Below are 576,716 nucleotides of genomic sequence, written 5' to 3' on the forward strand. Positions count from 1 at the left end.
ATGTTCTGTCCCTATAGATCTAGAATCCATAACCTGTAATGTTGTTGTTCTCCAAAAATGCATCCAGACCCCTTTTAAATTATTTTTCCGAGTTAACCATGACCACCTCCTCAGGCAGATAATTCCACAGTCTCACTGCTCTTACAGTAAAGAACCCCCATCTGTGCTGGTGTAGAAACCTTCTTTCCTCTAGACATAGAGGGTGCCCCCTTGTTATAGATGCAGTCCTGGGTATAAATAGATCATGAGAGAGATCTCTGTACTGTCCCCTGATATATTTATACATAGTTATTAGGTCTCCCCTAAGCCTTCTTTTTTTCTAAACTAAATAACCCCAATTCTGATAATCTTTCTGGGTAATATTTCCTGTATTACTCTCGTTGCCGTTCTTTGAACCCTCTTCAGCTCCACTATATCTTTCTTGTACACTGGTGCCCAGTACTGTACACAGAATTCTATGTGTGGTCTGACTAGTGATTTGTGCAGCGGTAGAATTATTTCCTTGTCGTGGGCATCTATGCCCCTATTGATGCACCCCATGATTTTATTTGCCTTGGCAGCAGCTGCCCGACACTGGCCACTACAGATAAATTTACTATTAACTAAGACCAAGTCCTTTACCTCGTCAGTCATCCCAAGTGTTCTCCCATTTAATATATAATCCCAGCCCAGATTTTTCCTCCCCATGTGCAGTAACTTACATTTATCAGTGTTGAACCTCATCTGCCACTTCCCAGCCCAAATCTCCAACCTATCCAGATCCATTTGTAACCGTGCACTGTCCTCTATTGTGTTTACCACTTTACAGAGTTTAGTATCATCTGCAAAGATTGCTATTTTACTATTCAACCCCTCTACAAGGTCATTAATGAATATATTAAATAGGACAGGACCCAAGACGGACCCCAGTGGTCCCCACTAGTAACAGTCACCCAATCAGAATAAATACCATTAATAACCACCCTCTGTTTCCTATGATTGAGCCAGTTACTTACCCACTTACACACATTTTCTGCCAGTCCAAGCATTCTCATTTAATGCACTAATCATTTATGTAACACCATATCTCCGCTCACCTCCTCATAAAAGCTGATCAGGTTAGTTTGACAGGAAAGATTGACCACCCCCCCCCCCCCCCCCCCCCAATGTCGGAGATCGCCGCAATTCGCCGATCAATTTAGATGGGCGATTTGCAGCGATATCGGGTCCCCGGGTCCCTCACAATCGTCATGATTCGTCAGCCGTTACTGGCCAACAAATCAGGACTCCTGCTGTGGGGGTGTCCCTAACGGCACCCGCTCTGCCCCTACTCCGGAAGCAGATAGCGGGTGCCGGGAGTATGTACCTGGAGTGGGGGGGGCCCTCGGAGCGGAGGTGGCGCTGGCAGGCAAGATCCAGCAGAGCAGCAGGGAGTTGTTCATATGCAACAGCAGAAAGCGCTACAACTCCCAGCATGCCCTTTGGTAGTTTGTGCATGCTGGGCGTTGTAGTTATGCAACAGCTGGAGTCAAGTTTTTTTTTATGAAAAAGTGTGCTTCCAGCAATTGCATAACTATAACCCCCAGCATGTACAAACTACCAAAGGGCATTCTGGGAGTTGCAGTAGTGTGCCTCCAGCTGTTGCATAACTACAAGTCCCAGCATGCATTTTGGCTGTAAGTGCATGCTGAGAGTTGTTTTGCAACAGCTGGAGGCACACTGGTTGCAAAACACTGAGTTTGTTACTTAACACAGTGTTTTGCAACCAGTATGCCTCCAGCTGTTGCAATACTACATCTCCTAGCATGTACGGTCTATCAGTGCATGCTGGGATTTGTAGTTTGCAACAGCTGGAGGCACACAGGTAACAAACTCAACTCTGTTTCGCAACCAAACTCAGTGTTTCGCAACCAGTGTGCCTCCAACTGTTGCAAACTACAACTCCCAGCATGCACTGATAGACCGTATATGCTGGGAGTTGTAGTTTTGCAACAGCTGGAGGCATACTCTTTGCAAAACAAACTCTGTGTTTGGCAACCAGTGTGCCTCCAGCTGTTTCATAACTACAACCCCCAGCATGCACAGACAGCCAAAGGGCATGCTGGGGGTTGTAGTTTTGCAACAGCTCCCCACCGCCCACCACCCCCCCACCCCCCACCAATGTGAATGTATACGGGTGGGGGTTTACCGTGAGTTTCTCACTGCAAGTTTGTGATGTGGCAAATTTTCCGCTGCAGCTCAAACTCCCAGCTGGAAACTCTCTGTAAACCCCCTTCCATGTGAATGTACCCTAAAAACACTACACAAAATAAAAAGTACAACACTACATATAGTATGCCATGTGTTTTTTTTTGTTTTTGTTTTTTTTTGCTGTTATGGCACCATAGGGGCTTCCTACATGCGACATGCCCCCCAAAAACCAGTTCCACAAAATTCACTCTACAAAATCTTATTGTTGCTCCTTCTCTTCTGAGCCTTCTAGTGCACCCACAGAGCACTTTACGTACATGTATGGGGTATTTCTTTACTCAATAGAAATTGGGTTACACATTTTGGGGGGCTTTTTCTCCTTTTACCCCTTGTAAAAATTCAAAAACTTGGTCTACAAGAACATGTTAGTGTAAAAAATTTAGATTTTTAATTTTCACCTTCACTTTGCTGCTATTCCTGTGAAACACCTAAAGGGTTAAAACACTTTCTGAATGTCATTTTGTATACTTTGAGGGGTGCAGTTTTTATAATGTGGTCATTTATGGGATATTTCTAATATGAAGGCCCTTCAAATCCACTTCAAAACTGAACTGGCCTCTGAAAAATTCTGATTTTGAAAATATTGTGAAAGCCCTCTGATGTCTTCCAAAAGTCAAAACATGTCAACTCTGTGATGCAAACATAAAGTAGACATATTGTATATGTGAATCACATATCATTTATTTGGTAATTCTATTTTCCTTACAAGCAGAGCACTTCATAGTTAGAAAAATGCTAATTTTTAAAATTTTTCATTAAATTTGGGAATTTTTCACCAAGAAATGATGCAAGTATTGACAAAAATTTACCACTATGTTAAAGTAGAATATGTCACGAAAAAACAGTCTCGGAATCAAATTCATACGTAAAAGCATCCCAGAGTTATTAATGCTTAAATTGACAGTGGTCAGATGTGCAAAAAATGCTCTGGTTCTGAAAACACACTCAGCTCACACAGAAACCTTGGCAACTGATGAGAAACATCAGAAACCAGCATTTTGTTTTGGAAGAGGTCATAGCAATTAAATAGCATTGAGGCCTCAATGTGAACAACAGAATAGTCATCTGGTAATATTGTAAATTCTAAAAATCCTTTTCAAAAGAATAACCTAATGAGTTTTTTTTTTATATATATTTATTTTCCAACTGCTTATATCTGCACGCTTTATATAAATGTATTTTTCTACCCCTGTGCCTGCTGAGTAAGTGGTGTGATATGAGATTGTGCTGCACACTCTGAGCCCGGCATGTCTGATTCTACCTGCATACAAGTTTTATACCCTTGCAGTTCCATTACAACTTGCCTTACACTCCCCTCTGGTTTCCCCTGATCAAGCACTGACACTCCAGACTGCCTGGTGGAACAACATCCCTGTACACTAAGCATAGAAGGCTACCACCAATCACTTGCTTTACAAGTCAGTGTACCTGCACTGTGGATGTGACCACAAAGGCCAGAGATTTGGCTGCAGCATCCCATGCTGAGTGTACAGGGACATTGCTTCTGCTTGTACCTGGTCCATCCCCAACAGAGTATGTTTTTTAGTTTCTGGCCTGCCTGCCTGCCTGCCTCTAGGCAATTTTGTAAAGAGAGACAGAAAATGCCTTAAAGTCCTTTAGTAAAACATTTGAGTTGAAGGTAAATCACACTGTAGTGAGCTTCACTCCCTGTCTGGTCAGCCGGCCCTTTCGACTGATGCACTTGATTATAGTCTATGGAGCACATTAGTCTGATGGCAGGCAGGCTATAACTCCTGACTGCAGCTGGTGTCAGGAATGAGACCCAGTGTGCTCTAAACTTTCTACATGTCTGGACAAAATGTTATACTAAATGACAGTAACACTATAGATTTAAGAATATGATGATGAAAGTTTAATGTAGTAGACAAGTAGGTCTCAGAAGTAATATGGCTGTCTGTCTGAAATGCTTTGGTCTTAAAGAGCAACTGTGGTGCAAGACTTTAATATATTGCTGTGCCCGGGCATCAAAAATAAACTTTAACATACCTTCCTACGTGCCCCCGTCGGTCCGGTACCAGCCTCACGGTCCAGCGGTGTGAACCTCATTCAACTTCCTGGGGACGGAGACGTCACAGAGCCGTTGGCGTATCACCGGCCGCAGCGATGTCCCGCCTCGGCCGGTGATAGGCTGAGCGCACTGTCATGTAAGAAGCCGGCCAGAGCTCCTTACATGACAGTGCACTCAGCCTATCACCGGCCGGGGCGGGACATCGCTGCGGCCGGTGATACGCCGATGGCTCTGTGACGTCTCTATCCCCAGGAAGTTGAATGAGGTTCGCACCGCTGGACTGTGAGGCTGGTACCGGACCAACGGAGGAAGGTATATTAAAGTTTATTTTGTTTATTTTTGCAGCCCGGGCACAGCAATATATAAAAGTCTTGCACTACAGTTGTCTTTTAAGCAAAATAGTGCTGTGTGGAGGTGGCCTAAGAAAAATCTTAACATCTTAATTATGTCCATCTATCCACTCCATATTCTCCCAGATATATAACCCCTTAAAAGAAAACTGTCTATTTTCTCCCACACTATCCACTGGTACTGGTGGATAGTGCGGGAGATGCTAATTAAAACGAGCCCTACCTTGCCCGGATACGCCCGGCCGTTTGCCCGCAAATGTAGTTTTATTCTATGTGTATATCTTGCTGTAACTGGCACGGGCAGGGCTCATGCAGCTTACCTGGCACAGAGACTGGTGGATAGTGCGGGAGACACTGAATAAAACGAGCCTTACCTTGCCCGGATCTGCCCGGCCGTTCGCCCGCAATTGCACTTTAATTCTATGTGTACATCTTGCTGTAACTGGCACGGGCAGGGCTTCTGCAGCTTAACTGGCACTGACGTCAGCGCCGCTTATGAATATTCATCCCCCCTCCCTCCAGTTAGGAGCGGTGAAGAGGAGGGAGAGCTGGAGGGAGGGGGGATGAATAATCATAAGCGGCGCTGACGTCAGTGCCAGTTAAGCTGCAGAAGCCCAGCCCGTGCCAGTTACAGCAAGATGTACACATAGAATAAAACTACAATTGCGGGCGAACGGCCGGGCGGATCCGGGCAAGATAGTGCGGGAGACACTGATTAAAACGAGCCCTATCTTGCCCGGATCCGCCCGGCCGTTCGCCCGCAATTGTAGTTTTATTCTATGTGTACATCTTGCTGTAACTGGCACGGGCTGGGCTTCTGCAGCTTAACTGGCACTGACGTCAGCGCCGCTTATGAATATTCATCCCCCCTCCCTCCAGTTAGGAGCGGTGAAGAGGAGGGAGAGCTGGAGGGAGGGGGGATGAATAATCATAAGCGGCGCTGACGTCAGTGCCAGTTAAGCTGCAGAAGCCCAGCCCGTGCCAGTTACAGCAAGATGTACACATAGAATAAAACTACAATTGCGGGCGAACGGCCGGGCGGATCCGGGCAAGATAGGGCTCGTTTTAATCAGTGTCTCCCGCACTATCCACCAGTCCCTGTGGATAGGACGGGAGAAAATATCTGACAGTTTTCCTTTAAGGACGCATGGATTTTTTAAATATTTTTTCAATTTTCGTTTTTTTCTTTCATGCCTTCTTATAATCATAAAGCTTTCAATTTTCTACCTATAGATACAGATGAGACTTGTTTGTTGCACCACCAAATGTACTTTGTAATGACATCACTTATTTTACCACCAGTAAAGCAAAAAAATATATATTTTTTGGGGAAAATTTTAAAATAAATTTGCCAGTTTGCATCTTGGGGCTTCCGTTTCTACTTGGTGCTCTCTTAAGTAAAAATTACGCATTATTTTTACAGCATTCTGTAGGTCCATACAGTTAAAAGGATACCCAATTTGTATAGGTTTTAGTTTTTTTAACTACTATTTAAAATAATGTAACTTTTTGCACAATAATTAGTATACTTTGTTAAGTTGTCCTCTTGACCCCTATACTGCTCTCATTTTTCCGTATATATAGGGCGGTGTGAGGGCTAATTTTATGTGCCATGATCTGTTTTTATTGGTACTATTTTTGTTTTTAACCTGTTCAGGACGCCGGGCGTATGCATACGCCCTGCATCCCGAGTCCTTAAGGACGTGGGGCGTATGCATACGCCCGTGGGAATTCCGGTCCCTGCCCCGCTAGCCGGTTGGAGACCGGACCGAACCGAAATGCCTGCTGAAATCATTCAGCAGGCACCCCGGCACATCGCCCCCCCCCCCCCCCCCCCCCCCCCAATGTCAGCGATCGCAGGAAATCACATGTCAATTCAGCCCCGATCATCTTGAGGGCTAGGAGTGAGGTCCCAGAGCTGCGCTCTCCTCCTATCCCCTGTCATTGGTCAGAACTGATTCTGACCAATGGCAGAGCAGGACAGTGGGTTGCCATGGCAACCCCCTGTTCTGCCCACCCCTGGATGTCGGAAGAAGATGGAGGCCGGTGCCTGCAGGAGAAGACGCCTGGAGATCCCCGATCGTCGCTGGAGCCTGCTGGATCCTGGGTCAGGTAGGAAAACTACAGTGGGGGGGGGGGGGATTGAAAGTGAAAGTAAAGTGATCTTTACTGTTGCAACCACTAGGAAGGCCAAACTCCCAAGGCCAAAGGCTGTTTTGCACCATCTCGCGGGTCACAGTTTGGAGACCACTGTTACAGTGCTGCCCAAACGGTAGCCCTCCAGATGTTGCCAAACTACAACTCTCAGCATGCCTGGACTGCCCAGGCATGCTGGGAGTTGTAGTTCTGTAACATCTGTCCCTTGAGATTTAGCAATTTTCATGAATTTTTTGAAAATTTCTGCTCTACTTTGAAGCCCTCTAATTTTTTCAAAAAGCAAAAATATGTCCATTTTATGATGCCAACATAAAGTGGACATATTGTATTTGTGAATAAAAATAAAATTTATTATGAATATCCATTTTCCTTACAAGTAGAGAGCTTCAAATTTAGAAAAATGCTACATTTTGGGATTTTTCACCAAAAAAGGATGCAAGTAATGCCGAAAATTTAGCACCAAAATAAAGTAGAATATGTCAAAAAATTCTCAGAATCAGAATATTCGGTAAAAGCGTTTTCGCGTTATTAATTCGTAAAGTGACGGTGTTCATAATTGCGAAAAAGTGCTCAGTCCTTAAGGTGAAAAAGGGCTGCGTCCTTAAGGGGTTAAAAGGAACTGAATTGTACGTTTTCTTATGGGTGCCTTTCGTAGTCTAGCCTCTCCCCTTGACCTGTCTCGAAGGGTGACCCAAACATTAGCTCCAGCCAGTTTAGCTCATAGGATCACCAAGGCATGCATGCTCCCTCACCTCATCAAGGTGAAGGTACCAAGAGGAGGATGCTAAGAGGATCACATGTTTGCTTCTAGCCAACCAGGGCTCCCGCCCTGCCTCTCCCAAGTCTACTAGACAGGGTGGAGTTAGTTCAGTATAGAGCAGTCAGGGAGAAAGTTGTGAGAAGAGTAGAGGTTACCATTAGACCTCTGCTGTGGACCTGTACCTCACCACATGAGGTCAGGCCTAAGAAAATTCCAGTTGCTGCACTGAATTGTTCCAGAGCTACAGCACCCTTCACAGGATCCAGCCAACCAGGACATCTGTTCAAGTCAGAAGCAAGTGTGCCGTGGGGAGAAGTGCCAAGAGAACCTAAAGACCCCATTAGCCAGGAAAAGGATTGCAGGAGAAAAAAAGTCTTGAGCAACTCCGGTTCATAAATCTACAGTTTCCACCTAGCTCTGGGGAGAGTAGAGTCAATGTTTGTCAGCTCCCAAGCCAGTACAGGCTACACAATATTCAGCAAGCAACAAGCTACTTAATCAGCAAGGACTAAAAGTCCCATAGTGCCCTGGAGCAACTGTGATACCTGCAGCGAACTTTGCACTACTGTTTGAACTGTTTCAATATATTTTTGCAAGTTCCTGAGTAAAAATTAGTAGTTTCCGTAACCCTGCATTTGCAGTCATTATTACCCCAGCACTTGGCCCATAGGAGAGACCGTTGCTGTCTTTCAATGGCAGGGCATGTAGTGGGAATTGTGACACCAAATTTCCTTCTGCTAAGGGCAAAATGTTTTTGAGGTTGTCATAGAAGCATTTCTAGCAGTTTGCGATCTATCACTAAGAGGTGCACTGCCCAGAAGTAGCCTCTGAGAGCCTTTTTATAGGACAGCAGGGAAAGCACTTTGTGGCAAGACCCAGTGCAATAATTTACAATATAAATTATACATTTTATATACAAATATAAATTTTGCAGTAATCCAACATTTCTATGTAGGTGCACTATTTTTTTTTTGTCAATGAGTGTACCATAATAAATTTATGAGACCCTGCTTGCATGTGGCTAGCTAGATTATTTATAGTTTTAAAGCGTTACTATCGTGCAGATCCCCACCAGTTTTTTTTAATGATAGTAACACTTTAATTTTAAGGCAGCATATTTGTTCAGGACAGCATGTTAAAGCAATGTTCACCTCTGGATTCAGCCATTATTTATAGGTAGGTTCAACTTCAAATGCAGACGCACATCTGCAACCGTTCCACTGGTAATGCATATAAATGGGCTGCTTTATTCTCCATTTACATGCTCCGGAAAATATCTGTGCATAATAATATGTGAGCTGCAGATTATGTAATTCGTAGAATGTTCATTATTGATGCACATTCCACACTGAAAAGCTGTGAATTAACTCCATTGAACTTCAATGGAGCTAATCTGCATCAGAAATCCGATTTCAGCTGTAAATTTCGACTGCTGATTAATTCCTAAATCCACGTCAAATTTACCTAGCTCGACCATGGGTACATACCATGAAGCACTTCTTGATGACAATATCAGCAGTTATAAATGAGATTTTACTTGTTTAAGCCAATATTTCTACCTGTAATGCCAATTTCACACACAAGCATGATGCATGTGCATTTCTGCTCTGGTATTATAGCTGAATATTTTGGTCAGTTATCAGGTCTGTTAACCTGAACTCAGGGGCGTAGCTAGAGATCACAGGGCCCCGGTGCGAAAAATTGTCCTGGGCCCCCCTACGACCCGCTTCTCCAATCCCTGACAACCCCCTTACCCGGCCTAGGCTGTACAAAGATATTAATGACTTACAGGCAGGGCCTAACTGGGACCAAAAAGGTTTGGGGATTTTAAAATAAGCAGCTCATTTTTATGGTGGAGGTCCTTGGTTCAAGGGGCTGTCCAGCTGTTGCAAAGCTACAACTTTGTCTGGAGAGCCATAGATTGGGTCAGACAGAATACACAATATCAGTGACCTGAGTGACGTCTTCTTCTCTGTTGTCTTTTCTTTTCTTCCTCATCTTGTCCGGTCACCAGGTCTTTTTCCAGCTACATCTTCCGCAGAGTCTGACACCTGCACATCATTGGTTCCTCACATTGATAGGAGATGCTCATCCTCTATATAAAAACATTAATCATTATAATCCTGCCAAATATTGTGCCCCCTGAAAATAATACTGCCAGAAACTGTACCCCCTGAATATAATATTGCCACACCCTGTACCCCCTGAATATAACCCTGCCATCCACTGTGCACTTGAATATAATACTGCCACACACTGTACCCTCTAAATATATTGTCACACACTATACTGTCACACACTGTACCCCATGAATATAATACTGCCACATGCTGTACCTTCAAAACATAACCCTGCTATACGCTGTACCCTCTGAATATAACCCTGCCACCCACTGTGCACTTGAATATAATACTGCCACACACTGTACCCTCTAAATATATTGTCACACACTATACTGTCACACACTGTACCCCATGAATATAATACTGCCACATGCTGTCCCCTCAAAACATAACCCTGCTATATGCTGTACCCTCTGAATATAACCCTGCCACATACTGTGCCCATAATAATTATACTGTCACACAGTGTTTTTTCTCAGTTCAGCTAAATCCCACCACTGCACTGTCCTCCTCCAGGCTGCTCTTCTCATACCACCACTCTTATCCTCCTCATGAGGCCTCCTCATCAACCCAATGCACCCCCCATCCTCTGTCTCCTCATCACTCCATCCTTGTCCCCCCCCCATACCCTATCCTCAGTCTCATCATTCAATCCACCCCCGCACCCCATCAATGTTCTCCTCATCATTCCATCCCACCCCTAAAAGATACCCGCAGCTAAGTGGAGCTCATGGAACCCCAGCAACGTGATTGAGGGTCCCCTTACTTGCCTTCTTCCACTAGATCGCCGATTCAATTATATAGTATTATACAGTACATGCAATCTGATGATTGCATATGAAAATGGGGACTTAAAAATTGTAAAAAATATATAAAAAAGCTTCTAAAATTATATAATTAAAACCCTCCCCTAGTAAAAAAAAAAAAAAAAATCCCCCTCATTTTCTCATTTTACTAAAACAAATATATATATATTTTTAATCACATCATATATTGGAATTTTTTTTTATAAAAAGCGATCAAAAAGTCCCATCAAAACAAATAGTGTACCAGTAAAAAGGACAGATCATGGTGCAAAAAATGAGCCCTCTCCCCTGTATACGAGAAAATACAAAAAAATTCTTAGGGGTCAGAAAATGACTGTTTTATGCGTACCAATTTCTAGTTACCATATATACTCGAGTATAAGCCGAGTTTTTCAGCACAATTTTTCACCCCCCTCGGCTTATACTCGAGTTAACTCTCCGCCCTCAGTGGTCTTCAACCTGCGGACCTCCAGATGTTTCAAAACTACAACTCCCAGCAAGCCTGGGCAGCCTTCGACATCATCCAGCCCCCCCCCCCCTTTCACCCCCTTTAGTTCTGTACTCACCTCCGCTCGGCGGGACGTTAGGGTGTGCTGGTCCGGGCCAGGAAGAGGATCACGGCGGAGGCCGGAGCCAGTTACTGAAGGCCCCGGGGGAGCGGAGGAAAGTATGTACATCTTTATTTTTTTTACTGCCGGCAGTATGGGGGACAATTTTTATGTTCTGGAGTTCTCCTTTAAGCTCAAAATGGCTTCTCCTGTAGTGTGATGACGGAAGACATTTTTGGGCGAACCGTTTTATGAAGGAGGCTTACTTGGCTCTGCAACTTTATAATCACATGATTATTTTGTCTGTATTCTTGTGCACTGGCATATATAGGGGTGCAATTTACATCCCCCATTAGCCTCCACTGTTTATTCCGTTCTATCTGAGCTGTCCGGGCATGCTGAGAGTTGTAGTTTTGCAACAACTGGAGACACTCAGAGGTAAGTTAGAATAGTGTTATTTACGCTGTGGCTCATTAGCTTTTGCAAAACTACTACTCCCAGCATTCCCCTGCAGCAGGAGGCTTTGTAAATGTTGCAGTTTTACCACTCTCAGCAAGACTACAAGTCCCAGCATATTATAAAAGCTGTAGACTCTCCAGCTGTTGCAAAACTACTATTCCCAGTATTCCCTGACAGCAGCAGGTTCTGTAGTTGCTGCAAAAACTACAACTCCCATCATGCCCTATCGGGCAAAACTCCAAGCTCCGCATGCCCTGATAGACCTAGGCTTCTCTAACTTGGTGTTATTCAGAAAAGCAGAAAAGAACAACTCCACTTCAGCAGCTGATAATTATTGGAAGGATTAAGATTTTTTAATAGAAGTAATTTACAAATCTGTTTAACTTTCTGGAGCCAATTGATCTAAAAAAAAAAAAAAAGTATTTTTTTCTCCTGGAATACCCCTTTAACCCCTTAAGGACTCAGGGTTTTTCCGTTTTTGCACTTTCGTTTTTTCCTCCTTATCTTTTAAAAATCATAACCCTTTCAATTTTCCACCTAAAAATCCATATTATGGCTTATTTTTTGCGTCGCCAATTCTACTTTGCAGTGACATTAGTCATTTTACCCAAAAATGCACGGCGAAACGGAAAAAAAAAATCATTGTGCGACAAAATCGAAGAAAAAACGCCATTTTGTAACTCCGTTTCTACGCAGTGCATATATCGGTAAAAATTAACCCGTATCATTATTCTGTAGGTCCATACGGTTAAAATGATACCCTACTTATATAGGTTTGATTTTGTCGCACTTCTGGAAAAAATCATAACTACATGCAGGAAAATTTATACGTTTTAAAATGTCATCTTCTGACCCCTATAACTTTTTATTTTTCCATGTACAGGGCGGTATGAGGACTCATTTTTTGCGCCGTGATCTGAAGTTTTTATCGGTATGATTTTTGTTTTGATCAGACTTTTTGATCACTTTTTATTCATTTTTTAATGGTATAAAAAGTGACCAAAATACGCTTTTTTGGACTTTGGAATTTTTTTGCGCGTACGCCATTGACCGTACGGTTTAATTAATGATATATTTTTATAGTTCGGACATTTACGCACGCGGCGATACCACATATGTTTATTTATTTATTTTTTTACACTGTTTAATTTTTTTTATGGGAAAAGGGGGGTGATTCAAACTTTTATTAGGGAAGGGGTTAAATTACCTTTATTAACACTTTTTTTTTACTTTTTTTTTTGCAGTGTTATAGGTCCCATAGGGACCTATAACACAGCATACACTGATCTTTTACACAGATCACAGGCGTGTATTAACACGCCTGTGATCAGTGTTATCGGTGCTTGACTGCTCCTGCCTGGATCTCAGGCATGGAGCAGTCATTCGTCGATCGGACACCGAGGAGGCAGGTAAGGGCCCTCCCGGTGTCCGGTCAGTTGTTCGGGACGCCGCGATTTCACCGCGGCGGTCCCGAACAGCCCGACTGAGCAGCCGGGTCACTTTTGCTTTAGAAGCGGCGGACAGCTTTGACCGCCGCTTCTAAAGGGTTAATACCGCACATCGGCGATGTGTGGTATTAGCCGCGGGTCCCGGCCGTTGATGAGCGCCGGGACCGACGCGATATGATGCGAGATCCCGCTTCATATCGCGGGAGCCGGTGCAGGATGTAAATATACGTCCTGCGTCGTTAAGGGATTAAGGACCAGGCCCATTTTGGCCTTAAGGACCAGAGCGTTTTTTTGCACATCTGACCACTGTCATTTTATGTATTAATAACTGTGGGATGCTTTTACCTTTCATTCTGATTCCGAGATAGTTTTTTCGTGACATTCTACTTTATAGTAGTGGTAAAATTTTGACGATACTTGCATCATTTCTTGGTGAAAAATTCCAAAATTTGATGAAAAAATTGCATTTTTTTTAATTTTGAAGCTCTCTGCTTATCAGTAAAATAGACATTCCAAATAAATTATATATTGATTCACATATACAATATGTCTATTTTATATTTCCATCATAAAGTTGACATGTTTTTACTTTTGGAAGACATCAGAGGGCTTCAAAGTACAGCAGCAATTTTCCAATTTTTCACAACATTTTCAAAATCTGAATTTTTCAGGGACCAGTTCAGGTTTGAAGTGGATTTGAAGGGCCTTCATATTAGAAATACCCCACAAATGACCCCATTATAAAAACTGCACCCCTCAAAGTATTCAAAATGACATTCAGTAAGTTAACCCTTTAGGTATTTCACAGGAATAGCAGCTAAGTGAAGGAGAAAATTCAAAATTTTCATTTTCTACACTCGCTTGTTCTTGTAAACCCAATTTTTGAATTTTTACAAGGGGTAAAAGGAGATAAATCTTCCTAAAAGTTGTAACCCCATTTCTCTCTAGTAAGGAAATACCTCATATGTGGATGTAAAGTGTTCGGTGGGCGCAGTAGAGGACTCAGAAGGGAAGGAGCGACAATGGAATTTTGGAGAGCGAGTTTTGCTGAAATGGTTTTTGGGGGGCAAGTCACATTTAGGAAGCCCCTATGGTGCCAGGACAGCAAAAAAAATACCCACATGGCATACTATTTTGGAAACTACACCCCTCAAGGAACGTAACAAGTGAGCCTTAACACCCCACAGGTGTTTGAAGACTTTTCGTTAAAATTGGATTGTAAATGAATTATTTTTCCCCAAATTTTACATTTTTACAAGGGATAATAGTAGAAAATGACCCCCAAAATTTGTAACCCCATCTCTTCTGAATATGGAAATACCCCATGTGTGGATGTCAAATGCACTGCGGGCGCACTATTATGCTCAGAAGAGAAGGAGTCACATTTGGTTTTTGGAAAGCAAATTTAGCTGAAATGGTTTTTGGTGGGCATGTCCCATTTAGAAAGCCCCTATGGTGCCAGGACAGCAAAATAAAAACCTCACATGGCATACTATTTTGGAAACTACAACCCTCAAGGAACGTAACAAGGGGTACAGTGAGCCTTAACACCCCCACAGGTGTTTGACAACTTTTCGTTAAAGTTGGATGTGTAAATGAAATTTAATTTTTCACTAAAATGCTGCTTTTCCCCAAAATTTTACATTACAGTATGGAAATACCCCATGTGTGGACATCAAGTGCTCTGCTAGCGCACTACAATGCTCAGAAGAGAAGGAGCGCCATTGAGCTTTCGGAGAGTGAATTTATTTGGAATGGAAGTCAGGGGCCATGTGCGTTTACAAAGCCCCCCGTGGTGCCAGAACAGTGGACCCCCCCCCCCCACATGTGACCCAATTTTGGTAACTACATCCCTCACAGAATTTAATAAAGGGTGCAGTGAGCATTTACACACCACTGGCGTTTGACAGATCTTTGGAACAGTGGGCTGTGCAAATGAAAAATGAAATTTTTCATTTTCACAGAACACTGTTCCAAAAATCTGTCAGACACCTGTGGGGCGTAAATGCTCACTGTACACCTTATTACATTACGTGAGTGGTGTAGTTTCCAAAATGGGGTCACATGTGGCCCCCCCACATGTGACCCCATTTTGGAAACTACACCCCTCACGTCCATTGTTCTGGCATTATGGGGGCTTTGTAAACACACATGGCCTTCAATTACGGAAACATTCTCTCTCCAAAATCCCAATGGCGCTCCCTCTCTTCTGAGCATTGTAGTGCACCCGCAGAGCACTTTACATCCACATATGGGGTATTTTCTTACTCAGGAAAAAAGCCCCCAAAAATTTGTAACCCCATTTCTTCTGGCGAACATATAACATTTTGATCCCTTTTTACACTTTATTATTACAAGGTGGCATGAACAAATGAACAGCAATTATGGCATAGCTCTATTATCTTATTATTTTGTAGTTTAGGTTTTCTACAGCCACACCTTGCTAGTACCAGGTTGGAATTCCTATTGCCTTAATTTTTTGTGGTATACTTTCTACAAGGTTCTGGAAACACTCCTCCTTTGGTCCATATGGGCATCACAGCATGCCACATTTGCAGCAGACCAAAATGTTGTGTTTTGTAAAGTTACTTTTAATTGACATTTGACTGCAGTGTTTACTATCATAAAAAATAAATAAGATAAAGTGAAAAGAAATAACGCAGCAAAATTCTTTGTGTTAATCTTGCCTTAGTCCCTATTAAGATTAGTGTAACACAGCAGTTTTTTGCATTGGTCTTGTGGCTACATGTCGCTAATGCCTCTAGCTAAAAGTATCAAAGATCTATGATGCTTTTACTTCGAATCTTTAGATTCTCAGTTAGATCGGGGCTTCTGGCTTGGCTGTATTATGATAGTTTGAAACCAGCCTTATAGAGTAGATCATTTTTTTTATTGATCTAGGCCATCAATATCTGAACACTAGGGTCCCACACTGTTGGCAATAAGCTCTTTTCCAGACTTGTAGCACTCACATTAAGAAGAGATGGACAGAAACAGCTCATTGTGTAGTGATTGTGCTGCGTAACTGCAGCTTAGGTCTCTTTTAAATGGGCACTGTCAGATATAAAAACTTTTTATATGTTGTACATCTTGGCAAAACAATAGTTTTTCTAATTATCTACATATCTACACTAATGAGTCCCACAGCAGCAGCAGCTTGTCCAAGGGTCATGGACAAGAGGCAGGAGGAACATAGCTTGCAACAACACTGCTGTAACAAACTGTTGCAAAAGTACAACTCTAAGCATGCCTGGACAACCAAAAGATGTCTTTGTATGCTGGGAGTTGTAGTTTTGCAAAAGCTGTAGGCACACAGCTGAAGGCAACACTGCTGTTAAAAAGAGTTATCCAAACATTGTAACTCCAACTATTCAAAAACTACAAGTCCAATAATTACAGGACTACCAAAGAATGGCATGAATGACATAGGAGCATATAGAACAGATAGAAAATGTATGCATTAAAAACTACTGTACTTTTAGCACTAAACCATCCATCTTTGTTGAAGGGACCTTCTGCATTCCGGTGGGGAGGGTGAGCCGATCCGGGCCATCCATCTTCATCTGGAGACCCTCTTCTCCGGTCTGGGCCGGCCCCGGACTAGTGACGCTGCATTGACGACGACGCAGATGTCTGCTGCGCACGGACGTCCCTGCGTGGTGGCATCAATGCAGCGTCACTTGTCCAGGGCCGGCCCAGAGCAGAGAGGAGGGTCTAGCGGTGAAGATGGATGCCCCAGAAAAAACCTGTGTGGAAACAGCCTAAGGAAGATTTATCAAAACTAGTGCAAGGCAAAACGGAAGTAGCTGCTTGGATTGGTCATTTTACTCCACCTTTCCATTGTACCTGTTGTGATAAATTTCCTTGCCTTGTTACATATATTGTAACACTTCAATAAAACACATTGATTTATTAATTTCTTAATCTAACGTAATTTGCTACTTTATCATTTAGCCTGAAGTCTAAGCCTGAATCCAAACATTAGGTAAAAATAATTTAAATTGCAAGACGAATTTTTATGTTTGTAGTATATTATTAGTACTCATTATAACCAGCACATTATTAGAAAAAAAACTACAAGTAATCCCGTTATTAGAGAATTATGGCCTTCAGAAATGTGTGCAAACAGGAAGAATGATATGCATACTAAATAGGTCATCTGGATTTTCTGCTGATAAATTCTTCATCCATTAACAGTAAGTAATGATACGCGTATCATATTTTTTCAGTTTTTAATAAACACCCGAAAGAATTAAATGACAACAATGTTTGAGATGTAAAATATATTTGTGTAAGTTTAATTAAACTAATTCTGTAAGTCATCTGAAGAATTCTATGAACTAATGGAAATTGGTTAATAGAACATCACTATTGCATCTTAGATATTGGCCTGCTGCCAAGGGTTTAGTAAAGTCACAATGTTTTTTTAAAGCACAACCCAGCATGCCATATAAATTTAAGCACATTTTTTTTTTTTAAATGCAAAGATGAGCAAGAAAGCAAAGAAGATCATGCAAGATTCTCAAAGGAAAATGAATAGATGGACAATAAAAGAACGTCAGAGAGACTTGTGTTTGATCTAAAGGCTGGCAAGAGGATATCTGGCACCGCCGAACAAAGATTCGGCTGTCACAACTTTCAACCTGGTCTGCTGCTAAAGGGCTTCAGATTATAAAGCTCTCATTTCATGCCATACAGACTAACAGTGAATTGGCTTCATGGATCAAACTATTGTTGACTTCACCATCCCCCACATTAGCCCTCACACTTTTTCAAGAGGTCATTGATAGTGAATGGAAGAATACTTAGCCTTAAAGGGGTACTCCGCCCCTAGACATCTTATCCCCTATCCAAAGGTTGCGGGGGTCCCGCCCCTCCCATAGACTTGCATTGAGGGGGCGGAGCGGTGACATCACAATACTTCGTCCCCTGAATTGCCCGTCATCAGCCACAGAGCGATCCTCGCTCTGTGCAGCTGAGAAATGGGGGTGCTGAAGGAGAGATCGCGGGGGCCCCCAGTGGTGGGACCCCTGCGATCAGACATCTTATTCCCTATATTTTGGATAGGGGATAAGATGTCTAGGGGCATAGTACCCCTTTAAACTTCAAACTGCATCTGCGTCAAATATTTTATGTATACACCAGGAAAGGTTTATACAGTAAAAAGAAGTACACCCTCTTTGAATTATATGGTATTACATATCAGGATATAATAAAAAAAGGAACCTTAGAAGGTTTTAAAAGAAGGTAAATACAACCTCAGAAACAAAACATAACAAATTAAAAAAATTAAGCTAAAATGGAAAAGCCATGTGTGAAAAACTAAATCCATCCCATGAATCATTAACATGTGAAAGCATCTTTGGCAGCAACAATTTGAAATTATAATTTTCTGTATAAATGTATCAGTCTCTCACATCATTCTAGAGGAATTTTGGCCCTCTCTTTTACATACAATGTTGGTTGAAATTCACAGGTTAATATAAGAAAAATAATACAACCTGCAACTTGCAAGATAGAATTTCAACTCCCTTTTGGAGCTCCACTTAACTCCTCAAAATCAGCACTGTTCAATCATACATATGCGGGGGAAAATGAGAATGTCACAGTTCATGTATAGCACCCCATTCACGGATCTGTAGATATTCCGTTTCTTTTATTCTTTAGTGATATAACAGTTTTCTTAAATAGTAGGTACAGACATAGCATGCTGCAGTCTTTGCTTCCGTCTGACTCTCCCAGCCATGGACCCAACGGCGTTTTGGGGGCAGACCCCCTTAGTCATGCGTACCAGGTGTGGGAGGTGAGATGGTTACATACCTGACTAATAGCCTTCAGTTCACACATAGTAAATTACCTTAACAAAATGCATGAAATTACAATACATTATATGCAGTAATAAAATGAGAAGGCTAAAAAGGTATTATAAATAGCACTTAAAACAACATATTTCATTAAATTGGTACTCCGGTACCACAGCTTTATGGGTATCTAGCGTGTTTGTAGCGAGTTTAGCACTTTTGTAATTCACGTGTTATACATCTGTCAAGAGCATACATGTTTTTAACTGACCTCTTTTCTGTGACAGAAGTTCAGTCGTTTTTCTGGTTTCTTTTGACTGTCTTCCACGCCTGCGGCCATGTTTGTTCACTGTTGTGGACAAGATGTCAGTGCTGCAGGCATTACTGGTTTTTTTTTTCTCCTGCAATGGTTTCGTCCCTTTTCCAGCCCCCGTAATGAATATGCATTAAATTGTTGCGGGAGGACATATGTTTCCTCCCGCTTTTCAGCCAGTCCTGCTCCTGGCTCACAGTGTACATGCGGCTGACATGTAACCCCTTCCCCGCCATGGGGACCGTGCGCCAGTGGGAGGAATCAGGAGAATTTGCTATCATGATTCCCCCCCACGGGCGCACGATCCCCATGGCGGGGGAATTTGGAACATGTTAGCTGCAGCGCTATCATGATTCCCCCTGCGGGCGCACTGTAAGCTTCTCACCCTGCAGTCCCCACATGAGGGAATGAATTGTCAGCCACAGCCCGCTGTCCCCACATCGGGGAACTAATCATATGTTACCCGCTGGCGCTGCTCTGCTTCCTTCCCTCCCCCCCCCTCCCCAAAAGCGATTTCCCTGCATCGGGGAAAGGGTTAACTGTGACCCGCAGCGCTGCACATTCTCCTCACGTTGGGGAATGAATGATTTGTGAGCCACAGGCGCAGGGCTTCTGTTCTCTTCTGATAGGAGAACAGAAGCTGTCACCACCCTCTGCAAGCGCTGAAAGTCAGTGAGCCGTGGGCGCTGCAAAGCAGGAAGCCGGTGTGAGTCGTGGGCGCTGCAGAGCGTTTGGGGGGGGGGGCAGGGAGCTGCGGGGTGAGAAGTATACTAATGAGAAGGGCTGGGAAAGGGCGTGCTAGAAGGAAAAAAAAAAAGGCCGGCCACAAACAGGGCTGGGCATCAATGCAAAACAAGTTGGGCAAGGCACTGAAAGAGGAGACAGGCTACAAAGCATGCTGGGAGCTGTAGTTTCTAAAACAAAGGCAAAATGGAAATAGATGCTACACTACATGGACACACAAACAAAGAGCAAGCATGAGACCAGAGATGACAAGAAAACTCACCTGCAAGGGTAAGTAAAAACACTGGCCACCGGAGTACCCCTTTAAGCCCCATTGCGACAAAAACTATTAAGCTCACTAATCCAAAAGCTCTCCCGTGGCAAAAGGCACCTTCTGTTTAAACTCTCATTCACAGCTCCTGTCTAAGAATTAACCATTTCAAGTCCATCACTAAATACCTAGCTTCACGGAAATGTTTGGCCACAGTTGTCTCACCATAAGTTGTCGCAGTACCAGCATCCGACTTCAAAAATCTCCTTATTACCAATTTGTGTTCGGTTAGTCTGGTTCTTATCGGACAAGATGTCTGGCTGACATAAACCAGTCCACATGGACAGTTAAGCAGGTAAATCCCATTACTCGTAGAGCACGGTAAAAATTTTGTAACCTTTAGATGGATTGGAAACATATATATCCCCTCTCAATAATGCTGGAACATTGGTTGCAATTCATGAAAATGTGCCCTTGCGTTTTGTAGCAAGGAACATCTGATTGACCTTTATATATATATATATATATATATATATATATATATATGAAGATGGGATAATCTTGAAATAAATTACCATACTTGAAAATGGCTGGGTGAGCCAGCTGAAACGTTGCCTACACGTCTTTGGAATAAATCACATTTTTTTTGCTGACACCTGGTGTGCCACTGTTTATTTAATTTTTCTGTGTTTGGAGGGGTCCCCAACCTAGACCCGACACAGTAGGCACCCGAGCACTTTTTCTTACCCTGGAGTGCTGCTTTCCTGCTCTATCTATATATATATATATATATATATATATATATATATATATATATATATATATGAAGATGGGATAATCTTGAAATAAATTACCATACTTTTTATCTGATCCCAAAATATGGCAATTCCGTAAAATAACCTGTTTGATCAGATCTGCTCTTTTATCTTAAAGGGGTATTCCAGGAATTTTTTTTTTTATTTGACTATGCTACAGGGGCTGTAAAGTTTAGTTCATAATACAGTGTCTGTACCTGTGTGTGAAGGTTTTCTCACAATTCTGTTATTTTCACCCCATTATTTATTTTTAACAGCATACAAAATGACTGTTGTCTCAGATTGTTCCCAGGTTGCATTGCGGCCTAGACCTGACTCACCCGTCAGATGATGACAGGGAGCCTGTCTGCTTCAATGGGTGGAGGGATCACTTAGTGGGAGAGAGATCAATCTGCAAGTAATGCAACAGCTGTAGGCACCCTTTTTTTCCCAACTGTAATTTTGTAAGTTTTTCATAGACATAAATTCAAAAACAAAGAAAACAAGTGAGCAATGTCACAAGGGCTGGAGTCCAATACTATCGTTAAAATACAACGATATCACAGTGGCCGGAGCCCAATAACAATTATCAGAACAGAGGTTGTAGAAAATAAGCAAAATGTAAGGCCCAGGCAGGCTATTAAAGTCATGGAAGAACTGGAGATGGCCTCCTGTACAAAACTATGAGACTTCTAAAATCGCAACTGATAAAAGTAAGTGGCCCATATAAGTGGGCTGCCACGCACCACCAAACACAGACAACAACACAATAAGATCCACAGACAAGGGACTGGGGGGGGGGGGTGAAGTGAGGACAAACAACGGTACACAAAGACAAACACAGAACAGCCACAGAAGGTAAAAGAGAGAAGAGGGAGAAAGAAAGGGAAAGGAGAGGGAAGGGAAAAAAGAGAGGAAGACTCAAGGCGGTGGCCTATCAGTAAAACAATCCCAGGGCTCCCAGACCAAAAGGAATAAGGGGATGGAATTGTTGAGAGAGGCAGTCAGGAATTCCAAGGAATGAATCTCTCGGACAAGGGCTAAAAATTCTGACTCGGGGGTGGGGGTGGGGAGAGCCTTCTTCCAATACTTGGCAACAAGGGTTATGGCGGCTTTGCGGCTAGAACAATATTTTGGAAGAGCTTAAAGGGCTTCTTAGATGAGGAGGGGTTAGAAAGATGGAGAAGATAAATAAGAGGGTCTAGAGGAACAAATAAACCCAATACTTCATACAGCAGTCTCTGTACTCTCTTCCAGTAGTCCGTTAAGAGGGGGCATGACCAAAATATATGGAACACTGTGCCCAGTCCCACCCCACAACGCCAACACTGAGGTGGAAAAGCCTATTCAATAGTTCTGGAGTATGATACCAGCCCATAATCAATTTAGTTTTCCTTGTAGGCTGTACAAATCGAAGCCTTAGAGGCCCTCTCCGAAAAAGCCTGCCACTGTGGAAGGGCAATAGTGGTGTAGAGCCTCCTCCCAGCGACCTATATATCGATGCGTCGGCCGGGCTACCCCAGGAGGCTGGAGAAGAAAGGAGTAGATATCAGAGAGAAGACCCCTCGCCTGAGGCCCACCACAGCATAATCGTTCAAATCCAGTAGGCAAGGAAACTACTGTTGAGCCATGCATAGAAGACATGTAATGTCGCAGCTGCAGGTAGTGAAAGCGCTCAGATGAGGGGAGGTCCCAACGAGTCATCAGTTGTTCAAAGGGCAGGAGAGAATGTGAGAGAGGGTCAACTACATCAGCCCAGCAGAAAAGGCCCCTAGATCCCCACTCCCACACCATAGCAGAAGACATACCAGAAGGAAAGTCAGGATGGTAAAGGAAGGAGCGCAGAGGGGAAGAAGGGGAAAATAGTTGGAATTTCACAGAGCAATGCCCCCAAACATATTTAGAGAATGCCATGGTGTCCAGTAAAGGGGAAGAAGAGACAGTAGAGGCCAGGGGAGACCAGAGGAGGGTTTTGGGATGCATGGGAGCCAACCAAAGCTTTTTCAGCTCCATCCAATGACTGTACGCATGGTAAGAGGACCATGCTGCAAGATGGTGCAAATGGGCAACCCAAAAGTATTTAATCATGTCCGGGACCGCCAGACCCCCTCCAAGCCCTACTAGCCATCATAACGGACATAGGGAGTCGATGCCTCTTCCCGTCCCAGATAAAACAAAAAATGGCCAACTGAAAAGAACAGAGAGCAAACAGGCACACGGGTCGGCAACGTCTCGAGAAAAAAAAGAGTTTTGGAAGGATCATAATTTTTACCTCCACAATAAGCCCAAATAAGGAGATGTATTGTGAACGCCATTTCTCCAGGAGGGCTCGAAGTTCCCAAAAAAGTGGAAGATAGTTGGTAGAGTAAAGAGAAGAATAGTGAAAAGTAATGTGGACCCCCAAGTATTTAAGAGCAGAAGAGAACCATTTAAAGGAATAGTTGGAGCGCAAGAGAGTGGAAAGAGATGTAGGATGATTAAGAGGGAGTCCTTCTGATTTAGAGAGATTCACCTTTATAGCCAGAAACCACACCATAGTCATGGAGAACCCTATACAGATTAGGGAAAGAAAGTAAAGGATGGGAGAGGGTGAGAAGAACATCATCAGCGAACAAGCAAATCTTAAACTCCCTGTCATGTAAGGAAATGCCAGTGATGTCCGGGTCCCTCCAAATCATTGCGGCTAAAGGCTCAATGCATAGGGCAAAAACCAAGGGGGACAGTGGACAGCCCTGACGAGCGCTGTTCAGCAGAGAGAAAGTGGGAGAGGGAGCATGAGGAAGCTTAAGAGATGCAGTAGGGGGAGGAGTAAAGACCCCGCAGAGCAGTTAAGAAATTGCCCGTGATACCAAATTTCTGAAGAGTGGCAAAAAGAAAAGGCCACCCCAGTCTATCAAATGCCTTTTCGGCATCCAAGCTAAGGATTAGCGCCTGCTCGGACCTCCGATTGACCAAGTCAACGAGATCTACTACCCTCCTGGTGTTGTCACCGCCTTGGGGGCAGGGGGTAAACCCAACCTGATCCTTATGGATAAGAAATGGCAGGAAGGAACAGAGTCTAACTGCCAACACCTTAGAAAACAATTTCAGATCCGAGTTAAGAAGGGCAATAGGCCGATAACTGGAGCAATAATGCAGATCCTTACCGGGTTTAGGTATCAAGGTAATCAGGGAGTGCACAAAGGACTGCGGGATCACCTCCCCCCCATGAAAGAATTGAAAAGAGGGACACGCTTTGGTACAAGAATAGAGAAAAAAGTCTTATAGTACATAAAGCCATCAGGGCCTGGGGAGCGACCAGCAGGCAGGGATTTGAGAACCTCTAAGAGTTCCTCCCCAGTGATAGATGCATTGAGAGCTTCCCGATCAACCCTAAGAAGGCAGGCAGGCCACATCTGGAGAGATAAGAGTCGATGACTGCTGCTCGCTCTGCCGGGTCAGACGGAAGCTGAGAAGGAAGGGAGTAAAGATTTGTGTAATAGTCAACAAAGAGGCGAGAAATATCAGCAGGATGATAATAGAGGACACCAGAAGAATCTTTCAAAGCAGGGGGGGGGGGGATTTAGCCACCGCTCGGTCACTCAGGCGGGTGGCCAACATAGTGTGTGCTTTATTACCGTTTTCATAAAAACGTTGCTTGGCGAACAACAATTGCAGCTCGACCATATGAAGAGCCAGGTCACCTAACTGTGCCCGAGCAGCCATCAAGCGCCGCAGAGTCGGCATAGAAGGAGAAGATAGCAAGAGAGCTTCCAGACGAGCAACCTCCATCCGGAGTTCCTGGGAGCGAGTCAGGGCGTCTAGCTTGAGTCTCGATCCCGGAGCAATACTGTGTCCCCGCACCACAGACTTGTGAGCTTCCCAGAGGACAGCCAGATACTGAACCCTCATTAGTGGCAAAATACTCAGTGAGACACCTCAGTATCGACTCCCGGGAAGGCAATGATTTAAGGAGGGAATCATTTAGCCCTGTCTGAGCCTTTGTGGCTTGGGTGAGCAGGAGGCAGAGGAGCGAGCAGACAGAGGGTCCAGCGGGGTGGATAGGGGGGCACTGATGGGGGGGAGGTATGCCCATCACGTGGAAGATGCCCAGAGGAGTGCAGCCCAGTTCCCAGGGCAGGAGAACCCAGTGAGAGGGAGGCTGAACAGCGGGGAATAGCTGCAGGAGACAGGGGGCTTGAGTGGGGAGCTGGCAGGCCCCCTCACTAGTGAGACCCAGGATGGAGCGTCTGGACCCCGAGGAGGAGAGGGAGGAGAAGAGGCCACTTTTGGGGGCAAAGCAAGCAGACAGTCCCCAGCTGTAACAGCCGGAGAATCAGAGGGCTCACTCACCGCCGGGTCATGGAGCTGGGAAGCAGGAGGGTGAGCAGCCAGCACAGCAATGAGGGATGGAGGCTCCAGGTGATGCGCGGCAGCGCTACACGGGGACAGCGGAGTCAGAGGTCCAGATGGAGCCGGAGCAGCGGAGGCAGGCGGCAGCAGAGGGGATGAGGTCCCGGATATCCCCAGCGGCAGCAAGGAGCAAGCAGGAAGGACACCTGTGAACTGTGAGGTACAGCCTCCGGAGCGGGAGTGCAGGCCCTGCGCAGGTCCCGTAATGGTGGGCAGAGGGGAAGGTGTCAGGGCTGGAGGCAGCTGCAGATACCGCAGGATGCCTCTGGGAGCCTCAGAAGGTAGCTGGGCAGTAGCAGGAGCCATGCCCCCCTACTTCGTGGTATTTTACTTACTTTTTCATGTTCCATATATATTTTCTTTGCACTATACCCCTTCTTGATAAACTTAGTAGCCAAATTGATGAGAATTTTTTTGATATTCAATATCAGTGCTAGCTATCCTACGGTCTCTAATAAACTGACTCGTAGGGAGTCCTTTAAAAGTAGATGGGGAAAACTATTTTTATCTAACATGTTAACATCGGTAGGTTTTGAAAAAAACGTGATTACAAAACCTGTTTCTTCTTTACGTATTTGTACATCCAAATAGTTTATCACTGTTTTATCATAAGGGAAAATTTTATGGTCTCATGCTTCGCTTTGAGAACAGACACAAATTTAAGTAATGATGTTTCATCACCTTTCCATACCATAAACACATAGTCCACGTAGCGAAGCCACGTGAACAGTGTGTTATGTGGATCCGAGAAAATATAATGGTCTTCAAACCACGACATAAAAATGTTAGCAACACTTGGGGCGACTGCCAACTCCGTATGTCTGCAAAAAATATTGCTGATCAAATCTAAAATAATTTTTAGTAAACACAAATCCAATAAGCCCATAAGAAAGGATATTTTAAGATTATCCAAAGTTGCATTAGTAGATAGTAATTCACGTATACAATTTATACCTTGCACATGTGGTACATTCGTGAACAAGCTCTGACCGTCCAATGTACAAAGATAATTCACATCCTGACTAGGGATTTTCTCCAAATGATTCAAAAAATCTGTGGTGACAGTCAAACACCAGGGAAGTTTACGTATAAGGGGTTGCAAGTAACTATCCACAAGGATCGTAAGAGGCTGCAACAGGAAACCTGATGCAGAAACAATTGGGTGATCCTTGTGGATTTTTGGAAGTAGATAGAGAACAGGGACTCTAGAATATTCAACCAACAGACTTTTAGCTACTTTATCTGAAATGAGATTGAGATTCATGGTCATTCATTTATGTACAGCTCTCTTGACGGAGCATTGTAATTAGATTGAGGTCTGGATTTTGACTGTGCAAGCACAACTCTCAGTTGCAACTCTTTTCCCTCAGCCTTTCTGTTTTATTTTGCTGTTGTTCTTGGGATCATTCTCCTGCTGCACAAATCACCACTTTGTTCATGTCTTTCAAAAGGGCATTGTTCCAGAAGTATTGTTTTGTTCAGATGCAACTTTGCAATCTTAAAGGGGTAGACAGGGAAGGGTTACGTTAAAAAAAAAAATTTTGCTCTCTTACCTTTTACGTTCCCATGCCGCTGCTGCTATAGTGGAGCTACTCTCCCCGCAGCAATGTCCGATCTCAGCTGCTGAATGGCTGAGCAGGCACATGATATCATGTCCCCAGAACCAAAAGCGAGGAGTAGAGTTTTGTTAAAGTAGCAGTGGCACAGAAACAACAAAGGAAAGAGAGTCTTTTTTTTTGTTTTGTTTTTACTTAATCTCTCCCTGACTAGTTTTTAAAAAGAAGTTAATCACCGGACAACTCTTTTCAGCAATACTGCCCTGTTCTTTTTAGAAAGAAGAGGCTTTCTTCTGGCAACCCTTTTAAACAAGCCATACTTGTTTAGCCTTTTCTAATTTTACATTTATGAATTTGCACATTAAAAGGGGTACTCCGGCGCTTAGACATCTTATCCCCTATCCAAAGGATAGGGGATAAGATGCCTGATAGCAGGGGTCCTGCCGCTTGGGACCCCCGTGATCTTGCACGCCGCACCCGATTAAAATCAGTTCCCGGAGCGTGTTTGCTCCGGGTCTGATTACTGCCGATCACGGGGCCGTAGCGTTGTGACGTTAAGGCTCCGCCCCGTGTGACATCATGCTCCGCCCCCTCAATGCAAGCCTATGGGAGGGGGCGTGACAGCTGTGACATCACACGGGGCAGAGCCTTGACGTCACAACGCTCCGGCCCCGTGATCGGCAGTAATCAGACCCGGAGCAAACACGCTCCGGGGACTGATTTTAACGGAGTGTGGTGTGCAAGATCACGGGGGCCCCAGCGGCGGGACCCCCGCAATCAGGCATCTTAGCGCCGGAGTACCCCTTTAAGACCAAAGACCTATAGAGTCGGAGATGTAGCTCTTGAGTTTAGTACAATTTCTCTGAGCATTGCATGTTCTGACCTTGGTGTAAATTTTCCTGGGATGTCACCATTTGACATGGTTATCATCAACTGTCTTGAATGATTTCTACTTAGAAATCTTTCTCACTGTGTCATGTGGAATGCTCCAGACCAACAAATTGCCAAAACTTCTGCTTTTATAGAAGTAGTTGCACTTACTGATGATCAATTAATTAAAGTCATTTTATTGTCAGCACCTGACTGCCTTTTACCCTATTAATGTCTACGGGAGAGGTAAGGATGTGCTTATTTTTTATTTTTTTTTACACACTACTTCTGCATTTTTTCTAGTGTTAGGCCATGTTTTCATGGCCGAAAAAGGGGCAGAAGGGCTGCCTTGAAAATACAGGTGGACAGTCCGCACATTTGCCTGATGTGGCGGCATTAGGACTGCTCAGAAATGCTCCATCTTCATAGACGACAATGCATTTCCGAGCAGAATCCGCAGAAACAGTGAATGATTCAATGTTTCTGTGGGTGCCTGAATCAGGATTTCTGCCGTGTGCACAGTGCAGCAGAACCTCATTGAAATCAATGGGACTCTGCAAAAGCAGAATTTCAGAGTAGAATATTGCAGCGGAATTCTACTTGTAATTCCGCCATGTGAACATAGCCTTAAAGGGGATCTGTCATCAGTGTCACTGATTAAAATGATTCTTACCACGGGCAGATCTGTGGCCCTTTCGCCTGTTATCCTCCTTATTTGGTTGATGATAATCAGCAGGCTTGATGCATGGTTTGTACTTTAGGAGAACGCTAACATCATATCTGCTGCTTTCTCAAGCTTGGAGTGAGGAAGCTCAGTCGTAGCGTCAGCTTGCTCCTGTAGCACCACCCCTGCACCAAGCTTGCTGATTATCATCAACGGAATTAGAAGGATCACAGGAGAAAAGGGCCACGAATCATGTATTACAAGAAAGTAAGTATCACAAGACTTTATGAGGGACATTTACCACTGTATGCTTTAAAAGAGACATATGTCTGCACCTTTTTTCTGGGGGGTTTATATTTGGAGTCTTTAAAGGGGTATTCCATGAAAAAAAATACATTTTTTTCATATCAACTGGCACCAGAAGGTTAAACAGATTTGTAAATTACTTCTATTAAAAAATCTTAATCCTTCCAGTAATAATCAGCTGCTGAAGTTGAGTTGTTCTTTTCTGTCTGACAACAGTGCTCTCTGCTGACACCTCTGTCTGTCTCAGGAACTGTCCAGAGTAGGAGAGGTTTGCTATGGGGATTTGCTCCTACTCTGGACAGTTCCTGAGACAGACAGAGGTGTCAGCAGAGAGCGCTGTTGTCAGACAGAAAAGAACAAATCAACTTCAGCAGCTGATAAGTACTGGAAGGATTAAGATTTTTTAATAGAAGTAATTTACAAATCAGTTTAACTTTCTGGAGCCAGTTTTTTTTTTTTTTTTTTTCATGGAATACCCCTTTAACTCTAACAGAAGGCTAAATTATGTGTATATGGATCCTTAGTGATTTGTGCAGTGAAAGATTTGTTACCATGTATAAGTTTAGCCAATCATCTGACCTAAACACAGCAGTGGTGTCAATCCTGTCCAGACAGTTAAGATACAGTACAACACATTCAGTCCTCCCCTGTTTCCACTTTTTCTCTTCTTTTATGAGCATATAAGTTAGGAACAATTCAGTTTGCTTAATAGGCTTTTAAGTCCATAAGGGATTTGTACAACCTTTTAGAGTGATATACAGTGGTCCCTCAAGTTACAACATTAATCGGTTCCGGGACGACCATTGTATGTTGAAACCATTGTATGTTGAGTCCATAACTCTATGGAAACCTGGTAATTGGTTCTAAAGGCACCAAAATGTCATCCAAAAATAGGAGAAAGTGAGAATTAAAGAAAAATAAGTAGATAACTAATATAAATAAAGCAAATCCTTACATATAAAAGTAAGAAAGATCTGCTGGGAGCTGTAAATCACTGTCTATGTCAGTGTTTCCCAAGCAGTGAGCCTCCAGCTATTGCAAAACTACAACTCCCAGTTTTGCAACAGCTGGGGGCACCCTGCTTGGGAAGCACTGGTCTATGTAGAGGACAGGAGCTACACAAAGTGTCCCAAAAAGTAACATGGAGCCGCCCTCGCCTGGTGTCCAAAGGAGCAGCTAACCCTGGTACAGGTGAAGAGTACAGAACATGTAATACCTCCCTGTACTGTAGGGGGCGCTACCAGACACCAGTCAGTGCATACGCTTCAGTAATACAGGGGTTTTACCAGTGAATGCCCATTCTGATTGGTCAATTCATTGACACGTTTCACAGATCTGGACTGTCCGTACATTGTATGTTGAGTCTGGTTTCAAGTTACAATGGTCCAGAGAAGACTATTGTATGTTGAAACTATTGTATGTTGAGGCCATTGTAAGTTGAGGGATCACTGTACTTCATTCAAGCTCGTGTATTTCTAGTCCAGATTCAAGGAATCTGTTTCAGTTTGAAGTTTTCATGCTGCGGAGATCTGAGATGCTACTGTATCTCACCCATAGTATTGCATTGAGAGTGGCCAACATCAGACCCAAGGACCCATCAAAGACCTACCTGATCAAAAGAAAAGGAAAAATATATTTCAGGAACAAACTAAATGGAAAATGAAGTAAGCACAAGGATATTTTAATAAAAATGTAATTCATCTGCTACAACACTGACAAGGGTACAGCTTCCAACAACCAGCCCGGGGTAATAAAAATCAAAAATAAACAAACCCCAAAACATAAGTCTTCAAATGATAAAAAAATATATGTTTTTTGCTTGCGCAACCTATCAATGTCTGGTAGGAGCCCACTGTGAGCTATGCCAATTGCTATAACTAAGTACCTGCAACACTAGCAAAGTGCATTGACCCCTTACCTCCCGTTGGTCTTGCTGGAGGCATCATGGTAGGCCTTAAAGTGAATCTATCTACGACAAGAGCTGGCTGCAGACACCATTAGATAGCTATAAAAGAAAAAACTGTATCTTTGCTGGGTATGATGGTGGTTTCCAGGGTTATAAAATTACCAGTGTCACCAAGTGTCAATGTGGCGGAGCTTAGCTGCTCAAGTACCACAGCATGCCCACACTTACCCATACCTCCCAGCCAGTCCTTGACAAACGTACAGGGCTTTGTGCATCAGTTGGGGGTGGGAGAGAAAGGCAATTTAGGTTGTGTGCCTGGCTGTGGCCCTGTTGACCCTGCGACCTTGACTCTGCTGAGAAACAAAAAGTAGATTTTATAACTTTGGCAACCACCATCAGCTCCAGGACAGGTACAGTTTGCTTTTATATCTTAAAGGGATTATCCAGCATAAGGTGATTTTAGTACATACCTGGCAGGCAGTAATGGACATGCTTAGGAAGGATCTGCACTTGTCTTGGGGCTAAATGGCTATGTTGTGAGATTACCATAACACTGTGGTTAGCTTTTTGTGAACTTGTATTTCCTGTTTAACTTTTCTTTTTTTGACTACAAATCCCACAATTCTATTTTCCTCCTTCCCACACATCAGTCACCCCACCCATTGAAACAAAAATGAGCTGCATCAATTCAAAGACCTGTGGTTTTCAATCAGGGTGCCTACAGTTGTTGCATTAGTTGCAGATTGATCCCTCCCTCCATTGAAGCAGACAGGCTCCCTGTCATCAGCTGACTAGTGAGTCTGGGAAAATCACATAATAATTGTGAGAAAACCGTCACACACAGGTACAGACAGTTATGAACTACACTAACTTTACAGCCCCTGTACTATAGTCAAATAAAAAAAATCCCGGAATACCCCTTTAAAAATTATCCAAAAACAGCTAACAGATTTTCTTTAGCTCAGTTTCATACAGTGGAAAAAAAAATCAGTGCAGTATTTATTTTTCCTTGTGGATTATTGTCCATAATCAACAGAAAAACATTCTGATCAGAAATCTGTATGTTAGATAAAATATGCCGCAGATTTTACTGCTGTGTGAACCAAGCCTTTAAGGGGATTTCAATTAACTTCTACAGTGAAAAAAGACACCTCATGTCAAGAGATCGTTGACTTACAGAGCTTTAACCCCTTTAGGACCTGTCCATTTTTTTTTTGAGGTTTGGTTTTTTCCTCCTTGCCTTCTAATAGACGCAACTCTTTTTTTTCCCATCTAAACACCAGTATGAGGGCTTGTTTTTTGCGTCTTTTGCGTTTTTTGTTCTTACTTTATAATTACATCACTTATTTGATTTACTTCCAAATGTACAGTGAAACAAATAATATTTTTGTAGGGCAAAATTGAAAAAAAAACACCATTTTGCAAATTTGGGGGCTTCCGTTTCTACTTAGTGGACCTTTCAGTAAAAATGACACATTGGCCCTGATTTACTATTGTAAACCTGACATGTTTTGTCGGGTTGTGCATTAGAAATTCTGTCTGTGCCAGAATTGAAAAAAACCTGACTAACGCTCCATTTTACTGAGAAAACCCCAAAAAGGGGAGTGATGACCGGGAAGGGGGCGTTTCCCTGACATTTTCACAAAAACCCAACATATTTACTAAGGTTTCCACAGAAAATGTAGTGGATGTGAGCTGAGAAAAACCCGACAGATCAGAGCATGTGTAAAAAAAAAAAAATAATTTAATTAAATTAAAAAAGCAAAATGTAGGGAAACCTTAGTAAATACAGTGGAAAAAAAAACTGTAGTTGAGTTAAAACCCACAAAGAAAACTACATGATACTCTTAGTAAATCAGGGCTATTATCTTTATTCTGTAGGTCAATATGATTAAAATGATACCCAATTTATATAAGTTTTGATTTATTTTACTACTTTTAAAAAAAATGCTAACTTTTTGTATGAAAATTAGTATGCTTAACCCCTTAAGGTCTGAGCCCTTTTTCACCTCAAAGGGGTACTCCCATTGAAATTTTTTTTTTTTTAAATCAACTGGTGCCGGAAAGTTAAACAGATTTGTAAATTACTTCTATTAAAAAATCTTAATTCTTCCAGTTTTTTTTAGGGGCTGTATACTACAGAGGAAATGCTTTATTTTTTAGATTTCTCTGATGTCATGACCACAGTGCTCTCTGCTGACCTCTGCTGTCCATTTTAGGAACTGTCAAGAGCAGCATATGTTTGATATGGGGATTTTCTCCTGCTCTGGACAGTTCCTAAAATGGACAGCAGAGGTCAGCAGAGAAATCCAAAAAGAAAAACATTTCCTCTGTAGTATATAGCCGCTAAAAAGTACTGGAAGGATTAAGATTTTTTAATAGAAGTAATTTACAAATCTGTTTTACTTTCAGGCACCAGTTGACCCTTTAGACGCGCGCTATTAACCCTTTAGACGCGACATTCAAAGTGAAAGTATGCCGGTTAGCTCAGTGGGCTGTTCGGGATAGTTGCGGTGAAATCGCGGCATCCCGAACAGCTTACAGGACAGCAGGAGGGTCCCTACCTGCCTCCTCACTGTCCGATCGCCAAATGACTGCTCAGTGCCAGAGATCCAGGCATGAGCAGTCAAGCGGCAGAATCATCGATCACTGGTTTCTTATGAGAAACCAGTGATCAATGTAAAAGATCAGTGTGTGCAGTGTTATAGGTCCCTATGGGAGCTATAACACTGCAACAAAAAAAAAGTGGGAAAAAAGTGAATAAAGATCATTTAACACCTCCCCTATTAAAAGTTTGAATCACCGCCCTTTTCCCATAAAAAAAAACACAGTGTAAATAAAAATAAACATATATGGTATCGCCGCGTGCGGAAATGTCCGAATTATAAAAATATATTGTTAATTAAACCGCACGGTCAATGGCGTACGCGCAAAAAAATTCCAAAGTCAAAAATAGTGCATTTTTGGTCACTTTTTATATCATGAAAAAATGAATCAATGATCAATAAGTCCTATCAATGCAAAAATGGTACGGCTAAATACTTCAGATCACGGCGCAAAAAATTAGCCCTCATACTGCCCCATACGCGGAAAAATAAAAAAGTTATAGGGGTCAGAAATGACAAATTTAAACGGATTAATTTTCCTGCATGAAGTTATGATTTTTTCCAGAAGTACGACAAAATCAAACCTATATAAGTAGGGTATCATTTTAATCGTATGCACCTACAGAATAAAGATAAGGTGTCATGTTTACCGAAAAATGTACTACGTAGAAACGGAAGCCCCCAAAAGTTACAAAATGGCGTTTTTTTCAATTTCTAATTGCAAAAAACAAAAATGCAAAAACGGAAAAAAAAAACAGTCCTTAAGGGGTTAAGGACTGAGCCCTTTTTTGCAATTCTGAACACTGTCAATCTATATATTAATAACTCTGGGATGCCCCCCCAAATTTGTAACCCCATTTTTTCTGAGTATGGAAATACCCCATGTGTGGACGTCAAGTGCTCTGCTGGCGCACTACAATGCTCAGAAGAGGAGGAATCACATTTGGCTTTTGGAAAGCAAATTTTACTGAAATGGTTTTTGGGGGGCATGTCGCATTTAGGAAGCCCCTATGGTGCCAGAAAAGCAAAAAAAAAAAAAAACACATGGCATACTATTTTGGAAACAACACCCCTCAAGGAACGTAAAAAGGGGTACAGTGAGCCTTAACATCCCACAGGCGTTTGACAACTTTTCGTTAAAGTCAGATGTGTAAATGAAAAAAAAATTTTTTTCACTAAAATTATGTTTTTCCTCCCAAACTTCAAATTTTTACAAGGAGTAATAGGAGAAAATGCCCCCCAAAATTTGTAACCCCATCTCTTCTAAGTATGAAAATACCCCATGTGTGGACGTCAAGTGCTCTGCTGGCGCACTACAATGCTCAGAAGAGAAGGAGTCACATTTGGCTTTTGGAAAGCAAATTTAGCTGAAATGGTTTTTGGGGGGCATGTCGCATTTAGGAAGCCCCTATGGTGCAAGAACAGTGGACCCCCCACATGTGACCCCATTTTGGAAACTACACCCCTCACAGTATTTAATAAGGGGTGCAGAGAGCAATTACACCCCACTGGCGTTTGACAGATCTTTGGAACAGTGGGCTGTGCAAATGAAAAATTAAATATGGGGTATTTCCGTACTCAGGAGAAATTGCGTTACAAATTTTGGGGGTCCTTTTTTCATTTTACCTCTTGTGAAAATAAAAAGTATGGGGCAACACCAGCATGTTAGTTTAAAATTTTTTATTTTTTTTTACACTAACAGGCTGGTGTAGACCCCAACTTTTCCTTTTCATAAGGGGTAAAAGGAGAAAAAGCCCCCCAAAATTTGTAACGCAATTGCTCCCGAGTACGGAAATACCCCATATGTGGCCCTAAACTGTTTCCCTGAAATGAGACAGGGCTCCGAAGTGAGAGCGCCATGCGCATTTGAGGACTATATTAGGTATTGCATAGGAGTGGACATAGGGGTATTCTACTCCAGTGATTCCCAAACAGGGTGCCTCCAGCTGTTGCTAAACTCCCAGCATGCCTGGACCTTCAGTGGCTGTCTGGAAATGCTGGGAGTTGTTGTTTTGCAACAGCTGAAGGCTCCGTTTTGGAAACACTGCCGTACGATACGTTTTTCATTTTTATATTGGTGGGGACAGTGTAAGGGTGTGTATATGTAGTGTTTTATACTTTATTTTTTTGTTAGTGTAGTGTAGTGTTTTTAGGGTACATTCGCACTGGCGCGGTTTACGGTGAGTTTTCCGCTAGGAGTTTGAGCTGTGGCGGAAATTTGCTGCAGATCAAACTTGAAGCAGGAAACTCACTATAAAACCGCCAGTGTGAATGTTCCCTGTAGTTTTGGGGGTTGTGGTTTTGCAAGTTTTAGAGGGCCACGGTTTAGAAACCACTGCACAGTGATCTCCAAACTGTGGCCCTGCAGATGTTGCAAAACTACAAATCCCAGCATGCCCAGACAGAAAACTGCTGTGTGGGCATGCTGGGAGTTTTAGTTTTGCAAGATCTAGAAGGCCACAGTTTAGAGACCACTGCACAGTGATCTCCAAACATTAGCCCTCCAGCTGTTGTAAAACTACAAATCCCAGCATGCCCAAACAGCTGTCTGTAACAAGAAAAAAGCAAAGTTGGGCCGTTGGTGGCCCTGGTCCTAATGGAAAGAAAGCTCTGTAGACCCTTCTCAGTGTCTAAAACGTGGTTTTATTAGCACAGAAAGCAACGCGTTTCTGGTCCGAACTGGACCCTTCGTCTGGCAGTGTGCATACAACATAGTGAACAGATGCGGTTAAAATACATTCCTTACGCAACCATAAAGGTTACGTTCATTTTGTAATTCACAAACATGGTTTACGCAAGTAGCGTGGGTAAGTAGAACATCTGCAGCTGGAACCTGGTGCCGTACGAGTGCATTCCTGTATCTGCACTAGACGGCCGGGAAGTCAGCAACTTGCAAGGAACTGTGAGGTAAGGGCAATATTATGCAGGTATGTGCAGGGATTGCCTTACTGGGAAACAATATCGGCTGGAGAGCGATATCCTTCTTTATTACTGTGGCCGAGGGAACAAGGCTGATTGGGTAAGCGGAGCTGGAGATGCTCCTGATAGGTCAGGGGGCGGAGACCTATGTTCCGTGCGTATCACTCTGACTTCGGAGCTGTCCGATCCCTTAGCGCTATGGAGCGGTGGCAGAGTTAAGAAGGGGCGGACCTAAAAAGGTGCTGTACCAATACGGGTGAGTCTGCTATCGCACAGCGGGGCGATATGCAGCGGTAGCAGAGTTAAAAAGGGGCGGACCTGTATTAGAAGCGGGGCGATATGCAGCGGGGCGATATGCAGCGGTATTAGAAGCGGGGCGATATACAGCGGGACGATATGCAGCGGTAGCAGAGTTGAAAAGGGGCGGACCTGTATTAGAAGAACTGACACAGAAAAGGGGCAGACCTGTATTAGAAGAACTGACACAGATTTGGGTAGGAGGGTAGTGTGACCGGCTAGATGTGCTGTGAGGCACCTTGCTAGGTAGACAAGGGGTAAAATCACAGATAAGGAGCTATACATGAATAAACTGTGTATGGCATGCAGCAGCCGTATGAAGTATGTGGTGTGGTAGAGATGGGGACGATTTTTTAGCCCCTATTGGGAATAAATCCTATTATTGCCAGGGATAGGGGAGGGTGGGAATGGTAGTGTCCCAGGTATACCCAGGTATGCCGTATGTAGGGCTGTTGGCATATAATACAGTATGTACAGTATACCGTGTGAAGTATGTAGGACTGTCAGTATTTGGTGTGGCATACTGGTGATGTATGAAAGTTGGAATTGAAGGAGCAGGCAGTATTTTAAAACATTTAGTGTGTGGTATAGATATTATACAAGGATAGTTTCAGAGACTTCGTTGAGTCATGTAGGCTGGAGAGATCCACACTTGAAAATCCAGAAGACCTCTAGTCTCTTCAGTATTTCAAATCTATTCGAACGGAATTTAGGAACATGATCAACAGGTGTAACACTGAAAGGTTTAGCAATCCCTTTGTGGGCCAAGGCACAGTGCCTGGAAAGTCCATGTAAAAGGAATCCTGTCCTTATATTAAATCTGTGCTTATTGATCCTGCTGCGCAACTTTTGAGTAGTCCGTCCAATGTACTGCAGGCCGCAACAGCATTTAATCAGGTAGATGACAAATTCAGACTCACAGGTAAGATGGTATTTTATCTGGAGGATTTCGTCCGAGGTTTTTGAGCGGAATTCTTGACGGTTATGCATAATTTCAGCACAGCATAGACATCTGGTTTTTCCGCATCTGAAACTCCCTGGTTTTCCTTTTTGAGCTGGTCTTGGTTGTAGTTGTCTGAGCTGGCTTGGAGCAAGGGGGTTTTTAATAGTGGGGACCCTAAGGAACGTGACTCCTGGATGTTCAGGTAGATTTTCACAGAGAAGTTTGTCGCTCTCAAGGATGTGCCAGTGTTGTTGGAGAATTTTCTTGATCTGAATTGAGGATGAACTGTAGGTGGTGATGAAGTTGGGAACTCAGTTCATCCTCAATTCAGATCAAGAAAATTCTCCAACAACACTGGCACATCCTTGAGAGCGACAAACTTCTCTGTGAAAATCTACCTGAACATCCAGGAGTCACGTTCCTTAATGCCCCCACTATTAAAAACCTCCTTGCTCCAAGCCAGCTCAGACAAATACAACCAAGACCAGCTCAAAAAGGAAAACCAGGGAGTTTCAGATGCGGAAAAACCAGATGTCTATGCTGTGCTGAAATTATGCATAACCGTCAAGAATTCCGCTCAAAAACCTCGGGACGAAATCCTCCAGATAAAATACCATCTTACCTGTGAGTCTGAATTTGTCATCTACCTGATTAAATGCTGTTGCGGCCTGCAGTACATTGGGCGGACTACTCAAAAGTTGCGCAGCAGGATCAATAAGCACAGATTTAATATAAGGACAGGATTCCTTTTACATGGACTTTCCAGGCACTGTGCCTTGGCCCACAAAGGGACTGCTAAACCTTTCAGTGTTACACCTGGTGATCATGTTCCTAAATTCCGTTCGAATAGATTTGAAATACTGAAGAGACTAGAGGTCTTCTGGATTTTCAAGTGTGGATCTCTCCAGCCTACTGGACTCAACAAAGTCTCTGAAACTATCCTTGTATAATATCTATACCACACACTAAATGTTTTAAAATACTGCCTGCTCCTTCAATTCCAACTTTCATACATCACCAGTATGCCACACCAAATACTGACAGTCCTACATACTTCACACGGTATACTGTACATACTGTATTATATGCCAACAGCCCTACATACGGCATACCTGGGTATACCTGGGACACTACCATTCCCACCCTCCCCTATCCCTGGCAATAATAGAATTTCTTCCCAATAGGGGCTAAAAAATCGTCCCTATCTCTACCACACCACATACTTCATACGGCTGCTGCATACCATACACAGTATATTCATGTATAGCTCCTTATCTGTGATTTTACCCCTTGTCCACCTAGCAAGGTGCCTCACAGCACATCTAGCCGGTGACACTACCCTCCTACCCAAATCTGTGTCAGTTCTTCCAATACAGGTCCGCCCCTTTTCTGTGTCAGTTCTTCTAATACAGGTCCGCCCCTTTTCTGTGTCAGTTCTTCTAATACAGGTCCGCCCCTTTTCAACTCTGCTACCACTGCATATCGTCCCGCTGTATATCATCCTGCTTCTAATACCGCTGCATATCGCCCCGCTGCATATCGCCCCGCTTCTAATACAGGTCCGCCCCTTTTCAACTCTGCTACCGCTGCATATCGCCCCACTGTGCGATAGCAGACTCACCCGTATTGGTACAGCACCTTTTTAGGTCCGCCCCTTCTTAACTCTACCACCGGTCCATAGCGCTAAGGGATCGGACAGCTCCGAAGTCAGAGTGATACGCACGGAACATAGGTCTCCACCCCCTGACCTATCAGAAACATCTCCAGCTCCGCTTACCCAATCAGCCTTGTTCCCTCGGCCGCAGTAATAAAGAAGGATATCGCTCTCCGGCCGATATTTTCCCAGTAAGGCAATCCCTGCACATACCTGCATCATATTGCCCCTACCTCACAGTCCCTTGCAAGTTGCTGACTTCCCGGCCGTCTAGTGCAGATACAGGAATGCACTCGTACGGCACCGGGTTCCAGCTGCAGATGTTCTACTTACCTACGCTACTTGCGTAAACCATGTTTGTGAATTACCAAATGAACGTAACCTTTATGGTTGCGTAAGGATTGTATTTTAACCGCATCTGTTCACTATGTTGTATGCACACTGCCAGACGAAGGGTCCAGTTCGGACCAGAAACGCGTTGCTTTCTGTGCTAATAAAACCACGTTTTAGACACTGAGAAGGGTCTACAGAGCTTTCATTCCATCAGGACCAGCGCCACCAATGGCCCAACTTTGCTTTTTTCTTGTTACTTACACTGCTGGGACATCACCTTTCCTCCAGAGGACCGTGGCTGCAGACCTGAGACGTCATCTAAGGCTATCATAGATGTTGTGCTCTCAGCACAACGAAAATAGGTGAGTGCTACAACTTAACCTGTCTTCATCTCACCTATAAACATCCTTCACTAGGGGCGCATATCCCTGTTTTTTTCTTCTATCTTTTCCAAACAGCTGTCTGGGCATGCTGGGAGTTGTAGTTTTGCAACATCTGGAGGGCTACAGTTTGGAGACCACTGTATAGTGGTCTCCAAACTGTAGCCCTCCAGATGTTGCTAGGCAACTCACCGGCTTCTGCACCAGGGAGCCAGCCGTACGTCATCTCCGCCTCCTGCTGATCAGCGCCCGCTGCCGATGGTAAGTAACCTCCGGCGTCGGTCTCCGTTGGTCCCCCATTTCTGCCCCTACTACTGTGGGTGGGCAGATTGGGGGAACTGAACTTTAACCCCCCGCTCCCGATCTGCTATTGGTCGGTCGTTTCTGACCGACCATTAGCAGGGATAGGAGGGGTGGCGCCATCTCTCTCCTATCCCTTCAGGGGGATCGTGGGTGTCTTGGACACCCCCGATCCCCCTTATTTTCCTGGTCACCGGAGACCCGTATGACCCGGAATCACCGCAGATCTGATTTGCGGAGATCTCCAACATGGGAGGGGGGGGATTCTCAGGACCCCCCTTGGCGATGTGTCGGGATGCCTGCTGAATGATTTCAGCAGGCATCCCGATTTTTTCCCCGACCCGCTAGTGGTGGGGACCGAAATTCCCACGGGCGTACCCATACGGGCGTTCCCGGGATATGCTTGCCGTCCACCTCTGACCCCTATAACTTTTTTTTATTTTTCTCATATAGGGATGTGTAGGGCTAATTTTTTGTGCTGTGATCTTTAGTTTTTATCGGGAGCATTTTTATTTTGATGGCACCATTTGATCGCATTTTATTCACTTTTTTTCTACTATATGAAGTGACTATAAATACGCATTTCTGTACTTTGGATTTTTTTTACGCTTGCGCCTTTGACCGTGCAGTTTAATTAACATTGTATTTTAATAGTTTGGACATTTACGCACGAGGTGATACCACACATGTTTAGGTTTTATTTCTTTACATTTTTCTATTTGAAAAATGGGAAAAGGGGGGGTGATTTAAACTTTTATTAGGGATGGGATTAATGCATATTTATTAATTTATTTTACTTTGTTGTTACATTTTTTTTAGATTTAGATTAATTAGATTGCATACACTGATCAATGCTTCTCCATAGGAGAGCATTGATCACTGTTATCGGTGCTCTATTGCTTCAGCCTGGCATAGCTGACTGAAAGCCTGGAGCACCGATCGGACAACAGGGAAGAAGGTAAGAGACCTCCCGCCGTCCTCTCAGTTTATCGGGATGCTGCGGTTTTGCTGCGGCAGTCCCGATCAGCCCACTGAGCTAACCGGGAACAGGATTAACCGCTTTTAGACGCCGCAATCAACTTTGATTGTTGCATCTAAAGGGTTAATGTCAGACATTAGCCCGATCGGCGATGTCCGGCATTAGCCGTGGGTCCTAGTTGCTGATAGCTACCGGGACCAACCGGGTATGATGCGCACTCAGCTGCTGAGCCCAGGTCATACAGTGGACGTAAATATATATTTGCGGGAAGGGGTTTAAAATGTATGTATATGTTGAAAAGGATGTCAGTTCACTTGTGCCTGGAAATTTGATAATAGTTCGTATTTTTTTTATTTTATTTTATTGAAGTGTGTCCTTTCTCATACTTGGAAAAAAATGTTCCAAACTGTTAGCATCAAATCAATAACCACTTATTTTGGATTATGAATGTCTTAAAATCTTCTGAACTTGATTCTGAGGTTTTAACAAGAGTAAATCAAAGTCTTTGTTCACTATTCTGTGCTGCAGTATTTATTGTATGCAGGTCACAGGGTAGATTAGAGTTATTTTATGAGTATGTTTATACCGACAATCCAGTGGTCGCCTTAGATTTTATGTAGTATTTTTTTATACTTTGGACAAATTTTAGACACAGACTAGAAGTTCAATGGGACTAATCTCTGTCTTTCATTATTGACTTACATTGCTGAGTGATGCCCTTGGAATCAGTGACGTACCGCTCATTACTGCATATTTGAAATGCACACTCAAAACATTTGGACCACAATTTACAGTGTGAACGTGTTCCCATTTATAACAACACGTGCTCATTAAAAGTATTGTTCATCACTCACTTTGATGTGTGGTGCATGCCATAATGAGTGTTAAAAATTCAGCGTGGGCTTGTGAAATATGTGGGGAAAAAAACAGACAAGAACTCAGAAGACGTGTGCCGTTACTCTGGCGGTGCAGAGGTTAATGATAGCAGCAATATGAAAACTGCTCACCTGGGGGTGTTATGCTCAGAGCACAACACCTACTGAAGCTTGTATACCCAATGTTAGGGTGTAGTGTTGGGGTGCAGCCTGGATCGCGCCCGTCTCTGTAGAAGTCAGGAACGGTCGAGAAAGTCACAAATGAGCTGCAAACTGCAGTGAAAATGATTGATCCTCTTGGCGCTCACCTGATGGATGTATAAAAACCAATACGGACAAAGGAAAATGAAATAAATAAACTCCTTTATTCAGCGCTATGGACTACACGTTTCGAGGGGTGGGACCCCCTCTTCGTCAGGTCCTCTTCGAGGACCTGACGAAGAGGGGGTCCCACCCCTCGAAACGCGTAGTCCATAGCGCTGACTAAAGGATTTTATTTATTTCATTTTCCTTTGTCCGTATCATTTTTTATACATCCATCGGGTGAGCGCCAAGAGGATCAATCGTTTTCCCTGCAGTTTGAAGCTCCAATTGTGAAAAATTCTGTGTGAACATACCCTTACCTTTTGTTTGCTAAACAAGAGCACCTTTAGGCTGTGTTCACACATGAGCTCACGGTTATTTCTAATTTTCACAATCAGTTTAAGCATAAGATAAATATTTATACTAAATATTGTTTTTTTGCTGATAGATACATTATACTGTTTAAATAACCCTCCAAAATTCCACAGGATCCTATATTCCTCCGCATATCAGGTCAGTCTATTGATAGATGAACGTAACTACATTGTATATTGAATAAAGCTGGGCTCAAACACTGTACAATGTCCTACGTTTCCTAGAAGCAGGAGCAGTGTTTTTTTTTATATGTGAGTCATATTTCTACGTAAATGGCAAATTGTAGTATTTACTCACCAAGGCCTTTTAATGATACTGAAATGTTTTCTGATACCCATAATGTGGGGGGAGGTTTTCACTGCTTGTCCCAAGAGATAAATATTTCAGCTGTATGGAAATAATACATTCTGCTTCAAGTAGTGAGTGGTGAGATAATACTGTGTGAGACGGTCACAAATGTAACTTTGCTAGATGAAAAAAAACTATTTGCAAAATTGGATGCATTTTAACCATTCTGAATTGTTATGCCATTCACTGGTATATCTGCATAATTTGTTATCCTCTAGAGACTTAGTTCAAGAGTAAGAACTATACAGTTTATATAGAATCAGAAAACCATCTAAATGTTACTTTGCCATACATTTAATGGCAGTCTATTTTGACTAGTGGTGTAGTATTGTACATCTTTACAGCCTAAAGGGGCATTGTAGGGGGTATTCCTACCAATAACATTTATCACCTACCCACAAAGTACATGATAAATATACTGTATGATTTCTGAATCTTCCACCAGTCAGTAGTATGAGGGTCTTTAAAGGGGTACTCCACTGGAAAAAATTTTTTTTTAATCAAATGGTGCCAGAAAGTTAAACAAATTTGTAAATTACTTCTATTAAAAAAATCTTCATCCATACAGTACTTATCAGCTGCTGTATGCTCCACAGGAAGTTCTTTTCTTTTTGGAGTTCCTTTCTGTCTGACCACAGTGCTCTCTGCTGACACCTCTGTCCATCTCAGGAACTGTCCAGAGTAGGAACAAATCCCCACAGCAAACGTATACTGCTCTGGACAGCTCCTAAAACCACCAATAAAGGAAGGAGAAGATCGGAGGCTGAGATCACGCTGTTGCAGACAAGTTCCAGGATACTAGTAGGTGTCTTAAATTCTTTTATTCACAGACACCTACTAGTATCCTGGAACTTGTCTGCAACAGCGCGATCTCAGCATCCGATCTTCTCCTTCCTTTATTGTCTCTTACACGCCGGTGGATCCAGCGTGGAAAGCCGCAGAAGTTGCTATATTAAGCGTACATCAGCGTTGTGCCTGGAATATGCACAACCCCACCAGGTGAGTGCGTTCCTCACTCAACCAAATAATCCGACCTGGTCTGGAAGATCCCACACAGAAGCGCTCTGTTGCTTTTTATAAAACCACCAATGTAAGGTCCAATTAATGGATAGAGTTAACCCTTACCAGAGGCGGTTGTATGAGCTCACACACAACAATGGTCAGCGTGAGTGAGTGATAAAGCCGGTCTGCAGCCTCCCCGACCATAGAAACAATACACGGTAAAGACTTCAGGGAAGCGGTGGGTTTCAACGGCACTGACCAGGAGTGGACACATCAAGTGAGTAAAAGGAAGTTTTATTGGAACATTGCAATGCGTTTCACCGCGCTTGCGCAGCTTCATCAGGCATGGCCTGATGCCTGATGAAGTCGCACAAGCGCGGTGAAACACGTTGCATTGTTCCAATAAAACTTCGTATCACCTATAAAGTAATATAACAAAGAGTGTGTTGCTGAAGCTACCCACTGGGAAAATCTAACACCGACAACAAAAGCATCAGCAACAGGGATGTATGAAACATAGCAAAAGTTTATTTATTAAAGATTACATAAAATATTCATCATGACAAATAAAAAGCACAGTGTACACAGCGGGAAGAGAAGGCAGGGACATACAGGCTCAAGTGGAAGGTAGTAGATGTAAAGGAAACTGACAAACGTTGCATGGGCAAGTGACTCAGTGAAGAAATACAGACAATGCAGTATAGCTAAATAAACTGAATGCGGGTGCAACAACAGTCAGAGAGAGGGACAAGCATATATTACCACAACAGAGCCATGTATTTACCTGCACCTACCCCAATGCACGTTTCACGCCAATGGTGTATATTAAAGGAGTCCCAAGGGGGTCCCAGATGAGTTTTATAGCTAGAGGTCAAATAAAAAGACGGAGTTCAGTCAATAATATCCCAGATTTCCACGAGTAAAATTAATTATATCTATTATAACCAACTAAGATTAATACATTTCTTTGTAAATGCTCTTCAAAGAAAGGTGTAGAAAAATGCTTCACTTACACCTACAATGATAACTGCCTGCCAATATGTCTATAGCAGCAATTTTCCAAATTTTCACAAAAGATTTCAAATCATTTTTTTTCAGTTAAGTTTGAAGTGGATTTGAGGGGCCATTCTGTGAGAAATAGCCCATAAATTACCCCTTTATAGAAACTGCACCCCTCAAATTATTCAAATTGACATTCAGAAAGTTTGTTAACACTTTAGGTGTTTCACAGGAATATCAGCAAAGAAGAGGAGAAAAATCCAATTCTCCATTTTTACACTAACGTGTTCTTGTGGCCCCATTTTTTTTTGTATTTTTACAAGGGGTAACAGGAGAAACAGCCTCCTAAAATGTGTAACTCAATTTCTCTCGAGTATGGCAATACTTCATATGTGGATATAAAGTATTCTGCGGGTGCACAACATTGCTCAGGAGGGAAGGAGCAACTTTGCGATTTTGGAGAGAATTTTGCTGTAATGGTTTTTGGGGGGCATTCATATTAAGGTAACTCCCATGGTACCAGAACAACAAAAAAATACCCACATGGCATACTGTTTGGGAAACTACACCCGTCAAGGAACATAACAAGGGGTATATTAAGCCTTAACACCTTACAGGTGTTTGACCACTGTTTGTTATAACTGTTATACTGTTTGACGTGAAAATGAAAAATTTGATTTTCAAACTAACAATCCCCCAAAATGTTGTAGCCCAACTTCTCCCGAATAAGGAAATACCCCATATGTGAACGTAAATAGCTCTGTGAGCGCACTACAGGTCTCAGAAGAGAAGGAGAACTATTTGGCTTTTCAGGAGAGAATTTGGCTGGAATTGTAGTTGGTGGACATGTGCATTTTAAAAGCCCCATGGTGGCAGAACAGAGGATCTCCCTCAAGTGTGCCATCTTTTTTAAACTACACCCCTCAAGGAACGTAACAAGGGGTACAGTGAGTATTTACAGCTCATAGGTTTTTGGGACAGTGGCCTGTAAAAATGAAAAATTAGATTTTTCCACAAAAATTTTATTTACAACTCACAGGTTTTTTTTTTAACAGTGGGCTGTAAAACTGAAACATTTATAACACTAAATTGATAATGTTAGACAAAATGTATCATTTTTAATTAGGATTATAGGAGAAAAAGCCCCCAAAGTTTTGAGCGCAATTTCTCCCAAGTAAGGAAATACCACATATGTAGATGTGACATGCTGTGCGGGTGCACGACAGGGCTAAGGATTGAGAGAGCACAGAGCACCTTTGAGGCCCAAGGTGGTGATTTGCCCAGCAATGGCAGAGGTTCTGACCTAAAATCTCCATAAAAAATAACGGCAAGTGACTTCAAATTTGAGAATACACTCCTCAAGGAACATAACAAGGGGTACAGTGAGTATTTACAGCTCATAGGTTTTTGGGACAGTGGCCTGTAAAAATTATAAATTAGATTTTTCCACTAAAATGCTGGTGTTACTAAAATTGTTGCTAATTCATAAGGGCTAATAGAAGAAAAGGCCACAAAATTTTAAGACCAATTTCTCTGAAGTAAAAAAATATCCCATATGCGGATGTAACCAGCTGTGTGGGCAAATAACTGGGCTCAAGACTCATAGAGCTATGTTCACATTTGAGGCCTTTGACATTTCAGTAGCTGACGGGTACATACATTCAGAGGAAAATAAAAAAAAAGAAACCCCACATGTGACACCATTACAGAAAGTACATCTTATGAGGAATATGTATAGGACATTTGGAATGGACAAATGTTTCTTATATTTATTTAACCGTCAAACAAGGAAGCTTTATTGAGCAATAAAAAAGGTAGCATACAATAACAGCATAAAGAACAGAAACATTCGATCCGAAGACCAACGGAAATCAAAAACAGTCAGGTCACAATTTAGTCACGTAGAAAACAAAGATCCCTTACATGTTTGCAGTGCATCATAAAGTGTTCCATGGCCAGCAGAGGATACGTATGTAAATGATGAGACATGGAAATTGTAAATAGAATGCACTCTCCCCCCACCCTTCCATGTGCAATTGTCGCTGATAGCGCACACTGGTCGAAGGCATGAGCGCCAATAGGAGCGCAAACTACAACCAGCCCTATCTTTAATGTTTGTGCTCACAACTATTGTAACAGAACCTTGTGCGGTGGAAGGGCCCATTACGGGCCAGAAACGCGTTGTATGTGCTACTAATAAATGCTAAATTATTTTACCATTAAGAGCTTAGTCTCTTTTAACTTATTTGGTCCAGCGCCTCAGAAAATATCAGTTTTTCATTCTTTGCACATATTTATTTTCCAGGAATGGAAGTGTAGTTTGGGGAAAAGGAAAATTGCAATTTTCCAACTGGTATGTTATCTCTGTACTCAGTATGATCACCCAGAGCATATGCAAAAGTTAAATTTGTGTTCTATACAAACCCTATGCCCCCGGATGATTGGGGCAAGTGTCACACTGAGTGGTGGTGTTCTTCCGTATTCCTCTCCTGTGACACTCTCTGCATTTTTTCTGGGATCGTCCCTTCTTTCCAGTGTGGGGGACCTCACCAGGAAAGTTTTGGCCTGAGACGTTCCGGAAGTGCTTGGGGCCGCTACCCCTGATCGGCAAAAATCAGGGCCTTTATGAGCACCTCCTGGAACTTGAGAAATCTCCCTGTGTTGCTAGCGCTCCGGTATAGTAGAAATGCATTGTACATGGCAACCTGGACCATGTAAATCGCTACTTTTTTGTACCATGCCCGTGTTTTCACATGGCATTATATGGCTTGAGGACTTGATCAGAGAGATCAACTCCCCTCATATACTGATTGTAGTCCACAATACAATCAAGCTTGAGGACCAGTGCCGCAGTACCTCGCTCAGGGACAGGGGTCCTAACGTTACCATGAATTGTGATGAGCATATGGACATCCCTCTTGTCCTTATACCTGACCAGCAACAGGTTAAAGGCACAGGTTTCACCCCTGGGGATTAGTGTCTGGAGGGGATAGGCCATGAGGCCTCTCTGATTTTTCTGAACGGTCCCACAAGCGGACCTTGATCTGGGGCGAGGGATGGGAACAGAGAGATACTAGTATAAAAGTTATCCATGTAAAGGTGGTAACCCTTATCTAGTAGTGGGTGCAAAAGGTCCCACACAAGTTTCCCGCTGACACCCAGAATGGGGAGACATCTCGACCCTCATATACTCTAAACCTGTATGTGTACCCTGAGGTATTCTCACAGAGTTTATAGAGTTTTTCGCCATACCTGGCCCGCTTAGATGGGATATATTGATGGAAAATGAGTCTCTCCTTAAAACTGATAAGAGACTCATCAACAGAGAGTAGGCTGTAGGCCTCCAAAAACTTGGCCCCAAAGTGATCTATGACTGTCCGTATCTTGTACAGGCAGTCATAGGCACAATCACCTTGAAGGGGACATGCTGCATTATCATTGAAAATGAAGGCATTTCCATATGGCATTAAAAAGTTCCCGTGCCATGGCCATACTGTAGAGTGGGGTCTGGTAGAGGATGTCCCCACTCCAGTACAGCCTGACACTGTTTTTTTTTGACTAGGCCCATATGCAGCACGAGGCCCCAAAATGTCCTCATTTCGGCTGCATTGACTGCGTGCCATTCATTGGGCCTAGCCAAAACATAGCATCCAAGTTCGTCTGCTTCACCATAAGATTGACAAAGTCATCATTGAAATAATAATGGAAAAAGTCTATTTCAGTGAACCCGCCCAACAAACCCAGGAATCACAGGCTCAAAGTTCTCTGGGTTAGTCCAGACAGGTTCACCGGTAAAGGGTACCGGTGGACTTGCCTGGTGGGCCGGCATACTAGTACTGGTGGCAGGATCGCTAATGCTAGCATGGGGCACAGGAACAGTTGCACGGGGGGTACGTGGTCCCAGATGGCCGCGTCTCCACCGACTTGGGGGCTTATCATCACTAGATGATGAGGAGAGCGAGGAAGAGGCCAGGAAAGTAGGGTCTTCCTCTCCCTCACTGGCGCTTTCATTGTCGGAGGCAAGTAAGGCATATACCTCCTCCACTGAAAATGCCCTGCAAGCCATTGCCTAACACTTATGGGAAGGGGGGGGGGTGTATGTGTGTGTTTTACTTTGTGTATATGTGTGTGGGGGATCTACGTTATATCGAACTACCCTAACCCTAACAAAGAAAAAAAAGGGAAAATATGCTGATCAGTTCTAAATTATTGTCAGCGGTCAGGCGCACACAGGGGTACAGTCCATCCACACAGCATGGACCTGCTGCTGGTGGTACAGATCACAAATTCCCCAAAAAGGTGCTAAAAAATTTATGAAAAAACTAAACAAAATGCTATATCCCCGAAAAAGAGCTGCACACCAAAAAAACTGGTGTGGTGGAAGATTCCCTAACCGTGGCCGGACGCTCTTTAAAGGTTAGAGGGTCCGGCCGCAGTTAGCAAATAAAACAGAGAAAATAAAGGCTTACACCCCAAAAAAAGGATGGGGGTAAGCTGAAGTGCCCCTATAAGGACTGGGGCACGCAAAAAATGCCCTCAAACTGCGAGATAAACATTTTTTTTTTTTTTTTTTTTTACCACAGAAGCTGTCCCTGCCTGAAAAAAACTAGCCCTGACAGGACAAGAGAATAGGGGGCTACAGGGGGGCTCCTATATGGCAGACTGAGGGGGATCTGAAAATATCTCACAGTCTCTGCTCTGCTAGACATCTGGCTTGCTTTTCTCAATAGGTCTTGGTTATCTACTCTGTTTTCTGCCCAAAGAGATTTGATAGAAAATGTGGCTTCTCTTTTGTGACATTAGCTTCTTAGAATTTTAAAAGAAAGACCACCTGTTTTTTTCCTTCACAGATGCAATTGTTTTTGTTAGAATATTTTATAGTGTTTTTGGTTACCAGGATTCTTGTACCATGTGGCATACTCTCTTGAGCTACTATTTGCTTTTTAAATCCTTTCAAATCCTTGAAAGCAAATGCTATGGACACCTTTGAAAGGCATTTTTTTTATTCTTGTTTTGTACTGTATATTTTCTGCATAGGTCTTTATTGAAAACTTTGCTTACTTTTCCTTTCACAGCTTTTACAGCATGCTTCGTGTGCTGTGTTTTCTCTCTATACTTGTACACAGTCCATATCCAGTCCAGTTATCTTTTATTAGGAATGATTTCAGGTAACTATACGGTATATAGTAGCATTTAATTGATATTATGTTTTTCAATTTTTTTTGTTTGTTTGTTTTTTCCCCATTACAATTTAGAGGATATAAATTCATAGTATATGTCGAGATACTGTAAGTGTGGTGATATATAACATTATCTGCACCCCAATTGACAATCTCAATGCCTCAAGAGTTAAAGGGTTATTCCGCTCCCCAGCGTCCGGAACATTGAGTTCCTGAACACTGTGTGTGGGCTTCCGTGTTCACGCCCTCGTGACATCACGGTCTGCCCCCTCAAAGTCTATGGGAAGGGGGCGCGACGGCCGTCACGCCCCCTCCCATAGACTTGCATTGAGGGGGCGGGAAATAACGTCACATGACGGGGCGTGACGTCACAAGGGGGCGGGCGTGAGCACGGAAGCCTGCACACAGCCTTCAGGAACTCAATGTTCCGGACGCTGGGGAGTGGAGTAACCCTTTAAACATTTGGAGTCAATTTTCTCCTACCGTTTGACAACCGCCCTCCAGCAGCAGATTGCACAGTCACATTTGCCAGAATGTATTAAAGGGCCCTTTTGCCAACTTACATGTACATGAGAATGTGATAGGGGTTATAAATATCAATCTTGCACCCTGGAGGTATTTATTTGCTTCTGAACATAGCATTTTCTTACAGAATGACCCAGTGAGCATTAGTTTTGCAGTATGGTTTTTGAACATGTGAAATGGACTTCTACACTGAAACCGTGAAGAAGCTGTGCAGCCGAAAACCACGTTGCAAACTGTGCCAACTAAAGTAAAACTGCATGTGGTTCATTGACGCACACTGCTACTACATTTTTGGGCAGCCTATTTATTAAGCTATTTTCAGAACTTGATTTATACTTGATTTTATTTATTTTAGATTGTATTTTTGTATTGCTTATAATGTTATACAGGTGAGGTCTGGTTGATATGCAGATGTTCCTATGCTTTATTGCAGATGTAAAGTGATTTCATTGCATCTTGGTTTCTGACCATTAATTCACGAAAGCTAAAGGGGTTATCTAGAACTAGAAATACAGAGCTGTGTTCATTAAAAAAAGCACCACACCTGTCCTCAGGTTGTGTGAGGTATTGCAACTCCTTTCAATTGAAGTGAATAGAGCCGAGTTGTAATACCACACACAACCTCAGGACAGGTGTGGTGCTGTTTTTGAAAGAAATTAGCCTTTTTTATTCAGGATATTCCATTTAAAACCTGAAATTCTTTTTTTTTATTCAGGATATTCCATTTAAAACCTGAAAAGTTTTTCCCCTTTTCTGTCAATCTATACTGCTGGGGGACATGCTCTTGACTGAATAAGTCTTCATTAGTCTCCACCTCTGGTAGGTGACAGTATAGTATATTCTTACTTCTACTGTAGAAAGGTTCTTCCTTGCTTTGTTGCAGTGCTACTATAAATATTATGATCCTTCTCTGACAAGCAGGGCAGAAAGCTACTGTATTTCTATTGGCCATTCTACAGTATGATTATGCAGAGAATTGGCTTTGGGGAGAGGAACATGTATTTCTTCTAGTATTCAGCTCATCAGTGGGCATGCACATTAAAAAACCCTTTAACCCCTTTCTGACTCATAATGTACATTCATGGCAGGGGAGGACTGACCGGACAGTCAGATCAGACGTGGTCCGAGGGCCCGGTTGGGTAAAGGGCCTGCTGTTGCCACTACTACTGGGGATCCAGGAAACTTGTCCCGTATCCCCAGGCAGACAGTGCTGGTACACGCACATACAGGAGAAGGCGTCCCCTCTGTAGGAGCCTCATCTGTGGCCTACACAGAGGAGACGTGACCTCTGCCCCCACGCAGCATGCAGTGCAGATGCCGATGACGTCACTCATCAGTGCCTGCACTGTGGTGAAAGGAAGACGCGGGCCCCTGTTGCGCTCCTGAGGAGAAGATCGTTGTATGGGACATCAGGTGAGCATAATTGTTTTTTCAACCTGGGAAGGGGGAAAACTCTGCTGTCTACACCTACTGGGGGGCTCTAACTCTGCTGCCTACAGCTACTAGAAAGGTGGGGGGGGGCGGGGACTGGGGGAAAAACTCTGCTGCCTGCACCTACTTGGGGGGGGGGGGGGAGATCCTGCTACCTAAACCTACTGTGGGGGGGGGACCCAGCTGACTACACCTACTGTGGGGGAACTCTGCTGCCTACACCTACTGTGGGGGGACTCTGCTGTCAACACCTACTGTGGGGGGACCCTGCTGCCTACACCTACTGTGGGGAGGGACCCTGCTGCCTACACCTAATGTGAGGGACTATCTACTATGTTCCTGCCTAGCTAATATGGGGACAAACTACCAAACTAATAGGAGGGCTACCTACTGCCTACATAGGGGGTTTTCATACAGGGGGCCGCTATCTGGGGAATTTACCTATAGGTGGCATGACTACCTACCTGGGGGACATTAATTACCTGGGGGCATGATCTACTAGGGGCCACTACCTCCTGGGGACATTACCTACCTGTAACTTCCGTAAGCAACACCTTATTTTCTGTCCGCTAACACAAAATACTCTGATAGTACCCCTCCCGTGACTAGACTCTGGATCCGCCACTGGGTGGAGGGGGGTGCTGACTACCTACTTGGCTAACTCCCTGGCTACCTAACTTTATACCTGGATGTTTAAATACTTACCTACATACCTGGCTATCTAACTACCTACATACCTGGCTACCTAACAACCTACCTACATATCTTGCTACCTACCTACATACCTGGCTACCTAACTATGTACATACCTGGCCTTCATACATGGCTGCCTAACTAGCTAGCAACCTACCTACCTGGCTAGTCACCTACCTACATATCTGGCTGCCTGATCTACCTACCTAGTTAACTATTTACCTGGCTATTTACTTACATGCCCTTTTACTGTGCAGGACTCCAAGGAGGGCATTATTACAGTTTGTGGGCCTATAGATGGGAAGTTTGTGTAGAGGAGGGGAGGGCACTGAAAAAATGCAGAGCCTACCATGTTTCTCCTGCAGATAATAAGAGATCGACATGGCTTTATTGATCTGGACAGAGAAGAAAAGGAAAGAGGATGCAGCCAATCAGAAAATATGTCATTGTGAGTCCCTTGATGTAAGTGTAATCACTTATATGGTATACAGATCCTGTGTACAGCTGATATCTACCGCTATATTGTCCTGTAAATAATCACTTATATAGTATACAGATCCTGTATACTATACTAGTCTGTGTATAGTGGTTTTATTTAGTACAGTATGACGATATTATCAAGTTATTGTGTGGTGGTATATATTTACTCCTTGTATACTGGTATTATTGGTCATGGAAAATTATTTTACCTACCTTAAAAGGTTTCTTATATATATATATATATATATATATATATATATATATATATATAATGTAGTTTATTTTGTGTGGAGGGCTGGTGGAGGGATTTGAGTATAAAGGGGCAGAAGTGTGACCAGCAGCAGAGCATTGCAGGGGGCCCTTGCTTTTTTTGGTCCGGGGCCCTGAGTGTTGTCAGTCCGCCCCTGGTTGGATGTGGGAGTATGGCAAGCACTCAAGTGCCAAGCCTGCTTCATACCTGACAGGTGCCGACTGCTATCTGAAGCTGCTGTTAAAAATTAAAATTTACGCTAAAGTGGTACTGGCAACAAAAACAATTTGCGGAGCAAAAAATGAGTGATAATCTTTTTTACAGTAAAATAAAACATAAATTATCCAAATTTAGCGTAATTAAAGTTGTACTGACCATAGAATAAATGTAGCATGTCAGTTTTATTGTACAGTGAACTGTTTTAATTTGTCCTTCAAATAAGAATTTTTGGGCTTTGTAAAACATTACACGGTAAACTAAAGGGTGCCAGTAAAACATACAAATTGTTCTGCAAGACATAAGCTCTAATACAACTTAGAAGGTAAGGAGGAAGAGAATGTAAGGCAAAAATCAAAATTCCATCGGGTGGGCCTGGAAGGGGTTACACACCAGATGGCACCATACCAAGAAAAGATAACTCTTAACTGAATAATTTTTTAGCAGCATGTATATGACAAACATTATTAATTTTGTATGATCTATGTGATGAATATGATATTGAAAGAGAACCTGTGGCCAACCCCAATAAAATTAAGATTTTACTGTAATAGCTTTTTACAGACATACCCTTCAGTTCCTGAGATATAAAGTATAGGTGGTATAATCCCACCATCCATCAACTGATATTAACTCCCATTATTAAAATTAAGTTTACACCCATCTGACTGATTCCCTGAATTGTTAGACAAATTATAAACCCACACATCTTGGGAACAGAAGGGAGTATGTGTGTGATCAGGGTTCCCTCAACCATTTAGTTATAATGAAATCTCATTTCCGGGGGGTGGCCAAAGTTCCTCATTAAAGGGTTGGTCTAGGCTCAGGCTGGAGTAAAAATAATAAAAAGTCGGACTAGTGAATTGATGCTTTGTGTGTGTCAAAACTATAGAGGGAAATCCTGCTCAAACAGGACTTGGCACCATTGGGATGGATGCAGCTGGGATTCTGCATGTGCAGGAGTGCCCCTGGGCAGGGCCAGGCACCAGAAGAGGGAGTAAAAAGGGGACGCCGGGAGGGGATCTAATCTCCTCTGGTGCAGGCAGTGTTAATGAATATGAGAGTAAATTAATCCTTTACGTCCATATATATGTCACTCCCCCAGCTCCTGTAGCCCCGCCTGCCCTGTACCCTGAACCACCCCTGTATTTTAAAGTTTATCACAGGTGAAATCTCAGGCACCTGCAGTAACATGGCACAAACATTAAAACGGAGAGATTACTGCAGGTGTGCAAAATTTTGTTTAGGCCTGTAAGTTATGTCAAACCACAGGGGAAGCTCAGCGTACAGGGCAGGCATAAATACAGGAGCTGGGGGACTGACACTTTACCAGTCCTCCTGCCCCAGAACACATAAAGGATTAAGTTACTGTCTTAGCTATTAACTGCCGGTGTGAGGTGGTTTTTTGCGCCCCCGTACATTTCTCCGAACATTTCCGAAGCTAGAGCTGGGGCAAGGGGAGGAAGGAGGTACACGCCCCCTCCCTGAGCTCGGCTGGACGCAGATCTCCACGGCACGCCCCCTCCCTGAGGACATAGATCTCCACGGCAGGTCCCCTCCCTCATCTCCCCGAGCTGAGGACATAGAGCAGTGCCCCCAATGAGCTCTATGTGTAAAGGGGTCTTTAGCCCATGCAGTATGTCCTCCTTCAGCCTGTACAGTATGTCCCCTTTTGCCCATGCAGTATGTCCCCCTTTAGCCCGTGCAGTATGTCCCCCTTTAGCCCGTGCAGTATGTCCCCCTTTAGCCCGTACAGTATGTTCTCCTTTAGCCCGTGCAGTATGTCCCCCTTTACACATAGAGCTCATTGGGAGCACTGCTCTATGTCCTCAGGGAGGAGAGATGAGGGAGGGACCTGCCGTGGAGATTTACGTCCTCAGGGAGGGGAGATGAGGGAGGGACCTGCCGTGGAGATTTACATCCTCAGGGAGGGGGCGTGCCGTAGAGATCTGCGTCCAGCCGAGCAGCCGAGCTCAGGGAGGGGAGATGAGGGAGGGGGCGTGAACCTTCTCTCTCCCCTTGCTCTGCCCTCCCCCAGTTCTAGCTTCGGAAATGTTCGGAGAGCTGGGGGAGGAGCGGACGCATGGATCTATGGGGGCGCAAAAAACCACCTCACACCGGCATTGGAGGAGATGACCAGTGAGGGACTGGAGCATCAGGAGTACACAGAGGAGGGGTGTGACAGGTAAGTATTATGTTTTTTTTTTTCATATATGTGGACAGTATTGTTGACCTAATCACTATATTAGGACAGTATGGTTGTCATAACCACTTTATAAGGCAGTGATGGGGTGGGCTCTATGAGGGGCATAACATTTAGATGTGGTAGCCCTAAAAATTTTATGGGGCTCTATGATGGGCCTTACTACTATATTTGGTAGTGTGAAAGGCCTATATAGGGGTCCTTACTACTATGTTGGGCAATATAATTCAGATGGAGAGCTTGTTTAAGAGGTGTAAATGGTACTGGAGTGAGGATCCTAAAATGTTATTCTGGAAGATTCTGCAGAGATGACAGTCTGGGGCTGGATGGAGAAGAAAGGGAAAGTGAATAACTCCTATCACAGAAGAGAGTCACTGGATGTTACAGTAATGTAATATGGTCTGTGTTTATATGGTCTGTAATGACTGTGAAGTGCTGGCACCTATAGTACCTTTATAAGGTCATTGTATGGGGATGAGGAGGAATATTGATCTGTATATTTATTGGATCTTTTATAATTAAATGGGCACTGTCAGATCCAAAAGCTTTTTATATGTTTTACTGATTAAAATGAAAGGCCTTTTGTAATATGGTTGTTAAAATTTTTTATTTATTTATTTATTTTATATTTATTTATTTTATTTTTAAGAAAATGGCCCCTTAAAATCCCACCACTAGGGGTCCCCCTACCTACTGGGACACTGTCCAGTCCTGCGGTAGCATTAGTTTGTCCATGAGTCATGGACAAGAGAGTAGTCATGGACAAGGCTGCATGAGCAGACACACCAATCACCTCCCACCATCACAATGAAGGGACACGCCCACTACCCCTGAGAGGATTTCTAACAATGTGAGCTAATGAAAAGAGATATTTTTATAATGAATATAAGTGATAGATGCATAAAAATTAGATGTACATTGTCAGGATTAGGTGCTGAGTAACATGTTAATTCTTTTTTTTTTTTTTTTTTGTGGGATCTGACAGGTACGCTTTAATAGTAAGAACTGTATGGTAGTATTATCCAGTCACTATGTGGTGTAATGATAGTGGTCATCGTGTAGTGATAATACGTTTCCTTTGTGTATTGGTCAGTTACAGTACAGTGGTAATGTATATAATGTTATTTGGTAACTATATGACTGATATATTTAGATATACAGTAATATCATGCATAGAAAATTGTCATTGACATATGTAAACATATATATGAAATTTTTTGTCATCTAACCTATTATTGCTGTCATGTAGTAAATGACCATGTATGGAAAAAACTATAGTGAAGAGGAGCTAAAGGGGTTGTGCGCTGCCCTGCAGTTCGGAGCTCCACTCACAGCGTCCGGAAGTTCATTACTCCGAATGCTGTGTGCGGGCTTCCGTGTTCGCGGCCGGCGGGCGTGACATCACGCCCGGCCCCTTCGTGACGTCTCGCCCGCCCCCTCGTGACGTCTCGCCCGCCCCCTCGTGACGTCTCGCCTGCCCCCTCAACGAAAGTATATGGGAAGGGGGCGCGACCGCTGTCACGCCCCCTTACCATAGACTTTGGTAGAGGGGGCGGGCGTGACATCACGAGGGGGCGGGCGAGACGTCACGAAGGGGCCGGGCGTGACGTCACGCCTGCCGGCCGCGAACACGGAAGCCCGCACACAGCGTTCGGAGTAATGAACTTCCGGACGCTGTGAGCGGAGCTTCGAACTGCAGGGCAGCGCGCAACCCCTTTAAGAAAAATTTATAGAGAAGAGGAGTTAAGTTAGCCATGCCCACTCCCCAGTCATCCATGACCCTAAGATTGGCTCTCTGCATGAGGGAATTCATTTTTGTTAATTTGTTCATTTATATGCCAGCCTAAGCCTGAATGCAAACAATTTATTTTGCTGTTTAACCCTTTTAATAGAAAGCAGCCCATTTAAAATCATAAGAATACCAGTATATGTATTGGATTATACATCTGGCCTAAATCACACAATGTAAGAATTGTATATTGTGCTCCACATGCCCCTTTCCTTGAAGAATACATTCTTAGTCTGCTTCAAAACTAATGCAAATGGAAGTGGTAAAAATGCAGAGTATGAATCAGAGTGCATGTCTGTTCACTAATGTTGCAAATCTTTCCACTGTGGAACGTAAAAATAAAAGCTCGACAAAATGGTCTAATCCATAGAAAACGGTAGTAGAATGCTGTGATTATTACTTTCTGTGATCATTTTCACACTGGAATAAATGATTCTCATGAGCATCAGATTCAGATTTCAGCTGCAGATCCACATAACAGGTGGTCTTTAAAGGAATAAGTATAACACTTTATGTATTTATCCCCATCAGCCTTACATTGGGAACAAGGAATGGCTATAAAGAGTAATGAGTATGGTAATGGTTTTGTTTTCTTTTAAGTGACTATTGAATTATTTAAAAGGAATGTAACAAGTGGCGTCCGTATGGGAGGATGTCCTGATTACAGCTTGCTCAGGGTGCTTATGTATGACTTGACAAATGAAGAAAGTCATCCCGGTGAGGAACAGGATGATTGCCGGGACTGTGCACCCCGGGCTATTCATTTATCTCCCGGACCTGCTCGGCAGAACTGAAAACTATACGACTGAACAGAAGGTAAACGCACACATGCATTTTATCCCGTCTGTCTCTGTCGCTGTATTTGGAAAGTTCTCATACAATACAAGGCGAATTCTGTATACTGAGAATTCTGGAACATACCTCCATGAGCACCTATAAAATCAGAAGCAGATGGGGTCCTGTCAGCGGCTTGTAGTTTGAGATATTACTTCATGGAGGAAAAAAAAGTATATTTCTATGTATAGAACACCCACAAGTGCTCAGGTTTGTACATACTGCAGTCACTCACCTCAAGCCCTGATGATAGGGCTTGCAATGTAAAGGGGAACTCTGGTACTTAACTTCTTATCCCCATTGGGGATAAGTGTCTGATCCCAGGGCGTCCAACCACTGGGACCCCCACAATCTCCTGCCTGGCACCATATGGTCTGAAGATTTTTGTTTAGTACACCGGCTCTTCTCGTGCATGGAGGGGCAGTGGTCGACGAGCCCCCTCTATGCACTATAGAACTTGTACACGAGCCTTGTACTCATGTATCTCCGGCTTTCTCATAGTGATGCATGGAGGGGACGGTGGTTGATCCGTGCAAGAGGAGAGCCAGGGCACCGGGCTGGAGAATGCGAGGGTGCCAAACAGTCAGATCCCCCTTTTATCAAACACTTATCTCCTATCCTTAAAAAGTTAAAGGGGTACTCCGGTGGATTTTTTCATTTTATTTTTAATCAACTGATTCCAGAAAATTAAACAGATTTGTAAATTACTTCTATTAAAAATCTTTACCCTTCCAGTATCTTATTAGCGGCTGTATGATACAGAGGAAATTCTTTTTATTAATTAATTTTTTTTTTTTGGCTTGTTCACAGTGCTCTCTGCTGACACATGATGCACCATATCAAGAACTGTCCAGAGCAGGAAAAAATCCCCATAACAAACTTATGCTGCTCTGGACAGTTCCTGACACAGACAGAGGTGTCAGCAGAGAGCGCTGTGGACAAGACAAGAAAGACAAGACAAGAAAGAAATTCAAAAAGAAAAGAATTTCCTCTGTAGTATGCAGCTGCTAAAAGGTATTGGACAGGTAAAGATTTTTTAATAGAAGTAATTGAAAAACCGGTTTAATTTTCTGGCATCAGTTTATTTAAAAAAAAAAAAAGTTTTCCACCGGAGTACCCCTTTAACTGTTGGAGTTTCCCTTTAACTTCCCAGTCATCGACATACACTCTAGAGAAGTGTTTTTTCCAACTAGCATGCCTCCAGCTGTTGGCAACTTTATGGAATTACCGCCCCTGTAATGCTGCAAACTCAGGTCCATAGGTTTCTGTGGAGATCTAATTTCCGCTTCATGAATCTACAGGGAGGAGGCGACATATATTGTTAATGGGATCAGTGGACACCATTCACTTCTTTAATAAAAAGGAGTCTCCTAGTGACTTCTTTCGGGATGTATGCGCTGTTTTAAAAGCACAAAAGTCCCATCATGAGTCCGCTTAAAAAAGCGCATACGTCCTGAACGGAGTCACAAGGGGGTGAATACATTCGGCCATAGAAGAAAATGGGGTCTGCTCCTGTTAACAGTGTATGTTGGCATCCTGTTTTCGGTGGAGTGCCAATGGATATGATTAACGGCAGCAGGAACTTAGTCGCCCAGATTTTGTCGGGTTATGTGGCAGAATTTGGTGCATTGCGCCACAAATTGTGTCTGTGTCAGAATTTGCATAGAAAAATTTAAAATCCCAACCAACTCTCCATTTTACTCAGAAAACCAGAAAAATGGCATGGTCATCGGAAATGGGTGTGCCCCTGATATTTTCAAAAAATCACAACATATTTACTAAGGTTTCCACAAAAATTGTTGTGGATTTGAGCTTTGGAAAACCCCACAGCTTAAAGCATGTGTAAAAAAAGAGCAAAATGTAGGGAAATATTAGTAAATACTGTGAAAAAATACTTGTAGGGAATAAAAACTCACAAAAAACTACACTCCACTCTTAGTAAATCAGGGCCAGTGTGTTCATGCCCTTAAAGGGGTACTCCACTACCCTAGCGTCCAGAACATGGGTGTGGGCTGCGGGGGTCATGATGTCATGGCCACACCCCTCGTGATGTCACACAACGCCCCCTCAGTGCAAGTCTATGGAAGGGGGCGTGGCAGTGGGGATAAGTGTCTGATCGCAGGGCGTCCAACCACTGGGACCCCCACAATCTCCTACCTGGCACCACATGGTCTGAAGATTTTTGTTTAGTACACCGGCTCTTCTCGTGCATGGAGGGGCAGTGGTCGACGAGCCCCCTCTATGCACTATAGAACTTGTACACGAGCCTTGTACTCATGTATCTCCGGCTTTCTCATAGTGATGCATGGAGGGGACGGTGGTTGATCCGTGCAAGAGGAGAGCCAGGGCACCGGGCTGGAGAATGCGAGGGTGCCAAACAGTCAGATCCCCCTTTTATCAAACACTTATCTCCTATCCTTAAAAAGTTAAAGGGGTACTCCGGTGGATTTTTTCATTTTATTTTTAATCAACTGATTCCAGAAAATTAAACAGATTTGTAAATTACTTCTATTAAAAATCTTTACCCTTCCAGTATCTTATTAGCGGCTGTATGATACAGAGGAAATTCTTTTTATTAATTAAATTTTTTTTTTTTGGCTTGTTCACAGTGCTCTCTGCTGACACATGATGCACCATATCAGGAACTGTCCAGAGCAGGAAAAAATCCCCATAACAAACTTATGCTGCTCTGGACAGTTCCTGACACAGACAGAGGTGTCAGCAGAGAGCACTGTGGACAAGACAAGAAAGACAAGACAAGAAAGAAATTCAAAAAGAAAATAATTTCCTCTGTAGTATGCAGCTGCTAAAAGGTATTGGACAGGTAAAGATTTTTTAATAGAAGTAATTGAAAAACCGGTTTAATTTTCTGGCATCAGTTTATTTAAAAAAAAAAAAAAAGTTTTCCACCGGAGTACCCCTTTAACTGTTGGAGTTTCCCTTTAACTTCCCAGTCATCGACATACACTCTAGAGAAGTGTTTTTTCCAACTAGCATGCCTCCAGCTGTTGGCAACTTTATGGAATTACCGCCCCTGTAATGCTGCAAACTCAGGTCCATAGGTTTCTGTGGAGATCTAATTTCCGCTTCATGAATCTACAGGGAGGAGGCGACATATATTGTTAATGGGATCAGTGGACACCATTCACTTCTATGATAAAAAGGAGTCTCCTAGTGACTTCTTTCGGGATGTATGCGCTGTTTTAAAAGCACAAAAGTCCCATCATGAGTCCGCTTAAAAAAGGGCATACGTCCTGAACGGAGTCACAAGGGGGTGAATACATTCGGCCATAGAAGAAAATGGGGTCTGCTCCTGTTAACAGTGTATGTTGGCATCCTGTTTTCGGTGGAGTGCCAATGGATATGATTAACGGCAGCAGGAACTTAGTCGCCCAGATTTTGTCGGGTTATGTGGCAGAATTTGGTGCATTGCGCCACAAATTGTGTCTGTGTCAGAATTTGCATAAAAAAATTTAAAATCCCAACCAACTCTCCATTTTACTCAGAAAACCAGAAAAATGGCATGGTCATCGGAAATGGGTGTGCCCCTGATATTTTCAAAAAATCACAACATATTTACTAAGGTTTCCACAAAAATTGTTGTGGATTTGAGCTTTGGAAAACCCCACAGCTTAAAGCATGTGTAAAAAAAGAGCAAAATGTAGGGAAATATTAGTAAATACTGTGAAAAAATACTTGTAGGGAATAAAAACTCACAAAAAACTACACTCCACTCTTAGTAAATCAGGGCCAGTGTGTTCATGCCCTTAAAGGGGTACTCCACTACCCTAGCGTCCAGAACATGGGTGTGGGCTGCGGGGGTCATGATGTCATGGCCACACCCCTCGTGATGTCACACAACGCCCCCTCAGTGCAAGTCTATGGAAGGGGGCGTGGCAGTGGGGATAAGTGTCTGATCGCAGGGCGTCCAACCACTGGGACCCCCACAATCTCCTACCTGGCACCACATGGTCTGAAGATTTTTGTTTAGTACACCGGCTCTTCTCGTGCATGGAGGGGCAGTGGTCGACGAGCCCCCTCTATGCACTATAGAACTTGTACACGAGCCTTGTACTCTTGTATCTCCGGCTTTCTCATAGTGATGCATGGAGGGGGCGGTGGTTGATCCGTACAAGAGGAGAGCCAGGGCACCGGGCTGGAGAATGCGAGGGTGCCAAACAGTCAGACCCTCCTTTTTTCAAACACTTATCTCCTATCCTTAAAAAGTTAAAGGGGTACTCCGGTGGAATTATTATTATTTTTTTTAAATCAACTGATTTTTTTAAATCAACAGATTTGTAAATTACTTCTATTAAAAATCTTTACCCTTCCAGTATCTTATAAGCGGCTGTATGATACAGAGGAAATTCTTTTTATTTATTTTTTTATTTATTTTTTGGCTTGTCCACAGTGCTCTCTGCTGACACATGATGCACCATTTCAGGAACTATCCAGAGCAGGAAAAAATCCCCATAACAAACCTATGCTGCTCTGGACAGTTCCTGACACAGGCAGAGGTGTCAGCAGAGAGCACTGTGGACAAGACAAAAAAGACAAGACAAGAAAGAAATTCAAAAAGAAAAGAATTTCCTCTGTAGTATGCAGCTGCTAAAAGGTATTGGACGGGTAAAGATTTTTTTAATAGAAGTAATTGAAAAACCGGTTTAATTTTCTGGCATCAGTTTATTAAAAAAAAAAAAAAGTTTTCCACCGGAGTACCCCTTTAACTGTTGGAGTTTCCCTTTAACTTCCCAGTCATCGACATACACTCTAGAGAAGTGTTTTTTCCAACTAGCATGCCTCCAGCTGTTGGCAACTTTATGGAATTACCGCCCCTGTAATGCTGCAAACTCAGGTCCATAGGTTTCTGTGGAGATCTAATTTCCGCTTCATGAATCCACAGGGAGGAGGCGACATATATTGTTAATGGGATCAGTGGACACCATTTACTTCTATGATAAAAAGGAGTCTCGTAGTGACTCCTTTCAGGATGCATGCGCTGTTTTAAAAGCACAAAAGTCCCATCATGAGTCCGCTTAAAAAAGCGCATACGTCCTGAACGGAGTCACTAGGGGGTGAATACATTCGGCCATAGAAGAAAATGGGGTCTGCTCCTGTTAACAGTGTATGTTGGCATCCTGTTTTCGGTGGAGTGCCAATGGATATGATTAACGGCAGCAGGAACTTAGTCGCCCAGATTTTGTCGGGTTGTGTGGCAGAATTTGGCGCATTGCGCCACAAATTGTGTCTGTGTCAGAATTTGCATAAAAAATTTTTAAATCCCAACCAACTCTCCATTTTACTCAGAAAACCAGAAAAATGGCATGGTTATCGGAAATGGGTGTGCCCCTGATATTTTCAAAAAATCACAACATAATTACTAAGGTTTCCACAAAAATTGTTTTGGATTTGAGCTTTGGCAAACCCCACAGCTTAAAGCATGTGTAAAAAAAGAGCAAAATGTAGGGAAATATTAGTAAATACTGTGAAAAAATACTTGTAGGGAATAAAAACTCACAAAAAAAACTACACTCCACTCTTAGTAAATCAGGGCCAGTGTGTTCATGCCCTTAAAGGGGTACTCCACTACCCTAGCGTCCAGAACATTTTGTTCCGAACACTGGGTGTGGGCTGCGGGGGTCGTGATGTCATGGCCACACCCCTCGTGATGTCACGCAACGCCCCCTCAGTGCAAGTCTATGGAAGGGGGCGTGGCAGTAGCCACGCCCCCTTCCATAGACTTGCACTGAGGGGGCGTATGCCAATCCATACATTCAAATGCATGCTGGGGTCAACCGAGTGTGTAGGGAAATATTAGTAAATACTGTGAAAAAATACTTGTAGGGAATAAAAGCTCACAAAAAAACTACACTCTACTCTTAGTAAATCAGGGCCAGTGTGTTCTGGCTGACTGCTATCTCTGCCAATCCATACATTCAAATGCATGCTGGGGTCAACCAAGTGTGTCTTGTATTCTGAATGGTAAAAGAGGAGAAAGCTGCTGCCAGACCCCACTGGTGGTGGAATTATTTTTCGCAAAACAAAAAATTGGGTACATTAAAAAACAACACACCTGACTCTTCTCTGCTGTCAAGGTCAGGAGGCCCTGTGAACATTAGACGCTTGGTGAATTTGGCTGACTTATGTGTATGGCTTTAGAAGAGACTTTACTACCACGTGGCTGTTACCCTTTACTTTCATGGCTGTCATTTTTCTATAATTGCTTTGCAACAAAAATGGTCATTTCTCAAGCTTTTTTTATCACTCCGTGCGAATTCCATAGCACACCGAGGCTTTTTTCTTACCTGACTGTAGCAATTGAGTTTTCAAGGTTGAAAGAGAGCCAAAGTGATATCTAACCATGTCCCTCAATGCTGTAAAATGGTAAATCTGTGTGACTTATTATGACAATAGAAAAGTCTTCAGAGTTTGATTGCTCGGTTCTGCATTTCTGACAATTGTGCAAAAAGAAAAGCAAGGCTTGGCAGCCAAGTCATTTCCAGTTCTTTGTGTCTCAGTGGGAATGGGAATCTGCTTGTGTGTGTTTTAGCTTCTTAGAGCCTGGAGGGATGTATATAATATCAGATGAACTGGCACGCTGCCCGCTGTTACTGCAACAGGTTCCTCTCTACTTTAAGGCTAGCTAGGGAATGTCTTGCACATGTAAGAATTCTTTCTTTGCAAAGTGTAGAAAGTACAAACATTATACATGTTAAGTAGGAAGTACAAACGTTCAGCAAAAAGTTTCATAAACTTAGTTTCTTAAAGATAAAAAAAAAATCTCTAGACGCAACACAAAAATAGTATATCACAGACAAAGCTAGGTACATCACATGAATGCTTTGGAGAACACTCACAGGCTCCTCAGGTTTGTACACACTGCAGTCACTCACCTAAAGCCCTACTGATAGGGATCACAATTTTAAGGGGAACTTAAAGGGGTACTCTGGTGGAAACATTTTTTTCTAATCAACTGGTGCTAGAAAGTTGAACAGATTTGCAATTGACTTCTATTAAAAAATCTTAATGCTTCCAGTACTTATCAGATGCTGTATGCTCCACAGGAAGTTGAGTTGATCTTTTCAGTCTGACCACAGTGCTCTCTGCTGACACTCTTTGTTATTATAAAAGTACAAAACTTATACAAAAACACAAAACAAGCTTAACCAGCTATAACATAAATAAGAAATACACTGGTACCAAAAACCCTGCCTAACCGGCCAGCCCAGCTTTCCAAAAACCTAAAATATGCCAACCCACCTAACCGAACCAAACAACACACTCACACGCATACCAAAAATGAACATAAAAATAGCACAACTTGGCTTATCAAAATATGAAAATAAAATTAAGCACTACCTGACTACAACTCAAAACCATCCACACTAGGGGAAACACAACGAGAAAACAAAACAGAGAATATAAAACACACACCACTACAAAAAAAAAAAAAAAAAAGCACAACTTGGCTTAGCAAATTATAAACATACATTTTTTTTGTAGCACTACCTGGCTACAAAAAAAAAAAAAATTAAAAATAAATAATTTAAATAAAATACTACACCAAATTGTTACGCCGAGCGCTCCGGGTCCCCGCTCCTCCCCGGAGCGCTCGCTTCTCTCTCGCTACCGCAGCGCTCCGGGCAGCTCCACTGACCCGGTGCGCTGCGATACCGTCTCCAGCCGGGATGCGATTCGCGATGCGGGTAGCGCCCGCTCGCGATGCGCATCCCGGCTCCCGTACCTGACTCGCTCTCCGTCTGTCCTGTCCCGGCGCGCGCGGCCCCGCTCCCTAGGGCGCGCGCGCGCCGGGTCTCTGCGATTTAAAGGGCCACTGCGCCGCTGATTGGCGCAGTGGTTCCAATTAGTGTGTTCACCTGTGCACTCCCTATTTATACCTCACTTCCCCTTCACTCCCTCGCCGGATCTTGTTGCCATTGTGCCAGTGAAAGCGTTTCCTTGTGTGTTCCTAGCCTGTGTTCCAGACCTCCTGCCGTTGCCCCCGACTACGATCCTTGCTGCCTGCCCCGACCTTCTGCTACGTCCGACCTTGCTTCTGTCTACTCCCTTGTACCGCGCCTATCTTCAGCAGTCAGAGAGGTTGAGCCGTTGCTAGTGGATACGACCTGGTCACTACCGCCGCAGCAAGACCATCCCGCTTTGCGGCGGGCTCTGGTGAAAACCAGTAGTGACTTAGAACCGATCCACTAGCACGGTCCACGCCAATCCCTCTCTGGCACAGAGGATCCACTACCTGCCAGCCGGCATCGTGACAGTAGATCCGGCCATGGATCCCGCTGAAGTTCCTCTGCCAGTTGTCGCCTACCTCACCACGGTGGTCGCCCAGCAGTCACAACAGATAGCGCAACAAGGCCAACAGCTGTCTCAACTGACCGTGATGCTACAGCAGCTACTACCACAGCTTCAGCAATCATCTCCTCCGCCAGCTCCTGCACCTCCTCCGCAGCGAGTGGCCGCTTCTGGTCTACGACTATCCTTGCCGGATAAATTTGATGGGGACTCTAAATTCTGCCGTGGCTTTCTTTCCCAATGTTCCCTGCACTTGGAGATGATGTCGGACCAGTTCCCTACTGAAAGGTCTAAGGTGGCTTTCGTAGTCAGCCTTCTGTCTGGAAAAGCTCTGTCATGGGCCACACCGCTCTGGGACCGCAATGACCCCGTCACTGCCTCTATACACTCCTTCTTCTCAGAAATTCGAAGTGTCTTTGAGGAACCTGCCCGAGCCTCTTCTGCTGAGACTGCCCTGTTGAACCTGGTCCAGGGTAATTCTTCCGTTGGCGAGTACGCCGTACAATTCCGTACTCTTGCTTCAGAATTATCCTGGAATAATGAGGCCCTCTGCGCGACCTTTAAAAAAGGCCTATCCAGCAACATTAAAGATGTTCTGGCCGCACGAGAAATCCCTGCTAACCTACATGAACTCATCCATCTTGCCACTCGCATTGACATGCGTTTTTCCGAAAGGCGTCAGGAGCTCCGCCAGGATATGGACTTTGTTCGCACAAGACGTTTTTTCTCCCCGGCTCCTCTCTCCTCTGGTCCCCTGCAATCCGTTCCTGTGCCTCCCGCCGTGGAGGCTATGCAGGTCGACCGGTCTCGCCTGACACCTCAAGAGAGGACACGACGCCGCATGGAGAATCTCTGTCTGTACTGTGCCAGTACCGAACACTTCCTGAAGAATTGTCCTATCCGTCCTCCCCGCCTGGAAAGACGTACGCTGACTCCGCACAAAGGTGAGACAGTCCTTGATGTCTACTCTGCTTCTCCACGTCTTACTGTGCCTGTGCGGATATCTGCCTCTGCCTTCTCCTTCTCTACTATGGCCTTCTTGGATTCCGGATCTGCAGGAAATTTTATTTTGGCCTCTCCCGTCAACAGGTTCAACATCCCAGTGACCAGTCTCGCCAGACCCCTCTACATCAATTGTGTAAACAATGAAAGATTGGATTGTACCATACGTTTCCGCACGGAGCCCCTTCTAATGTGCATCGGACCTCATCACGAGAAGATTGAATTTTTGGTCCTCCCCAATTGCACTTCCGAAATCCTCCTTGGACTACCCTGGCTTCAACTCCATTCCCCAACCCTGGATTTGTCCACTGGGGAGATCAAGAGTTGGGGGCCCTCTTGTTTCAAGGACTGCCTAAAACCGGTTCCCAGTACCCCTTGCCGTGACTCTGTGGTTCCCCCTGTAACCGGTCTCCCTAAGGCCTATATGGACTTTGCGGATGTTTTTTGCAAAAAACAAGCTGAGACTCTACCTCCTCACAGGCCTTATGATTGTCCTATTGACCTCCTCCCGGGCACTACTCCACCCCGGGGCAGAATCTATCCTCTGTCCGCCCCAGAGACTCTTGCTATGTCGGAGTACATCCAGGAAAATTTAAAAAAAGGCTTTATCCGTAAATCCTCCTCTCCTGCCGGAGCCGGATTTTTCTTTGTGTCCAAAAAAGATGGCTCTCTACGCCCTTGCATTGACTACCGCGGTCTTAATAAAATCACGATAAAGAACCGCTACCCCCTACCCCTCATCTCTGAACTCTTTGATCGCCTCCAAGGTGCCCACATCTTTACCAAACTGGACTTAAGAGGTGCTTATAATCTCATCCGCATCAGAGAGGGGGATGAATGGAAAACGGCATTTAACACTAGAGATGGACACTTTGAGTATCTGGTCATGCCCTTTGGCCTGTGCAACGCCCCTGCCGTCTTCCAAGACTTTGTTAATGAAATTTTTCGTGATCTCCTATATTCCTGTGTTGTGGTTTATCTGGACGATATTCTGATTTTTTCTGCCAATCTAGAAGAACACCGCCAGCATGTCCGTATGGTTCTTCAGAGACTTCGTGACAATCAACTTTATGCCAAGATAGAGAAATGTCTGTTTGAATGCCAATCTCTTCCTTTCCTAGGATACTTGGTCTCTGGCCAGGGACTACAAATGGATCCAGACAAACTCTCTGCCGTCTTAGATTGGCCACGCCCCTCCGGACTCCGTGCTATCCAACGTTTTTTGGGGTTCGCCAATTATTACAGGCAATTTATTCCACATTTTTCTACCGTTGTGGCCCCTATCGTGACTTTAACCCAAAAAAATGCCAATCCCAAGTCTTGGCCTCCTCAAGCGGAAGACGCCTTTAAACGGCTCAAGTCTGCCTTTTCTTCGGCTCCCGTGCTCTCCAGACCTGACCCATCTAAACCCTTCCTATTGGAGGTTGATGCCTCCTCTGTAGGAGCTGGAGCGGTCCTTCTACAAAAAAATTCTTCCGGGCATGCTGTTACTTGTGGGTTTTTTTCTAGGACCTTCTCTCCGGCGGAGAGGAACTACTCCATCGGGGATCGAGAGCTTCTAGCCATTAAATTAGCACTTGAGGAATGGAGGCATCTGCTGGAGGGATCAAGATTTCCTGTTATTATTTACACCGATCACAAGAACCTCTCCTATCTCCAGTCTGCCCAACGGCTGAATCCTCGCCAGGCCAGGTGGTCTCTGTTCTTTGCCCGATTTAATTTTGAAATTCACTTTCGGCCTGCCGATAAGAACATTAGGGCCGATGCTCTCTCTCGTTCCTCGGATGCCTCGGAAGTTGAACTCTCTCCGCAACACATCATTCCTCCTGACTGCCTGATCTCCACTTCTCCAGCCTCCATCAGGCAAACTCCTCCAGGAAAGACCTTCGTCTCTCCACGCCAACGCCTCGGAATCCTCAAATGGGGTCACTCCTCCCATCTCGCAGGTCATACAGGCATCAAGAAATCTGTGCAACTCATCTCTCGCTTCTATTGGTGGCCGACTCTGGAGACGGATGTCGTGGACTTTGTGCGAGCCTGCACTGTCTGTGCTCGGGATAAGACTCCTCGCCAGAAGCCCGCTGGTTTTCTTCATCCTCTGCCTGTCCCCGAACAGCCTTGGTCTCTGATTGGTATGGATTTTATTACAGACCTACCCCCATCCCGTGGCAACACTGTTGTTTGGGTGGTCGTTGATCGATTCTCCAAGATGGCACATTTCATCCCTCTTCCTGGTCTTCCTTCAGCGCCTCAGTTGGCTAAACAATTTTTTGTACACATTTTTCGTCTTCACGGGTTGCCCACACAAATAGTCTCGGATAGAGGCGTCCAATTCGTGTCAAAATTCTGGAGGGCTCTCTGTAAACAACTCAAGATTAAATTAAACTTTTCTTCTGCATATCATCCTCAATCCAATGGACAAGTAGAAAGAATTAACCAGGTCTTGGGTGATTATTTACGACATTTTGTTTCCTCCCGCCAGGATGATTGGGCAGATCTTCTACCTTGGGCCGAATTCTCGTATAACTTTAGAGTCTCTGAATCTTCCTCCAAATCCCCATTTTTCGTGGTGTACGGCCGTCACCCTCTTCCCCCCCTCCCTACTCCCTTGCCCTCTGGTTTGCCCGCTGTAGATGAAGTGACTCGTGATCTTTCCACCATATGGAAAGAGACCCAAGTTTCTCTTTTACAGGCTTCATCTCGCATGAAAAAGTTTGCCGATAAGAAAAGAAGAGCTCCCCCCATTTTTGCTCCCGGAGACAAGGTATGGCTCTCCGCTAAATATGTCCGCTTTCGTGTCCCCAGTTACAAACTGGGTCCACGCTATCTTGGTCCCTTCAAAGTCTTGTGCCAAATTAATCCTGTCTCTTACAAACTTCTTCTTCCTCCTTCTCTCCGTATTCCTAATGCCTTTCATGTCTCTCTTCTTAAACCACTCATCATCAACCGTTTCTCTCCCAAATTAGTTTCTCCCACTCCTGTCTCCGGTTCTTCTGACGTCTTCTCAGTGAAAGAGATACTGGCCTCCAAGACGGTCAGAGGAAAAAAGTTCTTTTTGGTGGATTGGGAGGGCTGTGGACCTGAAGAGAGATCCTGGGAACCTGAGGACAACATCCTAGACAAAAGTCTGCTCCTCAGGTTCTCAGGCTCTAAGAAGAGGGGGAGACCCAAGGGGGGGGGTACTGTTACGCCGAGCGCTCCGGGTCCCCGCTCCTCCCCGGAGCGCTCGCTTCTCTCTCGCTACCGCAGCGCTCCGGGCAGCTCCACTGACCCGGTGTGCTGCGATACCGTCTCCAGCCGGGATGCGATTCGCGATGCGGGTAGCGCCCGCTCGCGATGCGCATCCCGGCTCCCGTACCTGACTCGCTCTCCGTCTGTCCTGTCCCGGCGCGCGCGGCCCCGCTCCCTAGGGCGCGCGCGCGCCGGGTCTCTGCGATTTAAAGGGCCACTGCGCCGCTGATTGGCGCAGTGGTTCCAATTAGTGTGTTCACCTGTGCACTCCCTATTTATACCTCACTTCCCCTTCACTCCCTCGCCGGATCTTGTTGCCATTGTGCCAGTGAAAGCGTTTCCTTGTGTGTTCCTAGCCTGTGTTCCAGACCTCCTGCCGTTGCCCCCGACTACGATCCTTGCTGCCTGCCCCGACCTTCTGCTACGTCCGACCTTGCTTCTGTCTACTCCCTTGTACCGCGCCTATCTTCAGCAGTCAGAGAGGTTGAGCCGTTGCTAGTGGATACGACCTGGTCACTACCGCCGCAGCAAGACCATCCCGCTTTGCGGCGGGCTCTGGTGAAAACCAGTAGTGACTTAGAACCGATCCACTAGCACGGTCCACGCCAATCCCTCTCTGGCACAGAGGATCCACTACCTGCCAGCCGGCATCGTGACACAAATAAACTTAAATAAAGCAAATAAACCACGTAACAACATAATTACTGGTCCGACTGCCATAACTACTGTAATGCTATAATATAAAATCAATATATAATATACATGAACATAATAATATAGTATTTAAATATATACACTACGGAAAACCTACAAAAACTATAGAAAACCCTACCAAAATCCCTACACTAAAGCTGTACCCTCTCCCACACCACCCCTCCTGCACATGGGTCAGAGTCCTTAATGTTCGTATACAAAGTCCTGTCCCTAACTGACCCATGTCAGGTCCCCAAAAGAAAAGCAAAACACCACCACCCACAAATACACCCTCCCCACATAGTACTCCTCCCAAACAACTTACACACAAACTTATACATACTAACATATACACACTGAACCAAAACCACCTTAGGCCCAAGTTTGGTCGCCTGTAAGCCCTTCATACCATATCAGCTCAAAACAAAACAAAAAGCTAGTGTGCACATGCATTAACCCAGGAAGAAGGATGGCAGACTTGATACATCAAAATAATTTTAAACTCTTTCCCTAACTCCCCCCTACAATTTTCCCTAATTTTATCCCTCCATTAAAACTGACCCTGCTCTCACCCTATCACTATCCCTTTAACACTGCCCCTAACCAAAATAAAGTTACTCTACCAAAAGGTCTAGTACCTAGGGCACATCAAAAGAGAAACCTCTCCATAGGAGAGAAGCCCTACTGGTACCAAGACTGCCATACTCCAAAGACCTGATCTTCCCGAGGTCACTGGTGATATTCCTACAGACCTCCACCTCGGAGAGGATTTTCTGTTGGGTCGACAATAAACACTGTGCGTTCCACGTGTAGTACCTAACCACTAAGCTAACGAAGAATAAAGTGCCCCGGTCTCGGCCACCCAGGTTCCTAAATGCCCCATAAGCCCAATCCGGGTAGGTTAGGCCGGCAAGTTGACTCCAGCCGATGGAAGCGCCCACCCGTTGTAGACCCCTATATTAAAGGGACAATGAAGCAAAAAGTGGTCCATGCTTTCCAGCGTGTCCCCACACTCTTCTCGGGGACATCCCCGATCATCAGAGTTCCTACACTTCAAATTGTCCCTTACACATAGCTTCCCCTGAAAGCAGTGCCAGGCCAAGTCCCAAAACTTCTGGGGGATCCTTTTCATGTTTAAAAGATACAACCCCACCCTCAGATCCCGACCTGGGCAGTCCCTGAGCGCCAGTGGCTTCTGAAAGTGGGTCAACAGAACCCGTTTGTCAAGGAACTGCCTTGACTGGGTCCTGATCTCCCACACTCCCAGACCCCACCGACATATCGCCTTCAGAGTTGGGGTAGCGTAAGCCGGAAGATATCCATAGGGTGTACGGAGGTCCTTCACTCGCCCTCCTCTCTCCCATTCCTGGAAGAAAGGCCGAAACCCTTCCCTGCAGGAGAGTACCCATGGAGGAGCCCTCTCTTTCAGGAGGTTAGCGATGTTAGCTTTCAAGAAGGTGTTCATTAAGAACACCACAGGGATTATCCATAGATAAGCCCCCTAGTCTCCTTGTGCGGTACGTAACCTCCCTCTTGACTAGGTTCATCCTGTTCCCCCATAACAGTTGGAAAAACAGGCTGTAGATCCTAGTAAAGTAAGCCTCTGGCAAGATACATACACTGCCCAGATAGATAAACAAGGGGAGCAGGTACGATTTGATCAGGTGTACCCTTTCCCTGAGGGTCATAGACCAACCCTTCCACTGGTCCACCTTCTGAGAGGCATCCTGGAGCTTACCATCCCAGTTTTTGGTAGGGTAATCATCCTTGCCGAATGTGATGCCTAAGACTTTTGCTGATTCTTGGGGCCCTGGAAGGGTGTCAAGGGAGATCAAACGTGGGATCCCCCCCTCCCAGCCAGAGACTCTCACACTTATCCCGGTTGATCTTTGAACCGGATGCCTCAGAGTAGAGGTCCACCTCCGACATCACCACATCGACCTCCTCTCTCTCTCTCTCTCTCTCTCTCTCTCTCTCTCTCTCTCTCGGAGACGAAAATATTGACATCGTCAGCGTACGCCACCACTCTCTGGGTGACATCCAGCTCCGCCAGACTCATCCCGACTCCCGCCAACAGCCCACAATCTACCCTCCAGACGAAGGGATCGATTGTGAACACGTATAAAAGCGGGACAACCCTGACGGACTCCGGACCCCACCTCAAAAGAGCGGCCAGACCACCCGTTCACCAGCGGGAAACTGTGTGCCCCTGCATACAACATCTTAAGCCAATTAACAAAAGTACTCGGTAAGCCATATCTCTGGAGGACGGACCAGAGGTACTCGTGGTTCACCCGATCAAACACTTTGGTCTGATCCAGGGACAGCAAGTACCCCTTCCAGAAACCTGCACTGCCTCCCTGACACTAAGAACAGAGCAGTGCTGAGCCCCTGAAAGGAGCCGGGGTGCAAATTTCACCAGCTGATTAAACAGTATGTTGGCCAGAAGCTTCCTGTCCGTATTGAGAAGAGCTATGGACCTCCAATTCTCAATACGGCTAGGATCTTTACCCTTTGACAGAAGAATCAGGGCTGACCTCCTCATTGACTTCGGCAGACTGCCCGAGGAGAGACACTCATTGAATACCTCAGTCAAGAGGGGAGCTAAAGACTCCTTAAAGGTCCTGTGGCACTCGGATGTTAAGCCATCCGGACCTGGCAACTTCTTAGGGGCAAGCCCCTCGATTGCCAGTCTCACTTCCTCTTCCCTGATTTCTTCTGCCAAAACATCAAGAGAGGGGTCTACCCCTGGCTCAGGAATGGTTTCAGCCAGGAAAGCCGACATCTTGTCTCGATCCAGATCCTTCCTCCCCAAGAGGTGCAAGTAGAAGGATCTGACGACCTCCAAGATCCCTGATCTGGACCTATTCAGAGATACTGTACTATCAATAAGTCCTGAAATGACTTTACTACTCACTGACATCTTACAGTTTCTGCTAAGGGTCGGGCGAGCGGTACTTCCCAAAATCCCTCTCAAAAACCAAAGATGCGTGCCTATCGTACTTGTGGTGTCCCGGTACCGCATCTTATACGGTACCTATGTATGTGTGGGTCCCCATAGCCAGAGACCTTAGGATGTAGGGATCCCTGTTGTGTAGCCTACCCCTTGTCGCGTCTATTCCAACTAATAGCCTACTAATTTATGTAAGGGTGATGTAAATATAGTAATATATGTAAATAAATGGTTAATTACCGGTTCCACAGCGTTGCAGGACCTGCGGGTCACGTGACTAGGTAAACTCTATAGTATTCTGCTTAAGGACCTTTGGAGGCCCGGTGACGTATGCAGTCCCATTACTCTGTGTAATGGTGAATGATAGATGTTCGGACCAATCGGATTCACCCCGCCCTCTGCCCATATAAGGGAGCGGCGGCCATGTTTTCTCCCTCTTGTTCCTGGGCTGTCAAACGAGAAGGATCTGCGCAGCAACTATCGCAGTGAGTTAGGCCCGAGCCTTGCGGCGGCGGCTGAGTAATTCAGAATAGAGAGTGTATCAATCCCTAGACACTCTGCAGCATCACCGGACCTAATATAACCCCTAAATCCGGACGGATCTGCAAATACATAGTTACATAGTTAGTACGGTCCAAAAAAGACATATGTCCATCAAGTTCAACCAGGGAATTAAGGGGTAGGGGTGTGGCGCGATATTGGGGAAGGGATGGGATTTTATATTTCTTCATAAGCATTAATGTTATTTTGTTCCAGGAATGTATCTAATCCTGTTTTAAAGCTGTTAATTGTTCCTGTTGTGACCAGTTCCTGAGGTAGACCGTTCCATAAATTCACAGTCCTCACGGTAAAGAAGGCGTGTCGCCCCTTGAGACTAAACTTTTTCTTCTCCAGACGGAGGGAGTGCCCCCTCGTCCTTTGGGGGGGTTTAACCTGGAACAGTTTTTCTCCATATTTTTTTGTATGGGCCATTAATATACTTATATACGTTTATCATATCCCCCCTTAAACGTCTCTTCTCAAGACTAAACAATTGTAACTCCTTTAATCGCTCCTCATAGCTAAGATGATCCATGCCCCATATTAGTTTAGTCGCGCGTCTCTGCACCCTTTCCAACTCTGCAGTGTCCCTTTCATGGACAGGTGCACAAAACTGAACAGCATATTCCAGGTGAGGCCGTACCAATGCTTTATAAAGGGGGAGTATTATGTCCCTTTCCCTTGAGTCCATGCCTCTTTTGATACATGACAATATCCTGCCGGCTTTGGAAGCAGCAGCCTGACATTGCATGCTATTCTGTAGTCTGTGATCTACAAGTACACCCAGATCCTTCTCTACCAGTGACTCTGACAGTTTAATCCCCCCTAAGACATACGATGCATGCAGGTTATTAGTACCCAGATGCATAACTTTACATTTATCCACATTGAACCTCATTTGCCAAGTGGATGCCCAGACACTTAGTCTATCCAAGTCATCCTGTAACTTATGCACATCCTCTATAGACTGTACCGTGCTACAAAGCTTGGTGTCATCTGCAAAGATAGAAACAGAGCTGTTAATACCATCCTCTATATTATTGATAAATAAATTAAACAACAGCGGGCCCAGTACTGAACCTTGGGGTACACCACTAATAACCGGGGACCAATCAGAGTACGAATCATTGACCACCACTCTCTGGGTACGATCCATGAGCCAGTGTTCAATCCAGTTACAAACTAAAATTTCCAAACCCAAAGACCTTAACTTACCTGTCAGACGTCTATGAGGGACAGTATCAAATGCTTTAGCAAAATCCAGAAACACTATATCCACAGCCATTCCTCTGTCAAGGCTTCTACTCACCTCTTCATAAAAGCAAATTAGATTGGTTTGACAACTTCTATCCTTAGTAAACCCATGCTGGCTATCACTTATAATACTATTATCCCCTATGTATTCCTGTATGTAATCCCTTATAAGTCCTTCAAACAATTTACCCACAATGCATGTTAAACTTACCGGTCTATAGTTTCCTGGGGAAGACCTAGAGCCCTTTTTGAAGATTGGCACCACATTCGCCTTGCGCCAGTCCCTTGGCACAATACCAGACACCAGAGAATCTCTAAATATCATGAACAGGGGTACAGATATTACTGAACTTACCTCTCTAAGAACTCTTGGGTGCAATCCATCTGGCCCTGGAGATTTGCTTACATTTATATCACTTAACTTACCTTGTACCATCTCTACATTAAGCCAGTTCAGTACATTACATGATGTGTTACCAGCACTGACCTGGCCAATGTCAGCTCCTTTTTCCATAGTATACAGAACTAAAGAACCCATTCAGTAGCTCCGCCTTCTCTTTATCACCCGTGACAACCTCCCCATTATCATTCTTAAGGGGTCCTACATGCTCTGTCCTTGGTTTTTTTGCATTTATATATCTAAAAAAATATTTAGGATTAGTTTTGCTTTCTTTGGCCACCTGTCTCTCGTTTTGAATTTTTGCTGTTTTTATTACATTTTTACAGATTTTATTAAGCTCTTTGTACTGTTTAAATGTTATCGCTGACCCATCAGATTTGTATTTTTTGAAGGCTATTTTTTTGTTGTTTATTGCTCTTTTAACATCATTTGTCAGCCATGTAGGATTTAGTTTTAATCATTTATATTTGTTCCCATTTGGTATATATTTAGCTGTATAGTTATTTAGAGTTGATTTAAAGATGTCTCATTTACCTTCTGTATCAGTATTTGACAACACCTCCCCCCAGTCTATGTCCTGTAGTGCAGCCCTCAGCCCAGGGAAGTTTGCCTTTTTAAAGTTATATGTTTTTGCCTTCCCCGCCTGTCTTTGTTTTCTACATTTTAAGTCAAAAGTAACTATATTGTGGTCGCTATTACCAAGGTTTTCCCGCACAGTTACATTACCAACCAGCTCTGCGTTGTTGGAAATGATCAGATCCAACAAGGCATCACTTCTTGTTGGGTCCTCCACAAACTGGCCCATAAAATTATCCTGCAATAAATTTAGGAATTGTCGCCCCCTTGTAGTTTTAGCCAACCCCGGACCCCAATCTATATCTGGATAGTTAAAATCTCCCATTATTACCACTGTACCTGCCCGGACGGCCCTCTCTATTTGTTTATGAAGCCGAACTTCTATCTCTTCAGTGATATTAGGGGGTCTGTAGATTACCCCAAATATTATTTTTTCAGTATTTCCCTCCTTTTGTAATTCTACCCACAGTGATTCCACCTCCTCAGAATCATCACACACTATGGCATCGTTTACACTGACTTTCATACCACTTCTTACATACAGACAGACTCCACCACCTTTTCTGTTCATTCTATCCTTGCGAAACAATGTAAACCCCTGCAGATTGACAGCCCAGTCATGCGAGGAGTCCAGCCATGTCTCAGTGACCCCAACTATATCAATATGTTCCTCCAGTATCAAGGCCTCAAGCTCTCCCATTTTATTTGCTAGGCTTCTGGCATTTGTGAGCATACACTTTACATTTCCATCCTTTATGTTATTGGGGTTAATGGGATTCAAGGGTGTAAGTTTTATTTTCCTATGAAGCCTATTCCTATTAACTATTCTAACCCCTCCCTCCGCTTCACCCCCAGGTACATTTATAATTCCCACCTCTCTATCTACACTATCTTCCCCCTCTTTGCTGTAGGTTCCCTCCCCCCAAGTCCCTAGTTTAAACACTCCTCCACCCTTCTAGCCATCTTCTCCCCAAGCAAAGCTGCACCCTCCCCATTGAGGTGCAGCCCGTCCCTACGGTAGAGCCGGTAACCGACAGCGAAGTCAGCCCAGTTCTCCATGAACCCAAACCCTTCCTTCCTACACCAGCTTCTGAGCCACTTGTTTACCTCCCTGATCTCCCGCTGCCTCTCTGGTGTGGCTCGTGGTACTGGTAGTATTTCAGAAAATACTACCTTGGAGGTCCTTGCCTTAAGCTTGCGGCCTAAGTCCCTGAAATCATTTTTAAGGACACTCCACCTACCTCTTACTTTGTCATTGGTGCCAATATGTACCATGACTGCTGGGTCCTCTCCAGCCCCGCCCAGCAACCTGTCAACCCGATCCGCGATGTCCCGATCTCGTGCGCCAGGCAGACAACACACTGTTCGGCGATCCCGGTCTTTGTGACAGATTGCCCTGTCTGTCCCCCTAATAATTGAGTCCCCCACCACTAGTACCTGTCTGGCCTGCCCTGTACTCCTCCCTCCCTCCTTACTGGAGCAGAAACCCCCCTGGCGGTCAGAGGCGGTATCCTGCTGCAGTTCTGCTAGCTCTGTAATGGCATCCCCCTCATCTGCCAAGCGGGCAAACTTGTTGGGGTGTGCCAGTTCAGGACTAGCCTCCCTGACATTTTTCCCCTACCCCTCTTTCTAACTGTAACCCAGCTAACTGCCTGACTGTCCTGCAACTCCGTCCCACTGTCCTCCCCCACCTCTATTCCCGAGAGTGCCTGCTCAGTGAGCACGAGACTCCTCTCCATGTTGTTAATGCTTCTCATTGTTGCCATTCGCCCCTCTAGATGCAGGATCTGGGCTTCCAAACGGACAACTAGCACACATCTCGCACAACAATATGCACCCTCAAACTGTTGTTCAAGGATTGCATACATTGAACAGGATGTACATTGGACTGCATTTTCCAACATGGAGGCCATCTAGTTATGGGGATTTCACAAATGTATAGGAAAAAACAGACAGCCAAAATTACACTTAAAATTTTTTGTAGACCTTGTGGGTTCAGAAATTAACACTCACAGCGATCTCAACCTCCTGCTTTCAATCTCCTGTTTTTGTAACTCCTCTTTCACGCCCCCTCTTACACAGCAACACTCAGAAGAGCAAATATCTACCCTAAATTCAGAGACTTTCTAAATAGCTCAAGGTCCGCAACAACTGTCAGTCACTGAGCGATATAAGGACTGTTTGTACGAAACTGTTACTGTGCCTTGGATGTATCCCAAGCACTTAAGTAAAGTTGTTCAAGTTCAAGTTCAATCTCCTTGTGGATCTTCAGTCATTTCATGCACCTATCGTTACTATGAAGGGCGGCGATAGGCCGGAGCATTGCCTCAGCATACCAGCCATCAGCCTGGCGTCACGAACTATAGGGTTAACATTAACCCCTCATATACCGATACCATACCACCACTACCATACACCCCCCAAGGGCTACCACATACTGACACCTCATCAGCAAGGATTTAACTCTGGAGATATCCTCTCGGCTACCTCCAGCCGAGACGAGAAGCTCGAGTTGCCTCCTCAGACCTTGATACAAGCGGTACCTGTTCAGGGACCTGAGGCTCGAGAGCTGGCAGAAGAACCCCGCAACCCGCTTCTTGAATATCTCCCACCACTCTGACTTACTATTACATAGGTCCAGTAAAGGTACCTGACTCTGAAGAAAATCCCCAAAGGACTGTCTTACCTCCGCTTCCTCCAGGAGGGACAAATTCAGTTTCCAATAACCTTTACCCATCTCTGAAACATTCAAGGAAAAAGAAATCATACAGTGATCGGAGAATTCCACCTTAACCACGGACACTGCGGAAGAGACGGCTATCCTACAGACTGCGGAAGAGAGATCTATCCTACACCTGCGACTACCTTGATGATAGGTGAAACCCGCGTGGCCCGAGGGGCTCCGGATGTGGGCGTCCTCTAGGTGAGCTTCTCTAGCTATGCTAATCAGCGCCACACTATCGCAAGTCAGCAGACCATTGGAGCCTCTCCTATCTTGGGACCTCGTGACATTATTGAAGTCCCCTCCAAAGATCACTTGCCGACTCGTAAAAAGAAAGGGCTTTATCCTCATAAAGAGATCTTTACGGCCCCGCTAAGTTTGCGGGGCGTAGATGTTAATGAGCCGTAGCTCTTGTGCCTTCATGAAGACATCTAAGATCAGGCACCTCCCCATTTCTAATTCAATAACTCGTCGGCATTCAACAGGAGCAGTAAAGAGGACCACCACCCCACTATATGGCTCAGCCGCAAGAGACCAGTGGGAGGGACTGTGCCTCCACTCTATCCTGGCTTTTACCAGGGAGGCTAGATCTGACAACCTGATCTCCTGTAAAAAGAAAATGTCGGCTTCAACACGGCCGAGAAAATCAAATGCTGCGAATCTAGCCGTATCAGACTTTGTGCTGGCACAGTTAATAGATGCCAGCGTCAATGGGGTGAGTGCCGCCATACAGGGTGATTAAATTAGACGGCCTCACCCTTTACTTCTGTTTCCCCTTCTTCTTAGCCCCCTCATCCCCCAAAGAAGAAGAGAAGGCAGGACCGGTTTTGGACCTTTTCTTGGATTCTGATTGATCCATATGGTCCGCGTATGCGTCCGGCCCAGGTCTAGCCCTGCCCTCTGAGGAAGGTGCCTCAACAGGACAGGGCCCAGTTCCCCCCAGAGGCTCTTTCTCCCTAGGCACCTCGCCCTCACCTTCCACCTCCAAGGAGGGGGAGGAGATGGTATCAAGGACGAGGTACCGGTTTGACAGGTCAATCAGAGGGGGGGCAGCCAGGCTTCCACTTTGGACCTGGCCCGTAGTACAAGGAACAGAGGGCTCTGACCTCTTCTTTCTCCCTTTCCTTTTGCCCTTTTCTTTCTTTTTAGGCCTCTCCCCACTCTCCTCATCCACACTTTCATAGTGGGAGGAATCAGAAGGGTCGGCCATATTGCCTTCCTCCTTGCGCAGCCTCCTGATCTCCTCATCCAGCACGTTCTCCTCCAGGGCTTCAGTGGTTACAGGGCCAACTTCAGGAGCAGGGGCTGGAGCTACCCCTGTCACCTGGGCACTCTCTAGCTCCCTACTCCTTCTACGATTTTCATCCCGCCTTAGTTTGGCGGGGCCCTTTTTCCTCCTCACTAGCCCTGTTGCGCCCCCCATTCCTGCCCGTACCCTCCCCAGCCGAGGCAACTTCACAGCTTTCCTCAGCCAGAGCGGCCGCAGCACGGTCGAAGACGCTCGGACAACAGCTAAAAGGGTGCCCGAGGACACCACACAGGTGGCACCGGATCTGCCTGCAAGATGTGGCCAGATGACCCACCCCACCACACAAAGTACAGACCTGCACAGTACAGGCTGCGCTAAAGTGGGTGGGGCTGCCACACCTGTGACAGACCTTAGGCTGCCCCTGGTAGAAGACCTGGATCCTATAACGTCCAAGGAAGGTGGCTGATGGAATGTGGGCAACCGTACTCCCTGAACGCTTGAGTTTGGCAGAAAACGTCCAGGCCCCAGACCAGATCCCATGCTCATCAACGTTTTTCTTGGGCATATCCGTCACATCCCCATACTGTACGAGCCAGGTCATGATGTCATAACAAGAAAGCGACTCGTTACGGGTCAAAACGGTCACTTTCTTGATAGAGTTCTGACGGGAAATCGCCTTTACGGCAAAATCCCACCAGCCGGGCTCGTTCTTCGCCACTTCATAGTTCGACCAGAAGAGTTCAAGACCCTCTGGCCGAACAAAACTGACGTCAAACTCAGATGAACCGTAGGAGTGAATCAGGGCAAAGATGTCACTTGCCCTGAATTCCATTTGAAGGAGGAGCTCAACCACTTTAGCCCGAGGTGGACACGCATCCTTGCCCTCCAAATCAGGGTGTCGGAAGGGACCAGACAACCTCCCCATTGAGCTCTCGGGAAGCCCCCAAACCATGCCTCTCTATCCAGAAAGACAGGTCGACCTCACCCTTTCCCTCTACCTGGATCGACCAGGAGGCGCTGTTGCAAGTGACCTCCAGAGCCGGATGGAGACGGGGACCCCCCTGAACCCCCGGCAGTGACATTGGCATAGCTCCTAGGAGCATTCACTACCGGGGGGCAGCCAGACCAGACCCAGACCCAAACCCAGAACCACTAACACCACCATTCACACCACTACTCTCATCATCTTTATTTTCATTCATGCCACTACTACCACCAACATTCACTCCACTGACACTCCCACACACATTCCTCTTATCCACAACACTACTACACCCATCATTCTCACATCTTGCACTCTTATCCTGCCTTGTAGTGTTGCTGGTCTAAGATAGGTCTTCTGTGCTGGTCTAGCTGCTGGGGTCAGTGCTGATGGCTCCTCCTCCATGGCTGAAGTCTCCTCCTGAGTCTGGGGCTGCCCCACCGGGCGCACCCCAGCTCCTCCCACAGTGTCTGTGCTTAATTTGCCTGACCGTATGGGCTCTGCAGCTGATCCAGACACCCGGACACTCCCCCCTCACAGTGGAGTGCCCCGCAGTGCCCGTAGAACACACTGTACTCGGAGGACCGCCACCCAAGCACACAGATGCAACACTCTCTGCCACCGGCGCCCGGACACTCCCCCCCCCCTCACAAGGGAGTGCCCTGCAGCGCCGGTAGTGCCCACAGCACTCGGGGAACCGCCCCCCTAGCACACGGTGGCATAGCTCACCCTGGGGCGGTCCTGTAGTGCCAGAGCTGCCCACCCTGAGCCCATCCTGCCCCTCCCTACCGGCAGGATGGGTGGGCTTCCCATCTATTGCGTCCGCAGCCTTTCCTGGCACAGGGCGTCATAGCAACAGGGGCGCCGGGCGGCCGACACAGCTCGCACCAAGTATATATAATTTGTATTGCCCGACGCCCGGGATTTAGCCCTGCTTCGTGCAAGCAGCGCTAAATGCCGGTGTAATGAAGAAAACTGTGCCCTGTAGCAGAATGTGACCCTCTGCACAGGGACACAGTTATCTGCTTTACAGGCCGCTCCCTCTCATTACATTCCCACTACCCTCCCTCAACTGTGTCCCTATGCGGAGGGTCACATTCCTCTTCAGGGCACAGTTTTCTTCATTACTCCGGAAGGCTTCACTTACCCCGACCTCCTCAGCGTCTCCGGTTGGCTGGCGGCCCGAGTCTGAAGAGGGACGTCGCACATGTGACGTATCTCCGAAGACCCACACAGGACGTCAGTGACGTCAGGGCGCTGCTGGAGAGAAGAGAAGCGCAGTGCAGGTCAGGTAAGGTTGTCTATGTGTATGTGTGGGTGTCTGTGTGTGTGTGCATGTGTGGTTGTCTCTGTGTGTGTGTGTGTGTGCGCATGTGTGCTTATCTGTCTGGGTGTGTGTGCATGTGTGGTTGCCTGTGTGTGTGTGTGAGTCGGTGAGGGGAGGGGGAGGGGGGGGGAATGGGGGAACTACAATGCTACAGAATTTGGGGAACCTGCTACTACCTAATGTGGGGAAACTGCTTCTTCCTAATGTGGGGCTATACTGCACCTAATGTGGGTAGCTATACTGCCAACCTAATGTGGGGAACTATACTGCACCTAATGTGGGGAACTATACTGCACCTAATGTGGGGAGCTATACTTCACCTAATGTTGGGAACTATACTGCACCTAATGTGGGGGACTATACTGCACCTAATGTGGAGAACTATACTGGACCTAATGTGGGGGAGCTATACTGCACCTAATGTGGGGAGCTATACTGCACCTAATGTGGGGGAACACTATACTGCACCTAATGTGGGGAACTATACTGCACCTAATGTGGGGAACTATACTGCACCTAATGTGGGGAACTATACTGCACCTAATGTGGGGGAACATTATACTGCACCTAATGTGGGGGAGCTATACTGCACCTAATGTGGGGGACTATACTGCACCTAATGTGGTGAGCTATACTGCACCTAATGTGGGGAACTATACTGCACCTAATGTGGGGGAACATTATACTGCACCTAATGTGGGGGAGCTATACTGCACCTAATGTGGGGGACTATACTGCACCTAATGTGGTGAGCTATACTGCACCTAACGTGGGGAACTATACTGCACCTAATGTGGGGAGCTATACTGCACCTAATGTGGGGAACTATAATTCACCTCTAATGGGGAACTATACTGCACCTAATGTGGGGAACTATACTGCACGTAATGTGGAGAACTATACTGCACCTAATGTTGGGAAACATACTGCACCTAATGTGGGGGAACTGTACTGCACCTATTGTGGGGGAACAGTACTGCACCTAATGTGGAGGAACTATACTGCACCTAATGTGGGGGAACTGTACTGCACCTATTGTGGGGGAACTGTTCTGCACCTAATGTGGAGGAACTATACTGCACCTAATGTGGGGGAACTGTACTGCACCTATTGTGGAGAACTATACTGCACCTAATGTGGAGAACTATACTGCACCTAATGTGGAGAACTATACTGCACCTAATGTGGGGAACTATATGGCACCTAATGTGGGGGAACTATACTGCACCTAATGTGGGGAACTATATGGCACCTAATGTGGGGAACTATACTGCACCTAATGTGGGGAACTATACTACACCTAATGTGGGGGGCTATACTGCACCTAATGTGGGGAACTATACTGCACCTACTGTGGGGAACTATACTGCATCTGATTAAGGGGGACATGGGACTGATTAAGGGGGCAGGGGAATGATTAAATATAAAAAAAATATTTGTTACAAAGATTTCTTTCCTCTTTGTGTATGTTTATGGGGTAATAGGGGGGGGGGGGGGGGCGCCACAAGGTTAGCTCGCACAGGGGGCCTGAACACCTAAGGCCGGCCCTGCCCCAGCCTCACTCTCCACATCTTCCTCTTCGCTTTCACAAAGCGGCAGCGCCACCTGTGCCGACTCGATGTAACTGTCCTGAGTCCGGGTGTCACAGGGAGCAGGGACAGGCAATGCGTCCTTACCTTCCATAACCTTTACACTTTCCTCCAACTTCTCTTCCTCCTCCTTTAAACCATCACCACCATCCTCCCTTTCTTCACTGCTAATACTCTCCCCATCCTCCACCTCCATTTTCACCTTACCTGGGGATTTCATGGCAGCAAACCGCCTTCATTCTCCAATTTCTCTCTGAAGAGATCGCTTCCCTCCAGGATCTCTGCCCTCCTTTCCTCCAACTTCACAATTTCACTTTTCAGTGCCGTGACTCTTCTCTTCAGCTCAGGCCGGTTCTTTTTGGAACTCGTGTTTGCGAGATTCTGTGCCCCACGCAGGTCCTCTCTGGCCAGCCTGAGCTCTTTACCACACTGCTCATACTCCGCAAACCGCGCGGTCATGCGGGAGCAGTATGTCACACTTGATTCCTTGGGTCCTCTTTCAGCCCACAACTCCAAGCTTTTCCTCCTTGCCTTCCTTCCACCGCCGGATCTCTGGCTGGCACCCGTTGCCGGGGGAGCAGGGCCTGCATTACTGCCATATCTTGTGCCCCCGGACGGAAAGGCTGTTGCTGTTTGCTCTCCACCCCCCTCCAGCCTTGAAGAACGGGAGGTGGAGGCCAGGGATGCCATGCAGGGAGGCTCTCCCGAGGAGGTTGCCACACTCCTGGGGAGGCTGATGAAACACTTACTCTGGTCTGATGAATGTCTCTGGAGCACACAAAGAGACATACCCGAATGAGCTGCCACTGAACTGCTCTGGACTACAGGATGTGCTCTCTGCTGACACCTCTGTCCATGTCAGGAATTCTCCAGAGCAGGAGAGGTTTGCTATGGGGATTTGCTCCTACTCTGGAAAGTTCCTGATACGGACATATGTGTCAGCAGAGAGCACTGTGGTAAAATAGAAAAGAACAACTCAACTTCCTATGGAGCACACAGCAACTGATAAATCCTGGAAGCATTAAGATTTTTTAATAGAAGTAATTTACCAATCTGTTTAACTTTCTGGAACCAGTTGATTTGAAAAAAGTTATTTTCCACCAGAGTACCCCTTTAACTTCTTATAAGTGTCTGGTTGTAGAGGGTCCAACTGCTGGTACCCCCCTGTGATCCCCTGCCCCGCACCCTGGTCTTCTGAAGATTTTCTTTTAGTACACCAGCTCTCCTCATGCATGAAGCGGTGGTGGTGGACGCGCTCCTTCCATGCACTGTCTATAGGAGAGCCAGAGATACATGAGTGCTGTATCGCCGGCTCTCCAATAGAGATGCATTGAGGGGGCGTTTGTCGCTCTGTGCCTGGTGAGAGGATGTTCAGTACTAAAATGCCCTAGATGTCCACCTTCTCCATTGTTCACTGAAATGAGCAATCCAGTTTAGGGCTTGTTTACACTGCCATTTTGCTCCACTAAGACTCCATTGGTCAGTCCATTGGAAAGATAAGAGCTGAATGGAGAAAAAAAAATTCAATTTTTTTCTCCGCTCAACTGCTGTAAAATACCGGCCACCCGTTGGACCCCATTCAATTTACTGTGATCAGCCGAGACCTGGCCGTGTCAGGTCAGGGTGTGTTTGGCACAAAAAAAGATCCAAATGGACCCTGAACTGGTCAGAGCACAAGGACAGTGTGAACCTAGCCTTACTTTCAGCAGCCACTAGGAGGCACTGCATTCAGTCTTTTCATAATTTCATGAGTTTAGTTTATAATGGCCTCAAAGAGTTTTGATCCACTTACTCACCTCTATGACGTGGAACAGAACCCATGACACTGATGCTATAGGTGCTACATTAGTGTAGTAAATTAGGATATATTCACAGAAGGTATAAAGAAAATCTGCTGCTCACCTCTCCTCTCCTGACAGCATGCCATTTCATTCTAAAGTTTTATGCAAATTTCTTCTGTTTGGTTTTTGCCACACCTTGTATTCCAGCAAAGCAAAGGTTAACCTGTCATGTTCTTCTGACTTCATTCACCTGTCTCATATAACTCATCAGCTTCTGCTCTCTGTTCTTCCTTGAGTGTCTCTTCTGTTAGCCCAATGTTTTCCAACCAGGGTGCCTCCAGCTGTGGCAAAACAACTTTCACTGCTGGAAGTTGTAGTTTTGCATCAGTTTTGCATTACTGTCCAGATTTTTCTCCTATGAACTCTGCTTCAAGTCAACCTGTTCACAAACCCTGGTTGCCTTCTATATTTACCCAGCCTGTACCTGGATTCTGTCTCTGCCAAGCATTTTGGATTCCATGGATGGTTCTGTGTCCTCACCTGCCAGCTGTTCAGCACCAAACCAGCAGCAGCCAAGAAGATCCCTTCACCCCCTGTCCACGTTCCATCATTAACATCTGCTCCTGCTGTATGCACTCTTGCGCTGAAACTAATGTGATAGCCTGGGGGGTGTAGGGTATGGGGAGTGTAGCTGTGCAGTGATCAAAGGGTGCTTGTTAACGCTTGCTATTCGTGATGCCAGGGTGGGGGCTCCTCAATAAAGCTTTTCCTACCGCCACCCTTCCCAGGAACGATAGGGAGGTAGATGATAATGGGTTTGAGGTAGAAAATAATAGATTGTCCACAACCGGAGAGCTTCTGTAAACAATGATAACTTTTACTGAAGATTTTCTGTACACTTCATTAACATAAAAGTCTCTTAGCAGAACAACAGCTTTCCATTGGAGATTGACAATGGTTGGGACTTTAGCATTCAGAGTCTTTTAGTCTATTGCGCTGTTCCACTGGATTTAGGGGAATTAGTTGCGGTCCAGTAGTCACACTAGCATTAGCAGGAATTTAGATTTGAACTTACGATTTTGGTTCTGCTGAGGCCGTAGGTTTTGAGGCCTAGTGTGTCTTTGAAAGTTGAGTAGCACACCGTCCTGTTAGTCCGGCATCCACGAGGGGAGCAACCCAAGAGAGCGATAATTGGACGCAGCTCCCTTATATGGGCAGGGGCTGGACTAACGCTAATTGGTCCATACGGATGTCAATCACCATTACTGAGATTTGTGGGTAACACGTGACCCAAGGACCTCCTAAGGTCCTGCAACATACCATAGAGGTTACTAACATGGTCACATGACCGAAGGTCCTGCAACGCTGAACAAGGTAAGTACTATACATTCCTATGAAATATAGATATCATTTTTAAATATAGACATTAAAGTTAGACTTAAAGAGAGGCGACTAGGGGCTGTCCCACCTGAGGAACCCTACCTGAATGTAGTTACTCTGACTTGGGGGACCTCTACACTAGGTACTGTATGCAATACGGTACCGGGACACCACACTAATACTTGCAAACATTACAATGTCAGTTCACGTCTATATTCTTAGGATTGTTTTATTTACTTATTTATTTATTGCCTATAAGCGTTGTTTCTCTAGAATATTATTTTCAGTAGAGTTGCTAAATGAATTATTCAGTAAAACATACACTGCTCAAAAAAAAATAAAGGGAACACTTAAACAACGCAATGTAACTCCAAGTCAATCATACTTCTGTGAAATTACACTGTCCACTCAGGAAGCAACACTGATTGACAATCAATTTCACATGCTGTTGTGCAAATGGAACATACAACAGGTGGAAATTATAGGCAATTAGCAAGACACCCCCAATAAAGGAGTGGTTCTGCAGGTGGTGGTGACCACAGATCACTTCTCAGTTCTTATGCTTCCTGGCTGATGTTTTGGTCACTTTTGAATGCTGGTGGTGCTTTCACTCTAGTGGTAGCATGAGACGGAGTCTACAACCCACACAAGTGGCTCAGGTAGTGCAGCTCATCCAGGATGGCACATCAATGCGAGCTGTGGCAAGAAGGTTTGCTGTGTCTGTCAGTGTAGTGTCCAGATAATGGAGGCACTACCAGGAGACATGGGGGAGGCAGTAGGAAGGCAACAACCCAGCAGCAGGACCGCTACCTCCGCCTTTGTGCAAGGAGGAGCAGGAGAAGCACTGCCGTGCAAAATGACCTCCAGCAGGCCACAAATGTGCATGTGTCCAATCAAACGGTCAGAAACAGACTCCATGAGGGCGGTATGAGGGCCCAATGTCCACAGGTGGGGTTGTGCTTACAGCCCAATACCATGCAGGACGTTTGGCATTTGCCTTAGAACACCAAAATTGGCAAATTCACCACTGGTGCCCTGTGCTCTTCACAGATGAAAGCCTCCATGTGCTTGCCAGAGGTAGCCTGACTGCTATTAGGTACCGAGATGAGATCCTCAGACCCTTTGTGAAACCATATTCTGGTGCTGTTGGCCCTGGGTTCCTCCTAATGCAAGACAATGCTAGACCTCATGTAGCTGGAGTGTGTCAGCAATTCCTGCAAGAGGAAGGCATTAATACCATGGACTGGCCCACCCGTTCCCCAGACCTGAATCCGATTGAGCACATCTGGGACATCATGTCTTGCTCCACCCACCAACGCCACGTTGCACCACAGACTGTCCAGGAGTTGGCGGATGCTTTAGTCCAGGTCTGGGAGGACATCCCTCAGGAGCATGCCCAGGCCCAGGCATGTGGAGGCCACACACACTACTGAGCCTCATTTTGACTTGTTTCAAGGACATTACATCAAAAATGGATCAGCCTGTAGTGTGGTTTTCCACTTTGATTTTGAGTGTGACTCCATATCCAGACCTACATTGGTTGATAAATTTGATTTCCACTGATCATTTTTGTGTGATTTTGTTGTCAGCACATTCAACTATGTAAAGACAAAAGTATTTCATGCGATTAGTTCATTCATTCAGATCTAGGATGTGTTATCTTAGTGTTCCCTTTATATTCTTGAGCAGTGTATATTGATGGATGAAAATTAAGTTATCCTGGATATTGAATCGAATATTATAACCAGATGGGTAAAAATCTTATAAAATGCTTGACATATGCTTGACAAAAGTTTTGTCTTGGTTCAAACCCGACTTATCGACTCACGACTTGGGAGCCCTTTTCTTCCCAGTTCACTGCTCTCCTTAGACTTACCAAAGAATCTTTCTTCTGCAGCAAGATGGGGAGAAAAACACTATTTGACATGTCTATAAGTGGGCAGAGAGGAGTGCAAGATAGAAGATTAGGTAGCTCCATAATATAGTTCTTTATGACACCACACACACCAACTCAACTGCTTAATGCAATCACTCAGAAGGGACATGGCTTATGTAGCATCCTTTTTGGGACATCAACTGCATTGGATACTGCCCCAGTTTAGCCTGTGGCTCAACAACCCTTAATAGAAAGCCACGTTACATGTCTATGTGGGTAATGGAGGAACCCCCAACTACCTCACAGAACACAGCAGAGTAGCACTAAAGTTCTATCGGTTGTCCAGAGCTTGCCCCATTGCAAGCCTGCGGTTAGGTACAGGTGACAGCTAGCTCCTAACTCTCTGGTGTACCCTGGAAGCATGGCTGCCATGCAGCCTGACTTTCCACATTCATGAGTCCTGAACACAGTCCTTGCCTATAGCAGCAACTCAGTTGTCAGTGTCCCGCCCTTCTCAGAAGCCCCCTACCCTGGCAAGGTAGTCATACAAGAGTGACTGGGGGAGGGTGCAGTATCTTCAACAGCAATGCAGTCCTACAAGAGTGACCGGGGGAGGGTGCAGTATCTTCAACAGCAAGGCAGTCCTACAAGAGTGACCGGGGACGATGCAGTATCTTCAAAAGCATGGCAGTCCTGGCAAAGTCCTTTTTTGTAGATCTTTTCTTCCTGTGCCAACAGGGTAGCACCAAGAGTAACTCCTCCTTCAGCAGCCCCTCTTTTTTGACAAAAGAGCCAACCATCAGAATGTCCCTACATACACAAGATCAGCAGGTGGACAGATACCAAAGTACTCAGGGTACATGGGAAATCCATCCCTGATCATACCTATTTTTCATGCTCCACCTTCCATGCTTTGAAGTCCGCCCACATGTATGACCTAAGGGTCTATTCACCTGGCAAAATATCCGCCATGTGGCCTTTGTGGAACTGGTGCGGAATCCGCATGCGGAAATTCAGAAATGTGAATGGGAGTGCGGAATCCCATAGAAGTCTATTGGGCTTTAATTTGAGGCGGAATCCACATGCGGAGTCTGTGCAGATATTCTTCCATGTGAAAAGACCAAGAATGCTGTTGCAACCAAGGTGTGATGGGTCTAGATCTTTGTGACTAGACAGTGCTCAGAGCATCTTATTAGATCTGGATGTAACATCTTTGTATTGCTTATAGTATTACTACCCTTTTTTACACAGTTTGGTTTCTGTATAGGCCTTATATGTCATTTATTATTAAATCCTGTTGCAGGGATATCGCCTACATTATTCACATGTATTTTAAGGGTGCGTTCCCACACGGCGTATACGCAGCGTAATTTACGCTGCACAAAATTTACGGCAGCAGTGGGAAATACGCTGCGTATTCCTTGCTCACTATACACAGAACTTTCCGGCGGCAGCCCTATGTGTGCATTGAGTTTTGGAGGCGGAGCCGCGCGTCACAGTCACACCGACACACAGTGACGCCGGCACACAGCCCCACCTCTAAAACTCACTACACGCATAGGGCTGCTGCCGGAAAGCCCTGTGTGTATAGTGAGCAAGGAATACGCAGCGTATTTCCCGCTGCTGCCGTAAATTTTGCGCAGCGTGAAATACGCTGCGTATACGCCGTGTGGGAACACACCCTAAAGATGTATTACTTGAATTGTCTCTTTTTTTCTAATAAATTATGTAAACTTAATCCTAAATGCATTTTTTTTTAAATGACCCCTTAGTGTGAAGTAATATTATTCTTCCTACATAATGCTGAACTTATTTCCTTTTCAGCAAAAAACATGTTCTTTAAGCTTTACCCACTGTAACAAAATGGACTTGAGGGCCCAGAAAATTACTGTTTTATCTGATCAGCACAGTACCTTTTCATTTTAGACAATAGATATATAATGACATCCACAAATCTCCAAAAGATGAACCTACAAAATAGTTATTTTCCATGTATGGCCAAAAGTATATTGGATGGCATTGCTTCTGATATTATCACTCATCTCAGCTTTTTTTCTTGACAGTCTTACAAATACATTAGAAAATGCTGAATTATACATTATACTGTGTGTCATTACATTTTTATTTTATTTCATATCTTTTTGTACAGGTCTGTGCGAATGATTGACAGCTACTAAGGTTTACAGGCAGCAACACAGCAGCTGTCAGTCATAGGTAAGTTGGGGGGAGGAGAGTGATTTCTTCATGAATAAGGCAGGCTCATAACACTGAGTTTACTGTTTTATTTCTTAGCAACTATTAACTCCTTAAGGACACAAGGTGTACCTGTACGCCCTGAGTTTGCTCCCTTTCTATAACACAGGGCCCATGGCTAATAGCACGCAGCAATGAACGCAGTGCCGCACGCTATTAACCCTTTAGACGCGGCGTTCAAAGTTGATTGCCGCGTCTAAAGTGAAAGTAAAGTACTGCCGGTTAGCACAGTGGGCTGTTCGGGACCGCCTTGGCGAAATTGCGGCGTCCCAAACAGCTGGCAGAAACAAGGAGGGTCCCTACCTGCCTCCTGCGTCGCTGATCGCCGAATGACTGCTCAGTGCCTGAGATCCAGGCATTAACAGTCAAGCGGAAGAATCATCCATCAATGGTTTCCTATGAGAAACCATTGATCAATGTAAAAGATCAGTGTGTGCAGTGTCATAGCCCCCTACGGGAGCTATAACATTGCAAGAAAAAAAAAGTGGGAAAAAAAAGTTAATAAAGATCATTTAACCCCTTTTCATCCCCCTTTTCCGATTAAAAAAAAAGCTGTGTAAATTAAAATTAAACATATGTGGTATTGCCACATGCAGAAATGTCTGATTTATAAAAATATATTGTTAATTAAACCGCACGGTCAAAGGCGTACGCGCAAAAAAATTCCAAAGTTCAAAATAGCATATTTTTGGTCACTTTTTATATAATGAAAAAATAAATAAGAAGCGATAAAAAAGTCTTACAAAAAATTATACAACTAAAAACTTCAGATCACGGTGCAAAAAATGAGCCCTCATACTGCCCCGTATGCGGAAAATAAAAAAGTTATAGGGGTCAGAAGATGACCATTTTAAACGTATACATTTTCCTGCATGTAGTTATGATTTTTTCCAGAAGTATGACAAAATCAAACCTATATAAGTAGGGTACAATTTTAACCGTATGGACCTGAAAAATTAAGAGAAGGTGTAATTTTTACCGAAAATGTACTGCGTAGAAACGGAAGCCCCCAAAAGTTATTTAAAAAAATAATCTTACATTTTGTCGCAAAATGATTTTTTTTTTCGCAGTAGATGTTTGGGTAAAATTACTGATGTAATTACAAAGTAGAATTGTTGGTGCAAAAAATAAGTCATCGCATGGATTTTTAGGTGTAAAATTGAAAGAATTATAGGTAAGGAGGAAAAAACTAAAGTGCAAAAGTCCTTAAGGGGTTAAACAAATAATATTTAAATGTGCTATATGCTATAATAGTCTAGCAGGTTTGTTAGCATAATATGTTGCCCTCTAAACAGAACACAATTAGGGGGGGCATTTTTTTAAACTGGCTAATTTTGAGAAAGTGTAGACTTAGACAGGCAGTCTAAGATTGCGTCAAGGATTTTTTGACACATATTTTTGAAAATTTTACACCGATAATGTGTGCCACATTTCAGCAAAATGTGGTGCTAAATCCTAAATTTCTCATAACAAGTTCACTTTATAGATGTCTGATTTAGAAAAAAAAATGCAAATACTTAATTAGGAAATTCTATGCTAATTTAAGAAGGGCTCCCTAATTTTAAAGGGAATCTGTCATATAAAAAATTCTATGCCATCTGCAGTCGTCATTTTATAGGTGGAAAAAGTTTCAGGATTATTTGTGAGTTATTCATGTACATATCAGCCATTTTGGGCTTAGTAGTCATGTGGGCGGTCCTACTTATTGACAAATAAATGAGTATAACTTTAAATATAGAGAGAAATAACTATACAGAGCAGGACCGGCCACAAGTTATCCTGGAACTTTCCTTTGAATGGATGATCGGATCGCCCGCAGCTCTGCAGCGGGGATCCGATCATCCAGCATGGTGGCCGGAGGTCCCCTCACCTGGCTCCGGCTGTCTCCCGGGGTCTTCTGCTCTGGTCTGAGATCGAGCAGACCAGAGCAGAAGATCACCGATAATACTGATCAGTGCTATATCCTATACATAGCACTGAACAGTATTAGCTATCAAATCATTGCTATGAATAGTCCCCTATGGGGACATAAAAAGTGTAAAAAAAAAAGTAAAAAAAATTTAAAATAAAAAAGTAAAAAAATTTGAAAAATCCCCTTCGCCAATAAAAAAGTAAAACGTCCGTGTTTCCCATTTTACCCCCAAAAAAGCGTAAAAATATAATTAATACATATTTGGTATCGCTGCGTGCGTAAAAGTCTGAACTATTAAAATATATTGCTAATTATACTGTACGGGGAACGGCGTAAACGTAAAAAAATAAAAAAAAAAGTCCAAAATTGCTGCTTTTTTGTCACATTTTATTCCCAAAAAAAACTTAATAAAAAATTTATAAAAAGTAAAACCTAAGCTTGATAAAAACTACAGATCATTGCGCAAAAAATGAGCCCTCATACAGCCCCATATACAGAACAATGAGAAAGTTATAGGTGGTCAAAATAGGGAAATTTCAAACATGCTAATTTTGTTAAAATGGTTTGAGATTTTTTTTAAGCGGTGCAATTATAGAAAAGCATATAACATTGGTATAATTTTTATTGTATTGCCCCACAGGATAAAGAAGACATGTAATTTTTCACGGAAAGTGTACAGCGTGAAAACGAAACCTTCCAAAATTTGCTAAAATGCGTTTTTCTTTTCATTTTTCCCACATAAATAATATTTTTTTGTTGCGTCATACATTTTCTGGTTAAATAAGTGATGTAATTACAAAGTACAATTGGTGACGCAAAAAACAAGCCCTCATGTGGGTCTGTGGATGGAAATAAAAGAGAGTTATGATTTTTAGAAGGCGAGCAGGAAAAAAAGAAAATGCAAAAGTAAAATTGGTCTGGTCCTTAAGGCCAAAATGGGCCTGGTCCTTAAGGGGTTAAAAAAATGTGTATACTTTTGGGTGAAAAATGCTGTCTTGTGCCTGCAGCTATTTCCTGTGTGCACGGAGACAAAATACAGGAAGTGAGGACGGGACAAGCAGGGCTCTGTGCAGGCTCCTGGCATGTCAATCTACCTGCTGTGTGAGCCGGGGCATGTCACAGAGTCTAACTGTATAGATCCTTGCTTGTCCTCAGTGTACAGAGGCCTGAATGTCCTCAGTGTACAGATCTCTGCTTTTCCTAACTGCAGAGAGCCCTGCATATCCTCAGTGTACAGAGCCCTGCTTGTCCTCAATGCACAGAGCCCTGCTTGTCCTCAGTGTACAGAGCCCTGGTTGTCCTCAGTGTACAGAGCCCTGCTTGTCTTCAGTGTACAGAGCCCTGCTTGTCCTCAGTGCACAGAGCCCTGCTTGTCCTCAGTGTACAGAGCCCTGCTTGTCTTCAGTGTACAGAGCCCTGCTTGTCCTCAGTGCGCAGAGCCCTGCTTGTCCTCAGTGTACAGAGCCCTGCTTGTCCTCAGTGCACAGAGCCCTGCTTGTCCTCAGTGTACAGAGCCCTGCTTGTCCTCAGTGTACAGAGCCCTGCTTGTCCCCAGTGCGCAGAGCCCTGCTTGTCCTCAGTGTACAGAGCTCTGCTTGTCCTCAGTGCACAGAGCCCTGCTTGTCCTCAGTGTACAGAGCCCTGCTTGTCCTCAGTGCACAGAGCCCTGCTTGTCCTCAATGTATAGAGCCCTACTTATCTTCAGTGTACAGAGCCCTGCTTGTCCTCAGTGCGCAGAGCCCTGCTTGTCCTCAGTGTACAGAGCCCTGCTTGTCCTCAGTGCACAGAGCCCTGCTTGTCCTCAGTGTACAGAGCCCTGCTTGTCCTCAGTGCACAGAACCCTGCTTGTCCTCAGTGTATAGAGAGCCCTGCTTGTCTTCAGTGTACAGAGCCCTACTTGTCCTCAGTGCACAGAGCCCTGCTTGTCCTCAGTGTACAGAGCCCTACTTTTCCTCAGTGCACAGAGCCCTGCTTGTCCTCAGTGTACAGAGCCCTGCTTGTCCTCAGTGCACCGAGCCCTGCTTGTCCTCAGTGTACAGAGCCCTGCTTGTCCTCAGTGTACAGAGCCCTGCTTGTCCTCAGTGTACAGAGCCCTACTTGTCCTCGGTGCACAGAGCCCTGCTTGTCCTCAGTGTACAGAGCCTTGCTTGTTTGCCCACACTTCCTGTATTTTGTCTCTGCACACATAGGCAATAGCTGCACTCACAATACAACATTTTTTCACCCACAAATATACACATTTTTTAACCAATGTTTGTTATAGATAATAAATGATAGTGTCCGTTTAACAACAGGCAGTGGACAGCAGATTGCAGAACGGGGAAGCAACCAAGACTTGTTAAGAATCACATAGGTTACCACATAGAGGAAAATTGTTTAAAATGACATTTTACACGCTGCTTATTGGATGTAAAAAAAAATTAACAAAACATAAAAAATAGGATCACAACATGAAAAAGAACATGCATGGCGGGCCATGGATAGATCAAAGAGTCATATTGCAAATATAACTAGGGAGGGATCTTTTGGCAATAGAAAATGTGAACCTATTGTAAGAGACAGTTTACACAATGCTTTTTTTCTACAGCTTACAGCTCCAATTTAGAGGAGTTTGTAATGAGAAGAGACTTAGAAATGAAGAGCTTCTGCTGCTTTCCTACACACCAGCCTTTACATCCTTTAGTAAAATAATAAAATCATGTTTGCCTGCAGCTACCAATAGGGGATGTTAACTCCATACAGATTTAAACAGCTTTCATAAGTTCATTTTATAGTGGCTGCACTTTTTATATTTAGAGTTTCTACCCATTTAGTCATCTGAGAGATAATAAAGATTACGTTTAGCCTACTAAGTATTATGGTGGTAAAATGGAAGATACTAAATGAGAAATATAACTTTACCAGTCAGTACACATCCATATTCTTAGTAGTCTTGTATTTAATCTCTAAATGATAAGTCTTCATCTTGCAATTTTTTTTTGCCATAGACTATACTTTTTATATTAAAAAACATACTGATGGATGAAAACCAAGTTTTTTTTTATGATAAATAATCCATAACTTAACCCCTTAAGGACTGAGTGTTTTTCCATTTTTGCACTTTTGTTTTTTTTCTCCGTACCTTTTAAAAATCATAACCCTTTCAACTTTGCACCAAAAAATCCATATGATGGCTTATTTTTTTGCACCAAAAATTCTACTGTGTAATGACTCTGGTCATTTTATCCAAAAATCTACGTGGAACCGGGAAATAAAATCATAGTGCGACAAAATTGAAGAAAAAACGCCATTTTGTAAATATTGGCGGCTTCCGTTTCTACGCAGTGCATTTTCCGGTAAAAATTTACACCTTATCTTTATTCTGTAGGTCCATGCGGTTAAAATGATACCCTACTTATATAGGTTTGATTTTGTCGTACTTCTGGAAAAAATCATAACTACATGCAGGAATATTTATACGTTCAAAATTGTCATCTTCTGACCCCTATTAACTTTTTTATGTGTCCGCATACGGGGCGGTATGAGGGATGATTTTTTGTGCCATGATCTGTAGTTTTTAGCTGTACAATTTTTGCATTGATCGGACTTTTTAATCGCTTTTTATTCATTTTTTCATGATATAAAGGGTGACCAAAAATACGCTATTTTAGACTTTAGAATTTTCTTGCGCGTACGCCATTGACTGTGCGGTTTAATTAATGATATATTTTTATATTTCGGACATTTCTGTACGTGGCAAAACCACATATGTTTATTTTTATTTACACTGGGTTTTTTTTAAATGGGAAAAGAGGAGTGATTCAAACTTTTATGAGGGAAGGGGTTAAATGATCTTTATTAGCTTTTTATTTTTTTTTGCACTTTTTTTTTGCAATGTTATAGGGGGCTATAACGCTGCACTACTGATCTTTTACATTCATCTTTGTTATCCCGTAGGATAACATAGTTCAATGATTCTGCCGCTTGACTGCTCATGCCTGGATCTCCATCCTCACCTTACCTCAATCCTATTGAGAACCTTTAGAGCATCCTCAAGGGGACCCTCCTCGTGTCCTACAGCTGTTCAGGATGCCGCGGCGATACCGATCAGCCCCCTGAGCTAACCGGCAGCAGTTTAGTTTCACTTTAGACGTGGCGATCAACTTTGAACGCCGCGTATAAAGGGTTAATAGTGCGCGGCACTGATCGCGGTGCGGCACTGATCGCTATTAGCCATGAGTCTCGGCCATTGTTAGGGGCCGGACCCGACCTGCTATGGCACGGGGCCATGCCGTGATCCCTGCTTTATAGAAAGGGAGCAGACTCAGGGCGTACAGGTATGCCCTGCGTCGTTAAGGAGTTAAACATTTTAAATATAACTAGTGGTTAAAATGTTTTATCTAATCATATTCTTCAAACAACACCCTTTTGTATCTAAATGGATAGTCAACCCATCTGAAATCACTTAAAGGGGTATTTCTGAAAAAACTAAACTTGGTAACAGAAAGTTATACAGATTACTTCTATCTAAAAAAAATAACCTCAAGTGCAGAAAAGATTTGCTATGGGCATTTATCTACACAGGTTTTTTTTATTTTTTTTATTTTTTAAACTGCCACTGCAGTTTTTGAGCCAAAGTCAAATGTGGATCCATTAGAAAAGACAAGTATAAGTCCTTCCTTTATATTTCCCATTTCTTTTGAATACATTTCTGACTTTGGCTCAAAAACTTCAGTGGCAGTTTTTATAAAAACACCAGAAAAAAAAACCTTTGTGAAAACATAGCCTAATGTCTATAAAGCTTTACTCCAGTAGATGTCAGATATCACAACTATAAAGTCCTCCAAACAGAAATACAGTGTTTGGGAACCATCGGAGTGCTCAGGATAAATTACCATCACTGTTTTGCTGAAAGCAAGGGAAAACATAGGTGCATATTAAGAAAGGTCATCGTACATTCGTGCGAGATGATGTTTTTAGAGTGACAAAATGTTCTCCTTGCAAGGACAATGTTTTCGCTATTTTATAGCAGATAAGACTTTGCTTAAGAAAACATAGTTTATAAGCAGTAAATTTACTTACCTAAATTTGTTATTTCCTGGAGGGGGTTAATTAGCTCTCTGTATAGAAGGAAAAGTTAATTTGAAAAGATTTATTTTAGAATCTACCCACTATAAATAGGAACACAAAAAACTGATACGTTATCTATCATTAGAGAAACATTTTTGGATGGAGGTATATTTTGGTGCCTATGGACTTGGGGTTATGAAAACTTCTACTATACCTCTGTAGAGATTTCATCCTGCCTGAGGAAGGAATACATTGTTTTATGTATATTTTTGTCTCTAAATTTGTCACAGTTACTTTTTGGCAACTTTTTGGGGGGACTTATACACCCTTTTCCAAATTATTATGCAAATTATATTTAAGTGTCACAAAGATTGAATATTTTGTTTTTTAGTTTAACTCATGGATGGCATTGTGTCTCAGGGCTCTTTTGATCACTGAAAACAATCTCTGACACCTGAGATTGATAATTAGATTGCTAGGTGAGCTCAATTTAAGGAAAAACTACTAAAGGTGGATGTTCCACATTATTAAGCAGAGCACCATTTTCAATATGGGGAAGAAAAAGGACCTCTCTGCTACCGAAAAGAGTGAAATAGTTCAATGCCTTGGACGAGGTATGAAAACATTAGATATTTCATGAAAACTTAAGCGTGATCATCGCACTATTAAGAGATTTGTGTCTGATTCAGAGCACAGGTGGGTTTGTGCATATAAAGGCGCATTGAGGAAGATTTTTGCCAGATCCATCCATTGGATCAAGATAGAAGCTGCTAAAATACCATTACATAGCAGCAAACAGATATTTGAAGCTGCTGGTGCCTCTGGAGTCCCACAGACATGAAGGTGTAGAGTCCTCCAGAGTATTGCAACTGTGCATAAACCTTCTATTCAGCCACCACTAACCCATGCTCACAAGCAGAAAGCTGCATTGGGCAGAAAATGACATGGAGTCTAATTTTGAAAACAGTCCTGTTCACTGATGAGTGCTGGATGGTCCAGATGTATGGAGTAGTGGACGGTTGGTGGACGGCCACCCTGTTCCAACAAGGCTCCGATGTCCGCAAGGTGGTGGTGGAGTCATGTTTTGGGCCGGGGGAAGAGAGATGGTCGGCCCCTTGAAGGTGTAAAGATGACCTCTGCAAAATACGTGGAGTTTTTGACTGACCACTTTCTTCCCTGTACAGAAGGAAGAACTATGCATTCCTTAATAAAATCATCTTCATGCAAGACAATGCACCATCTCATGCTGCAAAGATTACCTCTGCATCAATGGCTGCTATGGGGTTAAAAGGAGAGAAAGTCATGGTGTGGCCTCCATCCTCACCTGACCTCAATCCTATTGAGAACCTTTAGAGCATCCTCAAGCAAAGGATCTATGTGGGTGGTAGGCAGTTTACATCCAAACAGCAGTTCTGGGAGGCTATTCTGACATCTTGCAAACAAATTCAAGTAGAAACTGTCCAAAAACTCACAAGTTCAATGGATGCAAGACATGTGAAGCTGCTATCAAATAAGGGGTCTTATGTTAAAATATTTAAAAAGTTGAAATGTTGTTAAAATTGATTGAAATAGCTTTTGATTTCAGTAAATATGCTGCAAACACAACAAATAACAATTTTCAGTTCTCTACAACCTATAAAGTGTTTTGAAACCTACTGGAGGAGATTTATCAAAACCTGTGCAGAGGAAAAGTTGCCCATAGCAACCAATCAGATTACTTCTTTCATTTTTAACAAGGCCACTGCAAAATGAAATAAGTGATCTGATTGGTTGCTATGCACAACTGAGCAACTTTTCCTTTGCACAGGTTTTGACAAATCTCCCCCACTTTGCGTAATAATTTGGAACAGTGCATTGTAAGTTTTTTATGTAAACAGAAATTACTGTAATAATTAGGAGGTTTGTTCAATAAAATTTTAATTGTACTCTTAATAGTTGATAACATGAGAATTATGCTGACTGTTATTTACATCAATTATTTAGGTAAATGAGAAAAATATAATTTGCATACTAATTTGGAACAGTGTGAAGTGGTGTAAATTAGACTATTTTCTCCTGATTGTTTAGGTATACCAAAATCTAGTTGTTTTACTGCAGTGGTCATGAATTTATCATGTACAACTTTTGTTGGAAAGTCGCAAAAAAGACGCAAAGTCCTGAACTTATCACAAATCTACATCGGCCCAGACCTGGCCTTTAAAACTGGCTGTGGAGAGCATTAGTAAAAAAGTTCCTGTAACATTCACGTTTCAGTAGACTGGAACACTGATGATAATGGATTCGCTGAACCTGTGTGGTAGATGACTCGAGTCTAAGGTGCCGCCGGTTTTCACCAGAGCCCGCTGCAAAATGAGATGGACTTGCTGTGGCAGGCGGCACCCAGATTGCTACCCCTGGCACGGCTCGACCACACAGGCAACTGAGGCGATTCGAGGCACAAGTGGGATAAGGCAACTCATGGTCAGGATAGCAGAAGGTCAGGGCGGGCGGCACAGTAGTGTAGTCAGGAACGTAGCAAGTGATCAGTAGGCAGGCGGCAAAGGAGCAAGGTCAGGAACGCTTTCTCTCAGGCACTAGGGCAACAAACATCCAGCAGAGAAGTATGGGAGGTGGAGGAATTTATCAATGAGCCACAGGTGTCACTTCACTAATGGTGGTACTGGCCCTTTAAATCTTTAAGCTCCTGTGCCCACGTGCCCTAGGGAATGGGGACACGCATGCTGGAGCAGAGAGGCAAAGGAGGGGGCAGGAGAAGCACCAGATGAGTGACGGGCTGGGATTTGCATGCGGGTGCGCCACGCAATGTGAGTCCCAGCCCCATCGGCAGCAGCAGGTAATGGGACCATGCGCTGACGGCCAGCATATCCCCCCCCCTTTGGTCTCCCCCCCTTTTACTATTCAGATTACTCCTGATAAGATCACGATTCAGGGTATTCTCCTCAGGCTCCCAAGATCTCTCCTTAGGACCGTAACCCTCCCAGTCGACCAGAATTTTTTTTTTTACCTCTCACGGTTTTAGTGGCAAGAATCTATTTAACTTTGTAGACGTCAGAAGAGCCAGAGAAAGGTGTGGGGACAAGATTCTTTTGAGAAAACTGGTTTATGACAAGAGGCTTGAGGAGAGACGGGGAAGGAATTGGGAATACGTAACGTAGCAGGTAGATGGAGTTTGTAGGAGACAGGATTAATTTTTGTAGAATCTGGAAGGGACCAAGGTAGTGAGGACCAAGCTTGCAACAGGGTATCTTGAAGCGGATGTACTTGGATGAAAGCCACACCATGTCACCAGGAGAGAAGGACGGAAAAGGTCTTCTACTCTTATCAGTTGGGCCTTCATGCGTGAAGAAGCCTGGGATAACGGGTCTGTTGCCAGATGGTGGAGAAGTCATGGACCAGCTCATCACCAGCAGGCACACCGGAGGAGACTGGGAGAGGAAGAGGAGAACGGAGATGGAGTCTGAAGACAACAAAAAAGGGAGACGACCTTGTAGACTCGGAATCCTTATGATTATATGAGAATTCAGTCCAGATTGATGTCCAGACGGTTACAAAGGGCTCGCCAGAACTTAGAGACAAACTGCACACCACGATCCAAAACTATATGCTGAGGAAGACCATGTTAACGAAAAGAAGAAGTACTTCAAAAAGAAGTACTTCGCCAGCTGTGGGGCAGAATGAAGACCTAGTAGAAGAATAAAATGAGCCATCTTGGAAAACCGATCTACATCGACACAGATGACACAGTGTTATTATGAGATGGTGGCAAATCGGTGATGAAATCCATGGCGATATGGGACCAGGGAGTCTCTGGAATGGGTAAAGGCTGTAAGAGTCCTGCAGGTCTCTGTCGAGGAGTTTTGTCACAGGCACAAGTTTCACAGGAACAAACAAAATCAGAAACATCACGTTCAAGATGGGGCCACCAGTAGTGTCGGGAGATTAGAAGTAGAGTCTTGCGTATGCCAGGATGACCTCCTGTCAAGGAAGAATTACCCCATTTCTGTATCTTGCGTCTCAATCTGGCAGGCACAAAGGATTTTCCCGGAGGAACTTGCTGAATTTCAGCAAGAGTGTCCGGAATCAAGCGTTCAGGAGGAATAATATGCCTAGGCGTGGAGTCCAAACCAATGACGTCAGAGGACCTGGAGAGAGCATCTGCCCTGATGTTCTTATCTGCCAGGCAGAAGTGGATGAAGAAGTTGAACCTAGAAAAGAACAGTGACCACCTTGCCTGGCGGGGGTTCAAACACAGAGCAGACTGAAGGTATAGAAGATTCTTATGGTCAGAGTAGATGCTGACTGGATGAAAAAAACCTCCAATAAATGTCACCATTCCTCCAAGGCTAGCTTGATAGCAAGGAGTTCACGATCTCCAATGGAGTAATTCCTCTCAGCAGGAAAGAAGGTCTTGGAGAAGAACCCACAAGTTACAGTCTTGCCCTTGGCGTTTTCTTGGAGTAAGAACAGCACCCGCTCCAATAGATGAGGCATAAACCTCCAAAGCAAAGGGCCTCTCCAGATCTGGTCTTGTAAGCACAGGAGCAGAGGCAAACACAGACTTTAAACGGGAGAAGGCCTCTTCAGCCTCTTGAGGCCACGACTTAGGATTAGAAGTCTTCTTAGTGAGAGCCACAATTGGAGCACCCAAGGACGATAAAATGAGGGAGTATATCCTTCCACGAGGAGGAGTGGCACCAGGCAAAAGATCAATAGGGGTAAGGGTGATATGGAGGCAGAGACTCAGCCTGTTTCTTGCATAATATGTCAGAGAAATCTTGGTAAGGTGGCAGCAGGCCAGGTAAAGGAAGAAGACGAGAAACAACATTAGGCTGAACTGGTTGGAGGCAAGGATTTTTTTGGAGGCAGTAATTCTTACTGCGTTGAACGATCCACTTGCATAGCCTCTTCGGCAAGAGACGCAGGAAACTGAAAAGGTGGACTTTGAAACATGGGTGCCAGGCGAGGATATCTCCGTGTTCAGGCTGGTTCCCTCTCTATGCGCAGTTCCTCCTGTCTCTCAGAAAATCGCACATCAATGCATGTGGCCACGTGGATAAGTTCAGTCAAAGAAGATGGAGGACCACATGCTGCGAGGGCATCTTTAATCCTGCTTGACAGTCCTTTTTTAAATGTGGCACACAAGGCCTCATCATTCCATGCAAGTTCTTAGGCTAGAGTGCGGAATTGGACCATGTAGTCACCAACAGAATATTTGACAGAGGCTAACCCCTTGACAGAGGTTCAGCAAAGCCGTCTCTGCAGAAGAGGCACCTGCGGGTTCCTCAATGACATTGCCAAATTCTGCCAAGAAAGCCAACAAATTGAAGGATACCGGATCACCACGGTCCTAAAGGGGTGTAGCCCAGGCCAGGGCTTTTACGGACAGTAGACTAATGACAAAGGCCACCTTTGCATGTTCTGTCGGAAACTGTTCAGACATGAGCTCCAAATGCATGGAGCACTGTGTGACGAAGCCTCTACATAACTTGGAATCACCTTCATATTTAGAAGGTAAAGGCAGACGTAGCTGGGAGCCAGAAGACACTGCAGGAACTGGTGGTGGGAGTGGGCCAGGTTGCGGTACCTGCTGCTGCTGTTGCTGCAAGGCCAATAGCTGTTACATCATAGCAGACAGTTGGGTACGTTGCTGCACCTGTCGTGCCAATTGCTGAGACTGACATACCACAATGAAGGGAAGATCACCAGGTAAGTGATGGCATGGTATTCGCATTCGGGCGTGTCCCGCAATGCAAATCCCAGCCCCGCCGGCGGCAGCAGGTAACGGGACATGCGCTTACGGCCAGCGTGTGCGACCGGAGCGCATAACGTAACAGTCCCACAAATTGTCACAACAAGTAAAAAAAAAAGTCAGAGCAGTGGTGAACTGCAGTGTTATCTTTAAAAAAAAAAAAAAAAAAGGTATTAGCACCATATTTATCACACACATGCTGTCTAGACATTTAATACATTTGGTGCCCCATTGCTAGCAAACAATTTAAAGTTGTAGAAAAATAGTTCACCTACATCACCCTTGATAAATAAGAAACCCAACTTTTGGCTTTGCAGAATTATGTTCCAGCTCTTAGGATAAGTATTTTGTGAATCACTTGCTTATTGGAGATAAGATCAAGAATCATGATTAGAGATGAGCGTTCCGAGCCCAAAAAATCTGGTCAGACACAAAACTTTGGGACCAAAGTAGCTCACCGAGCATTTGACATTTACCAGACTCTGTTCATGTGAGCCTGACAAAAGCTTTTAATGGCAGAAGGGATGAGGAACACATGGCATTTTGGCGCATGAATCAACAGAGGAAGTACTATGAACACTGAGGTGACATCAGGGTATCCCAGCGTACTTTGCAGCTATCAGCAAGATCATATGACCCCAGGTTATGTAATCATTGCTTTGCATTATGTGAAATTCAGCTCCCACTCCAATCAGTAGACAGCATCGGGTTGGGTTTAAGAGGCTGATAAAACCCAATTCACTGCACTGCGGCTGCCAATGTGGAGAGAAATCTAAGAGAATGCAGTGCACAGGAGCTACTGATCCAACAAAGCCTTCACAAATCCAATAGAAAGCAAGTTGTGCAAAGCATTGAGCAATGGGATGACCTCAGACAGTGACCTGTCACCTGTGTCCAGTTGGTGAACTACAAATCCCAGCAGTGTCACGGCAGAATAAAAGTAAGAAAAAGTATCACATTACAATACAAAGCAAGCTGAGCAAAGTATTGAACAGTGGACTGACCTGTATTTTAACATACATATGCATTAAAGAGTGAATGTGGAATAGGCATTTAAGGCCATGTTACATGTATTTTCTGTTTAATGAGACATATAGAATTTCTACCTGGATTTTAAATAAATACACATTAGATGCATTGAGAGTGAATGCTGAATAGGCATCAAAAGAATTGCCTGTATTTTCTGGGTATAATTACCGTATTTATCGGGGTATACCACGCACCGGCCTATAACACGCACTCTCATTTTACCAAGGATATTTGGGTAAAAAAAGTTTTTTATCCAAATATCCATGGTAAAAGGGGGGTGCGTGTGTGTGCATGTGTATACCCCCGATACACCCCCAGGAAAGGCAGAGGGAGAGAGGCCGTCGCTGCCCGCCTCTCTCCCCCTGCCTTTCCTGGGGTCTAGAGCCCTGCTGCCGCCGCTTCTCTCCCGCTGGCTATCGGCGCCGCTGCCCATTCTCTCCCCCTGACTATCGGTGCCGGCGCCCCATTGCCGGCGCCGATAGCCAGGGGGAGAGAAGCAGCGCCGGCAATGGGGCAGCGGCGCCGATAGCCAGGGGGAGAGAAGGGGCAGCGGCACCCATTGCCGGCGCCGCTGCCTCCACCCATCCCCGGTTGCATAATTACCTGTTGCCGGGGTCGGGTCCTCGCTGCTTCAGGCCTCCGGTGTGCGTCCCACGCGTCGTTGCTATGCACTGCACGGAGCGGCGCAATGATGAGTGATGTCTTTGCGCCGCACCATGCAGCGCATAGAAACGACGCAGGGGACGCACACCGGAGGCCTGAAGCAGCGCGGACCCGACCCCGGCAACAGGTAATTATGCAACCGGGGATGGGGGGAGGCAACGGGGCAGCGGCGCCGGCAATGGGGCGGCAGCACCGATAGTCAGGGGGAGAGTACGGGCAGCGGTGCCGATAGCCAGGGGGAGAGAAGGGCAGGCAGGGGCAGAGAAGCCGGCAGCGCTGGCAGTCTCTGCACCTGCAAAGCTGCTGTAGTTCATTGATTTAAAGCGCCCGCTTTAAATCATTCAACTGCAGCGGCTTATCGGAGTATAACACGCAGGTAGACTTTAGGCTAAAAATTTTAGCTAAAAAGTGCGTGTTATATGCCGATAAATACGGTAAACATATAGGGGGTATTAATGAAGCATTATACACTTGTTTGCTTGGGTAATTTTGTCACAATATTTTGGTGCAGTGTGTTTTTTGCACTTTTTTTTGCGCCTTTTCATATACGCTCATTCAAATTACCTCCATAAAAAAGTGGCATAGAAAACACACATTACAAAAATTAGTTGAAATTACTAATTAATATAAGAGATCACCTTGTTATTTGAAAATGGTTAGGATGAACATGTTTTTATTGATGCAAATGACACCATTTGTAATGTGTTTGTTTCACAATTTTCTAGTAGTTTATCAAGAAAACAGCTCATCAGAATCCCACCACTAGTCCTGCAGCAGCCTCAGGCTTGTCCGTGAGTCATGGACAAGAGATGACTCAAGGACAAGGTTGTATGAGCAGACACACCAATCACACACCCCTTCCACTGATAGGATCTTTAACCCTGTGAGCTAATGAAAAAATTTAAAATGCAATGCAAAATAAAGGACATTCACAATGAAATGAGCTGCTAAACTGCCTTGCAGTAACACACAATGAATGAACTTTGAAAGAGCTTCCTGGAACTTTCACCTGAAAGGTGGGTAAATTCACATATGACAGTCATTTCTGAAAGTGCACCAAATTTATAGACCAACTTGTGCCTTTTTGTAAATTTGGTGCAGTGAGTTAAAAAGCCACCCATGAAAAAGGAGTAAAAAAACACATACCACAGCCATTATTCGTTAATACCCCCATAGTATTTTTACCTTGGTTTAACATAAGTATGCATTAAAAGCATTGAGAGTAAATGTGGACCATGCATTTTAGGTTGTTTTTATTTATTTATTATTTTTCTGTTTTCTCTATTTGATTTTTTTTTTTTTACAATCTAAATAAATAACACAGAATGGATCAGCCAAGAGATCAAGATCAAAATAGCCAGATGATAATATATCAAGCCACATATACATCATATTAGTAAAGCTAAAATGTTTTTATATCAAGGCATCTACCTAGTATATTATCAAATCAAGTCACATCATTTAAGTATATTGGATACATTATCCATGATTCAGCGTATTCTTCCCACCATGCACCATACTCCTGTGTGCGTTTAGCATCCTTGCTTCCTCAGGGGGTATTAAATAATCTCTGCACACCATTTCTAATAGTAAATAGTAAACTAAATATGTTGAATGATAAAATAATAGCCAATCGGGCCACTTTCCACAATGCAGTTGCTGGGTCAGACTTGCTATGTAGGATCCCCCACTTCCTGCTATCAAGGGAAACAACATTCTGGCCATGTTCTTTGGATGGAATTCATTTCTGAATGGGATTTTCCAAAGCATGTCCTTCATAAGCTCTAATGTTAGTGTAAAGCAAGCCCTAAAGGGCCAAATAGAAGGACTGTAATGGCTTCCGCTTCTTTGTCTATGTTTTTTTTTTTACCCGAAAGATTGAAGATGTGGTTAAAATAAAGACAAATATGCTCCTTCAGTGGCTAGTGAGACAATCTACTGCTTTTAGATGAATCATCCTCTTGACCAAAGTCTGTACCTTTTAACATTCTTGGTTTCCTTGACATCCAACTCCAGAATGCTCGTCTGATGTACTATTTGTATAATCGAATAAACTCCAGAATGTTGCCTAACATGGGGCCAAATAATTCAGTAGGCTGAAAAAGTAGAGCACATGAATGATTTTTAATTGAACATCCTCTGTTGAATCTATAATGCTTTTTCTGTGGTAATAGAAAAGGCCAAGAATCTAAAGCAATCTTCAAAGAACTGGGGGTTAGTCTCATAGAAAATCTGCTTAAAGGGGTATTCTGGGCAAAAATATCTTATCCCCTATTTAAAGGATAGGGGATAAGATGTCTGATCGTGGAGGGCCGACCGCTGGGACCCCCAACCAAGAGTGATCTCCATGCAGCAGCCTGCATTTTATGCGTAGCTCAGTCTGAAGTTTTGAAAAACCGCCGGGCTTCTGAGATGGGGACGTGACGTCACGCCACGCCCCCTCCATTCATATCTATGGGAGGGGGCATTGCGGCCGTTACGCCCCCTCCCATAAAAATGAATGGAGGGGGTGTGGCGTGATGTCACATCCATGTCTCGGGAGCCCGGAGGTTTCCAAAACTTCAGACACAGCTACGCATAGAATGCGGGGTGATGCAGGGAGATCACGGAGGGTCCCAGCGGTGGCTCCCCCACGATCAGAAATCTTATCCCCTATCCTTTCGAAAGGAGATAAGATGTTTTTGCCCGATATACCCCTTTAAGTCTTAAAGTCTACCTGTCTTAAAAAAAAAATTGGCAGGTTACACAGACATTAGAAAGGCTTGATCGGTTAGGGTATCAGTGCTGAGCCTACCACCAATTATCAAAATAAGTTGGGAGAAGTGGTTAAAGGGTACTCCACCCCTAGACATCTTATCTAGGGATAAGCGGATAAGATGTATGATCGTGGGGGTCCAGCCGCTGGGAACCCCCGCAATCTTCCTGCTGCACCTGCCGTTCGTTAAGAGGGTCGGGTGCAGTGCCGGAGGCTCGTGATGTCCCGGCCACATCTCCTCAATGCAAGTCTATGGGAGGGAGTGTGATGGCAGTCACGACCCTCCCCCCCCCCCCCCCCCCATAGACTTGAATTGAGGGAGCATGGCTGTGACATCAAGACCCTCCACCCGCATCGCCAGTTATCCCACACGGAGCAAAGTTCGGTCGGATGTCTGGGGTGCCGCAGCCGAAATAGGGGATAAGATGTCTAGGGGCAGAGTACCCCTTTAAGCTCTTCACTTATATGAACTTTTTATATGACAGATACATTTTAAGAAGTAGAAAATTTTCTATAATGTCTTGATATACCATCTTCAAGGTCATGCAACAACTGGAGTAGCCAAACATCTCTGGTGAGAGAACATGGGCAAATGCCTGTGAATCGTAGATTTTATTTAGTAACAGCATAGCATTTTTAGTCTAGTTTTCTACACTCCACAATAGCATACATATATAAGAAGCACTTTCTATTCATTAAGTCTGTTCAGATTGCATGATGGGCGCCAAGACATCACTTTACAGTGTGGCAGGGCACATTACCTTTTTGAAAGAGGCCACTGCACAAAGGGTTGTATTTGGTTTGCCAAAATGTTCAGGTAGTTGGTACATGTCAAAGTATGCTGCATTAATCCTCATGAATGCCAGGACCCAAGGCTTCCAAGCAGAACGTTGCCAAGAGAATAACATTCCCTCTGTCGACTTGTCTTCTTCCTATAGTTCATCTGGTGTCATCCCTAGGTAAGCAAGGCACTCGGATCCTGCTGTCCACATGGTGATAAATAATTCATCAGATCAAGCCACTTTCTTCATTGTCCATGGCTTAAGCTCATATATCTATTGATGCTTTTTACAGTCAACAAGGTGTCAGCTTGGGGATTATGACCAGTCTGCAGCCCCAGACAAATGCCCTCTGTGTTCTGACGGCTATTTCTGGGTTACAGAGAGCCTCAATAGGGGTGTAGAACACTTTGCCCTGCTGTAACATGCAAAGGGTGTCTGCTGGGTTAGTGAAATAATACTGTTATTCAGTATGACATGCAGATCAGAGGTGTCACTATTAGAATCACTGTCACAGAGCGGAACAATGACAGTCTGGAGGTGGCATCATTATGAGGAGACCATATAGTGGCTTAATCACACAGCATGGAGGTGGCGGCTGCACCAGGAGACCACATGATGGCTGAATGACCAGCCTGGAATTTGTGGCAGCATGAGGAGAACATATGGTGGCTGAATGACACAGCCTGGAGGTGAAGGTAGCATGAGGAGACCATATAGTTGCTGAATGACACAGTGTGGAGGTGGCAGAAGCATGAGGAGACCATATAGCCTCAATAGGGGTGTAGAACACTTTGCCTTGTCCTAACATGCATAGGGAGTGTGCTGTGTTAGTGAAATAATACTGTTATTGAGTAGGACATCGCTGGATGTGGCAGCAAGAAGACCATAAGGCATCAAAATTTAAGAGAATAAAGAAAATTTTTATGCAATTTTTATTTTATTTTAATTTATTTAATAGTATCCATTCTGGTGAGCAACGAGCTGGCAGTATCTGCCAGGCGAGATACCACCTGTTCCAGCCCTTGCCTCTCAGTGCCCCCCTGACTGTGAAAGTGTGAATGTTTCAATTAATCAGCTATGGTTCATTGTTATCGCTCTATCGATTTTTTGAAATTTAAATGTAAGATTTAATAATAAAATGTGTGGTTACAAAAGACCAAATCCAACGGAGTCCCATCACATGGCGTCACACATGGCATACACGCAAAGTATTTTTGGTCACTTTTCATATCATGAAAAAATGAATAAAAAGCGATCAAAAAGTCCAATCAATGCAAAAATGATACTGCTAAAAACTTCAGATCACGGTGCAAAAAAATAGCCCTCATACCGCCCTGTACACGGAAAAATAAAAAAGTTATAGGGGTCAGAACATGACAATTTTAAACATATAAATTTTACTGCATGTAGTTATGTAGAAGTACGACAAGATCAAACCTATATAAGTAGAGTATTATTTAAATTGTATGGACCTACAGAATAATGAGAAGGTGTCATGTTTACCAAAAAATGTACTGTGTAGAAACGAAAGCCCCCAAAAATTACAAAATTGTGTTTTTTCTTCAATTTTGTCACACAATCATTTTTTTTCCGTTTTGCCTGGAGGAAAAAACGAAAGTGCAAAAATGGACAAGAATGGGGTTAAAAGAGGTGGTGACAGGATGCTGATAGGCTGCATCTTGCATGTGATTCAGGGTCATCCCGCCTACTCTTGCTCCCACGTTCCCAGGATTCCTTGCCCCATGTCCTCACATGTGGATCCGCCATTTTAGATGCCCTGGAGCCTGGACCACACTAAATGAAGTTTAACCCCTTAACCCCTTAACGACGCAGGACGTATATTTATGTCCTGCGCCGGCTCCCGCGATATGAAGCGGGATCGCACCGTGATCCCGCATCATATCGCGTCGGTCCGGCGCTAATCAACGGCCGGGACCCGCGGCTAATACCACACATCGCCGATCGCGGTGATGTGCGGTATTAACCCTTTAGAAGCGGCGGTCAAAGCTGACCGCCGCTTCTAAAGTGAAACTGAAAGTATCCCGGCTGCTCAGTCGGGCTGTTCGGGACCGCCGCGGTGAAATCGCGGCGTCCCGAACAGCTGATCGGACACCGGGAGGGCTCTTACCTGCCTCCTCGGTGTCCGATCGACGAATGACTGCTCCGTGCCTGAGATCCAGGCAGGAGCAGTCAAGCGCCGATAATGCTGATCACAGGCGTGTTAATACACGCCTGTGATCAGGATGAGAGATCAGTGTGTGCAGTGTTATAGGTCCCTATGGGACCTATAACACTGCAAAAAAAAAGTTTAAAAAAAGTGTTAATAAAGGTCATTTAACCCCTTCCCTAATAAAAGTTTGAATCACCCCCCTTTTCCCATAAAAAAAATAAAACAGTGTAAAAAAAAATAAAATAAACATATGTGGTATCGCCGCGTGCATAAATGTCCGAACTATAAAAATATATAATTAATTAAGCCGTATGGTCAATGGCGTATTTTGGTAACTTTTTATAACATTAAAAAATGAATAAAAAGTGATCAAAAAGTCAGATCAAAACAAAAATCATACCAATAAAAACTTCAGATCACGGCGCAAATTAGTCCTCATACCGCCCCGTGGAAAAATAAAAAAGTTATAGGGGTCAGAAGATGACATTTTTAAACGTATAAATTTTCCTGCATGTAGTTATGATTTTTGCCAGAAGTGCGACAAAATCAAACCTATATAAGTAGGGTATAATTTTAACCGTATGGACCTACAGAATAATGATAAGGTGTAATTTTTACAGAAATATGCACTGCGTAGAAACGGAAGCCCCCAAAAGTTACAAAATGGCTTTTTTTTTTATGATTTTGTCGCACAATGATTTTTTTTTCCGTTTCGCCGTGCATTTTTGGGTAAAATGACTAATGTCACTGCAAAGTAGAATTGCCGACGCAAAAAATAAGCCATAATATGGATTTTTAGGTGGAAAATTGAAAGGGTTATAATTTTTAAAAGGTAAGGAGGAAAAAACGAAAGTGCAAAAACGGAAAAACCCTGAGTCCTTAAGGGGTTAAGGACAATGGACGTACTCCTACGCCCCCGTTTCAGAGTCCTTAAGGACCGAGGACGTAGGAGTATGTCCTGTCCATTCCCGGTCCCCCGCCGCTAGCCGGAGGGGAGCCGGTGCCCGATGCCTGCTGAAATCGTTCAGCAGGCATCGCGGCATATCGCCCAGGGGGGTCATTATGCCCCCCCATGTCGGTGATGGCCGCAGATCGCTGGACAATTCAGTCCAGCGATCTGCGGCGATTCCGGGTCAATCGGGTCTCCAATGACCCGGTGACCCGGATTTACTGGCTGATCGGGGCCGTCAGAGACGGCCCCGAACAGCCAGAGCCTGCAGGGGTGAGGTGGCACTGGTGCCACCTCACGATCGCCCTGATTCGTCGGCCGGATTCCCGGCCGACCAATCAGGGCGCCTGCTGTGGGTGTCACTCCCGCACCCGCTCCGCCCCTCTTCCGGAGGACGTGAGCGGGTGCGGGACGTGCACCCCTGGTGCTGGGGACCCCGATCCCCGGCGTTAATGTTGGGATCGGGGCCCCAGGAGCGACGACGGCGGCGGCGGCGGGACTGACCTGTGCGGCGATCAAGCAGCAGCAGGAGATGAGTGACAGCCTCCTGCTGTTGCTTAGCAACAGCTCCCAGCATGCAAAAAGGGCATGCTGGGAGCTGTAGTTATGCAACAGGAGGAGGCAGACCACCACAACTCCCAGCATGCACTTATGGGCATGCTGGGACTTATGGTTTTGCAACAGCTGGAGGCACATTCTTTCTATGGAAAAGTGTACCTTCAGCTGTTGTGTAACTACAACTCCCAGCTTGCACAAACAGCTAAAGTGCATGCTGGGAGTTGTAGTGGTGCATCTGCTGGTTGCATAACTACAACTCCCAGCATGCCCATTGGCTGTCGGTGACTGCTGAGAGTTGTAGTTTTGCAACAGCTGAAGGCACACTGAGTTAAGTAGCAAACCAGTGTGTCTCCAGCTGTTGCATAACTACAATCCCCAGCATCCCCAGCCAAAGCAGTATGCCTCCCGCTGTTGAAAAACTACAACACCCAGCATGCCCTTCCGCTGTCCGTACATGCTTGGGGTTGTAGCTTTTGCAACAGCTGAAGGCACACTGGTTGCAAAACACTGAGTTTGTTGCCAAACTCGGTGTTTCACAACCAGTGTGCCTCCAGCTGTTGCAAAACTACAACTCCCAGCATGCACTGATAGACCGTACATGCTGGGAGTTGTAGTTTTGCAACAGCTGGATGTTCCCCCCCCCTCCCCAATGTGAATGTACAGGGTACACTCACATGGGCGGAGGATTACAGCCCCCCTCCCCTCCCCAATAAAAATGAAAAACGTCTGGTACGCCACTGTTTCCAAAACGGAGCCTCCAGCTGTTGCAAAACAACTACTCCCAGTATTACCAGACAGCCACTGACTGTCCAGGCATGCTGGGACTTTTACAACAGCTGGAGGCACCCTATTTGGGAATCACTGGCGTAGAATACCCCTATGTCCACCCCTATGCAAGTCCCTAATTCAGGCCTCAAATGCGCATGGCGCTCTCACTTTGGAGCCCTGTCGTATTTCAAGGCAACAGTTTAGGGCCACATATGGGGTATCGCCGTACTCGGGAGAAATTGTGTTACAAATTATGGGGGGTATTTTCTGCTATTACCCTTTTTAAAAATCTAAAATTTTTGGGAAACCACCATTTTAGGTAAAAAATTATTATTATTTTTTTACATATGCAAAAGTTGTGAATCACCTGTGGGGTATTAAGGTTCACATTACCCCTTGTTACGTTCCCCGAGGGGTCTAGTTTCCAAAATAGTATGCCATGTGGTTTTTTTTTTTGCTGTCCTGGCACCATAGGGGCTTCCTAAATGCGGCATGCCCCCAGAGCAAAATTTGCTTTCAAAAAGCCAAATGTGACTCCTTCTCTTCTGAGACCTGTAGTGCGCCAGCAGAGCACTTCTCACCCCCATATGGGGTGTTTTCTGAATCGGGAGAAATTGAGCTCAAAATTTTGGGGGGTATTTTCTGCTATTACCCTTTTTAAAAATGTAAAATTTTGGGAAACCAAGCATTTTAGGTAAAAAAAAAATGTTTTTTTTTACATATGCAAAAGTCGTGAAACACCTGTAGGGTATTAAGGTTCACTTTACCCCTTTTTACGTTCCCCGAGGGGTCTGGTTTCCAAAATGGTATGCCATGTGTTTTTTTTTGCGGTTCTGGCACCATAGGGGCTTCCTAAATGTGGCATGCCCCCAGAGCAAAATTTGCTTTCAAAAAGCCAAATGTGACTCCTTCTCTTCTGAGACCTGTAGTGCGCCAGCAGAACACTTCTCACCCCCATATGGGGTGTTTTCTGAATCAGGAGAAATTGAGCTCAAATTTTGGGGGGTATTTTCTGCTATTACCCTTTTTAAAAATGTAAAATTTTGGGAAACCAAGCATTTTAGGTAAAAAAAATGTTTTTTTTTACATATGCAAAAGTCGTGAAACACCTGTAGGGTATTAAGGTTCACTTTACCCCTTTTTACGTTCCCCGAGGGGTCTGGTTTCCAAAATGGTATGCCATGTGTTTTTTTTTTTGCGGTTCTGGCACCATAGGGGCTTCCTAAATGTGGCATGCCCCCAGAGCAAAATTTGCTTTCAAAAAGCCAAATGTGACTCCTTCTCTTCTGAGACCTGTAGTGCGCCAGCAGAGCACTTTTAACCCCCATATGGGGTGTTTTTTGAATCGGGAGAAATTGGGCTTCAAATTTTGGGGGTTATTTTCTGCTATTATCCTTTTTAAAAATGTAACATTTTTGGGAAACCAAGCATTTTAGGTAAAACATTTTTTTTCTTTACATATTAAAAAGTCGTGAATCACCTGTGGGGTATTAAGGTTCACTTTACCCCTTGTTACGTTCCCCGAGGGGTCTAGTTTCCAAAATGGTATGCCATGTGTTTTTTTTTGCTGTCCTGGCACCATAGGGGCTTCCTAAAGGTGACATGCCCCCCAAAAACCATTTGTCGCTCCTTCCCTTCTGAGCCCTCTACTGCGCCCGCCGAACAATTAACATAGACATATGAGGTATGTGCTTACTCGATAGAAATTGGGTTTCAAATACAAGTAAAAATTTTCTCCTTTTTACCCCTTGCAAAAATTCAAAAATTGGGTCTACAAGAACATGCGAGTGTAAAAAATGAAGATTGTGAATTTTCTCCTTCACTTTTCTGCTATTCCTGGGAAACACCTAAAGGGTTAATACACTTATTGAATGTCATTTTGAATACTTTGGGGGGTGTAGTTTTTATAATGGGGTCATTTATGGGGTATTTCTAATATGAAGACCCTTCAAATCCACTTCAAACCTGAACTGGTCCATGAAAAATAGCGAGTTTGAAAATTTTGTGAAAAATTTCCAAATTGCTGCTGAACTTTGAAGCCCTCTGGTGTCTTCCAAAAGTAAAAACTCATAAATTTTATGATGCAAACATAAAGTAGACATATTGTATATGTGAACCCAAAAATGTTTTATTTTGAATATCCATTTTCCTTACAAGCAGAGAGCTTCAAAGTTAGAAAAATGCAAAATTTTCATTTTTCTCATCAAATTTTGGGATTTTTCACCAAGAAAGGATGCAAGTTACCATAAAATTTTACCACTAAGTTAAAGTAGAATATGTCACGAAAAAAACAATCTCAGAATCAGAATGATAACTAAAAGCATTCCAGAGTTATTAATGTTTAAAGTGACAGTGGTCAGAATTGCAAAAAACGCTCTGGTCCTTAAGGTGTAAAATGACCTGGTCCTTAAGGGGTTAATCAAGCAATTCGCATGATAGAATCACGGCAATATTCGCATTCATTGCGAACCGAATTTTACCTGAAATTCGTAACAAATTCGGATTCGTCAGATTTGATTCGCTCATCCCTAATTATTTTATCACAGCCAGAATAAACATTTATAGCATTTTGTGCTAGTGTAGCTATTTGTAGACTTGGATGGGCTATTATTTGCTGCATATGTGCTTGAAAAGGCCTTAGGTGTCTATGATCCTGTTTCTTGCTCCACTAGTTCTCCTTCCTTCGATCACTTTTAATAGTCATCAATCTATAATGGAAGCACTTCGCTAGAGTTGGGCTTTTCGAAAGGCTCTAACTTTGATTTATTTTTTGGTAAAAAGATATGTGTAGGTTAAGATGGATAGAGAATGTCATCATTGAATGGAGGTGCAACATCAGTGCCATGAACCTGAAGAATAAAGGGACAGCCACAGTCCAGTCCACTAGTGGTGGAAGGGACAGCAACAAAGTTAAAGTTAAGTGACTGTTGCTGTGCAGGCCTGGCACCAATCCTTCATTCACATGAAGGATTGGTGCCAGGCCTGACAGTGCACCCAGAGGTGTAGCTTGTAGCTTCTGGGCCCCGATACAAAATCTGCAACAGGGCCTCATATGCCAATTATATTACTGGTCTGTAATGGGGCAGATGTGTTTTGGGCCCCTCTTGGGCACCAGGACCCTGGTGCGACTGCTACCTCTATAGCTACACCCCCGGGTGCACCTATACCCAAGATGATCAGTAAGCTGTGGTGTATCCTAGATGTATCTCATCACTTTTTATTATCATAAATACCCCTTTAATGTGGGACTATTTTATTATCATTAATTCAATATGAGAGTAATTATTTGAGTAGAGGTAAAAGCTTAGCACAACAATTGCAAGTACAGTATATAAACTGTTAAAGTGTATCTGTCAGATCCCACAAAAAAAAAAACTGTTATATGTTACTCAGTACCTGGTCATGTACGTGTAATTTTTATGTCTTTATCACCCATATTTCCAAAAGAAATTGCATATTAAAGCTGCTCAATGTCTTTTCCATCTTGTCAAAGGGAGGGGGCATGTCCATCTCTTGCCTGCACTGTGATGACTCCTCCCCCTTCCCCACCTTGCCTCCAGCTTTTGCAAAACTACAACTCCCAGCATGCTCAGAAATCCTTTGCCTGTCCAAGCATGTTTGGAGTTGTAGTTTAGCAACAGCTGGAGGCACAATTTTGGTAAAACTCTGTTACAGTTGTGCTGCTGCAGGCTGTGTTCCTCCTGCAGCCTTTCCAATCATCCATCTCATGTCCATGACCCTTGGACACGCTCATGCTGCTGTGGGACTCATCAGTGTCCCAAGGGGTATGGGGACCCCTAGTGGTGGGATTTTCAAAGGCAGTTTTCTTTAATAAAATGTGATTTTTTTTTTTAAAGAAGTATATTAGAAAAACTATTGTTTTGCCAAGATGTACAACATATAAAAAGTTTTTAGATCTGACAGCGCCCATTTAAGATACGGTCTTAGACCGCTGATGTATGGTAGGAGGATTACAATTTTACATTGGGCCAACTATGAGTATTTTTTCCAATCTGTGTTCCATAGACCATGTTAATACTGCTTTATAGAACAATTGTTTTGCAACCAAAGCATATGAGTGATCGTGGCAGTAGGATGTGTGATGGATGTGACATGCTCCCAGTAGTTTATACTGTTTGACACTGCATTCAGCTTATTCTTCCAGCAACTTTCTACTGGGTTTTTATTAGAAGCTGATGCTATAAAGTCACTGCTGTGACAACCTGCCCCGTGCAGTTACTGATTTCTATAGAACAGTATGTGACTAGAAATAACAGTGATTGCATGTCTTAGATAAAAAATACTCTATTTGTTTGAAACACTCCCTTTAGCCATAAAAGGGCTCCAGTTGTGACCTGCATGGCCATGGGGAATCGTTTGGAGGCCATTGATAGACCAATAGGCTGCTGTACGTGTTGTCTGAGGTCTAGGGCAACCACTAGGAAATTTAATTCTCTCTAGTTATTGTAGTATTTTTCTATTCATGCCGTTCCTTTATATACGCTTCAGGCCAGGTCACACTTGTTTAAGAGATATGTTTTAAGAAATGTAAAAAACGTGCAATTACTATGCCAATCCATATAGAAATAATTTCATAAAACAAGAAAATGGAATAAGTAAGATATATAACAGAACAATTCAAATCTAATTTGTTTTTTTATTTAGGAAATGGGTTACCTTCAGATGGCCATAACACATCTCCATATGGATGCTACAAATGATGTGCCAAGAACAGAATTTTATTCCATTAGAACACAACAGGTAACCCTTTCCTACAGTTCTTGCATGCGAAAGTTGTCTTTACTTTGAGTAGACACAATACTGTTCTTAGCAGAAAATATATGGCTCATGTCCAAAGATGTATTATGGCTGCCTGAATGTGTCAAATGTTAAAATGGACTACGCTGCTATTGAAAGGGGCAATCTAATTTTTTCAATCCTTTTTTTTAAATAGGTTATATATGAATAACCATCATATAAATCATCTATAGCTTACACCTGAATGCAATACTGAACACTTGAAAATGCCTAACATGGAAGGCATTGAACTAGGCCCCTTTTGTTGGTTCGTGCCATCACAACCTACTATTCTAAAGTTGCAATACCATCTCCAATACCAGACATAGCTGCCTGACAATGGTGGCGTTATTATTAATAGAGAGGAACCATGTTTTTTTGTTATTTAATAATACCCCTTCAAACACTAAAGAATATTAACCCCAGGGCTTTTTCCATTTTTCATTTTCAATTTTTCCTCCTTAACTTTAAAAAATCATAATTCTTAAAAATTTTCACCTAAAATTCTATATGATGGCTTATTTTTTGCGTCACTAATTCTACTTTGTAATGACATTAGTCATTTTACCCAAAAATCAACGGTGAAACGGGGAAAAAAATCAATGTGCGACAAAATTTATGAAAAAACACTATTTTGTAAGTTTTGGGGGCTTCCGTTTTTACGCAGTACATTTTGCAGCAAAAATTATACCTTATCTTTATTCTGTCCGTACAGTTAAAATGATACCCTACTTGTATAGGTTTGATTTTGTATCACTTCAGAAAAAAATCATGAATACATGCAGGAAAATTTATACGTATAAAATGGTCATCTTCTGACCCCTATAACTTTTTATTTTTCTGTGTTCAGGGCGCTATGAGGGCTCATTTTTTGCGCTGTCATCTGAAGTTTTTAGTGGTACCATTTTTGTTCTGATCAGACTTTTTGATCACTTTTTATTCACTTTTTTGTGGTATAAATAGTGATCAAAAATGCGCTATTTTGGACTTTGGAATTTTTTTGCGCGTATGCCATTGAATGAGCGGTTTAAAAAGCAGTATATTTTTATAATTCGGACAATTCTGCACATGGCGATACCACATATGTTTATTTTTATTATTATTTACACTGTTTTTTTTTTATTCTTGGAAATGCCGGGTAATTCAAACTTTAATTAGGGGAAGGGATAATTGAAAGGGTTAATGATTTTTTTACACTTTTCTTATACAATATTATAGCTCCTATAGGGGGCTATAACATTGCATTAACTGATCTTTTACACTGATTGATCCATCTCCATAGGAATGGTCAATCAGTGCTTTCGGCGATTGAATGCTCAAGCCTGGATCTGCAGGAGAAGGTAAGAAGACCTCCTCCTGTGCTACAGCTGTTCGGGATGCCGAGATTATACCGCAGCGATCCCAAACAGCTCCCTGAGCTAACCGGCAACTTTCACTTTCGTTTTTAGCCGTGCGGCTCAGCTTTGAGCGCGCGGCTAAAGGGTTAATAGCACGCGGCACAGCGATCTATTAGAGGCGGGTCTCAGCTTCACTATGACGCTGGGCCCACCGCGATATGATGCGGGGTTACCGTGTGACCCCGCGTTATATCCCAGGACCGGGACTCAGGACGTACCCATACTTCCTGGGTCCTTAAGAGGTTAATGCTTCCAGTTGTGCCTATATTCACACAGTGTTTTTTTAGGCATACTTAATTAGTATAAATGCATCTGCATTTTTAACATTAACGTGCTCTATGTAAGTCTGTGGAAAAGCATTTTTTACGGCCATGTAAATTGGTAAAGTAAAAAAAAAAAAAACGTACAAATGAATTTTGCATATTTTGGAAGGTTTCGTTTTCACCCTGTTCACTTTACAGTAAAAAGTATGTTTTCTTTATTCTGTGGGTTAATATGATTAAAATTATACCCATCTTTACATACTTTTCTATTATTGTACTGCTTTAAAAAAAAAAATATATATATATATATATATATATATATATATATATATATATATTTTACAAAATCAGTATGTGTAAAATGGCCCATTTTTAACCACCTCTAAATTTTTCATTTTTCTATATATGGGGCTGTATGAGGGCTCATTTTTTCTGCCTTGACCTGGAGTTTCTTTTAGTACACATTTGTGTATATCTGAGTTTTTAATAGCGTTTTATAAATTTTTTGGGACTGTGATGTGACCATAAAGCAGCAATTTTGGACTTCTTTTTATGTTTATGTCGTTCACCGTATGGGATCATTAACATTATATTTACACACGTGGACATGTACACATGCGGCAATACCAATTATGTTTAATAATTATACATTTTATGCTTTATTGAGTAAAATGGGGTAAAGGGGTGATTTAAATTTTTATTGGGGCAGGGCTTTTCACTTTTTTTACCTTTATTTTTAACTCTCTATCTTCCCATAGGGGACTATCTTTAGCAATCATTAGATTGCTACTTCTGTTATTTAAAGAATGCACTAAAAACTAATAATACAGTAATTATTGTACTGTGAATTGTTAAATAGGCACTGTCAGATTTAAAAAACTGATTTGTTTGTACATCTTGGAAAAACATTAAAAGGGTACTCTGCCCCTAGACATATTATTCCTTATCCGGAGGATAGATGATAACATGTCTGATCGCTGGGGGCCCGGCCACTAGGACCGCCACGATCTCCATGCTGACGTTATGGTCATGGAGGGTTGGGGTTTCCGTGATCGTGATGTCCCACCACGCCCCGTCCATTCATGCCTATGGGAGGGGGTGTGACAGCTAGTGTACAGCTGTCACGCCTCCTCCCATAGACATGAATGGAGGGAGCGTGGCGACTGTGATCGCCAGTCATCTGGCATGGAGCAGAGTTCACTCCTTGCACCATATGACTAGCGTGCTGTGGAGGTGATCATGGGTGTCCCCAGTGGCCAGACCCTTGCAATCAGACATAATAAGGGATAACATGTCTAGCGACAGAGTACCCCTTTAACCTTTCTAGTATACTTCAAAAGAAAACGTTTCTTTTTCATAGAATTCATGGCTTATAAAATCATGGCCTTGTCCAAGCTGAAGCACAGGCATGGAAAAAGTCCAGTAAGTGAGGGTGGGCTAGCACCCCTCTGTACTCTCTCCTGTCTGATAGGACTCCTCTGTGCTCTTTCCTGTCTGATAGGACTCCTCTGTGCTCTCTCTCCTGTCTGATAGTACTCATCTATGCTCTCTCCTTATTGATAGTAATCCTCTGTGCTCTCTCCTGTCTGATAGTACTCATCTGTGCTCTCTCCTGTCTGATAGGACTACTCCGTGCTCTCTCCCGTCTGATAACACTCCTCTGTGCTCCCTCCTGTCTGATAGTACTCCTCTGTGCTCTCTCCTGTCTGATAGCACTCCTCTGTGCTCTCTCCTGTCTGATAGTACTTATCTGTGCTCTCCTGTCTGATTGGACTCTTCTGTGCGCTCTCCTATCTGATAGTACTCATCTGTGCTTGCTCTTGTCTGATAGAACTCCTCTGTGCTCTCTCCTGTCTGATAGTACTCCTCTGTACTCTTTCCTGTCTGATAGCACTCCTCTGTGCTTTCTCCTGTCTGATAGGACTCCTCTGTGCTCTCTCCAGTCTGACAGGACTCCTCCGTGCTCTCTCCTGTCTGATAACTCTCCTCTGTGCTCTCTCCTGTCCGATAGCACTCCTCTGTGCTCTCTCCTGTCTGAGAGTACTCATCTGTGCTCTCTCCGGTCTGATAGCATTCCTCTGTACTCTCTCCTGTCTGATAGGACTCCTCTGTGTTCTCTCCTGTCTGATAGGACTCCTCCGTGCTCTCTCCTGTCTGATAACCCTCCTCTGTGCTTTCTCCTGTCTGATAGGGCTCCTCTGTGCTGTCTCCTGTCTGATAGGACTCCTCTATGCCCTCTCATGTCTGATAGTACTCCTCTGTGCTCTCTCTTGTCTGATAGTACTCCTCTGTGCTCTCTCCTGTCTGACAGGACTCTTCTGTGCTCTCTCCTATCTGATAGTACTCATCTGTGCTCTCTCCTGTCTGATAGAACTCCCCTGTGCTCTCTCCTGTCTGTTAGTACTCCTCTGTGCTCTCTCCTGTCTGATAGGACTCCTCTGGGCTCTCTCCTGTCTGATAGGACTCCTCTAGGCTCTCTCCTGTCTGATAACCCTGCTCTGTGCTCTCTCCTGTCTGATAGTACTTCTCTGTGCTCTCCTGTCTGATAGGACTCCTCTGTGCTCTCTCCTGTCTGATAGGACTCCTCTGTGCTGTCTCCTGTCTGATAGTACTCCTCTGTGCTCTCTCCTGTCTTATAGTACTCCTCTGTGCTCTCTCCTGTCTGATAGCACTCCTCTGTGCTCTCTCCTGTCTGATAGTACTCATCTGTGCTCTCTCCTGTCTGATAAGACTTCTCTGTGTTATCTCCTGTCTGATAGTACTCAACTGTGCTCTCTCCTGTCTGATAGTGCTCCTCTGTGCTCTCTCCTGTCTGATAGCGGTGCTGTGGTGGCGATCATGGGTGTCCCCAGTGGCCAGACCCTTGCAATCAGACATGTTATCCCATATCCTTTGGATAAGGGATAAGATGTCTAGCGACAGAGTACCCCTTTAACCTTTCTAGTATACATTATAAGAAAATGTTTCCTTTTTATAGAATTCATGGCTTATATAATCATGGCTTTGTCCAAGCTAAGGCACAGGCATGGAAAAAGTCCAGTAAGTGAGGGTGGGCTAGCACCCCTCTGTGCTCTCTCCTGTCTGATAGGACTCCTCTGTGCTCTTTCCTGTCTGATAGGACTTCTCTGTGCTCTCTCCTGTCTGATAGTACTCATCTGTGCTCTCTCCTTACTGATAGGACTCCTCTGTGCTCTCTCCTGTCTGATAGGACTCCTCATGCTCTCTCCCGTCTGATAGCACTCCTCTGTGCTCTCTCCTGTCTGATAGTACTCCTCCGTGCTCTCTCCTGTCTGATAGCACTCCTCTGTGCTCTCTCCTGTCTGATAGTACTTCCCTGTGCTCACCTGTCTGATAGGACTCTTCTGTGCTCTCTGATATCTGAGAGTACTCATCTGTGCTTGCTCCTGTCTGATAGAACTCCTCTGTGCTCTCTCCTGTCTGATAGTACTCCTCTGTGCTCTCTCCTGTCTGATAGTACTCCTCTGTGCTCTCCTGTTTGATAGGACTCCTCTGTGCTCTCTCCTGTCTGATAGGACTCCTCTGTACTCTGTCCTGTCTGATAGCACTCCTCTGTGCTCTCCTGTCTGATAGGACTCTTCTGTGCTCTCTCCTGTCTGATAACCCTCCTCTGTGCTCTCTCCTGTCTGATAGTACTCCTCTGTGCTGTCTCCTGTCTGATATGACTCCTCTATGCTCTCTCCTGTCTGATAGTACTCCTCTGTGCTCTCTCCCATCTGATAGCACTCCTCTGTGCTCTCTCCTGTCTTATAGCACTCCTCTGTGCTCTCTCCTGTCTGATAGTACTCCTCTGTGCTCTCTCCTGTCTGATAGTACTCCTCTGTGCTCTCCCCTGTGTGATAGGACTCCTCTGTGCTCTCTCCTGTCTGACAGGACTCCTCTGTGCTCTCTCTTGTCTGATAGTACTCCTCTGTGCTCTCTCCTGTCTGATAGTACTCCTCTGTGCTCTCTCCTGTCTTATAGGACTCCTCTGTGCTCTCTATTGTCTGATAGTACTCCTCTGTACTCTCTCCTGTCTGATAGTACTCCTCTGTGCTCTCTTCTGTCTGATAGCACTCCTCTGTGCTCTCTCCTGACTGATAGGATACCTGTGCTCTCTCCTGTCTGATGGTACTCACCTGTGCTCTCTCCTGTCTGATAGTACTCCTCTGTGTTCTCTCCTGTCTGATAGGACTCCTCTGTGCTCTCTCCTGTCTGATAGGACTCCTCTGTGCTCTCTCTTGTCTAAGAGGACTCCTCTGTGCTCTCTCCTGTCTGATAGGACTCCTCTGTGCTCTCTCCTGTCTGATAGCACTCCTCTGTGCTCTCTCCTGTCTGTTAACACTCCTCTGTGCTCTTTCCTGTCTGATAGCACTCCTCTGTGCTCTCTCCTGTCTGATAGGACTCCTCTGTGCTCTCTCCTGTCTGATAGGACTCCTCTGTGCTCTATATTGTCTGATAGGACTCCTCTGTGTTCTCTCCTGTCTGATAGGACTCCTCTGTACTCTATCCTGTCTGCTAGTAGTCCTCTGTGCTCTCTTCTGTCCGATATGACTCCTCTGTGCTCTCTATTGTCTGATAGGACTCCTCTGTGCTCTCTCGTCTGATAGGACAGCTCTGTGCTCTCTCCTGTCTGATAGGAATCCTCTGTGCTCTCTTATGTCTGATAGCACTCTTCTGTGCTCTCTCCTGTCTGATAGGACTCCTCTGTGATCTTTCCTGTCTGATAGGACTCCTCTGTGCTCTCTCCTGTCTGATAGGACTCCTCTGTGCCCTCTCCTGTCTGATAGGATGCCTCTAGCTCACCCTCACTTACTGGACTTTGAGAGAGATTTATCAAAACCTGTGCAGAGGAAAAGTTGCCCACAGCAACCAATCAGATCGCTTCTTACATTTTTAGCAAGGCCTCTGCAAAATGAAAGAAGCGACCTGATTGGTTACTATGGGCAACTGGGCAATTTTTCCTCTGCACAGGTTTTGATAAATCTCCCCCTTTATCCATGCCTGTGCTTCAGCTTGGACAAAGCAATGATTTTAGAAGTCATGATTTCTATAAAAAGGAAATAACATTTTCTTGAAGGATGAAGGATATTAGAAAGGTTAATGTTTTGCATAGATGTACAACATATAAAATGTTTTTGTATCCGACAGTGCCCATTTAAGCGTTTTTCCACTGAATTCCATGTAATTAAATTGGGGAAAAGAAATTCACCGTCACAAGTCACAAAAATTCACAGTGTGACACAAGGATTTTGAACGGTACTACAATGCCTTTGCTCATGGTCAGTGGGAGGAAATTAGCATTTAGACTATATCGTCGACTGATATAACTTTACAAAGTAGATCCATTGCAGAAAAAAAAAGTTTTTGCCGTAGTACCCCAGAGTATTTTAGTTGTGATCATTTCCATGTTCCGATATGAGACGTTGTTAGAAAAGCTGTGCCAATGCTCCAGTGATCCAGATTGCTACACCATATGGTTTTATGTTAGCTTGCACTGAAGGAGTTAATGAACCAAGGATATGCAGAACCTGAGAATTCCTGGAAGCAAAACACGGATCCTTCAGTAAGATTAAAGAGTGACAATTAATCGATACAGCTCAACAAATTAAATTGGATCTACAGCTGAATGTCCGAAAGGAGGGCACTGAAACGCTGCAGCCCTGACGCTGTGATTAATTAGAAAGGGAATGGGAAGATTTTAAAGGCCGTGAGAATTGGTTTACAAAACCCTGGAGCCAGTCGACAGTGTGACTAAAATACAATGTTCCGTTCTGTAACCGGCTTTGTTTATTCCAGGCAGGCTATGATTTCTGCTGGGTTGCATAATTTTTTGTTTACAGTCCAATTATTATGTCTCTGAAAAAAAAAAACTGTTATAGGAGCAAAACACCACAGCCGATAAGGAAAAAAAAAAAAAAAAACAACAAGTAGGGAGCAGAATTCTGAATTTGATATGAATTAAGAAGTATTATTTTTAACTAATTACATTGTACAACTTTTTTTAATTAAGTAAATGAAATGTTTCTCATTTTTTCAATTAAGTTATCCCCTAAGGCAGAAACAATTATAACTGTTTATTGGATTCTACTAAAGGTACGAGGAACATTGAACTACGAGAATCATTCATGATATAGTGGGGACGGATTTAAATGTGTGTTACAAGCAGTATGTTAATTCTCACAAATAAGCCAGTTTCAAAGGAAGATAATAAGTTGCATTTCTATGTCCATGTTACAGCCACCCAGGTAGACCCTGGGTCTAATGACAACTTTATGAAGATCTTTGATTCTACCGGTTCGGGTGATTAGACAGATGGATGAGCCTGGACCTTTATAATGCTTATGTTAAACAAGTGTTTTGTGGTTGTGGGGGGAGAAGTGGAGGAACATAGGAGGTGTTATAGAATATGAGTTTTAATAAATTTAATGAGTTTTAAGGGATATGCCAAAATGACTTAGGGTGCGTTCACACGGCCGTTTGCCCCCGTTTTTTTATCCCTGTTTCAGCTCAGTTTTTGCATATTGTAAACGGATTAAAAAAGGTTAAAAAAAAATCCCTTCCATGTCAATGGGATTTTTTTTACAATCCGTTTGCATCCGTGTGCACCCGTTTGCACTCAAAAAAAACGGAAGAAAACATGGACATAATAATTTTAAAATTGAAGTCTTTGGCAAATGGATGAACCTTTAATGTCATCCGTTTGCACCCGGGTTTAAAATATCAGTAATTACATCTGAGCATGCTCAGAAGAGGTGACATCAGCAGACTCCTACAGTGTTGTGGGACTACTACTACTCCCATCATGGAAACAAGTCTGTTCCATTATGCCACTAATTCCCCGGCTGCGGGAGTCTGCCGGTGGCTGCGGGGGACTACATTAGTGTTTGTACTACAACCCCCATCATGGATCAGACTCTGTTTCATGATGGGGGTAGTAGGATTGATCGCACCGGGTTTCACTTCTGAGACCCGATCCGATCAGAAGTTATTAAGCAGGGGAGCGGGCGGCATGGTCCGCAAACCTGCGATCACCGATGTACTATATTATTCTTTCATTTTTAAATACCCCGCAGGGAGCTCTGAATGGCCCATACTGAGGAGCCAATCAGGGCTCCCTGCAGGGATTTTTAAAATGGACAATGTATATCAAAAGCGCTTAGAGCCCTTCAGAGCTCCCCGCGGAGAATTTAAAAATGAAAGTAAAATACAGTACATCGGTGATCGCAGGGTTGCGGATCATGCCGCCCGCTCCCCTGCTTAATAACTTCTGATCGGATCGGGTCTCAGAAGTGAGACCCGGTGCAATGTTCCATGATGGGGGTAGTAGTACAAGCACTAATGTAGCCTCCCCAGCCGCCGGCAGACTCCTGCAGCCAGGAACTACTACTCCCACCATGGAAACAAGTCTGTTCCATGATGGGAGTAGTACTAGTCCTGGCTGCAGGAGTCTGTTGGTGGCTGATCTTTTCATTTAAAAAAAAAAAAAACGGTTACAAACTGTTCAAAACAGATACCCGTTTGATCAGCCGTTTCCATCCGTTTTTTTAAATCCGTTTTTTTTTTAAGTGGAACAAGGGCAAACGGCCGTTTGAACGCACGTTTAATGTTGAAAGGCAACAAAACTAAAAAGCTTCAAAACTATGAACAACCTAAAAATAAAAAAATAAAGAAACAATGGGGGATGGTGGGTATTTATCAACAGATTTTTGCGTAGAAAAGTTGTACAAAATTCTCTGTTACGGATAACTTTTGCTGAAATGATTTGAACTAAAAGAACTTTGATACTCACTTTTGGTTTTTCCCAGAAATGGTTGCTGATTTATAAAGGGTGACTTTTCTTTAAAAAGTTGCAAGCCCTCAATTTGTTGCATATCTACACCAGCCCAGACATGACTTACAAAACTGTCTGTGGAGAGCACTTCAAAAAAAGTTGCAATTTTTTTGCACAACAGGGTAAAAATTTGAAGAGGAATCATACAAAGTGGTGTTATGCCGTGCAATATTCACTGCAATCAATATTTACTGTTTTACTCTTCTTCTATTCTCTTAAGAGATTTAGATTATTAAACACTTTTTAACACCTTAAGGGCGCAGGGCGTACAGGTATGCCCTGATGTCCTGGTACTTAAAGACTCAGGGCATACCTGTACGTCCTGAGTCCCGTTACTGGGTTTTAAAGTGTTCTCACAAGCGGAGAACGCTTTAAACCCAGTGGGTCCCGACTGCTATCAGCAGCCAGGAACAAGGGTTAATGCTGGGCATCGCCGATTGGGCCAATGCCTGGCATAAACCCTTTAGCCGCGATCAAAGTTGATCGTAGCGTCTAAAGTAAAACTAGTCCCGGCAGCTCAGCGGAGCTGATCAGGACTATGGCAACAGAATCGTGATTTCCTGATCAGCTTACTGGACGACAGGAGGGTCCTCACCTGCCTCCTGGTCGTCCGATTGGCAATCTACTGCTCCAAGCCTGCTCAGCAGGCTAGAGCAGCAGAGCGCCGAGAACACTGATCAATGTTATGCAATGCATAGCATTGATCAGTGTATGCAATTAAAAGATTGCCCCCTGTGGGGGCTGAAAAAAAAAAAAGTTAAAAGTGTAAAAAAAAAAGCTAATAAATGTGAATAAGCCCCCCTGATAAAAGTTTGAATCACTCCCTTTTTCTATTTTTTTAATAAAATAATAAAAATAAATAATAATCATATGTGATACCACCACTTGCATAAATGTTCGGACTATTAAAATATAAAGTTAGCTAAACCGCACGGTCAATGTCGTACACGTAAAAAGATACCAAATTGTGCATTTTTGGTCACTTCATATACCATAAAAATATTATTAGAAAGCGATTAATAAGTCCCATCAGAATAAAAATGATACCGATAAAAACTACAGACCATGGCGCAAAAAATGAACCCTCAAATAGCCTATACACGGAAAAATAAAAAAGTTATAGGGGTCAGAAGATTTTAAACATACTGTTACACATTGCGCTCCGGCCATGAGCGCATTGTCTCCCCTGCTGCCGGCCGGGCTGGGATTCGCATCGCGGGACGCGCCTGCATGCAAATCTCAGCCCGTCACTTACCACAGTCCTCTGTTGCCTCCTCCACTGCCTTTCAGCTGAAATTTAAAGGACCAGTATGCCCATAATTATGTGCAACACCTGACACTACTCTATAAGTCCCTTCACCTCCCACTCTTGCAAAATAAGTAATGACATTACAAAGTACAATTGGTGACGCAAAAAACAAGCCCTTATATGGGCCTGTAGGTGCATAATTGAACGTGTTATGATTTTTAGAAGGTAAGGTGGAAAAAACGAAAGTACAAAAATAGTTTTGAGTCCTTAAGGTGAAAATGGTCTGAGTCCTTAAAGGGTCAAGCAACCATTAGATTGTTTATATAATCAATTAGATTGGCGTTCTAGCCAAGTTGCGGCAGGCACTGAAGACTAGTACAGGCCTCAGACTGCCCTGACAACTAATCATCATTCTGAAATTACACCTGATTGGATCATTACACACCAGGGAAGCATGCCAAAAATTTGTGATTTAAATAGTTAAATGACTGGAATTGGAGAGATCTTTGATTTCGGTCATTACCGGCGGGTGTCGGACGCCAGGTATGGGGCTGGCCCAGGTCACAAGAGTCATATTCTTGTCACCACTGTACCACCCTCCCCTGACAGCAGAAAGCAAAATTGCCCCTGCAGTTATGTTAGTATATACTTATGTATATCTATGTGATCATATAGGAAAGAAGTAATATGTTTAAACAGTTTTCAACAGTTTTCTTATAAACTTCTGAATATCTCTGGCTTGCTCCCAAGGACTGCAATAATCCAGCATGTGTGACCAGTGTCAATGGTAAAAAAGTTATTAAAAAGAAGTGATGCTATAAAGAAAAGCATTTGCCATTATTAACCAACCTGTAAAAGTGTAAAAAAACAACAAAAAACTAATTCACATTGGTTTTCAGGAATTCATCAGAAGAAAATTATTATTGTTGTACTGGACACTTTTATAATTAACAAAATATTTTAATATATTTTTGTAATGCATCAAGTATTTTTCATATGGAACATCTCTGTATAGACAAGGTGGCTTTGCATCAGGGTTCATAGGCATGCTTTTGTTGCTGCCCACTGACACTGAAAAGTTGAGTTCTCTGTCTATGAGGTTTAGCAGAAGATAACCGAAAGCAAAATAAAGGCATACAGGTATATGGAAAAATACATACAGAAATATTTCAAAATAATCACAATAACAGGCAGTTGCATTAACTGAGAACATCAGATACATAAATGATTATAGTTTATATCAGCTTATGATGTACGGCTGTAAGTATAAGAGGTGAAATCTATATGAAACTGCGTAAATAGAATAAATTACACAAAAATAGACTGGGCTACACAAAGTCATTATTATTGGTAAAAAAGAGTCATCATTTATCCATATTTTTTATGTCACATTCCTGATAACTATTAGCATATTATCTAGAGTGAAAACAGAAAAAAATATTTGTTTAGTCGTAGAATTATCTTTAAGTAGGGAATAGGAAATTATGGTTAGGGACAATTTTACTACTCACTGTGGGACCATGTCTGTAGGACAGCTGCTTTAGAGACCATTTACATAAGAATACTTTAAGAGCATGTTTCTTTGCCTACAGACTCCTGAGATTTTAATCCTGTACTGTGTATGGTTCATCTTTAGGACTTTCAAACAATGGCACAGTAAACTATTTTTGTATCATTATTTACACATTTCGTGGCATCTTACTTTATATGAGTTAAAAGATTGAAAATATATTTCAAAGTTGAAGTTTGAAAAGTGATTTAATAAGGTTTTAATAGTATATATATATATATATATATATATATATACATATATATAATTTTTTTTTAATATGGCTGACGGTGGTAAAACAAAAAAAGAAGTGATACTCACCTCCTCTGATCCTCTGCCACTACCATTCCGATGCTCAAGTCCCCGCTCATCACTTCTTCTTCCTGGTTGCTGTGATGCATTAACCCAATAGAAACTGCCTTGCTCAGCCAATCCTTGGCTGAGGTGGGTCACCAGGAAGCATTAGTGGTGAGTAGGAACCAGGAGCGGGAGAACTGAAGCTGCAGAGGGATAGGAGAAGGTGAGTAGGAGAGATAAAGCTCATCTTTGAGAACCTCCCTAGCAAAAAGGGATTTTCAAAGACAGAAAAAACACATTGATTAAAATGTTTTTTTTTTTTTTTTTTTTTATCACAATGTTATTGAACAACCAAATAAAACATTTTAACAGAATACAACAAACAGCGGTGTTGCACGTGGTTGTCTGTCATACAATTTTCTTCATAGTCCAAGGATGCAAAAGTAGCAATGGCACCCAGGCCCTGGTGACTTAAAGGGCCTAATGTTCACTTTTGTCCACGAAATAAAAAACTTGGATAGTGTTGTAAAATCATATGTATATAAGCCCATTTAGGTAAGTTGGGGTGTATCACAGAACTTATTATATTGTCAAACATTCCATTCATCTCAGTGGTGGACCACATTCTTCATACAATGGCATCCCGCTCTTTATAATTTTCATAGGCTTATTTTTTAGCCTACTTATAGGATACATGTTGCTGAGATTAGTCAGAAAGAAATTTCATCTAGTTTCATAATTCCATTTTATTAAATGTCATGGGATTCAGAAGCTTTTGTTTCATTCTTACATCTTTCTCTAATCAACTGTGTAAATAACAATCACAAATATATGACCACTTTTTAGGCACTTCTACATGGTGAAGAATTATTTGGCACTGCCATATGTTTGGCACGGTTTGGGTGCTATGTTTGCTACTGCTGACATTTAGCTGACACTGCTTTACAGGCACTAATATGTGGCTTGTGATACAAGACAATACTACATAACTGGCACTAATATATTTGCAGCATTGTTTTATGGGTACTCTTATGTGACTTACACTAATATGTGAGCAAATTTATGTACTGTTCACTTTTTTGGCAAACCCTGAAAGACAATATTATGTGGGGTATCACATGGCCCAACTACTGCATGCAGATACATTACTGTCCAAAAATTACATTATTGTGTTATGACCGGTTAGTGGGCATAACTGGTATGCTGGCAGATTGCCACCATGATATTCTGCTAGGAGACCCTATTTATTATATAGAGAAGTATTAGCTATTGGGTAAAAGTTTATATTGTAAAACATAAACATTTCAAATGAGCTCATCTCAACATGAGATTTGTTTACCCAATACTACAAAAGCACTTTGTTTGCAGAATGTTAATGGATAATGTAAATTGGCCATCCCTGTCTGGTAGGGAATCATTAGTCACATTTGCCCAGGGCACCATAGAGTCTAGATACTGCCATGGTCATAATTTTAGCAGTAAATACTACGCAGGAAGAATCATCTGTATAATATTTTATATTGTTTATAAGATAACTGCATTTGTTAAAGAAATCTGAATAACTAGGAATTAGATAATATTTAGCATGATCAGAGTATGATCATATAATAATACAGTCATAATTTATACTAATTTTCAAATAAAATAGCATACCTAGTAGTCAAAGCTTTAAAGGAGTTGTCCAGTGCTGAAAAACCTATCCCCCATCCTAAGGATAGGAGATAAGTTTCAGATCGCGGGGGGTCCGACCGCTGGGGCCCCCCCGCGATCTCCTGTACTGGCCCCGCTCGCTGGCCAGATAGCGGGTGTTGACCACCGCACGAAGCTATGCAGCACTGTACATCGCTATGGCAGACCCGGAGATTGCCGAAGACAGCGCTCCGGCTTTGCCATAGAGTTGTATTGAGGGGGAGTGTCAGCCACCACTTCGTGTGGTGGTCAACACTCCCCCTTCCCGCGGGCTGCCAGGGCCCTGTACCGAGCCCCAGTGGTCGAACCCGCCGCGATTTGAAACTTATCCTCTATACTTAGGATAGGGGATAAGTTTGTCAGTACTGGATATCTCCTATAAGTAATAGTAGATCAAAAAGTGGCAAAAAGGAACTTGCAACTTTTTCAATGCCAAAACTGTAAAAAGTGGAAAAAGCAGCTTAAAAACGAAATTATATTTGTTCTCAAAAGTATTTAAAATGTTTAGAAGTGGACTTTACTGCTGTAGATTTTTTCTACAAATACCTTGGGAACAACGTAAAGTTACAAGCCATTGGCATGAATGGATACGCTCTTGTGACTATACCTAAGATATGTAAGGAAATTTGTTAGGCTCCTTTCACCAAAAAAGTATGTGATCTGGAGAAAACATTATTTGCCCATGATGCTCTAGTCAGATAAAAGATCTGATATTTGGAAAAGATATATTAATGCTCTTCGTACCAATGGTATGGTCACTAAAGGATGGATTATAGCTAGTAGATGACCCAAAGCATTGATCACAGCACTGCTGGTGACATATTTTTTAGTGGAAAGGTTAGTCCCCGGATAGTTGTTTTCTTTTGGGAGACTATGACAAAAAACAAAAATTCTTTAATTGACTGCTACTATATTCGTCAGTACCTGTTAAACACCTTAAACTAGTCAATGCCTTGTCGATGTGGTCCTGTGATGTAGGCAAATATATAGCTAACCAAATATACATAGTGTTTATCTAGATAATAATGCATACCTTGTGCTCGAGGTGAAATATAAACAGTACTAAACACATCAATATTTGTGATTGCTATTAGTACTTACTTTACTTTACGAAATATATATCTGTTTATATTATATTAGTTTAGGCTTTGTGTGTTACAAAAGAACTGGGTTGTTTTGGAAATACCCAGGGAACATATTTTATGCAATATATTTATGATATGCTAAAGTGCAGTAAAGCCCAACTGGCGTACTACCCCTGTGTAATACAAATGCAATAAATAATGAGGTAATGGTTTATTTATTAAAAAATACCCCTACTTTACTGCCATAAATGTTGAGGTGTGTTATGTGATCTCATCACTACCCCAAATGGTCTACAATACTCTCGTAGACTGGACAGACTAAGCATCAATTGTTTCTTGGGTACCATACTATACTTTGTTTTGCATTTTCATTTAAGTTTGGCACTGAATGTATTGTTTTTAAATTAGATTTTACTGTAGCTAAACACTGGTCTATTTTTGTATATTTTTTCATAAAAGAATTCAATGGTAACAAAATATGGCTGGAAGTAACAGAGACTAGAAAGAAAGAAAAGATTGTCAGGCGGTCTGGTTTGGAATCGACGAAATGGAACCAACGTTTCCTCAGTGTCACACTAGAAAGTCTCAGCGTTCTGTTTGGTTAAACCTTGTCAAAAAATTGAAGCCACCCCCCTAGAGTAGGACAATATGTGATGCGGAGCTCAGTATGTGAAGTTTTGTTGCGTGTACACAGTTCAGTTGGGTCCAGCACAATGTAACACCTTTACATAAGGAGTATCCGTTTTTCATTAGTCAACAGGCTTGGACGTAGAGGCAGCCCCTTATATGTCTGGTATAGGCACAGCATGTCTATAGGGTTTGCTTCCCATGGCACTCTCGTTTTGAACACTGTGCTGGTTTCCACCAGTCCCCGTTGTGGCAGTGACAAATGTTACAATCATCCACTTTGACTTCGATCCCTGCTGGGATGATAGTGGTGCCTGCAAAGCAGTTAGGCCCTGGAAATGGAGGAAAAAAAAAATGAATTAAAACTGGGTCATATGGTCCAATTCATCTGAATTCAATACAGTAACTAATCTTACCTAAAACATAAGACTGTCCTATGAGGCACAATATTCATAGTCAAACAGAGAAATCTGATATCCTCATACTTGTAAGGTGGCAAGTGATCAGTGCAGAGACCCCAAACAATCAAAAAGTTTTGACACGTCTATGTGACATGTCAAAAGTTTTGTTTTAATGATAGAGTAACTTTAATAGTATTTTTGATGTATTGAAGGGGTTATCCAGGAAAAAACTTTTTTTATATATATATCAACTGGCTCCAGAAAGTTAAACAGATTTGTAAATTACTTCTATTAAAAAAAACTTAATTCTTTTAGTACTTATGAGCTTCTGAGGTTGAGTTGTTCTTTTCTGTCTAAGTGCACTCTGATGACACGTGTCTCGGGAACCACCCAGTTTAGAAGAGGTTTGCCATAGGGATTTTCTTCTAAACTAGGCAGTTCCCGAGACACGTGTCATCAGAGAGGACTTAGACAGAAAAGAACAACTCAACTTCAGAAGCTCATAAGTACTGAAAGGATTAAAAAAAATTAATAGAAGTAATTTACAAATCTGTTTAACTTTCTGGAGCCAGTTGATATATAAAAAAAAGTTTTTTCCTGGATAACCTCTTTAATTGTTTAAATCCGTGCAATAAGTAAGGAGGGAACCTAACCTTTGAGATTTCAGGTTATCTGCTGATCAGATAAATAGAAATTCAATTATCTAGAACAATGCTTTCCAAACAGTGTGCCTCCAACTGTTGCAAAACCACAACTCCCAGCATGCCTGGACAGTCTTTGGCTGGCCAGACATGCTGGGAGTTGTAGTTTTCCAACAGCTGGAGACACACTGGTTGGGAAACACTGAGCACTGAATAATGTCTCCTTAAAGGGGTACTCCGCTGCTCAGTGTTTGGAACAAACTGTTCCGAACGCTGATGTCACACCCTGCCCCCTCAATGCAAGTCTATGGGAGGGGGCGTGATGGCTGTCATGCCCCCTCCCATAGACTTGCATTGAGGGGGAGGGAAGTGACGTCATGATGGGGTGGGGCTATGACTTCACGAGCTCCCGGCGCCGGCTCCAGTGTTCGGAACAGTTTGTTCCAAACACTGAGCAGCGGATTACCCCTTTAACCTCTTTAGTGGCAATATGCTTTCCAATAGCAAAAGTTATCACCAAGTTATCAATATTAAGCTGCTTCCAGTAGAAACATGAATAATTTCACAACTACAGTAAATACTGTATAAAAAGCCTACACACCCTTTTAAAATGCCAGGTTCTTGTGATGTTAAAGAATGAGACAAAGATAAATTGTGTGAGAACTTTTTCTACCATTAATTGGACCCATAACGTGAACAAGTTAATTGAAAAACAAACTGAAATCTTTGAGGGGGGCAAGAAAAAATACATAACACACTATATCCTGATTGCATAAGTGTGCACACCCTCTTATAAGTGGGGGTGTGGCTGTGTTCAGAATTAACCAATCACATTCAAAAGCATGTTCTAAAGAAGTCATTACACATCTGCCATCATGTCAACTGACTCTGAATAATTACTAATAAAGTTCAGCTGTTCTAGTAGGATTTTGCTGACATTTTCTGAGCTGCATCTCTATGCAAAAAGCCACGGTCCACAGATAGCTTCTAAAGCAGGGCTCAAGTCCTGCAGGAACTCATGGGAACGGAGTTCCTGCACTTTTTCCACAGCAGGAACGCAGTTCCTATTAGCAGGAGTCCTGCAGGACCAGCCCTTAAAGGGGCACTCTGCCCCTAGACATCTTATCCCCTAACCACGGCTGTGATACCCCAGACATCCGGTGCATGGAGCGAGCTTTGCTCTGTGCCGAATGACTGGTGATGCGGGGCAGAGGCTCGTGATGTCACAGTAATGCCATCTCAATGCAAGTCTATGGGAGGGGGCATGACGGCCGTCACGACCCCTCTCATAGACTTCCATTCAGGGGCCATGACCGTGACATCATGAGCCTCTGGCACTGCACCCAATGCTCTAAACGAATGCCAGGTGCAGCATGGAGAACGTGGGGGTTCATAGCGTCAGGATCCCAGGGATCAGACATCTTATCCCCTATCCTTTGGATAGGGTATAAGATGTCTAGTACCCCTTGAAGTGGAAATTTTGGGTGAGTTACCACACTTTTTTTTTCCCCAGGACTTGACCCCTGTTCTAAAGCATCAAAGGGATCTCTTTGTTGTAAGATATCAGTCTGGAGATGGGTACAAAAGAATTTCCAAAGTAACACATATACCATAGAACACATTCTACTTTGTAATGACATCAGTAATTTTACATAAAAATCTGTTGCGACACAGAGAAAAAAATAATTGTGGCAAAATTGAAGAAAAAACACCATTTTGTAACTTTTGGGGCTTCCGTTTCTACACAGTAAATTTTTTGGTAAAAATTATACCTTCTCTTTATTCTGTAGGTCCATATGATTCAAATTATCCCCTACTTATATAGGTAAAATTTTGTCGTACTTCTGGAAAAAATTATAACTACATGCAGGAAAATTTATACATTTAAAATTGTCATCTTCTTACCCGTATGAGGGCTCATTTTTTTGTGCCGTGATCTGAAGTTTTTAGCGGTACCATTTTTGTATTGATGTGACTTTTTGATTGCTTTTTATAAATTTTTTCATGATATAAAAAGTGATCAAATATACGCTATTTTGGACTTTGGATTTTTTTTTGCGTGTAAGCCATTGACCGTGCTGTTTAATTAATGATATATTTTTATGATTCGGACATTCCGCACGCAGCAATACCACATATGTTTATTTTTATTTACACTGGGTTTTTTTAAATGGGAAAAGGGGGGTGATTCAAATTTTTATTAGGAAAGGGGTTAAAGGATCTATAGTAACTTTTTTTTAAACTTTTTTTTTTTCAGTGTTATAGCCCCCTCTAGTGGCTATAACACTGCACTAACTGATCTTTTACATTGATCAAAGGTATCTCATAGGATAACATTGATCGATGATTCTGCCGCTTGACTGCTCATGCCTGGATCTCCGGTACTGAGCAGTCATTCGACGATCGGCGACGCAGGTGGAAGGTAAGGACCCTCCTTGTGTCTACCAGCTGTTCGGGATGCCACGATTTTGCCGTGGTGGTCCAAAACAGCCCACTTTGCACTTTAGACGCGGCGATCAACTTTGAACGCCGCGTCTAAAGGGTTAATAGCATGCGGCACCTTGATCAGTGGCGAGCGATTAGCCACGGGTCCGGGCTGTTGTTAGAGGCCGGGCTCAGGGTGTACAGGTATGCCCTGAGACCTTAAGTGGTTAAAGGACATGTAGGAATTTCAGGCAAGCCCTGGCTGTGTGCTACATGTGACAATAATTTCCTGCATTCTTTATATGAATGCACCTATATGGGGTAGTGTGACAAGATGGAAGCCTTTTCTTACAGAGAAGATTATCCAAGCCAGGCTAAAGTTTGCAAAAACAAATATCAAGTTCCCCAAAAGAATGTGGGAAAATGTCTTACAGTTTGACGAAATCAACGTTGAACTTTTTTGCCACAATTCCAAAAGGTTTGTTTTGGCTCAAACACAACACTGCACATGACCCAAAGAACATCAAACCCAAAGTAAAGCATAGTGGGGCTGTTTTACTTCAGCTGGAACCAGGGCCCAAGTTTGGATTGAAGATATGATGAACAGTACCAAATACCAGGCAATTTTCACACAAAATCTTCAGGTGTCCTTTACAAAGCTGAAGATGAAGAGGACATTGACCTTTCAGCACAACAATGACCCAAAGCACACATCCATCCAGAAGAAGATTAACATGTTGGAATGGCCCAGCCAGAGACCAGACCTTTAAAGAGGTACTCCACCCCTAGACATCTTATCCCCTATCCAAGGGATAGGGGAAAAGATGTTTGATCGCGGGGGTCCTGCCGCTGGGGACCCCCCGTGATCTCGGCTGCAGTACCCCAGACATCCGGTGCATGGAGCAAACTTTGACTGGTGGTGCGGGGCGGATGCTCAACAATGTATTGGAGTGTGCACATGTATGCAACCAGCTTGTAGTGTGTTATTTTTTCATTTCCCCCACAATGATTTTAGTTTGTTTTGCAATTAAATTGTTCACGTTATAAGTCACATTAAAGGTGGAAAAAGTTCTGACATTATATATATATATATATATATATATATATATATATAGTTGTCTCATTCTTTAAGATCACAAGAACCTGTCATTTTACAAGGGTGTGTAGACTTTTTCTATCCACTGCACATTATAGCTCTCTGTATGCTACTTATTTGCAGTGAAGGTTTAAGCTTTGACAGTCCAATCCCTATAGGCACCATGGTTCAATAGAATTGACTGGCATATTCACAGAATGGAAGATGTGACAGAACTACAGAAGAGTGTCTTAAATGAAACAGTCTCTTTCCTCCATTTGCCTATTGAGAAAATATTTGATTCCAATTTTCAAGTATAATAATAGGAATAGAATCTGACTGGAGATTATAAGCCTCATCATGTTTTTGAACCACTATTAACTGTACATTTTTCGTATGTTTGTATGTGCATTTTATTACAGTGGATAATAAAATTAGATTTGAAATATGCCTTGTATTATGGGAATATACATTTACATAGTATATTATTAAACTGCTTTAGATGTACTGCAGCTCATTCTAATTCAAGAAAATAGGGCACAGACGATAGTCAAGAGTGCGTCTTTCTTCTAGTTTTATACAACTCATTTAAAGGGGTACTCTGGTGAAAAACAACTTTTTTCAAATAAATTGGTGCCAGAAAGTTAAACAGACTTGTAAATTACTTCTACTTCCAGTACTTATCAGCTGCTGTATACTAAAGAGGAAATTGTATAGTTATTTTCAGTCTGACCACCGTGCTCTCTGCTGACACCTCTGTCCATGTCAGGAACTGTCCAGAGCAGGAGAGGTTTGCTATGGGGATTTGCTCCTAATCTGGACAGTTCCTGACAAGGACAGAGGTGTCAGCAGAGAGCACTGTATTCAGACTGAAAAGAACTACTCCTCTGAAGCATAGAGCAGCTGTTAAGTACTGGAAGGGTTAAAGCGCAACTGTCATGAGTTTTAATCCCCATAAACCAGCCCCAGCTTGACAAAGTTGTTAGAAAGAACAGTTACATCATACCTTTTGCTGCTTTCTAGCAGCTTTAATGATGCTAAAAATGCTTTTAACGATAGTCAGTAACAGTCGGATAGGCGTGGCTATGCCCACAGCCGCCACGCCTATCCCCTGTATGTCAGTGCTGAGGATGCTGTGTGATTTGTCCACAGGTCCCAGCACTGAGAGCCCTTATTACTGTACTGCACTGTAGAAGAATAAACGGTGCCCGTTCATCTATGCACTCCGGTGATGCGGGCAGCCAGCACTTACAGCAAGCACTAGCTCTCCAGCACTGACATACAGGGGATAGGCGTGGCGGCTGCGGGCATAGCCACACCTATCCGACTTAGTATCGTTAAAAGCATTTTCTAGCATCATTAAAAGGAAGCAGCAACATTTATGATTTAACTCTTATTTCTAACAACTGGGGCTGGTTTATGGGGGTTAAAACCCATGACACTTTAAGATATTTTAATAGAAGTAATTTACAAATCTGTTTAACTTTCTGGCACAAGCTGATTTGAAAAAAACAACCTTTAACCAGTTGTCGTCTAAGGACTGAGACGGCAATCAATGTATGACGCGGGCTCCCAACTCGAACCCGTACCATACCGGCCGGCCCCCAGCTGATTCCTGTAGCTAGGGGCCGGCATTAATAGCCGACATGCGGCGAATGCCGCGGCCGGCTATTAACCCTTTAGATCGTTGCTGTCAAAGTTGACTTGCACCGTCTAAAGGGACATTTAAAGTGTTCCAGTAGGGTGGATCGCCCCCCGCAGCATGATCGTGCGCGGGGGGGGGGAGGGAGCATCCACTGCTGAGATATCCAGAGGGCTTACCTCATGTCCTGTGCTGGCCGCTGCGCTGTGAATGATAAAGCAGGCAGGACCAGGCTTTATCAATAGAGCACAGAGCACACAGATCAATGTGGTTCTATGAAACCACATTGATCTGCATGAGGAATCTAATGATTCCTCCTAAAAGTCCCCTACAGTGTAAAAAAAAAGGGTGAATAAATAGTTTAAAAAAACACCCATTAACCCTTTCCTTATTAAAAGTTTAAATCACCCCCCTTTTCCCAAATTCCATATAAAAATATGTAACCATAATAAAAATAAACATAAGCGGTATGTCCGAACTATAAAAATATGTAGTTATGATTTTTTCCAGAATTAAGACAAAATCAAAGCTAGAGTGGGGATCAAAAGTTTTGGCACCCCAGGGAATAATTTGTATTAATGTGTATAAAGAAGCCAAGGAAAGATGGAAAAATCTCCAAAAGTCATCAGATTACAGATTAGACATTCTTATAGTATGACAACAAAAGTTATATTTTATTTCCATCATTTACACTTTCAAAATAAAAGAAAACAAAAAAATGGCATCTGCAAAAGTTTGGGCACCCTGCAGAATTTATAGCATGCACTGACCCCTTTGCAAAGCTGAGACCTGCCAGTGTCATGGATTGTTCTCAATCATCATCTAGGAAGACCAGGTGATGTCAATCTCAAACGTTTTAAATGCCCAGACTCATCTGACCTTGCCCCAACAATCAGCACCATGGGTTCTTCTAAGCAGTTGTCTAGAAATCTGAAACTGACAATAGTTGACGCTCACAAAGCTGGAGAGGGCTATAAGAAGACAAAACGTTTTCAGATGTCAATATCCTCTGTTCGGAATGTAATTAAGAAATGGCAGTCATCAGGAACAGTGGAAGTTAAATCAAGCTAAACCAAGAAAAATATCAGACAGAACAGCTCGCAGGATTGTGAGAAAAACAATTCAAAACCCACGTTTGACTGCACAATCCCTCCAGAAAGATCTGGCAGACACTGGAGTTGTGGTACACTATTCCACTATAAAGAGATACTTGTACAAATATGGTGTTCATGGAAGAGTCATCAGAAGAAAACCTCTTCTACATCCTCACTACAAAAATCAGTGTTTGAACTTTGCAAATGAACATTTAGACAAGCTTGATGCATTTTGGAAACAAGTTCTGTGGACCGATGAGGTTAAAATTGAACGTTTTGGCCGGAATGAGCAAAGGTACGTTTGGAGAAGAAGGGGAACGGAATTTAATGAAAAGAACCTCTGTCCAACTGTTAAGCATGGGGGTGGATCAATCATGCTTTGGGGTTGTATTGCAGCCAGTGGCACAGGGAACATCTCACGAGTAGAAGGAAAAATGGATTCAATAAAATTTCAGCAAATTTTGGATGCTAACTTGATGCCATCTTTGAAAAAGCTGAAGTTAAAGAGAGGATTGCTTCTACAAATGGATAATGATCCCAAACACACCTCAAAATCCACGGGGGATTACATCAAGAGGTGTAAACTGAAGGTTCTGCCATGGCCTTCACAATCTCCTGACTTCAACATAATTGAAAATCTATGGATAGACCTTAAAAGGGCAGTGCGTGACAGACAGCCCAGAAATCTCAAAGAACTGGTAGACTTTTGTAAGGAAGAATGGGCAAAGATACCTCAAACAAGAATTGAAAGACTCTTGGCTGGCTACAAAAAGCATTTACAAGCTGTGATACTTGCCAAAGGGGGCAATACAAGATGTTAATTCTGCAGGGTGCCCAAATGCCATTTTTTGTTTTCTGTTATTTTGAAAGTGTAAATGATGGAAATAAAATCTAACTTTTGTAGCCATACTATAAGAATGTCTAACCTGTAATTTGATGCCTTTTGGAGATTTTTCCATCTTTCCTTGGCTTCTTTATGCACATTAATATACATTTTTACCTGGGGTGCCCAAACTTTTGATTCCCACTGTATATAACTAGGGAATCATTTTAATTGTATGGACCTACAGAATAAAAAGAAGGCGTCATTTTTACCGACAAATGTACTGCGTAGAAACGGAAGGCCCCAAAAGTTACAAAATGATATTTTTTTTCTTCAATTTTGTCGCACAATTATTATTTTTTTGTTTCGCCATAGATTTTTGGGTAAAATGACTGATGTCATTACAAAGTAGAATTGGTGGCGCAAAAAATAAGCCATTAAATGGATTGTTAGGTGCAAAATTGAAAGGGTTATGATTTTTAAAGGGTTAAGGCTTGTTTTTTGAGCTGAAATCTTTAGTTTTTATTATTACCCTTTTTGTTTTGATAGCACTTTTTATGGAAATCTGAAAAAAATGATAAAAAAATGATAAAAACTTTTTTATCATTATTATTTTAGTCATACTCTTTCATGAACCCCAAAATCATCCACATTCAAACAGCATAAGTAAGAAGTTTCAAACTCTTAATAAATTATGCACAACTGATGAAAGAGTTTGGTGACTGTACAGTATTTTGAGACAGCGTTTTTTTTTGTGTTTTTTTTTTACAAAAATCAAGGCTTTAAAGGGGTATTCCAGGAATTTTTATTTTCTATTTGATTATGCTACAGGGGCTGCAAAGTTAGTGTAGTTCATAATATAGTGTCTGTACCGGTCTGTGACGGCTGGTCTTGCATTTTTAACAGCATACGAAATTACTCCTGTCTCGGGTATTTCCCAGGATGCAGTGCGTCCGAGACCTGACATCACTAGTCAGGTGATGACAGGGAACCTGTCTGCTTCAATGGGTGGAACAGCTGGAGGCACCCTGATTAGAAAGCACTGACCTTTTTCCTTGAATTTAGTGTGTATATATATATATATATATATATATATATATATGTATAAATATGTGTTGGACGATAATGATTAAATATACACCTTGTATATTTAATTATTATGGTCCAACATATATTTAGTATCAATTTTAATATTGCCCTTACTGCATTGAGCATTAATCCAACCACTATGGCCACATCTCCATACAGTTCAATCATATATATATATATATATATATATATATATATATATACAGTAAATTCCCATTATCATTACATCCCCAAGTTAAGTGATTTACTTTCACCGCGTGTTACAGTACCCTTACTAACATCTTCCTGCAAGCGAATTGTTGTGCTTCTTGCAAGGAAACACTCGCATGTCCACGAATAATCATTTATTTTCACTGCGCGCACAGCGTCCCTAGTAACATATCTTCCCCACAGCCTGCCGTAACCTCCACTGACAGCGTCTGAGGAGTGCTTAGTCCATGCAGGGCACGGAAAGAAATCTTGGTACAAATTCACCTTCCCCTGCACGGCGCTAAGCGCCGTCGAGGCAGAAGACATAAACTCAAGCCCATACACATTGATGTACATTTATTTATTGGTATAACATCCAACCAATGAGCAGAATACTATGGACACTGTTTACATTGCACGTCATTGCTCTGCGTCTCTGACAGAAGCACTGACGTCAGACCAGTGCCAATTAATTATCTTTTAGCGCCCTTATGGCTTTATAAACACACTGTCTGCACTGCTTGTATATGCCATTTTTAACATTGAGAAAGAGGCTAGCAAAGGCCTTGAAATGCGTTAGTATGTATTGGCTATCTAATAAAAGTACTTTTCTTCTACATGTCACTAATTGTGATTTCATGAGATGGTTGCGCCGAGAACCCGTGGGATTTTATTTTCTTACTCCATTTTGATATCTCTACATTCGGCTGAGGACCCCTGACTGCCGAAACCCGGGTGGCTGCACCGACATTCTAATGCTGTTACTGGTGGTTGTGTCTGGCACACAACCACAAAAGGTGAGCAAGATTGCCCCTATTCCTTATCTATATGGATGGGCATCATTGCACTATCTAGACTACCATGAGACCATGAGAAGCTCTGCTTTGTTTTTTCAGACACATTCACGCAATGTACATCAGTCACAAACTTCAGGCAAATATACATTTACTTTAGGGACTGTAGCATTCTTATATCAGTCCACACCACTGTTAGTCACTAAAATGTCATATAACTAATGTTATTTCTTCCTGTCTTAATGTGCCCAGGGTACAGGGTATTCCTGTAACTAACCAAATGCACGTACAAAAGTAAGGTAACAGAATGTAAAACGTTATCCTGAGTAAAGTGTTCTAGGGGTAAGTGTGTAATGCCGATAGACCCTAGTAGCCAAGGCATTGGTCAGAAAGCCTCTGGCAACCCAATCCACAACCAGTGTCTAATAGCAAAAATAAACAGTGGTATAATGTCAAAGTGTATGTATAAGCATTGCCGTCACCATGCATACCAAGTCTAATAGGCTAATAGTCAGTCAAGTGTCAGTCATAGTCAGATATATCATAGTACTAATCAAATGTCGCAGTACTCATAAGGTGTGATGTCATAGTCATAATAGAATGTCAGATATAGTCCAGTGTCATAAAGTGTTTTAGTCTGTCAGAAATGTATAGTCAGCTATGTCTGTTATATGCATAGTCACTAATTGTGCATAGTCCCTAGTCATACCTACTAAAAAAAAAAAAGTAATGTCACAAGTATAAGTCATGTCATTATAGTCATAGGTATATTCATAAGATAATAAATCCTTTTTTTAAGCAAGTCCTAGAGTTATACTGTTCATCAGATTTGCAGAGCATGTATGGACATTATATACAGAGACTCTTATCACCAGTTCATTAGTTTAGTTTAGTCAGCCTGGAATTGGACGTTGTATGTAATGCTTCAGGACTGCATATGGCCCAGTGGCCATTTCGCTCCTCTCCCTAAGGGGACAGACGTCGAGGGCGCCTTATATTAAGTAAGGGGGTTTGTCGTGTCCCAGTACAGAACATGGTTCTGTACAGTTTCCTAGAGTCCCCTCAGGTAGAGTCCGTCAAGTCCACAGGGCTCTCCTGCAGGATCCCCCTAGGTCATTATTATGATTTCTATTGTACATTAATTCTGTATGTTTATTTCAGGTATTGTACAGTGAATATAAGCTATGTGCAAAGGTTATTCGGATGTTTAAACTGTATAGGACCTTCCTAAGGTCATGTGATAGGTGATCACCTGATACCCAGAGTTCCAGAGGCACAGGTAACCTCAGGCAACCAGCTACCAATGGGCTTTAGTCCAGCCGCCTGATATATAAAGGGCTGTAGTCTCCACACTAGCTCTTGGTTTCTGCTTTTTAGTTCCTGGACAGTAAGCAAACACCAGTCGTGTACATGTTCCGTCCAGTACAGCTAGGCCAAAGCCTACAAGTCTTTAGCCACATCTAATCTGTAAGTCTCATCCATGTTTGCAATTCAAGTCTCTACTGTCCCTACCAAAGTCATAACAGTAGCACAGTGGCCTGCATCATCATTATTACCACTACAAGTCCAAGCAAGCCTGAGAGGTTCCCTGTGTCCCGGTCACCCATGTGGAAGTCGGCTATCTGCCATACACGAAACAACCACATCGTGGGGTCACAAACACTAGGGGTTAACAACATCTTGCCCCAGGAGTTAATATCATCTTGCCCCACCACCTACACCGCTACACCCCGTGGTCCTGCCATACACCGTGGGTCACACACTACTTTCTGCATTCCCTCAAAGTATAAGACTATAAGACTGGGCAGAATCACATCAAAATCAATGGGGCTTGAATTTCAGCAGAATTTTGTGTTTAAATAAAGCACAAGATTATGTTAAAATTATTTTGCAATTCAATCTCAATATACAGTATAGGCCATTGTTAAGGTATGTCCTGGACTTACACTGAATAGCTTTGTGTACCTTTTTTTTTAGGTAACAGGCTGACAGTAACAGGGTATGTTAACCCAAGCTTTTCTGAATGGAATTTCTGCGGAATTGTGGAAAATACGCCATTTGAACATACCTTGATAATGTCAGCCTGTTGCCTAAAAAAGGTACACTAAGCTGTCCGGTATGAGTCCCTGTTAGGACATACCTTAAAGGCCTATACTGTATATGTACAATCAATAATCTATGGACATATTGACAAAAATAATAATAAAAACATTGATTGACTAATAAAATAAAATTATAAATATTTGGTACCCTGAAACTCAAATCATACAAATTAAACATAAATAATTGTAAAAAAAAAAACTCACCTCACTTAAAGAGGAACTGTCATTATGAAAAACTTTTTATATTTTGTAGTACTACTGATAAGATTATTTTTAAATATACATTTATTTTTAAAAAATTTAAATTTTACAAAAAAAAAAAAAAAAAATGAAAATAGCCACCACTAGGGGTCATCTGTCTTTATGCAGACAGACTACCCTGTATTTTGCAGCATACTGGATATCGGCAGTAAAGCATGTTGGTATCCAGTATAGGAGATCACCCTTGCCCCACTACAGCCTATAGCTGTTCCTAAACTACAACGCCCATGATGGAAGTTGTAGTTATACAACAGCTGGTGGTAAAATCTTTGTAAAACTCTGTTTTAGAGCTGTTTATTCTTCAGCTTTGTGCCTCCAGCTCTTGCACAACTACAGACAAAGGATGTGTGGGCATGCTGGGAGTTGTAGTTTTCCAACAGCTAAAGGCAACACTGCTCTAACACAGTGCTTTACAAACGCAACAGCTCCAGCTCTTGCAAAACTACAACTACCAGTATACTTGAACAGCCAAAGCTTTCTCTGACTCCTGAATAAAAAAGAAACTAACCAGACATTCAGGTGTCTGTGAAAGCTGAATGACATACATAGTGAAAGCTATGTTGATTAGCATCCAGCTTTACTAGGAACAGATAGAAAATGTATGCATAGAAACTACTGTGCAGTGATTTGCAGACTGCCAGGCTGCTCGCAGACTCGGAGCAGATGAGTCATCACAGTGAGGAAGAGAAGGACACACCCCCTCCAGAAGGAAGAACAAAAAGCAGGTGAGCAACATATAAAGGCTATTTGTAAGGGATATATAGGTCCTAGACACATAAAAATGATATGTACATGATCAGGATTAGGTACTGAGTAACATAACTTTTTTTTTTTTTTTGCACTGTGACAGGTACGCTTTAAAACCAAAACTGGCTCAAACATTAAAAGGTTAATAACTGTATGTCATTTTCTACACAGATCTTTATTCCTTACACGTGTAATTAGATCAACGATAATACATTCAGTTGCTCTTTTAGTAAGTAAATGCAGGGTTATTAGCCTTGTGAGGTTTTACTACTCTCCATATTTTCTCATAATAATGATTTTCTCAGACAAAAGTACTTATGGAACATTATAATCTACCAAATGGTGCACAGTCTAGGACTGCTGTGAATGGATAATAGACAGTATAAATCATCATGTGAGAGTATTCTGGTAGGGGGTGGTCGGGGCTACTTGTGGGAATGCAACTTGCCTCCTGGTTATTCTGTAAGATAATAGTTTGGAATCCAATGCGGGCACACTGGTATTGGCTGTCTGCTCTTACATACCATATAATGCATCATTCTCTTCCCGAGCCTGCCTGATGTATGGCAGCATGTCAGCTTTCTTCCAAAAATTTGCATATCTTCTCTTGTTTCATTTGTCAAATGGTAATACAGGTAGATTTCAGTATATCAGTGTTGCAATGTCTTAAATTGAAAGGTATATGAATCTTAAGAAAAAATAACACTGAAAAATGACATGTTAAGGCACTGTCATATTGTAATTTGTGCTAAAATGACTAAAGATGGCATGGGTAAAGGGAAAGGGAAAAATGGTCATCTGTATAGTTGGTTATCTGCCTTTTCTTTTTTTAAGCTTTCACTGGATTTTCTAAATGGCTTCATAACAATGTAAGATACTGTAAGTGATGATCTAATGTCCAGTACTAAAATCATGGCCGTAAATATTGGCACCCCTGAAATTTTTCAAGAAAAATATGTATTCCTCACATAAAAGGATTGCAGTAACACATAGTTACATAGTTACATAGTTAGTACAGTCGAAAAAAGACATATGTCCATCAAGTTCAACATGGGAATTAAGGGGTAGGGGTGTGGCGCGATATTGGGGAAGGGATGGGATTTTATATTTCTTCATAAGCATTAATGTTATTTTGCTATACACAGTTATTCCCTTTGTGTGTATTGGAACTAAATTAAAAAAGGGAGGTAAAAAAGCAAATTGGACATAATGTCACACCAAACTCCAAAAATGGGCTGGGCAAAATTATTGGCACCCTTAACTTAATATTTGGTTGCACACCCTTTGGAAAAAAATAACTGAAATCAGTCGCTTCCTATAACCATCAATAAGCTTCTTACACCTCTCAGCCGGAATGTTGGACCCACCTCCTTTGCAAACTGCACCAGGTCTCTTTTATTGGAAGGGCACCTTTTCCAAACAGCAATTATAAGATCTCTCCACAGGTGGTCAATGGGATTTAGATCTGGACTCATTGCTGGCCACTTCAGAACTCTCCAGTGCTTTGTTGCCATCAATTTCTGGGTGCTTTTTGACGTATGTTTGGAGTCATTGTCCTGCTGGAAGACCCAAGATCTCGGACACAAACCCAGCTTACTGACACTGGGCTGTACAGTGTGACCCAAAATTTGTTTGTAATCCTCAGATTTCATGATGCCTTGTACACATTCAAGGCACCAAGTGCAAGAGGCAACAAAACTGCCCCAAAATATAATTGAACCTCCACCATATTTCACTGTAGGTACTGTGTTCTTTTCTTTGTAGGCCTCATTCCATTTTCGGTAAACAGTAGAATGATGTGCTTTACCAAAAAAGCTCTATCTTGATCTCATCTGTCCACAAGACATTTTCCCAGAAGGATTTTGGCTTACTCAAGTTTATTTTGGCAAAATGTAGTCTTGCTTTTTTATGTCTCTGTGTCACCAGTGGGGTCCTCCTGGGTCTCCTGCCATAGCATTTCATTTCATTCAAATATCGACAGATAGTTTGCGTGGACACTGATGCTCCATGAGCCTGCAGGACAGCTTGAATATCTTTGGAACTAGTTTGGGGCTGCTTATCCACCATCCGGACTAACCTGCGTTGACACCTTTCATCAATCATTCTCTTCCCTCCACGCCCAGGGAGATTAGCTACAGGGCCATGGGTTGCAAACTTCTTGATAATGTTGCGCACTGTGGACAAAGGCAAATCTAGATCTCTGGAGATGGACTTGTAACCTTGAGATTATTGATATTTTTCCACAATTTTGGTTCTCAACTCCTCAGACAGTTCTCTTCTCCTCTTTCTGTTGTCCATGCTTAGTGTGGCACACACAGACACACAATGCAAAGACTAAGTGAACTTCTCTCCTTTTTATCTGCTTTCAGGTGTGATTTTAATATTGCCCACATCTGTTACTTGCTCCAGGTGAGTTGAAAGAAGCATTACATGCTTGAAACAATCTTATTTTTAACAATTTTGAAAGGGTTCCAATAATTTTGTCCAGCCCATTTTCGGAGTTTGGTGTGACATTATGTCCAATTTGCTTTTTTTCTTGAAAAATTTTAGGGGTGCCAACATTTACTGCCATGACTGTATATAGGCAGCTTGGGCTTCATCCTCACTTATTGAACTATGACCACTTTGATGGATTAATTAATTGAGGGACCTAAAGAAATACTGAGTGATAGCATTTACTTTAATGGGGCCAGTCTGAATTTCTGTATTTTGATGTGAGACTTGCTGTCAAAGGTATTGAACATACTCAAGCCAAGATGGAACTCACATGGCAAACACAAACAGAGGGCTCCCTTAGAAGAATTGTATATGGTCCCACATCTTATCACAGAGTGTCCCTTAATCATAATCTGACAGTAATTGTAAACCCTAAATGACACTGTGAAGGTATTTTAATAGTGAAACAGCAACAGGAATGGTAATCGCTTTCTCCAAGGTTCCTGTCGTATGTAGATGTGGTTTCAGGAAGTGCATATCCCATCAAGGGAAAGCTGAGTGGGATATGACAAATCCAGAAAATAGTTTAATTCCTGGGGAGTCTTAGCTTGCTAGGGACTTTTATAAGTCCTGCTATAGGACCTGTTTTTTTTTTTGTTTTTTTTTAATGAAAGGCAGGTTTGATAGAGGGACCTTTCATCCCTTTCCTGGGCCACTCCAGGATTTGACACAATCCCAGATCAGCACAGGTGTTAAAGACAGATAGTTACTGGGATTTAAAGATAGGTGAAAGTCAACAAAAGTCTATGAGCTGAGGCTGTGAGGAACCTCTGATAAGAGTTAAATTTCCTGAGCACACATTTACCTGAGTAACACATTTGTTGGGTGGCTGGTAGTAAGCCACCTGTATAGATAGGGAAGTTTGATCTGTGTAGTTAGCACTGGATAAGCAGGATTTTTTTTAATTTGTTGTGTCTGAAGCTAAAGGCTTTTTTTGTTACTGAAAATAAAAACAGTAGAAGCTCTGTTTAAACATTACTTCCATGTCCCTGTCTCTGACTGCTATTATGCGGCTGTTGAAATGTTTCTATGGAGTTAATCTACCACATACTAAATAATCTATTTATAGCATATCTCTATTTGTAGGTTTTACATTTCATTTAAGCCTATGCACCTGCGGGTGCTTGTCTGCCACTTATATCATACACTGTTGGCTGCTTGACTGATCTTTAGTTTTACCCCATTAAACGAAATATATGATCATGGCTGCAGCTTAAATGGGCACTATTTACAATGAAGTTTTCTATGTTTTATTTGTGTTTAAAAAAGGTGCCACTCGGTGTCTCCCTACTTGTCCAGAGCACATTTCCTTCCACCTCTTTTGCTCAGACATTGGACTGCTGCTGGCCTGGCAGAAGTCCAAAATCAGGAAATGCAGTCTCAAGTGCTGAGGGTGTGTGTGCAGCCTTAGCCAATCATAGCTCATCTCACACTGAAATTCTCTAAGCTGTGTGAAGCAGAGTGAGGGAGGAAGTTCTCCCCTGTATGGCTTCAGATGATGTCACACCTGCTGGGTAACGCCCCTTCCCAGTCTCTGAATCTGACTAAGACTGAGCAGAAAATACAGAGCAATATCAAGGTAGAAAACTAAAAAATTATTAAAATAAAGGCAGGCAGTGGTTTACCATGATGGGGGCAGTGAACTGGGAGGATTATAAAATTTAGCAAGATCATGAGAGGTAATCTTTAACTTGGATTTGATAATACAGGAGGTGGCTCTCAGACTACCTAAGAGGATGAAGTTTTGTCTCTCTTTCCCCATGCTTTACACTGCAGCTATGTCAGTTCACACTGGCTGCTCTGTATAAATTAAACCAACATCCCCAGGTGCATAGGCTTAAATGTAATATTAAACCTAAAAATGCAGATGTGCTTTACATAGATTTCATATTATGTACCAGATTAACTCAGTTAAATAACAACAAAATAGCAGTCAGAGACAGGGAAGTAACGTTTGACTAGAAAGGCAGTGCATGAAATCAGGGGCAAAACTTGAAGATGTTGGGCCTCGATGCAAAAAACTGTTACAGGGCCCATGCTTCATTTATAGCGCTTTTCTACTCCTATAGAAGTAAATGTATGGGCCCCTCAAGCTCATGGGCCCCGGTGTAACCGCACCTTCTGCACCCCCTATAGTTACGCCTCTGCATGGAATGCTGATCTGCATTATACCGAGGGGAGAATAATTATAAACCACTAAGCAAGCAACATAATAAAGAAAAAAAAGATGAGGTAATACACTGAGGGAAATGTCTTCGCAAGCAGAGATCCTGGGGTCTCTTTTGACCCCTTGACTTATGCAGCCCAGGTGCAATTGTACTGTCTATACCTATCATAGGTGAACTACTCTTCATAGTCTTCCAGCTAAGTTGTAAAGCATTGTAAAGCAATATAAAACATTGACTCGAAATTCCACTATGTTTTAAACGTGCATATGTGATGCCCAGTGCCCAGATCTGATCTGCAGGACTCAGTGCTGAACACGTGGCACTGTTATAAATTAATTTGGACTCTGATAATAGGATTGGCCATAAATGAGTCCGTTTAGTATTCATGCAGATATCACATTGCTCTGCAGCAATTTAAGTCTCACTTAATAGACTCTTTAAGGGTTACTGTTCCTATAATTGCATGATTTTCTAATTGACTCTCACAGTATTTTTTCACATCTTAGAAAAAAAAAAAAGACCATAGAGCTGGAACAGAGATTAATGAAGGAGAAACTAAAATGTGACCTAATCAGATTGAAGGAGAAGCAATTCTGTGCAGCCTATGTACAGGGGATGGTTTAAATAACTTTAAGGACTCTGGTGTATTGTGAATAGAGATATCAGGGCCACACACACATACCGACATTAATGGTTCGAAAATACATTTACACTGGCAATGGTGAGGATGCAGTCTTTTCGCTCATGAATAAAATACATTAAAAAAATGGGTATTTCCTTAACTGTCATCTCCCTGCTTCTACCCTTCAGGTTTAACACAGTCAAAGATATTGTAGTTCTATTCACATTGTCATGTAAAAAAATATTTGCCCCCTTCTAGATGTGTCAATACTTGTTACCCTGAGTAGTTTCAAGTCTTTAAAAAGCGCTGCCGCTAAGCCTATTGTCAGTCGAGGCAGAACATTGCTGCCGCTGGCAAATAAACTGGAAGGAATATGAATGATGCCTTGACCATTGGAACCAGGAAGAAGATGGAGCTGCGATACCGCGACACCAAGGAAGCGATGGCAGGTAAGTCCCGTTTGTTGCGGGCATAATTTCCGCAAATATTTGTTCATGAGACTTCTCCTTCAATAGACCAATCAGATAGGTAATGCTCTCGACTCTGACTCTGTCACACCGGTATGTACTGTACATCAGCTCATATAATTCAGACTTGGTCTAATTAGTCTGCTACAACTTTATTAAACTGCACCTTACATGCGCATACTCAAGACCACATAGATAGAAGCAGTTCCTGATCATAGCCATTTAATCCTATTAGATATTGGAACACGTAGAAGTAGATTGAAAATCAAAAGCACTCACCCACTGTAGTTATCTGTAACCTTTATTTCCTTCGGTGCATCTTTACAATTGCAGCGGGGAGGTGATGATGTACGGGCACAGGAGCTGCAATCAGTGCAACAGCTGTTTCATGCGTAACCACGCTCTTTCTCAAGCTTCAAAGCTTGATAAAGAGCGTGGTTATGCTTGAAACAGCTGTTGCGCTGATTACAGCTCCCCTGCCCGTACATGATCACCTCCCTGCTGCAATTGTAAAGATGCATCAAAGGAAATAAAGGTTACAGATAACTACAGTGGGTGAGTGCTTTTGATTTTCAATCTAATTCTATGTGTTATATTATGGAACTGCCCTAATCAGAGCACCACATGATAAGTAGAAAACGGTGTATGCATATGTACAGCCATCCAGTCCTAAAAGTGAACAGTCTAAATGTTGCTCTAATAGTGCCAGACTATATCTCCATTGTGGTCTATTAGATATTGGAGCTTACATCATAATGGGGACAGTCTGAGGCCTAAATAAGGTCTACACCTTGTTCTACCCAGTGGTCAAAGTCAGTGTGCATCAGTATTAGTAAACCAAGCTAGGAGTGGGTCAAACACGAATTAAATGCTGATACAAAATACTGAGCCAAATACTGCTGTGTTAAAGGAGACTAGCATGGAGGTCCCTTGAAAACTACCTTTTTTCTCAGCAGCAGGTTGTCTTAGATCAGCATGTTAGCTTTTACAAAGTGAAAATGTATATAAAATTGTGACAGCTTTATCTACATATCACACATTGCAAATAATGTATTCTAGCACCTAAGATGTGGAGTGCAGTATAACTCTGTATTGGGACTCTGTGGGAAGAATGAGGTGTAGTTACAGCATGCCGGCCATGTGCTGAATAAGGAAACAGGCAGAGGAGCAGACAGGAAGTGCAATCTCACTGATCGATCTTCTGCAACATCTCTGATTGGGTAATTGGCAGGAGTGCTGTGGAAGGGGAGTAGGCAGGGTTGGAGGACTATGATGAAGAGCTGAGGGAAAGCTTTGTGTTTAAAGAATTTGCTGAGAAACGGCTTATCCAGGAAGTACAAACAGAACTAAGACCCCAACAACAAATGGGTTTTTGGTGGTTTCAGATCTGGGGCAGACAAATATGCAATGCTAAATGCTTATGCAGCATGTTAATGTTTTTTTTTTTTTTTTAATCTGTCAAAGTACCCCTTTAAGTTTTGTATAATGTTATGCCTATTGTATCTGTCTGAATTCAAAACTGGGAGCAACAATTCCCCTTGCCTACAAAGTCTGACCCTTTTAGTCTGTACTTTAAGGTCTGATACTGTTATCAATATTTGGACAATATCAGATTGAGAAGGGAAAGAATGTTATGCCTACATGTAAGACGTTTCTAGAAAAGCTAATAGAGGAATGGCACAATGCAGAATTCCATGAAAAGATACTCCATCATTATTTCATTAGGGATACAATTACATATTAATACAGATATGTCAGGAGAGCTAGAAGGAATTCTTTAATCCCATAATGGAATGTGCCTAGACTGAGAAGTTTATGACAGTCGTGTGATGTTACTCAGTATTATTCCCATGTTAACCAATCATTTTCTGACAAGAAATGATAATTTCATGGCTTTGGTCTTTGTTCCTATGTCTGTATGATGATTGTTCTATTATGCCCCCAGTTGTTGTATTAGGACCAGCTCCACTAAAGTGGCACATATTACGTTATCTCTTGTAATGCATCAGTTTTGACATTAACAATGTACAGCCTATCAGTCCTGCCTTGTTAACCATATATTGCTTATATCAGATTCTTTATACTACCAGATAAAATTTCTCAGGTCTAGAGGAGAAACCTATCTATATAATTCATATTCCTTCCGTTCTCCCAGGATAACCGAGCACAGGTTATACAACACAAGACATTGCTTCTTTCTCTGGGATTAATAGGGAGCCAGCTATAAAAGCTGCTATAATTACATCAGGAAGCCTCCAGGGAGGGGACAGAATCGATCCTGGAATGGTCCCTGTGTGCTGCCCTCTAAACACTTTATATCTAGATTGGGTTTTTCTGATCTCCCAGGCAGGCAATGAGAGAAAGCAATGAAACAAAAATTGCAGGAGCCCTTAACAGTCACAGATTTATAGCCCTTCTGCACACTAAACTCCTCATTCTGTCTTCTAACTCTGTCTCTACGACAGCTGGCCGGCGAGCATTACCTGTGAGAATAAGGGAACTCCTTCAAGTAATAAGGTTAAAGCACCAGTTTCCTGGCTTCTTGTCACAGTTTATTGTCCTGCAGATCTGATAAATAACCTCTCGTCAGGAGCGGCCATTGATTATAAGTTGCAGTGAGAAACGGGAACTGACTGATAGCAAATATTTACTGGGTTCATATTAAAGCGGTACATCAAAAAATATAAAACAGTTCAACCTCTCAGCCGGGATTCAGATTAGTGCCCAGTCCTCTGCTGTAGGCTCCAGTCAAAGCGGGCATTTGTGGGCCTTCTGTATGGTGTTTCTCTTTTCATGGATCACATTATCTCATAATAAAGCTCTTAAAGGGGTGCTTCACTGGCCAGCGTTCTGAACATTTAGTTCCGAAGGCTGTGTGCGCGGTGAGGGGGTTGGCCACACCCCCCAATGTCACGTCACGCCCCCTCAATGCAAGTCTATGGGAGGGGCACCACGCCCCCTCCCATAGACTTGCATTGAGGGGGCGTGGCATCATGAGTGGATGTGGCCGCCCCGCAGCGTGCACATAGCGTTCGGAACTAAATGTTCAGAAAGCTGGCCAGTGGAGTACCCCTTTAAGAATCTCCATGTGGCTCTGTATTATATGTCTGTTTCAGAAGGCATTGAAATCAATCCAGATCTCTGTTGACACAGGATTGATTCGGTTTCAATGCCTTCTGAAATGGACATATAATGCACAGCCGCATTGAGAGTCTTAAGTGCTTCATTATTTATCAATACATTAATGGAAACTTATTTGAATGGTGATGATTTCTATGTACTTGAGACTGAGCCTGACCTACCTTCAATAACACCCGCACTGTATAGTAGTATGCATGGTTACAGTGTGAAATGTAAAATGTTATAATATATGAATATTTATTTAAATTCATTCATTAAAGACCCTTGAACAATATTTTACAATATAAGGCTGTTAAAGGGGTACTCCGGTGGTAAAGGTGTTTTTCCGTTTTTGACTTACCCTATTTGTTTTGTTTCATTTCTATTCTTGTTGTTCAGCTTAATCTATTTCCGTTCTTTGTTGTCTTTTTATCTCCCACTTTGTTTTCCTATCTTTGCTTCTATTTCCTGTTTCTTGCTGTGCTGAAAACTACAAATCCCAGCATGCCACATGCCTTGCTGGTTTGGGGCGGCTCCTTTATTTGTTTTTGTTTGTTTGTTCCGCCCTTTACCCACCCTACTATTTTCCCGGGTCGGCCTCCTTATACACAGCACACTAATATAAACAGCCTTGGTTGGGATACACTGTCATACACACACAAAAGGGACTACAACTCCCAGCATGTGTCATTCAGGAGTCTTCAGTCTGTGGTATAACAACAGCATGCTGCCTCTGTAGTCTCCTGGGGTTTGTAGTTCACCACACCTCTGTAGGGCATACACCAGTGTTTCCCAACCAGGGTGCCTCCAGGTGTTGTAAAACTACTACTACCAGCATACCCTGACAGCCTTTGGGCATGCTAGGAGTTGTAGTTTTGTAACAGCTGGAGGCACACTGGTTGGGAAACACTGGTGTAACATGATGTGTATGCTGAATAGGCTAGAACAGTGTTTCCCAACCAGTTTGCCTCCAGCTGTTGCAAATCTACAACTCCCAGCATGCCAAAAGTCTGTCAGGGCATGCTGGGAGTTGTAGTTTTGAACAGCTGGAGGCACACTGGTTTGTAAACATTAGCATACAGACACACACACACAACAGGGACTACAACTCCCAGCATGTGTCATTCAGGAGTCCCCCCTCCCCCTTCACATATAGGGGGAGATTTATCAAAACCTGTACAGAGGAAAACTTGCCCATAGCAACCAATCAGCTTGCTGCTTTCATTTTTATGAAGGCCTGTGAAAAATGAAAGAAGCAATCTGATTGGTTGCTATGGGCAACTGGGCAAGTTTTCCTCTGCACAGGTTTTGATAAATCTCCCCCATAGAGATCATTCCCAGTATGAGATTTATTCCCCTGCAGTCCATACATCCCCAGCCCGTGCACCTTCTCATCCTCCCCTTCAGATAACACTTATCTTCTCTGTGTTCCTTCTCCTGTGCAGACCTGCGTCCTTAGAATACAGAGCAGGGGGGAGGGGAGGTGAGGAGCTGTGTACTCAGATGGATGAGATGAGGGGGCGTGGATTATTTTTCTCATGCAGACAGAGAGAAAAAAAAAGCTGTGACATCTTGTCCACAACAAACTCAGAACTGTGGAGAACAGTAAAAGAAAACCCTCTGAACTACAGAACTTCCTGCCCAACAAACAGGTAAGAAAAACACACACATATAACACATGTATATTGCAAAAAAACTAAACTTACAAAGAAGATGCCATATAGTCAAAAAAATTAACCAACGGAGTACCCCTTTAAGTGTGTATGGAGCAGGCTCAGTACAATATTTTACAATATAAGGCTGTTAAGTGTGTATGGAGTAGGCTCAGTACAATATTTTACAATATAAGGCTGTTAAGTGTGTATGGAGCAGGCTCAGTACAATATTTTACAATATAAGGCTGTTAAGTGTGTATGGAGCAGGCTCAGTACAATATTTTACAATATAAGGCTGTTAAGTGTGTATGGAGCAGGCTCAGTACAATATTTTACAATATAAGGCTGTTAAGTGTGTATGGAGTAGGGTCAGTACCCGAGCTTTCAGCAGCTAAGGGCCAACACCAACATCAAATGATCTCTGATGCCAGCTATTTTAAATGTTTAGATATTTGTGGTCAAAACAGAAGCAATTAAACAGGGATACGCATGATACACATCAATGGTGTTCAAGGGAGTCAGATTGGCCATTTTCATGGCAGCCCAAGGCTTTATAAAGGACTCAGTGTGTGCTATGACAGACCTGCTCGATAGCATGCCATAGGCAGGCTATACTAGCAGATCACCGAAAAATCAATTAATAATAACATTGCAATGCCATAGTAAGTGAGCAATTGAATGATTGCTTATAGAAGTCCCCTAGGTGTTAAAAAAACTTAAATACTTAAAAAAAATTATCATAAACATTAAAAACATTCAAATTCAAATAAGAAAATGTAAAATAAAACCCATAACATAAACATATTCGGAATCACTGCATGCTTAAATGTCCAAAGTATTTAAACACAATGCTATGGAAACAGCAAGATGAATGGCGTAAACGTTTTTTAACCACATAACATCACACAAAAAATGGAAGGAAACGCAATCAAAAAGTCTGATCTAAGCCACAAAATGATGGTGCAAAAAAAAAATTAGCCCCCATAAAGCTTAGACAGAAAAGTAAAAAAGATACAGACATCAGAAAATAGCAAATGATATAATATTATTTCTTTATGTTTGCAATTGCTTTCTTTATGTTCTTTAACAATGGCCTTCAGGTAAAGGCATCATGTAACGCTGCTGGATGTGGATCCTCTAACCTATGTGGCAGATGAAACGGGCCATATCGGGGAGCGGAGTCTAAGGTGCCGCTGGTCTTCACCCAGGTCGCTACCCCCAATACATCTCGACCACAGAGGTAACTGGGCAAGACGGGGTACAGAAGAATGAGACAAAGGCGTAGTCAGACTTAGCAGAAGGTCAAGGCAGGCGGCAAAGGTGCATAGTCAAATAACACAGCGGAAGGGTCAATATACATAGGCAAGGCAAACAGACAGTTGGGAACGCTTAATCTCAGGCTAGGAGAACTGAAGAAATGGGAGAGAAGTGTGGGAGGTGAGGAACTTATAACTGAGCCATAGGTGTTACTTAATTATTGGGCTTACTGGCCCTTTAAATCTCCAAGCTCCGGCGTGCGAGCGCCCTAGGGGACTAGGACATGCACGCTGGAGCAGAGAGGCAGAGGAGGAGGCAGGAGAAGCATAAAGTGAGTGACGGGCTGGGATTCGCATGTGGGCGCGTCTCGCAATGCAAATCCCAGCCCCGCTGGCAGTAGAAGGAGACTGGGCCATAGCGGAGGCAGGTGAGAAGTGGGTTGCGATTCGCATGCGGGCGCGTCCTGTGATGCGAACCGCGGCCTGGACAGGAGAGCGAAGAGGTGAGCGCTCACGGTCAGAGTGCCAGACCGGAGCCCTCACGGTAACACATCATACTTTACAGGACATCTATACTGTGGCAATCTGAACAACATTGTAGGATGCCTTACTTCTAGAGGAGTACACCCTCACAGTATAGCTTACTTCTAGGGGAGTACAGGTTCCCGATATAGCTTAGTTCTAGGGGAGTACACCTTCACAGTATAGCTTACTTCTAGGGGAGTACAGGTTCCCGATATAGCTTAGTTCTAGGGGAGTACACCTTCACAGTATAGCTTACTTCTAGGGGAGTACACGGTACACCCTCACAGTATAGCTTACTTCTAGGGAAGTACACATTCACAGTATAGCTTAGGCTGGGTTCACACTACGTTTTTCAACTACGGTTCCCGCATACGTTTTCTATCAAAAACCGTATGGGAAAAAAACGGATGGAACAGTATGGGAAAAAATAAACCGTATGCGTTTTTAAACAGTATACTGTTTTTAAAAGTGCATACAGTTCCGTCCGTTTTTGAAAATTCTGTCCATTTTTAATGGGAGGGGTCTTTGGTGGGGACTTTAGGATGCAAATGTGCATGTGCAAAGAAAAAATGCATACGGTTTTGCCATATGGAACCGTATACATGTGCGTTTCCCATTGACGTCCATGTTAAAAAAAAGGTATGCGGTTGCAATACGGTTTTAAAACTGGAGTCAAAATCGTGGTTGAACACTGTTTGGAGTACTGTTTAAAAACCGTATTGCAAGCAAACCGTACTCAACCGTATGCATCAGGGTGCATACGGTTTGCAATGCTTTGCCTATGTATACGGCTTTCAATACCATTCCATACATTTTCACTAATGAAAACGTATGCGGGAACCGTAGTTAAAAAACGTAGTGTGAACCCAGCCTTCCTTCTAGGGAAGTACACTGTCATAGTATAGCTTACTTCTAAGGCTATGGTCACACTGAGGAATTCAAGAGGAATTCACGAGGAATAATTTCGGTCAGGAAATTGTAGCCTTCTGTCATTTTATCCATCAAGCAGTATTCAACCAGAATTCAAGTGGAATTTGAGTGGAATTTCCACACGGAAATGAAGAGGAATGAAGGAAGAGGCTATTTAATTCTACTTTTCTGAATTCAGCTTGAATTCCGCGTGAAAACAATGTCGGACAGAATTTTTTTTTTGCCATTGACTTCTATTGAATTCTGCTTGCGGGTTCCACTTGAAGAATGAACATGTTCTTTCTTCAAGCGGAACTGAATTCAGCGTCGGAATTCAGCGAGCAGAATTTACTCAGTGTGAACTGAGAAGCAGAAAATACATTGAAGTGAATGGAAAATCAATTGCTGAATAATTTCAAGCTGAAAAAGCTAGCAGAATTACTCAAGGAAATTCCTCTTGAATTCCTCAGTGTGAACATACCCTTAGGGAGTACATGTTCATGGTACAGCTTACTTCTAGGGGAGTACACCTTCACAGTATAGCTTACTTCTAGGGGAGTACACCTTCACAGTATAGCTTACTTCTAGGGGAGTACACCTTCATAGTATAGCTTACTTCTAGGGGAGTACACTTTCATAGTAGAGCTGACTTCTAGTGGAGTACACCTTCATAGCATAGCTTACTTCTGGGGGAGTACACCTTCACAGCATAGCTTACTTCTAGGGGAGTACACTTTCATAGTAGAGCTGACTTCTAGTGAAGTACGCCTTCATAGTATAGCTTACTTCTAGGGGAGTACACCTTCACAGTATAGCTTACTTCTAGGGGAGTACACCTTCATAGTATAGCTTACTTCTAGGGGAGTACACTTTCATAGTAGAGCTGAGTTCTAGTGGAGTACACCTTCATAGTATAGCTTACTTCTAGGGGAGTACACCTTCACAGTATAGCTTACTTCTAGGGGAGTACACCTTCATAGTATAGCTTACTTCTAGGGGAGTACACTTTCATAGTAGAGCTGAGTTCTAGTGGAGTACACCTTCATAGTATAGCTTATTTCTAGGGGAGTACACCTTCACAGTATAGCTTACTTATAGGGAGCTGGGGTCACATAAGTATGGACACTTATTAATTACATTTTTTTCTTATGTGAGTTTTATGGAATGTAATTTTACAAATTTGTACAAATATCAAAATTACTATGGTGTGATAAGAGAATTGCAGCACAACACAATTGTCACAACACAATATCACCTTGTAACTGGAGATGAAGTAAAAGTCTAAACATAACAGCCTTGACCAAGGTTTTATGCCCATTAAAGGGGTATTCCAGGCAAAACCTTTTTTTTTATATATATATATCAACTGGCTCTGGAAAGTTAAACAGATTTGTAAATTAATTCTATTAAAAAATCTTAATCCTTCCAATAGTTATTAGCTTCTGAAGTTTTCTGTCTAACTGCTCAATGATGAAGTCACGTCCCGGGAGCTGTGCATGATGGGAGAATATCCCCATAGGAACTGCACAGCTCCCGGGACGTGAGTCATCAAAGACAGAAAACAACAACTCAACTTCAGAAGCTAATAACTATTGGAGGGATTAAGATTTTTTAATAGAAGTAATTTACAAATCTGTTTAACTTTCCGGAGTCAGTTGATATATAAAAAAAAAGTTTTGGCCTGGAATACCCCTTTAAGTACCTCTGTTTAGTAGAAAAACCAACATCAGTCAAAGAAGCAGACAAGGGAAGAAGATGGAGGACAGGCACATAGAGAGGGGAGAGAAATAGAAAAAAAAAGCGAGGGAGGGAGGAAAAAAGATTTTAAAGACTTTGTGTCGAAAAGGATGAAGGTCCAGAAAAAGAACAGAGGAACAGACTCTTAGTCAGACAATTAGTCGAGCCAGTCAGCCAAGAGCCAATCTTTAAATGCAATGCAGTTACAGTCCATATTTGATAAAGGGCATCAATCTTTCCAGAACCATCTGCCGGCATGTTTTATTAATTCATGTTTTATTTACTTATCATCCAATGGTGCGTTCTTTAATAAAAACCCATGCACTCTATTCACCCTTCTCAATTGTTTTGCATAAGTTTGGTAACACATATTTGGTATGTCTTTTGATTCTTACATGTTATTCTATTTCCATGTGTGGTGGGACCTTGATCCAATGCAACACTATTTTTCAAAACAACAGACACTATTTATAAAAAGAACACAAACCTTGGTTTGACCCTATGGGACCCATTATAAGCTCATTGAGCTTAGTCAGTCAGAGCCTTGTAGCTTCCATCCAAAGAAGCAAAAATGAACATAGCCTTAATGGTCATTCAACATCTGCATATTTTTTCCTATTTATAATCTGCTATTAAATTGACATTACAAAATAAAAAGAATAAGATTACCAAAAAACAATAATCACAGCTATAAGTGTACATATGATGCAATGCAGTCAAAGATTGTATGTTCAACCTGTATATTTTTTTCTTTTACTCCCAAAGTCTCTGTAAATTTTAATATATAAGTAAACTGTGTGGTTTGGACCAATGACATGTCAGTTCCCTTCTCCTAACATGAGTTTCACACCTGATATAAGGCGGCCAGGAAACTGCAGTGTCAAGGAGTTTCCCAGACAAAAACCATTGATGGCCTATCTGTGGAAGCCTTGGCTCCATACATTGTAGTAGGGGCACTGGGTAGCTGTAGAGCAGTTTCCATTTGCTCTGTACATTGTTTACAGTGAGCCAAGACTTCCGGCTCCTGTAAACTGCTTATTCATGGCACTATGGCTGTGCTGATCTGCCAATGTGTACAATTTCTGACAGGCTTAGAAAGACAAAAAACTTTTTGGTCATTTAGGGTCTTAGAGTTCAGACCTCCACGATCGCTAGAACGAGCCAGGAGAAGTTCTCTGCTGAGTGCTTCTCTCCCTATTTTGCTGCAGGAGATGGATTCTATAGAGAGTCTATGGAGCCTATCTTCTGCAGTGAGGAGAAATGTAGAGAAAAATGAATAGCTGAGTGCATCTCTCCGCTGGTCTCTGGGGTCTGATGTTACTATGACGTGTCAAAAACTTTTTGACAGAGGAGTAACACCGTGTTTTACACCGTATAAGACACTTTTTCATCCCCAAAACTGGGGGGGGGGGGGGGGGGAGCTGGTGCGTCTTATACGGCGAATACACACCTATCGACGTCCGGGACCCGCGGCTAATACAGGATATCACCGATCGCGGTGATGCCCTGTATTAACCCTTCAGACGCGGTGATCAAAGCTGACCGCCGCGTCTGAAGCGAAAGTCGGGCTGTTCGGGACCGCAGCGGTGAAATCACAGCGTCCCGAACAGCTTACAGGACACCGGGAGGGACCTTACCTGCCTCCTCGGTGAGCGTAGATCCCGGGGAAGAAGACGTCCGTAGCATCTTGGACACCCCGGGGACGTGGCGACAGCAATGGACTAGACCCCTTGGGGAACGTAACAAGGGGTAAAGTGAACCTTAATACCCCACAGGTGTTTCACGACTTTTGCATATGTAAAAAAAAATATATTTTTTTTACACTAAAATGCTTGTTTTCCCCCAAATTTTACATTTTTACAAGGGATAATAGCAGAAAATACCCCCCAAAATTTGTAACCCCATCTCTTCTGAGTATGGAAATACCCAATAAGTGGACGTGAAGTGCACTGGGGGCGAACTACAATGCTCAGAAGCGAAGGAGCATCATTGAGCTTTTGGATAGAGAATTTGGCCATGTGCATTTCCAAAGCCCCCCGTGGTGCCAGAACAGTGGGGTGTAAATGCTCACTGTACCCCTTGTTACATTCCGTGAGGGGTGTAGTTTCCAAAATGGGGTCACATGTGGGTATTTATTGTTTTGCACTTATGTCAGAACCGCTGTAAAATCAGCCACCCCTGTGCAAATCACCAATTTAGACCTCACATTTACATGGTGCACTCTCCCTTCTGAGCCTTGTTGTGCGTCCCCAGAACACTTTGCGCCCACATATGGGGTATCTCCGTCCTCAGCAGAAATTGCGTTACAAATTTTGGAGGCTTTTTTTCTTTTACCGCTTGTGAAATTTTAAAGTATGGGGCAACACCAGTATGTTAGTGTACAAAAATGTTTTTTTTTTACACTAACATGCTGGTGTAGACCCCAACTTTACCTTTTCATAAGGGGTAAAAGGAGAAAAAGCCCCCCAAAATTTGTTAGGCAATTTCTCCCGAGTACGGCGATACCCCATATGTGGCCCTAAACAGTTGCCTTGAAATACGACAGGGCTCCAAAGTGAGAGCGCCATGCGCATTTGAAGCCTAAATTAGGGATTTGCATAGGGGTGGACATAGGGGTATTCTACACCAGTGATTCTCAAACAGGGTGCCTCCAGCTGTTGCTAAACTCCCAGCATGCTTGGACAGTCAATGGCTGTCCGGAAATGCTGGGAGTTTTTGTTTTGCAACAGCTGGAGGCTCCATTTTGGAAACACTGCTGTAGGATACGTTTTTCATTTTTATTGGGGGGGAAGGGGGGGTGATGGGGGGGGGGGGCAGTGTACGTGTGTATATGTAGTGTTTTACTCTTTATTTTATGTTAGTGTAGTGTTTTTAGGTTACATTAACACTGACGGCGGATTACACTGAGTCTCCTGCTAGGAGTTTGAGCTGCGGCTGCTGCAGCTCAAACTTGAAGCAGGGAACTCACTGTAATCCGCCGCCAGTGTGAATGTAACCTGTACATTCACATGGGAGGGGGGGGGGGAATCTACAACTCCCAGCATGCACTGACAGAACGTGCATGCTGGGAGTTGTAGTTTTGCAACAGCTGGAGGCACACTGGTTGGAAAATACTGAGTTAGGTAATAGAACCTATTACCTAACTCGGTATTTCCCCACCAGTGTGCCTCCAGCTGTTGCAGAACTACAACTCTCAGCATGTACTGATTGCCAAAAGGAATGCTGGGAGATGTAGTCTTGCAACAGCTGGAGGCACGCAAGTACAACTCACAGCATGCCGAGACAGCCATTTGCTGTTCCTGAATGCTGGGAGTTGTAGTTTTGCAAGATTTAGAGGGGTTCAGGCTGGAGATCACTGACAGTGGTCTCTAAACTGTGGCCCTCCAGATGTTGCAAAACTACAAATCTCAGCATGCTAAGACAGCAAACTGCTGTCTGGGCATGCTGGGAGTTGTAGTTTTGTAATATCTGGAGGGCTACAGTTTAGAGACCACTGTCAGTGATCTCCATCCTGAACCCCTCTAAATCTTGCAAAACTACAACTCCCAGCATGCCAACACAGCAAACAGCTGTCAAGGCATGGCGGGAGTTGTAGTTTTGCAACATCTGGAGGGCCACAGTTTAGAGACCACTCTCTAAACTGTCGCCCTGCAGATGTTGCTAGGCAACAGACTCCCGGACACGCGGCGCCATACTCACCTCCACCGCCGCCATGATCACAGCCTCCTGCCGGGTGAGTGACCGCCGCTGCCGCCGCTGCCACTACACGGTTCCCCCCGCTGTGCCCGGACACCGATGGGTGGGCATAGCGGGGGGGGGGGGAACCGAACTTTAACCCCCCCGCCCCCAGTCTGCTATTGGTTGGTCGCTCGGCCGATCAATAGCAGGGATAGGAGGGGTGGCAACCCTGCCACCTCACTCCTATCTCTTCAAGGGGGATCGAGGGTGTTTTGGACACCCTCTATCCCCCTTATTTTATCGCGGAGGCACCGTTGATGGGCAGGGGGAGAGCGCTCCCCCTGCAAACACCATAGATGCCGTGATCAGAACTGATCACGGCATCTATGGGGTTAATGCTGCCGGGACCGGCGCGATCGCGGCCCCAGCAGCTGCGGTGGGACTCCGGCTGTGATTGACAGCTGAGTCCCACCCGAGATCTCTTGCGCTGCCCGCGGCAGAGCAGGAGATCGCTTGGACATATGCATACGTCCATTTGCGTGAACGTGTAATTCACCTGGACGTATGCATACGTCCAATAGCGGGAAGGGGTTAAAATTGGGTGCATCTTATATGCCGGTGCGTCCTATAGGGCGAAAAATACGGTAATTTGTTTTTTCTGAATATTGTACATCTGAACCCAAAAAACATTATTATCCAGGTGCTTTGGGGTGTTACGAGGATGAGGAGAAAAAAGACCTATAAAACGGCGCTGCTGATTCACCACATCAGAGACAGAGATAGGGGTTCAGGAGCCACTTGGGATCCACTTTTATTGAGATTACGCGTTTCGAGGGGAGCCCACTCTTCTTCAGATCAGGGATACAAATGATACAAAGTAGCCAGTATATATACAAGGTTACAAACAGTGAAACTGGCGCTAAAACAGTCCCCTGGGAGTCCAAAGTGGGAATACTCTAAGGGTGCTGATCGGCGCTATTGCAGGCGCTGTAGCCCCCTACAGAATGTCCCACTGCGGCGCTTACTGTAACCAGGACGCGTTGCTATGCGCTCTGGTCACGTGGGGAAGCTGGGGACCAATCAAGAGATGGTAGATGTGGCTACACGCCGTTCCAGTGAAGCTATATGGGCGCCCAGTGAAGGTACTGTGGGCGGGGATAACTAATGTTCCGTGACAGCGATGTCAGTGAGTAAAAGCTGCTTAATAACAGCGATGTAGAAAACATGAACATGTATAAATCTAGATCGCGATGTCTGCTCAAGAAGGGGCTACTTCGAGATAGCAGTGTATGAGGGGGGAACATGAAACATGAAAGTTAAAAATATATATATAAAAGTATACATCGCTCTGAGACCGCAATGTGGGTACAACAGAGTGTATGCTCTATAAGGACAGTATGGGGATGTTGTATGTGAATGTAAAAACTCCTGGAGCCATAGTGGCACAATTAAGGAGCAGGGGCATGTACTAATGGTAATATAATGATAGGACAAATAGGGGAAGAAAGAAAACAGATGGATGGATACTAATCCATATAGACGTATGGGCAAAAAAACGGGATAGAGCAGGATATATGGACGACATGAATAAAGTATGTGAATACATAAATAAATACCGGCATATAAATATAAAAATATATTTATATAAAAAAATATATATATATAAAAATGACCACTAGAAGACTAATAGCATATAAGGGACATATAAAAAATACTTAAAAAATTTAAAGTATATGGACATTTCATACCTGACCTATAAAAGAAGGTAAAACCTGACAGTTAAAGGTTGTACATCAATTCAGTATTAATAATAATAATAGCAATAAAAATAATAATAATAATAATAGTAATGATGATATTAATAACAACAATGATAATAATAGTAAGCTCAGACATAAAAGGAGGCATATTGCGGTACCGTGGATGTGGACGACGACGAGGAATATGGTAGACATGGTCTCATAGAGAAAATCAAAGCGCGCTTTCAACAAGTTCATTAAGACCTGCTGGTATCAGGGTTTGTAATTTATAAATCCAAAAATGTTCTCTCTTTTTCAGCGTACCAAATCTGTGGGAGTGGTCTTTGGCAATGCTCTCAATGGGAGTAATAGTAATACAGTTAAAATCCTGATTATGTTTCTCCGTAAGGTGTCTAGAGACACTGTGTACTGCAAAACCATGCACCGGTGTTTATTGATCCGTTCACGCAGGCTCCGGATAGTGCGTCCCACATATTGTAATTTACAGGGGCACTCGAGAAGGGAGATTACATAGTTGGAGGCACAGTTCATGAATGATTTAATTTCAAAGCTCTCACCCGTTCTATTGGAGGAGAATGATTTGCAACGGTTTTTTATGTTGATTCAGCATTTACATCTTGACACTCCACAGGAAAAAGAGCCTAGGGTGGACAGAAAAGTGGTTTTAGTGGCTTCCCTTGTTTTAAGCCTACTGGGGGCGACTAAGTTCCGTAGGGTTCTAGCTCTCCTGAAGGTGACCGTGGGTTTAATGGGCAACAGGTCACTCAGGTGTGGATCTTTAAGAAAAATGGGCCAGTGCTTCTACAGGATTTCCTTCACTTCCTTGTGCTCCCTAGAAAAAGTGGTGATGAAGTTCCTCGACCAATCAAAACCATCAGACTGTTTCTCTTTATTCTTGGTGAGACACTCAGATTGAGAAAGGGTACTGGCACGTTCATATGCTGAAGTGATAATGGGTTTTGGATACTTTTTGGCTTTAAAGCGTGTTTTGAGGATTCTGCTTTGGACCTGGTAATCCTCAAGCGTGGTACAGTTGCGTCTAATACTCTTGAATTGCCCGTACGGTATATTCGTAACCCATTTTTTGTAGTGCGAGCTTGAGAAATCCAAGTAGCTGTTGCTGTCTACTTCTTTAAAGAAAGTGCGAGTGCATAAGGTGCCAGTATAGTTATGAAAAACTACTACGTCAAGGAACTCGGCATTGTTATTACAAACATTATGTGTGAAATGCAGACCCCAGGTATTGAGATTCAGATAATTTAAAAAGGCATCCAGCTCACTATGGGTTCCATTCCAAACAATAAAAATGTCATCTATATACCGCTTAAAAAATATACATTTGGGAAATAAATAGTGGGTATAGATGATCCGCTCTTCATACAGACCCAAGAATAGTTTTGCGAAACTAGGTGCGACTTTAGAACCCATTGCGGTCCCAGTGTGCTGAGAATAGATCTTTTTTTGGAACTCAAAATTGTTGTGAGTCAGGATAAAACGCAGAAGAATAAAATGATGCTGTGCAGATGGCATGTTGGGGTCGTTATGTAGAAAGTGAGGGACCGCCTCAATCCCTAGGTCATGGTCAATGACCGTGTATAAGGATGTTATGTCCATAGTAACTAAAAGGAAGTTCTCATCCCATTCCACATTCAGGATGGCTTTAATAAAATCGGTTGTGTCCTGTAAGTGGGAATCCAACTTGATAACATATTTTTGAAGTAGTATGTCCAGATAATGGGCCAGGTTGGAGGAAACAGAGTTTATGCCTGACACAATCGGGCATCCAGGGGGCTTGTTCAAGTTTTTATGAACCTTGGGTAGATGATAAAAAAGGGATAGAGCAGGTTCGGGAGTGCCCCTGTAAATTACAATATGTGGGATGCACTATCCGGAGCCTGCGTGAACGGATCAATAAACACCGGTGCAACACCACGCACGGTTTTGCTCTACACAGTGTCTCTAGACACCTTACGGAGAAACATAATCAGGATTTTAACTGTATTACTATTACTCCCATTGAGAGCATTGCCAAAGACCACTCCCAGAGATTTGGTACGCTGAAAAAGAGAGAACATTTTTGGATTTATAAATTACAAACCCTGATACCAGCAGGTCTTAATGAACTTGTTGAAAGTGCGCTTTGATTTTCTCTATGAGACCATGTCTACCATATTCCTCGTCATCATCCGAATCCACGGTACCTCAATATGCCTCCTTTTATGTCTGTGCTTACTATTATTATCATTGTTGTTATTAATATCATCATTACTATTATTATTATTATTTTTATTGCTATTATTATTATTATTAATACTGAATTGATGTACAACCTTTAACTGTCAGGTTTTACCTTCTTTTATAGGTCAGGTATGAAATGTCCATATACTTTACATTTTTTTTAGTATTTTTTATATGTCCCTTATATGCTTTTAGTCTTCTAGTGGTAATTTTTATATATATATATATATATATATATATATATATATATATATATATATATTTTTATATTTATATGCCGGTATTTATTTATGTATTCACATACTTTATTCATGTTGTCCATATATCCTGCTCTATCCCGTTTTTTTGCCCATACGTCTATATGGATACCTTAGTATCCATCCATCTGTTTTCTTTCTTCCCCTATTTGTCCTATCATTATATTACCATTAGTACATGCCCCTGCTCCTTAATTGTGCCACTATGGCTCCAGGAGTTTTTACAATCACATACAACATCCCCATACTGTCCTTATAGAGCATACACTCTGTTGTACCCACATTGCTGTCTCAGAGCGATGTATACTTTTATATATATATATATTTATATATATATTATTTTTTTTTTTCAACTTTCATGTTTCATGTTCCCCCCTCATACACTGCTATCTCGAAGTAGCCCCTTCTTGAGCAGACATCGCGATCTAGATTTATACATGTTCATGTTTTCTACATTGCTGTTATTAAGCAGCTTTTACTCACTGACATCGCTGTCACGGAACATTAGTTATCCCCGCCCACAGTACCTTCACTGGGCGCTCGAATAGTTTCACTGGAACGGCGTGTAGCCACGCCTACCATCTCTTGTTTGGTCCCCGGCCTCCCCACGTGACCAGAGCGCAAAGCAACGCGTCCTGGTTCCAGGAAGCGCCGCAGTGGGACATTCTGTAGGGGGCTACAGCGCCTGCAATAGTGCCGAACAGCACCCTTAGAGTATTCCCACTTTGGACTCAACCTAATCTAACCTTTATGTATGGGCATCCTATATTGTAACATTCATTTCATGTTTTGATGGTTGTTTCCCTATTCGCATTATTACTAAGTCTGTACTCTGACATGCACTGACCCTTGACCCTGGGCCACTCCCAGGGGACTGTTTTGGTGCCAGTTTCACTGTTTGTAACCTTGTATATATACTGGCTACTTTGTATCATTTGTATCCCTGATCTGAAGAAGAGGGGGCTCCCCTCGAAACGCGTAATGTCAATAAAGTGGATCCCAAGTGGCTCCTGAACCCCTATCTCTGTCTCTGATGTGGTGAATCAGCAGCGCCGTTTTATAGGTCTTTTTTCTCCTCATCCTCGCATCTCTATCAGGACCCTCTCTGAGTCCAGTAACCTGCGGCACAGCAGCTGACCTCCCATCCTGTACCCCCCTCCTGGGTGATGGGTGATGCGCCTCTATTTCTTTATACCAAGGTGAGCGGCCATCTGAAGGGGGCATTATATTGCCCCAGCTGCTGTATCCTATACCTACCTTTGTTTCCACTGGGGTAATACACGAGGCGCAGTATACGGTTGTCCCTTTTCTATCTTACTTTGGTGTGTTAGTATTTGTCTGCCCACTAAGGATTAACAATGTGCTGAGATTTTATATTCTGTACAGATCACTTTTCAGCAGTCTCGTCCATGGAGTACAGTGAAATAGAAGAGAGGAATGTGTTATTGACTCCTGTTTACAGGTTCTCATGGTCTATGTTTATTCCGTTACCTCAGATGGCTGCCCTCACAATTGTACACAGAAAAAAAATAAAAGCAGATGAGAAACAAAATACTAATTATCAGTATTTGGTTTTAACTACAAAAAAATATATATAGTGATACATTGCCTTTAAACAAACATGACATGTTGGCACGCATGGTTGTCATGGTGATTTTGTGCAAGACTTAAGTTTGGCTTTCAGGACATGTAAAATCTGTAAGGCAGACATATTAATATCTTATTTATTTTATAGCCTTAAGGCATATTCATGCCATATTTCTGGTTCATGTTACATCTGCATATTTCTTGACTAAAATAAGAGTAGATCCTATTGGAGGCTTGTATGAAAAACTTTCCTTTGGGAGCTCAAATTTTTGGCAAGAAATGGAAACATATTCATTAAAGAAACATATGGATAAAAAACACATAGATCTAGCACCTCAATGTGCTCCTGGGAATCATGCCCTCTGCAGATACTCAAACACGTAGTCTATACTATACCTCCATACTTATAAGTCACATCAATGCTTCTAGTGACAATATCTTCATAATAGATGCAACATGGTAGGATTTTACACATTAAATCAGAGGCATATGGAGGTACAGTAGGGCCCCATAGACTTAAATGGGTGGTGTATTTCAGCTTAATACAACAAGGTTATACCGCTCCAGGAGTATACACACTGTCTGTGTAGCTGGCTTAGCTGCACAAGGGGTCGGAGTGAAGGGGGGCCCATGGGCCTATGATCAGAATGCGACAATACGTATCACTCCTGTTTCAGAGGAGACATGCAGCACTTATAGTGTCCAGTAGGTAATCTGTCAGCCTCCTGTTATTATAATACACAACAGACCTGTGCGGGACCCAGCAGTACCTACAATACTTTTTGTGTTGAATTAACAAAAAGGACAAAACTCACCAGTTAATCCTGTTCTGGTACCTCTGCTAAATGTGTTGTATTTAGTCAGCCACCAATTGTGCAAGTTCTCCCACTTAAAAAGATGAGAGAGGCCTGTATTTTTCATCATAGGTATAGTTCAACTATGAGAAACATAATGAAAAAAAAAATCCATTAAATCACATTGTCTGATTTTTAAAGAATCTATTTGCAAATGATGGTGGAAAATAAGTATTTGGTCAGTAACAAAATTTCATCTCAATACTTTGTTATATACCCTTTGTTGGCAATGACAACATTTTCTGTAAGTCTTCACAAGGTTTTTACACTGTTGCTGGTATTTTGGCCCATTCCTCCATTCAGATCTCCTCTAGAGCAGTGATGTTTTGGGGCTGTCACGGGGCAACACAGACTTTCAACTCCCTTCAAAGGTTTTCTATGGGGTTGATATCTGCTGACTGGCTAGGCCACTCCAGGACCTTGAAATGCTTCTTACGAAGCCACTCCTTTGTTACCCAGGTGGTGTGTTTGGGATCATTGTCATGCTGAAAGACCCAGCCACGTTTTAGCTTCAATACCCATGCTGATGGAAGGAGGTTTTCACTCAAAATCTCACAATACATGGCCCCTTTTATTCTTTCCTTTACACGGATCAGTCGTCCTTGTCCCTTTGCAGAAAAACAGTCCCAAAGCAGGGTGTTTGCACCCCCATGCTTCACAGTGGGTATGGTGTTCTTTGGATGCAACTCAGCATTCTTTCTCCGCCAAACACGACGAGTTGAGTTTTTACCAAAAAGTTCTACTTAGGTTTTATCTGACCATATAACATTCTCCCAATCCTCTTTTCTCGATCATCCAAATGCTCTCTAGCAAACTTCAGATGGGCCCGGACATGTACCTGCTTAAGCAGGGGTACACATCTGGCTCTGCATGATTTGAGTCCCTGGCGGTGTAGTGTGTTACTGATGGTAGCCTTTGTTACTTTGGTCCCAGCTCTCTGCAGGTCATTCACTAGCCCCCCCCCCCCCCCCCCCGTATGGTTCTGGGATTTTTGCTCACCGTTCTTGTAATCATTTTGACACCACGGGGTGAGATCTTGCGTGGAGCCCCAGATTGAGGGAGTTATCAGTGGTCTTGTATGTCTTCCATTTTCTAATAATTGCTCCCACAGTTGATTTCTTCACACCAAGCTGCTTGCCTATTGCATATTCAGTCTTCCCAGCCTGGTGCAGGTCTACAATTTTGATTCTGGTGTCCTTTGACAGCTCTTTGGTCTTGGCCATAGTGGAGTTTGGAGTGTGACTGTTTGAGGTTGTGGATAGGTGTCAAACAAGTGCCATTAATACAGGAAACGAGTGGAGGACAGAGGGGACTCTTAAAGAAGAAGTTGCAGGCCTGTGAGAGCCAAAAATCTTGCTTGTTTGTAGATGACCAAATACTTTTTTCCCACCATAATTTGCAAATAAATTCTTTAAAAATCAGACATTGAGATTTTGTGGATTTTATTTTCATTATGTCTTTCATAGTTGAGGTATACCTATGATGAAAATTACAGGCCTCTCTCATCTTTTTAAGTGAGAAAACTTGCACAATTGGTGGCTGACTAAATACTTTTTTGTCCCACTGTGTGTATGAATAGAGTGTGTGTTCTATGTGTAAGTAGTGTATATGCGGGATCTGTTTTATGCATGACGGGTGTGTGTGCAGCATGTGTTTTATGTATGAATAGTGTGTGTTATATGTGAAAGTGGTGTGTATACAGCATCAGTTTTATGTACAAGTGGTTTGTGAGGAATATATTCAATATGTAAGTGCTGTGTATGCAGCATGTGCTTTATGTATGAGCGGTGTATGTGTGAGCAGCATGTGTTCTAAGTGAGTGGTATGTTTGTATTATGGAGCTTATATATGACTGATAGTGTTGAGCGGCATAGGCCATATTCGAATTCGCAAATATTCGCGAATATATGGACGAATATTCGTCATATATTCGCGTATATTCGCATATTCGTAATATTCACGTTTTATTTTCGCATAAGCGGAAAATTCGCGAATGCGAAAATTAACATATGTGAAAATTAGCATATACAAAATTAGCATAAACGAAAATTTGCATATACAAAAATTTGCATATGCAAATTTTCGCATATGCGAAAATTCGCACAGTAGTATTAGAGCCTTCTTTACACCACACAAGCTGGAAGCAGTACACATCACTGTGATGTGTACTGTGAAAAAATAAAAAAAATTAAAAAAAACCAATATTCGTAATTATGAATATATAGTGCTATATTCGCGAATATTCGCGAATTCGCGATATTCGCAAATAAAATTTGCATTGCGAATATTCGTGAGCAACACTAATGACTGATGGGAATTTTGAAGTCTTTTTGTAAGGAACCGAAGGGTTAACTTGCACTGAGAGTTTTTGTTTGGTCTTGTTGCTTTGGTTGCGCCTGTCTGCTGAGACTGGCCAGCTGACCTTGATTGAACACCTGGTCTGGACCTATTTAAAGGAGTACTCTGCTGTTAGACATCTTATACCCTATCGAAAGGATAGGGGATAAGATGTCCGATTGTGGGGGGGGGGGGGGGGCGCTGCTGGGGACCCCTGCAATCCCCCCTGCAGCAGCCTGGTATCTCAGCAGCCCGGAGCTAAGTTTTCTCTGAGGCTGATGATGGGCGGTGCAGTGGACGGGGCATCGTGACATCAGGGCACTGCCCCCTCAATACAAGTGTATAGGAGGGGGCGTGAAACCCCTTCCATAGACTTGCATTGAGGGGGGCGGACATGAGGTCACGAGGGGGCTGGGCTGTGACATCACAATGCTCCGTCCCCTGCACCACCCGTCATCAGCCTCGGAGAAAACTGGGCGGGCTGCTAAGATACCAGGCTGCTGCAGGGGGATCGTGGGGGTCACCAGCGGTGCCCCCTGCGATCAGATATTTTATCCCCTATCCTTTGTATGTTTGTCTCCTAGCTAGCTTTATACTGTATCTGTGATTTCTGGCATTTTGACCCTTTGGCTCTGCTCTTTGGCTCTCGTCTCTGGTATTCGCGTTTTTTGTACTTCGTGCTCTCCTGGTTTAGACTCTGCTCTCTGACTACATATTTTTGTGTGTGCGTATTTAGGTTTGTTTTCTGTTAGTTGAGTGCCTCCAGCCTTTCACAACCTTTTGTCTGTTTTGTAGTTTATTGTTTTGACCTTTTGACTGTCCCTCACTTATTTAGGAAGGGATTGTCACTATGGTTACAGACCTGTCATCTAGGGCAGGTACAGGGGAGTGGGCGAGAATAGTGTGCACTCCTTCCCTGTCCAGACGTGACACTTTTTTAATCAGCCTGTCACTGTTTATTTCTCCTAATTTGGCAACAAATTAATCAAAATAATGACAGCAGTTTGTTAAATTTGCTGCAAAATCAGGCGGCACACCCTATCAAAAAATTACAGTGTATAATGCCAGGTTTATTTATAGATTTGCATGTCTTTCTGTGGAGTCTACACAGTGGCAATGCACAAAAATTTTGAAATATTAAAAAAAATCTCAGATAATAAAGAAGGAACCACATCAATGTCAAGCACAAAAAACTATACATAAAACAGGACAAAAAACTGTGCAAATGCTTGATTTTCTGGCCACAGAAAAATTTGACTAAAAAGGTCACAAAAATGTAGTAGCAAAAGGTGAGTAGTATTAAAGGGGTACTCCACCCCTAGACATCTTATCCCAGCATTTCTAACAGTATGTTTAGAACGATGGGTTCCCGCGGCAGGAAATGTGATGTCACACCACACCGCCTCGTGACGTCATGCCACGCCCCCTCCATTAATGTCTATGGGAGTGGGAGTGACGGCGATGGGATCCCCTTAATTAGACATTTTATCTGCTATCCTTTGGAAAGGGGATAAGATATCTTGTGGTGGAGTACCCCTTTAAATGCAGAAAGGCCAAGACAAACTTCTTGCACAGTGTCAATGTCAGATGTGGCAATATCCACCAGAAGAAAATTCACGAAGGGACTAATTTTTCTCCTATCAATCCATCGGCCATTTGTCTTTAAGAAACCAGCTACAGAGCGTATACTGTAAAGATACAAAGGATTCAGCTGTCCTTCAAGGTCGGTGCATCCTACTGTACCTGCTAATTATACAAAAATAATTAAAACTAATTATTCATTGATGGCCAGACATTAAGTAGATTCTCCTTGCGCTGAGCATGTAAGTAATGGCTTTCCGTAAATGTGTGACTAAACTTTACAGTTGTGGACATTATTAATGCAGTAATTACAAGACCCTATTTACCTGATATAATCTTAATGCACAGACATGTAAATAATGTTCTTTCAATGGCTAATGCTAGAAACCTTAATACGACACTGGTTTATGCTATAAGTGTAGGTTCTGCTAATAACGTGCTCCGAGAATTACACATTTTATGCCATGCAAATGCTTGAAAATGCCTTTTTAATATACATCGAGGCCAAGCAACAATTTGCTTCCCTTTCCTTTGTAATTATCTAGTCTGCCATAACCAGGCATGTTTACTAGGGCTGTTTTAAGACAAGATTTTATTGCCTTTTGTTGATGAAATGATCATAACTATTGAGCAGAGAGCACTGTTGCCAGACAGAATACAACTCAACTTCGGCAGCTGATAATTATTGAAAGGATTAAGATTTTTTAATAGAAGTAATTTACAAATCTGTTCAACTTTCTGGAGCCAATTGATTATATATATATATATATATATATAATATATATATATATATATATATTTATATATATATATATATATGTATATATATATATATATATATATATATATATATATATATATAAAAGGTTTTTCCTGGAAAAACTTTTTTTTTTTAGATATCAACTGGCTCCAGAAAGTTAAACAGATTTGTAAATTGCTTCTATTAAAAATCTTATTCTTTCCAGTAGTTATCAGCTGCTGAAGTTGAGTTGTTCTTTTCTGCCTGACAACAGTGCTCTCTGCTGACACCTCTGCTTGTCTCAGGAACTGTCCAGAGTAGGAGCAAATCCCCATAGCAAACCTCTAATGCTTTGGAAAGTTCCTGAGACAAGCAGAGGTGTCAGCAGAGAGCACTATTGTCAGAAAGAAACAAACAACTCAACTTCAGCAACTGATAACTAATGGAATGATGAATATTTTTTAATAGAAGTAATTTACAAATCTATTTAACTTTCTGGAGACAGTTGATATAATTTCTTTTTCCTGAAATACCCCTTTAACCCAACCTATAGGGCCTATACTGGACCCTATTATTATATCTGACAGAAAAGCACTGTGTGTGGTCCCTATTTACTTGGTGCCATAGATTTCAGATGTATTATCTACTTGACACTATTAGGTTGTGGCTTTATTTTTTTTTACTTTTTTTGGGGGGGGGGGGGCTATATTTAGGACAACAATATTTCTGATGCTTGATTTTTATTTTGTGTTTATTTCTTAGGTGCAGCAATACAACAGGTACGATAATGGAACAGGTGGAGCAGCAATGTTCAAAGCGATTTAGGGTAGCAGGAGCGGGAGGTATAGATTGTAAAGATTGTAAAGCAAGGAGCTGAAGAAGTCTAGATAGCAAACTCTGCACAGATACGTTTTGGCTAGAAAAGAAAGAGGAAAGAAGGGAGAAAATGGAGACTAACCCTTTGAAGCAGGATCAAAGAAATATCTTGTAGGTTCCCCTTGTGCTGCCAAAACCTAGACTGCACAAGACCTCTTAAAGTGTCCTGTGGTATCTGGCACCAATGCATTAGCTGCAGATCCTATAAATCCTATAGATTGTGATTTGGAGACTGCTTGGATTGGACTTTTTTCCAGCACATCATCCAAACTTTCCATTTGATAAAAATCTGGGGAATATAGAGTCAACATTGAAAGCTTTGCCTGATCACATTATCATGATTTTAGAGGCCTCTGCCAATAAGGAGTTTTATTGATATAAAGGGGTGAACATAGCCTGAATCCAGTGGTGCAATGACTGCTGTGGCAGTAGATGTGGTTCTTGGTCTCTGTGGGGCCCAAGCTATCCACCCCAGCATGCAATGTCCTGATGCTGGCAAGTGTTAGGCCTGATAACTTAGGGTTCTAGTCTGATAAATTAGTTGTCTATTTTGGGGTACGACAATACAGTGACCCCCCCGACCTACGATGGCCCCGACATACGATCATTTCAACACACGATGGCCTCTCAGAGGCCATCGCATGCTGAAGGCAGCATCAACATTCGATGCTTTTGTATGTCGGGGCCATCGCATAAACGGCTATCCGGCAGCGCAGACTGCTTTAGCTGCCACAGTGCCCCGTGTGGTCCGCTGACAATCACTTACCTGCCTTCGGGCTCTGGCACGTCCTCTTCCGGATCCCCTGCATCGTCGGCGCTCTCCATCGTCGTCATCACGTCGCTGAGCACGCCGTCCCGTCATCCAATAGGAGCGGCGTGCATAGCGACGTGATGGCGGCGACTGAGAGCGAGGATCCCGGGGAAGCAGAGGCCTTGCCGGAGCGTCGGGGACACCCCGGGGACGTGGCGACAGCGATGGAAGGCGACATCCAGGGCAGTGGTGACGAGCGGTGATGGTCCGGAGCGGCGGGGACACGTGAGTATAACCTCCAATACCAGTGGTCTTCAACCTGCGGATCTCCAGATGTTGCAAAACTACAACTCCCAGCATGCCTGCATGCTGGGTGTTGTAGTTTTGCAACATCTGGAGGTCTGCAGGTTGTAGACCACTGTCCTATACTTTACATTGCACGGATGCCTCAACATATGAGGGTTTCAACAAACGATGGTCCATTTGGAACGGATTACCATCGTATGTTGAGGGACCACTGTATAGGTATCTGGTCTGGGGCCTGATAAATCAGGGATTAGGCTTCATAATTTAGGGGTCTGGTCTAAGATATAATGAAATGAGGGTTCTCTTCTAGCTTCTGAATGAGTTAAGGGGTATAATCTGGTAGTCTGGTCTGAGGTCTGGGAATTTCAGGAACTAGGGTCTGAATTAAAGGGGTACTCTGCCCTATACATCTTATCCCCTATCCAAAGGATAGGGGATAAGATGTTTGATCACGGGGGTCCCGCTGCTGGGGACCCCAGTAATCTCTCCTGCAGCCCCCCGAGTCATCACTGCACTGAGCTAAGTTTGCTCTGTGCGTGATGACTCACGATACAGGGGACACTCCCATAGGCTTGCATTGAGGGGGCGGAGCGTGACATCACATGGGGGGTGGAGCTGTGACATAACAATACTCCGGCTCCTGTATCGCGAACTTAGCTCCGTGCAGTGATGACTCGGGGGGCTGCAGGAAAGATTGCGGGAATCCCCAGCAGCGGGACCTCCGTGATCAGACATCTTATCCCCTATCCTTTGGACAGGGGATAAGATGTCTAGGGTGGAGTACCCCTTTAATTTAAGGATATAGGGGGAGATTTATCAAAACTTGTGTAGAGCAAAGGTTGTGCAGTTGCCCATGGCAACCAAATAGATTGCTTCGTTCATTTTTCACAAGTCTCTTTAAAAATTGAAGAAGCTATCTGGTTGCCATGGGCAACTGCACCACATCTTCTACACAGGTTTTGATGAATCTATCTCATAGTCTTTGCTACATTTTTCCTACAAAAATTTTTTTATGCAACTATGCAGTTAAGTTTGTCCTAACTTTGAGCTGGAAAATGTACATTATTTTCTAGTTACAGTGACCCCCCTGACCTAAGATGGCCCAGACATTACGATAATTTCAACATGCGATGGCCTTTTAGAGGCCATCGCATGTTGAAGGCAGCATCAACATACGATGCTTTTGTATGTCGGGGCCATCGCATAAACGGCTATCCAGCAGCGCAGACTGCTTCAGCTGCCGCCGGATAGCCGTTTACGGTGCCCTGTGTGCTGCGGTGACGATCACTCACCTGTCCTCGGGGCTCCGGAGTGTCCTCTTCGGGATCCCCTGCATCGTCGGCGCCTTCATCGTCATCACGTCGCCGCGCACGATGTCCCGTCATCCAATAGGAGCGGCGTGTGTAGTGACATGATGGCGGCAACAGAGAGCGAGGATCCCGGGGAAGCAGAGACGTCCGGAGCATCGGGGACACCCCGGGGACTCGGCGACATCGATGGAGGGTGACATCCAGGGCAGCGGTGACGAGCAGTGATGGTCCAGAGCGGCGGGGACAGGTGAGTATAACTTCTTATTCTTTCCATTGCACAGATCCCTAAACATACGATGGTTTCAACAAACAATGGTTCATTTGGAACAGATTACCATCGTATGTTGAGGGACCACTGTATTCTCCTGTCTGTCACTTTGCTAATGTAGGTTTTATGTTTTATGTGTCAAAGTAACATCCACATGAATGACAAGATCCAAGGTTTCCTAGCAGAACATATACAGTACTTAGCATCACATTGCCTCTGACAGCTTGCCTTCTTCCTGTAGTGCATCCTGGTGGCACCTCTTCTCTAGGCAAGCACTGCCATTGACTTTGCCATCCACATAATGTAAAAAAAGGATGCAGTAAACAAGGCCACCTTATTTCATTGCTTTAAGATCCAGTTCTAATACACAGTGTTGGACAGAGGTCAGCATGGACACATTGACCAGTTGCACACCTTTCTGTCATAGAAAGCACCATATTTCTGCTTGCAGCAGCTCTTTTGTGGGATTGGGGCACACAGGATGGCCTTTGCCCCCAGGTAAATTAATCTGCCTTGGGCACCAATGACCGTGACAGTCATTCTCTGGTTGCCCCTAGTTACACCCACTTTTGGTAAGTAGTAAGTCATAATCCCTGCACACTAGGAACATCAAGACCTGCTATTTTGGAAGTCTAGCTGTAACAATGTGGCCACTATCAAAGACTCTAAGATTCTTACACTGGTGTTTTTCACTTGCTGTCTAATATATCCCACACTTTGACAGATGCCATATCCCTGAGAGAATTACCTGTTCATGGTTTTAATGTTATAACTGATCAGAGGATATATATATATATATATATATATATATATATATATATATGTGATAAGTATACATCTTAGAGAGAGGCACCACTTGGTGCATGGATTCAAAGCCAAGCAAGAACACCCTACTTTGCACTGACGAGGAGCAAAATACTCTGAAACAGCGCTGCCTGCAGATGGGTCCTCTTCCCTTCTGGGCAGATGTCTGGTCTGGCATTTAATATATATGTTACAAAGCTGCAGTATATGAGTGAGCTGTGAAGCATATAGAGTGCTGCATTGGCAAAATGCATCCATTTGTGCTGCTGTATAGGAAGGGAAGCACATTTGTCAGGACAATGCTACAACACAATTGTACTCCACCTCCTCACTTCAAGGTCATTCTTCAGTCTCTGTAGTTTTTAGAACTGGCAGTGCTCGGTGGCTGATGCAGAGTATAAAAACCAGTGAGTGGCTCTGGGACATAACCGAGCTGCCTCCCATAGGGTTTGGTCTTGTACTATGCTGAGTCAGTGAAATCATAAAGGAAATTCTCCAGGAAGGAGGAGGCATAAGGTTTAATAAGAAATGAATTTGCAGCCGAGTGTTGCAGTGTCCTTGTATAATTCTCTATTCTGCTTCTCTCCGAAAGCAAAGGGTTCAGACACTCATACAGGTACGAGAGTGATATGAACAGTGGAATTTAAAGGGTGTCCCTAGTTTAGAAAACTCATGGTAAATACCCTGTTACTGAATTGAGATCTAATACATGAAGGTCCCTTGTTTTAGATCAGTATATGAGCATTACACAGGCAGAGCATTGATTTTATTGTAAAAAAAAAAGATCTTTATTATACTGCTCCAGGGGGACACAGCAGCAAACTCCCTGTGTGATTGTTCTAGGGTAAGTTTCCATAAAAAAAGACAAAACGGCCGCATGTCGTTTTTCCCTGGGAAAAATGCTGCGGCCAGATGTTAGCAGGGAGTCAATTGGGAAACGCAAAACGCCAAACCCACTTTCCGTTTTTGTGCTGCCTGGGTCCAAGAGTGAAATGCTGTCCCCCCCCTCTCCCCCAAAAAAAGCATCAGGTAGGTTGCAGTTCCCCCACATCAGGTAGCATAGTTCCCCCACATCAGGTAGCATAGTTCCCCCACATCAGGTAGCATAGTTTCCCCACATCAGGTAGCATAGTTTCCCCACATTAGGTTGCATAGATTCCCCACATTAGGTAGCATAGATTCCCCACATTAGGTAGCAGTTTCCCCACATTAGGTAGCATAGATTCCCCACATTAGGTAGCAGTTTCCCCACATTAGGTAGCAGTTTGCCCACATTAGGTAGCAGTTTGCCCACATTAGGTAGCAGTTTCCCCACATTAAGTAGCATAGTCCCCTTTCCCCAACACACAGACACACACAGACACACTCACCTGGCCTGCGCAGCGCTTCTCCTCTCTGGCGGCGACCTGATGAGTGATGTCACTGCGTGAGGTCTGCGGAAGGACGCCACTTGCGTGAGGTCCCTCGTCAGACCCGAGCGGGTCATATGCTCACTGTGTAAAAGCGGCAGCGCAGGGGCAGGGCCGTCCTGACCATGGGCCCAGGTGGCACACAAAAAAAGGGCAGCAAAGTGCCACCCCTGAAAAGTGCCGCCTGGGACCATGGTCCCACTGGGTCCCATGGTAGGGTCTGCCCTGAGAAGGAGTGATGCATAGCATCCCTACTTCCCTCCACAGCGTGCTGTGCTGGAAAATGTCCCTGCACAGATGTGCTTGCGGCTACAGAGCCTGGAGAACAGCTGATGCTGAGCAGCTGATATACATCGTATATCTACTGCCCAGTAAAAACTTACAGTGTACAGTATACACATTGCTGGCTCACTTAACCCCCTGCTGAGCTGTGCGCTATGTGCCAGCCCAGCAAGGAAAGATTTCACTTACACTGCTGGACAGTGTAGGTTAACCCTTTGGGGGGTATACACTATATACAGCTATCTATAGATAGCTGTATATAGTGTATACAGAACACAAGGTCCACTTACCTCCCTCGCTCCTGTCACAGCTGGGTCAGTGTAGCTCTGCCCCTAGTGATGACGTCATCAGGGGCTACAGACAGGAGGCAGAGTGGTAAGTCTGAGGCTCTATTTACATTCTACGTTTTGTATAATGTGAACAGACCCTTCTGCCACTGTCTTCCCAGACAGGGAGACTCCGGCTGTTGCTAAACTACAACTCCCAGCATGCCCAGACAGCCAAAGGCTTTTTGGACATGCTGGGAGTTGTAGTTTTGCAACAATTGGAGGCTCTCTGTTTGGGAAGACATTGCACTCTTTTCCCAGCGGAGAGCGCCAAAAATGTCCTAACCCATTTTTTTGTGTTTCTTTTTTCTTCTCATTTCAGATCCGTGTATGCACAGGATTACCACAGATTTGGTGGACTACTGTGGATGAACTGGATTTTTTTATTTTAAAAAAATGGTTAACGAGGGCTGTGGGAGAGTGTTTTTTAAAATAAAATAATTTTTCCAATGTGTTGTGTTTTTTTTATTTTTTATTGAATTTTTAGGCTTAGTAGTGGAAGCCGTCTTATTGACGGAATCCATTACTAAGCTGGGGCTTAGCATTAGCCCCAAAAACAGCTAGTGCTAACCCCAAATATTACCCCGGAACCCACCGCCAAAGGGGGTACCGGGAAGATCCGGTACTAACAGGTCCGGAGCGTCAAAAAAAGCGCTCCTGGGCCTAGGCAGTAACAGGCTGGGGTTATTTAGGCTGGAGAGGGCCAGTAACAATGGTCTTCACCCACCCTGGTAACGTCAGGCTGTTGCTGCTTGATTGGTATCTGGCTGAGAATAAAAATACAGGGAACCCTATGCGTTTTTTTCATAAATAAATAATAATTTTTAAAAAATGCATAGGTTTCCCTATTTTCTCACACCAACCAAGCAGCAACAGCCTGACATTACCAGGGTGGGCGAGGACCATTGTTACTGGCCCTCCCCAGCCTAATAATGCCAGCTTGTTACTGCCTAGACCCAGGAGTGCCAAATTTGACGCTTCAGGGCTGCTGGTACTGGCTACCGGGGTAATATTTGGGGGCTAGCACTAGCTGGTTTTGTGGCTAATGCTAAGCCCCGACTTAGTAATGGATTCCATCAATAAGACACTACTAAGCCTGAAAATTCAATAAAAAAAAGAAAACGACACATTGGAAATTTTTTTTATTTTATAAAGACACTCCCCTACAGCCCTCGTTAACCATTTTATTAAAAGGAAAAAATTCAGTTCATCTGCATTAGTCCACCGAATCTGCTGTAATCCTCTACATACACGGATCTGAAACAAGAAGAAAAAAGAAACACAAAAAATGGGTTAGGACATTTTTGGCGCTCTCCGCTGGGGAGAGCACCCACAGTACAATGTCTTCCCAAAGAGAGAGCCTCCAATTGTTGCAAAACTACAACTCCCAGCATGCCCAGACAGCCTTTGTAAACAGGTACCAACATAACAAAACATAGTAACTTACTAACGTAGTATACCGGGAAGCATTACAGAATCCTTGTCCGCCCGTCCATTTCATGCTTTATTCTACACGTCGGCACCCATGGGTAACACCCGTGTTATTTTGTAACACTAGCCTGCAAATTTGAGCTTACTGTGTATAGGACAAACCATTAATGTTTTTTATATATACTATCCGTCTGCCATCTGAATTTTGTACGGCAGACTGTACAATGCATAGCTGCCATATACTGTATATATCTGTTCATGCGAACACACACTGCACAAATCAGATATGCCTACTGGTAAACTGACGGCATGCCTTTACTCAGTGTTATGCTATGTTGCTATGGATTACTGCATTCTTGCTTAACTCAGTAATAGTGTGAACATCAATATCAGGTTTTACATCACACTTATGCAACCAGGTTCACCGGAACTGTCGCCACACACATCGAACCTGCTGCCCGGCACCTCTCAGGTACTCATGTGTTATTCTTTACTTACCTGTTGTGTATATAAACCATCACTGTTTTGTGTAACTCTGCCATGAGCTTGCCCTAAGCTCGGAATGTGTTGGCGTGCTGTTTTTAACGCACCTATTAGTTTTCTTTTTGTTTTCATGTTTTAGTGTGATTTAGTAAAAGCTATGTTTTAACAGTATTATGCCTGTGAGCTGGACACCCCCCTTTTTTCTGCTTGTACTATACGGGAAGTGGCTCGCACAGTCCGTGCTCCAGCTCTACTGTTGCCGAAGTCCTCCTAAATTTTGTCCATACTCGGCGGTGAGCTGAGAATTGTTTCTTCCTTTTCCTTTTATGCTTTAAGCATAACTAGGAGTATTGGCAGGGACACAATCCTGTATATTCCAAAGGCACATCTCTGCCACCCCTGCCATAAAATATAGATAATTTTTATCCATTGTACCATTTTATTTATACTTATATTTATCAATCTAACATGTTTATACAGTTTTTTACTACAACACACTTGGCTATGGGTATTGCAATATTACAAATATTTGCTTCTCTCTCTAAATTAAAGTACACTCCAGTGAAATTATAAATCTCATGTTGTCGTGCTCACTCAGCTTTCATTTCGCTATGTAATTCATTAGCTTAATCCTCCTCTTTCCTCAGCTCCCGCCGCACAGACACCTGTGCAGAACACTTCTGATAGTGTAAACCTCCAGTAGAGACAGTGCTCAGAGGCATCAGTATCCTGCAGCAAGCCTTATTATTAGAATCAATAGGAGTTTCGCAGCAGAGACACCCTGCTGGCCTGGGATGCCTATTAGACCGAGCACAGGGCTCTGTCTGCTGATGAATATTTCGAGTAAGTATCGGGATCTTGCAGAATGGATGTCTGTGCTCCTGGAGCTTGCCAAGGAGAAGGACTTGGTTAATCAACTATAATGCAAAGTGAAAGTTTATGGTAAGAGAAGGGATTAGTAACATTTTACAGCAGAATATATGACTCATTAATAAAGAGTCACAATACAGTGACCCCTGGATCAAAAACCTCCTCAATGTCAGTGCACTGGGTCCCATTATTGGGGCACAATGGCCTTTCTTAGGTGGCTCTTCGATTTACACATGCCTCACCAATGAACTCGAGCAGTTTGGTCATCTGACCAATCTGTTAATTCATGGCTCAGCATGAACCCCCATGGGGTGCATTGTTCTACCTTCTTCATAAGATACAAAGAAATCCCATTTCTTATCAATTAAGGAAACCTGACACACACAGCCCAGAGAACAAGAAATGCTTATGCATTGGGGATGATTCATCAAAAATGCATAAGGCAAAAATGCATAACTTGGGCAAAGGAAAAATTGACCAGCTGCCCATAACAACCAATGAGCCTACTTCTTTCATTTTTAAAAAGGCCTCTGAAAAATAAAAGAAGCCATCTGATTGGTTGCTTTGGGCAACTGGTCCACTTTTCCTCTGCACAGATTTTGGTAAATCTCCCCCATAGTAACCATGGATGTACAGTGTCAGATTATAACACCCTAGTACTGTAAAACCCCTTATAAACAGTGTCCATTGATACATAAGACTCTGTTCACACTAGTGCTACAAGCCTCTATGGTATCTATGCCATTTACTACAAGAATGTCACAAAATGCAGCTCTATTTTTTTCCATGTAAATTATATAAATCTTGCTGGAACCCTAACATTTCCTATTACATGACAAGAGGCTCAATAGCCACCGACTATGGGGCCCACGAGCTCCGTTACAGTCTCATGGCCCTTATACATAAAGATGTGTCTGACCTGTCCAGCCATATATCAATCGCCTAATCGCTAATGCCCAGATGTGCAGAAATGTTTTATTAAAATAGAGAAAGGTAAGATATGAATGGTATAAAGCTGCTATTTTTTTTTTTAGCTTAATTGCAATCCAGGATTAAACTAAGCATGTCTAGTTGCTTGGGATAACCAGTGTGGCTTTTATGTAGCACATTTCATGCACCCTTCGGCAAACTGTCATAATGGGACATCTGTGTGTGTCTACTGGCAAGGGACCCACTAATTTTAATGGTCTGGCTGTAGTAACACTGTGAAGCACACTGTGATTTGGGCCTGAGTAAATGCATGCGTACACTTGGAAATTACCAAAATGTAGTCACCTGTTGGCTATGTTCAGATGATTTTTCCCCCTTCGCCTTCTAAAAATCATAACTCTCTTATTTCCAACCACAGACCCATATGAACGCTTGTTTTTTGTACTGTTTTTTGTAATGAAATCACTCATTTTACTATATAAATGTATGGTAAACCAAAAAAATATTATTTGTGTGGGGAGATTGTAAAGAAAATCGCAATTCAAATAAAAAATCTCAAAATAAGTATATTTGAAATCACTCTTTTTTGACGACCTTTAACTTTCAAATTTTTCCATATACGAGGCTGTATGAGGGCTAATTTTTGCACCGTGATCTATCGTTTTTATCGGTACCACTATTGCACTTTTTAATGCAATTTTTTTTTTTAAATGTGATGTGACATTTACGCCGTTCACCATACGGGATCACTAATATTATATTTTGATAGTTCAGACATTTATGCCAAATATGTTTATTAATTTTTTTTTTTACGCCTTTTGAGATAAAATGGGAAAGAGGGGCCATTTAAATTATTTTGATTGGGGGAGGGGCTTGTTAACATTTTTTTTAAAAACTTTTTTTTTACACTTTTTTTGTCTCCATAGGGGACTATTTACAGCAATCCTTAGATTGCATATACTGAACAGTGATATACATATGCATAGCACTGATCAGTATTATCTGCGATCTACTTCTCTGGTCTGCTCAATGTCAGACCAGAGAAGAAGACCCCAGGATGACGGCCGAAGCAGGTAAAGGGATCTCCGTCCGCCTTATTGGATGATCGGTACCGGTCCGGTCATCCATTCACACACCTGAGCAGATGCAGTAATCTGTATTGATAACGGCATCTGAGGGGTTAATGGTGGACATGAGCATGATCGCTGATGTCCTACATTACCAGCGGGTCCCTGGCTGCTAATAGTATGATGCAAGCACCGCTCCAGTGCTTGTGTCATGTACAGGACGTAGATGTACGTCCTGGTGCATTAAGTACCAGCACACCAGACATACATTCACATCCTGTATCGTTAAGGGGTCAATGTTGCTGGGGCCTGCGCCTGTATGTTGGCATCCCATTTGGCGGTTCACTGATGTATACGTGGCAAGGTGGTAACGATTGTGGTGTAAACCCTGCCTAATCTGAAGGCAGATAAGTAGCCATTTCTTACTTTTAAATTATAAAAACTGTCTGGCCACTAGGGGTCCTGCCTGCATTCCTGTCCCCTGGCCAAGCATCCAGGAGCTCGGATAGGTAATGAAGTAAGACAATTTTATTTTTAGACAGAATTTTGATACTTTATTTTGAGGACAATTATATTTTAATGATATGAACTCACCATTTTTTATAGCAATGAATTTCAAGCACGCCAGGTCTGCAACTCCAATCTCCCTTATCTCTGTTTTACATGAGCAAAGCAAAACTGAAAGGAGGGGATTGAGAAGCAGCCTGCCATGATTGGCTGCCTGTTATATGTGTGCCCTCAAGTCCCAAAACAGAGGACACAGCCTGGGAGGGCAGAAGTATTCTCCGGAAGGGGTTTGGCTGACGTTGCGCCTGCCAGGGAACACCCCTTCCTATACTGTGGAGCTCAATAAAAGATAGTTAGAGCAAGGTAAAAAAAAAAAAATATATAATGAAAATAAAGGCAACGGGGGGGGGGGGGGGGGGGGTATTATAGTGTGGGGAATGACCAAGAAAGATTGACAGGTACTCTTTAACTGTGTCTTTTTCCATAGTACAAATATAGCTTGTGTTACATATCACACAGCTGTGTTGCTTCACTACGTAAGGAAGGACCTGCTTTGGTTGTCATACTTTCTTGACTCCTCTGAGTGGAGAAATTAAAAGTTAAAGACTAATTAATCCAGCAGAACATATAATTTCTATTTAACTGTTGTTGTTTTTCAGATAAAACAGAAAAATAAAAAAGCAATTAGTATTTGCCTTCCTTTATGGAGAGAAGATGGTAAGCTGAGAAAGGATTGGAATGTGAGCCCCGACCGATAGCTGTAAAATTAACGATGAGCAGAAATGTCATTTCATTACAAGTGAAATTAGATTTCACAAGTCAATGAGGGGGAAAGACTCCTTCCCTCCTATCTTCCAGTCTTCTAAATGTTGAATGAATTCCAGACTGCATCCAGTCATCTCTTATGTCATTTCGTTTCGTTTATCATTTCTCACCAAAGATCATTTACAGTCTTGTGTCCTTTGTAGCTAATTGTAATAGCATCTCGTGGATAAACTTTGATCTGTACACAAACATTCCTTTTGTAACCAAGCCAAATCCTGCTAAATATAAATGCAGGAGCGGTAACAGTCAATAGGTGCATTTAGTTCTGCAACTTGACTTTTTAGCAACAGAAGCCTGACTGTATCCATGCTAGAAAGCTTTAAGATTTACAGTATTCCAATTCCTTAACCCGTTAAAACTTATACACACTGCCAAGTTGTGAGTGCGTATGACGTTTTAATTGGAATGTTATAAAGGCGTATAAATCCTCTTGTGCGCCTCCACAAGCCTACAAATTCATGCGGAGACATTCAGAAGTTTTTTTCCCATCAGATTACATATGATTCTGACAAAAAAGTGTCATGATTCAGCAGATGATACATGTACAGAGCATTCTTCCTAAAAGTTATGTGGATAGCTCCATACATACAGCATCCGAGGAAGCCTTAATAACATCACAGGGAGGCTGTTGTATAGGCTCCATGCCTACATGCATGAGCCCTTAGGTTGCCATTACACAAGATAATCTGCCAAATATTTACATACAATCATTTTTCGATCAATAGCTATTTTCTAAAATACAGACATCAAGTTTAAGTACAAAGGCAAAATCATGAGGCGAAGATATTCTCGAGTATCCTATTTCATAACCAAATTTCAATGACAGATCAATGTCAAAGTAACCAAAAATTAATAAATGAAAAATCTAACAGATGGATTTGCAAAGAGAGAAGACCAAGAACCAGTGGTTATAGGGTCATAGTAAGGCAATCTCCTCAGGTGCTCTGCTGCAAGGGGAGCGCAGTGGCCAAGGCTGGACTGGCCCTGGCTGCTGTGCCCACCTGCGCGGGAGCAGGACGTCCGATTCCTGCTCCTACACATAATTCAAGGATGTAACGGGGGTGGGAATTCATATAAGAAGAGGTCCCCAGTTCATGGCCTGGTGCATGCTGCACTAGATTAGGGCATACAAACAAGGCGTATATAGATCAAATAATGAAAACTTTATCTTTATTGAGACAGAAATACAAAGAGACATACATTCAAAACATATTAAAAATACATAAAATACAGAGAGCACTACTGGTAAGAATGCACAAAAGGTGAGGGCTTACATATACCATTAGACTGTAAAATAGTCAAATCTAGGGGAGATGTAAGCAAAATCCCCAATTGTTGTAAAACCATAACAACAAGTAAATAGAAATGTGCATAAGAGCTGTAATAACAAGATATGCAGCAAAGTCTAGTGGTAAATAAGGAAAAAGGGGAAAAGAATAGCATCAATCATTAGCAAGTGGAAATATCTTGTAGCTTGTAAGCCTCCACCACCCAACGTATCGCTCCAATGGCTTCTTGGCTGATGAGTGACACCCCTGAGGAGTGGAGGGGGATCAAGTCAGACCTGCCACTTACACCAGAGCCTGCCAAAGCCGCACTGGGAGACACAAGCGAGCCAGATGGGAATAATATGGCACAGGGGGGGGGTCAAGGGGAAGGAGGATGAATGGGGAGGATAAAATGGCACAGTGGGTGATGAAAAGGGGGAGGATGAAATGACACAGGGGTGATAAAGTAGTGAGGGGGTTACCTACCTACTTACTAGGGGCTTTTAGCTTGTGGGGGTAGATTTACCTACCTATCTGCATACTGGGGGATTCTACCTAATTGGAGAAGAATACCTTAAAAACCTGCATGCATACTGTGGGCATCTAGCTGATGGGGGGAATCCCTACCTTTCTTCTGGGGCCATCTGCCTATTTGGGGGATTCCCAACCTACCCACTTGCTGGGAGCTTCTTCCTAAAAGAGATGGGGAATTACCTAGCTACCTGCTGGGTCTCTCTACCTAATAGGGGTGAAATTACCTACCTACTGGGGAAGACTACCCTACCCGGCAGCACACTTACATACTTCCTCCTACTATGAAGGGCACCAAAGAAGGCATTATTAGGGGCACTGAGGATAGGGAATGCACTGGAGAGGTTCAGGGCCTAATATGTTTATTGTCTGACAGATCTGCAAAGTCAAGTTATGACTGAAGAAGTCTTCACAGCAGTCTGAGCCAGATAAAGAAGAAAAGGAAATATAAAAACTCCAAGAAGAATCTCCGCCATTGAGCCACTGGATGTAACTGCACTGTAACCTTTTATACAGTTTGCAGCAACAGTGTAGATCTGGGATCACCACTATATGAGCACTGTATGAGAGATATTGGTCTCTGCATAGTAGTTTTTATTCAGTGTCAATATGGTAATATTATCCAGTCACTATGTAGTATAATGGTAGTGCTCATAGTGTGGCTGAATTATTTGTCTTTTGTATATTGGTGTTATTGGTGATATTGGTCTGCATATAGAAATGCGTATTAAGTATCATTATGGTAGTATTAACCAATCATTTTGTGGTAGTAATGGTAGTGATCATAGTGTGGCAGAATTATTTGTCTCTTGTATAGTGGTGTTGATGATATTGGTCTGTGTATAGTGGTTTTTTTTCATTCAGTATCTGCAAGTATTATAAGTATTATCCAATCACTATGTGGTAGTAAGGTTAGGTGTAGTGTAATTATTTATCCACTTGTAGTGATGTTATTGGGGATTCTGGTCTCTGTAGAGTGGTGTTATTGGAGATATTTGTACATCATTGGTATCATGGAATTTCATCCTGTGGATGTATTATTTTGAACCCCAACCCTTGATAAAACCCAGTGTGCACAGCAACATCATTCTCTTACATTTATTCTCTACTGTATAGGCTCCAAACATCTTATGTGCATATGTGAGAAACTGGGTCCGCCATCACTGCAGCACTCTAACAATCTGTGATTTTTGGCAAAATGGCCAGAAAAATTACTTTCCTTGGTTAAAAAAAAAATTAGGAAAGCCTGCCTGGAGAAAAACAAGATTCCCCAAAATGGAACTTTCTATTCTGAGGATCATGCCTGGATGAAACCAGGCACTGCTCATTACCTGCCCAATACAATTTGTTGTAGGGTTATTTTTCAGGGGCTGGGACAGGCAGACTGGTCAGGGTTGGAGGAAAGCTGAATGGACCAAAGTACAGAGTGCTAGGGAATTTATACTGGTCAAAGGTTCATCTTCCAACAAAACAATAGGGGAGATTTATCAAAACCTATCCAGAGGAAAAGTTACTTTTAACAAGGCCTCTGCAAAAACGATCTCATTGGTTGCTATGAGCAACTGGGAAATTTTTCCTCTGGACAGGTTTTGATAAATCTCCCCCATTTGTGCATGTGGAGATACCACATATGTTTATTTTTATTATGTTTATATATTTTTTTTATGCAATTTGGGAAAAGGGGGTTGATTTAAACTTTTAAAAAGGAAGGTTATTTATTTATTTTTTTTACACTTTATTAGGCCCCGTAGTGGACTTTTAGGAGGAATCATTAGCTTCCTCATACAGATCAATGGAGCTCCATAGAACTCCATTTATCTGTGTGCTCTGTGCTCATTTGGTTGAACCTGGTTCAGCCATGAGAAGAGCAATGGCAGCAATGGAAGGAGAGGTAAGCCCTCCGGCTACATCCACAGTGGATTGCCACCCCCCTGCAATTGCGCTGTGGTAGGGGGGTGATCCACCCCACTGGACCACCGGGGAGTCTTTTAAGGTCCCTCTAGATGCCGTTGTCAGCTTTGACAGAGGCGATCTAATGGGTTAAAAGCTGCCTGCGGCAATCGCAGCATGTTGACTATTAACTCTGGCCTCTAGCTATAGGAATCAGCTGGGGACCAGCCATGTATAGTCCCCGCTCGAGTCAGGAGCCCGCACCATACACTGGTTGCCGTCTCCTTAGACAGCAACCGGTTAAACGGCTATCCGGAGGCTGCTGAAGCTTTCAGCGCTGCCAGATAGCTGTTTTCACGATGGCCCAACACACAGCAGCATCATATGTTGATGCTGCCTTCAACATACAATGGGCTCTGAGAGGCCATCGTATGATGAAACTATCGTATGTCGGGGCCATCGTATGTTGGGGGACCACTGTGTGTATATATATGTATATATATATATATATATATATATATCATGGCTAAAATTAGGTACAACCTCAGGAACAACTACACACAAACATACTCCACAATATGGTCCTTAGAAGTTAAAATTAGGTACAATCTCAGGAACAACTACACACAAAGATACTCCACTGGTCCATTATTTATTTAGCAAAATGCAAAAGCAGTGTGGGAAAAAATCAAGTACACCTGGATGACTTTAACCCCTTAACAACAATGGACGTAAATATACGTCATGATGAAGTGGTACTTAACGCACCATGACGTACATTTACGCGCCGCTATGACTGCGAGCACCGGGCGGGTGCATGTGGCATGCACGGCAGGTCCCGGCAGCTATCCGCCATTAACCCATCAGATGCCGTGATCAATACATGAGCGAGCCAATCATCCAGCATGGCGACCGGAGGTCCCCTCACCTTGCTCCCGACGTCTCCCGGGGTCTTCTGCTCTGGTCTGAGATCGAGCAGAAGATCACCGATAATACTGATCAGTGCTATGTCCTATGCATACTGCATAGCACTGAACAGTATTAGCAATCAAACGATTGCTATAGATAGTCCCCTATCGGGACTATTAAAGTGTAAAAATGAAAGTAAAAAATTTTTTTAAAAAACTAAAAAAAAAATGTAAATGGGCACTGTCATGAAATAAAAAAATTGATATGTTGTAGTACTTAAGTACTACAACATATCTCTAATATAGTTTAATTAAAAAAAAGTGATTTTAAACCAATTTAAAATCACTTTTAAATTCGGCCACTAGGGGTCGCCCTCCTAGTGGCCGAATGCATTCGGCAGTGACGTCACTACAGAATTTCGTCTCATTTGAGCCTGGCAAATGAGTCGAAATTCCAGTCACTGCGGTGCTCGCTCCCGCCTGTCAATCAAACAGGCGAGAGCGAGCACAGTGAAATCCAGGGCTGCGCATTGGCTCCCTGGACTCACACACTGGCCGCCTCCCTGCTGCATATTCTCCCTGCAGCAGGGAGGAACATGGCTCTTACCTCTGCTTACAGCCCCGGCTCCAGTGGGGATACGCCGCCTCCTCACTGCTCCTTGCAGCTGTGTCCTGTCATTGCCGGGGGGGGCGCGTTATATGAAGCAACAAGTGTATGCCCGGCTTCCTGTCATGCTCCTACACTCTGGTAACTCTCTCTATGGTTCTGGAGGACTTTCAATCCTCCAGAAACATAGAGACAGTTTCCAGAGTGTACGGGCATGACAGGAAGCCGGGCATACACTTGTTGCTTCATATAAGGCGCTCCCCCCGGCAATGACAGGACACAGCTGCAAGGAGCAGTGAGGAGGCGGCGTATGGTCCGACACAGGTGAGGGGGAGGGGGGGCGATATTGGTCGGGGGCTGGGTGTCTTCCAACACAGGGTGCCTCCAGTTGTTTCCCCACTACAACTCCCAGCATGCCCTGACAGCAAATAGATGTCAGGGCATGCTGGGAGTTGTAGTGGGGAAACAGCTGGAGGCACCCTGTCAGGAGAACTATGGGCGGAACTCGGCCCCCAGCAGGCATCAGTGACGTGGTGCCTGCTGGGGAAGTCTGCCTGGTAGTGAGCACACTACCAGGCAGACAAAATGCCATTTTTAAGATAATAAAAAAAAAAATAATAAAGGCAGGGAGGGGGTTAGGGATAGATGGGCAATAGGCAGGGACAGAAAAAAAAAAAGAGGATGGTGGGAGCTACCCTTTAACCCCTTCAGGACGGAGCCCATTTTGGCCTTAAGGACCGGAGCGTTTTTTGCACATCTGACCACTGTCACTTTAAACATTAATAACTCTGGAATGCTTTTAGTTATCATTCTGATTCCGAGATTGTTTTTTCGTGACATATTCTACTTTAATATAGTGGTAAATTTTTGTCGATACTTGCATCCTTTCTTGGTGAAAAATCCGTAAATTTGATGAAAAATTAGAAAATTTTGCATTTTTCTAACTTTGAAGCTCTCTGCTTGTAAGGAAAATGGATATTACGAATACATTTTTTTTTGGTTCACATATGCAATATGTCTACTTTATGTTTGCATCATAAAATTGACGTGTTTTTACTTTTGGAAGACACCAGAGGGCTTCAACGGTCAGCAGCAATTTTCCGATTTTTCACAAAATTTTCAAACTCAGTATTTTTCAGGGACCAGTTCAGGTTTGAAGTGGATTTGAAGGGTCTTCATATTAGAAATACCCCATAAATGACCCCATTATAAAAACTACACCCCCCAAAGTATTCAAAATGACATTCAGTCAGCGTTTTAACCCTTTAGGTGTTTCACACGAATAGTAGCAAAGTGAAGGAGAAAATTCACAATCTTCATTTTTTACACTCACATGTTCTTGTAGACCCAATTTTTGAATTTTTACAAGGGGTAAAAGGACAACATTTTTACTTGTATTTGTAGACCAATTTCTCTCGAGTAAGGACATACCTCATATGTCTATGTAAAGTGTTCGGCGGGCGCAGTAGAGGGCTCAGAAGGGAAGGAGCGACAAGGGGATTTTGGAGAGTATGTTTTTCTGAAATGGTTTTTGGGGGGCATGTTACCTTTAGGAAGCCCTTATGGTGCCAGAACAGCAAAAAAAAAACACATGGCATACCATTTTGGAAACTAGACCCCTCGGGGAATGTAACATGGGATAAAGTGAACCTTAATACCCCACAGGTGTTTCACGACTTTTGCAAATGTAAAAAAAAAAAAAAAAAAAAAATTTACCTAAAATGCTTGTTTTCCCAAAAAAAATTTATTTTTAAAAAGGGTAATAGCAGAAAATACCCCTAAAAATTTGAAGCCCAATTTCTCCCGATTCAGAAAACACCACATATGGGGGTGAAAAGTGCTCTGCTGGCGCACTACAGGTCTCGGAAGAGAAGGAGTCACATTTGGCTTTTTGAACGCAAATTTTTCTCTGGGGGCATGCTGCATTTAGGAAGCCCCTATGGTGCCAGGACAGCAAAAAAAAACCCACATGGCATACCATTTTGGAAACTAGACCCCTCGGGGAACGTAACAAGGGGTTAAGTGAACCTTTATACCCCACAGGTGTTTCACGACTTTTGCATATGTAAAAAAAAAATTTTTTTTTAACCTAAAATGCTTGTTTTCCCAAAAATTTTACATTTTTAAAAAGGGTAAAAGCAGAAAATACCCCCCAACATTTGTAACACAATTTCTCCCGAGTACGGCGATACCCCATATGTGACCCTAAACTGTTGTCTTGAAATACGACAGGGCTCCAAAGTGAGAACGCCATGCGCATTTGAGGCCTAAATTAGGGACTTGCATAGGGGTGGACATAGGGGTATTCTACGCCAGTGATTCCCAAACAGGGTGCCTCCAGCTGTTGCAAAACTCCCAGCATGCCTGGACAGTCAACGGCTGTCCGACAATACTGGGAGTTGTTTTGCAACAGCTGGAGGCTCCGTTTTGGAAACAGTGGCGTACCAGACGTTTTTCATTTTTATTGGGGAGGGGAGGGGGGCTGTATAGGGGTATGTGTATACGTAGTGTTTTTTACTTTTTATTTTATTTTTTGTGTTAGTGTAGTGTAGTGTTTTTAGGGTACAGTCGCACGGGCAGGGGTTCACAGTAGTTTCTCGCTGGCAATTTGAGCTGCAGCAGAAAGTTTGCGGCAGCTCAAATTTGCAGCCAGATACTTACTGTAATCCTCCGCCCATGTGAGTGTACCCTGTACGTTCACATTGGGGGGGACATCCAGCTGTTGCATAACTACAACTCCCAGCATGCCCGTTCGCTGTCGGTGACTGCTGAGAGTTGCAGTTTTGCAACAACTGTAGGCACACTGGTTATGTATCACTGAGTTTGTGACCTAACTCAGTGTTTCACAACCAGTGTGCCTCCAGCTGTTGCAAAACTACAACTCCCAGCATGTACGGTGCATGGTGTACGGTGACTGCTGAGAGTTGTAGTTTGCAACAGCTGGAGGCACACCGGTCGTGAAACACTGAGTTAGGTAAAAAAAAACTCTGAGTTTCACAACCAGTGTGCCTTCAGCTGTTGCAAAACTACAACTCTCAGCAGTCACCGACAGCCAACGGGCATGCTGGGAGTTGTAGTTATGCAACCAGCAGATGCACCACTACAACTCCCAGCATGCACTTTAGCTGTTTGTGCAAGCTGGGAGTTGTAGTTATACAACAGCTGAAGGTACACTTTTCCATAGAAAGAATGTGCCTCCAGCTGTTGCAAAACCATAAGTCCCAGCATGCCCATAAGGGAATGCTGGGAGTTGTGGTGGTCTGCCTCCTGCTGTTGCATAACTACAGCTCCCAGCATGCCCTTTTTGCATGCTGGGAGCTGTTGCTAAGCAACAGCAGGAAGCTGTCACTCACCTCCAACGATCCAGACGCTGCAGGTCAGTCCCACCGCCACAGCTGCTCCTGGGGCCCCGATCCCAACAGGGGCGCCGGGGATCGGGGTCCCCAGCACCCGGGGTGCACGTCCCGCACCCGCTCACGTCCTCCAGAAGAGGGGCGGAGCGGGTGCGGGAGTGACACCCGCAGCAGGCGCCCTGATTGGTCGGCCGGTAATCCGGCCGACGAATCAGGGCGATCGTGAGGTGGCACCAGTGCCACCTCACCCCTGCAGGCTCTGGCTGTTCGGGCCGTCAGAGACGGCCCCGAACAGCCAGTAATTCCGGGTCATCGGGTCACTGGAGACCCGATTGACCCGGAATCGCCGCAGATCGCTGGACTGAATTGTCCAGCGATCTGCGGCGATCGCCGACATGGGGGGGCATAATGACCCCCCTGGGCGATATGCCGGGATGCCTGCTGAACGATTTCAGCAGGCATCCGGCTCCGGTCCCCAACCGGCTAGCGTTGGGGGCCGGAATTTCCACGGGCGTATGGATACGCCCTCGGTCCTTAAGGACTCGGGATGCAGGGCGTATCCATACGCCCTATGTCCTGAAGAGGGTAAAATCCCCTCCCCCAATAAAAATGTAAAATGTACTTTTTCCCCATTTTACGCCCATAAAGTGTAAAAAAAAAAAAATTAATACACAAATTTAGCATCACCGCGTGCGTAAATGTCCAAACTATTAAAATATAATGTTATTGATCCCGTACGGTGAACGGAGTGAACGTAAAAATAAAAAAAGTGGTAAATCAAATGTGGTATCAATAAAAAGTACAGATCATGGCGCAAAAAATGAGCCCTCATACCGCCGCTTATACGGAAAAATGAAAAAGTTATAGGTAGTCAAAATAAAAGGATTTTAAACATACTAATTTGGTTAAAAAGTTAGCAATTTTTTTAAGCGCAACATTAATAGAAAAGTATATAATCATGGGTATCATTTTAATGGTATTGACCCAAGGAATAAAGAACAAGTCATTTTTACTGTAAATTGTACGGTGTGAAAACGAAACCTTCCAAAATTTGCTAAATTGCGGTTTTCTTTTTAATTTCCCCACACAAATAATATTATTATATTTTTTTTGTTGCGCCATACATTTTATGGAAATTAGTGATTTCATTATGCAGGACAACTGGTCACGCAAAAAACAAGCCCTCATACTAGTCTGTGGATGAAAATATAAGAGAGTTACAATTTTTAGAATACGAGGAGGAAAAATCGAAAATGCAAAAATAAAATTTGCCTGGTCCTTAAGGTCAAAATGGGCTTGGTCCTTAACCCCTTAAGGACCAGGCCAATTTCCACTGTAGAACCAGAGCATTTTTTGAACATCTGACCACTTTCACTTTAAGCATTAATAACTTTGGGATGCTTTTACCTTTCATTCTGATTCCGACACTGTTTTTTCATGACATATTCTACTTTATGTTTGTGGTAAATTTTTGTCGATACTTGCATCATTTCATGGTGAAAAATTCAAAAATGTGATGAAAAAAATTGTAAATTTAGCATTTTTCTAACTTTGAAGCTCTCTGCTTGTAAGGAAAATGAATATTCCAAATACATTATATCTTGATTCACATATACAATATGTCTGCTTTATATTTGCATCATAAAGTTGACATTTTTTTACTTTTGGAAGACATCAGAGGGCTTCAAACTATAGCAGCAATTTCCCAATTTTTCACAAAATTTTCAAAAGCGGAATTTTTCAGGGACCAGTTTCACAGGAATAGCAGCAAAGTGAAGGAGAAAATTAAAAATCTAAAAATTTTTACACTCGCATGTTCTTGTAAACCCAGTTTTTGAATTTTTACAAGGGGTAAAAGGAGAGAAATCTTCCTAAAATTTGTAATCCAATTTCTCTTGAGTAAGGAAATACCTTATATGTGTATGTCAAGTGTTCAGCGGGCGCAGTAGAGGGCTCAGAAGGGAAGGAGCGACAGTGGGATTTTGGAGAGTGAGTTTTTCTGAAATAGTTTTTTGGGGGCATGTCCCATTTAGGAAGCCCCTATGGTGCCAGAACAGCAAAAAACAAAACAAAAAAAAACACATGGTCTACTATTTTGGAAACTACACCCCTCAAGGAACATAACAAGAGGTCCGCTGAGCCTTAACACCCCACAGGTGTTTGACGACTTTTTGTTAAAGTTGGATGTGTAAAGGATTTTTTTTTTTTTTTTTTTTTTTTTTACTAAAATGCTGGCTTTCCACCAAATTTTAAATTTTTACAAGGGGTAATAGGAGAAAATGCCCCCCCCCAATTTGTAACCCCATGTCTTCTGAGTATGAAAATACCTCATGTGTGGGCGTCAAGTGCACTGCGGGCGTACTACAATGCTCAGAAGAGAAGGAGTCACATTTGGCTTTTGGAAAGCACATTTTGCTGAAATGGATTTTGGGGTGCATGTCCCATTTAGGAAGCCCCTATGGTGCCAGAACAGCAAAGAAAAAAAAAAAAAACACATGGCCTACTATTTTGGAAACTACACCCCCCAAGGAACTTAACCAAGGGTCCGCTGTGCCTTAACACCCTACAGGTGTTTGATGACTTTGGATATGTAAATGTTTTTGTTTTTTTTTTCACTAAAATGCTGGTTTTTCCCCAAATTTAACATTTTTAAAAGGGGTAATAGTAGAAAATGCCCCCCAAAATGTGTAACCCAATCTCTTCTGAGTATGGAAATACCCCATGTATGGACGTCAAGTGCACTTTAGGTGCACTACAATGCTCAGAAGAGAAGGAGTCACATTTACAAATTTTGCTGCAATGGGGGGGGGGGGGGGGGGGGTCAGGTCATACTATTTCGGAAACTACATCCCTCAAGGAACATAACAAGGGGTACAGCGAGTCTTAACACCCCACAGGTGTTTGATAAATATTCATGAAGTGGGATGTGAAAATGAAAAATTTGATTTTTTTTACACTAAAATGCTGGGGTTACCCCAAATTTTTCCTTTTCACAAGAGGTAAAAGGAAAAAAATTTCACTGTAAGTTTGTAAATACATTTCTTTGGAGTAAGGACATACCTCAAGTCTGGGCGTAAACAGCTTGCACACTGGTCTCAGAGGAGCAGGTCGCATTCAGGGGCCTTGAGCTTCTGCGTTGGGGCCTATGGAGCCAGAACAGTGGGACCCCCCCTCAAGGGGCATTACATGGGGTAAATAACTGGGGTACGCTAAATAACTAAAATGGGATACAGTGGAACATAAAATAGTAAAACAGGTTATGTTCCCAGAATGATGACCCAGAGCATAGCCAAAACTAAAAAATATGCCCGCCCCAAACCCTGTGCTCTGAATCATCATTCTGGGAATGTGACGTGTGTGGCCGTCCCTAATCTGTTGCCTCAAATGCTCAGGTGGAGAGAGCGCTGCGCATTTGAGGCAACAAAAAAAAGTCCCCGATGATAGTGACTCAGTGACCCATGACCCAAAGAAAAAGATACCCCCAGAAGTCTTAACAGTTTTCTTTTTTTTTTTGATGAGTTTTTTTGGGCAATTTAGTGGTTCATGGTGTTAAAATTTGGAATGTACTCTGGACTTGGTACATTTAGGTCAAATTATGGAGTTTTTAATGCAGAGGCCCGGATGATCAGGGCAAGTGTCACACTGAGTGGTGGTATCCTTCCGTATCCCCCTCCTGTTACACACTCTGCATTTTTTCTGGGGTCGTCCCTTCTTTCCAGTGTGGGGGACTTCACCTGGAAAGTGTTGGCCTGGGATGATCCTGGCACCAATAACTCCAGTTTCTTGGGAAGTCTGGCCTGCTCTTTCCCGGTCGCCAAAGAAGGACCTTCAGGACTTCTTCTTGGAACTGGAGGAATGTCCCTGTGTTGCCAGCGTACTGGGACAGTACAAAAGCGTTGTACATGGCATCCTGTACCAAGTAGACCGTAACTTTTTTTGTACCATACCCTTGTTTTCCGCATGGCCATGTATGGCTTGAGGACTGGATCAGAGAGATCAACTCCCCCCATATACCGATTGTAGTCCAGAATACAATCGGGCTTGAGGACCGGTGTTGTGGTACCTCGCACAGGGACAGGTGACCTGCCGTTACCATGAATAGTGGTCAGCTTTATGACATCCCTCTTATCCTTATACCTGACCAGCAACAGGTTTTCATTGGAAAGGGCACGGGACTCATCCTTGGGCATAGGTGTCTGCAGAAAATTTAGAGGGAGGCCTCTCTGGTTTTTCCGCACGGTCCCACAAGCAGACGTGGATCTGGCGGCAAGGGATGTGAACTGTGCTGGTATAAAAGTTGTCCACGTACACGTGGTAACCCTGGTAACCCGTGGTAACGGGAATCTCGTCCCTCATACATTCTAAACTTGAGAGTGTACCCGGAGGTACTCTCACAAAGTTTATAGAGCTTCACGCCCGCTTCAAAGGGAATATACTGGCGTAAGATGAGTCTCCCCTTAGAACTGATAAGAGACTCATTGACTGAGAGCTCCCTGAGGGGTACGTAGGCCTCCAAAAATTTGGCCCCAAAATGATCGATGACCGGCCGCACTTTGTAAAGCCGGTCATAGGTGGGATCACTTAGGGGTGGACATGCCTCATTATCTGCATAATGGAGGCATTTCCGAATGGCCTCGAACCGCCTCCGTGCCATGACCATACTGTAAAGCAGGGTCTGGTAGAAGATGTTCCCGCTCCAGTACGGCTTGACACTTGGTTTTTTGACCAGGCCCATATGCAGCAAGAGGCCCCAAAATGTCCTCATTTCTGCTCCATTAATGGCGCACCATTCATTGGGCCTGGCCAAAACAGAATCTGGGTGGTGGGGCGATGAACTGCCTGGCGTACAGATTTGTCTGCTCCACCATGTGATTGACAAAACTGTCACTGAAACAATAACTGAAATAGTCAATTTCAGTGAATCCAGAATTGTCAATCCGGATTCTGGAGTCGCCAACAAACTCCAGAACCCGTGGCTGATAACCCTCTGGGGGTCTCCAGACAGGTTCACCGAAAGAGGGCTCCGGTAAACTTGTCTGGGGGGTCGGACTCCTAGTAAGTGCGCATCACCACTCGCACTATTGTCCGGCCACTGGGCCACTATCACGGGGGGTGCGTTGCCTCGCCTGTCGGCATCTCCGCCGCCGTACAGAAGACTCATCATCATCACTAGATGATGAGGAGGACGATGAAGAACACAGGAATGTAGGATCTTCATCATCCTCACTGACAGATTCGGAGTCAGAGGCAAGAAAAGCGTATGCCTCCGCTGCCGAAAATGCCTGGCGAGCCATCGCCTTTTTTCTACGGTGGTGGGGGGGGGGGGGGTTTGTTGGCGGGGGTGGTCTGTGTGTATGTGTGTGGGGGGGGGGTGAGTATGTAGTGTGTGTGATTGGTGTAACTGTATGTGGGAAAAAAAGCGATGCGGCCCCCCCAAAAAAATGGGGGGGCCAAATGCAGCACCCTGAACCCCTGATAGGGCCCGTGTCACACTAAAAAAACTTGTGGCGGACCCTCTAGGTCCTATTAGGGGGTCAGGGGGGGAGGAAAAAATGTTAAACTTTTTTTTACACTTTTTTTTTTACTTTACTGGTTAACCCTACCTGTCCATGGGGCTGTACTCTCTCCCTGCTCTAAGGGGGGTCTTCCTCTGTGAGGGGCTCCGATCTTCACAGAGGGGGGGTCCCTGGCTCCTTCTCGCAGCTCTGCCCGCTGAATGAACTCAGAGGGCAAGCAGAGCCGCGAGAAGGGGCCGTTAACCCCTCCCCTGCTGGCTGTTATTGGCCGGAAAATCCTGTCCGGCCAATAGCAGCGATCCTGGGGGGTGACGAAATCGCCACCTCCCCATACATACATCAATATCAGCAGTCACGCCGGTCCGGTCCCCGCCCGGCGCGTGGCAAGGACCAAAATTCTCACGGGCGTACAAGTACGCCCTTGGTCCTTAAGTACCAGGAAGCAAAGGCATACCTGTATGCCCTTGGTCCTTAACCCCTTAAGGACTCAGGGTTTTTCAGTTTTTCAAACTGAAACTTTTAAAAATCATAACCCTTTAAATTTTCCACCTAAAAATCCATATTATGGCTTATTTTTTGCGTCACCAATTCTACTTTGCAGTGACATTAGTCATTTTACCCAAAAATTCACGGCGAAATGGAAAAAAAATCATTGTGCGACAAATTCGAAGAGAAAACGCTATTTTGTAACTTTTGGGGGCTTCTGTTTCTACGCAGTGCATATTTCGGTAAAAATGACACCTTATAATTATTCTGTAGGTCCATACGGTTAAAATGATACCCTACTTATATAGGTTTGATTTTGTCGTACTTCTGGAAAAAATCATAACTACATGCAGGAAAATGTATACATTTAAAAATGTCATCTTCTGACCCCTATAACTTTTTTATTTTTCCACGTACAGGGTGGTATGCGGACTCATTTGATCTGAAGTTTTTATCGGTACCATTTTTGTTTTGATCCGACTTTTTGATCACTTTTTATTCATTTTTTAATGGTATAAAAAGTGACCAAAAATACGCTTTTTTGGACTTACGCCATTGACCGTGCGGTTAAATTAATGATATATTTTTTATAGTTCGGACATTTACGCACGTGGCGATACCACATATGTTTATATTTTTTTATTTACACTGTTTTATTTTTTTTATGGGAAAAGGGGGGTGATTCAAACTTTTATTAGGGAAGGGGTTAAATGACCTTTATTAACACTTTTTTTTTGCAGTGTTATAGGTCCCATAGGGACCTATAACACTGCACACACTGATCTCTAATGCTGATCACTGGCGTGTATTAAAACACCTGTGATCAGTGTTATCGGCGCTTGACTGCTCCTGCCTGGATCACAGGCACGGAGCAGTCATTTATCGATCGGACACCGAGGAGGCAGGTAAGGGCCCTCCTGGTGTCCTGTAAGCTGTTTGGGTCGCCGCGATTTCACCGTGGCGGTCCCGAACAGCCAGACTGACTAGCCGGGATACTTTCACTTTCACTTTAGTAGCGGCGGTCAGCTTTGACCACCGCTTCTAAAGGGTTAATACCGCACATTGCTGTGATCGGTGATGTGTGGTATTAGCCGCGGGTCCCGGCCGTTGATGAGCGCCAGGACCGACGCGATGTGATGCGGGGTCGCAGCAAGTAAATATACGTCCTGCGTTGTTAAGGGGTTAAAGGGGTATTCCATTTTTTTTTTTTTTATATTAACTGGATCCAGAAAGTTAAACAGATTTGTAAATGACTTCTATTAAAAAATCTTAATCCTTTCAACAATTATGAGCTGCTGAAGTTGAGTTGTTGTTTTCTGTCTGGCAACAGTGCTCTCTGCTGACATCTCTGCTTGTCTCGGGAACTGCACAGAGTAGAAGAGGTTTGCTATGGGGATTTGCTTCTAAACTGGGCAGTTCCCAAGACACGTGTCATCCGAGAGCACTTAGACAGAAAAGAACAACTCAACTTCAGTAGCTCATTAGTACTGAAAGAATTAAGATTTTTTAATAGAAGTAATTTACAAATCTGTTTAACTTTCTAGAGTCAGTTGATATATAAAAAAAAGTTTTTTCCTGGATAACCCTTTTAAATAACAGCCAGGTACTGCTAATAACATTCTCTTGACCAAATAATCATCACCAAGCTTGACCCCCTTTATAAAAACAAAACATTTGGCAGCTTTGTCTTTTTGGAACATTCAGGCATGTGTACACTCCATGCCATGGAGGCAAAACATCAGCAATGATCATAGAGCAGAAACTGTTGCTTCCCATCAATCTGGAAAGGCTTAAAAGGTAATTTCCAAACATTCTACAGTGCAAAAGATTATAAACAAGTGGAAAACATTCAAAACAGTTGACAATCCTCCTAGGAGTGGATGTCCCAGCAAAGTCAGACAAGCAATGCTCATAGAGATTTCAAAGAACCCAGAAGCTACATATCAGGCTCTACATGCCTCAGTTAGCATGTTTTATGTTCACGCTTATCGCATTACAATTAGAGAAAGACTGAACAAACATGGCTTGTTTAGAAGGGTTGCCTGGAGAAAGCCTTTTCTTTCTTAAAAGAATACAGCAGTATGGCTAAAGTTTGCAGAGTTGCATCTAAACAGACCATATTGACTTCTAGAACAATGTCCTTTGGGGAGACAAGGTGTTTGACCATAATGAACAGCATCACATGTGGCTATACACAGCATCAGTACAAACACTTCATGATACCTATCAAGCACGGTGTTGGCAGGGTGATAATTTGGGCTTGTTTTGCAGCCAAAGGACATGGATACCTTGCAGTATCGACACTGAAACAACAATAGTCAACACATATAATGAAAACTAAGGTCGATAACTGAGAACACTCATAAAGGGAATAATAAGAATGAACCATATCTTCATCTAGTCTGAAAATAAGTTTATTGAAAATTTACTCTGTATACCCTAGCACTTAATATATGTGAAGAAAATCATACTAAGTGTCTCCTTACTTATCTAAAATTGAATATTGTTGTTTTATATAAATTTTAATAGCTGTACTGCAGTATTGGAGTGTGTATATATATATATATATATATATATATATATATATATATATGTATATATACATACCTTGAAACACAGTGAGCATGGACGTTTCTGTAAAATCCAGAGCGACTGATTGTAATCTGCAGTAATGCTCCTGCCAAAAAGTCCCCACAAAAAAAATATGGTGCTAAGTGAGTCTCAGCCTCAGGTCCTGGGCTTCTAAGAAGCTGCACCAAAATTACACCTTGCTACTGCTGTTCGTGGTACTTTGTTCTGTATTTTCTGCTCAGTCAGATTCACAGACTGGGAAGGGGCATTCCCCAGCAGGCATGACATTATCTGAAGCCATACTTCCTCCCTCACTCTGCTTCACACACAGCCCAGAGCAGTTCAGTATGTGAGATTAGATGTGATTGGATAAGGCAACACACATCCTCCTTAGCACTCCAGACTGCATTTCCTGCTTTTGGACGTCTGCCAGACCAGCAGGAGTCCAAAGTCTGTGCAAAAGATGGGGGGAAATGGACAAGTAGGGAGACACCTAGTGGCAGCTTTTTTTAAACACAAATAAAACACAGAAAACTTTTTTAATCTCTTAAGGGCGCAGGGCATACCTGTACGCCCTGCGCCCGGTCCCTAGATATCGCAGGGTTACGCCGTGACCCCGCGTCATACCGGGTCGGTCTTGGCGACTAATGACAGCGAGGACCATGGGCTAATGGCGTGCGGCACTAATCGTTGTGCCGCACGCTATTAACCCTTTAGACATGGAGTACAAAGTTGATCGCCGCGTCTAAAATTAAAGTAAAAGCTTTCTGGCAGTTCAGTCGGGCTGATTGGGACCATCGTGGTGAAATTGCAATGTCCCGATCAGGTAGAACGCGAGCGGAGTTCCCCTTACCTGCCTCCGTTGTGTCTGATCGCCGATTGATTGCTCCAAGCCTGAAATCTAGGCTTGAGCAATCGACCGCTGATAACACTGATCCTTGCCGTGTCAATGCACGGCAAAGATCTGTGTATGAGATCGGTATGTGCAGTGTAATAGCCACTAGGAGGGGCTATAACACTGCAAAAAAAAAAAAAGCGTGAAAAAAAGTTAATTTAACTCCTTCCCTAATAAAAGTAAGAATCACCCCCCTGAATCTATATATATAAAACTCAATGTGTGTGTGTGTGTGTATGTGTATGTATGTTCCAGCATCACGTCCAAACGGCTAAAGATATTAAAGCGCAACTGTCATGGATATTGTACCCCCCAGACTAATAACATGATAGTATAGATGATGACACTTGTAATGCAGTTATACCTTTGGCTGCTTTTTATCTTTATCACATTTTATCAGCAGGAAACTAGTTTTATTGCGCGGTCAGCAACAATCGAATAGGTGTGGCTGGGGATCGTAATGCCCCACCTCCGCCACGCCTATCCCCTGTAAGTGAGCGCTGGGACCACTGTGTGATTGACACACAGGTCCCCGCCCCCGATGTCCATGATGTGCGGTCTGGCTTGACTCCACTGAGCCTATACATATTATGTGCACCTTTATTGTATACAGTGCCCGTACTCCTCTTCTTTCTTCTCCTGGTGCCAGAGACGCGCTGCTTCTGCTTTCACTAGAGGCAGAGAAAGCGCTCACCCCCGTTGTCTGCCACCTGCTCAGTGCGCATGTTCAGTGCTAGAGGCAGGGAGCGAGCTCTGTGCCTCTAGTGAAAGCAGAAGCAGCACGTCTTCGGAACCAGGAGAAGAAAGAAGAGGAGAACGGGCACTGTATATCATAAAGGTGCACATAATATGTATAGGCTCAGTGGAGTCACACCAGACCGCATATCATGGACATCGGGGGTGGGGACCTGTGTGCCAATCACACAGTGGTCCCAGCACTCACTTACAGGGGATAGGCATGGCGGAGGTGGGGCATTACGATCCCCAGCCACGCCTATCCAACAGTTGCTGACCGCACAATAAAACTATTTTCCTGCTGATAAAGTGTTATAAAGAGCAGCCAAAGGTATAGCTGCATTACAAGTGTCATCATCTATACTATCATGTTATTAGTCTGGGGGTACAATATCCATGACAGTTGCGCTTTAACATGAAACTTGTAATTTAACCCTTACTCACCCCCATTATTCAGGTTTGGGGTTTTTAATTAATTCCCATACAAGTCTATAGGAAATATATGTTACTGCATAACTTCCAAACGGCTGGAGATATTTTGATAATACTTGGTCACATGTTACTTATATGTCCACTTAAAATATAGGATAGTTAATTTAACCCTTAACTACCCCCATTTGTGAGGGTCGAGGTTTTCTTTAAAGTTCCATGCAAATCAATGGAAAATGTATGTTCCCACATAACTTCCGTACGGCTGGAGATATTTCAATACCTGGTACACATATTATGGGTCGGGATATGAGGACGGGATATGAGGTCAGGATAGGAGGTCGGGATGGTAGGTCAAGATAGGAGGACGGGATATGAGGTCGGGATAGGCGGTCGGGATGGCAGGATGGGAAAGGAGGGCGGGAAAGGAGGATGGGATAGGAGGACGGGCTAGGAGGACGGGATAGGAGGACGGGATAGGAGGTCAGGATAGGAGGTCAGGATATGAGGTCAGGATATGAGGACGAGATATGGGGTTGGGATATGACAACAATATATGAGGAGGGGATATGAAGTCAAAAGCTTCCTCTGTTGATTTTCCTCCACAACAAGGATTAGGAAGGAAAAACCGGTCAACGCCGGGTACTCAGCTAGTAAATAAATAAAGCTATACTTGCCTCTCTCGATCCCCCTGTAGCCTCCAGCATCACTGCTCTTGGTCTCTAATGAAATCTACTTTTGTCGTGGGGCCTGGGGCATAGAGTGCTGACATCCACAAGAGCTTGCTTCGGGGGAATCCCAGCTAAACCCTTAATTCTGGAGCTTGAGCCCACCTATAGAATTACTCAGTGTTAGTGCCAATCTGCTGATAAAGCCTGGATTAGCAGATTATGAGCTGGGACTCATACAGAGCAGATTAAGGGACCTCCAGTGGGCAGAAAAATGGAATGTACCCTACATACACAATGCAGAAGTACTGATCAGTTAGGGAGGCTGTCATTGAGGCAATTCAGTGCCATGATTGCTATTGAACACGGCGCATAAGGGGTTAATGACGGAGAACTTTGAGATCACCATTCTCCATCATCGACTGTAAGTGCATGGCTGCTGACAGCAGCCGTCACTTACAGTCTATAAAGCAAGCTCGTCTTCATAATCGGAGCGCTGCTCAGGACATACATGTATGTCCTGGTGGATTAGAAACCAGGGCACCAGGACATACATTTACGTCCAATGTCATCCAAGGGTTAAATCATTAGTGTAATTTAAATAAACTTTTGACATGTCGCATGGACATATCAAAAGTTGAGACCCCCTGCAATAGTTTGCTGCAGCAAAGTGAGGTGGAGCAGCATGCTTCATTTACTGTCCAGCCACACTATCTTACTGATTACATTAGTCTATGAAGCCCACCTCCTGCATTGTGAACTGAGCCAGGAGGGGACACTCACTGCCATTCGCTGGAAAGGGATCTCAGCAGATTCTAAACAATCCCAAATGACTTCCTATGGGTATTTAATCTTAAACCCTTCTACAGGAAGTTAATTTAAAATTTAGGACATCTAACTCCGGTAGTGTGTTATGGTAGTCAGACGTTGCACTGTCAAAAGAGCTTTCTCTATGCTACTTGTCGAGGATACAATTGTAATCTTTGGTCTGTTGGTCTGACAAACCAGAAAAATTGGCATCTAAGAACATAAATATTTTGCATCCAATATTTTATGCCCCTCAGAAGAAAGAGCCAATCATTCTTCATCCTGCCTTTTCCACTCTTTTTGGTTTTAAGTAAAATTAAAGTAAAATGTATAATCTGCCCAGAAGCCAATGGCTCTGATATTCCGTAAACTTGTTGTCACCCTGGGCCATCTTTTCAATTTGCCTGGGGGATCAACAAAGGATTTCTAAGAAACAGACAATTTTATGGACAGACTCACCTTGCGAGTTCTTTTACACTATTCATTACTAGACTCGGAATACTTCAGTTTCCAAAAACTTTCTCATTATATTAAAAGTCTTGAACTGATAATGTTAAAGTAACAAGAAGAACTCCATTCAAATCCATATGCATTAGATCCGAGGGTGCTAGAGGAATAATGTCTTCTCTATATACCGATTCCTTTTCCCAGGCAAATTCATCTATTTACATAAATGGAAGGCTAACACTGATAGAATGGTAGAGATTTCAAACTGGGTGCAAGTGGCTCTGACCAGAAAAATGTTTTCATTAACATGTCAACGGTAAAGACTGGTTTACAAGTCTTACTTAGGTAGTACAGTATTTGATTCCTATCAGACTGTTGCAGATGTATCTTCAGGAGGTCTTCTTTTAGGACATAAGGACGTACAGCAATAGAAGTTCTATGAATCACATCTGGTGGGAATGCCCACATATTTACAGGTTTTCAATTTGCATATTATACAATATTACTGAAGGCAATTGCACAAAAATCCATGAACAAGCTCTACTTAATGCCCTGATTCTGGACATAATAATTTATTACATTTTCCTGGCAGTTGAATTGTCTATAACTTTGAGCTGGAAAACTCTTTCAGTCCCACAGGACCTCCTGGAAAACAAGTTCAGATGGATAATGTAGAATGATAAACTGTTATACTCACTTGAAGTTCAGTTTAATGGAGTTTGGAAACCATGGATGTCCTACTGTACATTAAGGTCTATATGAAGAAATATTGACAAACAGTGGGGGATTAAGAAGACCGTAGGCTTATCTGTCCAAACTTGGAGAATCACATCAGCTTTATGTTTGCAGACGCAAAAATGATGCATACAAAAAAAGGAACACAGCACCTGTGAAGCATGGAGGAGGCTTTGTTATGTTTTGGGGCTGCATTGCTACATATACAGGGGGCCGGTGGAAAACTTTTTTTTTTAAATGAACTGGTGCCGGAAAGTTAAACAGATTTGTAAATTACTTCTATTTAAAAATCTTAATACTTTCAGTACTTTTTAGCAGCTGTTTGCTACAGAGGAAAATCTTTATTTTTTTTATTTCTTTTCTGTCTTGTCCACAGTGCTCTCTGCTGACACCTGATGCCCGTATCAGGAACTGTCCAGAGCAGGAGAAAATCTCCAGAGCAAACCTATGCTGCTCTGGACAGTTCCTGACATGGACAGAGGTGTCAGCAGAGAGCACAGTGGAAACACAAAAAAGAAATTCAAAAAGTAAAGAATTTCCTCTGTAGCATACAGCTGCTAAAAAGTACCAAAAGGATTAAGATTTTTTTTATAGAAGTAATCTGTTTAACTTTCTGGCACCAGTTCATAAAAAAAAAAGTTTTCCACTGGAGTACCCCTTTAAATCTTTACAAGGAACAATAAAATCAAGACTATCAAGGCATTCTGGAGCAAAATCTACTGCCCAGTGTCAGAAAACTTTGTCTCTGTCACAGGTCATTTGTCCTCCTACAGGATAATGGCCAAAAACACACAGCTAAAAACATACAAGAATGGTGAGATTACTGGACCAAGAGTAGAACACTGGACTATTCTGAAGTGGCCTTCTATGAGCCCTGATCTAAATCCTATTGAACATCTGTGGAAGGAGCTGAAACCTGCAGTCTGGAGAAGGCACCCTTCAAACCTGAGATCAAATCTGGAGCAGTATCTTATGAGGAGTGGGCCAAGATGCTTGGAGACAAGTGCAGAAGTCTCATTGGGGACATTTATCATTGGCTGGACACCTTTTTTCTTGTTTATTTTAGGCACAAAATATTGCGCAGTTGCTGTGGATGCATTTTTTGTGTGCATTCTTTTTGGTGGAGCCTTTCCTAATCAAGTGTACTTTTGGGGGCACCATGGAGCACTTTGTGCAGTGGACACAAAGTTATTATGTTCAGTAATTTTTTATTCATTATTACTTTTAGTTTGTTCTAAGGTATTTCAAAGAGCATTGTGGGGTTTTCTGTCTTAAAAGGGGTTATCCAGGCAAAAACTTTTTTTATTATATCAACTGGCTCCAGAAAGTTAATCAGATTTGTAAATTACTTCTATTAAAAAATCTTAATCCTTTCAGCACTTATGAGCTACTGAAGTTAAGGTTGTTCTTTTCTGTCTAAGTCCTCTCTGATGACACCTGTCTCGGGAAACGCCCAGTTTAAAAGCAAATCCCCATAGCAAACCTCTTCTAAACTGGGCGTTTCTCGAGACAGGTGTCATCAGAGAGCACTTAGACAGAAAAGAACAACCTTAACTTCAGAAGCTCATAAGTACTGAAAGGATTAATATTTTTTAATAGAAGTAATTTACAAATCTGTTTAAATTTCTGGAGCCAGTTGATATATATATATATATATATATATATATATATAAAGTTTTTCCCTGGAATACCCCTTTAACAGAAGGGTACTAACAATGTTTTCCATCTATCTAGCTATCCTTTTCCACAGATCAGCATACTGGGAATAAAGCACAATTTCAGGGGGTGCACACAAGCATTTTTTGACATGAAGAAGATCGCAGCCGGGGACCGGTGCAGGACACCAAAGGCACTATCAAAGGTATGCTGGAGGTAAGTAAAGGATTGTTTTTTTTATATAATGTGCAATGGCCAAAGGCCACTGGATTACCAATTTAATATAGCGTAGTAAGTAGTTCATTGTGCATCTATAACTGTGCGCATGTATTATTTTTTTGGTCTCTTGAAGTTTTATTCAACAGATACACAGGTAAACAAAAAAAGTTTAAATATAAAATATGATTACAATTTTTTCCTTACACTATTTTGTGATAACCTTATTAATATTCTTTCACCATTATTTAGCTTTCACTTCTTATTGGTCACCACAGTGTGATACTACTTCCCATTGAGAACAAATAAAGGGTGTCATGTGTATTATAGCTGGGATCGGTGCCCAGTATAACAAAGCTGATTTGTAATTGCTAAATATTTAATGAAATAGAGATATACTTTTCTAATATTATTCTATGCATAGATGTCAATTAAAACAACTTGGAACACTGCTTTGACCTGTTAGGCTGTAGAAATGCAAATACTATCTCAGAAGCAAGGTCATTGCCTTGTGATATTCATCTGTCCTGACTTCAGAAAGTAGCTTTCATTATGCAGATTTAATTTAGAATTTAAACTCTCTCCAGTAAAGAGCTAAATAACATTCAGCGAATCTGACTTAAAATGTGGCGCGCTTACTGCCGGAGACTCTGCTTGTTATTTCCAGACAGTGATTGCACGTTCATGTAGAGAATTTAATATGCATTTACATAAACACCCTCAGGAAGTATTTATGGCATAAGGTACATTTGGATTCTGTGTCACAGACAGTCTAGTTTACAAATGAGCCTTTCAAGCAGCCCTTTTTCCTGTTTTTCTTATACAAACATTTTAGCGCAATTACTCTAAATAAAACTGATTTCACAAGATCATTCTGGAGACCAACGTAGGAAAATTGGCATCGTGTACTTTCAAATATATAATATAGTGTGCAATGTCAGTATGCTGAATCATAAGCCAACAAGATTTTATGTTGTATAAAAAAGATGGCTTCTATACTGGTCATTTTTTTACCCTTCATACATAACTGGTTTGACCACATCTTGAGTGTTCAATAGAGTTTTGGGCACAAGTCCATGAAAAAAGGTTTTAGAGAGCTAGAGAAAGTTCAAAGATATGGGGACTAAATTTCCCTGAGGTACTGAATATCTCAGTTATAAAGATAAGTTATGGAAACTAAAATGATTTACCCTGAATAAGAAAAGACTCAGGGAATTTGATATCCTTATATAAATATGTGAATTTTCCCTATAGAAAGCAACGCAATAAACACAGGTCTTACTTCTTATGGTTGAAGAAATTGTAATTTCATCAAAACAATTTTATGCTTATATATATATATATATATATATATATATATATATATATATCACACTTTCTGGATATGTTCCCTGTAAACCATACTGATATACATGGCTCCTGTGGCCCCTGTTGTCCTCTCTTATTTTCCGTCCTTTTCTTCCCTTGCCTACATCTACCAGCAATCATTGCAGCTCTGCTCTGCAAGTCCTCACCCCTTGCTCTGAGCAGCAGAAAGAGATTCAGTTTCTGATTAGCTGAGGCTGCACACACCTCCCAGTTCTCTGCATAAAAGAGCAACATTGTCTGTGTTTTTCTGGAGGGTGAGGGTTGCTTTTAGGGAGGGATTTGGACTAAGACAGAGTGGATGGCTGGATGATGTAATTTCCTCACTTCATGCATGTAAGGGATAACCAAAGAGGGGAAACTGCCATATACAGCTAATGAATGATATTAAGACAATTAAATAGGTTGATGAGAGGGAAAGGATGGGCTGTAGGTTTAGTTCCCTGGAGTACCCCTTTAATGTTCTTAAAACATACTTGTACTCTTAAATGGTCTTTGATCGGCTGGGCGAGGGGTGAAACATCATCAGAAAAACTGTGCAGAAGTGGAGACGAGAAGGTATGATAGCTGCAGCACCAGGAACAAGAGGGAGGTAAGTATGCATTCTTTTATTATGGCACGTGGAGGCAGATGGGAAATAACTCCTAGAAAACCTTTTTAAAGTTATGGAAGATGTTCCAACATGATTTGGGGATAGCTTCAATAAAGACATAGATATATTTCTTGTAAAACACAGAATTGCTGGTGTCATACAGGGTGTTGATCCAGGGATCTGCCTGATTATCAGCAAAGGTCAGAAAGAATTTGTTTCCAAAATTAAAGAGTAGTTTTACCTCGATCAACCGGGGTTTGTAAGTATGAAAATTTTGAACTTTATGATCATAGGTCTTCTATCGGTTTACTATGTACCTATGTATATAAGCAGTAATGGCAGCTAAACAGTACTAAAGGTCATATATGTTCAGAACTGTGGACCCACTGTAATTATTGAAACAGTAAAAGTAAAAAAAAATAAAATAAGTGAAATTCTGGGAAGGTGAAGCCAAATCGTAGAACATAAGTCTTTGCTGCATTATGTTTTATGTTTAGTAAAATATTTACTACAGTACAGTTGAATATAAATTACTTAGGCCTCTGATGGTTTAATTTTAACCCAGCTTTTCCCAGACATTTTACAAAAAGTGGACTGACCCTTGCCTGTTTTCCTCTTTACAGGACAATGGGGGATAAAGTTAAAAAGCGCTCTCTTCCTTGCAAAGTCTGAATGTCCTGCTAATATGCTCAGTGCTGATGGTGTATATGTATAGTTACTTTCCCCACAGCCAGTTCTCTGCATAGTGATCCACTATACACTGCACAGTAGCCAAAAATAAATAGTTATCTCTGCTCTGCTTGTCAGGGAAGGAGCAGAGCCTGGGCAGTAGCATGGCAGTATAGCCAAGAAGACTCCTTGGACCCAATCCAGACAAGTATACATGAGTGGATATGCATATAGTGTATTGTGTGCATCGCCATTGACTATATTTGCACCCGGTCCAGCACGGCAATGTTGTATGTAGAGATGAGCGAATTTTTGAAAAATTTGAATCGGCCAATTCGCTGAATTTTCCCAAAAATTTGGTTTGGTCCGAATTTATTTGCGGTGAATCTGTATTAAAAAGTGCTATTTCTGACCTACAGAGAGCCTTAATAGGGGTGTAGAACACTTTGCCTTGCTGTAACACGCATAGGGTGTGTGCTGGGTTAGTGAAATAATATTGTTATTCAGAATAACATGCAGATTACCGGCATTGCTTTTAGAATCACTGCCACAGAGTGGCACAATGACAGAGCCTGGAGGTGGCATCAGTATGAGGAGTCCATATAGTGGCTGAATGACACAGTGTGGAGGTGGCGGCAGCATGAGGAGACCGAAAAGTGCCTGAATGACCCAGCATGGAGGTGGCAGCAGCATGAGGAGACCATATAGTGGCTGAATGACACAGCGTGGAGGTGGCGGCAGCATGAGGAGAACATAGGGCCTCACAATTGAAATTTATATTTTTTTAACATTTAATTTGTAGATTTCAAATAGATGAACCTATTAAATTTTTTTATTTTATTTAATGTGCCAGCAGCATGAGGAGACCACATGGCAGTACAGTGACATAGCCTGTAGTTGGCGGAAGCCTGAGGAGACCATTTAGTGGCTGAATTACACAGCCAGTAGTTGGCGGCAGCAAGAGCAGACCATATAGTGGCTGAATGACACAGCCTGGAGTTGGCAGCAGCATGAGGAGACCATATAGTGGCTGAATGACACAGCCTGGATTTGGCAGAAGCATGAGGAGACCATATAATTGCAGAATGAGACAGCCTGGAGGTGCAGCAGCATGAGGAGAACATATGTGGCAGAATGAGACAGCCTGGAGCAGGCATAAGCATGAGGAGAACATATGGTGGCAGTATGAGACAGCCTGGAGGTGGCATCAGCAGCATGTTAATTATCCCATACGGTGAACGGCGTGAACGTAAAAAAGAAATCCCAAATTTCTGCTTTTTTTATAACATATTATTCCAAATAAAATTGATTAAAAAATGTCATAAAAGTTTTCTATATGCAAATGTGGCCTCAAAAAAAAGTACAGATCATGGCGCAAAAAATTAGCCCTCATACCACAGCTTATACGGAAAAATGAAAAAGTTATAGGTCAGCAAAATAGAGGGATTTTAAACACACTCATTTGGTTCAAAAGTTTGCGATTTTTTTTAAGCTGTATAATAATAGAAAAGTATATAATCATGGGTATCATTTTCATCATATTGACCCACAGAATAAAGAAAACAGGCCTATTTTACCGTAAAGTCTTCAGCATGAAAACAAAACCTTCCACAATTTGCTAAATTGCGCTTTTCTTATCAATTTCCCTACACAAATAGTATTCTTTTGGTTGTGCCGTAAATTTAATGGTAAAATGAGTGATGTCATTACAAAGGACAACTGGTCGCGCAAAAAACAAGCCCTCATACTAGTCTGTGGATGAAATTATAAGAGAGTTATGATTTTTAGAAGGCAAGGAGGAAAAAACTAAAACATAAAAATAAAATTCCTTAAGGCCAAAATGTGGTTAAGGGATTAAAGTAGTGCTGACCAAAAATGTGTATCACAGTATTTTTCAAACTTATGGCGGTTCCACGGTATTTGATGGTATTTTTTTTTCACTCATTTCCCCCTTACCACCATACTCTCCCCCCCCCTTGAATTAATTCTCAGCTGCAGTTCACTGGGGAACTAATCATATATGACCGTGGACGCTGTCCTGTTTTTCCTTCCCCTCTCCACCAAATGAATGAACTATCAGCCGCAGTGCTGTCCCCTCTTCGGGGGACTAATCATGTTGCCCGCAGGCGCTGATCCCCTTTTCCTCATGTGAGCCATGGCGCTGGAAATGAATGAGTTGTGAGCCGCTGGCGCAGGACGGAGAACAAAAGCTGTGACCTCCCCCTGCAAGAGCTGAAAGCCAGTGGGCCACAGGCGCTGCAGAATTTCTAGTTAGAACTTCTAGAAAAGCAGGACAGCGTGCGTGGGTCATATATGATTAGTTCCCCAGCGCACTGCGGCAGATAATTCATTCATTTGAGGGGGGAGTGGCTCGACCGGTATTACGGTATAGGAAAAAATTCATACCGTACAGAAAAAACACACCGGTATTCGGTATGAACGGGTATATCGCCCAGCACTAGGTTAAAGACTGTGATGAACCCGCTCCGCCCCATAGTTCCTATTTAAACAATAAAACAGATTTTCTTAACCTATCTCCAGTAAACTCTTTGAGGCGGCCCAGCTTAGGTACAATAGGAGGATCATTTATATTTTTATAAATAGCTTCAAATTTCAAATGGATCACAATGGACTCAATTTAATGAAATTCATTAGGAGCTCTATAATGTCCAGTATTTTGGTCATCACAAATACCAGAAAGAACAAAAGAAACCCTAAATTAACACTTTTTACTCAGGGCTAAGTGGCTTAGAATTGAATTTTGGCATATGTACGTTTCATTGCAGAGTGTGTGTTTGTACATTATGTGTTTATTAATGTTCATTACAAGAAGGTACTGCCAAAGGTTTCACTAATATCTTTAATTTTTTTACTTCAATAGGCGCTCTTTAAAGCTTCATTTACAGCTTAGAGGGATAATAGCTCCCAGTAGAGGGACCATCATGATAAGCTGATCTCAGTGGACCCATCACAGGAGTAATAAGGAAACATTAAACACATTACATATCATTAAAGGATAATTTGATAGTCCTGAGTATTGTATTAGATATTACATTAAACAATATATGAAATACATTTCTTAGTGAATCCTCATTGATTTAAGTGCCATTTTAACTAACACGATAAACAAATAGAAGTAATGAACTGCTCATTGATACCACTAGCTATTATCACTTGTAATGTAAGCTAGTACTATACTGTATGTACATGTACAGTAAAATCTCCCAATAGTGGACACTCACAACGGCAACGGGGAAAAAAAAACTGTCCGCTATTGAGAGATGTCCCCTATTGGGAAAAAATGCTCAAAATTCTTTCTAAATGACTGAATACTGTACTCACTCTAGAGTGAAATTACCTATAAAACACGATAAAAGCAATATTACAGTAGAATCTCCCAGTGCCGTTCAATCACCCCTTTTCATCTACTGTTCCATTTCATCCACCCATTTGCCATTTTATTTCCCCTCATGATCCCTCCAATGCCACTTCATTCCTCCCCCCTTCAACGCACTTTATTTCACCTGTGTCCTGTGCCAAATCATCCCCCTTACCCCCTGTGCTACATAATTTCCCCCAGATTTCCCCTGTGCCATTTCATTCCCCCTTTATTACCCTCTGTGCAAATTCGTCACCCCTCTTTATCACCCTCTGTATCATTTCATTCCCCCTTTACCCCCTGTGCCATTTCTCCCTCCGTGCCATTTATCCCCATGTCAAATCACCCCCTCCCCAGTGCCACATCACTTTTCCCCTTCCCTCCTCCCCCTGTTGTTCTTCTTACCTGGCAAGCAGGCTCAGGTGCAGGGGCTCTTAGTGGGTTTGATGTTCTCCTGACATCCTCTGCGCTGCACTCACTGAGAGGCTGTGAGCAGTGGTAGCTGCCAGCAGTGACGAGTGACATCACTCCTCAGTGGCCGCAGCTGCCGCTGCTGCTCTCGTTAAGTGCAGCGCAGAGGATGTCTGAGGAATGTCAAACCCGCTGAGAGCCCCAGCACCTGAGCCTGCTGGCCAGGTAAGAAGAACGGGTAAAGGAGGGAAGGGAAAAAGTGTGTCACGCACCGGGATGTAAGCTTTCAAAAAGCTGGAAGTGGATCCTCCACCTGTGTGGCTCATGATTCGGACCGTATCGGGGAGCGGAGTCTAAGGTGCTGCTGGTCTTCACCAGAGCCCACCGCAAGGCAGGATGGGCTTGCTGCGGCAGGCGGCACCCAGGTCGCCACCCCCGACACGGCTTGACCACACAGGTAACTGGACAAGGCGAGGTACCAAAGGATGAGGCTGTAGCATAGTCAAAAGTAGCAGAAGGTCAAGGCAGGCGGCAAAGGTTTGCAGTCAAAAAACGTAACAGGAAGGTCTGGATACACAGGAATTGCAAACAGGCAAAAGGAACACTTTCTCTCAGGCAAATGGCACTGAAGATCCGGCAGAGAAGTGGGGGAGGTGAAGGGACTTTAAAGAATAGTGTCAGGTGTGAGTGATCATTATGGGCGCACTGGCCCTTTAAATTTTAAAGCTCCAGAGGAGTCAGAGGAAGTAGGTAAGTGATGGGCCGGGATTCGCTTGTGGGCGCGTCCCGCAAAGCGAATCCCGGCCCCGCGAGGAGCAGGGACAATGCGCTCGCGGCCACATGTGCGGCCGGAGTGCAAACTGTAACAAATATTGTTGCGGCAAATGGGATGAGGGTGGGGATGATTTGGGCAAGGGCACAGGGGGAATAAAGTGGCACAGGGGGATAAAGAGGGAATAAAATGGCACAGGTGGGATAAAGGGGGAAAGAAATGGCACAGGGGAATGAAATGGCACAGGGAGTGGTAAAGAGGGGGGAGTGAATTTGCTCAGAGGATAATAAAAGGGAAATTAAATGGCACGGGGGGAACAAGGTGAAATTATGTGGCACAGGGGGTATAAAGGGAGGGGGAGGATTTGTCAGGAATAACGTTTTCAGGGGGAATAACATGGCACGGGAGGATCAGGGGGGGAGCGAATTATGTGGTCAGCGTATGTACAGAAGCAGGAGACCCCTGTTTAAACAGCAGTCTTCTTCTTCTGTGCTAGGGCTACTGCAGTGGGGTGCAGTGGGGGCCAGGGCCCCCTGGGAGCCTGGGGCCCTTACTGGAGTATTGGTTGTCCCCCTCTGATGGCCCAATGTACAAAGTAGGGCTGGCACACAAGCATGGCTGTCCCCTATTGGCAGTGTGAATTAGCAAGCTATTAAAACTTTCCCCCTATCCACAAGACAGGAGATAGGTATCTGATCGAGGGGTCTGACTACTGGGATCCCACATGATACCCAAAACAGGGCCATCTCTCCTCACCAAGCGCTCCAGCCCCCACCTTCCAAGATGTACTAGTCTCAGCAGTTGACAACTGCTCAGTCAATCACTGACCAATGTCCTGCCTTGGTTACTGATTGATCGAATTGTCATTGGGAAGACGAGTACATCTCAGAAGGTGGAGGCTGGAGAATCTATAAGATTTGTTTTACATGATCTCCCTGAAGTAAACCCATGTTGTTTTTCCTCTTGCAATCTATGGGATTTTAGATGTTCCACAATCCTATCCTTTAGTAGGGTTTACAATAATTTCCCCACTATTGATGTCAGACTTACTGGCCTATAGTAGCTTGAATCCTCCCTACTACCTTTCTTGTGAATTGGCACGCCATTTTCTAATTTCCAATCTTCCGGGACGACTCCAGTTACCAGTGATTGGTTAAATGAATCTGTTAATGGTTTTGCTAGTTCACCGTTAAGCTCTTTTAATAATTTTGACTTATTTGTCTTAACTTTAGACAGCAAACGTAGAACCTCTTCCTCTGTAAAGACACATGCATGAAATGATTCATTAGTCTTCCTCCCTAATTGAGGACCTATTCCTTCTTTTTCTTCTGTAAATACTGAACAGAAGTATTCATTACTCATTCATACCTTCCTTCTTTTGTTTTTCATTTAGTTATTCCTTGTTCCTTTAATTTTTTTAATTGGCTTCCATAAAAAAAAATGTTTTAAAGTTTTTTTGGCTGTATACTTCTGGCCATCAGATTTTGGTCTCCTGCTTGTAATGGCAAAAGTCCAAACCCAGAAAGTATTTCTCTGCACTGAGCTTGATTGACAGCTGCAATGAGCCTCCCTGAAAGCTGCTGCACAGAGCTTAAAGGGGTACTCCGTCCAAAGGATAGGGGATAAGATGTCAGATCGCCGGGGTCCCGCTGCTGGGGACCCCCGGGATCTCGGCTGCGGCATCCTGCTATCATTACTGCACAGAGCAGACTCGCTCCGTGCGTAATGACCAGCGATACAGGGGCCGGACCATCCTGACGTCACGGCTCCACTCCTCGTGATGTCACAGCCCGCCCCATTAATCCAAGTCAATGGGAGGGGGCGTGATGGCCGCCACGCCCCTCCCATAGACTTGTATTGAGGGGCAGGCTGTTAGTTCACGAGGGGGCGGAGCCGTGATGTAACGAAGCTCCGGCCCCTGTATTGCCCGTCATTATGCACGGAGCGAGTGTGCTCTGTGCAGTAATGATAGCGGGGTGCCGCAGTCGAGATCCCGGGGGTCCCCAGCAGCGGGACCCCGGCGATCTGACATCTTATCCCCTATCTTTTGGATAGGGGATAAGATGTCTAGCGTTTGAGTACCCCTTTAAGGTCTTCTATTTATCACAGCACTGCAACTGCAGGCTTCAGTGACATCATTCCTGCTGGGAAACTCCCACTTTCTTCTGCTGGAAGATTTCACTATGTGGGCAAGAAAAAAGGTATGATACACAGCTTTTTAACCCCTTAACGACAATGGAAGTAAATGTACGTCATGGTGACGTGGTACTTAACGCACCATGACGTACATTTATGCGCTGCCATGACCACGAGTACCGTGGTGTACGCGTCATGCGCTGTAGGTCCCGGCTGCTATCTGCGATTTCACGGAGGTCCGCCAGTAACCCCTCAGATGCCATGATAAATACAGATTGCGGCAGTGCGGTAGTTTGAATGGATGATCGGATCGCCCGCAGCGCTGCCGCGGTGATGCGATCATCCAGCATGGCGGACGGAGGTCCCCTCACCTGGCTCCAGCTGTCTCCTGGGGTCTTCTGCTCTGGTCTGAGATCAAGCAGACCAGAGCAGAAGATGACCAATAACAGTGATCAGTGCTATGCCCTATACATAGCACTGAACAGTATTAGTAATCAAATGATTGCTATGAATAGTCATAAAAAGTGTAAAAAAAAAAAAAAAGTTAAATGTCAGTTTTCCCCATTTTACCTTAAAAAAGCGTTAAAAAAAATTATACACATATTTGGTATCGCCGCGTGCGTAAAAGTCTGAACTATTAAAATATATTGTTAATTATCCCGTGCGGTGAACAGCGTAAACGTAAAAAAATAAAAAATAAAAGTCCAAAATTGCTGCTTTTTTTGTCACATTTTATTCCAAAAAAAATTAATAAAAAATTTCTAAAAAGTAAAACCTAAGCAAAAGTGGTTCTGATAAAAACTAAAGATGATGGCGCAAAAAATGAGCCCTCATATCACCCCATATATGAAAAAATTTGAAAGTTATAGGTGATCAAAATAGGGCAATTTCAAACATACTAATTTTGTTAAAATGGTTTGAGATTTTTTTTAAGCGGTAAAATTATAGAAAAGCATATAACATGGCTATCATTTTAATCGTATTGACCCACAGAATAAACAAAACATGTCATTTTTACCGGAAAGTGTACAGCGTGAAAACAAAACCTTAAAACATTTGCTAAATTGCAGTTTTCTTTTAAATTTTTCCACATAAATAATAATTGTTTGGTTGCGCCCTACAATTTATGGTAAAATAAGTGATGTCATTAAAAAGTACAATTGGTGATGCAAAAAATAAGCCCTCATATTGGTCTCTGGATGGAAATATAAGAGAGTTATGATTTTTAGAAGGCAAGGAGGAAAAACGAAAATGCAAAAATTAAATTGGTCTGGTCCTTAAGGCCAAAATGGGCCTGGTCCTTAAGGGGTTAAAGCTCTGAAATGTTTTTAAGGGTGAGAGGAGTATTAGGATTAGTTAGGGAACATAGTCTGAGTTAGTTTAGAAAAGTTTGTCGAGCTCACAGAACCCCTGCGGCGTAATCATGGGGGTTCCGTGAGCCAAAATGGCAGAGGAGGATCCCCTTACCTGCCTCCTGCCACCCGATCACCAATTCAATGATGCAGCCTGGCTCGCCGATCTTACTGTGTAATGCTATGCCATAGGCATAGCATAATACAGTAAATGCAATCTAATGATTGCATATAAAAGGCCCCTATTGGGACTTAAAAAGTGTCAAATAAAAAAAGGTTCTAAAAATATATAAAACCCCCTCCCCTAATAAAACATCAGATCCCCCTTATTTTCCCCCCCAAAAAATAAAAAAATAAATTACATATTTGGTATCGCCACGTGCGTAAGTGTCCAAACCATTAATATATAATGTTTCTGATCCGGCATGGCAGCACCAAAAATCACCAAAATACAGATTTTTAAAAACATCATATATGGTAAAAATTTTTTTTATAAAAAGCCAAATATTAAAAAGTATACCAAAAAAAACTAAAAAAAAAAAGTTACAGGGGACAGAAAATGACAATTTTATGAATACCAATTTTTTTTTTTTTTAAAGTTAGCATTTTTTTAAAATAGTAAAATAATAGAAAAACAATATAAATTGTGTATCGTTTAAATCGCGTTGACCAACCAAATAAAGATAGTGTATCATGTTTACCATGAAGTGCACTGCATAAAAAACAAAACCCCCAAAATTTAAAAATTGCATTCATATTTTTTTTGGTTGCGCTGTACATTTTATGGTAAAATTAAAGATCTCATTACAAAGCACAATTGTTTGTGCAAAAAACAAGCCCTCATATGGGTCTGTAGGTAAAAAAATATTAGTTATGGATTTTAAAAGGAGAGTAGGAAAAAACGAAAGGGATTATCCTGGATTAGAAAAACACAGCTATTTTCTATTAAAAACAGTTCCACGTCTGTCTCCAGGTTGGGTGTGGTTTCTGCAGCTCAGTTTCATTAAAGAGGTACTCCGGCCCTAAGACATCTTATCCCCTATCCAAAGGATAGGGGATAAGATGTCTGATCACAGGGGTCCCGCCGCTGGGAACCACCGCAATCTGTCATGCAGCACCCACCTGTCTCAGCTGCACGGAGCGATGATAGCTCCATGTCTGAAGACTCTCGACCAAAGGGCCGGAGTATCGTGACATCACGACTATTCCCCCTTGTAACGTCACGCCCCGCCCATTCAATGCAAGCTTATGGTAGAGGGGTGACAGCCGTCACGTCCCCTCCCATAGATTTGCATTGATGGGGCGGAGTGTGACATCACAAGGGGGCAGAGTCGTGACATCACGATACTCTGGCCCCATGGTCATGAGTCTTCAGAACCTGAGCTATCGTCACTCCGTGCAGCTGAGACAGGTGGGTGCTGCATGACGGGATCCCCACCATCAGATCCCCACCATCAGACATCCCCACCATCAGACATCTTATCGCCTATCAGACATCTTATCTTATCGCCTATCAGACATCTTATCTTATCGCCTATCAGACATCTTATCTTATCGCCTATCAGACATCCCCACCATCAGACATCTTATCGCCTATCCTTTGGATCCTTTGGATAGGGGATAAGATGTCTTAGGGCTGGAGTACCCCTTTAAACTAAATAGTAAAGTTGTTAAACCAAATCCAACCTGGAGACAGACATGGAGCTTTTTTTGCTTTGTTTTTCTATTCCTGGATAACCCATTTAAGGTTAAATTGGCTTGGTCCTTAAGGGGTTAATAGCTGGATAACCCATTTAATTGCAATTTTAAATGGAACCAACCAGGCCCTCTCTCTCCAAGGGCCTCATAGTAGTTGTATGAGCGGCCTCTGTGTTATGTAAAACCTGACCATTGTCCATACAAAGGACACACATTGTAAACAAATGAAAATGACCTCAGCCAAGGACATGCAAGTTATTTTTTATGGCAGCTTTATATATAAAAAAAAGGGCCTCTGCACCTCCAACACTTGTACTTGACAACACTGTAAAATGTAATACATTGAATGCCTCAATATAGAAAGTAATTTATAACCTGGAAAATAGAATGTTTGTTCCCGTAAAGAACAAGTAATGTGGCTGTAGGTAGCAAAGTGATAAAAGTGGAGAGTTCTGAAAAATAAAAGTTTAATGTTCCATTTGAAGTAAGTGCTAAGCTTTCCACTAGAGATGAGCCAATCGAATCGGTCAAATCCAAATTCGTTCCGAATTTCATTAAAAATTTGATTCGGACCGAATCCGAATATCGACTCAATTCAAAATAACAAATTTCTTCATTAACTCCTTTTTGTTATTACTCTAAAAAAAGTGAAATATATATGCACTCAGCAGTTCTACCTTAAAGGAATCAAGATGCAGGGAAGGGAATCAGTATGCATGGTGTGAATTATATTCCCCGACTATATATGCTATTGTATGCTACTACTGGTCCCAGATTAGACCTATATAAACCTCCTTTATGCAACGATATTTCCCAATGGTCACATATACTGATACCGCGATATAATGCACATCACAAACTTCCAAGTTACTTAGGTGCTAGTTCTTAATACTCCATATACTATGCGAGGTATCAGTATTCACTGACTGGCGTTTTCCTCCGGTACAGAAACGTCCTGGGAGATGACCTTGCTTGAAACGATCCTATGCTGGGGAAGGAAATCACAATTTTTGAAACGCATTAGATGCTTTTTTTTCACCCGTATGGGCAGCTGGAGTGATGTCTCAAACAGTCGTAGGTATCTGCAACTTACTATGGAACGGAACCAGCTGGTAGAAGACGCCGATCCTCCCAGCATAGGAACGTTCCGAGCAAGGTCATCTCCCAGGAAGTTTCTGTACCGGAGGAAAACGCCACAAACACAGGACATAAGGTGAATACCGAGTATTAAGAACTAGCACCTAAGTAACTTGTAAGTTTGTGATGTGCATTATATCGCGGTATCAGTATATGTGATCATTGGGAAATATTGTTGCATGAAGGAGTTGTATACAGGTCTAACTGGGGACCACTAGTAGCATACAATAGCATATATATTCAGGGAATGAAATAAACACCCTGGATAGGAACGTTAATTCTATTATTACAGCCCTGGCACTTTATATTAATATTTTTTTAAATATATATAATGCTTTAATCTATGAATAGTATTTAATTATTCTAACAGTCTGATTCACTGTACATAGCACCTTAGAGTATTATTCACTATTATAGCCCAGAAATAGCCATTTTTAATATCGATTCACCACAATTTTATTGGGATCAAATCAAATTTTTTCAAAAAATTCGGTGAATCAGCCGTATCAAATTTTTCAAAAATTCGCTTATCTCTACTGTCCACCTGTGACTTTCTGTATTACAGGAAGGAATGAAGAGCACTTGTGGGAAGTAACCACTTTCCCAACATTTTACAGGACTTTACATAATGCTTGTAGAAAGATTTATGACTTCCTTTTCATGAAATCAATGTTATTAATTCGCTGAAGTAATGTCATTTCTTTTAATAGATCTCTGTGGAATTTAAAATGAAGTCGACTGCTGTGGGTTATTACTGATTAAATACATTTGTCCTAATTATCGCAGGTCAGATTGTTTTTACGTGTGTAGGAGTATGTTTAATATTATGTTACTTCTATTTCAATAAAATAAAATAATGCAGTCAATGTAATTATTATAAATGTAAATAAACAGTACGAGGATGCACTGCATTAGATGAATGTAGACACTGTAAAGCAACCTAAGGCTAAGTTTTCACTTAGATTTTTTGTAAAATGCCAGACCGTCCGCATGGCATTTTTTCTGGGCAAAAATGCTGCATCCACATTTTAGCTGCAATTCAGTAGAGAATAGCAGAATGCTATATATACACTTGCCGTTTTTTTGGTTTACCGTTTTTTTTCCCCACTGTTTGCATTTTTCTGCCTTTTTGGGCTCAGTGGGACATTTTCAAAATGTTGAGACTATGGCGTTTTTTCAGCAAAATCTTGCGTTTTTCTCCTATTGAAGTCTATGGGAGTGAAAAAACGCCATAAAAAAAACGCCATGTGGGTTTTAACATTGGGCGTTTTTGCAGACTTTTTTTTTTTTCCTTTTTTGGACTTAGATTGAAAAAAAAAGGGATGTACATAGGCATCTTGTGATAATTTTGTAGGGTAATATGAAAAATAACAAAAATGAAGTGGTACCTATGGCATTTATTGATAGCTAGAAAATGAATTACCGTATTTATCGGGGTATACCACGCACCGGCCTATAACACGCACCCTCATTTTACCACGGATATTTGGGTAAAAAAAATATCCATGAAAAAATGAGGCTGCGTGTGTGCGCGTGTATACCCCGATATACCCCCAGGAAAGGCAGGGGAGAGAGGCCGTCGCTGCCCGCTTCTCTCCCCCTGCCTTTCCTGGGGTCTAGAGCGCTGCTGTCGGCCCTTCTCTCCCCCTGGTTATCGGCGCCGCTGCCCGTTCTGTCCCCCTGACTATCGGTGCCGGCGCCGATAGCCAGGGAGAGAGAAGCGGCGCCGACAGCCAGGGGGAGAGAAGGGGCAGCGGCACCCATTGCCGGCGCCGCTGCCCCATTGCCTCCCCCCATCCCCGGTGGCATAATTACCTGAGTCCGGTCCGCGCTGCTCCAGGCCTCCGTCGTGCATCCCCAGCGTCGTTGCTATGCGCGGCGCTCTGACGTCATGCGCCGCGCCGTTCAGCGCATAGCAATGATGCCGGGGACGCACGACGGAGGCCTGGAGCAGCGCGGACCGGACTCAGGTAATTATGCCACCGGGGATGGGGGGAGGCAACGGGGCAGCGGCGCCGGCAATGGGTGCCGCTGCCCCTTCTCTCCCCCTGGCTGTCGGCGCCGCTTCTCTCTCCCTGGCTATCAGCGCCGGCACCGATAGTCAGAGGGACAGAACGGGCAGCGGCGCCGATAACCAGGGGGTGAAAAGGGCCGACAGCAGGGCTCTAGACCCCAGGAAAGGCAGGGGGAGAGAAGCGGGCAGCGACGGCCTCTCTCCCCCTGCCTTTCCTGGGGGTGTATCGGCGTATAACACGCACACAGACTTTAGGCTAAAAATTTTAGCCTAAAAAGTGCGTGTTATACGCCGATAAATACGGTATGTATGTAGAAAAACACAATTTTATTTTAGGTGGAAGATAAGAAGGGTTTTTGTGTGCGGGCAGGGACATCAAAAAGCCAGCAGGGAGCAATAATGAAATAAGCGTAAAATCATATATGAATTTAATTTGGATATTAAAAATGAATACATGATTAAAGATTTATGTGTGTTATTATGTTTTTAATGTTTACCGTATATACTCGAGTATTAGCCGTTCCGAATATAAGCCGAGGCCCCTAATTTCACCCCAAAAACCTAGGAAAAGTTATTGAAACACATCATCCCCCCATGTCATCAAACCCCCGTCATCATCTAGACCCCCGTCATTAACACCCTCGTCATTATCACCCTCACCATCATCACCCTCATCATCATCACCCGCATCATCATCACCCCGTCATTATCACCCTCGTCATCATCCCCCTCGTCATCATCCCCCTCGTCATCATCCCCCCTTCATCATCCCCCCCTTCATCATCACCGCCTGTCAATCCCTTCGTCATCATCAAGACCCCCCTTTTGTTTTCTACTCACCTCCCCAGTTGTGGAAGAGTGAGCTGGTCCGGGCCGTCCATCTTCGGCCATCTATGCTGCAGGGACCTACCGGTGGGGAGGGTTAGTCGTTCCAGGCTGTCCCTGGGAGGCCCTCTTCTCCACTCCAGGCCGGCCACGGACTAGTGATGTTGCGTTGACGATGACGCGCAGGGTCGTCCTTGCGCAGCAGACGTCCGTGATGTCCCTGTGCATGAATGTCCCCACGGGACGGTCCCTGCAGCATAGATGGCCGAAGATGGATGGCCTGGCCCATCCCCTCACAGCTAAGCCAGAAGCATTTTTTTGTTCACTCGAGTATAAGCCGAGGGGGGGTTTTCAGTACGAAAAATCGTGTTGAAAAACTCAGATTATACTCGAGTATATACGGTAATTAATTCTGTAATGTTCAGAAGGGTTTATAAGCCTAGGCTATAGGTTTGCGGGTTGCTGGTAGTTGTATATATTTTATATTGCTGGTAGTTGTAAATATTTTTTGTACAATTAGCATTTATTTTTCCCTATTTTGTACACGTCAATATTCATTTTTTTATTATATCTGGATGCAGGTATTCTGGTTGTGACAGGAGACTAGCAATAAGAGGGCAATAAGAGGAGGACAGGATGGATATCATAATTATAATAATTATATGTAAGGACATAATACAAATACAAATGTTCCCAGTACCTGAAACAAAAATAATGTTAAAATGCAATATATTACAGTGACCCCTCGGCCTACGATGGACCCGACATACGATCATGAGAGGCCATCGTATCTTGAAGGCAGCATCAACATATGATGCTTTTGTATGTCGGGGCCATCGCATAAACGGCTATCCGGCAGCGCAGACTGCTTCAGCTGCTGCCGGATAGCCGTTTACGGTGTGCCGTGTGCCCCGTCGATCACTTACATGACCTCGGGGCTCCGGCGCGTCCTCTTCAGGGTCCCTTTTTTTTTCTGGCATGCCCCAAAAAAACTAAGTGGAAACTTAGCCCAAACCAGTGGTCCCAAACTGTAGCCATCCAGATGTTGTAAAACTTCCACTCCCAGCATGCCCGGAGAGCCAACGGCTGTCTGGGCATGCTGGGAGATGAAGTTTTGCTACATCTGGAGGGCCACAGTTGGAGACCACTGACCTAAAGCACCCGCATTTATAAGAATAAAGGCAATAACAAGTATAGACGTAAAAAGTTTATTCAGAACACTTACAAAAAGATAAAAACATGCATCATGTGGGGGATAAAGGTGAAAGCCACAACAATATTATCAGATATGGTACACAGTATACAAATAAGCAATAGGGCTGATACTATAAAATAGATATAAAAAGACCAATTCATAAGTATAAAATATCCAATAGCTACCAAAAGATGTTAATTGAATAAAGAGGCAAAGCTGGCCTAAACAATGCCAAAATGCCAGGCAAGCAGACATATGCTGCCATGACAAAAGATGATCAGGTATTAAAATAAAATAGAAAGCAGTAAAGAAATTGCTATATCATAACAAAAATAACTAGTGGCCAAAGGCAACCCAGTAGGTGCTAACTGAATCAAAGGCAGGGTTGCAAGGCAGACAAAGCACAAAGCATACCACAAAAGTATATACTTTACTTCAGACATAGTCAAAAAAAGAAAGTGACCATGACTTCCACCCCAGACCCCAACATGCATTTCACCCCACGGCTTCCTCAGGGAGATCCTCAGGAATATAGACACTGTATTATAAATTGAAAGCATTTGTGTTTAGTGAAGTTAAGTAAAATCGAATAATAAACCATGGAGTATTGATTGTTAAAAATTATTTATTTTCGTAATCTGATGCATTTCCTCACAAATGTTATATCTTCGGTGACAAATATAGGGCAATAAATACAGAACAAGACCACAATAACCTACTTTTGAAAATCCTATCTTTACCAAGTACGTCTAGTTGAAAAATTAAGGTAGTGTTTTTTTTTTTTTTTTTTTTTTTTTGGGAGATATCTGTTTTTGTGGTGTATTTCAACAGCTGAAGGAAATTTCTTTTTCACCAACAACTTTTTTCTGCTTTTAATGTGGCATGCATTGCAAACCCAATATGCAGGTGGCATATTTAAAGGGGTTATTCAGGAATAGAAAAACAGAGCAAATTTCTTTCAAAAACCGCTCCCTGTCTGTCTCCAGGTTGGGTGTGGTTCTGCAGTTCAGTTCCATTGAAGTGAATGGAGCCAAGTTGTTATACCACACACAACGTGGGGACAGACAGGGAGCTGTTTTTGAAAGAAATTAGCTGCTTTTTGCTATTCCTGGATAACCCCTTTAAGAAAATCTCCTTTTCAACCCAAAAAATTTCTAATAGAAGCTTCTTTCCATAAAACAATCTCTATTTTGTAGAGTGAGCTGCTGTTCTGCTACAGAAAATCCTTTTTTTCTGCCAGGTCCTGCAGGGGAGCAGATCAGGGTAATCTCATGGAGGAGGTGACGATCCATTGCCACGACTTCTCCATCGGTATTACCAAATTTCATTGTCAAGTTTTCTATTTTATCCCGAACCTACTTGACTACCAGTAGTCTTAATACATGTACAGATATCAATAATAAATGCAGGGAGTCATTAGGATCTTTTTTCCATCTCATTTGGTCATGCCTTGTATTAAGAGGTTAAAGGGAACAGATTGGTGCATTTGTACAAGATGTCATGTGTGTTACAGTACCATATTGTCCTCAAATATGCTGGCTGTTTATCAACATGTTTTTATGTGATGTGACCAAAAATCTGTAATGTTGGATCATTTACATAATTTTTAATAATTCCGTATGTGGCAATATTAACTATATTAATTTATAAAAAAATGTTGTCATTTTTTTGTATTTGTAAAATGGGAAAAGACGGTGATTACATTTTAATTGGGAGAGGGGCTTATTTGCATTTATATAAGTTAATTATTACTTTTTTTTACGTCCCCATAGGGGATTATTTCTAACAATATATTGATTGCTATTGTTCAGTTCAGTGCTAAGCATTGGCATAGCACTGATAAGTGATATTGACAATCTAATTGTATAGTCTGTTAGAAGGCAGACCATACAAGAGGACTGGTGCAGCCCTGGAGGAGGTAAGCAGAGCTTTGGCCGCCATCTTGACTCATTAGATCACTGCAATCTTACTGTGTGTGAGTTTCACAACGTCCCCCCTAATGCTTCAGATGCCATGTTCATCTGAAGGATTTATGGTGGACATCAACGTGATTGCTGATGTCCCCAGAATGTCTCTCAGGAGTTGACGGTTTAGACTAGGCTGCTTACCTCATGACCTATAATTGCTCTGCAGCTGGTTTGCCTTTTTTTTTGGGGGGGGGTTTAGGGGGGGATTTTTTTTAAGCTTTTTGATGTACAGTTTTTTATCTCTTCTACTGTTTCTGAACAAGTCCATATTATCATGGACATATGCAAACCATATTGTCTGTATTATGCTGTTATGAGACTTTGTATATATTAATAATGACAATAAGTGCAATTTTTTTCTTTTCATCTTATAAATTTTATTATTGATTTGAAAACACAGGACAAAACTAGAGCTATGCCCTAATGCTTTTTGGAGCAGAGAGAGGAGGAGGAAAGCCTTCCATTTCAATAAGCACAGTTTTCCTTGACTCCCAGTGTCAACTTACACTTTATGGGTGCCTGTTATGGCGTTTCATTTAGGTTTCTATTTGGCTTATATGATTTGACATCACTGCTTTAAGATTTTTATTGCTCTTCAAGAACTATCACTACTTTAATGTGAGAAGATATTGATGATATATCTCTTACAGTTCTTCCCTTTGTTCACCTATTGTTCTTTGTTTTGCTATTAAATTTACCAAGTGTTACTACTATCATATACAGTAAATTATTTTTTTTCTAAAGAGCAGGGATGTCAAGGTTTTCTACAGGATACCATAGAAATATAACTAAGCACACTATATGGACTACCTAATACAATCATTTTTACAAATATTTCGTGACCTTAACATGTCATCTTGAAAGCCACTATAACAGATGTCACTGAATTATGCAACCACAATGTTACAATACTGAAGTGTCACTAGACTGCAGCACTAGGCTTGGGACCTAACAATGACTTTCCCCAGGACATATGGTAGGGTAGAATAGTTGGACCAATCAGTCATGCAGGAAATTCATACAAGCTTGAATCATATGTCAGAAGCATAAATAAATGGCAACTCATTATTAGATGTCAGTGGCCCATGGAAGAAATTCAGAGAGTGGTAGTCTTGCAGCATGGGTAAAAAAGTGTAAACATCAAGTACACAACAGGATAACATAGGCTGAAGAAAATACGGTTTGTGGTCATGGCTATAAGTGTAAGGGACATACCTGAGACTAATCACAGTATTAATGATACAAAATAAGAGGAACAGAACAACAACAATATTCATAATAATAACAGTAACAACAAATATTCATAAGCATACTTACAGCGGTTAGATGTGTGCCCAAAACCGTGACCGTGGGCATGCCTATAGTGGGCCAAAAAAACAGCAGTAACAAGAACTGATTATTGCGTACCTCGTCCTGACCCCAGGCATTTGACAACATTGGCTATGGCGTTTACAAAATACCATACTCCCTCGCATGACGAACCATGCAACAATGTGGAGGGACATATGTGTAACTGTGTTAAATCCAAGTCCCTGGCTGCCAAACAGTGTAACCATACCTGTGTGAATGAGGCAAACCTTGCCATATTAGCTTATAAGGAGCCATGGGGGAAATGCCTGTAAAGGGCCAAAAAACTTAAAAAGAGCTAGCATGTAATACCATTAAGTATTTGGTATGGCTTCGTGATAACCCTATTCCTGTAAGTAACAGGTCATGACAAGCATCCCCCTACCACCTTGGCAAACACGAGCATACCAGCATCTATATAATGAAATGTTATTGGCCTGAAGACGTGTCAGTAACAATAACCTAAGTGGGTCCACCCCCCTGCAGATGTGGCAGACACAATGGGTAAAACCAGCACTGCATTGAGATATTGTTGCTCTGAAGGCGTGTCAGCAACAACAACCTATGTGTTGCATCCCCCTGCAGACGAGGCATAGATAACGGTATACAACCTCCAATATCGTGACATTATTGCTCTGAAAACGAGTCAGTAATAATAACCTATATGGTGCATTCCCCTGCAGACGTGACATGCACAACAGTAAATGACCACCTAAGTCAAGAGGTTATTGTTCTGAAAACGTCTCAGTTACAATAACTTATGTGATGCATCCCCCTGCAGACATGGCAGACGTAAAGGGTATACAATTACCTATACATCACAACTCTATTGCCCCGAGATGTGTCAGTAACAATAACAACACAGTGCATCCTCCTGTAAACGTGGCAGGCATGACAGATATACACTTCCTATGTGTCGTGATGTTGCTCTGAAGATGTAACAGCAACAATAACTAATATAGAGCAACTACCCTGCAGGCGTGGAATGCACCATGTGACTAATGCTTTGAAACCGTATAGACGGAAGAGGCGAATGCTATGAACCCTTGAATGCTACAAAAGTGCAGTAAACAATTGCTTGCACTGTGAATACACTGAGAATCTGCATGATAACTGATATGACTGTATGCACAGAATGAATGTTGTGAACATGTGCCCTGTATGAATGCTATGACCACCTGCATGATGAAATGCTATGAACATGAGATACTTGCAAGCGACAATAACTAATAGTGAATCCCCACTGCAAACGTGGCTGACAGTATGAAACGTGTGCTCGGTATAGGGGCTATGAATGTACTCCCAGAATGGGTGCTGTGAACGTGTAATATAAATGTGCGTACTGTAAAAGGTTAGAAACGTGCACCCAAAACCAATGCTAAACATAATTGCTATATACCCGAATGCCCCTAATACACCAAAACCGAATGCACCCAATCAACATGCTAACCATAAAAACAGAATCACCATGCTAACCATATGTTCAGACTAAGATGCTAACTATCTGCACAGAATATGATATGCTAACCGTGTGCACCTAATAAAACATTCCAACTGCATGCACCTAATAAAGCATGCTAAACGTATACACATAATGAAACATGCTAACCGTTTGCGCATAGATTAAAGAGCTAACCATGCACAGCCTAAAGCAACCTAATCGAATGCACGGAATAACCATGCTAATTGTGCCCACAGAACAAAACATGCTGACCGTATGTACAGAATAACCTGCCAACCGTACACACCAACATGCTAACCATATACCAGAAAAGTTGGAACAGTCCATCGAATAAATGAAAGTACAAACATGCTATAAACTTGTGTACTAAATATAAAGCAATATTTTATATAATATACCGAACAAACACTGTAAACATGCATCAAATAAGTACTATAAGTAAATACGTGAGAACGCAACGAACATGTACCTGCTGTGAAGCCTATGCACTGCGATACTGTGGCAAGGAAAGGGTGTATTTCCTTGGCTCACCGTGGAGTAACCTCCACCTGTGGCTTAATGAGTGAGGCAGCAGAGAGGGGAGGTGTTTATAAGGAAGAGATTCAGTGTAATCTTGGCTCTTCCTAGGAAACAGCAGGCTAGCTGTAAGGGGGAGACACAGGCCCTGTTGAGGAAACACATAGCGGTGTGAACTGTGAGTAGCAGGTTGCAGGAGGCACATGTTTAACTGGCTAAGGGTAGCTCACCAGTTAGTAGTCAGGGCATGCTGATATGTGTAGTCAGTGATCAGACGGTCTAGGATTTTATTTTGTTCCTGCGTTATGTTTGTTTTTTTCCCTGCAACCTGTCTAAATAAAGCTGGCAAGGTGCCAGACTTGCATGAATAACCATTGTCTGACGATTTATTGTGAGGAAACGTGTCCTGTGGCAGTGTCCAGGACGATCCCAGAGTTATCCCAAAGGAGGAATCCTTACATTATGTACAGACCACATAAAAGCAATTAACAAAGCAATTAACAATGCACGAAACCCTGCGACCGATGCACTAAGTCAATGCTATGAACTAGTGCATGTACAGTATAAATGCTGTGAGAGTATACAGTAAGACTAGTAAGAAAGCTATGTACTGTATGTATGATAAAAAAAGCTATGCATATGTACAGTATCAAAATCTGCAGTAAAACCACGTATGTAGAATATGAAACTACCAGCATATGTACCGTTTGAATGCTCCCAGTGTATCTACTGTTTGAATGCTAGCAGCGTATATACAGTAAAAATGCTACGAACATATGTACAGTATAAATGCTACTAGCGTATGTACAGTATAAATGCTACAAGCGTATGTACAACATAATTCTATGAGTGCATGTACAGCACAAAGTTTTTTGTTTTCTCAAATGCTATGAGTGTATAGACAAAACAAACGCTACAGGCATATGAACAATATAATTCTATGAGCATAAGTACAGTATAAATGCTACGAGCGTAAGAACAGTATGCTATGAGCATATGGACAATAAAAATGTATAAGCGTATGTACCATATAAATGCTATAAGTTTATGTACAGTATAAATGCTATTAGTGTATGTACAGCATAAATGCTATGAGCGTATGTACAATATAAATGCTATAAGCTTATGTACAGTATAAATGCTATGAGCGTATGTACAATATAAATACTATGAGCGTGTGCACAATATAAATGCTATGAGCGTGTGCACAATATAAATGCTATGAATATATGTACAATATAAATGCTATGAGCGTGAGCACAATATAAATGCTATGAGCGTATGTACAATATAAATGCTATTAGCGTATGTATAATATAAATGCTATTAGCATATGTACAATATAAATGCTATGAGCGTATGTACAAAATAAATGCTATTAGCGTGTGCACAATATTAATGCTTTGAACGTGTGTACAATATAAATGCTATGAGCGTATGTACAATATAAATGCTGTGAGAGTGTGTACAATATAAATGTTATTAGCATATGTACATTATAAATGCTATGAGAGTATGTACAATATAAATGCTATGAGCTTGTGTGCAATATATAATGCTATGAGCGTATGTACTGTATAAATGAGTGTTGTGCCTCAAACACCCCTCCCCCTCCTACTACTCTAAATGTCAGTGCCCGCCATGTGATTCAGCAAGCAGGCAAATCTGTAGCAGCTTACTGAAGTGCACCCACCAGTGAAATCCAGGTTAGTTTGTGCAGTAGTTTTGCTTCCTCCTAGCCCCCGTTACACTGCCACACTGGAGCCAGAAGGTGGGCTGTGCTGTGAATCACACCGGTGCAGCAACCTCTCCTTACCTAGAGAGGTCATACTTTGCTGATCAAAATACTCACATGCCTGCGGCCAGCATTACACGCCCAGCCGTGCCACATGCTTGCTCACCCACAAATTCTAGTCTACTGCCCATGATCATCATCCTGCAGACAAAATCCCCCCGGATGCCCAAACAAAACAAGCAAGCCCAGCCACCGGTAACTCGGCATGGCGGGAAATTTAACTGGGATGTCACACAGGTGACAACAACAGGACTGAAAAAGTCAAAAGGGAGAATTTTGCAATACATCAGAAAAACTGCTAAAATCCCATGGCTTAAAGTCCCCCTCCTGTATTCGAATCTACCTCTCTGGTCCAGATGTTATCTCCCTTCAATCCGGCTGTCAGCTATATCTTTCTTCTTCTCCTCCTGCTTTCTTAAACTAAACACCTGACAAAAATAGAATTCATTATCTTTTCACTATATTACTTCACCTCCCCAACTGATCTATTAATCACAGTTGCTTCACTCTCACCCCAGTCCCAAAAGTCTGCATCCTTGGTATCACCTTCGATTATGCACTGTTTTTCAGGCCAACCATCCATACCCTTTTCACTTCTTGCCACTTTTACCATAAAAATATTTCTCAAATCTGCTTAGAGCTCAACTTTATCTCAATTAAACTATTGGTACATATTCGTATCATCTCCTGCTTGGGCTACTGCAACATCCTTCTCTGTGATTCTCCATCAAACTCTATTGCTTCCCTTCAATCCATCCACAACTATGCTTCCATTCTCATTCACCTCTGTTATCACCACTTGTTGCAAGCTGAGAGGAACAAAAAACATTGAGCTCAGAGACCTTGGTTTATTAATCAGACCGGTCACTATGTGCAAACACTGAGATGTCAGCACAGTTCATGTTGCATGTTCCAGTGTTTGGGAGACCAATGAGGAACTGGAATAACAGCAAGAGGGGCACAGAGGTGAAGGTCATCTTAGGACGTTGAACACTGACGTTGAACAAACCATCAGAAGGCACTTGTGTGACATTGTTCCACAAGCCAGACATCCAGCTACAGGTGACTACAAGCCACTGCTCACAAAGATCATCATGGTGCAGAGCAAGACAGCAATGGAGGCTAAAATGGAGGTCTATCCTCTTCAATTATAAGTCCCACTGTTGTCTCACACACAATGGCAACTGAAGATAGGTCTGGAGACCACGTTGGCAATGCCATAAAGAGGTAATGTCACAATGGTCCTACTCCTGAGATGGCGTGGGGTGTCTCAGATATAGTAACAAATTGGCGTTACATTAATTTGGTCATAGAAACAGTAGAACATCGATTCCTCCAAAGTATCTCTGTTTTTCAACATGAAAATGCCAGGTCACATGTTGCTTGTGTTACTGTGACCAGCCTGCATCGCCTTGAAGGGGTACTCCCGTGGAAAACTTTTTGTTTTAAATCAACTGGTGCCAGAAAGTCAAACAGATTTGTAAATCACTTCTATAAAAAAAATCTTAATCCTTCCAGTACTTTTTAGGGGCTGTATACTAAAGAGAAATCCAAAAAAGAAATGCATTTCCTCTGATGCCATGACCACAGTGCTCTCTGCTGACCTCTGCTGTCCATTTTAGGAACTGTCCAGAGCAGCATATGTTTGCTATGGGGATTTTCTCCTGCTCTGGACAGTTCCTAAAATGGACAGCAGAGGTCAGCAGAGAGCACTGTGGTCATGACCTAGACATTCTATCCACTATCCAAAGGATAGGGGATAAGATGTCAGATCACCACGGTCCCGCTGCTGGGGACCCCCGGGAATCGCCACTGCGGCACCGCGCTATCATTACTGCACAGAGCGAGTTCGCTCTGCAAGTAATGATGGGCAATACAGGGGCCGGAGCATCGTTACGTCATGGCTCCGCCCCTCGTGATGTCACGGCCCGCCCCCCTCTATACAAGTCTATGGGAGGGAGCGTGGGTCATCACGCCCCCTGCCATAGACTTGCATTAAGGGGACGGGCCGTGATGTCACGAGGGGCGGAGCCATGACATCACGCTGCTCCGTCCCCTGTATCGCCCGTCATTACGCACAGAGTGAACTCGCTCTGTGCAGCAATGATAGCGCGGTGCTGCAGCGGCGTTCCCGGGGATCCCCAGCAGTGGGACCGCGGTGATATGACATCTTATCCCCTATCCTTTGGATAGGGGATAAGATGTTTAGGGGCGGAGTACCCCTTTAAGTATACAGCCCCTAAAAAGTACTGGAAGGATTAAGATTTTTTAATAGAAGTGATTTACAAATCTGTTTAACTTTCTGGCACCAGTTGATTAAAAAAAAAAAAGTTTTCCACGAGAGTACCCCTTTAATGTACTGCCCTGGCCTCCAGAATCTCTGGACTGTTCTCCCATTGAGCACCTATTGGTGAATTGCAAGGGGAACTGTCAGCAGCAGATTTTCATAATTTGTGTTCTCAAGTGCATTCAGCGTGGCAGGAAATTCCTCAGACAACCCTTAATAACTTCACTGATAGCATTACTAGGCATGTAAATGTGTGTATTTCTGCGTGTGGCACTCATACTTAATACTAAGTAAATTGAGGTGTTTTAAATATTTGTTATTTTTTTAGGATTTGCATATCATTAACATGTCCACCAATGCTGTGATTTTTATAAATGTTGCAATTGAATGTAGAGGAATGTATATACACTACAATAATAAAACCATAAGAACAGTGATGGTTTTCTTACACAGTATTCCCTCTGCCTCCCTGCTGCCTGAATAATTATAAATCTCAGCTACTGTGAAGGTAATAACAAGTGACCTCCTACTGTTCTAAAATCAATCTACATTTGTTTCAAGACCCAGATTTGTAGCTTATATTATACAGCCTTGCAATAAAAAAGGTCTAGGCCAACTCATTGTTCATGATAAAAGAGCAGTATCTTCAAGAGCTGGTGGGACATGACCTTAATTCACATTGAAACTAACCAATAAGTGACTATAGCTTTACACCAAGCTTGCCAAAGCAAAACATCATAAGAAAAAATTGACTCGTGACTTTAATGGTGAAAGGCACATCTCAGTTTAGAGGCAGAAAACTCTTAACACTCTGTGACACATCTGTGTGATGCACCCGGCACAACTTGAAGTGGCATTTCTCAGGAGAGTGCGCGTCCTCTCATCCCTTCCAAGGAATACCATGGCCCGCAGCTTTTACTGCTCTCAGAAAGGATCAGGGTGTGATCTCACACAAGTTCGTTGTAAGGAGTCAGAAAATGGAGCTGGTATACCACCTCAGTCCTTGAATCCTTCTCGTCTTATGAATAGAGGGCATTCCTTTTTGTATTCAGCTTTTATTGTCATTTCATTCTTAGCAGCTAGTCACAAGATAACAAGCTTCACCTTTCTTATGGGCTTTGAGGACCATAAAATTGATGTCTGTGCAAATATGTGGAATTCAAAATCTACGATTCAGTGTCTAGTTTGTGATCTGACTTGTTTTTTTTTTCTTAAAGAGTCTTAGATAGAGATGAGCTGTAGAAACAAGAAGAAGGAAAGTCCAAGTGGAACTACTGTAATGTAAGTAATGCTACCAACTTAAATGGAACAATAAAGGATACCGTCAGTGGTTCAATAGGCATAAATGGGTCCCTCGGCGGCGCTAGGACAAATGATAACCAGAATCAGAAAGTGCAATACAGAGATGAGCTGTGTGAACATGTTACATAAGTACGAAATGACAAGGCCGAATGTGATGGATGCAAAAGATATATAGGGTAAGGGTGTGTCATCAGTTCTAAGTATGCATGGAAGGAGTCCCTAAGGCTGAATTAGTACAATTTTATCACTTATGAAAGTTTTCCTGTGCTGAATCTACAAAAACAAGAGGATATATGTAGAAATCTACTAAGATATCACTGTTATCAGGACCACTCCTTTTAGCAAAGGCGAAAGAATTGAATGATAGAGCATATCTTGCTGACTGACTGCTGGCAATGTTTGACAATAATAGGCGTTACATCGGCTAATTCTATCGGTTTGGCACTGGCTAGACTAAGATATGTAGTCTTGGTGATCTCCCCATTCATCACCTTTAACCCTTGTCAGGAGGTATGAGCTTTCCCCAACAGATTCCTGGGTTGTGGTCCCCAGAATAGTCCCCAACTGATGGCAGGAGTGCTGATGGAACAGAAGCAAAGTGCAGACTCTAACTAAGGTTTTACAACAGAGAACAAGTCAGGATGCGACAAGCTGACAGATGAGACAAAGGAATAGCCAATAGATTGTCCAGAGGTTGGAACCAGTAGACAACAGGCCCCAGGCAACCAATTTAAGGAGTGTGACAGAAGTGAAATCCAGTAAGAAAGCCAAAGTCAAGGTCAGAGAGAGTTAAAATAGCAACAGGAAATAAAGACAAAACAAAGGGTACAGATTCAAAGCACTCCAGTCCTACACTTGAAATGCCTTGGCATTTCTTTTTATATTGGCAAGTAAGGTTTTAATATGTTTTAAATAAAGTATTAAAGAGCTGGAAAATTGGATCTACATAGATTTATTCTGCAGTATGTAACAGACATCCACAGTGACAGTCTCACTTTGAAGAGAAGACACAGTGGGTGACATTCTTTGTCTTTAGTAAACAAATAATTTATTTTCATCTGTAAGCCAGAGTCTCCCTTCAAGGATATGTCTGGCATGCACTTTTCTCATTTTATCCCGTACGGGCTGCAAAATAAAAGAAAACAAACTTTCTCTTACCTGCCAACGAGCCCCCGGTACAGGTGTTCGGTCCCCGGGCTGTATTCTTCTTACTTCCTGTTAGCCCAGCACGTCACACGGAGCTTCAGCCTATCACTAGCCGGGGCGGAACATCGCTGCGGCCAGTGATAGGCTGAAGCTCCGTGTGATAAAATTGGAAAAGTGCACGCCGGACTACTCCTTTAAAGGGGTACTCCACCCCTAGATTTCTTAGCCCCTATACTCCCCCTCAATGCAAGTCTATGGGAGGGGGCGTGACGGCTGCCACGCCCCCTCCCATAGACTTGCATTGAGGGGGAGGGGCCTGGCATCACACGGGGCAGAGTCGTGACATCACGATCTTCCATCCCCGTGGTAAGGAAACAAAATCTCCAGAGCTTCCGGAAGCAGATACGGTGGGTGCTGCATGCTATATTGCGGGGGTCCCCAGCGGCGGAACCCCCGCGATCAGACTTCTTATTTCTATCCTTTGGATAGGGCATATGATGTCTAGGGGTGGAGTACCCCTTTAAATAGGGTTCAAGGGCCACTGTCATCCAGGAACATACAGTATCTTTCTGCTCATCCATTTTCTGTGCTCTGCATATGTTCTTCATTTAAACACAAGGTCATAGTTTGTAAGTAGGATTTTAACAGCCTCTAAAAATAAATTAGCAATGATGTTGAAGTCTGGATGAACCTGGTAAGCCTAATATTTAAAATGCAATGGAATCATATGAAATAAGATGAATCTAATTTTTTTTCATCTAAATTCCTATGTCCAAGACCGCCAAGGATTTGCCTGTGTAGTGTTGTTGTCTTATTCTTGTTTTCAAAACCAGAAAAGCTTCAAACTCTAGAAGTCCCTGATGTGGAGCCAACACAGTTCTGAAGCTTTGGGGGAATTAGCTAAAGAAAAAAAAAAAAGATTTATGTGCAATTTTCCTTTAAAGCCTTACTGCATAAAACGTCATTCCTAAATGAATATAAATCGTGGCCTCTGAAGTGCTTGGAGCGGCAAAGACATTAATTACGTTTTTGTATTTTCCTTCAATGTCTTTCCAAAGACTGTGCTTTTTTTTGGATGCCAGGTGAGAGTGTCTGTGAAATCATAAGGAACAAATCAAACAGATCGCTCCGCTTCAAGCATGTCACTCAAAATACATGACAAAATACAGACAAATAGCTACCGATAGTGAAACAATCAGTAAATCTGGACATTTCTGCATTTATCCGCCTACCCACAGAGAGCGTGTTAGAATTAAGGCTGGCATAAAGAAAGGGAAAATCAATTTCTAGTTTTACAGGGAGATTTAGAAGCGCAGCTGGACGTGCGGGCGAGAGTCACTCCAAAGGTTTTACAGCTGTAATTTGCAAGAAATGATTGTTGGTTTAGGCTGTTCAGATAGATTGTGGAATGATGTTCTTTGCTTGGGGATAGATTTATCATACTTAGGATCGCTCAGCTTGTTTACATATGAAGAGCAGACAGGAGCAGGAGAGATAACTGGGCCCGTCATTATTTTAGACTCTGATTGTCATGTAGGGATTTGCCATGTACCTTTCCATGCCTTCAGGGTAGGAACTGGTTAAAAGAGGATTTTCTACACTTATTCTTTCGGACTTACAATTGACTCTTGGCAGAAGGTATGATTTTAATCTAAAGCATTTGGTAAAATAAAAAGCTAGCTAACACATATTGTAATAGCTCACATAATATTGGTTATTTAGCCTAATATTGTAACAGTCTCTATAAAGTACAGTAAGTGTGCAGCGCTCATATAGCTGCTATGGGGAGCCTGGAAATTAGCAATACAACCCAGGTTGGTTGGAGAGATTCTATGCAGAGATCCCCTTTCCACATAAAGTACAACCTGTAAGTTAGGGGCAAACAAATATGAAGTCCTCCTGTCCAAGGTGGTTATGCCTGTGGTTATTTTCTACATATGTTCCGGGTATAAAGCACCAAAATATACCCATTACTCATAATGGTCTCAATACTTCTCATGCATCTTATTAAATATGACTTTCAGCAGCCTATCGAAGCGCCTAATGGCGAAGCGCCAGCTGCCGCCTCCCTGCATGGATCCTAGGCCGGTCCAGAGATCACCCGGTTGAAGTGACTCATCTGCCAACAGAATGGTGAGTGCTCCGCTTCCTTCTTTCTTTTGTGATTCTTATTAAATATGATATTCATTGATCTTTCCTGTTTGGCGGGAATATCACTGTCAAGTCAAATTGTTCAACACATTTAATTTAAGATATTATACATTTTAAAATGCCTTTGTTTTTATGTCCTATTAAATGCTACTTAGTCCCAAAGCATACACAGTTTTCTTAAGATTGGACATGTAGAAAAAAATACTCCTATGTGGTCTATGATATATAGAATATAAGACTGATGGTGTGTCTGGCGTGCAGCTCAGGGCACCACCAGCTTGATTTTGTGTTATGTAAAAAGGAGTCAAATAAATAATAGTTTGAAAGTAGGCCTTTTATGTTTTTTTGACTGTAAGTTAGTGTCAAAGAACAAGCAATTTACTTAGGAATGGTCTTCTTATGTCTCAGATGCAAAATGTGCTTCTTTAATGATAGCCAGAGATTGATCTGAAGACCAAGTGAGGGAACATCACACTGACCTTACTCCTGAGATTATGGTGTGGGGTGGCATAATATGTGGTATCCTGACTTCTTCAGTCTTCATTCCAGGTATACTAACAGTTTGACTTAACATTGATTTGATCATGGAATCAGGGGTACGGCCATATTTCCCAAGGAGCCATTTTCAACTTAAAGGGGTATTCCGCGCCAAAAAATTTTTATCCCTTATCCAAAGGATAGGGGATAAGATGCCTGATTGCGGGGGGCCCGCTGCTGAGACCCCTTACATCTTCCTGCAACACCCGCATTCTATGCGGGTGCATAATCTCCGGTTTCGGAAACCTCTGGGTTTCAGGGACTGGGGACGTGACGTCACGCCACGCCCCCTCCATTAATGTCTATTGGAGGGGTGTGACGGCCATCACGCCCCCTCCCATAGACATGAATGGAGTGGGCGTGATGTGACGTCACGTCCCCAGTCCCGGAAACCCGGAGGTTTAGAATGCGGGTGCTGCAGCTTGCCCCCCGCGATCAGACATCTTATCCCCTATTCTTTGGATAAGGGATAAAATGTGTTTGCCCGGAATACCCCTTTAACAATGATAATACTAGGCTACTCTTGCTTATGCTACTGTGAGCAGCCTGAATGCTCTTAACATAATGCCATGGTCTGCAGCATCTCCGGACTTGTCTCCCGGTCGGCATTTGCAAAGGGGCATCAGCAAGTGGAGTTAGTTTTCAAAACAGCCCCTTGCCATTATTGGTTCTTTCATTACTTATTCTGCTATATGGATTACTAAATAAAAAAAATATGTATTGCACCAAGGAAAACCAAGTAAGTGCTGCAAATATTTCGCTATTGGATTGAATTGGTTAATTGCACAGGGAGCTGCCAGCATTGGATCTTGATCATTTGTTTGCCCAAGTGCATTAAGCATGGCAGATCATTCCTTAGACAACTATCAATAACTAACTGGTAGCAGTTAGTTATTAATAGTAAAACACGCTTTTTTTTATCTCCCACTTTAAGTTCTCATGGTCATGATATAAAAATACAACCTATCTGATAAGTTCTGAAGTAAGCCAGGCTATAAAAACAACTAACAATACAACATTAAAAAAGAAATGTAGCACAGTAGAAAATGAAATTGCACTCACCGCTCCCGAGGAAAAAAAAAAAAGGAAGCTTGCCTGTGTGCACGCGCAACAGCTGTCACCCATTTTCTTGTAAGAGCCACGTCTCGTCCATGTATAGCACCAGGCACTTTACCTGTTTAAGTTGAATAAACCTTTTTTTTTTTCTCGGGAGCGGTGAGTGTGATTTCATTTTCTACTGTGCTGGATTTGTTTGAATTGTGTTTCTAAGAATACGCACCCCGCACTTCCCCGATCACTGCTGCTATTTCCATTGTGTAACTTATTAGTCAGGACTTTCTACGGGGTTGGAGTGCCGACTGCTGTGACTGTGTTTCTTTGAAAAAAGAAATGTGTTTTCATTGTTTACTTGAAAACAATTTGAATAATCTACACGTGTTGGATTACAAGAATTTCAAGATTAACTAAATGTTCAGGGCAGAGAACATTCTGGAGGTTTTTCTGGAGGTTAGTTTTTAGTCTGCCTCATGAAGCTTCTGTTCATAGATGACACTCTGCTCCCCTCGCAAATGACCTCTCCCTTGAGACATACTGCACGGAGAACAACATCCCTATCCTTGAAGTGTAGGAGTTTGGCAAGGAAAGGACGAGGAGGTGTCCGCTGGAAGGATCTCTTTCAGCCAAGTTTCAAGGAACAACACAGGGTCATTCCCTTCCACCTTTTCAGGAAGGCCCACAAGGCCTCAAGCGGTTCTCCATGTCATCCATACGGCTCAATACTCCCGCAACCTGGCGTTGTAGAGAGTCCACCCTGTCTGGCAGGGGATGAACAGTGTCTTCCAGCGTAGAGGCCCTGCGCTCCACCTCCACCTCCTCTGTGCAACAAAACTTTTGGGTCTCATGTCGCGGAATAACAAATTCCTGACGCAGTTAATCAACTTCGGTCACTATAACGGATTGACAGGAGGTAAAGGCAGCCAGCCGTTCTGCAAACCGATGGTCCATAGCTGTAGCATCGTAGACAGGCCTTTCACAGGAAAGTTGTTGCTGGGAGGCCTAAGACCCCCCAGGTAGTGACAGAGGCTGGTCAGGGGAGTCACCCCCGGAACGATCCTGAGGTCTGGAAAACTGTCTCAGCACTTTCGCCGCTTGCGCAGAGACCATAGTAGCAAGTGGGGTCTGAGCTCCAGGATCCTGCTGTTAGGGGCCACAGGAACGGGAGGACCCCCTATCAGAAGAGGCCTCTTCGTTGGTTGGATGCAAGGCATCAGCATATTGTTTGGACTTCTTGTTCCTCTGACTACCACGGGGGCCACCCATTGTTATCAGGGCCACACAGGGAGCAGGTAGAGAAGCACTAGAAACACAGTCCACGGAGTGAAGGTCATCTCTATAAATATAGCTGTCCTTAGGCACCACCAGGCCCAGCAGTTCAGGGCAGCACAAAGAGCAGGCAGAGAGGCACCAGGTAAAGAAAACAGACAGGGGAAGGCACCTTAGGGGACGAGTCAGCCCATCAAAGACAGCAGAGGCACCACAAGTCCCAGCAGGCCTGGGCCAAACGTTGAGCAGGTAGAAAAGCACTAGGCATATAAAATAGGCAGTGAGTGTAAGTCAGAGGACCAGGCAGTCCACAGGAGACAGGGGGAGCACCAAAAGTCCCAGCAGGCTCTCAACAGAGAGCAACCCCAGGGGGAGGCAGTCCTAAGAAGACAGCTTAGGCACCACAAGTCCCAGCAAGTCAGGGCCACAGAGAGTGCAGGTAGAGAAACACCATGTATGTATGACAGGCAATAGGTGTCATCCAGAGGGTCAGGCAGTCCTCAGAGGGCAAAAGGAGCACCATAAGTCCCAGCAGGACAGGAACCCACAGAGAGAAGGTAGACAGTCACTAGTGGTATTAAGCAGGCAGGAAGAGTTACCTCAGGGGGCAGGCAGTCCACAGAGGAGAGAGATCGCACCACAGGTTCCAGCAAGGGGCCAGTCAGGGCAGATGTACTCACACAAGAACCCCTGCAGGGAACCAGGAGCTTGCAGCGATGAGCAGGGAGATGCAGAAGGCTCCAGCACAGTCCCCAGGATGACGTCAGCTGCCGCACCACAAGAAGGCCCCACCCATGAAGGCCTAAGATGGCGCCCGTTTTTCAAGACACCCGGAGGTCCAGAAGCCAAGAAGAGCCAGCAGAGACTCCTCCACAGCCACTGCCACGCAGCCCAGTCACAAAGGGTCCCCCGGCAGCAGCACTCTCTAACTCCGGACCACCTTCTCACCCCACAGCGCAGCACCGCAGGCCGTGAGCACCGGAGACCGCCTGCACCACGGAGGAATACTGGACCTGCAGCAGCAGCCTCTCCCCATGATCCGGCACCCAGGGGTAGGTGAAAGCAGGAAAGGGTGAAACTTCAGGGTAAACTGCAGCAGGAGCTCTTAGAGCACACGTCTGCTCACTCCGGCATCAGGCCACGCCCCCTCGGGGGGAAGACATCTATAGCATGTCTTGTGCATGTACCTTCAGACTCTGCCAAAGAATCCCCAACACAACGTTTCTGTTTTATCCTTCAGTAGAAATTAAGAGAGAGACTGTCACCGTGGTTGGGGCTTACTCTGACAGGCAGCTTTCACCTGTATGCACGTGTGTCATAAACCTGAAAGTAGCACCCGATCACCTGGGGATCCAGAACAAGTGTCCTGGAACCTTATTAGCGAGCGAGCCTAAGGCAGACCTGGGGCTATGGACGCAAGACCAAGGGCTTCAGCCTTCGTATAATATAGACTCAAGTGTATTCCAGTGTTAGCAGAGATGCATAATCCTGTTTAGATATTTCCAGACAACAAACAGTGAGCACATCCATCCTTGTTACTATCAGGTCAGTTAGTGATTTGTCTTTGGTTAATATACAACACTGCTGTGTATAGCAAGGATTATTGATCATCAATGTCTGCGTCAAGATGGAAAACATGTAATGAAAGTCAGGTCTCAGTCAACAAAGCTAAGCACTCTTCTCCTCTTAAATGTGTGCTGTCTATACCTTAGATTACTTAGTATAACTTACTGTATAATTGATTTAATGTGAAGTAGTTAAGGTCCTTGTGGTGACCTGCGTTACAAGTCACTTATGTCATGTGAATATGTAAAGTGTGGTTAGTCTTTAGTTGTTACAATGTTACAAAGTTACAATGGCCTCAGGTTACAATATTTTCAACATCCAGTCGTCTTTCCTCGACCATATTAACTTGAATCCATACTCTGCATACAATGTCAAAAACAGTTCTGATCCATGGCTTGTATAAACAGCCGGAAGATCTGACCACTCAGAGTAGGCATTTCACTGGTAAAACCCCTGTATTACTGAAATGCAAGCTCTGATCTGTGGTCTAGTAGTACCTCCCTATAGTATATAGTGGTCCTGTACTGCTCTTTGTATTTGATACACTGTGCATAAGATAAAAGGAAGAAGCACCTGCCCATCATGTATAAACTGATGTGAAGCTTCTAGCCCACTGGTTCTTAACCTGGGTTCGATCGAACCCCAGGGGTTCGGTGAGTCAGTCCCGTGGGTTCGGCGGGGGAGGTCGCAACAGGACAGGCCAAGCAATTGCAGTCGGTGTTTGCCTGTCCTGTAGCGACGGGCAATTCCCCCCATCACTATTAACTCCCTGCTGCCCAGCGTTAAGTTTAAAAATGCAGGGCCGGGGGATAGAGAAGGAGGAAGACGCGCGCTGGCCAGCGGCACGTCATCTTCGGTGCTCCGACCACCGGTCCTGAGACCTACTGCTATAGCCGGAGCGGTGGTCGGAGCACTGAAGTGGGCAGTACACAGGCATACAGCCTCCAGCCATACACTGTATATGGCTGGAGGCTGTTTGTCTGTGGGGGAACACTGCCTACATCAGTGGTCTTCAACCTGAGGACCTCCAGATGTTGCAAAACTACAACTCCCAGCATGCTGGGAGTTGTAGTTTTGCAACATCTGGAGGTCTGCAGGTTGAAGACCACTGGCCTACATAATGTGGGGGGGGGAACACTTCCTGCCTAATGTGGGGGAACACTGCCTGCCTAATGTGGGGGAACACTGCCTGTCTAATGTGGGGGAACACTGCCTGCCTAATGTGGGGGAACACTGCCTGCCTAATGTGGGGAACACTGCCTGCCTAATGTGGGGGAACACTGCCTGCCTAATGTGGGGAACACTGCCTGCCTAATGTGGGGGAACACTGCCTGCCTAATGTGGGGGAACTCTGTCTGCCTAATGTGGGGGAACACTGCATGCCTAATGTGGGGGAACACTGCCTGCCTAATGTGGGGGAACACTGCCTGCCTAATGTGGGGGAACTCTGTCTGCCTAATGTGGGGGAACACTGCATGCCTAATGTGGGGGAACACTGCCTGCCTAATGTGGGGGAACACTGCCTGCCTAATGTGGGGGAACTCTGTCTGCCTAATGTGGGGGAACACTGCATGCCTAATGTGGGGGAACACTGCCTGCCTACTGTGGGGGAACACTGTCTGCCTAATGTGGGGGAACACTGCATGCCTAATGTGGGGGAACACTGCCATTGTTGTGAAAATGACATGAGAGTGGAACTTGCCAAGGTAGAGCCAAGGTAAATTTCTGAACTGGTCTCTGAAAGACAGCAGCAGAAGTCTCACTGATTTGCAGTAAATATTCATTATGTTTTTTTGCGAAAATCCTGTTTTCATGGTTTTGTTCTTTGTTCTTAATGGTTTTGTTCATTTTGTGCACCTATGTATAAATATATACTTAAATATATACCTCCTATGTTTTGAGTTTCTGACTTTTGTATGGGAGGACTTGCTTTATCTGTAAAAGTTTTCTTGCCATTCTTCATCGATCTTTATTTTTTCTTATTTTGGGTTGACATATTGGAGACTTTGGAACAAATTACCAGTTTTCCATAGGGTTATAATCTCAACATACAATGGATTTAACATACAATGGATTTAACATACAATGTTCATCCTGGAACCAATTACAATTGTAGGATTACTGTATACAGTTGCATTCGGCATAGCTCAGTTTATAATAGGTTGGCAAATTGCTATCATAGTAAATTCTGCATTAACTCCATGGTATTCTAAGCACGGAAGAATGTATCCTAGACTGTTTTCGGGCAATAATAATCCAGTTCAGTAACACCAGTAGACGTCCAGATATTGTGTCCAAACTAAAATTCTGAAAAATGAAAGATTCTGATCTGAGGAAGAGAGGGTTACCCTTGAAACACTTTATCCATTTTGTTTTATTTTATAATTTTCTATTACAATAAAAGTGATGCATACGTGGATCTTTTACAATGTTTGAGCCAGCAACGCCTGGAATCGATGGTCTATTTTTCCTATCTACTCTACAAGCAAAAATTTCTGTCTGGGATAAAATAAGTGCTACGAAACAACTTTTAGGCTGGGTTCACACCCTGTTTTTGCCATACTGTTTTCAATCAGTTTTACTAAAGAAAATTGTATGGCAAAAAAAAACGTATGGAAACATAAGGAAAAAAGGTAACCATATGCGTTTTAAAACTGTAAAATGTTTTTAAAAGTGCATACGGTTCCGTCCGGTTTTATAAAAATAAAAAAACACGTTTTTGAAAATGTTATTTAAAATAAATACATTTTTTGAAAATTTCAACTTTGGGATGCAAATGTGCATGTGCAAAGTAAAAACCATTTACGGTTTCCCGTATGGAACCGTATACATGTGCGTTTCCCATTGACATCCATGTTAAAAAAAAACTTATGCAGTTGCAGTAAGGTTTTTAACCTGGAGACAAAACTGTGGTCAATCACGGTTTTGAGTACAGGAAAAAAACGTAAGATGTCTGATCGCGGGGGGCCCGCTGCTGGGACTCCCCGTGATCTCCCTGCAGCACCCGAAATATGTGCAGAGCTGCGTCTCCAGACTCGGAAATAAAAGATGTGACGTAACGCCACGCCCCCTTGTGACATCATGCCCCCTACATTCATGTCTATGGGAGGAGGCGTAACGGCCGTTAAGCCCCCTCCCATAAGCATTAAGGGTGGGGGCGTGACGTGACGTCACAAGGGGGGCGTGGCAATACGTCACGTCTCCAGTCCCGAAAACTTACGTTTTCCGAGCCTGGGGACGCAGCTCCGCACATAATGCGGGTGCTGCAGGAAGATCACGGGGGGTCCTAGCGACGGGCCCCCCACGATCAGACATTTTGGATAAAATGTCTAAAGCTGGAATACCCCTGTAAGCAATAATTCCATATGCAAATATTGTTCAAAAAATATTTTAAGCCAGGCTCAAACACCTTATGTTACTAATATTAATTACCAGGGCTCAAGTCCTGCAGGAATGTGTGGAAACTGAGTTCCTGTACTTTCTCCACAGCAGGAACACCATTCCCACACTTTTTTCCCCTAGGACTTGACCCCTGTTCATTACTATAGAAAGCAACTGCACTTGTACAACCTGCCCTCATCAGCTAGCCAGGGCTAAAACCAACATGATCTCACTGGCAGAATCCCACTAAACAATGTTCATTACATTTTAGAATGCACTTTGTGGCCTTTGTTACAAAATATTGAGACTAAAAATGTGGAGGTCCATAAAGCTGTACAGTAACAATTAAAGGGTATGCCAGAGGCTAAAAAAACAGATCTCCTATCCACAGGGAACTTGACTCTCCCCACTGAATAGAGCGGTGGGACGGCACCATTCATCATCTAGGAAACTGTTGAAGATAGCTGAGTGCTGTTCTCCCACACAACTAGTGTATTTTTACTTGCTGGAATGCTTTTTAGATTTGTTGCAGATTTAGCTTCTGAGGATATTGGTGTGAATTAAAGGGGTACTCTGGTGGAAAACTTTTTTTTTTAAATGAACTGGTGCCAGAAAGTTAAACAGATTTGTAAATTAGAAGAAAAGGAAAAAAGGTGCAAGTGCAGCTCACAATTAATGTGTAAACCCTACCTGAGGTCAACAGGGCATGCAACTATACCACAGCTGCAAAAAATAACGAAATATGTGTAGAAAAATATTGCCCGGACCTTCCAAGGTAGTGTGATTTGATTAAATAGACAATAGATAATTGGGTCGTACTCCAATAATAATTCAATGGTTATTTATTTAAAATGTATAGTGCATTACTCCTCACAGGGCCCTTGTGAGAAAAAACACATATATTAAATGTACAAGATCCTAAAATATAAAAATATAAAATATCACTGGCATATAAGATAGCTCTATGTAGACAAATTCATATAACGTCTTTACAGTATTGTGAAGATGCAGTATAAATATAAATGTGTGGCAACTATAAATCAAAGTGGATACTCTTTTACCGGTCCTGGATGATGTGGCTCTGTCAGCTCCCGTGCCTAGATATCACAGTCAGCGGTCTTAGATGGTGCTGTGGCTTTAACTCTCAAGATCCAGATGTTATGCGGTGATGGTCGTCCCAGGCTGGTGGCACTGGCAGGCGCCGATGATGGAATCGCCGGGAGACCGTGCGCTGGCAAGCGCCGATGGTAGATTTGTCAGGAGACCAAGCGCTGGCAGGCGCTGATGGTATCGATCTCCTCACCGCTGGACTTGGAAGCCGGAGACTGCACGCTGGGTAGATGGAACTTGCCTCGTGTAGATGGCGTGTGACTGCCATCTATATTTTTATATTTTAGGATCTTGTACATTTAATATATGTGTTTTTTCTCACAAGGGCCCTGTGAGGAGTAATGCACTATAGATTTGTAAATTACTTCTATTAAAAAATCTTTACCTTTCCAGTACTTATTAGCAGCTGTACACTACAGAGGAAATTCTTTTCTTTTTAAATGTCTTTGTTGTCTTGTTCACAGTGCTCTCTGCTGACACCTCTGTCCGTGTCAGGAACTGTCCAGAGCAGCATAGGTTTGCTATGGGGAGTCTCTCCTGCTCTGGACAGTTCCTGATACATGCATCAGGTGTCAGCAGAGAGCACTGTGTACAAAAAAGAAATTCAAAAAGAAAAGAATTTCCTCTGTAGCATACAGATGCTAATAAATACTGGAAGGGTAAAGATTTTTTAATAGAAGTAATTTACAAATCTGTTTAACCTTCTGGCACCAGTTGATAAAAAAAAAAAAAAAAAAGGAGTACCCCTTTAACCAACTTGAAAAAGAAACGGACAATATGAGGGATTTATTAAACTGGTGAGCTATTTTTTGGAATAAAAAAAATTGCAATCCTTGTTTTGTACAAAAATTTTTTTTTTTTTTTTTAAAGAGAGGGCATTTGTCTTTCCTCAGCTTGGCAGATTTACCATTATTTTACAACTGTTTACTATTATTTTAAAACTGGCATACATTGTAAAGAGCACCTTCACTTTAGATCAGCATAAAAGTCATAAAAGCATGAAAAATTCTCCCCTGCAGCGAAATTTACAACAAAACATTTCATTGCGGATTTACTGTATTGCAGAGTTTTATTTTATGGTTGAAGTAAGTGAGGAAAGTCTGAGAAATAAATTATTAAAATTACTACAACAAATGTAAAATCTGCCCCACAGGTCAATTTTCATGCAGATTCTGCGCAGGTTTTTTATGCAGCATGTGGATGAAATTTGTGGAAAATCTCATTCACTTTGCTGGTACTCAGGTTGCATATTTTTCCGTCTTCAAATCCTCAGAGAAAAATCCACAGCGCATCTGCCCCATGTGAACAGTAGATCGCAATTCCTGCTTCTAGAAGTTACTTCCAGCTCAATATTTTATAAAAGATGAGTTTTTATTAATCTACTTCTCCGTAAGCGTGATTGCTTCTTCAGCCAACCTCACTCTAGTCTCTGATCCTTCATTTCACTGGAGGCACACATAAATCTGGTTATATAATCACTACAATGTGTCAGTAAAGGTAAAACTAGAGCCCTGAATACAGGAAGGATGCCAATATTTTCACTGAAAGTTTACTCCCGTTCTGTTTAATTCAAGCTGTAAAGATTTATGGAGGACTACCGTAACATACCCGGAGTTCAGTCTGTGCCCAAATGTCAAATTAGACACAACCCAACATGTTGAATAAAATCAAAGTAAAATATGTGTTACTGCTTTAATGTGTATTTTCATTTTAACAAAATTCACTTGCGTAAATATAACTTATTTTCTATTATTGGAAATAAAAGCAAAAGTATAATAAAGTAAAGTGATGCTGACACATATATCTCATTAGGGGTTGGACAAAACAACTGCAACACCCCTGTTTTACAGTCAAGTTGACTCTTCCTGACACACCTACCATCATCTTGATAAACGTCTTTACTTGTGTTGCTCTAAAAATTAGTTTATTTGTTTTAGGGCCGTGATATGTCAGACCAGAAAGAATTCCAAGGGGAAATGATTGCTGTTGCATGCCTGGTAGGGGCATCTGTGACCCGAGTTGCTGGGTGTGTTGAGGCCTGCTGTTTCCTTGATCACATCTCAGTATGCAAAGACTGTCAAAACATCTGCAGGTAGAAGTAACTGTGGTCGAAAGTCAAAGCTTGATGCGGTGTTCAGAAGGGCACTTTTTCGAATTGTAGCCAAAAAACACAAAGCTATGGCCCATCAAATTACTGCAGAGTTGAATGTAAGTTTACGGGCAGTTTGCAGTAACTGTCAATGGAAGAGCTGGTTGCTTGGCCTATTACAAAGGGTGATTATCGGACGAGCAGGCCCTTAGTTCAGTATACCATGTCTGCCCAGGTGATGTGAATCGTGTTCATGTGCCATCTTCAGCCATCTACTGTGCTATTATACACTGCAAATAAATGGAAATATTTCAAGTGTATATCCATACTAGTCTGTATGTTTATAATAAGGTGATAACAATACAAGGTAACAATGAAGTGCAAAATACAGTGTGAATCTTACAGGTCCAGTCAGACATTTCCATGAATGCATTTACCTACCGTATTTTTCGCCCTATAGGACGCACCGGCATATAAAACGAACCCAATTTTAAAGGTGCAAAATATAGAAAAAAAATATTCTGCACCCAACAGTGATCTTCAACCTGCGGACCTCCAGATGTATCAAAACTACAACTCCCGGCATGCCCTGAGAGCCGTTGGCTGTCCGGTCATGCTGGGAGTTGTAGTTTTGCAACATCTGGAGGTCCGCAGGTTGAAGACCACTGGTATAGGAGGTAGTACTCACGTGTCCCCGCCGCTCCGGACCCGTCACCGCTCGTCACCGCTGCCCTGGATGTCGCTCCATCGCTGTCGCCGCATCCCTGTGGTGTCCCCGACGCTCCGGACATCTTCTTCCCCGAAATCCACGCTCTCCGTCGCCGTCATCACGTCGCTACGCATGCCGCTCCTATTGGATGACGTAATGACGTCGAAGGAAAGCGCCGCCATGCAGGGGATCCCGGCCAGGAGCAGACACCGAGGAGGCAGGTAAGTTTCCTCTCGGTGTCCTATAAGCTGTTCGGGACGCCGCAATTTCACCGCGGGAGTCCCGAACAGCCCGACTGAGTAGCCGGGTTAGTGTCACTTTGGCTTCAGACGCAGCGGTCAGCTTTGATTGCCGCGTCTGAAGGGTTAAAACAGGGCATCAACGCGATCGGTGATGTCCTGTATTAGCCGCGGGTCCGGGCCGTTGATGGCTGCTGGGACCAACCCGACCAACTCCCCCCCCCCAGTTTTGGGGAATAAAAAGTGCGTCTTATACGGCAAAAAATACGGTAGTTCAGTCCTGTGAAAATACCGGCTATGCTTATACACAAGGCTCTATATGTACATACCCGTGCAGCAGTGTACAAACTCTGCTATGAGTGTAGGTGCTGCTATATGCGACTCCAATAGGCATCCCTGGGTATTAGGACATGCAATGAAGCACAATACAATGTTTCTAAGTGAGCCTGAAAAAAAGACGTCTGTGTGACCAATGTAAAATCAGAGGCCCATTAAAGAGCAGAATGCCTCTCATGCAGTTGTGTTAACATTAATCCTGGAGTATGTTTTGTTATTCTATATAAGACATCTGAAATATTACAATATTTAGAGGTTTTCTAAGAGATGCTATAATTAGGTATATTACTTATTAGATGTGTTCGGTCCTTTCACACCATTCTGCTGTGGATATAATGAACTCACCACATTTAGGACCCTTGCACATTGAGCAAATTCCACTCTGAATTTCCAAGAGGAAATTCTACGCGGAATCCACTTGCATAAGCTTTCTATTGTTTTCATTTGGATTTCACTTCTCTATTCAAACTACGGTGGTTCGGTAGTGGAGCTTCCAACAAGGAATTTAATTGTTTTGAAAGAATAATCTTTTTTTTTTCTTTTGTTCAAATCCATCAGGAACAACAATTACTCAATGGGACTTTGAATTTTAGGGGTTAATTTTGGCAGGAAATTGTGTATATAATTAAGGAGGTGCAGATCCGCCAAGTAAATACAACTAGGAAGTTTGTTGCTGAATTTCCTCAGTGTGCAAAGGTCCTTCAAGAATGGTCAGACAGCTTTTTACTTATAGCATAAAACATCCTTTAAACAAAGAGATGGAAATTATTTGAATAAATGGCCTATGTTTTCCTAAATCACAAAGAGGAAAAAGTTATGGAATCATTCAAAAGTAAAAAAAAAAAAAAACATTATGGATTTACTTTTATATGCATTTATAAAATATCCTAACAGTCTAAAATTGTAAATAATTATGGGGATAAAAAGCTGTAGGCTGGAAGAAAACATGGCACAACAAGGGGGTCACTACTGTCAATAACAACAAAGGAAAGGATTATAAAACTCATTGACGATTGAAATTCAACACAAAGTATGGAAAATGTGTTCAATGTTCCCCATCACCTGTATGTAAACATTGATGCAAGAATAAAAAATAAAAAAAGAGGAAAACATATGGGTGGACCAAGGAAGTTATAAACCAGTGCATGGTATATGTATATCATTCACTAAGAGTCATATGGGTAGTGCTGGAACAGTTGAAGGGGTACTCTGCTGCTCAGCGTTTGGAACAAACTGTTCCAAACGCTGAAGCCGGTGCTAGCAGCTTGTGACGTCATAGCCACGTCCCGCCGCCTCAATTCAAGTCTATGGGAGGTGACGTCCCGCCCCGCCCCCTCAATGCAAGTCTATGGGAGGTGGCGTGGCGGCTGTCACGCCCCCTCCATTAGACTTGCATTGAGGGGGCGTGGCGTGACATAATGAGGGGTCGGGTCTATGATGTCACGAGCTCCCGGCGAAGGCTCCAGCGTTTGGAACAGTTTGTTCCAAATGCTCAGTAGCGGAGTATCCCTTTAAGAGTCATAGTGTCCTGGCTGTTAATATGCCTGTTCTGCCTTGGTGTACATCCTGCTTGGCAGAGCTAGTGCTGACATCAAACACCCAGCAATATATTTTAATCAAGGAAGAATGGATGTGCTACATATCTCCATAGAAACAGTATGGATATATGTAACAAGGAGGCATCCACTACCCCAACGTTCTTCAATACGGGGCTTGATGGCGATTTAAAAAAAATATATAATAATGACCCCGATTTACTATTGTTGTAGGTTTTCCCCCTATGGGGATAAGATGTCAGATCGCCGCGGTGCCGCAGCTGGGGACCCCTGGGATCCCCGCTGCGGCACCGCGCTATCATTACAGCACAGAGCGAGTTCGCTCTGCACGTAATGATGGGCGGTACAGGGGCCGGAGCATCGTTACGTCACGGCTCCACCCCTCGTGATGTCACGGCCCGCCCCTTTCAATACAAGTCTATGGGAGGGGGCGTAGCGGTCGTCACGCCCCCTCCCATAGACTTGCATTAAGGGGACAGGCCGTGATGTCACGAGGGGCGACGCCATGACGTCACGCGGCTCTGTCCCCTGTATCGCCCGTCATTACGGATGGATAGGGGATAAAATGTCTAGGGGCGGAACACCCCTTTAAATATAAAAAAAAAATGTTTTGAAATAAAAAGAAAAATGATAATACAAAAAATGATAATATGAAACAGAAAAATTATTATAATGATGGCCCTGATTTACTAACAGTGGAGTGCAGTTTTCTTTGTGGGGTTTAATTTCCTCCAATCTTTTTCTATGGTATTTACTAAGGTTTCCCTACACAATGGCCCTCTATTACTATTCTAAACCCGACTTGTTTTGTTGTTTTTTTTTGGCGCATCTTTGTCTGCGACATGTCGCAGACATCGTGCGCCAGTCTGCAACACGATGCAACATTTTTTCCCGACGGACCCGATGTGGATTCTCCCAAACCCGAAAAAGGGGCGTAACCCGACATTTCTGAGCTTTCCCACGTATTTATAAAGGTTTCCAACCCGAATTTGTTGAATTGTTGTGTTTTTTTTCCCGACAACTCAGAGGAGTTGGAAACCAAAACCAACAAAACCCACGTGCGACAAACAGGATGCGACATAATAATAAATACCAGGGGAAAAAAGCAGTCGGGTAAGAAAGCAAGATAGACTTACAACCCGATTTTCAAAGTAAATGAGGGCCATTGCTTTTTTTTTTTACACATACTCTGATCTGTCGGGTTTTCCTCGGCTGAAATGCACCACATGTTCTGTGGAAATCTCCGTACATATGTTGGGTTTTTGTGAAAATGTCAGGGACACGCCCCCTTTTCCCGATGGCCATGCCCATTTTTCAGGTTTTCTCAGTAAAATGGAGGGTTGGTAATTTTATTTTATTTTTTTTCATTTCTGGCGCAATTAGACAGAATCTGGCACACAACCCGACAAAACATGTCGAGTTTACAATAGTAAACCAGGGCCAATATTTTAATAATAATCTGTGTTTTCAGAAAACCTGTGGATATGTCTGGGGCCTGGATACATTTCTGGAGAGTTATAGTATTGCAGTCATGGATACTAGATTTATAGGGACAGAACATTGATCCAAGGATTTAGTCTGGAGTCAAGAAGGAATTTGTCACGTTACTATAGGGCATTTGGCATCAGCCTTATAGAGGGTTTTTTGTCTTCCTCTGGATCAACTCAGTAGGGACACAATAAAATTATAGGTTAAACTTGGTGGATTCTTGTCTTTTCTCAACCTCATGAACAATGTTACTATGTCCACCATTGAGTTAAAAATGCAATCTGTGGGGTTGTATGGGTTTCTCCTTTGAAAGTATTGCAATAAGCTTAAATTATGGTACATGAAAACGCGTGCCAAAATTGTGTCGGGATGGGAATAGTAAATCTGGGCTAATGTTACAGTATTTCGATTAAATTCTAGAGTTGGGTTGTGGATGCAGGGATTTTGTTTGATTGCCATATATATAGAGAGAGCTTTGGCTTTACCTCTGGATCAACACTTTTTATCACCTTTACTAACTACATTATAAAGTTGCTCAGTTTCATTTATTTACATGCACTAATGATTTGGGCTACAAAAAAAAAAGAATGATGCGTACCCTTTAGCACTATGTCTTCTATCACATTAATTCGTTTAGTGGACTTCAAATATTTTATCATTTGCTGATGCCAGAACAGAATATTCATGATGACCTTATGACACTCGATGCATGAATATTTTACAGAGAAAGTAATAAAGATTGATGAACACGTTGTCTACACGCTGCCGCAATTTGTCCTTGGTCCAGGTACGGTTTTAGTAATTGTCCTTTCTCAATTAACATTCATGTCACGCTAATTCCAAATTTTCTTTTTAAACGTTTTATCAATATACAGTCAATTCTCAGAAATGGCCTATTGGGTTTCCAGCATCACAAATTAAAGCAGCTGTCAATGGTTTTGGATTCATTCAATGAGTTGAGTCAATTAATCGTTTCCTCAATCAGATGTTCAGAGCTACCGGCTTCTTTTGTCTTATTTTTGGCAGAGCCAATGTTTTATTATAGGACAATAATACAATGGACATACAGTCAGTTGGGGTTTGGGAATTTTCCACTCATTAGAAGATAATACATTTGGTTTCTACATATATGCAAATTCAAAAAAAGATTCTGCATATGGTTAGTGTTACACCTTTAAGTGATATGACAGATATTTTCATATAAAAGAAGCCATTACATTTTATTGATTTGGGAAATAAAGGTAAAAACTGGGCAGGAAAAAACATTTTATAAAATTTACCAAACTTAATGGGGTTATCCAGCCAGTAAAAATGTATGGATCATCCTCAGGGTAGGCAATCAATATTAGGTAGGCAAGGGTCTGGTTCAGGCCACTATGACTGGTACTTGAAGGGCCACAGTCTCTTTAATGTTTACCTGCACTCATCCTTGTACTTGTAATACTATCAGTAGATGTGCTAATATGAACTATAGCGTTGCCTTATTTACGGTACTTGGTACAAGACTGTCGTGCTTGCACTGCTGCTACTCAAAGTATGACAATGGCTAGATTTGATTTACTATTTAGCATTAGTATTTGAAAGCTAAAAGATAATAAGCATAATGGAAAAATGTGAATCTCTTCTGTATTTTCCACATACTTATTCTTTCTTCCTATGTTTGGGTGCACCAGACCATGAACTGTAAGAAATCATAATGCTCTCCAATGTTATGTAATGCTGGTGGCTGTAGGAGAAAATGGGCAGGGATGACGTCAGTGTAGCTGCAAATAATAGATACACAGTGTTGACTGTGTTAAGCAAATGTAACTTCTGCTGTTATGTCTATAGAAGGGACATAAGGGGTGGTTTCTAGCATTTTTATTTGGCTGCGGGCTGTGTGTACAGTCTTAACAGCACTGCTTCGGTAGTATACAGGCTTATTCATGGCAAACCTTGAGCCCATTAGAAAGACCCCAACTGCAAAGACTACACCTAACGATCTCATCGCTGGACTGCAGATCAGGTAGATCATGCAGAGGGTCCTGTTTTAACTGCATGATCTGCTGGACTGTACCTGGCAGTTGTTGCAGTGTTCAGACTGTCTTTCTGACAGCTGGGCTCACACGACAATCTATTTATAGATGGCAGCCTGGCTTAAAACCCATTTGTTCACACAAAATAGAAATGGTCCGGCACCGCAAACCTGACCTTACGTCTGAATTGGTGGAGAGACAGAGACACACGAGTAGGATCAAATAGGGGGTGCTATTCAACAATGCAGACAGAGTCTCTCAAAATGTGGCAGTCCATGAAAACGAGAAAATAATGCACTCACCCGTTTAGAGAACTTGCTTGTAAAACTTTAAAGGGGTATTCCAGGAATCAAAAAACAGGACTTTTTTTTCTTTCAAAGACCTCTTGCTGTTTGTTTCCAGTTTGGGTGTGGTTCTGCAGCTCAGTTCCATTGAAGTGAATGGAGCTAAGTTGCAATACCCCACCCAAAGTGGAAACAAGGAGGGCACTGTCTTTGAAAGAAATAATGCCTGTTTTTTCATTCCTGGAATACCCCTTTAATCTTAAAAAAAACAGTGGAATTCCAAGGGTAGAATCAGAGGAGCAACCTCGCGGCAACAGACTGTTTCCTGCGCCCCCTAGTGCACTTCCTCGGGCCGCTGCCCAAGTGAGCTTGGGAGCAGGAAACAGTCTGTTGCCGCAAGGTTGCTCATCTGATTCTACCCTTGGAATTCCACTGCTTTTTAAGATTTAAGTTCATTCTACAAGCAAGTTCTCTAAACGATTGAGTGCATTCATTTCTATTCTTCATGGACTGCCACATTTTAAAACCCATTTGTGTCTGTCATTTAAAGATGTAAGGCGAACGCTTACAGAAGGTAAATCCTGTATACTAAATGGAGTGCTGAACTCAACTCTGATCAAGATTACAGGGGGTTCTAGTGGTTAGAACCCCCCACAATCTATCCTGTGGATAGGAATAAGTGTGTGGAACAGCGATACATGTGTTAAAATGGAATACCCCTTCAAGTGCAACATTGATATGAAGTCTGTTGTACAGGACCTTTCTTTATATTCTCAGCTAGATCCACTAACCTGTTGGAAGGAATTACATTCTTCCAATAGTTATTTTTTTACAACGTTTATAACAATACAGTTCAAGTCAATCTACTGTACACTGCAATGGAAGTAGGAAATTGTAGCCCCCTGTTATTCGGAGATATCATCCTGATTCAGAACTATTTCCACTGTTAGCTGTTTGAAGAAAACACAGTTCACACCCTGTTCTATACAACAATTATTACTCCTCTGTTTAACTTTCAAAGGTTCAAATCCCATTTAACAAGAAAAGAATGTTCACTTTGCTTTGTCATTGTGTTTTTCATTGGCAGGAAAAGCTGTAGTGATTATTACAATGAGTAATAGAGCATTACTTTCATAAATGATGTGGCAGTATGAATGCACACCTTTCAGCACAATTTTTTATGTTGTTTACATAGATTTAACATTTTAACTAAAATCATTGCAATTGACTTCTAAGTCAGCAGCTACTTGGCAGTCTATTGTATAATAAATATGGATGGATGTGTCAATGTGTATATAAAACGCTTCTTAACATGAACACTGCAAGGGAATGAGCTCACGTAGATGAGTTTTTTGTTTTAAATTCTGTTTGAATCTAACTAAAAACAAAAAACATTTTTTTTAAACTTTTGGTATTGTTTAGGGCTGTATTAGACAGCAGGTGTACAAGTTGATCTGCTCTTACTTAAATGGGTTATCCAGAAATAGAAAAACAAGGCTAATTTCTTTAAAAAACGCTCCCCATCTGTCTCCAGGTTGGGTGTGGTATTACAACTTGGCTCCATTCACTTCAATGGAACTGAGCTGCAGAACCACACCCAACCTGGAGACAGACGGAGAGCATTTTTTTTCTATTCCAGGATAACCCTTTTAACCCCTTAAGGACGCAGGACGTAAATGTACGTCCTGGTGAGGTGGTACTTAACGCACCAGGACGTACATTTACGTCCTGTGCATAACCGCGGGCATCGGAGCGATGCCCGTGTCATGCGCGGCTGATCCCGGCTGCTGATCGCAGCCAGGGACCCGCCGGCAATGGCCGACGCCCGCGATCTCGCGGGCGTCCGCCATTAACCCCTCAGGTGCCGGGATCAATACAGATCCCGGCATCTGCGGCAGTGCGCAATTTGAATGAATGATCGGATCGCCCGCAACGCTGCTGCGGGGATCCGATCATTCATAACGCCGCACGGAGGTCCCCTCTCCTGCCTCCGTCCGGCTCCCGGCGTCTCCTGCTCTGGTCTGTGATCGAGCAGACCAGAGCAGAAGATGACCGATAATACTGATCTGTTCTATGTCCTATACATAGAACAGATCAGTATTAGCAATCATGGTATTGCTAAGAATAGTCCCCTATGGGGACTATTCAAGTGTAAAAAAAAAATAAAAAAAAAATGTAAAAGTAAAATTAAAAAGAAAAATCCCCTCCCCCAATAAAAAGTAAAACGTCCGTTTTTTCCTATTTTACCCCCAAAAAGCGTAAAATTTTTTTTTTTATAGACATAATTGGTATCGCCGCGTGCGTAAATGTCCGAACTATTAAAATAAAATGTTAATGATCCCGTACGGTGAACGGCGTGAACGAAAAAAAAAAAAGTCAAAAATTCCTACTTTTTTAATACATTTTATTTAAAAAAAATTATAAAAAATTAATTAAAAGTTTTTTATATGCAAATGTGGTATAAAAAAAAAGTACAGATCATGGCACAAAAAATGAGCCCCCATACCGCCGCTTATACGGAAAAATAAAAAAGTTAAAGGTCATCAAAATAAAGGGATTATAAACGTACTAATTTGGTTAAAAAGTTTGTGATTTTTTTTAAGCGCAACAATAATATAAAAGTATGTAATAATGGGTATCATTTTAATCGTATTGACCCTCAGAATAAAGAACACACGTCATTTTTACCATAAATTGTACGGCGTGAAAACGAAACCTTCCAAAATTAGCTAAATTGCATTTTTCGTTTTAATTTCCCCACAAAAATAGTGTTTTTTGGTTGCGCCATACATTTTATAATATAATGAGTGATGTCATTACAAAGGACAACTGGTCGCGCAAAAAACAAGCCCCATACTAGTCTGTGGATGAAAATATAAAAGAGTTTTGATTTTTAGAAGGCGAGGAGGAAAAAATGAAAACGTAAAAATTTTATTGTCTGAGTCCTTAAGGCCAAAATGGGCTGAGTCCTTAAGGGGTTAAAGAGACATGAAAAGCTGCCCTGAAAGATCACTATTTCGGCAGAATTTCTATATTCGCAGAACACAGAATTCCGCAGAAGCTCAAGCACCACTGACTTCACTGTGATTCCGCTGTGAAATTTCAGAAAACATATGACTGGTCTTATATTTTGCAGAATGCGGAAAGCAGATTTTCCGCAGAAGAAAGCCCGCCGCAGAAATTCCGATGTCTGAATGAATTGTATAAGTAGGCAGTAAATTACGGCCAAATTTCCAGTGGAATTCATCTGCGTAATTTCACAGTGAACAAGACCTTATCATTATGATGAGGGAAGAGACAGCAGTCGGCACAACCAGGATCTTGAATGGTGTGTGACGGGCAGTCAAGCTATGTGTAGGTATGAATCAGGTGAACCGGTATAGGTGGTGCTCAATCTCAAGCATTAAAATGCAGATACGCGATGTAGCAAATATGTGAAGAAGAATGAGAGGCCACTCACCAAATCCGTGTTCCAAAGCTTTATTCTTATATTTTCAATGCATAAAAATTCGCCAGCATAAGAATAAAGCTTTGGAACACGGATTTGGTGAGTGGCCTCTCATCCTTCTTCACATATAAGACTTTATCATTGTTGGCAGCACACTGAACATTAAGCAATCATATTTCCAACAATCAGCTGTTGAGCTAATATTTCATTAATTGGCTTTTTGCTGGGTGTATTTATCGGCCAGATTGGCTCATAATAGCCTTGTCTTATACAGCCATATAACATGGTCGTATTACAGGTCCAAGAGCTTTGCTTCTGGGTAGCATCTCTCCAAAGTACAGAGCTGTGTGAAGAACCCTACAGCAGCATTTTAACCCTGCGTGCTTCTTCTCACAGCTCTGCCATGTGCATAAATCTGTGAACTGCGCAGCAAACTGAACCATGGCAGAAAAGAACCCCAGCGGCTTAACATTATGTCGCAACAGCAAAAACAAATGAGCCGTTGTAGGATGCAAAGCATTACACTCACCGTTCTTGCAGACCGGGCAGCACTGTTCAGGTTCATACACGGGATTTACACACTCTGGCACTGCACAATCCGCTACAACACAGTGGACTTCATTGCTGGGCTCACACCGGCACCATTCACACGGAGAAGGCTGTCAGGAGGTAACAGAAATTTTATAGAGTTTAGGACTGACAAGATGCGTCTTACATACTATTACAGAAGAAGAAGAAAAAAATATTCTTTCTGTACAAAAAAGTCATACTGTTAGTAGCACCTGATCAATAGTAGAAAACAATAGTAAGAGAACAAGCTGCTGTTTTAAGGACCAAAGGTTTTTTAAAGATGCATGTTTTCCAAAAACATTTTTTTGGAAAACATTTTTTAAATCAACTGGTGCCAGAAAGTTAAACAGATTTGTAAATGTACCGAAACGCGTTGGATATCTTTTTGTCCCAAACGAGCCCTAGTAGTGAAGTCACTCACCAGCTCCAACTGCATCCGATCCCTTCAAGCAGCAAGCGAGGTAGAGACGCCACCGGCCGGGGCTGTTCTCCCTCTAACCGCAAGCCACATCTATACAGCAGGATTCGAACACGAATTCATTTGAACGCACGGACATTCACCTCCACCGCTTTCAAAAACCAGGTACCCTTTCACTAAGTATAGTGTACCTGATTGGTAGGAAGTATATGTACCATCGCTGGAAAATTATCTAACTCACGTACACCATTTTTCCAGTGTACCGGATGATCAGATCGGTGAGTCTGATAGTCCGGAATTCTTTACAAACCAGGACCTGTCAGTATCCACCCTATTAGAGATAATTACTCTTTGTTTTTTACAGCAGTAATAGTGGCACAATAACACAGTTACACAACTTACACCACTTACTAATTATTTTTTGTAATTCACAGAATGCAGTAATTTCCCGATTAAGTCTAAGGTTATACCCATATACCCATACGATTACCCATATTCATACGATTACTTCAATAAATTAACACATGTAAGCACAATTTTTGGTTTTTGTTCATTTTGTATTGTATATCAATATAAGTTTCCCTATAGCAAGCGCCTGATTACCACACACTTGTATTTTTTGTATTAGTGAATTATTCGGCTAGTACTGGGTGGTGAGTAGGGATCCACCCGTAATCTTGGGCAGCAGCTAAAAAATCCATGCAGTAGAGCTTGTGTATGTATAAAAAATTTGTAAATGACTCCTAGTAAAAAAAATCTTAATCCTTCCAGTACTTATCAGCTGCTGTATGATTCACACGAAGTTCTTTTCTTTTTAAATTTCTTTTCTGTCTGACCAGAGTGGGAGCAAATCCACCATAGAAAACCTATCCTACTCTGGACAGTTCCTAAAATGTACAGAAGGGTCAGCAAAGAGCACTGTGGTCAGACAGAAAGGAAATTCAAAAAGAAAAGAACTTCCTGTGGATCATACAGCAGCTGATAAGTACTGGAAGGATTCAGATTTTTTGATAGAAGTAATTTACAAATCTGTTTAACTTTCTGGCAGCAGTTGATTAAAAAAATAAAAAATGTTTTCCAGCAGAGTACCCCTTTATCTATGCTTTATTATGCACCACTGAAGAAGGGGTGTTAATCTGCCATACCCCGAAACGCGTCTGGCCTATACTTGGATGTCGGATCCCACTGAACTCTATTCACATTAAGCACCTTATCCCGGTGCGTTTTTCCTTTTTCTACATACAGCGCTTCAAGAAGACAACCATTGCCATATATCCACTTAGATCATTGACCGCCTGCTGACTAACTCTATTTAAACAAAAGGACTTTAACTATTTTAAAGAATGAGCATTTACAACTAAACAGCACTTACAACTAAACAGTCAGCTGACCTGCAATCAGCTGACTGCTGACCATTGACGTCAGACGCCACTGGGAACCACGCTGACCGGCCGAGAACTGCCATCTCTGAAGCTGGCTGGAAGAGACACGGCCGCACATCGCCGCCCCAGCTGGAGCGTGGCACAGCTAGCCAGGTCCCAGGAGCGGTGAGGGGCACGAAGGTGCCGACAACTTTATTACAGTCATTACGATGCAACAATACAGCAATTACAGAGTGTGCAGCATACGGGACAGATACAAGAACACTGATACAGTGTATATACAATATTATTATAAAGTGGATACAATTGGCAGAACGGCAATTAAAGACTATCTCAATTCATGCAGAGCAACAACATACGAGTGTGGCCACAACTCCATATAGGATTACATATCAAGATCGTGATCTTCTCATTTTTATTTACAGGATAGAACTTATGGTTACTATTGGATACCACAGCTATCTGAAATCAATAATATTGCATTTGTATTCATTTGCAGCCTTTTTGTTGCAGGCTGTTTCTTTGTTGCAGGTTGTCACTTTATTATAAGTGACATTAGATACATGGTGATTTATCCAACTTCTATGTAGATTAGGGGCTATATGGAGTCATATTGATTCTTGTATTACTGATTTTTGTATCTACATGTGTATTTGTGGCATCCGTTTTAACTATTACATTGGGGCCCCACGTTAGGCACACTATTATTATCCTTTTTTACTTAAGTGTATTTTATTGCCAATTCTCATATATTGAGTTTTTTTTTATATAATAAATCTATTCATTGGATTACTATATCTATTTCCTTTCTTGGTAATACCAGACAGATACCATATAACTTTTTGATGAGTTAATGTACTGAGGACTGGTACATTTTATCCTAAAATCAACTTATGGTGGAAAATCCCTTTAATATACTTCATAAAAAATTATCTCCTTTTTTTTTTTATAAAAAAGGATGGCTTAGAAAAAAAGACCACTAGGGGTCCCCATATCATCCAGATCCTAGTCCTGTCCAGCTGCAGCTTTATCTTTGTACCAGCTGAAGCACAGGTAGGGACAAAGTCCCGGAAGTGTGGGTGGGGCTAGCATTCTGTAATCTGTGCTCACTCCTGAAAACAGAGAGAAGGGGGTTACAGAGCAGCCTGCGGTGATGGGATGAAGAGACCAAGCGCTGCACAGCAGACTCAGGAAAAAACTGAATGCATGGTGAGGGTGGGCTCTGTGCCTGTCTCCGACACTTGCCTTCCTGAGCAGTGGATGTCAGAATGAGAAAGCAGGAGAACAGAAAGATTTGTAAGCCAAATATGGAGGCTAGACACACAAAAAATACATGTAAAGCATCTGCAGGACCCTAGTGAGTAACATATATAAGCAATGGTAAACTAGTTTTTTCTTATCAACTGGTGGCATAAAGTTATACAGATGTGTAATTTACTTCTATTAAAAAATCTTCATTCTTCCAGTACTTATCAGCTGCTGTATGCTCCAGAGGAAGTTGTATAGTTCTTTTCTGTCTGTCCACAGTGCTCTCTGCTGACACCTCTGTCCATGTCAGGAACTGTCCAGAGCAGGAGAGGTTTTTTATAGGGATTTGCTCCTACTCTAGACAGTTCCTGACACGGACTAAGGTGTCAGCAGAGAGCACTGTGGTCAGAGAGAATAGAACTATTACAACTTCCTCTGGAGCATACAGAAGTTGAAAAGTACTGGAAGGATTAAGATTTTAAAATAGAATTAATTTACAAATCTGTATAACTTTTTGGCACCAGTGGATTTGAAATGTTTTTTTTTCCCACTGGAGTACCCCTTTAATGAGAAAACATTGCCCACTATAAAAATGTGAAATTGTTAATATACTAGCTGACAGAGCTCTGGGTCCTCTGCTCTCTCCTGCACAGGTAAATATTTTTGGCAGCTATTTTCAGCATCAAAAATTGCATTTTTTTTTTTTTTTTTTAATAAACATATTTTTAAAATGTTTTTGCAGCTTTTATTTGGACATTCTCCATCTGTTTTTATCCTATAGCAAATTCTATTATACAATTTGCAAACTAAAATTTCACAAGGACTTTTTTAAACGCATGCACTTAATTTTACAGCCATAAAATTAAAACCATAACATTTTCCTAAATGTAAAGTACCAGCCGCTTTTCCATTGAGTTCAATAATTAAAAAAAAAACTGACTTTTGGGCCCAAAATAATGTTTGTGAGAATAGTCTCAATCAGTACTCGTACTAGTATAGTAGTAGCTCTTGGCATCCAGAATATGTACATTTATCTAGGCAAGTGGATCAGGGAATTCGGAGGTTTGCATGAGACAGACAAGGCTCAAAACACTTTTCCATAATATCTTTATCATGTAACACAAACGATAAAAACAACTGACTGCCATTGTAATTAAAAATCTCAGCACAGTGAGAAAACTGTAAAGGATATGTATTTTATGTATTGGTCCAAAGCCTCTAAAATTTAATAAATTAAGCATCTTTGGAAACAGTCTTGACTTAAGACTACAGAAAGCAAGCATAGTGTGTAGGCTGATGTATTGTCTGTAGGCCAATAAGGGACAGAGAGAGAGACGTAAAACATTACCCTAGAGACAAAGATCTTACCTTTTCAATAAATGTTCTCTGATCCGATAAAACAAATATATAGCAGAGAAAGAAAAAAAGCAATACGCGCCCCATGTGAAGTACGTCATGGTAACAATACAATGGTAGACGGAAAACCACTTACCAAGTAGGGTTGCGCTCAGAGTACAACACCTAAGGAGACATCTAGATTGGTAGGGAACCTGCAGCCTCGGCTCGTCCGGTATTAGCCTCGCTAGTTGGGTGGGAAGACAATTCAAGCAAACAAATTCAAGCTTTTTCCAGGCGCTGGTTCAACAAAGTAGGAATTTGGACACAGTTAATGTCCAAAAAATGATTTTATTGCACTAAAACAACACGTTTCTGGTCCGAACAGGACCCTTCCTCAAGTAAGGTGCTCAGAAACACCTTACCTGAGGAAGGGTCCTGTTCAGACCAGAAACGCATTGTTTTAGTGCAATAAAATCCTTTTGGACATTAACTGTGTCCAAATTTCTCCCGAAAAAAGCGTGAATTTGTTTGCTTGAATTGATAAAACAAATATGGAATTGTTTGGCCATAATGACTTTGGTTATTTATGTAGGAAAAAGTGGGAGGCTTGCGAGCCCAACAGCACTATCTGTGAAGCACATGGTGGTGGCATCATATTGTGATAGGCTGCTCTGCTGCAGGGGGGACTAGTGCACTTCTCAAAATAGATGGCAATATGGAGGAGGAAACACTATGTAGAGATATTGAAATAACAACTCAAGATATCATCAAGAAAGTTAGAGCTTGGGCATAAAGGGATCTTCCAAATAAGCAGTGACCTCAAGCATACTTCCAAAGATGTGGAAAAATGTGTCAGCGAAGGAAGCTTACCTGAAAGGAGGAGGAAGCACCACTGCTGGTACTACAGCTGCCTCCTTCTTTAGTTTGTTATGGTAACACTACATATCACACATAGGAGGCTGTGGTCTCTAGGACAAAGCTCACCATTGCTCTTGTCCTGCGCCCTACTTGATCACTTGGAATATTGGCCAATAATGAGGGTAGGGTTTCTCATTTCATCCCCCATTACCTATCCTCCTCCATGGGTCTTAGTAAGGTCCTGTGGTGCACATGGAGGGGGGAAATAATAGGTTGAGTGTGGAAGTGAAGCACCATGGTTATGTTTATCATGGTCATAATTTTAACTTGAAAAATCCACTGCCCATCTCTTTCATACAATCTGTAGTCGAATGGAAGGAAGAGCTGCAAACAACCCTTTTAAGCTTTATTATGGGTCATAATTATTTTTACAGGAGCTAGTGATTTTTCAAGTAAAATGATCACCTAGGTGGCAAATAAAAGAGGGCATATGTATGATATGTAAGATATATGTAGGATATGTGTATGAATTTTACATGAAAAATTAATAGTTCATGATACAAATAATCTTAGGGATCACTGGTCTACAGTGTCCTGTTATCAGTAAAGTCTTTCAGAGAAGCTATTTTGTTTCAGGTTTCTTATCAGCCTTTTTACCATTCCGGAAGGAACTTCAAAGTTAATTTATGACCATTTTAGGGTTGACATTTGATCTGGTCACAAATCTGCATAGAATTTAGCTCAGAAGAAAAGACCATGGGGGAGATTTATCAAAACCTGTGCAGAGGAAGAGTGGTGCAGTTGCCCATAGCAACCAATCAGATTGCTTCTTTCATTTTCCACAGGCCTCTAAAGAGGCCTGTGGAAAATGAAAGAAGCAATCTGATTGGTTGCTATGGGAAACTGCACCACTCTTCCTCTGCACAGGTTTTGATAAATCTCCCCACATATTGATAACAGGACACTGTAGAGTAGAAAGTAAACCATTTTTTTAGTAAATGGGAGCCCTACAATCCTGACTCAGCAACATCAGTTCTGTTAGGAGGAATGGGCCAAAATGTCTGAAAATTGTTGTGAGAAGCTTGGGGTAGGCCCCAAAACGTGTGAAATAAGTTAGAAAATTGAGGCAATGCTACCAAATACTAACTATGTGTATGTTAACTTCTGAGCCACTGGAAATGTGAGGAAATAAATAGAAGTTGCAATGTATTATTTTCTCTAGTATTTCAATGACATTTCAACAGTCTTGAAATATAGTAGTGATTCTAACTGACCTTAGAGAGGGAATGTGGACTAGGATTAAAGGTAAGAAATTGTGTGTGGTTACAGTTTATGGAAACGTATGAATTTAACTATAGCAATGCTTTGTTACATTATTCCAAGACCTGTAAGAGTATTTATTTCTATTACTACTTTTACTCAATAGAGAAGTGTGTCCTTGCCTGTGCTGTAAAGAACAGTAGCTGTGTAAAGATACAACATACGGTAACTGTACAACAAATAAAGTGAAAATATATGTAGATTGTGGGGGACATTTAACTCACATGCTGGTGTAAATCAATCCCCCACCAGAGCAGGAATTCACTGGATTTATCACGAGGCGCACTCCTCCTATTCAATTTTCACCTGCTAGCAGACATAAAATATAGTAAATCCAAGGCATGGAGCAACCATGTCCCCTCTGTTTGAAACCCTTCCCCCTGCCACAAGCTACAGCCACTCGGTGAGTGCCTCACAAAACAGCAAAAAGCCACATAATTGTTGTGCGCAGCTGGAGTTTCTGCAAAAGTAATGCGACTTTTGGCCTTTGTGTGTAAGATATGCAAAAGCGCAAACAGTCATATAGTGAAAGAAGGAGAGATATTAAAAGCATAGATGGATAGATATGATATGTATTTGAGATATAGATATTGGATTGATTTAGATATTGGAAGTATTAGATAGTGAATGTATCACCTAGATTATTACATTAATACAGGGACATATTACTGAAAAGCATGTCTCAGAATGCTGTTAAATGCAGTTCAGGCAGAGATGAGTAAGCTTTCTGAAATTTCAGAAAGTGTTTAATTTACATTGAACAAGATTGCTGCTAACCGGCAGTAAAGTGTTAAGTTGCGCTGCACAGCAGAGCATCTTGCATCTTTTGTCACAGTAACCTTGCAAATTCACTGGTTTACTGTAACATCTTTCTGGGCTATGCAATGGCCCAGCAAGGAAGGAGTCAATTATCACTGCTGAGCAGCACAAGTTTATTGCTTGGAGGATGTATACATTATACAGCCATCTATATGGCTTTATAATGTATAAAGGGAAGAAAGTGATACTTACCATCTTGTTGCTTGTCTGGGCCTTTTCTTGTGTAGCTCCGCTTGTAGCAATGACATCATGAGGGAGTAGAGTTACACAAGATGAGGCCCAGATCATCAGTGAAAAGATAGCAAGTATCACTCTTTTCAATGAATACATTATACAGCCCTGTAGATGGCTGTACAATGTAAACTCCCCATTCCTTCCTTCCCCATGATTTAACTAGAGCTGCTCTGCAGCACTAACTAATTCCTTCCTTGCTGGGCTGAGCTGTACTCATGGCTGTCAGCTGTAGGCACAGTTTAGCTCCAACATTTCAGGATTTGCGCGAGCCAAACCTGGCAATGTTCGAAAGTTCAGTGAGCCTCAAACCCCCCAAAGTTCGGATCGAAATCGTGTTTAGGGGGGACTTGGCTCGCTCAACTCTACATTTCAGCAAAGCCCAGGGACACAGGCACAATAGTCTGAAGGAGATCCTATTCATTTGTATGGGCAAGGTTTCTAGGCATGCCCTGTGACCTGTTTTTTATAGTACAGCTGTAAAGCACTCCTATGCCCGTATTGTGGCAAGACCCAGTGTCTAATCTGACCGCACCTGTAGTCATTTACATATCTGGGACGTGCCAACAATCTGACATTTCTATCAGGGAGATTTATTTTTTTTTTTTCAATGAGTGTAGATAATAAATAGAAAAAAAATACACCAAAAATTCTTAGATTTTAAAAATATGTCAAATTTAAAATAAACACAAAAGAGATCTATATATAAGGAGATCTATATTTTCTAAACCACATACAGATGGAGCAGAGTTAACAGTCAGACTTTGCACTAACGTATCTAGTTAAGGTTCTATGACTCTGACTGTTAACTCTGCTTCATCTGTATGAAATGATGATACATTAGTGTCACGCTAACAGCTTTTATGCTCAGTTAAAGAAAAGAGAAAAAAGAGACAGGAATCCATAGAGTGAGATGGTTTAATTAGATCACAATTAAGCAGTTATTCATGCAGTAATTATCAACACTACTGTCTATGCATTTACACATGGTACGGTATGTGTGTGCCGCCTACACAGTTAAGGGACCTGCCTCTGACCCGCACGGTAATTACATCTTATGTTTCCGATACCTTACTATATACCCAGGCAAAAGCTATAGAATCTAACAACAGATTATTATCAGTAAATACTCACAATTATACAATATATATGCTAAAAACTATTGTCTTGTGCCATGTCGTTCACCTTCACGTCTATACTAATCACGAGGAAGGTTATCCATAGCAGTAGTTCTATGCAGACTTTAAAAAATTGGGAAATAATTATCAACATTATGTAATGTTGTATGTGTATATGACGTTATTTGTAGTGAGTAACAAGAGATCGACTGTTGTATTGTAAGGCATTGTAAGGCCATAATGGTCTATCGCATTGTTTCGTAACCAGGGTGCCACCAGCTGTTGCAAAACAAGATCTCCCAGCATGCCTGGACAGTTGAAGGCATGCTGGGAGATGTAGTTTTGCAACAACTGGAGGCATCCTGGTTGGAAACACTGGTCTAATTTATGTTTTTTTTTTTTTTTGTGGCTTCTTAAGGATGAATTCAGAATAGATATAAGATATGATTTTGGTGAAGTCATGGATGGCGAGAGGCATTGAATGGGCAAGTGTAAGAATCTGAGTGACTTTGAAAAGGGCCAAGATGTGAAGGCTACACGACTGTGTCATAGCATCTCCAAAATGGCAAGTCGTATGAGGTTATCCCAGTATGCACCAGTTAGTACCTACCAAAAGTGGTCCAAGGAAGTTCAACCAATGAATAGGCAACATGATCATGGCTGCCCTAAGGTCATTTATGCAATAGAAGAAGATGGCCTTATCTGATGAATCACATTTCTTTCACATCATGTTAACAGCCAGGTGAATGTGCATTGCTTATGTAGGACCCCTTTACATGTACTACCTACCTAAACATTATTTCCAACCAAGTTTCACATTGTTATGGGGCATCTTTCAGCAGGATAATGTACCCTGCCACACTTTGCATTATTAGGATTGGCTGAAAAAACAAGTCTGATTCAAAGAGACCCCACCTTACAACCTATAGGACTTAAAGGATCTGCTGCTAACATCTGGTCACTGTCACATGTCTTGAGCAGTCCATGCCTCAACAATGTAGAGGAAAGGAAGAAAAAAGGGAGGATGGTGCCTCTTGTAATTCCTTGGGAGAAGGTGTCCTTTAAAGACCCTCTTAAATAATGCCTCTTACCTGGAGTAGGACTTGGGTTTGTACGTTTAACCCCTATATATCAGGGGTACAGTGGCGATTCAAGGTTACTATCCAGCAGTTGTTTGACTGGAATGCTGAGGTCTGGATCCTGTATAGTAGCAATGATTGTCAGAGGAAAAAAGCACTGCGGTAGTGCTACCGTCATAAATCAGACTTGGAGATTAAGAGCATCAACAAACAATAAAAGGTGTACCGTATATACTCGACTATAAGCCGAGTTTTTCAGCACGATTTTTCATGCTGAAAACACCCCCCTCGGCTTATACTCGAGTGAACTCTCCACCCGCAGTGGTCTTCAACCTGCGGACCTCCAGAGGTTTCAAAACTACAACTCCCAGCAAGCCCGGGCAGCCATCGGCTGTCCGGGCTTGCTGGGAGTTGTAGTTTTGAAACCTCTGGAGGTCCGCAGGTTGAAGACCACTGCGGCCTTCGACATCATCCAGCCCCCTCTCACCCCCTTTTTTTATTTATTTTTTATTAAATTTTTTATTTTAATATTAAACAATTACAAAAATACATTGTACAAATCCGATAAAACAACACCACCAATCGGGAAAAAAGCAAAAGCCATAGAAGCCAAATGGCCATACTAGTTTACATCTAATTCTAATCAACATCCCCCCCCCATCCCACCCACCCCCCCTCCCTCTCACCCCCTTTAGTTCTGTACAGTACTCGCCTCCGCTCGGCGCTGGTCCGATGCTGCAGTACTGTCCGGTGGGGAGGTCGTCCGGTGGGATAGTGGTTCCGGGCTGCTATCTGCACCGGGGAGGCCTCTTCTAAGCGCTTCGGGCCCGGCCCCAGAATAGTCACGCTGCCTTGACGACGACGCAGAGGTACGTTCATTACCAACGTCCTTCTGCATCATCGTCAAGGCAACGCCTCTATTCTGGGCCCGAAGCGCGGAGAAGAGGCGCCCCCGGTGAAGATAGCAGCCCGGAACCACTATCCCACCGGACGACCTCCCCACCGGACAGTCCTACAGCACCGGACAAGCGCCGAGCGGAGGCGAGTACTGTACAGAACTAAAGGGGGTGAGAGGGGGCTGGATGATGTCGAAGGCCGCAGTGGTCTTCAACCTGCGGACCTCCAGAGGTTTCAAAACTACAACTCCTCGCAAGCCCGGACAGCCGATGGCTGCCCGGGCTTGCTGGGAGTTGTAGTTTTGAAACCTCTGGAGGTCCGCAGGTTGAAGACCACTGAGGGCGGATAGTTCACAAGAGGATGATGACAAGAGGATGATGACAAGGGGATGATGAAGGGGGGGGGGTGTGGGATGATGTGGTGGGGATGATGACAAGGACATGATGAAGGGGGGGTGTGGGATGATGACAAGGCAATGATGACAGGGTGATGATGATGAGGATGTTAATGACGGGGGTCTGGATGATGACGGGGGGGATGATGTATTTCCCACCCTAGGCTTATACTCGAGTCAATAACTTTTCCTGTGATTTTGGGGGGAAATTAGGGGCCTCGGCTTATATTCGGGTCGGCTTATACTTGAGTATATACGGTACATCTGTATAATGTCTGTGTTTGTATTTTTGTGATATTTTGTCATCCTCTTGCTATGTCAAGGATTTCCCTGGCTCATGTTATGGTTTTGTAAGATCATTTTTTACATACAAATAAAAACATAAATAAAAAGTGTACATCTGGCAAGACACGTTTCGTGAGATAGCACTCCCTTACTCAATTGTAATTGAAAAAGGGAGTACTAGGTCTTGAAATGCGTCTTGCCAGATGTACACCTTTTATTGTTTTCTATTTATATCCTGTGTCAAAAATTTGCTGATACTCTTAATTAGAAATGAGCGAATCGAATCTGACAAATCCGAATTCATTACGAATTTCAGGAAAAATTAGATTTGCAACGAATGCAAATATCGCCACGATTCGATCGCGCGAATCACTTAATTAATCTCCATTTAATGTGGTCCAGGCTCCAGGGCATCTAAAATGGCAGATCCACATATGAGGACATGGTGAAAGGAATCCTGGGAAGGCCGGAACAAGGGTAAGCGGGATGACCCTGAATCACATGCAGCATGCAGCCTATCAACAGGCAGCCACCCCTGTCATGTCACAGCCCTATATAATCGGCAGCCATCTTGCAGCCAGTCACTTCAGCCTTTTATTGCAGAGAGAGAAAGAGAGGGACAGACAGCATTTTTACAGCAGCGATTCCCCTCCCAGTCACATCAAAGTTCTGTTGCAGAGAGAGAGGCAAAGAGAGCAGTGTGTTTCACTGCTTTTTACAGCAGCGATTCACCTCAAGCCCAAATCCAGCCTAGAAGCACTGATAGGTAAGGGAGTGAGATTGAGAGAGAAAGTGCAATTTTGGGTGAACTACACAGTGACTGTGTGCTGCAGCACTGGTGTGTACAACAACCGAAAAGCTAACAGTAGCTAGCATGTTAGGGTTAGCAGAACATCTAAGTGGTGTATCATTTTGTTCCTGTTAAAGTCTTAAGGGCCTAGATACTGTGAAAGGCCAGGCAAAAGTACACACCTGCTGGTGTTATAGACAAATACTGTTTTAAGCGTAGTGGAGCGTATTGTACACCCCTCATATACGCAAAGAAGTAGGTCAGGCAGAGAAGTGCCAGGACATGCACAGAGGAGTGGCAGAGGCCTAAATTCATCAGGCAGAGGTTGCAGCAGACTAGCAAGAGTCTCAGCGAGAGGCCTGAGCTCCCGATATCAGCTAGCGGTCGTGTCTCGACCAGCAACCCATCTGCCGTCATCGATTGGTTAACACGGTCATCCACTTCATCACAAGTGACATCTGACACCCCCATTCAACAGTCGGTGGGTTCCTCAGACACAACCCTCAGTTGACATGGCCCGGGAGCAGTCCCTGTCCTCCCATTGCCTCTGTCTTATGCTGTTCCCTTCCCCTCAGAAGTATCTTATGCTGTGGGTTCAGCTTCACTATTTAGTGAGGACGATCTACTAGAGGACAGTCAGCAGCTACTGCCCATCCAAGAAGTGGAGGAGACATCTGTCACTTCCTCCGCTTGGCGGGAAAATAGTGATGAGGAGAGGCGTGGGAGGTGGTGTTGCGAGAGTTCAGGCTCCTGAAGCATACACTGTTGAGGAACCTGCTACCACCTTGTTGGCTCAGCTGCTGCCTTATGGGCAAACTGCAACCTTCTTCTCCTGATGCTTCATCATCATCAGGAGAAGAGGGTTGCAGTTTGCCCATGAGGCAGCAGCTGAGCCAACAAGGTGGTAGCATGGTTGGCAGTCAGCATGGGGGCAGAAGTGGAAAGTCTGGAGCCAAACGTTCCCGGGATAGACAACCTGCTTCGTGGCAGCCTACCTTCCCGGAGGGTAGTGGAATGGGGGTTCCCGGAGTCGGCGGCAGTAGCAGTCAATCAGTGCGGACTGTTGGAGGGAAAATCAGCTACTCGGCGGTGTGGCAGTTTTTCATCAAGCATCCGGAAGATGTTAACCCGACCACTTGCAAGATGTGTCGACAGAAGGTGAAGCGTGGCCAGGGTCCCAAATGTTGGCACCACAGCCATGCGTCAACATATACAGCATCACCACAAAGCGGCCTGGGAGAACCGTGGCTCCCATGTGGTGTTCCAGCCTGCTGCATCACCCAGTGGCATGCTGCTCCCTGTTTCAGCCAGCCAAAGCTCAACCACCTCAGCCAAAGGGAGCTTTGTGTCATACCCATCTTCTGTCGCTCCAGAAGCTCCTGCTCCTCCTACTCGAGTCATTCATAAGCAAAGCCATGTCCAAGAGACAACAGTAAGCGCCCACTCATTCCAACACACAAAAGTTAAATGTGCTCCTGTTCAAGTTGCTGGTGCTGCAGTCCCTCCCTTTTAAAGTGTTGGACTCTGCACCTTTCAGAGAACTGATGGCTTATGCCGAGTCGACGTGGAGAGTCCCAAGCCGTCATTTCTTTGCGAAGTAGGCAGTACCAGCCCTGCACAATTTTGTGGAACAGAAGGCGGGCCAGTCCTTGAGCCTGTCGATGTGTACCAAAGTGTACAGCAGCGCCGACGTTAGAGCTGTAACTATGGTCAGGGACAATACATGTCCTTTACGGCCCACTGGGTGAATGTGGTCCCTGCACAGGCACAACAGCAACTTGGACAGGTCAGGCCGCTTCCGCCTCCACGCTCTCAGGCCGTAGATCCTGCAACAATGTGCGACTCTGCCTCCTCATCCTCCACCGTGTCCTCAGCCTCCACTGCACGGACAAGTCTCAGTGCCCCTCCAGCATAGCATGGTTTGCCTTGGCGAACGGAGTCACACAGCGGAGGAACTGCTAAAAATCATTCACCAACAAATCATGGCTTACTCCATGAAAACTGGAAATGGAAACCATGGCAACGAGAAGAACATCTTGTCTGCACTGCGACAAGGAAGCCTGAGACATGCGCCATGCATGGCACACGTTTTCCATCTGGTAGTCAAGCAGTTCCTGATGTGTTCCTCCCATCTGCAAGACATCCTAACAATGGGAAGGAAAATGCAGTTCAGCCACTTGTTCACCGCAAAGAACACTCTCCTTGAGCTGCAGAATCAGAACGGTATCCCACAACATAGTCTGATTTGCAATGTTTACACAAGTTGGGTTGGAATTCCACCCTCCATATGTTGGACCGACTATATGAACAGAAAAAAGCCATCACCGATTTCTTGATGATCCAAGCGGATAGGGGGACTGTGTAACTTCAATGTCAACCAGTGGCAGCTCATAAGTGACACCTGCCGTTTGCTCAGGCCCTTTGGGGAAGCCATATTATTAGTCAGTAGCCAGGATTATGGGATGAACGATGTCATTCCACTGCTTCATCTACCACAACACGTGTTGGAAACAATGGCTGGTTAGGGCACTGGAAATGTGGCGCCTACATCTCACGGCTACATGAGCCCTGTGTGGGCTGAGCTGGAGGAGAAGGAGGAGTGGGATGGGCACAGTGGAGCACAGTTTAGGTTTCGCGAGATGGGCGGTTATTCTAGTCATCTGACAGGAGAGGAGGAGAAGGAGAAGCTAGAGGAGCTAGAGGGTTATGAGGAAGGCTAGACAGAGGACCCAGACACAACATGGCAGTATGCAGTGGGGATGAGGTAGGGAGTCCCTTTGAGTCACTTGCACAAATGGCACGATGCATGCTCACTTGCTTGCGTCATGACCGCCGAATGGTCACCATTCGGCAGTAGGATGACTTCTGGCTCTCCCCCTTATTGGACCCTCGCTACCGGCACAAAATGGGGGCCTTTTTTACACCCATTGAGAGGGAGGATAAACTGACCTACTACAGAGACATCCTAGTTAGTCAGCTTCAGTTGGCCGATGCCTATCTGCACCATCGTCCATCCTCTCGCAGGTCTGACTCGGGGGTCCCTCTGCGCTCACCTTCCACTGCCATGGCTGCTGGGGTGGGGAGGGGTGGGGTGGCAGAAGCAGTACCGGCTCCATCAGCAGCAGCCTGAGTCTACAGTCGCTGATGAGTACCTTTCTTTACCCGCATAGTGAAGCAACTCATCAGCAGCAGGTAGACCTGGAGCAGGACCTGAACCACAAATATGTATAGTGCTAAAACTTATTTAAGGCGCTGTTCCCCAGTTACAGACATTCCTCTGCATCAGACCACAAGTATTGAGGATATGCATTATGTAAAACTTTACTTTTAATAATAGTCTTAGGATAAAATATATGTACCCAACAATTTTTAAATCAAACAAGAGGAAAGGTGTGCAAAAAAAAACATGTGCCACCTACACCACCAAGTATTGATGTGATGCAAAGACCTCTAAAAGGTGCAAGGGAACAACATATGGTCCATTGTAACTGGTGGGGGTAAAAACTTCCCCTGTAAGTCCCAACTCTCACCTTATTATATCCCTTCTTGGCAAGTGTTACTCGCCCTAAAAAGGGAGACCCCACACAGGAACCTCTCCCTATTTCCCCCTACAAACACTGCCATTTCCCAGGGTTTTTAGGTGGAAATAGAAAGAGTTTCCTGTGTGGGGCCGCCCTTTTTAGGGCGAGTAACATTTGCTAAGAAGGGAATCAATGATGCAGGAGTAGGGCCTTACAGGGGAAGTTTTTACCCCCGCCAGTTACAATGGACCATACGTTGTTCCCTTCCACCTTTTAGAGGTCTTTGCCTCAAATCAATACTTGGTTGTGTAGGTGGCACATGGTGTTTTTTACACACCTTTCCTTTTGTTTGATTGAAAAAAAAAATTGGGGTTCATATATTTTATCCTAAGCATATTATTAAAAGTTAAGTTTTATATAATGCATGTCCTCAATACTTACTTGTGTACACTAACACTTTTACAAAAGAGAAAGTTTTCTTCTGCCTACCTGCCTCAGCTACTATTCTGATCCTGCCACCCGCTTGATGCCACACATCTGATGCCAAGTTCTCCTTTTTCACCCACCTTCGTTACCGGGTACTGGTATTGCCACCCACCGCACCACTCTGTCACTGGGTCACTTTCAGGACTCCTGATGCTGCTGCCACCTCCACGCTGTCTCATTCTGCCACCATATGTTCTTTTCATGCTAATGCCCCCTCCAGGCTGTGTCATTCAGCCACTATATGGTCTCCTCATGCTTCTGCCACCTCCAGGCTGTGTCATTCAGCCACTATATGTTCTCCTCATGCTGACGCCAACTCCAAGCTGTGTCATTAAGCCACTATATGGTCTCCTCATGCTGACGCAAACTCCAGGCTGTGTGATTTAGCCACTATATGCTGCCGCCAACATCAGGCTGTGTCATTCAGCCACTATGTGGTCTCCACATGCTGCCACCACCTCCACGCTGGGTCATTCAGCCACTATATGGTCTCCACATGCTGCCGCCAACTCTAGGCTGTGTCTTTCAACCACTATATGGTCTCTTCATGCTTCCGCCACCTCCATGCTGGGTCATTCAGCCACTATATGGTCTCCTCATGCTGCAGTCACCTTCACGCTGTGTCATTCAGCCACTATATGGACTCCTCATGCTGCTGCCAACTCCAGGCTGTGTCATTCAGCCACTATATGGTCTCCTCATGCTGCCGCCACCTCCACGCTGTGTCATTTAGCCACTATATGGTCTCCTCATGCTGCCGCCACCTCCAGGCTGTGTCATTCAGCCACTACATGATCTCCTCATGCTGCCGCCACCTCCAGGCTGTGTCATTCAGCCACTATATGTTCTCCTCATGCTTCAGCCACCTCCAGGCTGTGTCATTCAGCCACTATATGTTCTCCTCATGCTGCCACAAATTCCAGGCTTTGTCATTCAGCCACTATTTGCTGCCGCCAACACCACGCTGTGTCATTCAGCACCTATTTGGTCTCCTCATGCTGTCGCCAACTCCAGGCTGGTATTGCCACCGACCGCACAACTCTGTCACCGGGTCACTTTCAGGACTCCTGATGCTGCTGCTGCCACCTCCAGGCTCTCATTTTGCCACCATATGTTATTTTTGTGCTGATGCCACCTCCAGGATGTGTCATTCAGCCACTATATGTTCTTCTCCTGCTGATGCCAACTCCAGGCTGTGTCATTAAGCCACTATATGGTCTCCTCATGCTGCCGCAAACTCCAGGCTGTGTCATTCAGGCACTATATGATCTCCTCATGCTGCCGCCACCTCCACGATGTTATTAAGGCACTATATGCTCTCCTCACGCTGCCAACTCCTCCACGCTGTGTCATGTAGGCACTATGTGGTCTCCTCATGCTGCTGCCACCTCCAGGCTCTGTCATTGTGCTGCTCTGCAACAGTGATTCTAATAGCGACACCTCTGATCCGCATGTCATACTGAATAACAATATTATTTCACTAACCCAGCACACACCCTATGCTTGTTACTGCAAGGCAAAGTGTTCTACAGCCCTATTGAGGCTCTCTGTAGGTCAGAAATAGCTGTTTAAATGGCGATTCGCCGCAAATAAATAACATTTTTCAAAAATGTGCTTATCTCTACTCTTAATCTTCAAGTCTGATCAATGACAGTAGTGCTTTTTCACCTCTGAGAACCATATTAATAATATAGAAGTATTTTGTGGCACAAGGAGGGCTTACACTTAGAGAACACATCCTAGATCTGAATGAATGAACTAATCATATTAAATATTTTCGTCTTTACATAGTTGAATGTGCTGACAACAAAATCACACAAAAATCATAAATGGAAATCACATTTATCAACCCATGGAGGTCTGGATATGGAATCACACTCAAATTCAAAGTTACTACACTACAGGCTGATCCAACATTGATGTAATGTCCTTAAAACAAGTCAAAATGAGGGTCAGTAGTGTGTGTGGCCTCCACGTGCCCGTATGACCTTCCTACAAAGCATGGGCATGCTCCTGATGAGGTGGTGGATGGTCTCCTGAGGGATGTCCTCCCAGACCTGGACTAAAGCATCCGCCAACTCCTGAACAGTCTGTGGTGCAACGTGACGTTGGTGGATGGAGGAAGACATGATGTCCCAGATGTGCTCAATCGGATTCAGGTCTGGGGAATGGGCGGGCCAGTCCATAGCATCAATGCCTTCCTCTTGCAGGAACTGCTGACACACTCCAGCTACATGAGGTCTAGCATTGTCTTGCATTAGGAGGAACCCAAGGCCAACCGCACCAGCATATGGTCTCTCAAGGAGTTTGAGGATCTCATCTCGGTACCTAATGACAGTCAGGCTACCTCTAGCAAGCACATGGAGGGCTGTGTGCCCCCCCCAAAGAAATGCCACCCAACACCATTACTGACCCACCACCAAACCGGTCATGCTGGAGGATGTTGCAGGCAGCAGAACGTTCTCCACAGTGTCTCCAGACTCTGTCACGTCTGTCACATGTGCTCAGTGTAAACCTGCTTTAATCTGTAAAGAGCACAGGGCGCCAGTGGCGAATTTGCCAATCTTGGTGTTCTCTGGCAAATGCCAAAGGTCCTGAACAGAGTTGGGCTGTAAGCACAACCCCCACCTGTGGACGTCGGGCCCTCATACCACCCTCATGGAGTCTGTTTCTGGACACATGCACATTTGTGGCCAGCTGGAGGTCATTTTGCAGGGCTCTGGCAGTGCTCCTCCTTCCACAAAGGCGGAGGTAGGGGTCCTGCTGCTGGGTTGTTGCCCTCCAACGGCCTCCACATCTCGTGATGTACTGGCCTGTCTCCTGGTAGCGCCTCCATGCTCTGGACACTATGCTGACAGACACAGCAAACCTTCTTTCCACAGCTTGCATTGATGTGCCATCCTGGATGAGCTGCACTACCTGAGCCACTTGTGTGGGTTGTAGACTGCGTCTCATGCTACCTCTAGAGTGAAAGCACTGCCAGTATTCAAAAGTGACCAAAACTTCAGCCAGGAAGCATAGAAACCAAGAAGTGGTATGTGGTCAACAGCTGCTGAACCACTCTTTTATTGGGTGTCTTGCTAATTGCCAATAATTTCCACCTGTTGTCTGTTCCATTTGCACAACAGCATGTGAAATTGATTGTCAATCAGTGTTGCTTCCTGAGTGGACAGTGTTATTTCACAGAAGTGTGATTGACTTGGAGTTACATTGTGTTGTGTAAGTGTTCCCTTTATTTTTTTTTGAGCAGTGTATGTCCTAGATAAGTGCACATATCCTTGTCTAATTTGATGGACCCTATATAAAGGGATCCCTTATACAAGACCTCCCTCTATGGCCTAGAGCAGAAATATCTTAGCTCCTAAATTCCTTTAGAATTTATGTACAGTTGCTGAATATGAAAAAAACTGGTTCTGAATTTTGCTTTTATGCCAACATTTGTAGGTTTGTTTTTTACTGTAACATTTTCCTGATGCGGATATTGTCTGCTTCACTTCTATTTCAGTTGATGGATAGAGAATGCAATTGTATAACCTTATTCCAAAACCCAAAGTAAAATGATTTTATATACAAGTATATATGAGGTTATCTCATTTAGTAAAACATTTTACATCTATTGCCATCCGTTTGAGTACAATACTGTCAAATACAATTCGTCAAAGTTTCTGTTTCCAGATATATCAATGGTTAATAGAAATCTCTATGACTACGGTATATTCTTGACACTGAGTCACATGGAAACCAGTCCATGCTGCTTTTGCGTGCTCCCTCTCTCTGACCTATTTCTACGGAGAAGACAGCAGGGTTTTTGTACAGAAATGGTATGGCTCAGCGATCCCTATATTCACTTGCATTTGCAGTTTGATTCCCATGTGTTCATTTGGGCTGAATGTCTTCTCTTGGTAAATGTAGAGTATGAACAAGCTGCAAAACCTTCAGAGATGTCCTCCCTAGCTCCTGGCTCACTGAGCACAGAGGAGAATCTGTTCAGCATCAACTCTGTAAATGAACAATGAACATTGCCTATAAATCATGGGAGTTTTTTTTTTTTAATTATTATTTTCTTCTAAAATGTTATGTTTGTAATCCATAACACAGTGTATACTATATATATATATATATATATATATATATATATATATATATATCCTCTTCAGGACACAGGGCGTATGGATATGCCCTGCATTTTGAGTCTTTAAGGACCGAGGGCGTATCCATATACCCGTGGGAATTGAAAGTGAAAGTAAAACGATCTTTACTGTGGCAACCACTAGGCAGGCCAAACTGCAACTCCCAGCATGCCCAGACAGCCAAAGGCTGTCTGGGCATGCTGGGAGTTGTAGTTTTGCAACATCTGGAGGGTCACAGTTTGGAGACCACTGTTACAGTGGTGCCCAAACAGTAGCCCTCCAGATGTTGCCAAACTACAACTCTCAGCATGCCTCGACTGCCCAGGCATGCTGGGAGTTGTAGTTCTGTAACATCTGCCCCTTCAGATTTAGCAATTTTCATGACATTTTTGAAAATTGCTGCTCTACTTTGAAGCCCTCAAATTTTTTCACAAAGCAAAAGTATGTCCATTTTATGATGCCAACATAAAGTGGACATATTGTATTTGTGAAGAAAAATAAAATTTATTTGGAATATCCATTTTCCTTACAAGTAGAGAGCTTCAAAGTTAGAAAAATGCAAAATTTTCTAAATTTTCATGAAATTTTGGGATTTTTCACCAAAAAAGGATGCAATTAATGCCGAAAATTTACCACCAAAATAAAGTAGAATATGTCACGAAAAAACAATCTCAGAATCAGAATATTCGGTAAAAGAGTTTTCGCGTTATTAATTCGTAAAGTGACTGTGGTCATAATTGAGAAAAAGGGCTCAGTCCTTAAGGTGAAAAAGGGCTGCGTCCTTAAGGGGATATATATATATTAGGGCTAGGAGGTATGACCAAGTGTGTGTATCACGGTATTTTTTAAACTTTTGGCGGTTCCACGGTATATAACGGTATTTCCTACCCCCCCTCCCCCCATATTAATTATCAGCCCACATCCCCATCGGGGTAAATACTCACATATCACCCGCAAGCACTGCCCTCCTCGTCCTGTTTGTTGCGGGCGCTGGCACTCTATACTGTGCGGAATCCCTATGCCCAGGCTGCTAAAGGTAAACAAAATAAACTTTAACGCACCTACGTCGGCCTTACGCTGGGGACGGGAACGTCAGAGAGCTGTCAGCCTATCACCGGCCGCAGCGATGTTCCGTCTCGGCCGGTGATAGGCTGAGCCCACTGTCATGTAAGAAGCCGGCTTCTTACATGACAGTGGGCTCAGCCTATCCCCGGCCGAGGCGAAACATCGCTGCGGCCGGTGATAGGCTGACGGCTCTCCGACGTTCCCATCCCCAGTTAACAAGTGAGGCCGGTACCGGACCAACGGGAGGTGAGTTAAAGTTTATTTTGTTTATTTTGCAGCCCGGGACAGTTTAGAGCAGTGGTCTCCAACCTGCGGACCTCCAGATGTTGCAAAACTACAACTCCCAGCATGCCCGGACAGCCAACGGCTGTCCGGGCATGCTGGGAGTTGTAGTTTTGCAACATCTGGAGGTCCGCAAGTTGGAGACCACTGGTATAGAGTGTCAGCGCCAGTGGCCGCAACAAACAGGACGAGGAGGGCAGCGCATGCGGGTGACATGTGAGTAGTACCCTGATGGGGACAGCGCTGGGCTAATAATTAATTGGGGGGGGGGTGGGCAGAACGCTCGCAGGTCACATAGGATTAGTTCCCCGATGTGGGGACAGCGCAGCGCTGGGTTGATTCATTCCTTCCCGAGGGGGAGGGGCCCAACCGGTATTGCGGTATGGGCTAAAATTCATATCGTGCAGCACAAAAATTTGGGTATTCGGTATGAACCGGTATACCGCCCAGTCCTAAGATATATATATACATATGTCTATATTGTATTCCTATACCACAAGAACTGCAGCTGTCATACTGTATGTACATCAATAAACTAATTCCAACCAGATAAGTATGTTTTATAGGTTATGAGTCAGATATGTACATATAAGCAGGTGTGATGAAGAATACGAGTATATCCATAGTACAAGATGATATGGGAGGCATTTATCTGATTGGATTGTACTTAATCCCACAGCCAAGTGATCTGACCTGCTTTACACTATAGATTTATTACTGGGCTGAATGCCAACAATTCCTGTAATCAATATCCCCCAACACACAGCTCTGAGCTACAGGATGACTACTAAAGAAGCTGTGGCACTGTGCGGACTGATGTTTACTCATCTGAGACTGCCTGGTATTGGAAAAGTTAGAAAAGTCAAACTTCTTCTATACAGTATCTCCCATAAGTGAGTCCACCCCTCACATGTATGTAAATATCTTATTCTCTCTTTTATGGGACAACACTGAGGAAATGGGACTCTGCTACAATGTAAAGTGGTGAGTGCATAGCCTGTATAACAGAGTTTAATATTGTGTCCCCTCAAAATAACACAACACACAGCCAATAATGCCTAAACCTTGGTACCAAAAGTAAGTACACCCCTAAGTGGAAATGTCCAAATTGGGACCAAAGTGTTAATATTTTGTGTGGCCACCATTATTTCCCAGCACTGCCTTAAAGGAGATATCTCATACTTAAAAACACGTATACATTTTAGATTGGGGGGGGGCGGGGGGTCCGACTGCTGGGCCACAATCTCCTGTATGGACCCCCGGCTTTCCCTGGGAGCGGCACGTCACGACTGCTGCCCGAAGTGGGGCCAGCATGCTGACTCCATTTATCTCTATGGGGGAGCCATTTGGCAACCTTCATCATGATGGTACTTGTAGTTCTCTAATACAGGTAAAGAGTGGGTTGTATTAAATGTGATATGTGTTATGTATTCTGTTGATGTCACTGTAACTTTTTTTGGCAGGGTGTGGGTAGGATATGCTGCACTGTTAGGACACATACTGTTCATGAACAAAACCCAATATACTAATATCAATGTTACCAATAATACCCCTATTAGGCGCTTCCTCAGGGGTGAGGAAGCACCGGAAAGGCATGAAACAATTTTGGCCCAGCTGATTACTCTCCCTCTGCTGCAGTTCCATCCAGCTAGTCAGCATGAAATGCTCTGTTGTATCACACTGTTCACTTGAAAATAAAGGCTACGTTTTTGCAAGACTGCTATGGTGAGTGCTCCATTTATCCTTTCTAAGTTAAGGTCTACCTGAAGCTATATTCTGCTCCTGAATGTGATCACACTACTTAGTCTTAATATACACAGAGATTCCCTGCAGGTCGAGTACTTTGAGAGTACTAAAGGGAGGCTCTGCATGTTGGATTAAGCAGCAGTGCTGGAGTTAATCTGTTTGTGGTATATGTCTGGTATATATTATAATTCACCACTGGTGGACCCCTCCTTGAGTAGAGACCAAAACTCAGAAAATAGCCTAGACTTGTTGGAGTTCGAGAAGAAAAGGGCAGGTTTACAATATATCCAAATTTTTTATTATTATTATTTTTTTATTTGAGAGATGCAACCAAATTTTTGCCGGGAGTCAATAGGGAAATATAAAACACTCTTCCTGAAATGTTTTTTCGGTGGTAATTTTCTTTGCTCAAAAACATATGTCATGTTGTAGACTTTTGCATTTGTGGTGTTTTTTCACAATTTTCAAGAGAAAACCTTGAATTACAGGATGTCTAAGAATGTCGTGACATGTTTCCAGTGGAAAAACTGCCACGTAAAAAGGTGAAAAAACTAAACAAAATACATGTACAAAAACAGTGCGAAAAAGAAACACAGATTTTCTGCTAGACAATTTTTGATCATCTTCCTCACTATTTTGGTAAAATAGAACAAAAAAGCTAAAAATAAAGTATGTGAATGAGGCCTGAGAGAGCTTCATTATCCCAAAGAGTGCCAGGGCCTAAAGGTAGAGGGGTAGTCGGACAGACATGCTCAAAACCAAACAGACTCAACAAAGGCCGAATCAGATCCAGAAAAGAATAAGTACACAAGGATGTCAGGACAAGGAAGTAATAAAGTCAAGATACAAGCAGGATCAAACCATGAGCTAAGAGTACTGAAAGCGAAATGTACACAATTGTGTAGCAAGAAAAATGCCAAAAAAAAGTAACACAGTACCAAAAAGAGAAAGGTAGGCAAACACCTAAATAACATATGAAGCAAAAAGTACCGTATTTTTCGTCCTATAGGACGCACCGGCGTATAAGATGCACCCAATTTATAGGTGTAAAATCTAAAAAAAATAAAGATTCTGAACGCAACTGTGGTCTTCAACCTGCGGACCTCCAGATGTTGCAAAACTACAACTTCCAGCATGCCCGGACAGCCATTGGCTGTCCGGGCATGCTGTGAGTTGTAGTTTTGCAACATCTGGAGGTCCGATGGTTGAAGACCACTGGTATAGGAGGTAGTACTCACGTGTCCCCACCGCTCCAGACGGGTCACCGGTGCCCTGGATGTCGCTCCATCGCTGTTGCTGCGTCCCCGTGGTGTCCCCGACGCTCCGGACTTATTCTCCTGGATTCACGCTCTCCGTCGCAGTCATCATGTCGCCGTCATCACGCCGCTCCTATTGGATGATGGTGTGCGTGACGACGTGATGATGTCGAAGGAGAGCGCAGGGGACACTGAGGAGGCAGGGGACGGTCCTTCCCGGTGTCCTGTAAGCTGTTCGGGACGCCCTGATTTCACTGGTCTCGAACAGCCCGACTGAGCAGCCGGGTTAGTGTTAATTTCGCTTCAGACGCGGTGGTCAGCTTTGATCGCCACATCTGAAGGGTTAATACAGGGTATCACCGCGATCGGTGATGTCCTGTATTAGCGGCGGGTCCCTGCCATTGATGGCCGCAGGTATTCGCCGTATAAGACGCACCAACTTTTCCCCCCCAAAAGGAAAAGTGCGTCTTATACGGCGAAAAATACGGTACACATTTTATTGACAAAATACCTAAGACACACAAACAGATTTAAAAGACTTAAAAACACACATATGAAAAGTCAGAAGTGAGGTCGCGGACAGACAAGTCAGATATCCAAGAATCCAAATATAGTATACACGCATGTGGAAACCGATCACAGGCCATCATTCTGGAACCGTTGGATTCCAGCACCTCCGGCACCATCGGTCTTACAGAAGTGAGGAGGAGATCACAGCTGATACATGGCCAGGTATGTACTTTAGTAGTACACACTAAAGCTGGCTATACACATTGGATTATAGGAGTTATTCAATCCTTAACAGCTGATGACTTATCTTTAGTATAGCTCATAAAAAAAATGGGACATCCAAAGGACTCTATTAAAGTCAATGGGATCCATCGGCACCCAGCGGCGTCGATTTTGCTCCTACCCGTTCAGGGTCTGTTCAATGTTAAAAAAAATAAATAAATTTGCCCCACACTTTAGAGCACAACAGTGTGTTCATGTTTGCAGATTTCTGTACAATTTTTAGTGGCAGAGCAAACTAATTCAGCAATATCCCATTTAAGTGAATAGGATAACACTACAATACCATGCTAATAAAAAATAAAAACCACTAAATCTCTGTTCATGTAACTGCAGTAAATATCCATAAATCCTGAAAATTAGGGCTTTAATATGGTACTTTATATATTATGCTGTTATAGATTCTGCTCTTGTATACGACTACTTTACAGTTTTCCTCAATGTGAAAAGATAAATTTTCGTATGTAGAAAATTTTAGATGCAAATATTGTTTTTATTTATGCAAATGAAAAGCAAAATACAGAAGTGAGAAAATCTAGGATGGAAGTGATGTGAATAATAAACCAAGATCTGTAATTCCACTGAGTGATTCAGAGAGACGGGTTTCTGAGAAACATCTTTGTCAGAAGAAACCCAAGAGACCTTCACCTAGAGGCAGCACCTGCTCCTGTTCACATTCTCTGGATTTTTCACGTTTCTGATAGCATTGTGAATCCAACATAAACACAGGAATATTGCTCTATTTTTAGAGGTAACGTACAAGAATTGCTCTGGACTATTGATATTGTTCACAACTCTAATGATTTTATTCTCTATCCTTTATAAATGCATATAATATGTCCAACTGTTACCATAGTAGATGTGTATTGGGAACACCATTTGTATACAAACATGTCTTCTAACATTGCAGATGTTTCTTTACAGCATTTTGTTAAGTATTGAATGTGAATGAAAATATCTTGGTAGTTAAATTACTAAATTTAGATGTCAATTATATATATTATGTGCCCAATATTTTGCGGCTCCAAAAAAGTCTGTTTTTATATGAAACATTTTTGGATATTTTTCAAATATTTTGGATGTATTTTGGGATTGTTTTCGGGCTGTATCTTCTTTTAGATTTGGCCATATTTTGGGCCATTAAAGGGGTTATCATGGATTAGAAAAACATAGCTAATTTCAGTCAAAAACAGCTTTACGTCTGTCCCTGGGTTGTATGTGGTATTACAACTTAGCTCCATTCACTTGAACCTGAGCTGCAGAATCACACCCTACCTGGAGAAAGACAGGGTGCAGTTTTTGAAAGAAATTTGCTCCGTTTTTCTATTCCTGGATAACCACTTTAACAGCTAACAATCACCTGAAATAAAGGGTCTGACACTTAATTTTAACCCCTTAACGATGATGGACATAAATGTACGTCCTGGTGCGGCGGTACTTAGCGCACCAGGACGTACATTTATGTCCTCTGTATCACCACGAGCATCGGAGCAGTGCTCGCGTCATACACTGCAGATCCCGTCCTACACGGCAGGTCCCGGTAATGGCAGACATCCGCGATCGCACGGATATCCGGCATTAACCCCTCAGATGCCGTGATCAATACAGATCACGGCATCTGTGGCAATGCACATGTTAAAATAGATGATCGAATTGCCTGCAGCTCTGCCGCGGGGATCCGATCATCTGTAATGGTGGCTCGAGGTCCCCTCAACTGCCTCCAGCCGTCTCCCGTCGTCTTCTGCTCTGGTCTGAGATCGAGCAGACCAGAGCAGAAGACAGCCGATAATACTGATCCGTGCTATGCCCTATGCATAGCACTGAACAGTATTAGCAATCAACTGATTGCTATTTATAGTCCTCTATAGGGACATAAAAAGTGTAAGAGAAAGGTGAAAAATTTAAAAATTTAAAGTGAAAATAAAGCGAAAAATCCCCATCCTCAATAAAAAACGGCGTTAAAGTTAAAAATAAAAAAAAACTCCAAAAATGCTGCTTTTTTCCCCCACATTTTATTTACATTTTTTTAAATAAAAAGGGATCTAAAAGTTTTATATATGCAAATGTGGTATCAATAAAAAGTATAGATGACGGTGGAAAAAAGGAGCCCTCATACCACATCCTAAACTGAAAAATGAAAAAGTTATGGTGGTCAAAATAGGGCGTTTTTATATTACTGATTTTGCACAAAAAGTTTGAGATTTTTTAAGCGGTACAAAAAATAGAAAAGTATCTAGCCATGGGTATCATTTTAATCATATCTACCCAGAGAATAAAGAACACGTCATTTTACCATAAAGTGTACAGTGTGAAAATGAAACCCTCCAAAGTGTGCAAAATTGTGGTTTTCATTTAAATGTCCTCCCTAAAAAAATAATTCTTTGGGTTCGCCATACATGTTTTGGTAAAATGAGAGGTTTCATTACAAAGTACAATTGGTGATGCAAAAAACAAGCCCTTATATGGGTCTGTAGATGGAAACATAAAAGAGTTATGGATTTTAGAAGGCGAGGAGGAAAAAACGAAAACGCAAAAATAAAATTGGCCTGGTCCTTAAGGTCAAAATGGGCTTAGTCCTTAAGGGGTTAAATATGCAAAGAAAGAACGTAATAAATCCGCTCACCCTTCCAGCAGCAAGTCCAATAGTCCCGAAGTAGCAAGGTGCACGGGGCGTGACAGCAGGCCTGTCGCTACAGGACAGGCAAACCAAGCAATTACTTGGGGCCCCGAGCGGCCCGGGGCCCCAAGCAGAGTCGGTGCTTGTCCTGCCCCTATCCTGGTTCGGCAGCTCGCCCTGTCGGCCGGCCGGGCCAGCAGTGCGAGAGCCTGGAGCGGGACGGGAGGCAGAGAGTAAAGCTCCTCCTGTCCTATAGCATGGTGGAGTGGGAGCTGTCAGCTGTCCCATTCTACCATTCTCTCACCTTTCTCACACGCTGCTCCGTTCACGCAGTGCGAGCCGCAGGGACGCTATCCACGGCAGGCCGGCGCGATGACGTCACACCATCGCGCCGGCACTTGGAGATCACGTCCCCGTGGCTCACACTGCAAGAACGGAGCAGCGTGTGGGAAAGGTAAGAGCTCAGGTGCTATTGTACAGGGGAATTATTAAAGGGGGGGCATTATATGTGGGGGGGCAGAGGACAGGGGGTATTATATGTGGGGGGCACAGGACAGGGGTTTTTATATGTGGGGGGCACAGGACAGGGGATATTATATATGAGGGGCACATGACAGGGGGGGAAATGTGAGGGGCACATGACAGCGTGCCCCTGACTTATAATGCACCCCTGTCATGTGCCCCTCACATATAATGCCCCATGTGGGGAGGGGGGGCCGCCATGTCTATTTTGCTTGGGGCCCCCAAATTCCTTCAAACAGCACTGCGTGACAGCCACAGTCACGGTGTAGACTGAGAGAAACAACTGCCTGTGGGAGAAATCCAGCACTCCAGGCTCCAGTCAGAATATATAAAAATAGAAAGCTTTATTTCATCTTCTTAAAACCATTACAAAATGGGGGGAAAAGGGACAAAATAGTAGAAAAACACCAACGTGTTTCGGGAGGACCTGTTATCAAGGCATTCAAAATTGTAATGAGATCCCGTATAAATAGACAAGAAATGTACAAGTCACTCCCCCTTCATTAAGGAAATTAAACAGCAGGTGCTCCATACCTCTGAACAGAGGGACATTAACCCTTTGTATGGTTACATTTCATTGATGATAGGTATGTGTGTACTCATTGAACATTTATATACGTATGAAAACTAATATCAACATGTATAAATGTATATAACAAATGATAAGCACATATATGTCCATGAGCAGTATAAATGCATAATATGATGTCAGGAAAACATAAATGTATAGACAGCCATGTAGTGAGTATATTGCTGTAGTATGTGTTAACCTGTTCCTGGCAAGCATACATCTATTATTATCTATATTATAATGTAGCATAATGTCTGATCTGTTATTAAGACCTGCAGGGGATGGCGTACCCAATTTGATAATTGTGACACTCACGGAGGTAGTGGATCTGCTGTATCTGTGTGGAAGATGACGTGGGCCGTACCAGAGTGGAGTCTAAGGTGCCGCTGGTCTTCACCAGAGCCTGCCGCAAAGCGGGATGGACTTGCTGCGACAGTACCCCTGGTACAACTCCTCCACACAGGCTGCTGAGATTAAACATAGCACAGGAAGGATGAGGAAACTCGTAGTCAAGGCTGGTGGCAGAGATGCGTGGTCAGGAAAGGTAACAGGAGGTCAACAGGCAGGTGGCACAGAAGCAAGGTCAGGTCACGGAGCGGAAGGTCAGAACACAGACTGGGCTAAACACAGTAACACTTTCTCTTGGTCTCAGGGCACACAAAGATCCGGCACAGGGAATGGGAAGTGCTGACACTTATAGAGTCAGTACAGGTGGAAACCAGGACGTACTGGCCCTTTAAATGACAGGATGCCAGCGCACGCACGCACGCCCCAGGAAGCGGGGGCGCATGTGCAGGGGAACAGAAGCAGGGGAACAGAAGCAGCGGAGAAGTCAGCAGGAGCAAGGGGTAAGTGACGGCCTGAGATTCGCATGCAGACGCGTCCCGGAGGAAGGAGAGCACTCACGGCCAGAGTTAGTGGCTGGAGCGCTCGCCACAACAATAATCCAGTATGCTTCACACGCCAGGAGTAACTTCCTCCATTCCCCACCTTGTGGGGGGCCTGTAATTTGTTCTACGGGGATTTCGCAAAAAGAAACCCGCACGGGTCTGAACACAATCCGAGACCCGTGCGCCGGCCAAATGCTCAGAAATGCCGGTTCTAAGCTTACGTGTAGTCGATCCAACATGATGGATCCTGCACTCGTTTCAATGAATAGAATAGACCACATGGTAAATTTCACAAGACAGGTAAGTAGAAATTTAAATTTTCGGATGATTAGTAAAGGATTCTACCTCTTGTAAGTACATCCAGAAAACACAAGAGGTAGAATCCTTTACTAATCATCAGAAAATTTAAATTTCTACTTACCTGTCTTGTGAAATGGACCATGTGGTCTATTCTGTCTGAAGGGTGCAGATATGTAGCAAGGAAACATGCCACTATAGGCAATCATGTGTCTATCAGCTTTTTCAAACACAATCACTCCCCCCAAAAAAACTACTTGGTTCCCTATGTATGGTAACCAAGTAGTTTTTTTGGGGGAGTGATTGTGTTTGAAAAAGATGATAGACACATGATTGCCTATAGTGGCATTTTTCCTTGCTACATATCTGCACCCTTTAGACAGTATTCTGCTCAGAATGTAGTCTTGATGTAAAATGGGAAGATTCTTTTTCACAATGTGTTTGACTTGTTCGTATTGTTGTTAAACAGAGGAAAAAAACTACTGGAGATTTTAACATATTCTTATCTGTGTGTGTACGTGACTTTCTCCCACTGTACAAAAAATCATCTCTACTTTTGCTATTTACAATGTTTTCGGCACGGTCAATAAGACCAGGAGCATATCCTCTACCAAGTAGGCATGATCGAATAACTTCACATTTCTGTTTATAAAAAACATCTTTGGAAAATGATCTCCTAGCTGATTGCGTATTGTGTGCTTCTCATGTCCACTTTTCGCGTGCAGTAGGGAATTGCCAGAGCAAGGTTTCCTATACAACTTAGTGTGAATAGTGGAAATAGAGGAAAGGTCAGAAAGAAAAAGGACATCCAAAAAATAATTTTGGTTGGGTGAAAATTATACGTGAAAAATAAATTATCTGCCTTATTGTTAAGGTACTGTGTAAAAGAAGAAATGATTTGATGGTCACATGGGCCCACCACACTATGAGGATAACATCAATATATCGTCCATACCACGCGATGTGGCGGAGAAAGGGGTTAGCTGTAGTGTGGATGGATCTCTCCTCCCATGAGGCCACATAGAGGTTGGCCAATGAGGTTGAGAATTTGGCCCCCATCGGACAAACTCTGACCTGAAGGAGGAAAGATCCATCTAGCGGAAAATAATTAATGGTGAGCAAAAATAGTGTGACATCAAGTATGTAATTTTTGAGATCAAGACTGCAATTACTGTAAGTATTGAGATGATACTCTAGGGCCTTAAAGGGGTACTCCGCCCCTACACATCTTATCCCCTATCCAAAGGATAGAGTATAAGATGTCTGTTCGCCGCTGGGGACCCCCACAATCTCCTTGCTGTTGCGTTGGAGGCTCGTGACATCAAGGCCACACCCTGCTCGTGACGTCATGGCCACACCCCCTCAATGTAAGTCTATAGGTGAGGGCATCACGCCCCCTCATAGACTTGCATTGAGGGGGCATGGCCGTGACGTCACCAGTGGACTATGACGTCACATGCCTCCGCCCCGCATCGTCAGTCATCGTCAGTCATCCGGCACAAAGCGAAGGTCGCTCCGTGCACTGGATGTCTGGAGTGTGGCAGCCGAGATTGCGGGGATAAGATGTCTAGGGGTGGAGTACTCCTTTAAGGGCACAGTCATGAGGTATCACACTATACAAAGACGTGACGTCACAAGAGCTCCACATCATATCAGGTTTCCATTTAAAATCTTGGAGGGACACAAGAAGATCCTTAGTGTCTTGTATATACCCAGGGACTCCGGTGACTAAGGGCTGTAAGAGACTATCCAACCACATAGAGAGCTTCTCATTAACTGAGCCAATGCCCGAGACTATCAGGCGGTGAGGGGGCGGGAATGTATTTTTGTGCGTCTTAGGTAGACAATGGAAAATGGGGCACACTGGGTCTGGGACAAAAAGTGATTCCTCCAGCTTACTAGAGAAAACTCCCTTGACCTTTGACCTTCACTTAAAATGTGTTTTAATTTATTTTGTATATCAATAGTAGGATCAGAAATGAGTTTCCGTTACTTAGTGCTGTCCCAAACTTGTCTGCAGTATAGTTCACAACACGATGACCGAGTCACCTTTGTCTGATGACCTGATTATAATGTCAAAAAAATCTTGTAATTCCTTAATGCATTGTGGTCTCTGATCTTCGTGTTGGATGGCAAACTACCCACAGCAGAAACTCTCTCAAGTTCAAAGAGTTCCCTCTCAACTACATGTTGGAAAGAATCCATATGAGGGGATCTAGACTGTATGGGATAGAAATGTTCGTTCTTAATCCTGAGTCTCATTGAGGATGATGATACTGTCGTCGTCGTATTGTTATTCACTAAGTTCCATTAGGGTGACCTGATCACGTAACTCAAGATGTAACGGAATGCTTGTTTCCCCTCTTTTGCTGAGGTCCGGTACTGTACTTGTAATGTCCATATTTTCATCTTCCTTATCCTGGAAAAAGTGAGGTCTCACTGTCAAGGAACAAATATATTTATTTACATCCCATAGAGTCCAGTATACATCAAAAGATCTCTCTGGCACGAAGTTAGTAGTTTGTCTATATTCAGTATTTTTTGCAGATATATTGATTACTGTAAACGCATCTGAGATTATCTTTGTCATCTGGAATATCTCGTGGTTGTGGTTTCTTGGTCTCTTTTGTTTGTGATTTTGTTCACCTCTCCTTGTGTTTTTCTTCTTCCTGATTTATGTGCTTTTTTTTTGTTCCGTGTGTATGGTGTCACGGCTGCCATGTTTTTTGGCTGAGCACCGGCTGATGTGGAAGTGTGAGGTGCATAGGATTCTGAATCTGAGCTTTAGCTCTGTGAAGTCATGGAGTAACATTCTGAGGATGCTTCTCATTCAAGAGCAAGTTGTTTCTACATTTCTTATGCGTTTTTTTTTTTTTAAATAGATTTTGCTATTTGTTTTTCCAAGTGTACCCTTCATTATTCGCGTAGTCTGCTCTATCTCTAGCAAATTTGCTTTTCTTCATCTGAGTGATATAATCCTCCAGTTTATTAATATTGGTGAGCATTTTTGCATTTCAGGGATGCGCATGCGGGCAATACGGATATACTGGATTATCAAATTGGGTATGTGATCCCCTGCAGGTCTTAATAACAGATCAGACATTATGCTACATTATTAATACTAGATGTATGCTTGCCACGTACAGGTTAACACATACTACAGCAATATACTCACTACATGGCTGTCTATACACTTAGGTTTTCCTGACATCATATTATGCATTTATACTGCTCATGGACATATATGTGCTTATCATTTGTTATATACATTTATACATGTTGATATTAGTTTTCATACATTCAGAGGTATGGGGCACCTGCTGTTTTATTTCCTAAATGATGGGGGAGTGACTTGTACATTTCTTGTCTATTTATACGGAGTCTCATTACAGTTTTGTATGCCTTGATAACAGGTCCTCCCGAAACGCGTTGGTGTTTTTATGCTATTTTGTCCCATTTCCCCCCCCCCCGTTTTATAATAGCTTTAAAGGGGTACTCCCGTAGAAAACTTTTTTTTATTTAATCAACTGGGGCTATAAGGTTAAACATATTTGTAAATCACTTCTATTAAAAAATATTAATATTAATACTTCCAGTCCTTTTTAGGGGCTGTATACTAAAGAGAAATCCAAAAAAAGAAATGCATTACCTCTGATGTCATGACCATAGTGCTCTCTGCTGACCTCTGCTGTCCATTTTAGGAACTGTCAAGAGCATCATATGTTTGCTATGGGGATTTTCTCCTGCTCTGGACAGTTCCTAAAATGGACAGCAGAGGTCAGCAGAGAGCACTGTGGTCATGACATCAGAGGAAATGCATTTCTTTAGTGGATTTTTTTTAGTATACAGCCCCTAAAAAGTACTGGAAGGATTGAGATTTTTTAAAAGAAGTGATTTACAAATCTGTTTAACTTTCTGGCACCAGTTGATTTAAAAAAAAAAAAAAAAAAAGTTTTCCACGGGAGTATCCCTTTAAGAAGATGAAATAAAGCCATCTATTTTTATATATCCTGACTGGAGCCTGGAGTGCTGGATTTCTCCTAGAGGGAGTTGTCTCTCACTTAACTTTAAAACCTGAAAGGTAAAGTTTTCTGACAAACTTTTGGCTGATGCATTTTTGCCCAATGAGGCAGACATCCTGTGTGTTTTTATCCTAACAATTATCAATGTAAAATAATATATGTGGAACCAAACACATTGGAATTCAATAGTAAAAAATTGTGCCTGCACATAGCCATCACGTTTATGGGTGGAGTACATTTTTTAAGGCAGCAGTTTAAAGGGGTATTCGAGCTTTATATATCTTATCCTTTGGATAGGGGATAAGATGTATGATCGTATGATCGTATGATGTATGATCGTAAGATGTATGATCGCGCTGGTGACCCTGCGATCTTGGTGCAGCCCCCGGCATTCATGAATGGAGGGGGCACTGAATTCCGAGGGCTGCACCGAGATCACGGGGGGTCCCCAGCAGCAGGACCCCTGCGATCATACATCTTATCCCCCTTGGATAGGGGATAAGATGTATAAAGCCGGAATACCACTTTAAGACCACTCATCAGGCTGGAAAAGGCCTTTTCCAAAGACAGTTATAACTATGGGGGTCTATGCTTTCTTAAAGGGGAAGTAACATCAAATTACATTATTTCCTATAAAGGTGGGGTGATTTTATTGAAGCGTTTCAATCAGCTTTTTGAGCCATAGCCAAAAGTGGGTTAAAAAAGGAATAGAGATAAAAAGGAAAGTTCTCCTTTATGCTGGGTCCACTTCTGATTATAAAAAAACTGAATGAGAAACCTCATACAAAACACTGTGTGCCGCATCATGACATTCATAAACCAGTTATGTAACTGTGACAACTAGTTTCTTTAGGCACTCCATACATATGCAGGTTTGATCAGCTTTTCTGGTTTGTCTAGTTTTTGATCAGGTCTTCTGATGCAGTATTTGACTAATAAAGGGGAAAAAAGTATGAAGGACAGTTTAGGCTATGGGCACTCACATAATTATCCTACTGAAAATGGTAAAATGATCAAAAAACAGCAGATATATATATATATATATATATATATATATATATAATAATAATAAATTTGAGTAGCCGTATTAGTCCAGTGATAAAGATGCAAAATCATAAAAAGGTTGCAGTATCATGTAAAACCTTTTAAATTGGACTAACAGAATTTTGTAGAGACATGCTTTCGGGATTGTTAGTCCAATAAAAAAAGGTATTAAATGATACTGCAACATTTTTTGATATTTTATCTATATCTATATCTATATCTATATATATATATATATATATATATATATATATGCAAAATCAAAAAATATATATAGATATATCCCTGTATAATCAAGTATGGGACCCTTTTTTGCAGTTTACATGCTAAGATATCTTTTGATTTTTAAAATACACCCAAAAAATACAGGTTTTGATAGAATCCCCCCCATATATTTTGCACATAAAGTGAGATTTAGCAACAGCTGGAGTCTCCCTGTCTGGGTAGATACTGCCAGAAGGGTCTGTTCACATTATACAAAACGGACAATGTGAACAGAGCTTCATTCATTTTAGAAATTCTCTGCTTGTGCAGAGAAAAAATGGTGCAGATGCCCATAGCAGCCAATCCGAATTACTTCTTTCATTTTTTAGAGGTTTACAGCAGCATGAGTCTCTTAAAGGGGTACCCCGCCCCTGGACACCTTATCCTCTATCCAAAGGATAGGGGATAAGATGACTGATCACAGGGGTCCCGCTGCTGGGAACCCCTGCAATCTTTTCTGCATCACCCCCTGTCATCTGGTGCACGGAGCGAAGTTCGCTCCGTGCCTGATGACTGGCGATGCAAGGGCCGGAGGATTGTGATGTCACAGCCCCGCCCCCTCAAGAAGTCCCACCCCGCCCCCTTAATGCAAGTCTATGGGAGAGGGCATGGCAGGACAATCAGACATCTTATCCCCTATTCCTTGGATAGGGGATAAGATGTCCAGGGGCAGAGTACCCTTTTAATCTAACAATTTCCAAATAAAATTTGGTTAAAAATAGACTAGATACGACCAAGATTGGTTGTTGCTTTATCAAAACCTGTGCAGAGGAAAGGTTGACCAGTTGCCCATAGCAACCAATCAGATCGCTTCTTTTAGTTTTCAGAGGCCTTTTCAGAAATAAAAGAAGCAAACTAATTGGTTGCTATGGGCAACTGGTCAACATTTTCTATGCACAGGTTTTGATTAATCTCCCTCCTTGAATCTAAAACTTGCTTACACAAAACATTTCTATCTTTACAGCAATGTGAAGACTGTCCAGTCTTTAGGGATGACGTTCTGATGACCGATAAACCTTTTGAAGACATGGGTCAGATTATATCTTGTATAGGGATAACACAGAATTCCATGATAACAACATCATGCTAACAGTCAAACATAGAGATGATAGAATGATCATGTGGGGAAGCTTTTCATCAGGAGATTTATCAAGACCTGTCTAGAGGAAAAGTTGCAGAGTTGTTGCCCATAGCAACCAATCAGATTGCTTCTTACTCTGGACAGGTTTTGATAAATCTCCCCCATCAGTCTGTGAACTGAAACTCAAGTGTCGTTAGGTTATGAAACAAGACAATAAACTAAAGCTCGTAAGCAAGTCTACTGGCTCCAAAGAAACAAAACTACTCCAGTTGTGCTGGACGTAGTCAGAGTGAAAGCAAATGTGCAAAGACATGCAGGCCAAAGTTCTTTCACAGCGTTTTTGGGTAAAAAAAAAAAAAAACAAGCCAGCACCTTCTGTGTAAGGATGGCTGCTTCTCATGATACAAATCAGTACCAAATAAGTGCCCAATTAGGATTTAACCTCTTAAGGACGCAGGGCATAGCTGTACACTCTGTGCCCGGTCCCGGTCTATTACGGAGTGACCCCGCGACCCTGGGCTAATAGCGTGCGGCACTGATCGTTGTGCCGCATGTTATTAACCATTTAGACGCGGCATTCAAAGTTGATAACCAAGTCTAAAGTAACAAAAATACACTCCCAGCAGCTCAGACGGGCTGATCGGGACCATAGCGGTGAAATCGCGATGTCCCGATTAGCTAGAATGCGAGCGGAGGGTCCGTTACCTACCTCCATTGTGTCCCATAGGCGATTGATTGCTCCAAGCCTGCTTAGCAATCGACCGCCGATAGCATTGATCATTGCCATGTTAATGCATGGCAGTGATCTGTGTAGTAGATCAGTATGTGCAGTGCTATAGCAACTAGAGGGGCTATAACACTGCAAAAAATAAGTGTAAAAAAAAAAGTTAATAAAGATCATTTAACCTGTTAAGGACCAAGGGCATACCTGTACGCCCTGAGTACGCTCCCATTCTATCATAGCGGGTCGGTCCTGGCCTCTAACAACAGCCGGGACACTTTAGATGCAGTATTCAAAGTTGAACGCTACGTCTAAAGTGAAAGTAAATCATTGCCGGTTAGCTCAGGGGGCTGTTCGGGATGTCCTTGGTGAAATCGCGGCATCCTGAACAGCTATGACACAGCAGAAGGGTCCCTTACCTTTCCTCCTGGTGTCCGATTGCCAAATGACTGCTCAGTGCCTGAGATCCAGGCATGTGCAGTCAAGCGGCAGAATCATTGATCAATGGTTTCCTATGAGAAACCATTGATCAATGTAAAAGATCAGTGTGTGCAGTGTTATAGCCCCCTATGGGAGCTATAACATTGCAAAAAAAAAATTGAAAAAAAAGTGAATAAAGATCATTTAACCCCTTGCCTAATAAAAGTTTGAATCACCCCCTTTTCCCATAAAAAAAAAAAAAGTGTAAATAAAAATAAACATGTGGTATCGCCGCGCTGATTTATACAAATATATTGTTAATTAAACCACACGGTCAATGATGTACGCGCCAAAATAGCATATTTTTGGTCACTTTTTAAACCATGAAAAAATTTATAAAAAGCGATCAAAAAGTCAGATCAATACAAAAAAATTACCATTAAAAACTTCAGATCATGGCACAAAAAAATGAGCTCTCAAACCACCCCATACGCGGAAAAATTAAAAAGTTATAGGGGTCAGAAAATGACAATTTTAAACGTATACATTTTCCTGCATGTAGTTATGATTTTTTTTCAGAAGTACGACAAAATCAAACCTATATAAGTAGGGTATCATTTTAATTATATGGACCTACAGAATAAAGAGAAGGTATCATTTTTACCGAAAAATGTACTGTGTAGAAACAGAAGCAGGTTTTTTTCAATTTTGTCTCACAATGATTTTTTTTTCCGTTTCGCCATAGATTTTTGGGTAAAATGACTGATGTCATTACAAAGTAGAATTGATGGCGCAAAAAATAAGCCATTATATGGATTTTTAGGTGCAAAATTGAAAGTTATGATTTTTTTAAGTTAAGGAAAAAAAAATGAAAGTGCAAAAACGGAAAACCCCCTGGTCCTTAAGGGGTTAACGTCTTCACTAATAAAAGTAAGAATCACCCCCCTTTTCCCATAAAAAAAAACTGTGTAAATAAAAATAAACATATGTGGTATCGCCATGTATGGAAATGTCCGAACTATAAAAATATATCATTAATTAAACCGCGTAGTCAATGGCGTACGCGCAAAAAAAATTCCAAAGTCCAAAATAGCGTATTTTTGGTCACTTTTTATATCATGAAAAAATGAATAAAAAATGATCAAAAAGTCCGATCAATACAAAAATGGTACTGCTAAAAACTTCAGATCACAGTGCAAAAAAAAAGAGTCCTCATACCGGCCCGTACGCGGAAAAATAAAAAGTTATAGGGGTCAAAATATGACAATTTTAAACGTATTCATTTTCGTGCATGTAGTTAGGATTTTTTCCAGAAGTATGACAAAATCAAACCTATATAAGTAGGGTATCATTTTAATCGTATGGACCTACAGAATAAAGAAAAGGTGTAATTTTTACTGAAAAATGCACTGCGTAGAAACGGAAGCCTCCAAAAGTTACAAAATGGCTTTTTTTTCTGTTTTCACATGGATTTTTTGGTAAAATGACTAATGTCATTGCAAAGTAGAATTGGTGGCGCAAAAAATAAGCCATCATATGGAATTTAAGGTGCAATATTGAAAGGGTTATAATTTTTTTATGGTAAGGAGGAAAAAACTAAAGTGCAAAAACGGAAAAACCCTGAGTCCTTAAGGGGTTAAGAGCAAAAGTTGCTGAGTAGTCCATAGCAACCAATCATATAGCTTCTTTCATTTTTGAAAAATGAAAGAAGTGATCTGATTGGTTGCTATAGGCAACTCAGTAACTATTCCTCTGGACAGGTTTTGATAAATCTCCCCCATTATCCTGAATGTGTTAACCTCTCTCCCCTTTCCTTCGTTTTTTCCCTCCCTTCTCTTCTTTCCATGTTCTGACACCAATAATTTTTTTTATTTTTTGTCCAACCGCATTTTGTGAAGGCTTATTTTTTGCAGGACAAGCTGTACTTTTTAATTCCACATTTTGGACCAAAATTATAACTTTTTGTGTTTTTTTTTTCTCAACGACGTTCACCGTGCGGGAAAAATACCATTATTCTTTTATTGTACAAGTAATTACGGACGCGGGTAAACCTATTATTTATAGGTTTGGGCATGTTTTTTTTTTTTTTTTTTAGTGATAATATAGGGTTTCATTGGGAAAGGGGTACAGAGGGTGCCACTCCCCCTAAATTGCACAGTAAAAACAAAAAGAAACATAGTCAGCACAACTACATAATACACGGGTGCACGCTGCTGTGGCAAATACTAAGTATACAAAAAAGAAGGTTACAGCAGCACTCTTGGTTAAAAAATGGAGGCTCTTAGGGCACTTTTTGATCAAAATGTGTCCCCCATCCACCACGCGGAGGTGGCCTCATTACGGATGGGACCCTAACACTTATTCCACTCACCTCTGCTATGCATATAATGAGGCCACCTCCGCGTGGTGGATGGGGGACACGTTTTGATCAAAAAGTGTGCTAAGAGCCTCCATTTTTTGACCAAGAGTTGGGCTGCAACCTTCTTTTTTGTATACTTAGACATATGTCCATCAAGTTCAACCAGGGAATTGAAGGGTAGGGGTGTGGCGCGATATTGGGGAAGGGATGGGATTTTATATTTCTTCATAAGCATTAATGTTATTTTGTTCCAGGAATGTATCTAATCCTGTTTTAAAGCTGTTAATTTTTCCTGCTGTGACCAGTTCCTGAGGAAGACTGTTTCATAAGTTCACAGTTCTCATGGTAAAGAAGGCATGTGATGTTTTGGGGCTGTTGCTGGGCAACATAGACTTTCAACTCACTCAAAAGGTTTTCTATGGGGTTGAGATCTGGAGACTGGCTAGGCCACTCCAGGACCTTGAAATGCTTCTTACGAAGTCATTCTTTCGTTGCCCAGGCGGTGTGTTTGGGATTATTGTCATGCTGAAAGACCCAGCCATGTTTCATCTTTAATGCCCTTGCTGATGGAAGGAAGTTCTCACTCAAAATCTCACGATGCATGGCCCCATTCATTCTTTCCTTTACATGGATCAGTCATCCTGGTCCCTTTGCAGAAAAGCAGCCCCAAAGCATGATGTTTCCACCCCCATGCTTCACAGTAGGTATGGTGTTTTTTGGATGCAACTCAGCATTTTTTCTCCACGAAACACGACGAGTTGAATTGTTACCAACAAATTCTACTTTGGTTTCATCTGACCATATGACATTTTTCCAATCCTCTTCTGAATCATCCAAATGCTCTTTAGCAAACTTCAGACCGGCCCTGACATGTACTGGCAAGGGAACACGTCTGGCACTGCATGATTTGAGTCCCTGGCGGCGTAGTGTGTTACTGATGGTAGTCTTTGTTACTTTGGCTCCAGCTCTCTGCAGCTCATTCACTAGGTACAAACATGTGATTCTGGGATTTTTGCTCACCGTTTTTGTGATCATTTTGACACCATGGGGTGAGATCTTGCGTGGAGCCCCAGATCAAGGGAGATTATCAGTGGTCTTGTATGTCTTCCATTTTGTAATAATTGCTCCCACAGTTGATTTCTTCACACCAAGCTGCTTGCCTATTGCAGATTCAGCCTTTCCAGCCTGGTGCAGGTCTTGTTTCTGGTGTCCTTTGACAACTCTTTGGTCTTGGCCATAGTGGAGTTTGGAGTGTGACTGTTTGAGGTTGTGGACAGGTGTCTTTTATACTGATAACAAGTTCAAACAGGTGCCATTAATACAGGTAACGAGTGGAGGACAGAGGAGACTACTAAAGAAGGTCTGTGAGAGCCAGAAATTTTGCTTGTTTGTAGGCCAACTACTTATATTCCACCATAATTTGCAAATAAATTCTTTAAAAATCAGACAATGTGATTTTATGGACTGATCACGGCATCTATGGGGTTAATGCTGCCGAGACTGTGATTGACAGCCGGGTCCCATGGCAACCTCCTGCGGCGCATCGTGCTGAGCAGGAAATCGCCACAACGTATGCATACGACTAGTTGCGCTAACATGTTAGCAACTGGGACATATGCAAACATTCTAGGGCAGGAAGGGGTAAAGAGTAATGTTAACATTAGGTTTGTGTAATGTTTTTGGACAATTTCTTTTAACTTCAGGAGTACAATATCTTAATGAACCAGGGATCAAACTGATGCTGGCTACATCAGTAACTATTTTTGCACTCAAGATAATGGACATCTTAATGGAATTCATTATAAGTTAAGGGGTCTCAGCAGGCATAAAACAGATCAGGGGGAAATGGCTATGGATTTCAATATGAATGGAAGTCATAGCCTCATCGATACCTTTGGAGGGAATGTACAGATTGCAGTATGGACAAACATAGAATTCCTAGAATAAACATACGTATAAACATAACTATATAGGTAATGACCAAATACTTGCACGACAGCTCTAGGAATGAGAACGAGGAACGAGGATCCCGGCTATCAGCATACAAGAAATATACGAGCACCTTGGAACTTTCAGTAACTAGATATTGTAATTGTTCGAGAACTAAATTAACGTATAACTAGAAGACAGTTTAAAAAAACAAACACACATTATAAGGAATTTCCTGTCTAGGATCCCTAGAGATTTGTAACTGACCTAGGGGCGTGATTGTATTGTCACTTAAGTCAAGAATCAAAGAAATTATAGGCAATCGCCAACTACATCACTTGCTCCTTTCTCTGTATCAACACTGTGATAAATAGTTGGAATTTTTCCTTCAAAAGGATTCAATTATGAAGCATTTTGCAGATCAGTTTTCAACATTTTTAGGTGCCCCTGAAGCTAACTAGATAGGACTAAGTAGAGCATGAAATCAATCATGTAATTGTCTTTTTTTTATTTGGAAAATGTAGTATTAACACTCACAGAAACGTGTATTCTGAGAACAAACAAAGAGAAAGAAGAGACGAGAATTCTGAGTGTGAGATGTTTTTTTTTTATTCACAATAAGCTATATGAAAAGATTACTAGAGAGTTAGAGAGATAGACAGATGATAACGGATTTGTTGATAAATATTACAATTTTTAAATATTTAGTAGATACATATTTTTCGCTCTATAGGACGCACCGGCATATAAGACGCACCCTATTTTAAAGGTGCAAAATCTAGAAAAAAAAAAGATTCTGAACCCAACAGAGAACTTCAACCTGCGGACCTCCAGATGTTGCAAAACTACAACTCCCAGCATGCCCGGACAGCCGTTGGCTGTCCGGGCATGCTGGGAGTTGTAGTCTTGAAACATCTGGAGGTCCGCAGGTTGAAGACCACTGGTAGGAGGTAATACTGACGTGTCCCCGCCACTCCGGACCCGTCACCATGTCGCTCCATCGCTGTCTCCGCGTCCCCTTGGTGTCCCAGACGCTCCGGACATCTTCTTCCCCGGGATCCATGCTCTCCATCACTGTAATCACATCACTACGCACGCCGCTCCTATTGAATGACGGGACTGCGTGCGCAACGACGTGATGACATCGAAGGAGAGCGCCGCCAAGCATGGGATCCCGACACAGAGCAGACACCGAGGAGGCAGGTAAGGTCCCTCCCAGTGTCCTGTAAGCTGTTTGGGATGCCAAGGCGGTCCCGGACAGCCCGACTGAGCAGCCGGGTTAGTGTCACTTTTGCTTCAGACGCGGCGGTAACCTTTGATCGCCGCGTCTGAAGGGTTAATGCAGGGCATCACCGCGATCGGTGATGTCCTGTATTAGCCGCGGGTTCCGGCCGTTGATGGCCACAGGGACCAACCCGATAGGTGTGTATTCGCCGTATAAGATGCACCAACTTTTCCCCCCCAGTTTTGTGGAAGAAACAGTGAGTCTTATACAGCGAAAAATACGATATATATTTGAAAAAGCAATGATTTTATTTCTACTGACTTAATATAACCACATAACTTGCCTTACAGTTAATGAACACTATAGAATGACACTAGATTGCTTGTGTGTTTGGTTACTTAACATGATCACCAATGCAGCAGGAGAAGTTTAGAACATTATACAGTAAAATATTCATATTTTGTGTAAATTCCATGTGTTGCCTAAATTCACTTTTTTCTTGCTGTTTTAGTCCTCTGTCCAATGGTGTTACAGTTAGGGACCTATTTCCCAGACCAAGACTCTCTGTAAAAGAAAGCCAATCTTATATATTGGTGCTTGTTTATTGAGCCTACTATCGTGCAAGAAGGGCCGCATGAGCGATTGCTGGATTGTTTGTGTGGCCCTTTGCTGCCATCAAGGCAAAAAGAAATGATCAGACAAACATTCTCTCGTTTGTTGGCCCTATTACAGGACAATATCGGCTGCTCGGCTAATAGCTGCTCTGTGTAATGGGGATTTTAAGTAAGGTTCCCACCATGTTTTTGCATTCTGAACGAAGATACTGTTTGTTTTACTAATACAACAGGATGGAACAGGAAACAAACATTTTGCAGCAAAGACATGAAAAGGATGGGCCTCATAGCAAACTTTTTAATGTCCCTTCGACCCCTAAATGCATAATAAAAATCAGTATTGTCGGGCCTGCAAAGAAATTACCTCTTTAAAAGCACTGATCTATATTTAATGGCCTCTTGCCAAGTAATACAGCTAAAATGTTACCACGTAATACCACTATACAAGCATAGTTGCCAACATATTCCCAGAACATTTAAACTCCACCCCCATGACTTAGAACAACTCCTAACATGCTCAGTTATATCAGCAAAATGTCCAGGAGCACCCCTATTACTCCCAAACTCTGTCAAAACTATGTCCCTAATGTCAACCCTGACTATTTTTACCTGGTCTGTTAGCAACCATGTACAAGGATGAAATATTTTTACCATACATATTAACATCATACTGTTGCCAAACCAAATCCAGTATACCAGGACTAATATTGTCAAGAGTCACATAACACCACCACACCCACCACAGTTACTGAATAAAACCTACTATACCTACTATAAAACCAATACCCCTCCCCCCCCCCCCCTGTACAGTGAGTAAATAGTGGTAGACACTCGTAGATACCATCTTTATACAGGGTCTACAGACCATATAAGTGATTACAGTGCAGTTATGTTCAGTGACTCAGAGGCAGAGTTGTTCACATATCCTGTCAATTTCATTTGGCCCAGACTGCCATGATGACTTCTCCAGCCACAACTTGTCTCTGCAGAATCTGCCGGACAAGCATCTTAGGCTCCTCAACTTCTTGCACACTTCTACACAATACCTCCAACTAGTGAGGTCCAAACGGTTATATTTTTTTCCAGTTAGCAACATAGGGTCCACTATGTGTCGTACCCAAAGAGTAAACTCTTTTTTGCCCCGTACAAGCTTCACGCAGTCCCACTTTTAGTGCCCAACATACAGTAATAATGCTCTCTCTGCACTTCCAATAATCAATTATGGCTATTTTTAGCACCACAGCATGAGCAAAATTGCTCCCCTTGCTTCTCCCGCCTGGCCGTGACATCACAAATGGGGCGTGACTGTGACGTCACGAGCCACCGCCGCGCATAGCCAGTCATCTGGCACAGAGCGAAATTTGACCCCCACGATCAGACATCTTATCCCCTATCCTTTGGATAGGGAATAAGATGTCTAGGGGCGGAGAACCCCTTTGAAGAAAAATCCAGAAAGCAAGTGAATGTTCACATTGTTGCTGCTGTTGCTCACTGGGTCCTCACTGGCAACTTCCTTGTTTCATCTCAACACACAGGAAAGTGCCTGCCCAGTATTCCCAGCCAGGGGGTTGTCACTGTTCCGCACAACGAGGGCACCTCAGAAGATGGGGCCAGTGTTGAGAAGCACTCATCGGGAAGAAGCAGCATCCAGATGTGAGTGACATGGCTCAGTTTGGTAGGTCATTGGTGGTCACAGATGTCAGATACCCCCCTCCCTTCTCCCTTCATCAGATACCTATCCTGTGTATAGGGGGTAACTTTATCTACAGTGGAGTATCCCTTTAAAGGGGTATTCCTGGAAAACTTTTGTTTTAATCAACTGGTGGCAGAAAGTTAAACAGATTTGTAAATTTCTTCTATTAAAAATTCTTAATCCTTCCAGTACTTATTAGACGTTATATACTACAGAGGAAATACTTTTCTTTTGGCATTTCCTTTCTGTCACAACCACAGTGCTCTCACCTGGACACCTCTGTCCCTTTTAGGAACTGTCCAGAGCAGCATAGGTTTCCTATGGGGATTTTCTTCTGCTCTGGACAGTTCCTGACATGGACAGAGGTGTCAGCAGAGAGCACTGTGGTCATGACAGAAAAGAAATCCAAAAAGAAAAGAATTTCCTCTGTAGCATATAGCCACTAATAAGTAACGGAAGGATTAAGATTTTTTTTAATGGGAAGTAATTTACAAATCTGTTTCACTTTCTGGAATCAGTTGACGTAAAAAAAAAAAAGTTTTCCACCGGAGTATCCATTTAAATAGGTTACGGTGGGCCCATGTAAAACAATCAGTGTTAAATATCAAGCATGTAAAAGAAATACCGTATTTTTCGCCGTATAAGACGCACTTTTTCTTCCCCAAAAGAAAAAAAAGTCGGTGAGTCTTATACGGCGAATACACCCCTATCACGGCGGTCCATGCGGCCATCAACGGCCGGGACCCGTGGCTAATACAGGACATCACCGATCGTGGTGATGCCCTGTATTAACCCTTCAGATGCGGCGATCAAAGCTGACCGCCGCGTCTAAAGGGAAAGTGACACTAACCCGGCTGTTCAGTCGGGCTGTTCGGGGCCGCCGCAATTTCACCGCGGCGGTCCCGAACAGCCCGACTGAATAGCCGGGTTAGTGCTTACAGGACACCGAGGGGGACCTTACCTGCCTCCTCGGTGTCTTCTCCGTTCAGGGATCCCCTGTATGGCCGGCGCTCTCCTTCCTCGTCATCACGTCGTCGCGTACGTGCGTCGGCGTGCGTAACGACGTGATGGCGGCGACGGAGAGCGAGGATACTCGGCCGGCAGCGGAGACGTTCCAGAGCGACGGGGACACGGCGACAGCGATGGAGCGACATCCAGGGCAGCGGTGACGGGTCCGGAGCGGCAGGGACACGTGAGTATTACCTCCTATGCAGTGGTCTTCAATCTGCGGACCTCCAGATGTTGCAAAACTACAACTCCCAGCATGCCCGGACAGCCAACGGCTGTCCGGGCATGTTGGGAGTTGTAGTTTTGCAACATCTGGAGGTCCGCAGGTTGAAGACCACTATTGGGTTCAAAATCTTTATTTTTTTTGATTTTGCACCTATAAATTGGGTGCGTCTTATACACCGGTGCGTCCTATAGGACGAAAAATACGGTAACACCTATTTTGCTCAGCTTTTTCTTGTCCTGGATGGGCCAGAAACAGCAACTTCGCTCAAAACACCAAACACCATTGACAGATGCACAAGAAAAGGATCAGTTTTAATTTAGCATTTCTGTACAGTTTTACAATAATTGCCAAAAGTTGCAATTATTGACATAAATAGTAAGGCAGCTAATGGAAGTGTATGCACCAGCAATGGAGTAAAAGGCTTGTTGTTAGGAAGACACGTTGTTAGTTACACAAATGCTGCACTCTAATGATTAGAATTTTGGCAACAAAGGGGACAAAAAATGTAGGACGAGTTGGTTAGCGATAAATCCATAAAAATACTGGCAATGACAGCACCCTGAATTTTCTATAACAATGCCTGTAAGATCTAACACATGGATGAGCTTCTAACAACATCTCCTAGAGAAATGAACTCCAAAAAAAATCAGCATACATAAAGGAGAGAGGGCCCCATAGCAAAACGAAGAATCGGCTACTTTCAAGTACTGTTTGACATCTCAACATTCCTACTCCCCTACAACAGGGGGTCCTGGGGTCCTCACCCCATTTCCATGGCTTGAGTAGATTGTCCACTTGCTATGGAGACCACATCTTTGTTCAGTTTGTTTCCATCAATTAAATGGGAAAAGATAAACCTGAACTAGAGCTGGGCGGTATGACCAAATATGTGTATCACTGTATTTTTGTAACTTATGGCGGTTCCACGATATATAACGGTATTTCTTTCACCCCCCACCCCAAATCATGGTACCCGCCAGTGCTGTTCTGCTCAACCCCAATTAATTATCAGCCCAGCGGGGTACTACTCACATGTATCACCCACAAGCACTGCCCTCCGCCTCTTTGTTAGGGGTCGCTGCACGCCAGTGGTCTCCAACCTGCGGACCTCCAGATGTTGCAAAACTACAACTCCCAGCATGCCTGGACAGCCAACGGCTGTTCGGGCATGCTGGGACTTGTAGTTTTGCAACAGCTGGAGGTCCGCAGGTTTGAGACTACTGCTGTACGCTGTATCCCTATGCCCGGGCTGCAAAAGATAAAGAAAATAAACTTTAACTTACCTATGTCGGCCTTACGCTGGGGACGGGAACGTCGGAAAGCCGTCAGCCTATCACCGGCCGCAGCGATGTCCCGCCCTGGCCAGTGATAGGCTGATGGCTGTCTGATGTTCCCGTCCCCAGCGTAAGGCCGACATAGGTAAGTTAAAGTTTATTTTCTTTATCTTTTGCAGGGATACAGCGTAAAGCAGTGGTCCCAAACCTGCGGACCTCCAGCTGTTGCAAACATCTGGAGGTCCGCAAGTTGGAGACCACTGGCATGCAGTGAGCTCCAGCGCCGGTGGCCTCTAACAATGAGAAGGAGGGCAGTGCTTGGGGGTGACATATGTGAGTAGTACCCCGCTGGGCTGATAATTTATTGGGGAGGAGCAGAACAGCACTGGCGGGTCACGTATGATTAGTTCCCCGATAGGGACAGAGCAGCGCTGGGCTGATAATTCATTCCCAAAGGGGAGGGGCCCAACCGGTATTGCGGTATGGGAAAAATTCATATCGTGCAGCCCAAAAATTTTGGTATTCGGTATGAAACGGTATACCGCCCAGCCCTAACCTCCAGGAATCCCATAGAAGCAACACAAATGGCATTTTAGATTTAGGGGGCCTATATCTCTAGTCCAGAATGGGGTTCACTAAAAATAAAAGGCCTCCAGGAATAGTTGTTACAAAATCTACAGTCAGTACTAGAGAAGAACCCTGACCTATAAGCCCCTTGTCAGAACGCTAGGTGAGAAAGGTGAGGCTTCCCATTATTGTTATAAAATAGTCAATATAAAAGTCTCTATATTCCATGGTACTTTTCTGCAGTTTTTCTGCACTGGGACTTTCTGTGTTTGATCTTGCTTTCTCGTACAACCTTCCCTAGAGGATAGACCATACGAAATCTTTCTCACTCAACAACTCACAAAGGTCCATCTCATTCCTGCATGAGACCATACTTTGATGTCTTTGGAAAAATCAAGAGGTTTCGAGAAAATTATGTGATGGGCCCCAAAATGAAAAGTTAAGCACTTATATGTTTCCTGTTTTAAAGGGGTTATCCAGGAAAAAACTTTTTTTATATATATCCACTGGCTCCAGAAAGTTAAACAAATTTGTAAATTACTTCTATGAAAAAATCTTAATCCTTTGAGTACTTATGAGCTTCTGAAGTTAAGGTTGTTCTTTTCTGTCTAAGTGCTCTCTGATGACACCTGTCTCGGGAACCGCTCAGTTTAGAAGAGGTTTGCTATGGGGATTTGCTTCTAAACTGGGCGGTTCCCGAGACACGTTTTTTCCTGGATAACCCCTTTAATGCTCATCTTTTCCTCCTTAATTTCCTATTTCAATTATGTTTATTCCTAAATAGGATGTTCTGTACACGGACAGTATGTCAATCGACTATGAAGCTTTGCTTTGATAATATTTTGGCTATGAAAGTATTTTTTATTTTTTTTAGTTTTGTTTTTTGTGACTCATAACGTATTTTTTTTTTTACATTTTTCTTCTATGTTGCTGTCATTGTAATGCTTAAAAAACCACTAGCAGAACAGTAAGTAAGAAAAGTTCTACCGTTTGTCCTAATTTTTACTGCTCCATAAAGAACAGGACAGAAACTGAAATGAGTTTAGCACTAATGAGTATGTGTTGAAGCACTTTGGCAATAATGAAAGCTGGAAGAATAAGAAGCAAGTTATATAAAAATCAGAATTTTATAGAGGCAATGGATAAAAATGTCATTCAGGTCTCTTTCAGGCACAAAATAATGGTCTGTACAAAGTGACACATAATAAAAACGCTTTCATTATTAGCCTTCTTTACACTATTTGTAAACCCTCAGGAGCACAAAGAAAGGCTTTAAAGGGGTACTCCGATTTCAGGTAAAAAAATAAAAATGCTACAGAAGCATATAGCTTTGTTTAACTGCCCCTGTTTGGTAAAACCACCAAAAACCCATATGTTGTGTGGGTCTGTAATCCTCTTTTCAGATATCAGACTAGTACTATAGTACCAGTACTATAATTCCTAGAATCCATTGCTTTCCCTTAGCTCTTCGTCCTAGTCCTCCCACCCTGCCTACTCCCCTCCCACAGCACTCCTGTCAGTTCCCTGCCCAGAGCTTCTGCAGAACATTTCAGTACACAGTAGACTATTGCGCTGCAATAAGTAAATCTGCAGCAGCTGCATTAGTTCCCTGTCTGCTCCTCTGCCTGTGGCAATATTTAGCACAAAGCAGCATGCTGTAAACACATCTCATCCCTGCGTATGTGTATATAACAAAGAGATGGTGATGACACCACTTAGGGGATGGGGCTAGAGCTAGATACAAGATCGAGCTACACCTCATGAGACAACAGATGATCATGTGTTGTCATGGAGGGGAGGAGCAAGGGAACTAGAAACAACACACTGACAATGAAGGGACTACATAACTTCCTGTCAGGGGCAATTCAAGCAGAAACATGCTGAAGCCAGTACAATTTGTGGTAACACTATATTAGTAAGTTATATATCTAGTGGTAATAGTTTTATTTCTTTACAATTTTATCATAGTGAAATGCCTTTAAATGATTTTCATTTTTTATGTAAAATAAACTCTACTTATTCTTGGTTGCTAAAGCAGGACTTCTAAAGCTGCAGTAAAAGTTTGCACTGTGTTAAGCTTGCACGAAACTTATTGCAATTAAAAAGAGTGTTAAGTTTCAGTTTTTTTTGTTTTTTTTTCCCAACATCATTTTTGTTATCCTTTGTCCCACTATGAGACTTTTACTTATAAATAATTATGCATGAGAATGCCTAAGTGTTCCAATGCAGTATGACTTGTGAGAAAGGCAGAGTCTATTAGGTATTTAGTAATGCAGTGAAGAAAAAGAACAAAATGATCCAGCACTTGACGAAATCCACAGCTTTATTCGATCCTCTATAAAAACAGCATGGCAACACACAATTCACAAGGTATTTGCCACCTTGACGCTTTTCGAGCGCATGTGCTCGAAACGCGTCAAGATTGCACATACCTTGTGAATTGTGTGTTGCCATGCTGTTTTTATAGAGGATCGAATAAAGCTGTGGATTTCGTCAAGTGCTGGATCATTTTGTTCTTTTTCTTCATTGTTGGACACACGGAGCCTGGGTGAGGACCCGCGCACGACATCAAGAGGGTGAGCTGGATTTTCCTTTATTTAGTAATGCAGCCCCATGAAGTCTTTGAGGGGATGACAAAGGGGGTCCTATTACTTTGTATAAAACCATAATTACCACAGTCGCTATATACAACAATATATATTAGTAACTTCTGAGCCTGAGCCTTCATGGTGCCTTTAGGTACAATGCTTCACATGCCGTGTCTGCCATAATGTGTGCATTAATCTGGACTATATATGACCACAAAGACCCCTGATGAGACAGCACTCTTAAAATGTGTAAGCACTCTCCACAGTATAGGTAATAAATCAGATCACAGGGGATCTGACTGCTGGGAACCCTGAAACCAAGATAATGAGGCCCTAAGTCTTTATTTTGGAATGAAGCGGCAAGTCAAGCATGTGTGCCGCTGCTATGGAGCTGTTGGAGTTAGCGGAGTCAACTGCCCATAAGTAAAGTAAACCTATATGCGACTCCAATAGGCATCCCTGGGTATTAGGACATGCAATGAAGCACAATACAATGTTTTTCAGTAAGCCTGAAAAAAAGATGTCTGTGTGACCAATGTAAAATCAGAGGCCCATTAAAGAGCAGAATGCCTCTCATGCAGTTGTGTTAACCTTAAAGGGGTTATCCAGGAAAAAAACTTTTTTATATATATCAACTGGCTCCAGAAAGTTAAGTAGATTTGTAAATTACTTCTATTAAAAAATCTTAATCCTTCCAGTACTTATGAGCTTCTGAAGTTGAGTTGTTTTTTTCTGTCTAAGTTCTCTCTGATGACACATGTCTCAGGAACCGCCCAGTTTAGAAGCAAATCCCCATAGCAAACCTATTCTACTCTGTGCAGTTACATAGTTAGTTCCCGAGACAGACAGAGGTGTCAGCAGAGAGCACTGTTGCTAGACAGAAATAACAACTCAACTTCAGCAGCTGATAATTATGGAAAGGATTGAGATTTTTTTTAATAGAAGTAATTTACAAATCTGTTTAACTTTCTGGAGCCAGTTGATATAAAAAAAAAAAATAAAAAAAAATTTTTTTTCCTGGAATACCCCTTTAAGCAAAGTGCAAAATGCTATAATTAGTATGCACCCTGGAAATAAAGTAAAAATTACAATATATATAAATGTATGGCCAACCAAAATATGAAGCCCCACACATATTTCAAAGTTTTCAAGGGTAAACGTGAGGGGCATGTAATAATCTACAAACATGATCAGGATAATACAAAGCAGAAGTCAGTGAGTGGCGTGTGATACATTTCAATGCACATTTCAGTAGGAACGTCATACGTGTGTATACTCTGCTGCATTGCGCAAGTCAATAGGAAGTTGATAAATCCATGACATATCCATAATTCAAACTTCCCTCCATGATAACAGTATTATTGTGCACAAGTCTAATGGACAATCTTTCATATTCAGTGGATTTCTCCACACCATTCGTTATGCATGGAATACATGTCAAACAAATGATGCCTACGATGTGATTGAGGATTAAAAGCAGGTAAATGGATGTGCAGTATCCCAGTACAAATCCTGCTACATGGAACACGTTGGTTATTGTATGGCTGCAGTGTCGTTAATGCATGAAACTAGTTATGGCTGCAGTGGTGTTAATGCATACGACTGTTTTTGAATTACATTGTGTTATCCTAGGTGTTTCTTATCTGATGTTTATTAGGATATGCTGATAAACTTAAATAATGTTATGCTGCCAGCTAGTGGTACATGTTGTTAACTCACACTGCTATATATACACTGCCTTAGAGAAAGTTCTGGTATGTGGGGGGGGGAAACTCCCTAGCCCAACCTTCCTTTTAGCCTAGAGGAAAAAAATCTGGTTTAGATTCCAGTAAGTTAGTTTCTGCCAATTTAATGAGAGAGTAGGTAGATATAAGTAGTGCCTAGTTTCCTCTCCTTCTAATAGCTAGGCTTCACACTACCCAGAAACACTAGGGGTTATCACAAGACTTAAATCCCAGATGATCCCTAAATCCTATTTAAAGGGATATCAGGGATATTAAAGGAGTACTGCAGTGTTTATTTTATTTAATTTAATCCCATTGTGTCCAGGCTGCATAAACTAATAAAAAAAAAAAAAACTTAAACTCACCTTCCGTTGCTCCCCCGTTGCACTGATATATCTCTTTGTCCTCTGGTCTTGGTGTTCTTCTTGCTTCCATGTGTACGGAACATCACACTGCAATCAGCAGCTATGTCCCGCCTCAGCCGGTGATAGGCCGAGAACAGTGTCATGTAACAGGCAGGTGCTACAGGGAAAAGGCGGGACCCAGGCTTGTTATATGACACAATGAAGGGGCATTAGGTCAAACATAAACACATTGGGGGAGATTTATCAAAACCTGTGCAGAGGAAAAGTTGACCAGTTGCCCATTGTAACCAATCAGATTGCTTCTTTAAGTTTCAAAGAGTCATGTCACACACCTATTCCAAGACCTGCATCCCTCAGTGAACACTGCAGCGCAAGTATCATAAGTACCCTATTATGAGCATTACAGCCTGGGTGCCAACCAGTGGAGATCCCTTGAGTGGAGCTATTTTAAGACTAGTAACTATGTTGTATTATTGCAAAACAATTGTGCCTCCAAATACCGTGGAAGATTTCCTTACAGGTGTATTCAGTAAAAGACTGTTAGACTGTTGTACATTTCCACGTCTGGTTGAGTCCAACAACAAGAGCACTCTACTTTTCAACTACCAGATATACTGGAGAAAGATTATCACCAACTCTTGTGCATATCTTCTTCACTGTGCCAACCTGGAGAAGTGTGAGAGGACCCATGTAGCTGCCACTCTTGCCACTGTGACATGTGATACAGCGCCTTACACTACTACAGCCCCCATCATTGGTGTAAAAATGTGCTGGACCTCTAGTCACCACAAACTTAGCCCCTGGGTTACTGAACATGTAACATGGGGAAAATATTAAAATGTTTGTACTAAAAAGCTCATAAATGTCTTAAAAAGAAGTATTAAATAAGAATAAAGTTATTTCTTGAAGTTCCCATTCTTATCAGTGAATATATATATATATATATATATATATATATATATATATATGTGTGTTATATTGCCTAGAAATAACATTTATATCATCCTCTGACATCTTTTCTCATTTAACAAATATAAAAACTACTTTAAATTCTGACATTGCGACATTTCCTATTTTTATAGAGCATTTCTGCACAGTTGAAGGTGAGAATCTGTTCGCCTCAGGGTAAATGATAATACTGTACAGTAACATATGACTGCTGATATTATTAAAAATATATATTACTGCACACAAGTATTTGGTTGCTGCAGTAAAAGCGTTAAAGCATGGGTCATTTAAGTTTGGTAGAGGATATAGGTAGGGCTCATTCACACGCAGAATTTCCTCTACTTCTCTATGCAAAAACCATGTTACACAAGTAATTTAAAGGAGATTGAAGCAAAATTTCTATGGGGAAATTCTGCCTAGAATCCTTGTGAAATCAAAGCCCCATTGATGTTAATGAAAGGTCCTGCTCCTGACGAGGATTATTTTTTGCTTCAAGAATTGACAAGAATAATCCTCATCAGGTCCTTACATTGACATCAATGGGGTTTTAATCCACAAGGATTCCAGGCAGAATTTCCACATGGACAAAAATCTGCTTCAAATTACTTGTGTGCCATGGCTTTTGCATGGAGAAGTAGAATAAATTTAGTGAGGAAGCTAAGAATTCTGTGGTGTCAATGGGCCCTTAGAGACAAAATCCATCAGACTACATAAAATGTACAGTCTCTGCAATACAATGACGTCTTTAGAGAATATTGTAAAGTAAGCAGAGATACAGTATCTTACATAACAATACACCCCTCACATTTTTGTAAATATTATATCTTTTCATGAAACACTGAAGAAATGACACTCTGCTACAACTGTATAAGGCTGGAATTCTACTGAGGATTTTCTAGCAAAAAGGCCGTAAAAAATGCCCATTTTGCAGCAAGGCGTTTTTTCGCTGCATCCAGATATTAGCTGCAATTCAATAGTAAACTGCAAAATGCCACAGATCCACCTGGTGTTTTTAATCCTTTTGGCCTCAAAGGGTGGTTTTCCAAAACACCCTACAAAACCTAGTTTGGCATTTTTTGCACAGAAATCGTGGCATTTTCCTCCCATAGAAGTCTATGGGGGAGCAAAAACGCCAAGAAAAACGCCAGGTTGGTTTTAACTTTGGTGTTTTTGCCAGCAGTTTTTATTCTTTTTTTGGACTTTAGCGATCCAAAAAAGTGATGGAGATACCTTTTTTATAAAAATTTCGTAGGGCACCATTAAAAAAAAACAACAATAAAAAATACAGTAGTGATGGAAATTTTTTTATTTAACTTAATCTATCTTTTTTACAACAACATTTTTATAAATTTTTAAACAGGGATCAATTTATGTAGGCGGGCAGGGCAATAAAAATGTAGCCGACAATAATAAGAATGTAGTGCGCGTGTGTTTTTCACTTTAAAATTTTTTTTTTTTAGGTAGCACTACTACCCACAGCATGGAACGGGAGCATGACGGGAGTAGTAGTACCTGTACTAATTTACAGATCGCCCGGGGTCCTTTGCGCGATCCTTCTGTATCATTTATAGATAAATGCGGCTGGCCGCTCTTCTATGGTCCCCTGCACTGCCGTATATATACACCTATTCATATTTCCCGCAGAGAGCTGTGATTGGCCGGATGGTTACAGCCAATCACAACTCTCAGTGGAAAATATGAATAGGTGTATATATACGTCAGTGCAGGGAACCATAGAAGAGCGGCTGGCTGCATCTATACATTATACAGGAGGATCACAATGGGTGTCAGGAGTGATACTCACTGTGATCGGTCTATTGATGCAGGTACTACAGCTCCCAGCATGGAGCAGAGTGTGCTCCATGATGGGCGTAATTGTACCCGCAGTTAAGGACAGATCACAGCGGGTATCACTCCTAACATCCACTTTGAACGTCCTTTCTATTGCAGAGATTCGGAGCGGCTTTCTCCTGCACTCCACATCTCTGCACTATACTCCGGCCAGTGATATGAATAGAACATCACTCATTCATATTTCCCGCTGACAGCGTCGATTGGCTGCCACTCTGGGCGGAAAATATGATTGAATGATGTGAATTTCTATTTACATCACTGGCCGGCCCGGAGTATAGTGCAGAGATGTGAGCGCTGTATAGAGCCGCTCCGCATCTCTGCTATATTACGGACGATCGCATCGGGTGTCAGGAGTAACACCCAGGGCGATCAATCCATTAGTACAGATACTACTATTCCCATCATTGAACAGTCTGTTCCATGCTGGGAACCGTAGTACTACCTAAAAACAGAGATAAAAAAAAGTGAAATACACACACACTTTTGTTAAATACATCTTTTTTATCCCTATTACATCCTTTTTTTTTATTTTTTGGTACCCAACAAATTTGGGAAAAAATGCCAAAGGGACCAAAAAAGGCAAATTCCACACAAAGGTAAAAACGCCAGAAAAAATGCCAAAACGCAGGGTAAAACAGTGGCAGTTTTCTGGTGGTTTTAAGCCTAAAAAAACAAAGTGCAAAAACCTCAGTGGAATCCTAGCCTAACAGTGTTTAATGTCGTGTCCCCTCAAAATAACTCCAATAACTTTAGCCATTAATGCCTAAACCTTGGCAACAAAAGGAAGTAAACCCCTAAGTGGAAAGGTCCAAATTGAGCCCAAAGTGTCAATATATTGTGTGGCCACCATTAATTTCCAGCACTGCCTTAACCCCTTAAGGACCCAGCCCAAATATACCTTAATGGCTCGGCCATTTTTTGAACATCTGACCACTATCACTTTAAGCATTATTAACTCTGGGATGCTTTTACCTTTTATTCTGATTCCGAGATAGTTTTTTCGTGAAATATTCTACTTTATGTTAGTGGTAAAATTTTGTCGATACTTGCATCATTTCTTGGTGAAAAATTCCAAAATTTGATGAAAAAATTTTACATTTTGCATTTTTTTTAACTTTGAAGCTCTCTGCTTATAAGGAAAATGGATATTACAAATAAATTATATATTGATTCACATATACAATATGTCTACTTTATGTTTGCATCATAAAGTTGACATGTTTTTACTTTTGAAAGACACCAGAGGGCTTCAAAGTTCACCAGCAATTTTCACATTTTTCTCAAAATTTTCAAAATCAGAATTTTTCAGGGACCACTTCAGTTTTAAAGTGGATTTGAAGGGCTTTCTTATTAAAAAAATACCCCATAAATGACCCCATTATAAAAACTGCACCCCTCAAAGTATTCAAAATGACATTCATAAAGTTTGTTAACCCTTTAGGTGTTTCACAGGAATAGCAGCAAAGTGAAGGAGAAAATTCAAAATCTTAATTTTTTACACTCGCATGTTCTTGTAGACCCAGTTTTTGAATTTTTACAAGTGGTAATAGATGAAAAATCCCCCCAAAATTTGTAACCCAATTTCTCTAGAGTAAGGAAATACCTAATATGTGGATGTCAAGTGTTCGGCGGGCTCAGTAGAGGGCTTAGAAGGGAAGGAGCGACAATGGGATTTTGAAGAGTGAATTTTGCTGAAATGGTTTTTGGGGGGCATGTCACATTTAGGAAGCCCCTATGGTGCCAGAACAGCAGAAAACCCCCACACGGCATACCATTTTGGAAACTACACCCCTCAAGGCACGTAACAAGGGGTCCAGTGAGCCTTAACACCCCACAGGTGTTTGACGACTTTTCGTTAAATTCGGATGTGTAAATGAAAAAAAAAATGTTTTCACTAAAGTGCAGTTTTTTCCCCAAATGTATCATTTTTACAAAGGGTAATGGGAGGAAATACCCCCCAAAATTTGTAACCCCATATTTTTTGAGTATATAAATACCCCCTGTTAGGACGTAAAATGCTCTGCGAGCGAACTACAATGCTCAGAAGAGAAGGAGTCACATTTAGCTTTTGGAAAGCAAATTTTGCTGAAATGGTGTTTGGGGGGCATGTCGCATTTAGGAAGCCCCTAGGGTGCCAGAACAGCAAAAAAAAAACACATGGCACACCATTTTGGAAACTACACCCCTCAAGGAACGTAACAAGGGGTACAGTGAGCCATAACACCCCACAGGTATTTCACGACTTTTTGTGAAAGTTGGATGTGTAAATGAAAAAAAACTTTTTTTTCACTAAAATGCTGTGTGTTTTCCCTAAATTTTACATTTTTACAAGGGGTAATAGGACCCATGTGTGGACATCAAGGGCTCTGCTGACGCACTACAATGCTCAGAAGAGGAGGAGCGCCATTGAGCTTTTTGAAAGAGAATTTGTTTGGAATGGAAGTCGGGGGCCATGTGCATTTACAAAGCCCCCCATGGTGCCAGAACAGTCGACCCACCCCACGTGACCCCATTTTGGAAACTACACCCCTCACAGAATTTAATAAGTGGTGCAGTGAGTATTAACATCCTACTGGCGTTTGACAGATCTTTTGAACAGTGGGCTGTGCAAATGAAAAATTTAATTTTTCATTTGCACGGATCACTGTTCCAAAAATCTGTCAGACACCTGTGAGGCATAAATGCTCACTGCACCCCTTATTACATTACGTGAGGGGTGTAGTTTCCAAAATGGGGTCAAATGTGGGGGGGGTCCATTGTTCTGGCCCTATGGGGGCTTTGTAAACACACGTGGCCTTCACTTCCGGACAAATTTTCTCTTCAAAATCCCAATGGCACTCCTGCTTTTCTGAGCATTGTAGTTTGCCTGCAGAGCACTTTACATCCACATATAGGGTATGTTATTACTCAGAAGAAATGGGGTTACAAATTTTTCGGTGCTTTTTTCCTATTTTCCCTTGTGAAAATTAAAAATTTTGGGTAACACCAGCATTTTAGCGAAAATTTTTTTTTCTCATTTTCCCATCCAAAGTACCGCACTGCTGCAGATGCCGTGATCTGTATTGATCACGGCATCTGAGGGGTTAATGGCGGAGATCCACACGATCGTGGATGTCCGCCATTACCGGCGGGTCCCTGGTTGCTGATAGCAGCCGGGACCTGCCGGGCATGATGCAAGCACTGCTCCGGTGCTCGCGATCATGGCGGCGCGTAAATGAAAGTATTTTTCTGTATATATTAATTGTAGAACTCTGAGGAAGGTCCAGGGATTGGACAGAAACGTCAGATTCTAAAGATTGCCAAATAAAATTCAAGTAATACTCAGTTCTGTCCGAGTGCCGAGTTTTTCTACCTAGTATTGATGGCTTGGGAGCCTACTTGTGCACCGATAAATTAGGAGAGTGCCATATTTCTCATTATTGGGCGCGTAAATGTACGTCATGGTGCGTTAAGTACCACGTCACCATGACGTACATTTAGGTCCATTGTCGTTAAGGAGTTAAAGGGGTACTCTGGTGGAAAACTTTTTTTTTTTTTTTTAATCAACTGGTGCCAGAAATTTAAAAAGATTTGTAAATGACTTCCATTAAAAAATCTTAATCCTTCCAGTACTTATTAGCTGCTGAATACTACAGAGGAAATTCTTTTTTTTTGGAACATGGTGCGCTCTGCTGAATCACGAGCACAGTGCTCTCTGCTGACATCACTGTCAATTTTAGGAACTGACCAGAGCAGCATATGTTTGCTATGGGGATTTTCTCCTACTCTGGACAGTTCTTAAAATGGAGATGTCAGCAGAGAGCACTATGCTCGTGATGTCAGCAGAGAGCTCTGTGTTCCAAAAAGAAAATAATTTCCTCTGTAGTATTCAGCATCTCATAAGTACTGGAAGGATTTTTTAATAGTAAGTAATTTACAAATCTGTTTAACTTTCTGGCACCAGTTGATAAAAAAAAAAAAAAAAAAAAAAGAAAGTTTTCCACCGGAGTACCCCTTTAAGCCTCTTGGACATGGAGTTCACTAGAGCTTCACAGGCTGCCACTGGAGTTGTCTTCCATTCCTCCATGACAACATCACAGAGTTGGAGACCTTGCTTTCCCCCACCTTCTGTTTCAGGATGCCCCACAGATGCTCAATAGGGTTTGAAGCCATGCTTGGCCAGTCCATCGCCTTTAACCTCAGAAACATTAGCAAGGCAGTGGTCATCTTGGAGGCATGTTTGGGGTTGTTATCATGTTGGAATACTGCCCTGCGGACCATTCTCCAAAAGGAGAGGGTCATGCTTTGTTTTAGAATTTCACAATACATGCTGGCATTCATAGTTCCCTCAATGAACTATAGTTCCCCAGTACCAGGAGCCCTCATGTAGGTCCAGACCATGACACTCCCATCACACACACTTGACACAATCTGAAAAAATAGATTTAACTTGGTCTTATTGGACCACAGTATATGGTTCTCATCAGCAAACTGTTTGCAGGCTTTCTTGTGCATCATCTTTAGAAGAGGCTTCCTTCTGGGTCAACAGCCATGCAGACAAATTACATGCAGTTTGTGGTGTATGGTATGAGCACTACCAGGCTGACCCCCATCCCCTTCAACCTCTGCAGCAATGCTGGCAGCACTCATACATCTATTTGCCAAATTCAACCTCTGTTATAATGCAGAGTACAAGCACTCAACTACTATGGTCGACAACAGTCAAGCCTGTTCTATTTGAAGCCTACCTTGTAAAACCACTGTATAGTCTTGGCCACCATGCTGCAGCTCAGTTTCAGGATTCTGGCAATCTTCTTATAACCTAGGCCATCTTTATGTAAAATTAACAATTTTTTTTATTTAAAAAAAAGACCTCTGTGTAGATCAGATTTCTTTTGACAGTTTCACCAAATATCAGCGATACTGGCCATATTTTGATGTCTTAAAATGGTTTCATAGGACACAAAACCTTTTGTTTTTAGATAATTGGAACATGCATGGCCTTAAGATTATTGGGAAAGCTTTGTGTGTCACTATGCATTCATCATTAGTGTACAATGTAGCCTCTAAAGTCTGGACGCATAGGGAATATCAGTAACTATAACTTTTGGTGTGTGAAAAGCTCATGTGTTTTGACCATTTTTCTTTCATGATCATGTAAGTGTTGAGACATACATCACCATTTTGAGAGACCAGTTAATGCCTCAAATTTAAAAGGCTAGGTGAAGAACTTCCTAAATGGTTCCAACAGGGTGAAGCCCCCACCCATTTTGCCACAGCAGTAAGAGATTAGTTGAATGACAATTTCTCTAACTGGATTGGAAGACGTGGTCTCGTGGAATGGTCTTCTAGCTCACCAGACCTTAGCCCCCTTGACTTCTTTTTCTGGGATGTGCTAAAGTAGGAGGTGTACTCAATGGAAATCTCAGCTAAAGGAGTGCATCATGAATGAATGTGCTCAAATCCACTGAAATATGGAGTTACTGAATCGGGGTCATGTCAATCCTCCAAGGCAGATAGAACTTTGCATCACAAATGGTGGAAATCACATTAAAGATGTTGTAAAATAAATAAAATTTTAAAATGTTGGTGAAAAATCTTTCCTACATGTCCAGACTTTAGTGACACCCTGTCAATATAACAACAAAAAAAAAAACAGATGAAGACGTCATGAATGACATGTGTTCTCATAGCAACCATCCTTCTCTATTACAGCATACATTTCACTTCAGATTCACAATAGGCTTACTTCATTTTTACATTTGTGAAAATTACCGTACGTAATGCCTTATTTTTCCTGTGCTGGAGAACTGAAGACTTGTTGCCAGGACCCCCACAGAATACAGATACATTCTAGAGTCCAATTCAGAAGGACTTGCCGATGTAGACCCTCCTAACAAAAAAGCATTGGTGAAAGCAGACTACTCCTTTAACCAATGTACTGCCATCATATACAGTATGTAATGGTCTACATTCTAATCTGTATTGGTAAGTGGCGCCCTCTTGATTAAGCAGATCCAAGAGCATAAACTGTATCAATCATCTAGTCTGTAGGCCACTGGCATTCATTGATACCTAGTTGCCCACTGATTAATTGGTGCCAAGTAATGCTTTATTTTCTCTGCACCAGTGCAAATAGTAGAAGTTTTATCAAAATCTGTGTAGAGGAAGTGGGGTGAGAGTTGCCCATTGCAACCAGATCAGATGGCTTCTTTCATTTTTACACAGGCCTCGGAAAAATAAAAGGTTGGTTGGTTTCTATGGGTAACTGCACCACTCATCCTCTTCACCAGTTTTGATAAATCTTCCCCATAGTTTACAGTTATCCAGGTCATAACAGCTATTCACAGAGCATCCCAGCAGCAGGACGACCCTCTGTCATCAGCTTTACACCAGGGATCCAAAATCTCAATGTACATTACTTGGTTTGACGTGATTTACAATGACACAACCTTAGCTCTCTGGAGTTATTACTGAATGGACTTCCAAAGACATATATATCCAGGCCACAATTAACCAGCAGTTACTTCAGTTACTGATAGAATCTACATTCATAATAAGATGGTCAAAGAGCAGTTCTAAAACTTTTCCTTATATTGCAAGTCATTTATCACAGAACTAATAAATAAAGCTTTCATCAATATTTAATAAACACCGAACATTTCTAAAGGTCTCACTGTGATGGGATCAGCATGATAAATGAAAGACTAAACCAAAAGCCACTTTATAAACTGGAACTAGCCTGTGGTTGACTTTGAAACAACTTATGAAAATAGCACTCTACCCAGAAAAATGTCTTTACATTCTACATTTAACATGCATGTAGCTATTTTACTCAAAATCTGATCTTAAGGAGTCTTTTCCTTTAGGCTTTGTTTACACAGTGGAAAGTCCATGCAGAATTCCGTACAGACTTTTTGCTGCATTGATTTTGTGGTGACCCACAGTGTATGGCGGGACCACGGGGTGTAGCAGTGTAGGTGGTGGGGCCAGATGGTATTAACCCCTGGGGCAAGATGTTGTTAACCCCCAATGTTTGTGACGCCAGAGTGGTTTCCGGGTACCGGAACCACACGAACAGTATCTCCATTATTCCAATGGCTAGTTAGTGAAAGGTGAGTCCACAACCAGTTATGGTTTAAAGGAGGCTTTACTGAGTTAAGACAGATGGAATTATCTTCACAGCTAGGCCAGATTCCCAGATAGGTGGCCAGAAACCAAGAAGGACCTGGCAGCTTGCTGGGACCAATTAGACTTGTAATTGACTTTAGAGATTTGACTTCAGGCTGGACCTGGCTATCTGCAGAGACAGCAGACATAGACTTTTGACTTACTGGAATGACTGTAGCTTTGTGGCCTTCCAAATGCTGGTCACTAGCATTGAGGTATCTGGTGGTTGCTGTGCTCAGTAGCAGGTAGTAAGAAAAGAGAGAATTGTAATGGCCGCCCCTTTATATAGTGGGAGGCTGGACTAAGGTCCATTGGTCAAGCTGCGGGTCATAGGTTAAGCTGGTGCTCTCTGGGTAACATCATGTGACAACATAACAATATGACATTTCACAGGTCCTTCAGACATCTCACAGGTCCTTTAGACTAGCTAAACATTAGGACACTGACTATAATCCTATGACCATAAATGACACTTATAATAACAGCAGGGGAGACCCCAGGTCGCTGAGGGACTAAACCTGACAGGGCCTAAACATAGACATTACAACTTCAATAGGATTCTGCTGCAATGTGCACATGGTGAAATTTCTCATTCTTGCATCCGCAGAAAGAATAGACCTGTCTATTCATTGCCATCTATGAGATGGCGCATTTTCGAGTGGTCCTGGTGGAATGTCCACCTATGTTTTCTATTTAAGCTTGTTAATACAGATCTTTATGTACAATACTGGCCTTAAGACTTGTGTTAACAGCTTTAAAGATCTTTTAAGAATAAAGGTCTTGGTTAAAATTTTTAAAGGGGTATTCTGGCCCTAAGACATCTTATCCCCTATCCATAGGATAGGGGATAAGATGTTTGACCGCAGGGGTCCTGCCGCTAGGGACACCTGCAATCTTGCATTGAGCACCCACCTCGGGGAGCTGCACGTCACGCTGTTGGCATTGAATCTGCCCTGGTCATCACACGGCAGATTCTGAGCTGGCAGCGCGGCGTGCAGCTCCCCGAGGTGGGTGCTCAATGCAAGATTTCAGGGGTCCACAGCGGTCAGACATCTTATCCCCTATCTTTTGGGATAAGATGTCTTAGGGCCGGAGTACTCCTTTAACTACTGGCACATTTACCCATGGGGTAAAGACAGGATGTTTTTATAAACCATGAGAACCATATAGTGCTGGAGACTAAAATGCTCAAACATTTAGTCAAATAAGGATTTAGCTTCAGTTTCTTTGGCTGGAAACAAGACATTCATTAACAATTCTTTGTCCAAAGTAGAGTCATAATCAAAACTAAACTGTCTATCATGTTTACTAAAGGAGGTCTTTACTAAAGAAGGTAAAATCGCCTAAAATACTAACATTTAGGTTTGTGGCCAAATGTGCTAGAGTGATCGGCTGGGCAAAACAAATTTTTCATAAAGATCTAAACTCTTAAAGGGGTATTCCTGGATCTAACATTTTATCCCCTATCCAAACGATAGGGGATAGGATGTCTGATCGCAGGGTCAAGCTGCAGCACCCGCATTGTATGCAGACCTGCGTCTCCATTTTCAGAAACCTCCGGTTTCCGGGACTGGAGACGTGACGTAACGCCATGGCCCCCCACGATCAGACATCTTATCCCCTATCTTTTGGAATAAAATGTTAGATCCCGGAATACCCCTTTAATATAAAAAGATTTGTCCACCAACAAGTTAGACAAAGAAATATTTTTACAAGTTCTGCAGTCCTTACTTTGGGATTGACTTTTTCTTTTAGAGTTTGACTTTTTACTCTTTACCACTAAAAATAGGAAACCCAAGAGCATCTATGTTAGGCTAAGTTTCCACTTGTTTATTTTTCTGGCAGTTTTTGGAAAACTGACACTGCAGTTTTTGAGCAAAGTCAGAAGTGGATCCATAAGGGAGAAGTGTAACTTCTTCCTTTATATGTCCTGTTCCTTTTGAATACATTTCTGGCTTTGGCTCAAAAACTGCAGTGGCAGATATCCAAAAACTGCTAGAAGAAAAACCAAGTGGAAACTTAGCCTAAGGATCTCAAATGCAGAGAAGCATCCATTTCCCATCAGATAGATACTAGGCTGGAAGCTGGTGGATTCAGACAGAATGTTATGCATGGCTTCTCCTGTTTCTGACATTTTGTAGGTTAAAACAAATAGCACAGCTCCATCAAAGAATAGTTTGTGCCAACTCTGCTCTAGCACCAATTTATAATTCAGCACCACCAGAGACATTGCTGGGTGGGGTTGTGAATACAGAACATGTTACGGATCGACCGATATTATCGTCCGATATTCACGATTTTTGACATTATCGGTATCGGCAATTACCTTGCCGACATGCCGATAATGCCCCGCCCCCTGGCCAGAGACCACCGCTACCCCATTGCCTCCCCATCCTCGGTTTTATAATTACCTGTTCCCAGGGCCCGGGGTCCGCACTACTTCTGGCTCCTGCGACGTCCTGCGCTATTGCTGTGCGCTGCCAGTGCGCACAGTGACAGCTCAGGACACCGCCAGAGCCAGAAGTAGCGCGGACCCCGGGAACAGGTACTTATAAAACCAGGGATGGGGGAGGCAATGGGGCAGCGGCGATGGTTGGACAAGGGAGGACCCCAGGACAGGCAGGGGAGAGAAGCAGGTGGCGGTGGTCTCTGGCCCCGCAAAAGCCGCTGCAGTTCATTGATTTAACCTCTTCAGGACACAGGGCTTATGGATACGCCCTGCATTCCGAGTCCTTAAGGACCGAGGGCATATCCATACGCCCGTGGGAAATCCGTTCCCCACCGCTAGCCGGTTGGGGACCGGAGCCTGATGCCTGCTGAAATCATTCAGCAGGCACCCTGGCACATCGCCCAGGGGGGTCCTGAGACCCCCCATGTCGGCGATCGGAGAAAATCGCATGTCAATTCAGACATGCGATTTTCTCCAATTCCGGGCTGATCGGGTCTCTGGTGACCCGATCACCCGGAAAATAGGGCTGATCGGAGTTGTCAGCAACAGCCCGATCAGCCTAAAGGATAGGAGTGAGGTCGCAAAGCTGTGATCTACTCCTATCCCCTGCCATTACTCAGAACGGAGTTCTGACCAATGGCAGCGCAGGACAGGGGGTTGCCATGGCAACCCCCCATTCTGCCCGCCCCTGGATGTCGAGGGGCTCTGGGAAGAAGATGGAGGCCGTACCTGCAGGAGAAGATGCCTGGGGGCCTGGGATCTTCGCTGGAGCCTGCAGGATCCTGATCAGGTAGGGAATCGACAGTGGGGGGGGGGAATTGAAAGTGAAAGTAAATCGATATTTACTGTGGCAACCACTAGGGGGGCCAAACTGCAACTCCCAGCATGCCCAGAGAGCCAAAGGCTGTCTGGACATGCTGGGAGTTGTAGTTTTGCAACATCTGGAGGGTCACAGTTTGGAGACCATTGTTACAGTGGTGCCCAAACAGTAGCCCTCCAGATGTTGCCAAACTACAACTCTCAGCATGCCCCGACTGCCCAGGCATGCTGGGAGTTGTAGTTCTGTAACATCTGTCCCTTCAGATTTAGCAATTTTCATGACATTTTTGAAAATTGCTGCTCTACTTTGAAGCCCTCTAATTTTTTCAAAAAGCAAAAGTATGTCCATTTTATGATGCCAACATAAAGTGGACATATTGTGTTCATGAAGAAAAATAAAATGTATTTGGAATATCCATTTTCCTTACAATTAGAGAGCTTCAAAGTTAGAAAAATGCGAAATTTGGGGATTTTTCACCAAAAAAGGATGCAATTACGCCGAAAATTTACCACCAAAATAAAGTAGAATATGTCACGAAAAAACTATCTCAGAATCAGAATATTCGGTAAAAGTGATTTTCGCGTTATTAATTTGTAAAGTGACGGTGGTCATAATTGCGAAAAAGGGCTCAGTCCTTAAGGTGAAAAAGGGCTGCGTCCTTAAGGGGTTAAAGCGCCCGCTTTAAATCATTGATCTGCAGCGGCTTCTACGGGGCCGGGGGGGGGGGGAAGAGAAATAGCCGATAACTTATAAGTTCACATATTATCGGTATCGGCCCTAAAAAATCAATATCGGTCGATCCCTAGAACATGTACCTGAAGTGTTGATCGACAGAGAGTGCCAACAAGCCACTTTCCCTTGACCAATGTATATGAATACAGTGCGAGGACAATACACTTAATGGCCGACATTTATCATTGTCTTTAGACAGTTTTTTGTGTCTAGAAAAGGCGCAAAAAAGGCACAAGAGGGCTTATTTGCGCTTTTTTTTTTATAACATTGCTGATTTTGAGTTGCAATCCGCTGATTTTATGAACTGCGCCTTTTTGTAAAAAGGTGCAAAAAAGGCACAAAGCCACTGAAAAGTCTCTAAAACTACACCAGCCCAGACTTAGCTTGAGAAATTTCAAAAAATTGTGAACGTGCACAAAATTTATGAAATGCTCTGTGACCATTTAATAAATTTGGTGCTTCTTCATTACTAGCACACAAAAAAAGGTGTAAAAAAATGCTTCACTTACACCTACAATGCCGGCCAATGTTTGCCCTGGATGAAATAAAGCCAAGCAAGAGTTCTTCCCTTTCCCACCTAGGCTCATGACATCTCTGAAACTATGTAAATGTCATATTCTGCTACTGGAGGTAAAAGGCGGCATCCTGATGGTCACCATTTGTTCTGTTTATGGACTCCAGCATGGAAGCTGCGTAAAACTAATGCAAACACCACCTAAGACTGCTTGGCATGGCACAGCAGCCTCCATAGAAAGCTTAAAGGGGTAGGGGATAAGATGTATTAGGGCCGGAGTACCCCTTCAATACTACTGTTAGAAAAAATATTTTAGAAAAAATAACTGAATGCTGAATTTAACCCATCAGATGTAGTTCAGAGCTATACTGCTGTGGGTCCATCTAGATCAAAAGTACTCAACTGGCAGATCGTTGGCCAGATCCTAACCACGGCTACCAGTCATCCGGACCGCCGTCCGGTTCAGGATGATAGGACAGAAGGTGATAAAGGGGTCTGGGGGGCATAAAAGTGAAAATAAGAATAATGCAGGGGTCTTGGGAGGGGGTGTTAGGGCAAAGGGGAATAAAGGGGTCTGGGGGGGGTAGAAAAGTGAAAATAAGAATGATGCATGGGTCTTGGGGGGATGTTAGGGCAGGAGGGGATAAAGGGGTCTGTGGAGCAGAAAAGTGTAAAGAAGAATGATGCACGGGTCTCGAGCGGTGGGGGTATTAGGGCAGAAGGGGACAGAGGGGTCTGGGTGGCAGAAAAGTTTAAAGAAGAATAATGCAGGGGTCTTGGGTGGCAGAGGAGTCTGGATGAGGACTTAGGGGTCAGGGGGGCAGAAGAGTTTGGGGGGATCTGAAGGAGAGGAGGAAAGATGGGTCTGGAAGAGGACCTAGGGGTCTGGGGGGAATTAAGGCCATCCACATTGAGAACATTCCTCTGGAGGAAATCTGCTTGCAGCAAAGTCCAATTGTTTTCAATGGGATTCTGATGCTCTGTGAATACTGTGGAATCACCACAGTAGAATTCCCCCAGCAGAATGGATGTAATCCCTAAGAACAAACATGTTCCAGCGGATTCCTTTGTCATCTATAGAGATGGCACACATCCGTGCAATCCTATCGCCAATAGCTTCGGTGGCGCCTGCAGCAAGTGGACATTCCACCAACTAAATGTCCACAGTGTGAAGAAGCCCTTAGGGGTCTGCCGGAGGAGGGGATAATGGGTCTTGGGTGAGTACAGGGGTGGGATTCTGACAAATAGAGGAAACAGTGTCTGGCAGTATTATGTTTAGGGGTCATGATGTCTGGCAGGGTTATAATGATTATTGTTGTTATACAGAGGATGAGGATCTGCTAACAAGGTGACCAATGATGTGCGGGCGTCCGACTCTGCAGAGAAGATGGAGCTGAAAGAAGACAAGGACCAGAGGAAGAAGAAAAGTAAAGACAACAGAGAAAACGTCTCCTGTGTGTCATTATACAATTGTGTATGCTGCCTGACTGTGCCCTATCAGAGCTGGACTCACTTGTAATTTCCACAGTGATGATGGGTGACACAGTACCCCAATCTGTGACTCTCCAACTGTTACAAAACTACAACTCCCATAATGCCTGAAGCTTTGCAGGCATGATGGGAGTTGTAGCTTTGCAACAGCTAGAGAGCCACTTAAATCGAAGTGATTTTAGTGTATGCAGCCTATTTTATTTTAATGGGTGTCTGACTTCTGCAACACCCACCGTAAAAAAAACTCGGGCTGCATAGTCTAATATGCCCAGGACTATTTTTGCTCCCAGTCTGGCCCTGGAAGTATGGGCATTACAGGAATTTCCCAACCATTATCTCTACAGTTGTTTCAAAACTACAGCTCCCATCATGCTCTTCTGTCTGTATGATGGCAGTTTTAGTTGAGTTCATATGAGGGGGGTGGGCACCTCATTCATTGTTTTATGGGACACAGAGGTATAATTCTCTTCAGGACACAGTGGCAATTTAATATTTGGGGGCCCAGTTGGCGGTAGTTTTATACTCAGGGGTGTGCCACTGTGGGTGTGCCACTGTGGTGTGAGGCAGTATTATATTCAGGGGCACAGTGTGAGGCACATTATATTCAGGGGCACAGTGTGAGGCAGAATTATATTCAGGGGCACAGTGTGAGGCAGCATTATATTCAGGGGCACAGTGTGAGGCAGTATTATATTCAGGGGCACAGTGTGAGGCAGTATTATATTCAGGGGCACAGTGTGAGGCACATTATATTCAGGGGCACAGTGTGAGGCAGCATTATATTCAGGGGCACAGTGTGAGGCAGTATTATATTAAGGGGCACAGTGTGAGGCAGTATTATATTCGGGGGCACAGTGTGAGGCAGTATTATATTCAGGGGCACAGTGTGAGGCAGTATTATATTCAGGGGCACAGTGTGAGGCAGAATTATATTCAGGAGCACAGTGTGAGGCAGCATTATATTCAGGGGCACAGTGTGAGGCAGCATTATATTCAGGAGCACAGTGTGAGGCAGCATTATATTCAGGGGCACAGTGTGAGGCAGCATTATATTCAGGGGCACAGTGTGAGGCAGCATTATATTCAAGGGCACAGTGTGTGGCAGGATTATATTCAAGGGCACAGTGTGAGGCAGCATTATATTCAGGGGCACAGTGTGAGGCAGCATTATATTCAGGGGCACAGTGTGAGGCAGCATTATATTCAGGGGCACAGTGTAAGGCAGTATTATACTCAGGGGCATGGTGTGTGGCAGAATTATACTCAGGGGTATGGTGTGTGGCAGTATTATATCAGGGACATAGTGTTTGACAGCATTCTATTTAGGTATACTGCATGTGGCAGAATTATATTCAGGGACACAGTGTGTGACAGTATTATACCAGGGGCACAGGTTGTGGCAGTTATATATTCAGAGGCACAGTGTGGGGCAGTATTATACCAGGGGCACAGTGTGTGGCAGTTGGAGAATGATTATGACTTATTAAGTACTAATTATGTTCTACAACAGGCAGTGCCTATTTCTAGCATGGCACTGTGGCCGCTAGCTGTGAACCAGGTCTTAGGGTTTAGCTCGTACCTTCACCGGATGGCAGACCTGGAAAAGCGGACCCCTACTAAAAGTAGTTGAGTATCCCTGATCTAGATGCATGGACATATATCACAAAACTGACAATAGTATTCTTCCAAATTGATAGAGGTCCTTCACAGAAAAGATAATATATTAAAACTTTTCTAGCCCAAAGTGAAGGACATATTTATATCTATATGCTTGAAGGCACCTCCGATAACTTTAACATTGTAAGCATAGCCTTTTAAAACCAAGGCCTCTTTAACAAGGTGCTGTGCCCACCAAAGATACTAGCTCCTAAATGTATATGGTACTTTCATATTAGCGTAATATTAAAACACCATCAATCTCACACTAAGTGGAGAAAGTCTCCCAGATCTGTAGGCTGGAGGAACTATGTCATCTAGACCAAAGGAATCCAGATAAATTAAAAACAATTGGCACCCCTAGCTACATTTCCTTCAGGATCCTAATATAATTGTTACATAGTTGCCTTGTATATCCCTTTGGCATGAATATTCTTGTGCCGACTCACACTTCCAAATATCCAATGAAATATAAAAAGCAATTATTCTGTTACAAAAAAAAAGATAAAGGGCATAATCATTCCCCTGTGAAAAATGAAATGATATAGTTAGCTTTTTGTGATGTATTATGTATACTGGACAGCTCGCTAAGTTAATACCACATTGCTTTGTTGCAGCATGAAAATCTTAATGATGGGCCAATTACAATAATACAATATGGACTAGACACTAGGGCTGGGCGGTATGGCCAAATATGTGTATCGCGGTATTTTTGTAACTTATGGCGGTTCCAAGGTATATAACGGTATCCCCCCCCCCCCCAAAAAAGAAAAAAATTATTAGCACAGCGCTGCGCTGTCCCCATCGGGGTACTATTCACGTCACCCGCAAGCGCTGCCCTCATCACCCTGTTTGTTGCGGCCGCCGGCGCTGACACTTTATAGCTGTATCCCTATGCCCGGACTGCAAAAGGTAAACAAAAATAAACTTTAACGCATGTTCCCACGTTGGCCTTACGCTCTTCCTGGGGACGTGAACGTCGGACAGTCGTCAGCCTATCACCGGCCGCAGCGATGTTCCGCCTCGGCCGGTGATAGGCTGAGGGCACTGTTATGTGAGAAGCCGGCTTCTTACATGACAGTGGGCTCAACCTATCACCGGCCGAGGCAGAACATCGCTGCGGCCGGTGATAGGCTGATGGCTTTCCGACGTTCCATTCCCTAGGAAGCTGGTCCAGACCGACGGGGGAAGGTGAGTTAAAGTTTATTTTGTTTACCTTTGGCAGTCCGGGCATAGGGATACAGTATAGAGCAGTGTTCTTCAACCTGCGGACCTCCAGACGTTGCAAAACTACAACTCCCAGCAAGCCGTTGGCTGTCCGGGCATGCTGGGAGTTGTAGTTTTGCAACATCTGGAGGTTGAAGACCACTGGTATAGAGTGTCAGTGCCGGCGGCCGCAACAAACAGGAGGACGAGGAGGGCATCGCTTGCAGGTAACATATGTGAGTAGTACCCCGATGGGGACAGAGCAGTGCTGGGCTAATAAAATAATTGGGGGGGGGGGGGGGCAGAACAGCGCTCGCGGGTCACATATGATTTGTTCCCTGATGCGGGGACAGCACAGCGTTGGGCTGACAATTCATTCTCGAGGGGGAGGGGCCAAACCGGTATTGCGGATTGGGTTAAAATTCATATACTGCAGCACAAACATTCCGGTATTCGGTATGAACCGGTATACCGCCCAACCCTACTAGACACCAATCTGGGCTACAGAAAAAAATATCTATTCAAAACTATTTTTGTGTTTTCCCCTTGAAAGAAATAGTTTGGGACACACATGTAGCTAGTGGCTGAAAAAGATACAAATCGGGAATCTATTAGAAAATCTCAGTGAGCCCTTTACCTTTCATTATTTTCAATGTTGGGGAATAACTTTTTTAAGATTGTAAAATAATTATGATACTCCCCTTTGAAGAGCAATTAGTTCTACCCTTTTTACTGTACAAAGTGACCAAAATGTGAGAACCCCATGAATGTCATTTCCTATTTCCAACAGGTAATCCCTGCTTTGTGTACATGGAAGAAGGGGTAGGAGACATGCTAGAAAGAAAAAAGGTTTGTACCAAAATAAAGACGGTGTGTTGCTAAAAATTTATATTTCATTTAGTGTCATATTTAGACATCACGATAGAAATCCATTTAGTGCAAAGTTATTCTTTACATATTAACATTATAAAAGCTAGATAGATTTATTTAATCCTTGCATTTCTTACAATTCACAGTGAATAAGTACCTTTTTGTCTGTGAAACATCCTGATTAAGTAAATTACAGTTGTGTGGCTCATACTTTGTTTTGCTTATTTTCAGTTTCTGCTGGTACGTGGAAGTACATCTGATTGTTTTATGCTTCTAAATTCATATGTCAGCTCTAAAGTGTCTTTTCTGACTCCTAAATGGGTATTCCAAGTTTTAATAACTCCTATTTAGAGAAAAGGGGATGTGTCCAATGAACAGAAATGTGACTTGTGCCTGCATGCTGCTAATCCATCCACTGTCTATAGAGCTACCGAAGGTAGTTGAGTACATCGCTTGCTCCCTTCGGCAGCTCCATAGACTATGAAAGGACTGACAGCATGCATGTGCAACTCACTGCTCCATTCATAACAAAAACTCGAGGACCCATTCTGGAAATCACAGGGGGTCCCAGTGATCAGACCCCCATGATTTGACTCTTATCTTCTATCCTTTGGATAAGTTATTTTAAGTTGGAATATCCCTTACAAAAGTCATATTGCATAATTTAAACCAAGATAGGCAAATGCACATATAAATATTGTTAGGTACAAGAAAGTGTGCCCCTAGAACTTAAACCACTCCTCTTTATGAAAATTAAAATGCTAAATTTATGATATTTAATTAATTATTTATATCAATCTGTATAATAATCCTACAGAGTTTATTTTAGACATATATTAGCCAAAGCTACTTGCCTTACCATGTTTTGTTTATGACTGTCCCCCCGATGGCAGATGCCTGGGGAGAGAAGGATCAGACATGCTAGATTTCAACTGCCCAATCTTTTTGTTCTAAGCAGTATATAAATCGTCAGCCATTTATATTGTTCAAGCCCTATATAAATCGGCAGCCATCTTGCGGCTAGCCATTCCAGCGTTTTATTTCAGAGAGAGAGTTTTATTGCAGAGAGAGATAGAGCAGTGTGTGTACGTTGCACAGAAAAACAGCCTCACAGCAGCGATTCACCACAAGCCCAAATCACTGCAGAAAAGCACTGACAGGGAAGGGAGAGAACACTTTTGGGTGTTCTACACAGCGACTCTGTACTGTTGCAGTGGGGTGTACAACAACTTTAAAGCTAATAGGGGCCAGTTAGGCAGAGCTCTAAAAGCCATTGTCACCTGCTATTAGTGCCTAATCATACTATACTGGGCTGTACTACACAGCGACTCTGTACTGCTGCAGTGGGGTGTACAACAACCCTAAAGCTAATAGGGACCAATTAGACTGAGCTCTAAAAGCCATTGTCCCCTGCTTTTAGTGCATAATAATACTGTAATGAGTTGTACTACACAGCGACTTTGCTGCAGCACTAGTGTCTACTACAACTCTAAAGCTAATAAAGGCCAGTAAGGGTGAGCACGAAAAGCCATAGTTACCTGATTTTAGTGCCTAGTACAGGTTGCGTAGCGGAGCGCATTGTCCTCTCATAAGAGTAACCTGTGCATACATAGGTGGTGTACGTTTTTATTTTTTTCATGTCAAACTAATTTGGGCCTAGTTACTGTCAAAGGCCAGCCAAAGCTACACACTTGCTTTTGTAGCTTAATACAGTTTTAAGTGGAGCGTATAGTCCTCCCTGCAAAGGTGTAAACTGTATGTACACCTACGTGGTGTCCTTTATATATTTTCCTGTTAAACTAATTTGGGCCTAGTTACTGTGAAAGGCCAGTCAAAGCTACACTTGTTTTTGTAGCCTTATACAGTTTGTAGCAGAGAGTATGGTCCTCCTCTCATAGGTGTAAACTGTATGTAAACCTACGTGGTGTTCTTTATATATTTTCCTGTTAAACTAACTTGGGCCTAGTTACTGTGAAAGGCCAGCCAAAGCTACACACTTGTTTTTGTAGCCTAATACAGTTTGTAGTGGAAAGTATAGTACTCCTCTGATAAGTGTAAACTGTACATACACCTATTTTTCCTGTTAACCCCTTAAAGACCAAGCCCATTTTCACCTTAAGGACCAGAGCATTTTTTGCACATCTGACAACTGTCAATTTAAGCATTAATAACTCTGGGATGCTTTTACTTATGAATTTGATTCCAAGATAGCTTTTTCATGACATATTCTACTTTAACATAGTGGTACATTTTTGCCGATACTTGCATAATTTCTTGGTGAAAAATTCCAAACTTATATGAAAAATTAAAACATTTAGCATTTTTCTAAATTTTAAGCTCTCTGCTTGTAAGGAAAATAGACATACCAAACAAATTATATATTGATTCACATATACAATATGTCTACTTTATGTTGGCATCATAAAGTTGACATGTTTTTACTTTTGGAAGGCATCAGAGGGCTTCAAAGTTCAGCAGCAATTTTCCAATTTTTCACATAATTTTCAAAATCAGAATTTTTCAGAGACCAGTTCAGTTTTGAAGTGGATTTGAGGGGCTTTTATATCAGAAATATCGTATATACTCGAGTATTAGCCGTTCCGAAAAAAAGCCGAGGCCCCTAATTTCACCCCAAAAACCTGGGAAAAGTTATTGACTCGACTATAAGCCTAGGGTGGAAAATACATCATCCCCCATGTCATCAACCCCCCCTGTCATCATCCAGACCCCCGTCATTAACACCCCCGTCATTATCACCCTCATCATCATCACCCTCATCATCATCACCCTCATCATCATCACCCTCATCATCATCACCCTCATCATCATCACCCTCATCATCATCACCCTCATCATCATCACCCTCATCATCATCACCCTCATCATCATCACCCCGTCATCATCCCCCCGTCATTATCACCCCGTCATTATCACCCCGTCATTATCACCCCGTCATTATCACCCCGTCATTATCACCCCGTCATTATCACCCTCGTCATTATCACCCTCGTCATTATCACCCTCGTCATCATCCCCCTTCATCATCCCACCCTTCATCATCCCCCCTTCATCATCACCGCCTGTTAATTCCTTTGTCATCATCCAGACCCCCCTTTTGTCTTCTACTCACCTCCCCAGTTGTGGAAGGGTGAGCTGGTCCGGGCCGTCCATCTTTGGCCATCTATGCTGCAGGGACCTTCCGGTGGGGAGGGTTAGTCTTTCCAGGCTGTCCATCTTCACCGGGAGGCCCTCTTCTCTGCTCCGGGCCGGCCACGGACTAGTGACGTTGCGTTGACGACGACACGCAGGGACGTCCTTGCGCAGCAGAAGTCCATGACGTCCCTGCGCATGAACGTCCCTGCGCGCTGGCGTCAATACAGCGTCACTAGTTCGGGGCTGGCCCAGAGTGGAGAAGAGGGCTTCCCGGTGAAGATGGACAGCCCGGAACGACTAGCCCTCCCCACCGGACGGTCCATGCAGCATAGTTGGCCGAAGATGGATGGCCTGGCCCATCCCCTCACAGCTAAGCCAGAAGCATTTTTTGTTCATTCGTGTATAAGCCGAGGGGGGCATTTTCAACTCGAGTATATATGGTACTCCATAAATGACCCAATTAGAAAAACTGGACCCCTAAAAGTATACAAAATGACATTCAGAAAGTTTGTTAACCCTTTAGGTGTTTCACAGGAATAGCAGCAAAGTGAAGGAGAAAATTCAAAATCTCCATTTTTTACACGAACATGTTCTTGTAGACCCAGTTTTTGAATTTTTACAAGGGGTAAAAGGAGAAAAAGCCCCCCAAAAATTAACCCAATTTCTCTCGAGTAAGGAAATACCTTATATGTGAACGTAAAGTGCTCTGTGAGTGCACTAGAGGAAAGGAACGACAATGGGATTTTGGAGAGGGAGTTTTTCTGAAATGTTTTTTGGGGGGCATGTCACATTTAGGAAGCCCACCATGGTGCCAGAACAGCAAAAAAAAAAGCCTACTTCAGTTTGTAGCAGAGCGTATAGTCCTCCTCTCATAAGTTTAAACTGTACGTACGCCTACATGGGGTCCTTTAACCCCTTAACGACTACGGACGTAAATGTATGTCCTGGTGCGGAGGTACTTTGCGCACCAAGAGGTACATTTACGTCCTCTACATGACCGCAAGTATCGGAGTGGTGCTCGAATCATGCACTGCAGGTCCCGGCTGTTAGCAGCAGTAGGGGACCCGCCGGTAATGGCGGACATCAGCGATCGCCCCGATGTCCACCATTAACCCCTCAGATGCCATGATCAATACAGATCACGGCATCTAGGGCAATGCGCACGTTTAAATAGATGATCAAATTGCCCGCGGCGCTGCCGTGGGGATCCGATCATCTAAAATGGCGGCCAGAGGTCCCCTCACCTGCCTCCGGCATCTCCTGGGGTCTTCTGCTCTGGTCTGAGATCGAGCAGACCAAAGCAGAAGATCACCGATAATACTGAACAATATGAGCAATTAAGTGATTGCTATAGATAGTCCCCTATGGGGACATAAAAAGTGTAAAACAAAAGTAAAAAAATGTAATAATAAAAACAAAAAAAAATTGAAAAATCCCCTCCCACAATAAACATGGAAATTGTCCCTTTTTCCCATTTTACCCCCAAAAAGCATAAAAAATATTTTTATAAACATATTTGGTATCACCGTGTGCGTAAATTTCCGAACTATCAAAATATAACGTTAATGATCCCATACGGTGAACGGTGTAAACGTAAAAAATTAAAAAAAAGTCCAAAATTGCTGCTTTTTTGCCACATTTTATTTCCCAAAATAAATTTATAAAAAGTGATTTAAAAGTTTTATAAACGCAAATGTGGTAGATAAAAAGTACAGATCACAGTGTAAAACAATTAGCCCTCATACCGCCCTATATATGGAAAAAATTTAAAAGTTATAGGTGGTCAAAATAGGGCGATTTTAAGCGATACAATAATAAAAAAAAGTATTTAACCATGAGTATCATTTCAATCACATTTGACCCACAGAATAAAAAAAACATGTCATTTTTACCGTAAAGTGTACAGTGTGAAAACGAAACCCTGCAAAATTAGCAAAATTGTGGTTTTCATTTTAATTTACTCCCTAAAAAAATAATCACTGTACATTTTATGGAGAAATGAGAGGTGTCATTACAAAGTACAATTGGTCATGCAAAAAACAAGCCCCTATATGGGCCTGTAGATGGAAATATTAAAAAGTTGTGGATTTTAGAAGGCAAGGAGGAAAAAACAAAAAAGCAAAAATAAAATTGGCCATGTCCTTAAGGTGAAAATGGGCTTGGGCCTTAAGGGGTTAAATATTTTCCTATTTAACTAATTTGGGCCTAGTTAATGTGAAAGGCCAGCCAAAGCTACACACTTGTTGCTGTAGTCTAATACAGTTTTATACGTAGTGAAGCGCATATTCCTCCTCTTATAAGTGTAAACTGTACGTACACCTACGTGGTGTCCTTTATGTATTTTTCTGTCAAACTAATTTGGGTCTAGTTACTGTGAAGGCCAGCCAAAGCCACACACTTGTTTTTGCAGCCTGATACAGAGTATAGTCCTCCTCTCATAAGTGGAAACTGTACGTACACCTACATGGTGTCCTTTATGTATTTTTCTGTCAAACTAATTTGGGCCTAGTTACAGTAAAATGCAAGCCAAAGCTACACATTTTTTTTGTAGCCTAATACAGTTATAAGTGTAGTGTAGCTTATTGTCCTCCTCTCATGAGTGTAAACTCAATGTTCACCGCTGGTGTATAAGTATGTCAGGCAGAGAAGTGCCAGGACGTGCACAGAGGAGTGGCAGAGGTCACAGCAGACTAGGGCGTGTGGTAGCAGGAGTCAAAGCGAGAGGCCTGAACGCCCAGTATCACCTAGCAGTCGTGTCTTGACCAGCAACCCATCTGCCATCATTGATTGGTTAACTCGGTCATCCAATTCATCACAAGTGACATCTGACACCCTCAGTCAACAGTCGGTTGGTTCCTCAAACACAACCCTCAGTTGGCATGGCCCGGGAGCAGTCCCTGTCCTCCAATTGTCTCTGTCCTCTGCTGTTCCCTCCCCACAGAAGAATCGTATGCTGTGGGTTCAGCTCCACTATTTAGTGAGGACGATCTATTAGATGACAGTCAGCAGCTACTGCCCAGCCAAGAAGTGGAGGAGACATCTCGATGATGATGATGATGATGATGATGATGATGAAGCCGATCGTACTTGAGAGCTGGGTGCAGAAGGGGCTTCATTATCATCAGGAGAAGTGGCTTGCAGGCTGCCCGTGAGGCAGCAGCTAAGCCAGCAAGGTGGTAGCATGGTGGGAGTCAGCATGGTGGCAGAAGTGGCAAGTCTGGAGCCATATGTTCCCAGGGGTAGACCACCTGCTTTGCGGCAGCCTACCTTCCCGGGAGATAGTGGAACAGGGGTTCATTGAGTCGGCGGCAGTAGCAGTCAGTCAGTGCATACTGTTGGGGGGAAAATCAGCTACTCAGCGGTGTGACAGTTTTTCATAAAGCATCCGGAGGAGGTTAACATGGCAAGATGTGTCGGCAAAAGGTGAAGCATGGCCAGGGTCCCAATGTTGGCACCACGGCCCTGCATCAACATATGCAGCGTCACCATAAAGCGGCCTGGGAGAACCGTGCCTCCGATGCGGTGGTGGATTCTGTACCTTTCAGAGAACTGATGGCTTGTGCTGAGCCGAGGTGGAGAGTCCCAAGCCTTCATTTGTTGGTGAAAAAGAGAGTACCAGCCCTGCACAATTTTGAGGAAGAGAAGGTGGGCCAGTCCTTGAGCCTGTCAGTGTGTACCAAAGAGAACGGCAGTAGCAATGTGTAGAGCTGTAACTACGGTCAGGGACAATACATGTCCTTTACGGCCCACTGGATGAATGTGGTTCCTGCACAGCCACAACAGAAACTTGGACTGGTCACGCTGCTTCCGCCTCCACACTTTCAGGCCGTTGGTCCTGCGACAGTGTGCGACTCCGCCTCCTCATCCTCCACCGTGTCCTCAGCCTCCATTGCACGGACAAGTCTCAGTGCCCCTCCAGCATACCATGTGTACAGGGCACGGTGGTGTCGCGCTGTTCTTCATATGATTTGCCCTGGCCAACAGAGTCACACAGGGGAGGAACTGCTAAAAGTGATTAATCAAGAAATCAATCATGGCTTACTCCACGAAAACTGGAAATGGGAACGATGGTGACCGACAACGGGAAGAACAGCTTTTCTGCACTGTGTCAAGGAACCCTAAGCCATGTGCCCTGCATGGCACACATGTTCAATCTGGTTGTCAAGCAGTTCCTGAAGTGTTCCCCCCATCTGCAAGATAGCCTAACAATGGAAAGGAAACTTTGCATGCACTTCAGCCACTCGTACACCGCAAAGCACACAATCCTTGAGCTGCATCGTCAGAACGGCATCCCCCAACATATGCAAGGTAGAGAAGGTCAGCTCTCAGGACACCAAACACGGCTGCAGACTCCAGCATAGGCAATAGAACAGAAATAGGTAGCCAGTGGTATGATGAAAAAACTGTTTACTCGGATCCCATAAAACCATGCAAGCGGGACTCAGCCAGGTAACCAACAACCAATATTCAGCGTGGACGCGTTTCGGGTATGCACCCTTTGTTTCAGCACATTGTAATTCACTACAAACAGGTTATATACGGGCATCTATCAGGGGAAAAGAGGAGTCAGGACAAAGTCCACACTAATTAACCCACTCCGTTGCCTCGACAGATTAACCCTAACAAACACTTAAAGGTAAAACCTGTAAGTAGTAGTAAGGTATTGTTACACATAAAATTTCACACAATAAATGCAATAATGGAACAATATAAATTAATGTTAATAAGAAAAAAACATAAGACAAAAAAGAAAAAAAGAAAGAAAAAACTAAAATAGAAAAACCGCAAGGAAAAACCGCACAATGTAGATATTGACCTAAAAGTGAAAACAATTAATAATGAAGAATCAAATCATTTCTAAGATTCAGGCCACTAGGATGAGTGGTCTGAAGATTATGTATCCAAAAGGCCTCTCTGTTTCGTAGGTTTCTAACCCGATCCCCTCCTCTCGAATGTTTACGGATACATTCGATGCCACAGAAAATCATGTCAGAGACATTACCACCGTGAACGTCCCGAAAATGTCTAGAGACAGTGGAGGCGTTCACATGGTGCGGATTGACTGCGGCTCGAATGTGCTCCTGTATGCGTTTTTTTTAAAAGCGCTTTGTGCTGCCCACATAGTTTAATTTGCATTTAGTACAAGATATGATATAAACTGTAAACGTGGTTTGGCAGTTTATGGCAATTCATAAACTGCCAAACCACGTTTACAGTTTATATCATATCTTGTACTAAATGCAAATTAAACTATGTGGGCAGCACAAAGCGCTTTTTAAAAAAACGCATACAGGAGCACATTCGAGCCGCAGTCAATCCGCACCATGTGAACGCCTCCACTGTCTCTAGACATTTTCGGGACGTTCACGGTGGTGATGTCTCTGACATGATTTTCTGTGGCATCGAATGTATCCGTAAACATTCGAGAGGAGGGGATCGGGTTAGAACCCTACGAAACAGAGAGGCCTTTTGGATACATAATCTTCAGACCACTCATCCTAGTGGCCTGAATCTTAGAAATGATTTGATTCTTCATTATTAATTGTTTTCACTTTTAGGTCAATATCTACATTGTGCGGTTTTTCCTTGCGGTTTTTCTATTTTAGTTTTTTCATTCTTTTTTTCTTTTTTTGTCTTATGTTTTTGTCTTATTATCATAGGATTTATATTGTTCCATAATTGCATTTATTGTGTGTAATTTTATCTGTAACAATACCTTACTACTGCTTACAGGTTTTACCTTTAAGTGTTTGTTAGGGTTAATCTGTCGAGGCAACGGAGTGGGTTAATTAGTGTGGACTTTGTCATGACTCCTCCTTTCCCCTGATAGATGCCCGTATATAACCTGTCTTTGTAGTGAATTACAATGTGCTAAGACAAAGGGTGCATACCCGAAACGCGTCCACGCTGAATATTGGTTGCTGGTTACCTGGCTGAGTCCCGCTTGCATGCGGTTTTATGGGATCCGAATAAACTGTTTTTTCATCGTACCACTGGCTACCTATTTCTGTTCTATCCCCCAACATAGTCCGATCTGCGACGTTTCCACCCATTGTAACTCCACCCTCCATACGTTGGAGCGACTATATGAACAGAGAAAAGCCATCACCAATTTCTTGATGATCCAAGTGGATAGGGGGACTCCCCTGTGTAACTTCAATGTCAACCAGTGGCAGCTCATACGTGACACCTGCCGTTTGCTCAGGGCCCTTTGAGGAAGCCACATTATTAGTCAGTCATTCAATGAACTACGTCATTCCACTGCTTCATTTCCTACAACAGGTGTTGGAAACAATGTCTGGTCAGGGCTCTGGAGACGTGGTGCCGACATCTCATGGACACATGAGCCCTGTGGGGGCTGAACTGGAAGAGCAGGGGAGGGGGGCAGTGCAGCACAAGCAAGGTTTCACGAAATGGGTGGTTTTTATAGTCAACTGACAGGAGAGGAGGTGCAGGAGCAGGCTGTAGAGCTACAAGGTGATGAGGAAGACGAGTCAGAGGACCCAGACACACCGTGGCAGTATGCAGTGGAGATGGAGGCAGGAAGTCCCTCCGAGTCACTTGCACAGATGGCACGATTCATGCTCACTTGCTTGCATAGTGACCACCGAATTGTCACCATTTGGCAGCGGGATGACTTATGGCTCTCCACAATGTTGGATCCTCGCTACTGGCACAAAACGGGGGCCTTTTTTACACCCACTGAGAGGGAGGACAAACTGACCTACTATAGAGATATCCTACGTAGTTAGTTGGCCGATGCCTATCAGCGCCATTGTCCATCCTCTCACAGGTCTGACTCGGGGGCCCCTCTGTGCTCACGTTCCACAGCCATGGTTGCTGGTGAGGGGAGGTGTGGCGTGGCAGGAGCATTGCCAGCTCCATCAGCAGAGTCTACAGTCGCTGATGAGTAGATTTCTTCACCCGCATCGTGAAGCAACTCATCAGCAGCAGGTAGACCTGGAGCAGGACCTGAACCAGCAGGTGATGACATACCTTGACAAGACCCTGCCAACACACTTTGAAGATCTGCTGGACTTCTGGGCAGCAAAACTTGATTTGTGGCCGCAACTAGCAGAGTTTGCCCTGGAAAAGCTGTACTGCCTGGTCAGTAGTGTGTCATCAAAGCGGGTGTTTTGTGCGGCGGGGGCCATAGTAACGCTAAGGAGAACTCGTCTGTCCACCAAAAATGTGGAGAGACTGACCTTTGTGAAGATGAATCAGGCATGGATCAGACAGGATTTCCACCCACCAATGCCTGTTGCATCAGAGTAGATTGACCATGGTGCCACACCCACACTTCACAAATATGGATAGTGCAAAACATATTTAAGGTGCTGCTCCACAGTTACAGAAATTCCTCTGCATCAGACCATAAGTAAATCTTTAAGATAGTCATAAGCTAAAACTTTTCTTAGGATAAAATGTATGGACCCACATTTTTTTTTTATATCTAAGAAAAGGAAAGGTGTGCAAAAAACACTGTGTGCCACCTACACCACCAAGGATTAATGTGATGCAAAGACCTCTAAAAGGTGGAAGGGAACAACGTATGGTGCATTGTAATAGTTGAGGGGAAAAATGGCCCTACTCTTGCACTACTAATTGTTACGCCGAGCGCTCCGGGTCCCCGTTCCTCCCCGGAGCGCTCGCCTCATCCTCGTTGCTGCAGCGCCCCGGTCAGATCCTCTGACCGGGTGCGCTGCGGTACCGCCTCCAGCCGGGATGCGATTCGCGATGCGGGTGGCGCCCGCTCGCGATGCGCACCCCGGCTCCCGTACCTGACTCGCTCTCCGTCGGTCCTGTCCCGGCGCGCGCGGCCCCGCTCCCTAGGGCGCGCGCGCGCCGGGTCTCTGCGATTTAAAGGGCCAGTGCACCAATGATGGTGCCTGGTCCAATCTTCCCAATTACCTTGATTAGTTTCCACCTGTGCACTCCCTACTTATACCTCACTTCCCCTGCACTCCCTTGCCGGATCTTGTTGCCCTTGTGCCTAGTGAAAGCGTTCCCTTGTTTGTTCCTAGCCTGTGTTCCAGACCTCCTGCCGTTGCCCCTGACTACGATCCTTGCTGCCTGCCCCGACCTTCTGCTACGTCCGACCTTGCCTTTGTCTACTCCCTTGTACCGCGCCTATCTTCAGCAGTCAGAGAGGTTGAGCCGTTGCTAGTGGATACGACCTGGTCACTACCGCCGCAGCAAGACCATCCCGCTTTGCGGCGGGCTCTGGTGAAAACCAGTAGTGACTTAGAACCGGTCCACTAGCACGGTCCTCGCCAATCCCTCTCTGGCACAGAGAATCCACCTCCTACCAGCCGGGATCGTGACAGTAGATCCGGCCATGGATTCCGCTGAAGTTCCTCGTCGCCGACCTCCCCACACTGGTCGCCCAGCAAGCCCGACAGATTGCCCAACGAAATCACCAGCTGGCATACTTGACCACCGTGACACTGCAACTTCAGTCACAGATACAGCAGCTGCTGCCGCAGATACAGCAACTTCAGTCACAGACACAGCAGCTGCAACAACCATCTCCTCCGCCGGCTCCTGCAACTCCTCCGCAGCAACCGGCCGCTCCTAACCCCTGCTTGTCCCTGCCGGACAAATTTGATGAGGACTCTAGACTCTGCCGTGGTCTCCTTTCTGGAAAGGCCTTGTCTGGGGCCACACCACTCTGGGACCGCAATGATCCTGCCACAGCCACAGTCCAGTCCTTCTTCGCTGAGGTCCGTGGTGTCTTCGAGGAGCCTGCCCGAGCTTCTTCTGCCGAGACTGCCCTGCTGAACCTGGCCCAGGGTGTTTCTTCCGTTGGCGAGTACGCCATTCAGTTCCGTGCTCTTGCTTCCGAGTTGTCCTGGAATAGTGAGGCTCTCTGCGCGACCTTTAAAAAAGGCCTATCCAGCAACATTAAAGATGTTCTGGCCGCACGAGAGACTCCTGCTAACCTACATGAATTCATTCATCTTGCCACTCGCATTGACATGCGTTTTTCCGGATGGCGTCTGGAGCTCCGCCTGGATATGGACTTTGTTCGCACGAGGCGTTTTTTCTCCCCGGCTCCTCTCTCCTCTGGTCCTCTGCAAACCGTTCCTGTGCCTCCCGCCGTGGAGGCTATGCAAGTTGACCGGTCTCGCTTGACACCTCAAGAGAGGACACGACGCCGCATGGAGAATCTTTGCCTGTACTATGCCGGTACCGAACACTTCCTGAAGGATTGTCCTATCCGTCCTCCCCGCCTGGAAAGACGTACGCTGACTCCGCACAAAGGTGACACAGTTCTTGATGTCAACTCTGCTTCTCCACGCCTTACTGTGCCTGTGCGGATATCTGCCTCTACCTTCTCCTTCTCTACTATGGCCTTCTTGGATTCCGGATCTGCAGGAAATTTTTTTTTGGCCTCTCTTATCAACAGGTTCAACGTCCCTGTGACCAGTCTCGCCAGACCCCTCTACATCAATTGTGTTAACAATGAAAGATTGGACTGTGCCGTGCGTTACCGCACGGAACCCCTCCTAATGTGCCTCGGACCTCATCACGGAAAAATTGAGTTTTTGGTCCTCAGGTTCTTTGGCCCCAAGAAGAGGGGGAGACCCAAGGGGGGGGGTACTGTTACGCCGAGCGCTCCGGGTCCCCGTTCCTCCCCGGAGCGCTCGCCTCATCCTCGTTGCTGCAGCGCCCCGGTCAGATCCTCTGACCGGGTGCGCTGCGGTACCGCCTCCAGCCGGGATGCGATTCGCGATGCGGGTGGCGCCCGCACGCGATGCGCACCCCGGCTCCCGTACCTGACTCGCTCTCCGTCGGTCCTGTCCCGGCGCGCGCGGCCCCGCTCCCTAGGGCGCGCGCGCGCCGGGTCTCTGCGATTTAAAGGGCCAGTGCACCAATGATGGTGCCTGGTCCAATCTTCCCAATTACCTTGATTAGTTTCCACCTGTGCACTCCCTACTTATACCTCACTTCCCCTGCACTCCCTTGCCGGATCTTGTTGCCCTTGTGCCTAGTGAAAGCGTTCCCTTGTTTGTTCCTAGCCTGTGTTCCAGACCTCCTGCCGTTGCCCCTGACTACGATCCTTGCTGCCTGCCCCGACCTTCTGCTACGTCCGACCTTGCCTTTGTCTACTCCCTTGTACCGCGCCTATCTTCAGCAGTCAGAGAGGTTGAGCCGTTGCTAGTGGATACGACCTGGTCACTACCGCCGCAGCAAGACCATCCCGCTTTGCGGCGGGCTCTGGTGAAAACCAGTAGTGACTTAGAACCGGTCCACTAGCACGGTCCTCGCCAATCCCTCTCTGGCACAGAGAATCCACCTCCTACCAGCCGGGATCGTGACACTAATTCCCTTCTTGGCAAGTATTACTCGCCCTAAAAAGTGAAGCCCCACACAGGAACCGCTTCCTATTTCCAGCTAAAAACACTGCCATTTCCCAGGGATTTTAGGTGGAAATTGGGAGAGGTTCCTGTGTGGGGCCGCCCTTTTAGGGCGAGCAACACTTGCCAAGAAGGGAATTAATAGGGCGAGAGTAGGGCCTTACAGGGGAAGTTTTTACCCCCACCTGCTACAATAGACAATACGTTGTTTCCTTCCACCTTCTGGAGGCAAGTGTTACTCGTCCTAAAAAGGGCGGCCCCACACAGGAACCTCTCCCTATTTCCAACTAAAAACCCTGGGAAATGGCAGTGTTTTTAGGTGGAAAAAGGGAGAGGTTCCTGTGTGGGGCTGCCTCTTTTTACAGTGAGTAACACTTGCCAAGAAGGGAATTAATAGTGAGAGAGTAGGGCCTTACAGGGAAAGTTTTTACCCCCACCAGTTACAATGGACCATACGTTGTTCCCTTCCTCCTTTTAGAGGTTTCTGCATCACATCAATACTTGGTGGTGTAGGTGGCACATGGTGTTGTTTGCACACCTTTCCTTTTGTTAGATTAAAAAAAATAATAATAATTGGGTCCATATATTTTATCCTAAGAATAATATTAAAAGTTACGTTTTACGTAATGCATATCCTCAATACTTACTTTTCTTCTACCTACCTGCCTCAGCTACTATTCTGGTCCTGCCCACCCACCTGATGTCACACATCTGATGCTACGTTCTCCTTCTTTCCCCCACCTTCATCACTGGGTACTGGTATTGCCACCCACCACCCCACTTTGTCACTGGGTCACTTTCAGTACTCCTGATGCTGCTGATGCCACCTACAGGCTGTGTCATTCTGCCACCATATGTTCTCCTCATGCTGATGCCACCTCCAGGCTGTCTCACTCTGCCACCATATGTTCTTCTCATGCTGATGCCACCTACTGGCTGTCACATTCTGCCATCATATGTTCTCCTCATGCTGATGCCACCTCCAGGCTGTATCATTCCGCCACTATATGGTCTTCTCATGCTTCCGCCACCTCCACTTTGTGTCATTCAGCCCCCATATGGTCTTCTCATGCTTCCGCCACCTCCATGCTGTGTCATTCAGCCACTATATGGTCTCCTCATGCTGATTCCACCTCCACGATGTGTCATTCAGCCACCATATGGTCTCCTCATGCTTCCGCCACCTCTAGGCTGTGTCATTCAGGCCCTATATGGTCTCCAAAAAATTTGCTAAATTGCGGTTTTCTATTCAATTTCCCCACACAAATAGTATTTTTTTGGTTGAACCATACATTTTATGGTAAAATGAGTGGTCATTAAAAATGATAACTGGTCACGCAAAAAACAAGCCCTCATACTCATCTATGGATGAAAATATAACAGAGTTATGATTTTTAGAAGGCGAGGAGGAAAAACAAAAATGGGCCAAAATGGGCTGAGTCCTTAAGGGGGTTAAAGATGTTTTCATTTTATAATTGTAGAAAAGTAACTTGTAAAATTTTAAATAATATTAAAACATTTTTTATAAATTATTTTGATACATAAAAGCCAGATAAGTAGTACTGAACGGAAGGTTACTCTTGTCACTATGTTCTCATGGCATGAAGGACATTTCCAAAACAATCTGCATGTCATACTGAATAACAGTATTATGTCACTAACCCAGCACACTCCCTATGTATGTTACAGGAAGGCAAAGTGTTCTACATTCCTATTGAGGCTCTCTGTAGCCCAGAAATAGCCATTTGTGATAGTGATTCGCCGCAAATAAATCCGGACCAATCCAAATTTTTTGGGGAAATTCAGCTAATCGGCCGAATCGAATTTTCCAAAAAATTTGCTCATCTCTAATGACTGTATAGTGTTTGCACAGGATGTTATTGCCATATTGTGAGCACTTAGGGATATGTTAGAGTCCTTGATTCGTATTGCCAGGACTATCTGTAGCACGTCATGATCCATCCCAAAGATATCATATTTATCTGCAATACCTATCAAATAACTGCCTACAACTTAGTGAAGATGTAGTGTGCTGCTTTTTGCTTTATTATTTTTAATATCTGATATTTATTTACAAGTAAAACAAAAAAAAATTCCAATATCCAATATCCATTATCCACTATCGTTGCAAGAAAAATGTAAGTTAACACTTTGAAATTACCAGGACTTTAAATTTTCTACACCTTTACTATTGATTGAGTAAACATCCACAATTGTCAAGGTGTTTTGAATAAGAAGATGCAATTGGCAAGGTGGGTTTTGCTGGTGCTTTGCCAATTACATAAATATACACAAAGCCTGGTTACTGACAAATCTGTTCTTCTTAAGAAAGATTATTTAAGGTGAACCGTGTCTCCATGAAAACAACTTTAGAAGACCATAGAAGATAAAGCTAGAAGAAGCTACATTGTAAAACACATGAGGGGGAAGGGGCACAGCACACTGTTTTGCATATCACACCCATTTAACCCCTTAAGGACCAAGCCCATTTTGACCTTAATGGGGTACTCCGCCCCAGACATCGTATCCCCTATTCAAAGGTTAGGGGATAAGATGTCGCAAGGGTCCTGCCGCTGGGGACTCCCGCAATCTCTGCAGCGGCATCCCGCCGTCATCACTACAGAGCAAACTGGCTGTGTGTGTGATGACAGGGCGATGCAGGGGGCGGAGCATCGTTATGTCACGGCTCTGCCCCCCCCAATGATGTCACACCCCACCCCCTTAATACAAGTCTATGAGAGGGGGCGTGACGATCCCCACTCCCCCTCCCATAGACTTGTATTGAGTGGGCGGGACATTATTTCACGGGGCGGAGCTGTGCCCTAACGATGCTCAGTCCCCTGCATCCCCCAGTGTGCTCTGTAGTGATGGCGGCAGAGTGATAAGGGGATAAGATGTCTGGGGCGGAGTACCCCTTTAAGGACCAGGCCAATTTTTGTTTTTGCACTTTTGTTTTTTCCTCCTCCCCTTCTAAAAATCATAAAGCTTTCAATTTTGCACCTATAGACCCATATAAGGACTTTGTAATTACATCAATCATTTAATAATAAAATCTACTGCAAAACCAAAAAATATGTATTTGTGTGGTGAAATAAAAAATAAAAAAAATGCCATTTTGTAACTTTTGGGGCTTCCGTTTCTACACAGTGCAATTTTCGGTAAAAATTACAACATATCTTTATTCTGTAGGTCCATACAGTCACAAGGATACTCAATTTACGACTGGGCGTATAAGACGACCCCCAATTTTTACAGTTAAAATATAGAGTTTGGGATATACTCGCAATATAACACTACTCCTCTACCGCAATACGGTACCTTACCCTTTTTCCCCCACACAACGTTGTCAGCATAGTTCCCCCACATTAGGTTGGCAGTATAGTCCCCCCCACATTAGGTTGGCAGTATAGTTCCCCCACATTAGGTTGTCAGCATAGTTCCCCCACATTAGGTTGGCAGTACAGTTCCCCCCACATTAGGTTGGCAGTATAGTTCCCCCACATTAGGTTGTAGTTCCTCCACTTTAGGTTGGCATAGTTCCCCCCACATTAGGTAGGCAGTGGACCCCACAGATATACAGCTTTCAGCCATATACAGTGTATGGCTGGAGGCTGTATGTCTGTGTACTGCCCCACTTCAGTGCTCCGACCACCGCTACTCCGGTCAGGGGTCACAATCTTCTGCTAAGGCCTATAGGCCATAGCAGTAGGTCCCGGGACCGGAGGAGCGGTGGTCGGAGCACCGAAGATGACGTGCTGGTAACTTACCATACCAGTGCATCCTTGCTGCTCCGCTCTGCTGCTGCTATGGGCGCACGCATGGGATGTCAGTGACATCCCTGCGTGCGCTACCTCCCGGCGGCCCCTGCGTTTTAAAAGTTAACGCGGGGCCAGAGAAAGGTAACCGGGACAACTTTTTGTCCCGAAAAGATCTTTTGGGACACAGGGATGTCCCAAATGTTACGGCGGAAGATAATCTTGGCCGGGACGCCCGAGGTATGGATAATAATACTGCAGCACCGGGCGTATAAGACGACACCTGGCGTATAAGACGACCCCCGACTTTTGAGAACATTTTACGGGGTTAAAGGGGCACTCCCATGGAAACCTTTTTTTTTTTTATTTTAAATCAACTGGTGCTAGAAAGTTAAACAGATTTGTAAATCACTTCTATTTAAAAATTTTAATCCTTCCAGTAATTTTTAGGGGCTGTATACTAAAGAGAAATCCAAAAAAGAAATGCATTTCCTCTGAAGTCATGACCACAGTGCTCTCTGCTGACCTTTGCTGTCCATTTTAGGAACTGTCTAGAGCAGCATATGATTGCTATGGGGATTTTCTCCAGCTCTGGACAGTTCCTAAAATGGACAGCAGAGGTCAGCAGAGAGCACTGTGGTCATGACATCAGAGGAAATGCATTTCTTTTTTTGGATTTCTCTTTAGTATACAAACCCTAAAAAGTACTTGAAGGATTAAGATTTTTTAATAGAAGTGATTTACAAATCTGTTTAATTTTCTGGCACCAGTTGATTTAAAAAAAAAAAAAAAAAGTTTACCACGGGAGTACCCCTTTAAAAAGTCATCTTATATGCTAGAAAATATGGTACTACATGTACCAAAATTAGTATGTTTAAAATTTTCATCTTCTGCCCCTATAACTTTTTTATTTTTCTGCATACAGGGCCATATAAGGGCTCATTTTTTGCACCGTGGTCTGTAGTTTTTATATGTTCCATTTCTGTTTTGATGGGACTTTTTGATCACTTTATTACTTTTTTTTTATGGTATATGAAGTGACCAAAAATGCACAATTTTGGAATTAGTTTTTTTTTTTTTACGTGTACGCCATCAACGGTGCAGTTTAGCTAACCTTATATTTTAATAGTTCAGAAATTTACGCACGTGGGGATACCACATGATGATTATTTAGATTTTTTATTACATTATTATATTTTTTAAAAAATGGGAAAAGGGGGGTGATTTAAACTCTTAGTAGGGAAGGGGTTAATTCACTTTTATTGCCTTATTTTAATTTTTTTTAATTTATTTATTATTTTTTTTTGCCCCCACCCTCCCGTCGTCCAGTAAGCTGATCGGGACATCGCAATTTTTTCGCGATAGTCCCGATCATCTCCACAGTGCTGCCGGGATAGTTTCACTTTCATTTTGGACGCCGCAATCAACTTTGATCGCAGCATCTAAAGGGTTAATGCCAGGCATAAGCCGTGGGTCCTTGCTGGCCGTAGCAACTTGGACCCACTGAGTTTAACCCGTTTTCTGCTGGTGAGAATGGTTTAAACCCCGTAAACGGGACCAGGGCGTCATCACTACAGTACCAGAGCTCGAGAGTGTACCTGTGTGCGCTTTGTCCTGGACAGGTTGAAGGAGTAGTGCAGTGAAACATAACTTATCCCCTATACAAAGGATAAGTTATAGATCGCAGGGGTCCGACCGCTGGGACTCCTGAACAGGGCCCCGGTAGTCTGCCGGAAACGGTCATTCCGACCCTGGCAGTAAGCCGCAGCCGACACGATCCCTCCATGCATCTCTCACTCCGTTCCAGCAGACTGCCCAGGGCTCTGTTCAGGACATCGCAGGGGGTTTCAGTGGTCAGAACCCCCCCCCCCCCCCCCCCCCCCCCCCCCGCGATCTAAAACTGTCCTTTGGATAGGGGATGTTATGTTTCACTACAGAACTCCTTTAATATCCTAATATATAGATGATTCTTACCTGTGGGATTTTACTTCTCATTAACACAGAGTTTCACATGCATTCTTACCCTGCACTGTGGATGTTTACTCAAGAATGTGTCCAATAGCATACATAGATGGTAAGGCTGGTTGTTTGCTGTTGTTTAGCAGATCACATTTTGTCAACAATCAATGCAGAAATCCAGGCCATTCCAAATGGTTCATGCAACTGTAGCAGTACATTGAATGTAAGCACTTACATTGGTCCCTGTGCCCATGGGGCTTACAATTTAATTGCTCAGGCACAATCACACTCACATACCAAATACAATAAAATAGAAAAGCAATGTAGATTTTGTTTTTGGCAGATTTCATTTTACATGCTACCAACAATTCAGATGTAAGTCTTACCTTAAACTCTTCCAGGATTTTGTACGTTTTTCCATGATATTCACAAAAGTTTTTCACCTCCTTACACTCTGGACAACATCCATTATGTTCCACTTTAGTGCATTTTGGGTGAATTTTAGGGCATTCCGGCTGATCACAAACCGGTCCATCCTCTGTACATACACAAGGACAGTTAGAGTGACCTGGGAAAAATCTCTCTCCTAGCTTATACACAAAACCACTGTCGTCCACACAGCCTTTACCCCTGTAGTCATCAAATATTAGGTTGTCATTGCTGGAGGCCTGTTCTCCTTCATCGGCAGGGTAGTCTTCTTGGTTGATTGAAGCTGAAGATGCTGAAGCCATGATTGCAAAGAAAATCATGGAGACTGCAGAGATATGTAGAGCCATCCCCCAACTTCAGGCTTAAAGTGTGCCACTCCACTAGGAACTGGATCAGGTTGCTGCCATGAGGTCTGCATGCAAACAAAGAAATGCTTAAAAGTTAATATTTGTGGTTTGCCTTAATTTGACACATTGAATATTTTGCTAGGCCCCACACAATGCTATACCCTAATAGTTTCGGCCTCTAGCAAAAAGCTCCATGTGGTACATCAGCTGTTCTTGTACTGGAAACCCCATGACACCATTATCTGTCAACTACAAGCTGGAAAAGTGTGGTAGAATGTGAAGCAACAGCTGGAGAACCACAGGAAGCCAATGCCAGACTTTACAGTGTAGCCGAACACATAATGAAACTCTGTAAATCTGTCTACTATTGATTTTTATTTGTTGTTTTCAGTTAAAGTTGAGTATGTGTTTTAGAACAGATTGTATTTATGCTGGAGTGGCTTATGCTGTGGTGGACCCAGCACATTCATGTATTCCATGTCTATCCATATATGTGAATGGTCAGCATGGAATACTACATTTTTGCTGGAGTGCCCAAGGAAAATGTGTAGCTGGATAAAAATTCCCCATACTTTCAGGATCCAGATCCATGGCAATCAGATGATCGATGGGGCAGTTATTAAAGAAGAGGTAGTGTTTATGAGACCACCCCTTCAACTTGCAAGCTTTAGCCACCTAAAATAGGGATGAAGTAAAAAACAAAAAAGAAAAACAGCAACAATGCTGTAGTGCAGGGCCTGAGAGGGCAGTGCCTTACATAGGGACTCCTTCTTTAGTGATCATTGAATTCTTGGATCATGCTTCTCCCATTCAGGCCTAACCCTGCATGTAGTACAGTGTATCCATTTTGATTGTAGAATTCCCTTAAAGGGTACCTGTTGTTTCAAAAGAATTTTAACCTGCATGGTTTTAATTAATCTTTAAGAGCTTTTTGCCAGTAGTACACATACATGGACTTTCTTTGTTTACTTCTCTGGCCAGACACAGCACTGCACATACTCCTTCCCACTTTACTATGACATAGGGCTGGAAAAAATACTCTGAACTGAACATGTTGCACTGTGTTGAGCTGATTATTTACAGTAAAGTACAAGATGGCATGTGTTCTAATACAATAGGTATGCATGGTGCTATATGAGCAGAAATAAAAGTAAAATCCGAAGCAGGATCACAGCAAAGAATGGGTTAGTCTAAGCCCTGAGCTGCTACTGTTGTTGAGGAACAGTGTGAATCTTCTGCAGGCTCTTAGGCATTCTCTCTCGCATGCACATAGCACAAGCTAAGTCCCACCCCCACTTCCTGTAATTTGTCTAGCTGAAACTAGAGACAGATTGCCCCAGACAACATGCAGTGGACAGCAGATTTCAGAGAAGTGAGATACCTAGTGTCTAAGACTTCAGAGCTGTTTTGGGATATTTTGTTTTCCGAGGACATATTTTTGGTCAATAAAGTGATTTACAAATATATGAGTAATCACCAAGGCTATTGAATCAAGGGACAATATTCATCTTGACCTTACTCTTTACATAAAAATTATTTTAAATATAAAGGAGATGTCCTAAACCATTTGTTGCCCCAACAAATGACGCACCTCACGTGGGAACTATATGGTCAGGTAAAAGGGATTAAATAATTAGCATATTTTGATAATATAGTAATAGGTTAACTATAATGAAAGGTGTACTGTACTGGTTATTTGAAATCTTTGCACCTAAGATTTAACAAGTACGGTATTACAAAATGAATTACATACATTTGGGGAAATTATCAAAGCTTACACCAAAAAAGTGGTACATTTTTGTAAGCCTTAGTTTTGTAAGCCCTAATAAAGTTTCCCCAATGACTGAAGTTATATTCTGTATTTCTTGTCTGCTCAATGATTGACAGTTATCGTTCCCCGGAGGTTCTGCAGAAGCCTTTATTGGGCTCATCTGCGTAATGAACATGTGGCATTTCATTGTCTACCAATTTATGAATCATACAGGGGGCATGTGTCAGACTCTCTGCATAATAAAAAACAATAATAAATGCCCTAAAACCAATGCAGTGTTCAATAAACTTGCCCATAAACCTTGCAATGACATTGCCGTATTGGGTTCAATTATTAAATGTATATCCCTTTTCCCCTCGTCCTTTTTACCAAACACTGGAGCCGATGCACATTATTCAACACATTAAATCCAGCACATAGTTCTACATGGCTAACTCATTTAATCGCCTCTTATTAATTATGAATATGATGAATAACTGCATAAATTACTAGTCTCCTCCAATAACTAAGAAGAATCAAGGGGCAGCTATACAGATTATTTAACCTCATAGAGGAAATGAAATGATTTATAACAAGGAATTATACAGTACTGACACTAACACTATAATTGTGACAGTTTCTCTCTCATAGAAGGATATGGTACATTATATATATATATATATATATATATATATATATATATATGTGTGTGTGTGTGTGTGTGTGTGTGTGTGTGTGTGTGTGTGTGTGTGTCACATCCATTTTTTTGTGTCTGCACTGTTCTTTTGCTTTTTAGCAACATAAACGTTCTTTTGAAATAGAGTATTTCTCAACAAATGGGCCTCCAGTTGTTGCAAAACTAAAGCTCCCAGCATGCATTGTAAGAGATGTAGTTTTGCCTCAGCTGGAGGCCAACTAAATGGAAAAAAATGGAATAGAATAAGTCCCAGACAACAACATCCTCCCATGTCACATAGAAAGAGGTCCAGGAAGGTGAGATATGTGCAGTTGATGGTAGAGGCTATGTAAGGCAATGTTTCCCAACCAGGGTGCCTCCAGCTGCTGCAAAACTACAACTCCCAGAATGCCCTGAAAGCCAAAGGCTGTCCAGGCATGCTGGGAGTTGTAGTTTTGCAACAGTTGGAGGCACCCTGGTTGGGAAACACTGATGTAAGGTTTAGAGATCAAAATTATATTTCTTACTTTTTCTGTTACTTATTATTATTTACAGGAAAAACACTGGTGACCACTAGTTCTCCATGGGATTAAAACAGTTCCCAATAAACCATTCCTGGACATGGAAGAAGATATGATGACACTGCAGACGAAACACATCAGGGACCACTTGTTCTCCATGGAAGTCAAACAGTTCCCGATACCCCATTCCCAGACACAGAACAACATATGATCGCACTGTAGATAGTGGTGTTTAGTGGACATCACTTTGAAGAATACAGTATAGGAGTAACACTGTATGGCCCTGATTTACTATTGTAAACCCGACAGGTTTTGTCGGGTTACGGCCAGAAATTCTATCTGCACCAGAATGTGCGCCTGAATTCTGTCTCATTGCGCCAGAAATGAAAAACCCGACCAACTCTCCATTTTACTGAGAAAACCCGAAAAAAGGGGCGTGTCTGTCGTGGAAAGGGGCGTTGTCATATAAAAGGGGCGTGTTCCCAACATTTTCACAAAACCCCCACACATTTAATTGGGTTTCAACAGAAAATGTGGTGGATTTGAGCTGAGGAAAATCCTACCGATCAGGGCATATGTTAAAAAAAAAAAAAAAGCAAAATGTAGGGAAAGTGCAAAATGTAGGGAAACCTTAGTACATACTGTGGAAAAAAAATTGTAGGGAAATAAAACCCACAAAGAAACCTACACAACACTCTTCAGGGCCTATGTGGATGGTAATGCACAAGTGTTCAAGTTGAGGGGCGTAGCTTATAAGGGCTGTTGGGAAGCAACAAGCCAAAGGTATTACATACAGGACCAGGACACTGAACTGTATCTAACTGTGCTTATGAATAGGGAACCTGTCATTACTTTCATGCTGCCTGAACCATGAGTGATCAGGGTGGTCCCCAAGTGGCCTTTCACTGTCTTGGCTGATAGAGCTCTTCCTATCCCTAAACAGAGAGAAAGAAAAGAAAAAGGAATACGAAAGAGCCCCTGGTGAAGTATGTTAGACATAGGTATAGAAATGCTGGTTAGAAACACTCTGTGGTGTTGCACTAAGAGCACAACATCTATAGGCGCATATAAATTACAGTGGGGTCCTGCAGCTTGGTTCCCCCGATCCCAGGGATCTTCTGGTCCGGTAGTAGTGTAGGCAGGAAAAAAGCACAAGAGATGGAACTTTTCAAAGCGCCAGACCCCTTGGATCAGCACTTTGTCCTGACGAAGGGCCCATTTCGGGCCAGAAACGCGTTGATATGTGCTTGGAATAAACGCTATCTTTTATTCATTTGGTCTACCATTGTCAGACTGACTATCCCAAGGGGTCTGGCACTTCGAAAAGTTCCATCTCTTGTGCTTTTTTCCTGCCTATACCTAAACAGAGAAAGATCTATCATTCAAAGCTGACGGGGCAGAGAGAAGCTGCCGGGGGCCGTCCCAATTACGTGTAGTTCAGGCAGTGTGAAAGTGATAACAGGTTCCCTTTAATAAATATATATTTTGTTACAAGTCAATGGCACAAGTATTATTATTTATTTGTTTGTGTGTGAGTAGAAGTATGTTTAGCATTATATTTCTGAAGGGTTCTGCTAAGTAACAGTGAATAATATAAAAATAATACTCCTCTATAAGCAGGAACACTCAACACTAATATCGTGGAGTTGCCCAATGTCCAGTGCTCATCCTTTTGTTGCCTCCATTTGAACCAATGTTTCAGCTCTGGCCATTCTCTTGATATCTCTATCGATTATCAATAATTTTTTTTAACAAATTCTCCATTTTATACAGGGAATAACAAAAAAAATAAAGAGTAGCTGGGCAGCTGCCAATCTTCATGTTCTATAAGACTATTGAGTCTTCTCAAATTCGTGCCAATGTTATAATATAAACAATGAGGCTTTCAGCCATAGTAAAAGCAAAATGACGTCAATGTAACCAGTGGCAGATAACAAATTCTCAGTCTGAGTTCTGTAGTTGGGAAGAGCAGCACTGAGAACTTGTCCTTCTCTCCTTTCATCTCAAGTTTGAGGTTTGAAAACCTCAAAAAAAAAAAAAAAAGGCCCAAAAAACTGTAGTAGGAAGATCCCTTTAGGCTGGCTGTGCCTGGTGCTCTGACAGTCTATAAGGCCTGCCAATTGAAAATTATTATTTTTTTCCTACAAGTATATAGATACCTCAAATTGAATAACCAGATACTTGGGGAGATTTATCAAAACTGTCCAGAGGAAAGGTTGCTGAGTTGCCCATAGCAACCAATCAGATTGCTTCTTTCATTTTTAACAAGGTCTCTGCAAAATGAAAGAAGCGATCTGATTGGTTGTTATGGACAACTCAGCAACTTTTCCCCTGGACAGGATTTGATTAATCTCCCCCATCTGTATCTATTTGTCCAACGTTCTTCAGCTGTGAACGCCCTTCCACAAGCTCCGAAACCAGAGGAGGTAACAATTAGCAAGTATAATAACTTGTCAATATATATATATATATATATATATATATATATATATATATATATAGATAGAAGTCCAGAAATCACCGCACAGGCAGGTCATAGGATCAATAAAAGCTGGTTTTCTTTATTCCCAAGATAAAGTGCAACGTTTCGGCTACAACAGCCTTGATAAAGGCTATTGTAGCCGAAACGTTGCACTTTATCTTGGGAATAAAGAAAACCAGCTTTTATTGATCTTATGACCTGCCTGTGCGGTGATTTCTGGACTTCTGTATTATTATCCTTAGCTGACTGCCTAGGTAGTCACTTGCACGGAGGTTGGTCCCTGGTGCGGTCTCACCTTCCAATCTACATATATATATATATATATATATATATATATATATATACAAACATATATATATGTATATATATATATATATATATATACACACACACACACAGTGACCCCCTGACCTACGATGGCCCCGACATACGATAATTTCAACATGCCATGGCCTCTCAGTGGCCATGGCATGTTGAAGGCAGCATCAACATACGATGCTTTTGTATGTCGGGGCCATCGCATAAATGGCTATCCGGCAGAGCTGACTGCTTCAGATGCCACCAGATAGCTGTTTAAGGTGCCCCGTGTGCTCCGGTGATGGTCTCCTACCTGTCCTCAGGGCTCCGGAGCGTCCTCTTTGGGATCCCCTACATCGCCGGCGCTCTCCATCGTCGTCATCACGTTGCCGCGCATGCCGTCCCGTCATCCAATAGGAGCGGCGTGCGTAGTGACGTGATGGCGGCGACGAAGAGCGAGGATCCTCGGGAAGCAGAGACGTCCGGAGCATCGGGGACACCCCAGGGACGCGGTGACAGCGATGGAGGGCAACAACCAGGGTAGCGGTGACGAGTGGTGACAGGTCCGGAGCGGCAGGCGAGTACAACGGATTACCATCGTATGTGTATATATATATATATATATATATATATATTCATACACACACACTGTCTCTTCTTATCTGGATCATGAAAGCAGTCATATTGTAGAGAAAAGAAAAAAGCTGCTTCTGCAGTAGTCAAAGACTGAAAGAGTAAAATTACAGAGTAGACTGACTACATTTACTCTACACCAGTAGTCTCCAAACTGTGAACCTGGAGTTGTAGTTTGGCAACAGCTGGAGGGCCACCGTTTGGAGACCACAACTGAACTTTACATTCAAATCAATAAAAAAAAATAAAAAATCAATGATCATCTTGAGCTTAACATACTAGATAATACAATATATATATATATATATATATATATACACCCTCTCTTATCTGGACTATGAAAGCAGTCATATTCTAGACACTGATTTAGGTGGATGATGTTCCTTGTCAATCTTAGTTTGGGAGCAGCTTACTACAGCCCATTGATGGAGCCGCTAACACAAAAGCAGTAATTTGGTTGAAAGTATATATACACACACACATATATTTATCTCTATCTATTTATATATATATATATATATATATATATATATATATATATATATATATAGCAACCAAGTAGACGCAGCAGCACTCCAGCGTAGTGAAAGTAGTGACTTTTATTTATCACCAAGATGCAATAGCGACGTTTCAACCACCTCACGTGGCCGTCCTCAAGCCTTGAGGACGGCCACGTGAGGTGGTTGAAACGTCGCTATTGCATCTTGGTGATAAATAAAAGTCACTATTTTCACTACGCTGGAGTGCTGCTGCGTCTACTTGGTTGCTGTATCTAATTGGGGCTCGAGGACCAGGGCCCATCCACAGCCTGCACCCACTGCATCTATTCCTGAGTGCTGCTCCACTTGCTTTTCTATATATATATATATATATATATATATATATATATATATATATATATATACACACACACACACATAGAAATAATGTCGCAGCACTTTCCAGAATAGTGAAAAAAAAATCCCCAAAAATGTATTCATATTTTTTCATTATTTTGGAAAGTGCTGCGACATTTTTTCTATATATATATATATATATATATATATATATATATATATATATATATATATTTATATATATATATACACACACACACACACACAGAAAAAATGTCACAGCACTTTCCAAAATAGTCACAGTCTTGATATTTTCATCTTAACCCTTCAAGCAGAGCCAACGATTGCACTCCATTATTGATGCATACGTGGACTGTACAATAATAATAATCATACATAATGGGGTTTGGGTTGTAAAATGGAGCAGTTCCTAAGGAATGAGGCAGCAAGATTCAAGGAGACAAGGAGAAAGGATATTAGCAATATAAAGGGAAGGGATTTTCAGAAGTTAAAGGCATCAGTAGGAACAGCAAATACAGTCACGACACTGGTTAAGAAAGTCCGTCCATACATGACTCCTAATAGAGCAAACAGATATATGTCCTGCACTTTCTAATTCTGTAGAAGGTCTTTCCTCCTATACTATTCCTATACAGTCAATCAGACGGTTACAGTACAGATCATCAAAACAATGTAAAAGACGTAGACATTTGATTCGAAGATAAAGCTGGTATTTACCTATTTATCACCGGAGTGAAAACACAATGAACCAGCACCATTTGTGCTATATCTATAAAATGACTATATTTCAGTTTTTTTGGACCCATACACGTCATTAGACCATGTTAAAAGCTTAGTTACATTCTACCTAAGACTCCTAAAGTTCCCTTCGGGAATCGCTTCTAATTATGAAACCTGTGATGCTCGGAAACTTGGGTTTCTATGATATGTTCTGCAACGCCTGACTATGAAGGCAACGCATAGCAGTTTACATTTGGTGTCCCATCAACCCGATTCTCATTATAAGGGGGTGGGTTGGCATTATGATGCATTGTTCTGGAAATGGTATGGTTAATCCACCACAGCTATGCCTCCGTGTAGTAAGTCAATGTGGAAACAGAGGCCGGAATTTATCATTGTAGTGTAAGTGAAGCATTTTTTTATACCTTTTTTTGGGGTGCTGTAATGTGTAGGAGCACCAGATTTATTAAATGGTCACAGAGCATTTGATAAATTTTGTCCAGGTCACATTTTCTGAAAGTTCTCTCCACACATTCACCAAAAAGCTAAGCTAAGTCTGGGCTGGTGCAGTTTTACAGACTTTTCAGTGGCTTTGCGCCTTTTTTGCGCAGTTCATAAAACCTTTCCATATCATGTGTATTGCCAAAATCAGTGGATTGCAACTCACAATCAGCAGAATTGTGTAAACCAAAAGGCGCAAAAAAGGAGCAAATAACCCTGCTTGCGCCTTTTCTTTTGCGCCTTTTCTACACAAAAAACTGTCTAAAGACAATGATAAATGTCAGCCAGAATGTGTCGGCAGATAAGAACCATTTGGCCCATCTAGTCTGCCCAATACTCTGAATCCTATCAATAGTCCCTGGCCCTATCTTATATGAAGGATAGCCTTATACCTATCTCTATCTTATATAAAGGATAGCCTTATGCCTATCTCTATCTTATATAAAGAATAGTCTTATGCCTATCTCTATCTTATATGAAGGATAGCCTTATACCTATCTCTATCTTATATAAAGGATAGCCTTATGTCTATCTCTATCTTATATGAAGGATAGCCTTATACCTATCTCTATCTTATAGCCTTTTGCCTATCTCTATCTTATATAAAGGATAGCCTTATGCCTATCTCTATCTTATATGAAGGATAGCCTTATGCCTAATCCTATCTTATATGAAGGATAGTCTTATGCCTATCTCTATCTTATATGAAGGGTAGCCTTATGCCTATCTCTATCTTATATGAAGGATAGCCTTATGCCTAATCCTATCTTATATGAAGGATAGTCTTATGCCTATCTCTATCTTATATGAAGGGTAGCCTTATGCCTATCTCTATCTAATATGAAGGATAGTCTTATGCCTATCTCTATCTTAAATGAAGGATAGCCTTATGCCTATTCCTATCTTATATGAAGGATAGCCTTATGCCTATCTCTATGTTATATGAAGGATAGCCTTATGCCTATTCCTTTCTTATATGAAGGATAGTCTTATGCCTTTCTCTATCTTATATGAAGGATAGCCTTATGCCTATCTCTATGTTATATGAAGGATAGCCTTATGCCTATTCCTATCTTATATGAAGGATAGTCTTATGCCTTTCTCTATCTTATATGAAGGATAGCCTTATGCCTATTCCTATCTTATATGAAGGATAGCCTTATGCCTATCTCTATCTTATATGAAGGATAGTCTTATGCCTATCTCTATCTTATATGAAGGATAGCCTTATGCCTATTCCTATCTTATATGAAGGATATCCTTATGCCTATTCCTATCTTATATGAAGGATATCCTTATGCCTATTCCTATCTTATATGAAGGATAGTCTTATGCCTATTCCTATCTTATATGAAGGATAGCCTTATACCTATCTCTATCTTTTATGAAGGATAGTCTTATACCTATCTCTATCTTATATGAAGGGTAGCCTTATGCCTATTCCTATCTTATATGAAGGATAGTCTTATACCTATCCCATGCATGCTTAAACTCCTTCACTGTATTTGCAGCGACCACTTCTGCAGGAAGGCTATTCCATGCATCCACTACTCTCTCAGTAAAGTAATACTTCCTAAAAGTAATATCAGGAAGTATTACTTTACTGAGAGAGTAGCGGATGCATGGAATAGCTTTCCTGCAGAAGTGGTCGCTGCAAATACAGTGATGGAGTTTAAAGGGGTATTCCAGGAAAAAAAAAAAATTTTTATATGTCAACTGGCTCCAGAAAGTTAAACAGATTTGTAAATTACTTCTATTAAAAAAGCTTAATCCTTCCAATAATTATCAGCTGCTGAAGTTGAGTTGTTCTTTTCTGTCTGGCAACAGTGCTGTCTGCTGACATCTCTGCTTGTCTCAGGAACTGCACAGAGTAGAAGAGGTTTGCTATGGGGATTTGCTTCTACTCTGGACGGTTCCCGAGACACGTGTCATCAGAGAGCACTTAGACAGAAATGAACAACTCAACTTTAGCAGCTCATAAGTACTGAAAGGATTAAGATTTTTTAATAGAAGTAATTTACAAATCTGTTTAACTTTCTGGCGCCAGTTGAAAGTTTTTTTCCTGGATAACCCCTTTAAGCATGCATGGGATAAACATAAGGCTATCCTTCATATAAGATAGAGATAGGCATAAGACTATCCTTCATATAAGATAGGGCCAGGGACTATTGATAGGATTCAGATTATTGGGCAGACTAGATGGGCCAAATGGTTCTTATTAGCCGACACATTCTATGTTTCTATATTTCTACACGAATGCATAGTTGTAGTGGATTAACCATACCATTTCCAGAACAATGCATCATAATGCCAACCCACCCCCTTATAATGAGAATAGGGTTATTGGGACACCAAAAAAGTCTGAAGCTTCTAGAATCCTACTGTTGAATGTTACTGCACCAAAGGATGACTGCATTGTTGAAACTACAACACATGATATAATGTGATTTTTAGCAGAGAGTAACATGGTTCAGTCATATTGGAGAGAGAGGTGAAGTTCACACTGACACTGCAGTTTTTGCCTGAGCCAACACACAATGGAGTCAGGGGATGGCAGCAGGGTGTTCCACATTAGGGCTGTTTCGTTCACTGATTTCTAAGGTGCTTCTGCAATATATGTGTATAAATAAAATAAAAAATAAATACATAAATAAAAAAAAGTGCTTCTGCAATATATGTGTATAAATAAAATAAAAAATAAATAAATACATAAATAAATAAAAAAAAAGGTGCTTCTGCAATATATGTGTATAAATAAAATAAAAAATAAATAAATAAATAAAAAAAGGTGCTTCTGCAATATATGTGTATAAATTAAATTAAAAAAATTTAAAATAAATACATAAAAAAGGTGCTTCTGCAATATATGTGTATAAATAAAATAAAAAATAAAAAAATAAATACATAAATAAATAAATAAAAAAGGTGCTTCTGCAATATATGTGTATAAATAAAATAAAAAAATTAAAATAAATAAATAAAAAGGTGCTTCTGCAATATATGTGTATAAATAAAATAAAAAATAAATAAAAAAATAAATACATAAATAAATAAAAAAGGTGGTTCTGCAATATATGTGTATAAATAAAATAAAAAAATTAAAATAAATAAATAAAAAGGTGGTTCTGCAATATATGTGTATAAATAAAATTAAAATAAATAAAAATGAATATAAAAGCTGCTTCTGCAGTAGTCAAAGACTGAAAGAGTAAAATTACAGAGTAGACTGACTACATATACTCTACACCAGTAGTCTCCAAACTGTGAACCTCCAGCTGTGGCAAAACTACAACTCCCAGCATGCCCAGACAACCGTTGGCTGTCCGGGCATGCTGGGAGTTGTAGTTTGGCAACAGCTGGAGGTCCACAGTTTGGAGACCACAACTGAACTTCATATTCAAATCAATAAAAATAAAAAATAATCAATGATCATGTTGAGTTTAACATACTAGATAATACAATAAAGTGTGAATGCGCTTTGACCACTCACACTTACCTGAAGGGTTAATCCTATGAGGATTAGCTGGACAATTTAAAAGCCAAAAGGTTAGGAGTCTGTGGTTAGCCCATCCTTGGTGCCAGAGGACCCATGGTTTAGGGAGAGTAAAAGGAGAGTTCCCCCAGATTTTCTCCCATGGTACAGGATGGACAATGGTCAAGACAGGATTCCCAGCAGCACATCAGACAAAGCAAAAACATCAATGCAATTTATACATATCCAAGAGTGAGCAGAGCTTTCATGGTGTCCTCTTCTGGATCGCTGCTCTTCCGCCGCTGGACGGGCTTCCCTCTCACAGCTGAGGAGCTGCTGCTGCTTTGCGTACGTGCATTAAGATTTCATCAGCACAAACAGCAACAGCATGGAACTCGGCTCCTGCCCAGACCCCCTCAGCTCCATGGCAATATGTTGCTTTAGTGGCCGCCTCCAGACACTACTGTAGACCGAGCAGAAGGACCGGCATGAAGGCGCATACATAACTTTACTTCTTCTAATCCTCAGCGATCCCTGCGCAGCGTTCAGCTTCCCGGACAGATCAGCTCCATGGGGAAAACATCATTCCCGCCAGGAATGTCTCCTCAGCACCCGAACACATCCACACTTCTGGGGGCAGAGGGAGCGGGAAGAGCGGTCCAGGGGGCGTAATGCGGTTCTTCCAGGACTACGGGTTACAGTGCAGGAGATGTGTCTGGACGCGTTCAGCAGCGGAGCACAGAGTGACTGCACCGAGCGCTCTGCACACTGTGTGACAGCAGCAGCACAGCTACGGCCAGCCCCATGGACAGCACAGCTATACTCACTGTGACACGCAGCACACAACCCTCAGTGCTATAGACAGCTATACAAACTGTGACACACACAACCCTCAGTACTATAGACTGCTGCACTGTCACACACACACAACCCTCAGTGCTATAGACAGCTATACACACTGTGACACACACAACCCTCAGTACTATAGACTGCTGCACACTGTCACACACACACAACCCTCAGTGCTATAGACAGCTATACAAACTGTCACACACACAACCCTCAGTACTATAGACAGCTATACACACTGTCACACACACAACCCTCAGTGCTATAGACAGCTATACAACTGTGACACACAACCCTCAGTACTATAGACAGCTATACACACTGTGACACACAACCCTCAGTGCTATACACACTGTGACACACACACAACCCTCAGTACTATAGACAGCTATACACACTGTGTGACACACAACCCTCAGTGCTATAGACAGCTATACTCACTGTGACACGCAGCACACAACCCTCAGTGCTATAGACAGCTATACAAACTGTGACACACACAACCCTCAGTACTATAGACTGCTGCACACTGTCACACACAACCCTCAGTGCTATAGACTGCTGCACTGTGACACACAACCCTCAGTACTATAGACTGCTGCACACTGTCACACACAACCCTCAGTGCTATAGACTGCTGCACTGTGACACACAACCCTCAGTACTATAGACTGCTGCACACTGTCACACACACAACCCTCAGTACTATAGACAGCTATACACACTGTCACACACAACCCTCAGTACTATAGACTGCTGCACTGTGACACACACACAACCCTCAGTGCTATAGACTGCTGCACACTGTGTGACACACAACCCTCAGTGCTATAGACAGCTATACACACTGTAACACACACAACCCTCAGTGCTATAGACAGCTATACACACTGTGACACGCACACAACCCTCAGTGCTATAGACAGCTATACACACTGTAACACACACAACCCTCAGTGCTATAGACAGCTATACACACTGTGACACGCACACAACCCTCAGTGCTATAGACAGCTATACTCACTGTAACACACACAACCCTCAGTGCTATAGACAGCTATACACACTGTCACACACAACCCTCAGTACTATAGACTGCTGCACTGTGACACACACACAACCCTCAGTGCTTAAGACAGCTATACACACTGTGACACACACAACCTTCAGTACTATAGACTGCTGCACACTGTCACACACACAACCCTCAGTGCTATATAGACTGCTGCACACTGTCACACACAACCCTCAGTACTATAGACAGCTATACACACTGTGTGACACACAACCCTCAGTACTATAGACAGCTGCACACTGTGACACACACACAACCCTCAGTGCTATAGACAGCTATACACACTGTGACACACACAACCCTCAGTGCTATAGACAGCTATACACACTGTGTGACACACAACCCTCAGTGCTATAGACAGCTATACACACTGTGACACACACAACCCTCAGTGCTATAGACAGCTATACACACTGTGACACACAACCCTCAGTGCTATAGACAGCTATACACACTGTGACACACACAACCCTCAGTACTATAGACAGCTATACACACTGTGACACACACAACCCTCAGTACTATAGACAGCTATACACACTGTGACACACACAACCCTCAGTACTATAGACAGCTATACACACTGTGACACACAACCCTCAGTACTATAGACAGCTATACACACTGTGACACACAACCCTCAGTGCTATAGACTGCTGCACACTGTCACACACAACCCTCAGTACTATAGACTGCTGCACACTGTGACACACACACAACCCTCAGTGCTTAAGACAGCTATACACACTGTGACACACACAACCCTCAGTACTATAGACAGCTATACACACTGTGACACACACAACCCTCAGTACTATAGACAGCTGCACACTGTGACACACAACCCTTAGTGCTATAGACAGCTGCACACTGACACACAACCCTCAGTACTATAGACAGCTATACACACTGTGACACACACAACCCTCAGTACTATAGACAGCTATACAAACTGTGACACACAACCCTCAGTACTATAGACAGCTATACACACTGTGACACACACAACCCTCAGTGCTATATAAACTGCTGCACACTGTCACACACAACCCTCAGTACTATAGACAGCTATACACACTGTGTGACACACAACCCTCAGTGCTATCGACAGCTATACACACTGTGACACACACAACCCTCAGTACTATAGACAGCTATACACACTGTGACACACACAACCCTCAGTGCTATATAGACTGCTGCACACTGTCACACACAACCCTCAGTACTATAGACAGCTATACACACTGTGTGACACACAACCCTCAGTGCTATAGACTGCTGCACACTGTCACACACAAACCTCAGTACTATAGACAGCTATACACACTGTGTGACACACAACCCTCAGTGCTATAGACAGCTATACACACTGTGTGACACACAACCCTCAGTGCTATAGACTGCTATACACACTGTGACACACACAACCCTCAGTACTATAGACAGCTATACACACTGTGACACACACAACCCTCAGTACTATAGACAGCTGCACACTGTGACACACAACCCTCAGTGCTATAGACAGCTGCACACTGACACACAACCCTCAGTACTATAGACAGCTATACACACTGTGACACACACAACCCTCAGTACTATAGACAGCTATACACACTGTGACACACACAACCCTCAGTGCTATATAAACTGCTGCACACTGTCACACACAACCCTCAGTACTATAGACAGCTATACACACTGTGTGACACACAACTCTCAGTGCTATAGACAGCTATACACACTGTGTGACACACAACCCTCAGTGCTATAGACTGCTATACACACTGTGACACACACAACCCTCAGTACTATAGACAGCTATACACACTGTGACACACACAACCCTCAGTGCTATAGACTGCTATACACACTGTGTGACACACAACCCTCAGTGCTATAGACAGCTATACACACTGTGTGACACACAACCCTCAGTGCTATAGACAGCTATACACACTGTGTCACACACAACCATCAGTGCTATAGACTGCTGCACACTGTGACACACAACCATCAGTGCTATAGACAGCTATACACACTGTGTGACACACAACCATCAGTGCTATAGACTGCTGCACACTGTCACACACAACAACCCTCAGTACTATAGACTGCTATACACACTGTCACACAACAACCCTCAGTGCTATAGACAGCTATACACACTGTGACACACACAACCCTCAATGCTATAGACAGTTGCACACTGTGTGACACACAACCCTCAATGCTATAGACAGCTATACACACTGTGACACACACAACCCTCAATGCTATAGACAGTTGCACACTGTGTGACACACAACCCTCAATGCTATAGACAGTTGCACACTGTGTGATACAATCCTCAGTACTATAGACAGCTGCACACTGTGTGATACAACCCTCAGTACTATAGACAACTACACAGTGTGACGCACAACCCTCAGTTCTATAGACAACCACACACACTGTGACACACAACCCTCAGTTCTATAGACAGCTACACACACTGTGACACACAACCCTTAGTTCTATAGACAGCTACACACACTGTGACACACAACCCTTAGTTCTATAGACAGCTACACACACTGTGACACACAACCCTTAGTTCTATAGACAGCTACACACACTGACACACAACCCTTAGTTCTATAGACAGCTACACACACTGTGACATGCAGCACACAACCCTCAGTACTATAGACAGTTATACACTATGTAACACATTATGTGACACACAACCCTCAGTATCATAAACAGCTACACACTATGTGACATGCAGCACACAACCCTCAATACTATAGACAGCTACACACTGTGTGACATGCAGCACACAACCCTCAGTACTATAGACAGCTACACACTATGTGACATGCAGCACACAACCCTCAATACTATAGACAGCTACACACTGTGTGACATGCAGCACACAACCCTCAGTACTATAGACAGCTACACACTATGTGACACACAACTCTCAGTACTTTAGATACGACACCCAGTGTGACACACAAACCTTAGTACCATAGACAGCACACAAACTCCAGTACCCTGGACAGCTACACAGTGTGACATTCAGCACACAACCCTCAGAACCATGGACAGCTACACACTGTTACACACAGCACACAACTCGAAGTAACATGGGCAGCTACACACAGTGTGACCTCATTCACTGTACATTGCACACTATGTGGCACATAGCACACAAGTGTTCAGTACCATTGACAGCTACACAACATGTGACACAGTATACACATCTTTAGTACTGAGGGCAGCTACACTCTATGTGACAAACAGCACACAAGTCTTCAGTACCATTTATGGTTACGCACTATGTATCACTATGTATCACTATGTATAACAGGCAAAACCAATGCTCAGTAACCCAACATAGTAGCAACCTTCTGCAACATGACCAGCACTGCACACTGTGCACACGGCAGGATAGACAGCACCTAGTACTGTGCACACGGCAGAGTGGACAGCACCTAACACTGTGCACACAGCAGGATGGACACCACCTAACACTGTGCACACAGCAGGATGGACATCACCTAACACTGTGCACACAGCAGGATGGACACCACCTAACACTGTGCACACAGCAGGATGGACACCACCTAACACTGTGCACACAGCAGGATGGACACCACCTAACACTGTGCACACAGCAGGATGGACATCACCTAGTACTGTGCACACAGCAGGATGGACACCACCTAACACTGTGCACACAGCAGGATGGACACCGGCTACACTGTGCACACAGCAGGATGGACACCACCTAACACTGTGCACACAGCAGGATGGACACCACCTAACACTGTGCACACAGCAGGATGGACACCACTGTGCACACAGCAGGATGGACACCGGCTACACTGTGCACACAGCAGGATTGACACCACCTAACACTGTGCACACAGCAGGATGGACACCACTGTGCACACAGCAGGATGGACACCACCTAACACTGTGCACACAGCAGGATGGACACCACCTAACACTGTGCACACAGCAGGATGGACACCACCTAACACTGTGCACACAGCAGGATGGACACCACCTAACACTGTGCACACAGCAGGATGGACACCACTGTGCACACAGCAGCATGGATATCACCTAACACTGTGCACACAGCAGGATGGGCACCGGCTACACTGTGCACACAGCAGGATTGACACCACCTAACACTGTGCACACAGCAGGATGGACACCACCTAACACTGTGCACACAGCAGGATGGACACCGGCTACACTGTGCACACAGCAGGATGGACACCACCTAACACTGTGCACACAGCAGGATGGACACCACCTAACACTGTGCACACAGCAGGATGGACACCACTGTGCACACAGCAGGATGGACACCGGCTACACTGTGCACACAGCAGGATTGACACCACCTACCACTGTGCACACAGCAGGATGGACACCACTGTGCACACAGCAGGATGGACACCACCTAACACTGTGCACACAGCAGGATGGACACCACCTAACACTGTGCACACAGCAGGATGGACACCACCTAACACTGTGCACACAGCAGGATGGACACCACCTAACACTGTGCACACAGCAGGATGGACACCACTGTGCACACAGCAGCATGGACATCACCTAACACTGTGCACACAGCAGGATGGGCACCGGCTACACTGTGCACACAGCAGGATTGACACCACCTAACACTGTGCACACAGCAGGATTGACACCACCTAAAACTTTTCACCACTATACACGATAAGGTGTACCTCAGATTCTGCACATAAAAGACAAGTAATACATGTGACTTCTCATGAGGACAGTTCAGACGAGCCCTTATTCTCCTACCTCGTGTCTATATTTCCCGAGATATCAGTGTTTTCCTCCCCATTGATATATGTGCAAATTCCCTCTGAAAACCAGTGAGGAGGGAGGACACTTTTTTACATGTCTCTGAACCTTCCATTACACAGGGCTCTGTGTGTTTTCTGTATGCTCCCATACTGCCCAGTGTTCTCTCAGGGACGTGCTCTGCAGAGGAGCCAATCAGCGGTCATCCTGGAATGTCTGGCCTCCTCCTGGAAGCTGAGCCGGTCTGCAGAGCATTGTGCAAGACACAGGCTGGCTGGATGGATAGATGGATGAATGAAGAGGGGGGAGGGTTAGGATGGATGGATGGATGGGGGTGATGGCTGGATGGATAGACGGATGAATGAAGAGGGGGAAGGGTTAGGATGGATGGATGGGGGTGATGGCTGGATGGATAGATGGATGAATGAAGAGGGGGAAGAGTTAGGATGGATGGATGGATGGGGGTGATGGCTGGATGGATAGATGGAAGAATGAAGAGGGGGAAGGGTTAGGATGGCTGGATGGGGTGATGGCTGGATGGATAGATGGATGAATGAAGAGGGGGAAGAGTTAGGATGGATGGATGGGGGTGAAGGATGGATGGATGGATAGATGGATGAATGAAGAGGGGGAAGAGATAGGATGGATGGATGGATGGATGGGGTGATGGATGGATAGATGGATGAATGAAGAGGGGGAAGGGTTAGGATGGATGGATGGATGGGGGTGAAGGAAGGATGTCTGCATGTATGAATGAAAAGGGGGAAGAGTTAGGATGGATGGATGAGGGTGGATAGATGGATGGATGGGGGTGATGGATAGATGGATGAATGAAGAGGGGGAAGAGTTAGGATGGGGGTGATGGCTGGATGGATAGATGGATGCATGAAGAGGGGGAAGAGTTAGGATGGATGGATGGATGGGGGTGAAGGATGGATGGATAGATGGATGAATGAAGAGGGGGAAGGGTTAGGATGGATGGATGGGGATGAAGGATGGATGTCTGCATGTATGAATGAAAAGGGGGAAGGGTTAGGATGGATGGATGGAGGGTGGATAGATGAATGGATGGATGGGGGTGATGGATTGGGGGGTTGGATGGATGTCTAGACGGATGGATGAAACTTCATGTATGTCTGCATGGATGATTGGGATGGATGTCTGCATGTTTTTATGTCCACATGATTCCCTATATGTATGTCTGCATGGATGGATGGATTGATGGCTGCATGGATGATTAGGATAGACGTCTGCATGGATGGATGGATTGATGGCTGCATGTTTTTATGTCCACATGATTCCCTCTACGTATGTCTGCATGAAAGGATGAATAGATGGATAAGAGGGATTGGTGGATGAGTGGGATGGATGTATACATGTATGTCTGGAAGAATGGGAGAGGTGGGGAGGGATGGATGGGTGCAATGTTGTCTGCATGGATGAATGTGTGCCTGCCTGTATGTCTGGATGGGTGGGATGGATGAAGGCCTGCATTTACAGTATGTCTTCATGTATGTCTGTCTCTGTAGTCGGATACATTCCAACATGGGTATTAGTTGTATGCCCTTTCAGAATAGTTTTTCCCTGTATTTACTATTTTGGCACACATTGTGGCGCATGCTCAATTTCGTCGCATTTACACAGGAAAACATTAACGCCTCAAAAAGTGTCCTCCCCATACAAAATTAAAATTCATTAAATAAATGAAATAATGGTTAAAAAAAAAAAAAAAGAAACTCTCATAGATAAACTTTTTAACATCATGGAAAATAAAAATAAAAATGTCCATTATTTATGTTTAGAAATATTATTTTACCAAAATAAAAATGCACTAATTGGGTTATATTTTTCATATCATTCAAAATGCAAGACCTATCTTAACAGGTGATGTTTGTTTTTGCGGCTTTCTCAAACTTTTTATGTAAATTTGTTTAGTACCGTATTTTCCGCCCTATAGGATGCACCGGTTTATAAGACGCACCCAATTTTAAAGGTGCAAAATCTAGAAAAAAAAAGATTCTGCACCCAACAGTGATCTTCAACCTGCGGACCTCCAGATGTTGCAAAACTACAACTCCCAGCATGCCCGGACAGCCAACGGCTGTCTGGGCATGCTGGGAGTTGTAGTTTTGCAACATCTGGAGGTCAGCAGGTTGAAGACCACTGGTATAGGAGGTAGTACTCACGTGTCCCCGCCGCTCCGGACCCGTCACCGCTGCCCTGGATGTCGCTCCATCGCTGTCGCCGCGTCCCCGTGGTGTCCCTGACGCTCCGGACGTCTTCTTCCCCGGGATCCACGCTCTCCGTCGCCGTCATCACGTCACTACGCACGCCGCTCCTATTGGATGACAGGACGGCGTGCGCGACGACGCGATGACGTCGAAGGAGAGCGCCGCCATGCAGGGGATCCCGGCACAGAGCAGACACCGAGGAGGCAGGTAAGGTCCCTCCCGGTGTCATGTAAGCTGTTCGGGACGCCGCGATTTCACCGCGGCGGTCCCGAACAGCCCGACGGAGCAGCCGGGTTAGTGTCACTTTGGCTTCAGACGCGGCGGTCAGCTTTGATCGCCGCGTCTGAAGGGTTAATGCAGGGCATCACCGCGATCGGTGATGTTCTGTATTAGCCGCGGGTCCCGGCCGTTGATGGCCGCAGGGACCGACCCGATAGGTGTGTATTCGCCTTATAAGATGCACCAACTCCCCCCCCCCCCAGTTTTGGGGAAGAAAAAGTGCATCTTATACGGCAAAAAATACGGTAAATATATGTTTTGGTGAAATTGTGAGGCCACGCCCCCCTTTTCAGGTTTTCTTATTATTTTGTTTTGGAAGTAAGGGTGAACATTATTCTGTACACATTCTGGCACAGGCAGCACCAGAATTTGTGGCTCACAGCTCGATAAAGATCAGTCAGGAACACAGAAGTCATTGAGGGCCTTTGAGCTAATTACAGTGAGAATGCTTGCAATACAGGTTTTCTACAGCAGGTGGAGCAGTTATTATATTGAAAATCTGTATCAATCTGAAAGTAGTTTAACAGTTTTTTATTTCTTTATTTATTTCGGTTTTTTTTTATGGAAAAACACCTTAAAAATCACTGGAGGACACAGGGAGCTTTTTTTGTTTTCTTTCTAGAAAAAATAAATAAAATAAAAAACACTGTCCAGATCTTAGCTAGTAGTCAATATTTAACACTTTGTCTATAATGCATTTTTGATTGGTGCATTAATTTCCCATTCAGTGGGGTTTTTATTTTGGGTCAGTGACAGTTTCTCCAAAAATATATTCATACATAGTTATTAGGTCTCCCCTAAGCCTTCTATTTTCTAAACTAAATAAACCCAATTCTGATAATCTTTCTGGGTACTGTAGTCCTCCCATTCTCCGTATTACCCTGGTTGCCTGTCTTTGAACCCTCTCCAGCTCCCCTATATCTTTCTTGTACACTGGTGCCCAGTACTGTACACAGTATTCCATGTGTGGTCTGACTAGTGATTTGTACAGCTGTAGAATTATTTCCTTGTCGTGGGCATCTATGCCCCTATTGATGCACCCCATGATTTTATTTGCCTTGGCAGCAGCTGCTCCACACTGGTCACTACAGCTAAATTTACTGTTTACTAAGACTCCCAAGTCATTTTCCACGTCAGTCGTCCCAAGTGTTCTCCCATTTAATACATAATCCCAGCTCAGATTTTTCATCCCCATGTGCATTACCTTACATTTATCAGTGTTGAACCTCATCTGCCACTTCTCAGCCCAAACCTCCAACATATCCAGATCCATTTGTAACTGTGCACTGTCCTCTATTGTGTTTACCTCTTTAGTATCATCTGCAAAGATTGCTACTTTACTATTCAACCCCTCTACAAGGTCATTAATGAATACATTAAATAGAACAGGACCCAAGACAGGCCCCTGTGGTACCCCACTGATAACAGTCACCCAATCAGAAGAAGTACCATTAATAACCACCCTCTGTTTCCTATCGCTAAGCCAGTTAGTTTCCGACTTGCTCCCATTCTACCCCAGCCCAATCCTCCTCATTTTATGTACCAATCTTTTATGTGGAACCGTATCAAATGCTTTGGAAAAATCAAGATATACGACATCCAGCGATTGCCCCCTGGTCCAGTCTGGAGCTCACCTCCTCATAAAAGCTGATCAGGTTAGTTTGACAGGACTCATCCCTCATAAAGCCATGCTGATAGGGTGTCATACATTTATTTTTATCAAGATATTCCAAAATAGCATCTCTTAGAAAACCCTCAAACAATTTACACATAACAGAGGTTAAACTAACAGGTCTATAATTCCCGGGGTCGCTTTTTGACCCCTTTTAAAATATAGGCACCACATTTGCTATGCGCCAGTCCTGGGGAACAGTCCCTGTTACTATAGAGTCCCTGAATATTAAAAATAGGGGTCTGTCTATTTCATTACTTAATTAATTCCTCTAGAACACGGGGGTGAATGCCATCTGGACCTGGCGATTTGTCTATTTTGATTTTTTGTAGGCGGCACTGTACTTCTTCCTGGGTTAGACAGGTGACCTGTACTGGGAAGTTTATCTTATCTCGCTGTATTTCACCTGGAGAAGAATGTGTTTATTAGCTTTTTCCATATTCCGTTCTATATTTTCTTCCACATAATTTTTTAAAAGGGCCAACACACATTTTTAACCTTTTTATTATTTATATAATTAACCCCTTAACAATGCAGGGCGTAAATGTACGTCCTGTTGAGCTGGTACTTAACGCACACTGGTCAGTGCTATAAATAGTCCGCTATGGGGACTATCAAAGTGTAAAAATTAAAGTAAAAAAGTAAAAAATAAAAGTAAAAAAAATTGAAAAAACCCTCCCCCAATAAAAACGTAAATTGTCCCATTTTCCCTATTTCACCCCCAAAAAGTGTAAAAAAAAATTTTATATACATATTTGGTATCGCCACGTGCGTAAATATCCCAACTATTAAAATAAAATTTAATGAAGTTAATGATACCGTACGGTGAACGGCGTGAATGAAAAAAAAAAAAAGTCCAAAATAGCTGCTTTTTTATAACATTTTATTCCCCAAAAAATTTATAAAAAAAGGATTAAAAGTTTTACATAAGCAAATATGGTATCAATAAAAAGTACAGATCACGGTGCAAAAAATTAGCCCTCATACTGCCGCTTATATGGAAAAATGAAAAAGTTATAGGTCTTCAAAATTGGGGGATTTTAAACGTACTAATTTGGTTAAACAGTTTGAAAAGTATATTATCATGGGTATCATTTTAATCGTATTGACCCAAAGAATAAAGAACACATGTCATTTTTACCGTAAATTGTATAGCAAGAAAACGAAACCTTCCAAAATTTGCAAAATTGCGGTTTTCTGTTTAATTTCCCCACAAATAGTATTTTTTGGTTGCGCCATACATTTTATGGTAAAGTAAGTGATGGCATTACAACGGACAACTGGTCGCGCAAAAAACAAGCCCTGATACTAGTTTGGGGATGAAAATATAAAAGTTATGATTTTTTGAAGGCGAGGAGGAAAAAACGAAAACGTAAAAATTAAATTGTCTGCGTCCTTAAGGCCCAAATGGGCTTCGTCCTTAAGGGGTTAAAAAACATTTTGGGGTTAGTTTTACTTTCTTTGGAAATGAGTCATATGTTTCTATATATGCTATATATTTAGGGGAACTGTGTGTGGCAGTATTATATACAGAGGCACAAAAAATTTGCGACATGCACATGTTTTTTGCAGGGGTACAGTGTGTGGCATTATTATATAGAGAATAATGTCTAGCTGTAGAATATTTAGGGGTACAGTGTGTAGCAGTATTGTATTCAGGGGCACAGTTTGTGTCAGTATTGTATTTATGGGTACAGTATGTAGCAGTATTTAGTAGAACAGTGTGTAGCAGTATTATATTTAGGAATACACTGTGTAGCAGTATGATATTCAGGGGCACAGTGTGTGGCAGTATAGAGTGGAACAGTGTATGGCAGTACTGTATTCAGTGGAGCAGTGTGTGGAGCTGTTGTTTTTAGAGAGAACAGTGTGTAGCAGTATTATGTTTAGGAATACACTGTGTAGAAGTACTATGTTTAGGAATACACTGTGTAGCAGTATTATATTTAGGAATACACTGTGTAGAAGTATTATGTTTAGGAATACACTGTGTAGCAGTATTATGTTTAGGAATACACTGTGTAGCAGTATTATGTTTAGGAATACACTGTGTAGAAGTATTATGTTTAGGAATACACTGTGTAGCAGTATTATGTTTAGGAATACACTGTGTAGCAGTATTATGTTCAGGGGCACAGTGTGTGACAGTATTGATTAGAACAGTGTATGGCAGTACTGTATTCAGTGGAGCAGTGTGTGGAGCTGTTGTTTTTAGAGAGAACAGTGTGTAGCAGTATTATGTTTAGGAATACACTGTGTAGAAGTATTATGTTTAGGAATACACTGTGTAGCAGTATTATGTTTAGGAATACACTGTGTAGAAGTATTATGTTTAGGAATACACTGTGTAGCAGTATTATGTTTAGGAATACACTGTGTAGCAGTATTATGTTTAGGAATACACTGTGTAGCAGTATTATGTTTAGGAATACACTGTGTAGAAGTATGTTTAGGAATACACTGTGTAGCAGTATTATGTTTAGGAATACACTGTGTAGAAGTATTATGTTTAGGAATACACTGTGTAGCAGTATTATGTTTAGGAATACACTGTGTAGCAGTATTATGTTTAGGAATACACTGTGTAGAAGTATTATGTTTAGGAATACACTGTGTAGCAGTATTATGTTTAGGAATACACTGTGTAGCAGTATTATGTTCAGGGGCACAGTGTGTGACAGTATTGATTAGAACAGTGTATGGCAGTACTGTATTCAGTGGAGCAGTGTGTGGAGCTGCTGTTTTTAGAGAGAACAGTGTGAGCTACTATGAAGAGCTTGTCTTGGTATAAAAGACGAGGATCTGCAAAGGTGACGTGCTGAAGATGCCCGGCATCAAACGTTATAGAGGGAAAGATTTCATCATGGTCTGGACCAAATAAAGAGAAAAAGAAATTACAGAGAAGACGTCCCCTGTGAGTCACTGTGAGTGTGTATTCTTGGTCCACTTGCAATGATGGGTTAAACAACAACTCCCAGCATACCCTTACCTTTACTCAGGTCTTGGAGCTCTTTAGAACTTAAGTTAAGTCCTTATCGGCAGATTTCTCACAGAAATACACTGTGGCTTACACTGGTGGGCAATAGCTGATAGCATATTTAATATTATCAATGTGGCTCTGGGGTAAGCAGGAAGACGTGCATATATCATGCTGTTATTTCCTTTAGAAGGACATGAATATCAGCTGAGACATTTACAATGCTTAACCCAAACAGACTGCAGCATGAAAAAAAGAGAAGAGGGGGTTACAGAGAAACCTCCAGTAATTGAATTATGAGACCCATCTTAGCACAGCAAACTCAGTGAGGAAGTGAATGCATGGTGAGTGAGGGCAGGCTCAGTGCTTGCCTTAGGAACTCTCCTTCCTGAGCAGTGGATGTCAGAATGAGTGAGCAGCAGAGAGTACATGAAAAGACACGTAAATAATCTGCAGGAACTAGTGAGTAACATATAGAAGTGTTTTTTTTCTGTGATGACAGGAACGCTTTATTTGAAATATATATATATATATATATCAATGGCCAAATATGGGTGCATTGACATACACAGGCAAAACTACATGTAACACCATACAGAAGGCTGATACACTGGAATCCCACAGAGCAATGTGTAGCACAGTCAGACTAGCATTACATTGACAAGTAAGTGAAACCGTCATGGAGAAAAGGAGACATTTCAGTCAGTAACCTGAACTAAAGCGCTATTAAACCAAGTAAATAGTATAGTTTTGGGGTCTGGGTGACTGTTTGTGTTGCCCCCTCTTAGGCTGGGTTCGCACCACGTTTTGTTAAATACGGTTCCCGTATAGGGCTGGGAGGAGGGGGGCGGGGCTTAATTGCGGGGCCCGCACTCAGCCGTATTCGGGAACCATATTTAATGCATGTCTATGAGCCGACCGGAGTGAACCGCAGCCTCCGGTCGGCTTCGTTTTCGGCCATATGCGGTTTCCCGACCGTAGGCAAAAACGTGGTCGACCGCGTTTTTGCCTACGGTCGGGAAACCGCATACGGCCGAAAACGAAGGCGACTGGAGGCTGCAGTTCACTCCGGTCGGCTCCTAGACATGCATTAAATACGGTTCCCGAATATGGCCACGATTAAGCCCCGCCCCCCTCCTCCCAGCCGTATACGGGAACCATATTTAACAAAACGTGGTGTGAACCCAGCCTTACACATCTTATGGAGACATCACAGCCCCAGAGCAAATCCCAGCATAATAAAACTCCCCCTCCTTCCATACTGCTCCTCTTGTTTCCTCCTGCTCATATTGATGCTTCTGTTTTACATCTCTTGTATTATTCCCCTCACTAATCTTGTGAGGATGTTATCTTAACTGCACAGCGAATGCAAGAGGCTCTGTATACAAGGGAGATACGGTTGGTGTCAATCCACAGCACACACAAGTTTATTCTCTCAAATGTAGTATACAAAGGCTTGTTGTTACGTAGGACAAATCATGGGCTTTTTATAGCACCATTCTGGTATTCAAAGTGACCTATAAAATCAAAGTAACATTAATTCCACTTATATATATAGTTTTTTCATGTTTTACTAACTTTGCACACTTCATAAATAAAAAGTTTGGCATATCTGTAGCCACATGAAGAAGGGCTTGTTTTCTGCAGGACAATTCATATACAGTGGTCCCTCAACATACGATGGTAATCCGTTCCAAATGGACCATCGTTTGTTGAAGCCATCGCAAGTTGAGGGATCCGTGCAATGTAAAGTATAGGACAGTGGTCTACAACCTGCGGACCTCCAGATGTTGCAAAACTACAACACCCAGCATGCCCTGACAGCCGTTGGCTGTCCGGGCATGCTGGATGTTGTAGTTTTGCAACATCTGGAGGTCCGCAGGTTGAAGACCACTGTTAGAGGAAGTTGTACTCACCTGTCCCCACCGCTCCGGACCGTCACCGCTGCCCGGGATGTCTCCATCCATCACTATCGCCGCGTCCTCGACGCTCCGGCAAGGCCTCTGCTTCCCCGGCATCGGCGCGCTCCATTGCCGCCATCATGTCGCTACGCACGCCGCTCCTATTGGATGACGGGACGGCATGCACAGCGACGGGATGACGACGATGGAGAGCGCCGACGATGCAGGGGATCCGGAAGAGGACGCGCCGGAGCCCCGAGGACAGGTAAGAGACATCACCGGAGCTCACGGGGCACCGTAAACGGCTATCAGGTGGCAGCTGAAGCAGTCAGCGCTGCCGGATAGCCGTTTATGCGATGGCTCCGACATACAAAAGCATCGTATGTTGATGCTGCCTTTAACATGTGATGGCCTCTGAGAGGCCATCGCATGTTGAAATTATCGTATGTCGGGGCCATCGTAGGTTGAGGGGGTCACTGTACATTAAAGGGTACCTGTCATATCCCGTAAAAGAAAGGTATATGTTACTTCGTACCTAATCCTGATCATGTGTCTAGGCCATATATTTTTCTCCCAAATACCTACTTTTTAATGCTCACTTGGTTTTCTATCATGTGCTCTGGAGGGGGCATGTCGTCTCTTGCCCTCACTCTGCATGACCCAACTTCCTCTCTGAACCCCTATCCAATCGCTGCATGGTGCTTTTTAACCCCCTCCTCTCTGTTTTTAGACAGGAGGCTGATAGACAGGACAGGAGTGGGCACAGAGGAGATCTAGTCCTGCCCTCACTTCATGGACTTTTTCCCCGCCTATGCTTCAGCTTGGACAAAGATGATGATGCTGCAGCCGGACAGGATTATGTTCTAAATAGTATGGGGACCTCTAGTGTTTTTCTAGTGACCATTTAATGATTTTTTTTGTGTTCTTTAATTATTCTGCTACATTGTCTATGCCGGTAAAATTACATGTTAGCTGTATTGTTTAGGTTGTTCAGGTGAGTCAAAAGCAGCGGGCACTTACCGTAAATGACGGACATCAGCATTCATGTTGATGGAGGTTATTTTACCCCTTAATTGCCCCGATTAGTAGCAATTGTGGCATTTGAGAGATTAAATAACTGGTGCCCCCTCTGTCAAATTCCCAATCAGCACTTTCACAACATGTTTGCGGGGTGTCGATCGGTTCCCATGGCGGCTGATGGCCTTCCCTAGGCCTCTTTGCCTGCCTCAGGCAGACTCCACTAGCAGAGTGCCGATATAACTGAGCAACACAAGAAAATAAGCAACAAGGAGGAACCTCATTTGCAAAATTCTTTAGAAGAGGTGATAACATTTCATTATCAGTATTTCCTTTTTCACCCCAACACAATATATCTCACCCAAACAATATGTAGACAATATTTCAACATTCCTTAAACCTGAGGCACCACAACTGTTACAAACTACTAGTGAAAATAAAGTAGAAAAAAAGATAGCAGCAACATAGATCATCATGTGCAAAGTGTCTCTCGTGATAATAGATTTACTGTCAATGCTCCTGGGCCTTTGTTACAAAAGAAAGTACATTTTCTGTCCCAGTTAGTCAATGTTTGAATTATGATACATAGAATGTGGCTGCATTGTATTCAGTGGCAATGTGTAAAATAGTATAAAGCATAGTTTTACCTTTACCTGTGTCACAGGACTATAAGAACAGCCATTTTGAAACAGGCATGGTGGTGGGTATAGTGCAAAATCTTTAACAGTTTACCTACGGGACTTTTGTGTTCTTTTAATACATATAAAAAAATGTATTAGTGCTATTGTGTAGTCTTTAATCTTCTTGCTATAGACACGTCAAAATTATGCATACGTTTAAAACCACCTTATGATTTATTCTATTTTTTATAATATCTTTGGACACAGATGATTGTGAATATGAGTTTGTTGCCACTCCAAAAGACAACGATGCAAATTAAAAAAGTATGCTATTTAGTATGAGAATGTTACATATGGTTACAGATGGTTACATTTGTAAATATTTCTATACAGATTTATTATTATTATTAGTTTCCAATCTCTGATTTTTTAAGGCTGAAATAAACTTTTGCAAAACCCTACAGGACTATGTTTTCAAAACAATCCTGAGTGGGCCTAAACATTAAGAGATCCCTGTGGACCCAAACTATGTAAACAAGAGAATAGGAAACAGTAACTGGCGCACTTGTACTACATGCATTCTTATGTCTACCCATGACGAAACAGCACATACAGGTCATTTCATTCTTGATGTCAACTGCAAACAGAATACCATAATTTGAGGAAATATTTATAATTCCATACACTCTATAGACAATCAGCACCATGGCCAATGCTCATGACTAGAGATGAGCGAAGCTACAGTACTTCGATTCTGCACGAACCGCGGTTGCTGACTTTAGCCTGTATAAATTAGTTCAGCTTTCAGGTGCTCTGGAAAAGGTGGATAAAGTCCTAGGAGAGTCTCCTAGGACTGCATCCACCTTTTCCAGCCCACCGGAGCACCTGAAAGCTGAACTAATTTATGCAGGCTAAAGTCAGCAACTGCTGAGCCGCGAGGTTCGTGCAGAATCAAAGTACTGTAACTTCGCTCATCACTATACTTACTATATACAATCGGCCCCATATTAGTGATCGCCTCTATAATAATACACTTCATGTACCAAAAATCATTACACAAATAATACAGATGTAGTAGTGTTAACAGTCATAGAACGATAGCTAGATGTGTTTAATTTACACACCAAGTCTGACTGTTAACTCTGCTGCTTCTGTATATGCATAAACTTGCATAAGAAGTAGAGATGTAGCAGAGTTGGCTAGAGCTCCCTATTACACACACTATATACTATCAGCACATGGATAGAGCTCACCATTACACACACTATGTAAAATCAGCACCATGGATAGAGTCACCATTACACACACTATGTAAATTCAGCACCATGTATAGAGCTCACCATTACACACACTATATACTATCAGCACATGGATAGAGCTCACCATTACACACACTATGTAAAAGCAGCACCATGGATAGAGACACCATTACACACACTATATACTATCAGCACCATGGATAGAGCTCACCATTACACACACAATATACTATCAGCACATGGATAGAGCTCACCATTACACACACTATGTAAAAGCAGCACCATGGATAGAGCTCACCATTACACACACTATATAAAAGCAGCACCATGGATAGAGTCACCATTACACACACTATGTAAATTCAGCACCATGGATAGAGTCACCATTACACACACTATATAAAAGCAGCACCATGGATAGAGTCACCATTACACACACTATGTAAATTCAGCACCATGGATAGAGTCACCATTACACACACTATGTAAAAGCAGCACCATGTATAGAGCTCACCATTACACACACTATGTAAAATCAGCACCATGGATAGAGTCACCATTACACACACTATGTAAATTCAGCACCATGGATAGAGTCACCATTACACACACTATGTAAAAGCAGCACCATGTATAGAGCTCACCATTACACACACTATGTAAAATCAGCACCATGGATAGAGTCACCATTACACACACTATGTAAAAGCAGCACCATGTATAGAGCTCACCATTACACACACACTATGTAAAAGCAGCACCATGGATAGAGTCACCATTACACACACTATGTAAAAGCAGCACCATGTATAGAGCTCACCATTACACACACTATATAAAAGCAGCACCATATATAGAGCTCACCATTACACACTATGTAAAAGCAGCACCATGGATAGAGCTCACCATTACACACTATATAAAAGCAGCACCATGTATAGAGCTCACCATTACACACACTATGTAAAAGCAGCACCATGGATAGAGCTCCCCATTACACACACTTTGTAAAAGCAGCACCATGGATAGAGCTCACCATTACACACTATATAAAAGCAGCACCATGTATAGAGCTCACCATTACACACACTATGTAAAAGCAGCACCATGGATAGAGCTCACCATTACACACACTATGTAAAATCAGCACCATGGATAGAGCTCACCATTACACACACTATGTAAAAGCAGCACCATGGATAGAGCTCACCATTACACACACTATGTAAAATCAGCACCATGGATAGAGCTCACCATTACACACACTATATAAAAGCAGCACCATGGATAGAGCTCACCATTACACACACTAGGTAAATTCAGCACCATGGATAGAGCTCACCATTACACACACTATGTAAAATCAGCACCATGGATAGAGCTCACCATTACACACACTATGTACCATGAGCACCATGAACAGGGCTCACCATTACACACACTATGTACCATGAGCACCATGGACAGGGCTCACTCTACACACTTTACACAGATTCATGCGCTGCTCTTATCACTACTGCACAAAACTATTAGCAGTGCTCATTTCTACATACTAGTTATTCATCAAACATTACTATATGACAGCATTATATGACAGCATAGAAACATTTAGTACCACAGAGAGCGACTTGGTACTCTTCACAGTGGTAGTAGAATGTTCAGCATCATACACACTGTTTAAAGCACAGCAACACAGCAATGTTCAGCACCACAAACAGCGGTCACTATGCAGCAGGGTGATCAGTCAGTAAGCTACACTCTGTGACACACATTCAGTGCTTTATACAGCAAAGTAGAGCTGGGCGGTATGACCAAAAATGTGTATCACGGTATTTTTGTAAATTATGGGGGTTCCACGGTATTTAACGGTATTTACCCCCCCATCATCATGTGACCCATGGGCGCTGCTTCTCTCCTCCGCCCCCCCCCCCCCCGGTTTATCAGCCCAGCGCTGCGTTGTCCCCCACATTGGGGGACTAATCATATGTGACCCGCGAGCGCCCGTTGCGCTGTACTATACTATCCTGTGCCCGGGCTGCAAAAATAAACTAAATAAACTTTAACTCACCTTCCTACGTTCCTCCGTTACCGGCCTCACGGTCCAGCTATGCGAGCCTCATGCTGCTTCTTGGGGATGGGAACGTCACAGAGCCATCAGCCTATCACCGGCCGCAGCGGGACAACCGGCTCCTTACATGACAGTGAGTTCAGCCTATCACCGGCCGAGGCGGGACATCGCTGCGGCTGGTGATAGGCTGACGGCTCTGCAACGTTCCCATCCCCAGGAAGCAGCAAGAGCAGCGGAGGGGCTGTAAAATGGTGAGTTAAAGTTTATTTTATTTATTTCTGAAGCCCGGGCACAGAATAGTACAGTACAGCGCAGCGGCTGATAATTATTTGGGGGGGGGGGGAGAAAAGCAGCGCTCGCGGGTCACATATGATATATGATTAGTCCCCCGACAGCACGGGACAGCGCGCTGTGGCTGATAATTCATTAATTCGAGGGGGGAGGGGCCCAACCGGTATTGCGGTATAGGAAAAATTCATATCGGGCAGGAAAAATTTTTTGGTATTCAGTATGAACCGGTATACCGCCCAGCACTACAGCAAAGCACTGATGCTAACACACAGCTGCACAACAGCAGCCGCCTGCACACTGGTACACAGCAGCCATATACACAGCAGAATACACATAGGTGGAGATTTATCAAGACCTGGGTAAAGGGAGGGTAGTGCAGTTGCCCATAGCAACCAATCAGATCACTTCTTTCATTTTTCACAGGCCTCTTTAACCCCTTAAGGACCCAGCCATTTTACACCTTAGGACCCGGCCATTTTTTGCACATCTCACCACTGTCACTTTAAACATTAATAACTCTGGAACGCTTTTAGTTATCATTTTGATTCCGAGATTGTTTTTTCGTGACATATTCTACTTTAACATAGTGGTAAAATTTTTTGGTATCTTGCATCCTTTCTTGGTGAAAAATCCCAAAATTTGATGAAAAATTTGAAAATTTTGCATTTTTCTAACTTTGAAGCTCTCTGCTTGTAAGGAAAATGGTTATTCCAAATAATTTTTATTTTTATTCACATATACAATATGTCTACTTTATGTTTGCATCATAAAATTTACATGTTTTTACTTTTGGAAGACACCAGAGGGCTTCAAAGTTCAGCAGCAATTTTCCAATTTTTCACAAAATTTCCAAACTCACAATTTTTCAGGGACCAGTTCAGATTTGAAGTGGATTTGAAGGGTCTTCATATTAGAAATACCCCACAAATGACCCCATTATAAAAACTGCACCCCCCAAAGTATTCAAAATGACATTCAGTCAGCGTTTTAACCCTTTAGGTGTTTCACAGGAATAACAGCAAAGTGAAGGAGAAAATTCACAATCATCATTTTTTACACTCGCATGTTCTTGTAGACCCAATTTTTGAATGTTTACAAGGGGTAAAAGGAGAAAATGTATACTTCAATTTGTAGGCCAATTTCTCTTGAGTAAGCACATACCTCATATGTCTATGTAAAGAGTTCGGTGGGCGCAGTAGAGGGCTCAGAAGCGAAGGAGCGACAAGGGGATTTTGGAGAGTACGTTTTTTTTAAATGGTTTTTGGGGGGCATGTTGCATTTAAGAAGCCCCTATGGTGCCAGAACAGCAAAAATCCCCCACATGGCATACCATTTTGGAAACTAGACCCCTTGAGGTACGTAACAAGAAATAAAGTGAGCCTTAATACCCCACAGGGGTTTCACGACTTTTGCATATGTAAAAATAAAAATAAAATTTCACTAAAATGTGTGTTTCCCCCCAAATTTCACATTTTTGCAAGGGTTAATAGCAGAAAATACCCCCCAAACATTGTAACCCCATCTCTTCTGAGTATGAAGGTACCCCATAAGTTGACCTGAGGTGTACTATGGGGGAACTACAATGCTCAGAAGAGAAGGAGTCATATTTGGCTTTTTGAGAGCAAATTTTGCTCGGGGGGCATGTCGCATTTAGGAAGCCCCTATGGTGCCAGGACAGCAAAAAAAAAACACATGGCATACAATTTTGGAAACTAGACCCCTTGTGGAACGTAATAAGAAATAAAGTGAGCCTTAATACCCCACAGGGGTTTCACGACTTTTGCATACGTAAAAAAAAAAAATCACTAAAAGGTGTGTTTCCCCCCCCAAATTTTACATTTTTGCAAGGGTTAATAGCAGAAAATACCCCCCAAAATTTGTAACCACATCTCTTCTGAGTATGGAGGTACCCCATAAGTTGACCTGAAGTGCACTACGGGCGAACTACAATGCTCAGAAGAGAAGGAGTCATATTTGGCTTTTTGAGAGCAAAGTTTGCTCGGGGGGCATGTCGCATTTAGGAAGCCCATATGGTGCCAGGACAGCAAAATAACCCCCACATGGCATACCATTTTGGAAACTAGACCCCTTGAGGAATGTAACAAGGCGTAATGTGAGCATTTACCCCCCACTGGTGTCTGTCATATCTTTGGAACAGTGGGCTGTACAAAATTTTTAATTTGCACAGCCCACTGTTCCAAAGATCTGTCAGACACCAGTGGGGTGTAAATTCTCACTGCACCCCTCATTACATTCCGTGAGGGGTGTAGTTTCCGAAATGGGGTCATATGTGGGCTTTTGTTTTTTTTTGCGTTTGTCAAAACCGCTGTAACAATCAGCCACCCCTGTGCAAATCACCTCAAATGTACATGGTGCACTCTCCCTTCTGGGCCTTGTTGTGCGCCCCCAGAGCACTTTACGCCCACATATGGGGTATCTCCGTACTCGGGAGAAATTGCGTTACAAATTTTGGGGGGCTTTTTTCCCCTTTACCTCTTGTCAAAATGAAAAGTATAGGGCAATACCAGCATGTCAGTGTAAAAAGTTAATTTTTTTACACTAACATGCTGGTGTAGACCCCAACTTCACCTTTTCATAAGGGGTGAAAGGAGAAAAAGACCCCCAAGATTTGTTAGGCAATTTCTCCTGAGTACGGCGATACCCCATATGTGACCCTATACTGTTGCCTCGAAATACGACTGGGCTCCAAATTGAGAGCGCCATGTGCATTTGAGGCCTGAATTAGGGATTTGCATAGGGGTAAACATAGGGGTATTCTACGCCAGTGATTCCCAAACACGGTGCCTCCAGCTGTTGCAAAACTCCCAGCATGCCTGGACAGTCAACGGCTGTCCGGCAATACTGGGAGTTGTTGTTTTGCAACAGCTGGAGGCTCCATTTTGGAAAGAGTGGCGTACCAGACGTTTTTCATTTTTATTGGGGAGGGAGGGGGGCTGTGTAGGGGTATGTGTATATGTAGTGTTTTTTACTTTTTATTTTATTTTGTGTTAGTGTAGTGTAGTGTAGTGTTTTTAGGGTACAGTCACACGGGCGGGGGATTACAGCGAGTTTCCCGCTGCGAGTTTGAGCTGCCGCGCAAAATTTGCTGCATTGCAAATTTGCAGCCCGATACTCACTGTAAGCCCCCTGCCCATGTGAATGTACCCTGTACATTCACAGGGGGGGGACCTCCAGCTGTTGAAAAACTACAACTCCCAGCATGCACAGTCTCAGTGCATGCTGGTAGTTATAGTGTTGCAACAGCTGGAGGCACATGGGTTGGGAAACACTGAGTTAGGAAACGATGTTTCCCAACCAGTGTGCCTCCAGCTGTTGCAAAACCACAACTCCCAAACATTCTCAGGCATGCTGGGAGTAGTAGTTCGGCAACATCTTTAGAGCCAGATGTTGCCGAACTACAACTCCCAGCATGCTTGGAGTTGTAGTTTATGCAACATCTGGAGGACTAAAGTTTGCAGACCACTAATACAGTGGTTCCCAATCTGTGCCCTTCCAGATGTTGCAAAACTACAACTCCCAGTATGCCAAAACTGTCCAGGCATGCTGGGAGTTGTAGTTCTGCAACATCTGAAGGGCCAGATGTTACAGAACTACAACTCCCAGCATGCCTGGACAGTAAGGGCATGCTGAGGATGTGTAGTTTTGCAACATCTGGAAGGGCACATTGGTCCAAAAACTGTGGACCTCCAGAAGTTGCAAAACTTCAACTCCCAGCATGCCCAGACGCTAAGGGCTGTCTGGGCATGCTGGGAGTTGTAGTATACAGGGTCCCAATACAGCAATGCATGTCGCTTTACGGCGACGTGCATTGCTGTAAAGGGCCCGACCGCGGCTGAAGATTTACTCACCTGTCGCCGCCGTCTTCATCGTCTGGATCCGCCGCGTCCTCCAGTCTTCCTCCCGTCCTCTCCGGACTTCAAGGGGCCGGGCAGGGCGGGAGGAAGTAACCGCCCCCCCCACTGCGATTGGTCGGTTAACTAACCGACGGATCGCAGGGAATAGGAGGAGGTGACAGGCTTGCCACCTCGCTCCTATTCTTTAGCATGGTCCTGGCTGTCTGTGACAGCCGGGATCATGCGAAATTACCGGGCGGTCGGGTCCCAGAGACCCGATCAGCCCGGTATCGCCGCAGATCGCAAGGGCGATTTTCCTTGCGATTTGCGGCGATCGCCGACATGGGGGGCCTACATGGCCCCCCTTGGCGTTTGCCCTGGATGCCTGCTGAAGCATTTCAGCAGGCATCCGGTTCCGATCTCTGCCCGGTGCCGTCCAGCCCAGGGTGCGGGGACGTCCCCGTACGTCCTGGGTCCTTAAGAGGTTAAAAATGAAAGAAGCGAGCTGATTGGTTGCTATGGGCAACTGCACCACTCTTCCTCTGCACAGGTTTTGATAAATCCCCCCCCCCCCCATATTACACATATTAAGGGTGTAAGAAAAGAAAAAGTTTAGCACTAGAATTGAATCTCCACCAATTCCTTTAACCTATCCAGGCCAGTGCTGTGTTGACTGTTTAGTGACCAAGTTTATTATTGTTTTTTTTTTTTTTTCTCATCCAGAGGCAGCACTTTATTATACCTTAGTATACAATAAAGAATTGTCATTATGGCAGTCAATATTAGATTAAGTGCACATACAATAACTACTTTATACATCGGTCATCAGAGGGTTATTTTGGAAGTTATACATGAGGGTTAAGTGTTGACTACTAGCTTGCTTCAAATGGTCATGATCTATTGTGATGGGTTTAACCCTTATCTACTTAAAGGGGTTATCCAGGAATAGACAAACATAGCTAATTTCTTTCAAAAACAGCTCCTCATCTGTCTCCAGGTTGGGTGTGGTTTTACAACTTGGCTCCAATCACTTCAATGGAACTGAGTTGGAGAACCACACCCAAACTGGAGACAGATGGTGAGCATTTTTTGATAGAAAGTAGCTCTGTTTCTCTAATCCTGGATAACCCATTTAACATGGGGATTACTTTAAAGATGAGTTTACTAGTATTGCTTTAATTGTGACTTTATTTATATTTCAGGAGACACCAGCGCACAACACATATCTATTAAACATGCCATGATATGTAAAACAATAATACAATTAAAATAGTGTAGTCTTATTGAGTGCTTCTGGAGAGAACGTTAAGGGTTAAGATTAGCCAGATGGTGTAACAGAGTGGATTAACGTAGATGAATCTTAAAACAAGCAACACTTCAGACTAACAAGAAAAACTTTATTAAACATTTAAAACTCTTAGTCGTGTTTGCATATTTCACACTGATCCAAACAGGTGCACAGTATGTAGACAAGATACTATGGATAACATTAGAAGTCGCTTTTTCTTAGGACCAGAATCGAACAGTTCCATCAGATCCCCCAGAGATCAGATAATCTCCTTTGTGGTCAAAGATAACACATTGAGTATCATCTTCATGGCCTACTAGGCTGGTCATTTGTCCAGTTGCTAGCACCAGTATCTTGACTGTTCCATCGTTGCTGGCGAGGGACACCAACTGACCTGCACAGGAGAAGAGATCAGAAGGGTGAGATTCACAAAGAGGGTGATGCTGAGAAAAATGATTAGACTGCAAGTGATGTGTGCTGAATTAATGCGTTTATTGGAAATAACTTCAATCCAAGCGTGGTAAATCAATATAAATGAGACAAGCTGTCCATGCCGGCAAGTAAACTCATAAATCCCAAGCATGGACATCCTGTGCCTATATATTAGAATAAACACATAAGCTGCAGGACAGCAGACAAAATCTCATTCAGGTTTAGAATCCACTTAGGCATGTTATTTCCTGGATGTAGTCAGTTTATTTAAAAAGTAAAAAGATTAACTGGTTATTCCTTTTTTTTACTTTTTTTTTCTCTGGTTTACATTAGCATTGTGTTCTGTCATGTCAAGGGTCCATTTTCCATTGTATCAGCATAGTTTGTAGCACTACTGGATTTTTGCATAAAAATATTAGAACCCAAGTGAAGTCCACTATAGGTGAGGCATTGGCTAAGAGCCACTACAAAATGAAACCTTCATGCATGTCTTGGTGCTGTTAGGAATGCAACCCATGATTTTTTTGTGAACTTATCATGATCCCTAACAGTTTTTATTTTAATAAATGACCTTGTTATGATCATTAATAGCATTGCCCGGGATCTTAATTTTGTTTCTTTTAAAAATGGCTTGGATTGGTGGAAAATAATAATAGAAAACATACTTTCTTTACCATATGAAATATTCAAAGGTAAAAGGAACACAGGCAACTCACTAACTTGACATGATTTCTTTTATTTCTTAGGTATGTGCAGGTAAAGCGGCCACACGGATGTAGGAAGCTAGTGAGCTCGTGTGATGATTACAGCTGTTTCTTTCTATTCAGGAACTTCAACAGATCATTTCTCCTCCCCTGTGCATGTGTCTTAACTATGGTCCTCCTTCTATGACGTAGTGCATAGGTGGTCAGAAATTTAACAAATAGTGTAACAAAATTTGATCATTTTAGAACAAGAAAGAAAAACTGACCAGAGCGACCTGATAAAAAAGAGACACAGAAAACATACTATATACTAAGAAAAAGAGCTAGATAGAAATTGATTTACCTTCAAGTTTAAATATAGTCCAATGCATAATAAGAAAATCTATACATTCTCACTGGGGACCAATAAAGAGGGATCCCTCTCTAGGTGATATACGGTTACAAAAACCAATGATTACCTTTAAACGCACTAAAAATCTGAAAGACCTACTAGTAATAAGCAGATTTAATGAGAAATCTAACAAATGAAAACTGGTTGAAAAAAACGCACATAAAAGGGTATATGAAATGCGGCCACTGTAACTGGTGTGAACACTACCTGACAGGGAAAAATATTATTTTAGGAGGAATCAAAAGGGATCTTACTGAATTTATGTGTGTTACAATGCTGGATGTGGATCCACTGACCTGAGTGGCTGATGACACCGGCCCTATCGGGGAGCGGAGTTTAAGGTGCCGCTGGTCTTCACCAGAGTCTGCCGCAAGGCAGAATGAATTTGCTGTGGCAGGCGACACCCAGGTCGCTACCCCCGATACGACTCGACCACACAAGTAGCTGGGCGAGGCGAAGTACAGTAGGATGAGGCAGAGGCGTAGTCGGACTTAGCAAAAGGTAAAAGCAGGCGGCAAAGGTGCATAGTCAAATGACGTAGAGAAAGGGTCAGAACACGGGCAAGGCAAATAGACAGTATGGAACACTTAATCTCAGGGAAATGGCACTGAAGATCCAGCAGGGAAGAGTGGGAGGTGCAGGGACTTATAGAACAGTGTCAGTTGTTTCACATAATTATGGGCGTACTGGCCCTTTAAATTCAGAGCTCTGGTGCGCGCACGCCCTAGGAGACCGGTACACTCACGCCGGAGCTGAGAGGCAGAGGAAGAAGCAGCAGAGGAGTGTGGTAAGTGACGGGCTGGGATTCGCATGTGGGCGCGTCCTGTGATGCTTATCCCAGCCCCGCCGGCAGCAGGGGAGAGGGGGACAGTGCGCTCACGGCCAGGGGAAGTAGCCGCAGCTCAAGGTGGAACAATGTGCTGTAGATCGAAAATGTAGTTTATGCAATCATTTGTGAATGCACAAAATTTTACATTGGTAGTACAATTAGACCAATGAATACGAGGTTTAGGGAACACGTTTGATCTATACAAACAAGAAAAGGTTCACCTAGACTTCTTGAACATATAAACACAGTACATGGAGGAAATACAAAACATTTGAAGTTCATGGGGTTACAAAAAATAGAAATAAAAGGACAAAATAATGTAAAGAAATTAAAGAGAAGTAGAAGCCAGATGGATGTTAAGAACAGGTGCAAAAGATATGAAAGTGTTAAATGACAGAATAGATCTGGCAATCTTCCTATAGCTTGGTGTAAGTGATAAATAGTTTTATGGTTATACTTTTATACACTTGAATGTTATAATGTAATTTTGTTATACTAATTGTTACATTTCTGCTCACCTATGCACTACGTCACAGAAGGAGGAACAAATTTAAGACACGTGCACAGGAGAGGAGAAATGATCTGTTGAAGTTCCTGAACGGAAACGCTGTAATCATCACAAGAGCGCACTAGTGTCCTACATCCCCTGTGTGGCTTGTGGCCGCTTTACCTAAGAAATAAAAGAAGTCACGTCAAGTTGGTGAGTTGCCTGTGTAACTTTTGCCTTTGAATATTTCATATGGACTGCCAATTTTCACACATGAGCACCACCTATTACGTACTCTATATCCTGCAGTGAGACGAAGCAAAGAGAGTCTTATAGACAGTGTTAGCAGTGCCAACACGCTTTCTGCTCTGCTATACTGAGTTTTGTATACTTACTTTACCGATTCCCCACCACGCACATTCCAACACTTCCCCTACAGGTCTCTGCTTCCTGGTAAATCTTCGCATGGACATGTGACTTCCACAATTACTGGTCACAATCGTAACTTGCTAAAGCAATGATCATATCAAGAGAGATCAAAAAGTATAGAGATCAAGGGATATTAGGGAATCAGTAAGGCAAGTATGACTATTGTATTATTTTCCATCAATCTGAACCATTTTGACAACAGAAAAAATTAATTGGATGTCTTTTGTTTCTAAAAACTTGAAAAATTTCATAGCTACATAGAAGTTTTGGTCATTGGTAGTTTGTGTACTGAGACCCTCCCCCAGTAATCACTAAGTGGGAGAAGCGCTCAAAGTGTTGGTCTGATGTCTGGTGACCATATATTTTTTAATCAATGCAGTGCCCTGTGAAGAGCTCTAAACTTGAAACAAGCCTTTCATTTCAGCTTAAGCTGTAATGTGCATGCATGAGAAGTAGAACTACAGTATGTCTACCCATTACAACTGGCATATCACATTTTTATCACATTTCTGCTCTCCAGACTACATCTCTAATTTTCAGTTCTAGCTGAGCTAATGGGTGGAGCCTAGCCACTGTGGTGTCTCGCACACACTTAAGAGGATCCTGCTCTTCTATGTCTCTATACACACCCTAAGAGGTAATAGCATCATGGAGGGCATTATAGAACAGTACTAAGCAGTCTGAGTTGTGAATTAAGCACTTGGGTAAAAACTAATATAATAAACTTGTGTAGTCCCTTTAAAGTCTCTGTTTGCTTTTGGCTCTCTCCAACCACCACACCACTTTTATCTCCCCTCCCTCCTTGTTTCTTCCGTCTCCATAGACTTGTGTGAACAAAGGTGAGCAAAAGTTAAGGGAAGGAGGAGGAGCCTGATAAGAAGAGAAAGAATAATTTTTTATATATGATTACAAATGTGAAATAGTGAAGAACATCTAAATTTACACTGTTTTCAAATACACATATTCTGGCCTACAAGCCTAAGTTATATCTATTTAACAAAGAAAGTTGTGGAAACATGCCATAAGCCACACGTATCCTATAGTAATATTGAGAAAGACAGAAGCTGTTTCGGCTTTTTACATTCATTCTGGCCCACGGTCTGGGCCTCTTCAGCTATTATAAGGACTCTCAAAGTATAAAGGAAATGAGACCTCATATTTCACTGCATAGCCCATGTTGCCTTAGCAATTACTGAATTCCAGCTATTGATTAAACCAAACAAGGTTCAGTGTTATTCAGAAGACTTATGAGTCCTTACATACCAGAAAAAGGGAAACCAAATTAAAGGAAGCACAATGGAAGAAACACATATCATAGATGATGTCTCCTTGGACTTTTGGCCAAACAACAATCACAAATGAAAAGTTCTGTTGGAACAGTAGCTAATACAGGTTTATGTAACAATACATTATTGTTTATTAAATGGTAAGGTCATACATATAATCAAGAGAGGTCACAAAATTACTTATTTAGTTGTTCTGGGACATTTTTATATGGCTGTAGTTGTAATAATTACCACCAGGTCTCAAGTCCTGCAGGAACGCATGGGAACAGCACTTTTTACAACTGCAACACTGTTTCCATTAGCAGGAGTCCTGCAGGACTAGCCCTTGAGTGGAAATCTTGGGTGAGTTCCCACACTTTTTTCTAAGGACTAATGTCATTTGGTCCCCACTTGTCATTGCTTATTCCTCTCTGGGCAGATGCTGCAGAGATGACATGTCTTGGATGCAGGAAGTAGCAATGACAAGAGGGGGATCAGATGTTCTCGTGAGTTTTTGGGGACTTGCTGTATTTTTTTTTTTTTTTTGTCGCTTTAGAATGGAACCTAATCATTTTATTGCCATTGTTTCCTAGGTTTAGCTGTGTGAAAACGAAAGAATTTTTTTTCGAGCATTCTGTTCAATTCCATAGAGTATGTTTTTTTTTCAAGCAAACTGTTCTGATGTCGACAGCCATAACGGTAGATGCACATTTATACTGCTGTAAACACGTTAGAGCTTAACGGTAATATAGCTGTAGAATTACTGCAAAGATGATTATTCTAAAAAAAAAAAAAAAAAGCTTTCAGAAAATTGTCTTGTTCGCTTTACTATATCAAATAAAGCATTTGCTGCTGCAAATCTCTATTGTACCATGATATGACTATGAGCTGTCTATTCGCTTATATACTCAAAGAAGAGAGGGAATGTGCTCCTCATGAACACATCTGCTAAGATTAGAAAGCTGCAAGTTGAGCTTAATAGGTCTCTCGGTGACCCATAAATCTTTCTGTGATTCGATGAGCTATGAGTGATGCCACAGCTATCAGATTGCTCATTATATATTAAGCTGGTGAAGGAAGACCCATAGTAGGTGGCAATGTGCCCAGCAGATGTTTGGTTTACACAGCTACTTGTAGCTTTCCTATATATAAACTGAACGCAAAGTTCAGCATTAAAGCGTTACAGTCATTTATATAAATTTTTGGCATGTTTTGTAGACACATCAAAATTTTAGATTGCACTTGGTCTGAATCCTGAGACCCACTGTGATCGCGAGTTATAACTGAGTGAAGCGCACTTCACTCTCTGACTGGCTGCCTGATCTGACTCATGTGCTCCATTATAGTCTATGGAGTACATCAGTTGGTTCAGGCTGCCAAGTGGGGCAGCCAGTCTGGATGACATGTCACCAGTTTATATAAATGACAGTATCACTTTAATTTCATAGTGTGTTTGATGAACATACAGTAGTTCGAAAGCGTGCATACATATAATTTTTTCTGTTAAGCAATAAAGGTATCACTCCTAAAATACTTTGGTCTTTTTTTGAAACGGTCTCTTGCAAGTCCCTACACTAACATTACTGAAAAAAGTATGTCCCGTTTTCTGTGATTTTTAAATAATAATCTTTGTCCTATTTTTGTCCCAACAGTAATTATAACCACATGATTTTTTTTCCCGACTACTAAGCGTAACACCAGCAGTCTTTTCCTGCTGTCATATTGCTTGTCCCAGTGGGAACAGTCGCCAGGTTACCTTTATTCCCTGCCTGTGCTACTCCTCACTGCCATGCACGGGTTTGCCTATAGGTTGCCCCAAATCCTTTCTCATACAAACCCTGCCTGTCTATGTCCTAGTATATCAGACAGCTTTATAAACCACACCATGCTTAAGCAATCGGGTTCCTAGGTTGCTTGTGTCCTGCCATGGTCTTCTATTGTTTTCCGATTTGTAACTGTGTTCGACCCCGGCCTGTTACCTGACCTTGTTTCTGTCCACTGTTCTGTACGCTGCTGTATACCTCCATCTAATCTATCCCCTACCAGTGAACCTGTGCTATTTCCCCTGAACTATTGTTTAACCACTGACATTTTTGGGTAACTGAAATTTAATTAAGTAGAATTAAGTGTTTTTTATTTTCCTTATATTGTACACCAGTTATTAGGACAGGGTAGGATATTTATTGTTTCTCTGACTTAAATAAAATAACATTTATCTATTTCAGACATTTTTATTATATGTTTCTGCATTGCATCATTATATTCTTACGGTTTAACTATTATTATTATTTTTATTTTTTTATTTTTTTTGCCTTTCTTTTTTTGGTCACCATTTTTTTTTAGTTTACATAATGTAGTTTCCTTGGTCTATATATGATATTTCTGGGAATATAAAATAAAGCCACCATGAATAGACAGTCTTGGGGGGCAACCTTGGTGATCACTTTGCTAAGGGTGACAGGGCGACAGGGCCAGGACTAAGAGAGCTGTCTCCCTGTACCGCAATTGATTGCAGTGCTTTAATGGTTAAACTGCCTGGATCTGAGATTTCTCTGATCCAAGCCATTAATGATGGAATAAAGGCATCAATCGCAGGCATCTGTGTCTAGTCCATCTATTTATACCAAACTGTGTGTGTGTGTAAAATGTAACCACATATAAGTGACCACATTTCCAGTTAGTTTGTTCACAACATTGATTGTTCACAAATTAAGTCAACCATTATATTATATGTCCACAGTACACATTGATAAATGCAAAAATACTTGGGAACCAAATTCTATAAATTCAATAAAAGAAACGAAATAACCTAAATAACGGGGTTATCCAGTAATAGAAGATCATAGATACTTTCTTCCAAGAACCAGCACCACCCCTATCCTCAGGTTGTGTGTGGTATTTGCAGCTCAGTTGCATTGAAAATGACGAAACCGAGTTGTAATACCACACATAACCTGAAGTGGTGTTTTTTTTATTTTTGTTTGTTTGTTTTTTTGAAGTTTTTCTATTCCTGGAGAACTCCCTCAACATTTTCCGTTTACACTTTCTGAGAACCCATTTAAGTAAGCTAAACATTTTCTAGGCAAAATACAGAAGAAAAAGGACTCTTCATGAATTGGAATGTTGTCACCAAATTAATTAAAGTACAATTCATGCTAAAGACCATTTGAAAATTAGACAAGACGAACATTTAATAGACATTTTTTGTAAATGCAATGCGGGCAATGAAAACGCAGCTTTAACCTGCAGATAGCTCAGGCTGGAAAAATAGATTGTTGTGACAGCAAAATCCAAATATAAACATTTATTCATTAAATTGAGCCCAAGTGGATTGTGCTGATGGAAATACTTCATTTAAATTCCTTGCATGATGCTGAGAGGAGAAGAGGATCTGATCCAACCCATACACTCACAGTACTCACTCATGCAATAATAAAGGGTTATTAGCCAATAATAGAATTTTCTGCTACCATTATATGTACTATTTGTCTGCTGTATCATGAAAGCTGGACGATGAAAGAAATCATAAAGGGCAGAACTTGCAATAAAAATCACAGGCCAGTCATTTTGGTCTCCATTCTCTATGCACAAAACACAAACAAGTCTCAGCTCCTGGAAATTGGAGGCATATATTGTTCCTGAGCCTCTGCACCACTTTCAAGACCGGTAATACATTTGCTTTTATTTGTGCTCTGTACTTGAGTACTACTGTAATGTAAAATATTCCTTCCAATACTTTTCTGAGATTTCAATTCTGCATTTAAATTACTTTTGCAAACTTCTGCAAAAATACTCAGCAATCAATTCCCTCTTGGACCTTTCAGTTACCTCGTGTCGCCCCAACTTCAGACATGTCTTAGTAAGATGAAGCTATTATAATGATAAAATGGAGTATTAACAGGCAAGGCGTTGTCCCTGGATCAAACAAAGTAACTTGCATTTTTAAGCTCAACACTAAGCGTTCAAAGATCAGTACCCAAGATGAAATTATGTTTCACAAGACCTTGTTCTACAACATGTCTAACAACACGAGAAGATATAGAAACTCAATTCCCTGGAGCCGGCCAGGGACAATGTGTTTCATCCATTATTCAGACAGCACAAAGCAGCTTGTGAACTTGCAGGTTGCTCCAATGTGAAGCATTGACTGGCTCAGAATTGTGATAACAAAGGGGACTCTTAACAGAGCCTCTCATTGCCTCTCATTACAATTAGTCCTGGTTCCGGGTAATGACTAACTATGCACTCTATGAATTCCAAAAATCAACAAATAATCAAAGAAAAATTAAAAGCAGAGCGGGGAGGAGCCGCTGCTGGTCACTAATTTAAAGTGGCCGCGGCTGTGCTGCTAATACTTAACAAGCAGCCGCTGCTGCGGCAGCTTTCAATCAGTGAACAGAAGATTTATCGGCGTATAACACACAGGCAGGCTTTTTGCCTTAAATTAAGTTTTAAAAGTATGTGTTATACGCCGATAAATACGGTAATTGGGAGATAGTCCACTCCAATGGCAACAATTGCATTTCTCATGAGACAAATAAATTGCGTAAGTTCTAGTTTTATAAATTAATTACATTTCAGTTCTCAGCTTTTTTTTAAACATTTGAAAAATGAAACAAATTATCAGTTACAACGGGCAACTTCTTTTTTTCTTGTCTTAATAACTCCCCCAATAGTTAGCAATATCTTAGTTACAAAGTTGGGCATTGTGGAGCATACACAGAAATTCCATAAAAACACATGTTATAAATTTCTCCCAATAATCAGGAATTATTTATAGCAGGAATCAGGGACAAGGAAGTCAAATTCCCTACAGCTGCTCCTCCCAGCACTTTCTACAACCTGCAGATGCTATTTTAGAACTTGCATCATTTTACTGGAAAATAGAGAGGCTGTTATGGTGGCCACCAGTTGTCATGATGGCTTTTCACCTCCCACCATTCACTAAGGGGATGGGCTGGGCCTGGGTGACATGTCAAAAGTTTTTTTTTTCAAAAGAAACCACACACCATTTTAAAGGGGTACTCCACCCATAAACATCTTATCCCCTATCCAAAGCATAGGGAATAAGATGTCTGATCTCTGTGCAGCACTTGGTATTCATTTAGAACGCTGGGTGCGGGCAGGAGGGGTCGTGATGTCACAGCCTCACCCCTCGTGCCGTCACGCCACGCCCCCTCAATTCAAGTCTATGGCACTTGCATTGAGGGAGCATGACGTGACAGCACAGGGGGCATGGCAGTGAAGTCATGACCACCACTGCCCGCTTCAAGTGTTCAGAACAAAATGGGGCAGCAAAGTACCTCTTTAACTATATTAATTAATTAATAGCATTAATGGAGGAGTTTTTAAATGGCCAAGGGGCAGTGGGCTTACTCTGTCAATGGTTATTGAACACTGCCCTAATGCCCAAATAGGCAATTCCGCCCTTGTTTACCAATTTTCATTTAATAGCACCAGCAAAAGAGGATGTGCAGAATTATATTTCCCTGCGCCTTCTGTCCTTTACTAACCACTTCATAAAGGGAGCAATCTAGAGAATAGTAGTTTATTAGGAAATTGCTGTTTATTGCTATATACTGTCTCAGCTGGATATCTATTTCAAGCAGCAATTACTTACAACACTTTCTAAAATTACAGTTACCGATCTTCCACTAGTATCCTATTTAGGTCCAAGAATACAGAGAAAAATATAGATATACTGTGTAATGGAAATTGTATGATGAAAGTATACAAAGCTAATGCTGTACAGAGAGCTAATGTTGTGGTTCAGACGTGTAAATGTGGTTGGTGACTGTGTTTAGAGGAAGAGTTCTGAAGTAATATATTTGGGGTTTGCAGCTCATCTCTTCATCCCATAAACCTTAAGACAACAATTAAATTCATTTAAAGGGTTACTCTGCTGGAAAACAATAATTTTTAAATCAACTGGTGCTAGTTAAACAGATTTATAAATTACTTTTATATAAAAATCTTAATCCCTCCAGTACTTATCAGATGCGGTATGCTTCACAGGAAGTTCTCTTCTTTTTTAATTTCTTTTCTGTCTGACCACAGTGCTCTCTGCTGACATCTCTGCCTATGTCAGGAACTGTCTAGATCAATAGAGGTTTGCTACAGCAGCTGATAAGTACTGGAAGGATTAAGATTTTTAAATGGAAGTAATTTTTCAAATCTGCTTAACTTTCTGGCACCCGTTGATTTAAAAAAAAAAAAAATGTTTTCTACCAGAGTACCCCTTTAAAGAGGATCAACCTTATATTTTTCTGCTATTAAACTGCTGTAAATCATCTAGTTGAAGTCCACCTACAAGCGAGCCTATATGCTGCAGTTATTGAAGATGTAGTGTATTGGACTGCCTACCTGTCATGTTATAGGATATGGTTGTTTTCCTGCCATGTGACTGAATAGTGACTACCTACATGTCATGTAACTGAACATTGCCTTCCTGAAATTTGATTTCACCCACACATTATTTTTCAAAGCTGTGCCTAGTGCAAAAATTTGCATCACTTTATCCATTCTCTATTGGGCTTTCAAAGTGTGTGTGGTTTGGTGTGAAGGGGGTGCAGTCACCCTGAATGCTGAATTTAATGTGGTTTATACTTAACAGCATGTGTAAACTGTAGTTTAAGTCTTCACCAGCTCAGAAAGAGCATAAATCTACATAAAACCAACATGCTCCTGTGCTGGCGGGGGTTTAAGACTGTTGTCATCACTGCTACAAGGTCAGCCCTTTCTGCATTAATTGTGTTTATTTTCTGTCATGTATTTGTATCATCAAATGACATGATGGTTAATCTTTTACTATATTATTGGTTTCATTCTTAAGTACACATTCGGCATGTCAGTACAACCTTCCATACAACTCAATGGTAAATGTTAAATGGGCACTGTTACCAACTTTTTTTTTTATTGATATGTTGTAGTACTTATGTACTACAACACATCTCTAATATTCTTCCATTATTTATTTTTTGCTTAAAATATTTTATTTTACATTTGAAAACCAGCCACTAGGGGTCTCCCTCCTAGTGGCTGGCTGCAGCCTGCTGTGACGTCACAAATGAATTCAGACTGATGCCGGCCGGCCAATCAGTCCTAATTCAGTTAGCCTGTGCTCGCTCCCTGCCTGTCAATCAGAGAGGCGGGAGCGAGCGCTGTGAACGCCTGGACTGAGCTCACTGGCTGCCCGGCCTTGTAGCTGCCTGCGCCCATTGGCTGCCCACAACCCGGCATGTACAGTCTGGAGGCAGCGCGGCACTGAATCTCAGTGCTGTGCTGATGCTCCAGGACTGTACATGTCCTGTACGGATAAGTAATGTCTTATTTCAGTTACCTTTACTTCGTTTCGGTCCCGGGTCTCGGCAGTGAGCATGGCAGGTGGGCGATGCTCCTATACTCCTCCTCCCTGGATAACACTACACTGCTAAACAGGGAGGAGGAGACCCCAGAGGAGCCTGTCGTGCTATTGGCCGCTCAGCTATGCGTGCTCTTGACAGGAGTGCAGCATAGATGAGCTAAGGGTGGAAGTCGGCGCCCCCCAACAGGCATCAGTGACGCTGCGCCTGCTGGGGAAGTCTGCCTGGTAAGTGAGCACACTACCAGGCAGACAAAAATATATTTCTAAGGGGGTAAGACATTTTTACAGGCAGGGATGGGGTTAGGGATAAATGAGCTACTCATTAAAGAATCAATAGCTAATTTAGACATACACCATTGGCCAAGTCAGATTAGGACATGTTTTACACAAGCATTGGCCTGATGGCAGGTTTTATAAACCAGACTGACAGGTGTCGGTATTTCACCCATGTAAAATCGGCCTTAGTTTGCTAATTCAGCTTCTTTGCTTAACGGGAAGGGTACAGACTACTCTACAGATTGAAATCATCATAAAACAGCACGAGCAACACCATCTGCATTTCTCAACTAGGTCAAACCTCATTATTTTACAGTGCTATCCATCAACTTTACAAGTGAATTTCATTGCATATCGTACAGAGTACGGAACAGTTTTGACTTGAGGTGGTAAAGTATCAGACGTGCAGAATTCAGAGTTTAATGTTTACCCATGTTCTCTTTTGTAGAAATATTTTAGAATTTTATACTTTTTTTTTCCTGCTAATCCAATAGCAAAGGCAAATTACAATTACTATCCCACCATTAGGATGTGAGTCTGATCAAACATCTGAGCAAACATCTACTCTAATGCACCACAAGTGAATCTATTTAATTGGTTTGGTGAAACAATACCCAATAATAAAGTGAAATTGAAAAGCTAATTAAAGACACTATATTCAAAACAAATAAAAAATATATATGTAAATTATTGTGATTCCAGAAAGGCAGGGGTTAACTAAAGTTTAAATAAAGGACATTTTACACAGGGCTATGAAGTAAGTAAAGGGCCTTGGCCACACAATCATTGAGCCATGTAAAAAGCTCATTAAACAAGCGCTATTCTAGTAGATTGGCGCTTATATTGGGCACAGGTCTGAACATGTAAAAGGACCCTTAGGGTGAATTCATATATGAAAGATTTGCTGCATAAATTTCTGAAACTAATCTATTCATCTGGAATATATTCAATAAGATGAATGGAAGGGATTTTCAATACTTTATTAATTAAAGCGAGTCAGCAATTAAAACCTATTTATAACGTACTGTATTCACCAATTATATACTCAAAGGGGTACTGCGGTGGAAAACTTTTTTTTTTTAAATCAACTGGTGCCAGAAAGTTAAACATATTTGTAAATCACTTCAATTAAAAAAATCTTAATCCTTCCAGTACTTTTTAGGGGTTGTATACTAAAGAGAAATCCAAAAAAGATGATCACAGTGCTCTCTGCTGACCTCTGCTGTCCATTTTAGGAACTGTCCAGAGCAGTATGTGTTTGCTATGGGGATTTTCTGCTGCTCCTGTTCCTAAAATGGACAGTAGAGGTCAGCGGAGAGCACTGTGGTCATGACATCAGAGGAAATGCATTTCTTTTTAGGATTTCTTTTTAGTATACAGCCCCTAAAAAGTACTGGAAGGATTAAGATTTTTTTAATAGACGTGATTTACAAATCTGTAACTTTCTGGCACCAGTTGATTAAAAAAAAAGTTTTCCATGGGAGTACCTCTTTAAAGGGGTATTCTGTCCCTAGCCATCTTATCCCCTATCCAGAGAATAGAGGATAAGATGTCTGATTACTGCGGTCCAGCCGCTTGGTGCCCCCACGATCACAATGCATGCACCTGGCGTTCTGAGGTTTGGGCAGATGTGGTTGTGATGTCACGCCACCCCCTCCTTGTGATGTCATACCCCATCCCCTTCATTCATGTCTATGGGAGACATGAATGGAGGGGGCATGGCGTGACATCACGAGGGGTGCGTATGTTTGGTCCCAGCGGCCAGACCATCCCGAACAGACATCTAGGGGTGGAGTACCCCTTTAAGGAAAACTTTGTATTCCATAGATAATGAGAGGACAAAACCAGGTTTGGGATGGTACTTAGTGCACCATAGGCATTTATTTTTGATGAGCTGTCTATTGATTTGAAATATTTTTTTAACAGTATTACAGTCTTGCACTATGCTGGACTGTGTTCAATGTGTTTACAATTGAAAAATAAATCCCACGTTTCCTTAAGAGGACTACAAGAACTACCCACAGGACTATCAACAGGATTATTTGATGCCACAAATAATTTGCATCAAGGTGTCAGAAGTGGAGAAACTTGTGAAGAACTGACTGATAGAGCGGTGATGTGGATTATGCATTGATTTGGCTTCTGTAGTTATACCTACTGAATACAACGTCAAGTAAAATTTATATGGTGGAACTGGCCTACAATCTGCACCAAAATCTTCAATGATTTTGATTTAATGCAGATGTACCCATTAAATATAAACCCCTGTGAAAATCCCATAATACCACCAACATCTTTACATCTTTTTGTAAAAGCTCACAACTTAAGTAATGTTACAGTAGATGATCACTGGATTAACTTCATTCAGGATTTTTTTTTTACACATTACAGATGTGTCTACCTTTACTTTTCCTTTGATTTAATTAAAGGTGAACTCAAGCCAAGAAAAAGCTGTTTAAGTTATATCACTTTTTTATGTACATGTGTAGTCTTTGCTGAGCCCATTCCCTGTTTCTCTCAGCTTTTCCTTCAGGCAGGAAGTCCAGTAGTTCTTAGCACACATGACGTCTACACTTTGCTGTGTATTTGACGTCAATTTGCAATGTCACACTCCGTTCTCATCAGTTCTGAGAGAACCAAGAGTGCTTCAGTGTGCGATCGGCTGTGATTGGCTGAGGAACACACATCTCCCTCATCTATATTCACTGCTTCTCTAATCATGTGACCTGTATAGCTCTCTGAAGGCAGCTACTCCCGCAGCTCACATAGGAAACAAGTTCAGGGACTGATGGTCTGTGTAGTTTTCTGCAGCTCTCAGCTTCCTGCACAAACCAGGTACCTAGATTTAAAGGCTGTTTATGGGGAATATATATATATATATATATATATATATATATATATATGCTGCAGTTGCCTTCCATTGTATCTATATATATATATATATATATATATATATATATATATATATATCCGTTTTAAGTTTTAGTCTTCACAACTTTTTGCTGGATATCATCTTTATAGATTTCAAATTCTTATGAAACAAGTTTAACACAATATGCCATGGTATTAGAGCACCCAACGTGCTTTATTTGCATTACAATCATTGGGGGTCTACTTGAAGGTAAATACAGGGGGAGGGGGGCAATGTATCATATGCTCAATTTCTTGTGCTATATGTAAGTGGCTAAAGCAATTTATAGATTGGTTTTCTTAATGTGTGAGTTATCATTGCTTAGACACCTCATCTATTTCATAGGCAATGCGCTGTTTTGAAGCATTTACCTCTTTAAAGAATTATCACAGTATGTTAAAAAGTCACAATTCATTACCTAGTGCCATGTAAACTATACATGTCAAAGGTTTACATAAATGACAGTACCTCACAGTTTCCCTTACCTGACAGTCCAAGCCCACTTTATAGGTATTACCCCAGAAGTAAAAAAAAAAAAAAAAAATCCATATCCCCTATATGCCCAACTGAGAAAAAGTTTAAGTTTGCCTAGCAGAATTATAAATTAAAAATGATACATAAAAAATATACAGCTATGTAATTTATAATTATATGTAGGTCAATACATAAGTCCTCAAAAAAGGTCATAAAAGGTATGTTCTTAATCATTAATCATTCTTAATCTAACCTGATAAATATCATTAAATAAATGTACATAGACAACACATCTGCTGATTTCCCTAAGTAAACAGATGCGGTCATGTACAATTGTTTAAAAAGTTGATAACTATATTTTAATTCTTACCCTGTAAAAAAGTATGTAGCTAATTATTCCTTTATAACATCACATTTGCTCATTGCATTTTACTGATGCTGCATTTTAGGCAAAAGTAACCCCTTGATTTAAGATAGACCACCCCCAGTGTGGCTTCCCTTTGCGACTTTTACAATGAAACTCAAAAGGTCACACATAATAAAATATGCACAGAATGTAGATTTGGTACCCAGGAAATGTGAAATCTGGTTGACTGGTGAAATTTTTTTAAAAAAACACATAAAAAATAGTTAAAACTTTTCCAATAGTTGATAGTGCCAAAAATACGGAACAATTTTCTCTAGATAACTGGCTTACGTTACTTGAACCATATTTTTTTGCCAATAAGGGGTGTGGCTTAATGAAAAATGAGTCAACTGTTTTAAAAAGGCATGGCTTAAAGGGGTACTCCGGCGTAAGACATCTTATTCCCTGTCCAAAGGACAGGGGATAAGATGCTTGATCGCGGGGGTCCCTGTGATCTTCCACGCCGCACCCTGTTAGAATCAGCCCCCAGAGCGTACTCGCTCCGGGTCTAATTACTGGCGATAACGGGGACGGAGCATAGTGACGTCACGTCTCCGCCCCCGTGTGACGTCAGGCTCCGTCCCCTCAATGGAAAAAAATGGCTGATGATGCAGACATATCTGGTTATTGTAATACACTTTAATGACCCCCCCCAATGTCCCTATGGAATTGCACATATTGTCCTCATTGCGTCATACCTAGAATGATTCCTTGAACTTGTAGCTGTTGTGTGAGCTGCTATGCCCCTAGCTTGGCCTTTCCTTTACAGACACTCCAGTGATCTTTAACCTAAACAGTAGGATGTGTGAATGAATTATTATGTCTGCTCCTGATAAACATAACTATTCCTATAGAAGTGAAACAATATGATCTATCATTTTTACAGTTATAAGAGTCAACTGGACATGCAAACATTATAGAAACACTGACCTTGTTCTAGGTTATGCCTTTTTATTTTTTTTACTACTACTGTGGCACATCTAGTTGGATCCACCAGTACTTCTCAAAGAACTTCTCAAAGTATACATGTTTCCTATAATGTATAATCTGAAAAGCTCCTTGAGATAGGACAGAGCAGAAAATACAAACACTTCTATGTCGATGAGCTCTTAAAATACAGACAGAGTTCAGTTAGAATTTCTAATTGAAGACACAAAAAGCACAAACACCTACAGTTACCGGAAATTGCAATAATGCATCTTAGAATAGTCACATACTTCATACAGCCATGATTAAAGGCAACTCAGCAAATAGACAATTTGTTACATAAGGGATACAGACTACATCTCCTATTCAGGCACAAACAAATTCTGTGTTTAATCTGATATGTTATGTGCCTCCTACTACTGTGTATAGATCAGCAGAATAGAGATACGAGACAGAAGATTTCAGGATCTAACTATCCATAATGCAAATTGCAGATCTGCCTAGGAGCTGCATACACAACATGGTAGACTATTGTAATGGGGACTAGTTTGTGTTTGGATGAATAGAAAGAAAAATATATCCTTCAAAGAGTACCTATGAATTAAAAAAAACATGCATAGTTTTATAAGCTTAACCCTTTAGGGTGCTGAAAAGGTGATTTTAGTGAACTCCCTGATGTAACTGAGCCCAAGAGTCCTCTCCATGGTGCACAGCTATTTCTTATTCTCTCCATTTCAGAGGGTGGGACCAGATTTGAGCTGTTTGCCAGTAGTGCACACACTACTGTTCTAGCCAATCAAGGCAAACACATCATACAATTCTCTCTGCTATGCCTTGGAATAGGGCTGGTAAACAGGGTTATGCAAGGTGCTATGTGACCAAACATAAAAGAAACAGCAAAGCAAAGAAAAGGTTACCCTGAGCACTGAAAAGACTCTCACTGTGCTGGGGGATGATATACAATACACTATTATAGATGGCATGTGTGGGGGGAAGTAGTAACTGGTGCACTGGCTCTGCAAGGTGCTAATTGAGCAGAAAAGAAATAAATAGCTGCAAAGCAAGAAAAAAAGTTACACTAGGCCCTCCTGCTGAGATGAGAGGGAGGCCTTCATTTAACTTGCATGGACAATGTAGATCCTCTGAACACTCACATATGCAGGTGCACAGTCTTTCTTTTCAATTTTGGTAAATGAAAAGATTAACAAAAAAGTTAGGAATTACATAGGCTATAGAATGGAGGGAAGTCGAATGGACATATGTTTATTCAAGTTCAAGTTTTTACAGGTAACAGGTAAAATGCATTTGAAAAATCTTCAGACATGTAGCTTAATAGGGAAAATATAGATTTTTTTAAGCACAAGTTCGCAAAACAACATAATATTAAAAGGAATCTGTCAACTGTATTTGCTGCTAAGATATGCAGACATACCAAGATATCTGTAAGGGCAAAAAAAAAACTAAACAAAAAAAAAATGAATTTTTACCTTTTTCTCAAGCACATGGTGGTTGCCAAACATATAAAGTTGCCTTTTTATTTTGCAGCAATGTGTCAAGGAGGCGGGGACAAACGTGACACAGACTGGCACACTCCCTCACTCACCTCCCAGCACCTTCCGGATTAACATACAGAGCCCTGTACCTCAGTCAAGGAGGGCAAGTGGGGTGTGTCTAGCTGTGGCACCTGAGTAGCTCGGCTCTTCCTCCTTGAAACTTAAATAAATAAAAAGTAAAAAAAATGTTTATGTTTGAAACCACAATCAGCTCCAGGAATGGTAAGTTTTTGTTTCGTTTTTACCATTACAGCTATTTAATAGTGTTTTACAGATCTTAGCCGGAAAGAGAGCAGACAGACTCCCTTTAAATCTGTTCTGTTCATCACGTTATTCTGCTTTCAAATTTCAATCCTATTCCAAATGTTATTCCAATCCCCTCAAAAACAATACCCATCTGGAGAAATGACCCAATGCACCATTGTAATAATAACCCCAATGGAAGCTTTACTATAATGCACTCTTGTTACATTTTGTTACACAGTTTATTAGAGGTATGACCTGAAAAATACTTTCAAGCTCTGGGATTGAAAAAGCATATGGTCTTTTTGATCTTTTAATTCAATTAATATCAGCCCCCTGGAGTAAGACTATAAAGTCCTGATGTGCAGGTGCATGGTGCCTTGCAGACTTCCCTAATAATCTACTGGGTTTTCCTTGTACTGTTCCTCTGAAAGAACAATGCTTTACATATTTTATTCATGCCTAAAGGTGCAGAGATTCTGTAGCAGAGCAAAGAGAATAACCAACTTTGACCAGAAATTCACTCTTTTTACTGTGAATCTAATGAATGATGTGGCTTTTAAATGCTCACAGCCTGCATGTGTACGTTACCAATCATAGACTCTGCACATCTTAATAATACATGAATAGGACTTCATTCAACAAGACTGCAGAGGAAATGTTAAAAATAAGGTATACCCTGTACTTTCAAAAGAAATTTATAAAAACCTGCAATTTTTTTTTACATTAAACCTTAATGATGGTAAGAAGGTGATTTTAATGCTTCTATTGCTGTGATTGGTCTGCTGTGACTGATACCCAATTCTCTCCATTTCAGAGGGTGGGACTAGAACTGGGCTGTTTGCCGCAGTACTCAATCTTAGACGTTTCCTTACTGCTTTGGTAAATCACAAGACAGCACCTATTCCTCTCTGCTATGCAATAACATAGTGCTTGAGAAATGTTACTGGACTGAACAGACTGGCATTGTCCTGGGCTAGTTACTTCACAGTAGTGTTGAGCGGCATAGGCCATATTCGAATTTGCGAATATTCGCGAATATATGGACGAATATTTGTCATAAATTCGCGCATATTCGCATATTCGTAATATTCTCGTTATATTTTCGCATATGCGAATATTCGCGCATGCGAAAATTAGCATACGAGACAATTTGCATATGCAAATTTTTGCATATGCGAAAATTCGCGCCCCAGTCTCACACAGTAGTATTAGAGGCTTCTTTACACCACACAAGATGAAAGCAGAGAGGGATGATCACTGTGATGTGTACTGTGAAAAAAAACCAAAAAACGAATATTCGTAATTACGAATATATAGTGCTATATTCGCGAATATTCGCGAATTCGCGAATATGCGATATTCTCGAATAAAATTCACATTGCGAATATTCGCGACCAACACTACTTCACAGTACAATACTATAGATGTACTACACAGTACAATACTATAGATGTACAACACAGTACAATGCTCTTCTGAGTGTTGCTGTGCAAGAGGGGGCGTGAAAGAGGAGTTACAAAAACTTTGATTATCTGTTGTGCGGAGTGAATCTGTGGAGTGGGTGCGACTGCCTATAGCCCACATTCATATTTTGGGGGAAGGAGGAGTAGATTGGGCACAGGTGTATAAATCTTGGGACTCTTATTGAGAGCTTGCTCTTCTGAGTGTTGCTGCATAAGAGGGGGCGTGAAAGAGGAGTTACAAAAACAGGAGTTTGAAAGCAGGAGGTTGAGATCGCTGTGAGTGTTAATTTCTGAACCCACAAGGTCTGCAAAAAAGGTCTGTTTTTTCCTATACATTTGTGAAATCCCCATAACTAGATGGCCTCCATGTTGGAAAATGCAGTCCAATGTACATCCTGTTCAATGTATGCAATCCTTGAACAACAGTTTGAGGGTGCATATTGTTGTGCGAGATGTGTGCTAGTTGTCCGTTTGGAAGCCCAGATCCTGCATCTAGAGGGGCGACTGCCAACAATGAGAAGCATTAACAACATGGAGAGGAGTCTCGTGCTCACTGAGCAGGCACTCTCGGGAATAGAGGTGGGGGAGGACAGTGGGACGGAGTTGCAGGACAGTGAGGCAGTTAGCTGGGTTACAGGTAGAAAGAGGGATAGGGGAAAAAGTGTCAGGGAGGCTAGTCCTGAACTGGCACACCCCAACAAGTTTGCCCGCTTGGCAGATGAGGGGGATGCCATTACAGAGCTAGCAGAACTGCAGCAGGATACCGCCTCTGACCGCCAGGGGGGTGTCTGCTCCAGTAAGGAGGGAGGGAGGAGTACAGGGCAGGCCAGACAGGTACTAGTGGTGGGGGACTCAATTATAAGGGGGACAGACAGGGCAATCTGCCACAAAGACCGGGATCGCCGAACAGTGTGTTGTCTGCCTGGCGCACGAGTTCGGCACATCACGGATCGGGTTGACAGGTTGCTGGGTGGGGCTGGAGAGGACCCAGCAGTCATGGTACATATTGGCACCAATGACAAAGTAAGAGGTAGGTGGAGTGTCCTTAAAAATGATTTCAGGGACTTAGGCCGCAAGCTTAAGGCAAGGACCTCCAAGGTAGTCTTTTCTGAAATACTACCAGTACCACGAGCCGCACCAGAGAGGCAGCGGGAGATCAGGGAGGTAAACAAGTGGCTCAGAAGCTGGTGTAGGAAGGAAGGGTTTGGGTTCATGGAGAACTGGGCTGACTTCGCTGTCGGTTACCGGCTCTACCGTAGGGACGGGCTGCACCTCAATGGGGAGGGTGCAGCTTTGCTTGGGGACAAGATGGCTAGAAGGGTGGAGGAGTGTTTAAACTAGGGACTTGGGGGGAGGGAACCTACAGAAAAGAGGGGGAAGATAGTGTAGATAGAGAGGTGGGAATTATAAATGTACCTGGGGGTGGAGCGGAGGGAGGGGTTAGAATAGTTAATAGGAATAGGCTTCATAGGAAAATAAAACTTACAGCCTTGAATCCCATTAACCCCAATAACATAAAGGATGGAAATGTAAAGTGTATGTTCACAAATGCCAGAAGCCTAGCAAATAAAATGGGGGAGCTTGAGGCCTTGATACTGGAGGAACATATTGATATAGTTGGGGTCACTGAGACATGGCTGGACTCCTCGCATGACTGGGCTGTCAATCTGCAGGGGTTTACATTGTTTCGCAAGGATAGAATGAACAGAAAAGGTGGTGGAGTCTGTCTGTATGTAAGAAGTGGTATGAAAGTCAGTGTGAACGATGCCATAGTGTGTGATGATTTTGAGGAGGTGGAATCACTGTGGGTAGAATTACAAAAGGAGGGAAATACTGAAAAAATAATATTTGGGGTAATCTACAGACCCCCTAATATCACTGAAGAGATAGAAGTTCGGCTTCATAAACAAATAGAGAGGGCCGCCCGGGCAGGTACAGTGGTAATACTGGGAGATTTTAACTATCCAGATATAGATTGGGGTCCGGGGTTGGCTAAAACTACAAAGGGGCGACAATTCCTAAATTTATTGCAGGATAATTTTATGGGCCAGTTTGTGGAGGACCCAACAAGAAGTGATGCCTTGTTGGATCTGATCATTTCCAACAATGCAGAGCTGGTTGGTAATGTAACTGTGTGGGAAAACCTTGGTAATAGCGACCACAATATAGTTACTTTTGACTTAAAATGTAGAAAACAAAGACAGGCGGGGAAGGCAAAAACATATAACTTTAAAAAGGCAAACTTCCCTGGGCTGAGGGCTGCACTACAGGACATAGACTGGGGGGAGGTGTTGTCAAATACTGATACAGAAGGTAAATGGGACATCTTTAAATCAACTCTAAATAACTATACATCTAAATATATACCAAAGGGGAACAAATATAAACGATTAAAACTAAATCCTATATGGCTGACACATGATGTTAAAAGAGCAATAAACAACAAAAAAATAGCCTTCAAAAAATACAAATCTGATGGGTCAGCGATAACATTTAAACAGTACAAAGAGCTTAATAAAATCTGTAAAAATGTAATAAAAACAGCAAAAATTCAAAACGAGAGACAGGTGGCCAAAGAAAGCAAAACTAATCCTAAATATTTTTTTAGATATATAAATGCAAAAAAACCAAGGACAGAGCATGTAGGACCCCTTAATAATGATAATGGGGTGGTTGTCACAGGCGATCAAGAGAAAGCGGAGCTACTGAATGGGTTCTTTAGTTCTGTATACACTATGGAAAAAGGAGCTGACATTGGCCAGGTCAGTGCTGGTAACACATCATGTAATGTACTGAACTGGCTTAATGTAGAGATGGTACAAGGTAAGTTAAGTGATATAAATGTAAGCAAATCCCCAGGGCCGGATGGACTACACCCAAGAGTTCTTAGAGAGGTAAGTTCAGTAATATCTGTACCCTTGATCATGATATTTAGAGATTCTCTGGTGTCTGGTATTGTGCCAAGGGACTGGCGCAAGGCGAATGTGGTGCCAATCTTCAAAAAGGGCTCTAGGTCTTCCCCAGGAAACTATAGACCGGTAAGTTTAACGTGCATTGTGGGTAAATTGTTTGAAGGACTTATAAGGGATTACATACAGGAATACATAGGGGATAATAGTATTATAAGTGATAGCCAGCATGGGTTTACTAAGGATAGAAGTTGTCAAACCAATCTAATTTGCTTTTATGAAGAGGTGAGTAGAAGCCTTGACAGAGGAATGGCTGTGGATATAGTGTTTCTGGATTTTGCTAAAGCGTTTGATACTGTCCCTCATAGACGTCTGACAGGTAAGTTAAGGTCTTTGGGTTTGGAAATTTTAGTTTGTAACTGGATTGAACACTGGCTCATGGATCGTACCTAGAGAGTGGTGGTCAATGATTCGTACTCTGATTGGTCCCCGGTTATTAGTGGTGTACCCCAAGGTTCAGTACTGGGCCCGCTGTTGTTAAATTTATTTATCAATGATATAGAGGATGGTATTAACAGCTCTGTTTCTATCTTTGCAGATGACACCAAGCTTTGTAGTACAGTCTATAGAGGATGTGCATAAGTTACAAGATGACTTGGATAGACTAAGTGTCTGGGCATCCACTTGGCAAATGAGGTTCAATGTGGATAAATGTAAAGTTATGCATCTGGGTACTAATAACCTGCATGCATCGTATGTCTTAGGGGGGATTAAACTGTCAGAGTCACTGGTAGAGAAGGATCTGGGTGTACTTGTAGATCACAGACTACAGAATAGCATGCAATGTCAGACTGCTGCTTCCAAAGCCGGCAGGATATTGTCATGTATCAAAAGAGGCATGGACTCAAGGGACATAATACTCCCCCTTTATAAAGCATTGGTACGGCCTCACCTGGAATATGCTGTTCAGTTTTGGGCACCTGTCCATAAAAGGGACACTGTGGAGCTGGAAAGGGTGCAGAGACGCGCGACTAAACTAATATGGGGCATGGAACATCTTAGCTATGAGGAGCGATTAAAGGAGTTACAATTGTTTAGTCTTGAGAAGAGACGTTTAAGGGGGGATATGATAAACGTATATTAGTATATTAATGGCCCATACAAAAAATATGGAGAAAAACTGTTCCAGGTTAAACCCCCCCAAAGGACGAGGGGGCACACCCTCCGTCTGGAGAAGAAAAAGTTTAGTCTCAAGGGGCGACACGCCTTCTTTACCGTGAGGAGTGTGAATTTATGGAACGGTCTACCTCAGGAACTGGTCACAGCAGGAACAATTAACAGCTTTAAAACAGGATTAGATACATTCATGGAACAAAATAACATTAATGCTTATGAAGAAATAAAAAATCCCATCCCTTCCCCAATATCGCGCCACACCCCTACCCCTTAATTCCCTGGTTGAACTTGATGGACATATGTCTTTTTTCGACCGTACTAACTATGTAACTATGTAACTATAGATGGGCTCTTGAGGGAGAAGAGGGTTATTGATGCACTGTGTTTGCAAGGTGCTATGTAAGCATGAAGAAAACCAGCAACAACATCTCAGCATCATAATGTTGATCTAAGCAGTGAACTGCTGCTGATGAGGATAAGCTAAAGGGAGGGGGATGGGATTACATTTAGGAGGTGGCCCTGTTTACATAGTTAGCAGACAATAATTTACACAAGGAACAACTGCACAGAACTTTATGGGTGGTAACATATTAGAGGGAATTCTTGGTTTACTTAACCGTATTGACTCTCTGGATGAAGCAGACAGGCACAGATCGCATTCACGCAGTCTCTCTCTCCCTGCACAGCAGTAGCTAAGCCCTGCCCCCACATTCTGTGTTCTCTCTGAAATGGAATTATCCTATTAACAGGCAGTAAACAGCTGTTTGCAGAGAAATGAGACACCTAGTGTTCAAGACTATGGAGCTTTTTTTCTATGGAGAGAAGTCATTTATGGTGTACGACATAATTTACAAATATTTTAGTATTTTTATGTCACAAAGAAGTCTGTGGGCCCATCAAACACTGGAGCGCAAGTATGACTGCTACCACTACACTGATACTACTGCAACTCCGATTTTTGCAAACTTCAAATTGGTATCTGAACTGAAATTGAGCAACAAATACAACATGTCTAGCCTAACATTTTAAATGTTTCAAGGAAAGCTCAGAGTTACAAGAGACACACACAAAAAATCCATTTCACTCAATGAAATATAAATGAGTAAATAAGCTTTAAACCTAATATGACCTAGAAGAGAAAACAATGTCATACAAACCAGACAACAGCAGTGTTATTGGTAATTAGTGGGAAATGGTTAGAATTTCTTCTTCTTCTAATAATAAATAGTAAACAAGGGTATGTTCACTAGACATGTGCAATTCGGTTCGGCACGAATGTCTAATTTAACAAATTTTACCGTTTTCGGGCATTCGGACCGATCCAAATGCACGAAAACATATTTTGAACATTCCCGAATAGCCACGATAATACGAATAGCAAAGTAACGAATGCATTCGTTATTTCCCGACCACATTCGTTATCCGTAAATGAACGTAAAGAATTCATTCTGATAACAAAGATAATAGAAAGGATACATATACAGTTAGATTTTTCGGATACATTCGGTATTCGGGTACATTCGGTAAATCTTTTTATTCTTTTTGGGACTTTAGCGATCCTAAAAAATAATGGAGATACCTTTTTTATTAAAATTTGGTAGGGTACCATAAAAAAATCATAATAAAAAAGATACAGTAGTGATGGAAAAAATTGTATCTAGCGAAATGTATCATTTTTATTATGAAATGTTTATTAATTTTTAAACAGGGATCAATTTATGTGAGCGGGTAAAGCACTAAAAATGTAGCCGACAATAATAAAAATGTAGTGTGTGCGTGTTTTTCACTTTAAAAAAAATTTTTTTTAGGTAGTACTACTACTCCCAGCATGGAACACACTCTTCCATGATGGGAGAAGTAGTTACCTGTACTAATTGACAGATCGCAGGGGTCCCTTGCGATCCTCTTGTATAATGTATAGATGCGGCGGCCGCTCTTCTATGGTCCCCTGCACTCACGTATATATACACATATTCATATTTCCCGCAGAGCTGTGATTGGCCAGATGGTTCCAGCCAATCACAGCTCTCTGTGAGAATAGGAATATGTGTATATATACGGCCGTGCAGGGGACCATAGGATAGCGTCCGCCGCTTCTATACTTTATACAGGAGGATCACAGCGGGTGTCAGGAGTGATACCCGCAGTGATCTTTCCTTTACTACAAGTACTACTACTCCCAACATGGAGTACACTCTGCTTCATGCTGGGAGCTGTAGTACCTGCATTAATAGACAAATCGCAGCGGGTGTCAGAAGTTACATTCGCTGCGATATGTCTATTAATGCAGGTACTACAGCTCCCAGCATGGAGCAGAGTGTGCTCCATGTTGGGAGTATTAGTACCTGCAGTAAGGGACAGATCCCAGGGATGTCACTTCTCCTGACACCCGCTGCGATCCTCCTGATGTGAATGTCGGGATCAGCTGTTCTCAGGGCTACAGAGCCGGGAGAACAGCTGACGCTGAGCCGTAGGTATACATGGTATATCTACTGCCCAGCAAGAACTTACAGTGAGCCTGCAATGTGTATACAGTATACACATTGCTGGCTCACTTAACCCCTTGCTGAGCTGTGCGCTATGCGCAAGCCCAGCAAGGGAAGAGTTAACTTACACTGCTGGACAGCGTAGGTTAACCCTTTGGGCGGTATACACTATATACAGCTATCTATAGATAGCTGTATACAGTATATACAGAAGACGAAGTCCAGCTTACTTCCCTCGAGTCCCGGGCAGGTCCGTGTAGCTCCGCCCCCTAGTGATGACATCATTAGGGGGCGGAGCTACAGAAGGGAGCAAGGCTAGTTAATCTGAAGCTCTGTTCACATTGTCCGTTTTGTATAATGTGAACAGACCCTTCTGGCAGTGTCTATCCAGACAGGGAGACTCCAGCTGTTGCTAAACTACAACTCCCAGCATGCCCAGACAGCCAAAGGCTGTCTGGGCATGCTGGGAGTTGTAGTTTTGCACCAATTGGTGGCTCCCTGTTTGGGTACAGATTGCATCATGGGTGCTCTCCCCAGCAGACAGCACCAAAAATGTCATAACCATTTTTTTGTGTTTTTTTTCTTCTCGTTTCAGATCCGTGTATGCAGAGGATTACTGCGGATTCGATGGATTACGGCGGATTATTTTTTTTTTCTTTTAATAAAATGGTTAACGAGGGCTGTGGGGGAGGGTTTTTATAAATAAAATAATTTTTCCAATGTGTTGTGTTTTTTTTTTTATTGAATTTTCAGGGTTAGTAGTGGAAGCTGTCTTATTGACGGAATCCATTACTAGGCCAGGGCTTAGTGCTAGCCCCCAAAACAGCTAGCGCTAACCCCCAATTATTACCCCGGTACCCACCGCCATAGGGGTGCCGGGAAGAGCCGGTACCAACAGGCCCGGAGCGTCAAAAATGGCGCTCCTGGACCTCGGCGGTAACAGGTTGGCGTTATTTAGGCTGGGGAGGGCCAGTAACAATGGTCCTCGCCCACCCTGGTAACGTCAGGCTGTTGCTGTTTGGTTGGTATCTGGCTGAGAATTAAAATACGGGGGAACCCTATGCATTTTTTTTTTTTTTTTTTTTATTTAAATAAAAAAAAAAAACGCATAGGGTTTCCCATATTTTCATTCTCAGCACAATACCAACCAAACAGCAACAGCCTGACGTTACCAGGGTGGGCGAGGACCATTGTTACTGGCCCTCCCCAGCCTAAATAATGCCAGCCTGTTACCGCCTAGGTCCAGGAGCGCCATTTTTGACGCTTCGGGCCTGTTGGTACCGGCTCTTCCCGGCACCCCTGTGGCGGTGGGTATCGGGGTAATAATTGGGGGTTAGCACTAGCTGTTTTTGGGGCTAGCACTAAGCCGTGGCTTAGTAATGGATTCAGTCAATAAGACAGCTTCCACTACTAACCCTGAAAATTCAATAAAAAAAAAAACACAACACATTGGAAAAATTATTTTATTTATAAAAACACTCCCCCACAGCCCTCGTTAACCATTTTATTAAAGGAGAAAAAAATAATCCGCCGTAATCCATCGAATCCGCAGTAATCCTCTGCATACACGGATCTGAAACGAGAAGAAAAAAACACAAAAAATTGGTTATGACATTTTTGGCGCTGTCCGCTGGGGAGAGCACCCATGATGCAATGTGTACCCAAACAGGGAGCCACCAATTGGTGCAAAACTACAAATGGGAGTTGTAGTTTAGCAACAGCTGGAGTATCCCTGTCTGGGTAGACACTGCCAGAAGGGTCTGTTCACATTATACAAAACGGACAATGTGAACAGAGCTTCAGATTAACTAGCCTTGCTCCCTTCTGTAGCTCCGCCCCCTAATGATGTCATCACTAGGGGGCGGAGCTACACGGACCTGCCCGGGACTCGAGGGAAGTAAGCTGGACTTCGTCTTCTGTATACACTGTATACAGCTATCTATAGATAGCTGTATATAGTGTATACCGCCCAAAGGGTTAACCTACACTGTCCAGCAGTGTAAGTTAACTCTTCCCTTGCTGGGCTTGCGCATAGCGCACAGCTCAGCAAGGGGTTAAGTGAGCCAGCAATGTGTACACTGTATACACATTGCAGGCTCACTGTAAGTTCTTGCTGGGCAGTAGATATACGATGTATACCTACGGCTCAGCGTCAGCTGTTCTCCCGGCTCTGTAGCCCTGAGAACAGCTGATCCCGACATTCACATCAGGAGGATCGCAGCGGGTGTCAGGAGAAGTGACATCCCTGGGATCTGTCCCTTACTGCAGGTACTGATACTCCCAACATGGAGCACACACTGCTCCATGCTGGGAGCTGTAGTACTTGTAGTAACGGAAAGATCACTGCGGGTATCACTCCTGACACCCGCAGTGATGCTCCTGTATAATGTATGGATCCGCTCTCCTATGGACCGTATATATACACATATTCCTATTTCTCACAGAGAGCTGTGATTGGCTGAAACCATCTGGCCAATCATAGCGCTGCGGGAAATATGAATATGTGTATATATACGTGAGTGCAGGGGACCATAGAAGAGCAGCCGCCGCATCTATACATTATACAAGAGGATCGCAAGGGACCCCTGCGATCTGTCAATTAGAACAGGTAACTACTACTACCATCATGGAAGAGTGTGTTCCATGCTGGGAGTAGTAGTACTACCTAAAAAATGTTTTTAAAAAAGTGAAAAAACACGCACACAATACATTTTTATTATTGTCGGCTACATTTTTAGTGCTTTACCCGCTCACATAAATTGATCCCTGTTTAAAAATGAATAAACATTTCATAATAAAAAAGATACATTTCGTTAGATACAATTTTTTCCATCACTACTGTATCTTTTTTATTACGATTTTTTTATGGTACCCTACGAAACTTTAATAAAAAAGGCATCTCCATTATTTTTTAGGATCGCTAAAGTCCCCAAAAAAATAATAAAATTTACCGAATGTACCCGAATACCGAATGTATCCGAAAAAATCTAAACCGAACATATTGCCGAACCGAATTTTTTTTCCAAAACGAAAAAACGAAACGAATTGAAACGAAAAATTTTCTAGTGCACAAGTCTAATGTTCACACAGCCAAAATGAATGTATCGCTGTTGTAATTGCTAGTAAATGATTACAATATACAGTATGCGGATAAGAAAGTAAAGGTATCTAAAAAGGCTTACTGTGACTATCACCCAAGTGTCCACATAAATCTGGGGCTGGCCCTGGCAAGTGGGGTTCTCAATGTCATTTTCCTATGTCAGAAACACATACATATTAAAGCAGATTTTAAATAAAAACTAATTTTTAAATGTGGGATGAAACTCACACACACCAAAAAAAAAAAAGTTGGAAAGGTCTATGAACTCTTGTATATTACAGTATGTTACAATCATCCATGGTGGTTGTAGCTTCTACAGAGATCACTCAGCCTCTGTGCATGTTTGGCTTGTGTTGAGTTACACAATAAAAGCAGCATTTTATACACTGCTCAAAAAAATAAAGGGAAAACTTAAAAACACAATGTAACTCCAAGTCAATCACACTTCTGTGAAATCCCACTGTCAGCTCAGGAAGCAACACTGATTGGCAATAAATGTCACATGATGTTGTGCAAATGGAACAGACAACAGGTGGAAATTAAAAGCAATTAGCAAGACACCCCCCCCCCCCAATAAAGGAGTGGTTCTGCAGGTGATGACCACAGACCGCTTCTCAGTTCCTATGCTTCCTGGCTGATGTTTTGGACACTTTTGAATATTGGCGGTGCATTCACTCTAGTGGTAGCATGAGACAGAGTCTACAACCCACACAAGTGGCTCAGGTAGTGCAGCTCATCAAGGATGGCACATCAATGTGAGCTGTGGCAAGAAGGTTTGCTGTGTCAGCATAGTGTCCAGAGCGTGAGGCACTACCAGGAGACAGGCCAGTACATCAGGAGACGTGGAGGAGGCCGTAGAAGGGCAACAACCTGCAGGGCCTCCACCTCTGCCTTTGTGCAAGGAGGAGCAGGAGGAGCACTACTAGAGCCCTGCAAAATTACCTCCAGCAGGCCACAAATGTGCATGTGTCCACTCAAATGGTCAGAAACAGACTCCATGAGGGTGGTATGAGGGTCTGACGTCCATAGGTGGGGTTGTGCTTACAGCCTAACACCGTGCAGGACGCAAATTTGCCAGAGAACACCAAGATTGGCAAATTCGCCACTGGCGCCCTGTGCTCTTCACAGATGAAAGCAGGTTCACAATAAGCACCTGACAGACTTGACAGAGTCTGGAGACGCTGTGGAGAACGTTCTGCTGCCTGCAACATCCTCCAGCATGACCGGTTTGGCGGTGGGTCAGTAAGGGTGTGGGGTGGCATTTCTTTGGGGGGCCTCACACACCCTCCATGTGCTTGCCAGAGGAAGCCTGACTGCCATTAGGTACAGAGATGAGATCCTCAGACCTCTTGTGAGACCATATGGTGGTGCAGTTGGCCCTGGGTTCCTCCTTATGCAAGACAATGCTAGACCTCATGTGGCTTGAGTGTGTCCGATTGAACACATCTGGGACATCATGTCTCGCTCCATCCACCAACACCACGTTGCACCACAGACTGTCCAGGAGTTGGCAGATGATTTACTCCAGGACTGGGAGGACATCCCTCAGGAGACAATCTGCCACCTCATCAGAAGCATGCCCAGGCATTGTAGGGAGGTCATACGGGAACGTGGAGGCCACACACACTACTGAGCCTCATTTTGACTTGTTTTAAGGACATTACATCAAAGTTGGATCAGTCTGTAGTGTGGTTTTCCATTGATAATTTTTGTGTGATTTTGTTGTCAGCACATTCAACTATGTAAAGACCTAAGTATTTCATACAATTCGTTCATTTATTCAGATCTAGGATGTTTTATCTTAGTGTTCCCTTTATTTTTTTGAGCAGTGTATATTAGTGGCAGCCTGAATGCCTGCAAAAGACTATTTATTAGTCTTTCCTTAGAGATCTCTTGAAGAGATCTTATCTTGTTCATTTTGTATGTCCCCAGTAAATTTTGCAGCAAGTATAACGATTGGTGATGAATGAGAAGACGCCAGCCAAGTCATCCATAAAAATCAATAAAAATAAGCCAGCCATTTTACTGACTAGTCCTGTTTACAGCCTACTTGGTTCTAGCTATCTTTTTTACCATATGCAAACTTAAAACAGGATTGTTAGAAAGTAGTAAATTACTTCACATGCAGCACCCACCTCTGGGAGCTTCACGCAGCGTTGCAGCCTCGTAGTCTGCCAGGTAACGGCTACGGGACCAGAGTATCGTGACGTCACGACTCCGCCCCCATGTGACATCACGCCCTGCAATGCAAGTCTATGGGAGGGGGCATGGTGGCCCCTTCCATCTTAACCCTACCATAACAATGGTAAAATATGTACTGTTCTTAACTCTAATCATCCACAAATCCAGATCTTTCCACAACTGATCTGATATCTCATACTGCTGAATTATATAAAGATGTAAATAAACATTGTAATGTCTTTTATCAAGAATTTCTTGGAGCATGGCTGGTTATCAGTACATGCCAGCCACATTGTAAACAAGTGCACTATAAAAAAAGGTTAAAATCACACAAAATGTCTTATCTAAAAATACATGTGCATAGATATTGGAATGGCAGATACATACAGGAGGACACAGTGAAAATTGTTGCAGGCATGCTACCTTTTGTACTGATCCTGACTGCGAATCTGGTATCTGATCCTGACTGCACTCACGCCCCCTCTCATAGACATGCATTGCAGGGGCGGGGCTTAACATCACACGGGGCAGAGTCGTGACGTCACGATACTCTGGCCCTGTAGTTGTGACCCGGCTGCAGCGCTGCATGAAGCTCCCAGAGGTGGGTGCTGCATGTGAGATAGCAGCGGGACCCCCGCGATCAGACATCTTATCCCCTATCCTTTGGATAGAGGATAAGATGTCTTAGGACCGGAGTACCCCTTTAAGAACATTTCCCAACTACTGTCTGTAAAGCTATTTCTTTACATTATATACTCAGTCAGTGAACTGTTTCATGAAAGGAACAGTTAACAAGACAGATATAATACGACGGTACTAAAAGTTTTTATGTGGGTTATGTGGATCTTCTAGCTAATACAATGTTTTTTATTTATTCAAGTAGAATAATTTTGCAGTAGTGGGGACATAAAGCCTGTACATTGCTAATTCTATCTCAATACAGAGTTTCTGTCAGATTTATAAAAACCCCTAAACCCCATGACAAAAAAGTATTTTTATCTTTATTTTTTATACCAGAGCCATCTCCTTTTTTCAGCTAAGGCACTTGCACTGCACCATCTTGCAACTTTGTAGTTGTATCACAGATGGTCCTCTGTTATGCACAGAATAGCTATGGCAGGGGTAGGCAACCTTTTGGTAGTGCTGTGCCCAAATTTTTTTTTAAGTCACTTGGTATGCCGGAAATATGGGTGATGCTTGTGGCGGTGTGGCTTGCCACAGGGTTGGGTTTTTTCAGAATTGTCCCTATATATTGTTCTTGCTGCAAGGAACTTACAGTGAGAACAACCATTTTAACTCAGACCTGTATAATACAGACCCCAGAATCACCACCCACCATAATACAGACCCCAGAATCAGTCCTCACCACAATACAGACCCAAGAATCAGACCCCACCATAATACAGACCACAGAATCACCACCCACCATAATACACACCTTGGAATGAGACCCCACCATAATACAGACCTCAGAATCACCACCCTCCATAATACAGACCCCAGAATCACCATCCACCATAATACAGACCCCAGAATCACCACCCACCATAATACAGACTCCAGAATCACCACCCACCATAATACAGACCCCCAGAATCACCACCCACCATAATACAGACCTCAGAATCACCACCCACCATAATACAGACCTCAGAATCACCACCCACTATAATACAGACCCCAGAATCACCATCCACCATAATACAGGCCCCAGAATCACCACCCACCATAATACAGACCCCAGAATCACCACCCACCATAATACAGACCCCAGAATCAGACCCTACCATAATACAGACTCCAGAATCAGACCTCACTATAAAAGAGACCCCTGAATCCCCACCCACCATAATACAGACCCCAGAATCACCACCCACCATAATACAGACCCCAGAATCACCACCCACCATAATACAGACCCCACCATAATACAGACCCCAGAATCAGACCTCACTATAAAAGAGACCCCTGAATCACCACCCACCATAATACAGACCCCAGAATCACCACCCACCATAATACAGACCCCAGAATCAGTCCCCACCATAATACAGACCCTCCCCCCCTTTACATAATATAGACCCCAGGATCAGACCAGACCCTGATACAGACCCCAGAATTAGTCCCCACCATAATACAGACCCCCAGAATCCCCACCCACCATAATACAGACCCCAGAATCACCACCCACCATAATACAGACCTCACCACAAAACAGACCCTCCCCCCCCTTTACATAATACAGACTTCAGGATCAGACCCCACCATAATACGGACCCCAGAATCACCACCCACCATAATACAGACCCCAGGATTAGACACCACCATAATACAGACCCTCCCCCCCTTTACATAATATAGACCCCAGGATCAGACCAAACCCTGATATAGACCTCAGAATCAGTCCCCACCATAATACAGACCCCACAATCCCCACCCACCATAATACAGACCCCAGAGTCACCACCCACCATAATACAGATCTCAGAATCACCACCCACCATAATACAGACCCCAGAATCAGACCCCACCATAATACAGACAAGGGATCGACCGATATCGATTTTTTTAGGGCCGATACCGATAATCTGTGGATGTTAAGGCCGATAATTTATACCGATATTCCGGCATAAGTTATCGGCTATTTATCCACCCCACCCCAACCCATTGCCTCCCCCATTCCCGGTTTTATAATTACCTGTTCCCGGGGCCCGGGGTCCCCGCTACTTCTGGCTCCGGCGGCGTCCTGAGCTGTCACTGTGCGCACTGACGGTGACGTCGCGGTGAGGACGTCACTCGTCATTGCGCAGCGCACAGCGTAACACTGGACTCCGCAGGAGCCAGAAGTAGCACGGACCCCGGGAACAGGTAATTATAAAACCGGGGATGGGGGAGGCAATGGGGCAGCAGCGGCGGCAGTCTCTGGCTGGGGGTGGTGCGGTGGGGGGGGTTTGGGGGCGGGCGCGGGGCATTATCAGCAAGGTAATTGCCGATACCGATAACGTCCAAAATCATGAATATCGGCCTATAATATCGGCCAAACCGATAATCGGTTGATCCATAATACAGACCCCACCATACAGACCCCAGAATAACCACCCACCATAATACAGACCCCAGAATCACCACCCTCCATAATACAGACCCCAGGATCAGACCCGTCGTATTGTGCAATAAAATACATACAGTTACATTAACTGACTCACAATTTACATCTTTTATAGTCGGCGGCATCCTCTTTCCTTCTGTTCTCCATCTGACAGACCACCATGACAACTTCTTCCAGCCAAAACCCATCACTGCAGCATCTGCAGGACAAACATCTTAGTTTCTGCATTTTTCCAGTGCCCCCCCCCCCCCAGAAGTGCAGAATTCAGTGGAGTTTATTCCATTTCAAACAGTGTTACAGAGCAGGCTACGTTTCAGCGACCTGTCTTCGACTTTGTAAAATATGAGCGGCGAAGAAACGTAGCCTGCTCTGTAGCACTGTTTGAAATGGAATAAACTGCATTGAATTCTGCACTATATACTTTGGTAAGCTACGATTTTCCTTGGAAATAAGTAGGTAGACAGCTATGCAGGTAGGTAAGTACATATGGTGGTAAGTTCATAGGTAGGTAGCAAGGTAGGTAAATGGGTAGCTATGTATGTATGCATGTACTTAGGTTGCTATATAGGTAAGTAGCTATGTAGGTAGGTAATATATCAAAAGAATACTGCAGCACTCCAAGGCGTCGGTGAAAAACGTGAGTAATGTTTATTCCATCATAGTCATAGTGGCAACGTTTCAGCTGTGTTCAAGCAGCCTTTTCAAGCTTAGTCAGTGCTCCTTCACATCCAAATCATCATCCCCCTCCCTGTCACCTGCACCCCCCTTCCCTCGTTACCTGCATTCCCTCCCCGTCCCCTGCACCTGACCCTTCCCCATCACCTGCATCCCCCTCCCCCCGTCACTTGCACCACCACCCCCTTCACTTGCACTCCCATCATCACTTGCACCCCCCATCATTACTTTGCACCGCCCTCTCATCATTATCATCACTTTGCACCCCCACTCATCACTTTGCAATCCCCCCACTTTGCAAACCCCCCCTCCCTTCATCACTTTGCAACCCCCCCTCCCCTCATCACTTTGCAAACCCCCCTCCCCTCATCACTTTGCAAAGCCCCCATCCCCCCTCCCGTCACCTTTCCTCCCCTGCTCATGCCAGGATGATTTAAAAACAAACATTTACTCGCCACGCAGGGATCTCCAGGGCAGCACAAGCTAGCTGCGTTCTTCTCCCGCTATAGTGCAGGCGTCGATGAGTGACGTCATCAGTGCCTGCACTGCATGGGGGCAGAGTTAACAGGTCTCCTCTGAAAGTGGCGCTCGCTCACCTGGGGATCCGGGACAAGTGTCCTGGATCCCCATTAGAGGAGTGAGTACCTCTCCGCCCGGAACCAGCCCTGCGTGCCACTCAAAAGCACCCCACGTACCATGAGTGGCACACGTGCCAGGGGTTGCCAACCCCTGAGCTATGGAATATGCTGCCTGGCCTTACATTTTATATTATTTGTTCAAAGAGAAATGTAATATAAATATTGCTGCAAACACCCAAGAAAATAAGGTGCAGAAACACATTTGATATGACATAAAAAAAAGAATATATTGTTGCACAAGAGAGAAGATAGCAGGATTATTCATGTATAGCTCTACACAATAACAATCCACTGTGATACAAAAGGCATTGTCTTACATTCAATTTAGCCATGAATTAAGACCTTATTCTAATGAAACTGATATTGTTTAACATTCTACAGAGGTAAAGCCTAGTTATAAGGTCTTCTAGTATTCTACATCTTCTAGATAGAATCTCTAGAATTTATTTCTTACATAAATATCAGAGAAAAGCTGAGTAGGTATAAGTATGGATCCAATTAACTAGAATTTTTTTTTACTGAATTTTTATTGAGGAATTTATCTTTTATTAACAGCAAAAACATAGAAGAGCATAAGACCAGACAGTCTATCAGTAATAGGCAAAAAACGGCACAATGCCACCAAAATTTATTATAAATTCATATATAGAAAATATACATTATGGGGGGAATTTAGAAAACGTCAGTAAGATGTTAAAATAAACCTTACTTTTTTGGCTCTCCACTTCTATTTGTCTTTCAAACACTTGATGTTTGTGTTACTAAGGTTATATGTTATGTTTTGGCTAATGTATGTGGGCAAAGCCATGTTGATGTGCAGTGGCCAATGGCTGTATGATATTACTACAATCCCTGGACAACTCTCTTAAAGGGGTACTCCCATGGAAAACTTTTTTTTTTTAAATCAACTGGTGCCAGAAAGTTAAACAGATTTGTATATCACTTCTATTAAAAAATCTTAATCCTTCCAGTACTTTTTAGGGGATGTATACTAAAGAGAAATCCAAAAAAAGAAATGCATTTCCTCTGATGTCATGACCACAGTGTTCTCTGCTGACCTCTGCTGTCCATTTTAGGAACTGTCCAGAACAGGAGAAAATTTATGCAAGCTAAGATATGGGGTAGATTTCAGCTGTAATTTATGCCAGCTTCTGGCTTAGGGTAGGATCACGCGTAACAGATCCGCAGCATATTTTACACTGCGGATCCACTGAAGACCCAACCTCATACTGTGCCTCCAGCTGTCACACAGGAACTTGAAAATCACTGTGCGCATGCATATTGTACTCAGAATGGTGCATTGCGAGACACAGGGGCAACAGCTGGAGGCACAATATAGGGTCATTTCATCAGTGGATCCGCAGCGTATTTTACCGTTCCGTGTGACCCTACCCTCAAAGTATAGTAAATGTGCTGGGCCACAGGAGACTTCACCCCATATCCGTGAAGGGGGTGGCATAAACAGTCAACTTTTTTTATTTTGGTGAAAATGAGCTTTGTGCAAAACTGTTAGGTTATAATAAATTCCCCAGACAGTATTTAAATATATTGGTATGCCACAGATATATAGCTGAAAACATATCACATGGCATGTAGCATTTTTATAAATCCATTAGAAAGTTTAAATATAATGCTTGTCATTTCAGACGTTTTTTTTTTAATCTTGCTGTGTGACCACTAGCTTTTTATTTTTGCATAAATATTTTAAATAAAACATATTTACTCTCAGTTTACACTTAGTTTACCCGCTGTGATCTGTCCTTAACTGCAGGTACTACTACTCCCAACATGAAGCAACTTTGCTCCATGCTGGGAGCTGTAGTACCTGCATTAATAGACAGATCACAGCGAGTGTCGCTTCTGACACCTGTTGCAATTTGTCTATTAGTGCAGGTACTACAGCTCCCAGCATGGAGCAGTGTGCGCTCCATGTTGGGAGAAGTAGTACCTTCAGTTAAGGACAGATCACTCCTGACACCCGCTGTGATCCTCCTGTATAATGTATAGATGCGGCCGGCCAGAAACCTGCTACGAGTTACACTACCATTGATTTGAATGGTCCACAGACAGTCCGCAATAGTGTCAGATTTGCGGACTGTCCGCAGACCCATTTAAATCAATGGTAGCGTAACTCACAATAGGTTTCCTGTAGCGGGAAACTCGCTGCTAGAGACTAGCGTGTGAACGCACCCTTAAAGAGAAACCATCACATTCAGTTCAGTCTGCAGGTGGCATGCAATAGAGCTGCTAATGCGGAGAAAAATCTATATAAAAGTATTGTGAGAAAAGTTCCAGGATAACTTGTCATTTATACATAACTATCTGTTCATTCTGGGTTAAGTAGTCAAGTGGGTTGTCCTGCCACCCATTTATTGACAACTATGTGTATGAGTGTGGATATGGAGAGCTGTCAATTACTGAGTAGGACCGCCCACTTGACTACTTAGCCCAGAATGAGCAAAGATTTACATAGGTAAATGACAAGCGATTCTGAAACTTTAAATCTATATATCAATCTGCTCAGCTCCTCCTTCTCTATAACATGAAGCCTGCAGATTGGACTGTTTATTCATTGCGATAGGTTCCCTTTAACAAGCCCCGCAATTGTGAGCAGCCTCTGATTGGTGCAGGTTTTTAGTTTCTGAATGTGTATAAAAAAAAGATTCCAATCATAAAAAAGCATAAATGTGGAAAATAATGAAAAATGTAAATGCAACATATACTAGCAATGTCCATGATTCCCCATTATATGATAGATTATGTTTTCTATTTGTTATTCTTCTGCACCACAGATACTGACTGAAGGTTATTTTTAGATAAACTGCATCCTGATTGATTCTAAAATGAGGCAAAATTGCTTTTGAAAAGGACATGCCGCCACTATTTATAACACCGTGCACATTGAGCCACCTGTACGCAGCAGGAAGGATGAGCATATGGGAGTTCTTAGCACCTGGAGCACTATGGTTTGTTAACAGCCTCACACTGGAACCGTACAAATATTTTCCTGACTGACACCATCAACAAATCAACAGAATGAGCCATCTGCTAAATACACAGTGACTGACAGCATACAGCAGCTCTTTAGTCTAGGTACTGAGGAAGTGGCAGGTCAGTATACGCATAACAAACATACAGGATATAAGTCTTCTAGCCTTAGGTCTTTTATCCACTAAACAAAAAACTGCAGCGTTTTGTAAGACAAAAAACAAAAAAATGCTTGAGCTGTATAGGAGAACCATTAGAAAATGGATATCTGTAATATACAAACATGGAGAGTCCAGAGTCAAATGACAGTGGAAAGGAGCACTTCAAAGTAGAGCTGGGCGGTATGACCAAAAATGGGTATCACGGTATTTTTGTAACTTATGGCGGTTCCACGGTATATAACGGTATTTCTTTCACCCCCCCCCCAAATCATGTGACCCGCCAGCGCTGTTCTGCTCCCCCCCAATAAATTATCAGCTCAGTCGGTTACTACTCACATATGTCACCCACAAGCACTGCCCTCCTCCTCTTTGTTACGGGCCCCCGGCCCTGGAACTCTATACTGTACGCCAGTGGTCTCCAACCTGCGGACCTCCAGATGTTGCAAAACTACAACTCCCTGCATGCCCGGACAGCCAACGGCTGTCCGGGCATGCTGGGAGCTGTAGTTTAGCAATAGCTGGAGGTCCGCAGGTTTGAGACCAGTGCTGTATGCTGTATCCCTATGCCCGGGCTTCAAAAGATAAAGAAAATAAACTTTAACTTACCTACGTCGGCCTTACGCTGGGGACGGGAACGTCGGACAGCCGTCAGCCTATCACCGGCCGCAGCGATGTCCCGCCCCGGTCAGTGATAGGCTGAGCCCACTGTCATGTAAGGAGCCGGCTTCTTACATGACAGAGGGCTCAGCCTATTACCTGCCGGGGCGGGACATCGCTGCGGCCGGTGATGTAGTTTTGCAACATCTTGAGGTCCGCAGGTTGGAGACCACTGGCGTACAGTATAGAGTTCCAGCACCGGTGGCCCGCAGCAAAGAGGAGGAAGGCAGTGCTTGCGGGTGACATATGTGAGTAGTACCCCGCTGGGCTGATAATTAATTGGGGGGGAGCAGAACAGCGCTGGGGGTAACATGATTTGGGGGGAGCAGAACAGCGCTGGCGGGTTACATATGATTAGTTCCCTGATGTGGGGACAGCGCAGTGGGCTGATAATTCATTCATTCCCGAGGGGGAGGGGCCAAACCGGTATTGCGGTATGGGGAAAAATTCATATCGTGCAGCATAAAAATTTCGGCATTCGGTATGAACCGGTATACCGCCAAGCCCTACTTCAAAGAGAGAAATGTTACATTCTTCTGCATCTACATTAGGCTCTACCTATTGCATTTTGCTGCTCCTTTTAGTCTATATTCTTAAAGGATAAATCCTATTAGAACACACGGATGTCATTAAAGGTTGGTCCCCAACTTCGGAACCCAGCTCTACAATCATTTACAAACAGTATGTCTCGCTCTAGACAGACCCAATGGCTGGCCATTCATATGAATTACTTCTGTAGGAAAACCTGTAGATGACAATACTAGGTGACAGCCAGGTTTTCTAAAGCTGGTCCAGTGATGACCCGGTGACTGTCATGCCAGGGTCAATTTATAAAATAGTTGTGATGGTAAGACCATGATGGTAAGTGCAGCATAACTACCAGGATGAGCCACTGCCCTAAAATATTAAAGTGTTCCACATAACAAGGTATCACAGAAAAGTGCCAGATTAGTTCATATTGGTTCCCAGTGACTATCCCATATCTGGTATTTGGCACAAGTTTCTTTGAGCGTTCCTGAGAGTTGCCTTACCATGTATCTGATCCTTTGCTCTGTGACTTGACCTTGCTCCTCGGCCACCTGCCTACTGACCTCCTGCTACGTCATGACTACGATACTTTTCCGCCTGCCTTGACCTTCTGCTATCCTGACTTTGAGCTGCCTTACTCCTCCTGTGCCTCGCATTTCTTCAGCTGCCTGTGTGGTCGAGCCGTTCCAGGGGTAGCGACCTGGGTGCTGCCTGCCGCAGCAAGTCCATCCCGCTTTGCGGCGGCCACTGGTGCAAACCAGCGGCACCTTAGACTCCGCTCCCTGGTACGGTTCAAGTCATCTTCCACACAACTCCAGCGGATCCACATCCACTGGAGTTCCTGTCTTCTGAAACCTGAGTGTTACAGGGTTCTACAGGACCTGCAGGATCCAATCCCATTGCAGTCATATATATCAAAGCTCTGACTTACAGGATAGCCAGCTATAGATGGCATTGAAAAAGACAGTTTACTTCCTTGCAGAAGAGAGAAATCCTTAACAGATATAGCCCCAACCTCCCTACATTTGGGGTGGGGGTCATCTAGCATTTATTTACAGTCTGCAACCCCATTCACTCTGCCTTTTCTCCTCCCCCTCCCTAGTACTGTTAATGTCTCAGAAGTGAATTTTTTTTCTATTAACCAAGGCTGGAAAGTACTATAGGGCCCACACATAGAATAATGAAAAAGCACTACGTAAATCATTTTCCTTCTTTCCTTCTATGGATTTTCATAGGTTTTTATATGCTCACAGAATATAAAGTGATTTATTTTTATTTATACAAAGTGATAGATGCCACCCCAAATAAACTTAATACATTGCTCGAGTTCAAAGGCAAAACCATAGAACCTACATTATAGTGAACAGTTCTAATAGGACTTTTTGAAGCCTGAATCTGCTGCTTGGTGAGGTGAAGCTTTTTATGATAAAGCAACTAGTTGCCATGTGAACACTGTATCACAGGTTCTCTGAGGTTTAAAATAACAAATATTATACAAAGCCACGAAGTGAAAAATAAAAATATGTACGATGGGCTTGGCAGTGAGGACCGCAATCCAGGCTTCAGCTTAATCTAGTCGATTTTAGAGATGATAGTGGACTATATTGTATGGCACAGGTGGGGTAGAGCGCACAAAGAGTAAAACACAAGTTTGGTTCTATTCATACAATCATTGTATCCAAACATATATATTTCTACAGTTAAGTGCTGAACTGATTTTACAAGAAGAAAGCTTGTTCTGTCGCACACTTTGAGGAGAGAACAACAGGACAGTAAAACAAAGAAGTCAGTGATCGATGAGAAAATGTTTTTATACGCATCAGAACCAATCTAAGTCAATTCTCTAAATCAATATAGATTGACAGAAATTCTGCTCAGCATTTACTACCAGTATACGGAGATATCGATCAGCCTATTGATCTCCCTTGAGCTTACAGAAAGGCACTGTTTTGGATCGGAATGAGGTATCATCATGGTTTGTATAATAAGAGATAAGAGTGAAGAGAACACTGGGAGGAAATCATCCTCCATACCTCAAACACTCAGCTGCTTAGAGATATAACATGAGGAGTCTAATTGTTTACCATTCTGATGACCTTTGTTCAGCGATTCGGCGATAGAAATTGTGTATCCTGCCATGAAAGCAGTGATTAACTACAGATATAGTAATATCAATGCTGGATGAGGGACTGCTATGTATTTCTACGTGTGAACATTCATTGCTTAGAACAGGGGTTATACTCTACAATCATAAGAAGCAAATTCATCCTAGACGATTGAAAAATTGATCTTGTTTTCAACTAGAAAGCTTACCGATAAAATGTCAGATTTACATTTCCACCGCTTCTGATGACTTTAATGTTCAGGGATTGAGTGGTAAACGTACAAAGCTGATAGGAAAGCATCAAACACTAACCAATTCTACACAGGAATCTTTGCAAGTGCACCGTATACCGCATTTGCATCTAAATACAAATAAGGGGGCTACACCATGTACCTTGTTTATGAACAACAAGCAACAAGTCCTAAAACTAAAGAAATTGTGACAGCTATTTGGCTTTCTAGAGGCATCTGTTAACAGAGTAAACAGTGACATTAAGTTTTGGGCAGTTTTTTTAAGGAGGGGCCCTCTATATTTTATTTTTACTATTATAAGGAGGAAACATTACAATACTGGACTTGTTAAATTAGAACTCTAATCCCTCATAATTCAAGTTTAACTACATTAAAGAATACCTCTCACGATCTTGTTAAATTTTATAATCCTCCCAGTTCACTGCCCCATCATGAGAAACCACCCCGTGCCTGCCTTTATTTTTTATTTTTCTACATTGATATTGCTCTGTATTTTCTGCTCAGTCAGATTCACATACTGACAAGGGGCATTTCCCAGCAGGGGTAACATCATCTGAAGCCATACAGGGGAGAACTTCCTCACTATGCTACACACGGCCAAGAGCAGTTCAGTGTGAGATGAGTTATGATTGGCTAAGGTGGCACCCCCCCCCCCCAGCAGGAGTTCAAAGTCTGTGCAAGAAATGGGGGGAAATGTGCTCTGGACAACACATAAAACATAGAAAACGTCATTTTTTTAAACAAAGTACATTACAAAGATGTTTTATTTACCATAAGGAGTGCAATAGCAAAACTTTTTTTAATGACAGTGCCTAGGGAAGAGCGAATCGAATCTGATGAATCAGAATTCATTATGATTTTCAGGAAAAATTTGAATTTGCAACGAATGCGAATATTGCCTCGCTTCATTAAACTCCATTTAGTGCGGTTCAGGCTCCAGAACATCTAAAATGATGGATCCACATGTGAAGACATGGGGCAAGGAATCCTGGGAAGGCGGGATGACCCTGAATCACATGAAGCATGCAGCCTATCAGCAGCCAGCCACCCCTGTGATATCACAGCTCTATATAATCGGCAGCCATCTTGCGACCAGTTTCTTCAGCCTTTTATTGCAGAGAGAGAGAGAGAGAGAGAGAGAGAGAGAGAGAGAGGGACAGACAGCAGTGTGTGTTGCACATAGAAGCATTTTTACAGCAGCGATTCACCTCCCAGTCACATCAGTGTTCTGTTGCAGAGAGGGACAGAGACCAGTGTGTTGCACAGAAAAGCTTTTTTACAGCAGCGATTCACCTCAAGCCCAAATCCAGCCTAGAAGCACTGATAGGGAAGGGAGTAACATTGAGAGAGAAAGTGCAATTTTTGGTGTAGTACACGGCAACTGTGTGCTGCCGCACTGGTGTGTAAAACAACTGAAAAGCTAATAGTAGCCAGCCAGTTAGGGTGAGCAGAGCACTAAAAGCATATTGTCCTCTATTAAGTGTAACCTGTGCGTATATCAAAGTGGTGTATCATTTTGTTCCTGTTAAAGTCTTAAGGGCCTAGATACTGTGAAAGGCCAGGCAAAAGTATACACCTGCTGGTGTTGTAGATAAATACTGTTTTAAGCGTAGTAGAGAGCACTGTCCACCCTTCATAAGTGCATACCACATACGTATATCTAAGTGATGTATTATTTTGTTCCTGTTAATGTCTTAAGGGCCTAGATACTGTGAAAGACCAGGCATAAGTACACACCTGCTGGTGTTGTAGACAAGTAATGTTTTAAGCGTAGTGGAGCGTACTGTACTCCCCTCATATACGCACTAAGTATCTCAGGCAGAGAAGTGCCAGAACGTGCACAGAGTGGCAGAGGCCTAAATTCATCAGGCAGAGGTTGCAGCAGACTAGGGGCGAGTGGCAGCAGGAGTTCCAGTGAGAGACCTGAGCTCCCGGTATCAGCTAGCGGTCAAGTCTCGACCAGCAACCCATCTGCCATCATTGATTGGTTAACATGGTCATCCACTTCATCACAAGTGACATCTGGCACCCCCAGTCAACAGTCGGTGGCTTCCTCAGACACAACCCTCAGTTGGCATGGTCGGGAGCAGTCAATGTCCTCCCATTGCCTCTCTCCTATGCTATGGGTTCAATTCCCCTATATAGTGAGGATGGTCTACTAGAGGACACTCAGCAGCTACTGTCCAGCCAAGAAGTGGATGAGACATCTGCTGCTTCCTTTTGATAGGCGGGCAAGTAGTGATGAGGAGAGTGGTGTGGGAGGTGGTGTTGCGAGCGTTCAGGCTCCTGAAACAGACACTGTTGAGGAACCTGAGGAGGTCATCAGTGACGTGCAGACACATCTCGATGATGATGAAGCCGATCGCACTTGGGAGCCAGGTGTTAGCCGGGCCACAAGCTAGATGTGTCGGCAGAAGGTGAAGCGTGGCCAGGGTCCCAATGTTGGCCCCACGGCCCAGCGTCATCATAAAGCGATCTGGGAGAACCGTGGCTTCGATGTGGTAGTCCAGCCTGCGGCATCACCCAGTGGCACGCCGCTCCCTGTTTCAGCCAGCAGAGTTCCACCACCGCAGCCAAAGAAAGCTGTGTATCATCGCTCCAGATTCCTCTGCTCCTCCTACTTCGAGTCAGTCAATACACCAGCAATCCATCAGCAAAGCCATGTCCAAGAGACAACAGTATGCGCACACTCATCCAACGGCGCAGAAGCTGAATGTGCCCCTGTCCAAGTTGCTGGTGCTGCAGTCCCTCCCGTTTCAAGTGGTGGACTCTGCACCTTTCAGAGAACTGATGGCTTATGCTGACCCGAGGTGGAGAGTCCCAAGCCGTCATTTATTTGCGGAGAAGGCAGTACCAACCCTGCACAGTTTTGTCGAACAGAAGGTAGGCCAGTCCTTGAGCCTGTAGGTGAGTACCAAAGTGCACGGCAGCGCCGACATCTGGTGCTGTAATCATGGTTAGGGACAATACATGTCCTTTATGGCCCACTGGGCGAATGTGGTTTCTGCAGAGCCACAACACCAACTTGAACAGATCATGCCGCTTCCTCTTCCATGCTCTCAGGCCATTGGTCCTGTGACAGTGTGCGACTCCGCCTCCTCATCCTCCACCATGTCCTCAGCCTCCATTCTCTGTGCCCCTTGAGCATACCATGTGGGCAGGGCACGGCAGTGTCACGCTGTTTTCACATGGTTTGCCTTGGCAAATGGAGTCACATAGGGGAGGAACTGCTAAAAGTAATTCATCAAGAAATCAAATCATGGCTTACTCCATGAAAACTGGAAATGAGAACCATGGTGACCGACAACGGGAATAACATCCTGTCTGTGCTGTGACAAGGAAGCCTGAGACATGCACCCTGTATGGCACATGTGTTCAATCTGGTTGTCAAGCGGTTCCTGAAGTGTTCCCCCCATCTGCAAGACATCCTAACAGAGGGAAGGAAACTTTGCATGCACTTCAGCCATTCGTACACCTCAAAGCACACCCTCCTTGAGCTGCAGCGTAAGAATGGTATCCCACAACATAGTCTGATTTGCGACGTTTCAACACATTGGAATTCCAACCCCCATACGTTGGAGCGACTATACAAACAGAGAAAAGCCACCGATTTCTTGATGATCCAAGTGGATAGGGGGACTCCTCTGTGTAACTTCAATGTCAACCAGTGGCAGCTCATACGAGGAAGCCACATTATTAGTCAGTCGCCAGGATTACGGGATGACCAACCTCAACCCCTTGCTTCATCTACTACAACACATGTTGGAAACAATGGCTGGTCAGGACACTGGAGATGTGGTGCCTACATCTCACGGCCACATGAGCCCTGTGGGGCTGAACTGGAGGAGGAGGGGGAGGGGCACAGTGGAGCACAGTTTAGGTTTCGTGAGATGGGTAGTTTTTCTAGTCATCTGACAGGAGAGGAAGAGCAGGAGCAGCTAGAGGAGCTAGAGGGTTTTGAGGAAGGCGAGACTGAGGACCCAGACACACCGTGGCAGTATGCAGTTGAGATGGAGGCAGGGAGTCTCTCAGAGTAAATTGCACAAATGGCACGATGCATGCTCACTTGCTTGCATAGTGACCGCCGAATTGTTACCATTCGGTAGTGGGATGACTTTTGGCTCTCCACCTTATTGGACCCTCGATACAGGCACAAAATGGTATTTTTACTATTCTGATCCTGCCACCCACCTGATGCTACACATCTGATGCCAAGTTCTCCTTTTTTCACCCACCTTCATCACCTTGTACTGGTATTGCCACTAACTGCACCACTCTGTCACTGGGTCACTTTCAGGACTCCTGATGCTGCTGTCACCTCCAGGCTGTGTCATTCAGCCACTATATGTCTCCTCATACTTCCGCCACCTCCATCTGTGTCATTCAGCCACTATATGTTCTCCTCATGCTGCCACCAACTCCAGGCTGTGTCATTAAGCCACTATATGGTCTCCACATGCTGCTGCCAACTCCAGGCTGTGTCATTCAGCCACTATATGGTCTCCTCATGCTGCCGCCACCTCCACGCTGGGTCATTCAGCCACTATATGGTCTCCTCATGCTGCCGCCACCTCCAAGCTGGGTCATTCAGCCACTATATGGTCTCCTCATGCTGCTGCACCTCCACGCTGTTTCATTTAGGCACTATATGGTCTCCTCATGCTTCCGCCACCTCCAGACTGTGTCATTCAGCCACTATATGGTCTCCTCATGCTGCTGCCTACTCCAGGCTGTGTCATTCAGCCACTATATGGTCTCCTCATGCTGCCACCAACTTCAGGCTGTGTGGTTCAGCCACTATATGGTCTCCTCATGCTGCCACCAACTCCAGGCTGTGTGTATCAGCCACTATATGGTCTCCTCATGCTTCTGTCACCTCCAGGCTGTGTCATTCAGCCACTATATGCTGCCGCCAACTCCAGGCTGTGTCCTAAAGGAAGAGTGTCTGATGGGTATGGACCTGTGTGTAGGCTTACAGCATAATAGGAAAAACACTTAGGTCATAAAAGTAAATCTTTATTGGTATACATTAAAATAGAAACACATGCATACATCATCCAAGAAGCAGTAGAGGAATCAATATTATAGACTCCTTTCACTCATCTCATTGAACTATAACAGTCACAATATGACACAAGGAGGTAATGATAGATATCTGGTACATTCTGATGAGGATACCCGAGGTAAATACTATAGTGGTGATAGTCCAAAAGTATTCTTATCCTATTAGCAGATAGGCTTATATTGCAATGTTACATGGTCCTCTTAAATGTGAGCTTAAAGTTCAGATGACGTGTGTGGGTAGTAACAATGCTGAAACGGTGAGCATGCACAGGCCTCTACTTAGGGTAATGTTCATTAAGATAGGGTCCTACTAAGGGTCTCAGTATAGAGAGAGTAACTAAACAGCATCCATTTTAGGATATTAGAGCCATGGGATGTGGTTGACGGGGTGACCGCAGTTAGGGAATGATAGCCTGGATCCGGCGGCTCACAACTGGCACGCTGTGTCATTCAGCCACTATATGGTCTCCTCATGCTGCAGCCACCTCCACGCTGTGTCATTCAGGAACTATATCGTCTCCTTATGCTGCCGCCACCTTCATGCTGTGTCATTCAGCCACTTTATGGTCGTCTCATGCTGCCACCACCTCCACGCTGTGTCATTCAGCCACTGTATGGTCTCCTCATACTGATGCCACCTCCAGGCTATGCCATTGTGCCGCTCTGCGACAGAGATTCTAATAGCGATGCCTGTAATCTGCATGTCATACTGAATAGCAGTATTATTTCACTAACCCAGCACACACCCTATGTGTGTTACAGCAAGTCAAAGTGTTCTACACACCAATTGAGGCTCTCTGTAGACCAAAAATAGCAGTGTTTAATAGCGATTCGCTGCAAATAAATTCGGACCAAAACTATTTTTGGGGGGAAAATTCGGCAAATCTAATTTTTCAAAAATTTGATCATTTCTAACAGTGCCCATTAAAATTTCAACATCCCAACTCAAACAGTAACAGAGGTCCATGAAGCTGAGGAGGTGCTTATGAAGCTGATCGTGTTATTTGATTAATTAGATATTGAGATATTGATTTTCTAAAAAAGGGAGATCTAAGTGGTCAAATAATCAAAAGCTTTTTCTACCCTGCAGTGGGACAAACGGGTGTTTTGATGGGGATGTTTGAATATTTCGAATATTGAATATTTTTGGATCCACCAAAAGAAGATGTAAAAGTCTTTCCTATATATTTCGAATATTGAATATTTTTGGATCCACCAAAAGAAGATGTAAAAGTCTTTCCTATATATTTATATATTTCCCATTTATTTTTAATCCCCTATTGGCTTTGTCTCAAAGACTGTATAAAAAAAACTGCCACAAAAAAAATCTGTATGTGAATCTTCCCCTTGTATTTTTTTTGTTTTTATTTCTAGACATGAAATGGCAATTAGTACGAGAAAGGAAAAAAGGTGACTGGTTCTCTAGGTCTATGGGGATTACTATAGTGATGTTCTGGTGAGATTGGGTGGTGGAGTGGTGGGGTGTTGTCAGTGTGTCTGTATATATGGGATGATGGTTATGGTAGAGTGATATATATTGTGAATGTGATATGTATGGTAATGAATGTACTAGAGTGTATGGCGGTGTATGACATGCAATGAAAATGTATGACAGTGTGTGTGAGTGTGTGTGTATGGCTGAGGCGTGTATGTTAGTGTAGCTGTGATAGAGGTTAGGTGTGATGGGTGAATGTGAAGAGGACAAAGAGAAAGAAGGAAAAGTGGAATGGCTTGTACTTGGATGCTTAAACAATTTATTTGTTATAAAATGACATACAATATATGGAAAAAGTGCTGGGCCCTAGCACTTATGTTTTCCAATACACAATAAAAAATAATATCAATAAAAAACTAATTAATATATATAGTACTACACTGATAATACCAAGTCAAATAATTATACCCTAGAGTCAGTATTCAATAGCCATAAAGTCAATAGTTCAAAGCACTGGACAGAAGCTCTGCTTCTCAAGTAACTGATGTTAATATTCACGTATATTGTCCAGTATGTCCCACTGAACCATGTACCCAATTGGCCAATGCACAGTATCGGTGCTGCGACCGAAAAGAAGTTAGTAAGTTACCCACGGTACTGCGACCGTACTTATGCAGTGTCTCCAATGCAAAGTAGTCATTGAGGATGGACATAGCAGGTCCAAAACGCGTCTAGTCCTAGCATACCAAGTCAACTACTACTCTCAAGCACTGCAACAACTAATCTAGCCCTGAGGCTAAGCACAGACCAAGGAAATCATCCTAGCGTGCTCGGGACCACACACGCGCCCATCACCACCAGCTCCGGTCACCGCTGGCCGGTACAGCATTAATTTCTTCACCTGCAGAGAGGACGGACACCGCAGAAGCTACAGGAAGCACCGGGTGAGCGGTACATAGTACCTGACATCATCTCCCCCTTATCTGCTTACCTATATTTGCAACTGCTGGAGTGTCCTCTGTCTGTCCCACCACGGGACCGCAGTACATGCTGCGGCTTTCCCGTTCTGCTGTATCCAGCGAGGTCGCAGCACCGCCAACAGCTATACTACTACAGGCTTGTATCCTTCTCATATCACAGCCGGAATATTGCTATATCGGATACATTGTTTCTACGGGACGAGATTGTCCCCACGGTCGCAGTACCGCTATATCCATAACTTTGTTTCACTTTACAATTGATTGTTTCTTTCACCTTTGCATTAGAGACACTGCATAAGTACGGTCGCAGTACCGTGGATAACTTACTAACTTGTTTTCGGTCGCAGCACCGATACTGTGCATTGGCCAATTGGGTACATGGTCTAGTGGGACATACTGGACAATATACGTGAATATTAACATCAGTTACTTGGGAAGCAGAGCTTCTGTCCAGTGCTTTGAACTATTGACTTTATGGCTATTGAATACTGACTCTATGGTATAATTATTTGACTTGATATTATCAGTGTAGTACTATATATATTTATTTGTTTTTTATTGATTATTATTATTATTTATTGTGTATTGGAAACATAAGTGCTAGGGCCCAGCACTTTTTTCCATATATTGTATGTCATTTTATAACAAATAAATTGTTTAAGCATCCAAGTACAAACCATTCCACTTTTCCTTCTTTCTCTCTCCTTTTTCCTCTTTGCCCTCTTCACATTCACCCATCACACCTAACCTCTATCACAGCTACACTAACATACAGGCCTCAGCCATACACACATCATACACACACACTCACACACACTGTCATACATTTTCAACGCATCTTATACACCGCCATACACTCTAGTACATTCATTACCATACATATCACATTCACAATATATATCACTCTACCATAACCATCATCCCATATATACAGACACACTGACAACACCCCACCACTCCACCACCCAATCTCACTAGAAAATCACTATAGTAATCCCCATAGACCTAGAGAACCAGTCACCTTTTTTCCTTTCTCGTACTAATTGCCATTTGGGTAAATAGGAGATTATACCTTGACTGAAGTTCTCGGTCACCACAAACAGATAGAGTACATCTCACAAACCTATTTTTTCTTTATTTCTAGACATGTAAAAAATAAGTTCTCTTTACTTTTTTTCTAGCCATAAATATTCTGCAGATCTCACATAACTGAACTGTTAACATTATAAAATGTTTCCTATCTCCTACTGGCATCCATACATTATTGGTGCGTTCATGTGTTTATTTGCGTACTTCTGCCCCTATGTGGGCAACTGTTGTTTCAAACTATTTCTCTACATGTGCTAGCCTAGGTGATTTCGCATTTTTTTTTGTAAATTGCTTAGTTTATCAAAATGACCCCTTACCTTACCTAGAAAAAAAAAACAGCTTTTAAGTTTTGGCCAGAAGGTGATTACATTTCCTGCAAACTGCTGCCCACTGAATGTTGTTAAAGAGGTTATCAAGGGATAGAAAAACAGAGCTAATTTCTACCAAAAAAACAGCACCACCTCTGTCCTCAGGTTGTGTGTGGTATTGCAGCATCATTCCATTGAGGTGAATGGAGTCAAGATGTAATACCACACACAACCTGAGGACAGGGGTTGTGTTGTTTTTGGAAGAAATTAGCTCTGTCTTTCTCTCCCTGAATAACCCCTTTATGGGAATTCTGTCTCTAGTAACAGACATACAAGACATGGGGGAAAGGCTTAGTTACTGTTGTGTGCAGGAAAGGAGGAGAGAGTATGGCCCTGGCATGCAAGCTGAGGCTTTCTACATTCTTTTTGTTCCTGAAAGGTAAATCAAGGCCTCCCTCTCATCTCCAGCATGTGCAGTTTAGTGCTGAGTGTAACCTCTTTCTTTCTCTGCTGTTGCTTTAGTTATTGCTTTAATCATATGGTGGGAAAACTCTTCTAATTGGGGGAGCGGGGTTCACACGCCTTTTGATGCAGTTTCTCACTCTTGAACAAAGCTGGAAGTGGATCCACCAAAAGGAGACGTAAGAGTATTTCCTATAAATTTCCCATTTCTTTTGAATCTCTTATTGATTTTGTCTCAAAAACTGTATATGCCACAAAAAAAGCTGTGTGTGAATCTTCCCCTTAGGAAGAAAAATCCATCGCAAATTCTCCCAGTGCCTTGGGAGAGGTGTTGGATCAGTAAGCAGTGATCTCTGATACACAAAGCAATGCTATCATACTACAAGTGTCTGTAACATGAAGGATAACAGACACTGATTTGCAATGTATCTTTTTAGACTGACAAAGAACAGATAAAGATGCTCTAAATGCAGCTCTTACCCATTCAGTAATTACGGCTCCTGATTACAAGCTGTGTGTTGCGCATTTTGGCATCACTGTGCTACGGTGTAGCAGACAGTGCAAGAAGCTTTACTGTAAAAGAAGGATTGCTCAGTACTTTTAACCCTTTGCACTCCAAAATGTAATGAGTGGTCTTTGAAAGATAATGTTTTCTTCCATGGTCAGAGTAAGCAAAAAATCCGGGTGTCATGGCAACCCCGTTCCGCTCAGTATGGAAACAGTAGGAAAAAAAAAAAACACATCCAGCCATATTACTATTATCATGAAGAGCTTTCAACAGGTTGGGCTGAGCAGCTCCCTTACCCTCCCTAATAAGCACAATGAGTATGAACAGGATGTCCCTGGGCAGATACTGATTTTATATAAGCTAATTGCAATCTAAGAATGTTAATGAGTCTGCCAGCCAGATGCAAATGTCCTACCAGTGATTTTTATTTTTTTTCATCCATCTAATGCATAAATTTTAAACTTTCTAGAATTCTATTCTGTTCTAACAAAAATGTTTAAAAAATATTTAGCCCATTTTGACCTTAAAGGGGTACTCCGGTGGTCAACGTGTTTTTCCGTTTTTGACTTACCCTATTTGTTTTGTTTCATTTCTATTCTTGTTGTTTAGCCTACTCTATTTCTGTTCTTTGTTGTCTTTTTATCCCCCACTTTGTTTTCCTATCTTTGCTTCTATTTCCTGTTTCTTGCTGTGCTGAAAACTACAAATCCCAGCATGCCACATGCCTTGCTGGTTTGGGGCCACTCCTTTATTTGTTTTTGTTTGTTTGTTCCGCCCATTACCCACCCTACTATTTTCCCGGGTCGGCCCCCTTATACACAGCACACTAGTATAATCAGCACTGGTTGGGATACACTGGCATACACACACAAAAGGGACTAAAACTCCCAGCATGTGTCATTCAGGAGTCTTCAGTCTGTGGTATAACACCAGCATGCTGCCTCTGTAGTCTCCTGGGGGTTGTAGTTCACCACACCTCTGTAGGGCATACACCAGTGTTTCCCAACCAGGGTGCCTCCAGGTGTTGCAAAACTACAACTACCAGCATGCCCGGACAGCCAAAAGCTGTCCAGGCATGCCAGGAGTTGTAGTTTTGATTCAGCTGAAGACACCCTGGTTGGGAAACAATGCACTCTGTTTGTAATATACTGAATTGGCTGGAACAGTGTTTCCCAACCACTGGTTGGGAAACACTGGTGTAACATGATGTGTATGCTGTGAATAGGCTCGGACAGGGTTTCCCAACCAGTGTGCCTCCAGCTGTTGCAAAACTACAACTCCCAGCATGCCCAAAGGCAGTCAGGGCATGCTGGGAGTTGTAGTTTTGCAACAGCTGGAGGCACACTGGTTTGTAAACACTAGCATACACACACCTAACAGGGACTACAACTCCCAGCATGTGTCATTCAGGAGTCCCCCCCCCCCTTCACACATAGAGAACACAGTAAGAGATCCAACACAGAACTACCGAACTTTCTGGCCCACAAACAGGTAAGAAAAAAGACACATGCTACACAAACATATAATACATGTCAATTGCAAAAAACATGAACATTAAAAGAAGATGCAATATAGCCAAAAATCTTAACCACCGGAGTACCCCTTTAAGGACCAGAGCATTTTTTGCAAATCTGATCACTGTCACTTTAGACATTAATAGCTCTGGGATGCTTTTACTTATTAATTTGATTCAGAAAATGTGTTTTTGTGACATATTCTACTTATCATAGTGGTACATTTTTTGTCCATACTGGCATCATTTCTTGGTGAAAAATTCCAAAATTTCATGAAAAATTTGAAAATTTAGCATTTTTCTAAATTTGAACCACTCTGTTTGTGAGGAAAAAGAATTACCAAATAATTGATTCACATATACAATATCTCTACTATATGTTTGCATCATAAAGTTGACATGTTTTTACTTTTGGAAGACATCAGAGGGCTTCAAAGTTCAACAGCAATATTCCAATTTTTCCAAAAAATTTCAAAATCTGAATTTTTCAGGGGCCAGTTCAGTTTTGAAGTGGATTTGAAGGGCCTTCATATTAGAAATACCCCATAAATGACCCCATAAAAAAACTGCACCCCTCAAAGTATAAAAAAGGATGTTCAGAATGTTTGTTAGGCGTTTCACAGGAATAACAGCAAAGTGAAGGAGAAAATGTGTAACCCAATTTCTCTTGAGTAAGGAAATACCTCATGTGTGAACGTTAAGTGCTCTGTGGGTGCACTAGAAGGCTCAGAAGGGAAGGAGTGACAATGGTTTTTGAGGGGCATGTTGCATTTCGGAAGCCCCTATGATACCATAACAGCAAAAAACCCACATGGTATACTATTTTGGAAATACCAAACAGGTGTTTGACAACTTTTCATTAAAGTCAGATGTGTAAATGAAAATATTTTTTTTTTCACTAAAATGCAGTTTTTCCCCCCAAATTTACCATTTTTACAAGAGGTAATAGGAGAAAATGCCCCCCAAAATTTGTAACCCCATTTCTTCTGAGTATGGAAATACCCCATATGTAGACATCAAGTGCTCTGCTGGCGCACTGCAATGCTCAGAGGAGAAGGAACCACATTTGGCTTCTTGAAAGCAAATTTTGCTGAAATGGTTTTTGGGGGGCATGTTGCATTTAGGAAGCCCCTGTTTTGCCATAACAGCAAAAAAAAATGGCATACTATTTTGGAATATACACCCCTCAAGGCATGTAATAAGGGGTACAGTGAGCCTTAACACCCCCACCTGTTTTTTATCGACTTTTCGTTAAATTCGGATGTGAAAACAGAAAATAAAAAATTTCAATAAAATGCTGTGTTTTTTCCAAAATTTACCATTTTTGCAAGAGGTTATAGGAGAAAATGCCCCGCCAAAATTTGTAACCCCGCTTCTTTCAAGTATGGAAATACCCCATATGTGGATGTAAAGGGCTCTGCGGGCGGACTACAACGTGCAGAAGAGAAGGAGCGCCATTGAGCTTTTGGAGAGAGAATTTGTTTGGAATGGAAGTCGGGGGCCATGTGCGTTTACAAAGCCCCCATGCTATCAGAACATTTTGGAAACTACACCCCTCACGGAATGTAATAAGGGGTGCAGTGAGAATTTGCACCCCATTGGTGTTTGACAGACTTTTGGAACAGTGGGCTGGGCAAATGAAAACATTTTTTGGTAACAGCGGGACTTCTGCCTGTTAACCCGTGTGATGTCGCGCATTGTCGGGTTAACTGAACAACTTATATAAACATCAGGATACGTGAACTACCAGCATAACCTGACATTTATTTAAGTCATTCTGTGGGAAGGGGTTAAAGAAAAAAAAATGACAGGTTGTCTGAGAGTCAGAGCCGGACTGGCCATTGCGCACAACGGGCATTTTCCCAGTGGGCCATGCTGTCTGTGGGCCGGGCTGTTCCCCTGCCTGCTCTGAATACTGAGCAGCCACAGCTTTAAGAGCTGTGCTCAGGGCTGTGGTCAGGAGGGTACAGCGACTGACAGGTCAGCACTGCCCAGTCTGAGAAGTGGTCCGCTGCTGAGAGCTTCTTTTCTTTTAACTTCCCCCTTCAGGCACTTTAGACCAGCTTAGGGGCCGTGCTGACTGCCTGGGAGGAAAAGAGCAGCAGAGAGAGACGCTGCTTCTCCCCCTCCCCACATGATCCTCTGTGTGCAGTCCTATTGGAGCAAGATCATTCTGTATTTCCTGCTCCACCACGGCTGCCCACACTGCTGTGAAGAGGAAGCCTTCCCCTGCCCACAGCTGATGCCATGTACAGTAAGTAACTTTATGTTTATCTCTCTACTTTCCATTTGTCTATCTCTCAGTGTTCCCCAACCAGCCCAGGGTGCCCCCAGCTGTTGCAAAACTACAACTCCCAACATGCCTTTGAATGTGTGGGCATGCTGGGAGTTGTAGTTTTGCCACAGCTGGAGGCACCCTGGTTGGGAAACACTTATCTATTAATCTATCTCATATCTATCTATCTCTCGCATATCTATCTATCTCATAGCTATCTGTCTGGGCGAGAGGAGTAATGAAGGGTCATACTATGTGTGATTCAAAGTCTGTAAATTAGAAGCATGTTCTGTAAAATTAGGTGAGGCATAAGGTCAAATATTTGGCATGTCATATTGGTTTTTCTGAATATCCCTAATATTCCTTTTCAAAAATTTTCTATCTAACGTGTTTCCCCGAAAATAACCCCTACCCCGAAAGTAAGCCCTAGCAGTATTATCAGGGGGGGCTGCAATAAGCCTAGGCCAGGGGTAATCAACTGGCAGACCGCGGTCCAGATCTGGACCGTGGCCGCCAGTAATGCCCGCAGACCCGACCTTAGACTGCAGGATGGGCTGCGGGTTCTTTAAAGTCAGCACAGGGGGCACGATCTACTGGGAGAATTACCTACCTTGGTGAAGTACCTACTGGGGGCATTATCTACCTGGGGACACTACCTACTGGGGGAACATTCTACCTGGAGAAACTGCCAACTGGGGGCATTACCTACATAGGGAAACTAACTATTACATGCATTACCTACCTGGGGGCACTACCTACTAGGGGCATTAACTACCTGGGGGGTCTTACCGACTAACAGGTATACCTACCTGGTATTACCTACCTACCTACTGGGGACATTACCTACTCGCTACCTTTTGGGGGCATTAGCTACAACTTACCTACTGGGGGCATTACCTACCTACTGGGGGCATAACCAACCAATTGGGGGCCTCTAGCTTATTGGGGAGATGCTCTACCTACCTACTGGGAGCATTACCTAGGGCACTGATGGTAGAGAACAGGTGGGGAATGGGCTTAAAAAGTGAGGAGCCTAATATGTTTGTTCTCTGGCAGATTCTGCAGTGACGACTCATGGTTGGGGGAAGACTTCATGATGGCCTCAGTAAGACAGAGAAGAATATAAAAGAGAATGACTCCAAGAAGGTGCCTCCTCTGAGTCAGTAGATGTAACTGCACTGTAATCACTTATATGGTCTGTTATGATCTGCGGAGCCTGTATGGAGCCGGGGTCACCTATATGTGCTTTGTTTTGGGGATATTAGTCTTTGTTCAGTGGTTTTTATACAGTCATTGTATGGTCGTAATGGTAGTGGTCATGGTGTATGCTGCCATGCACATGCACTTTGATTGACAAGCAGGAAATAAAAGTCATTCTTGCAAGTCCGTTTATCGGGTGAGTGCCATCATTTCTTCTACATTGCCAGACTTGTAAATTACTTCTATTAAAAATGTTTTACCCTTCCAGTACTTTTTAGTAGCTGTATGCTACAGAGAAAATTCTGTTCTTTTTGAATACATTTTTTGTCTTGTCCACAGTGCTCTCGGCTGACACCTCTGTCCATGTCAGGAACTGTCCGGAGCAGCATAGGTTTGCAATGGGAATTTTCTCCTGCTCTGGACAATTCCTGATATGGACATCAGGTGTCAGCAGAGAGCAGTGTGGACAAGACAAAAAAAGAAATAAAAAAAGAACAGAATTTCCTCTGTAGCATACAGCTGCTAAAAAGTACAGGAAGGGTAGAGATTTTTTTTTTCTATAGAAGTAACTACAAATCTGTTTAACTTTCTGGCACCAGTTCATAAAAATAAAAAAAATGTTTTCCTCCGGAGTACCCCTTTAAGTTTGGCGAGTTTCTTAAAGACCTGGACAGCACCTTTAAGAAAACAAATGACAAGTGCATGAGATAACAGCGGGAGTCAACTTGCAGATCAATGTGTGACTTTCAATTACAGAACAAACATAGTAATTGCTGCACAAGTCAGGGATTACCCAAGTCTCTGCAATTTGTGTCTCTGGAACAGACTTTGCCTGTGAATAGGGCTGGGAACGCCAATAGTCATTAGCATTGTGTAGAGTGCTGGAACCAATTGGGCATGATTTCTTTAAGTGTAGCAATAAAGGAAAGAAATTAAAAAAAACTATCTTCCATGTCACAAAATAGCTTATACTTTAAATTCCTGGACAATATTCTCTAATAGTACTGTGGCTTTTAATTCCCGTTTAAGAATATTCAGACTACTGAAATACAGCAGCTTTAACCCTTTCCTTCCACAGCAATTTGGCAATGGCAATTTTGTTTTATCTTCCAAAAACTGTAACTTATTTTATTTTTCTATTGACCGAGCCATTAGGGGGGCAAACTATACTTTTTATTGGCACCTTTTATTTTACGCTATAATGAGAAATACAAGTTATGAATAAAAGTGTTTAAAGAGTTTGTCTGGACTGGTATACAATGCTGAAACATCCACAAGCACCCATAAAGATCCCCAAGACTATATGGAGCAACCTTGTCCTGGTTGTTGGCCGCCCCCTGCCTGGAGAAAAGGGGATGACATGGGAGTTGCTGTGTCTGATTGGTTTATACCTGCAGTAAAGTTGCGCCTACCCCAGCGCAATTCAAGAAGATTATTGGATTAATTTGGCATATTTCAGTTTTATACAGTGCTGCACCTTGAAGTACAAACTTTGCAATATTGCTGCTATGCAGTGTATTATGCCTTACTTAAAACTTGCTGAAGTCAATGTATACTAGAAGTACTAAGATGGCAGACCTTATGACCTTCACTAGGCTCCCAGCTGCTGTCCTAATTTTGTCATCCCACAATAACATTGTGGGGGAGGGGGACTCAGAATAGAGAGGTATGTCTAACCATCTAGATGCTAAAGTTCATAAACTGTGCAATGGCACAGTTCACTAGGGGTACTGGTACAATTTATTGGGGGCAATGGCACAGTTTATTAGGGGCAGTGGCATAATTAATTGAGGTTCTTATAAATGTTCTTCCCCTCATTCTAAGCAAGGTGGGGCTTTTCAAGGTCACAGTGTTAGGCATGCAAAAAAGCAGAAGATCCCAAGCTACTCAGGCGATTAGGTAGTCAGGAAGCTTTGACACTGAAGGAAAAAGGTCTTTTCTCACCCTTAAGGCAAGGCAAGGCAAGGAAAAGTGTTCATGGAGCAATGAGAAAATGGTGCTGCCTTATTAAGAGAAAACCAGGAGGGGACAATAAATAGGGTAAGCGGGGACAGTTTTTCCTATGAGCAAAATAGGCAGCCACCTAGAGCGCCCTCTGCCCACTGCAAGAAAGTTAGTAGCCAGCCAGCATTCAAAGCACCCACTCATCCGAAGCACCTGCCCAACCAGCATCACCATCACAACTCCAGCGCCCCCCTCGGTACCATAACATTATGAATTCTTTAGCCTGCTGGAGGAGCGCAATGCCACCTCCGAGGCCAGACAGGCTGACAATGTGCGCGCCTCCATACATCCGAGTTATGAGGAGGAGGTTTGCTACAGAGTGTCACCCCAGTAGTAAGGTGGCGCATGTCAAAGGGCAGAGCCAATGGGCGTGGTCAAGAGGGGACAAAATTGGCTTTTGCCTAGGGTGGCAAAAATCCTTGCATCAGCCCTGAGGATACAGGAAACAAGCAGGAGGTAGTTGTTTGGTGGCTTGTGCCACACAGTAAACCAGGCAACATTACTGTGGTCCAGAAATGAGAAATGTCTAAAAAAGAGAACAGTATGGCACCATAAAATTTGGTGGAAGTCTGCACCCTCCAAACTCATGTTATATCAAGGATTTACTACAGTTCCCCACTGAGTCCTCAGTCTTTAAAGGGAACCTGTCACCATAATTTACCCTATATAACTGGTGGCAACACATAATATTCTAAAAACGAAGGTATTTTACCATGTCTGTCCATTTTCTATCCCAAATAGTACTTCACCAGTGCATATTGGGTAATTCTATATGGTCTTATCATTGTGTGTATTTTTTAAGACTTTTGAAGCAGATACATGAATTCTCATAATGCCGTATGCTACTGACAGTCTGAAATTATATTCCAAAATGCTCTTTAGTGGTACTATAAAATACAGGCATGCAGTGAATGATGGGAGCTGTACTTTATTGTCACAATCACTGTGCAAGGTCTTGTGATACGATGTGAGGTGCAGTTTCCTAACAGAACATGACACATGAAACAGAGAAAAAGGCCAGAAAAATGGTAAATAGGAAACGCATAGGCTCTCAGAAATGTCAGTTTATTCGGTTAGCACATTATAGCAAAGCAAAAGATGTATTTTCTTAAAGAATATAAGATTTAAGAAAGTTCTATATAAAATATATTAAAACAATCTCATGCCTTGGTCAAAGCCTCACTCCAATGCACACATGTACGAACACTTAAAGGGGTTATCCAGGGAAAAACTTTTTTATATATATATATATATATATATATATATATATATATATATCTCAACTGGCTCCAGAAAGTTAAACAGATTTGTAAATTACTTCTATTAAAAAATCTTAATCCTTTCAGTACTTATGAGCTTCTGAAGTTAAGGTTGTTCTTTTCTGTCTTAGTGCTCTCTGATGACACCTGTCTCGGGAAACGCCCGGTTTAGAAGCAAATCCCCATAGCAAACCTCTTCTAAACTGGGCGTTTCCCGAGACAGGTGTCATGAGAGAGACAGAAAAGAACAACCTTAACTACAGAAGCTCATAAGTACTGAAAGGACTAAGATTTTTTTAATAGAAGCAATTTACAAATCTATTTAACTTTCTGGAGCCAGTTGATATACATAAAAAAGTTTTTTCCTGGAATACCCCTTTAAAAAAAGCTGATTGAAATTGTGAACATCAGAAATAGAACATAGTGATAATGACCTTAAGCCGGCAGCTGTTCCATAGTCTTTTAATTTAAGCAGCAAGACTGGATCAACGATGATGGAGGCACTTTGGGCTGAAAACTTTCCCATTAAAAAAAATAAGTATACATTAATAAAGAAATAAGTTAAAAGGTACTGTGGAGCTGATGTAAAGTCATTGCAAGCAAACATACATGCACATACACAGATGCATGCCTACATGAACGCACAGCCACTTATTCTAGTAATGTCAATTTTTCTGTGCTTAGTATTTACTGCTTTAGGTCATATATTATATATATCATGTCTTTTTTCATGATTGCTGTTTAAGATGGTTGTAAGGGTTGTTCAATCCAGAAACATGTTAGTTGGGATTATTAGTATTTTCCCTAATTCCAATTTGGTTTTGGATTCTGTACATTCAGAATCAAGAATTCAGTGTTTTTTTTTTGTTTTTTTTTTTGGGGGGGGGGGGGGGGAGATTTACATAACATACAATGGATTACATCTGGTGTGAGAGAGTCAATTGGTTCTTTTGTGTTACATTAACGGCACATGGAGATAAAGGCTTATTCTAGCAGATGAAAGAAGATTTGAAACTGTTGAATTTGAGCATTATCAGTAAAGACTGCTCCATCTTGTAATTGCTTCAGATAACTCTACTTTCATATTTGAGGGAACAAAATTATGTTTTTGTCCTTATCTGCGTGTCACTCGTATTCTGCCATAAGGCATAATATGGTTGGCAGTGAATTAGTTAATGTCTACATTTTCTGTGGATGTTTGAAGTAGAAATCATAAAGAAGCGGTAACAGCAATTGTATAGATTGTATTTATGATGTCTAGAGTTTAAGTAAGCTTCTCTGTGGAAATAAGGATAAACTAAGGAGTTCTTCTCCCCAAAAGGTCTTCAAGATTTCTCCAGTGTTTCCCCCATACGCTGGAACTCACTATCTCAACACATCCATCTCTCACCCACCATCAAGATCTTCAAAAGCAATGTGAAAGCCAATCTCTTCAGGAAAGCCTACAACTTCCAAAATTCCTGGTGCCACTGTTCTGCACTATGAATGGCTGTTTCCTTAAAGGGGTACTCCCCTGGAAAACATTTTGTTTTAAATCAACTGGTGCCTGGAAGTTACACAGATTTGTAAATTGCTTCTATTTAAAAATATTAATACTTCCAGTACTTATCAGATGCTATAAGTTCTTTTCTTTCGAATTTCCTTTCTGTCTGACCACAGTTCTCTCTACTGACACCTCTGTCCATTTTAGGAACTTTTTGGAGCAGGATAGGTTAGCTATGGGGATTTGCTCCAACTCTATACAGTTCCCAAAATGGACAGGGTTAAACTTTCTGGCACCAATTGATTTAAAAAAAATACAATAGTGATAAAGAAAAGAGCGGAGCACTAACCTGTAAAGCAGGTTTCTTTATTTATTTATCCACAGGTACATGGCGTGCGGGGGAGCAGACGTGTGCTGGAGACTCAGGTGACGGGCCGTATCGCGCGAATGCGCGCGATACGGCCCGTCACCTGAGTCTCCAGCACACGTCTGCTCCCCCGCACGCCATGTACCTGTGGATAAAGAAATAAAGAAACCTGCTTTACCGGTTAGTCCTCCGCTCTTTTCTTTCTCACTATTGTGTTTTGAACTGTTCTGCCAGCGTTGAGCACTGTAATACCGGCAAGGTTTCAATAGATACGGCTGTAGTGCTTTCACTGTTGAACCGCTGCTATTGGAGAGTTAATGCAGGAAGGTGCAGGGTTAACTCTTTCGTTGCTGAACGATTAAAAAAAATGTTTTCCAGAGGAGTACACCTTTAACTACTTATAGATGACCAGCTGTTCAGTCACCTACTGTTTGCATGCATTCCCCTTGTAGACTGTAAGCCCTCATGAGCAGGGCCCCCTTTCCCCCAGAGTCTCATTTTCTCTGCTTTACACTCATTGTACTTTCATTTGCATAACATATTTTTGTACAGGGCTATGGAATCAACAGCACTGTAAAAAAATAATAATAATAATAGAAGATCTCTGAAGGATATGGTCCACATATTTGACTCTTGAGCACCACTTTCCACTATGCAAGCTATAGGCTGTAATCCCTACTAGAGAGATTTATGAAAATGAGTGTTAAAAAAAAGATGACCGACAGCTGGAATCCCCATCAATCGTGAGAACGAAGGTCATGTGTCCTGCATGTGAGACTGGAGCGATATTGTACATGCTCGGCCACCACGCCATCCATTCTCTATAAAGCTTCTTAGGGTGCATTCACACCATGTTTGTGCAATACGGCTGGAGAATAAAAAAAAAAAAAAAGGGCAATACTGTATTCCCTCCGAACTCTATTCATTTGAATGAGCGGAGCAGAGTCATATAGTGACTCTGGTCAGCTCATTTTTGGACCATATTTGGTTTTCTTGTGGACTGAAAACCATGCTCTGCCATGATGGTTTTCCGTCCGGCAATAGAACTCCATTCGACTCATTCAAATGAATGGAGTGTGGTGAGGGTACTGCTATCGTATTGCTCACATGTGGTGTGAATGTAACCTTAGCATTCCTACAGATGACAGGCCATCCTGGCGAGATAAAACTGAAGCAATGTAATTTTGCCAAGGTATTAAAAAGAATGATTCTAATTTGGTAAAACTGTTTTTTTTTTCTGTCTCCAATTCCATCTCTTTGTGAACTCTAATCCTGCACCATTTTGACATCATTACAATGGAATTTCACCTAGAGATAAAGATCAAGACTAGTGTGACATTATTACAATGCAATGCACCATTTTCTAAAGATCAACACTTTTTTGACACTACATAAAACACTGCCAATAAATAAAGACAAATACCAATGTGACATCAAGACAATGAAGAAAAGCCACATTACAGTATAACGACAAACTCTATGACAACATCATCACCATTGAACTTTTTCTAGGCGTAAAGATTAAACACTGTTCGAATCACAACAACAGAGCTTGGTTTAGGAACAAAGAAATAGCCCCTTTTGTGATATAATAATGAGATAATCAAAATAGAAATCTGACTTAAAATAATCAGGATAAAAGAATCTTCTACAATCCATTTACAGGACTGGTGCATTCCCTGGGTTAGAAAACAATACTTGTCTTGCCCTGGGTATTGGTAGTTACAATAGAATACAATGAATAAAAACTAACATTTTTGTGACAACATCTGAATTTAACCAAGATATTAAAGGGGTTGTGCGCTGCCCTGCCTTTCGGAGCTCCGCTCACAGTGTCCGGAAGTTCATTACTACGAACGCTGTGTGCGGGCTTCCATGTTCGCGGCCGCCGGGCGTGACGTCACGCCCGACCCCTCGTGACGTCTCGCCCGCCCCCTCGTGACGTAACGCCCGCACCCTCTACCAAAGTCTATGGGAAGGGGGCGTGACAGCAGTCGCGCCCCCTTTCAATAGACTTTCGTTGAGGGGACGGGCGAGAAGTCACGAGGGGGCGGGCGAGACGTCACGAGGGGCCAGGCATGACGTCACGCCCGGCGGCCACGAACATGGAAGCCCGCACACAGCGTTCAGAGTAATGAACTTCTGGACACTGTGAGTGGAGCTCCGAAAGGCAGGGCAGCGCACAACCCCTTTAAACACAAAATGCTATACAACCAAGGCAATAATGTGAGAACGTGCAACATCATAGCTGAACACTGGCACTAAATAAATGAACACATACATAAAATGCTTTTCAGAAAGTCTGTAAACTTGTTCACTGTTATTTGACATTTTGTTATGTTGTGGCCTTGTGCTATAATAATAATAATAAAAAATGTTTTCCCCCATCAATCTACCCTTAACTTCCCCATAATGACAAAATGAAAACAAATTGTTAGAAATCTTTGCTAATTTATTAAAAATGAAAAACCTAAAATAAAGTATTCAGACGCTTTACTCAGTACTTAGTTGAAGTACCTTTGACAGTGATTACAGACTCCAGTTTGAGTAGGTTCAGATAAAAAGCTTTATTCAGCCGAGATGCAACGTGTTTCACTGCGCTTACGCAGTGAAACGCGTTGCATTTCTGCTGAATAAAGCTTTTTACCTGAACCTACTCACCTGAATTGTCTCTATCCTGGTCAGCGCCATAGAGTTCCCGGCCACCTACAAAGTTCACTGGATTGCACAGGTTTACATGGGAAGGCTGCAGACAGACAACAAAGAATCCTTATTATAAATCTCAACCTACAAATCCTATGTGACTACTATCCTACTCAAATCTTATAATTAGTAGCACAGTGGCCTGATTAAAGCTGATTAATACCAGTCCCAACAAAGCCTGTGAGGAACCTGCATCCCGGTTGCCTTGGTTTTCTTGTGTATAATGCCACAAGGGCAAAGGTTTATGCAGTAATATCAGGAAGTATTACTTTACTGAGAGAGTAGTTGATGCGTGGAATAGCCTTCCTGCAAATACAGTGAAGAAGTTTAAGCATGCATGGGATAGGCATAAGGCTATCCTTCATATAAGATAGGGCCAGGGACTATTCATAGTATTTAAAATGGGCAGAATAGATAGGTTCTTATGTGCCAACAGATTCTATGTTTCTAGGTTTGCACTCCTGAATTTTAGGTTTGTCTGCCATTCTTTCCTCCAGATCCTCTCAAGCTTTGTCAGGTTGGATGGGGTCTGTAGGTAGATAGCAATTAATAGGTCTCTCTAGAGAGGTTCAAGTCAGAGCTTGGCCAGATAAAGGGGTACTCCGCTAGAAAACATTTTCTTTTAAATCAACTGGTGCCAGAAAGTTAAACAGATTTGTAAATTACTTCTATTAAAAAAATCTTAATCCAGAACTTATCAGCTGCTGTATGTTCCAGTGGAAGTTCTTTTATTTTTAAAATTCCTTTCTGTCTGACCACAGTGCTCTCTGCTAACACTTCTGTCCATGTCAGGAACTGTCCCAGAGCAAGAGAGGTTTGCTATGGGGATTTGATCCTACTCTGGACACAAAATGGACACAGGTGTCAGCAGAGAGCACTGTGGTCATGCAAAAACTAAATTAAAAAAGAAAACAACTTCATCTGTAGCATACAGCAGCTGATAAGTACTGGAAGGGTTAAGATTTTTACATAGAAGTTATTTACAAATCTGTTTAACTTTCTGGCACCAGTTGACTTAAAAAAAATGTTTTCCAGTGGAGTACCCCTTTAAGGACATTTGCTTAGGCTTAAGGTCTTCTCGGAAGGTCAACCTTCAGGCCATTCTATGGTCAGATGTTCATTAAGAATATTTCTGTACTTTGATCAATTTAGCATTCCCTCAGTTTTTCCTTTTTAATAAACTTGAAAACAAATTTGAAAATTCTGTTTTCACTTTTTCCATAAGGGGCATTAAGTCCAGGCTGATTGGGAAAATATTTTTATTTTAACATATAGCCACAACATTAAAAATGAGTTTCCGAATGAGTTCTACAAATACTGTAGATAAAACTACACCTAAACATTTAAGTAGACTGCATGGCTGAAATTTATAAATCATTTTGGGCAATAGAGTCCATTTATTATTCCTAAAAGGAAATATTTTAACCTCTTAAAGGGGGTACTCCACCCCTGGCATCTTATCCCCTATCCAAAGGATAGGGGATAAGATGTTAGATCGCCGTGGTCCCGCTGCTGGGGACCCCGGGGATCACAGCTGCGGGACCCCGCTATCATTACTGCACAGAGCGAGTTCGCTCTGTGCCTAATGACTGGCGATACAGGGGCCGGAGCAGCGTGACGTCATGGCTCCGCACCTCATGACATCACGGCCCGTCCCCTTAATGCAAGTCTATGGCAGGGGGCGTGACGACCGCCACGCCCCCTTCCCATAGACTTGTATTGACGGGGGCGGGCCGTGACATCATGAGGGGCGGAGCCGTGACGTAACGATGCTCTGGCCCCTGTATTGCCCGTCATTACGTGCAGAGCGATCTCGCTCTGCGCAGTAATGATAGCGGGGTGCTGCAGCAGCGATCCCCGGGGTCCCCAGCAGCGGGACCCCGGCGATCTGACATCTTATCCCCTATCCTTTGGATAGGGGATAAGATGTCTAGGGGCGGAGTACCCCTTTAAGGATGCAGGACATACCTGTGCGCCCTGCGCCCGGTATATAACGCGGGGTCACGCCGTGACTAATGAAGCTGTGGCTAATGAAAGCTGGGACCCTAGGCTAATAGCGTGCGGCACAACGATCGGAGTTTAACCCTTTAGATGCGGCGTTCAAACTTGATAGCCACGTCTAAAATGGAAGGGAAAGCATCCCGGCAGCTCAGTCGGGCTGATCGGGACCATTACGGTGAAATTGCGATGTCCCGATCAGCTAGAATGTGAGCGGAGGGTGCCCTACCTGCCTCCATTGCGGCGGCGATTGATTGCTCCAAGCGTGAGATCCAGGCTTGAGCAATCGACCGCCGATAACACTGATCATCTCCATGTTAATGCATGGGGCTGATCTGTGTATAAGATCGTTATGTGCAGTGCTATAGCCACTAGGGGGGGCTATAACACTGCAAAAAAAGGTGTAAAAAAAAGTTAATAAAGATCATTTAACCCCTTCTCTAATACAAATAAGAATCCCCCCCCCCCCCCTTTCCCATAAAAAAAAAAAAAACTCTGTAAATAAAAATAAACATTTGTGGTATCGCCACATGCAGAAATGTCCGAACTATAAAAATGTATTGTTAATTAAACCGCACGGTCAATGGCGTACGCTCAAGAAAATTCCAAAGTCCAAAATAGCGTATTTTTGGTCACTTTTTAGTTCATGAAAAAATGAATAAAAAGTGATAAAAAGTCAGATCAATACAAAAATGGTACTGATAAAAACTTCATATCACAGCGCAAAAAATTAGCCCTCAGCCCGTACGAGGAAAAAAAAAAAAGTAATAGGGGTCAGAATGACAATTTTAAACGTATACATTTTCCTGCATGTAGTTATGGTTTTTTTCAGAAGTAATACAAAATCAAACCTATATAAGTAGGGTACCATTTTAACTGTATGGACCTACAGAATAAAGATAAGGTGTCATTTTTAGCAAAAAAAAAATGCACTGCGTAGAAACGGAAGCCCCCAAAAGTTAAAAAGTGCCATTTTTTTTCAATTTTGTCGCACAATGAATTTTTTTTCTGTTTCGCCGTGGAATTTTTGATAAAATGACCAATGTCACTGCAAAGTAGAATTGGTGGCGCAAAAAATAAGCCATCATATGGAATTTTAGGTGCAAAATTTAAAGCGTTATGATTTTTAGAAGGTGATGAGGAAAAAATGAAAACGGAAAAATCCTGAGTCCTTAAGGGGTTAAATACTTTTTTTTTTTTATTGGGATCAGCCACATACAGAAAAAACAAGGTTAATATTGCTGTTATAATAGAATATAATAGGATTTCTGGGAGACAGTCTATGACTAATGTTTCTTTTGCATAAACCAGATACGGAGCAAGAGTCACAAGATTCTGTTCCAGTAGAAAAAGATGAAAAAAAAATTGGCATGTGACTTGCACAGCAGCAGCTCGATGTCAACAGACGCATCTCTATTACAGCCATCCTTTCTCTTCGCTAAACACTTCTATTACTGTCAGCGTTCAGGTTTGTCATAGCAAGTGTCTGCATTGTGAGATGTGCAATCCAGTGAACTTCGTAGGTGGCAGGGAATTCTATGGTGCTGACCAGGACAGAGACAATTCAGGTAAAAAACTTTATTCAGCCAAGATGCAACGCGTTTCACTGAGCTTGCGCAGTGAAACGCGTTGCATCTTGGCTGAATAAAGCTTTTTACCTGAACCTACTCACCTGAATTGTCTCTGTCCTGGTCAGCGCCATAGAATTTCCTGCCACCTACGAAGTTCACTGGATTGCACAGGCTTACATGGGAAGGCTGCAGACGGACAACAAAGAATCCTCCATTGTTCAATACATGCTAACCATTGTTGTGTATGGGTACACAACCGTAGCGGGTAAGAGACCATCTTGACCCCCGTCCCTGTCCGGCATTAGCATGTGTGGTCCTCCACAGGGAGCGCCTCTGCTTTGTGTTTTTATGCATTGTGAGATGTCATAGTGACTGTATGTGTGGTGTCCAGGTACAGGACCTTTTCCTGTCCCTTGTGTTACGTCCCCTCAGCTAGAGTCCCTCCATCTCCACAGGGCTCTCCTGCAGGGCTTGCCGCTTGGTTGACCCATATAATTGTATTTAAGTGTCTATTATTTAATGTATAGGTATAATAAATGTATAGGACCTTCCCAGGTCATGTGATCTACTGTTGTGAATGTACATAGGTTTAAGGACCTTCCTGGGTCATGTGATGTACCCAGAGTTCACTGGGTTCAGGACCTACAGGTTTGCTGGCCAATGAGCTTAGTCCAGCCCCCATTACATAAAGGGCTGCAGTCACTAAATTCAGTCTCTTGTTCCTGCACTCTCTCGAGACCTGGACAATAAAGAAGCACAATCATCATATCTTCATTTAATTCATCTAGGCCAAAGCCTAAAGAACCAGCAGCCACTAAAACCGTGAGTTATCTCAACCTACAAATCCTGTGTGACTACTATACTACTCAAATCTTATAATTAGTAGCACAGTGGCCTGCTTAAAGCTCATTAATACCAGTCCCAGCAAAGCCTGTGAGGAACCTGCATCCCGGTTACCTCAGGAGAAACTGTTTGAGGGTAAAGAATGTTTGCATAAGAAGTTCAGTAAAAGTTCCAGTTATCTCATAAAATCTGCTGTGGACATTCCGTTTATTATCCCTGCCGTTTGTGGGCCGGTTGGTGGCAGGATTTTCAATACTAAGCAAACGCACCCTGGCGTCATGACAATTAAGGGTTAATACCATCAGACCGTTCATTCACCATTGCAACACCCCAGAAACCACATATGGTACTCCGGCCCTAATGCATCTTATCCCCTATCCAAAGGATAGGGGATAAGATGTCTGATCGTGGAAGTCCCGCCACTGGGGACCCCCGCAATCTGTCATTCAGCACCCACCTATGCAAGCTCTCCACAGCGCTGGAGGCTCCGAGTGTGCAGCGTGACGTACCCTTTTAATATTGGACTGTCATAGCGCCCGGGGGAGTAAAGCAGCAGTGTCTACAGGAAAAGATCTTATTTTGGCCTAAGAATTTTACCATGCAGATTCATGTGATCATGCACTGCACCCTTTGTTCCAGTTAGTGATTTATTACACAATGTTTGCATTAGTGTCTTTTTAGTACACACAAGTTAAATTGCATACTGCATACATTTTTTATTGATCTCTATCTCAATTCATTACCAGTAAAAAATAAGAGACTGAAAGAAATAAATCTAGTCAGGTTTTACCACAGCTTGTTAAAAATACCCTAGACTCTCAGGAAACAGAGTTAATGAACAGCGAGCAGGTCCCTCTACAATAAAGGTCCTCAACCTTTTTTTTTCCCTTTAAATATTAAGCCGTTTTAACATACCACAGGTGATGCTAAGCAACACTGACTACTAAATGGGAAAGCCTATAAAATATATAAAAATATATGACCAAGAGATAGGTCTTATACACTAGTATTAAATGGAATGAATCAACAAAAAATTGTAATAACATTTATTTTTATAAAAATATTTTAATTTAAAATTTTGATAGCGTTTTTTTTTTTGTTACTCACTACATACAAAAACAAATATTGAAATATTCTACTTTTCACACTGGTCACTAACAAGAGACTAATACTTCACGTTTTCTGTAGCTCAACTGTTAGCTTAGCTGTATAGGCTGAGGCAGGATAAACAGAAACTTCACGTTATCCTCAGAGGGTGAACAAGTTAATGTCATCTTTGTTGTACTGATAGAGAGCACCATAAGGCAGGAATGTAACGTTAACACTTTCCTGTCACTCTTTAGTCTCTGTATTCATCTGGCCTGTCACTCCATAGTCTCTGGAAGCATGGACTGAACTCCAACACACACTGTAATAGTTGGTCACCACGTCTACAGACTGGACAATGGCACAAGAGGGGGCAACAATTGGTTCTGTGTAAACCAATCATTTGGAGATGCCATATCCTGATGACCATTTGCTGAGACAGAACAACAAGGAAACGTTACAGCTGCCACTCACAGTCTGAAAGGCTGGATGTTGTAGACTCCCCTGCAGTGCCCTACCTAATGTCTACAGCTGGAACCAGGGATGGGGTTAAGAAGAAGCCAAGCCAGTTAGCTATATATAAACCTGGGCTTAAGACACAGAATGTTGCATGTGGATCTCATTGCAATAAGGAGCTGATATTGAGGGCATCTCCTTCTTGGGATACTGGAAATGTCACTACTCAGAGGGCCATTGCGACATTGGAGTGGATAGTTGCTGCTGAGGGGCACTGATCAGTAGGAGGGTCTAGAGCTTTGTTGCCCTTTGTCGCCAGTAATGGTAGTTTCCCTGTACAGTATATAACCTTGAATGTGGATTTGGCCATTGTTGACTTTACCCATATATTTTATGGGCTGTGTTTTGTTCTTCATGTCTGCCTGTGGGACCAGTTTCTGTTGGTGTATATTTTCAGAATAAAAATAATCAGTGATTTCTTCTATGACTTGTACTGATGATTCTTAGCCCCTTAAGGACGCAGCTTATTTTCACCTTAAAGGGGAACTCCACCCCTAGACATCTTATCCCCTATCCAAAGGATAGGGCATAAGATGTCTGATCGCGGGGGTCCCGGCACTGGGGATCCGTACGTAATGACGGCGACACCGGGGCCTGAGCATTGTGACATCATGGCCCCGCCCCCTTGTGACGCCACAGCCCACCCCCTCAATACAAGTCTATGGGAGGGGGCGTGGTGGCCGCCACGCCCCCTCCCATAAACTTGCATTAAAGGGGCGGGCCGTGACATCCCGAGGAGGCAGAGCCGTGACGTCACGATGCTCCTGCCCCGGTGTCGCCGTCATTACACACGGAGCGAGTTAGTTCTGTGCAGTAATAACAGCGGGGTGCTGCAGCCGAGATCCCTGGGGTCCCCAGCGGTGGGACCCCCGCGATCAGACATCTTATCCCATATCCTTTGGATAGGGGATAGAATGTCTAGGGGCGGAGTACCCCTTTAATGACGCAGCCATTTTTTGCAAATGTGACCAATGTCACTTTATAAATTAATAACTCTGGGATGCTTTTACCTTTCATTCTGATTCTGAGACAGTTTTTTTCTTGACATATTCTACTTTAACATAGTGATACATTTTTGTTGTTACTTGCATCCTTTCTTGGTGAGAAATCCCGAAATGTTATGAAAATTAGAAAAAATTTGTATCTTTCTAACTTTGAAACTCTCTGCTTGTAAGGAAAAGAGATATTCCAAATAAATTATATACTGATTCACATATAAAATATGTCTAATTTATGTTGGCATTATAAAGTTGACATATTTTTACTTTTTGAAGACATGAGAGGGCTTCAAAAATCAGCAGCAATTTTCCAATTTTTCACGAAAATGTAAAAATCAGAATTTTTCAGGGACCAGTTAAGTTTAAAGTGGATTTGAGGGGCTTTCATGTTAGAAATGCCACATAAATTACCCCATTATAAAAACTGCACCCCTCAAAGTATTCAAAATGACATTCAGAAAGAGCGTTAACCCTTTAGGTGTTTCACAGGAATAGCAGCAAAGTGAAGGAGAAAATTCAAAATCTTCATTTTACACTCTCATGTTCTTGTAGACCCAATTTTTGAATTTTTACAAGGGGTAAAAGGAGAGAAATCCCATAAAATTTGTAACCCCATTTCTTTCGAGTAAGGAAATACCTCATATGTGGATGTCAAGTGCTCCATGGGTGCACTAGAGGGCTCAGAAGGAGCGACACTGGGATTTTGGAGAGTGAATTTTGCTGAAATGGTTTTTGGGGGGCATGTTGCATTTAGGAAGCCCCGATGGTGCCAGAACAGCAAAAAAAAAAAAAAAAAAACACATGGCATACTATTTTGCAAACTACACGCCTCAAGGAACATAACAAGGGGTACAGTGAGCCTTAACACCCCACAGGTGTTTGAAAGGTGTTTCGTTAAAGTCAGATGTGTAAATAAAAAATAAAAAAAAAATCATAAAAATGCAGCTTTTTCCCCAAATTTCACAGTTTTACAAGGGGTAATAGGAGAAAATGCCCCCTAAAATTTGTAACACCATTTCTTCTGCGTATGGAAATACCCCATGTGTGGACATCAAGTGCTCTGCTGGCGAACTACAAGGCTCATAAGAGGAGTCACTTTTGGCTTTTGGAAAGCAAATTTTGCTGAAATGGTTTTTGAGGGGCATGTTGCATTTAGGAAGCCCCTATGGTGCCAGAACAGAAAAAAAAAAAAAAAAAAAAAACACATGGCACACCATTTTGGAAACTACGCCCCTCAAGGAACGTAACAAGGGGTACAGTGAGTCCTAACACCTATTCACCAATCAGAGCTCCTGTCTTCTGGCGGTGGCAATTTTGTATTATGAGCGTTGTATACAGGAGCCGGCGGGCAGCGCAGTGTAGCCGCATGTGCCGCCGGCTTTTACAGTTAATAAATGTATATCGCAGCGGATCTTTGGAAAATTACCTGCTGCAATCTGCCCCTCAACCCCTGGACTATAGCTCCCATCATGGGCAGAGTCTGTCCCATGATGGGAGTAGTTGTAGTACCGTTGCAGCGCTGAGGGATGGCACTTGCACATCCCCTAACCATGGGACTTTTAGGACTTCTACTCCCCTTATGGACAGACTCCGTCCATGATGGGAGATATAGTCCAGGGGCTGAGGTGCAGATCGCAGCAGGTCATTCCGCTGAGACCCGCTGCGATCCGCATTTATTAAGTTAACAAGCCTCCCATGTTGCTTTTCCTCCACCATAAGAATTAGGTAGGAAAAAACGGGCAACGCCAGGTACTCAGCTAATAGTTTAATAAATCTGGGCCTGACTAACAGATGCCTGTATCTAAAGTAACATGCTATTAGGACAAGGGAATTTTGAAGAGGATTTCCACTCCACACGTAATGTTGGCTATATACTGTATTGGTAAATTAAAAAGTAGAGAAGTATTTAAAGTTTTATTCATTATGTTATATTAAGCCTTTTAATTATTTTTTTCCACCATCCATTTTATAAAGTTACAACAGTAAGTGCAGCCATATTGGCTTTCAGCTTTGAGCTTCTCAGAAACTAAAGTAATATGTTGCCAGCATGTTCAAACAGGAACTTGGAGATAATTTAATGATAATTTTTTTTACATTTTCCTGACATTTGACATTTTTAACCAATATAATACTACTGAAAATTGCTTAGTCACTTACACCTTTGCTCTTAAAAAAGAACTGTCATAGCCCATTATCAGCCATTTAACAATTGTATTTGTGTATATAAGGAGCTGATGACTCATTTGTACTCTTTGTAAAAGGAATATGCTCTTAACCTGTGGCCTATCAACACAGCATACTTATACTTAAAGTGTTTCTGTTTTGTAAATGAGAGGAACATTGGTCAGCCTATTTCAAAGGGGCTGTCTTCCGTTTCAATAGTTTTTTTTTTTTTACATTTGTAAACTGCTGGGCACATTGTAGAATAAAAGAAAATGCTCAACAATGCCCTGTTACTTCCATTCCAATATAGTAACAATTAATTAGTTTGAAATGCATAGGTACCAACATTAAAGGGATTATCCAGCAAAAAAATGTATTAAGATTTGTGCCTAGGCTGATAAAATAAAGAAAGTTCTACTTACCTCCCTCGCTCCCCTGCAGTCTCCGTTGTCATGGTACTTGTTCTTCCCTGCACTTTACTTCCTGGAGCTGCAGACAATACATTGAATTGCCACTTAGCCATTCACAGCCAAACGCATTTTCTGAAGCTACAGGAAGTGGTGTTGTGGAGACGAGCTCTGTGAAAATAAAGGCTGCAAGGCAGCAAAGGAGGTAAGTATAGGCTGGGCACAAAAAGAATAGCTGGATAATTTAAATAGTCAATGTAATTACAAATGGATTCTTTCCTTCCTATGTGATTTCTAACATATTTGTACATCCCTTAATTTACCAAAAATGCATCCTTTCCCCTGAAAAAAGCTCTAATGTTGTTGAGTGGTCTCACTTTTTTGCCCACTGCTGTCCAATGGCTGGGGTATTCTATCTCTAGCTGGGGAGAGACCAAGATGGAACAAAGGAAGAGGGGGCCGAGTTTAGGGTTATTCAGGTGAAAGAACTTAACTGAGTGCATGCATCCTGAACCTGTCTACCTCCTCCAGAAGGTCCACACTGTACCTGAAAGGTAAATCCTTTTTCCAGTTTCCCTCTTATCATTTACCACCATCAACATTTTGGCCAGTTGTCTCTTGTGTAAATCTCTGTGTTCATGCTACATACAGTGCTGCCTCCTAAATGCAGTTGCTGTTTGTTTACTTTCTACTCACATAGCACCTTGCAAACCCAAAAGCATCAAATGCATCAAACTCCCTCCCCCCCCCCCATGCCATTTAAAGTACCGTAGTTAAATTTGACTATGTTATGGCATGGCAGAGAGCAGGAGGGCTTGTGAATAGATCCTCTGCTGGGATTATACAGAGAAGTAAGGGTATAACATTAGCAAAAACTGCTGTGAACAAAATCACCTTTATATAAGCTTGAAATTCGCTATGAATTTTAGGTGCTGATTTTGATGTGTTTTTAGGTGGCTTTTCAGGAGTATTTTCAAACTCCAGCTAAATTAAATGTGAAATTCGAAGTGTAACCTGTGTAAACATACTATAAGGAAAATGAAGTCCATGTGTAAGTACCGCTAACAAACAGCCAAGAGAATGAGAAATAGCTGTGCATCATGGGTGAACTCTCCAGGGACCGATAACAGCAATGAGAGTAGTAAAATAAACTTGTCATTACTTTACAAGTGTAATGTAACAAAACCATGCATGTTTGAAAGTGGAGGTACACTTTAAACAAGAGAATGTCACCAAAGTGGTCACCACATATTATTCTTTTTTGATCCAGCTTACAGGATAGTCCTAGTGAAGTCTGTACTGTGGGCAAGTAGGGAGTGGGCACTGTGTAACGCTTAAAGGGGTACTCCTGCCCTGAGACATCTTATCCCCTATCCAAAGGATAGGGGATGAGATGTCTCATCGCGGGGGTCCCACTGCTGGGGACCCCTGCAATCTTGTATTCACCACCCACCTGTTTGAGCTGCACACTGCGGTGCCAGCTCACAAACAGCTGGGTGACGACCACAGGGCAGGAGTATCATGATGTCACGACTCCGCCCCGTGTGATGTCCCCCCCGTCCCCGCTATGCAAGTCTATGGGAGGGGGCGTGACGGCCGTCACGCCCCCTCCCATAGACTTGCACAGCGGGGGCGGTGACATCATGTCTCCTCCCATAGACTTGCATAGCGGGGGCGGTGACGTAACGTCACGACACTCCTACCCCGTGGTCGCCACCTGGCTGTTTGTGAGCTGGCACCACGGCGTGTAGCTCAAACAGGTGGGTGGCGAATACAAGATTGCGGGGGTCCCCAGCAGCGGGACCCCCGCAGTGAGACATCTTATCTCCTATCATTTGGATAGGGGATAAGAGGTCTCAGGGCCGGAGTACCCCTTTAATTCCTCCTGCAGTTGTGCTGAAAGGAAGGCTTACAAGATTTCTCATTTGCAAAACATCTTTTTTAACTATGTTCCCAGGACAATGGAAGCGGTAGTGTATTAGTTCTGATATAATGGGCGCCTCATTGTTCAAGGCCTTGATACATCTCTGCTACTGAGGTACTGAGAGTGACGATTTGGTATAAAAATAAGTGCAACTTACATGCAAGTAATCTGCAGCATCCATTATGAAAACTGTTTAAAAAGAAAACAGTTCACATCTTGGTTCACAACAGATTAAGAAGAATATATATAGTGTCATTACAGAGCTATTCCGGTTTTGTGTGCGATGAGTCAGTTAGTCGTCTAGACATGAGTCAGTCACCAAAGAGATGGCTGCACGGTCGGGTAGAATGTAAGGAGAAATCATGTCAGCAACTAAAAGCGCAGGGCTAAAAGAAAGGATATCTTAGACAGAATAACATAATGTTCTTAGTTTTAAGACTTTGAGGATGTTTTCAAATAATCTTTAAAGGATAGCTTTTACTTACAGTTTCTATGTAATAAAACATAACGCAGCTGTATGATAATCAGTTAAGGGTTGGGTCACACGTAGCGAATATGCAGTGTATTTAACGCTGTGCAAAATTCGCTGCACAGCAGGGAATGCGCTGCATATTCTCCTATGAGCAGACACACAGGGCTACCTGCAGCAGCCCTGTGTGTGCAGTAAGGTTTGGAGCCGGGGACAGTGATACGTTGGGCTCACCTCTAAACCTCAATGTGCACACAAGGCTGCTGCTGGGTAGTCCTGTGTGTCTGCTCATAAGAGAATACGCAGCACATTCCCTGCTTCGCAGCTTGTCTAGTGCAGCATTATATATGCTGCGTATATGCTACGTGTGACCCTACCCTTAATTGTGCATTGTGGTTAAATTAGACTGTGAATGGAACAAATGGTAAGTTCTCCCTGATAGCCCAGCAAGAGGTTTTTGGCTTGCAAGCCATCAGTGTACTAGTGTATTCGTTTTCTAATAACTTGACATTTATTCATGCGCTCTGTTTTATTTTTGGATCCTTAATGCAACTATAAGTCATTTGGTAAAAATAAAAAATCTCTTAAAGGGGAACTATTAGCTCTCCTGTCATATCTGTTCAGTATATACTTGCATTGTGATTGAAATAGCAGTGAGAGGACATGTTTTGTTAGACTTCTGAATTGTGCCATTCTTCTGTTACGCTCCAATAATATATATGAATAAATTAACAACTGAGAGTTACTATTCTCCATGTAAAAGGGGTGTGTGCCTAAACACTTTGGCAATATCCAATCAGTCCCAAAAAGGGCCTTTACAACAGGGCAATTATTGGCAGAAAGGGTTGATTATTGCCAATTGTAGGGGCCTTTTAACACTGGCAGATGGGTTAAAAAAACGAGGACTGATCTCATTGATCGGCTTGTTTTCTGAGTCCTTACAAGGCTCCATCATGTAGCCCCTTAAGTTCATTCCCGATAGCGATTATTTAAAGGGCGTACAAAAGATGCAATCATCCCTTGAACAAGCATTTAAACAGTGGATGTGTGGCCAACAATGATGTAAGTGAAGGGCCATGTAAGTGAAGTGATTGTTCATTTGGCCCAGCATTGACAATTATAGAGCCATGTAAAGACCTAATAAGGAGCGCTCATCTTCCAGATTGGCACTCATATCAGACAGCAGTCTGACCATTTAAAAGCACTCTTAGGGTATGTTCACACATTAGAATTCTGCAGCAGAGTCCCAATAATATCAATGGGATTCTGCTGCACTGTGCACACGTTTCTGCTGCAGAAATCCTGATTCGAAAGTCCGCAGGAATAACAGACATGTCTATTCTTTCTGTGAAGTCCACATGGAAATGCATTGCAGTCTATGAGATGGTACATTTCCGAGCAGTCGGCATGTTCTGACGGCGCTCCGCTGTCGGGTGAATGTCCACATGGTAATTTTCGCTGAGGATATTCACTTATGTGAAAATAGTTTTAGACTATGTAGAAACGTACCCTATTGACTAGGGGAATGGTAATTCACAGTTGTCAATTCGGTTATGCCCCCGTCATGTGCCCGCCACATATAATGCCCCCCTGTCATGTGCCCCTCACATATAATGCCCCTGTCATGTGCCCCCCACATATAATGCCCCCCTGTCATGTGCCCCCCCACATATAATGCCCCCCTGTCCTGTGCCCCTCACATATAATGCCCCCCTGTCCTGTGCCCCTCACATATAATGCCCCCGTCATGTGCCCCTCACATATAATGCCCCCATCATGTGCCCCCACATATAATTCCCCCTGTCATGTGCCCCCACATATAATGCCCCCTGACATGTGCCCTCACATATAATGCCCCTCTCATATAATGCCCCATGTCCTGTGCCCCTCACATATAATGCCCCCTGTCCTGCCCCCTCAGGGGGCATTATATGTGAGGGGCACAGGACAGGGGGCATTATAAGTCAGGGACATATCTCGGGGGGGGGGGGGGGCTGTCCTGTGCCTCCACATATAATGCCCAATGCCCTGTGCCCCTCACATATAATGCCCCCTGAGGGGGCTGGACTGGGGGCATTATATGTGAGTGGCACAGGACAGGGTGCATTATACGTGAGGTGCACAGGACAGAGGGCGTTATTATTATTATGTGGGGGTAACAGGACGGATTATAATTATTATGTGGGGGCACAGGATAGGGCATTACTACTATAAGTGAGGGGCACAGAGTGTTTTGCATTTCAGAGGTATAGGCCAGCATTTACCATTGTAGGTGTAAGTGAAGTATTTTTCTGTGTAGCAGCACCAAATTTATTAAAAGGTAGCAGACCATTTGATAAATTTTGTGCAGGTCACATTTTCAAAAATTTCACTCTTCACATACACCAAAAAGCTAAGTCTGGGCTGGTGTAGTTATAGAAACTTTTCAGTGGCTTTGCCCCTTTTTTGCGCCTTTTCACAAAAAGACGCAGTTCATTAAACCCGTCCATATCATGTGCATTGCCAAAATCAGTGGATTGCAACTCAAGCTGCAAAAAAGGCACAAATAAGCCCTGCTTGTGCCTTTTTTGCAACATTTTTAGACACAAAAAACTGTCTAAAGACAATTATACATGTCGGCCATAGTGTATATTATAAGGAATTTTTGGGGTAGTAGGGTTTTTATGGGCCACAATACATTACGGTATTGTATTCAGAGGGTGCATGGCAAAGTTATATTCAGAGAGCACAGTGTGTGGTAGTATTATATTCGGAGGGTTCAGTGTGTTGTAGTAATATACGGTATTCAGAGGTTACAGTGTGTGGTGGTTTTATATACAGCGGGTACAGTGTGTAGTAGTATCATATTCAGAGGGTACGGTGTGTGCCAGTATTATATTCAAAGGGTATGGTGTGTGTCATTATTATAATGATTATTGTTTTCATATAAAGGATCAGAATCCGCTGACATAGTGAGGAACCATCAAGTTCTGTTGACAGAACATTTAGCTGGAACAAGTCCTGGGGGTATGTACCATCTGAATTAGATAAGGGAAGACTATAGAGAAGACGTCACCTGTAGTCACTGATATCATTGTGTATTCTCCTCACTATAGAGAAGATGTCACCTGTAGTCACTGATATCATTGTGTATTCCCCTCACTATAGAGAAGACGTCACCTGTAGTCACTGATATCATTGTGTATTCTCTTCACTATAGAGAAGACGTCACCTGTAGTCACTGATATCATTGTGTATTCTCCTCCCTATAGAGAAGATGTCACCTTTAGTCACTGAGATCTTCGTGTATCCTCCTCACTATAGAGAAGATGTCACCTGTAGTCACTGAGATCATCGTGTATCCTCCTCACTATTTCCTATCAGAGCTGGAGTCACTTGTAAGTTCTGCAGTAATGATGGGTGAAACAACAACTCCCAGCATCCCCTTACCACTGCTTAGGTCATACTGGGAGCTGTAGTTTTAAAATGGTAAAAACTTCTTTAGCACTTTCCCATTTAGTGGCAATTGGTATATTTGATTATTAAACTGGAAATCATTTTCTGCAAATTCTACAGTGCAGGCATCACAACATGCTACAGCGCTGGCATCACAACATGCTACAGCGCGGGCATCACAACATGCTACAGCGCGGGCATCACAACATGCTACAGCGCTGGCATCACAACATGCTACAGCGCTGGCATCACAACATGCTACAGCGGGGGCATCACAACATGCTACAGCGGGGGCATCACAACATGCTACAGCGGGGGCATCACAACATGCTACAGCGCGGGCATCACAACATGCTACAGCGCGGGCATCACAACATGCTACAGCGCGGGCATCACAACATGCTACAGCGGGGGCATAACAACATGCTACAGCGGGGGCATCACAACATGCTACAGTTCTGGCATCACAACATGCTACAGTGTGGGCATCACAACATGCTACAGCGCTGGCATCACAACATGCTACAGCGCGGGCATCACCACATGCTACAGTGCAGGAATCACAACATGCTACAGCGCGGGCATCACCACATGCTACAGCACGGGCATCACAACATGCTACAGCGGGGGCATCACAACATGCTACAGCGCTGGCATCACAACATGCTACAGCGCTGGCATCACAACATGCTACAGCGCTGGCATCACAACATGCTACAGCGCTGGCATCACAACATGCTACAGCGCGGGCATCACAACATGCTACAGCGCGGGCATCACCACATGCTACAGTGCAGGCATCACAACATGCTACTGTGCGGGCATCACCACATGCTACAGCTCGGGCATCACAACATGCTACAGCGCGGGCATCACCACAAGCTACATCGCGGGCATCACTACATGCTACAGCGCTGGCATCAGAACATGCTACAGCGGGGGCATCACAACATGCTACAGAGGGGGCATCACAACATGCTACAGCGCTGGCATCACAACATGCTACAGCGCTGGCATCACAACATGCTACAGCGCTGGCATCACAACATGCTACAGCGCTGGCATCACAACATGCTACAGCGCGGGCATGACAACATGCTACAGCGCGGGCATCACAACATGCTACAGCGCGGGCATCACAACATGCTACAGCATGACAACATGCTACAGCGGGGGCATCACAACATGCTACAGCGCTGGCATCACAACATGCTACAGCGCTGGCATCACAACATGCTACAGCGCTGGCATGACAACATGCTACAGCGCGGGCATGACAACATGCTACAGCGTGGGCATCACAACATGCTACAGCACGGGCATCACAACATGCTACAGCATCACAACATGCTACAGCGGGGGCATCACAACATGCTACAGCGCTGGCATCACAACATGCTACAGCGCGGGCATCACAACATGCTAAACAAATCAGGGCCTATATCCCTTAATGTTATGTTATTGCAAATATTCATCCAGTTGCTGTTTTAACGTCTGTACAGACTAATAAAACCGCATCTGCAGGCAGAGAATTCCACATCCTTATTGTTCTTTTTCCTTTGCCTTAGACAAAATCTCCTTTCTTCCAGTCTAAAAGTTGCTGAGTTGCCCATAGCAACCAATCAGATCGCTTCTTTCATTTGTAAAAAGGCCTTGGTTGCTATGGACAACTGGTCAACATTTCCTCTGGACAGGTTTTGATAAATCTCCCACTAAATGTGTGACCACGTGTCCTATGTGTTGTCCTGTTTATGGAAACATTCTAATATATTATACGTAAACTGCTTAAAATGTCTTATGATCTTTGTAATATTGATATATCTGTTTAAACATATCCTATCTGTCCGCAGGGAAAATCTCTGTGCGGACAGCCGTCTCCTAGATGGCTAAGCATTCCGTGCGGTGTCTGCACAAAGAATGAACATGTTCATTCTTTCTGCGGAGAAAGAAAACGGAATTTCCGTGCTGGAAACATCTGGCATGGATATTCTGCCGGGAGCACAGCGCAGCAGAATCCTTTTGAATTCAACAGGACTCTGCTACAGCGGAATGCCCGGGCCGAATTCCACATTGTAAATTCTGACGTGTGAACATGGCCTATGGGTCTTAAACAAGGTTAGGACTGTATGATACATTTAATATTGTAAGTACCTTAAGCAGCAACTTATTTTCTGTCTGACAACACAAAATACTCTAATAGTGCCCCTCCCGAGACTAGACTCTGGATCCGCCCCTGCCACATTATGGGTGTCAGGTCCGAGCATTCCTAGATTAACAGTTTCCTGGAAAGTGGATTGGTCGTCGTGGGCCAGTTGAATGGCCCCCAAGGTCTCCCGATCTGACCCCCTTAGACTTTTATCTTTGGGGTCATCTGAAGGCAATTGTCTATGTTGTGAAGATATGAGATGTGCAGCACCTGAAACTACGGATACTGGAAGCCTGTGCTAGCATTTCTCCTGCAGTGTATATAGTAGTATATAGCAGTGTATACGGATACTGGAAGCCTGTGCTAGCATTTCTCCTGCGGTGTATATAGTAGTATATAGCAGTGTATACGGATACTGGAAGCCTGTGCTAGCATTTCTCCTGCGGTGTATATAGTAGTATATAGCAGTGTATACGGATACTGGAAGCCTGTGCTAGCATTTCTCCTGCGGTGTATATAGTAGTATATAGCAGTGTATATGGATACTGGAAGCCTACGCTAGCATTTCTCCTGCGGTGTTGCTATCAGTGTGTGAAGAGTGTGGGAAGAGGGTTGCATTGACAATCCAACACAATGGGCAGCACATTGAACACATTTTACAAGTGGTCAGAAACTTGTAAATAACTCCTGAAAGAATAACGTTACGTTAAAATCAAGCACATCATTGTTTTTCTTGTGAAATTCCCAATAAATGATGTGTCACATGACCCTCTTCCTATTGAAAAAACAAAAGTTTGATTCAAAATGGCCAACTTCAAAATGGCCGCCATGGTCACCACCCATCTTGAAAAATTTCCTCCCTCACATATACTAATGTGCCACAAACAGAAAGTTAATATCACCAACCATTCCCATTTTATTAAGGTGTATCCATATAAATGGCCCACCCTGTACATTGCAAGTATACTTAAGGAACATGGCTAAGAAATGCTGTGAAAATAAACAGTGGTCACATTGAAGGTAAAGTGCTGTGAGGACAAGATTTTCTAACTATTCAAATGCCCAGAACTGCTTACACTAATCCCTGTCCCTCTGTTCTGTATTTACAGAGAGTAGACTAATAAATTCAACCCCTGAGAACAGGAACCAATTAAGCTAATGTAAAAGTGCTAAGAATAATTGGCGCAGCACACTGGAAAGATGCCATAATACAATGTGGAGCAAACACGCATAGCCGAGTGAGAAGCCTGCAGGCTGCCATTTACCACAGGGGTGTACCTTGATCGTACATAGTCACAAGATCTACTAGGGATTTCCTAGACACATTATTCTGGGGCACATGTTGTTGTGTTGATAATAAACCCCAAGGAGAAAGTGACATTTCATACATTCACAGGTGGATGTTATTCAAGCAACAACTGACACGAAGCTCCCACTACCAACTTAAAAAGCTGCATTGTAAGGCAAAGGAACTCCTTGGTGACTTGAAATATTGTTAGAATTTACAGTAGGGGGATACAATGTCCCATTTGTGCACATGTCATTGCCACATGTTATTTGCAGCATTATGAAGAAGGTAAAATGACAACAGCAAACAACACAAATACGGTTGTCGGCTCCCGATTGCTCTGCATTAGAGTAGATGCTGAATGGCCCTCTTTCATCCGATTCACAAGCTGCCATAAACATTTGCATTCAAGCACTATAAAGTATGAGAGATGAATGTCTCTATTTAAAAACAATTAACCCTGCTATATGTAAACCACTAATTATGCATAAACAACAAGCTAATTAAATGTGCTAATTAATTCCCTATATATAGCTGTCGGTCAAAGCTGGCTGCCGGAGAAGACTGCACCAATCTTTAGAATATATTGGAAAAGAAAATGGCTATAAATAATTTGATTGCTTAACTTTGACATATCAGGTTCCCTAGGAAATATTACAGTCAAGAAGCATAAACATTACAGTTACTTTATGGGACTATAGAAAGAAGCATAAACAGCTACAATAATAATTGGCCAATCATCTGATTCTACTAGTCTACCAGACCGTCCTAAAACCTGCTTAAGGGTCTATTCACACGTACAGTATTGTGTGCAGATTTGATGCGCAGGATTTCAAGCTGTGTTCAGTTTACATTGAAATCTGCAGCAGAAAATCCTGCGCAACAAATCTGTGCGTCAAATCTGCACAGAATACTGTACGTGTGAATAGACAATAAAGGAAAACTGTCAGCAAGTTCACCCACACTAAACCGTATATACTGGGTTATAGTGTTGGTGAACAGGAGTCTCACATTTTTTTGTTGGGTTGCCGGCGAGTTTTCGTCCTGTAAAGTCCCGTAATTCACCCCTTAGTTGTGCTCTGCAGGCGTGTCCACACGGGCAGTCATACTTTGGGTCCCGGAGGAAGGTGCCTAAGCGCAACCCCCTTATTTGCATATGCATTTTCTTCAACTCCACATCCTAGTGACGTGGAGTCACATGCCCCCTGAGTGCGGCGCTCTGTATGCAGAGCGCATGTGCTGAAGATTTTGCGCAGTTCTCATATCCTGATCATGTAACTGCGCATGCACCGGGCCCTCGCTACTCCCGACTTCTGTGCAGAGAACGCTCCAAGGACACACAGCTCTCATGTAATAAGAACTTGAGAGCTGCGTAAAATCTTCAGCGCATGTGCTCTTCATACAGAGCGCAGCAATCAGGGGGCATGTGAATCCACGTCACTAGGACATGGAGTTGAAGAAAATGCATATTCGAATAAGGGGTTGGGCTTAGGCACCTTCCCATGGGACCCAAAGTATGACTGCCGGCAGGGGACACGCCAGCAGAACACAACTAAGGGGGTGAATTAAGGGACTTTACAGGATGGAAACTTGGCGGCAACCCAATAAAAAATGTAAGTTACCCCTTAATGGACTCCTGTTAACCCACACTATAACCCAGTGTATTGGGTTTAGTGTGGGTGAACTTCTTGATAGTTTTCCTTTAATGCAGTTACCGTGACTAACTGGCCTGAGTATAATGGAGCCTTTTATTGCATGTTATGATGGTCAGCGCCATTACATGGGTAAACTAAACCTTTCTTCAGTATTTCAGTATGGATAGTCTAAGCAGATTTGCTCATACTTCATAATGTGTTATTTTGTAATAATAGGTGAGAGGGATTTTACTTACTCGCCTGGTGTGTGCTATTATGCTAGCTATAGTTGAACAACTCAATAATACATTAGTCTTTAAAGAGGACCTGTGGCCCTTCCTGACATAAATGTTTTAGTAACAACTTGTATTTCCTATAAGATAACATTTCTGGAGCACCTATTGCATCGAATTGTCCCGTTTCCATATTATTTATTGCTATAAATGTATGGCTAAATAGCCAACTGGGTGTTACCAGTTGGGAGTGTGTGCTTATACTGTATGGCACTGTCAGCCCTGATTGGATAGTATCAGACAGTGGAGGACACACCCCCAGCTGTTAACACCCAGTTGTCTATTTAGTTACACACATCTAGTAAGAATAACAGATGAATGGCACCACACAGATCAAAAAGAAAAGGTGCCCCACAATTGTTATTTCATGGTAACTACATGCATTTACTAGAGCAGAAAGGTGAGGGGAGGCCAAATGTCCTTTTTAACCCCTTAGAGACTCAGCCTATTTTCACCTTAAGGACTCAGCATTTTTCCGTTTTTGCATTTTCATTTTTTCCTCATCACCTTCTAAAAATCATAACGCTTTCAATTTTGCACATAAAATTCCATATGATGGCTTATTTTTTGCGTCACCAATTCTACTTTTGGGGGCTTCCGTTTCTACGCAGTGCAGTTTTCAGTAAAAATAACACCTTATCTTTATTCTGTAAGTCCATACAGTTAAAATGATCCCCTACTTATATAGGTTGGATATTGTCGTACTTTGGAAAAAAAAATCATAACTACATGCAGGAAAATTTCTATGTTAAAAATTCTCATCTTCTAACCCCTATAACTTTTTTTTATTTTTCCGCATACGGCCCGGTATGAGGGCTAATTTTTTTGCACCGTGTTCTGAAGTTTTTATCGGTACCATTTTTGTATTGATCGGACTTTTTGATCGCTTTTTAATCATTTTTTAAATTAAAAAACAATAAGGGCATCCGTTATCTCAATAGAAAATTTAGGCCAAAAATCGTGTGCACTTCTTACCGTGCGACCAAAGTGTTGTGGGGGCATCAAGTCATGTCTGACCAGAGGAGGGAGCTAAGCGATCATGGTGTGACACAGTGCCTTAAGATTCCAAGCATGTGCCAATGCCTTTTCCAATGGTAAGTTAGAATAAAAAAAAAAAGAATCATATGGTCCATTTTCTTTAGGAATACGTTGAAATCCATGGCCTTTCATTGGCATTATTTTACAATAAGCCTCAATGATATGGCAGAAAATAATTTATATTTATGTTTTATAGTTAAACAACTTAAAGGACTAAACATAACTATGTCTTTGCTGGGGATGTATCATTTATTTGTAGGTAATGACAATACTGGGACATCTGTAGAGTCTACAATTTCTTTAGGGGGGGGGGGGAAGCTTCAATGTAGTCGAAATTCTTGTCTGGCACTGAAGGAGTTTGACAGATATAACAGGACAATCTTGTATACTACGTGCTGAACCGGTGCCTCAGCTGCACTGGGACACATTCTGACTTTCATTTGTGTTTAAACACTGCGGTAAATTAGCAACCAGCCTTCCCGAGCCTTTCCAAATGAAAGCGGCAACAATACCAATCTCTCCACTTTAATTAAAGAGGGAATGTTATCAGAGCTTAGACACCTCAAGCAGAAACATTAAGAAGATACAGCCACTGAATGAACATCTGCTACTGCTTTCTGATCGTGGTTAGTTTAATTTAGTCCATTCTTCACAATCTGACAAAGTCAATCTTTCACAGTTTGTTATATTCCCATTTAAATATATTTAAAAAATGACAACGCACACTAGCTTTCTACTGTATATACTGACTATTGTTATCAGAAGACTTAATTATTGGGTGTCTTTACTGTTGGCAAGTTAATCCTGCTGCAGTGTCCCATGTGCAAATGGTATTGTTTAGTGACTACAGGCCCTCGGACTGGAAAATAAATGGTCTATGGAATAAGAACAGCATCAGATGGGGAAATTGGACAAGTCCGCTTCGAAATTAAGATCTGGTAGCTGAAACCCATCATCACAGGTCAGAGCAGAAGGCGCCCACACATTTCTCCTGTTGGTACTTTTGAAGGAGATATGGGGTATTACGTGATACTTCTTCAAATAAATAAGATACCATGTAATGCAAGGTTACACTGACCCTGCTGGGATACTCTGATTTCTCAAGAGGTGATCCTGTCTATAACATTCATTTGCTCATACAGAAAAGGGTTATGATCATGGGACAAGACCTTGAAGGAATGGTGATTAAAGGGATACTCCGGTGGAAAACTTTTTTTTTTTTTTCAATCAACTGATGCCAGATAGTTAAACAGATTTGTATATTACTTCTATTAAAAAATCTTAATCCTTCCAGTACTTATTAGCTGCTGAATACTACAGAGGAATTAATTTTCTTTTTGGAACACAGAGCTCTCTGCCGACATCACGAGCACAGTGCTCTCTGCTGACATCTCTGTCCATTTTAGGAACAGTCTAAAGCAGCATATGTTTGCTATGGGGATTTTCTCCTACTCTGGACAGTTCTTACTATGGACAGAGAAGTCAGCAGAGAGTACTGTGCTAGAGATGTCAGCAGAGAGCTCTGTGTTCCAAAAAGAAAATGGTAGCTGCATATACAGTGAAGGAGTTTGAGCATACATGGGATTGGAATAAGACTGTCCTTCATATAAGATAGGGAATAGAACTTTTGATAGTATTCAGAATATTGGGCAGACTACATGGGCCAAATGGTTCCAAACTGCCAAAACATTTTATGATTATATGTCAACTAAAAATATAGTAGTAGAGAAGGAATATAGGGGAGAGCATTCCTATATGCACACAATTTAGATACAATGGAAAAAATATATGTGCGTTGAACTGTATGCGGATCCAGTGAAGCAATTGACACCTCCGGGGTGCATGCAATCAAGTTGAAGAAACATACATACAAAAGAACAATAGCATGCACTCACCGCTCAACTAGTGTCTAGGCATCCAGAGGTCCGGACTCACTGGACAGCATATCAGGTATGGCCTAAGCGCTCAGATGCCTAGACACTAGTTGAGCAGTGAGTGCATGCTATAATTCTTTTCTATGTTAAAAAATATAGCAGAGTTAAATTTATCCTAACCCACCCCCATTTGCAAAGAATTTTTTTTTTGTCAGCAGTCCCATGCAAGTCTATGGGACTTCCGGTACCCTCCGCAAGTTCCACTCTGTATCTACGGGTGAGTGTGGCCTGGCTTGCAGGCCACACATCTCCTACAAGCCATGCCCCTTCCATTTTCGCTCCTCTTTAGTCTGGCCAAAATAAATTGAACTTTCCATCCTGGTAGTACTAGGCTGCCACTGCTTGGTATTTTACCTAGCTTGTTATGGAAAAGAGGGGTGAATATCACCCTTTAAGAAATATTATAATAATAATTTAGAAAAGCTTTCCCCTATTTTTTTTATTTAATAAACAGCCAGACAAAAAAAAAAAAAAAAAAAAAAGAAGCAGTGGCAGCCTAGTACTACCTCTATTTAGTGCACAACAGGCAAAGGTAAGTGGCGATGCTATGCATCGCCATTTAACTCCTTACACTTCATGGGACGGCCACTCACCAACACATAGAGTATAGATCCTGCAAGTTTGGTGTAAGATTAGTAGCATATTTGCTACCCAAGTCAATCGGCAGCAATTCACTGCGTGGAATCTACAGCGGTTGTGGTACATGTGAATGTACCCTGGAGTGGGATTATCAGGTATTTTTGATGCATAAGAGTACTATACTACACAAATATCCTCAGGTTAGCATGGCCTTGCTGATTTTTTTCAGTGCTTTGGTTAAAAGAGCTAATTTAAGTTCTATTCATCGCAACTGAGCAAGCATAGGAATAAAAATATGTCTTCTTATTGCAAACTATTCCTACAAATCAATAACATTTTAAATATGAATAAATACACTGGTAAAAAAAAAAATAACAGTTAAGAATAAAAATCCCCAAAAAGATATATGGTCATATACCGTACTTACTAGATCACAGGAAAATATGGACAACTTTTCTAGTGTTCTGTTTTTCTATTTTTCAGAATATGACCAAATACTTTTTCAACTTTGCTATATTTAGCTGCCCTGACGCTGTTAATTAAAGATGATTAGCAATCTCAATTATCTTCCACCGGAAAGTTCTAAACACTACAGAGCACACAGTACCGCAGACAGGACTGGCGTATTTATATCCAGCTCTGCAAAATGTGTTTTATTTTAATATGGCTTACATAAATGCTAGTTTTTGTCAACTCTAAGATAAAAGAACAAAGAAAGTACTCAAAATTAAATAACAATAGAACACTGGTTCCCTTGGAAACATTCGATATTAGAGATGGATATGTGACAATAGAGTTTTGTTGGGGAGAGTGTAACATAGCACACTTGCAATGGTATAACTGTGCCCATGAAGTAGTATAAATTCAACAGAAGTGCCAGCACAGTTATAACAAAACTGTCTGATCTACAGTGCCTGACAAAGATTAAAGGTCCATTTAAACTACATAAACAAGGTTAAAAAAAATGCTGATTCTGAATCTGTAATTTTTTTTTTTACTGCTGCTCACTCTGTATACTACTGCTTACCCACATATGCTTTGTGCACTACCGATGCACAGAGAAGACTATTAAAGGGGTATTCCAGGATTTTTTTTTATTTGACTATGCTACAGTGGTTGTAAAGTTAGTGTAGTTCATAATATAGGGTCTGTACCTGTGTGTAAAGTTTTTCCCACAATTCTTATGTGATTTTCACCCCAATATTTATTTTTAACAGCATACAAAATGACTGTTTTGTCAGATTTTTCCCAGGTTGCAATGCAGCTGAGACCAGACTCACTAGTCAGCTGATGACAGGGAGCCTGTCTGCTTCAATGGGTGGAGAAAAATCAAAACCGAATGACCATGGATTCAGGAGTTTGTCTGGCGCAGAGAGGAACCATCAGGCAGCCAAGTAAAACCAATGGATTTATTAGATGCAACGCGTTTCGCTGTGCATGCGCAGCTTCATCAGGCATCAGATGCCTGATGAAGCCTGATGCCTGATGAAGCTGCGCATGTGCAGCGAAACGCATTGCATCTAATAAATCCATTGATTTTACTTGGCTGCCTGATGGTTCCTCTCTGCTCCAGACAAACTCCTGAATCCATGGTCATTCGGTTTTGATTTTACTCTTACCCAGGAGGGCTGCAGTGGTCCTTCTTCTATATTTCTTCTGCATTTTACCTTGTTGTGTGTGGGCGCACAACCAACTTTGGTAAGCGGCTTGGGAATTACCGTCCCCTACCCCCACTAACAAGATCTACTGATCCCGCACATGAGGCGCCTTCCTCCCTCTCTCTAGATTTCAATGGGTGGAGCGATCGCTTGGTGGGAGAGAGCTCAATCTGCAACTAATGCAACAGCTGTAGGCACCCTGATTGAAAACCACAGGTCTTTTGAATGGATGCAGCTCACTTATGTTTCAGTGGGTGGGGTGGCTGATGGGTGGGTGGGAGGAAAATTGATTTATGGGGTTTGTAGGCAAAAGAAGAAAACTCAAACAGGAAATTCACAAACCAGTTCACAAAAAGCTAGACACAGTGTTATGGTAATCTCACAACATAGCCATTTAGCCCCAAGACAGGCACAGATTCTTCCTAAGCATGTCCATTACTGTCTACCAGGTACGTATTAAAATTACCTTATGGTGGATAACCCCTTTATGCTTGGTCTTAAATTAGAGAGGACTAGTAAGAGTTTTGTATTTGCAAGCTCACTGCAGGGGAATGCATGGGCCCTTTTACACGTGTCAACTGCAAAAAAAACAACAAGAGTCGATCTCAAAGATTGACACGCCTTTTTGCTGAGTCTTCATAAGGCTTAACCGATTGTACGGTCCCGTAATTTTTATAAATGATGTGTGGCCAATAATTTAAATGGCAGCACATAAAATGAAGGAATTAGTTAGTTGAACGCTGGCCACAAGCATTCCTTATTTGCCCAGCAAGTGCCCAGTGTAAAGGGGGTCTTCACTACATAAAAATATAAGTACTCATTCAGAATATCTGCATCCTTTAAGAGATGAGTGAGCTGAACCCATAGATTTTTGTCTCGATCAGAACTTTGGCTAAAATGAGGTTTGAAGAACATTAGAACTTTGCCTGTCAACGGCGCTATTGTAGAAGAAGGGATGAGGAAGAACACATGGTGTTTCATACCATTTCAGAATAAGATGAGGAAGTTTGAATGCTGAGGTGACGTCAAAGTAGCCCAGAAGACTTTTCAGTTAGCAGCAAGCTTACATGATCTAAGGCTAGCCAATCATTGCTTGCATACAGTTCCCAGGCCAATCAGGAGACAGGATAGGGGTGGGTATAAGAGACTGAAAAAAACACAATGCACTGTGTTGCGGCCACAATCTTGAAAAGAAAGCTAAGCAGTGAGCAGTGCACAGAACAACTCACTGTTGAACTACTGATCCCAGAAAGCTTTACACTACAATACAAAGCAATTTGAGCAAAAGCATTATGCAGTGGGCTGCCCTCAGTGACCTGCATTACCTTGTCCAGTTTCTTCACTACAAATTCCAGCCCAGCAGTGTGAGTGCAGAACAAGCTCATAGAAGGATATCGTACTACAACAAAACACTACAAAGCAATTTGAACATGTATTGTGCAGTGGGCTGACCTCAGTGACCTTTACGCCATGTTATCTGAATTTTCTGGGTTGTAGCAAAAACAGCATTTCTGGTTGGGTAAAATAAAAAGTATTTCTAACTGTAAGAATATAATTTGACTAGGTCTTTTATGCTATTTTTAGTTGGGTTTAATAAAGAGCAGCATTTTGAGCTATGGAAGTGAAATTTGACTAGGCCTTTAATACCACCTTACCTGTATTGTATGGGTTTTACCAAATAAAGAACATTTCCTGAAGGCTCTAACAAAAAAATAATAATAATTCTAGCGGTGAAAGTGACATTTGACTGGGTCTTTTACACTATGTTCCATGTATTTTCTGGGTTTAACCAAATAAAGACCATTTGTAGCTTGGTTTAACAAAGAAAGGCATTTTTAGCTTTGAGAGTGAAATTTGACTAGGCCTTTTACACTACGTTACCTGTATTTTCTGTGTTGTAGCGAAAGGAATGGTTGGCCAAGGACAGGGTAAAGAGCACCCCTGCCATGTCCTCTGCCAGTAAGCATGTTGGAGGCAGTAGCAGCACTGTGGGCACCACCCATTTGCCCAGGCCCAATACAGGTAGCAGCAGCAGCCAGGTGCCTTGGGGTAGTAATAGCAGCAGCAGCAGCAAGATAAAAAGTCAATTTCTTCTAGGGGTTGTGTTGTTTTGGAGGGTGATATTGCCAGTGTTGACTTGTTGGTTTGTTCTCAGTGCTCTCAGGAGGAAAAATTAAAAAAAAGTCTAAGGATATGACGTTGAGCCACATCTGTCTTTGCTCCCCCCTGAGGACATTCCTCCTTTGGAGTGTGTTGCTAAGGTGGTGGAGGTGGAAGCAGTGACCGAGCATAGCACTAGTGTGACTGGTGGTGCTATGCATGGTGGATAAGCTGAGGGGTAGCAAGGAGCCCATGATCAGACATAAGAAGTTCAAATTGAGAGGATAGGCAGAGACAATGAAGAGGAGTTTGATGATGATGATGATAATATAGTTTTGGACAGAATGTGGAAACAAAGTGAGGAGGAGACATTGTTCAGAGAGCAGGAGAGTAATGGTGGTGCTGTCAGCGATGAAGAGTAGAATGGAGGTAGGGCAAGAACATCTGTCAAGCGTACCAGATTACCTGCTGGTATGCTCAGCTCAGTAAAAGGTAAAGGTAAGATAGTAACATAGTTCATAAGGTTGAAAAAAGAGTCCATCAAGTTCAACCTATAGCCCTAATGAGTCCCTACTCCAGAGGGAGGCAAAAAACCCTCATACTAGACGTAAAAATTCCTTCCTGACTCCAAATATGGCAGTCATAATAAATCCCTGGATCAACGTTCTGTCCCTATAAATCTAGTATACACAACTAGCGATATTATTCTCCAAAAATGCATCCAGACCTTTTTATATTCTTTTACAGAGTTCACCATGACCACCTCCTCCGGGAGACAATTCCACAGTCTCACTGCTCTTACAGTAAAGAACCCCCGTCTGTGCTCGAGTAGAAACCTTCTTTCCTCTAAACGTAGAGGATGCCCCCTTGTTATTGATACAGTCCTGGGTATAAATAGATCATGGGAAAGATCTCTGTACTGTCCCCTGATATATTTATACATAGTTATTAGGTCTCCCCTAAGCCTTCTTTTTTCTAAACTAAATAACCCTAATTCTGATAATCTTTCTGGGTAATGTAGTCCTCCCATTCCCTGTATTACTTTGGTTGCTCGTCTTTGAACCCTCTCCAGCTCCACTATATCTTTCTTGTACACTGGTGCCCAGTAATGTACACAGTATTCTATGTGTGGTCTGACTAGTGATTTGTACAGCTGTAGAATTATTTCCTTGTCATGGGAATCTATGCCCCTATTGATGCACTCCATGATTGTATTTGCCTTGGCAGCAGCTGCTCGACACTGGTCACTACAGCTAAATTTACTGTTAACTAAAACTCCCAAGTCCTTTTCCAAATCAGTCGTCCCAAGTGTGCTCCTATTTAATACATAGTCCCAGCCCGGATTTTTCCTCCCCATGTGCATTACCTCACATTTATCAGTATTGAACCTCATCTGCCACTTCCCATCCCAAACCTCCAACCTATCCAGATCCACTTGTAACAGTGCACTGTCCTCTATTGTGTTTACTGCTTTACAGAATTTAATATCATCTGCAAAGATTGCTACATTACTATTCAACCCCTCTACAAGGTCATTGACCCCTTAACGATGCAGGACATAAATGTACGTCCTGGTGAGCTGGTACTTAACGCACCAGGACGTACATTTACGTCCTATGCATAACTGTGAGCATCGGAGCGATGCTCGCATCATGCCCAGCAGGTCCCGGCTGCTGATAGCAACCAGGGTCCGCCATTAACCCCTCAAATGTCATGATCAATACAGATAACGGCATCTGCAGCATCGCGGTACTTTGAATGGATGATCGGATCGCCCGCAGTGCTGCCGCGGCGATCCGATCATCCAGCATGGCGGCCGGAGGTCCCCTCACCTTGCTCCGGCCGTCTCCCGGGGTCTTCTTCTCTGGTCTGCGATCCAGCAGACCAGGGCAGAAGATGACCGATAATACTAATCAGTGCTATGTCCTATGCATAGCACTGAACAGTATTAGAAATCGAATGATTGCTATAAATAGTAAAAAAAAGTGTCAACAAAATATTTTATATACATATTTGGTATCGCCGCGTGTGTAAATATGCCAACTATTTAAATGAAATGTTAATGATACCGTACGTTGAACAGCGTGAACGTAAAAAAAAAAAAGTCCAAAATAGCTGCTTTTTATAACATTTTATTCCAAAAAAAATTTATTAAAAAAGTATTAAAAGTTTTATATAGGCAAATATGGTATCAATAAAAAGTACAGATCATGGCGCAAAAAATGAGCCCTCATACTGCCGCTTATACAGAAAAATGAAAAAGTTATAGGTCTTCAAAATAGGGGGATTTTAAATGTACTAATTTGGTTAAACAGTTTGTGATTTTTTTTAAGCACAACAGTAATAGAAAAGTATATTATCATGGGTATCATTTTAATTGCATTGACCTAAAGAATAACGAACACATGTCATTTATACCGTAAAAAGTACGGCCTGAAAACGAAACCTTCCAACATTTGCTAAATTGCAGTTTTCTTTTTAATTTCCCCACACAAATAGTATTATTTTTGTTGCGTCATACATTTTATGGTAAAGTGAGTGATGGCATTACAATGGACAACTGATTTTGCAAAAAAACAAGCCCTCATACTAGTCTGTGGAAAATATAAGAGTTATGATTTTTGAAGACGAGGAGGAAAAAACGAAAACGTAAAAATAAAATTGTCTGAGTCCTTAAGGCCCAAATGGGCTGAATCCTTAAGGGGTTAATGAGTAGGTACTGATTTAAGGTAATGCTGCTGCATCTGTAGGCCTTAAGAAAAAAAGCCTTCAGAGGAGGGGCACCTATCCAGTATTCTGCCATGTGGACATTCTTTTCTACCTTACGAGATGCAGTAAATGTGAGACAGTGCCCTCTCACTTTAAACAGAAAGTAAGGGATAGCCAGGGTCCAAGTTTAGTAACTTCGGCTCTAGGTAAGCACATGGAATGGCATCACAAGGACTGGCTACAAGTATCACTAGTCCACCACTGCCTGCTGGTTACAACTAGCAGTAGTCAACCACGTCTGCTGGCTACAATTGCACAAGTCCACCATGCCTTTTGTCTAAAACTAACACTAGATCCCAACTACTGCTGTCCACCACATCTGTTATCTGATGGCTATTACAACTAACACCAGTCCATCACTGCCTGCTGTCCACTGTCTACAGCTACCAATAGTTTACCACTTGCTGCTGACCATTGGCTACAGCAATGACAAGTTTACCACTGCCTGCTTTCTGCTTGCTACAACTATCACTAGTCCACCACTCTCTGCTGTCCACTGACTACTACAACTACCAAAAGTCCACCACTGCCTGCTTGCTACAACTATCATTAGTCCACCACTGCCTGCTGTCCAATGGCTACAGCTACGACTAGTCCACCATTGCCTGCTGTGCACTGGATACTACAATTGCAGGCTGTATCATTGACTCCCCGATTAGCGGCAGGTTCGGGGACCTTCTTCCTCCATTTTAACTCACGGTATGATGAGCTCCACTGAGAAACAGCCAACCTATTGTTTCACTTTAGACGACATGATCAGCATTGATCATGGTCTCTAAAGGCTTAAATGACGGGCAGCGGTGGGACCACCGCTGCCAGACATTAGCAGTGAGTGTCTGGCTATTGAAAATAGCTGACAATCACTGCTCCTGCACTCCCTTTAAAGTTACTTAACACTCCAGGGCTTACAGGTACACCCTGGTCTGTTAAGACCCAGATGGCAAGGACGTACCTGTATGCTCAATGTCCCCACTGGGTTAAGGGGTTAAATGCAATGGACACTTTATAAAAAGCAACTTTTTTTATTCTTGCTTTGTACTTATTATGGTGCAAAAAAATGTGCACCATAATAAGCTTAACAGCTTGTATGATTCTTCACTGCAGACTGCCTTTTATCTGCTCTCCTCCCTTTCTCCAGCCTGTTTGAGGTTTTTTTTTTATAAGACAGCAGTAAGCCTGTTTTGAGGGAAACCATTGTGACTAAGAAAGGCTTCCTGCTGCCTTAAAATCTAATGAGGAGAAATATGAGCTCTCCTGTTCACATCACTGGTCTCGTCCTGAGCAGACAGGAGGGGAGATGGGTGGCAGGACAGGAGCTCTGCTTTTTAAAGTGTGAGATATGATATTACTGCTGCAAGCCAGTCTTAGCTGATACGGAGATATCTGTGCAGTTTGGCTAATAACATAATATTAGTAAGTTGCTTTATTATACTATTTGACACCATACACAGGTTGTTTCTTTTACCGGACAATCCCTTTACAATCCTTTCAGCAGAAAAGACGCATCTGCAGGTGGGGAATTTAACAATGCTTTTACCAGAAAATTGGTTTAAAAATATTGAAAATTGTTGCTCAATACTTTAAATTCTTGCGCAAAACCAGGAAAAAAGATCCAAAAATAAACAAATGGTCAAATATTTATAACAATTTCTCATCAAAACCTATACAAAAAACAGTGTCAAATGCCCCCCTTTTGTGTTTAACAACAGAACACATTATCCTGTCACTCTGATCAGACACAGAGATGGAAGCTGTGTGACCGCTGAATACAGATGCCAGGCTCCTTTTGGACTGTTGTTTTTATCAGATTTTTAAACCATTTTTACTTGCAAGAATAGCATAGTCTGCAGTGATAGTCTTGGAAACATAAATACTGGGACTCCAGTGGGGTCCATGGCTGTCAGTTCTGTTATAAATGAAAGTTATGGTGCTAGTGTGAACATAGCCTTAAATTATGACTTTGGTAAAGTAAAATGCTAATGCACAGTCAACTGTTGGTCTATGCTTTGGGACCACATTAGTTGGCACACATCAAGTGAAAGCGTGCACGTCTATGGGGTATACTGTTACGCGAGAGAGAAATATTGTGTAGCTAAAAACTCAGTGGAATCTTAGAGCACTACAACATTTCTAACTGAAATATTTTACACGACAACATTATCCTAGAATATTCCTTTTTTCTTGTGCATATGCCAATTGCAAGACCTTGTCCTGTGCTTTGTGATGTAGACAGCAAAGGGTAAACCTTAAGCAAGCACACATGGGCTTTGGTAATCCTTGTCATCTCTCCAGCTGCAGAGAGCTGCTTACAATCACATATACACATTTCCCATGTAGATATTAAGAGGGAATCCATCAGAGCCGTGACAGCTCTTACAATGAAGGCAGCTCCTTCCCTGAAACATTTGGGATTTTACCAGCATTCAATTTGTCCATTGCAGAGTGACACATTGTCAGCATAATTTGACAAGAGCTGTATGCAAAGTATTAAATACGTGTCGGGATGCAGTATGAGGGAGAGTGTGTCAGTGCAGCAGCTTTCATTGTGCTCTATGATGTTACCAGGAAAGGCAATGAGTAATAGCTGTGCTTTAAAGTGACGGCAAGTGAAAAGATCAATACTTCATGTTGTGACTCCCCCTGCAGGACGTCAGAGCACAATCCTGAGTACAGGTAAAATAGCAGTAAATGGATAACTAGATGGCATTATTTGTCTGGCAATGTACAGTCAATAAAATGAATATGACATGAGACATGACAGAGGCTTGTTTATGTAGCTGCGAGTCTAGTCTACTAGATCAGGATAAAAATGTAAGAAATGTAGTTTATTTTTCCAGGAACAGAGCCCTTTTGTGCATGGAGAATCGGGTATTACAATTCACCTCCTCTTCACATTGATGGAGAAGCGCTATAACAACAACAAAGCCTTGCACTAGAGTGGGGCTGTTTCTGTGGAAAAATAACAGATATTTCTAATCCCAGACAATTCCTTTACAAAGGTAATAGACAAGAAACAACAAAGATTGTCATTTCTGTTCTGATTATTTATGGGAATGAAATACACAACCCTTTGGGGGTCACCTCTTCTTACATGGCCGAAACACATTGGGTTGATACTAAATGGGTGCTTGTGTGATAAGGGATTTTTAGGGTAAGACCTAGGGTTAGATTGGGGCAGGGGTCACCATTTATTGTGGGAAAAGGGGCAATCTCACCACATCTTCCCTGACCGGGATTTCTAGGGTTAATGACACCCGTGGTTTGATTGATTAGCCCATCATCAATTTCCCACCTGTCCCTTGGATTGTTATACCCTTTGTATGTTTTATTGGTTGCTGGGGCATTTATTATAATTTTTCTTGTGCACCATTCTCCGCTTTTTCTGGTATTTTTTAAGGGAAAACAGGTGTATCCCCCATGGAAATGTTTTTACTTGATTATTGATTTTTGTAGTGGGGTTATCTTTTAATTATGATTAATAAACATTAAGTCTTATATGTTGTCTACCCCGTGGGAACTACATTTGGTTACCATTGGGGTACTATCCTGAACTTGATTACTACATATTTCTGTGAATTGCTAACACGTGAAACAGCTGTTGCCTGGGAGGCTGGATATGCTGGAGTCCATTGTCTCTGCTTGTCCGCCATGGAAGTGCACTTGCATCGTCGAGCAATGAAGAAGTCTCTTTCCGCCATATGTGGTGAATGCCACACGGTTCTTTTTCTTATATAAGTCAAATGGATAGGCCTAATCAGTGATTGATACATCTCTCTATATGCACACTTATACACAAGTAACTGTCAATTACTAAGTAGGAGCACCCACTTGACTACTAAGGCCAGAATGAACTGAAATTTACATAAAAAAATGAAAACTTATACTGGAACATTTCTAGCACAATTATTTATCAATTTGCTCAGCTCCTCTGGCTCTACAACATGATCCCTGCAGATGGGACTGCATATTGAACGCCACAGGTTCCCCTAAAAAAGAGATGATGCAGCTTTGCATATAATCTTGATTAGAAATCTTACAAGAGGTGTACACAGCTCCTATGCAGATCTATTTCTCTCCATGGTTCCAGACTCTAGTAATAGTGCAGTCAAGAGATACTGCTTTCCATCTGCTACCTTTAATAACCCTTGTTACCCTTCCAACCGTATGTTACAAGAAAATTAAACAGATGGAAGGGAGTGTGACAGTGTGATCAGATGACTACATTTTACAACTTTATTCTAATATATCTAAAGCCTGAATTTGATTTACAATTTTAGCAGAGTTATTGAATTTTGATTTAATCTGTTTTATTGAGGCTTGACAGGTGCCTGGTTATCAGATACTCTGAATACCTAGTTGGTTAGAAAATAAAAAATTTAACACTAGATGAACCTACAAAAAAAAAAAATCCAAAATAAAAGTCTACCATCAACAATACATTAAAGGGGTTATCCAGGAAAAAAAACTTTTTTTTATATATATATATCAACTGGCCCCAGAAAGTTAAACAGATTTGTAAATTACTTCTATTAAAAAAATCTTAATCCTTTCAGTACTTTTGAGCTTCTGAAGTTAAGGTTGTTCTTTTCTGTCTAAATCCTCTTTGATGACACCTGTCTCGGGAAACGCCCAGTTTAGAAGCAAATCCCCATAGCAAACCTCTTCTAAACTCGCCGTTTCCAGAGACAGGTGTCATCAGAGAGGATTTAGACAGAAAAGAACAACCTTAACTTCAGAAGCTCATAAGTACTGAAAGGATTAAGATTTTTTAATTGACGTAATTTACAAATCTGTTTAACTTTCTGGAGCCAGTCGATATATATAAAAAAGTTTTTTCCTGGAATAACCCTTTAAATTCTAATTTAAACAATAATCATTACTGGCTAATATTGATCAGGTCTTTGATGGACTAGAAAAATAACAGACTATTGTACTTCAATGAAAAGATACTGGTAAATTATCTGTATGATGTAAAAATTCTGGTAATTATTTGCATGGATTTTGTATGTACATACATAGAACATGAAAGTCAGGTAAAAGCATAACATAAAGGTACAGAGATAATGAAGAACAAACTATAGAAAAGTAGAATTTGAGCGACACTCCCTACACATACACACACACACATACACCTACTCCCACCCCACTGACAGCTTCTAAAATATTTACCAACAAATCATGATTAAGAGGTCATCAATGTAGAAGAGGAACACTGCATGATATCAATAACCTCACTACAAAGAACATACACTGGTAAGGGCAAGATAAAACATCTCCAGGATTTGACTATAATAATGAAGATGATGATCTGAAACCTATATGACTTAAAGTACAGTGGCTATATTATTTGCTGTATTCTCCCTGGGTTTGAGTCAAAGATTAAGGCTAAGAACATATTGATTTTTATTCCTCTCCAACAACACTGAAAGGAACTTCTGCAATTAGGGATGTCCCGATACCGATACAAGTCTCGGTATCAGGGCCAATACCCAGCATTTGCGTGGTATCGGGGACTTGCTTAATGTCCCCGATACCAAGGCCGATACCTGCTGCAGTGCGGCTCGTCAAATGCCCCGCTCCACTGCCACGTTCTGAGGTCCCCATTCTGCCATCTGCATCCCCATTCTGCCGTCTGCATAATAGCGTCCCATGAAGGAGCATGTGACACATACGTCACTCCACCTGCTCCACTGTGCCCAGCGTAACATTACAGAGGAAGCAGAGTGACATGTATGTCACATGCTCCTCCATGGGACGGCATGATGCGGACAGGAGAACGGAGAAGTGGAGCGGCAACCGCAGGTGAGCAACTACTGTGGGGGCGCTGTTTAGAAGGGGGGTGTCAGGCCCAAGGCCTGATTATTAAAATCCTATATGAGTATTATAATTATAACTGTGTGATGTATTATCCAAGCCAGGGGTGAGAGGTCATTCAGACTGTGTTTTGTGTATTGCATTTTATTGGGGGTCTGGCTGCTTGTTTACTTCTTCTTTGAAGTCAAAGGCACTCTGGTCCCATCATATAATCAAACAGATAAGGGGCCAGGAAGAGAGATGCCCCACCTGGTGGGACCAGAGGGGAGGGGGGAATGGAGTCTCCCTCCCAAGAAAGCAGATATGATATTTAAAACAATGCTAGACTCAAAGTTGGGTGTTAAAAGCTGGGCCACAAGCTGACAAGACCACCCTAAGAACAGCACACTCTCATAGACTGATACCATCATGCTGTAAGAACTTCATCTTTTGTTTTCTGAACTTGCCTTGCTAAACTCTTTTATACATTTTTGTAACTGTATGTCATTTGTTCCTGTATTTTTATATATTTAGCACTGTGATACCTTTTATCAGATTAAATGTTTAATTAATCAGCTCTGGTCTTTGATCTCTAAATATATGAGCTCACCTTTCTGAAGGCAGCTCTGGTAAAAAAACGTTTATCTAAGGGTTAATTTGGTGACTTGCTGGGACTAGTAGTGGATACCCAGAGGTCTGGCGGCTTTAACCCTTGCACCATCACACTCTCTCTAGCGTCTTGGCTGGACCGATAGGGTGTGATCATGACAGGGGGCACTGTCTACAAGGGGGGCACAGTCTACAAGGTGGGGGGGGCTGCCGTCTACAAGGGGGGCTCTGTCTACAAGGGGGGCTGCTGTCTACAAGGGGGGCTGCTGTCTACAAGGGGGGGCTGCTGTCTACAAGGGGGGCCTGCTGTCTACAAGGGGGGTGCTGTCTACAATGGGAGGGCACTGTCTACAAGGGGGGCCTTCTGTCTACAAGGGGGGGAAGTGTCTACAAGGGAAGGTCTGCTGTCTACATGGGGGGCCTGCTGTCCACAAGGGGGTGGGCCTGCTGTTTACAAGGGGGCGCTGTCTACAAGAGGGGGCTGTTGTCTACAGGGGGAGGCTGTCTACAAGGGGGGGGCTGCGGTCTACAGGGATGCTACTATTAGTGTCTACAACTAACTATACTATTTACAAGGGGATACAACTTACTATTAAAGGTATTCTTACAGCAGAGTCACCTGCACTAACTTGAATTTATAGGTAGCTAGTGCAGGTGAACCGGTTTCTACCACCGCTCGCTCACCATGTGAACATCAGCGCAATCGCTCTGGAGACATCGGTCTCGCCACCAATGCAAATTCCCTGTTCTGCCCAATTGAGAAGAGAGAAATCTTTGCTCATACTACAGCAGCCGCCTCCATTGCACACAACAAGGAACCCACATATGAGTATGGTAAGCAGTGCCAGAAACCGGGTCACCCTGGTGTCAAATTCCCTTTAAAATAAAAGTACTCGTAAATGGTATTGGCGAGTACTAAAATTAAAGTATCGTTACTCGGTCTTAAAAAAAATGGTATCGGGACATCCCTATTTGCAATGTACATCAGACATCTTGAACCTTTACTGGCTTTATTATTTCCATCAGGTTCTACTTAAATGGATTTTCTTTTTAAATTCTTTATAAAATAAAAAATTCAATAAAAAATATGAAAACTTTTTTTTTTTTGGGGGGAAAATAACTAATTAGCCATTAGTTTATCATCATGGGTCAAGCATTACAAAACCCAAGCGGCCAGCTCATATTACTATGAGGAGGTACAGTAGCCTACACCCGTCATATCTATGCCTTTTATACATGAACAAGCTAGAGCTGCCAAAGTGAGTGGCCCTTTTTACAAGCCCTATGGACTGCTACTAGAGAGGAGGTCCTGAAGTCGGAGCCCCTGCGATCTCCTGAAAGGGGCACTGGCAGTCTGCTGGAAGGGGGTATGCACACCCCCGCACAGAGCGGTGGCCGACACGCCTCCTCCATGTATCCCATAGAGATACATGGAGGGGGGCATGTTGGCCACAGCTTCCTGCGGGGGTCGAAACGGCCGCTTCAGGCAGACAGGATATCGATGGGGGTTTCAGCGTTCGGACCCCCCACGATCTATTACTTATCCCCCATTCTTTGGATAGGGGATAAGTTATTTTTCACTGCACTACTCTACTACTATTAAAAACTGGAAATAATATTGTGCAAAGTTCTATGATGCTGAATCAGAAAGCCCAATGTAAGTTGTGTGACCCTAGGTAAGGTGCCAGTCATACTGTTTAACTTCTTGAGGACCACGGGCATACAGGTACACTCTGACGCCCTGGTACTTAAGGAGCAAGGGTGTACCTCTACGCCTGTGAGAATATCAGCAGGCATCCTGTGACAACGCCGAGGGGGGTCCTGAGACCTCTAAAATCACACCGGCGATCTGCGGCGAGGTGGCAGAGGAGGGGTTAATGTCCCCTTCTCTCAGCTCTGCTCGCCCACCGAGCTCAGTCAGCAGGCAGAGCTGAGAGAAGAAACCAGGGACCCAAACTCAACCCCCCCCCCCACCTGCTGCCACCTGTAGTCAGGGTGAATTCTTCTGTTAGGGAAAGGTAGGAGTTTAAAAAAAAAAAGTAAAAAAAAGTTTCTAAAACATTTCCCCCCCTGACCCCCTAATAGGTCCTCAAGGGTCCACCACAGGTTTTGCAGCACAACCCAGGCCCTATTAGGTTTCAGGGCGCTGCAATTTTCCACCTTTTTATTTTTAGTCGCAGCTTTTTATTTTTATGGTTTGAGATTTCAAATTTTCAAATCACACACCATTATATATATATAGTATACACCAAGCACATACACACTTCCTACTGCTAATCCGGCAAATGTAATATAAATGAAAACCAAATAGGAATTCAGTCTCAAGATAAGTCTAGACTGCACTGTCCACAATCTGTAGGTGAGATAGCAAACATCTATTCATCTACAGATTGTGCACAGTGCAGTCTAGACTTATCGTGCGACTGAATTCCTATTTGGTTTTCCTTTATATTACATTTGCCGGATTGGCAGTACATTCCGGACTATCGGCATTTACTAACATTATTGCTAGCACTTTAAACAACAGGCGATTGCAATATACTATATACTGATTCTGCCATTAGGGCCCAATGGCAGATTAATGTAACATCTAATATTGCTCAGAGTAATATATTTTATGTTTTTGTTATTAATACATTTTATTGCATTTTAATAAATTTTGTTATTTCGTCTCAAACCGGCTGTTCCCAATTGATGTCCATTGTGTACCCAGTGGGGTTGTCAGGATCCGGATACTGTGAGGATATTGGTGGTGGATCTTCTGTGTCAGTGGGGTGATGACGTGGGCCGTACCAGGGGAACGGAGTCTAAGGGGTTACTGGTTTTCAGCGGCAGGTAACCCCCAGGTCGTTCCACCCGATAGCGACTCAACCCCAACTGACGGCTGAGATAGGCGCGGTACAAAGGATTAGGCAAGAGCAAGGTCGGACGTAGCAGAAGGTCAGGGCAGGCAGCAAGGATCGTAGTCAGGGGCAACGGCAGAGGGTCTGGAACACTGGCTTGGGACATACACAGGAACGCTTTCACTGGCACAAGGGCAACAAGATCCGGCAATGCTGGGAAGGGGAAGTGAAATTTTATAATGAGGGCACAGGTGTGAGCACTGATTGAGCAGGCGCCAATCAGTGGCGCACTGGCCCTTTAAATCGCAGGGAGCCGGCGCGCGCGCGCCCTAGGGAGCGGGGCCGCGCGCGCTGGGACTGAGCCGACGGGGGACATGACAGGTGAGGTGACTGGGACGCGAGCCGTGAGCGGGCGCGTCCCCGCCGGTGACATTAATGCAGCGCTCCCGGTCAGCGGGTCTGCCTGGGGCGCTGCGAGAAGGTGAACGCCGCGAGCACTTCGGGGAGGAGCGGGGACCCAGAGCACTCGGCGTAACAGGGGTGATGCTCTTGAGGTGTGGTTCAAATATTTCTATACTAGTACGAGCATCCATGCCGCTCGTAATAGGATACCGATCCCCCAGACAATTTTACCGGAGCCCCCTTCCAGTGAACTGGAGACCCCCAGAGACTGGAGACTGTCTGGAGACCCCCAGAGGGATATCAACCATGGATTCCTGAGTTTGTTTGCGACTCAGGAATCCGTATTGACACAGCCGGATACACTGAAATAGACTATTTTTTGTTATTATTTCAGTGACATCTTTGTCAATCATATGGTGGAGCAAACAAACTTGTACCCCCAACAGTTCATTGCCCACCACCCTGATTTGCTTTTTGCTAGGCCCAATGAATGGTACGCTGTTAATGCAGCTGAAATGAGGATATTTTGGGGCCTTGTGCTGTATATGGGCCTAGTCAAAAAACCAAGTGTCAGGCAGTACTGGAGCTGGGACATCCTCTACCAGACCCTGCTTTTTACCCTGCCCTCTGTTTACATCCCTTGCTGCCAGATCCATGTCTGCTTGTGGGACTGTGCGGAAGAACCAGAAAGGCCTCCCGCTAAATCCTTACCCATGAAAACCTGTTGCTGGTCAGGTATAAGAATAAGAGGGATGTCCTCATGTTGACCACAATTCATGGTAACAACAGCTCACCTGTCCCTGTGTGAGGTACCACAACAATGTTTCTCAAGCCTGATTGTATTCTGGACTACAATCAGTATATGTGGGGAGTTGATCTCTCTGATAAGGTCCTCAAGCCACACATGGCCATGTGGAAAATCCGGGTATGGTACAAAAAAGTTGCGGCCTATTTGGTACAGGTTGCTATGCACAACTCTTTTGTATTGTCCCAGTACGCTGGCAACACAGGGACTTTCCTCCAGTTCCAAGAAGTCCTAAGGGCCCTGATCTTTGGCGATCAGGAAAGAGCAGGCCGGAGTTCCCAAGGAACTGGAAATATAGGTGCCAGGATAGTCTCAGGCCAGCACTTTCAAAGTGAGGTCCCCCACACTGGAAAGAAGAGACGATCCCAGAAAAAATGCAGAGTGTGTCACAAGAGGGGGATATGGAAGGACACCACCACACAGTGTGACACTTGCCCCAATCATCCGGGCCTCTGCATTAAAAACTGCTTCAGGGAGTATCACACTTCCGTACAAAATTTTCCCTTTTAATTTTAATTTCCCATAATTTGACCCCAATGTACCAGAGTACATTCCAAATTTTAACCCCTTAAGCCACTAAATTGCCCAAAAAACTGCTTTATAACAAAAATTATAACATTTATAACAACACGTGCAAGATCACGGGGGTCCCCAGCAGCGGGACTCCCGCGATCAGGCATCTTATCCCCTATCCTTTGGATATGGGATAAGATGTCTAAGCAACGGAGTACCCCTTTAAGGGGTTAAGCCAAAGTTCTGTGACAATGGGGGAGATTTATCAAACCTGTGCAGAGGAAAAGTTGACTAGTTGCTCATAGCAACCCATCAGATTGCTTTTTTCATTTCCGAAAGGTGTCTAAAAAACTAAAGAAGCGATCTGAATGGTTGCTGTGGGCCACTAGTCAACTTTTCCTCTGAATAAGTTTTGATAAATCTCCCCCCATGTTTGCAGGTGGGAGTAACACAGTAGTTTGGGCCCTGGTTTTAGTTAAAGCAAATCTATTACATCGTTGATGTTACTGGTGATCAGTAGTTACTAAATGTTTCAACAACTAGAGAGCATCACAGACGTTTCACGAGAGCCATATGTGGCTTACAAGATCAGGCATATTTATTACAAAACATTTATATCCCAGGATCTTATTGAGTGTTTATTTAGCGAGAAGCATACATCATTTTGTAGGAAGCCCTGTGTCACTTTGATGTCACTCAAGTGTTCCTATATTACAGTAACAGTATTCTTTGCTCTATAGTAAGTTTTGTCTTGAAAGAATGTATTTGGCTTTTATCAGAACCTGAACCCCTTTAAAGGGGTATTCCAGTTCTGAAAATCTTATCCTCCACAGGATAATGAATAAGTGTCTGATCTTGGAGTGGTCCAGTTGCAGGGACCCCCTTCCCATGATCTCTAGAATAGGGTTCATCTCTGGCACCCACCTTCTGAGATGAACTGGTTTCAGCTATGAAGGGCTGCTCCGTCAATCACCGGACGCAGAGGTGTCCTGCCTCAGCTGGCGATTTACTTAGTGGACCGTCACTGCCTAGACTAATTCATCTCAGAAGGTAGGGGCCAGAGCACTCCTTGGGGAGAGGCGGGCCCCATTCAGGAGAACACTGGGTGGTGGTGGTGGTGGGGGAACTGCATACGTTTTTAATTACTGGAATATAAGCTCTGGCAAAGGATACCCATTGATAAGGCACTAAAGAAAAAATGTTATTAGTAAACCATGTTTACATTTAAAACATTAAAGTTAAAATACAGCTTCTGTATTTAGATGTAACCCCTGGAAAAAAGTTCTTCATATTAAACTCTCCTCCATATGTAAAATATATCCTAAGTAAGATTTATAACACAGATCATCCTTGGGGAATGATAATTATCCACAGGCCAAGACCTGTCCAATAAATAAAGTTGACTTACATTCTTATACAGCAAATACAGTTGCCTGTTAGGTCTTGATATGCGCAGATGACATACTGTAGTCACCCAGTGTATGGATGGTTGACTAAGAAACTGAAGGTCAGATGAGTTTAAAAAGCCCTTTTCTTATGTAGAAGTTAGAATTTTACATTTCAATCAGTATAACTAACAAAAGAACATATAGTACTGTGTAAACATTTTAGGCAGGCATGCATAAATGTTGCAAAGTAAGAATACTTTCAAAAAAATAGAAAGGGTTAATAAAATATTTTTTTAACAATTCCTAAAATCAAATCTATATTCAGTGAGACCACCTTTTGCCTTCAAAACAGTATCCATTTTTCTAGGTGCACTTGTACACAGTTTTTAAAGGAATTCTGCAGGGAGGTTGTTCCAAATATGTTGAAGAACCATCCACAGTTCTGCTCTTCTTTGTGCTGCTTCAGAAGAGTTTAACAGAGCATCTTAAAACCCCAGTGTGATTTGAAATCTTTGCCTGCGGGAGACATTGTTACCTTGTGTCTTGTTTCTGTGCTCAGTCTTACCATGGTGTATGACCTGTGAAATGATACTGTCTTCCACAACCTCACTTTTATAGCAGAGTTTGGCTGTTTCTTACCTAGTTTTAAGCCGTCTACACAGCTGTTTCTGTTTCAGTTAATGACTGTGTTTACATATGAAAATGATGATCATGGGGGGCATGGCCTGGTTGCCAGACTGCATGTACGCTGACTAACTGAGCTTCGGACTACCGAGCTCAGATAAGCGGCTAAACGAGCAAGTACCAACCTAATTGTGGCACCCACCGATCAAGCATACCTCCGTGAGCATGCCTGTGTGGAAAAAAAAGAGCGTTTAAGCAGGGCTTGCTGGTAAAATTTTACTTTACTTAGAAGAAGGAACAGCCCCAAGATGGCACCGAGTGCACACGCAGTTCGGCATCTCCCCGTATGTCCCCTGCACAAACTTTCTTTTTGGCATCCCCTAGGTGTTCCACCTCGAACACAGTGCTCTATCTCCCGCTACCATCCAGAGAGGAAACCCCAGCATCCCCGCTGTCCTCGAGCACGGAGGCCCTGAACTTGGCCATCCTGCCTTTGCAGGCCCTTTTGACCTCCGCTTCCTGCAGTGAGTCATCAGGCAGGCCGGCATCACAGAGGCAGATCCCTTCTACTTCTCAGACACGTGAAGAAGTGGGTGACTGGGCCGATTGTCCTCCTGCTATAGGAGGCAGTGCTGCAATCAATGCACTTGTTGTGCAGGGGGGTGGCCTTGACAGATACCACCATGAAAAATATGCTGCTGGTGCTGCACCAAACCTTTATGACGGACTTGCTAGCAGCGGTAAACCCCTTGAGATCTGAGGTGGCGGAGTTAGGAGACAGAGTTTACCATATTGAGACTAAGTTTGGGGAATTTGCAGAGTCTCACAATGAATTAATCGACTCCCATAATGCCGCAGAAGACGTCATCTCCATGTTGAAAGCCAAAGTCGCCGATCTGGAGGATCGCAGTCGGCGAAACAATGTGAAGCTGAGGGGGATGCCAGAGTCAGTCTCCAAGAGCTAGAGGTGGATCATGCCCACAGGATTCCCCATCCCAAACACCTTAATACGAAAGAAAAGCTGATGCAATACGCCCGGTCCAATGGGGGCCTGCCAGCTTCCTATCATCAGATTTCTGTTTATGAAGACCTCTCAACTGCAACTCTACAAAGGTGCAGATCCCTTCAACCTGTCACCTCTGTCCTTCGAGATGCAAAGATCCTTTATAAATGGGGATTTCCAAATCACCTTCTGATTTGCCGCAGAAACTCTCTCCATGCTGTTAAGAACCTGGAAGATGGCGTCTCTCTTCTCCAACAATGGAACATTCCAACAGAACGGGCCTCCACTCGCCCTTCTTCTTCCCCTCACAAGATCTGAGATGACTGGTCGATGGTAAAGTGAATAAGAGACATTATTTCAGGTACCCTATAGGTCTACGTGTGCTCCGGGCTGGTTGGGGAGGTTCATGTACCTGGCTTCAGACAGGACTTTAACCCCCTGGCTGGGAGGCACACGGAGTCTTTTCCTATGGTTTACTGCTTACTACATTTTAGGGCTCATCTATACACCTTATGGTCTTAAAACTCCTTAGTATTAATGCCAATGGTTTGAATAGTCCACATAAGAGATCATTCCTTTGGAAAGAGGCGTTGTCTTTTGGGGTGAGATATATAATGTGCCCAGGAGACCCACCTGCTTCGCAAAGATGCTTTTTGAGTTGCACATCGTGCTTTCCTGAACATATTCCATGCACATCACATCACAAGTAGGGGGTACTTATTGCTGTCCGGAACACGGTGGCCTTTGACTTAGTTGAGGCGGCTTGGCTGATATGTGATTTTAGTATGTCTCATTAATAACTCCCCTTACACCTTACTATCTTTGTATGCACCAAATGTTGGCCAGGCCTCTTTAATTCGTAAAGCCATTAACAAAGCTAACCAAAATAAACAGGGACCTCTCATAGTGTGTGGAGACTTCAACATGGTGGTAGACCCTTCGGTTGATACTACTGCAGGGAGACATTATACTGATCCTCATCTTGCTTCCATACTGTGGAAAGCTGAATTGTACGATACCTGGAGGGTGCAACTGAAAGAGCGTATACCCATCATTCCTTAACCCATAATACATATTCTCGCTTGGACCTATGTCTGGTGGATTATACAGTGATCCCTCAATTTACAATGGCCTCAACATACAATAGTTTCAACATACAATGGTCAATACAATCAGAATGGGCATTTCACTGGAAAAACACCTGTATTACTGAAACGTATGCACTGAATTCCTGTCTGGTAGCGCCTCCCTACAGTACAGGAAGGTAGTACATGTAATGTACTACTCTTACCCTATGCCACAGTTAGCTGCTCCTTTTGGACACCAAGTAAGGGTGGCTCCATTTTACTTTTTTAGGATATTGCGTGTACTGTACAGGACTCTGAAGAAGCTCCTGTCCTCTACAGACAGTGATTTATAGCTCCCAGCAGCTTTTTCTTATTTTTATATGTAAGGACTTGCTTTATCTATATTAGTTATTTACCGTATATACTCGAGTATAAGCCGAGTTCTTCAGAACGATTTTTCGTGCTGAAAACACCCCCCTCGGCTTATACTCGAGTGAACTCTCCGCCCTCAGTGGTCTTCAACCTGCGGACCTCCAGATGTTTCAAAACTACAACTCCCAGCAAGCCCGGGCAGCCATCGGCTGTCTGGGCTTGCTGGGAGTTGTAGTTTTGAAACCTTTGGAGGTCCGCAGGTTGAAGACCACTGCGGCCTTCGACATCATCCAGCCCCCCCCCCCCCCTCTCACCCCCTTTAGTTCTGTACTCACCTCCGCTTGGCGGGACGTTAGGGTGCGCTGGTCCGGTGCTGCAGGACTGTCCGGTGGGGAGGTCGTCCGGTGGGATAGTGGTTCCGGGCTACCATCTTCTCCGCGCTTCGGGCCCGGCCCCAGAATAGTCACGTTGCCTTGACGACGACGCAGAGGGACGTTCATTACCAATGTCCCTCTGCGTCGTCGTCAAGGCAACGCCTCTATTCCGGGCCCGAAGCGCGGAGAAGAGGCACCCCGGTGAAGATGGCAGCCCGGAACCACTATCCCACCGGACGACCTCCCCACCGGACAGTCCTGCAGCACCGGACCAGCGCACCCTAACGTCCCAACGAGCAGAGGTGAGTACAGAACTAAAGGGGGTGAGGGGGGGGCTGGATGATGTCGAAGGCCGCAGTGGTCTTCAAGCTGGGAGCTGTAGTTTTGAAACCTCTGGAGGTCCGCAGGTTGAAGACCACTGTATCAGACATTGACAAGCGGTGATGATGAAGGGGGGGGGGGCTGATGACATGTGGTGATGATGACAAGGGGATGATGAAGGGGGGTGGGATAATGACAAGGGGATGATGAAAGGGGTGTGTGGGATGATGAAGGGGGGTGTGGGATGATGACAAGGGGATGATGAAGGGGGGGGATTATGACAAGGGGATGATGAAGGGGGGGTATGGGATGATGACAGGGGGATGATGACGGGGGGATGATGACGGGGGGGGGGGGTGTGGGATGATGACAAGGGGATGATGAAGGGGGGTGGGGATGATGACAAGGGGATGATGGAGGGGGGGAGGGGATGATGACAAGGGGATGATGGAGGGGGGGAGGGGATGATGACAAGGGGATGATGAAGGGGGGGTGTGGGATGATGACAAGGGGATGATGAAGGGGGGGTGTGGGATGATGATAAGGGGATGATAAAGGGGGGGGATGATGACAAGAGGATTATTAAGGGAGGGTGTGGGATGATGACAAGGGGATGATGAAGGGGGGGTGTGGGATGATGACAAGGGGATAATGAAGGGGGGTGTGGGATGATGACAAGGGGATGGTGAAGGGGGGGTGTGGGATGATGACAAGGGGATGACGACAGGCGGTGATGATGAAGGGGGGATGATGACAGGCGGTGATGATGATGAGGGTGTTAATGACGGGGGTCTGGATGATGACAGGGGGGATGATGTATTTCCCACCCTAGGCTTATACTCGAGTCAATAACTTTTCCTGAGATTTGGGGGTAAAATTAGGGGCCTCGGCTTATATTCGGGTCGGCTTATACTCGAGTATATACGGTACTTATTTTTCTTTAATCCTCACTTTTTCCTATTTTTGTATGACATTTTGGTGGCTTCAAAACCAACTACCAGGTTTCCATAAAGTTATGGTTTCAACATGCAATGGTCGTCCTGGAATCGATTAATATTGTAACTTGAGGGACCACTGTACTCTCCTTTCACAATTATGCCGCTATAATGCTTTTCTTACATGAAATTTTAGTTTTAGTTCTGCCCCTTCATATCAATGGAGGGCCAGTCCCTTTTTAATGTCTCACCCGAAGTACGTCCAACAACTCCGCCTCAGACCTAACTGACTTTTTCTCCTTCAACTCTACCCCATCGGTAGACCATGCAACCTTATGGAACAGTCATAAAGCATATATATATATATATATATATATATATATATATATATATATACTAACTTTTTCTCCTTCAACTCTACCCCATCGGTAGACCATGAAACCTTATGGAACAGTCATAAAGCATATATATGGGGTTAGTTTATCAAATACGGAGCTATATGTAAAAAACAACGACTTGAGTCCCTGAACGATCTAACAACTAAAATTAGGTCTTTGTACAGACAAGACCAAATTTCCCCTAACACCCACTGCACCCCCCCCCCCCACACACACACACACACACACACACGCTCCGCCAGGAACTCTGTGTCCTCCTTTTACTTGACTATGAAACCTACGGAAAACTAACGCTAGATACTGCTCCCAGAATAACAAATCTGGAAAGCTACTAGCTAGTTGCCTGAAAGCAGCCCATACTAAGTCCCATATTGCTCACTTATTTCATCCATCCTCAGGAGCTACATTATATACACCTGATGCTATAGCGTACGGGTTTCAAACATTTTATGCCTCATTATATAATCTGAAACGAAACCTCCTGCCCCACCCAATTTGCAATCCTCATTTATTAGCTTTCTTGCCTCCCTTCAACTTCCCTCTTTAAGGGACGTTCAATTACAGGGCCTGAACCTACCCGTGCCGACCACAGAACTTAATAAAATTATCAAATCCATCCCTTCCCAAAAAGCCCTGGGCCTGGATGGGTTTATAAATCTTTATTACAAGGCCTTTAGTGATATACTCCTACCCCACTTTCGCAATTTTTGTCAACACGCTATCGACAAGATAGAAAATCTGCAAGTATTATTAGTTACCCTACCGAAACCGGGAAAATCCCCATATGTCCCTCAAAACTTTAGGCCTATATTCCTTCTCAATCAGGACTTAAAAATTTCTGCAAAACTAATTGCCAGCCAAGTAGCCCTAGTCCTCCCTTGTCTAGTAAACTAAGATCAAGCCGGGTTTGTCCTTGGCCATCAAGCCTTGGACAATACCTGCAGGTTGCTTAATCTGCTCCCCCATATCGAGGCACCCCTGCTTTGTTGCTGGCTCTAGATGCAAAGAAGGCGTTTGACCGACTTGGCTGGAATTATGCCTTCACGGTCTTGCGGCAACTGGGTTTCTCAGGAGCAATTCTGCAAGCGATTAAGTAGCTATATACCTCACCATCTGCAAAGGTATTTGTTAATGGGACTTTATTAGTTGAATTTAACATTACTAATGGCACGAGGCAGGGGTGCCCGCTTTCCCCTTTAATCTTCATCCTCTGTATGGAGCCCCTTGCCCAATCTCTGAGATCTAGTTCCCAAATTTCAGGGATAACTGTTGGCAACGAGGACCATGTCATCTCGCTTTATACGGATGACTAGATCTTATCTTTAACAGACCCCTTGGGCTCTCTTATTATCACCTAAATGCAACAAAGTCGCAAGCCTTACCAATTCATCTCCCTGATTATTTAATTAGAGACATGCCTCTTTGATTGTCCAATAGCATTACCTATCTAAGCTAGCCTTTCCCACTCACACCTTCTTCAAACATAATTATGAACCCTTCCTGGCAAACATTCAGACAGAAGCAAGTAGATTGGCGAACTTTGATATATCATGGGTGGGGAGAGTAGCCACATTCAAAATGCTTCTCCTCCCTAGATTTCTGTACTTGTTCAGAACAATTCCGATTGCACTCCCAAATTAATAAAATAAAAAAAGCACAATCCTTGGTTTCCAAATTCGTTTGGGCAAATAGAAGACCGAGAATTGCAAGACGCAAGGCAGTTGGAGGTTCCTGACATACAAGTGTATTATCTGGCTACTGTGGTGAGCAACCTGAGACATTGGTTCAAGAATGATATTGCTAGGCCTTGGGTGCATATAGAGAAATTTTATACATTTCCATATCGTACATCAGATGTTCTGACACTTCCTTTTTGGTCCCCACTGACTATCACCACTACCAATCTGATAATTAAAGCATCATACACAGCTTGGATGACATACCTAAAACTGACTGCTGCGTCTTCTTCCCCCTGTATAACCAATATCCCCATGTCCCCCAAGCTGCCCTTCCAGCTACTGACCTATGTACATGGATAGCGGCCGGAATAATTTCTCTAGGCCAAATATGTACTCCAACGGGCATGTTAACCTTCCAAGACATACGCGGCCAAATTCCCTATCTCCAACAAGGACTTCTACAAATATTTGCAGATACGACACTTTTTGTCCTCGTTAACCCCATCTGGAACTAATCCACACAATGCAACTTTCATGTTCCTAGCAAGTAATTTGAAAGGTCTCACTGTGTTCACTCCAACATGACTCACTCCAACACTTTCACCAAATTTCCTCCTCTTCATTCCTGGGAGAGGGACCTGGGAGCCACTTTTGCTGAACAGGACTGGAGATGTGCATTTCAAACTATACAGAAATCGTTCCTTTGTGTTTCCTACATAGAGTCAGCTATGAAAACCACACTCTGTTGGTACTTTACCCCAGACCGCTTGGCAATTATGTATCCAGGGTCCTCTCAGGATTTCTGGCGCAACTGCTGTCATAGGAGCACCTTATTTAATGTCCTGTGGCAATGCCCAGTTATACCCCCGTTCTGGGATGCATGTATTCCCTTATTACAGGAAATTTTCAAATTATATGTGAATGTTACTGCTAGTATGGCCCTATTGTTCTTAGATATGGACGATGTCCCTCCACAACTTAGGGCGACAACTTGCCTTGTTCTCATAATGGCCAAAGTCACGCTTGCTAGTCGATGGAAAACACCAAATGCACCTTTGATAGCTGACCTCATCCAAAAATTTAACACTACATGCCTTTATGAGAAAATTATCTCCATGGGCTCAAGCTCTTATAAAAGGTATTATGCTAAATGAAAACCTTGGCTTCTTTCACCACACAATACAGTACCTGTAGTTCCCTCCTAAAAGCTCCTAATATTATACAGTCTATCCATTGTATCTGTGGACTAGAATCATAGTAGTTACCATATATGGGCAATAATGTCACTTATCCAGATATGTGTGCGTAAATATCTTGCAGTCGTGTTTAACATATAATGCATCTAGAAACTTGCCACCCTGCTTGTTTTCTTACTGTTGTTCCCTGTTACGCCGAGCGCTCCGGGTCCCTGCTCCTCCCCGGAGCGCTTGCGGCGTTCTCCTCTCTGCAGCGCACCGGTCAGACCCGCTGACCGGGAGCGCTGCACTGACACTGACGACGGGGATGCGATTCGTATAGCGGGACGCGCCCGCTCGCGAATCGCATCCCAAGCCACTTACCCGTCCCAGTCCCCGGCTGTCACGTTCTGGCGCGCGGCTCCGCTCTCTAGGGCGCGCGCGCGCCAGCTCTTTAAGATTTAGAGGGCCAGTGCATCAATGATTGGTGCCTGGCCCAATCAGTCTAATTAGCCTCCACCTGCTCCCTGCTCTTATAACCTCACTTCCCCTTCACTGCTTTGCCGGATCTTGTTGCCATTGTGCCAGTGAAAGCGTTCCTTGTATGTCCCAAGCCAGTGTTCCAGACCTCTTGCCGTTGCCCCTGACTACGATCCTTGCTGCCTGCCCTGACCTTCTGCTACTACGACCTTGCTCTTGCCTAATCCCTTGTACCGCGCCTATCTCAGCAGTCAGAGAGGTTGAGCCGTTGCCGGTGGATACGACCTGGTTGCTACCGCCGCTGTAAGACCATCCTGCTTTGCGGCGGGCTCTGGTGAATACCAGTAGCAACTTAGAACCGATCCGCCGGCACGGTCCACGCCAATCCCTCTCTGACACAGAGGATCCACCTCCAGTTTGCCGAATCCTAACATTCCCTATGTCCCCCCCCCCCCCCTCATACCTTACCGCCCTTGTTAATCCCTATTCCCGTGATTATTGTCACGTTTGGTACAGTCAGTTAATCATAAACATGAATATAATCCTATAACTTTGTGAAAGTGTACCTAAAATAATTAATGCTGTTTTAAAGGCAAAATGTGGTCCCACCAATATCGACTAAGGGATACTCCTGTGGAAAAAAATTTTTTCAAATCAACTGGTGCCAGAAAGTTAATCAGATTTGTAAATTACTTCTATTAAAAAATCTTAATCCTTCCAGTACTTATCAGCTGCTCTATCCTACAGAGAAAGTTAAAGGGGTATTATGGCCAAAAACATCTTATCTCCTATCGAAAGGATAGGGGATAAGATGTCTGCCCGCCACTGTGACCCCCCACGATATCCCTGTGTGTAGCTGCATCTGCAGTTTCAGGAAACCGCAGGGCTTCCGAGACGGGGACGTGACATCACGCCACGCCCCCTCCATTAATTTCTATGGGAGGGGGCATAACGGCCGCAAAGCTCCCTCCCATAGACATGAATAAAAGGGGCATGGCATGACGTCACGTCCCCGTCTCGGAAGCCCGGCGGTTCCCAAAACTACGCATAGAATGCGGGCTGCTGCAGGGAGATCGCGGGGGGTCCCAGCGGTGGGCCCCCCGCGATAAGACATCTTATTCCCTATCCTTTCGATAGGGGATAAGATGTTTTTGCCCGGAATACCCCTTTAAGTAGTTCATTTCAGTCTGACCACAGTGCTCTCTGCTGACCCCTCTGTCCATGTCAAGAACTGTTCGGAGCATTAGAGGTTTGCAATGGGAATTTGCTCCTACTCTGGAAAGTTCCTGACACAGATCAAGGTGTCAGCAGAGAGCAATGTGGTCAGACAGAAAAGAAAAACTCAACTTCCTCTTGAACATACAGCAGCTGATAAATACTAGAAGGATTAAGATTTTTTTAATAGAAGTAATTTACAAATCTATTTATCTTTCTGGCACCAGTTGATTTGAAAAAAATTGTTCTCCACAGGAGTACCCCTTTAACTTAGATTTCTCTTCTGGTCATTCACTTTGCCTTTTGTTGACTGATTATTTTTGAAGGGATGCTCACTTCGCAGCATTTTTTCCAAACAAAATTTAATTTTTTTAGGGTACGTTCACACGTGCGGATTTACAGCGGATTTTACGCTGCAGATCCGCTGCTGAAGGACCTCTGTATGGTGCCCTTAAATGTGCCTGCTCGGAGAGGCAAAACGCTGCTCCGAGCAGACACACTGCGAGTCGCCGCGCATGCGAGGTGTACTCACACACATCGTGGCCACTTCCCCTGCCCAATGAGCTAGGATCGCAGCAACTTGCACATTGCAGTGTGTCTGCTCGTAGCGGCGTAATGCCGCTTCGAGCAGGCACATATAAAGGCAGCATATAGGAGATCCTTCAGCGGCGGAACTAGGTTATATATGCTGTTTTGCCTAGTCAATAAGCTACCAGGGATAGGATGCTATCCCAGATGGTTGTAAAACACTAAAAGCTTTCCAATGGGTCACTAGGGACAGAACTTACACTATCTTTCAGCAAAGTACAAATACTATGCCACAGGATCAATAAAAAAATGGAGGCATGCCATGTAAGCTACAAAGTGAACACTGCTGTAATTGGGCACTAAAGATTAGACTTTGTCTCAATAGGTTGAAGGGTTTGTGCTCATAGGCTAGACAGCTGTTGATAGAAAATCATGTGTAATATGATCACTAATGAAACAAGTTGATCCAGGAAAGAAACATGAGTTTTATTGCCTGGAAAATACATTTTAACATATTTTTCTTGTTAATTTCTTTTGTTATTTACAGAAGATATAATGGAGGGGATTATACATGGATTTCTTTCAGTTTTCTATCATATTTGTGATTCCCCAGTGAAACATTTTTACACTGTGTAGAAAAGTGGCTGGGGCTTAACACGTTACATGAATGGGAATACAACGCATTATAAGTTGTCTATAGTGGCCCTGCTTCTAGGAAGAAATAATAGACGCATTTCCTAATTCTTAAAGGGGTATTCCGGGAAAAAACATCTTCTGAGACCCCCAATCCCCCCCCCCCCAATCTCCCTGCAGCACCCGCATTCTATGCGGGTGCTGAATCTTCCATTTCGGAAACCTCCGGGTTTACGGGACTGGGGACGTGACGTCCCGCCACGCCCCCTCCATTCCCTGGGGACGTGACGTCCCACCACGGGGACGTGACATCCCGCCACGCCCCCTCCATTCATGTCTATGGGAGGGGGCGTGACAGCCATCACGCCCCCTCCCATAGACATGAATGGAGTGGGCGTGGCGGGACGTCACATCCCCAGTCGCGGAAAACCGGAGGTTTCCGAAACTGGAGATTTAGCACCCGCATAGAATGCGGATGCTGCAGGGAGATCGTGGGGATCTCAGCAGCATGCCCCCCGCGATCAGACATCTTAACCCCTATCTTTGGATAGGGGATAAAATGTTTTTGCCCGGAATACCCCTTTAAAATCGTCGGTGCATTTGAGCACAGGCAGACCGAGGGAACAACCATAAGCATTACAGTACATGAATAATAAGTTTGGGATATTTTTATAGTATATATTTAAATAACGAAAGGTGCCATCAATCCTCTGAACAGACACACACTTACAGTAGGCTGAAAGCAATTTGCATACATACAGGTTATTCCTCGGAGAGTAAATAAACCCATTAAATCCTGCCTGGATGTTAATTCTGAAGAGATGCGCTATAGCTGGCGGTGTACACCCTTCAGTAATTAATACAGTTTACAGACACACCTACACTATCCTGACACATTGTACGCTGAATGCAAGGCAATTTACATTTATTAATAACCCTACATTGATTTCTCACTTTATGAGGCACAAAACTGACATTTACACCCATCAAATGATATTACCCTCTGACTCTGAAATGTTAAACAACTCTAAATCAGTCACTTGTTTATCTAACATACCAAACAGAGCAAGAGATTCAAGTGTGCGCGAGCGTGGTGCTGCAAACTTATGATTTTACCTTTGTTAAATGCAAATCCCAGCTCTCACCTACCAGTTAACCCCTGTGCTATAATTAGAGAACACAGCCGTCTGAATGTTGTAAAGACAGTCTAGATCAGGCACAAATGTAATCAGAATCGGTTGACTTAACCCCTTCTGAGCAATGCACTTACTTCCTTTTAATTTAAGGTGTATGTGGTGATTAAACAAGAATTATAGGCGAGCCTAAGGCCAGTTTTAGATTTGCCTAATACAGATGCATTCATTTCATCAAGCAAGCCCATCGCAGGTCTAATAACTAGTACGTACTAAAATATCATAGGGATCTATGATGCTTTCATATGTGCTAAGATGCAAAAATGTATCTATAATTCAATTATCTAAAATTGGCCCTAAATGCAGAGCTGGTGACACGTCAAACTGTTGTATACAGGGCCAAAACAATTGTTATGTTAACATTGTGCTAAAAAAAAAAAAATCATGTTTCCCACCCCATGAATCTGCACTCAACCTATAACTATGTAAATTTTAAATTTGTTTTATTTTTACATGGACATACAAAAAATTTGCATGGACATACCCTTTGCCATGACACTTCAAAATTAGCTCTAGAGGCCTCACATTTTTCATTTCTACACCTTGGTTGGAGTCACTAAGGTTGGAGTGGTAAATTCAGGTGATTGGACAGGATTTGGAAAGACACCCCTGTCTATATAAGGTCTCACAGCTGAAAAGGCATATATTAGAGTAAACACCAAGGTATGAGACGGAATGACCGTTTGGAGGTTTGGCACAGGACTTTCCTACCATACTAAATAATGGAGGGGGAGGGGCCTTGAACCCTTTTGTCACTCTGTCTGAGCTCCAAAGATCCGGTGTGCAGGTGGAGAAACTTCCAGAAGGTCAGCCATCACTGCAACACTCCACCAATCTGGGCATTATGCCTGAGTGACCAGAAAGAAGCCTTTTTAATAGAAACATAAAATATTTGTTTCTGGAGAAAAACAGGCACTGCTCATTACCATTCCTAGTGTGAAGCATGGTGGTGGCAGTATTATGCTATAGGAATGTTTTTCAGTAGCTAGGAGACTGGTTAGGGTTGAGGGAAAGCTAAATGGAGCAAAGAACAGCGATATTTTTAATGAAACCCTGATCCAGAGTGCACTGGACCTTCTTCTTACAAGACAATGACACTAAACACACAGCAAAGACAATACAGGAGAGGCTTTGGGACATATTTTTGAGTGACCCAGCCAGAGCCCTGACTTAACCTCAATCGAACATCTCTGGAGAGATCTGAAAATGTCTGTCCACCAATGGTCCCAATCCAACCTGACAGAGCCTGAGAGGGTCTGCGGAGAAGAATTGCAAAAAATAAAAAATAAAAGATCCTAAACTGTTGGAATAAGATTACAGGAATGATAAATCTTCATATTGCTAAAAAAAGAAAAAGAAAAGAAATATACTATGGTGGTATGCTAAGGTTTTTCCAACCCTACAGTGACCCTACATAAATCGAAATGCTACTCTTCTAAGATAAAAGGCTGTATATGGGACCTGCCACTCAGAAATGCTTTAAAACTCAACCAAAGGTGGCTCCATGCCAATACTTGAACATAAAAATGGAAGGAAGATGATGGGCTAGAAGATCAATGGTTTTTGAGTGATACTCGGGGGAATGAGGGCATGCATAATTTGTGTTCCATGTGAGATTAAGGTTAGATCTTGTATGATTTGTATGCAACAGAGGAGGAGGTTCAGAATATGTCTCATTTTCCATGGAGGCATAAAGGGAGCTCCAGAGAAGACAGAGCCCCCTTTAACAATGCAACACATTAAATGAGGCCACCCCTTCCCCTAAGAACAGCCAAGATTTAAATGATCCCAATCCAACATCCATAAAATGTTATATTTATCTAACAAAGTCTTTTGTTTTTTTATTTAAAAGTTGTTGTTGTAAAGAGGACCATTCATTTCTCTCCTGTCCTGTAAGTTTTAGTACATTTTTGTATTCATCATAAAAAAATTCAGGTAATCTTCTCAGAATTCTGTGTGGTCTGTTATTCCTCCTACAATAATCAATTCCGTACACATTTGGATTTTGTCAGCATTGATAGGACAGTGTTATAATTAGTAGGAACAATCCCCCAACTGGTAACACTCACTTATTCATTTATTTGTTATACTAGGGGGGAAAATAAAGGAATACCACAACAAAAAGTTCTAAAGTAGCTATAGATTTGTTGTTTTATGGAAAATATAAATGTTTACTCAAATTGACATGTCAAAAGAGACAAAAAGTGCTCTTTAAATGCAAACATATCAGATATTTAAAAAAAGAAAACATTTTTATTTTGCATCCTTTTATTCATTAGTATTGTTTCCTTAATGGACACTGTCATGGCAGAAGAATCATCCACAATACAAAACTAATATGTCACACTAAGAGCTCTTAAGAGCTTTTTCTAAATTTACAGCATCATGAAAGAGAAAGTAGTGTAGGGGCATACGATAAAGATAAAGTAGTGTAGGGGCATACGATAAAGATAAAGTAGTGTAGGGGCATACGATAAAGATAAAGTAGTGTAGGGGCATACGATAAAGATAAAGTAGTGTAGGGGCATACGATAAAGATAAAGTAGTGTAGGGGCATACGATAAAGATAAAGTAGTGTAGGGGCATACAATAAAGATAAAGTAGTGTAGGGGCATACAATAAAGATAAAGTAGTGTATGGGCATACAATAAAGATAAAGTAGTGTAGGGGCATACAATAAAGATAAAGTAGTGTAGGGGCATACGATAAAGATAAAGTAGTTTAGGGGCATACAATAAAGATAAAGTAGTGTAGGGGCATACAATAAAGATAAAGTAGTGTAGGGGCATACGATAAAGATAAAGTAGTGTAGGGGCATACGATAAAGATAAAGTAGTGTAGGGGCATACAATAAAGTAGTGTAAGGGCATATGATACAAACAAAATGATCAATCTAAATAAAACTATTCTGAGACATGAAGCTCCTAGTCAGAATTTATTCAAGAGATCAAAAGCACATGTAAGTAATTGGGGTACCTGGTAGAGGACCAAGAGCAAGTGGCACTTAAAGACATTACATGGTTAAAGGGGTACTACCGTGGAAAACTTTTTTTTTAAATCAACTGGTGCCAGAAAGTTAAACAGATTTGTAAATTACTTCTATTTAAAAATCTTAATCCTTCCAGTACTTTTTAGGGGCTATGTACTACAGAGGAAATGCTTATCTTTTTAGATTTCACTGATGTGATGACCACAGTGCTCTCTGCTGACCTCTGCTGTCTATTTTAGGTACTGTCCGGAGCAGCATATGTTTGCTATGAGGATTTTCTCCTGTTCTTAAAATGGACAGCAGAGGTCAGTAGAGAGCACTGTGGTCATGACATCAGAGAAATCGAAAAAGATAAGCATTTCCTCTGTAGTATATAGCCCCTAAAAAGTACTGGAAGGATTAAGATTTTTAAATAGAAGTAATTTACAAATCTGTTTAACTTTCTGGCACCCCTTTAACCACTGATGTCACTGAGTGCCACCATGTTTATTTCCCCTGCAGTCAATATCTACTTCCCTTGGTGATGATAGATAACCCCAGGGACCCCAGAAGTGGTATTTACTACAATCTGTGAACAGCTAGCAGGCTGTTCAGACTAGACAACCCTGTTAAATATTCAGTCCATTAAATGTCAGCTTCTGATGTCCACAGAGACAAAATCATATGGAAGTATGGAAGCTATGATCACATATGTATTTTCTCATTTCTCATGTTCCGCTACATAATAGAAAAAGAAATATGAAAATAATGACAGTGTTGGATCTGTCACATGATAAACACAAACTGCTCTCGATGGACTCATCGTCTATAATAGGGTCATAATGTCATCATTTTACTTGACAAAATAGCTCTGCATGCTGCTATTTTGTCTGGAATTTTTTTATGAAATCTTGGAAATTAGGCAATATTTTCACATATATCAGCTGATTCCTGATTAATTTCTTTGTGCTTCAACTAATCGCAACTGGTCAAAAAAGGTGCAAAAATGCATCAATTGTTATCAGACAACAAAACCCCAGCAGTTGTTAACATTTTACAATCAGAATAAATAAACATGAATACCCTATGCACAGTAGTTGATGACTTTAAGATTGCTGGGTGCTCCACTACTTGGCTCCACCAACACCACAAAAAGCCTTTCAGGAATCTGTCATGTTTCTTGTGGCATTTTTCACAGCATTTTAATTGGACTATAATATAAGCTTCAGAGGAAACTGAAAATGCAAAAAAACACTGGAGGAAATACCATGTTTGCAAAACAGGATCTAAGTATAGGATCCAGTGGGGACAGATAGGAGCATGCCATGTCTGTAGAGCAGAATCTGAGTATAGACTACAGTGGTGACAGTGAACATGTTACAGGTGACATTATATCTGCAGAGAAGGATCTCTGTATATACTTCTGCAATAACAACCTTAAGACGTATGCTGTGCAGGTTTACCCAAGATACCGTTGATGTGTCATGCCACTTGCGTTTTTCCCTTTAGCATATTAGTGAAAAGCTAAAAAGAAACAGATGCTAGAACTCATCCCCTTTTTTTTCTTTGAGACATTTCTGAAATACAGACCCTCAGTTACTGCGCTGGAGCCTTCTTAGACCAAATAATCTTTACTGCATCATTTTTGCATCTAGTCCCTTTAAAAAGGTCATTGATACAAGGTGCTCCATGCCCAGCTTTATGCATTCAATATTTCCATTTAGCAATTGTACTTTATTGGTTTTGAGGAATGTGAAGGAGGGAAGGAGAAAATTCCCCTGAGAATGTGGTGCTATCAGCGGCGCTCTCTGCATATGGGTGGGCTATTTGGCAAATAACCGGCGGAAAACGGACTTAGTATAACAATAACAAAACATTTATTTACTGAAGCATGCAGAGGAACAGTTCCCCTGCATGCTTCAGTAAATAAATGTTTTGTTATTTTTATACTAAGTCTGTTTTCGGCTGGTTATTTGCCAAATAGCCCACCCATATCCAGAGGAGAGCGCCGCTGATAGAACCACATTTTAGAGGGAATTTTCTCCTTCCTCCTTCACATTGTACAGAACATCCTCCACCAGCTGGGTATAGGACCAGTGCAGGCTGCACTCCTCGACATACCACTCCTTGTGGAATCAAGCTATCTATGGTCTTGTGCTCATAGTATTTTTACCTACTTTTACGTTGCTTTGTTCTGAAAAGGATAATTGCGATTAGATGTGCATTGGTCTATTCTGCTTTTTTGAATTACAAATTATTGGTTTTGTGGGGGATACTAGGAAAGTGGCAAGCTCCTAACTATGTCTGAGCCTGCACAGTTTTACCTTAACAACCATCTACCATTGAGTTTAATGGGAGACCTGTAAAAAAAACTTTGGTCCAGTTACACTGAGTTCCCACTGAAAATAGTTGGAGCTTTAAATGGGCTCTGTCAGATTCAAAAACTTTTTATATGTTGTACATCTTGGCAAAACATTAATCTTTCTAAAATATTTCATAGGAAAATTTGATTTGATCCTTTTTTTTTATAGAAAACACCACTAAGGGTCCCTATAGCACAGGCAAGGACAAGCTGCAGTAGGTGACAGCAGGGCTGGCACTCTGTGCAGGCTACTGTCCTATTAGACTTCAGCATGAAAACAGAGAGGAGGGGGTTACAGAGCAGCCTGCAGTGATTGGATGAAGAGACCCAGCACAGCAGACTCATGGAGAAAGATGAGTTATACAGAGTGAGGACACACTAAAGCACAGGATGAAAAACTAAGTAAGCATCAGATAGAAGATATTTGTGAGATAAATATAGGTGCTAGACGCAAACAAATTATATGTTCATGATCAGGATTAGGTACTAACATATACCATTTTTGTGGGATATGACAGATAATCTTTAATAAAAGCCATGCTGTAAAAGAGCATAAAAATCAGTACTTAAATCTATAGAGAAGATTTTGCACTGATTTTGATGTGGAATTTAAGGGAGGTGTGAACATGCCCGTAGTATAAGACCACCAGTTTATTTTTAAGGCCTTCGGTCACTAATTAATATTTTTCCATAAAACAGTGATATAGCCAGTTCTCCAGCTATACAAAAATATTCCCTTCATGCCCTGACAGCCTTCAGCAGGGCATGCTGGGAAATGTAGCTTAGCAACAACAGGAGAGGCCCAGTTTGGGGATCTCAGCCATAAAACCTAAATTTTCTTTTCACCTTTGCAGCAAAACAAACTCAATTAAAGAAAGTCCCAAAAACCGAAACAAAGGCAAGAAAAAGCATGCTATTATTCCAAATCTCATTTCTGTTAATACTTAAATAAAGTTAAATAATGAAGCAACAGTGTAAGAATACCGTGGGTTACTGTAATGGCTTTTATTATTTATGTGTGCTGCAGAGAATAATGGAAAGGCTTTTTCTCGTGATGAATACCCCTGGTCCCAAAATGTAATTACATAAGCTATTAAAAAATAAATTATACTCAAAACACAAGATCCATAACAAGAATTAAATGAGATTTCAAAGGAATTCACCTGCAATGAGCGCTGACATACCTCACTCATACTTTGGGAGCTGCAGATGAAAGACAGCTTTAGAATTTTAATCACACGCAGCAAGTAATATCTACTTGGCAACATAATTCAATTCAAATAAAATCCAACTAAAAAGAGACTATAAGAAGGCACTGGATCCCAGAAATAAACAGTCTGCTTTAGTATATGGGAATGTAAGAATGGTACAATCCTATCAGTCTGTGCAGTCAAGGCTGCCGGAGGAAAAATAAAATATCACTGATGTGCCGCACTAAAGTAGAAGGATTACCCTCCCAATTACTGGGCCCCATGAATGGGACAATGCTGGGGGATTTTTATAAGACAGTAAATCACTCAATCAGAAAACAATAAAGCTGACAAAACCAGACGGAAAAAAAAGCCAATATGGGAGAAACCGAGTTGGCATAGCTGAAACTGACTCGTATTTTACAACTGTGTGTCCTAAAGATATGGTGCACATAACTAGACGCATCTGTTGCCAGTATTAGTATTCATTCTTCAAGCTTATCCATCAATAACATGTTCCCCATAAACCAATGGTACATGCAAAGATAATAAATTAAGTAATATATTTTGTTAAAGAGTTTCTATGGCTCTAGAAATAATACAAATCTGCTGGCTGCAAAAAAAAAAAAAAACATTGTAAGAAAAAAAAAAATTCCTGTGTGGCGGTCCATGATCCCTCACCGTTTTATGCTTGCTTTGGTGAAACTCTGCTGTATCTTTCACTAGCCAATCAATGACCAGAAGGGATATTTCAGTATGCACGGCATGTCATAGCTTCAGCAACATTAATATAGGCCGAGGCAAACCACACATTGACCATGTTGAAGTGGTGGGGAATTTTAAAGTGCTCATGGGATGTCGACATGTTGCAATGCATTCAGACCCCCACCAATCTCTAAATATAGCCAGGTGAAGTGTGCAATCTCCATCCAGTTGCAGAAGATGACCCCATAGATTTATCATTAAGCAGTCTCCTGCAGCTGGAGGAAGATTGTGGCCAGTTAGTAGCCTGTAGTAGTGCCCTTTACTCATCTTTATTTAGAAATTGATAGGGACCTGAACATTCAGACTCCGACCAATCAAAACTTTTGACATGTGCCTACAAAATGTCAAAAGTTCTGTGTGGTGGGCCAGTACGGGAGATGTTGCAGCGTACCCTTGCTGCCCTGTCAGGCAGCCTCCTTCAGTGTCCCCAGGGCTCCTTGCCCCCCCCCCCCCATACATATGTTCTGCAGTGTATTGTATTATAAAATGTGTTGTATCTTTAAGAGTTATGTCATGTGATTGTTTCCCAGGAGGTATCAGTGACCAGGTGACCCCAAGAGTGACCTATGGGCTCCCTGCTAATCTCCCCATATAAGCCCTGGGTGGAGTTGGCTTTTCTCTCTTTGGGCTCTGAGCTCTTGATTCCTGCTGAGGTCCAGGGCAGTCGTTCCTAGTGTGTGTGTCCAGAGTGTTGGAGGCCTCAAAGTCCTGCAGCCACCATCAATTCAAGTAAGCTAAAGTCACAGCTTTATGAGTCAAGTCAGTCCCTGTCATCTATCAAGTCAGCGTGGTCTGCATTCAATTTCCAGTCCTACTACAAGTCCCAGTAAGCCCCTACGGTCTCTACATCACTGGTCACCTCCTTGGGCCCTGGCTGAACTGTATAGACTTTACCAACTGTCTACCCTCAGTAAAGCTACCGTTGTCCATAACTTGGCGTCAGAGTTTTTATTGTCCCCGTGCCTAACCCAGGATCCAGCTGTATACCTTCGGGTGGTTTTAGGCTAACCACACATTTTGCTTCTCTATTGTTTTATTCTAATAGAAAAATAATGGGAGCAAACTGTCAGGTACATGTTTCTATAGTGCAGAGTACGTATGTAATTCTATACTGGTACTGCCGGTAATTTAGCTTTCTTGTGGATGACAAGGAAGGAGTTCTCAAGGCATTTTACATTGATAGTCGATCTTCAGTTAGAGAAATTTGGGGACTTGAGTGGGGGGACATGAGCCACAGTAATGTCAGGGCTTGGGGAGGCATGAGGCACAGTAATGTGGGGGTTTGGGGATGCATGAGGCACAGTAATGTGAGGGCTTGGGGGGGCATGAGGCACAGTAATGTGACGGCTTGGAGAGGCATGAGGAACAGTAGTGTGAGGGCTTGGGGAGGCATGAGGCACAGTAACGTAAGGGTTTGGGGATGCATGAGGCACAGTAATGTGGGGGCTTGGGGAGGTATAAGGCACAGTAATGTGGGGGCTTGGGAGGAATGACGAATAGTAATGTGGGGGCTTGGGGAAACATAGGGCACAGTAATGTTGGGGTTAGGAGTATAATGGTGACATGAGGCACAGTAATGGTGGGGGGGTGTTTAAGATGCTGACACAGAGCAGTGGGCACAGGAATGGGTAGAATGCTGAGGCACAGTATATAAAATGTGTGGGGGCAGGCGGTCATGAGGCACAGTATGTAAAATGGTGGGGGAGTGCGGGCATAAACCCTAAGGCGGTGAGGTACAGTATATAAAATTAAGCCTGGGGCAGTGAGGCACAGTATGTAATATGGAGATATAATATGGAGGCACAGTATATAATATGGAGTGTATAATTATAGAGTATGTAATTAATTTATGGGGTACACTTATTTTTACATTTCAGAGGCATGGTGTATGTTTTTACGGAATCTCTGTGGTGGTATGGTTTCTATAGGCTACAGTATGTTGCGGTATTGTATTCAGAGGGAGCACTGTGGCAAGGTTATATTCAAAGGGCGCAGTGTGTGGTAGTAATAATTAGAGGGTGCAGTGTGTGGTAGTATTATATTCAGAGGGCGCTGTATGTGGTAGTATTATATTCAGAGGGAACAGTGTGTGGTAGTATTATATTCAGAGGGTGCTGTGTGTGGTAGTATTATATTCAGAGGGTGCTGTGTGTGGTAGTATTATATTCAGAGGGTGCTGTGTGTGGTAGTATTATATTCAGAGGGTGCTGTGTGTGGTAGTATTATATTCAGAGGGTGCTGTGTGTGGTAGTATTATAGTCAGAGGGCGCTGTGTGTGGTAGTATTATATTCAGAGGGCGCTGTGTGTGGTAGTATTATATTCAGAGGGCGCTGTGTGTGGTAGTATTATATTCAGAGGGCGCTGTGTGTGGTAGTTTTATATTCAGAGGGTGCTGTGTGTGGTAGTATTATATTCAGAGGGTGCTGTGTGTGGTAGTATTATATTCAGAGGGTGCTGTGTGTGGTAGTATTATATTCAGAGGGTGCTGTGTGTGGTAGTATTATAGTCAGAGGGCGCTGTGTGTGGTAGTATTATAGTCAGAGGGCGCTGTGTGTGGTAGTATTCTATTCAGAGGGTGCTGTGTGTGGTAGTATTATATTCAGAGGGTGCTGTGCGTGGTAGTATTATATTCAGAGGGCGCTGTGTGTGGTAGTATTATATTCAGAGGGTGCTGTGTGTGGTAGTATTATATTCAGATGGTGCTGTGTGTGGTAGTATTATATTCAGAGGGTGCTGTGTGTGGTAGTATTATATTCAGAGGGTGCTGTGTGTGGTAGTATTATATTAAGAGGGTGCTGTGTGTGGTAGTATTATATTCAGAGGGTGCTGTGTGTGGTAATATTATTGTCAGATGGCGCTGTGTGTGGTAGTATTATATTCAGAGGGTGCTGTGTGTGGTAGTGTTATATTCAGAGGGTGCTATGTGTGGCAGTATTATAGTTAGAGGGCACAGTGTGAGGTAGTATTATATTCAGAGGGTGCTGTGTGTGGCATTATTATAGTCAGAGGGCACAGTGTGAGGTAGTATTATATTCAGTGGGTGTATGGGGTGACACCATTTTCTACCACACCGGGTGACACCAACCCTAGCAACGCCACTGCTGGAAGCCTCAGAGCTGTACAGTGTGCAGTCGTGGAGTCAGGTTACTGCAGTACAGCGAAAATTCACCTAAATGGGAGCTGTCCTACAGTAACCGGGCACCACCTTTACATAATGAATGATGCAAAAGGCTTACAGCCCAATCGTTGTGTATAAACTGGAGTCAAACAGCTGATTGGCAGAGGTGCCAGGTGTGGGCACCCCACTGATCAGACATATATGGCCTTTTTTGACTATTAATGCAAAAATGCTCCTTTTAAAACCCCTTTAATTCTTTGGATCCTTTTTCCCACCCTAATTTACATATTGAAATATTTCTGATCTCTAACTTATAATAATATAATACTATAATACAATCTGAGACAGCTATTTGGATACAGTCTCTTATATAATTGGGACAGACTCCACTGGAAATGAGGGTTATTTTTATACACTATAAGATGTTTTGAAGTAATATTGGAATGGAAGCAGCATATTTTCTGTAATATCTATTGTTTTTCTTCCTCTTGTCTATGTAAGTGAATGGCACAGCTGGCAATGAGCATTTTTTATTTTTTATTTTTTTTACAAATTTATCATAAGTATGTGACTGTAAGCCAGTAAAAAATCAAACAGGACAGGAGTTGTTCAAAATGCAATTTGACTATAACAGTAGTGCCAAATATATTTTTTATATTTTAGCATGTGACTACTTTTATGATGCAAGGTAAGGGAGGGGCAGGTCAGAAACTATGACATATGGCAGAATCGTTAAAGGTTGCAATAACACTGCCCTTTCACAACATTTAGCCAAAGCATTTTAATAAGCACATAGAGGCACAAAGATAAAAAAATATTTATCACAAAACACATTCAAAGTTTGCACCATTAAATATTAATAGTAAAATGCTCAGGTATAATGTTCTTAGCATAGCAGCCTTAGGAGAATGTCTGCTCTATTTTTCTCCATTCCACAGGGTCGATCAGGGGTGTCTGAGAAAACTTGTTTCAAGACAGATTTTGTGCCAGATTATATTTTTATTAAAAATAAAACTGCAAATTGGAGATCATCAATATCAATTTTACTCTGCAGCCTGTAATACTCATGGGAATTAGTTGGGAAATTGCAACCCTGGACTGAATGCAAATGGGAAGAGCTGATGAATGGCTCGGGTGCAATGAGAATGGAAAAAAAAAAAGACCTTCTTGATAAAGGCAAAGAAAGCGAAAGAGAAAAACACAAAACATTTAACTAGATGAAAATAACAGTCATTTTATAATAATATGACTCAAATAGCAACTTCATTAGCAGTCTAATACATGGCTGGGCATGGAAAGTTATACATCTCTTACATGACCAGTATACCTCATCATAAAGGGTCCTGGTTTTATAGCACAAGTAATAAAAACGGATAATCGTGCCTTGCATTTCAGGTAACTTTTCCAAATAAAGCCGTCGTGTGTGTAGATGAAGAGTAGCTCTTAAATAACAAATTTATGCATATTTGATCAGATTTCTGCTCTGCAGGCTCCATCTACAATTGCAGTTGTCATAGTAGGTGGATGAAAACTATCTGCTATGATGTCTCCCAAAAACTACACACACACACACACACACACACACACACAAGAGGAGATCCAGCTCTTAGATATCTTTATAGTACACACTAAGAAGCAGCAGCTGTCACGCCCCCTCCCATAGGCATGCATTGAGGGGGCAGAGTGTGATGTTACGCAGGGGCGGGGCCGTGACATCACAATGCTCCGGCCCCGTGATCGCTAGTAATCAGACCCAGAGCGAACATGCTCCGGGGACTGATTGTAACAGGGTGCTGCATGCAAGATCACGGGGGTCCCCAGCAGTGGGACCCCCGCGATCAGGCATCTTATCCCCTATCCTTTGGATAGGGGATAAGATGCCTTAGCACCGGCATACCCCTATAAGTAAAACCAAATCTCCCATCTCAATATATCTTGGGAGAGTGGGCGGCACTCACCATGTTGAAAAGACATGACAATTCTTTATTCTTTGTTAACGTGAATTAAAAGGACAGCATGGCCAGGTACGGTTAACCTGACAAAACTCCATGGCGGATGAAACTCCATGTCGGAGTGAAACAGCTGTAGCTACGAAGCCCCGTCTGCTGCATCTGTACCTGGCCATGCTGTCCTTTTAATGAACGTTAACAAAGAATAAAGAATTGCCATGTCTTTTCAACATGGTGAGTGCCTCCCGCATACCTTTTTTCTGCATTTGCTGTTGTCTCTCCTCACCTGGGATTTGAGCACCACCATTCCGGTATTACTTCCTATCTGCCATTATATTCCTGAATTCTGTGAGTGTATCGTATATAGGAGCAAGCCAAGTTGTGCCGATATCTGTTTCTCCACATACTTGGATATCTTGGGTGAGCTCTCATCTTAACTCACAGTAAACATGTGTAATCCATTTTTAGTCGTCTTGTTCTTTCCAATTACCCTCTCTCTCTCTCTCTCTCCTCACCCCTCCCTTTGTCATAGACTTGGATGGGCAGCATGTGACCTCCTCCCTCAGCTGTTAGTCACTGTTTACTGTATAGTTACATAGTACAGTTGGAAAAATACACATGTTCATCAAGTTCAACCAATGAGTTAAAGGGAAGGGGTTTGGGGATGAAGGGGAGAGGATGTAATACTAAATAATTTTTTTTTTTTTACATACTCATTGATGTTATATTGTTTTGAAAATGTATTTTAGGGTACGTTCACATGGGCAGATTACGCTACCATTGACTTCAATGAGTCAGCAGAAAATCCGCAATAGAGGCAGATTTGCAGATTTTCCTTCGGACCCATTGAAGTCAATAACAGCAAAATCCGCTGCGGATTTTCCGCAGCAAATACACTGGGGAAATTCAGCAGGTAATCTGCCGTGTGAACGTACCCTAAGGCTGTTTTGAAGCCCTCAATTGCTGTTGCTGTGACCAGTTCCTGAGGTAGATTGTTCCATAAATGTAAAGTTGTTATGGAAAAGAAGGCTATATTTAAAGCCATGTTACGAGTGCTGAAGTTTGTAAAGTCTATCTACTGGAACCCCTGATAATATCTCAATGGTATAGGAAGCTGGGGTCAGAGCCTCATTTTCACACCAGCTAAAAATGAATTTGAATGGCAACCATTGTTACAATGAGTGCTCCACAGCGAGACCCGATCTTAGTGGTGATGTTAGCCACACTATTTGGTCCTGCAGTCAAATATTCTCTATTAAAAACATCTGTAAATGTAATAAGTGGCACGGCTGTGTTATTGTTTTTTAGTCATCTACTACTGTATGTATAAAGACTGTCCTGTCTGGAACTGTTGTTCACGAGATAGCTTAAATATGGGGCACTTAAGAATTACAAATGTAATACATGTGACCCACAAGAATACAGAATCCTCTCGCAACACATTTCATGACTAGATGGTGCACGGTGATAGATCAAGGGCCAAAGCAACTTAAAAGCATTTTCTATTAGGACATGCTACGACTGCCAAGCCTCAGCCGAAATCGAAGAGGGTTTTTACTGATAAAATAGGTGACTTGCCATTGCTTTGTACCGCTGTGAGCATGTAATGCAGAATCCATATTGCCCTTCAATGTCAGGAAATAGCAGAAACAGACAGATATGTGAATCCATCATTTAAATCCTTCTACCGCACATGCAGAGGAAAAGCTTCCTCTCTATCATTCGCACAAGAAGATAAAGAAGTGCGGAAGAACAAAGTCAGAACCAAGCTGGCAATGGCACTAAAGAACATAACGTATGAATTATCTAAATCGTAGACTTGTAGAACATGGTGTATCAATTATCTAAATTGTACATTTGTAAAATATATTGTATAAATTATCCAGACTGTAAACTTGTGGAACATAACCTATAAATAATATAAACTGTATACTCCCAAAATCCAGATCACACAAAATATTTATTATAAATGATCAAATACAAGTTCACCTCTAGCCCCTGTGGTGTAGTCTTTAAAATATACAGTAAATCAACCTGGAACTACACCAAGTCAATACCATAGAAAGTGCTGAACAATATAATCTGATGGTAAAAGCTACATAATATAGTGTTAAGACTTGTAAAGATCAGATACATGAAAACTGATGCTGTAGGTGTCTGCTTATAGTAAAATGAATCAGTGGACTATGCTAACATTAAAGGGGTTTTTAACTCGGGGCAAAGGGGGCAGCTGCCCTGGGCCCTGTCATTCCTGGGGGCCCAAAGCAGCTAGCCATTTAGCCCCACACTAAAACAGCTAGCCGACACCGGTCCAGGCAGGGACACTGCTTCTTCTGCAAACTGTCCCATAGCGGAAGAGCACAGCACAGCACCCCTCACTCAGGCCCCACTACCTGTAAGATGCTCAAGAAGAACCCTCCCACTCTACTCCAGGCCCACTACTGTGTAAGCAGGGCAATCCCCCCAGCACCCCGCTACCCTGTTACACTGATACAGTGTTAGCGGCGTGGAAACCTTAGACATCCGAGACCCTCCACGCACACGCTACTGTCTTAGCAGCACGAAAAATCCCCAAATCCCCAACCAGCCTCCTGCCCGGCACTGTGTTGGCTGCGCACAAGAAACACCGTCCTGCGGCCTCCCTACAGTCCCTTCCCGCAACTGTCTCCAGCGCTCATGGAAGACAGAGCCACTGGAGCGCCCTGTAAGTGCATCAGCGGCCCTGTATGTGAGGGGTTGGGTGGGAATTGAATGTGTAAATATATATATAAAAAAAGATATATATATATTATACACCAGTGTTTCCCAGGGAGCCTCCAGCTGTTGCAAAACTGCAATTGGACATGCTGGGAGTTGTAGTTTTGCAACAGCTGGAGGCATCCTGGGAAACACTAATGTGTATATATATCAGCGTTCCTTATCAGGGTGCCTCCAGCTGTTGCAAAACTACAACTCCGAGCATGCCCAATTGCTGTTTTGCAACCGCTGGAGGCACCCTGGTTGGGAAACGCTGATATATATACCATGCATGTGTGAGAAATATATCCTGCATGGGAGGGGGGTTATAGATAGATAGTTATGTCTGTGTATAGATGTGTGTTATTGCAGTGTTATTCAGTCACGGTATGTGTTATTGCAGTGTTAGTCAACATATGGTGGTATTGTTGTGTTCTGGTATGGCGTTGTTATTCAGTCGCTGTATGTGTTATTGCAGTGTTATTCAGTCACGGTATGTGTTATTGCAGTGTTATTCAGTCGCTGTATGTGTTATTGCAGTGTTAGTCAACATATGGTGGTATTGTTGTGTTCTGGTATGGCGTTGTTATTCAGTCGCTGTATGTGTTATTGCAGCGTTATTCAGTCATGGTATGTGTTATTGCAGTGTTATTCAGTCACAGTATGTATTATTGCAGTGTTGTTCACTCACGGTATGTGTTATTGCAGTGTTGTTCAGTCACGGTATGTGTTATTGCAGTGTTATTCAGTCACGGTATGTGTTATTGCAGTGTTAGTCAACATATGGTGGTATTTTTGTGTTCTGGTATGGCGTTGTTATTCATTCGCTGTATGGCTGTATTGTTCGGTTTTGGTATGGCAATGTTATTCAGTCACGGTATGGTGGTATGTTTCTGTTCTGGTATGGCATTATTATTTAGTCACAGTATGGTGGTAATGTTCTTTTCTGCTATGGTGGTGTTATTCAGTCATAGTATGGTGGTATTATTCTCTTCTGGTATGGCGTTGTTATTCAAAATGAGGTTTGGCCTAGGGTGGCGGAAATCCTTGCACCAGGCCTGGCGGCTGGGACTGATGGGGGACGTTGCGCTAGTGATGTTCCTCCGCAGAAAATTGCTTGCCCAGGGTCCAATCAAAATTAAAGACGACCCTGATCTTATCCCCTATCCAAAGGATAGGGCATAAACGTCTGATTGCGGGGGTCCTGCTGATCTCTGTGCAGCACCCGGCATTCTAAACAGTAAGTTTAGAATGCTGGGTTTTGGTGGCCGGAGACTTGACCTCATGCCACGCCCTTCCATTAACCTCTTGGGGACGCAGGGCGTATGCATACGCCCTGCATCCCCGATCCTTAAGGACTCTGCATCCCCGATCCACCCGGTCCTGGTGTTTAAAACGGGGACACGCCGTGACCCCGCATCACACCGGGTCGGTCTCGGCTGCTATTCATAGCCGGGACCCTGGGCTATAAGCGCACGGCACCGATCGTTGTGCCGCGCGCTATTAACCCTTCAGACACGGCGGTCAAAGCTGACCGCCGTGTCTGAAACTGAAAGTAAATGCTTCCCGGCAGCTCGCGATGTTCCGAAGGTCTTCTTACCTGTCTCCGCAGCGTCCGATCGGGGTTTGATTGCTCCAAGCCTGAGCTACAGGCTTGAGCAATCGAGCCCCTATCTCACTGATACGTGCAAAGCTATGGCTTTGCAGGGATCAGCATAAGAGATCAGTGTGCGCAGTGTTATAGGTCCCTATGGGAGCTATAACACTGCAAAAAAAAAAAGTGAAAAAAAAAAGTTAACAAAGGTCATTTTACCCCTTCCCTAATAAAAGTTTGAATCACCCCCCTTTTCCCATAAAAAAAATAAAAAATAAATATATGTGCTATTGCCGCGTGCGGAAATGTCCAAACTATAAAAATATATCGTTAATTAAATCGCAAGGTCAATGGCGTACGCGCAAAAAATAGCGTATTTTTGGTCACTTTTTATATCATGAAAAATTAATAAAAAGCAATCAAAAAGTCCGATCAATACAAAAATGGTAGCGATAAAAACTTCAGAACATGACGCAAAAAATTAGCCCTAATACTGGCCCGTACGCAGAAAAATAAAAAGTTATAGGGGTTAGAAGATGAGAATTTTTAACATAGAATTTTTCCTGCATGTAGTTATGATTTTTTTCCGAAGTACGACAATATCCAACCTATATAAGTAGGGTATCATTTTAACCATATAGACTTACAGAATAAAGATAAGGTGTTATTTTTACCAAAAAATGCATTGCGTAGAAACCGAAGCCCCCAAAAGTTACAAAATGACATTTTTTCTTCAATTTTGTCGCACAATGAATATTTTTTCCGTTTCGCCGTGGATTTTTGGGTAAAATGACTAATGTCACTGCAAAGTAGAATTGGTCGCGCAAAAAAAAAAGCCATCATATGGAATTTTATGTGCAAAATTCAAAGCGTTATGATTTTTAGAAGGTGATGAGGAAAAAATGAAAATGCAAAAACGGAAAAACGCTGAGTCCTTAAGGTGAAAATAGGCTGAGTCACTAAGGGGTTAATGTCTATGGGAGCGGGCATGACGGGCGTTTAGAATGCTCCACGGAGATCGTGGGGGGGGGGGGGGTCCCAGCGGCAGGATGCCCACGATCAGATATCTTATCCCCTATACTTTGGATAGGGGATAAGATGTCTGTGGGTGGAGTACCCCTTTAAGACAGTTAAAGGTGTTGTCTAAGTTTGGTTCACCCTTTTACAGAAAGCAGGACTCCTAGGTCATCTGGGCACAACTGCTATTAACACCTAGGGAGCCACTCTATAATAGTCTGTTTTCATATATGGCATCATTGCCGTATACATTAAGAATTCCACAGCTCCCATTGTACATCCATCAAATTCTATGTCTTTTCAAAGTCCTTCAGGGTCAGAAGCAGATTTGCCTTTGCCTATGTCAGTTCCAAGTAGAACAACCCGTTATCGTCTTAAAGGGATACTCCTGTGGAAAACATTTTTTTTTTTCAACTTGTGCCAGAAAGTTAAACAGATTTGTAAATTACTTCTATTAAAAAATCTTAATCCTTCCGGTACTTTTTAGGGGCTGTATACTACAGAAGAAATGCTTTTCTTTTTGGACTTCTCTGATGTCACGGTGCTCTCTGCTGACCTCTGCTGTCCATTTTTGGACCTGTCCAGAGCAGGAGAAAATCCCCATAGCAAACATATGCTGCTCTGGACAGTTCCTAAAATGGACAGCAGAGGTCAGCAGAGAGCAATGTGGTCGTGACCTCAGAGAAATTCAATATGAAAAGCATTTCCTCTGTAGTTTACATCCCATAAAATGTATTGAAAGGATTAAGATTTCTTTAATAGAAGTCATTTACAAATCTGTTTAACTTCCTGGCACCAGTTAATTAAAAAAATACGTTTTCCACGGGAGTACCACTTTAAAGGGTACATCAAGAGATTCATGAAGTCGGAACAAAGGGCGATATGTAAAATCCTCATGGTCTTCCTTTCTTATGCACAGCTACGTTTCATTGAGAAATGCTGCTATGTTTAATAGAAAACATAGAACGAGTCATTCTATTAAAGCTTCTTCTTACCAAGCATGGCTTGACTAACAGGTCTCTTCCTATACATGTTTTCTGTAAAACTCTGTGACATTTGAGGGTAAAACATAGCTGTGTTTAAAGGGGTACTCCGGCGGAAATGTTTTTTTTTTCTTTTTTTTTTTAAAGAACTGGTGCCAGAAAGTTAGACAGATTTGTAAATTACTTCTATTAAAAAAGCTTTATCTTTTCAGTACTTTTTAGCAGCTGTATGCTACAGAGGAAAATCTTTATTTTTTTAATTTCTTTTTTGTATTGTCCACAGTGCTCTCTGCTGACACCTGATGCCTGTATCAGGAAATGTCCAGAGCAGGAGAAAATCCCCATAGCAAACATATGCTGCTCTGGACAGTTCCTGACACGGACAGAGGTGTCAGCAGAGAGCACTGTGGACAACACAAAAAATAAGTTAAAAAAGTTAAGAATTTCCTCTGTAGCATACAGCTGCTAAAAAGTACTAAAAGGATTAAGATTTTTTTATAGGCGTAATTTACAAATCTGTTTAACTTTCTGGCACCAGTTCATTTAAAAAAAAAAGTTTTCCACCGGAGTACCCCTTTAAGGCAAAAGCCTTTAGGGATTCTTGCTGCTCTCGCTTTGCACAGCATGCATTTCCTGAGTGGTTCTGTTTGATATTCTAAAAATACAACCAATTTATATAAGCATTTAATGGATACAAGAACACCAACTTTTTAAAAGACTGTCCGGTTAAACCTTAAAGGGGTTCTCCCCCATAAGGTGATTTTAGTATGTACCTGCCAGACAGTAATGGACATGCTTAGGAAGGATCTGCGCTTGTCTTGGGGCTTAATGGCTACGTTGTGAGATAACCATAACACTGTGGCTAGCTTTTTGTGAACTGGTATTTCCTGTTTGAGTTTACTTATTTGCCTACAAATCCCATAATTCCATTTTCCTCCCTCCCTCACATCAGCCACCCCACCCACTGAAACATAAATGAGCTGCATCCATTCAAAAGCCTACAGCTGTTGCATTAGTGGCAGATTGATCTCTCTCCCACCAAGCACTCGCTCCATCCATTGAAGCAGACAGGTTCCCTTTCATCAGTCAGGTCTCGGCCGCATTGTAACCTGGGAAAATCTGAGACAACAGTCATTTTGTATGCTGTTAAAAATAAATATTGGGGTGAAAATCACTTAAGACTTGTGAAACCACCGTCACACACAGGTACAGACATTATATTATGAACTACACTAACTTTACAGCCCCTGTAGCATAGTTAAATAAAAAAAATTCCTGGAATACCCCTTTAAGTCTAAAAATTGTATATCATCTCCATAAATTGCTAACTTTAAGTACTTGCGCAAATCTTGACATAATAGAAAACAGTCTGTTTAAGATTTACTAAAACGGTCTTGTTCATTTTACAGTGCAAACTTAGATGTACAGAATTCAAATGTGCCAGATTTATGAATCATTCAGAGACACTTTGATAAATCTATAGACTATTTGGTTTGATATATAGCGAGAAAGAATACAAGCGCACTCACCACGCACATGGGGCCTTATGAAGCGCTTGTAGCGCGAGACGGGTCCGTAGCCCACGAACACTCCCCTACCTCTGTCTCCCTGCACATGGTTTGTGATACGGAATAAATTCCAACTTAAGAGCAACTAACGTGGTGAGTGCGCTTGTATTCTTTCTCGCTATATATTATACTTCTCTCTGAATTACTACACAAGTTGAGCACCACCACCATCGCTCCATTTATCTGGCTGCTAGTGCATGCCCATAGAAGGAGACTCCAGCAGGCGTACATGAGCTGTGCCGGGTTGATTATCTTCACTATAAACTATTTGGTTTGAGTTTATATCACCTTTTAGATTTTATACTTTAAACCTGATTTATGGCACATTTCTGGTGCATGCAGACCGGGTCCCTTTCCCAGGGGACACCCTTCTTTTGCCCAGGCAGGCCCCTTTTTCAGACACAGAAGAAGAGTGTCAAAAAAAGGATGTAAACTTATCATAAATACTATGATAATCATAAATGGTACCATAGTCACATGCAACAGTTATTGGCCCAAATCCTCAGGCAAATCTGGACCATTGTATAGAAGTAAAATATAACAGAGAATATTTATACTGAGGTATCGCACAGCTAGGGATACACAGGGCAAAGTGGATGCAGGATATATGCGAAAAAGATCCGATAGCAGTACATGGAATTCTCAATATGAGAGAAACTTTGCTTCATCCTCTAGAAGACTCGTTTCTAAACATTAAAGGAAAACGGTCACCCGTTCACCACACTAAACCTGATATACTGGGTTATAGTGTGGGTGAACAGGAGTGCGATGCAGGGTTTCGCCTTCTTCCAGGTCAGTAGGCACAAGCGCTCACGTGACCAGCACCGATAAATATTCAAATTCAGCCAGCGGTCCGCCTCCAGTGTGCAATTCAACATTGGAAGGAGGCAAACTTCAGAGGGACCGGGCGCCGGACTTCAGGTACATATATAGGCCAGAAACCCTGCATCAATCTCCTGTACACCACGCTATAACCCGGTATATCGGGTTTAATGTGGGTGAGCGGGTGACCATTTTCGTTTAAGGTTAGTTATAAAACAAAAACACAAGAAAATAGGACCCTGCTTAACGGTTTCCAGTAAGTCATAGTTACCACAAATATATTTTTTGTTTTATAACCCACTCTTATTTTTTACCAGCTCTACTAAAATACCAAAAGAAGCACATGACAATGGAGGGAACTCCAATAAAACTCCAATACTTCCATTGGTAAGTGTGAAATCCAGGTTTTTTGAGACATCAACCCTTCCCGCCCTTAGTCATGTTTTTTTATACTCACAAAACCAATTTACACTTTTTTCATTTTTACTTCAAAGATTGGCGTTGCCCAATAGTAACACAGTACAAGTAGAAAGTTGCCTTTGATATTAAAAACAAAAAACTAAGTAGATCCATTTCAAGCAAAATCAAGTATCTACTCAACTATTTGTACACTGTTCCGTTTGTGTTTTCATTGTTTTGTTTGCTTTTCCTTTCAGATAAGGTACGGCGGTCATAGTCAGATCTGTACCTGGCTCCCATCCCAGCTCTGGTTTGGCTTTCGATCAACAATAGAACAACAACTGATAAGTGACAGTAATGAGCTGCGTGACTGCTCTCTATATAACTATATATCTGCAGAAAGTGCAAACAATAGATGATACTACTCACATCCTTACAACTTCAGATCCTTTATGACAGTTTTTTTGATGGAACTGAATAGGATATCATGATAACAAAAAGAATGCAGTGCTGCTCATCAATTCAGACAGATGACATGGAAAAGGCACTGGAGAGCTGACATAGCATAATCAGGAGGCGTGCAATATGCTGCATTATCAAAAGGAACACACACCAGTAAATCTGATATGAAAATGTGCTCTACCCATGAGGTGGTACCGGAGGGAGTTGTTTCACACAAAAATATATCTAAAATATAAACAGAAACACATTTCCCTATTATGTATTATTAAAGTGCTTGTTTTCTGGAATATTATTATTCATATAAATAAAAGTTATTAAATATAATCACATACAGACTTTGGTGTTTAGAGAAAAACCAGATACAAGTTTCTTTGCCCATGCAGCTACATTCTTCGACAAATATTGTTCCTATTACTATAGAAGATTTTTTTATGCTGTCATATGGTGGCAAAGATGAACATGGTGGAAATTATGTTGTTGGTTATGGTTAGTGATGAGCGGCATAGGCCATATTCGTGATATTTCGCAAATATATGGACGAATATTCATCATATATTCGCAAATTTCGCATATTCGTTAACCTTTTTTCCATGCGAAATTTGTAATGAAAATCGCAAAATGCGCATGACCGATTATATCTTTCAACTAACTACTTTCCTATTGGCTGCTAGGGGTGTTGCTAACCTTTGACTACGGTATTTGCATCCTTCTCATTGGCCCACAAGCTAAAAGATGGGAGGGATCAGTGTCCTCTGGAAGTGCCGATATTTGCGAATATTCACATATTTGCCTTCTTTGAACCACAAGCTGGAAACAGGGAGGGATGATCACTTTTTATTTACACAGTACACATCATTGTGAGGTGTACTGTGAAAAAACAAACAAAAAATATATATATATTTCGTTATATTCTAAATATTCGCAAAATCACGACGTGCCAATATTCGCAATAAAAATTTGCTATTCGAATTCAACACTAGTTATTGTACACCATAATACTTATTGCCTGATACACTTGAGAGTGTTGTACTAGCTGCGGTCACTCAAGATCAGTGCAGGATAAGTGATAAGTAATAAAAAGTTTCCATAACATTAAACCACTGACCGGTAAAGTGAGTAAGTAACCTTGTGACAATGGTGCTTGTAAAGAAGTGGGCTATATTAGGCAGAAAGTGAACAGCGGGTTTGTGAAGTTGATGTCTTCAAAGCAGGAACTTGGAAAGACTAAACCTGTCCAGAGGAAAAGTTGCCCAATTGCCCATAGCAACCAATCAGATTGCTTCTTTCATTTTTAACAAGGCCTCTGCAAAATGAAAGAAGCGCTCTGATTGGTTGCTATGGGCAATTGGGCAACTTTTCCTCTGAACAGGTTTTGATAAATCTCCCCCTAAAGATGTGTGTGGTGAGGGCCAAACTGTCATGGCTAGACTACGGGGTCAGAGCATCAGGTATTGTGGGGCATCCCTAGTATGTAGCAAGAATGGTCCAAAGAAGGAAAACCGGTAAACCTGTCACAGGGCCATTGATGCAGGTGGGGAGAATCATGAAAGGCTAACTCATCTGCTGCTGTCACACAATTTGCTGAAAAAGGTAGTGAGAGGCTAAAATAGAAAGGTGTCAGAACAGATGCATCACAGGACAGTTATAAACTCCTATATCTGTCTAACGCTGGAAGAGCCTTCAATGAGCATGTGAGCTTTAGGCCATGGTCACACGTCCTCAATAATAAAATAGAAATAAAATAAAAATGCGGACATTCTGGAGGCTGCTGGACCGCACAGGAATGCAACGTCTCAGACGGCTATGCATTCCGTGCGGAGTCTGCAGAAAGAATGGACAGGTTCGTTCTCTCTGCGGACATGGAAATCGGAATCTCCATGCCAGAAACATCTGGTGCGGAAATTACGCCGTGTGCACAGCATAGCAGAATCTCTGGCAGAATGCCAATGTGGTATTCCCCATGGAAATTCGGGATGTGTGAACATGGCTTAAGGACTGGGCCATGAAGCAGCAAAAGCAGCTGGCCTGGTCAGATAAAGTTTTCATTCATATCATGTACATGACAAGGTGAGTGTTGCATAACTGTGGAAGAGATGGCACCAGGATACACTATGGAATAAGGCATGCCGGGGGAGTCCTGCTTTTTATGTCTTGGAATGTATTCTATGAAGAAAAAGATAGAGCAGAGCTCCTCATAGGGCAATACATTTGGAACAAGGTATATATGTATATGGTGAAGCTGTAAAACAAGTAATCTTGCTCACCTTGTACTGTTGTGTATATAGACACAACAGCAATAAGCGCGTGGTTATAAGTGATGGTGGAGCAGCTTCCTGGAATCGGCAACAGGTTAACCTGTCCGAGGTATCTGATGCAAGTGCTGGTGCTAGGCAGGAAAGGTTCCAGGTTCTGTAGCGCAATCCACCACTCAGGCAGCTTCTTGTGATAAAAGGTTCAATTTATTTAGCCAAAAACATAACGCGTTGCGAAGGTTTAGACCCTCTTCATCAGATGTACAGGCAGTGTAGGACCATGGTTAAACAGAGCAGGTTTAGATGTGAAACAAGGAGGACAAAAAAGCTGCTAGGCTCCGCCCCCTAGTGGGCGTGGGGATTGTCTCACATACACAGAATCAAGCAAAGTTAAAAGATACTTTAAAATAGAATAAATCATACTACAGTAACGTCAATACTGTCAATACAATAAATAATATATATCGTTTAAAAAAAAGAATGGTTATTAAATGATCCAAGTACGTTGGGAATGTCAGAGTGTGTCTGTCTGCATTCCGCTATCACTAGCGGAGCCGCCGGCAGTGTGCGCACGCGCGAACTCGGAAAGTTAATAATGATGACGGAAACCTAGTAACACAATGTAGAGGCACGGCCACACTTGACACATATCACCTACCTGTAAGTAAAACCCTTCTTGACAACAGTATTCCCTAAAGACAGCCAGACTCTTAGCAGTATAATGCGACTTGCCCCATTGCCAAAGTTGTTCAGGAATGGTTTGAGGAATAGGGTTGATCTTGCACCCAAACTCCATAGAACAGGACAGAAGAAGCGCTACACGTCCAAAAATGGTCCTCTTCATTACCACCACCACCCCCCCCCCCCCCCGCACAGATCCATCACCCTCTCTCCCCTTCTCGTCTTATGATAAACTCTTCTTGTTCCTTACACCACAAAACCCTTCATGTTACTTACACCACATTATAGATTCCACACTGAAGCAATTGAATTATTTTCATCCCCTATTATTCATTACATTCATTTGCTGCTGAAAGAGTATTCCAACCTATCAGCTAGAATGCAGTATAGCCTATTAGCATGATAGAAAATACTGGCAGAATGCAGCCATTATAGATGACATGTCAGATGTCTGAAGTAGGGATTCGCAGCCCTTCCTTAGACAATACAGCTCTCAATCCCAGCCTCCTATTTCTAAGATCTTGAAAAAAAAAATACTTCAAAAGAACATCAAGCAGATTCGGTATACACAGCTTCATTTCTATAATTGTCTCTAAGAGGCGTCTGCATTAAATTCCACTTATGGATATATCTTGAATATTTCATCAGGGCTTAGAGCCTGCCCGATATACTCCGCATGTAACAGTGTGCGCCTACTGACATTTTAATCAAGCTGCTCTCCTGCATTCTTACAAGTGAACGAAAAGCTGAATTAAACATGTGCGTATGTGTTAAGGAGATTGTTTATATTCTTTGCCATACAATCCTCGCTGAAGATGCTGCGGAAATATTCAGCAACCTAAATTTATGTTTATGTCTACGTTATATTACTCCCCCTCCCCCATCCCCAAAAGCTTCCTGCATCCTAGACGTCTTCACTTGTGTTTTCTATAGACAAATTACAAAAACAATTTGCAGAGCAGCGATTATTGCATTTTATTCCGAAAATATTAAATATGTTTTGAGCGTTTCCTGTAAACAAGGCTGTACGAGACTCCTGGATTTTATAATGGTTCATAATGTATTCACCGACCAGGATATAAATACCTAAGCCCAAATTAGAAATTGTATTCTAAATACTGTTTAGAATAAAGGTACTTATATTAAAGAAGCCCTCCATGTTTATTTATTTATTATGGGGGGGTTCATGCCTCCTCACCATAACTAGTTATATGGCACCATTTGTTACATTCCAGCACAGCTGTATCCATGTGTTTCATTACACTAACTTGGTCATTTGATCACCAGTCTAACTCACGGAAAGTTGCATGTGCCAAAATGATGTCACGTTCTGGGTCAGCTGACTTACTATGAACTACAGAAAGACATCCTCACCTATTAGATCACTCCTGCTAGTTTACCGTATATACTCGAGTATAAGCCGACCCGAATATAAGCCGAGGCCCCTAATTTAACATCACTGCCTGTCAATCTCTTCATCAGTGGTCTTAAACCTGCGGACCTCCAGATGTTGAAAAACTACAAGTCCCAACATGCCCGGACAGCCATCGGCTGTTCGGGCATGCTGGGTGTTGTAGTTTTGAAACTGCGGCCTTCGTCATCATCCAGACCCCCTTCTGTTTTGTACTCACCTCCCCTCACGGGAAGTTAGGGTGAGCTGGTCCGGGCCATCTATGCTGCAGGGACCGTCCGGTGGGGAGGATTAGTCGTTCCGGGCTGTCCATCTTCACCGGGGGAGCCTCTTCTCTGCGCTTCGGGTCCGGCCACGACGCACAGAGACATTGCATATGAAAGTCCCTGTGCGTCGTCGTCAAGGCAACGTCACACACCGGGCCCGAAGTGCGGAGAAGAGGCCCCCCCCCCCGGTGAAAATGGACAGCCCGCAACGACTAATCCTCCCCACCGGACAGTCCCTGCAGCATAGATGGCCGGACCAGCTCACCCTAACTTCCCGCCGAGGGGAGGTGAGTACAAAACAAAAGGAGGGGGTTGGATGATGACGAAGGCCGCAGTGGTCTTCAACATGCAGACCTCCAGAGGTTTCAAAACTACAACACCCAGCATGCCCGGACAGCCGATGGCTGTCCGGGCATGCTGGAAGTTGTAGTTTTGAAACCTATGGAGGTCCGCAGGTTGAAGACCACTGATGTAGGGATTGACAGGCGGAGAGTTCACTCAAGTATAAGCCGAGGGGGGCGTTTTCAGCACGAAAAATTGTGCTGAAAAACTCGGCTTATACTCGAGTATATATGGTACTTACCGTTCCCCACCCAGCTCTGTATACTGCTGCCACCTCTATGGAATCAGAGATATATATTAGATACACAGCTCTCCTGAGGCTGTGTTCACAGATTGTATTTCTTGTTGCATTTTTTTCTGGTTTTGTCCATGATTTTGGAAAATTACAGCAGAAAACAGCCAAAATGCATGCCACATCAAGTAAAATAGGTTAACATGTCAGAAGAAACTGGAAGGGCACTAACTGCTATTATGTCTTCTTAGTCTTCATCTCGGCATTCAGTGATGCGTAGAGGCATGGGCAGACAAAATCAGGGCACTCAGAGGCTACAGCCGTTTCATGCATAATGACGTACTTCTGAAGAAGGGTGTCAATACACATGAAACAGCTGTAGCCTCTGAGCGCCCTGATTTCTTTTGTCCATGCCTCTCCGCAACTCCGAACGTCGGAATGATGACTAAGAAGACATAATAGTGGTTAGTGCCCTTCTAATTTCTTCTGACATTATTAATGTTTATGCACTTATGATTTTGGAATACAGCACCCACAGTGTCATTTATATTATCCAGTCAGCTTAGGCCACAGTTCCGCTCACATAATTATCTACAACAGTGTGTTTGTGACTGGTAGCCTTCACGTACAGGTGCTCTGCTCTCCACAAGGTATATATAAGGGTCTCTACTATAATTCTTAATAATGGCTTATGCTGTCTATATAAGCAAAAATAATAATAATAATCTTTATAAACACAAAAGAAAACTGAATGGTAACAAAACACCCTTGCTTACTATTCAATAGCAGCGAGCCTGAGAGATTAAAGGGGTACTCTGGTGAAAACCTTTTTTCTTTTAAATCAACTGGTGGCAGAAAGTTAAACATATTTGTAATATGTAATATTACTTCTATAAAAAAATCTTAATCCTTCCTGTACTTATTAGCTGCTGAATACTACAGAGGAAATTCTTTTCTTTTTGGAATGCTCTCTGATGACATCACGAGCACAGTTCTCTCTGCTGACGTTATTATAATAATAACGCTTTATTTATTGTTGTCCTTAGTAGGATTTGAACTCAAGTCCCCAGCACTGCAAGGAAGCAATGCTAACCACTGAGCCACCATGCTGCCCTTAGCATACATCTGCTATGCATGTTTGCTAAAATGGACAGAGATGTCAGCAGAGAGCACTGTGCTCGTGATGTCATCAGTGTCCAAAAAGAAAGGAATTTCCTCTGTAGCATTCAGCAGCTAATAAGTACTGGAAGTACTGGAATTTACAAATATGTTTAACCCCTTAAGGACGCAGACCTTTTTCACCTTAAGGACTGAGCCCTTTTTCGCAATTATGACCACTGTCACTTTACAAATTAATAACACGAAAACGCTTTTACCGAATATTCTGATTCTGAGATTGTTTTTTCGTGACATATTATACTTTATTTTGGTGGTAAATTTTCAGCGTTAATTGCATCCTTTTTTGGTGAAAAATCCCCAAATTTCATGAAAATGTTGATAATTTAGCATTTTTCTAACTTTGAAGCTCTCTAATTGTAAGGAAAATGGATATTCCAAATACATTTTATTTTTCTTCACAAATACAATATGTCCACTTTATGTTGGCATCATAAAATGAACATGCTTTTGCTTTTTGAAAAAATTAGAGGGCTTCAAAGTAGAGCAGCAATTTTCAAAAATGTCATGAAAATTGCTAAATTGCTAAAAAGGGACAGATGTCACAGAACTACAACTCCCAGCATGCCTGGGCAGTCGAGGCATGCTGAAAGTTGTAGTTTGGCAACATCTGGAGGGCTACTGTTTGGGCACCACTGTAACAGTGGTCTCCAAACTGTGACCCTCCAGATGTTGCAAAACTACAACTCCCAGCATGCCCAGACAGCCTTTGGCTCTCTGGGCATGCTGGGAGTTGCAGTTTGGCCCCCCTAGTGGTTGCCACAGTAAAGATCGATTTACTTTCACTTTCAATTCCCCCCCCCCCCCACTGTCGATTCCCTACCTGATCAGGATCCTGCAGGCTCCAGCGAAGATCCCAGGTCCCCAGGCATCTTCTCCTGCAGGTACGGCCTCCATCTTCTTCCCAGAGCCCCTCGACATCCAGGGGCGGGCAGAATGGGGGGTTGCCATGGCAACCCCCTGTCCTGCGCTGCCATTGGTCAGAACTCCGTTCTGACTAATGCCAGGGGATAGGAGTAGATCGCAGCTTTGCAACCTCACTCCTATCCTTTAGGCTGATCGGGGCTGTTGCTGACAACTCCGATCAGCCCTATTTTCCGAGTGATCGGGTCACCAGAGACCCGATCAGCCCGGAATTGGAGAAAATCGCATGTCTGAATTGACATGCGATTTTCTCCGATCGCCGACATGGAGGGGTGTCAGGACCCCCCTGGGCGATGTGCCAGGGTGCCTGCTGAATGATTTCAGCAGGCATCCGGCTCCGGTCCCCAACCGGCTAGCGGTGGGGACCGGATTTCCCACAGGCGTATGGATACGCCCTCGGTCCTTAAGGACTCGGAATGCAGGGCATATCCATACGCCCTGTGTCCTGAAGAGGTTAACTTTCTGCCACCAGTTGATTTAAAAGAAAAAAGGTTTTCACCGGAGTACCCCTTTAAGATATGGAAAGCAAAAATGTGCTGCATATGAAGCGGGTATTGCAGTGATTTAATGGAACACACCCTGTTTTTGTTCCAACTAAAATTCAATTAATAGTTAATTCATTCCACGAAGGCTCAGAAAAGGTAATGCAAATACTTAATGTTTATAACCAAGGTGCCGTGGGACCCACTTCCCAATATAAAGCACCACATCAGCACTTTGAGAATTAGCAGTTGTGCTGGAGGTACTGAACTGTGCACGCTGAGGCATAAATCACTCGACTGGAAGCGACATTTATACAAATGGGAGAACAAACTGTTTTCATTTAAAAAGTTAACACATTTTAAGGCAAAGTACATGCGACTGATTGCTAAGCTAACTGCAGTGGGCAGAGGCCATGTGGGCAGAGCCGAGTGCTCACTATGCATAGATAACTCACAGGAAACTAATACATTGGAGCTGGATTGAGTAAATTGAAGCAAATAAGGAACAAAGCTAGTTTAATCATAAGAGGAAACTTTGTCACTGGGTGCAGATTAAAGGGAGAGTACAGCCTATTTGTAAGTAAAGAGCAATTTTGCTGCTATGTTTACGTGTTCAGTAGACCTATGGATGTATTTTGTAATACATATTAGATCTTACCATGTAGTAAGGAAAGGTAGAGGAGAGCACTATTGAAAAATACCCACTCAATAAGGAAAAAGGATATATGTGCGGAATTAAATGCCGATCCAGCGAGATGAGTAACATCTGTGGGTGCATGCAATATAGAGGCAGGAACTTGAAATGGCATATTAAGAACAATAGCATGCACTCACTGCAGAGACTGTGTCTATACGTCCGGAGGTTCGGGATGTCAGGGAAGCATCAGGTGAGAACTGAAGCTCTCAGAGGCTACGCCGGTCGTTTCACGCGACTATGCGCACTTCTTCCGGCCTCTCCAGAGGCCGGAAGAAGCGCGCATAGTCGCGTGAAACGACCGGGGTAGCCTCTGAGCGCTTCGGTTCTCACCTGATGCTCCCCTGAGATCCCGAACCTACGGACGTATAGACACAGTCTCTGGGGTGAGTGCATGCTATTGTTCTTCATATGACATTTTAGAATTTATTTATGCAATGAAATTGAAAACAAAAATTGTTTTATAAAAAATATGTGTATAATTCAATGTTACTCAATGACCAAATGACCATGAAGGCATTACTGATGCTGTAACAGCTGTTATTCATACCAATCTAGCTGTAGCTCAAATGTGGCCACATTTTAGCATTCATATAACAGCTGCAATACCCAAACCTCCTTCTACTGAATCAAACCTAAATTTCCAGAGGAATCCAGAGTCATCGCATTCCTGTTCAATAGAACTACAGAAGTAATATGGATGTATTATGTGGCCGCATTATAGCCGACCTGAAGTTGGCCTTAGACAATGGAGTTCATAGAGTGGGGTGATTAAAATCCTATTCATGTACCTACAGACTAACAAACAAGCTGAATCACAAATGCAACATCTCACTCAGTCAGGAGGATGTCACGGTACTGACTTAAAGGGGTATTCCACTCCTAGACATCTTATCCCCTATCCAAAGGATCTCGGCTGCGGCATTGGAGCCGGATGACTAGCGATGTGGGGTGAAGGCTCGTGAGGTCACGGCCACGCCCTGCACATCACTGCCACACCCCCTCAATGCAAGTCTATGGGAGGAGGCATGACATCTGTCACGTCCTCTTCCCATAGACTTGCATTGAGGGGGCAAGGCTGTGATGTCATGAGCCTCCAATGCTGCACTTGAAGCTCTAAACTAACACCAGGTGCAGCAGGGAGATCGCGGGGGGTCCCCAGTGGCAGCATAGGGGATAAGATGTCTAGGGGCGAAGAACCCCAGTCCACTGCTGACTGAACCACAGGAGAAAGCTGCAGATCAGATCTTGACATACTCAACAGTCCAACACATAAGCCTTGTCACTGTGTGACTGCACTCCAAAACTTACTTAATGCCCTAAACCTCAGCTCCTGGATCTACTCCTGTGGTGGTACGTGTGTAGGACAATAAGCCAATAGTAGCAGCTAAGTATGATACAACAGTGGCAGGCATTCTGGAGTAGCTCTTATGCATTATTAACAAATAACCAGAATGGCTATTTTGCCATTGTTCTTTAGACCATTTTTTCTCAAAGTATGTGACAAAAGCTATAATCGGTACATCTTCTCAATGCTCTACTAAAATTCAGCCCAACGTTGCCTCTTAGGATTCAAAGTTCTTCCACTTCTCTGAATATTCAGGGTATATTTTCACTACTGACTAGTACTGGCTACATTGAGTTTCAGGGCATAAAGGATCACATTCGATGCTTGTGAGATAGACTTTATTTCACTGTATATTCTGCGCAGCAGTGTAAGCACAGTGCACAGGCAACGGAGATTGGAGTGGTAAGCCAATAAACAGTCCTTTCCATGTTTCTAAATGAAACACTACAAAATGCAGATTATATATTTTGGACAATGGGAAATGCACCCCTGGCTTTGGAAGTGGCAGTTAAAAAAAAATGTGTGACACAGTCCTTAATTTGTTGTGCTTTCTAGGCTGATCTCTACATAAACTAGGCCTAGTATAGACTGGATGAGGTTATGTTCACACACAAATTTTGTTCTGATGTAAGTCTACTTTCCATGTAAAAACTAGCTGAAAAAATGTAAATGATTATTGAGCCATAAATGAAAAATACAGCACTTAAAGGGGTACTCCGGTGGAATTTTTTTTTTTTTTTAATCAACTGGTGCCAGAAAGTTAAACAGTTGTAAATTACTTCTACAAAAAAACAAAAAAAAACAGTACTTATTAGCTGCTGAATACTACAAAGGAAATGATTTTCTTTTTGGAAAACAGAGCTCTCTGCTGACATCACGAGCACAGTGCTCTCTGCTGACATCTCTGTCCATTTTCTCCTACTTTGGACAGTTCTTAAAATGGACAGAGATGTCAGCAGAGAGCACTGTGCTCGTAATGTCAACAGAGAGAGCTCTGTGTTCCAAAAAGAAAAGAATTTCCTTTGTAGTATTCAGCAGCTAAAAAAATTATGTGAAATGCCCACACGGAATCTTCCGCTAGGACATACTGCTGCTGCAGAGTCCCATTGATTTTAATAGGATTCGGTGGCACTGTTCAGAATTTCTATCCCGGCGTCCACAGAAAGAATAGCCAAGGCTATTCTTTCTGCGGAGTCTGCAAGGAAATGCATTGCCGGAGCCTGCAAGGAAATGCATTGTTAGTCAAATGTGCAGAATATAACTTATACTATAAAAAAAGAAATGCACAAGGATCTCCAGTATTTTTTTTAAATATGAGAGATCACGAGATCTCACAATTTCATGTATTCACTCAGATTACTATTATGATATGATGGGCTTCATTGCTATAATATATGGTCTTCTTTAGAGATAGGGTTCTTCTTTGTGAAGATTTACTTTCATCAAGGTATAAATGTCTGCATATAAAGGAAAACTGATCCCTGTCATTCAGGGCCAATCCCTCCACTGAAGGTTTTATTAAAAGTAGTGAAATTTGACTATGAATGGATCATATCAGCATGGCTAGGTCTTTGTCTAAGCTAACCTCATCATATAAATTGGAATGGGCTGACTGAAGTCGATTTGGTTATGGAGGTGTTAAAAATGTGTAACGGCATCAGTGTGAACATTTCATTGCTGTTCGGTGATATGCCTATCTGCATGTGGGCTGGTAATGTTAGAGTAGGTTGCCTGGTAATAGTTCTACATCAACAAGTAAATAAATGAGCTAGAACTCTCCACTCAATCATAATTACATCCGCACTAATACAAGACTTCTCTTGACGCTTCGTATACAGCAGTTCAGACCTTTTACGACTCACAAAGGCTTGAGAAAAACAGGCATCCCGCAATATTTTTCTGTTCAATGTCACCTTTCACCAGGCATGGAAAATCCTTCCGAAGAACAAATGCTGAAATAATCTTACTGGTATAATCCAAAGAGTCAACAGATTGTGGTGTTCGGCAATCGTATCACGTACTTCATAGTTACATTTGGATTGCGTCTGTAACAAGCGATTGTTTCTGCTCTTAAATTAATAATATCGGAAACCAGTGTTATAGGTGTAAAAAAGGTGCAATGCTACATGGAGCCAGAAAGAAAGCAGCAGATTTAGCTTAATCTTATTTGTAGGATATGTCTAATGCAGCATTTATTTACAGGCTGCTCTACATGAGCTACAAAAACATGTGAGCCGTAGACTGTAACAGAGCGAGCAGAATGTACGCTCAACCTGCTCTCTCCTTCTTCCCCTCCTTTTTTTTGGCTGCTGTCTTCTGCTTTCTTTGGCATAGCAGAGAGATCATGGAGCTGCCAGTCTATCGATGGTGGTCAGACATTTAAGAAATATCCTATGAAAGCACAATAGAGTTCTTAACACCCCTTTAAATGTTGAACATTTAGCAACAGTAGGTGCAAATCATATAGCATTAGCCTACTGAATGTTCGAACTGTTTTTTTTTTACCTGTGTAAACTGAAAAAATTGACAACAAGCATAAAAAAAGGGAAATTATTTTGCTTTTCATTTATCCTTTAACCACTTCATGCCTTAAAGGTGTACTCCGCCCCAAGACATCTTATCCCCTATCCAAAGAATTTCTGATCGCTCTGGGGGCCCCCACGATCTCTGTGCTGCACCCTGCGTTCGTTTAGAGTGTGATGTTCAGCGTCAGAGCCTCGTGGCCTCCACATCATCCACGTCATCTTGTGTTTCTTTGTCACGCTTGCTTCTGTCTTCTTCTTTGCTATATTAAAGGGGTACTCCGGCCCTAAGACATCTTATCCCCTATACTAAGAATAGGGGATATGATGTCTGACCGCGGGGGTCCCGCATCACGATTCCGCCTCCGTGTTATGTCACGCCCACTCCCATATACTTGCATAGCAGGGGCGGGACATGATGTCACACGGGGCGGAGTATCGTGACGTCGGCACCCGGCAGTTTGTGAGCTGGCAGCGCAGCGTGCAGCTCAAAGAGGTGGGTGCCGAATGCAAGATTGCGGGAGTCCCTAGCGGCGGGACCCCCGGGGTCAGACATCTTATCCCCTATCCTTTGGATAGGGGATAAGATGCCTTAGGACTGGAGTACCCCTTTAAAGAGAACCTGTGGCAAACCCCAAAAATTAAGCTTATTAAATAGCTTATGATGTCCTGATCACAAACCTTTTAACAGTTTCTTGATACATCCTCCCGCTCCCGAGATATGAGCTTGTCTGATAATTAATCAGAATCAGAATCAATCAGATGAAGGGGAACTTAATTTATGGGAGTGAATATCAGGTGATTGGCATGATTATACAGTCAGGGGTGTAAATGGAGAGGAGTGTCTGCCTAATACAAACCCCCTGACGGTATAATCTGGCCCATCACCTGATATTTACTCCTTTTATTAAAATTTAATTCCCAATTCCCTGAATTGTCAGACAAACTATAAAGCCTTAAATCTAAGGAACAGAAGGATGTATTAAGAATCTGTAAAAAGGTGTGTGATCAGGACACCCTAAGCTATTTATCACTCATTTTTTGTGAGTTGGCCACAGGTCCTTTTTAACCCTGTAAACTCTGACCAAACTTATTTTTGCTTTTGGATTCTGTACTGAGCAGCTATCTTGGTTTTTGACTTGGCTTACCTGACTTCTCTGTCTGTCTGTTCATTCCCTGAATTTTGTTATTGCTTCTTGTTCTGTGCCTGTTTAACCCATTGTGTCCTGTTTTATTGTATTTGGCATTGCTATGCCCAGCACTTAAGTAGGGTAGGCACTGGCACCGTGGTTGAGACCATCCTATTTAGGAGGCCAGGACAGAGGTTTAGGGCACAGGGCCACATTTATCATTGCCCGTTGTGACATCTACTATATAGAAAAGAACATAAATATGATAGGTATCCGTATAGAGTTTAAATGAACACTTACATTTTAAACATTTTGCTAGTATAAAGGATAACAAATATAGTTTTATACATCAGTTTACTTGTTAGTCATTTAATCTGAAGCATAGGGACACATTTCTAAAATGTTCTTTTATTTACAAGTGCCAGGAGGGGCCAATGGTCTCTCCACAAATAAAAGATGCCTGCTTTGTTTCCAAGAGCCGGGGATCTTTGGGTCAGACTGCCTGCTTGCATGTAGGACAGTCCTATTCATTAGCCTCGCGCTGCTAAGTACATGTCAAACTGTGATACCAATTAGATCAACTTCGGTGATGTTTTGGAGCTAATTAGCAGAAGATTACGGTCCTGTGTAGGGAATAGATTTCTGGCCCATGCTGCGCACATTGTGATGAGCTCTGACAGTAATATTATCTTTCAGTATGAGCCCTCTATGTCACTACATGTTCTAAAGACCCATAAATGCTTCTTTTATTAATAGTTTACACTTTTTTGTTTTCATTTTAAACCTTTTCAAGTTTATTTGACTGGTAATAATCAATGCTCAAAAAGTGATTGGGTCACAACACTAAGACAATAGGACGCAATCAACACCAAATCAACAATGGCATTATAAATACATGACATGACTTCTTACACGAAACAAGATACATGAAAGATGGAAAATGCACAAAGCCCCTTAGTATAGCCCCTTAGAGATAGTAAAATGTGTGTGAATTCAACACTAGCGCTCAACACTATGTAATGCCCATAGCAAGGGTGAAGCATAGAATATGGACTATCACTGATAATTTACTATTATATAAAATGCTACCATAGGAGACTATCAATTTTCTTGTTTAGAATTACACATTTTTATGGCATATATGGCTATCCTTGGATCTCCTTACATATACACCAGGGTATACTTGCAAACGTAGATTAGCCAATCTAAGGCCATATTCCCACAGTCTTTTCATAGTTTTTTTTCTATGCAACCTTTTTTGGGCCATTTTTGAGCTGTAAAATCGCTCAAAATACCATATGTGAGCATAGTCTCAGAGTGCCCCAAATTTATCAACATGGCTCAGGCTGTTTGATACATTCGGTAAAGCTGTAGACTGTCTAGTTCAAGTTTAGACCAACTAGTAGTTGGCGCACAGCCATCCACTCTCCTGAGTCAAAACCACTTTTAAGTGAAGCCACACACCTTTGTTGCACACAGCACAAAAAGCATGTAAGGCTGGGTTCCCATTAGGTTTTCCCCCATACGGGAGTGCATACGGTAGGGGAGAGCTAAAAACTTGCGCTCCCGTATGCCTTCATATGCTCTCCCGTATGTAATTCATTTCAATAAGCCGACCGCAGTGAAACGTTCGGTCCGGTCGGCTCATTTTTGCCCCGTATGCGCTTTTACAACCGGACCTAAAACCGTGGTCGACCACACTCTGTCCTCACTGTTCTTGATCACATTAGTTTCACAATGAACAATCAATACACTGGTTGAAAAACACTGAATACCTATACAGTTAATAAATCTAGGCTCTGGTTTACATAGTCCATTTTTTGTTTTTTAACATCAATAGACAATTGCTGGCACTTAACTTAAATGGCTGACTACACAGCTACTTTGGCTGCGCCACACGGCCAAAAGGTCTTATTGTCAACTGTCTGCATTACTGCCAATGAAGGTAAAGTGAAAAGTTGAAATGCCCGGACAGCAGGTTCGCATTTCCAGCAACTGTTGCATTGCAGTTGCGACAATTTGTATGTTGTAATGTAACAACTGTGAAATTTGCATTGCAGCCAAGGTAGTCATGTAGCCCTAGTCTTAGATGACCAATGGTATATTTCAGCTTGCATATCTTATAAATAATTAGAATGAGATTTTAAAAGAACAAACATATGGAGAAGTGAGTGCATGTATGCAAGGATACTGAGCATCTGCTAACTGTATCAGAAGGGTTGTACATATTATAATTTGAGGCTAGTAAAACTGATACAGAGCCTGCCACCATGGGATATAAAGTCAAACCCACATTGTGATTATGTCTCTCTGCTTCTGTGGACAGCAATCATAATTACATTTGACAGTCCTAAATTTGTTACAATCTGCTTTATGGTTGTACTTTATAGCCATAGATAACAAATTGGATTTGTCTATGCAAGTGATTCCACTGAAAAGAACACTACAATTTAGGTTAAGACAGCAGCAATATTTTGAATTGCCATCTTTACAGTGAATTATGTTAGGTCAGGTAAATCAGAACTTGGAAAAAGAGTACTGGCTATTCGGTTAATGTATTAGAAGCTTAAAATGTAATCCTACAACAGCGTTGTAGATGGGGAAGGCTACTGGTACCTATGCATCAAGTGCTAGAAGCCAGGAGGGATCAATAACCAACCCATGCTGATTTTGTCAGGTTATTTAGATGGACAACAAACTGTCCATAGGAATATTTGCCCAGAAGAAGTACAGACTATACACAAATGTAACAAGGATGAATGCAATCTTTCAAACAGAAAAACAGAAATTTAGTGGGCACTCACCATTTCCTGTCTGATAGTACTCCTCTGTGCTTTCTCCTGTCTGATAGCACTCCTCTGTGCTCTCTCCTGTCTGATAGGACTCGTCTGTGCTCTCTCCTGTCTGATAGTACTCATCTGTGCACTCTCCTGTCTGATAATACTCCTCTGTGCTCTCTCCCATCCTATCAGACACAGAGGAGTGCTAGCCCACCCTCACTAACTGGACATTGTCCATGCCTGTGCTTCAGCTTGGACAAAGCTATGATTTTATAAGCCATGATTTCTATAAAAAGAAAATAAAATTATCTTATGAAGTATATTAGAAAGGTTAATGTTTTGTCAAGATTATGGATCTGACAGTGCCTATTTGCATGCTTCAGTGTATGTTTATAGGTTTGGGGGCGTGGCCTGAATGCCAGAGTGAGCGGTCGCATCTCACAGGAGCTCCCATTACCCCGGTGAATTAACTCTGCTTTCTACTCACCCTGACGTGCTGGTCTGTCTCCGGTGGGCGGCTGAACGCCGGGGGAGTCTGCGAGGAGCTTGTGGTACTGGTCCTGTCAGCAGCTGCGGTCGGGGAGCAGTCAACTTCTGCGGCCTGTGGATCCGGGTTACTGGCAGTGTGGTGAGGTCCGGTGCTGCGATCCTCCGGTTCCTGCGTTGTGGCGGTGAGAGTGGTGGGCAGTCCCTCCTGCTGGCAGTGTTGGACTTCGGGTCTCTGGCCATCCTTGGAGCTGGGCGCCATCTTCAGCCTTCGTGGGTGGGGCATAGCTGGTTGCTGTGGTTACTCCCACGGCAGCTGGCTGGGGAGGCAGTGAAGGTGCAGAGTGTTGTCCCCTGCTTGGTAGCCCCTTGCTGGGACGAAGTGCTGAGGGCATCCTGCTAGCTGTGAGTTGACATTAACCCTCTCTGGCCCTACTGTCCGGCTCATTTCAGCTGTTTGGCCTGCATCAGGAGGTACTCTTCTTGGACTGTCCTGTGCATGCTTCCTCCCCCCCTGGTCTGCTACTGGCCTTGCTGACTGTGAGTACCCTGAGTGGGACCTGAGTTATTGCTGGTACTGGTGGTGCATTCCACAATATCTGCAGACAACACTTCAATTCATCAAGGGAGTGCAGTGCTTTAGGGACTTTCATACTAGTGACTTTCTACTTGCTCAGTGTGCTCTGCTAGCCATGGGTGGCTCCCGTGGTAAACATGGTCATAGGAAATCTACATGGAATGCTGATGCCTCCAGGCTGACCTCGGATGAGGATGCCTCCTTTGATGATGGATCCTCTCGTTCCTGTGGCCCTTCTCATTGGGATTCTGGAGCTCAGACTGGCTGGCTACTAAAGTATCTGTCCACGCGGCGAAAACGCTGAGCCAGTTTTCCACACCTCCAGACGGACATGGGGGTGCCTCTCCCATTCCACCTTTATCCATGTTGGACGGTTCTCCGATTTCTCCACAGAGCCTATCCTCTGAAAGACCTGTTTATGATACAGCTGCTCTGGATCAGCGGTTTTCTGAATTGTTGACTGCATTTACTTCCTGTCAATCCACCATGGTGACGAAAGTTGCTGAACTGTGGCAAGAATTAGTTATTTTGTGCCATGAGACCCAGATGATACGTGAGCGCACTGAGGAAGTGGAACGTAGGGTTTCTATGGTGGAAGATACTCTTCATCCTTTGCCGGACAGGGTGGACTCACTACAGCGCCAGGTGACGGAAGTTCTGGGTTGGTTGGATGATAAGGAGAATTGCCAATATACGCCTGGTGGGCCTTCCTGAAAAAGTGGAGGGGAATGATCCGGTGCTCTTCCTTGATATGTGGCTCACGGACCTCCTTCCAGTGGACACTTTCTCTCCATACTTCTCAGTTGAACGAGCGCACAGAGTCCCGGCTAGACCTCTCCCTCCGGATAGAGATGCTATTTTGCGAGGTGTCAGAATTAAGGGGGAGGTCATTTATGAAGGGAGCAGAGTATCCTGACTTCTCTGTGGAGCTCCGCAAGCAAAGGGTGCAGTTTACCGAGGTCTGGTCTAAGTTACGTGCCAAAGGTTATCGCTATTCCATGCTCTATCCTGCTCGCCTGTGAGTGGTAGATGGGACTTCCACTAAATTCTTCACTTCTCCGATGGATGCACTTCACTGGGTGGATGCTGCACCTCCTGTCAGACCTCCAGACTAAACGGTCATAGACTGCCCTGCTCATAACTCCTCTCACCATGTTTTTTGTTTTTAGGTAGTGGAAGGGAGTTAGATTGTTAGGGAGTCATAGGTTCCGGCTCTCCTTAGGGTTCTCCTGGGTACTTCCTTGTTACCGGCCTATTTAATGTGGGTGGAGTAGCGGGAGTGCTCTGTTTAGGTATTGCTTTTTACTTTTTAGGTTGCTTGGAGTTTTGTGGACGCCCTGCTGTAGTTGTATTTTTTAGGTATAGGTCTGCACAGTGTTAGGGGATAGTAGTTACTATGTCCCATTAAGTGCTAGACAGGGAACTAATGGGATTGTTCTGTTTTTACTTTGTTTTTCTGTTTGATTTTTGTGCCCCGTTTGTCTTTTTGTGGCATGTGTGTGGTATGTGTGGTCCTGGTGCTCCGTCCTTCCTCTTCCTGGTCTTCCCTTACTTCCTACTGATCATATATTTGGTTGTATCTAGTGATGTGGACCTTAAAAGTTATTAGCTGTAATGTTCAGGGGCTTAACTCCAAGTTTAAGAGGGCCATTTGTTTAGATTATGGGAAACGCCAGTCACCCCACATTATTTGCTTGCAGGAGACTCACATCACAGGCCAGAAGGTGCTTGCCCCGAAGAGGGATACCATGCCTCCTACTCTAATTATGCCAGGGGTGTCTTGATTTTAGTTACTAAGTCCCTGCCATTGGTGGTTTCCCAAGTAACTTGTGACCACTTTGGGAGGTTCGTGATACTGCACTGTGCTATCGGCTCTTTCTCCTTTGTTCTTGTTACTGTTTATGTTCCTCCTCCATTTCAGGTCTCTGTATTGGAGACAATTACTAACAAACTTTTGCCTTTTCCCTCTGATCCTGTTTTACTTGTAGGAGATTTAAATGTCGTTCCAGATCCTCAGCTCGATCACACCACTGCTATTGACCCTGGCTCATATAGAAAATCCAAATTAGGAAAATATGGGGGTGCTTTAAAACATAGCTTTAAATATTAATACACTAAAATCACACCTCAAAGTATATTTGTGTATAATAATGCCCAACACCAAAATCATAAATTTTACTGATACCGAGATTCATACCACTATATGTGGTTTAGTGTATGAACAGCCACACCACACTTGTTTCTCCCTACGCGTTTCAGCCCCTATCTTGGGCATCATTAGGGGATTTACTACAAACAATATTTGTGTGGACTTAAAAATAGTTCTACATATAAAGGCAGTAACTTAATTTGAGTAGCACCCGATACATAATGCTTTACTCAAGGGGTGTAGGGTTCCTGCAGCGGATATTGGTACATAGGACCTGTAAAAAAAAAACATAGAGCCACGTAAATATACAGTATCATATCCAACACCGTTATTGTTGTGCTTTGTATCTGACTCACAGTTCCTTATGGTGTCCCGAATACCTGTAAAAGAGGCACACAATGGACAACCTATAAATAAAGGTCCGATGTTCCTGCAAGAAAAACTAGCTGAGCTGCCGCTAGTACGCTACTCACAGTTAACCGCTGTTGCATCTGAACCGGAATCCCGGATGGCGCACAAAACCGCAGTGGCGGGGAGCCGTACTATCTGACGGCTACACTGTGCTCACCGTCTGGGATTCCGGCGTCTGGCGTCATATTCGGTCAAACCCGGAACTACGTCAGCGACGATGCCCCGTAGTGACGCTAACAGGGGGAGGGACAATGTTCCGATCGCAGTGCCGTGATGTGGGGCCGGAAGTAAACAAAGGTAACTACGGCTAGCTAAATAGCAACAATATCTAATTACGGGTAACAAAATGACAGAATGATAAGGTCCCTATAGCTGTTACAGATCTCTCAAACATATAATTAGCAATTTATTCATAAATGATGGAACATAATGTCCCATTGACCCTGGCTCCTCATCTTTTAATACCTGGTGTTGGACCTGACTGACCTCTGGAGGTGGAAGTACCCCCCGGCATCTGCTTTCTCCTTCTACTCCGCTGCCCATAGATCCTTCTCTCGCATTGATCTCGCTCTAGTGTCCGAGGATCTCCTCCAGGCGGTAAGATATGTTTCCTACACCACTAGGGTGATCTCAGACCACTCTGCTATATTGGTAGTTCTCAATCTAGGTCCTAGTCCCCCTTCCCGTATTTGGCACATGCACCCGGGTTGGCTACAGGCTGAGGCGGTGGTGGAGGCTTTAGGGGTTGCCCATACAGAGTACTGGGAGCATAATGCTTCATATCCCGATCCCCTCATTCAGTGGGATGCTTACAAGGCTACGATTAGGGGTGCGGAAGCTCAGGTTGGCCTCGGAGATTAAGTTGTTGCATGAAGTTAGTGTTTTACAGGTGGCTTATATTACAGATCCTACTCCGGATAATGAAAGGGCATGGGCTAAAGTGCAGAGGTCTCTGTTGATTGTCCAGAAGGATAGTGTTCAATTGAGGCTGGCAGATAGGCAAGCGGCACTCTTTGCATTTAAGGAAAAAAATGGGAAGCTTCTAACATACTTAGCAAAGGCTAGTCACCCTGCCGGGTTCAGATGGGTTGATAGGTGATTGGTATGGGATGAATGAAGAGCGTTTAGCCCCTATACTCCTTACATTGTTTCAATCGGTGGCGGAGGCTGACACTCTTCCGGACTCTATGAGGGAAGCGTTGATAGTGGTACTCCCCAAGCCAGGGAAGGATCCGTTGCTACCTGATTCCTACAGACCTATCTCCCTTTTGACTGTTGATATTAAGATCTTTGCTAAAATACTGGCTACTCGCCTATGTGGGGTTATTGGCACTATCGTTCATCCTGACCAAACCGGGTTCATGCCGGGTAGGGCTACTGATGTTAACGTGAAACGCCTACAACTTGATATTGCTGCAGTGGGGGATGGCTTTCCTACAGGGGTGGTGGTTAGTATAGATCTCTATTAAAAAAAAAAATTAAAAGGTGATCAGCTCTTAAGTCAAATCCAATCTAATTCAATTTATATAGAAGGAAAAAGTCCAGTTTTATTCATGTCCATATCAACAACTAGGATCTTATGGAAAAGATAAAGAATATTGCTAAATTATGAATATTAAACTGATATTCACTCAAAATATCATATAGAATGAAGTCAAAGCTGGAAGAAGTGCCCACGGATGCTTCATGGATGGTGTGACCCAGTATACAGTCAAGTGAGAAAAGACAGTTCTCTAATGCCTAGTGCACAACACAGTAGCAGACAGCTGTGGAGCTGGAACATTCAGAAATGCATCATTACTTTAAAAACATCTTTAATAAGAGCACATTAATATTAAGTGACATTAATAATAGAGTATGGCTGTGAGAAGTTCTTATTCAGTTTCATAATTAGTAAAACAAAGGCAATACAAAAAAAAACTAAAAAACTATAATTGGTGTGGTACAATGGTTAAGTCAATGAATGCATGGTTAAAATTTAAAGGGGTACTCCGGTGGAAAACATATTTTTTTTATGAACTGGTGCCAGAAAGTTAAAGTGATTGGCAAATTACTTCTATTAAAAATCTTTACCCTTCCTGTACTTTTTAGCAGCTGTATGCTACAGAGGAAATTCTGTTCTTTTTTCATTTCTTTTTCGTCTTGTCCACGCTGCTCTCTGCTGACACATAGTTACTGTTACGCCGAGCGCTCCGGGTCCCTGCTCCTCCCCGGAGCGCTCACGGCGTCTCTCTCCCTGCAGCGCCCCGGTCAGTCCCGCTGACCGGGAGCGCTGCACTGACATGGCCGTCGGGGATGCGATTCGCACAGCGGGACGCGCCCGCTCGCGAATCGCATCCCAAGTCACTTACCCGTCCCGGTCCCCTGCTGTCATGTGCTGGCGCGCGCGGCTCCGCTCTCTAGGGCGCGCGCGCGCCAGCTCTCTGAGACTTAAAGGGCCAGTGCACCAATGATTGGTGCCTGGCCCAATTAGCTTAATTGGCTTCCACCTGCTCCCTGGCTATATCACATCACTTCCCCTGCACTCCCTTGCCGGATCTTGTTGCCTTGTGCCAGTGAAAGCGTTTAGTGTTGTCCAAAGCCTGTTACCTGAACTCCTGCTATCCATCTTGACTACGAACCTTGCCGCCTGCCCCGACCTTCTGCTACGTCTGACCTTGCCTCTGCCTAGTCCTTCTGTCCCACGCCTTCTCAGCAGTCAGCGAGGATGAGCCATTGCTAGTGGATACGACCTGGTTGCTACTGCCGCAGCAAGACCATCCCGCTTTGCGGCGGGCTCTGGTGAACACCAGTAGCCTCTTAGAACCGGTCCACCAGCACGGTCCACGCCAATCCCTCGCTGACACAGAGGATGCACAACCTGTAAGCCGAATCGTGACAGTTACATAGTTAATATGGTTGAAAAAAGACATATTAAGGGGGTAAGGGGAAGGGATGTAAGGGGGTAAGGGATGTAAGGGATGTAAGGGGGTAAGGGGAAGGGATGTAACACCTGATGTCCGTATCAGGAACTCTCCAGAGCAGGAGAAAATCCCCACTGCAAACCTATGTTGCTCTGGACAGTTACTGACACGGACAGAGGTGTCAGCAGAGAGCACTGTGGACAAGACAAAAAAGAAATTCAAAAAGAACAGAATTTTCGCTGTAGCATACAGCTGCTAAAAAAGTACTGGAAGGGTAAAGATTTTTAATAGAAGTAATTTACAAATCTGTTTAACTTTCTCGCAACAGTTGACTCATAAATACCTAAAAAAAAAATGTTTTCCACTGGAGTACCCCCTTTAAAGCGTTACTATGATTTTGCATTAACATTAATTTTTTTTTACATGTCATAGAGACACATTAAACGTACTGATCTAACCGATCAGTACGTTTAATGTGTCTCTATGACATGTCAAAAAAATAAATTTAAATGACACCCCTAATGATCCCCAGAATAAGATGGGTGAAGTACTCAGCTGAACATCTCTCTGACCGGCTCCTTGCTCTCCACTTGGAGAACAGCAAGAGGGAGAATAATTCAGCCGAGTACCTATTGATCAGAACCAAAATAGGGTTAAATAAGTTTAAAAAAAAAAAAAAAAAAGGATATGAAAATTACTCAAGTTTTGCCTGCATAAGCCACAAAGGCAAAAACTATATAAAAAGTCCACAACAAATCATTTTAAGATGTAATTTTTGATGCACCATCCTTGAAGCATGGCACACTACAGCTGGGCACATGTGTGTAGGCAGACTCATGAAAATGATGAATTGTTTACTTACACGGTCCTGTTCCTCTCATGGTGCGGACAAAAGAGTCCAAAAGAGTGGAAACTGAGTCCAGGTCATCCGACCGCGGTTAGGCCAGGACTTAAAAATACGTTTAGTGTGCAGCCAGCCATAGCCTTCAGTGATTTATTTAACTTTTTTCCATTCTTCCCTACTTTACAGTATAAGTGGAGTTTTTGTAAATTGAGCAGTGAACATTATAATGGTTTTCTTTTCTAGCCAAAATAGATTTGTAGCTGTGTAACCAAGCATTCATGTAAAGTGAAGAAGAGTGTGAATCGGAGCAATGACACGCTCATGATCTCTTTTGTCCGCACCATGAATACCTGACTGACAATTTATGACCTACAATATTCACAGTTCTTGTGCCACGACCAAGAATGCAGGAAGGAGGAAATTTCTATATCACAGACTCATGTCCTAGGCTTGTCTGTTAATATGGTATTATGCGTATTTAATCCTATTACAGAGTAGGGTGTTTAAAAAAGGATTTAGCAGCAAGGAATAATACAGAGTTGTGTGCAGTACAGCAGTTGTCGGAGGGCCTGTGCGGTGTCTTCTCCTTCACTGCTCACAAAGTCTATTATTGTACACTGCTGGAAATGTGAATGCAGCTGACCCTCTCAGAAAAATACTGTCATCTCAATATACAGGATCTCCTTTCTGATTCTGTATGTGTATAAATTTAGCATGCCTTATGCACATTTATTATACAGCTGAGGAACATACCATGAACACAGCATGGAGACATCATATTAATATACTGCATTAGAGAAAGCGTCACTAGCAGTTGGCTACCTCAAAAAACTTGCAGGGTACTTGTATCGTACCCCACATCCATGGTTGGGATACAATTGGGAGTCTGGCAACAGGTTTATAGCAAAACGCCGATCATTTACTAGCAGCAGAATATCTGATTAAGGCTATGTTCACACTCCAGACTGTCCATACGGAAAATCTCTTTGCAGACATTCTGCATACACCAACATGACATGCCAACGCTAAGACCACTCGGGAATGCGCCGTCTCATAGATAGCTATGCATTCAGTATATGTTCATTCTTTCCACGGGCACCAGAATTTGAAGTTCCACGCCAGAAGCATCTGGTACGGAAATTTTGTTAAGTGCAAAGCACAGCAGGATTCCATTGAATTCAATGGGAATATGTTGCTGCAGAACTTCCATGCGAAATTCCTTATGGAATTGAGTTTGTGGGATTAAAAATGTTATTTTATTATGGACTTTCCTCATTTGGAATTATGTTAAATTTGGTGCTGAGGATTTTAATTTGGTACTTGGGAAACTCTGCTCATTTATTTATTTTTTACTGTAGGACTGTAAAACATTATATCGCAAAAATACATCCATATATTTAACTTATTTTTAAGGCTGCATATAAAAATGAGGCACATTTGGCACTGTGTGAACATAACCTCAAAGTGTGTTTTGAGTTTAAAAGTAACTGGAATTAAGATAAATATTAGTTATAGGTCCCTCAATGAGTACTTGTACTGAAATACTTTAGGGTCCTTTCTTAAAAAGATCAGTGGGAAAAATCAATGGCACAGTCTCCATACTCCTATGGGACATTATGTATAACAAGAAAGGGGCCAGTAATGTATACTGGTATCTACCAAAATAGAGAGATGAAGTCTACGAAAGTTGCTATCCATAACTGCTATGGGACTAATGGAGGAGTGTGAGGTAGAAAATGATATACTTTTTTCCAATGGGAACTGTTGTTAGATTAGGAATCTATTTAAACATTGCACTGTAATATTAGCAGGACAGAAGTTCCTGAGATCATGGGCATGCATCAAACCTATTTTGGCTTTAGTTTGTCTCTATTTTTGGTGAAGTTGCTTTTTAGAGACAAATAATTGCGACAAACCAAATTGAAAAAAATATTCTAAGTGACTTTGGAAGTTGTGATTTCAGTTGCAATCATGCAGCGCTCAGGAATTTATGATTTGCAATTTTTTAGTTTGTCGCATATTTTAGCACAACTATGCTTATTTAGGCGCAATTCTACACCAGTCCTGACATGCCTTAGAAACTGACTGTTGACAGCATTATTAAAAAGTTGCACATTTTGTTGCACGGGTTAAAAGTCGCAAACAAAGTCGCAAGGAAATTTGATCTGCACCAGATTTATCACATGCCCTGCGCCATGTCATACATTTGGTGCAGGTACACAGTATTCAACACGTGAATTAATGGAGTGAAAAGTCGTGCATCTCCTCCACTTTTCATGAATACCCCCACATGAACCTGGTACTCCACTATGGGTTAATTGGGAACAGTGTCCAAACTCACATCCCTTGGGTGATAGCAATAACGCAGGAGGTTAACTGGCTGATGTATATTCTGCTACCAGTAAGAGCCATGTGCTAGAAAGAGGAGCATGTCGGATGACAGTTGCTTATGTTCCTGGCCCCTGGCAACAGTGGTGTTGAGATGATGCTCAATCGGCAGGACAAAGTCCACAGTCTCCTGTCACATCCACAGTCTCCTGTCACAACCACAGGAGAGTGTGAGTCATACAGTAAGCTCCTTTTGACCTTCCATAGACAGTGGATCACCTCAAGCCACGCAACAGGTCACAGATGTCACAGCCTGAAACAGAGAAAAGTAAGGAATGGACAGTAGTGTCCGTTAGCAAGTTTTGTTGTGTTTAAGACAGTGTCTCCCTTAGAGGAAGAGTAACGCCTACAGTTATTGTTTGGTTGTGTTACAAATAAATTGCACAAAATTGCATTCCTGTCTGGACTGTTTACTAGTGACTCCAGCTAAACTGACAGGTTGTAAAGTTATCTGGAACCAGGGTTCTATAGCCTTGCCTCATACCAGCGTCGATTGGGCCGTTACACATAGGAATTTGCAGCAGAGAATTATTTTTCCTGTAGACCTTGAAGAAGAGATGGGCAAGGAAGAGGTTCAGCAGGGGACTTGCTATCTCTTGAGCTGTAAATCTGCACAGGATACAAATGAGCCCTAGGAAGGATACATGGAAGGCAGCAGAATGGTACACTGATCACTGGTGCAGTGCTATCTTTTTAAGCATAAGGGATCTCAGTATGAGAGTGGAAACAGATGCATGACTCAGAACTGTGGGGTGTTCAACTTCCACAAACCTCTCTGTTTGAATTAAAAAATTAGCGTCTGTTTCCAGTAAAAATGCTGTTCTGTGAACGGATGGCGTAGACAAACAATGTCTGCACATCTGACTCGGTTTCCTTTCTAGTTGCTGGTTTAAACAATTTAAACATTTGCACAGGGATTGTGTCAGGATGAGGACGCTTCAGGCCATAGGGCAGCTTTCTAATATTCAGTGCAAACAATAACCAGGCTCAAAACTATTCAATTTAACTTGCAAAATGAACCTGATTTCAAGCTGTTTTGAATGCTGTGTCTGGCTAAGATATATTTACTGTCAATTTTTAGAGTTGCCTTTGGATTGCAAAATATCCTCAGATTATTGCAGAACTTCTTCATTCTCTTTATGAAATCTAAAGTAACCCCTGAAACCTTCATATCATTATCTACTTTTATGACCACCAAAATGAGTCTTGCCATTTCTCTGCCTCATTTGATCTCAAGTTTATCTATTTAGAGGACAATTCCCTGTCTGCTGTGGAATTTAAAGGGATAGGCTGTAAAAGTCCCACTGGTTCTAAATAAAAGGTCTTTTGCATGTTTTAAAAAAACAACAAATAGTAAAATGTTTCTAAGCACTATTCTTGTTTAGAGATATCAGACTATAGGACAGGCTCCTGTTTTCTGAAAGAAACACTTGAATCCTTATGCATGGATGGATCCATATCTGATAGCACAAGCACATAAATGATTTGCACAGTGTCCTACTGGGTACATTTTATCTTGGTGGTTTAAATAGCACATGTGAGCCCCTTTCTACTGTCTGTCCTATATCTCTGTGAACAGCATAAAGTAGTAACAAAGAGATAGATTTCATCAGTCTTACTTATACATGACTGTACAATAGTTTGGAGAACTCAGTTTACTTGTGAGGCAAGAGTCTAATGTACTTACTCCTGAGAGGCAATTCCTCCCTGGCCAACTGGCAGCTTTCTCCCTATTACTTTGCGTGAATACATTCAACCCCTGCTTTACATTGCTAGTATTGCTCTGCAATGACTAAACTGTGAGCTTTGCAAACTATTGCATGGTCACACATAAGTGACTGATCACTGGAACTAGTTTGTCCTAACTTAATGCTGTGTTCAGAGACAGGAAAATTATGTCTAGTAGGTTCCCTTTAAGACAGTGGCTGCTCATGCTATTTGCTATTATTTCTGACAAGGCTCTGAAGCACATGCCTTCAATTTCTCCTTGCACTGTGTCCACTAGCATGACATGACTGGTGAATGGTGATTTAGCAATAGGATCTTTACTGTTTTTGTCATCCTGATGCTGTTGCAATAAATCCCCAGAACTACTTGGGATACTGGTATAACTGGCAATATTGCACAGCCATTGGCATGTATTGTTTGATCCATATGTGGCTGCCACACAATTAAAACATACTCTGAAAGGTTATGGACACATTTGCAGTGTTTTTGAATTGTGATATTGTCTTTAAAAATGGGCTTACCAAAGTTATGTGTAGTGTGGAGTTAGAAGTAGGCAGAGTGTTAAGATATCACTTCCATTTTTATATATCTAAAAATTAGATGTTGCCCATTCTGGATCACATGTGAGATTCTCTCTTTCAGAGTAATATACCTACTTGTATATATCTATATAATATCCAAACTAACTTTGTATGTGATGTTACATGTGACATGGTTACTAATTTCTGTGGTTCGTAGTTCTGCTGTTAGTAGTTACAAATATAAGCCTGTAATGCTTTAATAATATCTATATATAGTTATCTACTCATTTTATTATTTACCGTATTTATCGGCGTATAACACGCACTTTTTAGGCTAAAATTTTTAGCCTAAAGTCTACCTGCGTGTTATACGCCGATAAGCCGCTGCAGTTCAATGATTTAAAGTAGGTGCTTTAAATCAATGAACTGCAGCGGCTTTGCAGGTGCAGAGACCTGCCGTCGCTGCCGGCTTCTCTGCCCCTGCCTGTCCTGGGGTCTAGAGCCCTGCTGCCGGCCCTTCTCTCCCCCTGGCTATCGGTGCCGCTGCCCGTTCTCTCCCCCTGGCTATCGGTGCCGCTGCCCGTTCTCTCCCCCTGGCTATCGGTGGCAATGGGGCAGCGGCGCCGACAGACAGGGGGAGAGAAGGGGCAGCGGCACCCATTGCCGGTGCCGTTGCCCCGTTGCCTCCCCCATCCCCGGCTGTATAATTACCTGTTGCCAAGGTCGGGTCCGTGCTGCTTCAGGCCTCCGGTGTGCGTCCCCTGCGTCATTGCTATGCACTGCAAGACGCAATTACGTCACTCGTCATTGCGCCGCGCCGTGCAGTGCCTGGCTATCGGCGCCGCTGCCCCATTGCCGGCGCCGCTTCTCTCCCCCTGGCTATCGGCGCCGGCAATTGGGCGCCGGCACCGATAGTCAGGGGGAGAGAACGGGCAGCGGCGCAGATAGCCAACGGGAGAGAATCAGCGGCAGCAGGGCTCTGGACCCCAGGAAAGGCAGGGGGAGAGAAGCGGGCAGTGACAGCCTCTCTCCCCCTGCCTTTCCTGGGGGTGTATCGGGGTATATGCATGCACACACACGCACCCTCATTTTACCAAGGATATTTGGGTAAAAAACTTTTTTTACCCAAATATCCTTGGTAAAATTAGGGTGCGTGTTATAGGCCAGTGCGTGGTATACCCCGATAAATACGGTACTCATTTATGTTTATTCATTATAACCAATAAATCTGCATTTTTTTTAATACCTGTGTGCAAAACTATCTTTCCAGCATTATTGACATAATAAAGAAAGAAATACAGTGGTCCCTCAACATACGATGGTAATTCGTTCCAAACGACCCATCGTTTGTCGAATCCATCGTATGTTGGGTATGTTGAGGGATCCGTGCAATGTAAAGTATAGGAAGTTATACTCGCCTGTCCCCGCCGCTCCGGACCGCGTCCTCCCCGCTCCCGATGCTGTCCCGCTACTCCGGTGTCTTCTACGGGATCCTCTGGCTTCTTCAGCATCTTCTGCAGGGTCCGGGCCTCGCTTTCTGGTGACGTTATTACGTTGCTGCGCCGGCACGGCGTGCGTAGTGACGTAATAACGACGCCGGAAAGCGAGGTCCGGACCCTGGAGAAGATACAGAAGATGCCGGAGGATCGTGAAGTGGACCCGGAGCAGCGGGGATAGGTAAGCGAACCTGTCCGGGATGCTTAAACTGCTATCCGACAGCAGCTTAAGCATTTTGCACTGTCGGATAGCAGTTAATGCGATGGCCCCGACATATAAAAGCATCGTATGTCGATGCTGACATCGACATGCGATGGCCTCTGAGAGGCCATTGCATGTCGATTTTATCATATGTCGGGGCCATCGCATATTGGGGGGTTATTGTTTATCTGAGAAATAGTAGGTCAAAGGTCATAGCGACGTTATGACTACCAGCAAATATCCGACAGGTTTAATAGAGACAGACACTCTCTAGACCAGCAATAGTCAATCTTTTTGTCTTATTAAATCTAAAAACAGGTTTGAATTTTGGAAAGATGCAACACTGCTCCAATAACAGGAACAAAAACAGATGAGATCACATGTCTTCATGGTTGGATAGAAGACTCAGTGTACAGGAGCACTCATATCTTATTATCTAGGGAAAGGAAGTTGTACCATAGGTATTTCTATTCTCCTTTAGACAGGCACATGAGTGTTTCTTATGGCCTTGGCTGCCAGACATCACTGTTCTTTACTTTTCTACCACAGTGTTAGTGCTATGTGCTTTTGCTTATGATAAAGATGTTGTATATTATTATACATTTTTATTGTAGTTTAGTTGATAACAGCTTTGATTTAGTAACATGCATTGAATTCAGTACTTCTATCTAATGTATTACCCAGTAAAGAACAAATAGACAAATAGGAAATCTGTAAAATAAAATAAAATAAAGGCACAAGGCAGAGTTTCCTGACAAGGTTTATTTTTTAGGGAACACACAATATTCTGCACAGAAAGCCTCACATCTAATAACTAATAATAAGATGATTTGTAAATTACTGTTATTAACTTTTTGCCTGAGTTAGTAAGCATTTATTAACATCTCCCTGAAGTGCCTGTTTGAAACCTACTTATTTGTACTAGCAGTTAACAATTAATGTAAAAAGAAGTTTCAGTTCCAGTACCACCTGCCCTGCATGTCCATTAGAATTCATTCAGCCTCATTTTCTATTTTATATAAAAATGCTATAAAACAAAAAGTTGTTAATAATTCAGGCATAAAATGCAAACACAACACTGTAGTACTGAATCATCCTTAAAGCAAAGTTCAGTTTAGACAGCATTTGGGTGCTTGATGAGCAATTTACTTAATGTACTGTAATTACCCAAAAAGTTACCGTAGAGTAATGCTAGCAATCAGCAAGGGAGGCGGGAGAATTCAGGAGCTTACACCTCAACTTGGAGACCATCAACAAGTTACAGATAGGTTTAAGACAGTTCATACAATCGGCAAGCCATTAGCAGTCTGCAGATTACTGAAAATAGCACTTTTTAGTTGTAGAGTTTCGTGGAAAACATAATGTCTATGGGTTTTGGCAGACCCTCACAAAATATATCAGTTGTTTGTTTAACCTGGGGGTTCAGTAGCAGCTTATTTCCATCTGCTCTACAGATATACTGTAAGATGTGTTTTGACCCATAATGGAAGAATCAGGACTAAAAACTATCTGCAGAACAATAACTGGGATAGACAGAGTACCAACTATATGGTTCCCAGAAAGGGGTACATGTATTTCTGTAAACCCTATTCAAATAAATGGACACATGCAGAAACGTCTGCAACAAATATGCAGCTTAAAAAAAAATTAAATAGTCCCACTATACTGTGGTGTATATCAAAGATATATTTTGCCCATATCATGCACACTCACCATTACAAGTTTTACAGCACCAGCTGGTTTATTCCAGCACAGCTGCATCCATGTGATGGGTCATGATATCACCAGCATGCCCCACAGAGATTCACAATGTTTAATGTGTCAAGAGAAAGTGTAGTAAACTACAGGATGACCCTTATCAGATCTCTTCTTGCTACTTACAGACCCCTCACTTCCCCATCCAGTATTATTTGTATACTGGTGCTGCTACCTGATGGATCATTATCTTTAGTAATTATACACCTCCCTAAGGCTGTGTTTACATTAGGGATCGACCGATATCGTTTTTTTAGGGCCGATACCGATAATCGGTGGAGGTTAGGGCCCGATAGCCGATAACTTATACCGATATTCCGGTATAAGTTATCGGCTATTTATCCCCCCGCGACACCGCTGCAGATCATTGATTCAAAGCGGGTGCTTTAAATCAATGCACTGCAGTGGCTTTTGCGGTGCCATAGGCCGCTGCCACCACCACCCGCTTCTCTCCACCTGCCTGTCCGGGGGTCCTGAGTCCTATCACCACCACCGCTCCCCCCACCGCCGCACCGCTCCCCCCACCGCCGCACCGCGCCCCCTACCACCCCACCGCACTGCGTCGCACCCCCCACCACACCGCACCGCCCCGGCCCCATTGCCTCCCCCATCCCCGGTTTTATAATTACCTGTTCCCGAGGTCCACTCTACATCTGGCTCCGGTGGCATCCTCCTGAGCTGTCACTGTGCAGACTGACGGTGATGTCACGTCGCGCACGTCACGTCACTCGTCATTGCGCACAGCGTAACGCAGGACGCAGCAGGAGCCAGAAGTAGTGTGGGCCCCGGGAACAGGTAATAATAAAACCGGGGATGGGGGAGGCAATGGGGGCGGTGTGGTGGGGGGTGCGACACGGTGCGGTGGGTCGGGGGGGCAGTTGCGGTGCGGTGCGGCGGGTCGGGGGGGGGGCGGTCCCGGGGCGGTGCGGGGCATTATCGGCTTATTGGCAAGGTAATTGCAGATACCAATAATGCCCAAAATCGTGTTTATCGGCCGATAATATCGTCCAAACCGATAATCGGTCGATCCCTAGTTTACATATTGCATTATTGTTGCATTTTTTTCTGCATCTCTGCAATTTTTATTTATTTTTTATCTTAGGAAAATGGCACTGTCTTCCGGAAAATTCACAATGATAAATTGTGAATTAGTACAGTATAAATAATTCACATTTTCATAAAGACCTTAATTGTGATATTGGTCAAATAATTTTCATATCATGCTAATGTTTCTTTAAAAAAATGCTGAAAAAATTAAAATGTATCAAAACTTCACATACTCTAAACAGACCTCAACTCACTTATGAGTCTCAGCTTCTGTTGTCTATTCAGGTAATAAGAGTAGCAGGTGCACCATCACTCCACCCCCTCTCTCTGCAAAGCCAGAGGATCAATTGAAAATGTAGGTAGCACTAAAAATCACTAATGAAATTGGTCCAATTAAGACTGACAGCTCATGCATATGACATGGGCTAAAACAAGTAAACATAAAGTCCAAGAAGAGAGTTAGAACCAGACCACCTCCTGTTAATGCAGGTGACCTGCCAGCATGCCAAGGCTGGAATAATGATTTCAGCAGTGGGTGTGTGTATGGTCACAGCAAAACACTAGAGGTCTGGATTTTCAAAGAAGGCTTCAAGTTTATTCGCACCACAAAACAAACAAGTGTAATGTTTCGGTAAAGTTTTCTTCTCAAACTTAAATCCTTCTTTAAAAATCCAAACTTTGACATTTTGATGTGACCATACACACACTGCTGAAACAGGTAAGCACAAGGCATACACAAGAACCTCTACATTATTCTCTAATTATAGCCTATGGTGTACCGAAAAAATCTTTCCAACATATACTTCTGGCACAAGCTGAAAACATTGTGTGAATAGACCCTAATTTTTGTGAAAAGTCTATTTTAGGTGTACAAATGCTTCTATAGAGATCATTTGAAACGAATTTTCCCTCAAGACAAACATGAGAACTTCCCTGTGGAGCAACTGTGCATTATAGTTTTGCTTGATCTTACTGGATCTTACTAGCCCATCCCCGTGGTGTCATGACCGGGGGTGGACAGGGAGAATGAGCCCTAAGATGTCCCTAATAACACTCTCCCTGCCTTCTTGCCCATACGTTCTAAACGGCGGATCAACGACCATGGTGCCGGTCCCTTCTGACGCTCAAGGGCAATGGGCGTGAAAACAAATAATACTGTACATAGACGGTCATAGGTCAACATAACATAATGGAAACATAATGGGAAAACAACCAAACAACCAGATAAACCAGACAGGATATAAATATACAAACAAAGCAGGGTATAGTGTGCTAGCATACAGTTCAGAAACCGAAATCAAGATAAACGGCAGATATGAATAAGTCAACAAGACTAGATATGGAACAATTATACAGCAGAAACTAGGAGATGCAGGGGATAAACAGATGAACTGAATGTAAAACACTGAACAGATCAGGAAACATAGAACACTGTTCACACTGGATGCAGAACACAACACAAACAGAT

The 576,716-nt window shown here is 42.8% G+C and overlaps 2 protein-coding genes and 1 long non-coding RNA gene across 10 annotated transcripts in view; 1 reads left to right on the top strand and 2 right to left on the bottom strand.

Moving 5' to 3' along the window:
- Nucleotides 1–131,363: 131,363 nt before the first annotated feature.
- VWC2L (von Willebrand factor C domain containing 2 like) lies at nucleotides 131,364–374,216 on the bottom strand. Of its 4 annotated transcripts, none has more exons than XM_056536068.1 (4): nucleotides 366,577–366,639; nucleotides 361,081–361,535; nucleotides 268,264–268,393; nucleotides 131,370–136,037 (listed from the first exon to the last, which is right to left on the bottom strand). In XM_056536068.1, exons 2-4 carry the CDS (start codon nucleotides 361,468–361,470, stop codon nucleotides 135,889–135,891), a joined length of 669 nt encoding a protein of 222 aa, XP_056392043.1. In that variant the 5' UTR covers nucleotides 361,471–361,535; nucleotides 366,577–366,639; the 3' UTR covers nucleotides 131,370–135,888. The 4 variants fall into 4 exon arrangements, with proteins under 4 accessions (XP_056392044.1, XP_056392043.1, XP_056392042.1 ...); XM_056536067.1 differs by lacking the exon at nucleotides 366,577–366,639 and adding an exon at nucleotides 373,404–374,201 and having other exon boundaries at nucleotides 131,371–136,037; XM_056536070.1 differs by lacking the exons at nucleotides 131,370–136,037; nucleotides 366,577–366,639 and adding exons at nucleotides 256,366–257,949; nucleotides 373,404–374,200.
- Nucleotides 159,151–188,055, top strand: LOC130285015 (uncharacterized). The gene is made up of 3 exons (XR_008847221.1): nucleotides 159,151–159,512; nucleotides 179,736–179,960; nucleotides 187,867–188,055. It is a non-coding gene; the product is annotated as an uncharacterized LOC130285015 (long non-coding RNA).
- Nucleotides 374,217–399,694: 25,478 nt separating the features above from the next.
- Nucleotides 399,695–576,716, bottom strand: part of SPAG16 (sperm associated antigen 16) — a 1,122,606-nt gene continuing 945,584 nt past the window's right edge. For 2 of the 5 annotated variants that reach the window (XM_056536059.1, XM_056536060.1), the window contains one exon: nucleotides 399,695–399,993. In XM_056536059.1, the coding sequence (XP_056392034.1) occupies nucleotides 399,818–399,993 (176 nt within the window). In that variant the 3' untranslated portion in view covers nucleotides 399,695–399,817. Of the gene's footprint in view, nucleotides 399,994–416,264; nucleotides 416,356–556,142; nucleotides 556,202–576,716 lie in introns of those variants that run through there. The other 3 variants (XR_008847220.1, XM_056536065.1, XM_056536062.1) reach the window with 3 other exon arrangements.

This window comes from Hyla sarda, chromosome 8, assembly GCF_029499605.1.
Source record: "Hyla sarda isolate aHylSar1 chromosome 8, aHylSar1.hap1, whole genome shotgun sequence".
Classification (NCBI taxonomy): domain Eukaryota; kingdom Metazoa; phylum Chordata; class Amphibia; order Anura; family Hylidae; genus Hyla; species Hyla sarda.

Bases quoted from the DNA above. Each gene is read 5' to 3' on its own strand.
- VWC2L (XM_056536068.1), bottom strand. From the start codon at position 361,470: ATGGCTCTACATATCTCTGCAGTCTCCATGATTTTCTTTGCAATCATG. The intron at 268,394-361,080 runs GTAAGACTTACA...ACCTCCTGACAG, and splicing joins AAATCCTGGAAGAGTTTAAG to CCTTCTCCGTGTGAATGGTG. The intron at 136,038-268,263 runs GTGAGTGTAATG...CTCCATTTCCAG, and splicing joins CTGCCCGGTCTGCAAGAACG to GGCCTAACTGCTTTGCAGGC.